Consider the following 443,685-nt stretch of genomic DNA (forward strand, 5'->3'; position numbering starts at 1 on the left):
CATGAAAGCTTTTCAACGACACATTACCTGGTCAGTCTCTTCTTTACTGTATATAAACTACTTTACATACAGTATAGATTCAACAATCTCCTTTTAGTTAACCTCCAAAAGGCTTCTGATCTTCTTAATTATAACGTTTTAGTTCAAAAATTGCTTAATGAATTTAAAGTACCGCCTTTTCTAGTCAATATTATTACATCTTTTCTGTCAAATGGGAGTCCAGTTGGTAAGTACTAAGCTGTTTATTCTGATTCACTACCTATTTCTTGCGGAGTTCCGCAGGGTAAGCTTTTAGGTCCTTTACTAGTTTTAGTAATGACTAACCATCTTGCTAATGAATTAGCCGATCAATCAAAGTTTGTAGATGACATGTCATTGCTCGAAAATTGCAGAAGAAATATTAAGAACAGTGCAATGGAAATTCTCGAAGACGTTGCATAGTCTAAATTAAAGTAAAGTTGCAATTTACTGCAACTATTTATTAGTTGCATTAGTTACTAAAATTATTAGATAATCATGCTAGATTTTTGTGGAGGACAACAGATAGGGGAAAGCCCTATAGATAGGTAGAGTAGCTCCATAGGAGGCTTAGACCAAGTAGGACCTTGTCCCAGTGGGGCCAATAATAGAAACTGGGAAATCCTCCCCTGGGGGTCATAATTTCAGGTGGAGGAGGAAGAAGGCCCCTCAAATGTACACTCAGCAGGGCCAACTGCCGTGTTCACGCGTCAGATGAGTTATAAACCTTCTCCCAGTAATGGGTTAAATTGCATGGTGAAGCAGAACACCATCGTGGGAGGATCCTCTATAGGAGGACAACTGTGGCAGGGCGTAAGATCCAGATTTATGGACAACGGCCTCTGTAAAGGGCTGCCTCGACCCTTTCGGGGTACCTGCAAGACTGGGAAACTTGCGGTCAATTTTTCCCACTTGAGGAGTGGCGCCCCTCGAGGAAATTATAGCCTAGTAAACAACACAGCACTCGTACGGGATTCTGATTATTGGATAATTTTCTGGGCTTGGTTTGTTTTGATGGGCGTTTTCGGGCTGAAAAACCTCTTCCTAGCTAATTTATCTACTATGGGCTGCCTTCCCGTTGTAGCATAATATTTGTAGGCATGAATATATTATGAGTCAGAGGTAATAGGCTTGGGACTGTCTGTGCAGGATTTCGACTCTTGTTGATAGAAGAGCATCGCCAAGTGCTGAAAACCATGTTGTGACCAAGATGGGCCCAGGATTGCACAAAGCCTCCAACTTACTGGAGGTCCCAGGAACTTCTTGCTGTCCGGTTCTAAGCCGGCTTAAGCGCTTCGGTGTAGACTTGAGAAGATATGTTGGTCCCCATCCTGCACTGGTATCCGGGATCACTGCTTTTCTTGAGGCCAAAATAATTTCAAAGATTTAAAGAACATGAAAATTGGAACTTGGAATGTTACGACGTTAAAAAATGACTATCGCATCGACATTTTGACTGACGAATTCAGACGGCTTAAACTGGATTTATTAGGAGTTTCAGAAACTCATATCCCAGGGGTAGGAAGCATGAAATTAGGTGACATAGAATTTGTTTACTCAGGAAGGAAGGATGGGGTACCTAGACAGGGAGTAGGGCTCATGATGAATAAGGAAGCTGCTAAGTCTTGTTTAGGCTGGGAAGGTATTAATAATAGAATACTAATTGCTCATTTTATGACTAAAAAGTTTATGGTATCAGTTATAGTAGTATATGACCCCATTGAACCAACTGATGGAGATACTAGTGACTCAGATGAATTTTACTTACAGTTACAGGAGCAAATAGACAGGGTACCAGGTAGAAATATGGTGTTTTTGCTAGGAGATTTTAATGCCCAGGTTGGTAGAAATAGGGATAGATGGTATCCTAGCCTAGGTAAATTTGGTGTAGGAAAAGAAAACAGTAATGGCTATAGGCTTTTGCAATTTTGTAGGTATAACAACCTAGTTATAACCAATACGGTGTTTGGTCACAAAATGGCCCATAAGTTGACATGGTATTCACGTGATGGTAAGACAGCAAACCTTATTGATTATGTTAATGTAAACAGAAGACTAGCAGGATCAATACAAGATACTAGGGTGTATAAGAGTGCCGTTATTGATGTTAAAAGTAAAGATCACCATCTAGTAGTGGGAATATAAATGACGACCGGGACACAGGGACATAACTATAAAGGGGACGCCGGGGTGCACAGGGGGATATATAAATGACGATGGCGACTCAGGGAATGGTCGATTTGCAATCACCATCAACAAAGCTCAATGGCAATCATTAGAATCATGAGGTATAGATCTGAATACGGATTGTTTTCCCATGGACCATTATATGTTGCATGTTCAAGAGTCGGTAAACCTGACAATCTATTTATATGCACAGACAATGGGACAGCAAAGAATGTTGTATATTCGCAAGTTTTACGTAGTTAAAAACATATATATATATATATATATATATATATATATATATATATATATATATATATATATATATATATATATATATATATATACTAGCTGTTGGGGTGGCGCTTCGCGCCACCCCAACACCTAGTTGGTGGGGGCGCTTCGCGCCCCCCCCAAGCCCCCCCGCGCGCGTAAGTCGTTACGCGCCATAATAGTTACGCGCCATTGTAGTTGTGTCCCTATGTCCCACCTGTGAATATAGATATATATATATATATATGGTTTTAACTACGTAAAACTTGCGAATATACAACATTCTTTGCTGTCCCATTGTCTTTGCATATAAATAGATTGTCAGGTTATCCCCCTGTTTCCCCCGGTGTCCCCGTTGTAGTTGTGTCCCTGTGTCCCGGTCGTCATTTATATTCCCTGTGTCCCGGGTCCCGGTCATCATTTGTATCCCGGTGTCCCGGTCTGTATATACATTCGTTTTTTAGTTTTGTTTTTCTCCTTTATTTTTTTCCTTTTTTTTTCTTTTTTAGCTTATTTAGATTTTTAGATTTTTTAGTTTTTTTTATTAGTTTTTAGTTTTTATTTCTTTTTAGTTTTTTTGTCCCGGTCGTCATTTATATCCCCCTGTTTCCCCCGGTGTCCCCGTTGTAGTTGTGTCCCTGTGTCCCGGTCGTTATTTATATTCCCTGTGTCCCGGTCGTCATTTGTATCCCGGTGTACCGGTCTGTATATACATTCGTTTTTTAGTTTTGTTTTTCTCCTTTATTTTTTTCCTTTTTTTTTCTTTTTTAGTTTATTTAGATTTTTAGATTTTTTAGTTTTTTTATTAGTTTTTAGTTTTTTTTTCTTTTTAGTTTTTTTGTAGTTTTTACCTTCTTTTTAGTTTTGTTAATTTTTTTTTTTACTTGTGTCCTGGTCGTCATTTATACTCCCTGTGTCCCGGTGCTTTGTTGATTGCTAATCGAACATTCCTTTTGTCCTGGTCGCTTTCTCTTTGAGTGTCGTCATTTATTTTTTTCTTTTTTAGTTCTTTTAGTTTTTACCTTTTTTAGTTTTTTTTTAGTTTTTAGTTTTTTTAGTTTTTTACCTTTTTTTAGTTTTTTTAGTTTTTTAGCTTTTTTATTTTTTTTATTAGTTTTTAGTTTTTTTGTAGTTTTTGCCTTTTTTTTTAGTTTTTTGTCCTGGTCGCTTTCTCTTTGAGTGTCGTCATTTATTAGTTTTTTCCTTTTTTTTTTTAGTTTTTTATTGGTTTTTACCTTTATTTTAGCTTATTTTTCAGTTTTTTCCTTTTTTTTAGTTTTTTTTTATTTTTTATTTTTTTAGTTTTTTACCTTTTTTTAGTTTTTTTAGTTTTTTTAGTTTTTTAGCTTTTTTACTTTTTTTATTAGTTTTTAGTTTTTTTTTGTAGTTTTTGCCTTTTTTTAGTTTTTTCAGTTTTTTTTTTAGTTTTTTATTGGTTTTTACCTTTATAGTTTTTTTAGTTTTTTAGCTTTTTTATTTTTTTTATTAGTTTTTAGTTTTTTTTGTAGTTTTTGCCTTTTTTTAGTTTTTTCAGTTTTGACGTCACCTAATCCAGTTTTTTCAGGTGACGTCACCTGACACATCCATCCACACATCCATCCATCCATCCATCCACAGACAACTTATTTTTATATATATAGATATATATATATATATATATATATATCTATATATATAAAAATAAGTTGTCTGTCCGTTACGCCAGATTATATCTTCTATATATATAAAAATAAGTTGTCTGTGGATCTGTGGATCTGTGGATCAGGTGACGATCCACAAAAAAGGTAAAAAACTAAAAACTAAAAAAAAAAAACTGAAAAAACTAAAAGAAAGGCAAAAACTACAAAAAAAACTAAAAACTAATAAAAAAAATAAAAAAGCTAAAAAACTAAAAAAACTAAAAAAACTAAAAAACTAAAAAAACTAAAAACTAAAAAAAAACTTAAAAAAAGGAAAAAACTGAAAAATAGAAGAGAAAAAGAAAACTAATAAAATTAAGAATAAAACAAAAAAAATAAAAAAGATAAAAACTAAAAAAAAAGTAAAAAGAAAAAACGAAAAAAACTAAAAAAGCTAAAAAAAAGGTAAAAACCAATAAAAAACTAAAAAGAAAAAAAGGAAAAAAAAACTAAAAAAACTAAAAACTAAAAAAAAAATTAAAAAAAAGGAAAAAACTGAAAACTAATGAAAAAACTAAAAAATCTAAATAAACTAAAAAAGAAAAAAAAAGGAAAAAAAAAGGAGAAAAACAAAACTAAAAAACGAATGTATATACAGACCGGGACACCGGGATACAAATGACGACCGGGACACAGGGAATATAAATGACGACCGGGACACAGGGACACAACTACAACGGGGACACCGGGGGAAACAGGGGGATATAAATGACGACCGGGACACCGGGACAGGGAATGGTCGATTAGCAATCACCATCAACAAAGCTCAAGGGCAATCATTAGAATCATGAGGTATAGATTTTCCCATGGACCATTATATGTTGCATGTTCAAGAGTCGGTAAACCTGACAATCTATTTGGATCAGGTGACGTCACCTGAAAAAACTGGATCAGGTGACGTCAAAACTGAAAAAACTAAAAAAGGCAAAAACTACAAAAAAAACTAAAAACTAATAAAAAAAATAAAAAAGCTAAAAAACTAAAAAAACTAAAAAAAGGCAAAAACTACAAAAAAAACTAAAAACTAATAAAAAAGCTAAAAAACTAAAAAAAGGCAAAAACTACAAAAAAAACTAAAAACTAATAAAAAAAATAAAAAAGCTAAAAAACTAAAAAAACTAAAAAAACTAAAAAAAGGTAAAAAACTAAAAAAAACTAACTACAAAAAAAACTAAAAACTAATAAAAAAAAATAAAAAAGCTAAAAAACTAAAAAAACTAAAAAAAGGCAAAAACTACAAAAAAAACTAAAAACTAATAAAAAAGCTAAAAAACTAAAAAAACTAAAAAAAGGCAAAAACTACAAAAAAACTAAAAACTAATAAAAAAAATAAAAAACTAAAAAAACTAAAAAAAGGTAAAAAACTAAAAAAACTAAAAACTAAAAAAAACTAAAAAAAAGGAAAAAACTGAAAAATAAGCTAAAATAAAGGTAAAAACCAATAAAAAACTAAAAAAAAACTGAAAAAATTAAAAAAGGCAAAAACTACAAAAAAAACTAAAAACTAATAAAAAAAAGTAAAAAAGCTAAAAAACTAAAAAAACAAAAAAAAATAAAAAAAGGTAAAAAACTAAAAAAAAATAAAAAATAAAAAAAACTAAAAAAAGGAAAAAACTGAAAAATAAGCTAAAATAAAGGTAAAAACCAATAAAAAACTAAAAAGAAAAAAAGGAAAAAACTAAAAAAAATTTTCATCTGAAAAACTAAAAAAAACTAAAAAAGGTAAAAACTAAAAGAACTAAAAAAGAAAAAAATAAATGACGACACTCGAAGAGAAAGCGACTAGGACAAAAGGAATGTTCGATTAGCAATCAACAAAGCACCGGGACGCAGGGAGTATAAATGACGACCAGGACATAAGTAAAAAAAAAACTAACAAAACTAAAAAGAAGGTAAAAACTACAAAAAAACTAAAAAGAAAAAAAAACTAAAAACTAATAAAAAAACTAAAAAATCTAAAAATCTAAATAAACTAAAAAAGAAAAAAAAAGGAAAAAAAAGCAGAAAAACAAAACTAAAAAACGAATGTATATACAGACCGGGACACCGGGATACAAATGACGACCAGGACACAGGGAATATAAATGACGACCGGGACACAGGGACACAACTACAACGGGGACACCGGGGGAAACAGGGGTATATAAATGACGACCGGGACACCGGGACAGGGAATGGTCGATTAGCAATCACCATCAACAAAGCTCAAGGGCAATCATTAGAATCATGAGGTATAGATCTGAATACAGATTGTTTTCCCATGGACCATTATATGTTGCATGTTCAAGAGTCGGTAAACCTGACAATCTATTTATATGCAAAGACAATGGGACAGCAAAGAATGTTGTATATTCGCAAGCCTGTGTCCCGGTCGTCATTTGTGTCCCGGTGTCCAAGTTTGTAATTTCTATTTGAGTGTCCCGGTCGTCATTTATATTCCCTGTGTCCCGGTGTCCCGGTCGTCAATTGTGTCCCGGTTTGTAATTTCTATTCGAACAATCCCTGTGTCCCGGTCGTCATTTATATATCCCGCCTGTGCCCCCGGCGTCTCCGTTGTAGTTGTGTCCCTGTGTCCCGGTCTGAACGATGACGTCACTCGACACACACACACAGACAACTTATTTATATATATATAAAATATATATCTTCTATATATATAAAAATAAGTTGTCTGTCTTTGGATCAGGTGACGTCATGTTTCTGTGTCAGCTGACGTCATGAAGTTAGTTGTCGTCATTTTTGCTATGACGGTGACGTCATTAAAGATATTTAAGACATATATGTTCACCTAGAAATCTATTAATGTTTAAGTTTAAAATGACTGATGAACTTACAATGGCAAAAGCCGATGAAGATGCTCAAAGAGTTTATGCCAAAAAACTTGCTGCTGATAGAGAAAGTCAGAAAAGAAAGCGTGCCGAGGAATCAAAAGAACAGCAAGGAAACAGGCTTGAGGCTAAAGAACGCAAAACCGCGCAGTTAGATGAAGATCCACCTGGACAGCAAGAGTCAAAACATATCAAAACTGAAAATGATAGCGATGATGATTGGGTTTGGGATTTTGACTCGGATAAGGTCATCAATGCCTACCAGATTTTAGTTAAAAAAACAAAGGTTCGGCGATATGTATTTCATAGTGAAGCTGAAAAATAAAGAAGAAAAAGAAAACTGAAAAAAGAAAAAAGTAAAAAACTAAAAAATACTAAAAAGAAAAAACACTCAACGAGAAATTACAGACCGGGACACAAATGACGACCGGGACAGAGGGAATATAAATAACGACCGGGACACTCAAAAAGAAATTACAGACTGGGATACCGGGACACAAATGACGACCGGGACACAGGGAATATAAATGACGACCAGGACACAGGTATTTAAGAATATCGTTCAAAGACAAATTTTTAATTGTAAGAAGACCGTTGAAAGAGAAATTTCTAATTGTAAAATGACTGAAGAACCTACAATGGCAACGGTACCACCATCGAAGTAGATAACCAGTGGGTTGTTCCATATTCCCCATTAGTGTGAAACGTCAACCCCAAGTCAAATTCGTGCATTGTTTGGCATCATTTTAACAACTTGCTCTCCATCAGCTCCTACAAAGTTATGGGAAAAATATAAGTCAAAAATGTCCGAAGATATACTCCATCGAAAACAGTTAGAGACGTCAGATATGACTTTTGATTTTACATCAGAAATTTATAACTACACTTTAGTTATTATAGAAGATTTGTGCGTACGTATGGCAAACAAACCTCTTCAGGATTTGGGAATGCCTTCACCTAACCGTATCGCTGCTGTTACGACATGTGTAGAATTGGATCGTGAAAAAAGTTACAGTACGAATGATCTATTGTCGTATGTACAAAATAACATTTCCAAGTTAACGTCGGAACAAAAAAACATTTATGATACGATTGACTCAATTCCAGGACGTATACAACTACCTGCTGATTTCTGTAATTTAGTGACGTCCAAAAATGTATTGATTGAAAAAGTATTTCCGAATATTCTAAAAAATTATAAAAATAATAAATGGCTAAGTGAAAGAGCGATTCTCGTACCCAAAAATATAGACGTCCACGAAATCAACAATATTGTTTTGACCAAGATTCGAGACCAGGCAGTCCTTTACAAGTCAGTCGACACAGTTTTAGAACCAAATGAAGCGGTTAATTATCCATCTGAATTTTTAAATTCCATAGATCTTTCAGGGTTTCCACCACACGTGCTACAACTAAAAATAGGCGTACCAATAATACTTTTAAGAAATATCAACCCACCAAAGCTTTGCAATGGCACGTGACTTGCCGTAAAAAAATAATGGAAAACCTAACAGAGGCCACAATCTTGACAGGGCCTTTTGAGGGTGAGGCTGTTCTTATTCCTCGCATTCCCATGATTCCAACGGATCTGCCTTTTCAATTTAAAAGATTGCAATTCCCAATTCGATTAGCATTTGCAATCACCATTAACAAAGCTCAAGGTCAATGATTAGAAAAATGTGGTATAGATCTTAATACTGATTGTTTTTCCCATGGACAATTGTGCGTTGCATGTTCGAAGGTCGGTAAACCTGACAATCTATTTATATGCAGCGACAATTGTACAGCGAAAAATGTTGTATATTCGCAAGTTTTACGCAGTTAATTAGTATTGTATCTACCTATCTATCTATCTATATAAAAACGAGTTGTGTGTATGCATGTTTGTTTGTTTGTAAAAAGAGCGTTTGCATATGACGTCATTATTAGTACATGCGGCTTTGTATATGCACAGACAATGGGAAAGCCAAGAATGTTGTATATTCGCAATTTTTACGTAGTTTAACTCCTGCAGACGAAATGAATGCTTGCCTGAAAAATTCTAATTTATGGGCACACGTAAAAATATTAAAATTAACTACAAATATGCGTGTCCGATTGCAAAACGATGACTCTGGTCAAACATTTTCAGATCAATTGCTGGCAATTGGAAACGGAAAGCTCCCAGTAGTGGGAAAGCCAAAAATGTTGTATATTCGCAATTTTTACGTAGTTTGAAACACATATATAAATCTATCTATATTCACAGGTGGGACACAGGGACACAACTAAAATGGCGCGTAACTAATATGGCGCGTAACGACTTATGCGCGCGGGGGGGGGGGGTTCTTGGGGGGGCGCGAAGCGCCCCCACCAACTAGGTGTTGGGGTGGCGCGAACCTACAATGGCAACAGCAGAGGAAGTTGCTAAAAAAAAGCTGCTCAAAAAAAGTTTCCAAAAAGGAAGCTACTGTACAAAAAAACTAAAAAGAAAAAAGAAAAAAAAAACTAAAAAAACTAAAAAAAAGGTAAAAACCAAAAAAAACTAAAAAGAAAAAAATGGTAAAAACACAAAAATTTATTTCATCATATACCAATTCAGAAACGAATGTATATACAGACCGGGACACCGGGACACAAATGACGACCGGGACACAGGGAATATAAATGACGACCGGGACACTCAAAGAGAAATTACAGACTGGGACACCGGGACACAAATGACGACCGGGACACAGGGAATATAAATGACGACCGGGACACAGGGACACAACTACAACGGGGACTCCGGGGAGCACAGGGGGATATATAAATGACGACTGCGACACAGGGAATGTTCGATTAGCAATCACCATCCACAAAGCTCAAGGGCAATCATTAGAATCATGAGGTATAGATCTGAATACGGATTGTTTTTCCCATGGACAATTATATGTTGCACGTTCAAGAGTCGGTTCATTACTTAGATAGCACTGTTGCACTGCCTGTTACTATATCAAACCTTTATGTAACTTTACTATAATATTAGACACCATAAATATTTTGTAGTATACATAACAACTTTAGCGATCCTGAACTGAGAAAAAAAATAAAATGGAATTATATACACACAAATTATATAAGATAAACGTGTATAAATATTGCATTCACTTATTTTGTCATATATGGTTACAACATACGATTATGATCATCATTCATCTAGCTTGTAAATAAGAATTAAGTTTTTTTTTTAAGTGATTCTATTTTAATAATTTCGTTATATAAAGTTTGAGGCTTCTAAATACAGCAGTTTTCTTTAAAATTAGAAATTAAAGCGCTTTATATTATGTGACAGTGCCCGCTAGCTGTGGGGGAAAACGATATAGTACTGTAACTTTTGTTTAAAAATTATTTATTTTAAAATTTCAGTCACTATGGGGTAACTGAAAATATAAATCTCAACAGCCGTGATACCGATGATACTTACATAATCCCTATTTATTATAAATATCTAGCTGTTGGTGTGGCGCTTCGTGCCACACCAACACCTAGTTGGTGGGGGCGCTTCGCCCCCAAGCCCCCCGCGCGTGTAAGTCGTTACGTGCCATATTAGTTTTGCGCCATTGTAGTTGTGTCCCTGTGTCCCACCTATGACTATAGATAGATATATATATGTTAACTACGTAAAACTTGCGAATATGCAATATTCTTCGCTGTCCCATTGTCTGTGCATATAAATAGATTGTCAGGTTTACCGACTCTTGAACATGCAACATATAATTGTCCATGGGAAAAAAAAAATCCGTATTCAGATCTATACCGCATTTTTCTAATGATTGCCCTTGGGCTTTGTTGATGGTAATTGCTAATCGAATATTCCCTGTGTCCCCGTCGTCATTTATATATCCCCCATGTGCCCTTCCGGCGTCCCGTTGTAGTTGTGTCCCTGTGTCCCGGTCGTCATTTATATTCCCTGTGTTCCGGTCGTCATTAGTGTCCCGGTGTCTCGGTCTGTAATTTCTCTTTGAGTGTCCCGGTCGTCATTTATATTCCCTGCATCCAAAACACCCGAACTATGACGGACATTATCTTTCCAAATAGAAAGCCAAAGCTTCGCACGGGGACACGCTTCAAAGAGTTTTGCACTTTTTATCGATCGGGCAATAGATTTGCCTTTTTCGGGATGGGAGTGACATCACCAGTGCAAAAAGACGACAGTATTGTAAAAGTATTAAAAATCCTCCGCATAAGCAGGTCTAGGTGCAACACAGAGCAAATGGGCTCCATGGATTACATGTAGTGCACTGGTATAATCTATACTAAACGAATCTTTTCGTTTCAGCTTTGAGACTGCCGTTAGTATGTCTTGCATTGTAACCTCGTAATAAGACTCCGGATAACTAAAGAGAAATTCATCGAGTTCAGGTTCAACTTTAGACTAAAATTGGATCTCATGCTGGGAATTCATTTTAAAAATGCGACTTTCACTCAGAAAGGGGGCTATTAGATGCCTTAGGAGTATTCAAAGATGTGACGTTAGGGGGAGAAAACGATTTTCAAAGGGAATCAGGTGAAACGGAAACTCTAAACGTGTATCAATCAACAATGCCTGCACGAAGGCATTTCCGATATATAATTCGTAGTCCGCTTGCTATTACCCGTAGATCTCAATTTTCTATTTGGCATCTGCATCCCCATGCATGGAATTGTTTATCTACGACTTTGAGAAACATGGATAATTTTCTTGAATCTCGGCGGGAATTAAAGCTATTTCGTCTTAATATTTATGGTTTGAAAGTTGAGTGGACCTCAAGTGCAGCCAAGATGTTGGTTTTGTTTTAGGCGATACTGGTCACGTGGTTTTAGTTTCTTTTTGTTGTGTTTTTTTAAGTTAACTCCGTATCGATTGAATTGCAGGGTAATTGATTTTTTCTTCTTCTTCTTTTCTTTTCTTTTTCCTTTTCCTTTTCTTTTCTTTTTGATTTTCTTTTTCGTATTGTTTTTATTTGTGTATTGGGGTTGTAAGCCCAAACAAGCTTTGCTTCGGGCCATTTGCTTGTTTTATTTCGTTATTTATATTAATAAACCCATCTTTCTCTCTCAAGATGACGAGCTAGCTCACTTTTGAAAAGCTTTTTTTAGGAAGCGGGATTTAATTCAAAACACCCGAGCTATGACGGACATTATCTTTCCAAATAGAAAGCCAAAGCTTCGCACGGGGACACGCTTCAAAGAGTTTTGCGCTTTTTATCGATCGGGCAATTGAGTGCCGATGCAGATCTTTCCAACTGGGACTGCAGCTTTTCCTGCAAATCTTAGAGATTGGCCTATCTTAGAACAATAAAAATCAAAAGCAATCTCACTTTTTATCAACAGGGCAAGATTTCTGAAGAAGCTGGAAAGGGATATAAATTGTTTAAAAGATAGAATCAAGAATTTCTGTATATAGGAGGAAATTAACTTTATTCAAATCCATCTTTTAAAACCATTTGATCTTGGGTGTTTCTGGGTTCATTGATGCATGAGTTAATTCCAGTTTGTAAGACATAGCTAGGAAAAGGTGGTTTGATAACTGGTAATTAGATATTACGGAAACATGAAAAATTTGGGAGTCAGCCAAAATAGCCACGGTCTAGATTTGCTTTATGAGATGAGGCATAAATCATCATTTTCGACCTTCTCAAGTTTCTGAACACAATTTCAATCTCAAAACTTCTGTACAATATTAAGGGGCCTGAAGGGAGAGGGTAACAGAAAACAACCCGAGTGACAGGCTAGTTTTCCTCCAATCATTTTTGGCCTTGAAAGAAGAACTAACATTTCCAATTTCTACTCAAGTGAGCCCCTATCAGTTTTCTGTATCCATACTCTTTTGGGCCTTTTTCAGATCATACCGTAAGATGTCATCACTAGTTGAGAAGGAAACCAAAATATAAAAAATTATACAAAACCTAACCTATTTGGAGGATGCAGTGTACCACACTGCTCAAATTCAGGCAATGTCAAAACACTTCATTTAAGCTTAAAAAGAGGGGGGGGGGTCTGTAGATGTCACATAAAAAGGATCATTTATTAGAACAACAGTTATATTACAATATTGCTATTAGCGAAAATATCTCAAATTCCATATCTCTTTTTCCACATGTCCTTAGCATATATTAGGAAAAACTCGACGTTAACGAAATTTCCCTTTGAACGTGATTCATTGATAGTAATTCATGGTTGTTTAAAGAGTAAACTATCGGAAGGACTTTATTCCCGCTTGGCTTAGGTTTCAGAATGGCTCTTAATTTTCCTTTGAAAATCGTCTCTTTCGGATTTTTTAAATTAATTGGAAAAAAGAAATATCATTATGTTTAAAATATAGGAATAGCAAAGTCTAGTAATGGCTGGTAATGGAATGGTAAAGGAGCGAGGAAAAGCTTACCTTGCTTATGCCTGTTCTTTCTTTCATTTTCTCGATCATGCCTACCGGTCGTTAAAAAGAATATTTTTTGCAGTTGGATTCGGCCAGGAAAGTATACCCTTTTTATCTAGGCAGCATAGAGCAGTTACTCGACCTAAAGTATGGAGCAGATTCTGTGTCCTGAAAGGGGAGGGACCCCTACCTCTGAAATTTCTCATGCAGTAAACTTTGTCAGCAGCTCTTCATACAACATTTCTGCCTGCTTCGAAACTATCATTAGAGCTCTTTTCTGAACTGTTTCAAGCCTGGCACTTTGCTCACACATCAGCCAAATCGCCACACGGGAGCTGCATATTCCAGAATTGGGCGAATAAAAGATCTAAATATTCGGAGGAGGTGATCTGGAGGGGTGCTGCTTTTCGAAATAAGCTTGAGCATCAGCAGCCCAGCATTACCCCTTTTTACTAGACTAGTTGTGCTTGCTTCCCATTTTAAATCACTGGTAATAATAACTCCCAAGAGTTTAATCTTACTACTTTAAGAGAATCATAGATAGTTGGTAGGAAATATGGTTCAGATGAATTTAAAAATTAAATAGTTAAAATAAAAGACTTACTGTCATTTACTGTCATATTTCAAACGGAATCTTTAGTTTTCACGTTATGAAATAAAATTTGACCTTTGGTACATTCATTTGTTTCACAAATTTCTCCAAGGATAAGGTTATCAACATATTTCCAACGGTCTTCACAATCATTAGCAATATCAGTAATCATAACTAGAAAAAGTAAAGGACCCAGGATGGTACCTTGAGGTGCACCGCAAAAAAATGGATCAGGTTCAGAGAAAGAAAGACTTCCTATATTTTAAAATTTGGAGTCTATTTATTAAAAAACTCTGAACGATTTTCATAACAGCAGGGTTCAATCTAAAATCAGTTCAATTAAAAGCTTAGAAATTAATATGCTATGATAATAAGATCGAAACCCTTTTTGAAATCAATTATTAAGTTTAGCCATTTACCAGGCTCGTCAACATGCTTAAAAATAAAATGTAAAAGACTGACTAGATAATGGGATGCTGATTTATTCTTTTAGTTACTTTACTGATGAGGATCAAGGAAGGGTTCAACTTCAGCTTTTAGCCAATTTGCTACAAAGCTTTCGTACATTTTGCTGAGCAAGGGGGTCAAAGTGATTGGTTTTACGCTATCAACATTAAGTTGAGTATCTTTTTTAGGGATTGGAATAACATATTCCATTTTCCATATCTGTGGGAAAACTGAAGAAGTTGAAACGCAATTAAAAATTTGTAGAAATATTTTCGTTACAACTGAGATTGGCATGAGGCTTGCTGTGAGGAAAATTATCCTATCATTAGTTTATAAGCATCCAAGTGTGTCGTATGAGGATTTCACATATAGTTTCCAAAGTCTTCTAATGATGGTCCAGAGGTCAGAGCAAGAATTCTTTTCAAAATTAAAGAGGTTTTGATTATAATCTCTTATCTACACGTAGTTTTAATATAGATTCTTGAAATTCTATGGTTTCTAATAACCTTTCTCCCACTGTAACAATTCCTACCAGGATCACGGATCACTCTGCTACCGTGATTGACTGTGTGTTTGTCTCTTCAAGGATTATCCAAAAGTTGTTTTCTAGCATGAAGTAAATTTGCCATCTGATCATTTTCCGGTAGTACTTAGTTTAGATTTGCAAGTGCCACGCTAAAAAAAGCAAAATAAAATTGTCCGAGAAATAACTTTTCCGCTGAAGACACTCAGATAGAGACCAAATAAGTCGAAAAAACAATGGCCTGAGAAGCGGTAGTTAACATACTTGAACAGCGTCACAGTACGCGTCAAGATTATCTGAGATCTTCAAAGGAGGAAGAGAACATTAACTTTAAACAGCTTCGGAATATGACGAACTCGGTGAAAAGGAAAAAAAAGAAACAGTTTTACTCGGCACTTTTTGAGGAAAATAAAGCAGATCCGAGAACTTGGAAAGTTATCATTTAACTGGTTAGCGGGCCTCGGAGAACAAAAGACCCTCGAATTGGAATCGAAGGAGCTGTTATAGAGGATAAACAGTAGTTGTTTGACAAGTTTGCTGATTATTTTACTAACATTGGAACAAAAATACAAGCAAAAACTAGAAATTCCCAAGCTCTTGTGAAAAGCAGCTCCTTTGCTGATGAGCGGGGTGAGGGAATGAAAATGGAATTTCTTCCCTGTGATTCAGCTGGATTAACAAGTATCCTCAGCTCAATTGAATCCAACAGTGCCGGGTTAGATGATGTTAACCTGATGACAATTCGATCAAATCTGGTGTACATTCTTCCTGTGCTAGTGCAAAAATTGAATTTATCAATGGAGAAGGGATTATTTGCTAAATTTTAGGAAACAGTAAAGATTCTCCCTCTCTACAAAGCAGGCACTGAAAGGGATATATCGAACTCGAATTCAATTTCTTTTTTCCCTGTGTTTTCGGAAGTTTATGAAAAAGATATCCATGGAAGACTTTACGATCGCCTCACGAGCCTGCATGCATTGTATGATAGTCAGTTCAGATTCAACTTTCAGAGAAGGGCTATTCGACTTTACATGATGTACGAAATCTATAGAAAATGTTAATTTAGCTTTGGAAAGAGTGAGCATTGTATTAGTATTTTAATCGATTTAAAAAAAGCGTTTGTTTATTTTAGTATTTTATTGGAGAGATTAAGGAATTCGTGTGTAAAAGGGGTATACCTGGATTGGTTTAGTTCGTATTTAAATGGTTGGTTAGCGAGGGCAATCAAGAAGAGAAGTTTTCTAAGTTTTTTCCTGTTTCCTTTGGAGTTCCTCGGGGTTCTGTTTTAGGACCCCTGTTGTATTTAGTGTACGTCAACAGTATGAGGTTCTGGTGCGTCTATGACATTTTTTGCCAACAATACAACACTTTTAGCGGCAGCAAAGTTTCTTGAAGAATTAGTCCAGAAAGCAAACAGAGCTTAGGAATGGTTGAGTGAGTTTGCAGGCACTAGCTTACTTAGCATTACTCGGCAAAGAGCAGCTATATTCTATTTAATCAGGCTTGTGCATCTCCGAATATTTCCAGTGAAATAGCAATTAATGTTTTTTTTTACTAAAGCGGGTTGAGGAAGCGCGGTACCCAGTATTCATTCTCAATCAGAACCTCAGCTAAGAAGACACGCTAATGTGGTTGTGTGTAAGGTAGCACTTGACCTTGTGATTTTTAGACATTTTCAAAACTGTTTTTACCTTCTCATATTTTAGTTCTTTTACATCATTCTTTGATAGCGCCTCATATTAATTAAGGATACATGATTTGGGTTAGTAATTTTGCGTGAAGTTTTAAACGAATGCAGATTCATTAAAATAAAGCATTGCGGTTAATTGGTAAGTATAATATAGGATTTTTAAATACAGAGTCGATTTTTTAGGAAATTATGGATATTGAATGTGGGTCAGATTAGATATTTTTAGATTTGTAATTTTGTGTTTCAGAGTTTGAATGATTTCGCGCCCAGTGTTCTTAATATTTTCCTTTTTCGTTTAAACTCATTTAATCACAGCTATGATACGAGAAATGCTGAGGACCTGGTAACTGAGCCAAGAAGTACGGTTCGTTCTAGTCACGTGGCTAGGCACTCAGGCCAGGTGGTTTGGAATAATTTTCCAGACTTCATTTGAGTAGCAAAAAGCCGCAATTTCAAAACCTGTTGAATAAGCATCTCCTTGGGGCGGTTGGTGAGTTCAAGGCGAGAAGACGAGAGAGGACAAATTACGTAGTTTTGGTTTTTCTTCTGTTATTATTATTATTCATATAATAAATAATATTATTAATATATTCGTTTTTTATATTCTTATATTTTTAACATTATTGTTCAGTAATTATTATTAAGATCTCTTTTTTTATTGTTCTTTATTTGTCTTTATTTCAGTGATGAGTTGGTTAGTTGTAATAATGTAAAAAATGTATACTAGTTGCGTTTTTCAAGCATATTTGTGATTTGTTTGTAACCGGTCGTCAAGCCGGCATGAATCATTTTTAGTAAAGTAGTTGAACCCCGAAACTTGAAATTATTTTTTTTTATTTTTAGATTAACTGTACATATTGTGTATGAGAAAAAAAGAGTGAGAAAGCTAGCTGAAGATGGAATTTTGAGTTTTTGAATGGGTATTGTGGTCATTTCAGCTCATCAGATTCAGTAAATAGTAGTATTTATTTTATATTCTTTAAAAATAAGATGAATGGACATTGTAAAAGTGGAGTATTGTTATATGTATGTACAAGAATGTATATATATATATATATATATATATATATATATATATATATATATATATATATATATATATATATATATATATATATATATATATGTATATATGTATATATATATATATATATATATATATATATATATATATATATATATATATATATATATATATATGTATATACTAGCTGTTGGGGTGGCGCTTCGCGCCAACCCAACACCTAGTTGGTGGGGGCGCTTCGCGCCCCCCCAAGCCCCCCCGCGCGCGTAAGTCGTTACGCGCCATAATAGTTACGCGCCATTGTAGTTGTGTCCCTATGTCCCACCTGTGAATATAGATATATATATATATATATGGTTTTAACTACGTAAAACTTGCGAATATACAACATTCTTTGCTGTCCCATTGTCTTTGCATATAAATAGATTGTCAGGTTTACCGACTCTTGAACATGCAACATATAATGGTCCATGGGAAAACAATCTGTATTCAGATCTATACCTCATGATTCTAATGATTGCCCTTGAGCTTTGTTGATGGTGATTGCTAATCGACCATTCCCTGTCCCGGTGTCCCGGTCGTCATTTACATCCCCCTGTTTCCCCCGGTGTCCCCGTTGTAGTTGTGTCCCTGTGTCCCGGTCGTCATTTATATTCCCTGTGTCCCGGGTCCCGGTCATCATTTGTATCCCTGTGTCCCGGTCTGTATATACATTCGTTTTTTAGTTTTGTTTTTCTCCTTTATTTTTTTCCTTTTTTTTTCTTTTTTAGCTTATTTAGATTTTTAGATTTTTTAGTTTTTTTTATTAGTTTTTAGTTTTATTTCTTTTTAGTTTTTTTGTCCCGGTCGTCATTTATATCCCCCTGTTTCCCCCGGTGTCCCCGTTGTAGTTGTGTCCCTGTGTCCCGGTCGTTATTTATATTCCCTGTGTCCCGGTCGTCATTTGTATCCCGGTGTACCGGTCTGTATATACATTCGTTTTTTAGTTTTGTTTTTCTCCTTTATTTTTTTCCTTTTTTTTTCTTTTTTAGTTTATTTAGATTTTTAGATTTTTTAGTTTTTTTATTAGTTTTTAGTTTTTTTTTCTTTTTAGTTTTTTTGTAGTTTTTACCTTCTTTTTAGTTTTGTTAATTTTTTTTTTTACTTGTGTCCTGGTCGTCATTTATACTCCCTGTGTCCCGGTGCTTTGTTGATTGCTAATCGAACATTCCTTTTGTCCAGGTCGCTTTCTCTTTGAGTGTCGTCATTTATTTTTTTCTTTTTTAGTTCTTTTAGTTTTTACCTTTTTTAGTTTTTTTTTAGTTTTTAGTTTTTTTAGTTTTTTACCTTTTTTTAGTTTTTTTAGTTTTTTTAGTTTTTTAGCTTTTTTATTTTTTTTATTAGTTTTTAGTTTTTTTGTAGTTTTTGCCTTTTTTTTTAGTTTTTTTAGTTTTTTAGCTTTTTTATTAGTTTTTAGTTTTTTTTGTAGTTTTTGCCTTTTTTTAGTTTTTTTAGTTTTTTAGCTTTTTTATTTTTTTTATTAGTTTTTAGTTTTTTTTGTAGTTTTTGCCTTTTTTTAGTTTTTTCAGTTTTGACGTCACCTGATCCAGTTTTTTCAGGTGACGTCACCTGATCCACGATCCACAGATCCACAGACAACTTATTTTTATATATATAGATAGTTTTTTTTTTTTTACTTATGTCCTGGTCGTCATTTATACTCCCTGTGTCCCGGTGCTTTGTTGATTGCTAATCGAACATTCCTTTTGTCCTGGTCGCTTTCTCTTTGAGTGTCGTCATTTATTAGTTTTTTCCTTTTTTTTTTAGTTTTTTATTGGTTTTTACCTTTATTTTAGCTTATTTTTCAGTTTTTTCCTTTTTTTTAGTTTTTTTTTATTTTTTATTTTTTTTAGTTTTTTACCTTTTTTTAGTTTTTTTAGTTTTTTTAGTTTTTTAGCTTTTTTACTTTTTTTATTAGTTTTTAGTTTTTTTTTGTAGTTTTTGCCTTTTTTTAGTTTTTTCAGTTTTTTTTTTAGTTTTTTATTGGTTTTTACCTTTATAGTTTTTTTAGTTTTTTAGCTTTTTTATTTTTTTTATTAGTTTTTAGTTTTTTTTGTAGTTTTTGCCTTTTTTTAGTTTTTTCAGTTTTGACGTCACCTAATCCAGTTTTTTCAGGTGACGTCACCTGACACATCCATCCATCCATCCACAGACAGACAACTTATTTTTATATACTAGCTGTTGGGGTGGCGCTTCGCGCCACCCCAACACCTAGTTGGTGGGGGCGCTTCGCGCCCCCCCCCCCAAGCCCCCCCGCGCGCGTAAGTCGTTACGCGCCATAATAGTTACGCGCCATTGTAGTTGTGTCCCTATGTCCCACCTGTGAATATAGATAGATATATATATATATGGTTTTAACTACGTAAAACTTGCGAATATACAACATTCTTTGCTGTCCCATTGTCTTTGCATATAAATAGATTGTCAGGTTTACCGACTCTTGAACATGCAACATATAATGGTCCATGGGAAAACAATCTGTATTCAGATCTATACCTCATGATTCTAATGATTGCCCTTGAGCTTTGTTGATGGTGATTGCTAATCGACCATTCCCTGTCCCGGTGTCCCGGTCGTCATTTACATCCCCCTGTTTCCTCCGGTGTCCCCGTTGTAGTTGTGTCCCTGTGTCCCGGTCGTCATTTATATTCCCTGTGTCCCGGTCGTCATTTGTATCCCGGTGTCCCGGTCTGTATATACATTCGTTTTTTAGTTTTGTTTTTCTCCTTTATTTTTTTCCTTTTTTTTTCTTTTTTAGCTTATTTAGATTTTTAGATTTTTTAGTTTTTTTATTAGTTTTTAGTTTTTTTTTCTTTTTAGTTTTTTTGTCCCGGTCGTCATTTATATCCCCCTGTTTACCCCGGTGTCCCCGTTGTAGTTGTGTCCCTGTGTCCCGGTCGTCATTTATATTCCCTGTGTCCCGGTCGTCATTTGTATCCCGGTGTACCGGTCTGTATATACATTCGTTTTTTAGTTTTGTTTTTCTCCTTTATTTTTTTCCTTTTTTTTTCTTTTTTAGTTTATTTAGATTTTTAGATTTTTTAGTTTTTTTATTAGTTCTTAGTTTTTTTTTCTTTTTAGTTTTTTTGTAGTTTTTACCTTCTTTTTAGTTTTGTTAATTTTTTTTTACTTATGTCCTGGTCGTCATTTATGCTCCCTATGTCCCGGTGCTTTGTTGATTGCTAATCGAACATTCCTTTTGTCCTGGTCGCTTTCTCTTTGAGTGTCGTCATTTATTTTTTTCTTTTTTAGTTCTTTTAGTTTTTACCTTTTTTAGTTTTTTTTTAGTTTTTTAGATGAAAATTTTTTTTAGTTTTTTCCTTTTTTTCTTTTTAGTTTTTATTGGTTTTTACCTTTATGTTAGCTTATTTTTCAGTTTTTTCCTTTTTTTTTAGTTTTTTTTATTTTTTATTTTTTTTAGTTTTTTACCTTTTTTTAGTTTTTTTTAGTTTTTTTAGTTTTTTTAGTTTTTTAGCTTTTTTACTTTTTTTATTAGTTTTTAGTTTTTTTGTAGTTTTTGCCTTTTTTTAGTTTTTTCAGTTTTTTTTTTAGTTTTTTATTGGTTTTTACCTTTATTTTAGCTTATTTTTCAGTTTTTTCCTTTTTTTTAGTTTTTTTTAGTTTTTAGTTTTTTTAGTTTTTTACCTTTTTTTAGTTTTTTTAGTTTTTTTAGTTTTTTAGCTTTTTTATTTTTTTTATTAGTTTTTAGTTTTTTTTGTAGTTTTTGCCTTTTTTTTAGTTTTTTTAGTTTTTTAGCTTTTTTATTAGTTTTTAGTTTTTTTTGTAGTTTTTGCCTTTTTTTAGTTTGACAACTTATTTTTATATATATAGATAGTTTTTTTTTTACTTATGTCCTGGTCGTCATTTATACTCCCTGTGTCCCTGTGCTTTGTTTATTGCTAATCGAACATTCCTTTTGTCCTGGTCGCTTTCTCTTTGAGTGTCGTCATTTATTAGTTTTTTCCTTTTTTTTTTAGTTTTTTATTGGTTTTTACCTTTATTTTAGCTTATTTTTCAGTTTTTTCCTTTTTTTTAGTTTTTTTTTATTTTTTATTTTTTTTAGTTTTTTACCTTTTTTTAGTTTTTTTTTAGTTTTTTTAGTTTTTTAGCTTTTTTACTTTTTTTATTAGTTTTTAGTTTTTTTTGTAGTTTTTGCCTTTTTTTAGTTTTTTCAGTTTTTTTTTTAGTTTTTTATTGGTTTTTACCTTTATAGTTTTTTTTAGTTTTTTAGCTTTTTTATTTTTTTTATTAGTTTTTAGTTTTTTTTGTAGTTTTTGCCTTTTTTTAGTTTTTTCAGTTTTGACGTCACCTGATCCAGTTTTTTCAGGTGACGTCACCTGACACATCCATCCATCCATCCACAGACAACTTATTTTTATATATATAGATATAGATATATATATATATATATATATATATATATATATATAGAGAGAGAGAGAGAGAGAGAGAGGGAAGGAGAGGGAGAGGGAGAGAGATTGGCTGAATACAATCTTAGAGTTAAGCCTATTTAAATGTGATTACTCTTTTTCATAGCACATGTCAGTGATTGAATCTCTCCCTGATTGAGATACTTCAATTTTAAGATTCTTTGTCCAAGATTGGACAATAGCCTATTTTCCAAATCTAGACTAGAGCTACAAATTTGCAATTACAATTAGCCCTCAAATATCAACTGTCTGTGTATTTAAAACAGTTACCACTGAATATGGGTGGAAAATGGGTTAAATCAAATACGGTTCGTTCTAATCACGTGGCTAGGCACTCAGGCCTGGTGGTTTGGAATACTTTTCCAGACTCCATTTGAGTAGCAAAAAGCCGCAATTTCAAAACCTGTTGAATAAGCATCTCCTTGGGGCGGTTGGTGAGTTCAAGGCGAGAAGACGAGAGAGGACAAATTACGTAGTTTTGGTTTTTCTTCTGTTATTATTATTATTCATATAATAATAAATATTATTAATATATTCGTTTTTTATATTCTTATATTTTTAACATTATTATTCAGTAATTATTATTAAGATCTCTTTTTTTATTGTTCTTTATTTGTCTTTATTTCAGTGATGATTTGGTTAGCTGTAATAATGTAAAAAATGTATACTAGTTGCGTTTTTCAAGCATATTTGTGATTTGTTTGTAACCGGTCGTCAAGCCGGCATGAATCATTTTTAGTAAAGTAGTTGAACCCCGAATCTTGAAATTATTTTTTTTATTTTTAGATTAACTGTACATATTGTGTATGAGAAAAAAAGAGTGAGAAAGCTAGCTGAAGATGGAATTTTGAGTTTTTGAATGGGTATTGTGGTCATTTCAGCTCATCAGATTCAGTAAATAGTAGTGATTATTTTATATTCTTTAAAAATAAGATGAATGGACATTGTAAAAGTGGGGTATTGTTATATGTATGTACAAGAATATATATATATATATAAATATATATATATATATATATATATATATATATATATATATATATATATATATATATATATATATATATATATATATCTATATATATAAAAATAAGTTGTCTGTCTGTGGATGTGTGGATGGATGTGTCAGGTGACGTCACCTGAAAAAACTGGATCAGGTGACGTCAAAACTGAAAAAACTAAAAAAGGCAAAAACTACAAAAAAAACTAAAAACTAATAAAAAAAATAAAAAAGCTAAAAAACTAAAAAAACTATAAAGGTAAAAACCAATAAAAAACTAAAAAAAAAACTGAAAAAACTAAAAAAAGGCAAAAACTACAAAAAAAACTAAAAACTAATAAAAAAAGTAAAAAAGCTAAAAAACTAAAAAAACTAAAAAAACTAAAAAAAGGTAAAAAACTAAAAAAAAAAAAAAAATAAAAAAAAAACTAAAAAAAAGGAAAAAACTGAAAAATAAGCTAAAATAAAGGTAAAAACCAATAAAAAACTAAAAAGAAAAAAAGGAAAAAACTAATAAATGACGACACTCAAAGAGAAAGCGACCAGGACAAAAGGAATGTTCGATTAGCAATCAACAAAGCACCGGGACACAGGGAGTATAAATGACGACCAGGACATAAGTAAAAAAAAAAAACTATCTATATATATAAAAATAATTTGTCAAACTAAAAAAAGGCAAAAACTACAAAAAAAACTAAAAACTAATAAAAAAGCTAAAAAACTAAAAAAACTAAAAAAAAGGCAAAAACTACAAAAAAAACTAAAAACTAATAAAAAAAATAAAAAAGCTAAAAAACTAAAAAAACTAAAAAAACTAAAAAAAGGTAAAAAACTAAAAAAACTAAAAACTAAAAAAAACTAAAAAAGGAAAAAACTGAAAAATAAGCTAAAATAAAGGTAAAAACCAATAAAAAACTAAAAAAAAACTGAAAAAACTAAAAAAAGGCAAAAACTACAAAAAAACTAAAAACTAATAAAAAAAGTAAAAAAGCTAAAAAACTAAAAAAACTAAAAAAACTAAAAAAACTAAAAAAAGGTAAAAAACTAAAAAAAATAAAAAATAAAAAAAAACTAAAAAAAAAGGAAAAAACTGAAAAATAAGCTAACATAAAGGTAAAAACCAATAAAAACTAAAAAGAAAAAAAGGAAAAAACTAAAAAAAATTTTCATCTAAAAAACTAAAAAAAACTAAAAAAGGTAAAAACTAAAAGAACTAAAAAAGAAAAAAATAAATGACGACACTCAAAGAGAAAGCGACCAGGACAAAAGGAATGTTCGATTAGCAATCAACAAAGCACCGGGACATAGGGAGTATAAATGACGACCAGGACATAAGTAAAAAAAAAATTAACAAAACTAAAAAGAAGGTAAAAACTACAAAAAAACTAAAAAGAAAAAAAAACTAAAAACTAATAAAAAAACTAAAAAATCTAAAAATCTAAAAAAACTAAAAAAGAAAAAAAAAGGAAAAAAATAAAGGAGAAAAACAAAACTAAAAAACGAATGTATATACAGACCGGTACACCGGGATACAAATGACGACCGGGACACAGGGAATATAAATGACGACCGGGACACAGGGACACAACTACAACGGGGACACCGGGGGAAACAGGGGGATATAAATGACGACCGGGACAAAAAAACTAAAAAGAAAAAAAAACTAAAAACTAATAAAAAAACTAAAAAATCTAAAAATCTAAATAAGCTAAAAAAGAAAAAAAAGGAAAAAAATAAAGGAGAAAAACAAAACTAAAAAACGAATGTATATACAGACCGGGACACCGGGATACAAATGACGACCGGGACACAGGGAATATAAATGACGACCGGGACACAGGGACACAACTACAACGGGGACACCGGAGGAAACAGGGGGATGTAAATGACGACCGGGACACCGGGACAGGGAATGGTCGATTAGCAATCACCATCAACAAAGCTCAAGGGCAATCATTAGAATCATGAGGTATAGATCTGAATACAGATTGTTTTCCCATGGACCATTATATGTTGCATGTTCAAGAGTCGGTAAACCTGACAATCTATTTATATGCAAAGACAATGGGACAGCAAAGAATGTTGTATATTCGCAAGTTTTACGTAGTTAAAACCATATATATATATATCTATCTATATTCACAGGTGGGACATAGGGACACAACTACAATGGCGCGTAACTATTATGGCGCGTAACGACTTACGCGCGCGGGGGGGCTTGGGGGGGGGCGCGAAGCGCCCCCACCAACTAGGTGTTGGGGTGGCGCGAAGCGCCACCCCAACAGCTAGTATATATATATATATATATATATATATATATATATATATACTAGCTGTTGGGGTGGCGCTTCGCGCCACCCGAGCACCCAGTTGGTGGGAAGCTTCGCGCCCCCTCAAGCCTCCCCGCGCGCGTAAGTCGTTACGCGCCGTATTAGTTACGTACCATTGTAGTTGTGTCCCTGTGTCCCACCTGTGAATAGATATATATATATATATATATATATATATATATATATATATATATATATATATATATATATATATATATATATATATATATATATATATATATATATATATATATATATATATATATATATATATATATATATATATATATATATATATATATATATATATATATATATATATCTATATATATAAAAATAAGTTGTCTGTGTGTGGATCTGTGGATGGATCAGGTGACGTCATGTTTGTTCGCATATGACGTCTGAATTATTTCACACTAATACAAAAGAAGAAAAAAACTAAAAAAGGTAAAAACTACAAAAAAAACTAAAAAGAAAAAAAAACTAAAAAAACTAAAAAACTAAAAAAAGGTAAAAATCTAATAACTAAAAAAAACTGAAAAAAATAAAAAAAGGCAAAAACTACAAAAAAAATAAAAACTAATAAAAAAACTAAAAAAGCTAAAAAACTAAAAAAACTAAAAAAACTAAAAAAAGGTAAAAAACTAAAAAAACTAAAAACTAAAAAAGAAAAAAACTAAAAAAAAGGAAAAAAAATGAAAGAAACAAAGCTCAAGGGCAATCATTAGAATCATGAGGTATAGATCTGAATACAGATTGTTTTCCCATGGACCATTATATGTTGCATGTTCAAGAGTCGGTAAACCTGACAATCTATTTATATGCAAAGACAATGGGACAGCAAAGAATGTTGTATATTCGCAAGCCTGTGTCCCGGTCGTCATTTGTGTCCCGGTGTCCAAGTTTGTAATTTCTATTTGAGTGTCCCGGTCGTCATTTATATTCCCTGTGTCCCGGTGTCCCGGTCGTCAATTGCGTCCCGGTTTGTAATTTCTATTCGAACAATCCCTGTGTCCCGGTCGTCATTTATATATCCCGCCTGTGCCCCCGGCGTCTCCGTTGTAGTTGTGTCCCTGTGTCCCGGTCTTCATTTATATTCCCTGTGTCCCAGTCGTGATTTTTGTTCGGATGTCCCAGTCTGTAATTTCTCCTTGAGGTTCCCGGTCGTCATTTATATTCCCCGTGTCTCGGTCGTCATTTGTGTCCTGGTGTCCCGGTATGTAATTTCATCAGTTGACAAACATGACGTCAAACAACTTCATGACGCATACAGCTCAATCCTTATAATGACGTCAGTCGACAATCATGACGTCAGTCGACACACAAACATGACGTCACTCGACACACACACACAGACAACTTATTTATATATATATAAGATATATATCTTCTATATATATAAAAATAAGTTGTCTGTCTTTGGATCACGTGACGTCATGTTTCTGTGTCGGCTGACGTCATGAAGTTAGTTGTCGTCATTTTTGCTATGACGGTGACGTCATTAAAGATATTTAAGACATATATGTTCACGTAGAAATCTATTAATGTTTAAGTTTAAAATGACTGATGAACTTACAATGGCAAAAGCCGATGAAGATGCTCAAAGAGTTTATACCAAAAAACTTGCTGCTGATAGAGAAAGTCAGAAAAGAAAGCGTGCCGAGGAATCAAAAGATCAGCAAGGAAACAGGCTTGAGGCTAAAGAACGCAAAACCGCGCAGTTAGATGAAGATCCACCTGGACAGCGAGAGTCAAAACATATCAAAACTGAAAATGATAGCGATGATGATTGGGTTTGGGATTTTGACTCGGATAAGGTCATCAATGCCTACCAGATTTTAGTTAAAAAAACAAAGGTTCGGCGATATGTATTTCATAGTGAAGCTGAAAAATAAAGAAGAAAAAGAAAACTGAAAAAAGAAAAAAGTAAAAAACTAAAAAATACTAAAAAGAAAAAACACTCAACGAGAAATTACAGACCGGGACACAAATGACGACCGGGACAGAGGGAATATAAATAACGACCGGGACACTCAAAAAGAAATTACAGACTGGGATACCGGGACACAAATGACGACCGGGACACAGGGAATATAAATGACGACCAGGACACAGGTATTTAAGAATATCGTTCAAAGACAAATTTTTAATTGTAAGAAGACCGTTGAAAGAGAAATTTCTAATTGTAAAATGACTGAAGAACCTACAATGGCAACGGTACCACCATCGAAGTAGATAACCAGTGGGTTGTTCCATATTCCCCATTAGTGTGAAACGTCAACCCCAAGTCAAATTCGTGCATTGTTTGGCATCATTTTAACAACTTGCTCTCCATCAGCTCCTACAAAGTTATGGGAAAAATATAAGTCAAAAATGTCCGAAGATATACTCCATCAAAAACAGTTAGAGACGTCAGATATGACTTTTGATTTTACATCAGAAATTTATAACTACACTTTAGTTATTATAGAAGATTTGTGCGTACGTATGGCAAACAAACCTCTTCAGGATTTGGGAATGCCTTCACCTAACCGTATCGCTGCTGTTACGACATGTGTAGAATTGGATCGTGAAAAAAGTTACAGTACGAATGATCTATTGTCGTATGTACAAAATAACATTTCCAAGTTAACGTCGGAACAAAAAAACATTTATGATACGATTGACTCAATTCCAGGACGTATACAACTACCTGCTGATTTCTGTAATTTAGTGACGTCCAAAAATGAATTGATTGAAAAAGTATTTCCGAATATTCTAAAAAATTATAAAAATAATAAATGGCTAAGTGAAAGAGCGATTCTCGCACCCAAAAATATAGACGTCCACGAAATCAACAATATTGTTTTGACCAAGATTCGAGACCAGGCAGTCCTTTACAAGTCAGTCGACACAGTTTTAGAACCAAATGAAGCGGTTAATTATCCATCTGAATTTTTAAATTCCATAGATCTTTCAGGGTTTCCACCACACGTGCTACAACTAAAAATAGGCGTACCAATAATACTTTTAAGAAATATCAACCCACCAAAGCTTTGCAATGGCACGTGACTTGCCGTAAAAAAATAATGGAAAACCTAACAGAGGCCACAATCTTGACAGGGCCTTTTGAGGGTGAGGCTGTTCTTATTACTCGCATTCCCATGATTCCAACGGATCTGCCTTTTCAATTTAAAAGATTGCAATTCCCAATTCGATTAGCATTTGCAATCACCATTAACAAAGCTCAAGGTCAATGATTAGAAAAATGTGGTATAGATCTTAATACTGATTGTTTTTCCCATGGACAATTGTGCGTTGCATGTTCGAAGGTCGGTAAACCTGACAATCTATTTATATGCAGCGACAATTGGACAGCGAAAAATGTTGTATATTCGCAAGTTTTACGCAGTTAATTAGTATTGTATCTACCTATCTATCTATCTATATAAAAACGAGTTGTGTGTATGCATGTTTGTTTGTTTGTAAAAAGAGCGTTTGCATATGACGTCATTATTAGTACATGCGGCTTTGTATATGCACAGACAATGGGAAAGCCAAGAATGTTGTATATTCGCAATTTTTACGTAGTTTAACTCCTGCAGACGAAATGAATGCTTGCCTGAAAAATTCTAATTTATGGGCACACGTAAAAATATTAAAATTAACTACAAATATGCGTGTCCGATTGCAAAACGATGACTCTGGTCAAACATTTTCAGATCAATTGCTGGCAATTGGAAACGGAAAGCTCCCAGTAGTGGGAAAGCCAAAAATGTTGTATATTCGCAATTTTTACGTAGTTTGAAACACATATATAAATCTATCTATATTCACAGGTGGGACACAGGGACACAACTAAAATGGCGCGTAACTAATATGGCGCGTAACGACTTACGCGCGCGGGGGGGGGCTTGGGGGGGCGCGAAGCGCCCCCACCAACTAGGTGTTGGGGTGGCGCGAACCTACAATGGCAACAGCAGAGGAAGTTGCTAAAAAAAAGCTGCTCAAAAAAAAGCTTCCAAAAAGGAAGCTACTGTACAAAAAAATTAAAAAGAAAAAAGAAAAAAAAAACTAAAAAAACTAAAAAAAAGGTAAAAACCAAAAAAAACTAAAAAGAAAAAAATGGTAAAAACACAAAAATTTATTTCATCATATACCAATTCAGAAACGAATGTATATACAGACCGGGACACCGGGACACAAATGACGACCGGGACACAGGGAATATAAATGACGACCGGGACACTCAAAGAGAAATTACAGACTGGGACACCGGGACACAAATGACGACCGGGACACAGGGAATATAAATGACGACCGGGACACAGGGACACAACTACAACGGGGACTCCGGGGAGCACAGGGGGATATATAAATGACGACTGCGACACAGGGAATGTTCGATTAGCAATCACCATCCACAAAGCTCAAGGGCAATCATTAGAATCATGAGGTATAGATCTGAATACGGATTGTTTTTCCCATGGACAATTATATGTTGCACGTTCAAGAGTCGGTTCTTTACTTAGATAGCACTGTTGCACTGCCTGTTACTATATCAAACCTTTATGTAACTTTACTATAATATTAGACACCATAAATATTTTGTAGTATACATAACAACTTTAGCGATCCTGAACTGAGAAAAAAAATAAAATGGAATTATATACACACAAATTATATAAGATAAACGTGTATAAATATTGCATTCACTTATTTTGTCATATATGGTTACAACATACGATTATGATCATCATTCATCTAGCTTGTAAATAAGAATTAAGTTTTTTTTTTAAGTGATTCTATTTTAATAATTTCGTTATATAAAGTTTGAGGCTTCTAAATACAGCAGTTTTCTTTAAAATTAGCCATTAAAGCGCTTTATATTATGTGACAGTGCCCGCTAGCTGTGGGGGAGAACGATATAGTACTGTAACTTTTGTTTAAAAATTATTTATTTTAAAATTTCAGTCACTATGGGGTAACTGAAAATATAAATCTCAACAGCCGTGATACCGATGATACTTACATAATCCCTATTTATTATAAATAACTAGCTGTTGGTGTGGCGCTTCGTGCCACACCAACACCTAGTTGGTGGGGGCGCTTTGCCAACCCCCCAAGCCCCCCGCGCGTGTAAGTCGTTACGTGCCATATTAGTTTTGCGCCATTGTAGTTGTGTCCCTGTGTCCCACCTATGACTATAGATAGATATATATATGTTAACTACGTAAAACTTGCGAATATACAATATTCTTCGCTGTCCCATTGTCTGTGCATATAAATAGATTTTCAGGTTTACCAACTCTTGAACATGCAACATATAATTGTCCATGGGAAAAAAAAAATCCGTATTCAGATCTATACCGCATTTTTCTAATGATTGCCCTTGGGCTTTGTTGATGGTAATTGCTAATCGAATATTCCCTGTGTCCCCGTCGTCATTTATATATCCCCCATGTGCCCTTCCGGCGTCCCGTTGTAGTTGTGTCCCTGTGTCCCGGTCGTCATTTATATTCCCTGTGTTCCGGTCGTCATTAGTGTCCCGGTGTCTCGGTCTGTAATTTCTCTTTGAGTGTCCCAGTCGTCATTTATATTCCCTGCATCCCGCTTGTCATTTGTGTCCCGGTCTGTAATTTCTCTTTGAGTGTCCCGGTCGTCATTTATATTCCTTGTATCCCGGTGTCCCGGTCTGTAACATACGGCAATAGATCAATTGTGTTGTAACTTTGTTCACAATCCCATTCTACACATGTAGAAATAGAAACAGTACGATTAGGTGAAGGCATTTCCAAATTCTTGAGAAGTTTGTTTGCAATAGATAAGCACAAATCTTCAATCATAACTAAAGTGCAGTTATAAATTTCTGTTGTAAAGTCCAAGGTCATATCTGACCTTTCTAGCCGTATTCGGTGGAGTATATTCTCGGCCATTTGCGATTTGTATTTCTCCCATAACTCTGTAAGAGATGAAGGAGGGCAACTTTTGCCGGAAGACACGGGCCGTAATGTCATGTCTATGAACCGGGCGATTGTCCAGGATGTAAAAGCTGTTGTATCTAATCCCAAGATGGATTATATATAAATCTAATAAATGACGAATCATTAATCTATAGGCATAATATTTCATTGCGCTGCATTTCTTATCCATTTCTTTGTTAGTGGCTGGATTTATCAATTTAACATTAAAGTGATAGCCGTCGGCTCCATCCCAAAAAGTGATAGGATATTGTAGGGCATCGTAGCATCGATGAGTTTAATAAGAAATTCTCTTTGAAACGCCTTCTTATATACTTATAATGGCGTCATATACAAAGCCTTTGACGTCATATACAAATCACGGACCATAACGATTGCCACTTCGTTGATAGTTGCGTATCAGTAGGCAGCAGTTTGATTGCTGTTTTGAACAGAAGCACTAAATTATTATTTATGTGGAAAAGATGTTGCAACTGGGAAACGATAGTCCTTTCAACGTCGCTTTTTTTTTTATCATCGGTATCACTTTCAAGTTGTTTGGAAAAAGCTAAAAAATAGGTAAAAACCAAAAAAAAAAACTAAAAAGGAAAAAACAAATAATTTATTTCATCCATATACCAATTCAAAAACGAATGTATATACAGACCGGGACAAAGGGAATATAAATGACGACCGGGACATTCAAAGAGAAATTACACACTTGGACACCGGAACACAAATGACGACTGGGACGTGTGTGTTGACTGACGTCATGTTTGTGTGTCGACTGACGTCATGTTTGTCGACTATAAATGACGACTGGGACACAGGGACACAACTACGACGGGGACGCCGGGGGCACAGGGGGATATATAAATGACGATGGGGACACAGGGAATGTTTGATTTGCAATCACCATCAACAAAACTCAAGGGTAATCATTAGAATAATGAGGTATAGATCTGAATAAAGATTGTTTTTCCCATAGACAATTATATGTTGCATATTTAAGAGTCGGTAAACCTGACAATCTATTTATATGTACAGACAATGGGACACCGAAGAATGTTGTATATTCGCAAGTTTTACGTAGTTAAAAACATAAATATATAGATCTATCTATCTATATTCACAGGTGGAACACAGGGACACAACTACAATGGCGCGTAACTAATGTGGCGCGTAACAACTTACGCGCACGGGGGATTTGGGGGGGCCAAGCGCCACCACCAACTGCGCACACCACCAAGCTGTTGGGGTGGCGCTTCGCGCCACCCCAACAGCTAGTTTATATATATATATAGATAGATACATCAAGGGTTTTTAAATACACCAATATTCTTTAATGAGCCATTAAATAAATTTCTATGATATTCTAGTACCCTGCTTGCTCAGAAGAAAAAGAAAAGAAAGAAAGAAATGAAAAGGTGCCCTATATGCAGAATATCGTGGTTGCAGCCACTTTTCTTCTTTTTCAAGCCAATATATTTTCGTTGTTATTTAAGCAAGTGACAGAAAGTTTCCTAAGTAGGGTTTAGTACAAGGCGGCTCTAATATTGTGCTTCTTGTTTTGACCTGACACAATTTTTAGAGGGTTATTGGCTATTGTATTTCTTAGCATTGGACGTGATCGTCCCTTACTGGGTTACTAGCTACCGTTGCAACCAGGGCCCTAAAAATATTATTGCATATTTCATTGTTTTTTGCTATATACTGCGAAGATTACAAACAGGGAAAAGCTTATGACTTATTTATTAATTTTAGCAGTAAGAGACGACCTGGCTAAAACCTACGATTATGATTAATCTTAAACATAAAAAATGCAGTTTTTAGTAAAAAGCGGCTCTATTTTATAAACTTTTTGTTTTTAATTACAAAAGGCACTAAATGTAGCAATTTTGTTAAACACGAGCCATTAAACCGGTCTTTATGATTTCCCAGTATATAGCTCTCTCATAGTGGAAAAAAACGGACAGAAAAAAGGATGCCCTCGATGCAAAATATTATCGTTGCTGAAACATGGATTAATGTTAAAAATGAAATCCTATTTTTATCTTAATGAGCAAGAAGATATTAATAACATTTTTTACTCAAGTGTTATACAAAAATGCAGTTTTTCAAAAGAAAAGTATTTTATTTTAGAAATTATTTTGTTAACTACGAAAGGTTTTCAAATCCATCAATTTGTTTAAAAATGAGCTATTAAATGTATATCTCTATGATGTTTCAGTACTCCTCTAGCTGGGGAGAATAAAACAGAAAAGAAGAAAGATACCTTCGATGCAAAATATCGTGGTTTCAGCCACTTTCCATGTTTTTCAAGTCAATTGATTTTCCTTGTTGTTCAAACGAAGAGACAGTAAGTTTCCTATATCGGGGGGTTCAGACAAGGCGGTTCTAGTAGTTTACTTCTTGTTTTGAGCTGACACTATTTTTAAGGATTTTTGGGGTATTACAGTTTCTACTGTGGGAAGTGATCGTCGCTTACTAGGTTGCTAGTTACCGACGCAACCCTGATATTGTATTTTTTACAATGGGACGTGATCGTTTCTTACTGGGTTGCCAGCTACTGTTGAAACCCGAAAATAATCATTCAAATTCATCATCTTCAAAAGATATGAAATGTAACACAAATCCTTATAGAGGAAACTTACCATCCCTTGGCTTGAATAGAGGAAGATATATTTGGTTGAAAAACAAGATAAGTTGCTTGAACTACGATGTTCTGCATCAATGGCAGGTTTATTCTTTTCTCTCGGTTCTCCTCAGATAGCAGGGCACTAAAACATTATAGAGAGCTGTTAATCGCTCATTTTAAAGGAAACTGATGTGTTTAAAAACCTTTTGTAATTAACATAAAAATATGAATTAGAATTTATTCATATTTTTACTTACCAAATTTAGATTATTTCTTTAGGGGGTATATTTTGTCTCCAACAAATGAAAGCTCCAAAAACCAGTGCAGCCCCAAAGAGGCCTCCAAAGACTATGGCTAATATTATTACAACCTCCATGGAGCCTTTTTCAGAGTTGGACTCAGGAAACGGGATGCAGTTGGTCTTTGGCAAACGGATGCATTTTTTGCAATTTTCATGCACCTCTTGCAACCATTTTCTTTGTTTATCATTAAGTTCTTCAAAATCCATATACCAAGTATAGCATAAATCTCGTATTTTCCTAGCCGATTTGCCATTATCTTTATGCTTTTCTAATTTAGTAGCCAAAGCATATGTTTTCCCGACAGTTATGTTCATCTGACAGTCAAGCATCAGTTTTCGATCACAGTCTATAACGATAATATCATCTAGCGGATCTACGGATTCACTGTAGACATGTTTTACTTTTATTTTGTACGTGTCTCTTCTTTCTGTGGACCAATCGGAAACTGGATTCTTCTCTTCAACCGTTAACTCTTCAATAGTACCAACTTCTCTTGCCCTGCATATCTTGTCAGTTGGACTCCTATAACCGCAACTAAGGGCCTCGGCTGAAAGAACTCCAATGTAAAAATGAATAAAATTCATAATCTTGAAAGACATTTTAAAAGGTATTCTTAATTTCAGATTTCATTGTGACCGTATAGAACAATTTGTCAGATGTGTGAAATCATCTATTGCTAAAAAAATTAATTTACTTGGTGTCTATCCATATTACTTTTCCATCTATTGTTCAATTTCCACGAAAAATTTATGCATTTCTCAAATATCAAAAGCAATTCAACCTTCGGAAAAAATTACATAATTTGCTCATTAAACTGCAGTATGGAAATAGATGAGTATTACCAGCAATAGAATCAACAGTAGACTTTCAATAATGAGACGGATCAAACAAGAACAGTTGCTGCAACCAGAATATTCTGAATTAAAGGCATCTTTTTTCTTTATGTTTTTTACTCTGTAGCTTCTGGGGCAATGACATATCATACACAGCTGTTTAACAGCTCGTTTAAAGGAAAATTTCTACTTAAGAAAAACTGCATTTTCGTGTAACACTTAAATAATAGATATTATAGGCAACATCCAGGTTGCACGGTAGCTAGGAAGAGACGATCATGTCCCAAAATAAGAAGCACAGAAACTCATAACACCTAAAAATAGAATCGGATTGAAAAACTCCTAAATAGGAAACTTACAGTCTCTTGGCTTGAATAACAAAGAAAATATGTTGGCGTGAAAAGCAAGATAAGTGGCTAGAACTAAGATAAACTGTAGCAATGGCATCTTTTTTCTGTTCTTTCTCCTCAGCTAGCAAGACACTGGAACATCACAGAGAAATGTTTAATAGCAGATTTTAAAGACAGTTTATGCATTTAAAGACTTTTCATTATTAACAAAAATAGTTTTGAATATAGAAATATTTTTTTTTACGAAAAACTGAACTTTCCATACAATTCGAGTAGCAATTTTCTATACAATTCGAGTAGCGCTTCTATACAAGATCAAAACAGGATTTTTTTTTTACATTGTTATAATGTAGATTTGTAAATATACTTGTATAAAATGCAATACCTTTTTCAAAGGTTTAAAAAAAACTGGATTTGTCAATCATATTTGAACCAAAGTTTTTTGTCTGAATATAGTTAACAAGGAATTCTTACCTTAGACCTTAGTTCCTCCAGAGCCATCGGTGGTGCATAGGGCGTCGACAAAGCCTCTCCATTCGTCTCGCATTGATGCTGCAGCGATGACGTCTTCCCATTCAGGTATTAGTGAGGTGCCGGCCGTCCTCAGATCTCGGTCATATGTTCGTCTCAATGTATTTGTGGGGCGGCCTCTCTTTCTTCTACCGTCTGGCTTTAATTCATAGGTTGTTCGAGGAAGGCGGCTCTCTTCCATACAAAGAACGTGTCCCCGGTATTTCCAGCACCTTCTTTTCAGCAACTCAATGACTGGCGGTTGACTTGTTTTTCTGCGTATTTCTGCATTTGTATTTTTTTGTTGCCAGCTTGTATTCAAGATTCTTCTGAGAATCATATTTTCAAATGCAAGGATCCTTTTTTCAAGCTGGGTGTTTATTTCCCAACATTCACTTGCGTAAATGAGAATTGAGAGTACATTGCTGCTGAAGAGTCGAAGCTCCAGTGGCATTGAATATTTATTACTTCTCCAAATAGGCTTCAATCTATTGAAGGCACCAGTAGCTTGTCCAATTCTACGTTCAATCTCGGTCGAGATCTCTCCATCTCAATCAATCCAGCTACCCAGGTACTTGAACTCCTGGACTTTTTCTAGATCCTTGTTTTTGCAATGGAGAAAAAGTGGCGAGATTGTGATGGCCATGCTCTTCGATTTGTCAATTTTTATCTTTAGCCCGACATTCTCTGCAATCTCAGTAATAGTGTCAAGTAGCTGCTGCAACCGTTCTTTAGACTCTTCGAGAAGGAAAACGTCACCCGCGAAGTCCAGATCGAACAATTGCTTGTTGCTTACTTGTCGCATATGACGTCATTATAAGTATACAAGGCTTTGTATATGACGTCATTATAAGATGAAGTTTCAGACCGGGACACCAGGACACAAATGACGACCGGGAAACAGGGAATATAAATTATGACCGGGACAATCAAAGAGAAATGAGAGACCGGGACACTGGGATACAAATAGCGACCGGGACATATAAATGACGACCGGGACACTCAAAGAGAAATTACAGACCGGGACACAAATGACGACCGGGACACCGGAACACAGGGAATATAAATGACGACCGGGACACAGGGACACAACTACAACTGGGACGCCGAGGGGCACAGGGGGGGTATATAAAAGACAAAGGGAACACAAGGAATATTCGATTAGCAATCACCATCAACAAAGCTCAAGGGCAATCATTAGAGAAATGCGTTATAATTCTGAATACGGGTTGTTTTTCCCATGGACAATTATATGTTGCATGTTCAAGAGTCGATAAACCTGACAATCTATTTATATGCACAGACAATGGAACAGCGAAGAATGTTGTATAATCGCAAGTTTTACGTAGTTAAAAACACACATATATATACTAGCTGTTGGGGTGGCGCTTCGCACCACCCCAACACCTAGTTGGTGGGGCGCTTCGCACCCCCCCCCCAAGCCCCCCCGCGTGCGTAAGTCGTTACGCGCCATATTAGTTACGCGCCATTGTAGTTGTGTTCCTGTGTCCCACCTGTGAATATAGATAGATTTATATATGTGTTTCCAACTACGTAAAAATTGCGAATATACAACATTCTTGGCTTTTCCATTGTTTCTGCATATACAAAGCCGTATGTACTAATAATGACGTCATATGCAAACGCTCTTTTTACAAACAAACAAACATGCATACACACAGCTTTGTTAATGGTGATTGCAAATGCTAATCGAATTGGGAATTGCAATCTTTTAAATTGAAAAGGCAGATCCGTTGGAATCATGGGAATGCGAGGAATAAGAACAGCCTCTATCAGGTTTTCCATTGTTTTTTTTACGGCAAGTCGCGTGCCATTGCAAAGCTTTGGTGGGTTGATATTTCTTAAAAGTATTATTGGTACGCCTATTTTTAGTTGTAGCATGTGTGGTGGAAACCCTGAAAGATCCACGGAATTTAAAAATTCAGATGGTCCTGAAATTGAGTCTACTGGGAGCTTTCCGTTTCCAATTGCCAGCAATTGATCTGAAAATGTTTGACCAGAGTCATCGTTTTGCAATCGGACACGCATATTTGTAGTTAATTTTAATGTTTTTATGTGTGCCCATAAATTAGAATTTTTCAGGCAAGAATTCATTTCGTCTGCAGGATTTGATCTAGGTATTATAGGTAATGTTTGCCTGAAATCTCCTGCAAGCAATATTAATGTGCAACCAAAGGGTTTCGTTTTCCCTCACAAATCTTTCAAGCATTGATCCAGAGCCTCGAGCAATATTTTGTGTGCCATTGTGCACTCATCCCAAATAATAAGTTTGCATTGCTGCAATACTTTACCCATCCCAGATGATTTGGAAATATTGCAAGTGGGAGTTTTGGTAGAATGCAAATTCAGAGGCAATTTCAAAGCGGAATGAGCAGTTCTTCCACCAGGCAGCAATGTTGCGGCTATTCCGGACGACGCAATTGCCAACGCTATATCATTTTTTGATCGAATTGATGCCAGAATCAGTTTTATCACAAACGTTTTACCAGTACCTCCTGGCGCATCCAAAAAGAAAATTTCTCCAACGTTGTTATCGACACAATGCATTATCGTATCATAAATGTCTTTTTGTTCCGACATTAACTTGGAAATGTTATTTTGTACATATGACAATAGATCACTCGTACTGTAACTTTGTTCACGATCCAATTCTACACATGTCGAAACATCAGCGATACGGTTAGGTGAAGGCATTCCCAAATCCTGAAGAGGTTTGTTTGCCATACGTACGCACAAATCTTCTATAATAACTAAAGTGTAGTTATAAATTTCTGATGTAAAATCAAAAGTCATATCTGACGTCTCTAACTGTTTTCGATGGAGTATATCTTCGGACATTTTTGACTTATATTTTTCCCATAACTCTGTAGGAGCTGATGGAGAGCAAGTTGTTAAAATGATGCCGAACAATGCACGAATTTGACTTGGGGTTGACGTTTCGCACGCGTCATTGATGCAGTTATCCCAGTGTTGGTCATTCTCCAATAAATTTAGAGCTTGGCATGCACTACGGTAAGTGTCATGTATAGTACCGTTTACAGTTCTCAAATACTCAAAGGATGTCGGACCGGGTACATTCACCAAAAGCAGGCGTAGAAAGAAGCATTCATGTTGATTGGGGTGAACGGTGTAGAGTCTTCCTATCGTGGTATCTTTGAAGATGGTAGGTTGGCCGTCGACTGACTTACCCTGTTTTCGACGTTCAAATACTTTATTTTTAGTATTCCACGTGTAATACGAAGGCACTTCAGTACACAGCAGTTTTTTTTGCAAAAGAATCATTTTTGCAAAGTGAAAAGAAACCGGTTAACTTTGTATCCGGTGGATTCAGGGCTCTTTGTTGCATGTTGGTTTCCGAGAAATAAACACGTTGACCATTCTGTAAATGTACCGCTAAGTGAACAACAGCTGGACTACGTTCATGTATCGGAAATGAAAGAATTCGCCAAACAGTTTCATTACTGCTTATGTATCTTCCAGCCTGATATTGTACGATTTCGTCGATATCTTTGATTTTGGACTGCAAGCCAAAAACTGCCATGTCACTGCCTTTGGTGACGTATTTACATATGTATTTGATTGCCTTTACGGAGTTACAGCATTCAACGTTTATGTGTGCATTAAATGTTTTTGATAATAATGGGGAATATGGAACAACCCACTGGTTATCGACTTCGATGGTGGTACCGTTACACTTCTTTGTTATTGCTGTTTTACCGCCATCTTCAGTAGATCTTCTTCTATATTGTGGGTAACCATCATTGCCAGTAATTTTGTTGGATACTAAAAGTCGAGGATATTGCTTTGTGCACCTTCCTTTGGCCATGCATGGTGAATTTTCGTTCAGTGCACCGCAAGGTCCTTGTATCATATTTTTTACAATAATATTATGTAACCCCTTATCGACATTTTCATCAGGTATTTCAGCGGAAATCACATCATCAATTTTGTTCGAAGTAATTTTTTTATGTAGCCAGATTAGTATATGTGCGTTTGGCAAACCTCGTTTTTGCCATTCCACTGGGTACATCCAGCATCGTACTGACCCAAACACTTCAAGTTTTACTATGTAGTTTATCAGTGATTTCAACTTTTGCCGGAAGACACGGGCCGTAATGTCATGTCTATGAACCACCGATTGTCCTTGAAGTAAAAGCTGCAGTATCTCGTCCCAAGATTGACTACATGTAAATGTAATAAATAAATCTTCACGACCATAGAGACGAACCTACGCAATAGCATCTTGAGTATATTCATGCATATGACGGGGACTGCCAGCATATGACGAAGGTAAAATTGTTAATCTTCCAACGTTTGTGGTATTACCGTCATTTATAACTGCATCTCGCAAATGAATGTATTGTTCAGAGCGGAGCTTGGTCTGATTCAGGCGGATATATAGCAAACGTTCTGAATCAATTTTAGCATACATATCAACGACGAATTGGTGAAACAATTTACGGCATTTTAAAATACAATTTTCTTCATCCTGCCGAATCATTAGTCTATAGGAATAATAATGCATTGCACTGCATTTCTTATTCATTTCTTTGTTAGTGGCTGGATTCATCAATTTAATATTAAAGTGATAGCCGTCGGCTCCATCCCAAAAAATGATAGGATATTGTAGGGCATCGTAGCATCGATGAGTTTCAGCAATTCTTAACAACTGAGCGTTTCGCTTATGAAGAATAATATCTTGTGGTAAAAACTGATCACCGACCATAACGATTGCCACTTCGTCAATAGTTGGAGCATTGTATCTACGCACATGTTGGCCAGGAGGCGTTTTGCCAGCGAAAATAACAATTTTATGCGTATCAGTAGTCATCAAATCGATGGCTGTTTTGAACAGACGCACTAAATTATTATTTTCGTGGAAAAGATGTTGCAATTTGGAAACGATTGTCCTTTCAACGTTGGGAGAAATTTCGCAACGTGCATTCAATTCAGAATTTCTATCACTGATGAAGTACAATTGTAAAAATTAATGATTCTCGCCTGAGAATGGTAGAAGGAACCCTGCTCTATTGCCCTTTTACTTTGAAAGTAGCATTAATTGATCTGGATTTTCGATTTGGGCTCCAAACGACGTCATTTGGAAACATGAATTGTATTTTCTGATTTGTGACAAAAAACGCTTAGATTCTGACGTAGTTCCAGTAAGGAAAGTCTTCAATGGCTCTGGTGGTGCAGCCAATAGAGGAAGTTTAACTTTTCCTGAGGCGCAACACATTCCCATTGTTTCACCATTGAATTTCAAGGCCTTGCAATAGGGACAAATTTTAGACATTGTCCCGATTTGAACACATCTACTCAAGCTATAATCATCGACTGGGCTGTACCTGAATGCCAGGCGATAACTTTCAGGTTGCTCTGATTCCTCGACACGCTTTCTTTTCTTACTTTCCCTATCAGCAGCAAACCTGATTTCTTGCTGTTCTTGTGATTCCTCGGCACGCCTTCTTTTTTCACTTTCTCTTTTAGCAGCAAGTCTGGTTTCATGGTGCTCTGGTAGTTCCTCAGCACGCCTTCTTTTTTCACTTTCTCTTTTAGCAGCAAGTCTGCTTTCGCGTTGCTCTGGTAGTTCCTCGGCACGCTTTCTGTTCTTTCTTTCTCTATCAGCCTCAAGCCTGTTTCCTTGCTGTTCTTTTGATTCCTCGGCACGCTTTCTTTTCTGACTTTCTCTATCAGCAGCAAGTTTTTTGGCATAGACTCTTTGAGCATCTTCCTCGGCTGTTGCCATTGTAAGTTCATCAGTCATTTTAAAGTTAAACATTAATAGATTTCTACGTGAACGCATGTCTTAAATATATTTAATGACGTCACCGTCATAACAAAATGACGACAACTAACTTCATGACGTCATTCAAGACACAAACATGACGTCACCTGACAGACATATCCACAGACAACTTATTTTTATTTATATAAATTCTATATATATCAAAAAGAAGATAAGAAATCTTCTTTTTGGATGCACCAGGTTGTACTGGTAAAACGTTTGTGATAAAACTGATTCTGGCATCAATTTGATCAAAAGATGATATAGCGTTGGCAATTGCGTCGTCCGGAATAGCCGCAACATTGCTGCCTGGTGGAAGAACTGTTCATTCCGCTTTGAAATTGCCTCTGAATTTGCATTCTACAGAAACTACCACGTGCAATATTTCTAAATAATCTGGGATGGGTAAAGTATTGCAGCCATGCAAACCTATTATTTGGGACGAGTGCACAATGGCACACAAAAAATCGCTCGAGTCTCTGGAGCAATCATTGCGAGATTTGAGAGGAAATTCGAAACCCTTTGGCAGCAAATTAATATTGCTTGCGGGACATTTCAGGCAAACATTACCTATAATACCTAGATCAACCCCTGCAGACGAAATTAATGCTTGCCTGAAAAATTCCAATTTATGGGCACACGTAAAGATATTAAAATTAGCGCGTCCGATTGCAAAACGATGACTCTGGTCAAACATTTTCAGATCAATTGTGGCAATTGGAAAGGGAAAGCTCCCAGTAGACTCAATTTCAGGACGTATACAACTACCTGCTGAATTCTGTAATTTAGTGACGTTCGAAAATGAATTGGTTGAAAAAGTATTTCCGAATATTCTAACCAATTATAAAAATCATAAATTGCTAAGTTAACGAGCGATTCTGGCATCCAAAAATATAGACGTCCACGAAATCAACAATATTGTTTTGACCAAGAGTCGAGACCAGGCAGTCCTTTACAAGTCAGTCGACACAGTTCTGGAACCAAATGAAGCGGTTAATTATCCATCTGAATTTTTAAATTCCCTGGATCTCTAAGGGTTTTCACAACACGTGCTAGAGCTAAAAATAGGCGTACCAATAATATTGTTACGAAATATCAACCCACCAAAGCTTTGCAATGGCACGCGACTTGCTGTAAAAAAAAAAAAAAAATGGAAAACGTAATAGAGGCAACAATCTTGACAAGGCCTTTTGAGGGTGAGGCTGTTCTTGTTCCTCGCATTCCCATGAATCAAACGGATCTGCCTTTTAAATTTAAAAGATTGCAATTCCCAATTCGATTGTGACACGAAAATGCAGTTTTTCTTAAGTAGAAATTTTCCTTTAAACGAGCTGTTAAACAGCTGTGTATGATATGTCATTGCCCCAGAAGCTACAGAGTAAAAAACATAAAGAAAAAAGATGCCTTTAATTCAGAATATTCTGGTTGCAGCAACTGTTCTTGTTTGATCCGTCTCATTATTGAAAGTCTACTGTTGATTCTATTGTTGGTAATACTCATCTATTTCCATACTGCAGTTTAATGAGCAAATTATGTAATTGTTTCCGAAGTTTGAATTGCTTTTGATATTTGAGAAATGCATAAATTTTTCCTGGAAATTGAACAATAGATGGAAAAGTAATATGGATAGACACCAAGTAAATTAATTTTTTTAGCAATAGATGATTTCACTCATCTGACAAATTGTTCTATACGGTCACAATGAAATCTGAAATTAAGAATACCTTTTAAAATGTCTTTCAAGATTATGAATTTTATTCATTTTTACATTGGATTTCTTTCAGTCGAGGCCCTTAGTTGCGGTTATAGGAGTCCAACTGACAAGATATGCAGGGCAAGAGAAGTTGGTACTATTGAAGAGTTAACGGTTGAAGAGAAGAATCCAGTTTCCGATTGGTCCACAGAAAGAAGAGACACGTACAAAATAAAAGTAAAACATTTCTACAGTGAATCCATAGATCCACTAGATGATATTATCGTTATAGACTGTGACCGAAAACTGATGCTTGACTGTCAGATGAACATTACTGTCGGGAAAACATATGCTTTGGCTACTAAATTAGAAAAGCATAAAGATAATGGCAAATCGGCTAGGAAAATACGAGATTTATGCTATACTTGGTATATGGATTTTGAAGAACTTAATGATAAACAAAGAAAATGGTTGCAAGAGGTGCATGAAAATTGCAAAAAATGCATCCGTTTGCCAAAGACCAACTGCATCCCGTTTCCTGAGTCCAACTCTGAAAAAGGCTCCATGGAGGTTGTAATAATATTAGCCATAGTCTTTGGAAGCCTCTTTGGGGCTGCACTGGTTTTTGGAGCTTTCATTTGTTGGAGACAAAATATACCCCCTAAAGAAATAATCTAAATTTGGTAAGTAAAAATAGGAATAAATTCTAATTCATATTTTTATGTTAATTACAAAAGGTTTTCAAACACATCAGTTTCCTTTAAAATGAGCGATTAACAGCTCTCTATAATGTTTTAGTACCCTGCTATCCGAGGGAACCGAGAGAAAAGAATAAACCTGCCATTGATGCAGAACATCGTAGTTCAAGCAACTTATCTTGTTTTTCAAGCAGTTTATCTTGTTTTTCAACCAAATATATCTTCCTCTATTCAAGCCAAGGGATGGTAAGTTTCCTCTATAAGGATTTTTGTTACATTTAATATCTTTTGAAGATGATGAATTTGAATGATTATTTTTGGGTTTCAACAGTAGCTGGAAACCCAGTAAGAAACAATCACGTCCCATTGTAAAAAATACAATATCAGGGTTGCGGCGGTAACTAGCAACCTAGTAAGAGACGATCACTTCCCACAGTAAAAACTGTAATACCCCAAAAATCCTTAAAAATAGTTTCAGCTCAAAACAAGAAGAAACTACTAGAACCGCCTTGTCTGAACCCCCCAATATAGGAAACTTACCGTCTCTTCGTTTGAACAACAAGGAAAATCAATTGACTTGAAAAACATGGAAAGTGGCTGAAACCACGATATTTTGCATCGAAAGTATCTTTCTTCTTTTCCGTTTTATTCTCTCCAGCTAGAGGAGTACTGAAACATCATAGAGATATATTTAATAGCTCGTTTTTAAACAAATTGATGGATTTGAAAACCTTTCGTAGTTAACAAAATAATTTCTAAAATAAATACTTTTCTTTTGAAAAACTGCATTTTCGTATAACACATGAGTAAAAAATGTTATTAACACCTTCTTGCTCATTAAGAAAAAAATAGGATTTCATTTTTAACATTAATCCATGTTTCAGCAACGATAATATTTTGCATCGAGGGCATCCTTTTTTCTGTCCGTTTTTTTGTTTCCCACTATGAGAGAGCTATATACTGGGAAATCATAAAGACCGGTTTAATGGCTCATCTTTAAGAAGATTGCTCTATCTAGTGCCATTTGTAATTAAAACAAAAAGTTTATAAAACAGAGCCGCTTTTTACTAAAAACTGCATTTTTATTTTTAAGATGAATCATAATCGTTGGTTTTAGCCAGGTCGTCTCTTACTGCTAAAATTAATAAATAAGTCATAAGCTTTTCCCTGTTTGTAATCTTCGCAGTATATAGGAAAGGACAATGAAATATGCAATAATATTTTTAGGGCCCTGGTTGCAACGGTAGCTAGTAACCCAGTAAGAGACGATCACTTCCCTTGCTAAGAAATACAATAGCCAATAACCCTCTAAAAATTGTGTCAGATCAAAACAAGAAGCACAATATTAGAGCCGCCTTGTACTAAACCCTACTTAGGAAACTTTCTGTCACTTGCTTAAATAACAACGAAAATATATTGGCTTGAAAAAGAAGAAAAGTGGCTGCAACCACGATATTCTGCATATAGGGCACCTTTTCATTTCTTTCTTTCTTTTCTTTTTCTTCTGAGCAAGCAGGGTACTAGAATATCATAGAAATTTATTTAATGGCTCATTAAAGTATATTGGTGTATTTAAAAACCCTTAGTGTATCTATCTATATATATAAAAACTAGCTGTTGAGGTGGCGCTTATGCAACATATAATTGTTCATGGGAAAAACAATCCGTATTCAGATCTATACCTCATTATTCTAATGATTGCGCTTGAGATTTGTTGATGGTGATTGCTAATCAAACATTCCCTGTGTCCCCATCGTCATTTATATATTCCCCTGTGCCCCCCGGCGTCCATGTTGTAGTTGTGTCCCTGTGTCCCAGTCGTCATTTATAGTCGACAAACATGATGTCAGTCGACACACAAACATGACGTCAGTCAACACACACGTCCCAGTCGTTATTTGTGTTCCGGTGTCCCAGTCTGTAATTTTTCTTTGAGTGTCCCGGTCGTCATTTATATTCCCTGTGTTCCGGTCTGTATATACATTCGTTTTGGAATTGGTATATGATGAACTAAATAATTTGTTTTTTCGTTTTTTTCTTTTTAGTTTTTTTTTGGTTTTTACCTATTTTTTAGCTTTTTAGTTTTTTTTCTTTTTAGTTTTTTTTTGTAGTTTTTACCTTTTTTGTTTTTTTTTTATTTGTTTTAGTTTCCTTTTTCTCCTTTATTTTTCAGTTTTTTTCCTTTTTTTAGTTTTTCTTTTCTTTTTCAGTTTTTAGTATTTTATTAGTTTTTTTTTTCTTTTTATTTTTTTGCTGTTTTTACCCTTTTTTTAGTTTTTTTATTTCTTTTTCCTTTTTTAGTTTTTAGTTTTTTACCTTTTCTTAGTTTTTTTTAGTTTTGTAGCTTTTTTAGTTATTTTAGTAGTTTTTACCTGTTTTTTAGTTTTTTTCTTTTTAGTTTTTTTTTTCTTTTGTATTAATACTAAAGCCAAAGTTCGAACCTGGAAACTCTCGGACCTAGGACCTGAAACATAACGCTTACCAACTCAGCTACTTCGGCTTGAATAAATTTACCTTTTTTAGTTTTTTTTTTAGTTTTCTTTTTCTCCTTTATTTGTCAGTTTTTTTCCTTTTTTAGTTTTTTTTTCTTTTCAGTTTTTAGTTTTTTTTTAGTTTTTTAGTTTTTTATTAGTTTTTAGTTTTTTTCTTTTTAGTTTTTTTGTAGTTTTACCTTTTTTTAGTTTTTTTTAGTTCTTTTTTACTTTTTTAGTTTTTAGTTTTTTACCCTTTTTTTAGTTTGTTTTGTTTTTTAGCTTTTTTAGTTTTTTTAGTATTTTCTTTTTATTTTTTTTGTAGTTTTTTAGTTTTTTTTTCTTCTTTTGTATTAATGCTAAGGCCAAGGTTCGAACCTAGAACCGCCACGCCAACACCTAGTTGGTGGGGGCGCTTCGCGCACCCTCCCCAGGCCCCCCCGCACGCGTAAGTCGTTACGCGCCATATTAGTTACGCGCCACTGTAGTTGTGTCCCTGTGTACCACCTATGAATATAGATAGATTTATATATGTGTTTTGAACTACGTAAAACTTGCGAATATACAACATTCTTGGCTTTCCCATTGTCTGTGCATATACAAAGCCTTATGTACTTATAATGACGTCATATGCAAACGCTCTTTTTAAAAACAAACAAACATGCATACACACAACTCGTTTTTATATAGATAGATAGATAGATAGATACAATACAAATTAACTGCGTAAAACTTGCGAATATACAACATTCTTCGATGTCCAATTGTCGCTGCATATAAAAAGATTGTCAGGTTTACCGACCCTCGAACATGCAACGTACAATTTTTCATGGGAAAAACAATCAGTATTAAGATCTATACCACATTTTTCTAATGATTGACCTTGAGCTTTGTTGATGGTGATTGCAAATGCTAATCGAATTGGGAATTGCAATCTTTTAAATTGAAAAGGCAGATCCGTTGGAATCATGGGAATGCGAGGAATAACAACAGCCTCACCCTCAAAAGGCCCTGTCAAGATTGTGGCCTCTATTACGTCTTCCATTGTTTTTTTTACGGCGAGTCGCGTGACATTGCAGAGCTTTGGTGGGTTGATATTTTTTAACAGTATTATTGGTACGCCTATTTTTAGTTGTATCACGTGTGGTGGAAACCCTGAAAGATCAATGGAATTTAAAAATTCAGATGGATAAGCTTTGTTGATGGTGATTGCAAATGCTAATCGAATTGGGAATTGCAATCTTTTAAATTGAAAAGGCAGATCCGTTGGAATCATGGGAATGCGAGGAATAAGAACAGCCTCACCCTCAAAAGGCCCTGTCAAGATTTTGGCCTCTATTACGTTTCCCATTGTTTGTTTTTTTTTTTTTTTACGGCGAGTCACGTGCCATTGCAATGCTTTGGTGGGTTGATATTTCTTAACAGTATTATTGGTACGCCTATTTTTAGTTTTAGCACGTGTGGTGGAAACCCTGAAAGATCCACAGAATTTAAAAATTCAGATGGATAATTAACCGCCTCATTTGGTTCCAAAACTGTGTCGACTGACTTGTAAAGGACTGCCTGGTCTCGAACCTTGGTTAAAACAATATTGTTGATTTCGTGGACGTCTATATTTTTGGATGCAAGAATCGCTCTTTCACTTAGCCATTTATTATTTTTATAATTGTTTAGAATATTCGGAAATACTTTTTCAATCAATTCATTTTTGGACGTCACTAAATTACAGAATTCAGCAGGTAGTTGTATACGTCCTGAAATTGAGTCTGCTGGGAGCTTTCCGTTTTCAATTGCCAGCAATTGATCTGAAAATGTTTGACCAGAGTCATCGTTTTGCCATCGGACACGCAAATTTGTAGTTAATTTTAATGTTTTTACGTATGCCCATAAATTAGAATTTTTCGGGCAAGCATTCATTTCGTCTGCAGGGGTCGATCTAGGCATTATAGGTAATGTTTGCCTGAAATCTCTTGCAATGCCAGAATCAGTTTTATCACAAACGTTTTACCAGTACCTCCTGGCGCATCCAAAAAGAAAATTTCTCCAACGTTGTTATCGACACAATGCATTATCGTATCATAAATGTCTTTTTGTTCCGACGTTAACTTGGAAATGTTATTTTGTACATATGACAATAGATCACTCGTACTGTAACTTTGTTCACGATCCAATTCTACACATGTCGAAACAGCAGCGGTACGATTAGGTGAAGGCATTCCCAAATCCTGAAGAGGTTTGTTTGCCATACGTACGCACAAATCTTCTATAATAACTAAAGTGTAGTTATAAATTTCTGATGTAAAATCAAAAGTCATATCTGACATCTGTAACCGTTTTCGATGGAGTATATCTTCGGATATTTTCGATTTATATTTTCATAAAATCAAAGATATCGACGAAATCGTACAATATCAGGCTGGAAGATACATAAGCAGTAATGAAACTGTTTGGCGAATTCTTTCATTTCCGATACATGAACGTAGTCCAGCTGTTGTTCACTTAGCGGTACATTTACAGAATGGTCAACGTGTTTATTTCTCGGAAACCAACATGCAACAAAGAGCCCTGAATCCACCGGATACAAAGTTAACCGGTTTCTTTTCACTTTGCAAAAATGATTCTTTTGCAAAAAAAACTGCTGTGTACTGAAGTGCCTTCGTATTACACGTGGAATACTAAAAATAAAGTATTTGAACGTCGAAAACAGGGTAAGTCAGTCGACGGCCAACCTACCATCTTCAAAGATACCACGATAGGAAGACTCTACACCGTTCACCCCAATCAACATGAATGCTTCTTTCTACGCCTGCTTTTGGTGAATGTACCCGGTCCGACATCCTTTGAGTATTTGAGAACTGTAAACGGTACTATACATGACACTTACCGTAGTGCATGCCAAGCTCTAAATTTATTGGAGAATGACCAACACTGGGATAACTGCAACAATGACGCGTTCGAAACGTCAACCCCAAGTCAAATTCGTGCATTGTTTGGCATCATTTTAACAACTTGCTCTCCATCAGCTCCTACAGAGTTATGGGAAAAATATAAGTCAAAAATGTCCGAAGATATACTCCATCGAAAACAGTTAGAGACGTCAGATATGACTTTTGATTTTACATCAGAAATTTATAACTACACTTTAGTTATTATAGAAGATTTGTGCGTACGTCCCTTGGCTTGTACGTCACTTACCATCCCTTGGCTTGAATAGAGGAAGATATATTTGGTTGAAAAACAAGATAAGCTGCTTGAAAAACAAGATAAGTTGCTTGAACTACGATGTTCTGCATCAATGGCAGGTTTATTCTTTTCTCTCGGTTCCCTCGGATAGCAGGGTACTAAAACATTATAGAGAGCTGTTAATCGCTCATTTTAAAGGAAACTGATGTGTTTGAAAACCTTTTGTAATTAACATAAAAATATGAATTAGAATTTATTCCTATTTTTACTTACCAAATTTAGATTATTTCTTTAGGGGGTATATTTTGTCTCCAACAAATGAAAGCTCCAAAAACCAGTGCAGCCCCAAAGAGGCTTCCAAAGACTATGGCTAATATTATTACAACCTCCATGGAGCCTTTTTCAGAGTTGGACTCAGGAAACGGGATGCAGTTGGTCTTTGGCAAACGGATGCATTTTTTGCAATTTTCATGCACCTCTTGCAACCATTTTCTTTGTTTATCATTAAGTTCTTCAAAATCCATATACCAAGTATAGCATAAATCTCGTATTTTCCTAGCCGATTTGCCATTATCTTTATGCTTTTCTAATTTAGTAGCCAAAGCATATGTTTTCCCGACAGTTATGTTCATCTGACAGTCAAGCATCAGTTTTCGGTCACAGTCTATAACGATAATATCATCTAGCGGATCTATGGATTCACTGTAGACATGTTTTACTTTTATTTTGTACGTGTCTCTTCTTTCTGTGGACCAATCGGAAACTGGATTCTTCTCTTCAACCGTTAACTCTTCAATAGTACCAACTTCTCTTGCCCTGCATATCTTGTCAGTTGGACTCCTATAACCGCAACTAAGGGCCTCGACTGAAAGAACTCCAATGTAAAAATGAATAAAATTCATAATCTTGAAAGACATTTTAAAAGGTATTCTTAATTTCAAATTTCATTGTGACTGTATAGAACAAATTGTCAGATGTGTGAAATCATCTATTGCTAAAAAAATTAATTTACTTGGTGTCTATCCATATTACTTTTCCATCTATTGTTCAATTTCCAGGAAAAATTTATGCATTTCTCAAATATCAAAAGCAATTCAAACTTCGGAAACAATTACATAATTTGCTCATTAAACTGCAGTATGGAAATAGATGAGTATTACCAACAATAGAATCAACAGTAGACTTTCAATAATGAGACGGATCAAACAAGAACAGTTGCTGCAACCAGAATATTCTGAATTAAAGGCATCTTTTTTCTTTATGTTTTTTACTCTGTAGCTTCTGGGGCAATGACATATCATACACAGCTGTTTAACAGCTCGTTTAAAGGAAAATTTCTACTTAAGAAAAACTGCATTTTCGTGTCACAATCGAATTGGGAATTGCAATCTTTTAAATTTAAAAGGCAGATCCGTTTGATTCATGGGAATGCGAGGAATAAGAACAGCCTCACCCTCAAAAGGCCTTGTCAAGATTGTTGCCTCTATTACGTTTTCCATTTTTTTTTTTTTTACAGCAAGTCGCGTGCCATTGCAAAGCTTTGGTGGGTTGATATTTCGTAACAATATTATTGGTACGCCTATTTTTAGCTCTAGCACGTGTTGTGAAAACCCTTAGAGATCCAGGGAATTTAAAAATTCAGATGGATAATTAACCGCTTCATTTGGTTCCAGAACTGTGTCGACTGACTTGTAAAGGACTGCCTGGTCTCGACTCTTGGTCAAAACAATATTGTTGATTTCGTGGACGTCTATATTTTTGGATGCCAGAATCGCTCGTTAACTTAGCAATTTATGATTTTTATAATTGGTTAGAATATTCGGAAATACTTTTTCAACCAATTCATTTTCGAACGTCACTAAATTACAGAATTCAGCAGGTAGTTGTATACGTCCTGAAATTGAGTCTACTGGGAGCTTTCCCTTTCCAATTGCCACAATTGATCTGAAAATGTTTGACCAGAGTCATCGTTTTGCAATCGGACGCGCTAATTTTAATATCTTTACGTGTGCCCATAAATTGGAATTTTTCAGGCAAGCATTAATTTCGTCTGCAGGGGTTGATCTAGGTATTATAGGTAATGTTTGCCTGAAATGTCCCGCAAGCAATATTAATTTGCTGCCAAAGGGTTTCGAATTTCCTCTCAAATCTCGCAATGATTGCTCCAGAGACTCGAGCGATTTTTTGTGTGCCATTGTGCACTCGTCCCAAATAATAGGTTTGCATGGCTGCAATACTTTACCCATCCCAGATTATTTGGAAATATTGCACGTGGTAGTTTCTGTAGAATGCAAATTCAGAGGCAATTTCAAAGCGGAATGAACAGTTCTTCCACCAGGCAGCAATGTTGCGGCTATTCCGGACGACGCAATTGCCAACGCTATATCATCTTTTGATCAAATTGATGCCAGAATCAGTTTTATCACAAACGTTTTACCAGTACAACCTGGTGCATCCAAAAAGAAGATTTCTTATCTTCTTTTTGATATATATAGAATTTATATAAATAAAAATAAGTTGTCTGTGGATATGTCTGTCAGGTGACGTCATGTTTGTGTCTTGAATGACGTCATGAAGTTAGTTGTCGTCATTTTGTTATGACGGTGACGTCATTAAATATATTTAAGACATGCGTTCACGTAGAAATCTATTAATGTTTAACTTTAAAATGACTGATGAACTTACAATGGCAACAGCCGAGGAAGATGCTCAAAGAGTCTATGCCAAAAAACTTGCTGCTGATAGAGAAAGTCAGAAAAGAAAGCGTGCCGAGGAATCAAAAGAACAGCAAGGAAACAGGCTTGAGGCTGATAGAGAAAGAAAGAACAGAAAGCGTGCCGAGGAACTACCAGAGCAACGCGAAAGCAGACTTGCTGCTAAAAGAGAAAGTGAAAAAAGAAGGCGTGCTGAGGAACTACCAGAGCACCATGAAACCAGACTTGCTGCTAAAAGAGAAAGTGAAAAAAGAAGGCGTGCCGAGGAATCACAAGAACAGCAAGAAATCAGGTTTGCTGCTGATAGGGAAAGTAAGAAAAGAAAGCGTGTCGAGGAATCAGAGCAACCTGAAAGTTATCGCCTGGCATTCAGGTACAGCCCAGTCGATGATTATAGCTTGAGTAGATGTGTTCAAATCGGGCCAATGTCTAAATCTTGTCCCTATTGCAAGGCCTTGAAATTCAATGGTGAAACAATGGGAATGTGTTGCGCCTCAGGAAAAGTTAAACTTCCTCTATTGGCTGCACCACCAGAGCCATTGAAGACTTTCCTTACTGGAACTACGTCAGAATCTAAGCGTTTTTTGTCACAAATCAGAAAATACAATTCATGTTTCCAAATGACGTCGTTTGGAGCCCAAATCGAAAATCCAGATCAATTAATGCTACTTTCAAAGTAAAAGGGCAATAGAGCAGGGTTCCTTCTACCATTCTCAGGCGAGAATCATTAATTTTTACAATTGTACTTCATCAGTGATAGAAATTCTGAATTGAATGCACGTTGCGAAATTTCTCCCAACGTTGAAAGGACAATCGTTTCCAAATTGCAACATCTTTTCCACGAAAATAATAATTTAGTGCGTCTGTTCAAAACAGCCATCGATTTGATGACTACTGATACGCATAAAATTGTTATTTTCGCTGGCAAAACGCCTCCTGGCCAACATGTGCGTAGATACAATGCTCCAACTATTGACGAAGTGGCAATCGTTATGGTCGGTGATCAGTTTTTACCACAAGATATTATTCTTCATAAGCGAAACGCTCAGTTGTTAAGAATTGCTGAAACTCATCGATGCTACGATGCCCTACAATATCCTATCATTTTTTGGGATGGAGCCGACGGCTATCACTTTAATATTAAATTGATGAATCCAGCCACTAACAAAGAAATGAATAAGAAATGCAGTGCAATGCATTATTATTCCTATAGACTAATGATTCGGCAGGATGAAGAAAATTATATTTTAAAATGCCGTGAATTGTTTCACCAATTCGTCGTTGATATGTATGCTAAAATTGAATCAGAACGTTTGCTATATATCCGCCTGAATCAGACCAAGCTCCGCTCTGAACAATACATTCATTTGCGAGATGCAGTTATAAATGACGGTAATACCACAAACGTTGGAAGATTAACAATTTTACCTTCGTCATATGCTGGCAGTCCCCGTCATATGCATGAATATACTCAAGATGCTATTGCGTAGGTTCGTCTCTATGGTCGTGAAGATTTATTTATTACATTTACATGTAGTCAATCTTGGGACGAGATGCTGCAGCTTTTACTTCAAGGACAATCGGTGGTTCATAGACATGACATTACGGCCCGTGTCTTCCGGCAAAAGTTGAAATCACTGATAAACTACATAGTAAAACTTGAAGTGTTTGGGTCAGTGCGATGCTGGATGTACCCAGTGGAATGGCAAAAACGAGGTTTGCCAAACGCACATATACTAATCTGGCTACATAAAAAAATTACTTCGAACAAAATTGATGATGTGATTTCCGCTGAAATACCTGATGAAAATGTCGATAAGGGGTTACATAATATTATTGTAAAAAATATGATACAAGGACCTTGCGGTGCACTGAACGAAAATTCACCATGCATGGCCAAAGGAAGGTGCACAAAGCAATATCCTCGACTTTTAGTATCCAACACAATTACTGGCAATGATGGTTACCCACAATATAGAAGAAGATCTACTGAAGATGGCGGTAAAACAGCAATAACAAAGAAGTGTAACGGTACCACCATCGAAGTAGATAACCAGTGGGTTGTTCCATATTCCCCATTATTATCAAAAACATTTAATGCACACATAAACGTTGAATGCTGTAACTCCGTAAAGGCAATCAAATACATATGTAAATACGTCACCAAAGGCAGTGACATGGCAGTTTTTGGCTTGCAGTCCAAAATCAAAGATATCGACGAAATCGTACAATATCAGGCTGGAAGATACATAAGCAGTAATGAAGCTGTTTGGCGAATTCTTTCATTTCCGATCCATGAACGTAATCCAGCTGTTGTTCACTTAGCGGTACATTTACAGAATGGTCAACGTGTTTATTTCTCGGAAACCAACATGCAACAAAGAGCCCTGAATCCGGACTGCAAACTTTGGACTTTGAATTTCGGACTGCAAACCAAAAACTGCCATGTCACTGCCTTTGTTGACGTATTTACATATGTATTTGATTGCCTTTACGGAGTTACAGTATTCAACGTTTATGTGTGCATTAAATGTTTTTGATAATAATGGGGAATATGGAACAACCCACTGGTTATCTACTTCGATGGTGGTACCGTTACGCTTCTTTATTATTGCTGTTTTACCGCCATCTTCAATAGATCTTCTTCTATATTGTGGGTAACCATCATTGCCATTTTCATCAGGTAATTTTTGAAGAAATGTGTAATTTCTTCAATCAACAAACATGACGTCAGTCGACACACAAACATGACGTCACTCGACACACAGACACACAGACAACTTATTTTTATATATATAGATGTCCCGGTGTCCCGGTCGTCATTTGTGTCACGATGTCCCGGTTTGTAATTTCGTGAATCAACAAAAATGACGTCAGTCGACAAACAAACATGACGTCAATCGACACACACACAAACACAAACACAAACACCAACAGCTAGTCTATATATATAAAAATAAGTTGTCTTTGTGTCTGTGTGTCGAGTGATGTCATATTTGTCGACAGACGAAATTACCGACCGGGACATCGGGACACAAATGACAACCGGGAAACCGAGTTATAGGAAATATAAATGACTACCGGGACACTCAAAGAGAAAGCGACCGGGACACAAGGAATGTTCGATTAGTAATCACCATCAACAAAGCACCGGGACACAAATGACGACCGGGACACAGAGAATATAAATGACGACCAGGACACTCAAAGAGAAATTACAGACCGGGACACCGGAACACAAATGATGACCGGGACAAAAATGAAGACCGGGACAACGGGACACTGGGAATATAAATGACGACCGTGACACTCAAAGAGAAATTACAGACTGGGACACCGGGACACAAATGAGGACCGGGACAAAGGGAAACAACAACAACGGGGACGTCGGGGGGCACAGGGGGATATATAAATGACTACGGGGACACAGGGAGTGTTCGATTAGCAATCACCATCAACAAAGCTCAAGGGCAATCATTAGAATAATGAGGTATAGATCTGAATACAGATTGTTTTTCCCATGGACAATTATATGTTGCATGTTCAAGAGTCGGTATACCTGACAATCTATTTATATGCACAGACAATGGGACAGCCAAGAATGTTGTATATTCGCAAGTTTTACGTAGTTAATATATATATATATATCTATCTATATATATAAAAATAAGTTGTCTGTCTGTGGATCTGTGGATCAGGTGACGTCATGTTTCTGTGTCGGCTGACGTCATGAAATTAGTTGTCAGGTGACGTCATGTTTCTGTATCATCTGACGTCATGAAATTAGTTGTCAGGTGACGTCATGTTTCTGTGTCGGCTGACGTCATGAAATTAGTTGTCCTCATTTTTGCTTTGACGGTGACGTCATTCAAGTTATATAAGACATAGTTCACGTAGATATCTATTAATGTTTAAGTTTACAATGACTGATGAAGATGCTCAAAGAGTCTATGCCAAAAAACTTGCTGCTGATAGTTCCTCGGCAAGCTTTCTTTTCTGACTTTCTCTATCAGCAGCAAGTTTTTTGGCATAGACTCTTTGAGCATCTTCATCAGTCATTGTAAACTTAAACATTAATAGATTTCTACGTGAACATATGTCTTATATAACTTGAATGACGTCACCGTCAAAGCAAAAATGACGGCAACTAATTTCATGACTTAATTTCAGAACTTAATTTCTGTGTTGACTGACGTCATGAAATTAGTTGTCGTCATTTTTGTTATGACGATGCTTAGTATATTGTAAAACACATTAATTTGGATAATAATATACCATTTAAAACACCAAAATGAACATGCTGGAGTAGTCACTCGGTGAGAGAGGGTGTCAGAACGGAGAATGAAGGTCCCAGGTTCAAATCCTGGTTAGGCTAAAAAAGGTAAAAATCTAAAAACTAAAAAAAAAAACTGAAAAAACTAAAAAAGGCAAAAACTACAAAAAAACTAAAAACTAATAAAAAAAAATTAAGAATAAAAATAAAAAAATAAAAAAGATAAAAACTAAAAAAAAAGCAAAAAGAAAAAACGAAAAAAACTAAAAAAGCTAAAAAAAAAGGTAAAAACCAATAAAAAACTGAAAAGAAAAAAAGGAAATAAAACTAAAAAAATTTTCATCTAAAAAACTAAAAAAACTAAAAAAGGTAAAAACTAAAAGAACTAAAAAGAAAAAAAAAACTAAGAAAAGGAAAAAAACTGAAAAATAAAGGAGAAAAAAAAACTAAAAAAATATAAATAAAAATAAAAAAACTAAAAAGATAAAAACTTCAAAAAAAACTAAAAAGAAAAAAGAAAAAAACTAAAAAACCTAAAATAAGGTCACAACCAATAAAAAAAAACTAAAAGGACAAAAAGGGAAAAAATTAAAAATTTATTTCATCATATACCAATTCAAAAACGAATGTATACCGGGATGACGACCGGGACACAGGGAATATAAATGACACAACTACAACGGGGACGCCGGGGGGCACAGGTGGATATAAATGATGACCGGGACACCGGGACACAAGGAATATAAATGACGCCCGGGACACTCAAAGAGAAATCAGAGACTGGGACACCGGGACACAAATGACGACCGGGACACAGGGAATATAAATGACGACCGGGACACAGGGTCATAACTACAAAGGGGACGCCGGGGTGCACAGGGGGATATATAAATGACGATGGCGACTCAGGGAATGGTCGATTAGCAATCACAATCAACAAAGCTCAAGGGCAATCATTAGAATCATGAGGTATAGATCTGAATACGGATTGTTTTCCCATTGACCATTATATGTTGCATGTAGTCTGATACATGAACGTAGTCCAGCTGTTATTCACTTAGCGGTACATTTACAGAATGGTCAACGTGTTTATTTCACGGAAACCAACGTGCAACAAAGAGCCCTGAATCCACCGGATACAACATTAACAGCTTTTTTTCGCTTTGCAAAAATGATTCTTTTGCAAAAAAACTGCTGTATACTGAAGTGCCTTCGTATTACACGTGGAATACTAAAAATAAAGTTTTTGAACGTTGAAAACAGGGTAAGTCAGTCGACGGCCAACCTACCATCTTCAAAGATACCACGATAGGAAGACTCTACACCGTTCACCCCAATCAACATGAATGCTTCTTTCTACGCCTGCTTTTGGTGAATGTACCCGGTCCGACATCCTTTGAGTATTTGAGAACTGTAAACGGTACTATACATGACAATTTTTTTTCTCGCAATGACGCGTGCGAAACGTCTACCCCAAGTCAAATTCGTGCATTGTTTGGCATCATTTTAACAACTTGCTCTCCATCAGCTCCTACAGAGTTATGGGAAAAATATAAGTCAAAAATGTCCGAAGATATACTCCATCGAAAACAGTTAGAGACGTCAGATATGACTTTTGATTTTACATCAGAAATTTATAACTACACTTTAGTTATTATAGAAGATTTGTGCGTACGTATGGCAAACAAACCTCTCCAGGATTTGGGAATGCCTTCACCTAACCGTATCGCTGCTGTTTCGACATGTGTAGAATTGGATCGTGAACAAAGTGACAGTACGAGTGATCTATTGTCGTATGTACAAAATAACATTTCCAAGTTAACGTCGGAACAAAAAGACATTTATGATACGATAATGCATTGTGTCGATAACAACGTTGGACAGATTTTCTTTTTGGATGCGCCAGGAGGTACTGGTAAAACGTTTGTGATAAAACTGATTATGGCATCAATTCGATCAAAAAATGATATAGCGTTGGCAATTGCGTCGTCCGGAATAGCCGCAACATTGCTGCCTGGTGGAAGAACTGCTCATTCCGCTTTGAAATTGCCTCTGAATTTGCATTCTACAGAAACTCCCACGTGCAATATTTCCAAATCATCTGGGATGGGTAAAGTATTGCAGCAATGCAAACTTATTATTTGGGATGAGTGCACAATGGCACGCAAAAAATCGCTCGAGGCTCTGGATCAATGCTTGAAAGATTTGAGAGGGATCTATATATATATAAATAAGTTGTCTGTCGGTTACGCCAGATTATATCTTCTATATATATAAAAGAAAACAAACTAGAATGTAAAAACTTGAAATTGCATAAATATTTCGAAATATTTTGACAATAGATCAAAATAATTCGAAAAAGGAAAAATGGTAAAAAACTAAAAAAAACTAAAAAGAAAAAACTAAAAAAAAAATTTAAAATTAAAATAATTAAAAAAAGAAAAAACCTAAAAAGAAAAAACGTTAAAAAATAAAAAAGATAAAAACTAAAAAAAAACTAAAAAAAGCTAAAAAACTAAAAAAAAAGAAAAAACTAAAAAAACTGGGAATTTCACAAATATTTCAATATATTTTGACAATAGATTAAAGTAATTCGAAAACCTTAAAACAGATACCCTAAAATTTGAGTTTTAGTTTAAATTGTTGGAGCTTTAGCATGCTTGGCACGTAAAGATTTTTCCAAGTGTCAATGTTAGAATGAACATTGACAAATTGAAGAAAACAAATCAATAAAAAGAAGAAACTAAAAAAAAGAAAAAAACTAAAAAAGAAAAAAAAACTAAAGAAGAAACTGTATCTATATATATAAAAATCTATATATATATAAATAAGTTGTCTGTCTTTTATGTCTGTTACACTATGTCTGTTACGCCAGATATTATATTATCTACTAGCTGTTGGGGTGGCGCTTCGCGCCACCCCAACACCTAGTTGGTGGGGCGCTTCGCGCCCCCCCAAGCCCCCCCCGCAAGCGTAAGTCGTTACGTGCCATATTAGTTATGCGCCATTGTAGTTGTCTCCCTGTATTCCACCTGTGAATATAGATAGATTTATATATGTGTTTCAAACTACGTAAAAATCGCGAATAAACAACATTCTTGGCTTTCCCATTGTCTGTGCATATACAAAGCCGTATGTACTAATAATGACGTCATATGCAAATGCTCTTTTTACAAACAAACAAACATGCATCCACACAACTCGTTTTTATATAGATAGATAGATAGATAGATACAATACAAATTAACTGCCTAAAACTTGCGAATATACAACATTCTTCGCTGTCCAATTGTCGCTGCATATAAATACATTGTCAGGTTTACCGACCCTCGAATATGCAACTTACAATTGTCCATGGGAAAAACAATCAGTATTAAGATCTATACCACATTTTTCTAATGATTGACCTTGAGCTTTGTTAATGGTGATTGCAAATACTAATCGAATTGGGAATTGCAATCTTTTAAATTGAAAAAGCAGATCCGTTGGAATCATGGGAATGCGAGGAATAAGAACAGCCTCAACCTCATAAGGCCCTGTCAAGATTGTGGCCTCTATTAGGTTTTCCATTGTTTTTTTTTTACGGCAAGTCGTGTGCCATTGCAAAGCTTTGGTGGGTTGATATTTCTTAAAAGTATTATTGGTACGCCTATTTTTAGTTGTAGCACGTGTGGTGGAAACCGTGAAAGATCTATGGAATTTAAAAATTCAGATGGATAATTAACCGCTTCATTTGGTTCCAAAACTGTGTCGACTGACTTGTAAAGGACTGCCTGGTCTCGAATCTTGGTCATAACAATATTGTTGATTTCGTGGACGTCTATATTTTTGGGTGCTAGAATCGCTCTTTCACTTAGCCATTTATTATTTTTAAAAATTTTTAGAATATTCGGAAATACTTTTTCAATCAATTCATTTTTGGACGTCACTAAATTACAGAAATCAGCAGGTAGTTGTATACGTCCTGAAATTGAGTCTACTGTTTGACCAGAGTCATCGTTTTGCAATCGGACACGCATATTTGTAGTTAATTTTAATATTTTTACGTGTGCCCATAAATTAGAATTTTTTAGGCAAGCATTCATTTCGTCTGCAGGAGTTAAACTACGTAAAAATTGCGAATATACAACATTCTTGGCTTTCCCATTGTCTCTGTATATACAAAGCCGTATGTACTAATAATGACATCATATGCAAACGCTCTTTTTACAAACAAACAAACATGCATACACACAACTCGTTTTTATATAGATATATAGATAGATAGATACAATACAAATTAACTGCGTAAAACTTGCGAATATACAACATTCTTCGCTGTCCAATTGTTGCTGAATATAAATAGATTTTCAGGTTTACCGACCCTCGAACATGCAACGTAAAATTGTCCATGGGAAAAACAATAAGTATTAAGATCTATACCACATTTTTCTAATGATTGACCTTGAGCTTTGTTAATGGTGATTGCAAATGCTAATCGAATTGGGAATTGCAATCTTTTAAATTGAAAAGGCAGATCCGTTGGAATCATGGGAATGCGAGGAATAAGAACAGCCTCACCCTCAAAAGGCCCTGTCAAGATTGTGGCCTCTATTAGGTTTTCCATTGTTTTTTTTACGGCAAGTCGAGTGCCATTGCAAAGCTTTGGTGGGTTTATATTTCTTAAAAGTATTATTGGTACGCTTATTTTTAGTTGTAGCACGTGTGGTGGAAACCCTGAAAGATCTATGGAATTTAAAAATTCATAAAAAAGTTTTATGTATTTTTGTATTGAGGGTTTGCATATGACGTCTGAAAAATAAAGAATAAAAAGAAAACTGAAAAAAGAAAAATGGTAAAAAACTAAAAAAAAACTAAAAAGAAAAAACTAAAAAAAAATGTAAAAAAAATAAAAAAACTAAAAACGTAAAAAGGAAAAAAACTAAAAAAAGCTAAACAACTAAAAAAAGAAAAAACTAAAAAAACGGGAATTCCACAAATATTTCAATATATTTTGACAAAAGAATAAGGTAATTCGAAAACCTTAAAACAGATACCCAAAATTTTGATCGGGACGCAAATGACGACCGGGACATAGGGAATATAAATGACGACCGGGACACTCAAAGAGAAAGTGACCGGGACACAAGGAATGTTCGATTAGCAATCACCATCAACAAAGCACTGGGACACAAATGACAACCGGGACACAGGGGATATAAATGACGACCAGGACACTAAAAGAGAAATTACAGACCGGGAAACCGGAACACAAATGACGACCGGGACACCAGGACACAGGGACATAACTACAAAGGGGACGCCGGGGTGCACAGGGGGATATATAAATGACGATGGCGACTCAGGGAATGGTCGATTAGCAATCACCATCAACAAAGCTCAAGGGCAATCATTAGAATCATTAGGTATAGATCTGAATACGGATTGTTTTCCCATTGACCATTATATGTTGCATGTTCAAGAGTCGGTAAACCTGACAATCTATTTATATGCACAGACAATGGGACAGCAAAGAATTTTGTATATTCGCAAGTTTTACGTAGTTAAAAACATATATATATATATATATATATATATATATATATATATATATATATATATATATATATATATATATATATATACTAGCTGTTGGGGTGGCGCTTCGCGCCACCCCAACACCTAGTTGCTGGGAGCGCTTCGCGCCCCCCCAAGCCCCCCCGCGCGCGTAAGTCGTTACGCGCCATATTAGTTACGCGCCATTGTAGTTGTGTCCCTATGTCCCACCTGTGAATATAGATATATATATATATCTATATATATAAAAATAAGTTGTCTGTCCGTTACGCCAGATTATATTTTCTATATATATAAAAGAAAACAAACTAGAATGTAAAAACTGGAAAATGCATAAATATTTCGAAATATTTTGACAATAGATTAAAGTAATTCGAAAAAAGAAAAATGGTAAAAAACTAAAATAAAACTAAAAAGAATCTTTTGTCAAAATATATTGAAACATTTGTGGAATTCCCAGTTTTTTTAGTTTTTTCTTTTTTTTTAGCTGTTTAGGTTTTTTTTAGTTTTTTTTTCTTTTTAGTTTTTTACCTTTTTATTTTTTTTACATTTTTTCTTTTTAAGTTTTTTTCTTTTTTTAATTTTTTATTTAGTTTTTTTTTAGTTTTTTCTTTTTAGTTTTGTTTTTAGTTTTTTACCATTTTTGTTTTTTCGAATTACTTTAACCTATTGTCAAAATATTTCGAAATATTTATGCAATTTCCAGTTTTTACATTCTAGTTTGTTTTCTTTTATATATATAGAAGATATAATCTGGCGTAATAGACAGACAACTTATTTTTATATATATTGTCAAAATATATTGAAATATTTGTGCAATTCCCAGTTTGTTTAGTTTTTTCTTTTTTTTTAGTTTTTTAGCTTTTTTAGTTTTTTTTAGTTTTTTATCTTTTTTATTTTTTTATGTTTTTTCTTTTTGGGTTTTTTCTTTTTTTTATTTTTTCAATTTTTAATTTTTTTTTTAGTTTTTTCTTTTTAGTTTTTTGACTCTTGAACATGCAACATATAATTGTCCATGGGAAAAACAATCCGTATTCAGATCTATACCTCATTGTTCTAATGATGTGTCCCTGTGTCCCGGTCGTCATTTACATTCCCTGTGTCCCGGTCGTCATTTGTGTCCCGGTGTCCCAGTTTGTAATTTCTCTTTGAGTGTCCCGGTCGTCATTTATATTCCCTGTGTCCCGGTGTCCCGGTCGTCATTTGTGTCCCGGTGTCCCGGTCTGTAATTTCTATTCGAACAATCCCTGTGTCCCGGTCGTCATTTATATATCCCGCCTTTGCCCCCGGCGTCCCCTCATTTTACAATTAAACATTTTTCCGTGAACAAATGTCTTAAATATCTTGAATGACGTCACCGTCAAAGCAAAAATGACGACAACTAATTTCATGACGTCAGCCGACACAGAAACATGACGTCACCTGATCCACAGACAGACAGACAGACAACTTATTTTTATATATATAGATATAATATATATATCCGATGAAGATGCTCAAAGAGTCTATGCCAAAAAACTTGCTGCTGATAGAGAAAGTCAGAAAAGAAAGCGTGCCGAGGAATCAAAAGAACAGCAAGGAAACAGGCTTGAGGCTAAAGAACGCAAAACCGCGCAGTTAGATGAAGATCCACCTGGACAGCGAGAGTCAAAACATATCAAAACTGAAAATGATAGCGATGATGATTGGGTTTGGGATCTTGACTTGGATAAGGTCATCAATGCCTACCAGATTTTAGTTAAAAAAACAAAGGTTCGGCGATATGTATTTCATAGTGAAGCTGAAAAATAAAGAAGAAAAAGAAAACTGAAAAAAGAAAAAATGTAAAAACCTAAAAAATACTAAAAAGAAAAAACACTCAAAGAATAATTACAGACCGGGACACAAATGACGACCGGGACAGAGGGAATATAAATAACGACCGAGACACTCAAGGAGAAATTACAGACTGGGATACCGGGACACAAATGACCACCGGGACACAGGCAATATAAATGACGACCAGGACACAGGTATTTAAGAATATCGTTCAAAGACAAATTTTTAATTGTAAGAACACCGTTGAAAGAGAAATTTCTAATTGTAAAATGACTGAAGAACCTACAATGGCAACACCCGAGGAAGCTGCTCAAAACGAATGTATTCACGCCGAAGTAGCTGAGTTGGTAAAGCGTTATGTTTCAGGTTCTAAGTCCGAGAGGCTCCAGGTTTGAACCTTGGCTTTAGCATTAATACAAAAGAAGAAAAAAACTAAAAACGGTAAAAACTACAAAAAAAAACTAAAAAGAAAATATATATATATATTTATATATATCATCTTTTCCACAAAAATAATAATTTAGTGCTTCTGCTTAAAAACAGCAATCGAATTGATGCCTCCTGATAGGCAACTATCAACAAAGTGGCAATCGTTGTGGTCGGTGATCAGTTCTTACCTCGAGATAATATTCTTTATAGGCGAAACAATCAGTTGACAAGAATTGCTTAAACTCATCGATGCTACGATGCCCTACAATATCCTGACGAATATAAATGACGCCCGGGACACTCAAATAGAAATCACAGACTGGGACACCGGGACACAAATGACGACGGGGACACAGGGAATATAAATGACGACCCGAACACAGGGACACAACTACAACGGGGACGCCGGGGGGCACAGGGGGATATATAAATGACGACGGCAACAAAGGAAATGGTCGATTAGCAATCACCATCAACAAAGCTCAAGGGCAATCAATAGAATCATGAGGTATAGATCTGAATACGGATTGTTTTCCCATGGACCATTATGCGTTGCATGTTCAAGAGTCGGTAAACCTGACAATCTATTTATATGCACAGACGATGGGACAGCAAAGAATGTTGTATATTCGCAAGTTTTACGTAGTTAAAAACATATATATATATATATATATATATATATATATATATATATATATATATATATATATATATAGATATATATATATATATATCTATATTCACAGGTGGGACATAGGGACACAACTACAATGGCGCGTAACTAATATGGCGCGTAACGACTTACGCGCACGGGGGGGCTTGGGGGGGCGCGAAGCGCCCCCACCAACTAGGTGTTGGGGTGGCGCGAAGCGCCACCCCAACAGCTAGTATCTATATATATAAAAAGAAGTTGTCTGTCTGTCTGTCTGGCGAGTGCCGTCATGTTAGTGTGTCGACTGACGTCATGTTTGTCGACTGACGTCATTATAAGGATTGAGCTGTATGTCGTCATGAAGTTGTTTGTCGACTGACGTCATGTTTGTCAACTGATGAAACTACAGACCGGGACACCGGGACACAAATGACGACCGGGACACAGGGAATATAAATGACGACCGGGACACTCAAACAGACTGGGACACCGGAACACAAATCACGACCGGGACACAGGGAATATAAATGACGACCGGGACACAGGGACAAAACTACAACGGGGACGCCGTGGGCACAGGGGGGATATATTAATGACGACAGGGACACAGGGATTGTTCGAAGAGAAATTGCAGACCGGGACACCGGGACACAAATGACGACCGGGACACCGGGACACAGGGAACATAAATGACTTGTTGGAGCTTTAGCATGCTTGGCACGTAAAGATTTTTCCAAGTGTCAATGTTGGAATGAACATTGACAAATTGAAGAAAACAAATCAATAAAAAGAAGAAACTAAAAAAAAGAAAAAAACTAAAAAAGAAAAAAAATTAAAGAAGAAACTGTATCTATATATATAAAAATCTATATATATATAAATAAGTTGTCTGTCTTTTATGTCTGTTACACTATGTCTGTTACGCCAGATATTATATTATCTATATATAAAAAAAAGTTGTATGTATTTTTGTATTGAGGGTTTGCATATGACGTCTGAAAAATAAAGAATAAAAAGAAAACTGAAAAAAGAAAAATGGTAAAAAACTAAAAAAAAAAACTAAAAAAAAAAAACTAAAAAAAAATGTAAAAAAAAATAAAAAAACTAAAAACGTAAAAAGGAAAAAAACTAAAAAAAGCTAAACAACTAAAAAAAGAAAAAAACTAAAAAAAACGAGAATTCCACAAATATTTTAATATATTTTGACAAAAGAATAAGGTAATTCCAAAACCTTAAAACAGATACCCAAAATTTTGATCGGGACGCAAATGACGACCGGGACATAGGGAATATAAATGACGACCGGGACACTCAAAGAGAAAGTGACCGGGACACAAGGAATGTTCGATTAGCAATCACCATCAACAAAGCACTGGGACACAAATGACAACCGGGACACAGGGAATATAAATGACGACCGGGACACTCAAAGAGAAATTACAAACTGGGACACCGGGACACAAATGACGACCGGGACACAGGGAATATAAATGACGACCGGGACAAAGGGACACTACTACAACGGGGACGCCGGGGCACAGGGGGATATATAAATGACGACGGGGACACAGGGATTGTCCGAATTGAAATTACAGACCGGGACACAAATGACGACCGGGACACCGGGACACAGGGAATATAAATGACGACTGGGACACTCAAAAAGAAATTACAAACTGGGACACCGGGACACAAATGACGACCGGGATACAGGGAATATAAATGACGACCGGGACACAGGGACACATCATTAGAATAATGAGGTATAGATCTGAATACGGATTGTTTTTCCCATGGACAAATATATGTTGCATGTTCAAGAGTCAGGAAACCTGACAAGCTGTTTATATGCATAGACAATGGGACAGTGAAGAATGTTGTATATTCGCATGTTTTACGTAGTTAAATATATATATATATATATATATATATATATATATATATATATATATATATATATATATATATATATATATATATATATATATATCCACAGGTGGGACACAGGGACACAACTACAATGGCGCGTAACTAATATGGCGCGTAACGACTTACGCGCACGGGGGGCTTGGGGGGGGGCGCGAAGTGCCCCACCAACTAGGTGTTGGGTTGGCGCGAAGCGCCACCCCAACAGCTAGTATATATATATATATATATATATATATATATATATATATATATATATATATATATATATATATATATATATATATATATATATATATATATATATTCGCAGGTGGGACACATGGACACAATTACAATGGCGCGTAACTAATATGGCGCGTAACGACTTACGTGCGCGGGGGGGCTTGGGTGTGGGGCGAAGCACCCCCACCAACTAGGTGTTGGGGTGGCGACAACCACCAACAGCTAGTATTTATCTATATATATATATATATATATATATATATATATATATATATATATATATATATATATATATATATATATATATATATATATATATATATATATATATATATATATATATATATATATATATATATATATAATATATATATATATATATATATATATATATATATATATATATATATATATATATATATATATATATATATATATAAAGTTGTCTGTGTGTCTGTGTGTCGAGTGATGTCATGTTTGTGTGTCGACTGACGTCATATTTGTCGACTGACAAAATTACAGGACATCGGGACACACAAATGACGACCGGGACACCGAGACATAGGGAATATAAATGACGACCGGGACACTCAAAGAGAAAGCGACCGGGACACAAGGAATGTTCGATTAGCAATCACCATCAACAAAGCACCGGGACACAAATGACAACCGGGACACAGGGAATATAAATGACGACCAAGATACTCAAAGAGAAATTACAGACCAGGACACCGGAACACAAATGACGACCGGGACAAAAATGAAGACCGGGACACAGGGAATATAAATGACGACCGCAATACTCAAAGAAAAAAATTACAGACTGGGACACCGGGACACAAATGACGACCGGGACACAGGGAAAAAACAACAACGGAGACGCCGGAGGGCACGTGGGGATAATAAATGACGATGGGGACACAGGGAATGTTCGATTAGCAATCACCATCAACAAAGCTCAAGGGCAATCATTAGAATAATGAGGTATAGATCTGAATACAGATTGTTTTTCCCATGGACAATTATATGTTGCACGTTCAAGAGTCAGTAAACCTGACAATCTATTTATACGCACAGACAATGGGACAGCCAAGAATGTTGTATATTCGCAAGTTTTACGTAGTTAAATATATATATATATATATATATATATATATATATATATATATATATATATATATATATATATATATATATATATATATATATATATATATATATATATATATATATATATCTATCTATCTTCACAGGTGGGACACAGGGACACAACTACAATGGCCCGTAACTAATATGGCACGTAGCGACTTACGCCCGGGGGGGCTTGGGGGGGTCTCGAAGCGCCCCCACCAACTAGGTGTTGGGGTGGTGGCGCTTCGCGCCTCCCAACAGCTAGTCTATATATATAAAAATAAGTTGTCTGTGTGTCTGTGTGTCGAGTGACGTCATGTTTGTGTGTCGACTGACGTCATGTTTGTCGACTGACGAAATTACAGACCGGGACATCGGGACACAAATGACGACCGGGACACCGGGACATCTATCTTCTATATATATAAAAATAAGTTGTCTGTGTGTCTGTCGAGTAACGTCATGTTTGTGTGTCGACTGACGAAATTACAGACCGGGACATCTGGACACAAATGACGACCGATACATCTATCTCTCTCTCTCTCTCTCTATATATATATATATATATATATATATATATATATATATATATATATATATATATATATATATATATATATATATATATATATATATATATATATATATATATATATAAATAAGTTGTTTGTGTGTTATGTCTGTTACACTTTGTCTGTTACGCCAGATTATATCTTCTATAAATATAAAAATAAATTGTATGTATTTTTGTGTTGAGGGTTTAAATGTAAAAACTGGGAATTGCATAAATATTTCGAAACATTTTGACAATAGATTAATGTAATTTAAAAAGCTTAAAAAAGATACTTAAATTTTGAGGTTTATTATAAATTGTTGAGCTTTAGCAAGCTTGGCACGTGGAGATTTCTCCAACTGTCAATGTTATAGAATGTTACCAAAAAGCAAAACCAGGCTTGCGGTACAAAGAGAAAGGGCCACATTAGGAATGTGCAATTTACGTCAACAAAGGCGTGTCGAGGAACTACCAGAGCAAAGTGAAATCAGACTTGTTGCTGAAAGAGAAAGTAAAAAAAGAAGGCGTATCGAGGAATCACAAGAGCAACGTGAAAACAGGCTTGCGGCTTCAAGAGATAATACTAGATTAGAAATGTGCAATTTACGTCAACGAAGGCGTGGCGAGGAACTACCAGAGCAACGCGAAACCAGACTTGCTGCTAAAAGAGAAAGTGAAAAAAGAAGGCGTGTCGAGGAATCACAAGAGCAACGTGAAAACGTTTCCAAATGACGTCGTTTGGTGCCCAAATCGAAAATCAAGATCAATTTATGCCTACTTTCAAAGTACAAGGGCAAATTTATCATCGAGCAGGGTCCCTTTTACCATTCTCAGGCAAGAATCATAAATTTTTACAATTGTACTTCATCAGTGATAGAAATTCTGAATTGAATACACGTTGCGAAATTTCTCCCAACGTTGAAAGGACAATCGTTTCCCAATTGCAACATCTTTTCCACGAAAATAATAATTTAGTGCGTCTGTTCAAAACAGGCATCGATTTGATGCCTACTGATACGCATAAAATTGTTATTTCCGCTGAGAAAACGCCTCCTGGCCAACATGTGCGTAGATACAATGCTCCAACTATCAACGAAGTGGCAATCGTTATGGTCGGTGATCAGTTTTTACCTCGAGATATTATTCTTCATAAGCGAAACGCTCAGTTGGTAAGAATTGCTGAAACTCATCGATGCTGCGATGCCCTACAATATCCTATCATTTTTTGGGATGGAGCCGACGGCTATCACTTTAATATTAAATTGATGAATCCAGCCACTAACAAAGAAATGAATAAGAAATGCAGGGCAATGCATTATTATTCCTATAGACTAATGATTCGGCAGGATGAAGACAATTATATTTTAAAATGCCGTCAATTGTTTCACCAATACGTCGTTGATATGTATGCAAAAATTGAATCAGAATTTTTGATATATATCCGTCTGAATCAGACCAAGCTCCGCTCTGAACAATACATTCATTTGCGAGATGCAGTTGTAAATGACGGTAATACCACAAACATTGGAAGATTAACGATTTTACATTCGTCATATGCTGGCAGTCCCCGTCATATGCATGAATATGCTCAAGATGCTATTGCGTATGTTCGTCTCTATGGTCGTCCAGATTTATTTATTCCATTTACATGTAATCAATCTTGGAACGAGATACAGCAGCTTTTAATTCAAGGACAATCGGCGGTTCATAGACATGGCATTACGGCCCTTGTCGTCCGGCAAAAGTTGAAATCACTGATAAACTACATAGTAAAACGTTGAAGTATTTGGGTCAGTGCAATGCTGGATGTACTCAGTGGAATGGCAAAAACGAGGTTTGCCAAACGCACATATACTAATCTGGCTACATAATAAAATTGCTTCGAACGAAATTGTTGATGTGATTTCCGCTGAAATACCTGATGAAAATGTCGATAAGGGGTTATATAATATTGTTGTAAAAAATATGATACATGGACCTTGCGGTCGAATGAACAAAAATTCACCATGCATGGCCAAAGGAAGGTGCACGAAGCAATATCCTCGACTTTTAGTATCCAACACAATTACTGGCAATGATGGTTACCCACAATATAGAAGAAGATCTACTGAAGATGGCGGTAAAACAGCAATAATAAAGAAGCGTAACGGTACCACCATCGGAGTAGATAACCAGTGGGTTGTTCCATATTCCCCATTATTATCAAAAACATTTAATGTACACATAAACGTTGAATACTGTAACTCCGTAAAGGCAATCAAATACATATGTAAATACGTCACCAAAGGCAGTGACATGGCAGTTTTTGGCTTGCAGTCCGAAATCAAAGATATCGACGAAATCGTACAATATCAGGCTGGAAGATACATAAGCAGTAATGACGCTGTTTGGCGAATTCTTTCATTTCCAATACATGAACGTAGTCCAGCTGTTGTTCACTTAGCGGTACATTTACAGAATGGTCAACGTGTTTATTTTTCGGAATCCAACGTACTACAAAGAGCCCTGAATCCACCGAATACAAAGTTAACTGCTTTCTTTTCGCTATGCAAAAATGATTCTTTTGCAAAAAAACTGCTGTATACTGAAGTGCGTTCGTATTACACGTGGAATACTAAAAATATAGTATTTGAACATCGAAAACAGGGTAAGTCAGTCGATGGCCAAACTACCATCTTCAAAGATACCACGATAGGAAGACTCTACACCGTTCACCCCAATCAACATGAATGCTTCTTTCTACGCCTGCTTTTGGTGAATGTACCCGGTCCGACGTCCTTTGAGTATTTGAGAACTGTAAACGGTACTATACATGACACTTACCGTAGTGCATGCCAAGCACCGAATTTATTGGAGAATGACCAACACTGGGATAACTGCATCAATGACGCGTGCGAAAGGTCAACTCCAAGTCAAATTCGTGCATTATTTGGCATCATACTAACAACTTGCTCTCCATCAGCTCCTACAGAGTTATGGGAAAAATATAAATCAAAAATGTCCGAAGATATACTCCATCGAAAACGGTTAGAGACGTCAGATACGACTTTTAATTTTACATCAGAAATTTATAACTAAACTTTAGTTATTATGGAAGATTTGTGCGTATGTATGGCAAACAAACCTCTTCAGGATTTGGGAATGCCTTCACCTAATCGTACCGCTGCTGTTTCGACATGTGTGGAATTTGATCGTGAACAAAGTTACAGTACGAGTGATCTATTGTCGTATGTATAAAATAACATTTCCAAGTTAACGTCGGAACAAAAAGACATTTATGATACGATAATGCATTGTGTCGATAACAACGTTGGAGAAATTTTCTTTTTGGATGAGCCAGGAGGTACGGGTAAAACGTTTGTGATAAAACTCATTCTGGCATCAATTCGATCAAAGAATGATATAGCGTTGGCAATTGCGTCGTCCGGAATAGCCGCAACGTTGCTGCCTGGTAGAAGAACTGCTCATTCCGCTTTGAAATTGCCACTGAATTTGCATTCTACAGAAACTCCCACGTGCAATATTTCCAAACCATCTGGGATGGGTAAAGTATTGCAGCAATGCAAACTTATTATTTGGGACGAGTGCACAATGGCAAACAAAAAATCGCTCGAGGCTCTGGATCAATGTTTGAAAGATTTCCGAGGGAATTCGAAACCCTTTGGCAGCACATTAATATTGCTTGCGGGAAATTTCAGGCAAACATTACCTATAATACCTAAATCAACCCCTGCAGACGAAATGAATGCTTGCCTGAAAAATTCTAATTTATGGGCAAACGTAAAAACATTAAAATTAACTACAAATATGCGTGTCCGATTGCAAAACGATGACTCTGGTCAAACATTTTCAGATCAATTGCTGGCAATTGGAAACTGAAAGCTCCCATTAGACTCAATTTCAGGACGTATACAACTACCTGCTGAATTCTAAAATTTAGTGACGTCCAAAAATGAATTGATTGAAAAAGTATTTCCGAATATTCTAAACAATTATAAAAATAATAAATGGCTAAGTGAAAGAGCGATTCTTGCACCCAAAAAAATAGAAGTCCACGAAATCAACAATATTGTTTTGACCAAGATTCGAGACCAGGCAGTCCTTTACATGTCAGTCGACACAGTTTTGGAACCAAATGAGGCGGTTAATTATCCATCTGAATTTTTAAATTCCGTGGATCTTTCAGGGTTTCCACCACACGTGCTACAACTAAAAATAGGCGTACCAATAATACTGTTAAGAAATATCAACCCACCAAAGCTTTACAATGGCACGCGACTTGCCATAAAAAAAACAATGGAAAACGTAATAGAGGCCACAATCTCGATAGAGCTTTTTGAGGGCGAGGCTGTTCTTATTCCTCGCATTCCCATGATTCCAACTGATCTGCCTTTTCAATTTAAAAGATTGCAATTCCCAATTCGATTAGCATTTGCAATCACCATCAACAAAGCTCAAGGTCAATCATTAGAAAAATGTGGTATAGATCTTAATACAGATTGTTTCTCCCATGGACAATTGTACGTTGCATGTTCGAGGGTCGGTAAACCTGACAATTTATTTATATGCAGCGACAATTGGACAGCGAAGAATGTTGTATATTCGCAAGTTTTACGCAGTTAATTTGTATTGTATCCATCTATCTTACTATCTATATAAAAACGAGTTGTGTGTATGCATGTTTGTTTGTTTGTAAAAAGAGCGTTTGCATATGACGTCATTATTAGTACATAAGGCTTTGTATATGCACAGACAATGGGAAAGCCAAGAATGTTGTATATTCACAAGTTTTACGTAGTTCAAAACACATATATAAATCTATCTATATTCATAGGTGGTACAAAGGGACACAACTACAATGGCGCGTAACTAATATGGCACGTAACGACTTACGTGCGCGGGGGGCTTGGGGGGCACGAAGCTCCCCCACCAACTAGGTGGTGGGGTGGTGCGAGGCGCCACCCCAACAGCTAATAGGAAATATAAATGACGACCGGGAAACTCAAAGAGAATGCGACCGGGACACAAGGAATGTTTGATTAGCAATCACCATCAACAAAGCACCGGGACACAAATGACGACAGGGACACAGGGACACAACTACAACGGGGACGCCGGGGGGCACGGGGGATATATAAATGACGACGGGGACACAGGGAATGTTCGATTAGCAATCACCATAAACAAAGCTCAAGGGCAATCATTAAAATAATGAGGTATAGATCTGAATACAGATTGTTTTTCCCATGGACAATTATATGTTGCATGTTCAAGAGTCGGTAAGCCTGACAATCTATTTCTGTGGGACACAGGGACCCACCTACAATGGCGCGTAACTAATATGGCGCCTAACGACTTACGTGCATGGGGGGCGTGGGGGGCACGAAGCGCCCCCACCAACTAGGTGTTGGGGTGGCACGAAGTGCCACCCCAACAGCTAGTATATATATATATATATATATATATATATAAACTAGCTGTTGGGGTGGTGCTTCGCGCCACCCCAACACCTAGTTGGTGGGGCGCTTCGCGCCCCCTCAAGCCCCCCCGCGCGCGTAAGTCGTTACGCGCCATATTAGTTATGCGCCATTGTAGTTGTGTCCCTGTGTCCCACCTGTGAATATAGATAGATTTATATATGTGTTTCAAACTACGTAAAAATTAAGAATAAACAACATTCTTGGCTTTCCCATTGTCTGTGCATATACAAAGCCGTTTGTACTAATAATGACGTCATATGCAAACGCTCTTTTTACAAAAAAACAAACATGCATCCACACAACTCGTTTTTATATAGATAGATAGATAGATAGATACAATACAAATTAACTGCGTAAAACTTGCGAATATACAACATTCTTCGCTGTCCAATTGTCGCTGCATATAAATACATTGTCAGGTTTACCGACCCTCGAACATGCAACGTACAATTGTCCATGGGAAAAACAATCAGTATTAAGATCTATACCACATCTTTCTAATGATTGACCTTGAGTTTTGTTAATGGTGATTGCAAATACTAATCGAATTGGGAATTGCAATCTTTTAAATTGAAAAAGCAGATCCGTTGGAATCATGGGAATGCGAGGAATAAGAACAGCCTCACCCTCATAAGTCCCTGTCAAGATTGTGGCCTCTATTAGGTTTTCCATTGTTTTTTTTTACGGCAAGTCGCGTGCCATTGCAAAGCTTTGGTGGGTTGATATTTCTTAAAAGTATTATTGGTACGCCTATTTTTAGTTGTAGCACGTGTGGTGGAACCCTGAAGGATCTATGGAATTTAAAAATTCAGATGGATAATTAACCGCTTCATTTTGTTCCAAAACTGTGTCGACTGACTTGTAAAGGACTGCTTGGTCTCGAATCTTGGTCAAAACAATATTGTTGATTTCGTGGACGTCTATATTTTTGGGTGCGAGAATCGCTCTTTCACTTAGCCATTTATTATTTTTATAATTTTTTAGAATATTTGGAAATACTTTTTCAATCAATTCATTTTTGGACGTCACTAAATTACAGAAATCAGCAGGTAGTTGTATACGTCCTGAAATTGAGTCTACTGTTTGACCAGAGTCATCGTTTTGCAATCGGACACGCATATTTGTAGTTAATTTTAATATTTTTACGTGTGCCCATAAATTAAAATTTTTTAGGCAAGCATTCATTTCGTCTGCAGGAGTTAAACTACGTAAAAATTGCGAATATACAACATTCTTGGCTTTCCCATTGTCTCTGCATATACAAAGCCGTATGTATTAATAATGACATCATATGCAAACGCTCTTTTTACAAACAAACAAACATGCATACACACAACTCGTTTTTATATAGATATTCGGAAATACTTTTTCAATTAATTCATTTTTGGACGTCACTAAATTACAGAAATCAGCAGGTAGTTGTATACGTCCTGAAATTGAGTCTACTGTTTGACCAAAGTCATCGTTTTGCAATCGGAAACGCATATTTGTAGTTAATTTTAATATTTTTACTTGTGCCCATAAATTAGAATTTTTTAGGCAAGCATTCATTTCGTCTGCAGGAGTTAAACTACGTAAAAATTGCGAATATACAACATTCTTGGCTTTCCCATTGTCTCTGCATATACAAAGCCGTATGTATTAATAATGACAACATATGCAAACGCTCTTTTTACAAACAAACAAACAACCATACACACAACTCGTTTTTATATAGATAGATAGATAGATAGATACAATACAAATTAACTGCGTAAAACTTGCGAATATACAACATTCTTCGCTGTCCAATTGTCGCTGCATATAAATAGATTGTCAGGTTTACCGACCCTCGAACATGCAACGTACAATTGTCCATGGGAAAAACAATCAGTATTAAGATCTATACCACATCTTTCTAATGATTGACCTTGAGTTTTGTTAATGGTGATTGCAAATACTAATCGAATTGGGAATTGCAATCTTTTAAATTGAAAAAGCAGATCCGTTGGAATCATGGGAATGCGAGGAATAAGAACAGCCTCACCCTCATAAGTCCCTGTCAAGATTGTGGCCTCTATTAGGTTTTCCATTGTTTTTTTTTACGGCAAGTCGCGTGCCATTGCAAAGCTTTGGTGGGTTGATATTTCTTAAAAGTATTATTGGTACGCCTATTTTTAGTTGTAGCACGTGTGGTGGAACCCTGAAGGATCTATGGAATTTAAAAATTCAGATGGATAATTAACCGCTTCATTTGGTTCCAAAACTGTGTCGACTGACTTGTAAAGGACTGCTTGGTCTCGAATCTTGGTCAAAACAATATTGTTGATTTCGTGGACGTCTATATTTTTGGGTGCGAGAATCCCTCTTTCACTTAGCCATTTATTATTTTTATAATTTTTTAGAATATTCGGAAATACTTTTTCAATCAATTCATTTTTGGACGTCACTAAATTACAGAAATCAGCAGGTAGTTGTATACGTCCTGAAATTGAGTCTACTGGGAGCTTTCCGTTTCCAATTGTCAGAAATTGATCTGAAAATGTTTGACCAGAGTCATCGTTTTGCAATCGGACACGCATATTTGTAGTTAATTTTAATATTTTTACGTGTGCCCATAAATTAGAATTTTTCAGGCAAGCATTCATTCGTCTTCAATGGCTCTGGTGGTGCAGCAAATAGAGGAAGTTTAACTTTTCCTGAGGCGCAACACATTCCCATTGTTTCACCATTGAATTTCAAGGCCTTGCAATAGGGACAAATTTTAGACATTGTCCCGATTTGAACACATCTACTCAAGCTATAATCATCGACTGGTTTGTACCTGAATGCCAGGCGATAACTTTCAGGTTGCTCTGATTCCTCGGCACTCTTTCTTTTCTTACTTTTTCTATCAGCAGCAAGCCTGATTTCTTGCTGTTCTTGTGATTCCTCGGCACGCTTTCTTTTCTTACTTTCTCTATCAGCAGCAAGCCTGATTTCTTGCTGTTCTTGTAATTCCTCGGCACGCCTTCTTTTTTCACTTTCTCTTTTAGCAGCAAGTCTGCTTCCGCGTTGCTCTGGTAGTTCCTCGGCACGCTTTCTGTTCTTTTTTTCTCTATCAGCCTCAAGCCTGTTTCCTTGCTGTTCTTTTGATTCCTCGGCACGCTTTCTATTCTTTCTTTCTCTATCAGCCTCAAGCCTGTTTCCTTGCTGTTCTTTTGATTCCTCGGCACGCTTTCTGTTCTTTCTTTCTCTATCAGCCTCAAGCCTGTTTCCTTGCTGTTCTTTTGATTCCTCGGCACGCTTTCTTTTCTGACTTTCTCTATCAGCAGCAAGTTTTTTGGCATAGACTCTTTGAGCATCTTCATCGGCTTTTGCCATGGTAAGTTCATCAGTCATTGTAAACTTAAACATTAATAGATTTCTACGTGAACATATGTCTTAAATATCTTGAATGACGTCACCGTCAAAGCAAAAATGACGACAACTAATTTCATGACGTCAGTCAACACAGAAACATGACGTCACCTGATCCACAGACAGACACACAGACAGACAACTTATTTTTATATATATAGATAAGTTGCCTGTGTGTATTTGTGTCGAGTGACGTCACTGTCCGCATATGACGTCTGAATTATTTTATCACATACCAATTCAAAAACGAATGTATTCTAGCCGAAGTAGCTCAGTTATATAACTACCTGTGTTGGCGCAGTGGGTTTGACCTTAGCGTGGTAATACGGGACCCAGAGATCGAACCATATTGCTGGAATGCACTACAGGGCCGACGCAGGGACATTAGTAGTCAAGAAGCGTCGTTAATCCGATACAAATACAAATACAGTAGCTCAGTTGGTAAAGCGTTATGTTCCAGGTTCTAGGTCCGAGAGGTTCCAGGTTCGAACCTTGGCTTTAGCATTAATACAAAAGAAGAAAAAAACTAAAAAGGATAAAAACTACAAAAAAATCTAAAAAGAAAATACTAAAAAAAAAACTAAAAAAGCTAAAAAACTAAAAAAAAAATAAAAAAATGTAAAAAACTAAACACTAAAAAAGTAAAAAAAAACTAAAAAAAGGTGAAAACTACAAAAAAACTAAAAAGAAAAAAAACTAAAAACTAATAAAAAACTAAACTAAAAAACTAAAAACTGAAAAAGAAAAAAAAGCTAAAAAAGGAAAAAACTGACAAATAAAGGAGAAAAAGAAAATAAAAAAAATAAAAAAAATAAAAAAGGTAAATGTATTCAAGCCGAAGTAGCTGAGTTGGTAAAGCGTTATGTTCCAGGTTCTAGGTCCGAGAGGTTCCAGGTTCAAACCTTGGCTTTAGCATTAATACAAAAGAAGAAAAAAAAACTAAAAAAGAAAAAAACTAAAAAAGACTAAAAAACAGGTAAAAACTACTAAAAAACTAAAAAAGCTAAAAAACTAAAAAAAACTAAAAAAAATGTAAAAGACTAAAAAAGAAAAAAACTAAAAAAGGGTAAAAACAGCAAAAAAACTAAAAAGAAAAAAACTTAAAAACTAATAAAAAAAACTAAAAACTGAAAAAGAAAAACAAACTAAAAAAAGGAAAAAAATGAAAAATAAAGGAGAAAAAGAAAACTAAAAAAATAAAAATAAAAAAAGGGAATATAAATGACGACCGGGACACTCAAAGAGAAATTACAGACTGGGACACCGGGACACAAATGACGACTGGGACGTGTGTGTCGACTGACGTCATGTTTGTGTGTCGACTGACATCATGTTTGTCGACTATAAATGACGACTGGGACACAGGGACACAACTACAACGGGGACGCCAGGGGGCACAGGGGAATATATAAATGACGACGGGGACACAAGGAATGTTTGATTAGCAATCACCATCAATAAAGCTCAAGGGCAATCATTAGAATAATGAGGTATAGATCTAAATACGGATTGTTTTTCCCATGGACAATTATATTTTGCATGTTCAAGAGTCGGTTAACCTGACAATCTATTTATATGTACAGACAATGGTACAGCGAAGAATGTTGTATATTCGCAAGTTTTACGTATTTAAAAACATATATATATATATATATATATCTATATATATAAAAATAAGTTGTCTGTCCGTTACGCCAGATTATATCTATATATATAAAAATAAGTTGTCTGTGTGTGGATCTGTGGATGGATCAGGTGACGTCACCTGAAAAAACTGGATCAGGTGACGTCAAAACTGAAAAAACTAAAAAAAGGCAAAAACTACAAAAAAAACTAAAAACTAATAAAAAAAATAAAAAAGCTAAAAAAACTAAAAAAAGGCAAAAACTACAAAAAAAACTAAAAACTAATAAAAAAGCTAAAAAACTAAAAAAACTAAAAAAAGGCAACAACTACAAAAAAAACTAAAAACTAATAAAAAAAATAAAAAAGCTAAAAAACTAAAAAAACTAAAAAAACTAAAAAAAGGTAAAAAACTAAAAAAACTAAAAACTAAAAAAAACTAAAAAAAGGAAAAAACTGAAAAATAAGCTAAAATAAAGGTAAAAACCAATAAAAAACTAAAAAAAAAACTGAAAAAACTAAAAAAAGGCAAAAACAACAAAAAAAACTAAAAACTAATAAAAAAAGTAAAAAAGCTAAAAAACTAAAAAACTAAAAAAACTAAAAAAAGGTAAAAAACTAAAAAAAATAAAAAATAAAAAAAAACTAAAAAAAGGAAAAAACTGAAAAATAAGCTAAAATAAAGGTAAAAACCAATAAAAAACTAAAAAGAAAAAAAGGAAAAAACTAAAAAAAATTTTCATCTAAAAAACTAAAAAAAACTAAAAAAGGTAAAAACTAAAAGAACTAAAAAAGAAAAACATAAATGACGACACTCAAAGAGAAAGCGACCAGGACAAAAGGAATGTTCGATTAGCAATCAACAAAGCACCGGGACACAGGGAGTAAAAATGACGACCAGGACATAAGTAAAAAAAAAAACTATCTATATATATAAAAATAAGTTGTCTGTGGATCTGTGGATCGTGGATCAGGTGACGTCACCTGAAAAAACTGGATCAGGTGACGTCAAAACTGAAAAAACTAAAAAAAGGCAAAAACTACAAAAAAAACTAAAAACTAATAAAAAAAATAAAAAAGCTAAAAAACTAAAAAAACTAAAAAAGGCAAAAACTACAAAAAAAACTAAAAACTAATAAAAAAGCTAAAAAACTAAAAAAACTAAAAAAAAGGCAAAAACTACAAAAAAAACTAAAAACTAATAAAAAAAATAAAAAAGCTAAAAAACTAAAAAAACTAAAAAAACTAAAAAAAGGTAAAAAACTAAAAAAACTAAAAACTAAAAAAACTAAAAAAAAGGAAAAAACTGAAAAATAAGCTAAAATAAAGGTAAAAACCAATAAAAAACTAAAAAAAAAAACTGAAAAAACTAAAAAAAGGCAAAAACTACAAAAAAACTAAAAACTAATAAAAAAAGTAAAAAAGCTAAAAAACTAAAAAAACTAAAAAAACTAAAAAAACTAAAAAAGGTAAAAAACTAAAAAAAATAAAAAATACAAAAAAAAACTAAAAAAAAGGAAAAAACTGAAAAATAAGCTAAAATAAAGGTAAAAACCAATAAAAAACTAAAAAGAAAAAAAGGAAAAAACTAAAAAAAATTTTCATCTAAAAAACTAAAAAAAACTAAAAAAGGTAAAAACTAAAAGAACTAAAAAAGAAAAAAATAAATGACGACACTCAAAGAGAAAGCGACCAGGACAAAAGGAATGTTCGATTAGCAATCAACAAAGCACCGGGACACAGGGAGTATAAATGACGACCAGGACATAAGTAAAAAAAAAACTAACAAAACTAAAAAGAAGGTAAAAACTACAAAAAAACTAAAAAGAAAAAAAACTAAAAACTAATAAAAAAACTAAAAAATCTAAAAATCTAAATAAACTAAAAAAGAAAAAAAAAGGAAAAAAATAAAGGAGAAAAACAAAACTAAAAAACGAATGTATATACAGACCGGTACACCGGGATACAAATGACGACCGGGACACAGGGAATATAAATGACGACCGGGACACAGGGACACAACTACAACGGGGACACCGGGGGAAACAGGGGGATATAAATGACGACCGGGACAAAAAAACTAAAAAGAAAAAAAAACTAAAAACTAATAAAAAAACTAAAAAATCTAAAAATCTAAATAAGCTAAAAAAGAAAAAAAAGGAAAAAAATAAAGGAGAAAAACAAAACTAAAAAACGAATGTATATACAGACCGGGACACCGGGATACAAATGACGACCGGGACACAGGGAATATAAATGACGACCGGGACACAGGGACACAACTACAACGGGGACACCGGGGGAAACAGGGGGATATAAATGACGACCGGGACACCGGGACAGGGAATGGTCGATTAGCAATCACCATCAACAAAGCTCAAGGGCAATCATTAGAATCATGAGGTATAGATCTGAATACAGATTGTTTTCCCATGGACCATTATATGTTGCATGTTCAAGAGTCGGTAAACCTGACAATCTATTTATATGCAAAGACAATGGGACAGCAAAGAATGTTGTATATTCGCAAGTTTTACGTAGTTAAAACCATATATATATATATATATATATATATATATATATATATATATATATATATATATATATATATATATATATATATATATATATATATATATATATATATATATATATATATATATATCTATATTCACAGGTGGGACATAGGGACACAACTACAATGGCGCGTAACTATTATGGCGCGTAACGACTTACGCGCGCGGGGGGGCTTGGGGGGGGGCGCGAAGCGCCCCCACCAACTAGGTGTTGGGGTGGCGCGAAGCGCCACCCCAACAGCTAGTATATATATATATATATATATATATATATATATATATATATATATATATATATATATATATATATATATATATATATATATATATATATATATATATATATATATATATATATATATATATATATATATATATATATATATATATAATCCATCTTGGGATTAGATACAACAGCTTTTACATCCTGGAGAATCACCCGGTTCATAGACATGACATTACGGCCCGTGTCTTCCGGCAAAACTTGCTTTCCTTCATCTCTTACAGAGTTATGGGAGAAATACAAATCGCAAATGGCCGAGAATATACTCCACCGTATACGGCAAAAAAGGTCAGATATGACCTTGGGCTTTACAACAGAAATCTATAACTGCACTTTAGTTATGATTGAAGATTTGTGCTTATCTATTGCAAACAAACCTCTCAAGCATTTGGAAATGCCTTCACCTAATCGTACTGCATCTATTTCTATATGTGTAGAATGGGATCGTGAACAAAGTTACACGAAAATTTATTTAATGGCTCATTAAAGAATATTGGTGTATTTAAAAACCCTTAATGTATCTATCTATATATATATATATATATATATATAAACTAGCTGTTGGGATGGCGCGAAGCGCCACCCCAATACCTAGTTGGTGGTGGCGCTTGCCCCCCCCCCCCAAATCCCCCGTGCGCGTAAGTCGTTACGCGCTACATTAGTTACGCGCCATTATAGTTGTGTCCCTGTGTTCCACCTGTGAATATAGATAGATAGATATATATATTTATGTTTTTAACTACGTAAAACTTGCAAATATACAACATTCTTCGCTGTCCCATTGTCTGTACATATAAATAGATTGTCAGGTTTACCGACTCTTGAACATGCAACATATAATGGTCCATGGGAAAACAATCTGTATTCAGATCTATACCTCATGATTCTAATGATTGCCCTTGAGCTTTGTTGATGGTGATTGCTAATCGACCATTCCCTGTCCCGGTGTCCCGGTCGTCATTTATATCCCCCTGTTTCCCCCGGTGTCCCCGTTGTAGTTGTGTCCCTGTGTCCCGGTCGTCATTTATATTCCCTGTGTCCCGGTCGTCATTTGTATCCCGGTGTCCCGGTCTGTATATACATTCGTTTTTTAGTTTTGTTTTTCTCCTTTATTTTTTTCCTTTTTTTTTCTTTTTTAGTTTATTTAGATTTTTAGATTTTTTAGTTTTTTTATTAGTTTTTAGTTTTTTTTTCTTTTTAGTTTTTTTGTAGTTTTTACCTTCTTTTTAGTTTTGTTAGTTTTTTTTTACTTATGTCCTGGTCGTCATTTATACTCCCTGTGTGCCGGTGCTTTGTTGATTGCTAATCGAACATTCCTTTTGTCCTGGTCGCTTTCTCTTTGAGTGTCGTCATTTATTTTTTTCTTTTTTAGTTCTTTTAGTTTTTACCTTTTTTAGTTTTTTTTAGTTTTTTAGATGAAAATTTTTTTTAGTTTTTCCTTTTTTTCTTTTTAGTTTTTTATTGGTTTTTACCTTTATTTTAGCTTATTTTTCAGTTTTTTCCTTTTTTTTATTTTTTTTTTATTTTTTATTTTTTTTTAGTTTTTTACCTTTTTTTTAGTTTTTTTAGTTTTTTTAGTTTTTTAGCTTTTTTACTTTTTTTTATTAGTTTTTAGTTTTTTTTTGTAGTTTTTGCCTTTTTTTAAGTTTTGTTTTTCTCCTTTATTTTTTTCCTTTTTTTTCTTGTTTAGTTTATTTAGATTTTTAGATTTTTTAGTTTTTTTAGTAGTTTTTAGTTTTTTTTTCTTTTAAGTTTTTTTGTAGTTTTTACCTTCTTTTTAGTTTTGTTAGTTTTTTTTTTATTTATGTCCTGGTCGTCATTTATACTCCCTGTGTCCCGGTGCTTTGTTGATTGCTAATCGAACATTCTTTTTGTCCTGGTCGCTTTCTCTTTGAGTGTCGTCATTTATTTTTTTCTTTTTTAGTTCTTTTAGTTTTTACCTTTTTTAGTTTTTTTTAGTTTTTTAGATGAAAATTTTTTTTAGTTTTTTCCTTTTTTTCTTTTTAGTTTTTTATTGGTTTTTACCTTTATTTTAGCTTATTTTTCAGTTTTTTCCTTTTTTTTATTTTTTTTTTATTTTTTATTTTTTTTTATTTTTTTACCTTTTTTTAGTTTTTTTTAGTTTTTTTTAGTTTTTTAGCTTTTTTACTTTTTTTTATTAGTTTTTAGTTTTTTTTGTAGTTTTTGCCTTTTTTTAGTTTTTCCAGTTTTTTTTTTTAGTTTTTTATTGGTTTTTACCTTTATTTTCGCTTATTTTTCAGTTTTTTTAGTTTTTTTTAGTTTTTAGTTTTTTTAGTTTTTTAGCTTTTTTATTTTTTTTATTAGTTTTTAGTTTTTTTTGTAGTTTTTGCCTTTTTTTAGTTTTTTTAGTTTTTTAGCTTTTTTATTAGTTTTTAGTTTTTTTTTGTAGTTTTTGCCTTTTTTTAGTTTTTTTAGTTTTTTAGCTTTTTTATTTTTTTTTTTAGTTTTTAGTTTTTTTTGTAGTTTTTGCCTTTTTTTAGTTTTTTCAGTTTTGACGTCACCTGATCCAGTTTTTTCAGGTGACGTCACCTGATCCATCCACAGATCCACACACAGACAACTTATTTATATATATATATATATATATATATATATATATATATATATATATATATATATATATATATATATATATATATATATATATATATATATATATATATATATATATATATATATATATATATATATATATATATATATATTATATATATTAATAATATATATATATATATATATATATATATATATATATATATATATATATATACTAGCTGTTGGGGTGGCGCTTCGCGCCACCCCAACACCTAGTTGGTGGGGGCGCTTCGCCCCCCCCCAAGCCCCCCCGCGCGCGTAAGTCGTTACGCGCCATATTAGTTACGCGCCATTGTAGTTGTGTCCCTATGTCCCACCTGTGAATATAGATATATATATATATATATATATATATATATATATATATATATATATATATATATATATATATATATGTTTTTAACTACGTAAAACTTGCGAATATACAACATTCTTTGCTGTCCCATTGTCTGTGCATATAAATAGATTGTCAGGTTTACCGACTCTTGAACATGCAACATATAATGGTCCATGGAAAAACAATCCGTATTCAGATCTATACCTCATGATTCTAATGATTGCCCTTGAGCTTTGTTGATGGTGATTGCTAATCGACCATTCCCTGAGTCGCCATCGTCATTTATATATCCCCCTGTGCACCCCGGCGTCCCCTTTGTAGTTATGTCCCTGTGTCCCGGTCGTCATTTATATTCCCTGTGTCCCGGTCGTCATTTGTGTCCCGGTGTCCCAGTCTGTGATTTCTCTTTGAGCGTCCCGGGCGTCATTTATATTCCTTGTGTCCCGGTGTCCCGGTCGTCATTTTTTACTTTATTTTTAGTTTTTATCTTTTTTATTTTTTTTATGTTTATTTTTAATTTTATTAGTTTTCTTTTTCTCTTCTATTTTTCAGTTTTTTCCTTTTTTTAGTTTTTTTTTAGTTTTTAGTTTTTTAAGTTTTTTCCTTTTTTTAGTTTCTTTAGTTTTTTTTAGTTTTTCGGCTGTTTTATTTTTTTATTAGTTTTTATTTTTTTTTGTAGTTTTTGCCTTTTTTTAGTTTTTTCAGTTTTTTTTTTAGTTTTTAGTTTTTTACCTTTTTTAGCCTAACCAGAATTTGAACCTGGTTCTATTTTTCAGTTTTTTCCTTTTTTTTAGTTTTTTTTTAGTTTTTAGTTTTTTAAGTTTTTTCCTTTTTTTAGTTTCTTTAGTTTTTTAGTTTTTCGGCTGTTTTATTTTTTTATTAGTTTTTATTTTTTTTTGTAGTTTTTGCCTTTTTTTAGTTTTTTCAGTTTTTTTTTAGTTTTTAGTTTTTTACCTTTTTAGCCTAACCAGGATTTGAACCTGGGACCTTCATTCTCCGTTCTGACACCCTCTCTCACCGAGTGACTACTCCAGCATGTTCATTTTGGTGTTTTAAATGGTATATTATTAACCAAATTAATGTGTTTTACAATATACTAAGCATCGTCATAACAAAAATGACGACAACTAATTTCATGACGTCAGCCGACACAGAAACATGACGTCACCTGATCCACGATCCACAGATCCACAGACAACTTATTTTTATATATATATATATATATATATATATATATATATATATATATATATATATATATATATATATATATATATATATATATATATATATATATATATATATATATATATATATATGTTTTTAACTACGTAAAACTTGCGAATATACAACATTCTTCGCTGTCCCATTGTCTGTACATATAAATAGATTGTCAGGTTAACCGACTCTGTAACATGCAAAATATAATTGTCCATGGGAAAAACAATCCGTATTCAGATCTATACCTCATTATTCTAATGATTGCCCTTGAGCTTTATTGATGGTGATTGCTAATCAAACATTCCTTGTGTCCCCATCGCCATTTATATACCCCCCTGTGCCCCCCGGCGTCCCCGTTTTAGTTGTGTCCCTGTGTCCCAGTCGTCATTTATAGTTGACAAACATGATGTCAGTCGACACACAAACATGACGTCAGTCGACACACACGTCCCAGTCGTCATTTGTGTCCCGGTGTCCCAGTCTGTAATTTCTCTTTGAGTGTCCCGGTCGTCATTTATATTCCCTTTTTTTATTTTTTTAGTTTTCTTTTTCTCCTTTATTTTTCAGTTTTTTTCCTTTTTTTAGTTTTTTTCTCTGAAATTTGAACCATAAAGAAATACTGGACTGCCCCTTGCTCTGATTTTGGATTTTGCGCTTCCACTGAATGCAGTTAGAATACTGGACTTGATGGAATACTGGACTGTCCCTGGCTATGATAATTAGATTGTACGATGTCCAATCAAAATGGGAAGGTTATATTAAATCCGGCGCTGAACTTTGTCACCAGATCCATGCTTGATGTTGCGAAAATTGATCTGATTATCGGAAGAGCTGTGAGGTTTTTATTATCACGTTACTTTTATCTGTGCTAAAGAGCTTTTGTATAAGGAGCTGAATATTCCGTTTTGTGAAACATGTGAAGGATGAAGATAATATATTTGACACATGTAAAGAGCTAAATCAGGTGGCAAAGGATATTCTACCTATTCCCACGTTTGTGATCTTCTCGTCTTCTGAAACCCCAACATTCGGGGAGGCAGTCTTGGCTACTTTAGTCTTAAAAGCTAATGAACCTTCTCAAAAAATTGACAGCTTTTTAGAGAATGTGAGGCATTCTGTCCCTGTTTGGCCAGCTAGAATTGATACCAACGTAACAGCTAACCCTGCCCCAGCTCCTACGTTTGCTCTTGTACTAAAGAAATGTCCTGGAAACCTGGCCTCACCTAGTGCTAGTAAGGACTTTATCGATAAACTCTGCCCCGGGGGCCTTCAAGTGAAATAACTGAACTTGAAAAATCGGCCTCGGAATAGAAACTTGTTCTTAAGCCAAGCTTACAGTGAACAAAATTGCCGAGAATGCTAAGAACATTACTTCAGATATCTCGGTGAGTATGAAACCCCACTGTTTATATGGGTCCTGAAAGGTGTACCGTCCAAATACGATAAGAATCAAATCAAATTTTTTGTACCAAAATGCGTGAAAGTTTCACAGTTCAGGAAGTCCCAAGTGTTCAAGGTGTAAATCTCCTAGAGCGTTGTTTCTCATGTCATAAAACGGGGCATTTGGTCTCATAATGCTCCAATAAGGCCCTCTGCTCTCGCTGTGGATCATGCGATCACACCTCTAACAGAACCTGTCTGTATCCAGAAAAAATGTTCGGTCTAGAATGTAAAGTTGTCGGCCATACTTGTTACATTGTAAAGTGTCCCAATAACAACAGTCAACTAGTAGAGCCCACGGTATGATATGGATCTGTCTACTGCTGCGCAGACTGTACTTTCGTGAAAAATTAATGGTGGACTTTTAGTCAAACTTTGTGTGATTAAAGGTTTGCTTTCGAACTGTGACGCATTGTGCTTGCAAGAACTTGTTTTGACGAGTCATTGATTAGGCCTTCTGAAAATTACAATAGTTTTGCTAGCTACCTGGTGCCCGCTAAACGATCCGCTTCCATTAGACCCCCCCCCCTCCTCCGGAGGTATTGAGATGCTAGCTAGCATCTCGCGCCAGTCGAGTATTTTTGATTAAAGTGATTTCTTTTTCTTGCTCTCCGTGTAGACTATGTCATTGTAAACATCTATGTCACGACAGATTACCGCAATGACTGGTCGTAACTTTTTATTTATTTTTGCATCTGAGAAACTAAGGTCTTGGGTTTCACAGATTCGCCAGTTAGATAAGTGTTGTGTTATTATAGGATATTTTAACTGTAATTTAACTGATGCCTCGTTATTGTGTACTTCTGCTTTGTCTGTTTTTTTTTTATTTGATTTTTGATTGGCTTAAGTTCTTGCCAAAAAATCTCGATTACACTTACACACACCAAATAGTAACGAGTCGAATCTTGTCCATGTAGTTTCTTCTGTAAATCTTCAAGTGTCACCTGTTCATGTCGTTACTGACTTCCAACTTTCAGACCACCTTCCAATATCTGCATCTTTTTCTTGTCTTTCTGCTCAGTCTGCTCCCAACCCACAACCACATCAGCCTCAGGCCCAATTTTACAGGGATTGGAAAAACCTCCAAGGTGATCTTTTCGAAACAGTTACTAATTCTGACGTACACAAAACTCATGTTCCGTTCCAGGTGCTCATGAGAAACCCGCTAACTGATGCAAATAAAATACTGGTGCTCTTAGACATTACATAAACAAACTAGTTTTTTTTTAACCGAAAGTAAGGAGCGACATTAAAACTTAAAACGAACAGAAATTACTCCGTATATGAAATGGGTTGTCCCCTCCGCAATCCCTCGCTCTTTACGCTAAAGCTTTTAATTGTTTAAAAAAACAGAATTGTGGCAAAGAGTCAAACTTAAGCCTGTTCACAAAAGTTTTTCCAGCCTGTTCACAAGTTTTTCCTGTTCACAAAATATTTTTTACATTTTCCACCTTGGACCCGCAACTCTTATCGGGTTAGAAAATTTAGCATTTCTGACCCCATTATAGCTGTGGAAAAACAAATTCATGCTTATAATTCCCTTTTGACAAAGTTGAACCACCGTTGGTCGTCAGTACTGGACGACGACGACGTCAGCAGTCAAGATGTATTTGTCGTATGTGTGTGTGTGTGTGTTTTTTTTCGTCTATTTGTTCTTGTGTTTATTGTATGTTTATTCTTTTTTTATTTTTATATTTCGTTTACTGCTCCGTCTTTTCCATTCTTTGTATGACAAGTTTTCCAATAAATAATAATAATAATGCCTAAATCTTTTTAATGGTTAGGTTTTAGATTATTTCTGTCTCAACAATGAAGATATTTTCGTTGTTTTCTCAAGATTTTTATCTTGGTTTTGAACAAAGTAATAATAAAAAAAAGTTTTCGTCTTCGAGACGAAAACTATTAATTTAATTTTATTTTTTACAGTTGAAAACCAAACTTTTGAAAAAAAACAACAAAAAAACAATTAAATTTATGTACCTATAACTACTCTAATCATTGTTAGTACTCTAATACCGGCGTTGATCAAAATACGAGAATATCAGCAGCTTTGCCGTGCAAAAAAATAGAATAACAACTTTAAACTGGAGAACTAAGCTTATTTTAACACGTAATCTAGATACTTTGCCCTTCTACGAACGAATTGTTGTGGCATACTCTTTAGGACTTCTAGAAATAGTAATTTAATATTCAGGAAAAATACAATATTCCCAAGAATTCAAAGGCATAATTAAAAAATGCTTCTTCTTAAAATGTACGAGACAGTTTTTACAATTTGTAATTTGGCTTAGAATTGTCCCAATCAATGGTTGTGTAAATGTCTAAATTATTGTTTACTTATGATTTATTGACAACATTTTATTAAAATGTTGATAAATAGATTGAATTAATATTCTAAGATATTACTATTCTTGTAACCTCTATTAATCAGTTCTAATAATTTCATTAGTCGTAAATTGGGCGTAAATTACATAGTAACCTGCAAAATTACCTAGTACATATTTTGACACGCTAGTAACCGCAAAGTAAATATTCTGGCTTGAATTTCTAAGGAATGGTTGAGCAAAAACTTCAATCGTGTGTTGGAAAACAAATTTATTGGCGTAAATATAAATTCATTGGCGTAAATATCAATTTATTGGCGTAAATAGCTGTAGAGGTGTAATTGAATTATCCAATTTGAATATTTTATTTCATTTGGTATGAATATTTTTCGTAAATTGTAGAGCCTCAAACTACCATTAGTCAGTCTTTAAAGATTGTTATAAAGATAATTTTCATTTTTAATTTGTATGCCCGAAAAAATGTATATGAGCTTTTAACTTCCTTTTTTATTGACTTATTCACAGAATGGTAGCTCATCAAAGTTAGAAGCGTCATTATGGCTTTAAAATTCAAGTGATTTCCTAACCTTAATGACTTATGTATTTAGGGACAGAATATGGAACACAAGTGGAAGTCCTTGACTTGACTCCTGATATAACCAGTCCATTTAGATTGCAGTTTGATGACCAGTTTTGGAAAAATTATGTCAGCAACTAGAAGCCGCTTGGTCTTGGGATCCTCTTAAATACTTGCAACAGTGAGACACAGGAGCACTACTCACATTTTTCTTCCCACATAGCCTGTGAATCTATGAAAGACAAATATTCGGTTCCAGTAATTAATAGACGGTATGTTTGGGGCCTGCAGGTACGTTGGGTAATTGGCTTTTTAGGTTCCCAACTTCTTCTAAAATATTGAGTTTGTCTAGATCTTCTTGCAAAATTCGGATATATTGGTCTGAATCATTTCCTAAATAATTTCTGAGACCACATTGGCAAATCATGACAAGATGATTGCAACGTAAAGTAGAGAAAAACGAGGATAACTAGAGCCAGTGAAAAAAAAAACGAAGAATCTATGTAAATATTTCGATCAGAAACTCCGCTTGACCATCTTCAGTGTGAATAATAATAAAAACAAGAGCTAAGAGCTCATATGGCACTTGTGACGAGGTCGAAAGAGCCAAGAGATCATATGGTATGAGCTCTAGCAGAATTCTAAGAATCAAGAGATTGTTTTAAAAGGAAAATCAGAGGCTTAATATCGGTCGGGATTTAAAATAAGAGCTCTGAGTCACGAGGTCCTACTAAATATTAAAATTCATTAAGATCAGATCGCCAATTCGTAAGTTAAAAATACCTCAATTTTTCTAGTTTTTACTCTCCCTTCAGCCCCCAGATGGTCGAATTGGGGGAAACGACTGTATCAAGTCAATTTGTACAGCCCCCTGATGCGCCTACCAATTTTTATCGTCCTAGCACGTCCAGAAACACCAAACTCACCAAAGCACTGAACCCCACCCCCTAACTCCCCCAAAGAGAGTGAATCTAGTACGGTTACGTCAATCACGTATCTACGACATTTGCTTATTCTACCCACCAAGCTTCATCCCGATTCCTCCACTCTAAGCGTTTTCCAAGATTTCCGTTTCTCGCCTACGTCCCCGGATCCGATTCGAGTCGAAAATGGAGCATCTGAGACATAAGATCCTTCTATATATCAAAGATCCAATCACCTATTCGTAAGATAAAGATACCCCAATTTTCACGTTTTCCTAGCATTCCAGTTTCCCCCTCCAACACCTCCCTCCCCTCAATGTCACAGGATCTTGTCGGAATTTAAAGTAAGAGCTCTAAAGCCCAAGACCCTTCTAAATATCAGATTTCATTTAGATCTGATCATCCGTTGGTAATTTACAAATACCTCTTTTTTTCTAACTTTTCCGAATTATCCCCCCACCCAACTCCACCAAAGAGAGTAGATCCGTTCCGGTTATGTCAGTCACGTATATTGGACTTGTTTTTATTCTTCCCACCCAGTTTCATCCTGATCTCCCCGCTTTAAGTATTTTCCAAGATTTCCGCCCCCCACCCCTAATGACGCTGGATCCGGTCAGGATTTAAAATAAGAGATCTGAGTTACGAGGTCCTTCTGAATATGAAGTTTCATGAAGATCTGATCACTCCTTCGTAAGTTAACAATATGTCATTTTTTTCTAATTTTTCAGAAATACCCCCCCCCCCCCATTTCCCCCAAATAGAGCGTATCCGTTCCGATTATGTCAATCACGTATCTAGGACTTCTGATTATTTTTCCACCAAGTTTCATCCCGATCCTCCACTCTAAGCGTTTTCTAAGATTTTAGCCCCCCCAAAACTTCCCAGATTCGGTCAGAATTTAAGATAAGAGCTTTGAGACATGATATCCTTCTAAATATCAAATTTCATTGAGATCCGATCACCCGTTCGTAAGTTAAAAATACCTCATTTTTTTCTAATTTTTCAGAATTAACCTCCCCCCCCCAACTTTCCGACACACAGCAGATCCGTTCCGGTTATATCAATCACGTATCTAGGACTTCTACTTATTTTTCCCACCAAGTTTCATCCCGATCCCTCAACTCTAAGCGTTTTCCAAGATTTTAGGTCTCCCTCTTCCAACTCCCCCCAGTGTCACCGGATCTGGTCAGGATTTAAAATAAGAGTTCTGAGACACAATATTCTTCTAAACATCAAATTTCATTAAGATCCCATCACCTGTTCGTAAGTTAAAAACACTTCATTTTTTCCGAATTAACGGGCTCCCCACTCCCCCCAGCTGGTCAAATCGGGGAAACGACTATTTCTAATTTGATCTGGTCCGGTCACTGATACGCCTGCCACATTTCATCGTCCTAGCTTACCAAGAAATGCCTAAAGTAGCAAAACAGGGTAGACCGACAAAATTTGCGACAACAACTTCTACCCAATGTTTGGATGCCCGTGTCTCTAAACTAAATTCGTTTTTGGGCATGGAAGTTCCCTTGGTCCAGGAACTTCCGAATATAAGTTTCAAGCCGTTCGGAAGAAAAATTTTCGCCCTTGTTCATGTCTGAGGGTCCCCTTAACTCAGAAACTTGTAAGTGTAGAGTTCAAATCGTTTGAAAAAAGGTATTGACTCTTTGCTTGGCCTCGTTTTCGGGGATTCTTTTTTCTATTTTTCGTTCTGCATTTAGGTTGCCTTAGACGAGTGACTTAATAATTGAAGTTTCAAGCAGATAAGAATATTTGTTGGCCGTTCTTGGGGTCCCGTGCCCCAAAACGACTTTTTGTACAGTAGGTTCCTCTCGGTCCATAGTCTTAGGGTTGTAAGTTTCAAATGGATGGCAAGTAAAAGATTGTTTGACCCATTTCCGGATCCCCTAATATCTTACCCTCCTCCAACTATTCTTCTTAGCCCACGGAGCGATCCCTGAACATTTCGAGCCAAACAGACGCCCAAAACCTTCATGCCTCCTTTTTCTATTATAAAATCTATCTGTAAACAATTGGAATAACTTAAAGTCCGTTTTCCGAAGGCCGTGGAGTCCGTTTCATAACCAGAGGCATATTTATTGCACCTTTCGATAATTTTGTACAGAACGGGTATAAAAAAATTTGTATCTCGTATCACATGTAGAAAAAAAAGGCACGAGAGAGGACTAGTTGCCTTCAATTAATTTTAGACTCAAAAGGAACAATAGAACTTTTTTTCTTTTGAAAAAGCCCACTCCCAAGTTTCCACCTTTGGAAAAAACGACCAGTCCTTCGATACAACGGGGCCTGAGGAGAAAACAGCACATGGTTCTTGCTTAATTTTCTTGGTGCTTAACTTGCTTGATTTTAGGCGGGAGTGCTTATGTGGGAGGATCTTTCCATGGAGGAGGTTTTGTGGGAGAAGGGAATTTACCATGGAGGGGGATATGGAATTCCCGGCATTAGTTAAAAACTATTAGAAATTAAATAAAAACAAGTTTTTCAACTACAGCGTTGACCCTGACAGCAGTACCTATAGTTTATAATATTTTTTTTTATTTTATTAAATAAATTTGATAAAAATTGATCGTTTCTTGTTAAAACCAAGGACCAAACCAAACAAGTTTGTCGTTAAAACTAATTCTGATCTAGTCAAAAGTAATTTGGATATGTCAATATTATACACAAACACCCAGCACATAATTTTTTTTGCAGACATTAGTTTTTCGACATCTCACCTAGTCAATGACTTTTATACCCCCTCCCCTCTTTCTCAATTTGGGATCGTGTATCTACGACGAACACACAAGGGGTAACGAAAAAAGCGTAATGTTGTTGCAGAAATTCTTATGTTTCAAAATTACGAAAAAATTTGAAAAGCGCTTTCTAACGACACAAGTTTTATTCAGAATTAATTGGGCAATCTTGCCTTAGTCTGTATAGCTTAGATAAGAAATCCGAATAAACGGTAGAAAACTATAAAACCCAACACTTACTTTTCAGGAATTATTAGAAAACCATTTAACTTCTTCTAATTGTGCCAAAGATGGAAATATTTAGGTTTAATGAAACTTGTGTCGTAAGAAAGCGCATTTTTTTTGAATGGAGCAGAAGTTTCCTTTTAAAGTTTAGGAAAGGACAATCCCTAAAAATATTCTAGTATACTTTATTTTTTTTCAATTCAGAGGGGTTTTTTTTTGAACAAGAAAATGGTTTACCCATGGGGGCCCCTTTAAGTCCTTTTATTAGCAAATTGTTTTGTAGAAAATATTGAAACAATAGCGTTAGATTCATATTTTTTAAAACATAAATTTTGGGGGAGATATATGGATGACATAATTTCAGTATGGAATTATGGGGTGGAGGAATTAAAAAGTTTTTTAGAACATCTTAATTTTTAGGGAGGGGATTTAACATTTACAATAGAATTAGAAGAGGATAATAAACTTCCTTTTCTGGACGTACTTCTTTTAAAAAATGAAAATAGTCAGGATTTTAAGATTTACAGAAAACCTACTAACAATAACAGATTTTTTTCGTTTTTCTCCGGTCATGCTATTCAAGTAAAAATTGGTTTAATCATATCTTTAACTGACCGCATTTTTAAAATTTGTTCTCCAAAATTCATTGAGGAGAAATTATTGTTGTTAAAAGAGATTTTAATAAATAACCATTATCCGGGTTGGTTAATTGACCAGACTTTTTCGAAAAGAAGGAAAAAATTTCTAGAATGTTCTGACGATATTCTGGAAACAACAGAAAAGAAAGATATATTTTGTTCTCTACCACATGTTCCAGGTTTGAGTGAAAAACTTAAAAGAATTTTACAAAATAATGGTTTAAAGGTAGCTTTAAGAGGTAGTAATACTTTGGCTAGTTTTTTTAAATTCTGGAAAGAATCGGACTTCCGTAGAGCAACAAAGTGGAGTTTATAGAATTCCATGTACTTGTGGAAGCTCTTATGTGGGACGTACTAACCAGAATTTAAAAACGAGATTGCTACAGCATCATAATTCCATTTCATCGTCTTTAAAGCAAAATACCAAACCTGAAGATTTCACGTCGGCCCTCTCGGAGCATATCTTTAATTTTCCAAATCATTTCATTTTTTTGAAAATGTTTCTTTGATTTCTAGGGACCAAGGTTTAAAGCAAACTTTCAGGGAAACAATCGAAATTAAAAAAAATTTATTCAAGAATAATTCCATAAACAGAGATACGGGTGAATTTGGATTGAACTCAATTTATGATAATTTACTGATGTCAAATAAAGTAAATATCACCTCACCTAAGAGCTATGACCTCTGTCCACGTAATATGTCAGTTAATTCTAATGAACCAGAACCGAAAAGGTCAAAGAGATTTGCCTCGGCTGTTGCATTGAAAAAAATAAGAGCAATAAACTATATGTAATTAGTTTATTAGGTATAAATTTTGTTTATTTTTATTCATGTCTTTTAGTTTTACTACTGATGATGAACACTGTATATGTGTTCGAAATATCCAGTTAAATAATTTTATATTTCACTGTCAGTAAAAAGGTATCATCCCTATTTTGAACTGTTTTACTTTCGTCATGGAAAGGCAGTGTGGTCTTGTGGTCTTCGAAGTTATCTACATGTACGTAAGAATGGCTGTCGGGCTAAATAAAAATTATTTAAACCGTAAATTCCTGATGTTTCATTGTTGCATGAATCTCCCTTTAACGTCCTCCAAATTTCATTTCTGTTAATTTTGGTTAACCTGTTAACCCTTGTAACCATAAAACAGGCACGTCCCTTGAGATGTAAGTAAAAGATTAAAATACAAGTAAACAAAATAGAATTTGTCATTGTAAATAAGAATAGTCTTGTATAAAAAATAATAAAAAAAAAAAATCCTTCAACAGTAGTCTCACATAACCCTCAAGCCAGAACATAACCCGTGAAAAACGTCGTCTGATCACGTGAAGAAACTTTTCGGGTTAATTTTCCTGTCTGTAAGTTTCCTTGGTAAGGTAGTGATTTCCTTGCTATAGTTCAGTTCTGAAAGTATTTGTGTATTCCTTTTTTTTCTATTTCACATGTAATCGTAATGAACCAAATGGTCATAAAAACTTTGGTGTAGGCTAGTTTGGCCTTTATTGAATTATCTCTCCATGATACAACAGAATCGCAGCGTTTTGCATTCATAGGATCTTTTTAGGCCTGAAAATGCCAATATTAGCATAAAAAATTCCAAACATAAACCAAAAGCAATTTAGAATTCAAAATAGATTTTTTTAGACTTCCTCAAAACTCCCATTGATTAATTAAAAAGAAAATGTACAGAAGAGCTCTTTTCCGTCAGATATTTATGTTAGGATTGTGATTTAAGGACGCTCGATACCAAAAATGTCATATTGCAAGACTCAGCGTCTACTACTAAAGACAAAGAGTCAATTAGAAAGTTTCCCCAGCACCCAAAGGGAGCTTCAGACACAATTTTGGTAAAAATTGATCGGGGATTCTAAATGTGTCAAAAAGCTAACGAGAGGCTAGTTTTAAAAAATAAGAAGTCTATAATTTCTCACTAATTGTTAAAAAAAGGCTGTCAAACCAATGTTTTTACATCATAAACAATGTGCATCCTGTGTCCGCACAGATTTCAATCAAGGCAATTAGCACTACGAAAAATTCCAAAGCTGTCATATCATTCAATGAAATTTCTGTTGAGCTGTCCTTTGAAGTTTTTCAAGCGGTATACTAGAATATTTTTAGGGATTGTCCTTTCCTAAACTTTAAAAGGAAACTTCTGCTCCATTCCAAAAAAATTGCGCTTTCTTACGACACAAGTTTCATTAAATCTAAATATTTCCATGTTTGGCACAATTAGAAGAAGTTAAATTGTTTTCTAATAATTCCTGAAAAGTAAGTGTTGGGTTTTATAGTTTTCTACCGTTTATTCGGATTTCTTATCTAAGCTATACAGACTAAGGCAAGATTGCCCAATCAATTATGAATGAAACTTGTGTCGTTAGAAAGCGCTTTTCAAATTTTTTCGTAATTTTGAAACATAAGAATTTCTGCAACAACATTACGCTTTTTTCGTTACCCCTTGTGTGTTTGTCGTAGATACACGATCCCAAATTGAGAAAGAGGGGAGGGGGTATAAAAAATCATTGAGTAGGTGAGATGTCGAAAAACTAATGTCTGCAAAAAAAAATTATGTGCTGGGTGTTTGTGTATAATATTGACATATCCAAATTAATTTTGACTAGATCAGAATTAGTTTTAACGACAAACTTGTTTGGTTTAGCCCTTGGTTTTAACAAGAAACGATCAATTTTTATCAAATTTATTCAATAAAATAAAAAAAAATATTATGAACTATAGATACTGCTGTCAGGGTCAACGCTGTAGTTGAAAAACTTGTTTTTATTTAATTTCTAATAGTTTTTTAACTAATGCCGGGAATGCCATATCCCCCTCCATGGTAAATTCCCTTCTCCCACAAAACCTCATCCATGGAAAGATCCTCCTACATAAGCACTCCCGCCTAAAATCAAGCAAGTTAAGCACCAAAAAAATTAAGCAAGAACCATGTACTGTTTTCTCCTCAGGCCCCGTTGTATCGAAGGACTGGTCGTTTTTTCCAAAGGTGAAAACTTGGGAGTGGGGTTTTTCAAAAGAAAAAAAGTTCTATTGTTCCTTTTGAGTCTAAAATTAATTGAAGGCAACTAGTCCTCTCTCGTGCCTTTTTTTGCTACCTGTGATACGAGATACAAATTTTTTTATACCCGTTCTGTAGAAAATTATCGAAAATTATCGAAAAATAGCAAAAAGAATCCCCGAAAACGAGGCCGAGCAAAGAGTCAATACCTTTTTTTTCAAACGACTTGAACTCTACACCCACAAGTTTCTGAGTTAAGGGGACCCTTAGACACGAACAAGGGCGAAAACTTTTCTTCCGAACGGCTTGAAACTTATATTCGGAAGTTCCCAGACCAAGGGAACTTCCATGCCCAAAAACGAATTTAGTTTAGAGGCACGGGCATCCAAACATTGGGTAGAAGTTGTCTACCCGGTTTTGCTACTTTAGGCATTTCCAGGTAAGCTAGGACGATAAAATGTGGAAGGCGTATCAGTGAACGGACCAGATCAAATTAGAAATAGTCGTTTCCCCGATTTGACCAGCTGGGGAGAGTGGGGGGCCCGTTAATTCGGAAAAAATGGAGTGTTTTTAACTTACGAACAGGTGATGGGATTTAAATGAAATTTGATGTTTGGAAGGATATCGTGTCTCAGACCTCTTATTTTAAATCCTGACCAGAACCGGTGACATTGGGGGGAGGTGGAGGAGGGAGACCTAAAATCTTGGAAAACGCTTAGAGTGGAGGGATCGGGATGAAACTTGGTGGGAAAAATAAGTAGAAGTCCTAGATACGTGATTGACATAACTGGAACGGATCTGCTGTGAATCGGGAAGTTGGGGGGGGGGGGGGTTAATTCTGAAAAATTAGAAAAAAATGAGGTATTTTTAACTTACGAATGGGTGATCGGATCTCAATTAAATTTGATATTTAGAAGGATATCATGTCTCAAAGCTCTTATCTTAAATCCCGACCGAATCTGGGAAGTTTGGGGGGGGGCTAAAATCTTAGAAAACGCTTAGAGTGGAGGGATCGGGGTGAAACTTGGTGTAAAAATAATCAGAAGTCCTAGATACGTGATTGACATAATCGGAACGGAAACGCTCTATTTGGGGGGGTTGGGGAGGGGTAATTCTGAAAAACTAGAAAAAATGACATATTTATAACTTAGGAAGGTGTGATCAGATCTTCATGAAACTTCATATTTAGAAGGACCTCGTAACTCAGATCTCTTATTTTAAATCCTGACCGGATCCAGCGTCATTGGGGCTGGGGGGCTGAAATCTTAGAAAATACTTAAAACGGGGAGATCAGGATGAAACTGGGTGGGAATAATAAAAACAAGTCCAAGATACGTGACTGATATAACCGGAACGGATCTGCTCTCTTTGGTGGAGTTGGGTGGGGGGAATAATTCTTAAAAATTAGAAAAAATGAGATATTTGTAAATTACCAATGGATGATCAGATCTTAATGAAATCTGATATTTAGAAGGATCTTGGGCTTTAGAGCTGTTACTTTAAATTCCGACCAGATCCTGTGACATTGAGGGGGGAGGTGTTGGAGGGGGAAACCGGAATGCTTGGAAAACGTGAAAATTAGAGTATCTTTATCTTACGAATAGGTGATCGGATCTTTTATATATAGAAGGATCTTATGTCTCAGATGCTCCATTTTCGACTCGAATCGGATCCGGGGACATAGGGGGGAAACAGAAATCTTGGAAAACGCTTAGAGTGGAGGAATCGGGATGAATCTTGGTGGGTAGAATAAGCAAATGTCGTCGATACGTGATTGACGTAACCGTACTAGATTCACTCTCTTTGGGGGAGTTAGGGGGTGGGGTTCAGTGCTTTGGCGAGTTTGGTGTTTCTGGACGTGCTAGGACGATGAAAATTGGCAGGCGTGTCAAGGAACTGCACAAATTGACTTGATAAAGTCGTTTTCCCTGATTCGACCATCTGGGGGGGGGGTGGCTGAAGGGAAAGGGAATATTATAAAAATGAGGTATTTATAACGAACGAGTGGGTGATCTGATCTTAATGAATTTTGACATTTAGAAGGACATCATTACTCAGAGCTCTTATTTTAAATCCCAACCGGCATTAAGCCTCTGACTTTCCTTTTAAGTCAATCTATTGATTCTTATAATTTTGTTAGAGCTCATGCCATACGATTTTCTGGCTCTTGGCTCTTCTGGGCTCGTCACAAGTGCCATATGAGCCCTTAGTTCTTGTTTTTTTATGGGTTTCAAACTTACATCTTAAATTTCTTGGGAATAATCGCCCAATAGGGCGCCCGCAAAATCTCAGGAAAGACTTTAGTGATCTTATAGAGAGAGCAGAGGTAAAACAAAAGGGTTGTAGACGTTTACCCCCCATCCCAGAAAATAAGGTTCTCCAAATTTGAGTTGTGTTTTTTTTAGTTTAGTTGAGAAGTGTTAAGAAAAGTGAAAAGAGGGAATTTAAACGCCATAGAAATCTAAAAAATTTAGAAAAAAACGCAACTTAATTTTTGTGCACAATTTCATCAGATACAACCTAAATCAACTTGGTCACTACTCGGACGATACTAGTTCCTCCCAACTTGACGCTAATAATAAAAGTGCAAACTGAAAGTATACATGGGAACTAAGAAGAATTAGATAACAAGTTCCAAACAATCTTTTAGTTTCATCTGAAGGCTCAGAGGCTTAGAAAATTAGGCCATTGAAACGTACTCCTTTAGGCATCTTACTCCCTTCCCTATACCAATATCTACCACCTCTCCTTAATAATAGACCGCTGCATTATGAAACAAATCTGTTCAGTTAAATAAATTATTAAAATAAACGCTAAAGTCATTTGCGTGTAATAAGAAGGGAGGTGTCACCTTGCAGCACCCTTGAGGACATTGCCCACATTTTTCCACAGATAATTCTTGCCAGACAATTTGATCCACGCTGAAGGGAAATTACTCCCAAGAACTTTCTCCTGTCTGAAAATTTCCCCTGCGGAAAACTGTTCCGCGAAAAATGTCCGCATGTTTACCAATATTAAATAATATCTGTAAGCAATGGACAAATTACAAAACATAAAAAGGCATTTAAAATTCTGCAATGATCCTCTCTGATTGTTTTGTAGTTAGGGAGGAAGGGAGGTACCTCAAAGGGTGCATTTTAATGCCAAAAAATCCCAGCTCTCATTGAGCCATCATACAAATACAGAATTAGTTCTAAGGGGGCGATGAGGGGAGGGTGAGGGACAAATTATGTATAATCCCTGGGGTCGTAACCAGGATTTTTGTTTGAGAGGGGGGGGGGAATATCTTTAAGAAACGCATCAAATTTGAATTTGATATCTATTCCCTTATGATTTCTGAGAATATTTCTGGTCTACACTGTTATTATGAAAGTAAAGAGTAACATTCAGCCCCAAAGAATTTCTTCCGTATCAGTAGCGGGACTGCCCCTTCCTAATTCACACTTCAACCTCATTGTCGTAGAAACTTCGGACTGTCCTTATTAGATTGAAAGTTGAGAGTTCTAGTCCGTTTATTCTATGCAGTTGAAATTTACAGGTAAAATGGGGGGGGGGGGATTTGGCTAAAAATGTTGTGTCAAATTCGTCTACATTTTCGCTTTATAAGCCCCTATGGAAATTAGTATTTATTCACGTCTATGTAGCAGACATTAAATAAGAAAGCAGACATTTTAAAATAATTTGATATAATATGTGCGAGAATTCCTATTAAAAAAAACAAAGGATATTCTTTTTGATGACATCTCTAAAATAAGTTCTAAAGATTGAGCCATTCGAAGAGAGTTCCTAAAGACAATGCCATTCGAAGCAAACTTGAAAACCTGACTTTGGAGGGCTCCATAAATTAATTTTTGCCAAAATTTCCACATACAATAGCAAGTGCATAATATCCCGTTTTCTGGCGAATTTGATAATACATATAAATGGTTGGAAAAAAAAATAATATAATCTTTAAATTTATTTACCAGCAAAAGCAAATCAACTTTCCAAAATACGATGCAGCAAACGTTATTCAGAAAATCAAGATAAGTCAGCTCCAGAAATTCAAAAAGCGTTAAAAGACACCAATTTTAAAGGGGTATGCCAACATAAACTACGCTAACATAACGACATAATTCTGTATTTCCTAACTCAAGTTACTTTTTTTTAACAAGGGTTATTTTCTTGGGTCATCATGACACAGAAGAAAAAAAACAGTTCTTTTATGGAAAGCCTTAGTTTCAAGCTTTATTGCCAGTGAAAGAATATAAGATATAAATAATACATTTTGGAAAAATTCGAAAGCTCCAAGCCCCATTAGAGCCAAATAATAACCAGGTAAAAGAGTAGCCCTTTGAAAGCGAAATGACAGTCAGGTAAAGGAAATGGAACAATTGACTTTACGCATTTAGTTTAAGGGAATTTGGTGTGAATTTCAGTTTGACAAAATTTTCTCACAATACAGTTCGGATTACTGCAGCCGATGTAAATATAAAACAGTAGTTATAAAATTACAGCTAAAAACTATAAATGTCTCATTTTTTATATGCAGAAAGCATACATGTCAAAATACTGAAGTAGCTTTAAAATTAAGCGGTCCGGGCCAACTTGGAATCGTGTTCAACGAGATCTTACCCTATTTTATGAGATTCGGAAGTTTCTATAAAGATTGCGTCATAGACTCATGAAATAAATCTCAGCTGAAAAGCGTTTAAACACTTTCACCTTAGGCGTTTATACAATAATAATGGCCGAAGTCCAAAAAGAAATTTTTTCAAAAAGAAAAAGAAAGCCAAGAATGTTGTATATTCGCAATTTTTACGTAGTTTGAAACACATATATAAATCTATCTATATTCACAGGTGGGACACAGGGACACAACTACAATGGCGCGTAACTAATATGGCGCGTAACTAATATGGCGCGTAACGACTACGCGCGCGGGGGGCTTGGGGGGGCGCGAAGCGCCCCACCAACTAGGTATTGGGGTGGCACGAAGTGCCACCCCAACAGCTAGTATATATATATATATATATATATATATATATATATATATATATATATATATATATATATATATATATATATATATATATATATATATATATAATAAGTTGTCTGTGGATGTGTCTATCAGGTGACGTCATGTTTGTGTGTTGACTGACGTCGTGAAGTTACTTGTCGTCATTTTTGTTATGACGGTGACGTCATTAAAGATATATAAGACATGCGTTCAAGTAGAAATCTATTAATGTTTAACTGTAAAATGACCGATGAACTTACAATGGCAACAGCCGAGGAAGATGCTCAAAGAGTCTATGCCAAAAAACTTGCTGCTGATAGAGAAAGTCAGAAAAGAAAGCGTGCCGAGGAATCAAAAGAACAGCAAGGAAACAGGCTTGAGGCTGATAGAGAAAGGAAGAACAGAAAGCGTGCCGAGGAACTACCAGAGCAACGCGAAAGCAGACTTGCTGCCAAAAGAGAAAGTGAAAAAAGAAGGCGTGCCGAGGAACTACCAGAGCAACATGAAACCAGACTTGCTGCTAAAAGAGAAAGTGAAAAAAGATGGCGTGCCGAGGAATCACAAGAACAGCAAGAAATCAGGATTGCTGCTGATAGAGAAAGTAAGAAAAGAAAGCGTGCAAAGGAATCAGAGCAACCTGAAAGTTATCGCCTGGCATTCAGGTACAGCCCAGTCGATGATTATACCTTGAGTAGATGTGTTCAAATCTGGACTATGTCAAAAATTTGTCCCTATTGCAAGGCCTTGAAATTCAATGGTGAAACAATGGGAATGTGTTGTGCCTCAGGAGAAGTTAAACTTCCTCTATTGGCTGCACCACCAGAGCCATTGAAGACTTTCCTTACTGGTAAAGTAAAAGGGCAAATTTATCATAGAGCAGGGTCCCTTCTACCATTCTCAGGCGAGAATCATAAATTTTTACACTGAACGAAAATTCACCATGCATGGCCAAAGGAAGGTGCACAAAGGAATATCCTCGACTTTTAGTATCCAACACAATTACTGGCAATGATGATTACCCACAATATAGAAGAAGATCTACTGAAGATGGCGGTAAAACAGCAATAATAAAGAAGCGTAACGGTACCACCATTGAAGTAGATAACCAGTGGGTTGTTCCATATTCCCCATTATTATCAAAAACATTTAATGCACACATAAACGTTGAATACTGTAACTCCGTAAAGGCAATCAAATACATATGTCAATACGTGAACAAAGGCAGTGACATGGTAGTTTTTGGCTTGCAGCCCAGAATCAAAGATATCAACGAAATTGTACAATATCAGGCTGGAAGATACATAAGCAGTAATGAAGCTGTTTGGCGAATTCTTTCATTTCCGATACATGAACGTAGTCCAGCTGTTGTTCACTTAGCGGTACATTTACAGAATGGTCAACGTGTTTATTTCTCGGAAACCAACATGCAACAAAGAGCCCTGAATCCACCGGATACAAAGTTAACCGGTTTCTTTTCACTTTGCAAAAATGATTCTTTTGCAAAAAAAAAAAAAACTGCTGTGTACTGAAGTGCCTTCGCATTACACGTGGAATACTAAAAATAAAGTATTTGAACGTCGAAAACAGGGTAAGTCAGTCGACCGCCAACCTACCATCTTCAAAGATACCACGATAGGAAGACTCTACACCGTTCACCCCAATCAACATGAATGCTTCTTTTTTTGCCTGCTTTTGGTGAATGTACCCGGTCCGACATCCTTTGAGTATTTGAGAACTGTAAACGGTACTATACATGACACTTACCGTAGTGCATGCCAAGCTCTGAATTTATTGGAGAATGACCAACACTGGGATAACTGCATCAATGACGCGTGCGAAACGTCAACCCCAAGTCAAATTCGAGCATTGTTCGGCATCATTTTAACAACTTGCTCTCCATCAGCTCCTACAGAGTTATGGGAAAAATATAAGTCAAAAATGTCCGAAGATATACTCCATCGAAAACAGTTAGAGACGTCAGATATGACTTTTGATTTTACATCAGAAATTTATAATTACACTTTAGTTATTATAGAAGATTTGTGCGTACGTATGGCAAACAAACCTCTTCAGGATTTGGGAATGCCTTCACCTAACCGTATCGCTGCTGTTTCGACATGTGTAGAATTGGATCGTGAACAAAGTTACAGTACGAGTGATCTATTGTCGTATGTACAAAATAACATTTCCAAGTTAACGTCGGAACAAAAAGACATTTATGATACGATAATGCATTGTGTCGATAACAACGTTGGAGAAATTTTCTTTTTGGATGCGCCAGGAGGTACTGGTAAAACATTTGTGATAAAACTGATTATGGCATCAATTCGATCAAAAAATGATATAGCGTTGGCAATTGCGTCGTCCGGAATAGCCGCAACATTGCTGCCTGGTGGAAGAACTGCTCATTCCACTTTGAAATTGCCTCTGAATTTGCATTCTACCGAAACTCCCACGTGCAATATTTCCAAATCATCTGGGATGGGTAAAGTATTGCAGCAATGCAAAGTTATTATTTGGGATGAGTGCACAATGGCACACAAAAAATCGCTCGAGGCTCTGGATCAATGCTTGAAAGATTTGCGAGGGAAAACGATACCCTTTGGTTGCACATTAATATTGCTTGCAGGAGATTTCAGGCAAACATTACCTATAATACCTAGATCAACTCCTGCAGACGAAATGAATGCTTGCCTGAAAAATTCTAATTTATGGGCACACGTAAAAACATTAAAATTAACTACAAATATGCGTGTCCGATTGATAAACGATGACTCTGGTCAAACATTTTCAGATCAATTGCTGGCAATTGGAAACGGAAAGCTCCCAGTAGACTCAATTTCAGGACCATCTGAATTTTTAAATTCCGTGGATCTTTCAGGGTTTCCACCACACGTGCTACAACTAAAAATAGGCGTACCAATAATACTTTTAAGAAATATCAACCCACCAAAGCTTTGCAATGGCACGCGACTTGCCGTAAAAAAAACAATGGAAAACCTAATAGAGGCCACAATTTTGACAGGGCCTTTTGAGGGTGGGGCTGTTCTTATTCCTCGCATTCCCATGATTCCAACGGATCTGCCTTTTCAATTTAAAAGATTGCAATTCCCAATTCAATTAGCATTTGCAATCACCATTAACAAAGCTCAAGGTCAGTCATTAGAAAAATGTGGTATAGATCTTAATACAGATTGTTTTTCCCATGGACAATTGTACGTTGCATGTTCGAGGGACGGTAAACCTGACAATCTATTTATATGCAGCGACAATTGGACAGCAAAGAATGTTGTATATTCGCAAGTTTTACGCAGTTAATTTGTATTGTATCTATCTATCTATCTATCTATATAAAAACGAGTTGTGTGTATGCATGTTTGTTTGTTTGTAAAAAGAGCGTTTGCATATGACGTCATTATTAGTACATACGGCTTTGTATATGCAGAGACAATGGGAAAGCCAAGAATGTTGTATATTCGCAATTTTTACGTAGTTTCTAAACACATATATAAATCTATCTATATTCACAGGTGGGACACAGGAGCACAACTACAATGGCGCGTAACTAATATGGCACGTAACGACTTACGCGCGCGGGGGGGCTTCGGGGGGTGCGAAGCGCCCCACCAACTAGGTGTTGGGGTGGTGCGAAGCGCCACCCCAACAGCTAGTATATGTATATATATATATATATATATATATATATATATATATATATATATATATATATATAATATATATATATATATATATATATATATATATATATGTGTGTGTTTTTAACTACGTAATACTTGCGATTATACAACATTCTTCGCTGTCCCATTGTCTGTGCATATAAATAGATTGTCAGGTTTACCGACTCTTGAACATGCAACATATAATTGTCCATGGGAAAAACAACCCGTATTCAGATCTATAACGCATTTCTCTAATGATTGCCCTTGAGCTTTGTTGAGGGTGATTGCTAATCGATAATTCCTTGTGTTCCCTATGTCTTTTATATATCCCCCCTGTACCCCCCGGCGTCCCCGTTGTAGTTGTGTCCCTGTGTCCTGGTCGTCATTTATATTCCCTGTGTTCCGGTGTCCCGATCGTCATTTGTGTCCTGGTGTCCCGGTCTGAAACTTCATCTTATAATGACGTCATATACAAAGCCTTGTATACTTATAATCACGTCATATGCGCACAAACAAAAAAACATACAACTTATTTTTATATATATACTAGCTGTTGGGGTGGCGCTTCGCGCCACCCCAACACCTGGTTGGAGGGGCGCTTCGCGCCCCCCCAAGCCCCCCCGCGCGCGTAAGTCGTTACGCGCCATATTAGTTATGCGCCATTGTAGTTGTGTCCCTGTGTCCCACCTGTGAATATAGATAGATTTATATATGTGTTTCAAACTACGTAAAAATTGCGAATAAACAACATTCTTGGCTTTCCCATTGTCTGTGCATATACAAAGCCGTATGTAGTAATAATGACGTCATATGCAAACGCTCTTTTTACAAACAAATAAACATGCATCCACACAACTCGTTTTTATATAGATAGATAGATAGATAGATACAATACAAATTAACTACGTAAAACTTGCGAATATACAACATTCTTCGCTGTCCAATTGTCGCTGCATATAAATACATTGTCAGGTTTACCGACCCTCGAACCTGCAACGTACAATTGTCCATGGGAAAAACAATCAGTATTAAGATCTATACCACATTTTTCTAATGATTGACCTTTAGCTTTGTTAATGGTGATTGCAAATACTAATCGAATTGGGAATTGCAATCTTTTGAATTGAAAAAGCAGATCCGTTGGAATCATGGGAATGCGAGGAATAAGAACAGCCTCACCCTCATAAGGCCCTGTCAAGATTGTGGCCTCTATTAGGTTTTCCATTGTTTTTTTTAACGGCAAGTCGCGTGCCATTGCAAAGCTTTGGTGGGTTGATATTTCTTAAAAGTATTATTGGTACGCCTATTTTTAGTTGTAGCACGTGTGGTGGAAACCCTGAAGGATCTATGGAATTTAAAAATTCAGATGGATAATTAACCGCTTCATTTGGTTCCAAAACTGTGTCGACTGACTTGTAAAGGACTGCCTGGTCTCGAATCTTATAATTATTATTATTTATATTTATTATTTTTATATTTATTTATTATTATTTATTATTAATATTATTTTTATAATTTTTTAGAATATTCGGAAATACTTTTTCAATCAATTCATTTTTGGACGTCACAAAATTACAGAAATTAGCAGGTAGTTGTATACGTCCGTAAATTGAGTCTACTGTTTGACCAGAGTCATCGTTTTGCAATCGGACACGCATATTTGTAGTTAATTTTAATATTTTTACGTGTCTCCATAAATTAGAATTTTTTAGGCAAGCATTCATTTCGTCTGCAGGAGTTAAACTACGTAAAAATTGCGAATATACAACATTCTTAGCTTTCCCATTGTCTCTGCATATACAAAGCCATATGTACTAATAATGACATCATATGCAAACGCTCTTTTTACAAACAAACAAACATGCATACACACAACTCGTTTTTATATAGATAGATAGATAGATAGATACAATACAAATTAACTGCGTAAAACTTGCGAATATACAACATTCTTCGCTGTCCAATTGTCGCTGCATATAAATAGATTGTCAGGTTTACCGACCCTCGAACATGCAACGTACAATTGTCCATGGAAAAAACAATCAGTACTAAGATCTATACCACATTTTTCTAATGATTGACCTTGAGCTTTGTTAATGGTGATTGCAAATGCTAATCGAATTGGGAATTGCAATCTTTTAAATTGAAAAGGCAGATCCGTTGGAATCATGGGAATGCGAGGAATAAGAACAGCCTCACCCTCAAAAGGCCCTGTCAAGATTGTGGCCTCTATTAGGTTTTCCATTGTTTTTTTTACGGCAAGTCGAGTGCCATTGCAAAGCTTTGGTGGGTTTATATTTCTTAAAAGTATTATTGGTACGCCTATTTTTAGTTGTAGCACGTGTGGTGGAAACCCTGAAAGATCTATGGAATTTAAAAATTCAGATGGATAATTAACCGCTTCATTTGGTTCCAAAACTGTGTCGACTGACTTGTAATGGACTGCCTGGTCTCGAATCTTGGTCAAAACAATATTGTTGATTTCGTGGACGTCTATATTTTTGGGTGCGAGAATCGCTCTTTCACTCAGCCATTTATTATTTTTATAATTTTTTAGAATATTTTGAAATACTTTTTCAATCAATTCATTTTTGGACGTCACTAAATTACAGAAATCAGCAGGTAGTTGTATACGTCCTGAAATTGAGTCTACTGGGAGCTTTCCGTTTCCAATTGTCAGCAATTGATCTGAAAATGTTTGACCAGAGTCATCGTTTTGCAATCGGACACGCATATTTGTAGTTAATTTTAATATTTTTACGTGTGCCCATAAATTAGAATTTTTCAGGCAAGCATTCATTTCGTCTTTAGGAGTTGATCTAGGTATTATAGGTAATGTTTGCCTGAAATCTCCCGCAAGCAATATTATTGTGCTGCCAAAGGGTTTCGACTTCCCTCTCAAATCTTTCAAGCATTGATCCAGAGCTTCGAGCGAATTTTTGTGTGCCATTGTGCACACATCCCAAATAATAAGTTTGCATTGCTGAAATACTTTACCCATCCCAGATGATTTGGAAATATTGCACGTGGGAGTTTCTGTAGAATGCAAATTCAGAGGCAATTTCAAAGCGGAATGAGCAGTTCTTCCACCAGGCAGCAATGTTGCGGCTATTCCGGACGACGCAATTGCCAACGCTATATCATTTTTTGATCGAATTGATGCCAGAATCAGTTTTATCACAAATGTTTTACCAGTACCTCCTGGCGCATCCAAAAAGAAAATTTCTCCAACGTTGTTATCGACACAATGCATTATCGTATCATAAATGTCTTTTTGTTCCGACGTTAACTTGGAAATGTTATTTTGTACATACGACAATAGATCACTCGTACTGTAAATTTGTTCACGATCCAATTCTACACATGTCGAAACAGCAGCTATACGGTTAGGTAAAGGCATTCCCAAATCCTGAAGAGGTTTGTTTGCCATACGTACGCACAAATCTTCTATTAACTAAATTGTAGTTATAAATTTCTTATGTAAAATCAAAAGTCATATCTGACGTCTCTAACTGTTTTCGATGGAGTATATCTTCGGACATTTTTGACTTATATTTTTCCCATAACCCTGTAGGAGCTGATGGAGAGCAAGTTGTTAAAATGATGCCAAACAATGCACGAATTTGACTTGGGGTTGACGTTTCGCACGTGTCATTGATGCAGTTATCCCAGTGTTGGTCACTCTCCAATAAAATCAGAGCTTGGCATGCACTACGGTATGTGTCATGTATAGTACCGTTTACAGTTCTCAAATACTCAAAGGATGTCGGACCGGGTACATTCACCAAAAGCAGGCATAGAAAGAAGCATTCATGTTGATTGGGGTGAACGGTGTAGAGTCTTCCTATCGTGGTATCTTTGAAGATGGTAGGTTGGCCGTCGACTGACTTACCCTGTTTTCGACGCTCAAATACTTTATTTTTAGTATTCCACGTGTAATACGAAGGCACTTCAGTATACAGCAGTTTTTTTGCAAAAGAATCATTTTTGCAAAGCGAAAAAAAAGCTGTTAATGTTGTATCACCGTCAAAGCAAAAATGACGACAACTAATTTCATGACGTCAGTCAACACAGAAACATGACGTCACCTGATCCACAGACAGACAGACAGACAACTTATTTTTATATATATAGAAGATAGATTATGCCCTGAGATTCGCATCGGGCTACGGAGTAAAAGTAAGCAACAAGCAATTGTTCGATCTGGACTTCGCGGGCGACGTTTTCCTTCTCGAAGAGTCTAAAGAACGGTTGCAGCAGCTACTTGACACTATTACTGAGAATGCAGAGAATGTCGGGCTAAAGCTAAAAATTGACAAATCGAAGAGCATGGCCATTACAACCTCGCCAATTGTTTTGCAAAAACAAGGATCTAGAAAAAGTCCAGGAGTTTAAGTACCTGGGTAGCTGGATTGATTGAGATGGAGAGATCTCGACCGAGATTGAACGTAGAATTGGACAAGCTACTGGTGCCTTCAATAGATTGAAGCCTATTTGGAGAAGTAATAAATATTCAATGCCACTGGAGCTTTGACTCTTCAGCAGCAATGTACTCTCAATTCTCCTTTACGCAAGTGAATGTTGGTAAATAAACACCCAGCTTGAAAAAAGGATCCTTGCATTTGAAAATATGATTCTCAGAAGAATCTTGAATACAAGCTGGCAACAAAAAAAATACAAATGCAGAAATACGCAGAAAAACAAGTCAACCGCCAGTCATTGAGTTGCTGAAAGTCTACAGTGAATCCGTAGATCCGCTAGATGATATTATCGTTATAGACTGTGATCGAAAACTGATGCTTGACTGTCAGATGAACATAACTGTCGGGAAAACATATGCTTTGGCTACTAAATTAGAAAAGCATAAAGATAATTGCAAATCGACTAGGAAAATACGAGATTTATGCTATACTTGGTATATGGATTTTGAAGAACTTAATGATAAACAAAGAAAATGGTTGCAAGAGGTGCATGAAAATTGCACAAAATGCATCCGATTGCCAAAGACCAACTGCATCCCGTTTCCTGAGTCCAACTCTGAAAAAGGCTCCATGGAGGTTGGAATAATATTAGCCATAGTCTTTGGAGGCCTCTTTGGGGCTGCACTGGTTTTTGGAGCTTTCATTTGTTGGAGACAAAATATACCCCCTAAAGAAATAATCTAAATTTGGTAAGTAAAAATATGAATAAATTCTAATTCATATTTCTATGTTAATTACAAAAGGTTTTTAAACACATCAGTTTCCTTTAAAATGAGCGATTAACAGCTCTCTATAATGTTTTAGTGCCCTGCTATCTGAGGAGAACCGAGAGAAAAGAATAAACCTGCCATTGATGCAGAACATCGTAGTTCAAGCAACTTATCTTGTTTTTCAAGCAACTTATCTTGTTTTTCAACCAAATATATCTTCCTCTATTCAAGCCAAGGGATGGTAAGTTTCCTCTATAAGGATTTGTGTTACATTTCATATCTTTTGAAGATGATGAATTTGAATGATTATTTTCGGGTTTCAACAGTAGCTGGCAACCCAGTAAGAAACGATCACGTTCCATTGTAAAACATACAATATCAGGGTTGCGGCGGTAACTAGCAGCCTTGTAAGAGACGATCAGTTCCCACAGTAGAAACTGTAATACCCCAAAAATCCTTAAAAATAGTGTCAGCTCAAAACAAGAATTAAACTACTAGATCCGCCTTGTCTGAACTTCCCAATATAGGAAACTTACCGTCTCTTCGTTTGAACAACAAGGAAAATCAATTGACTTGAAAAGCATGGAAAGTGGCTGAAACCACGATATTTTGCATCGAAAGTATCTTTCTTCTTTTCCGTTTTATTCTCCCCAGCTAGAGGAGTACTGAAACATCATAGAGATATACTTAATAGCTCATTTTAAAACAAATTGATGGATTTGAAAACCTTTCGTAGTTAACAAAATAATTTCTAAAATAAAATACTTTTCTTTTGAAAAACTGCATTTTTGTATAACACTTGAGTAAAAAATGTTATTAATATCTTCTTGCTCATTAAGATAAAAATAGGATTTCATTTTTAACATTAATCCATGTTTCAGCAACGATAATATTTTGCATCGAGGGCATCCTTTTTTCTGTCCGTTTTTTTCCACTATGAGAGAGCTATATACTGGGAAATCATAAAGACCGGTTTAATGGCTCATCTTTAAGAAAATTGCTACATCTAGTGCCTTTTGTAATTAAAAACAAAAAGTTTATAAAATAGAGCCGCTTTTTACTAAAAACTGCATTTTTATGTTTAAGATTAATCATAATCGTAGGTTTTAGCCAGGTCGTCTCTTACTGCTAAAATTAATAAATAAGTCATAAGCTTTTCCCTGTTTGTAATCTTCGCAGTATATAGCAAAGGACAATGAAATATGCAATAATATTTTTAGGGCCCTGGTTGCAACGGTAGCTAGTAACCCAGTAAGGGACGATCACGTCCAATGCTAAGAAATACAATAGCCAATAACCCTCTAAAAATTGTGTCAGATCAAAACAAGAAGCACAATATTAGAGCCGCCTTGTACTAAACCCTACTTAGGAAACTTTCTGTCACTTGCTTAAATAACAACGAAAATATATTGGCTTGAAAAAGAAGAAAAGTGGCTGCAACCACGATATTCTGCATATAGGGCACCTTTTCATTTCTTTCTTTCTTTTCTTTTTCTTCTGAGCAAGCAGGGTACTAGAATATCATAGAAATTTATTTAATGGCTCATTAAAGAATATTGGTGTATTTAAAAACCCTTAATGTATCTATCTATATATATAAAAACTAGCTGTTGGGGTGGCGCGAAGCGCCACCCCAATACCTAGTTGGTGGTTGCGCTTCGCCCCCCCCCCCAATCCCCCGTGCGCGTAAGTCGTTACGCGCCATATTAGTTACGCGCCATTGTAGTTGTGTCCCTGTGTTCCACCTGTGAATATAGATAGATACATATATATATATTTATGTTTTTAACTACGTAAAACTTGCAAATATACAACATTCTTCGCTGTCCCATTGTCTGTACATATAAATAGATTGTCAGGTTTACCGACTCTTGAACATGCAACATATAATTGTCCATGGGAAAAACAATCCTTATTCAGATCTATACCTCATTATTCTAATGATTGCCCTTGAGATTTGTTGATGGTGATTGCTAATCAAACATTCCCTGTGTCCCCATCGTCATTTATATATCCCCCTGTGCCCCCCGGCGTCCCCGTTGTAGTTGTGTCCCTGTGTCCCAGTCGTCATTTATAGTCGACAAACATGACGTCAGTCGACACACAAACATGACGTCAGTCAACACACACGTCCCAGTCGTCATTTGTGTTCCGGTGTCCCAGTCTGTAATTTCTCTTTGAGTGTCCCGGTCGTCATTTATATTCCCTGTGTCCCGGTCTGTATATACATTCGTTTTTGAATTGGTATATGGATGAAATAAATTATTTGTTTTTTCCTTTTTAGTTTTTTTTTGGTTTTTACCTATTTTTTAGCTTTTTCCAAACAACTTGAAAGTGATACCGATGATAAAAAAAAGCGACGTTGAAAGGACTATCGTTTCCCAGTTGCAACATCTTTTCCACATAAATAATAATTTAGTGCTTCTGTTCAAAACAGCAATCAAAATGATGCCTACTGATACGCAACTATCAACGAAGTGGCGATCGTTATGGTCCGTGATTTGTATATGACGTCAAAGGCTTTATATATGACGCCATTATAAGTATATAAGAAGGCGTTTCAAAGAGAATTTTTTATTAAACTCATCGATGCTACGATGCCCTACAATATCCTATCACTTTTTGGGATGGACCCGACGGCTATCACTTTAATGTTGAATTGATAAATCCAGCCACTAACAAAGAAATGGATAAGAAATGCAGCGCAATGAAATATTATGCCTATAGATTAATGATTCGTCATTTATTAGATTTATATATAATCCATCTTGGGATTAGATACAACAGCTTTTATATCCTGGACAATCGCCCGGTTCATAGACATGACATTACGGCCCGTGTCTTCCGGCAAAAGTTGCCCTCCTTCATCTCTTACAGAGTTATGGGAGAAATACAAATCGCAAATGGCCGAGAATATACTCCACCGAATACGGCTAGAAAGGTCAGATATGACCTTGGACTTTACAACAGAAATTTATAACTGCACTTTAGTTATGATTGAAGATTTGTGCTTATCTATTGCAAACAAACTTCTCAAGCATTTGGAAATGCCTTCACCTAATCGTACTGCTTCTATTTCTACATGTGTAGAATGGGATCGTGAACAAAGTTACAACACAATTGATCTATTGCCGTATGTTACATACCGGGACACCGGGATACAAGGAATATAAATGACGACCGGGACACTCAAAGAGAAATTACAGACCGGGACACAAATGACAAGCGGGATGCAGGGAATATAAATGACGACTGGGACACTCAAAGAGAAATTACAGACCGAGACACCGGGACACTAATGACGACCGGAACACAGGGAATATAAATGACGACCGGGACACAGGGACACAACTACAACGGGACGCCGGAAGGGCACATGGGGGATATATAAATGACGATGGGGACACAGGGAATATTCGATTAGCAATTACCATCAACAAAGCCCAAGGGCAATCATTAGAAAAATGCGGTATAGATCTGAATACGGATTTTTTTCCCATGGACAATTATATGTTGCATGTTCAAGAGTCGGTAAACCTGACAATCTATTTATATGCACAGACAATGGGACAGCGAAGAATATTGTATATTCGCAAGTTTTACGTAGTTAACATATATATATCTAACTATAGTCATAGGTGGGACACAGGGACACAACTACAATGGCGCAAAACTAATATGGCACGTAACGACTTACACGCGCGGGGGGCTTGGGGGGTTGGCGAAGCGCCCCCACCAACTAGGTGTTGGCGTGGCACGAAGCGCCACACCAACAGCTAGTTATTTATAATAAATAGGAATTATGTAAGTATCATCGGTATCACGGCTGTTGAGATTTATATTTTCAGTTACCCCATAGTGACTGAAATTTTAAAATAAATAATTTTTAAACAAAAGTTACAGTACTATATCGTTCTCCCCCACAGCTAGCGGGCACCGTCACATAATATAAAGCATTTTAATCTCTAATTTTAAAGAAAACTGCTGTATTTAGAAGCCTCAAACCTTATATAACGAAATTATTAAAATAGAATCACTTAAAAAAAAAAAAAACTTAATTCTTATGTACAAGCTAGATGAATGATGATCATAATCGTATGTTGTAACCATATATGACGAAATAAGTGAATGCAATATTTATACACGTTTCATTTTATTTTTTTTATCAGTTCAGGATCGCTAAAGTTGTTATGTATACTACAAAATATTTATGGTGTCTAATATTATAGTAAAGTTACATAAAGGTTTGATATAGTAACAGGCAGTGCAACAGCGCTATCTAAGTAAAGAACCGACTCTTGAACATGCAACATATAATTGTCCATGGGAAAAACAATCCGTATTCAGATCTATACCTCATGATTCTAATGATTGCCCTTGAGCTTTGTTGATGGTGATTGCTAATCGAACATTCCCTGTGTCGCAGTCGTCATTTATATATCCCCCTGTGCTCCCCGGCGTCCCCGTTGTAGTTGTGTCCCTGTGTCCCGGTCGTCATTTATATTCCCTGTGTCCCGGTCGTCATTTGTGTCCCGGTGTTCCAGTCTGTAATTTCTCTTTGAGTCTCCCGGTCGTCATTTATATTCCCTGTGTCCCGGTCGTCATTTGTGTCCCGGTGTCCCGGTCTGTATATACATTCGTTTCTGAATTGGTATATGATGAAATAAATTTTTGTATTTTTCCCATTTTTTTCTTTTTATTTTTTTTTTGGTTTTTATCTTTTTTTTTAGTTTTTTTAGTTTTTTTTCTTTTTTCTTTTTAGTTTTTTTGTACAGCAGCTTCCTTTTTGGAAGCTTTTTTTTGAGCAGCTTTTTTTTGAGCAGCTTCCTCGGCTGTTGCCATTGTAGGTTCGCGCCACCCCAACACCTAGTTGGTGGGGGCGCTTCGCGCCCCCCAAGCCCCCCCGCGCGCGTAAGTCATTACGCGCCATATTAGTTACGCGCCATTGTAGTTTTGTCCCTGTGTCACAATACAACGGGGACACAACTACAACGGGGATGCCGGGAGGCACAGGGGGATATATAAATGACGACGGGGACACAGGGAATGTTCGATTAGCAATCACCATCAACAAAGCTCAAGGGCAATCATTAGAATCATGAGGTATAACTGAAAAAAACTAAGAAAAAGGTAAAAAACTAAAAAAAAGACCAATTCAAAAACGAATGTATATACAGACCTTGCTGGTAGAGTAATAAAGCAATCATCACTCTTTGTTTATTTTGTTACTTACTCTAAAAGTATTTATAGCTCAATCTTTTTTAAAATTAAACTAATTCTACCTTCTCTCCTTTCAGTGTCACTGCCTTAGAAAAAAAACAACACTACTTTCAAAACATTGCAATGTTCTAGGTGCCACATTTACCGTATTTTTTACACAAATGACCAGCCATGAGGGCGGTCTTTGCATAACTTTACTTTTACCTTTATAAATATTCTAAACTAATTTCTTGAGGTACAGTGTTCTTAGTTTAAATAGTTTAAATTAATTTCTTGAGGCAATTTTGTAGGTATAGCAATCTAGTCACAACCAATAAAGTATTTTGTTATCAAATAGCTTATATTTTAACATTGTTTTTACATGACGGCAAGACAGCTAACATTATTGATTATATTAGTAGAAACTGAATACTGGCAGGATCAATACAAAATACTAGGGTGTATAGGATGTTGTTGTTGATGTTAAAAGTAAAGATGACCATCTATTAGTTTCTAGGGTTTAAACTGAAATTTCGGAAGGGTAAGTAGCGTCTGGGAAGTTATGATAATGGTAGACTCCAGGATGAGAATTTAAGAGAAGCTTTTCAGGAACAGTTGAACATAAAACTAGAGAGTTTAAAATTTGACAATGTAGAAGGTGCATGGACTATTTTAGGAAATAATGTGTGAAACTGCTGTTGATGTCTTAAGGAAGGAAGTTAGAACGTGAAATGCTTTATGTTTAATAGACAGGACAAGGGACTGTATGAAAGACCGTATGAAAAAAGAGGAAGTATTAAAATTTACATAAGGAGGTATGAAATGAAGGCCATGGGTAAAATTTCTGTAGATTTGGCAGATACAGCTAGACATCATAATAGTAAAATATTGTACTAGCATGCTAATAAATTGAGAGGGGGTAGTCAATCTGGGCTTGTCCCTTTTAAAAATAGGAACCTGGCTGCAATTAGCGGTAAGGAGCGAGTTAAAGAGAGATGGGCAGAACATTTTGAGAATGTGCTAAATCGGAATAGAGCTACAGGAAACGATATAGAGGAAAATAAAATTTTTGACACCTTGGATGTGAAGGAAGTTTAATTTTTTGAGCAAAAATTAGCGGCTCTACTAAAAAGATTGTAAAATAACGAGGGCGAAGGTGCTGATTGGGTGGTAAATGAGTTTCTTAAATATGGTGGTTATGAGGTTAGAAAAAAGTTTCTGAAGATCATATTTATATATTTTTTTTTAAGAGAAATACCTAGAACTTTTAGGAAAACCCTAATTAAATTCCTGTATAAAAACGATGATAAGAGTGAGTTTGGTAATTATAGAGACTAAAGCCTGGTTTCTATAAGTAGAAACTTACTTAGTATAATGCTAATTCTTAGACTTAGAGATGCTGTAGACACAGTTTTAAGAGAAGAACACTGCGGTTGAGATGCTGTAGATAAAGTTTTAAAAATAGAACACTGTGGTTTTAGGAAAGGTAGAGAATGTGTCAATCAAATATTTACTCTTAGATTAATAATTGAGAAGAGCCTGAGCTAGGCACCAGGGACGGGCTTGCGCAATTATTGAACGCCGCCGACGAGAGGTCCGGTCAACCACCGCCTCTGAGACGGTGGCGGTCCGCCGACGTTGAATTTTTATGCTTAGAAATCAAGTACGGTTTTCAAAATCAAACAAACAAATGCGCACACAAATAGTTCGCAAGAATCCCTTGTGCTTCCAGGGAGAGTTTATATTCAGTACTAGTTCTTATAGTGCATTCATTGAATAGAGTTTTCTTTCGGACGGACAAGAGACTGAATTCTATCTAGGGACTTCAGATTTAAGGACCTTTCTGTTTCAAGACACTTTGGTATAGCAAAGAGTCAATATTTCTTGAGTCCTTGCCATAAGCAGATGTTTATATATACTGAGGTTTTGATTCTGTGACTGAGCCGCGTTACTTAAAACGGGAGGCTCTGAAAATTCTCAAGCTCCTAACTGTTAAATTCTGAATTTAACAAAATTGATGTGTTTCATTGTTTATCATAAAACCACTTGAGATGTAATAAGTAAAAGCAGACTAGGAGGGGTCTAAGTACGGGAGGGGGTCCTATTTCAGACATCAACAGAAATAAATGGGAAGGAAACTGCAAATGCAACTCCCTAATAACTCCCTAATAAACTAATAAACTCCCTAATAACAATCTCAATAGTTATATCTATTACACCACCTGGAAAATTAATTTTTCTCTATTTACTCTTTCTAAATTTTATGGCTAAGTATTTCATTAGTTTGATTTAACCCATTTTCCACCCATATTCAATGGTAACTATTTTAAATACACTTATTATTTTAAATATATTATATATATAAAATATATATAATATATATATAATATAAAGATATTATTTATTTTAAATATATATATATATATATATATATATATATATATATATATATATATATATATATATATATATATATATATATATATATATATATATATATATATATATATATATATATATATTCTTGTCCATACATATAACAATACCCCACTTTTACAATGTCAATTCATCTTATTTTTAAAGAATATAAAATAATCACTACTATTTACTGAATCTGATGAGCTGAAATGACCACAATACCCATTCAAAAACTCAAAACTCCGTCTTCAGCTAGCTTTCTCACTCTTTTTTTCTCATACACAATATGTACAGTTAATCTAAAAATAAAAAAAAAATAATTTCAAGATTCTGGATTCAACTACTTTACTAAAAATGATTCATGCCGGCTTGACGACCGGTTATAAACAAATCACAAATATGCTTGAAAAACGCAACTAGTATACATTTTTTACATTAGTACAACTAACGAAATCATCACTGAAATAAAGACAAATAAAGAACAATAAAAAAAGAGATCTGAATAATAATTACTGAATAATAATGTTAAAAATATAAGAATATAAAAAACGAATATACTAATAATATTATGTATTATATTAATAATAATAATAACAGAAGAAAAACCAAAACTACGTAATTTGTCCTCTCTCGTCTTGTCGCCTCGAACTCACCAACCGCCCCAAGGAGATGCTTATTCAACAGGTTTTTAAATTGCGGCTTTTTGCTACTCAAATGGAGTCTGGAAAAGTATTCCAAACCACCAGGCCTGAGTGCCTAGCCACGTGGCTAGAACGAACCGTACTTCTTGGCTCAATTACCAGGTCATCAGCATTTCTCGTATCATAGCTGTGATTAAATGAGTTGAAACGAAAAAAGAAAATATAAAAAACACTGAGCGCGAAACCATTCAAACTCTGAGACACAAAATTACAAATCTAAAAATATCTAATCTGGCCCACATTCAATATCCATAATTTCCTAAAAAATCGACTCTGTATTTAAAAATCCTATATTATACTTAACAATTAACCTCAATGCTTTATTTTAATGAATCTGCATTCGTTTAAAACTTTACACAAAATTACTAACCCAAATCATGTATCCTTAATTAATATGAGGCGCTATCAAAGAATGATGTAAAAGAACTAAAATATGAGAAGGTAAACAGTGTTGAAAATGTCTAAAAATCACAAGGTCAGGTACTACCTTACACACAACCACATTAGCGTGTCTTCTTAGCTGAGTTTATGATTGAGAATGAATACTGGGTACCGCGCTTCCTCAACCCGCTTTAGTAAAAAAAACATTAATTGCTATTTCACTGGGAAGATTTGGAGATGCACAAGCCCGATTAAAGCTACTCTTTGCCGAGTAATGCTAAGTAAGCTACTACTACTACTACTACTAATAACTCACTGCAGCACCAAGCCGCCTGAGGCCAACACAGCTACGCACGCTCCTCCTCCAACCTAATCTATTTAAAGCCTCCCTCTTTACACCCTCCCAGGAAGTTCCCATTTCCTTTAAATCCTTATTTATGACATCCTCCCAACCCAGACAAGGACGACCTGCTTTCCGTGTAGCCCCAGACGGTTGGCCAAAAAGGACAATCTTCGGTAATCTGTCATCCTTCATCCGTAGAACGTGGCCTAGCCATCTCAACCTTTCTTTCATTATAGCCCCAGAAAGCGGGATTGAACCACACTTTTCGTACAACCTACTGTTTGAAATACGGTCAGTCAGCCGGGTACCCAGAACAATCCGTAGGCAATTTCTCTGGAAAACATCTAGTAAATTTTCATCTGCTTTTCGGAGTGTCCATGCTTAAGAGCCATATTTGACCACTATCATCACTGTAGCTTCCAATATTCTAATCTTTGTTTGTAGGCTTATCTTTCTATTCTTCCAAACTTTTTTTAACTGTGAAAAAACACCCTGAGCTTTAGCTATTCTACTTTTAACATCTTCACTGCTCCCACCATCTTTACTAATAATACTACCAAGATAACTGAAGCTCCCAACCTGATCAATCTTTTCGTTACCTAAGGTCACCTGTTCATCTTCACTTATTCCTAGCCTTAGTGACTTAGTCTTCTTAACATTAATTTTGAAGCCTATTTTAGCACCCTGAACTCGTAAAACCTCTAAAAATTCATTCATTTTGCTCACACTTTCATCTAATGTGCTTAAATCATCAGCATAATCTAAGTCCGGGAGCGTTCTTCCTCCCCATTTGATTCCATGGTCTTCAATTGCCTTTCCTGTGCTCCTTAAGACGAAGTCCATCAAAATGATCCATATAAAGGGGGATAGAACACAACCCTGCTCAACTCCTGATTTAATACAAAACCAGTTGCTAACCTCATTTCCTACCTTAACCGCAGCAGTATTATTCTCGTACATAGCGCAAATCACTTTAATGTATTTTTCTGGTATACCATATAACGATAAGACCTTTGTTAACGCTGTTCTATCAACAGAATCGAAAGCTTGCTCATAATCGATAAAACTAAGGACCAAAGGTGTTTGACAACGAAGGGACTTCTCAATTATTAACCTAAGAGTGAAAACAGCTCAGCAAGCACTTGGCCTAAAATATTCTACCAATCTCCTCCCACAGGTCGAAGTTGCCAAGTTTCTTGGTGTTCACATAGACTCCTCTCTATCATTTGCAACACACGTGTCCTACATCAGAGCCATAATTTTGCGACAGGTAAGTATGATTAATCGTGCGAATTATTTTCTTCCTCCCGATATCCTTGTCACCCTTTATTACTCTTTTATTTACCCATATATCTCATACTGTGGATCTGTTTGGGGCAACACTTTTCCTTCAGTTACCAATAAATTAAAATCTGCCCAAAACCGTGCCATCAAAGCAGTTTTTCGGCTGCCCCGACTATATCCCACCCAGGACTTGTACTCCGATTTTGGTATTATTCCTTTTGAACAAATCATCAAAAAATTAAATCTATACCTTGCATACTCCGCTTACCATAAAAATCTTCCTCCTCAATTATTATCTTATTTTAATATTAATAATTCTGAAGGCCTCTGTCTCCGTTCATCCAACCGTTCCTTCATTGTCCCCAAGTGTGTCTCTAGTTCCGCCCAGCGATCCCCCATTTATAAATCTATACTTCAATGGAATATAATACCCTCCAGTGTCGAGCTATCCACAAGTTTTCGCACGCTGTATAGCAATGTACTAAAATTTTGATATTATAACTCTCTAAATTCTTATTCAATTTGCTTTAGTTACTCATGTTTTCTCTTTTCTATTTTTTTCTCTCTTCTTCATTTTCAATTTTTTGTGGTTATGGTCCTCAACAAGTTCGCTTCCAGGATCTTTATTATTATTGGTGTTATATTGTAGTTTTATTTGAATAAATTGAAATTGAAATTGAAAACATGGTCGACACATCCTCTACCTTTTCTAAAACCGCATTGTTCTTCCCTTAAAACTTTGTCTACAGCATGTCTCAGTCTAAAAAGTATCATATTACTCAGTAATTTGTTACCTACAGAGACCAGACTAATGCCTCGATATTTACGACACTCACTCTTGTCACCTTTCTTATACAGTGGTTTAATTAAGGTTTTCCTAAAATCATTGGGTAAGCTACTTCCCCTTTTTCAAAAATCATGTTCATAATCTTCAGTAGCTTATTCCTAACCTCAGAGCCACCATATTTAAGGAACTCATTAATCATACTATCAGCACCTGGGGCCTTATTATTTTTTAATCCTTCTAGTACTGTCGCTAATTCTTCCTCACTAAACAAATCTTCCTTCACATTCAAGGTATCACAAACTTTTTCATTTTCATCTTTATCTTTTCCTGCAACTGTATCTCGGTTTAGCACATTCTCAAAATGTTCCACCCATCTTTCCATAACTTTTCATTATCACTAATTGTGGCTCCGTTTCTATCTTTAACTGGGACTAGTCCGGATTGACTACTCCCTTTCAATTTATTAACATGCCAGTATAATATTTTACTATTATGCCATCTAGCCGCATCTTCCAGATCCTCAGCAATTTTATCCATCGCCTCCATTTCACATCTCCTTAGTTCATATTTTAATGCTTTCTCCACTTTCTTTACATTCCTTTTATTTTCATACGTCCTATCGCTCAGATAACTCTTATACAAACCCCTTCTACTCTCTATTAAACCTAAAGCTTTTTCACTAATATTCCTAGTTGCTGTCTTAGCACTCTTCCCTAGGACACCATCAGCAACTTCACAAATTGTTTTTTCTAAAATTATTCAATCCATCTTCCACATTGTCAAATTTTAAACCCTCAAGTTTAGTACTCAACTGTTCCTGGAATTTTTTTCTCAAATTTTCATCCTGAAGTCTACCAACATCATAACTTTCCGGGAGGGAGTTACTCTTCCGAAATTTCAGCTTTAAATTAACCTTAGACACTACTAGATGGTGATCTTTACTTTTAACATCAATAACGGCACTCCTATACACCCTAGTATCTTGTATTGATTCTGCTAGTCTTCTGTTTACATTAACATAATCAATAAGGTTTGCTGTCTTACCATCACGTGAATACCATGTCAACTTATGGGCCATTTTGTGACCAAACACCGTATTGGTTATAACTAGGTTGTTATACCTACAAAATTGCAAAAGCCTATAGCCATTACTGTTTTCTTTTCCTACACCAAATTTACCTAGGCTAGGATACCATCTATCCCTATTTCTACCAACCTGGGCATTAAAATCTCCTAGCAAAAACACCATATTTCTACCTGGTACCCTGTCTATTTGCTCCTGTAACTGTAAGTAAAATTCATCTGAGTCACTAGTATCTCCATCAGTTGGTTCAATGGGGGATATACTACTATAACTGATACCATAATCTTTTTAGTCATAAAATGAGCAATTAGTATTCTATTATTAATACCTTCCCAGCCTAAACAAGACTTAGCAGCTTCCTTATTCATCATGAGCCCTACTCCCTGTCTAGGTACCCCATCCTTCCTTCCTGAGTAAACAAATTCTATGTCACCTAATATCATGCTTCCTACCCCTGGGATATGAGTTTCTGAAACTCCTAATAAATCCAGTTTAAACCGTCTAAATTCGTCAGTCAAAATGTCGATGCGATAGTCATTTTTTAACGTCGTAACATTCCAAGTTCCAATTTTCATGTTCTTTAAATCTTTGAAATTATTTTGGCCTCAAGAAAAGCAGTGATCCCGGATACCAGTGCAGGATGGGGACCAACATATCTTCTCAAGTCTATCCGAAGCGCTTAAGCCGGCTTAGAACCGGACAGCAAGAAGTTCCTGGGACCTCCAGTAAGTTGGAGGCTTTGTGCAATCCTGGGCCCATCTTGGTCACAACATGGTTTTCAGCACTTGGCGATGCTCTTCTATCAACAAGAGTCGAAATCCTGCACAGACAGTCCCAAGCCTATTACCTCCGACTCATTATATATTCATTCCTACAAATATTATGCTACGGTGGGGATGCAGCCCATAGTAAACAAATTAGCTAGGAAGAGGTTTTTCAGCCCGAAAACGCCCATCAAAACAAACCAAGCCCAGAAAATTATCCAATAATCAGAATCCCGTACGAGTGCTGTGTTGTTTACTAGGCTATAATTTCCTCGAGGGGCGCCACTCCTCAAGTGGGAAAAATTGACTGCAAGTTTCCCAGTCTTGCAGGTACCCCGAAAGGGTCGAGGCAGCCCTTTACAGAGGCCGTTGTCCATAAATCAGGATCTTACGCCCTGCCGCAGTTGTCCTCCTATAGAGGATCCTCCCACGATGGTGTTCTGCTTCACCATGCAATTTAACCCATTACTGGGAGAAGGTTCATAACTCATCTGACGCGTGAACACGGCAGTTGGCCCTGCTGAGTGTACATTTGAGGGGCCTTCTTCCTCCTCCACCTGAAATTATGACCCCCAGGGGAGGGTTTCCCAGTTTCTATTATTGGCCCCACTGGGACAAGGTCCTACTTGGTCTAAGCCTCCTATGGAGCTACTCTACCTATCTATAGGGCTTTCCCCTATCTGTTGTCCTCCACAAAAATCTAGCATGATTATCTAATAATTTTACTAACTAATGCAACTAATAAATAGTTGCAGTAAATTGCAACTTTACTTTAATTTAGACTATGCAACGTCTTCGAGAATTTCCATTGCACTGTTCTTTATATTTCTTCTGCACTTTTCGAGCAATGACATGCCATCTACAGACTTCGATTGATCGGCTAATTCATTAGCAAGATGGTTAGTCATTACTAAAACTAGTAAAGGACCTAAAAGCTTACCCTGCGGAACCCCGCAAGAAATAGGTAGTGAATCAGAATAAACAGCTTAGTACTTACCAACTGGACTCCCATTTGACAGAAAAGATGTAATAATATTGACTAGAAAAGGCGGTACTTTAAATTCATTAAGCAATTTTTGAACTAAAACGTTATAATTAAGAAGATCAGAAGCCTTTTGGAGGTTAACTAAAAGGAGATTGTTGAATCTATACTGTATATAAAGTAGTTTATATACAGTAAAGAAGAGACTGACCAGGTAATGTGTCGTTGAAAAGCTTTCATGTTACCGAATTGTTCTTCATCAATAAGTTAAGGGATCATCTCTTTAAGCCAATCTGCTGCGAAGCTCTCATAGAGTTTAAAGAATACTGGAGTAAAGGTAATTGGTCGGACTCCATAAATATCCAAACTAATACCTTGCTTCTGTATGGGTGTAATATATCCTTTTTTCCAGCAGTTAGGAATTGTCCCACTTCTAGTTATTGTTTTAAAACTATTTGATAAAGGCTTTGATAATTTATCAGGAAATGTTTTTACTAAACCAATCGGAATATAAAGGGGGCATATTGAAGTTCTCTTTAGGTTACGTATTTTCGCCTCAAATCCAACACGTTGTATTAATGGAATATCTCTGTCTGGTGCTAGGGAGCAGGGAATATTACCTGAGAGAGGAGGGATGGTTTTTACAAAAGCGGCGAGGTGTTTATTTAGTGATTAGCTGTAGTTTCAGGGGGAATATCAAGATCTAAGTCAACATTTTCGGTCGTTTCACCACTGATTTTCTTGACTATTTTGAGTACCACTCCTTTGATCCTGCTTTAAAGAGTTTTCTTACTTTATTACAATAATACTGAACTGAAGCTTTCCTAATCTTTTTTGTAGATTTTTTCTAAGTAGTTTAGCTTCTTCAGTTTCTCTTGGCAAAAAAGTCTTAATTTTTGTCGGATTAAACTTTTAAAAACATCGTTTATATACGGCTTATCATTAGAACATCTATTTTTTTCACCTAGGAAAATGGAGTGAATAATTGCTGATAAGCTTTTCTTGAAAAAGTTTGGCTTTCTTGAAAAAGCTACTGCATAATAAAAAGGTTTTTAGTCAATAAAAGGCAGGAGCCCTTGAGAGTGTGATCCCCAGCCTATTCCAGATAGTAAGTTTGCCAAGTACCAAGTATCATTGGAGCTTTACCCAAAAATCGCACTAACACAAGGCTGCAAAACAAATTTTTTTTTAACTGTGAAGTCAGCCTATGGAACTCCCTTAGCCAAAATACTGTTCATGTCTGACCAGTGTAGATGGCATTCCTCCAGAGAGTTCTGCTTGATTTGGCTCTAGATAGGTTCCTTGAACTTATTAGAGGTGCCTGGCACAATAAATGCACTCCAAATGACTGGAAGACATCAATGTCTTTCCCTATTTTCAAAAAAGCAGATTAAATTTACTACAAAAACTGCCAATGCACATCCCTCAGATAGGCTGTTAACAATTATACTTTCAGACACATTTCATGATGCTAGAAACTCTTAAAGAGAACCTAACCAAGCAGAATATAACCAGACTTGGGATTCTGTAGTCAGGTATTAAGCCTACAACATATTCTATAACATTGTTTCAAACACCACCAGGAGACAATCAAACCTTCATTGATTTCACTGCTATCTTTAATTATGCCCATTGGGATGCAATATAGATGGCTATGAAAGGGGGTGCCATTCCAGGAAAGGTCACCAGACTCTTAAGGGCATGCTATGATGGCACCAAGACCAAGTCAGGGTTAACGGTGACCTCTCAAATCCTATCCTTACTGAGAAGGATGTATGTCCATGCAGCATCATTTTGCTAAGTTTATTCAACTTTGTCATTGATTGCTTTCCTGTTTGTCCCTTGCAAGTAAAAAGGTGTACTAATGATCCTCTTCTTCACTGTCATGGATCTTGACTAGGATAATGATGCAGTCATGCTTGCTGAATCTGCTAATGATGCACAAGCCATGATCAGTGAAGGAGCAAATAGAATACTTTTGACTGGCCTTCATAAAAATTTACCAAAATCTATATGGACAGCTGGGATAAGCAACACCCCTGCAAAACCTAAATAGAAGTCAAATGAAAGACATTGAGTCCCTTAGACACCTCAGCTTAATGATAAATACAATTAACAAACCCAAGGAGCCAGAGGGAATCTGGAGTTGATCTGCTCTATATGGAATACCTTTCAACAGCTCAAAAACTCCCTCTGAGAGCCCACAAAATCTCTTCATCTGCAAGCCCATAATATTCTCTGTTCTTCACAGGGTTGCAAACTGCCGCACATTTGTCACACTTCTCCACGAAGAGCCAGAAAGAGTCACATAAAAATGATATGGTTACTAGACAATTGACTTTAATATGTGGAAAAAAATTAGCAACAGCAACCTTTCTGAGTTCGTGGTGTGACTAGAATATAACATCTCCTCTAATTTGTTGCCAGTTCAAGCAATTTGGTCAACTGATAAGGAATAAAGACCCCTTGCTGAGAAGAAAAGAAACTGAACGTATACAATTGTTAATTAGTGTGCAGTGAATTTGATCCCATTTAATCTTGTGTTCAATCATGGAATAAAGTAAGAAACCATCAAAAAGAAGAGAAACATGAAAGGTTAGCAGAGCTTTTTTTAAGCCTTAACATCAAAATACTAGTAAGTTATAAGCTAAGCACTAGTGTTATGTGATAGGTTGAGTGTGGTGTTAGCAAGTTGAGTAAAAGAAAAAGATTATTATATTAGTGCTTGCAAATGTAAAACAAGGCAGGGCTAAATTTTGAAAGCATTAACAGCACTTTGGCAATTGCTCAGACTCGCTAGATAGTTAAATCTACACACTGAGAGCAGGTACAGGCCAGGGGATCCAACTCTCTTGGGTGTCAACTTAAATGCAAAAGTCTCATCACTTTGATATTCCTTGACCCATCAACAAATTGATGCTGTTTTTACGCTCTTTTTTACTTCAACTATGGTTTTTTGAAAAAATTACAGTTTGAGCCCTTAAAGGGACAAAGAGGGTTCAAAATAACATATGGTAACCAAAAGTTTAAAAACACATTTGTTAGAAAAATATTTTATTAGGGATAAAAACTAATTTCCTAACCATTCCTAAGCTCTGTTTGCTTTCTGGACTAATTCTTCAAGAAACTTTGCTGCCGCTAAAAGTGTTGTATTGTTGGCAAAAAATGTCATAGACGCACCAGAACCTCATACTGTTGACGTACACTAAATACAACAGGGGTCCTAAAACAGAACCCCGAGGAACTCCAAAGGAAACAGGAAAAAACTTAGAAAACTTCTCTTCTTGATCACCCTCGCTAACCTACCAATTAAATACGAACTAAACCAATCCAGATATCCCCCTTTTACACCCGAATTCCTTAATCTCTCCAATAAAATACTAAAATAAACAGTATGAAACGCTTTTTTTAAAATCGATTAAAATACTAATACAATGCTCACTCTTTCCAAAGCTAAATTAACATTTTCTATAGATTTCGTACATCATGTAAAGTCGAATAGCCCTTTCGAAATCTGAACTGACTATCATACAATGCATGCAGGCTCGTGAGGCGATCGTAAAGTCTTCCATGGATATCTTTTTCATAAACTTCCGAAAACACAGGGAAAAAAGAAATTGAATTCGAGTTCGATATATCCCTTTCAGTGCCTGCTTTGTAGAGAGGGAGAATCTTTACTGTTTCCTAAAATTTAGCAAATAATCCCTTCTCCATTGATAAATTTAATTTTTGCACTAGCACAGGAAGAATGTACACCAGATTTGATCGAATTGTCATCAGGTTAACATCATCTAACCCGGCACTGTTGGATCCAATCGAGCTGAGGATATTTGTTAATCCAGCTGAATCACAGGGAAGAAATTCCATTTTCATTCCCTCACCCCGCTCATCAGCAAAGGAGCTGCTTTTCACAAGAGCTTGGGAATTTCTAGTTTTCGCTTGTATTTTTGTTCCAATGTTAGTAAAATAATCACCAAACTTGTCAAACAACTCCTGTTTATTCTCTATAACAGCTCCTTCGATTCCAATTCGAGGGTCTTGAGTTCTTCGAGGCCCACTAACGAGTTAAATGATAACTTTCCAAGTTCTCGGATTTGCTTTATTTTCCTCAAAAAGTGCCGAGTAAAACTGTTTCTTTTTTTTCCTTTTCACCGAGTTCGTCATATTCCGAAGCTGTTTAAAGTTAATGTTCTCTTCCTCCTTTGAAGATCTCAGATAATCTTGACGCGTACTGTGACGCTGTTCAAGTATGTTAACTATCTCTTCTCAGGCCAATGTTTTTTTGACATATTTGGTCTCTATCTGAGTTTCTTCAGCGGAAAAAGTATTTCTCGGACAATTTTATTTTGCTTTTTTTAGCGTGGCACTTGTAAATCTAAACTAAGTACTACCGGAAAATGATCAGATGGCAAATTCACTTCAATGCTAGAAAACACCTTTTGGATAATCCTTGAAGAGACAAACACACAGTCAATCACGGTAGCAGCGTGATCCGTGATCCTGGTAGGAATTGTTACAGTGGGAGAGAGGTTATTAGAAACCATAGAATTTCAAGAATCTATATTAAAACTACGTGTAGATAAAAGATTAGAATCAAAATATCTTTAATTTTGAAAAGAATTCTTGCTCTGACCTCTGAACCATCATTAGAAGACTTTGGAAACTTTATGTGAAATCCTCATACGACACACTTGGATGCTTATAAACTACTGATAGGATAATTTTCCTCACAGCAAGCCTCATGCCAATCTCAGTTTTAATAGAAAATATTTCTACAAATTTTTAATTGCGTTTCAACTTCTTCAGTTTTCCCACAGATATGGAAAATGGGATATGTTTTCCCAATTCCTAAAAAAGATACTGAACTTAATGTTGATAGCGTGAGACCAATCACTTTGACCCCCTTGCTCAGCAAAATGTACGAAAGCTTTGTAGCAAATTGGCTAAAAGCTGAAGTTGAACCCCTCCTTGATCCTCATCAGTACGGTAACTGAAAGAATAAATCAGCATCCCATTATCTAGTCAGTCTTTTACATTTTATTTTTAAGCATGTTGACGAGCCTGGTAAATGGCTAAACTTAATAATTGATTTTAAAAAGGGTTTCAATCTTATTTATCATAACATATTAATTTCTAAGCTTTTAATTATTTTAGATTGAACCCTGCTGTTATGAAAATCATTCAGAGTTTTTTAATAAATAGACTCCAAATTTTAAAATATAGGAAGTCTTTCTTTCTCTGAACCTGAGCCATTTTTTTGTGGTGCACCTCAAGGTACCATCCTGGGTCCTTTACTTTTTCTAGTTATGATTAATAATATTGCTAATGATCGTGAAGACCTGTGGAAATATGTTGATGACCTTATCCTTCGAGAAATTTGTGAAACAAATGAATGTACCAAAGGTCAAATTTTAATTCATAACGTGAAAACTAAAGATTCCGTTTGAAATATGACAGTAAATGACAGTAAGTCTTTTATTTTAACTATTTAATTTTTAAATTCTTCTGAACCATATTTCCTAACAACTATCTATGATTCTCTTAAAGTAGTAAGATTAAACTCTTGGGAGTTATTATTACCAGTGATATAAAATGGGAAGCAAGCACAACTAGTCTAGTAAAAAGGTAAAAAAAAGGGTAAAGGATACGGCATTAGACTTTACAGTCCGTACCGGCGGTGCTGATCTCCGTTTCTTGGCCCTTCAGCCAGGAAGTGCAATGGGGGGTTTGGGGGCCAGCCATCCTGTTCTTTTGCACACCCTTCCTGTTTACCTTCCCCAGATTTCTCCAGGTACCCATTTAGAGCTGGGTCAACTCTGGCTAAGCTTACAGAGTCACGCCACTGACCCCCGTCCCAAACTGAAGAATTGGGCACACTGGGATTTGAACCCGCGTCCTCTCAGACAAAGGATCCTGAATACAGCGCACCAATCCACTCGGCCAGGACGGCTCAAAAAAAGGGGTAAAAAGGGGTAATGCTGGGCTGCTGATGCTCAAGCTTATTTCGAAAAACAGCGCCCCTCCAGATCACCTCCTCCGAATATTTAGATCTTTTATTCGCCCAATTCTGGAATATGCAGCTCCCGTGTGGCAATTTGGCTGATGTGTGACCAAAGTGCCAGGCTTGAAACAGTTCAGAAAAGAGCTCTAATGATAGTTTCAAAGCAGGCAGAAATGTTGTATGAAGAGTTGCTGACAAAGTTTAAAATGCAAACTCCGGTAAAAAGTTGAGAGAAACTCTGCATAGATTTCGGAAGAAAATCTGATCCACCCAATCGACAAAACCCTTCCCCCCCTCAATCCACAACAAAACGGCTCCCCCGCAGGGTTGCAGTGCCTGTTGTGAACACAGTATTTTACACAATTTCACTTGTTGTGCAATCCAGTTAAATTCAAAGTAAAATCAGGTTTGTGTCCTCACAGTTCAAAGGTGAATCAATCTCTCCGCTCTTCACTTATTTGCAATACTTTAGTTTTCTTCTCAAAATACTCATGGTTTACTAGCTACAGAAAGGGAAGATGTCAAGTGATTCATATTTTGCTTGAAAAAAAAATTATTTGCAGGGCTAATCAGTTTGAGCTGGGTTCTTAGGGAGTCAATAACTATGGTATATTTTCTGCCTTTTGAGATATAATTTTTTTTTAAATTAGTTTTCTCCTTGTAAAATTTTGATATATGTGTATGCTATTTTTCTGACAGTAAGTTTTCTCGATTTTCTCTCACAGTATCGAAACTCTTAAAGAACAATTTTTTCTTTAAAGTTACTTAGAGATGAATTTTGACACAAATATATATGCCCAGAGGAGACAAAGGATTACTCGTCTCCTCAAGGAAAAATTTCCTATTTTTCTTGAGCGCAGTTTTGTCGTGTTTTATCTCTTTTCCCTCCCTGATAGGGATTTTTTTTTATTCCCTCGGACCTGGCAAGTTCTTTTTTGATTTTTTGCCACAATTTTTGTTTTTACACCCCATCATCAGTAGAAATAGTGAAATTTTATTTCAGAGGCTGGGTGAAGGTCCAGCAGGGGGTGGGGGCTCTTCAATTTTTACCTTGCTGCTGGCAATTAAAGTTCTCAAAGGTCGAACAGTTGTTTTTCTACCATCTTGACATATTTTTTTTCATACTACTTTTATTTCAACTCATCCCGGCACCTAGCTGTCTGAAGCACACACAGCAGCATATGTTCCTCATCCATCCCATTTTGTTAGTAACTACACTCTTTACTCCTTCTCGTGGTTTTAGTTCAATTTAAATCTCGTCTTAAACATTCTTTCTACTTGATTTGAGGACCTCCTCTATTTGTAGATGTTTAATAAATGGGAAATTTTATTTATTCAATTTCAGTTTACTGACGACCCCTTTGAGGCTGCAGCAGTGAGCCCACATCCACATTTGACATTATTTGCAAAATACGAGGCACTGAAGAAATACTGCATGAGAAATTTCAGAGGTAGGGGTCCCTCCCCTTTCAGGACACAGAATCTGCTCCATACTTTAGGTCGAGTAACTGCTCTATGCTGCCTAGATAAAAAGGGTATACTTTCCTGGCTGAATCCAACTGCAGAAAAAATATTCTTTTTAACGACTGGTAGGCATGATCGTGAAATTGAAAGAAAGAAAAGGCATAAGCAAGGTAAGCTTTTCCTCGCTCCTTTGCCATTCCATTACCAGCCATTACCAGACTTTGCTATTCCTATATTTCTTTTTTCCAATTAATTTTAAAAATCCGAAAGAGACGATTTTCAATGGAAAATTAAGAGCCATTCTGAAACCTAAGCCAAGCGGGAATAAAGTCCTTCCGATAGTTTACTCTTTAAACAACCATGAATTACTATCAATGGATCACGTTCAAAGGGAAATTTCGTTAACGTCGAGTTTTTCCTAATATATGCTAAAGACATGTGGAAAAAGATATGTGGAACTTGAGATATTTTCGCTAGTAGCAATATTGTAATATAACTGCTGTTCTAATAAATGATCCTTTTTATGTGACATCTACAGACCCCCCCCCCTCTTTTTAAGCTTAAATGAAGTGTTTTGACATCGCCTAAATTTGAGCATTGTGGTTCACTGCATCCTCCAAATAGGTTAGGTTTTGTATAATTTTTTATATTTTGGTTTCCTTCTCAACTAGTGATGACATCTTACGGTATGATCTGAAAAAGGCCCAAAAGAGTATGGATACAGAAAACTGATAGGGGCTCACTTGACCAGAAATTGGAAATGTTAGTTCTTCTTTCAAGGCCAAAAACGATTGGAGGAAAACTAGCCTGTCACTCGGGCTGTTTTCTGTTACCCTCTCCCTTCAGCCCCCTTAATATTGTACGAAATTTTTGAGATTGAAATTGTGTTCAGAAACTTGAGAAGGTCGAAAATGATGAATTATGCCTCATCTCATAAAGCAAATCTAGACCGTGGCTATTTTGGCTGACTCCCAAATTTTTCATGTTTCCGTAATATCTAATTACCAGTTATCAAACCACCTTTTCCTAGCTATGTCTTACAAACTGGAATTAACTCATGCATCAATGAACCCAGAAACACCCAAGATCAAATGGTTTTAAAAGATGGATTTGAATAAAGTTAATTTCCTCCTATATACAGAAATTCTTGATTCTATCTTGTAAACAATTTATATCCCTTTCCAGCTTCTTCAGAAATCTTGCCCTGTTGATAAAAAGTGAGATTGCTTTTGATTTTTATTGTTCTAAGATAGGCCAATCTCTAAGATTTGCAGGAAAAGCTGCAGCCCCAGTTTGAAAAATCTGCATCGGCACTCAATTGCCCGATCGATAAAAAGCGCAAAACTCTTTGAAGCGTGTCCCCGTGCGAAGCTTTGGCTTTCTATTTGGAAAGATAATGTCCGTCATAGCTCGGGTGTTTTGAATTAAATCCCGCTTCCTAAAAAAAGCTTTTCAAAAGTGAGCTAGCTCGTCATCTTGAGAGAGAAAGATGGGTTTATTAATATAAATAACGAAATAAAACAAGCAAATGGCCCGAAGCAAAGCTTGTTTGGGCTTACAACCCCAATACACAAATAAAAACAATGCGAAAAAGAAAATCAAAAAGAAAAGAAAAGGAAAAGGAAAAAGAAAAGAAAAGAAGAAGAAGAAAAAATCAATTACCCTGCAATGCAATCGATACGGAATTAACTTAAAAAAAAAAACAACAAAAAGAAACTAAAACCACGTGACCAGTATCGCCCAAAACAAAACCAACATCTTGGCTGCACTTGAGGTCCACTCAACTTTCAAACCATAAATATTAAGGCGAAATAGCTTTAATTCCCGCCGAGATTCAAGAAAATTATCCATGTTTCTCAAAGTCGTAGATAAACAATTCCATGCATGGGGATGCAGATGCCAAATAGAAAATTGAGATCTACGGGTAATAGCAAGCGGACTACGAATTATATATCGGAAATGCCTTCGTGCAGGCATTGTTGATTGATACACGTTTAGAGTTTCCGTTTCACCTGATTCCCTTTGAAAATCGTTTGCTCCCCCTAACGTCACATCTTTAAATACTCCTAAGGCACCTAATAGCCCCCTTTCTGAGTGAAAGTCGCATTTTTAAAATGAATTCCCAGCATGAGATCCAATTTTAGTCTAAACTTGAACCTGAACTCGATGAATTTCTCTTTAGTTATCCGGAGTCTTATTACGAGGTTACAATGCAAGACATACTAACGGCAGTCTCAAAGCTGAAACGAAAAGATTCGTTTAGTATAGATTATACCAGTGCACTACATGTAATCCATGGAGCCCATTTGCTCTGTGTTGCACCTAGACCTGCTTATGCGGAGGATTTTTAATACTTTTACAATACTGTCGTCTTTTTGCACTGGTGATGTCACTCCCATCCCAAAAAAGGCAAATCTAACATTCAGTTTTCGGTATTTAGGCCTATAACTATTCTAATGACATTCTTAAACTTCATTTGCTGCTTTTTGTTAATAAACGAAAAATACACTATAGCGTTCGTCCATGCTTTTTTGGTTTTCCGAATAAAATAGGGTACGCTGATGCACTTGGTACTGTAGATCATGTCTTGATGGAAGCTTAACTGGTTCGAGAAAGTCTCGTTCTAGCTGCAAACGATACTAGGCTGAATACAATGTATCGAAACGATTCGAATCATTGGTACACGGAGCCATGCTCTTTCATGCCGCAAAAAGAGGCGTTCATCCTTCTGTTATTTGCACCTTGAAGAACTTATTACTGTTTACAAATTCGTCTAATCTAACACATGCTCCACGAAACATACTCACTTGTCTCAGTGGTCTACAGATTGATCTGGATAGTTTTGTTTCTCTTTATGAAGGTACGCGTCAAGGTGCTTATACTTCGTGTGCTCTATTTGCCAACGGTGTCTTGACGGTCGATCAAAATGTGTATCCTCGTGTATTGAGGTCGCAACAGCCTTGACGCTTGTTTGTTGTGGATTATGTCCTTAATTTTACCAGGATGATACAGTGTATAGAGAAAAACTTCAGCATACTTTAGGGTTAGTATGCTAAGCTGGGTCAAACTCAAACACACCATCTATATACGCCATCTATATGAATAATTGTTGTGCCTAGCTTACTTGTGTTGATATTCTTGCAAGGATAAAAGATATTATCAAAGGTAATTTATACATATATTGAACCGTAATTTCCATAGTGAATGTCCAAAACCTATAAGTTGCAAGACTTTCTTTCTAAAGGACCATTTAGATAGACATATTGTACCATCTATATGAGTAATTGTTGTGCCTAGCTTACTTATGGTGATATTTTTGCAAGGACAATAGACAGCCCTCACATCCATCTCTACCGTGCGATCTGTGTTGACTAAAATTGGACTGTCCCTGGCTCTGAATATGGATTTTGCACATCCAGTGAATGCTGTTTGTTTTGATTGGAATGCTTGACTGTCCCTGGCTATGATATTTATATTGAGCAATGAGCGATCGAAATAGGAAGATTATTTAAATTCGTTGCTGAACTTTGTTGCCAGATCCATGCTTGATGTTCACTTACTTGTGTTGATATTTTTGCAAGGATAATAGACAGGTGCTCACATCTATCTCTAACATGCATTCTGTGTTGACTGAAATTTGAACCATAAAGAAATACTGGACTGCCCCTGGCTCTGATTTTGGATTTTGCGCTTCTATTGAATGCAGTTAGTTTTGATGGAATGCTGGACTGTCCCTGGCTATGATAATTAGATTGTACAATGTCCAGTCAAAATGGGAAGGTTATATTAAATCCGGCACTGAACTTTGTCACCAGATCCATGCTTGATGGTGCGAAAATTGATCTGATTATCGGAAGAGCTGAGAGGTTTTTATTATCACGTTACTTTTATCTGTGCTAAAGAGCTTTTGTATAAGGAGCTGAATATTCCGTTTTGTGAAACATGTGAAGGATGAAGATAATATATTTGACACATGTAAAGAGCTAAATCAGGTGGCAAAGGATATTCTACCTATTCCCACTTTTGTGATCTTCTCACCTTCTGAAACCCCAACAATCGGGGAGGCAGTCTTGGCTACTTTAGTCTTAAAAGTTAATGAACCTTCTCAAAAAATTGACAGTTTTTTAGAGAATGTGAGGCATTCGGTCCCTATTTGGCCAGCTAGAATTGACACCAACGTAATAGCTAACCCTGCCCCAGCTCCTAAATTTGCTCTTGTACTAAAGAAATGTCCTGCAAACCTGGCATCACCTAGTGCTAGTAAGGACTTTATCGATAGACTTTGCCCCGGGGGCCTTCAAGTGAAATAACTGAACTTGAAAAATCGGCCTCGGAATAGAAACTTGTTCTTAAGCCAAGCTTACAGCGAACAAAATTACCGAGAATGCTAAGAACATTACTTCAGGTATCTCGGTGAGTGTGAAATCCCCACTGTTTATATGGGTCCTGAAACGTGTACCGTTCAAATACGATAAGAATCAAATCAAATCTTTTGTACCAAAATGCGTGAAAGTCTCACAGTGCGGGAAATCCCAAGTGTTCAAGGTGTAAATCTCCTAGAGCGTTGTTTCTCGTGTAATAAAACGAGGCATTTGGTCTCACAGTGCTCCAATAAGGCCCTCTGCTCTCGCTGTGGATTATGCGATCACACCTCTAACAGAACCTCTCTGTATCCAAAAAAAATGTTCGGTCTAGAATGTAAAGTTGTCGGCCATACTTGTTACATTGTAAAGTGTCCCAATAACAACAGTCAACTAGCAAAGCCCACGGTATGATATGGATCTGTCTACTACTGCGCAGACTGTACTTTCGTGAAAAATTAATGGTGGACTTTTAGTCAAACTTTGTGTGATTAAAGGTTTGCTTTCGAACTGTGACGTATTGTGCTTGCAAGAACATGTTTTGACGAGTCATAGATTAGGCCTTCTGAAAAATTACAATAATTTTGCTAGCTACCTGGTGCCTGCTAAACGATCGGTTTCCAGTACCCCCCCCCCCTCCTCGGTTGGTATTGAGATGCTTGCTAGCATCTCGCGACAGTCGAGTATTTTTGATTAAAGTGATTTCTTTTTCTTGCTCTCCGTGTAGACTATGTCATTGTAAACATCTATGTCACGACAGATTACCGCAATGACTGGTCGTAACTTTTTTTTTTTTTTTTTTTGCATCTGAGAAACTAGGGTCTTGGGTTATACAGATTTGCCAGTTAGATAAGTGTTGTGTTATTATAGGATATTTTAAATTTAATTTAACTGATGCCTCGTTATTGTGTACTTCTGCTTTGTCTGTTTTTTTTTATTTGATTTTTGATTGGCTTAAGTTCTTGCCAAAAAATCTCGATTACACTTACACACATCATTCAAGAAACGTGTCGAATCTTGACCATGTAGTTTCTTCTGTAAATCTTGTAGTGTCACCTGTTCATGTCGTTACTGACTTTCAACTTTCAGACCACCTTCCAATATCTGCATCTTTTTCTTGTCTTTCTGCTCAGTCTGCTCCCAACCCACAACCACATCAGCCTCAGGCCCAATTTTACAGGGATTGGAAAAACCTCCAAGGTGATCTTTTCGAAACAGTTACTAATTCTGTCGTACACAAAACTCATGTTCCGTTCCAGCTGCTCATGAGAAACCCGCTTACTGATGCAAATAAAATACTGGTGCTGTTAGACATTACATAAAAAAACTAGTTTTTTTAACCGAAAGTAAGGAACGACATAAAAACTTAAAACGAACAGAAATTACTCCGTATATGAAAGGGGTTGTCCCCTCCTCAATCCCTCGCTCTTTACGCTAAAGCTTTTAATTGTTTTAAAAAGCAGAATTGTGGCAAAGAGTCAAACTTTAGCCTGTTCACAAAAGTTTTTCCAGCCTGTTCACAAGTTCTTCCTGTTCACAAAATATTTTTTACATTTTCCACCTTGGACCCGCAACTCTTATCGGGTTAGAAAATTTAGCATTTCTGACCCCATTATAGCTGTGGAAAAGCAAATTCATGCTTATAATTCCCTTTTGACGAAGTTGAACCACCGTTGGTCGTCGGTACTGGACGACGACGACGTCAGCAGTCAAGATGTATTTGTCGTATGTGTGTGTGTGTGTTTTTTTTTGTTTATTTGTTCTTGTGTTTATTGTATGTTTATTCTTTTTTATTTTTATATTTCGTTTACTGCTCTTTCTTTTCCTTTCTTAGTATGACAGGTTTTCCAATAAATAATAGTAATAATGCCTAAATCTTTTTATTGGTTAGGTTTTAGATTATTTCTGTCTCAACAATGAAGAGATTTTCGTTGTTTTCTGAAGATTTTTATCTTGGTTTTGAACGCAGTAATAATAATAAAAAAATTTTGTCTCCGAGACGAAAACTATTAATTTAATTTTATTTTTTACAGTTGAAAACCAAACATTTGAAAAAAACAACAAAAAACAATTATATTTATGTACCTATGACTACTCTAATCATTGTTAGTACTCTAATACCGGCGTTGATCAAAATACGAGAATATCAGTAGCTTTGCCGTACAAAAAAATGGAATAACAACTTTAAACTGGAGAACTAAGCTTATTTTAACACGTAATCTAGATACTTTGCCCTTCTACGAACGAATTGTTGTGGCATACTCCTTAGGGCTTCTAGAAATAGCAATTTAACATTCAGGAAAAATACAATATTCCCAAAAATTCAATGGCATAATTAAAAAATGCTTCTTCTTAAAATGTACATGACAGTTTTTACAATTTGTAATTTGGCTTAGAACTGTCCCAATCAATGGTTGTGTAAATGTCTAAATTATTGTTTGCTTATGATTTATTGATACCATTTTATTAAAATGTTGATGAATAGATTGAATTAATATTCTAAGATATTACTATTCTTGTAACCTCTATTAATCAGTTCTAATAATTTCATTGGTCGTAAATAATAACATATATTACATAGTAACCTGCAAAATTACCAAGTACATATTTTGACACGCTAGTAACCGCAAAGTAAATATTCTGGCTTGAATTTCTAAAGAATGGTTGAGCAAAAACTTCAACCATGTGTTGGAAAACATATTTATTCGCGTAAATATAAATTTATTGGCGTAAATATCAATTTATTGGCGTACTTTTATTGGCGTAAATAGCTGTACAGGTGTAATTGAATTATCCAATTTGAATATTTTATTTCATTTGGTATGTATATTTTTCTTAAATTGTAGAGACTCAAACTACCATTAGTGAGTTTTAAAGATTGTTATTGGGAATTTTCATTTTTAATTTGTATGCCCGAAAAATGTTTATGAGCTTCTAACTTCCTTTTTTATTGACTTATTGACAGAATGGTAGCTCATCAAAGTTAGAAGCGTCATTGTGGCTTTAAAATTCAAGTGATTTCCTAACCTTAATGACTTATGTGTTTAGGGACAGAATATGGAACACAAGTGGAAGTCCTTGACTTGACTCATGACATAACCAGTACATTTACATTGCAGTTTGATGACCAGTCTTGGAAAAATTATGTCAGCAATTTGAAGCAGCTTGGTCTTGGGATCCTCTTAAATACTTGCAACAGTGAGACGCAGGAGCACTACTCACACTTTTCTTCCCACATAGCCTGTGAATCTATGAAAGACAAATATTCGGTTCCAGTAATTAATAGACGGTATGTTTGGGGCCTGCAGGTACGTTGGGTAATTGGCTTTTTAGGTTCCCAACTTCTTCTAAAATATTGAGTTTGTCTAGATCTTCTTGAAAAATTCGGATATATTGGTCTGAATCATTTCCTAAATAATTTCTGAGACCACATTGGCTAATCATGACAAGATGAATGCAACGTAAAGTAGAGAGAAACGAGAATAACTAGAGCCAGTGAAAAAAATGAAGAATCTATGTAAATATTTCGGTCAGAAACTCCGCCTGACCGTCTTCAGTGTGAATAATAATAAAAACAAGAGCTAAGAGCTCATATGGCACTTGTGACGAGGTCGAAAAAGCCAAGAGCTCATATGGTATGAGCTCTAGCAGAATTCTAAGAATCAAGAGATTGTTTTAAAAGGAAAATCAGAGGCTGAATATCGGTCGGGATTTAAAATAAGAGCTCTGAGTCACGAGATCCTTCTAAATATTAAAATTCATTAAGATCCTATCGCCAACTCGTAAGTTAAAAATACCTCAATTTTCTAATTTTTACTCTCCCTTCAGCCCCCAGATGGTCGAATCGGGGGAAACGACTTTATCAAGTCAATATGTGCAGCCCCCTGATGCACCTACCAATTTTCATCGTCCTAGCACGTCCAGAATACCAAACTCGCCAAAGCACTGAACCCCCCCCCCTAACTCCCCCAAAGAGAGTGAATCTAGTACGGTTACGTCAATCACGTATCTACGACATTTGCTTATTCTACCCACCAAGCTTCATCCCGATTCCTCCATGCTAAGCGTTTTCCAAGATTTCTGTTTCCCTCCTATGTCCCCGGATCCGATTCGAGTCGAAAATGGAGCATCTGAGACATAAGATTCTTCAATATATCGAAGATCCGATCACCTATTCGTAATATAAAGATACCCCAATTTTCACGTTTTCCAAGCATTCCGGTCTCCCCCTCCAACACCTCCCCCCCTAAATGTCACAGGATCTGGTCAGAATTTAAAGTAAGAGTTCTAAAGCCCAAGATCCTTCTAAATATCAGATTTCATTAAGATCTGATCATCCGTTGGTAATTTACAAATACCTCATTTTTTCTAATTTTTCCGAATTATTCCCCCCACCCAACTCCACCAAAGAGAGCAGATTCGTTCCGGTTATGTCAGCCACGCATCTTGGACTTGTTTTTATTCTTCCCACCTAGTTTCATCATGATCTCCCCGCTTTAAGTATTTTCCAAGATTTCCGCCCCCCATCCCCGATGACGCTGGATCCGGTCAGGATTTAAAATAAGAGATCTGAGTTACGAGGTCCTTCTAAATATGAGTTACGAGGTCTTCTAAATACGCAAATAGAGCGTATCCGTTCCGATTATGTCAATCACGTATCTAGGACTTCTGATTATTTTTCCACCAAGTTTCATCCCGATCCCTCCACTCTAAGCGTTTTCTAAGATTTTAGCCCCCCCAAACTTCCCAGATTCGGTCGGGATTTAAGATAAGAGCTTTGACACATGATATCCTTCTAAATATCAAATTTCATCGAGATCCGATCACCCGTTCGTAAGTTAAAAATACCTCATTTTTTTCTAATTTTTCAGATTTAACCTCCCCCCCCCCCAGCTTCCTGACACACAGCAGATCCGTTCCGGTTATGTCAATCACGTATCTAGGACTTCTACTTATTTTTCCCACCAAGTTTCATCCCGATCCCTCCGCTCTAAGCGTTTTCCAAGATTTTAGGTCTCCCTCCTCCAACTCCCCCCAATGTCACCGGATCTGGTCAGGATTTAAAATAAAAGCTCTGAGACACGATATCCTTCCAAACATAAAATTTCATTAAGATCCCATGACCTGTTCGTTAGTTAAAAAAATGTCTAAGGGTCCCCTTAACTCAGAAACTTGTGGGTGTAGAGTTCAAATCGTTTGAAAAAAAGGTATTGACTCTTTGCTCGGCCTCGTTTTCGGGGATTCTTTTTTCTATTTTTCGTTCTGCATTTAGGTTGCCTTAGACGAGTGACTTAATAATTGAAGTTTCAAGCAGATAAGAATATTTGTTGGCCGTTCTTGGGGTCCCGTGCCCCAAAACAACTTTTTGTACAGTAGGTTCCTGTCGGTCCATAGTCTTAGGGTTGTAAGTTTCAAATGGATGGCAAGTAAAAGATTGTTTGACCCATTTCCGGGTCCCCTAATATCTTACCCTCCTCCAACTATTCTTTTTAGCCCACGGAGCGATCCCTGAACATTTCGAGCCAAACAGACGCCCAAAACCTTCATGCTTCCTTTTTCTATTATAAAAACAATCTGTAAACAATTGGAATAACTTAAGGTCCGTTTTCCGAAGGCCGTGGGGTCCGTTTCATAACCAGAGGCATATTTATTGCACCTTTCGATAATTTTGCACAGAACGGGTATAAAAAAATTTGTATCTCGTATCACAGGTAGCAAAAAAAGGCACGAGAGAGGACTAGTTGCCTTCAATTAATTTTAGACTCAAAAGGAACAATAGAACTTTTTTTTCTTTTGGAAAAGCCCACTCCCAAGTTTCCACCTTCGGAAAAAACGACCAGTCCTTCGATACAACGGGGCCTGAGGAGAAAACAGCACATGGTACTTGCTTAATTTTCTTGAGGCTTAACTTGCTTGATTTTAGGCGGGAGTGCTTATGTGGGAGGATCTTTCCATGGAGGAGGTTTTGTGGGAGAAGGGAATTTACCATGGAGGGAGATATGAAATTCCCGGCATTAGTTAAAAAACTTAGAAATTAAATAAAAACAAGTTTTTCAACTACAGCGTTGACCATGACAGCAGTACCTCTAGTTCATAATATTTATTTTATTTTATTGAATAAATTTGATAAAAATTGATTGTTTCTTGTTAAAACCAAGGACTAAACCAAGCAAGTTTGTCGTTAAAACTAATTCTGATCTAGTCAAAAGTAATTTGGATATGTCAATATTATACACAAACACCCAGCACATGATTTTTTTTGCAGACATTAGTTTTTCGACATCTCACCTAGTCAATGACTTTTATACCCCCTCCCCTCTTTCTCAATTTGGGATCGTGTATCTTCGACGAACACACAAGGGGTAACGAAAAAAGCGTAATGTTGTTGCAGAAATTCTTATGTTTCAAAATTACGAAAAAATTTGAAAAGCGCTTTTTAACGACACAAGTTTCATTCAGAATTGATTGGGCAATCTTGCCTTAGTCTGTATAGCTTAGATAAGAAATCCGAATAAACGGTAGAAAACTATAAAACCCAACACTTACTTTTCAGGAATTATTAGAAAACCATTTAACTTCTTCTAATTGTGCCAAAGATGGAAATATTTAGATTTAATGAAACTTGTGTCGTTAGAAAGCGCCATTTTTTTTGAACGGAGCAGAAGTTTCCTTTTAAAGTTTATGAAAGGACAATCCCTAAAAATATTCTAGTATACCGCTTGAGAAATTATAGACTTCTTATTTTTTAAAACTAGCCTCTCGTTAGCTTTTTGACATATTTAGAATCCCCGATCGATTTTTACCAAAATTGTGTCTGAAGCTCCCTTTGGGTGCTGGGGAAACTTTCTAATTGACTCTTTGTCTTTAGTAGTAGACGCTGAGTCTCGCAATATGACATTTTTGTTATAGAGCGTCCTTAAATCACAATCCTAACATAAACATCTGACGGAAAATAGCTCTTCTGTACATTTTCTTTTTAATTAATCAATGGGAGTTTTGAGGAAGTCTAAAAAATCTATTTTGAATTCTAAATTGCTTTTGGTTTATGTTTGGAATTTTCTATGCTAATATTGGCATTTTCAGGCCTAAAAAGATCCTATGAATGCAAAACGCTGCGATTCTGTTCTATCATGGAAAGATAATTCAATAAAGGCCAAACAAGCCTACACCAAAGTTTTTATGACCATTTGGTTCATTACGATTACATGTGAAATAGAAAAAAAGGAATACACAAATACTTTCAGAACTGAACTATAGCAAAGAAATCACTACCTTCCCAAGGAAACTTATAGACAGGAAAATTTACCCGAAAAGTTTCTTCACGTGATCAGACGACGTTATTCACGGGTTAAGTTCTGGTTTGAGACTACTGTTGAAGGACTTTTTTTATTATTATTTTTTTTTGCACAAGACTATTCTTATTTACAATGACAAATTCTATTTTGCTTACTTGTATTTTAATCTTTCACTTACATCTTAAGGGACGTGCCTGTTTTATGGTTACAAGGGTTAACAGGTTAACCAAAATTAACAGAAATGAAATTTGGAGGACGTTAAAGGGAGATTCATGCAACAATGAAACATCAGGAATTTACGGTTTAAATAATTTTTATTTAGCCCGACAGCCATTCCTACGTACATGTAGCTCCCCAAAACTCAACTCACAGGGGCCTATACGTGCATTTATGGTTAATTTAGGCAATTCAAAATATCCTCTAAACCCCTCGCCTACTATAATTTTGTCTGTATACACTGATGGTTACAGCCAAATTTATATTACTTTACATTACTGTAGTAGTATAATAAAAATATAGTCAATATAGTATATATAAGTATTTAGTAACTTTAATTAGGAATAATTACTAGATTTATTAATTTAATCACTTAACATATTTATTAAATACTAATAAAATAAAAGTAATGTTAAATATCACTTCATATATTAGCCTTCTATGTTCCAGAAAGCCATATCAATTAGTTTGAATATGTCAATAAGCATTATGCTTGGCCTAAATCAACGATACTTGGACGACTTGGAACACGCTCAAAGTGTTTTCTGAAAGTTTTTTTCACAGCCATTTCACCACCATTTCTCAAAAAAGGGTAGTGAAACATGCACCATATTTTGCTCTACATTCTGCTCTACGCTGAAGAACCGAGGAGTCACCAAATTAAAGATGAGTCACTTGAACGTTCATAAATAATTTATAAATACAACATGGATTTCTAAAGGAACAATTAAAGGAAACAATAAGCTTGAGTCCAGTATTAACTTAATAATAATCATCACTTTAAATCAAGTTCTTCTTCTTCTTCATCTTCCTTTGTATAGTTTTTCTCTTCATTCTGAAAATGCAATAGAAATTACAAAGTAGTACGACATGTTTTTTACTTCTATTGAAACCAAATGGACATTTCCTTGGACATCAAGCCAAAAGTCATGTTCAAAACCTTGTCAAAAGAAAAAAACAAGATTTTGGAGTTATCACATAAGGTTAACACAACCTTAATGTTAACACATAAGGTTTTTACGGAAAAGATTTTTGAATGAAATTGGAAGGGGGGGGGGGGTGCTCATTCGATTGGAAATCAAAGGTTCCAGTTCACTTTTTAAGAGTTAAAAGTGATCGAATGGCTTCGAACCCCACCCTCTTTTTTCCCCAAATAAATCCGACTGATAATTTAGAGATGACCATTTTATTTTAAACAGTTCAACGGTTAAATAACTATGCCTCCAGGGTTCACAATCCCTAGGCCCTGGTGCAAGGGTTGTAAGGTATGCAAGTTGCCTATTGTTAACATACAAGGTTGTTTATCAATTTTTTTTTATAAAAAAAGACGATATGTTTGATCCTAAAATAAAAAAAAAATATGGAGCATTAAGGTCAAACCTTAAGGAAATGTCAAGAAGAATACCAAACACAATAAGAAATATTTTTTCCTTTATTGGTTGGGAAAAGGATATACCAGCAATATTTACAATGGCTGATGGTATCAACCGTCACATCGTTCGGAAAGTATTTAGGAGCATTTTCAACAAGGTCAAGAGGTAGTATGTGGATTAGGTTTTACAAGACGATGCATCTGCAATGTTTCGAGAATAGCTGAGGATACAAACCTGAGGGTATGAAGTTTAAACTTTCAAGGGATTTTGAAGGAATATTGAAAAAAAGTCTGGAGTGTAGCCAGTCCCCCTCCCATGTCCTTTTTAGCTCCAATCTGCTCAAAAACATCTGATAGATTCACAAAGGTCAAATATTTTCAATACATATGTTTATTATTTAACATCCAGAAAGATCCGATTCATCTGAAACAAAGAGAAATAAATCACCTTTAATTTTTTGCGACATTAGATCTTCTTTAATAAAACAAAGCTTTTTTTTATGAATGGTCTTGACCGGCGTTTATATCGTGACTTTAAAAAACAAACAATTACAACAAGGTTGAACGTGTAAAAATTCTAACCTGTGTTTTACCCAATAATTTTGCCTCACATTTCTAGAATACTGAAAACTGAGTCCAGTGGTTCAGTTGCATGGATGTTCAGTTGCACGGGTGTTCAGTTACACGGGAGTTCAGTTAAATAAGGTTGAGTTGCACAGGGGTTTAGTTGCACGAGGGTTCAGTTAAACAGAAGTTCAGTAGCACGGTGTTTCAGTTACACAGTGGTTTAGTTGCTTGTGGTTCAGTTACACGGTGGTTCAGTTACACGCACACAGGGGAGGGAGGAAATTCCCCTTCCCTAGGCCTTGAAAAATACCTCTTCTTGGGAATTTTCATTAAAAACGGCCTTTAAGAAAAATTGAACTGACAAAATTTAAAAACAGTAGAAAAAACCATCGCTGTTTATTTTGAAAAATGTATCCCTCCCAATTCCAGTGAATTGAAAACGTTGGAAAAAAATATCAAACCAACAATTATAAATAACGAGAACTGAATTCGAGCACACTCCCATAGACTTTTATTATACAGTACAGTTAATTTGGATCATCCTTAGTGAGACATGGCTTTCGATAAAGAAAAAAAAAGGTCCTTTGGGATCTCTTGAATTACAAGATTTCCAAGGTTCTAAAAGTCCCAAGGTCTAGGACTACAAAGGCTTAGTTTTAAATTCCTTGGACAGGCTCCTTCAGATTTCTAAATCCGGGCCCCGCTTTAAAAATTGTCTTTAGTTTTTAATTTTAGTGTTTAAAGAAATAGAATATCCAAGAAGGAATAACACTTACCCGAAGGAAAACATTCAAGACAAAAAGAAATACATAACTGAAGAAGCAAAAATTAGTACTGAATATAGTAACTCGGATATAAACGCTTTGAGGACGCCGTGATATATAGAAGACCAAAAAATTACAATAATTCATACTATTTATCAATACGCCTGTTTTGTAGTGGCACATTGCTTAAAAAATGTGGGATTTCTTGCCCCTCCAATGGATTTTGAAAAATATTTTTTTGTAGGGTATTTTCATGAAAAAGTGCCTTTTCTACTTTTTTATTGAAAAAATGAAAAGAAGTACAAGTTCGCTCCCTCCTAGACTTTGAAAAATAAATATTGCCGCTGTCCTAAATTTTCTCGAATGAATGCCACTAATCGAAAAAGATTTTTGGTTGCAATGAAATACTAACTATTACTTCTAGTAATATTGGGACATAAATAATTTTAGAGTAGCCAGTATGCAAGACACATTTACATGAATTTATTTTAGGTAGGGAGTCCAAACCTCCGGGAGGGGGAGAACAAGTTTAAAGAGACAAAATATAGGCTAACTACATAACATTGACGGAGCTGATTTTTGATTACCACGAAATACTAACTATTACCTCTACTAAAATTGCGACATAAATAATTCTAGAATAGCCAGTATGCAAGACACATTTACATGAATTTATTTTCGGCAGGGAGTCCAAACTTCAGGGGGGGGGGGAAGTTAAGAGAGACAAAATATAGGCTAACTACATAACAATGACAGAAATTGTAAAATATAAATATTTCAAAAGATGGGATATTTTTCTCTTTCTCTCTTGTATATGAGCTTGAGGCTTATTAAGGCACGAAAAAGATAATCTATTTGAAGAATGGCAGAGAGTTTCAAAACTTATTGTACAGCCCTGCAGATATCAGGCGTTTCATAAAAATACCATTAAAACAACTGGGGACATTGCCCTTACAAAAGTTAAATCCGAATATTAAGCAATACAAATCAACTAAATTACCAGCATGCATTAAAGTTTCTTCTCAATAAATGTCTCATGCTGACCATTGAACAATTTTAATGCCTTTCTAAATTTTAACAAAGTTTTGACATATTGTCTTTTTTTCTGACCGAACTTATCATGTTTGTTTGTTTTTTCTGTGTTTGTTTCAAGTCTGACTCAGAAATGCGAATTTCGCCTGTCTGGGTTTACGGTAGCCATTTTATTGGAAATAAATATTACACTAAAATCATTAGTTATTCGAATTTCATTGGATTTTGTTTTTATTTTATAAATATCTATTTTATTTTTTGCATGCATTTCGTTTGAAGCATTTTTTTTACTACGGAGTAGAGAATTTCTGAGACAGTGGCGTTATGAATCAATTTCGAAAAAGAAAAAGTTAGTTATGTTTCACAATATTTTAGAACAAAATTTTGAAGAAAAAAAAATTCCGAACAAAATTGTTTTTTGTTGTTTTTGAAGCAAAGGTCTTTAAAATCACCCTTGTTCCCTTAGGGAACAACAGTTGTTTTTGAAGCAAAGGTCTTTAAAATCACCCTTGTTCCCTTAGGGAACAACGATTTTTTTTTATCAATAGTTTCTGATTTAAATGTTTCTGGAACAATTTCTGCCTGAAACTGATTTCTCCAATGACAAGTCGATAAAAAATATGCAGGTGTACTCATTATTTTCGAAAAAAAAAACATTGACCCATTTCCCCATAAAAGTTACAGCACTGACAATGAAATTATCTGTCATTCTCAATATTATTTATGGGGAGTCCCCCTTTTCTTTTTTTTACAACGCTGGAAAGGCAAATTTTGGGTCAAACTATTCATATTGAACATTCTCACCCCTATCTCTTCTTGAGCCCTCATAGCGTTCATTTTTGCTTCCAGCCTATCAAGCTCATTATCTTCGTCTTCTTCAATCGGGGATTGTACGATAGGTGGCTCAACTTTATCGGGTTTCTCGCTAGATGTTGCCTGGGTAACATTCGGAAGTGAGAGATCACGTGCAAGTTTTGCATAAGCTACATCCATAGACCTTATAAAAGAGCTTGAAAGACCTTGCTTAACCAAATCCGGGTCGTCCTCTTCATATCCTTGTATAATTTGGCTCAGAGAATAAATCTGAAAACAACGTTGGGTGTTTGAACAGATACAATAAGACAGAAGAAAAATAACTAGCATATTATAATTTGCAAAAAAATTTTTTTTGCTTGGACTAAAAAATGAAAACCAAGTTTTCGTATGGATAGCGGTGACTATTGATAAAATAGTCACGTAAATCGAATTGATATTCGAAGTCTGGACACACATATACACAATCTATGGCAGAGATTACCACATGGCAAAAATTAGCGGCTTTATAATTACAGTGGCCATAAATCGAGCATTATAATCCAACACAGTTCTTGCGGTTCACTGGATTATACTATAGACCATTGTGGTGACATTGATAAAATAGTCACACAAATCGAATTGCTATTCGAAGTCTGGAAATGTATGTGCACATTGTGACAGAAATTACCGCATGAAAAAAAAATCAGTGACTTTATAGTAACAGTAGCAATAAATCCAGTTTTATTATCCAACACACTCCTTGCAATTCACTAGACTACACTATACGCCAGTGTGGTAACCACTGATAAAATAGTCACACAAATCGAATGGATATTCGAAGTCTGTGCACATTTGTGCATATTATGGTAGGGATTACCATAAGGTAAAAATCAGTGGCTTTATAGTTATAGTGGCCATAAATTCAGCATTATAATCAAACAATACTGCTACTACTAACAACTCACCGCAGCACCAAGCCACCTGAGGCAAACACAGCTAAGCAAGCTTCTCCTCCATTCCACTCTATTCAAAACCTCCTTCTTTACACCCTCCCAGCAAGTTTCCGTTTCTTTTAAACTTTTCTTTATGACATCATCCCACCTCAGCCGCGGACGACCTTCTTTCCCTTTAGCCCTAGACGGTTGGCCGAAAAGGACAATCTTCGGGAATCTGTCACCCTTCGCCCACAGAACGTACCCAGGCCATCTCAACATTTCTCTCATTATAGTCCTAGAAGGGGGTATTGAACCACGCTTTTTGTACAGCCTACTGTTTGAAATACGGTCAGTCAGCCAGGTATCCAGAACAATCTATGGGTAATTTCTTTGGAAACCATCCAGCAAATCTTCACCCGCTTTTCGTAGCGCCCATGCTTCAGAGCCATATTTGACCACTGTCATCATTGTAGCTTACAAAATTCGAATCTTAGTTTGCAGACTTATCTTCCTATTCTTCCAAACTATTTTTTACTGTGAAAAATCACCCAAGCCTTGACTGTTCTACTTTTAACATCTTCAATGCTCCCACCATCTTTACTAATAATCCCACCAAGGTAAGTGAAGCTGTCCACCAGATCAATCTTTTCGTTACCCAACGTTACCTTTTATCTTAACTAATTCCTATCCTTTGTAACTTAGTCTCCTTAACATTAATTTTTAAACCTATTCTAGCACCCTTAATTTGCAAAGCCTCTAAAAGATCTTTCATTTTCCTCACATTTTCATGTGGGATGCTCAAATTATCAGCATAATCTAATTCCAGGAGAGTTTTTCCTCCCCATTTGATTCCATCAATTTGATCCCTCCCCCATTTGATTCCATCATGGCAATGGTCTCCCTTTGCCTTTCCTGTGCTCCTTAAGACTAAGTCCACCAAAATTATCAATATATTATAAAAGGGGATAGAACACAACCCTACTTAACTCCTGATTTAATGTGAAACCAGCTGCTAACCTCATTTCCTAGCTTAACCGCAGCAGTGTCTTTCTCATACATAGCCCTAATCAATTTAATGTATTTGTCTCGTATGTCAAACAGTTCGTAGTAACGAACTGTAGTAAGGAGCGACCCGGCTCAATAGTAAACGAAACTCTACAAAACGGAATTTTGATGCTAAAATATACATCAAAAGAATCGGATTTTCATGCTGATTTTAAATATATAAGATTCACCAAATTTAATCTTTGTCATCAAAAGTTACGACCCTGAGAAAATTTGCCTTATTTTGGAAAATAGGGGGAAACAACCCCTAAAAGTCATAGAATCTTAACGAAAATCACACCATCGCATTCGGCGTATCAGAGAACCATGTAGCAAAAATTTCAAGCTCCTATCTACAAAAATGTGGAATTTCGTATTTTTTGCCAGAAGACAAATCACGGGTGCGTGTTTATTTGTTTTTTTTTGTTTTGTTTTTTTCCCAGGGGTCATCGTATCGACCAAGTGGTCCTAGAATGTTGCAAGAGGGCTCATTCTAACAGAAATGAAAAGTTCTAGTGCCCTTTGTAAGTGACCAAAAAAATTGGAGGGCACCCAGGCCCCCTCCCACGCTCATTTTTTCTCCAAAGTCAACGGATCAAAATTTTGAGATAGCCATTTTGTTCCGCATAGTCAAAAACCATAATAACTATGTCTTACTCCCCCACAGTCCCTGGGGGAGGGGCTGCAAGTTACAAACTTCGACCAGTCTTTACATATAATAATGGTTATTGGTTATTGGGAAGTATACAGACCTTTTCAGGGGGATTTTTTGGTTTTGGGGTGGGGTTGAGGGTTTGAGGGGAGGGGCTATGCGGGGGGATCTTTCCTTGGAGAAATATGTCATGGGGGAACAGAAATTCAATGAAAAGGGCGCAGAATTTTCTAAACTTACTATAAAAAAACAATGAAAAAATAAACATGGAAAAGTTTTTTCAATTGAAAGTAAGGAGTAGTATTGAAACTTAAAAACGAACAGAGATTATTACGCATATGAGGGGTTCTAAAAATACTTTAGCATAAAGAGCGAGGTATTTAGGAGGAGATAAGTATCTCGCTCTTTATGCTATAGTGTTTTTAGTAATTTCAACTATTTATTCTACGGCCTTTCTGATTCAGGGGTCATTCCTAAAGAATTGAGACAAAACTTACGATTTAGTGTAAAGAGCGAGATATTAACGAGGGTACAAACCCCCTCATATACATAATAAAAATTTAAGATTATAAAAGTTTGTTACGTAAGTTAATTCTTAAGTTACGTATATTTTTTACTAATAAAAACATTCGTTAAAAATTAAAATTTATAGTTGCCTTTTTATGTAACCGAAAAATTGCAGGGCAACTAGGTCTCTTTCCCCACCCTTTATTTCTCAAAATCGTCTGATCAAAACTAAGAGAAAGCCATTTAGACAAAAAAGGAATTTATACGCAAATTTCATTTTAATAATTGATGTGTGGAGAACCAAAATCAAACATGCATTAATTCAAAAACGTTCAGAAATTACATAAAAAAACTAGTTTTTTCAACTGAAAGTAAGGAGCGACATTAAAACTTAAAACGAACAAAAATTACTCCGTATATGAAATGGGTTGTCCCCTCCACAATCCCTCGCTCTTTACGCTAAAGTTTGTCTCTTTGCCACAATTTTGTTTTTTAAAACAATTAAAAGCTTTAGCGTAAAGAGCGAGGGATTGCGGAGGGGACAACCCATTTCATACACGGAGTAATTTCTGTTCGTTTTAAGTTTTAATGTCGCTCCTTACTTTCAGTTAAAAAAACTAGTTTTTTTTATGTAATACCATACAAAGATGAGATTTTTGCTAAAGCTCTCCCATCAACAGAATCGAACGCTTGTTCGAAATCTCATGGTCGATTCAACAGAATTGAAATCTATAAAAATGAGAACCAAAGGTGTTTGACAACACAGGCAATTATTAACCTAAAAGTAAAAATTTGGTCGACACATCCTCTACTTTTTTCTAAAACTGCACTGTTCTTCTCTTATAACTTTGTCTACAGCACCTCTCAGTCTAAAAAATATCGTATTACGAATTCATTTGCTACCTACAGAGAGAATAATGCCTCAATAAGTACCACATTCACTCTTATCACCTTTCTTATACGGTGGTTTAATCAAGGTTTTTCTAAAATCGCTAGGTATTTTACCTTTCTCAAAAATCATTTCCATAATCTTCAGCAACTTATTTCTAACCTCAGAGCCACCACATTTAAGAAACTCATTTACCACACTATCAGCATCTGGATTCGTATTATTTTTTCATCCTTTTAGTACTGTCGCTAATTCTTCCTCGAAAAAAAAAATCTTCCTTGACATCCAAGGCATCAAAACTTTCATTTTCCTCTATATCTTTTCCTGCAGCTCTATCTCCATTTAGCACATTCTCAAAGTATTGTGTCCGCCTCTCCTTAACTCTTTCCTTATCACTAATTGTGGCCGCATTCACATATTTAAACAATAATAATATTTTATTTTTATTTATACTGTATTACATAAAGTTTTTATTAGATTTTGTTACATAATGTTTTAATAGACAATATTATTATAACAATGAATTCGACTTTATAACAATCCACTTTATGAATGAATGTATCCACATAAATCATATTATAATATGTTTGTTATAACAGTATATCTATATATCTATAGCATGTATCTATGTTATATCTATGTTATGTCTATAACAGTATATCTATATATCTATAACAGTATACCTATAACAGTATACATATATATATATATATATATATATATATATATATATATATATACTGTTATATGTATATATATATATATATATATATATATATATATATATATATATATATATATATATATATATATATATATATATATATATATATATATATATATATATATATATATATATATATATATATATATATATATATCCAGGGTAAATTATAGATTACATTTTATGACACAACATAGTCGGACGTAGAGTGAGAGCGATACTTTACCCGGTATCTTATTTCTTACTGTTACTTACGGTCCGTGGGAATGCAAATTCTCAAGAACATCTGAACTCCAGACGCCAGATTAGGGGGGTTTATGTGTGGTCCTACTAAAACCAAAGCAAACCAAGCAGGTTACTAGTGACTGTCAGCTTTTCTTGAATTATACCAGGGTTGCCAGCTTGCACGCTTTTTGTGTGAAATGTACTCTTTTTTGCCTCAGAGGGGATGCGGAAAAGTGAAAATCACTCTTTTTGGGTGTTAGTTTTCATTCACTTTGAACGTCAGTAGTTGGCAACTTTGTTAGAAGTGTAAATAACACAAGGAAAAGGATTACCAACTTTTTACACTTCTTTAGCAAAAATCACGATTTTGGCCTTGATTTGCACTCTTTTTGAACGTCAGCAGTTGGCAACCCTGGATTATACTAGCCCAAATAGCGATAGCCATTTCCCCAATTCACAAAACAGTTAATTTTGCGATTTTTAACTTACCTAATTCCTGTCTAATTTTTGATCCAACTGGACCAATTCTTATAAAAACTAGATCTACGTTGCATGGGCAACGTGAGGTGTTGCGGCAACCTTTGCTCGGCTTCGCCGAGAAAAGTGTTGCGAGAGCAACACTTTGGTTTTGTTTCCTCGCTGCGACTAAACGCTGAAGTTGTTAATCTGTAAGGATGCTAAAATACATACTAGGTACACCAACTCGCAAAAGTTGCAAACTCCTCATTGCTAAAGATGATTGTAGCCTTACAGCCGATTATTACTTACAAGTCCTACATGTCTTACCACTGGAACCAAATTGGTCTTACCATCAAATACAACGGAAACAAAAAATAGGTACACCAACTAGTAAGAGTTGCGAACCCCTCATTGCCGAGGATGATTATGAGCTAACAGCCGACTGTTGCTTACAACTCCCCTATATGTCTCACAATTGGTATCGGCCTATTTTTGGTTTCAGTGTGTACCTTACTACTGAAGTTGTCAACCCCTTTAAACTTTCAAACTGGTATATCTCATGAAGGAATTTTTGTACAAAAAAATGGATGACATATACTTTGATCAGCTCATCAAAAGCTATCGACTGCCGTCGAAAAAAAATCTATCTGTCTTAGTTCAAAAGTTGACTTTTTTGCCGTAGGCCAACTTTCTAACGTCATCACTTAGAAAGGAGCAAAGGATAAACTCTAATTTCTTTAGCAATGAGAAAACTTTTAAAGTTTAAGAGGCACATCTGATACCATTTCTCTACCGCAATCCCAAGTGCGAAAAACCGAATGATAAACTCAGCTGAAATCACGAACAGAAATGGGTAGAAACAATAGATGGCAGCACTTTCGGACCCGTGGGAAAATGCCGCTTTTTTGCTTCTCTAAATTTTCTATTTATCACTCAAAGAAGATATATTGGCTGTGGGGCAGGGTAACTGTCGCATATATTTAACACTTATAGATTTTAGTCCATCTTCAATTTGAAACTGGTGCCTGCCTGCTTGCCTGCTAGAACGGAGCTTTCCACTCGAAAGCAGAAACATGGTTTGATGAAACGAAAGCTTGGCTGCATAACTTCAGATAGTCCTCTCTGACATAGGCTATACAACTCCTCTTCACTTCACACACTATAGGCTCTGGCTCAAGGACAAGCAAAAACCATCCTTTTTGGCCCCAGGCAAGAGTTCTACGAAGCTTTCCAAAATGTAAAGTCATATTCATCAATCCGGCCTAAGGTCCACACTTTTCGTAAAAACCGCAGAGGTTAGACACTTACCATTTTCTAGCAATAAGCTGAAATCGGGGTGCTAGGAACAAAAAAAAAAAAAAAAAAAAAAAAAAAAAAAAAAAAAAAAAAAAAAAAAAAAAAAAAAAAAAAAAAAAAAAAAAAAAAAAACACGACAAAACCAAAGTGTTGCTCTCGCAACACAATTTACTAACCGAATGCAAATTTAATAGTCCAACATGGCGCCCTGGTGCTATCATATGCACATTGCAAGTAGACTCAAACTAATTATTATATTATTAAAACTGCTATTTACCCTTCATTAAAAAATCCTTTCTGATCCAACTATACCAATTATAAAAACTCAAAAGAATTATGTTAAAAAGCTCTGTAGATGGAAATGATTTTCAGTAAATTAACTATCAATTAATTTAAATTATCCTAACTTATTCAATATTTTCATTGATTCCCCTCAAAATCGAGGAGTATATGAAAAACGAAAATAAAGTTACAAAAGAAAATCGTAAAACTTCAGCAAACGAAACAAAGCATTGGCCTAAATTAGGCTTTTTACATAAATGTATAAAATACATAAGAAAAAAATACATCAAACATTATTTAAATTCTGCAAAAAAGGAAAAGGGTGAAAATAAAGAGACAATTTTCAGACTTAGGATAATTAATCCTATCTAATACCAACGGCACTTTTTTTTTAAATTTCAAAACTAATTCAGTGTTACTAAAACAAATTGTAAAACCAAGTCAATATTTAAAATAGCAGACGTGAATTGAAGACACATCGTAGATTTTAAAATCTCGAAAAAGAAGGGCAGGATAGAGAACATGTGGGAGGGCAAATGCTTTAAAAAAAAACTAAAATATCAAGATGCTACCACGACTTATTGAGCCAAAATGCCTTTCTAATTTTTTCTTGAATATTTATATTAGTATTGACTTCAAATCTCGAGCTGAAGAACAAGATGGTAACCCCAGATAAAGAACAGTATCAGAAACCAAAAATGAAGTACTCAAGTTGCAAATTATTTCAGCTCGGTTATTGTCATAGATGGGAAAACATTGACATTTTTCAACACTGATAGAAAGGCCTCTCTATCTTTGAGCTTACTGGAACGTTCCAGTGAATAATAATTAGCGAAAGTTAAATGATCGTTAACTCTGGAGAACGGTGCACAATTATGAAAACAAGAGGAAGTCTTCCCTTGTGTCCTTACGATCGATATTTTCTTAGGACATTCATGAAAGCCTAGAGTCGATAAAGCCCGAATCAAAGAACATAGAAATTTTTTAAGGGAAAGGGTATATCAAAATATTGAGACAGAATCAAATTGTACAGAAAAATAAATTACAAGCGATGTCATGATATTCTTAATATATTGGAGGGGGTGGCTCCTAAGCTCTCCTTCTCGGTCTTTTCGAACGTTCCTATCCATAAGAGTCATTTATGAAATACAGAGTAGACAAAATTATCCAAGTATAGGATATACAGCTTACCTCTTCACTGTCACAAGTAGAGCCCCACTGTTCAAACATTTTCTTAGCTTCAATCACATCTTCTTGGGCCAAGACTACAAGTACCAGAGCAACAGTGCATCGCCCAAGAGCAGGTGTGTTACCGGCAGTTTGGTGGTGTCCCATTTCCTTCAGTATTGCTTTAGTTGCGTCTTCATATCTAAAATTAGAAGCATTGCTTAGGGTGGTACATTGCTTTGCGGCCCCCTTCAAAACATACGTAATTCAATTTCTAGATTCGTCAAACATCACGTGGATGGAGCATCAAAACTTTCAATTCTTTTTACTTACTTGGACTATAATACAAAAGAAGCAATCAGGTTTTGCATTCTTGGGGGCAAATTCTAGATGAGGGTTTTTTTCTATTTTGACAAGTGGGTTGAAGTTCCAGATGAGAGGCTTTTTGTTAGCTTGGAAAGACGGTAATATTCTACATCAGAGCCTTTTTGTTATCTTGGAAAGTGGGCAAAGTTCTATATGAGGTTTTTTGCTATCTTGGAAAATGGATGGAATTCTAGAGGAGGAACGTTTTGCTATCTTGGAAAGTGGGTAATATTCTAGATGAAGGGCTTTTTACTACCTTGGAAAGTAGGTAAACTTCTAGCAAATACTTTTTGTTATTTTGGAAGTGGGTATAATTCTAGATGAGGGGCTATTACTATCATGGAAAGTGGATGAAACTCTTGATGACGAGCCTTTTGCTATATTGGAAAGTGCTTAACATTCTAGATGAGGGACTTTTACTATCTTGGAAAGCAGACAAACTTCTAGTAGGGACTTTTTGCTATTTTGGAAAGTGGGTATAATTCTAAATGAGGGGCTATTGCTATCTTGGATAGTGCATGAAATTCTAGATGAGGATCTTTTTGCTATCTTGGAAAGTGGGTAATATTCTAAGGAACAGTTGAGGTAAAGGAACAGTTTTTAGTCTTTGACTCTGTTTGAAATATTAAGTTTGAATTACAAAAATAATTTACACCTTGCATGGTTCAATTTGGAGGTGAATGGAATTCGTCCGGAATGAGGCAGACTCTGTCTGCTGACCACGTGCCTCTGGATATGGGGTTTCTCCCCTAACTAAACACTCCGATCAGGACGGCCGCAACCTCATGTGGCGGGTGGAGCCCACCCCGGGAATCTCAGTACCAAGGTTAAACCTACCTCTAATCAGATTCCAGGCCTAGGGTCTGTTGGGCTAGCGACCCTCCACCCGAAAATTAAGTGCTACGAAAAGTGACAATATAGCCTCGGACCCGGATTCCCTTTTAAGATCTCGACCATCGCGCGTCAATGGACATGCTGACGACGTCAGAAAGACTGACAGACTAAACCTTATGGACCGAAGGGGGCTACGAATAGCCACCTGGAATGTCTTGACTCTGAATGCACCTGCGTCAAAGAACCTACTCTCTGAAGAACTTCGCAAGAACAAAGTGTCAATTGCAGGTCTTACAGAAACACGTCTTACCGGAAGCGGAGAAGAGCAAATAGGTAACAGTGACTCATTACTCTGGTCTGGAGGAAGCTCGAGAAGGAATGGTGTTGGCCTTGCACTAAAAAGCCTTACAAGAAAGGCCTTACTTTTACACGAAGCTGTATCTGACAGATTAATGAAGGCCCGCTTTGGACACAAGCACGGCAAGATGACTGTCATCGTATGCTATGCCCCGACCAACGATTCTGATGATGCGACTAAGGAGGTTTTCTACTCTGCTTTGTCCAGATGCCTTGCAACAGTACCCCCCCCCCATCGTATAACTGTTCTCCTTGGCGACTTTAACGCGACAGTGCGCGATGATATGGGTGTTTGGCGTGGCACAGTTGGTCCTGTATTCCCCGACCCACTTAACGACAATGGGCTCCGCTTACTTGAACTGTGCCGATCTCGAGACCTTTACATTGCAAACACCTACTTCCAACGCGAAACTATTCATCAGTGCACGTGGTATAGTAATGACGGTCGTACAAAGAAGATGATTGACTACGTCATTATTTCCAAACGCTGGAGATCATTGGTGAAGAACTGCAGAACTTACAGATCAGCAGAGCTTGGAAACGCAGACCATAGGCTTGTGTGCGCCTATCTTCGGCTTCGCCTCCATGCACAACGATCGGAAAGAAAACCCGTCGCTGCAGATATTGGGAAACTAAAGGAACCAGATACTCGCCAGAAGTACAGTATCGAGATATCGAATCGCTTCGAGGCCCTTGGCTCACTTAATAGCAGCGAAGATCTCTGGAAGCATTTTAAATTGCAGACCAGCGAAGCAGCACAACTAGTGCTTGGCAAGAGGAGTTATCCAAAGAAATCGTGGCTAACTAATGAAATACTGCAAGTCATAGAGCAAAGACGGAAGGCAAGCCTTCTTGGGGACATGACCACATATCGGAGGCTCAATGGAGTGCGGAACAGACTCATTCACCGGGATAGAGCCCAGTTTGTTGCAAGGAAAGCCGATGAAATTGAGCTAGCTGCAAAAAAGAAAGACATGGGCAGCCTATTCAAGCATCTCCGAGACCTCACTGAAAATAAAACTCCCACCTTGGGTCCCGTCCTGTCCAGGGATGGTGCACTTCTTTCTGACGAAGGTTCTTGTCTTGAGCGGTGGAAGGACCACTTTTGTTCGCTCCTCAACAATACTGGTCCGTCTGCGCCTCCTAATGATAGTCCCAGCCAACCTTGCAGTCAAAGACCTGGAACAGATGTTCCTCCAGATGAGCCTTTCAGCCCCTCAAAATTGGACATGCAGTAAAAAGACTCAAGAATAATAAAGCTGCTGGTATCTGTGGCTTAAACTCAGAGCTGCTAAAATATGGAGGTCCTGCAATGCTTCTGTTTCTACACACCCCGTTCTCTACAATATGGTAAGCAGAGATAATTCCCGAGGATTGGCGGAAGGGTGTCATCATCCCCTTATGGAAGAGAAAAGGCTCGAGAAGCGACTGCTCCAACTACCGGGGAATAACCCTACTGTCAGTCCCTGGCAAACTGTTTTCAATGGTCCTGCTGGATCGATGTCGGAGCATCATTTGAAAAATCCGGCGACCAGAGCAAGCTGGTTTTATGTCGGATCGTTCAACCATCGAGCAGATTTTCACGATTCGACAAATAGTAGAGAAGACCACAGAGTTCCGACAGAAAGCATTTATTGCCTTCGTTGACTTCCGTGCTGCATTTGACTCAGTCGATCGAAAAACTCTTTGGCGGATTCTAGAGTTGACTGGCCTACCCGAGAAGTATTGCAGACCTCTCAAGGCGCTGCACCATGGGACGGAGAGCTGTGTACAAGTAAATGGTCGGCGCAGCCCGTTCTTTCAAATCACGACAGGGGTGCGCCAAGGATGTGCAGTGGCCCCAGAGCTCTTCAATGTCATCATAGATTACGTTATGACAAAAACCACTTCACGTCTCAGCTTTGGGCTCAAATTCGGAGATCATACCATCACAGATGTCGATTTTGCCGATGACTTGGCCATTCTGGCGGACTCCATGGAGCAGCTGCTGGAAGCGCTCCGAATTCTGCGAGAAGAGGCTGCCAAAGTAGGACTGCATATAAACTGGAACAAAACTAAAATTATGGCCATAGACCCGTCTTCTCCTGCTGTCAATTCTCCAGTTAGCCTGGACAGCACCACTAGCATCGAGGTTGTTAAAGACTTCACCTACCTGGGCTCCGTAATTTCTTCAAATGGCTCACTTCTCCCCGAGCTGCAGGCAAGATTATCTAAAGCGTCTTCTGTCATGGGTAGACTGAAACGTCACCTCTGGCGAAAACCAAACATCAGTCGCACAACGAAACTGCGGATCTTCAACGCTGTAGTCGGCTCTGTGATGCTTTACGGAGCTGAGACATGGCCAGCATCAGCTGCAACCCTCAAGAAAATAGACGTATTTCATGCAAAGAGCCTGAGGAGGATTGAGGGCCTACGATGGTCCGACTTCGTCAGCAATGAAAAGCTTCTGCAGCTCACAAAGCAGTCTTGGTTTTCGACTTAAGCAGCCGAGCGAACCTTACGATGGTTCGGGCATCTGCTACGAATGCCACCACATCTACCCGCAAAGATGATCTATGACTCCGACCCTATCAAAGTTGGTTGGAAGCGACCTCGCGGCCGACCGAAGAAACTTTGGTCCGACAGCCTGTCCTAGTTCTTGACGATGGCAAATATCAGACAGGGCGAAGAGAAAATACTCGCCATGGGCGGAAGTGGGTGGAGGAGGCAGATGTCACTCTCTACGCCGAGCAGTGCCCGGCAGGAGACTTGAGTCAAAAGTAAGTCAATGGTTCAATATTGATGAATTCATGGTCAATCATGGTTCAATATGCTACAAATACTATCCATGAATACCAGTGCATGGTGGATGCTCCGCTAAAGCGCGGGGTGTATATGACGTATTTCGATGTACCATAAGGTTCCATAGACACATAGATATTTATTGTGAAACAAAAGCCTCTTTGGGTCATGGCAAAAATAAAACAAATAAAAGCACACATACAAATAAAACATTTGCACACAAAGTCAAATTTTCTTAGCACGAGAACTCGTTTAAAATAGAAAAAATATAATCTTTTACTAATCGTTAAGCAAAGCGCTATCTATACGAGATGGTTTTATTCTTCATACCCATGGTCCTTTAAAACCTATACTTATCTATCTGTGAAAATCTGAAGAAGCGAAAAAAATTATTGCTTATTGTTTTCTTAGATAGGTGTCGTGAGTAACCCCTCTTGAAGGGATAATATTTGGAAAGACATGCTGGTAGAAGGTATTTGAATCCGATATTCGTCAAAGATGTCGCTAAGATATCATAATAGAAAGTCTTCCATGCATTCGTTAAAAACAAGAGATCATAGACAGCGCAATGGCGCTGCCCAAGTAAGAAGCGATGTGAGCACAATATATTATACATTTATTATTATTATTTTTTTTTGGTTCTAGACCAGGGCACTTCGTATCGAAGGAGTTATCATAGAAACTACAAAAAGGGCTCATTCGATTGGAAATTGAAAGGGCTAGTGCCCTTTTCAATAGTCGGAAATGATTGGAGGGCAACTAACACCCTTCCCAGGCCCACTATTTCCCCATTGTTCAACGTACTTGATAGGTCTAGATATTGTGTCTTTGAGGATGACAACCCTCTACACCCCTCAGGGCCAGGATTGTGAGTTATGCCCTGGGAGCATGTAAGGTTAATATAGAAAAGGTGATTGCATAAACTTCGGAAGGGTCTCATTGGATTTGTAATCAGAAGTTCTAGCGCCCTTTTTAATATTCAGTGCTCGGAGGATGGACACTCCCCCCCGCAAAACCTCGTATTTTCCCGAAATGCAACCTACAGAAATTTGGAGATGGCCATTTGTTCTCGTAGAAACTTCGAAAAAGGATCATTCCACTGGAAATTGAAGGGACCAGTGCCCCTTTTAATAGTCGAAAGTGATTGGAGCGGAATTAACCACCCTCAGACACCCATTATTTCCCCAAACACATCCAATCAAAATTTTGAGATACAATTTTGTTCAGCGTGGTTAAAAGGTCCGGAAATTATGTCTTTGAAGATGACAACCCCCCCCCCACCACCACCACCACCACCTTCGGTGCAAGTGTTGTAAGTTTTGCCTTGGTGCATATAGGGTTTTTATAGAAAGGGTGGTCATATAAACTTTGTAGGGGCTCACTGGATTGGTAATCATGAGTTTTAGTACCTTTTTTAAGATTCAAAGTGGTCGGAGGGCGGATAGACCCCTCCCCACAATTCGTATTTTCCCAAAATGCATCTGATAGAAATTTTGAGAAGGTGATATGTTGTCGTTGAAACTTTAAAAAGGGCTCATTCGATTGGAAATTGAAAGAGTCTTTCTCAATAGTCAACACTGATTGGAGGTCAACAAGCCCTCGCCCCACGCTCATCAATTCCCAAACCACATCTAATCAAAATTTTGAGATAGCCATCTTGTTAGGCGTAGTTGAAAAGTCGGAAAATTATGTCTTTGAGGATTACAAACCCCTTCTCAGAGCCCTCAGCGAAAGGGTTATAAGTTATACCCCGAGGGCATATACGGTTTTAAAGGAAAGGTTGGTCGTATAAACTCAGTAGGGGGCTCATTTGATTAGAAATCAGACGTTATATTTCCTTTTTTACGAGTCAAAGAGGTCGGAGGCAACCCACCATCCGACTACGCTTCATTTTCCACAAATACATCTGGTAAAAATTTTGAAATATCCATTCCTTCAAAAATAGTCCAAAGATCATATAATAAGATCTTTGGGGTGGACAGAATCCCCCATAGTCTGAGGGTAAGGGTTGTAAGTTATGTCCCAAGGGAATATAAGGTTTATGGAAGAGGTAGTCGTATGGACTTTTGAAAAGGCTCATTTGATTTGAAATGTATAGTTCTAGTTCCCTTCTAAAAGTTAAACATAATGGAGGGCATCTAACCCCCCTGCCTGACATCCTCTTTTCCCAAAACACACTCAATTGAAATTGTGAGATAGCAATTTCGTAAGCCAATAGTCAAAAAATCATATAACAATGTCTTTAGTGTGGACACAATTCCCCAAAACCCATGGGCAAGGGTTGTAAGTTATGCCCCGGGCATATAAGGTTTTTACGGAACGGGTAGTTGTATAAACTTTGGATCGGGCGGAGCTAATTTGATTGGATGTTTGAAGATTTAGTGCCTTTTTTAAGAGTCAAAAGTGAATGGAGGGATGTCACACCCCCCCCCTAAGCCTTTCATTCTACAAAACATATCCAATCGAAATATTAAGAGAGCTATTTTGTTCAGCATTGCTGAAAGGTCCAGCATTGGGGATGTCAACCTCCCCACAGTCCTCAGGACAAGGGCTGTAATTTAGGCAATTCGTACATTGTTTAGACATAGTATATGTTACTCAGAAAGGTATGCATGTTTGTACTTTACTTTCCAAAAAGAGGAAGGGTACTCAGGTGAGCCTTTCATAGAATGTTGAGGGAAGTGTTGAACTAAATCAAAACACGTTATGTGTATACGGATTGTCAAAAGGGTACAACACAGGAGTAACTGAATTTGAAAATTCAGGAAATGATAAGGAAGATGATCGAAAAGGAAATATTTGCACGCTATCAATACTTCTACAACTAGCACCGCTACTACTACCACACTACTCCATTTACAGAATTAAGAGGAAATATGAACTAAATCCAATGACACCATGTCAAAAGGGTACAACAAAGGAGTAACTGAGTTCGAAAATCCAGGAAACGATAAGGGAGATGATCAAAACGGAAATATTTGCATGTTATCAATACTTCTACGACTAGCACCATTACTAATACCACACTACTCTATTTACAGAATTAAGAGGAAATAAGTACTAAATTAAATGACGCCATGCACATAGTCAAAATAACGTATCTCAAGAATTGATTTGGGTATGAAGTTGAAAGGGTACAACAAAGGAGTAACTGAGTTCGAAAATTCAGGAAATGATAAGGGAGATGATAAAAAGGAAAATATTTGCATGCTATCAATACTTCTACGACTAGCACCATTACTAATACCACATTACTCTATTTACAGAATTAAGAGGAAATAAGTACTAAATTAAATGACGCCATGCACATTGTCAAAAAAACGTATCTCAAGAATTGATTTGGGTATGAAGTTGAAACTTTCAGAGAATACTTAAAGGGGGAGACCATCTCACCAAAAGGCAAACTGTGCACACTACTACTAATACTACTGTTAGATACAGAATTTACTACTACTACTACTACTACTACTACTACTACTACTACTTCTATTACAACTACTTCTAGGACCAAGAGCATTGAGATGAAAATTTCAAGAAGTATATGAATATACAGGTTATCAAAAGGACATATCAGCAATATCATAGCAATGGCTAATTGTATTAGATTGATATTTCCAGGACTTGATGAGAGGGATGTTCAACTGACAAAAAGAAATACGTTAATACTACTACTGCTAGTAGTACTAACGCTATTCAATACTATTCCTAGTAATATCAATACTACTACTGACTACTATTACAACTATACCTAAGGGTATGAAGGTGAAATTTTGAGCAAGGAAGATGAACTGAATCAGAACACGAGTAGTATCCCCATAGGCACGTTAAACGGAAAGTACCCCTTCGAAATCTGATCCTGAGACTTTTCTAAACTTCTTCAAGACGCAGGTGTCTCTTAAGTCATAGAGAATGTTTTCTAAAAGACGCAGGAGGTTGTTACGTAATAGGGGAATATTTACGTTGGTTGTTATGTTTGCTTGTTACCTAATACTTTCTCTGATTTTTAAAAAACCTACGAGGGCTAGGAAAAAAACCTTCAAGAGCCCGCCAAATCATGATTTCTAAGATTGTTACGTCATAGGGTAAGCATGTTACCTAATAGAGAGTGCATAGAAAACCTTCAGGCCCCCACCATATCATGATTTCTTTGGATGTTAAGCAATAAGGAATGTTTTCTAAGAAATGCAGGTGCATGTTGCGTCATAGGGAATGTTTACTTTTGGTTGTTAAATAATAGGTTTTGGAATGTTACATAATAGGACTTGTTAGAGACCGTTAGTCAAGCGGGGAGTCCTGGCACGTGGAATGTGACGCAATCTTCTGTACCTTGCTAGATTTATTGGGGTGGAGGTAATCTTAAGTGATTTGGTAGATTTGCTGAGAATGATGTAATGACAGCGCAAATGTTGGTGTTACATAATGACACCTTAATTTAAGCTATAGAACATGTTAGTCCAAGGAATTCACACCACCATGGCAATATGTGGCTGGCCCGTAAACACCAGAAGAAAATTCAAAACTCAAAAATGGGGAAAAAAGTTAAAATAGCTAATAAAGGATAAAATATAAGCAAAATGAAACATGAAATAAAGAAAGGCAGGGATCCTACCGACCAAGAGGAGGCTTGTTAATAGAGGTAAATTTAAACCACATTAAGACATTTTTGACAGCTTTTAATGAAAATGCCTCGTTTCCTTGAGCCGAGACTATGCATTCCCGGTTGACAAGCACACATTTGAATTATATTTTCGCTTCAAGTTAAACATGATCTCGTTAGAGGTAAATTTAAGCCCCATTAAGATATTTTGAGGTCTTTTAATGAAAATGCTTTGTTGCTTTTAGCCAAGACTATGCATTCCAAGTTGACAAGCGCCAAATTGAATAATATTTTCTCCTCGACAATATGTGGCTGGCCCCGTGGCATCTCTATGACAGGTCTTATCATTTCTAAGACATTTTTTAGCAAAAAATCATGAAAAAATTATGATTTAAATCTAATGATTCGTGTTTTTGCAAGTCCTCCTAGACATAATACCGTCCAAGGTAATTCACGCCACCATGCCGCACTATTACTGGCCATCTGACACTCTATAGCACCTCTTCTTAATCCTTAAGACATTTCCAGATATTTTAGTGTTAAAATTATGCTTAAAACTAATGGTTCATATTTTTGCAAGCCACCTCTCAACGCAATACACCGTCAAAATTCTCACTACCGTGGCACACTACGATTGACCATCTGGCACCCTCTAGCACCCCTTCTTCATTCCTAAGACATTTCGAAATCTGTTAAAATTATGCTTAAATCCAATGGTTCATGTTTTCACAAGCCGCTTTTCAACGTGATACATCATGTCAATTCACATCACCATGGCATATTACGATTGACCATCTGGCACCCTCTAGCACCCCTTCTTCATTTCTAAGACATTTCCAGATATGTTCTTGTAAAAAAAAAATCACGCATTAAATCCAATGTTTTCATGATTTCGCATGTTTCATGTTTTCATGTCGCATATTTTGATGTTTTCGCAAGTCACCTTCAACGTGATACACCATGTCAATTCATACCATAGTGCCACACTCTGACTGGCCTTCTGGCGCCATCTAGCCCTCCTTAGTCATTCCAAAGATATTTTCCAGATATATTCTTGTTAAAATATAACGCATTAAATCCAATGGCTCATGTAGCAATCCATTCACAAACATGATGCCCCCGTGACAATTCACGCCACTCCGGCAAATAAAAAATGACAGACGACACCCTCTGGCACACATTATCACACCTAAGGGCTTTTCAACCTTTTTTACTCAAGAATAAATTCATAAAATACAAATGACCGTTGAGACTTGAACCTGAACAGAAGAAACTTGTCATTTCATTGTTAGATGGCGATGCTCCGTGGCAATTTTTACCCTATGACACTAAGTGGCTGACAAACGGCACCCTCTGCCAAGCGTGATCACATATTTGGCAGTTTTTGAGCATTTTCCTGCAAAAATAACTAAAAATCCCAATAGCGATTCTTCTGATGACTTTAGGCAAATGAGGCCAGCTTAGCACAGAATACCAGCCCCACAATGACACCCTCTGAAGGCATTTTATTACAGCTAAGGGTTTTTTCAACCTTAATCCCTCAAAAATAAACTTAAAACTGAAAAAATTACCATTGTTTTTACTTGAACTTTGAGAACTTTCCATTTCATTGTTAGATTGCGATGTTCCGTGGCATTTCACATCCCTCCTTCTCCTTATTTCCAGAAGTTTTGTAAAAAAAAAGTCCTCTTTATTGTTAAAAGGCAACGTTTTCTAGAAAAAGCCTTTTTCTTATTACCACAACATGTAAAAACCCGGACCAAACAATAGACATCAAGACCAAGCCGTAGAAATCCAGGTAAACTCATAGAAATCATATCCAAACTGTAGAAATCAAGGGCAACCTCTAAAATCAAGACTAATACATAGAAACCATAACCAATGCATGGAAATTCACATGAGTTCATAAAGATAAGGGTCAGCCTTAGAAATTAAGACCGAACAATAGACCTCAAGATCAATCCGAAGTAATCAAGTGATCAATATGTAGAAATCTAGAACAATCCTTAGAAATCAAAACCAATACATAGAAATCAGGACCAAATTGTAAATATGAGAACCAGTGCAAAAAAACGGATCAAACCGTAAAACCGATACCAGACTCGAGAAATAAAGGACAACCTCTAAAATCAAGGCCAATTAGAAGAAATCACGGCATCATCTAGAAATAAAGTTCAATACATAAACTTATGACCAGACCAGACCATAGAAATCAAGACGAATTCATAAAAATCAAGGCCAACCTCTAAAAATCAAGACCAAACCGAAGAAATCAAGGCCAACCTCTAAAAATCAAGACCAAACCGAAGAAATCAAGTGACCAATATGTAGAAATTTAGAGCAAGCCCATAGAAATCATGACCACTCATAGAAATCCAGACGAACTCACAAAAATCAAGAGATCAATATGTAAAAATCCAGAGCAATCCTTAAAAATTAATACCAATCCATAGAAATCAAGACTAAATTGTTGAAATTGGGACTAATGCGTAGAAATCAAGACCAAACCATCGAAATCATGACCAAATTGTAGAAATCATGACCAACCTCTAAAAATCATGATCAATGCATAGAAACCCTGACGAATTTATAAAAGTCAAAATCAAACTGAAGAAATCAAGGCCAGCCTGTAAAAATCTAAAGCAACCAAAACAAAACAAGAGGTCAATATACAAAATCTAGAGCAACCACATAGGAATCATAACCAATTCATAGAAATCCAGAAGAACTCCCAAAATTCGAGAGACCAACATGTAGAAATCCAAAACAATCCTTGGAAATCAAGACCAATACATACAAATCATGACAAGACCCAGAAATCCAGATGGATTCATAAAAACCAAGACCAAACCGAAGAAATCAAGGTCAAGCTCTGAAAATCACGACCAAACCGAAGAAATCAAGTGGTCAATATGTAGGAATCTAGAGCAACCCTATAGAAATTATAACCAACTCATAGAAATCCAGGCAAACTCACAAAAATCAAGCGATCAATATTTGAAATCCAGACCAAACCATAGAGACTAAGAGACCAATTCATGGAAACCTAGACCAAACCATAGAAATGAGGACCACCCTCCAGAAATCAAGAGATCATTATGTAGAAATCCAGAACAACACCCTAGAAATCTTTACCAATACATACAAATCCGAACAAATTCTTTCAAATCATAAGCAATGCATAAAAATCCACACTAATTCATATAAATCATGGTTAGCCCTAGAAATCCAGACAAAACCATAGACATCAAGACCACACTGTAAAAATCAAGATATCAACATGTAGAAATCCAGAAAAATCCTTCAAAATTATGACCAGTGCATAGAAAACCAGACCAAACCGTAAAAAAACAAGATCAAACTCTAGAAATCAAGGTCAACCACTGAAAACCAGGATAAACCCAAAAAATCAAGGGCAACAAATAAAAAGCAATACCAATACCTAAAAGCCATGACCAGGCCCTAGAAATCCAAACGAATTCGTAAAATATCAAGACCAAACTGAATAAATAAAAGCCAATCTCTGAAAATAAAGACAAATCCGAAGAAATCAAGAGATAAAAAGGCAAACCTCTAAAAATCAAGACCAATCCGAAAAAATCAAGATGTCGATATGTAGAAATCTAGAGCAACCCCATAGAAATCATAACCAATGCTTAGAAATCCAGACGAAGTCACAAAAATCAAGATATCAACATGTAAAAATTTAGAACAATCCTTAGAAATCAAGACCAAACCATAAAAATCAAGACCAAGCTGTAGAAATGATAACCGGTGCACACAAATCTAGACCAAACCGTAAAGCCAAGAGCAAACTCTAGAAATGAAAATCGACCTCTAAAACCAAGATCAATCCGAATAAATTGAGGGCAACATCTATAAATCAAGATCAATACACATGAATCCTGACCAGACCCTAGAAATCCAGACGAATTCTTTTCCTAGAGATGGCATATCTCCACATAAGGAATCTCATCCTTCAGTCAACTCATTTCTAAATCTGTTCTATGCAGAAAATGTTGGAGTGTGTGTAAAAGTTTTTTATTCCTTAAAAGGGCTCTTAAGTAATTTTTGTCCAATAGTCAAGGTTAGACTCACTTAAGCTTTTGTCGCTTTTTCAGTCTTTTTTTATAGAAAGAGAAAAAGTTTAGGTCTTCGGATATCTGATGCATTTTTCTTTATGAGGTACCTTCTCAGGCACCCATTGAACGAAATATTGAACTTCATCTTCGGGATCATGAATTGAATGCATGTATTTATTACAACTGAAGTCTTCCAAGTTGAATAATTGAATTTATTTATCTCTTTCCGCTATTAGGAGCTTATCCGTTAGGGTGTTGTTGCCTTTAACCTAAACAGATTGCACAACAAGAACTGCATATTCCTCCAGTTTCCTCTTGTACTTTTTATTTATTTAATGACCGAAAATCCCTTGGATAAGATAAAGTGCGCCATAATGGTGTCGTGTGCCATTTGTAGTTTTCCACAGCGGCGTGAATTGTCATGGGGGCATCATTTTGGGGGGTGGATTGCTAAAAAATGAACCATTGGACTTAATGCGTGATTTTTTACCAAAAACATGTGGAAAATGTCTTAGGAATAAAGAAGGGTTGTTAGAGGGTGCAAAAAAAACAGCCATAGTGTCGAACGGTGGTGTGAGTTGGCATGGTGTATCACGTCGAGGGTGGCTTGCGAAAATATGAACCATTGGATTTTTAAGCATAATTTTAACAAGAATATATCTGGAAATGTGTTAGGAATGACGACGGGGTGCTAGAGGATGCCAGATGACCAATCGTAGCGTGCCATGGTGGTGAGCATTGTGACGGTGTATCGCGTTGACGGGTGGCTTTTAACAGGAACATATCTGGAAATGTCTTCGGAATGAAAAAGAGGTGCTAGAGGACGCCAGATGGCCAGTAAGTGTGGCACGGTGGCGTGAAGGGCACCATGTTTAGAGTGGCTTGCAAAAGCACGAGTCTATGGATTTAAATCATAATTTTTTCATGAATTTTTTTGAAAAATGCCTTATGCATGATAATACGTGTCATAGGGATTTCACGAGGCCAGCCACATATTGCTATGGTGGAGTGAATTGCTTTGAATAACATTTTCTAGTGCTTAAAGTTAAGCTGAGAGGTTTTAAAAGAATTTTTTCCAACTGAGGGATAGTGAAATCTAACGCTCAGTCAAAGAAATGATGTATTTTCATTCGAAACCCTCAAGAATATCTTAATGTTGCTTAAATTTACCTCTAACGATATTATGTGAAATTTAAAGAGGAAATATTTTTCAAATATGCGCTTGTCAACAGGGAATGCATAGTCTTGGCTCAAAGTCTTATTTTAACAGTTTTTATAGGTTACCTTTTCAGCAATTACAGTTTTTTTAGGAGCTAAAATTTGTCAGTTAAGTTTCGAGGTTTATTTACTGTTTCTCTATCCACATCTATGCAGTTAACCTTTTCTGTCTGGTCGTTCAGAACAGAAAAATGTCTGTTAAACGACCATCAAACCATGTCTGTTAAACGACCGTCATGTAGTTTTCTTATATGTAAAAGCTTTTTCAAAAAGAAGAGACGGCGAGTTACTTCACACAATGGAATCTATCTATTCAATGTCCTTGTCTTGTTTCAGTGTTTGTTTGTTTGTTTTTTTGTGTTTTTTTTATAATAGTGTTTTATTCTTGTTCTCTGTGGTCCATTATTGGGCCTAGTAACCACTTTACTTTTGTAATAGTTTTTCTTTTAGTATCAATAAATTGATTGATTGATACCATTAAATAATAGCTAATCTCATTAATAGATTTAAATTGATTGCTCTATATTTTAAATACATTTTGTTACCAGCGTTAGTATCAGTTGTAGAAGTGTTTTATATAACCGAAAAGCTTTGAAATGTAATATTACTGACAAAACATTGTTATTGATTTACTCACTTTTTCAACGTGACCATGGATCTGGCTGCTTTGCCAATATATTCAGCTGCATCTCTTGGACGCTCTTCAGTCTAAAAGAAAGAATAAAACATTATTATCCAAAACCTAGCCTGTCAATCGCACTTTGAACATATTCCTTATGTTTTTCACATAAATTTATATACACCTATAAAACAACAATAAAAAATGCACGGAAATGTAGGGGGATGGAGCAGGGATTTTTTTTTTTTTAATTCAAGTACAAAAGAGGCATTTTTCCAAATCTAGAGAATTCTTTTAACGAAATACCAAAAAGGATATCATTCAAAATGTATGGGGAGGGTAATCCCCTCCAAGTTCTTATAATATTTTAAATTATGAGGGCGCTGTGCAACACCATCTGGGCTTGTCAAATATATTTTATTCAATTAGGCGGCTTTAGAGATATTTCAAATAGCACGACAAACGCTCTTCTATCTAAACGAAAGAAGAAAAATATTCTTTTCCAAACCTTTAACAATTCCAGACCCGCCGGTCAGATTTTTGAAAAGTATCTTTGTTGGGAATTTTTGTTGAAAAATACTCTTTTTGGTTTAAAAAAGAAAAATCATCATCCTTTCCTCTTTATTTCGCAAAATACACAAAGCCCCCCACCCTAAATTTCCGTGAATTCACGCATTTATCCTTATGAGAGAAAGATGGGTTTATTAATATAAATAACAAAACAAAACAAGCAAATGGCCCGAAGCAAAGCTTGTTTGGGCTTACAACCCCAATACGAATACAAATAAAAACAATACGAAAAAGAAGAAGAAAAAAATCCAATTACCCTGCATTTCAATTCATACGGAATTACACTTCAAAAAGACAAAACAAAAAGAAACTAAAACCACTTGACCAGTAATCTACTTAGAGCAAATTAAGAATAAAAAAACATGCAAAAAAAATACTTTAGGTAAATTAGGTGAAACTTAGGCCTTATATCCTTTGAAGCTAATTTTTACAGCGAAAAAGAACCATGTGTTGATCGGGATCTAGTCCATCTCCCTCTATGTTTGCATAAAACACAAATAATATACAAAAAATATGTAGATATTAACATCCCACTGAAAATTAGTAAATTATATATCAATATGTAGTTTCTGACAGCACAATTGTCTATAAATAATGGGCTGAATTCCTCATTAAATTGAATCCTAACTCAGGAGGTGACTCTACTGATCGGAAAAGGTTGCCTACAAGCTCAAAGTTAGTACAAAGCAATGTAAAGAATCTGCAAAATTCGCAAAAATCAGAGATAAAATTTTGATGGCCGAGTTTAGTAGTAGTCTTTCTAAGAATACAAAAATTTTCAAGATTTTTTTTTTATCCCACTGCATCTTATTTCAGTATAGCAATACTTTGGCCAGGATTGACACATAGGCCCAATAGGTCCGGGTCTAGGGACGCAAAAAAACAAGAAACGACAAAACACTGAACGATTTTCTTTTCTTGACAAAAAGTGGACTGATGTGATTTATCGTCAAAGTGCCATGTGTACTTTGCTGCTGCGCTGTCTCTTCACAGAAATGTGATTTTAAAATAACACAGGAGTTCTTTAGCCGCTTTTAAAACCGTTATATGTCTCCCAGGAATGGGAGCTGAGAGCTCGGTGTCCCCTCTCTCTTGTATTACTTTTGACTCATCACTCATCAATTATCCCCCAAATCATAATATTAGGAAGGGTTTCAAAGTCCACCTGTCTAGCGGTCCATTTTATGGCAGACCAATCCCTTTCGAATCATAATGCAGGTTAAAAATCTTGAGATTATAAAGGTTCCCTGAGAAAAACGTCTTGAAAGAAAATGAAATCTCTTAAAGTGTTATGTAACAACCCACGTATTTGTCCCCTTCAGTTATGACTGGGGATTCCCTACTAGACTAGCGGACTCTAAACAAGTCCAATTACGTAACAACCAAAAGTAAACAAAACCCATTACGTAACGAGCACCTGCTGGGTGGAATTGATCTCCAGGACCCCCCATGGGATTGAATTCTAAGAGTCCGGTGAGATTGAATACTAGGGGCCGTAGTAAAATTGCTCACTAGGGACCCCCAGTGGAATTGGATGCTAGGGTCCCCGGTGGAATTGGTTACTAGGACCTCCGATGGAATGAGCTGCAAGGGCCTCCGTTGGATTTGCTCGCTAGGGACGCCCGCTGGAATTGGATACTAGGGGTCCGGCGTCTTGAAGGTTCCTCACTAGTGGGCCCTGAAGGTGTTTTCAGGTCCTCGTAGGTTTTTAAGTAATCAGCAAAAAAGCACTACATTAGATTACACCCAAAGAAAACATTCCCTATTACATAACATCAAAACCCTATTACGAAACAACCGAAGAAATCCTGAGTTGGCAGGGTCCTGAAGGTTTATTCCTACAGCCTTTAGCTTGAAAATATTGAGTGATAAACAATGGGGGACATGTCCTTACTTGAGGGGGCCATGAAGGTTTTTTTCTGGCACTCATGAGGCTTTGAAACATAACGGTCAAAGAAAACATGATTTGGAGGGGGAGGCGCGAAGGTTTTTCCTGGCCCTAGTGGTGTTTTTAAACAATCTAAAAACTGTGATGTAATGCCTACATTTGCATCTTAATTATTGACCACCTGAAGGTTTTTTTCCTAATCCTCGCGGGTATTTAAAGAAAATAAACACGGCCAAACCCTATTACGTAACATCCCAAACAAACCCTAGTATGTAACATCCAAAGAAAAATCTATCACATCACCCTCAACTCCTCCTGCATAACATGCACCTGCATCTTCATGAAATTTACAAAAAAGTGTTCGAATCGGGATTCGAGGGGATAGGGCTGCCATTAAACTCATAAAGCTGTTACTATTGGTATGAAAGAGGAGCTGTTACTGTACAATATAGGGTGATACGAATGACACTATCTTCTTTATATTAAGAGCATGGCTGTTCGGAATAAAGAGTATATAATGCATATGGAGAAATTTAAATTCGTCTCTGTCGTCTCTGATAAATATTAAATAAAAAACGAGTTTTTTAACTGAAAATAAGGAGCGACATCAGAACTTAAAAAGAACAGAAATTATTCCATATATGGAGGGTTGCCCCATCCTCACTACCTTGCTCTTTGCGCAAACTTTAGTGGAAGGAGCAAGGTATAGAGGAAGGGACACCCCTTCATAGATGGAATAATTTCTGTTCGTTTTGAGTGTTAATGTTGCTCCTTACTTTCAGTTAAAAGACTTGTTTTTTTTCTATTTAATTTCTGTTTCTTTTTTAAATAATGCAGGTAAATTTGGCTTAGCCTCAGCGGAGACACGTTCGTTCATAAGAAATTGGGAACAATTTTACGATGAACTACGGAAACATATTTCGTTATTGAATTATTTATATCCTTTCGCAAGACAGATTAATATTCATTTTTCAGTCTAATTTATGTCCATATTGTTCAATGTTAAAATTCAAAGGAGCTTAAAAATTATCTTACAAGCCTTTGACATTACGATAACATCCGTTTTGTGACCTAGAAGTTAGTACCAGTTTTACACAGATTTTATATAACAGATCGTAAAGGCTCCCGGGGAATAGAGCCGAAATATTCGGGCTTTTATTGTTATTCAGGAAAAAAGGACTTTTTTGGTTATTTTCCACAGTCTTCTTTGAAATATTACGCTCGGTTTTCTCTATTTTCCTTTTTTTATTTGTATTTGATCTCAAACTTCTATAAACTGAGATATATAAAATTTACATCACGGTCGTACTAAGGGTGGGATTGTAGAATTGAACATCCTCCAAAAACGACATCGCGACTTAGGCCTTAGCGAGAGTGGGACATGGATTGTAGACTTGAACATCGTCCAAAACGAGATTAAAAATTAAACAAAAAGTACATAAAATTTTTGCTTGTATTGTAGCCAATAAACGATAAAAGTACATTTCAGAAGTTGCACCTTTACTAAAGCTGAAAATTAAAAGACAGTAAATGAGTCAATACAGGGCAAACTAGTCAGACCATAGCAATACAGGGGCAAACTAAAGTGTTCTAATTAGAGGGCTAGACATCTGGTTCTTAAACAGTTCATAACTTTTGTCTCTTGAGTCCGTGACGTATGAGAGCTCCCCAATTTGCGAGGTTGTATTTGGCAGCACTTTTGAGGGATTTATATTTCGCAAACAGTTCACAACCTTTGTCTCTTGAGTCCATGACGTATTTAAAAATAGAATTTGGGGCGGGAAGCAAACAAAAAGAGCACAAACGACTGGAAAATTCAACTGTAAAAATCATGAGATTTCAGGGAGGAGGACCTGGCCTGAGAGCTCACCAACTTGCGAGGTTGTATTTGGTAGCACTTTTGAGGGATTTATGTTTCGCAAACAGTTCATATTAAATTCCAACTGTTAACAAGCCACTGGCACGTACGCAGAGGAGGGGCCTTCGGGCCCAGGCCCCCCGAAATTTTGTGAAATGTTTAATATCCCCATGGTTTCTTGGGATTTCTGGCAAAAGTAGGACATTTATTAAGAATATAGATACATGTTTGAAGCGTTTTTTTGGGGATTTTACAGCATGCAATTATCCGGTCAAGTCACTGCCCAATTATTAACCCATGTTCTGTCTAACTTTTTACCCTCTTCGAAGTAATTAGCAATTGAACTGTTATTTTTTTTTTGTAAAGAGAGTTTGCTTTCCACAGCAAAATAGAATTATCCTTGATATTAGGGCCTTTATCCCCCCTTTTCAAGATAAAGTACAGCTTTTAATAGATCATAACCTGAGCCTAAAACGTACTTTTGAGGCTTCAGTCTTCTTCCCCCCATCCACTACAATACTAGAGATTAAAGTTAACCTGTTTTTTTTCCGACATACGTGCTTTTTGCATTACTAAATAAAAAAAGTGCTACTTTATATCTGCTCTTTCGAAGGTTTTGGCCCCCCTGAAACAAATTCCTGCGTACGTGCCTGACAAGCCACCAGGCATGTACAAACGAACTTAATTTCTTTTTTTTTGGCAGGTAGATAAACTAAAAAACAAAAATAAACACACTTGAAGATATTTGTAAGAAGCTTGAGGGTAAATATAAAAATAATGGTGGTAAATATAAGGGGTGGGGGAACAGGCCTGAAACGCCCTACCTTTCCTACGTCCCAGCATACAACATGAGGATTTAAGCCATAGAGATTAGGATTTCGACCATACACATAACCGATTTTCACATTTCAGTGGGTATGAAGAGGGGGCTGAAAACGTCTTTATGCAAAAAAAAAAACAAGTTTTTTTAACTGGAAGTAAGGAGCGACTACTCCGTATATAAAAGGGGCTGTCCCCTCATCAACGCCTTGCTCTTTACGCTACAGCTGGATTCTTTCTCAAAAAATTATTTTCAAAACAATAGAAAACTTTAGTGTAAAGAGCGAGGCGTTGATGAGGGGAGAATTTTCATATGTGGAATAATCTCTGTTAGTTTAAGTTTTAATGTCGCTCCTTACTTTCAGTCAAAGAAATTGTTTTTTTTATTTAATTTCTGAACCTTTTTGAATTAATGCAGGTTTTGATTTTGGCTCAACACATATGAATAATTAATAAGAAATTTGCATATTAATTTAACTTTTATTTGGCTTGTAGACTTTCTTAAAATTTGATCGGACGATTTTGATGAAAAAAGGGCGAGAGAGGGGGCATAGTTACCCTCAATTTTTTTTGTTAATTAAAAAAAGCATTAGACCTTTTTAATTTTATTAAAGAACGTTTGTATAGTAATAAATACACGTAGTTTACGAATTAACTTACGTAACGAACTTCTATTCGTCAATTTTCATTAAGTATGTGAGGGGGTTCGCCCCCTCGTCAATACATCACTCTTTACGATAAAGTTTGAATTTTGCTCCAATTCTTTAAGAATGACCACTGAATGCACAAAGGGTTTAACTAGAACAAATAGCTCTTACGAAAGTACTACAAAGAACTTTAGCGTTAAGATCATGGTATTGACGAGAGGGCGAACCCCCTCATATACATAATAATTAATGGTCGTTTTAAATTTTACTGTTGGTCCTTACTTTCTGTTGAAAAATCCTGCTTTTCTCGTTTAATTTCTGATCGTTTTTTAAATAATGCTGGAAAATCCGACGCCCCTTTCATGAAAAATGTCTCCATGGAAAGATCCTCCCGTGTAACCTTCTCTCCCCAACCCCAACCAGAAAAGATCACCCATTAAAATATATTTCCAATAGCCAATACTATATGTAAACAATGGCCAGAGTTCACAGCTTGCAGCCCTTCCCCAGGGACTGTGGGGGATTAAGTCATTCTCAAAGACATAGTTATCAGATTTTTCGACTATGCTGAACAAAATGGCTATCTCAAAATTTTTATCGGGTGACTAAGGGAGAAAAATGAGCGGGGGAGATGGCCTAGTTGCCCTCCAATTTTTTTGTTCACTCAAAAAGGGCATTAGAGCTTTTAATTTTCGTTCTAATAAGCCCTCTCACTATATTCTAGGATCACTGGGACGATAGAGTGACCCCTGAAAAAAAAGAAAACAAATACACACGTGTCGGTGATTATTCTTCTGGCAAAAAATACAAAATTCGACATTTTTGCAGATATGAGCTTGACACCTCTAGAGTAGGGTTGTCTAATATGCTGAATCTGATGGTGTGATGGTGTTATATTTGAAATCAGCATAAAAATAACAATTCTTTTGATGTATCTATTGGTATCCAAATTCTGTTTTTTAGAGTTTCGGTTACTACTGAGTCAGGCAGCTCCTTACTTGCAGTTTGTTACCATAAACTGTTTGAAAACAACTATCCAGGCAGATATCTCGGTTCTTTTAATACATCTAGCAAATTTTTAGATTTCAGAGCAGATTCCAAGTCTTCCCAGCTCTTACTCTTAGGCAGCGGTGTTTTGTATTACAATGCAGGGGAGGGCTTCCCCGGTGTGTCCCAGAAATCAGTAAAAAAAATCGACTCCATAAAATACAGCACATAGAGCTAAGCTTTTACCAACTCAGTTTTTAACAGGATAAAATAGAGTGATATAGTAAAAAAATAAAATAATGACCCAGGATAAATAAAGATAAATAGAGTTATTCAAAGAAGACTTATAACCTAATGATTTTGGTTGACAAATACAACAATTTCACAGACAGGAAACATTAAGAAATTTTATTCCTTTTAATGAGAAACAAGTATGTAAAAATGAGCAGCTCTATGAACATAAATACGGCTGTAATACCCCATAATTTGACTTGTGACACCTCCGTTCCTTGTTTTAGTTCAGTTCTTTCGAAGTTATCCGTGAACATTTTCAGCATATTTTAATCCTTTTGATCTGGTATGTTAAAATTTCAAATACGACATTTATAGATAACAGTGACGGAAGTGTTTTTACAAATGTACTATTTCAAGTACAGATAAGTAAATACAGGTCTTACCATTAACAACGGCAATTTTGGATCACTCGTGTTTTCTGTGACAAATGAATATAAAATGGAAAATATTATTTTCCAAAATGCTCCCTTTCAGTGGAAAATGAAATTATAGATAGGTTGTAAAACGTGAAATTTATGTCAGGAACAATACTCAGAAATAGCGACGTTAATTGGGGAGGGGCGGGTTCATATGCCCCCTAGATTAAACAAATATATATCTCCTAAATTTTCCTGATTTGACGCTACTGAGCCTGCTTTAACCTAATAACAATGTATCTGACTAAGGGGCCTTTCTTCCCCCGTATGTTAAAGGAACCATTATTTTATTTCAATTTTCCTAATTATCGTTTACAAATTTCCATTTAATCTACCATTCCTTTCAATTTGTCCCTGACACTGAAAAAAACTTTTGTACGTGGCTGCTTGCATCCATCAAGAAAATCATAGAAGGTCTGCTTTTTTTATGTCATTCAACACCATGTTCATTGATCATACATTGCACAGCTGGGCCTCCCTTTGAAAACAGCTTAGGAAACGGTTTTCGGCAGTATGCCAGATCTGACCATTAGACGTGATTATCATTAGCGCAGAAAGCAAAAAGGTAAAACTATAGTTGCATTAATATCCTAGATTTATAAAGAATCCTTATATCCTAGATCGTCATTTCTGAGTTGCTTAATACACAGGAATTTGCTCAGGAGGACGCAAGTTTGAAAAAAGGAGAATCAAAGAAATTCCCAAATAATATAAGAAAATTGTATATTTTATAAATATACTTGTTCATTGTCGCGTGCATATGAACAAGTGCATATACTTGTTCATTAATCAATGTTAATAAATAACAGGATAAGAAAAGTCTTATGACTCCTGGTTTTGGAGCACTGATCCCCTCCCTTCTATGAACCTGTTTGTTTCTGGCCCTAGAAGTTGTTTTCATAAAAATATATGCATGCTCTATTTTTATCTCTCGATTCCCAATTCCCTATTTCTGAGTTTTCTCTGTTACATATTCGGGATTTATTTGTCTTGGTGTCACCACCTTAAATGAAAAAAAAAAGTGGTTGAATATACTAAACCAACCAGGCTTCCTAAACGCGTCTGAGCTAGGTGCGAAATAAGTTGAACGCTTCCCAAATTGAAATACTGGCTGCGTTGCTACTGGAAAAACAATTTTTTACTTCATTCCAAATAAGCAACACCTGAGTAGGTCATCTCAACCCCCCCCCCCCCTCCCCTAACCACATAGGTGCCAACAAAACAATCTAACCGAAACTTTTCTAAGCTAGTAAAAGGCACACAAATCCAAAGAGTACTTAGAGAAGGCGGGGGAGGGGGCATTTGGTCTTAAACCTTGAGACAATTAAATTATCGCTATAATTTCTTACATATTCCATGTATTTCACTTTTTTTAAGATTTTTTGTACCCTCCCTCTGCCCAACACCGAATCAGGCGTAAGTTATGTTTTTGTGTCATTCATCAACCTGAAAAATTTTAATTAAAGCTTTAATTAACTTTTAAGGTTAGTAATGGTTGCAAAACTCTATTGAGATATTCACAGGACATTATGCATTTAGATTAACACTGGATGACCTTTTTGCCCTACTTAACACTAATGAGGAGATTTAAAATATGACATATAAATTATACAAATGGTTAAATAACTTGTAAAAAGTTAATATCCTCAACAAAAATATAGGAAATAGACAGTTGAATATTAGGCTTTAATCAGAGAAGAACAGTTTATTACAAGTTAAGGAAAATGAAGATTTTGGTGGTTTTATCATTTGTGCTATCTGTGGCATTAGTGGCACCTGCACCCCAAATTCCACTATTTCTACCCCTTCAACAGAACGGACAACAAAGACTTTTCATGCAACAAGCCTTTCCACAACAGTTTACTAATAAGCCAAAAAGGCCTCAGAAAATGAGAATAGTTGATTCAGGAATGAAAAGACCCCAGAGTGAAAAAATGGAAGAAGGTAAAGGACCCCTAAGTTCCCTTCTTTCTTTGATTTCTGGCCGTGATAAAGTCAAGACACAAGTGAGTCAATTAGACAATTCTCGTTCCCAACTAGTTCCTGAATTCAATATGGAAAGTTCAATTGCAAGTTTAACGTCAGCAATTGGTACAATCATGAGGAAAGATGAGTGTCAAAAGAAACTTCTTTGTGTGGTAGGCAAAGTTTTACCATTTTTACAGGGTTCGAGACTACCTCTTATGGCAATGTCAGCACTCGCACCCTCTCCAATTAAGGAGCTACTTCAGCCTCTCAACGACGGTCTTGTCAAAGGTGAAAGTTGCAGCAAATATGCTTGCTTTGACTTCTAATTTATTTTGTATCTAAACCTTACTAAGCAGATATTTAATAAACTATTTATTGAACTTATGTCTGTCTTGCTATTTATAGTACGAATGGACAGGATAAACTAGGATATACTAACGTACATGTCTTTTATACGAATAGACAGTGTTTATACGTTTTTAGCTTTAGGTTCATGTTCCCAGTGGAAGTTGGTACGCTATTTTTATGTAATCCTATGATTTAAACAGGAGATGACGATTTTCCATCCATTCGATGGCTGAGATTCTGCTCTGTCTATCTAACGGAGTTCAATTTGCTTTGTAATTTTTTATTGAAAATCGGTCGGAAACATCCAAAATACAAAAACAATCCTATTCTTAAAGCAATTGAATAAGAAAAAACTTTTTCAACTGAAAGTAAGGAGCAACGTGAAAATTTAAAACGAACAGAAATTATTGCTTACATGAGGGGTTGCCCCCTCGTCAATACCTTGCTATTTCCGCTAAAGTTCGTATTTTGTCCCAATTCTTTGAGAATGAATGAGTTCTGAATCACAAATGCCGTTTGATTGGGTAGCTCTTTTAGGGTACTAAAAAAAAACTTTAGCGCAAAGAGGGATGTACTGACGAGGCAGCGACCCCCCTCACAAGTAAATTTCTGTTTTTTATTTAATTTTTGATCGTTTTTTTAATAATGTTGGGCGATCCGGCTCCCCCTCCATGGAAAATTCCCTTTTCCCATGAAAATTTACTCCATAGAAAAATCCTCTCACGTAACCCCCCTGACCTCCATCAACCAGAAAGTCTCCCCCGAAAGCGTCTGTATACTTCCTAATAACCAATATTATATGTATAAAATGCGCAAAGTTCATAACTTCATCCCTTTCACCGGGGGGTCGTGGGGAGTTAAGTCATCATTAGAGACATAGTTACTGGATTTTTTGACTATGCTGAACAAAATGACGATCTCGAAATTTTGATTGAGTGAATTTGGGAAAAATTAGCGTGGGATGGGGCCTAGCTGCCTTCCAACATATTTGATCACTTAAAAAGGCCACTAGGACTTTTTATTTCCGATCAAACGAGTTCTCTCCCGGTACTCTACGATCACTGGTTTGATATGATCACCCCCGGGGAAAAAAACAAAATTCCACATCTTTGTACATAGGTGCTTGAAACCTCTTCACTAGGGTTCTCTTATACGCTGAATCTGAAGATGTAATTTTTACTAAAATTTGGGCAGATTTTTTGGGCTCGTGGCCTTTGATGGATAAGACTCAACTTAATAAATTACTCCTTACTTACAGTTCGTTTCTACGAACTGTTTGATTTTACATCAGTCTATAAATCTAATAATAATATAATAATGTTGCCCCGGGGAATGGATTGATCTGCAGCTCTAATAATATAAGTATTCAAGCTCCTTTAAGGAGACTGTCCATATGTACTACGTATGGACAAGCTCCGGCTACTGAATGCAGCACTCCACTGGTAGCCAACGCGATCATGCCCCAGTCGCAGAAACACCCTGCGACAGACATACCAGACAGATTTTCTTAACCAGAATACGTCAATCCAACCTACGTGGCAGGATATACTGGCAGCACCAAACCCACGAGAAGATTGTCAGCTCCTTGATGCCCTGGTTCCCTCAAGAGGCACAGGCGGGTTTAAGGTAAGGACACCTTACAATTGACTGAGACCGCAGTATAAACGTACCTAAAACAGCTAATGCACACGAAGATTCCCCAGCCCAGGAAACTCTTCTAAAAAAAACACGGTAGAGCGGAAAACCCGATATCTAGACATGAAAACGTATCAAAATCTCCCAAAAAAAGTCTTTTAATCTTCTGAATCTGCGAGTCTATGACTTTCACATAAGCATCAATCAAATAATTTCAGTGGTCTAACCAGCATTTCGTTTAGAGACTGGCCCAACTATGGGGAAGGTTTGTTTATAACCCTTGTTTAATCAAAGACGCACGCTTTCATTTTCACTCGTTCTTCACAATCCAGGGGAGTGTGGGAGTTGCAACCACATCCGGTTACAACAGTGAATTAATATCTTAAAGAAGAAAAAGATACAATAACGCTGTCTATGATATATTTCCCTGCCATATTAGATGGGTGAAAATACAATTTCCACTTCACTATTAAATACAGGTTTTGGTCCAAAGAAAGTTTCATCCTGTTTCTAATACAACTCTTACGCTGAATTTGAAAAATGAATCAGAATTATTTCCTCCCAAGCACTTTTTGCGTTATATTTTTTTTAAACAACTTTCACAGGTTTGGGATATAAAACAGGGTGGCCGGCGTTTACCATCCGGAAAATACCCCCTCCCTCCACGAGAAAACCCTCAGGTTTTCTCGAATCAAATTCGGAATGAATTCTGCTTATTTTGAGGTTTAACGTTACTCTTTATTTTCATAATAACAGCGTAGACCAGAAATATTCTCAGAAATCATAAAGGAGGAGATATCAATTTCACATTTGTTAGCGTTTTTAAATCTTCTTTGTCCCCACCCCTAAAAAATACTCCCATACCCTCCCCACCAAAAATCCCAGTTACGTCCAGGATATTACGATTTATACATCAATTTCTGCATCCACCCTCCCCTCGTCTCTCCCTTAGAACAAATTCTGAATTTATCTGATAGCTCAATGAGAGTTGGGATGTTTTGGCATTAAAATGCACCCTTTGAGGTATCTCCCTCTCTCCATAACTAAAAAACAATTAGAAAACCCCATTGTAAAAGTTTAAGTGCCTTTTTAAGTTTTGTAATTTGTCCCTTGCTTATAGGTAGAATTTGTTATTGGGAACATACGGAAATTTTCAGTGGGTAGAAAGTGTTTGGGAATAATTTCCTTTCAGCGGGGACGTATTTATTACGGGGGTAGTTTTCAGGGGGACACCTAGAACCATAAAAAAGAGGAATTTTAACTGTTTATAAAATTATCAAGGCCCATAATGTAAGTTTTAGAGTTGAACTCAAAAATCTTACCAGGTGTTTATTTCACTCATTATTTAGTGAAATTTTTATTATTTCATTTATTATGTACATTATTGCACTTGCACAATGACACTTGAAGTTATTTCCCTTCCGAAACAGCAAACATTAAAATGAAACAATTTTAAACGAATTATTACAAAAAGTGATCACATTTTTGAATTAAACATTGAAAAGTTACAACAGGGAACTTTTCAAAATAATTGAAGTCATCATCAAAATCTTAAAAAAAGGCCCAATTCTGCAAAACGAACTTAAAAAAGCTGTGGGGAATCGAAAATTTACATGTTCAGCACACAAGTTATAGCAGTCAAATCAGTGGCTTCAATTCACGAAAATTCAGGTTGAAGGGGGCAAAATTTACTTTTCAATATCTGAAGGAGGGGTGGGGGGCAATTTTTTCAATAATTTTAATGATAATATCTAAAAGTCAATTTAAATTGAAAATACCACTAAACATGGGAATGTTTCAAAATATGGGGTGGAACAGCTCCCCTTGATCCAATCGATGCCACTGAGTCACATAATCAGTTAATACTTGAAGTGAAAAAGAGAAGAACGGTTTTTCCCCACTTAGAAAGCTCTAGGGGTTGGGGCTTTTTACCGTGCACTTTTCTCAGAATCTTGGTTTCTTTACCACTCGCCCCTCGCAATTTCTTATATTCTCCAAACAGTTCGTTGATTTTTTTTTAAATTATCAACCTCTCCTTCCGAATTACTGTTCCCTTAAACGAGTAGAATTCTAGCTCTAGCGTATGTACCACAGAAGTGTTTATTTATAATAGAGCACAACTTCTGGCGTCCATTCTTCCATACCCCCAGAAAAGACATCCTTGAGGAGCTTGGACCATAACAGGGAAAAGTATGTTTGGGTTCAGCATTGTCAACAAGTCAGCATTACAATTTAACCGTTTCTCGTACACCGTAGAGATCTTTCTACAATACAGTACATTTGTACATTTATGGTACAACCAAAAATTTCTGGTACATTTTGATTACATTCGACAGGTTTGGTTTTACTTTTTCGAACTTTCCCTCCAGTCGGCTCTTAGGGATATAGCAAAAGAAAGGGGATGTTTCGTCGAGCACAAAATCATTACACGAGCAAAGTCGCTTAAAATCGGTTTCTCAAAGAGGGTGAAGATGTGAACGTAAGAAAACTTGTTTTTCAGTTAATTCTGGTATTTTTGTCGGTTAAACAGAAACTGACGTAGAATGCTACAATTTCGCCCCCAAAATCTTTTATGGTACAATTTATTCCGAAGCGTAGGAAACACTGTTTAGGTCACAGATTGGGTATCATTTGATTACCATTCTAGTTAGATATATTGCAGCCATTTATATAACTTATTTTTTATTTAATATAATATAACTTTATTTTTTTTTAATAACTTTTAGCACCCAGTTTTGTCTGTTCAGCAGAAGTCGGTGCTTTTATGAGATATGAATGGAGCTAGGAGCTTAGATACATATCTAGGTCGTGATTTAAATTCCTTCGTGAGAGTGACGTTCATCTAGCTCACTATCACTCTAAGTTCAATCTTGAAGCATTCAAAAAAAAGTTCAAATTTACTAAACGGCGATGGGTAGTCACGTTGAAACGCAAAACTGAATGCAATAAAACGGAACAAGAATTTCTAGGAACCGAAAAATTTAATCCTTATGGATTATTTTGGGGAAACCAGTATTATACTTATATTCACACAGACTGTTGAGCCGGGGAATCGTAATATAGAGTGGATTCCGCATTGTATCCTCATAGCGGTAAAACTGTAGAATAAGTTTACATAAATAATTCAAGAAAGTCAAAGAATTCAAATCTGGAAAACGTTGGTCGTTCTTTCCTATCAAGACTATCTGCCCCTACAACTGTGAGCTTCGGTTTATTATCTGCCGTAAAATAGTTCAGTAGCTTTAACTGCGTACACCACAATCCTCACTGTTAAATTTGTCACTCTTGAAATGTCTTCTCAGGCCTTTAAAACTAAATGGGACCTTTTTATGGCCAGGATTATGCTTGTCATAATTGATTGGATTAAACTTGACAGCTAGAATTACCTTTGCAGCCATCTTCAAAAGAGAGTAGCGGTAAAAAAAATTCAAAATAATGCGGCCAAAATAAAAATCTTGGACTCGCTCACTGATTTTCCCTAATGACTGGCTTATCTCTTTTCTTTATAATTTGCAGGTATTTTAACCGCAGGCATTGGGTTTTTCAGTGCACAGATCTGGTAGATAACCACACAAATACGAGGTAATATAAGCAATCGTTTCTCCACAATATGTAGCGGAATCCGCTCAGTGTCAAAATTGACTTATTTTTCCGCGCAAACTAACTTGTGCCAGCGTTAACAACATCTCTTATTAAACAAATTAAGGACTTAAGAAATCTTATCTGAGACGCATTTAAAATTTAACAATTGCGATCCCTGTTTTTTTTAGGAATCATCCACGGCTGATTATTTCGAGTTCCCGAATTTCAAAAGCACATAACTTTTTGAATTAAGAATCTGCATCTTCTACCCTTTGAGTTGTAGGCTAACCCAACTTGTACTTACATCAACAACATCTGCAGCTCGTATGTACAACTTCATCGCCTCTTCCGGCAGATCGTTAGCGATTGCTTTGGCAGCTTTATCGAGGGAGATGGCAGCAGTATCCGGAGCCCCATATTCTAGATAAAGATTGCATGCTTTGTGAGCCAGATCAGGAATGACGTCAAATTGATTCAAATCCTTTGCTATTGCAATTACTTGGTCAATGCATCTATGAAAATATTACTGTTAAATTATGTTATTACGTTAAACATGTAAACTGGAACAATTGGAATAGGATGAAATCCACACAGAAGGTCAAACGCCATTTTAGAACAATGATAAAGAACCTTTCACACTACGTATATAATTTTCTATGCTAAATTGTCGACTTAAGCTACGTCAAGCATAACCTTTCAAACTTACACGAGTCCTTTCTCACTTGGCAAACGTGAAAATCCATAGAACCGCGGTAATCATCGTCTAAAATCATCACAATCATCATAAGCGGACAATTCAAAAATAAAAATACTGAATACAAATAAAGCTTCAAGCGTGAACAGCTTTATAGGGAAAAATTATCAATTCATTTTCAACATATATTGATTTTCCATCCAGAAATTTCAGTTTGCTGCTGCTATATTGACTTTTCTATTAGGTAACGTAAAATTATAAGTAGAGCTCGAGTCTGCTTGGCGCTGTCTCGGTTATGGGCAGAATTCGCTCCGCAACATCGCATAACACAACATAAAGAATTAAAGTAGGCTGGCGTGGAAAGTTCCATGGCTTAGCATGAAATAACCACAATACTTTTCATTTGCCCTTTAAATTAGGCTGTCAATGGAAATTTAAATCCCCATAATCCATATCGACAGCCTAAATAATTTGGTAGTCGAAGAAAATTTCCATTAGTTTTATTTTTATCGTGGTCAACTTGGTCCTTGATAAAAAAAGAAAATAATCGATTTGATCCCTCATGTAATAAAGCCATAAAGCAGTACTACTGGATCATGACAAAATATTGATCATGATGTATCAGATACAGAAGGTACAACTAAAGGCTAAAAGCTATGCTTAGAGTTAGTAATTTTGCTAATTTGTTAAGAGTTAAGGGAAAAAACTAGTGAAAGGAATAAAACAGGAAAGCAATGGCATTTGTTGGATATAGTCACAAACTTTGAAAACACTTGAAAAAATCTGAAATTTCTCAGATTTTGAAAAAAACTAGAAGAAATCTGAAAACTGGAACATTGAAAAAACCTGGAATTATTAAAGAAAAAAGGTAAAAATACATGTTTAATAACAAACAGTATGTAATATTAAGTTAGAAATATAAGCAACATTTTTTAAACCTTACTTTTAATGCATTTTTTTCAACTTACATTTTTTAACATGTATTTAAGATACCGCGAACAGAGCATTTTTTCAGTTTATACGTGGATTTCTGCTATCAAAGAATATCCAAGGTTTGAAATCGAAACCTCTTGGACTCTCAGGAAGTTTGGGGAGACAAAACGTCTTACCCATTGAAAATAGAAATTCCAGGCTTAACCTATACACGATCGATCTACATGTAACAAATTGAATATGTATTTCCTGAATGATTCATTTTAATAATCTTTAGGTATCCTTAGTTTAAATAAAGATAAACGGAACGAACCCTATATTAAAGCAAGAGGAGAGACGAGGGCTTTTGGTATCTTCTATATTTCAAACCATATGCAAGATAGATCCGGGTGGCAAAAATTATATATGTATTTCCTGAATGCTCTACTCTAAAAGTATTTAGCTCCCCTTGGTAAAAAAATGAACTGTTCAAATAACTTTTCTAGGAAAAAAGCCTTTACTTTAATTTAGACAGATTTTAATTGTCCAAGAGAACGAGCTGAGAATAACACTTATAATTATACAGAGAACTTCATTTTAAAATGGCACAGCTACAGAAAAGCTAAAAATACGATAAAATATAAGAACTAAAAACATATAAACTTACTTTGCGGCAGAAAATAATCTAAGTAATTTATTGTTAAGGTAATATAACCATAAAATGAAAAAAAAACTTTAAAAGAGAGGACAAAAGAGAAAACAGAGAGAGAGAGAGAGAAAGGGACAGACAAGACTTCGAACAAATAAGAAAAATAAGCCTCCCAAGAGGAAAAATGGTTTGTAGATTTTTATCAAATTGAAGTATTAGTAACGACAAGGCTCGAGAGTGTTTACTGGATCTGCAGTAATCATCTGAAACATTTCGAAATAAAGACACACAGTCTACAGTATTTACTGAGCTAGTAGTCAAAGAGTTGAAAACACGGCAAATGTGCATTTTTAGGCCAAAAGCTTTTGGCTAGAAACATTGTGAAGAAATCATGGCTTCTAAATCGTCACTTACTACATTGCGGCTTTCATTCCACAAAAATTCTGGATCCCCTCTTGAGAAATAGCTAAGTGAAAAATGAACAGAGTAATAAACTACTACTACTTACAACCAACAGCAGCACCAAGTCGCCTGGGGCCAACACAGTTGAACACGCTCCTCCTCCATTCCAATCTTTTTGAAGGGTCCCACTTTACACCCTCCCAAGAAGTTCCCATTTCCCTTTAATCTTTCCTTACGATATCCTCCCATCCCATTTAAAGACGACCCGCTCTTCACTTGGCCATATACGGTTGACGACAAGGACAGTCTTTGGCAAGCTGTCATCCTGCATTTGCAGAACTTGTCCTAGCCATCTCATCCTTTCTCTCAATATAGCCCTAAAAAGCGAGATTAGACCACGTTTTTTATTTACAAGAATTAAAAGACGCGCTAAGCACTTATTCTAAACATTAAAACCGACGTGACATCGCTTTAACGCGGTGACCCGAAAGCATGAACAAAGCCAAGACATCCACCCTCAACCACCAGAAATTATGATTTAGCATTCAAAGGCGCATCCATCCAAGGTGTTTGATGCCTTCCAAATTTTCCCAGGGAAGAATGAATGAACTTTATTACCCGTAAAAGTATAAAAAAACACAAAGTAAGGAGTATTATAAATAAACAAAAACAAAAAGATAAACAGCAAAGGAAGAGTACTTTATCATAACTATAGTAAGATTATCAATAATTATAGTATGGTTGAGTAAGTTTGTAGTGAGATTTCTACAAAAACTCTTTTATACCTAATTTTAGTATGATTCTTTGATAATGATTGGTTGATATTTTTCAACATTTAGAATCCTTTAATTATTATTTTAAATTCAATTCGAAAAGTTACGTTAGAATGATTCTGAATATTGGTTTGATGTGTATTTCCAGAATTATTTTAGGTGAAGCTTTTCTGCATAATCTTAACATTATTTGTGCTATTTTAGCAAATAAACCATATTCACACACAGAGTTTTTCTAGGAAACAACGATACCCCCCACAAAAAAAAGATAAAAAAAAGTATAGCACCTGTCCCCCATGTAGAGATAAATAAATTAAAATGTTGCTATAACATAATTGAATATAAACAATTGGATATATTGCAATAACATAATTGGATATACACTGTTTATTTGATAACTTAAATAGAAAGCCTCGTAATTTTTGATAGAGTACTTATTTCTACATAACGTGTAGATTCATTTCTGGGATGAAACAGAAATGCTGGTTCTTTCTCCTGGGGGCCATCTTTCAAAAATATTTCTTGGACTTTGGACGTATTCCCTTCAAGATAGATTAAAAAATTGCACATGGTTGAAACTTCAACAACCAATTCTTACCTAGAATATCAGATAAAAGATGTGCACACAAAAACCACATTGTGCTTTTCTATCATTTTACGTACAGAACCGTTTAAAAATGTTTAGCACCCAACTGAGTACAGGACCGAGTTAAATGTTAATGAATCCCTTTATTTTATCTAAGACGGGTGCTTGAAGCATGATACATTAGTAGATGGCGTCAAATTACTTTTAATAGGAGCACTTTTGAATAATTTTTTCATATAATTTAAAAGTTAAACAAAATATCTACATTAATACTTTTTAAACTACATAGTTTGTACTCCAATAATTTTTTCTATATACGTTTAATCTGTACATTAAAAGAGAACAGTGCATTGTTTTCAACAGAAATTGTTCCAAATTAATTTTTTTCTGCTTTCATAGTAAATTGAAAAAGTCTATCTAGATTGGCAGTGCCTTTTAAATAAACTAGTTCCTACATTAATAATTTTTTCATTAGTTTTCCAATTTTATTTCTCACATTCACAGAGGACAGTGCAGTATTTTCAATGGAAACTGTCCAGATTTACTTCTTTTTTTTACTACTCCACCTCATTGCGACAAAAGGATACGCTCCGGTCTGCTTGTGACACTGGGACGCTTTCTGCAAAGCTTCTTGACACTGAGAATAGGCTTTGGCGTTCCGGAAACAAGTCGCTGAAAAAAGAAACATACGTCAGTACTAATCTTCACTAAGCATGGTTCAGTCTAAACATCAAAGAATATGGAAGACTTACAAGAGTAGAAATTGGTCCTAATGTTACAAAGAAAAATCACCAACACCATCTAGTATTTGGCGATTTTGTTCCTATTTTAGTCTACTCCAAACCATTGCATACTTGTCTTTTCAGATACTTTAAAATAAAGGGAAGGATAAAGAATATTGGATTCTGTCACCATTAGACGTACTACCTTAAAGCCAACTGGCCTACTTCCCCCAACAATATTTTCTCCAGCTATCGAAGCATCACTTGTGCAGACTAGATTTTGATGTAATATAATTTTTGAAAAAATTACAGATTGAATAGAACTTGTAGATTAATTTCAGCTTTGAACAAATAATTGCACATCAACTACGTCAGTTACTCATCTTTCTTTTTGAATTTTTTTACTTTTTTAGTAACTTTTTTTAGTGACGCTATACTATGCGTGATACTAATAATTCTTATACATTTTTTTCTCATACTACAAAGATCCAATCCTTAAAAACATACTATTATGTTTGCTACAGACTAGAGAGACAGAAAATCAATAATTCATTTCATAAACTAAGCAAGATATGTTTTAAAAGTGATAAAACTCAAAAGCCCTATTTTCCAGTTGTCAATACCAGAAAAATGGGTACATAAGTCTGCCATAACAAGGTTTATGTAAAAGCCATTTAAATCTATTTAGTTTTTAGACCAGAAAGGGGTTAGTAGGGCAAGCTTTAGCACCAAGGATGATCAACTCCTACCTTATATATAACAGTGATTATGGTAACAGTTGGGGGGGGGGGGGGTAGGTTATCTTTCTTTCTTTTTTTGCTCGACAGATCCGTGAAATAGGAATCCGATTGCTTTTTGGCTAATCGAAGCCAAAGTGGAGAGAGCAAGTGACCTGTTGATTCCTTTAAGCAAAGATTGAGCAAAATTATTCAATCTAATGACTAAACTGGAAAAGCTAGATTCCAGATACTCTTCATGCACGAAACAAGATATAAATAAACTAATAAAACAACATTTATTTTTGCTACACTCAGCGTCCATTGGAGGACAAGGGGGCTAGTTGAGTAATTCGCTAGATGGCTCTGCAAGTAGACTTGCAATTTCCTAACAATGAAGAATGGAATATATTCAGTCTTGAACTAAAACCAGCTTCACAAATAAAATATATACACAACGACAGCAGTTTAAAAGGCCCTATCAGATGTTGTGGATTTTTTTTTAATATTTGAAAATATATCCTTAATGGAGCACACTGAATCGATTGATCCATTTCGATTTTCAGTATATCATTGTGTTCAGACAAAATGTTCAGAAATTTCTTCTGTTTCACAACACCATTATTTGAAGACAAGGGAGCAATCAGCAGCCAGTGTTTGGTCCTTTGATTCAGTGAATTTAAATTCGAAGCAGTCAATAAGATATGTAAGGCTACCTTGAGACTTAGGCACTTTATTACAAATAGAAACCCTCTTTAGAAACGAAAAAAAGACTAAAAACACATCGCACGAACCAAAAATATGTGAACTATAAAAGAAAGGGACAATCCTATATAGTCAGGGGTTGATAACCTGGAGCAGAGTAAATGGTATTTTAGACTTAATTTAGGTTAACAAGATTAACTCTTTCCAGTTGAAGTAACATTTTAGATAATAAGAAGAAGCCACGGATAAATTAAAGAAGGCTATAATAGGATAATAAGGATGCCATGGCCTTAGGTAATAGCCATAGATAAATCCACTTAAATCAATATTTTTTTAGTTCCATTTCTGTAAACAGTTAAGGCCACTAAAGACAGAAGAAAAAGATATGGTAGGTAATTCAGACCAACTGAATTGCCTATATTCATCACTGAACTTCGGCACAACAGATTAGTCAACATCACAGTCTGTCTTAAGCACTAAATAAAAGATATAAATGGCAACCAAATCTTATCTAAAACTTGATTAGTTTTGCTTTAGAGAAAATGGCCATTGGCTTCTTTTATCTCCAATTGAAATTCGGGTCCTATAAGTCTAAGCTATTTTTCTATAGAAAGTACTTTTCAGCCACAACACCACTAGAATTCAATATATTTGGTAGATGTACTACAGATTAAGGAAAAAAAAGAGACGACTAATAATTTAGAGCAACTATCAAAGTCTGTCTCCAGCATCAAATAAAATAAAGAAACAGTGAGAATACTACAGAAAATTATTTTAATTTCTATATTTTGACTTCTCTCTATAGTCAAAATTCGAAGACTCCACAAGACAAAGATTTTTATACAAAAAATATTTTTCTAAATATAATAAGTCTATAATCCAGGATTTTTTAACTAAGATTTTGGGCACCACAAGGCTAAGTTTTTTTCTAGCCTATACATCAAAGGAGAGCATCATAACAGCTGTAGTACAAAACTAACTAGACCTACGTTGCCTGGGCAACGTGAAGTGTTGCGGCAACCTTTGCCCGGCTTTGCCGATTAAAGTGTTGCGAGAGCAACACTTTGGTTTTGTTTCTTCGCTATCGGTTAAATGCTGAAGTTGTCAGCCTATCGAAGCTTTTAAAACAGTATGTTCAAAGAAGAACGCAATCAGTAATCACATGATCACACCCCAGCGTTGAAAAAACAACAACAAAAGAATATTGAAAGAAAGGACTAAATTGACTTTGCAGCCAGTTGAACATTATCTTTTTCAATCGTAGACATCGTAACGGATGAAAACTAGGAACAATATCTTGTATAATCTAGTTGGTATTAATTATAAAACTATCCGGAGCTTTTCAGGATCAAAATACCATAGATGACATTCTATTAATTATTACGAAACTACCTCATTGTTTTGTATTATCGTTTGTACCCGTTGCGTAACATCTTAATTCTAGGTTACAGTGATTGATAGACCATCGATATGAACTTTCTTACCGACAGATTTACAGGGATCGAATACAATGTGCACCAATTTGGACAAATTTCTAGCCTAAAGTGAACCGATTTTTACTTACAAGTCCCTCTCTCGAGATAGACATCAAGTTCAACCGGAAACAAATAATGGGTACACCAACAAGCAAAAGTTGCAAACTCCTCATCTCTGAAAATGATTGTAACCTAACAGCCGATTATTACTTACTAGGCCCCTAAATGTCACTTTGCAGCCGGTTGAACTTTATCCTTTTCAATCGTAGACATCGTGACGGATGGAAACTTGGAACATTATCTTATGTAATCTAGTTGGTATTATAAAGCTATCTGTAACTTTTCAGGATCAAAATACCATCAGGGACCCATAAATTTCCTGTAATGACTCGCCATCCAGGATCGCTTATTATTGGATGGCGAGTCATTACAGGAAATTTATGGGTCCCTGATTCCATAGATGTGTACCAATTTGCACAAATTTGTAGCACCTCGTGAGCCTCCTCTAGCAACCGATTCTTACTTACAAGTCCCTCTCCCGGGATATACATCCAAGTTCACCGGAAACAAATAATGGGTACACCAACTAGCAAAAGTTCCAAACCCTTTGTCGCTGAAGTCATTGTAGCCTAACAGCCGATTATTACTTACAACTCCCCTACATGTCTTACAATCGGGAACCAAGTTGTTCTTACCATCAATTACACCAGAAACAGATAATAGGTACACCAATCAGCAAAAGTTGCAAACCCCTCATTGCCAAAGATGATTATAAGCTAATAATCGACTGTTGCTTGGAAGTCCCCTACATATCTCACAATTGGTATCGGCCTATTTTTGGTTCAAGTGTGTACCTTACCACTGAAGTTGTCAACCCCTTGAAACTTTCAAACTGGTGTATGTCATGAAGGAATTTTTGCAACAAAAAATGGATGACATATACTTTGATCAGCTCATCAAGGTCTATCGATTGTCATTGAAAAAAAAAATTCTATCTGTCTTAGTTCAAAAGTTGACTTTTTTGCCGGAGGCCAACTTTCTAACACCACCACTTAGAAAGGAGCAAAGGATAAGCTCTAATTTCTTTAGCAATGAGAGAACTTTTAAAGTTTAAGAGGTATATCTGATACCATTTCTCTATTGCAATCCCAAGTAGAAAAAAAAGAATGGTAAAGTCAGCTGAAATCACGAACAGAAATGGCTAGAAACAATAGATGGCAGCACTTTCGGACCCGTGGGAAAATCGCACTTTTTGTTTCTGTAAATTTTTCTATTTATCACTCAAAGAAGATATATTGGCTGTGGGGCCGGGGAACTACCGCATATATTTAACACTTATAGATTTTAGTCCATCTTCAATTTGAAACTGGTGCCTGCCTGCTTGCCTGCTAGAACGGAGCTTTCCACTCGAAAGCAGAAACATGGTTTGATGAAACGAAAGCTTGGCTGCACAACTTCAGACACTCCTCTCTGACATAGGCTATATAACTCCACTTCACTTCGCACACCATAGGCTCTGGCTCGAGGACAAGCAAAAACCATCCTTTTTGGCCCCAGGCAAGAGTTCTACGGAGCTTTCCAAAATGTAATGTCATATTCATCAATCCGGCCTGAGGTCCACACTTTCCGTAAAAACCGCACAGGTTAGACCCTTACCAGTTTCCAGGAATAAGCTGAGATCGGCGGCATAGGAAAAAAAACAAACAAAAAAAACGGGACAAAACCAAAGTGTTGCTCTCGCAACACAATTATGCCCTGGAATAATACAGTTTAATTCTATATACAGAACAGAGGGACCACAGATCGTTCCCTATGATGACTTGACTGAAAATTCCTATTGTCACAGAAAATCATTTTTTTTAACTTTTGGAACAGACACAAGCAATATTACTTTTGGTGGGAAAGGACAAGCGCAAAAAAATCCTTTTTAATTTCCCTCTTAATTGTTGTCTTCTAACATTGAATAGCACTAGGGCGTCTTTCAACACCGGGGGGTTGTAAAATAGGTTTTATTGTACAGATTTTAAAGGTAAAACAATAACTGCAATCTATTAAACAGTCAACTTAGGCCCATAGTAACCAAAAATAAAACGTATTTCCAGAGAAGCTGTTTTGAAAACATTGCCAATTTAGACTGATTTAAAAACAGTAAATAATCTTGAGATTCAAGTTAATCGTGATTTATAATGACAAAAGCAAAGGAAAATGTTTAAAGGAAACTGTTTAGAGACAAAAGAAAAAAGTAAATTGACACTGATTTGAAAGTGGTACCTGTTATTTGGGCTCAACTTAAAGTAAATAAGGAACTTATCATATTTACTATCTGTTTTTAATATATTATGTACTAGGCTTGTTGCGAATGCTCCTTTAAGGCTAGGGTGTTTTCACTGTCTTATCTGTCTTTAGCAAAAAAAAAGTGCTTAACATCGTTACTACACTTATTTTTGGGTCTCTTATTCATTTTGCTTTTTTCAATCTTGTCATCATGTCAATGACAAGTTGACAACTTGTCATCATGTAATTTTCTTGTCATCATTGTCAATCTTGTAACATAGTGGATTGATGCTCTGCACGACAATACGAGATTAACGATTTAACTACTGCTGCCACAATGCCTAAAATCTGCCCCTATAAATATTTAATAACAGCAACAACAACAAAAAAAGTTTCTCAACTGAAAGTAAGGAGCAAGAATTAAAGTTAAAACAAATAGACACTATTCCGTATTGGAGGGGGGTTGCCTCAATACCTCGCTCTTCGCACTAAAGAGTTTTAGAACGCGTAAAAGAGCTTCTTATTCCAATCAGAGGACCCATGTGTTTTAGGAGCTGTTCTCAATGAATTGGGATAAAAGTTAAACTTTAGAACAAAGGGCGAGGTATTGAGGAAGGGGCGATCCCCTCATACGGAATTATCTGCTCGTTTTAAGTTTCAATGTTACTTCTCACTCTCAGTTGAAAAAAAATTCTTCTTTTCATATTTGATTTCTGATCGTTTTTCAAGTAATGCTGAAGAATCCAGCTTCCCTCCATGGAAAATTCCCTTCCCTCACAGAAATTAAAGTTCCTCTCACGTAAAATAACACCCCCTTCCTGAAGAATTCCCCTGGACAATTCCATCGTCTCTGAAAACCCCCCAGGGATACTTATTTTAGACGATTCCGCCTAAAAAGTTCTTCTTAGCATACTTTTATTTGAAAAATACTTTAATTACTGATCTTTTTTCAAATCATGTCGGAAATCCCCCCTCCGTTGACAATTTTTCCAGGAATCCCTCACCACCAGGGGATTATCGCTCCCACAGAAAATACCCCCATAGAGAATTTCTCCTGCGGAAAATTCCCCCATGGAGAATTTCGCCCTTGAAAAATTCTCCTATATAGAATTTTTCCTGGGAAAAATCTCCTCCCCCCCATGGAAAAGCCCTCCAGACAATCCCGATGCTGCTGAAAATTTCCTCCGGAATATCTCCAAAAGTTAAACTTAGTCGGTAAAGACAGTTTAAGACAATGAAAACAACTTCGTGAAAGAATTCTGGCAAATCCCGCTCTAAAATCTTTTCTAGAAAGTTCACCCCCAGAAAATTTACACTGTAGTTAATCCCAGCAAGCAACAATTCTCCAGGCCTTCCTTGAAAAAAATATGTCTGGATACTTTCCAATAATAAATGCTATACGTATGGGTAAATTTCATAACTAACAGTCCTTTCACCAAGGTCTGTAAGGCAGGGCTGCCAACTGTCGACGTCAAAAAAGAGTGCAAATCAAGGCCAAAAAGGTGCAAATTGTTAAAAAAGGGTGCAAGTCAAAAAAATTCCACGCGCGCAATCCCTTTTACTGTCCCGACCACTCTTACTCCATTTAAAAATAATTATCGATTATTCTATGATCAATAAACATATTACCTTTTAGTTTTTCAAATATATTTTATATAAAGTTAAGAGGACTCCCTACTTAAATAAATCTCTAAATCACTGGCTAATGATTTTCATTCTTTTTTAGCTAAAAAGATAATGCTCTGCTTGAAATTTGCTGGTGCTTACTTTGATTGCTTGGATCTTTAACTACATTATAGGTAATAGGCTTAGGACTGTCTGTGCAGGATTTCGACTCTTGTTGATAGAAGAGCATCGCTATGTGCTGAAAACCATATTGTGACCAAGATGGGCCCAGGATTGCACAAAGCCTCCAACTTACTGGAGGTCTCAGGGACTTCTTGCTGTCCGGTTCTAAGCCGGCTTAAGCGCTTCGGTGTAGACTTGAGAAGATATGTTGGTCCCCATCCTGCACTGGTATCCGGGATCACTGCTTTTCTTGAGGCCAAAATAATTTCAAAGATTTAAAGAACATGAAAATTGGAACTTGGAATGTTACGACGTTAAAAAATGAATATCGCATCGACATTTTGACTGACGATTTCAGACGGTTTGAACTGGATTTATTAGGAGTTTCAGAAACTCACATCCCAGGGGGAGAAAGCTTGAAATTAGGTAATATAGAATTTATTTACTCAGGCAGGAAGGATGAGGTACATAGCCAGGGAGCAGGGCTCATGATGAATAAGGAAGCTGCTAAGTCTTGTTTAGGCTGGGAAGGTATTAATAATAGAATACTAATTGCTCATTTTATGACTAAAAAGTTTAGCGTATCAGTTATAGTAGTATATGCCCCCATTGAACTAACTGATGGAGATACTAGTGACTCAGATGAATTTCACTTACAGTTACAGGAGCAAATAGACAGGGTACCAGGTAGAAATATGGTGCTTTTGCTAGGATATTTTAAAGCCCAGGTTGGTATAAATAGGGATAGATGGTATCCTAGCCTAGGTAAATTTGGTGTAGGAAAAGAAAACAGTAATGGCTATAGGCTTGTGCAATTTTGTAGGTATAACAACCTAGTTATAACCAATACGGTGTTTGGTCACAAAATGGCCCATAAGTTGACATGGTATTCACGTGATGGTAAGACAGCAAACCTTATTGATTATGTTATTGTAAACAGAAGACTAGCAGGATCAATACAAGATACTAGGGTGTATAGGAGTGCCGTTATTGATGTTAAAAGTAAAGATCACCATCTAGTAGTGTCTAAGGTTAATTTAAAGCTGAAATTTCGGAAGGGTAACTCCCTCCCGGAAAGTTATGATGTTGGTAGACTTCAGGATGAATATTTGAGAAAAAAATTCCAGGAACAGTTGAGTACTAAACTTGAGAGTTTAAAATTTGACATTGTGGAAGATGGATGGAATAATTTCAGAAAAACAATTTGTGAAGTTGCTGATGGTGTCCTAGGGAAGAGTGCTAAGACTGCAACTGGGAATATTAGTGAAAAAGCTGTAGGTTTAATAGAGAGTAGAAGGGGTTTGTATAAGAATTATCTGAGTGATAGGTCGTATGAAAACAAAAGGAATGTAAAGAAAGTGGAGAAAGCATTAAAATATGAACTAAGGGGATGTGAAGTGGAGGCGATGGATAAAATTGCTGAGGATCTGGAAGATGCTGCTAGACGGCATAATAGTAAAATATTATACTGGAATGTTAATAAATTGAAAGGGAGTAGCCAATCCGGACTAGTCCCAGTTAAAGATAGAAATGGGGCCACAATTAGTGATAAGGAAAAAGTTAAAGAAAGATGGGTGGAACATTTTGAGAATGTGCTAAACCGAGATACAGTTGCAGGAAAAGATATAGATGAAAATGGAAAAGTTTGTGATACCTTGGATGTGAAGGAAGATTTGTTTAGTGAGGAAGAATTAGCGACAGTACTAAAAGGATTAAAAAATAATAAGGCCCCAGGTGCTGATAGTATGATTAATGAGTTTCTTAAATATGGTGGCTCTGAGGTTAGGAATAAGCTACTGAAGATTATGAATATGATTTTTGAAAAAGGGGAAGTACCCAATGATTTTAAGAAAACCTTAATTAAACCACTGTATAAGAAAGGTGACAAGAGTGAGTGTCATAATTATCGAGGCATTAGTCTGGTCTCTGTAGGTAGCAAATTACTGAGTAATATGATACTTTTTAGACTGAGACATGCTGTAGACAAAGTTTTAAGGGAAGAACAATGCGGTTTTAGAAAAGGTAGAGGATGTGTCGACCATGTTTTCACTCTCAAGTTAATAATTGAGAAGCCCCTTCGTTGTCAAACACCTTTGGTCCTCAGTTTTATCGATTATGAGCAAGCTTTCGATTCTGTTGATAGAACAGCGTTAATAAAGTTCTTGTTATATGGTATACCTGAAAATTACATTAAAGAGATTTGCGCTATGTACAAGAATAATACTGCTGCCGTTAAGGTAGAAAATGAGGTTAGCAACTGGTTTCGTATTAAATCAGGAGTTAAGCAGGGCTGTGTTCTATCCCCCTTTATATGGATCATTTTGATGGACTTCGTCTTAAGGAGCACAGGAAAGGCAATTGGAGACCATGGAATCAAATGGGGAGGAAGAATGCGCCTGGACTTAGATTATGCTGATGATTTAAGCATATTAGATGAAAGTGTGAGCAAAATGAATGAATTTTTAGAGATTTTATGAGTTCGGGGTGCTAAAATAGGCTTAAAAATTAATGTTAAGAAGACTAAGTCACTAAGGCTAAGGATAAGTGAAAATGAACAGGTGACATTAGGTAACGAAAAGATTGATCAGGTTGGGAGCTTCAGTTACCTTGGTAGTATTATTAGTAAAGATGATGGGAGCAGTGAAGATGTTAAAAGTAGAATAGCTAAGGCTCAGGGTGTTTTTTCACAGTTAAAAAAAGTTTAGAAGAATAGAAAGATAAGTCTACAAACCAAGATTAGAATATTGGAAGCTACAGTGATGACAGTGGTCAAATATGGCTCTGAAGCATGGGCACTCCGAAAAGCAGATGAAAATTTACTAGATGTTTTCCAGAGAAATTGCCTACAGATTGTTCTGGGTAACCGGCTGACTGACCGTATTTCAAACAGTAGGTTGTACGAAAAGTGAGGTTCAATCCCGCTTTCTGGGGCTATAATGAAAGAAAGGTTGAGATGGCTAGGCCACTTCTACGGATGAAGGATGACAGATTACCGAAGATTGTCCTTTTTGGCCAACCGTCTGGGGCTACACGGAAAGCAGGTCGTCCTTGTCTGGGTTGGGAGGATGTCATAAATAAAGATTTAAAGGAAATGGGAACTTCCTGGGAGGGTGTAAAGAGGGAGGCTTTAAATAAATTAGGTTGGAGGAGGAGCGTTCGTAGCTGTGTTGGCCTCAGGCGGCTTGGTGCTGCAGTGAGTTATTAGTAGTAGCAGTAGTAGTAGTAATTGACTTCATCAAATTTTTAGACAAAGTTTTGTCTATATTTTATACAAATGCTTTGAAAGTAATATAAGAGGTCTAAGTAACTAGTCGTGAATTATTGCTGACTCACAGTAGTCCGGCCAAATACCGTACCCTAGCAGCGAAAGAAAATGGTGAAAACATTCTTAGTCACATAAAATAATTCTCCTTCTTCCTCAACTGGATTTTCTCCTTCTTTCCTTTTCTTGTAAATTTATGTCCAATTTTTATATGAAATGAGTAGTTTTCTGCAACATTCCCAGGATAGTCACTAGTCCGAATGTACTGGTTTGCTTTGACTACATTAAGTTTGAGCACATTAATGAATATAAATAAATGCGAATGAGACAAGATTTCTGCGAAAGGGGAATTTTTGGTGTGAATCAGAGAAAAAGGCTTTCTGGGTTGTTTATTCCAGCAACAGAGAAGTGTAAATTTAAATTTTCCACTATAGAAAAACCAAATCAACAGCTTGAAAAATGTTCAATTATACATATAACATTTTATTTTGATGTCTTTGCAATGTCGATCGAGGAGCCCATCAATAACTACACAAAATTTCATAAACAATAATAAAGTTTATAAACCAAATTTTTAATTGGCTCCAATATTTTTGGATCTGGATTCAGTTCTGAAAGTGTCATTCCCCTAAGTCAGCTGCTTTCCAAAATAGCAACAAGTGTCTAATCTTAGGCTATCTCATATTTTCCTTATGTACCCTTTTATGTCATTTTGATAGTATGGGTCCCATCCAAATCAAATTCTTGGACCCGTGGCTGGTAAGATGAGATTTTTATTTCAGTATCACCCCTGAAAAAACAAACAAATAAATAAATATTCATCCATGATCTTTCTTCTGGCAAAAAATGCAAAATGCCACATTTTTGTCTACAGGAGCTTGGAACTTCTACAGTAGATTTCTCTGATATTCTGAACCTGATGTTAGTGCGACATTCATTAAAATCATGTGACGCTTTGGGGGCGTTTCCCTCTTTTTCAAAAATTGGGCAAATTTTCTCAGCCTTGTAACTTTTGATGGGTAACGTTAAACTTAAAGAACTTTAAATATTTTAAATCAACACAAAGATTCAGTCCTTTTGATGTATCTATTGTTATCAAAAACGCTGTTTTTATTATTTTGGTTACTATTGAGCGGTGTTGCTCTTTACTTACACTTTGTAACCTTACATTTGAAAAACAGCAACTAAAACATCGATTCGACATCCTGTACGCTATAAATAACACGGGAGCATTTTGTCCTTATTTTTTTATATTATACATATTGATGTGACTCCTATTCGTCACAAAAACATGCATTAGGATGCTATAGAAAATTAGTAACTAACTTTTCAGGAACATGTGTCATTTTCTCAACTTTAGGGTATGCTGATAATACTTGCAATTTTTCAGGTAAGTCTTGAGGAGGCCAGATGCATTTTGTGGAGAAGTAGACTTACCAATATATAAGCAACTTATCACAACTTAGGGAGCTCATTTAGTGCATTTGCTTTTCAAACAAAATATAGTTAAACAAAATAAACTACCTTCTTAGGATAAAAAATCTCCAATATTAATTATATGATCACCTCTTCAGTAGATTTCAAGACAAGTTCTTTTACTCCCCCTTCCACCCGTGAAATTAACTTGGATTCACAGAAATTTACTCCCGGCACTTATTAGGCCTCTTTAAGGCAAATGAGTATTTCATAGTTCAAATCCTCTTAAGTTGCTCTGCTTCCCTAATATACTTTAAAGAAACCTAATTACATGGTGGTGTAAACATAAGGAGACAGCTGGAATACTATAGCAAATATTGGACGAAAATAGCGACGAAGACCACACTGCCTTTCCATAACAAACAAATATAAAGTAAAAACAATAGAGAAAATCCTTTCAAGACAGTGGAAATCAATTTTGTTAATATTTCGGCCCTATGTCCAAGGCTGTCTTCAGCACAATACGAGAAAGAGATAAAGAAAAATGTATGTATATAAATAAACTTACATTAAAATGTGAGAATTAAAACTAGTAATGTTTTTTTAAAAACTTTTTTTTAAAACAGCCCTAGCATCCTTACTTCAACGAAGTTCAACCAGGACTGACAAAAAAAATTAAGTCAGATGATAAATTCATTCAAACAAAACAGAAAAAAGTAATTAAATGCAATTTCTCAGAGCCAACCTTGCGTTTTTAGCAGCCTGCCTCAAAGGCCTTTTCGTAACTGGTTCAATACTATTATAAATCGGTTTAGTAAAATATTTTGTTAGATCATTTTTAATTAAATTTGAGCATAAAGAATTTAGTGAGTACTCCCCTAAGTTCCTGCTCAAAGAAATATTATTATTTATTTTGAGACTAATTTCGATTGATTAAATTCTTATTTCTTATTTTTTAAAACACGTCTATTGGGGTCATTATATCGATGATGTAATTTCACTTTGGAACTATGGGACGCTGAACTTCGGGACTCCTTAGATCATCTTGACAATTATGACCGAAATTTGCAGTTCACCCTAGAAGTTGAAATTGAAAATAAACTACCATTTTTAAATGAATTAATTATTCGTAATGCTGATAGAGTGGATTTTACTATCTATCGAAAGCCAACACAAAACAATAGATATCTTCACTTCAATTCAAATCACCCCCTACAAGTTAAAAGAGCAGTTGTAACTTCTCTCATTGATCGTGCCCTGAACACTTGCTCCGATTCGTATATAAATGCAGAAATAAACTTTATCAGAGATATTCTTTTTGGTAATGGATGCCCCATTCCTTTTGTCAATAAGATAATTAACCGTAGACTAAAAAGACATTCTTGTAAAATCGAAGAAGATATTTCACAATGTGAGGCAAATATTTTTAAAGCTTCTTTATGTTCTTTCAAGATTTCTTAATGGATATGCCTCATTCTCATGTGGGCTTTGCTAGGTATTAATATAAAGACATCATAACTTTGGGCTAATCAGGGCTACTAAAAAGAAAAAGTAATTTACGACTGGTCGACAACGGTTATGTTTACACATTGATATGTAGCTAAGCATGTATTGGAATTGTATTTTACAGGCAGAAGAAATAAATACTTTACGAACCAGCTTCTGAATAGGCGTGAGCAGCTGAATCATAATCAGGCCTCCATTTCAGTAGAGATGTCTTCAGACTAAAAATAGAGAAAACTGTGAGAACATGTCAAACCAAAATTAAGGATCTATACAAGAAGTATTAAGTAAGGTTTTACACTTACAGATCCAATCTGCAGTGGAAGCAGAAGCTCAAAATGGCTGGACGTCATTCAAGACTGATTGATTGGAAGGAAGAATACAAAAAGTAAAGTTTTAACACAAAATTTCTTTGCAGCCAAAAGGGGTCTATTTCAGACTCCATGTGATGGTTTCCAGAAGAAGAATACAAAACTCAGGGCTTTTTAAGCATTCAAGATACAATGAAAATTATTTGTGATCAAAGGCACCATTTCCCAAGTATTTTTATGAGTGAGAAAAGAGAACACAATACATTTTTAGAGAAACAAAAATCAAACATCTGAATATCCCAAAAAGATGGGTCTGAGAAAGAAAAAGGGAAGACAACTTGGAACTTTTAATAGACACTGCTTAGTTTAGGGCTTTGGACTGTAAATTCCAATTTTCAGAAAAAAGTTCACAAAACACCTATTGAATTACCACAGTCAAAGGGGATAGAGCGGAAGTATTTGGACAAAAAGATCCCTTTCGTCAGTCCTAGTCAAACTACTGACTACCATACTATTAGGATGAACAGTAATACCGGGAATGGTAATACTACTATGTTTACATTGCTATATTGTAGTTAAAAGATAAAAGTTCAAGATAAAAGAGGCTCAGTTTGAAAGTATAAATATTTAAAGAATAGTAAATTACTAATATGAACTAATTTCATGTAAAAGTAACAAATGCAGAATATTATGAGTAACAATGTCAACATGCAATAGTTGACACATTCAAAGTGTTGACCATAAATTTCAATGCAAATATTAGCATGTCCAAAACTGCACACAAAATGACTATTGTGCATCATATGAGGCACCTTTAAGCCTTTCTTGTGGTTGTTTGTTGACCAATAACAAATTTTTGGGAGTTCATTTGCAATATGATCATAGAAATCACAATAAATAAACTGGCAAGTTTCTAAAACATGTTTTGAAATCCTAGATTTGTGTATTGAAGTTCGTAGTATGCACCTTCAATACAATACTCATTTTGTTGTTATTCATAATATTCTGCATTTTTTTCTTAACTATTCCTGCAGAGTAGCTAAACCGCTACCCCTACTACACTTCCAAGCTGAAGGGCCATCAAAGAGAGATCAGCACCACCAGTTCAAATGGTGAAGTCTGATGCTCCATTATTTGCCTTCTTACCTTTTAGTAGGTAAACGAAACCTTTCAGCCAAGCACCAAATGCCATGTGTGAGAAGGAGATGATACCCATGTGAATGCTGCTTTACAGAGCTTATTAGTGTGTAAGATCAAACAATTGCATTCTGGACAAACTTTTATTGGTATTTTAAGGAAAGTGGTAGAGTCATTTTAAAACCTGAAAATCTCTACTTTGTTCTTTCGCACACCCCCAACTTCTCACTAAAATATTAAAGCAAGGGTGTACAGAAAGAAATTGTGTACTCTAAGTAGCCTAACCTGTGTTGGTCATCTACCATTACCAACTCCACTGCAGCACCAAGCCACCTGAAGCCAAGTCAGATGTGCAATCTTCTCATCCACCCCAATCTACTCACAGCTAAACTCTTTACCTTCTTCAGTAAAATTTCAACTCCCTTTAAATCCTTTCTTATGGTCCCTTCCCACCCCATTTGGTCAACCTGTTTTTGCTTGGCTCCAGGTGGACCACAAAATTTGGCTTAGCACTCTAAACCTTTGTTCCAATGTAATCCTAAAGAAGAATGAGACCACCTTTTTCATACAGCTGTTTGTTTGATATACAGTCAGTTAAGCAAGTACCTGAAATTATATTTACACAATTCCAATAAAATATTTAACAAATCTTCTTCAGCCTTTCGAAGTATCCATACCTAACTGTTACCTAACAATAGCTTCTAGCATAGTAAGCTTAATTTGCTGACTCCTTTTCTATTCTTTCAAACTTTTTTTCAACTGCAATAAAATAAAATAAAAACCTGCATCTTGCCTATTTTACTTTCTACATTTTACTAATAATACTTCTACTTTGTACTAATAATACCACCCAAGTAAGCGAAGCTATCCATTTAACTGATTTTCTTCATTATCTGACATCACCTCTTCTCCCTCATTCATTGCTAATCAAAGCAACATAGTCTTCTTAACATTCTCAAGATTCAAACCCATTTTTGTACCCCAATATCAACAGTCACAGTTTTTGAGCCAGAGAAGAACTATAAATCACACAAAGGACAGGGCTATTACGCCAGTGAAAATCAATGATCCCATGCTTACCAGCATTAGATTTCAAATCATAGTTAAGGCATCCACCTTAAAGACTTAGAAAGATTTCAGAAAGCTGTTCAATAATTTGACTAATGTCAGAAATATCATCAGCATATGAAGCAAGAGAAGCACTGGTGCTCAAATGAAGATGAGCAATGTTCTTGAGACTCAACAAACTAGTTGTTAAAAAGAACCCGAGAAGAAACTGTTCCTTGGTGGCTCCTTTTCAGACCAAAGTTCTTCTATCTTGCGTTACTAGCTCTATAGAAATTGAAAGAGCCACATATCCACAGATAAATTTGAAAGCAAGAGTATATGCAATAGAAGGTTGTAATGATACACCATATTTAGCAGCAAGAAGAAACATTACTTCATAAAGAAGGGATAAAAGTATGCCACTATTCAACCATTTACTGATGTTAACCACAACTAAATTTTGCCATCATTGGCATAGAGCACAAAGGATTCGAAATTCTTTTAGGGATTTGATGACTAGGCTATAAGACCAAGAGATTCAGCATTGGGGTGCAGGCACCAGTGCTTTGGCTAGTTTACTTTTCTATATATGTATTAAAGAGAGTTTGGGTAAAGAATATTTATTATAAGTTAAATTTACCAATCAAATATACAAGAATTTAAATTTGGATATAAGCTAATTGTCTACAACTTGTAACAAATTGGAGGGATATTGATTTTCCATATATACTACCAATTTGTAAACTATAGTATATGGTATTTTGGGTGATATATTAGAACATTTTCTTTTTAGGTGCAATAGTTTGGCAATCCTAAGGGGAGATCTGTCTAATGGGGAGAATGATGAGCTGCTACTTGGGATCCTTAAATCAAAACCTGTTAAATATACAGAGGCTCTGGGCAATTTTATTTTAAAAGTCTTAGAGGTTTAAAAATAGGATTAAAAAGTTTCATTTATTTGTATTCGCCCGTTTTATCATGGTTCTTTGCATCAGTTTTGTATGTGGCTTTACCAGCTTTAAAATACACACATACATGAACTTTAATTTTGCTCCACATAGAAATTAAGGTGATGCATACTCTAAAAAAGGAAAATTACATATCTAGTGCATTAACTACTGTACAGGCAATATTGCCTATTAGTGCAGCCAATATCATCAAATCTTGGCTGTTTTTAGTCACTCTTTATGAAGCCACAACCTTCTCTTCCTAATTGATACTTACCAAAATATACTTAAGCACAGCATTACTTGTTTGTACATATCCTCTAATATACAGCTATGTAAAGACCTAAATAAAATCCTTGAAGTGCTCCCTTCCATTGGAAAAATTCCTGGAAGCATCCATGCCAGGGAATATGTTTTTGAGGTCTATCTCTACCAGTATTCTCTTTCTCTAGCAGAAAAAATTGTATGCTATCTGATCTCAACAGAAACTTTACATTTCCTTAGTTTAGGCTTGAATATACTTTTCTTTGACTTTAGGTTTTGAACACATAATTCCCATGATTTGGGTTGATTTTTATGCCATTATCTTAAATACCTTAATTCGCACTTTGGAGCAAATTAGTTGCAAGAACTGTGATGCTCCATAGTTGATGATGGCAATAGATCTGGTTGCTGTGTTAAAGTCAAGCGCAAACCATCAGGGCTAGAGAACGCTGGAGAGGAGCAATTTAAGCCCACTTGGTAACAGTGATCACATGGTAGGTATGGTTCAAGAACCATTCTCCAACAATTTAGAGTTGGCACCACCACACATTAGCAACTTTGGCTTGAGTGTGCGAGATGCTTTGATCTGACAAGCTGCATGATCCTCCTAGCTGACTCTTTATTGTCTTCCAAGAATATTGTGGTAGTGAGGGCTACGAGGGGTTTTCGCTCAGGAATCTCCATGGTTTGGACTCCCATTCCTTGTTGAGCCACTTTTTGAATTCCTCAGGTGAGATTACAGAGACCGTTTCTTGGCTTAGTTGGTTCCAATTGTTCTCCACTCACTGCCTGAAAAAAATCTAGTTAGACGTTGGTGTTAATGGTGAATTTAACAGCTTTTTGGAAAGTCCTTGTGTTTGTATTTAGTGGGAATTAAGGGTGGGCTTTAATGGGAATATCACAGTTCTTGCAACTAATTTGCTCCAAAGTGCAAATTAAGGTATTTAGGGTAATGTGAACAGCTTCTGGTCTGCTTCCTGGAGGTACCTGTGGGTGAGCATCATTTTGTTCCGCCTATGCCAAAAAACGATTTGTAATGTGTCATTGTGGTGTACTATGGATATTGTGTCATTTGTAAAGATATTGTACGTCTCTGTTATGTGAGATAAATATGGGTGATTTTTCTTTCTTTTTGAATTCTTCTATTCTTAATTCAGTTATATTTGATCAACCAAGTAGTGCTGTTAAACAAGAGGCACACACTTTTGACCCTCTCCTTGAATCTATGGTTAGTTCTAGCTGCAATTATCACACCACCATTGATTATTGTGATAACATTATGCCCTCACTCTCTTCAAATAGTTGCTTTAATATATTTTGTTTGAATGTGCGTGGACTAAGAGATGAGTGGGATAGTCTTAAATCGTATTTGTGGTCTGATAATTCTTGCCCTTTTGATGTCATAGGCTTGACAGAAACATGGTTATCTGATAGTGATAATTTAAAGCTTATGATATGCATTGTTATATTGCTATTCATATCCCTAGAATGGTAACAAAGTGTTCTGGGGGCATTTCTTTGTTTATAAAATCTAATATTGAATTTTGTAGAAGATCTGACCTTGAATCCTTGTTTACATCAGTGGTGTCTAATAGTAGGACAGTTTATTCTCTTGTCATTGATTTGAAAAGCCAGTTTGCATGTGATACTGTTTGTTTGTTTTATAAGCCCCCTCCTTTTCCAACACATCTGTTCTGTGATTTGCTTGATCAGCTTTCTGGTGTGGGGACTTTCTCTAAAAACGGATTTGTGTTTTGGGAGACTTTAATTGAAATATGTTAAATGATGAATGTGACCATCTTTTTGATGTATTTTCTTCTTCAGGGCTACTTCCTTCAATTTTTTTTCCTTCTCGTGTTATCCCTTCAAGAAATTCGGCCACTTTAATAGATAATATTTTCACTTCTCATTCTTCTAATTTGAAGTTCTCTTCTGGTCTTGTTTTCACTGATCTTTCTGATCACTTCCCTATTTATCTATCACTATCTGTGCCTAAAACAGAGATTAATGTGGATGAGAAAGGCGAGTCTTCTTTTAGAACTTTTACTGATAAAGAAATTTCTTATTTAATACATGGTCTTCAGAGTAATGATTGGTCTAGTGTTCTTGAAGCTAATGATACTGATTGTGCAACTAGATTATTTTCGTGTTGTATGGGAACTCTGTTGGATAAGCATTTTCCTCTTAGAAAGAAGCCAAGGAATTTTACACCCAAATGCCCATGGATGTCTAGAGATCTGATCAATGCAACCCATATGAAGGCGTCTTTGTTCAAGGCCGCATGTAAAAGTAAGACACAGGATGATCTTCTGAAGTATAAACATTACAAAAATGTGCTCACTTCTTCAGTTCGTTTAGCAAAAAAGCTATATTTTTCGTGTCGAATTAATGAGTGTAAGGAGAATTTGCGCAAGGTTTGGACTGCAATTAATGAAGCTCTCTCCTGCAAGAAACTCAAACAATCTTCCCCATGTCTTTATAGGAAAGCTGATGGATCTGTTGCGGACAAAAATCCTTAGCGAGTGCCTTCAATTCGTATTTCACCACACTTCCTTCAGTTCTCATTCCACCCCCAAGTAGAGTAAGTTGTTTTTCCTTGACAGAGAAGTCTTTTTTCCTTTCCCATGTAGTACTACTGAGATTTCTAGTGTTATTTCTCAACTTCCAAGCAGTCGTTCAGTTGATAGTTTTGGTTTGAGTAATAATGTCCTTAAAAAAGTCAGTTAGTTTGTTTCTCATCCCATCTCACACATAACTAACCTCTCTCTTTCTTCTGGTATTATCCCTCATTTATCTAAAGTTGCTACTGTTGTACCTTTGCATAAAAAATGTGATTCATCTCTGATTTCAAACTACAGACCTATTTCTCTTATTCCCGTCATCTCAAAGGTTGTTGAGAAAGTAGTGTATCGTCGACTCTCTTCATTTGTATTTAGTACTAATTCGACTGCTGGAAATTCTCTCATCACTAACCATCAGTGTGGTTTTCATCCCTCATTCTCTACCTTGCATGCACTTTCTGATGCAACAGAGTTTGTGCGTGTTAATCTGGACAAGGGCTTGTGTGTTTTGGGTCTATTTCTTGACTTTTCAAAGGCCTTTGATATGGTTGACCACAATGTTCTTTGGTCTAAACTATCTTTATTTGGAGTGCATAAAGTCCCACTAGAATGGTTTAGGTCCTACTTCTCAGAGAGATCTCAGCATGTTTTGGTTAACTGTACTTCTTCCTCTACTTTGCGTGTATTGAAAGGTGTCCCACATGGCTCTGTGCTTGGACCACTTTTGTTTCTAATTGTGCATTAATGATCTTGTTGATAGTCTTCATCCCCATGTTCACCCTGTTCTTTTTGCTGATGACAGTAACTTTTTCATTACTGCAGTGGACGTGTCATCTGCCACTTCTATAGCTCAAGGTCTTCTTGATAAAGTAAAGGATTGGTGCTGGTCAAATGGTAAGGCTCTTAACAGCCGAAAGAGTGCTATTGTGAACTTTAGGACCCCTTACCGTATGAGGGACGTTCAGGAGCCAATCACCCTGACTTTTTGAAACAATATTATACCACAAGCTACTATGGTGAAATTTCTTGGTGTGTATCTTGACAGTTTTCTTTCTTTTAAACCGCATATAACTCACACCCGTTCCTTAATCCTCAATGTTGCACCGGATTAACTCATTTCTTCCTCCTGATATTATGGTTTCTCTTTATTATGCTTTTATTTATCCTTGCCTTTTTTATTGCTACTCTGTCTGGGGTAATAATGATAAATCTCTTCTCCGCTCACTTCAAAGAGCCCAAAATAGTTCAGTGAAAGCTACTTTTCGTCTCCCTCGTCTTTACCCTTCCTCTGATCTTTATAATGATACTGGAATAGCTCCGCTGGATCATATTATAGGTAAAAGCACTCTTTATTTAGTGCATTCTGCTTTTCTAGGTACTCTTCCACCACCCCTGCAGCAGTTTTTCTCACAGACATGCTCAGGTAGGTACTTTTATTCTTTACATAATTCTTCTCGACAATTTGTTTTACCAAAACGATCTTCTACAGCAGCTCAGAGGTCTCCTGTATATCAATCAATTCTATTATGGAACTAGATCCCTTCGGATGTCCCTCTTTTTCTTTCTGTAAATGCATTATTTCGTTGGGTCTTTCCAGTTCAATAATTTTTATCTCTCTTTTTAATTCTATCCTAATTTGTATGTCTCTTCTCTTCTTTTAAAATCATTTTCAGTTATATGTTAAATCTCATTCTAAATCTTCTATCTGTTAAATGTCCTTGTCTTGTTCCAGTGTTTTTTTTTGTATATATTTTATAAAAGTGTTTTATTCTTGTTCTCTGTGGTCCATTACAGGCAAAGCTTCTTGGGCATAGTAACCGCTTTACTTTTGTAATAGTTTTTCTTTTAGTATTAATAAATTGATTGATAGATTGAATCTACTGTAGTAGGGCTGACTGTGTAAACTGTTGATGCATTTGGTGGATCTCCTTTGGATATCTTCAAAAAGTTGGATGTCGCTCTTGTAAAAAGGACCAGCAAGACATGTTCCAAAACCTAGGATTGGCCTGACCTGAGCTTTGTATAGTTTCAGAAAAACTGAGGAGGATTGACTACTGATGGTTCTTTTCAGGAGTCCCAAATTAGCTTTTGCTTTCGAAACTGCTTGGGCAGTGTGCTGATGGAATTTTAAACTGTCATCTAACAGGACTCCTAGGTCTCTACAGCTACTAGAAGTAGGAAGCAAGACTGTCAATGACGCTTTGCTGTTGTACATGGTGCACTGGAGCTGCCGATTGTCACGGCCAAAATGAAGACTGACAGATTTTGAGATGTTGAAGGACAAAAGCCACTTATCTGCCCACACTTGAACTTGATTGAGATTGGCTTGTAGGCTACTGTTGTCCATGGTACCAAATAGCTTGGAGTTGTTAGTGCAAAGAGTCAAGTGATTTCTTGTTTCAGTTACCATTCCATTGATGTAGATGAGGAATGGGAGATGGTATGTCCTATTTAGGAGGGGCGGAGGCCCACTATCTGGTTCCATTGTGAAGATGGAAGTGAACTGTTTGTTTAGTAAGTTTGCTAGTTTCTGGGTGTCAGTCACTTCTCTTCCATCATCAGTAGTGAGGCATTTAACACAGCGCCAAGCATGATCTTTACTGGACACATAATTCCAAAACTTTTGTGGGTTACTCTTGCATTCATTGGCAAGTCTAAGCTTGGAATTTTGGTACAGTTGTTTAATTAAGTTTTGTACTCTGTTCTGAGCTTGGACACACTTTTCATAGTGACCAGGCTTATCTCTTTTTCCAGTAGTGCAGTTGTTCCAGTGGTAATGTCCTTAGTATGGGAACCAGCCTTTGTGTCGTGTTTCTTCTCTGAATCTTGGTGACTGATGTCAGGAATTTCTCCCACTGGTTGTCAAAATTGCCTTGAAGTAGGTCATACCAGTTGATAAGTATTAGCTCCCTTATAATCACCTTGTACTCTGTGTAAACCTGTATTTTGCATTTATTTTTCACTGGATGTATAGAGATGATGTATTTCTATGTAAGATGGTTGCTTTTCTCAACTGGTGGAAGATAGTTTACCTGCTGAATCCCCTTAATTCTTTTTACAAACACCAAATCTAAAACCATAGATTGTTGGGGAGTGTGAAACCAAGTGGGTTGGTCAATTGATTGGTAGGCAGAAAGGTCATGTACAATTTCAATGAATGGTCTAGCTTTAATCGGGGTATTGGCAGTAGAGTTGTAAGGATACCTATCCTTCCAGATCAGTTCTGGGAAATTTAAGTCACCTCTGATAATAAAATTGCCTTTAAAGTTTTCAACAGCTTGACAGAACATTAATAAGAGTGTTCTCAGTCTCAGTGGCTGAGGGTGAAGACAGGCTTTGATAGATACAACCAACTCTGAGAGAGTGTTGGAGCTGGTCTTCATCAGTAAGGTCAAACCATAGCTTAGATACCAATATACAGTTATGAAAACTCGATTTATTTTGGGACACAGTGCACAGTAGCGATGCTAGCTGCTGGAGACAGGAAACTGGTATTGGTATCTAAGCTGTTTATGCAACAAAACAAAATTGTGTTCCTGCCTAAGGGGTTCTAGTATGATCTACACGTTGGAGCGCGGGCTTTGAGGAGGTGCCAAGTCCAGAGTTCTGTACCAAAAGCTTCTCATGGGCAAGATAGGAGTTTTCATAACTGTATTGGTATCTAAGCTATGGGTCAAACCATACAGATTCAATGGAGGCTCAATTTGCCCCAATACTCAATTCATGTACTGCATATGTATTTTTGATTAAACCCAGAACACCATATTTGCATCCTGTACAAGAAAGGTTACAGACGACTTGGTAACCAGGCATAATAATATGAGAATCCTCTAGCCTCATTCTTGAATTTTTAGGACACACTTCTATTAATAAAACCAGGTGACAGTCGTTTTGGTACACCAGAGTTCTAAGTTCCTCTAATTTGTTTGTTAGTTACGTCAACATTAGATAGAAAAATAGAAAATTCTGGACTTACACATTGACTACTGTTTGAACCTAATCCTCTTTGATCAGCTCAAAGGGGGTAGCATCTGACTGAGAGTCTTGAGACATGATACTGGAACTGGTGGATATGAAGGTCAAGGATGTATCCATTGCATTTGAGGATAACTCATCATCACACAAGAATACACAAGAACTTTGCCATAGGTCTTGCACATCTTCACTTAGTCCTACACTATGCTCACTATAACTAGACAACTTATTTACAATGCTATATACAAGTCACCTATTATGCAGGTTTAGTGCTGCATGAGCATCGACTGGGATCAGGGTGTTTCCCTTTGGCTTGGTCTGTTTTTTGACACAATTTAAAAGTTAGGCTAGGTTTATCTCTCCTGCAGTAGTTCTGGCTTTAAGCTCCTCTACAAGCGTTTTATGGCAGGCATGGTTTTCCCTTGACATGTTGCTTCTAAATTGTATTTCACCTTTCTTCTTAAAAGATTTCTGCAGAATTTTATTTTATAGTGCAAGGAACTAACTGTGAATATGACTAGTGGTGGGCAGCTACCTGATGGTTGCACCATGGATCCTTCTCTGGTGTGAGGCAGGAGTCTTCATACATTGGTTAATAGGTTGCATTTTGCTCTTATCCTGGGATAACAGCACTGTTTTTTTTTTATTCTCTCAGTCTTTTTTGGCTCAAACAATATGACAAACATCTGAGTATAATGATTGTCTAAAGTTGAGTGAAGTACAATTTTTTCCGAGATCAACACACCTTTTTGCAGTATTTTAAAACAGGATTTAATAAGGCCATGAGGGTTAAAATGCAATCTTTGGGCCCAATTGAGCAGTAGATTCACTTCTGACAGTATTATTAGTCAGAATTACTGTTAAGATTGAAAGCAATTGCTATGATTTTATTTACATTAAAATTCAGACTAATGTGCTGATATTGATGCTGGAGTTTTGAAAAATTTCTCTTATCCCCCAAAAGGGCCAACTTAGATTCAAAATATTATCAGCAAAGGTAAATAAAGAAACATCAATTCAACCCTAAATAAATCTGCACTTGACAGAGTATTGAACAGCAGAAACTGAGTTGTTAAAAAGGGCAGGAGAAGTTAAACCACCCTGTCTGACACCCTTAAATACATTGAAAAGAACAAACTCCCTTTTATTTTAGCTTTAAGATGACTATACATATAACAGAGACATTTAACAACAGAAGGATCAATCCCTCTTTTTATAGCTTCTGACAAAACCTGGACAAATATGCACAAATCAAATGCTCTGGCTATGTCAAGTGTGAAAAGAACAAGGAAATCACCAGATATTTCCACATCAGCTAGAACATTAAAAAGGGCATAAAGAGCATATTCCTGACTTAATTCTTTCTGGAAACCAAACTGATGCAGAGGAGCATAACACTTACAATCACTAGCGTTTTCAGAATGTTTAGCAGAGACCAGATCAACACCAGCAGATTTTTTTTTATCTTTCTTAAACCATACTTTACAGCAGAAGGAGTAATTGCTAAGGTAGACAGCTGGAATTTAGCCAAGATAAAGTCAAGCTCTTTTTCAAATTTGCTTTCAATTGACAGTTCAGGTGACAAAAACTCACTTTTATAATAGTCAATCCACTTAATTTCAGAAATATTACAAGTAGAGGTCCACTTGGAATGTTTAAAACTTTTCCACAAAAAAACAAGGATCACTTGCTATATTGTCAATATTTTTTTGAATCACCATGATTTTGTGGTCCTTATGAGCTCTTGCAAAGTTTGTTGTTCTTAAACACAAATTGTTTACTATATAAGAAAATTTGGAGCCATAGCTTAACCAATTCACATGCTGAAACAAGATTCAAGTTTTTTGACCAACTGGTCACTTCTGTTTTTTAGCAAACACATCTAGTTGGAACTGCAATGAGTTCTGCACATGAATGAGTGTAATTTATTTCTGCAGAATAGCTGGTAATCTGAATTTCAATCTCATACTCACTAGGATAAGAATTACAATTGGGGCTAAGGAGATTGAATGGAACCTTGATTTTATTAAGTAGCAAGTCACATTCTAACATATATAGCTAGCAATTAATGCTGCTCCAGTCTTGGATATTGAACCGTTTTTTGGAGTTAGAAGTTTTATTAGCATTGATGCACTCAATATATACACAGATTGGAAGATGATCAGACCAAAAGCATTTGCACAGGACTGTGGCTTGGTTCAAGGGAAAAGAAGAGACTTAATGATTGAAGTTTGATGTTGAGGAACTAGTGCCTATATAGGTAAAATTTTCATCTTTTTCAGCTAGATAGTAAAATGGCAGAATGGAGCTTCAGAACAACTGACTCTTTGGGAGGGTTTTGTTTGTCAAGTCACAATTAAAATCACCAATGATTATAATGCATGAGCCAGATGACTTCTCCACTTTCTTGGCAAGGCAGCACACTTTTTTGCAGGCACTTAGAAACTTTGAATCAGAGTTTTCATTGCAGTAATTCATCAGGAGGTAAAAGTTTATTATCAAAATTTCCAGGCATGATACTGCAAGAATATGATCCCCAGATTCAATCTGATTGCATGTTAAAGTAGTCAGAATGACAAGGCCACCTGAGGGGCATCTACAAGCAGCAGTATATATAGCTAGGGAGAAAAATACAAAAAGCAATTTGGCAAAATGTTTAAAGCTCTTTTTTATCTGTTGAAAGAAAATGTTCTTAGACAGATCACATCATATTTTTGAGTAATTGGGTCAAATTTTATTGTAAGTTTTATACCAAAAGTTTTAGGTCTTTCAAATGTAACTGTTCTATGGAAAGGGAACTGATTAAAGGACAACACCTGAAACAAAACAGTAAATTTACACTTAAAGATGAAAAAAAAAAGATAATAATAATAAAAAGAATTGATTCTCTGCTTATTTTAAATGCTATAATGACTGCTTTTGTAATTCCAATCCAGCTCACCCAGATTTAACAATTAGGGGAGCATGAGGGACAATTGACCTATTCCTAGATTTTGGAAGTTGTTTTTTTTTGGGGGGGGGGGTATTAAATTGAAAATATTGAAGAAAAAAACATAGCCCTGAACTGTAGCCTATATAAACATTTGCTCATTTTTTGGCACAATGGACTGACTGTTGATGAGAATTAAGCATGTTAAATAATGCAAACCCATAGATCAGCAAACATTTCTACATAATTTGGCCTATGGTTATTTTTAGCCCCATTTAAGGAGGGGCTGTGACAAAACTGTGACTTAAGTGTTTATTATATTTGAAAAGAGCAAGGAATAGGGATTTGTTTTACTATGTGTATTTTTTTCCCTAAAGACTTCTTTTTCAGGTTAGGCATAAATATTCTATAAACATACCAAAAAGCCTCTCATGACCTAATTCAAGCTCTGTGCACAGTCCTGAAGGCTCTATTTATCTATCTCAACTACTTTACATGTTAAAAAAATTCCATCATCTAGGAATTTAGGGCAAGATTTGTATTGACAGACTATTCAGGTAGCTAAGAAATAAACTTACCTCTTTAGTTAGAATTGCATCCTGAACACAAATTTAACATGCATTTGTACTGGAAATGGACTTATACTCCTACCCCTATGTATACCAGCTCAGGGTAGGGTAGGCTACATTCCAATTCAGGGTATATATTTGCTCATTAAGGGGGAAGGGCTGAAGTTGTTTCTGACAAAATTTGAATACAGAATGCAATTCTGATGGTAAATTTATGACAATTCATATTATTCACTTACCAATAAAGTGAACATACCACTTGATGCCTTTTTTATGCTCTTTACAAATATAATAATTGCTTCTATTGCAAGTTCAAATTTAAGCACTTTTTGACCTAACTTAACCTACCCTAAACTAACCTTATTGTAAATAATTTTAGCACTTAGAAAATGTAGCATTATTTTTTTGAAAACAACTGAGAAAAAATGGCACTGATAAAACCTAGTATTATTACCTTAACCTTAAAATTACCTTAAATCGCACTGGCCGGCGAATAAGGTTGGGTGAACATCCTGTAGATTCGCCGGTTGAGTGATGGAGGTGGAAGTGCGTTGTCTAGTTCCGTTGAGTAGATCCACTGGCCTCCCAGTGTAGTTTCCACTCCATCGCTGCCCAGTCTTGGTCAATTGCTTTTTTGAAGTTGTCAACAGTTTTGGACTGAACTGTTTCTTCACTAAGGGAATTCCACAGTGGAACAGCACGAGTTGAGAAGAAGTTGGAACGTTCTCTCCGTGAGCTTCTTTGTTGCTGGAGCTTCTTGGTGTGGCCCCGGGTGTGGCTAGAGAGCGACTTATTAAAAAGCCCTGGTGTGACACCATTCTCCAGCAGCTTGTGGGTCAGGATTGCATCTCCGCGTTTCCTCCTGTACGTCAGGGTTGGGAGCTTGAGTTTCTTGAGGCGTTCAGGGTACGAGAGGTTCTTACATTTGGTTGGTAGTTTTGTAGCCCTCCGCTGAACGCTCTCAAGGATCATCTTGTCCACGACATAGTGGGGAACGGCAAGAGAGACTCCGTACTCAAGTTGCGGTCTGACCAGTCCTGTATATAGCTTCCTGATTGTCCTGGGAGATCTACTGGTGATATTACGTCTGATGAGACCAAGGGACCTGTTGCCTTTTGCAGCTAGGTATTTGCTGTGACTATGGAATTTCATTTTGTCATCAACAATGACCCCAAGGTCTCTTTCTTCGGTGACAGTTTCCAAAGTTATGAGCTTCCCAGTACGATCTGTCATTGTATATGTCATTCCTGGGTTCTTAGGGCCAAGATGTAGGACTTTGCACTTTTCAGCATTAAACTCGAGGGACCAGGAAGAGGACCAGTTGTTGAGGGTGTGCAGATCTGCCTGCAGAGCTGCGCACTGTTGGTTGTTTGCGACTGGGCCAAACAATTTCGAGTCGTCTGCAAACAGTTTAAGGTCATTTTGCACTGACTGGGCTGAGTCATTGATGAACATGTTGAAGAGGGTAGGTCCCAGTTTAGTTCCTTGCGGAACTCCGCTGAGCACTGGAGTTGGGTTTGACATGATTTGATTCCCCTCCTCATCATACATCATCACCCTCTGTATTCTATCCTTGAGAAACTGGATAATCCATTCTCTTACATCTTGGTGGAGTTGATAGAACTCTAGTTTCCTTTCCAGGTACGAGTGTACTACCTTCTCGAAAGCTTTGGCTTGGTCCAGCAAGAGTACGTCAACTGGAAGGCCTTCCTCAATCATCTTGGTGATTTTGTCAGAAAACAACCAGTAACTCATAATTTAATTGAAAATTTGTCATTTTCAAGAGCTCAAAAAGTGCTTAAATTTGAATTTGCAATAGAAGCAATTATTATATTCATAAAGAGCATAAAAAAGGCATTGAGTTGGATATTCACTTTATTGGCAAGTCAATTGTATGAACTGTCATAAATTTACTAGTATGAGTAGGCTATAGAGGTAATTTTGAACTTTACCCTCACCCCTCTAATGTGCAAATATAGCCTAGACCCTGAATTGGATAGGCTATATAAGGATGAGGTTAATTTCCTTTCTGACACAAATCCATGCTAAATTTGGATTAAGGACACAATTCTGACTATAAGCATAAGTTCATTTCTTAGCTATCTGGATGGTCTGTTAATATAAACCTTACCCAAATTTTACCTCTAGCCAAATGATTCTTGACATGGAGCACAGGCTCCACCAGTAGGGCATAACATTACTTTAGTAGGTCATTTGCAGGACATGTATTACTTTGCTGACTATAGCCAACTCTAGAGGCTTAATTTTGAAGGAAAAAAAATCAAATGAATGCCACCACATTCATATCCACTTAAAAAGAAAAAAACATGGTAGCACTAATACCATGACATGATTTGTATAAAAGGCTGTGTAGACATAGGCTATACCCTAGCTAGAAGACAATTCAAAAAAATATCCCTAGTTAATAGCCTTTTAAGTTTCCTTCAGGTAAAGCTGTGTTCAACTTTAAGTAATAAAATTTAAATATCATTAGAAGGAATCTAATTTTTAAAAATGCCTAGGTTGGGCATGCCCAGAATTGGCTTGGAAGCATTGCTTTTGGCCTAAGGCCAAGAACTTAGCTTACTGGCAGAGTTTTACTATCAGGTTACATACTATTTTTCAGCTTGTTTAACGAGATCCAGGGCTTGATTCAGCTTCTTGTTTTCCATCCTTTTAAGAGTTTTTTACATATGCATTTAAACTTATAGACCAATTCTAAGTCACCAGCTAAGATTAAAATCCAAAATAATGAGAGCTCAGAATCATTGAATTGTTCTATATGGATAGCTAATGAACGGTAAAGAGTCATCTAGCCATTTTCTACCTTCCTAATCACGATTTTAAGGTAGCCCTAAAGACTTTGGACATTTAAAAGTTTTAAGGTTGAGGCAACTCAGAAGTGATGTCCCTTCCAATATCAGTTATTGAAATGAAAGCAGCAATCTTCCATAGCTCTGTTTTCAGGCCACCCGCGTTCATAACAGGTTGCGCACATCATGGTTTTGAGTGCCGGGTTCAGTATTCAGAGTTTTATTAATTAATAAATACAGAATGGAAATACAACACTCTTATTTCCCCTTGAAAGGCTCCATGGCCAGGGATAAAAAAAAAATATGATATAAGCACAACTGAAAAAAAGAGAACAATAGCCAAATAATATACAAGATTAAAAAGAGAACATACCTGAGGCCTGGGAGTCAAAACACAGAGAAGACAATCATACATCAAGAAACAAACACTCGGGGGACATCAACTCCTCAGAGGAAAAGGGGGAGAAAATGCTATTCTGCTTGATTCTTAACCAATTGGTCCTTAAAAATTCTTGTCTTCTAAGAACCTATATATATATATATATATATATATATATATATATATATATATATATATATATATATATATATATATATATATATATATATATATATATATATATATATATATATATATATATATATATATATATATATATATATATATATATATATATATATATATATATATATATATATATAAATATTTATATAACGAAAAGAGAAATCATCAATGCAACAGCACAAACACATTAAAAAAAAGAAAAAAAAAGGAGATAGAAGGAGAAAGGGAAAACTGTTTTCCTAAATTAGTGATTAATATAGACCAGCACTTGAATGAGGCCTTAACCCTACTCATCCATACAACCACATAGGTCAAACAGCATAGCCATACACAATCAACCATAAAGAATAATCCATGGACAGGCAGTCATGTCGTCAATAAGTATAAGTCGTCATTTACCAAACAATAAAAACAGTAAAGACAAATAATTCAGAGGCAACAACCCAACACAAGGGCTCATCAGGAGAATATACTTGCCTATAGGGTTTCGGCACTTTAATATATATAATATTTTATATAATTAATATAATTAATATATTTTATATGATATAATTTTTGATTATAATAATTTTATAATTAATACATTTTATATAATATATATATATATATATATATATATATATATATATATATATATATATATATATATATATATATATATATATATATATATATATATATATATATGTATATTGTACCTCTTTGGACTCTGATCAATCAGGGACTATTCCGGGAATGATCCTAAGAGATTAAATCATTATCACTAAAAATAAACAAGAACCGAATACCCTAAGCCAAACCACACACATTGCAAACAACATGAGAAGTCCAAAATGAAGACACATTAAATACGTATTTCGCAGATGACGGACATATTATACGTTGTTGAAAATCAAATATTTGCAAGAAATTTCAATCTGTATATCTAGAGAGATAAAAGTAGATCCTTTGGGCACGTATCGCCTCCAACACTGTCCATCTCTATTCCCAACACTATGTAAATAGACATGTTGGACCTATTTCAACTCAAAGCCATACCGGGGTATTATTTGGAATGCTGCGAATTACAATATAATTGTATTAAATGAAAATATGCTAAGTACATATTTCAAAAATTATGTTTGGTTTCTACTGAAGTATGTATTTAAGGCTTTTTTAGCCTTTGGTCATACATCTGCTATAACTTATTACCCAGTATGGCTACTGTTAAACTATGTAAATTAAAAATCTAGCAAGCATCTTAAAAAAATGTGTTTTTCATGAAGCAGAAATTAAAATTTGTAGCTAAAATGAGCAGAATTTATCTCCAAGGAATATTATATATAAAACGATCAGAAACTACTATAGCGAACACATCGACCTTAAATGAACAAAATTGAAAACGAACATAGAAGCCTAACTAAAACAAAAATTAACACTAGTAACATCGGCGTTGTCGACACCAAATAGTATCAGATCCAAAGTTCGAGATATGCACCTTAATCAAATATGTCAAAGAATTATACCTCCGAGGCTGACATGATTTGTGCAGCTCTAGAGGTAAGGACCTTAGGTTATGCAAGTAGATTCTATGAATCGGAGCCTTCAGATATAAGCTTTTAATTAGAAAACGTAGACATATTTCAATTTCTCGAAATATTTTTATTACTAAAGATTTTCAATTTGTATGATTGAAGCCCAAATAAAGCAATTGGCCCCGTGGTCCCTCAGACATCCTCCTCCTTGTTGTCCCAAAATTTTTTAGAGAAATATGTTAAACCTTATTGAGATCGAAGGCATGGAGGGAGCATTTACTTACATGTCTGAGAGCCCAGAGGTATTTGTTTGGCCTGAGACCCCATCATCCCCCCCTCATTTTTTTAAAGAAAGGTAGACACGTCACAAATTATTGAAATCAAGTTTATCCAAGGATTTTTCTGTGTGTCGTTGAGGTAAAAATTGGTGGTTAAAAAATGAGGTCAAGATCATTATTGAGGTTATGGTTTAAATTGATGTGTCATTGAGGTTAAAAGGGTTAAAATTGAGGTCTTAGGTCCCTTCGTCTCTAGCCTCAATTTTCAAAACATTCCAGGTCTACTTAAAGAAGGCCCAAATAAAGGTCATTCGGTCCTTGACTCCTCCAAGCCTCCCTATCTATTTTTTTTATTGACAGATACAAATATTAAACCTTGTTGGTCAGAGTAATACAAAGTTTTTAGTCTGTAAGGCCAAAAAGTAGGCTCTTGGGCTGAAAACATTTTAAGAGCTTACATGCGTCTTTTTTTGCAACAGGAATAGTTGTATCGTTTTTAGTGACTATGCAGGCAAAATTACAAAAGAAACATGCCAAATAAAAAAAATAACAAGTGTAATGAATCTCTTGCAAAAGGTGTTTGGCAGTATCATAATATCTAGAGGACAAATGAATAGCCCAGACAATGAAGAACAAAGAAATATATGACTAGAATACTAGCGATAATGACAAGTACATCGTGTCAAAATTGAAAGTGAAGAACAAAGAAATATCCGGTTAAAAGATTAAACGAGCCAGAATTAAAACGAGTAAAATCAGAACTGAAGAGCAAAGAACTATGCAATTACATGACATGTGACGGCAGCGAGAATTACAAGGGACAGTGAGAATCAGAGGGTGTCAAAATATTTTGGAAAATTGGTGCCCTGGGATTTTGTGGCCTGCAAAAACGATCCACAAAGATGACAAGTTTGGGAAAATTTGTTTTGAACTTTAATTTTGGGAGAAAAAAGAATCTGAGTGACTTCACATGCCACATTTAAGAGCACATTTCAAGAGAATAAATACATCATTCCTCCCTCCCCGCCCTTGGAATTGATCACAATGTTAATATATCTATTACGTGTGGAACATTACAAAAGAAACATAGCTAAGTGCAAAATACCACGTATAATGTGTATATTTACAAAAGGCGATTTAAGTAGTTTTATAATGCCTAGATGGCAAATAAAGAACCCAGACCGTCAAATATGACATTTCTGGCCACAGCGACATTTCACAACAATCTAAATAGGCCACAACTTTTAGGAAGAATTCGTATTTCTCCTAGGGTGGTTCCATCGAGCTATATTGACGCCATGACATCAAGGAGAGGCTCGCATTGTCTGCGGTTAGAAGAAAAGTGACAATGAGAATCAATAATTAGAGGTAAGTGACTATGAGAATCAATATTTGAATTTTTCACTCTAAATTCATATTATATCTTTCATATTGATTTTTACACTCTAAAGATATATTCTAGCTAAGGAGAATTTGAGAGACCTTCTCCAATGCCTAGTATAGGTCTTTTTCTCTGGATGTTTTTACTAGCGCCATCTTTTTTCTTATATTGACTAGCTCGCCATCTACATTGCCTATTTCTTATAGCATCATCTTTGTGGCTCTTCATATAGCGCCGGTCTATAGGTGCCAAGTATCTCTTTTCCAGAAGTCCACAGATTAAGTACACTGAGTCGTTTATCTTCTACATTTAGAGAAACCTTTTATCAAGTGCCATTCATTAAGTGCTGATTTTTTCTCAGAACAAGCAGAAGAGGGGAAGGAACCCCCCCCCCGGAAGTGCCGTATTGTACCCGCCGGTATTCAGTTACCCGTAAATTGCGGGGAATAGGTGAGGGGGTCCTTACGCTTCCCTTGTTCCTGGGTTATTTCAGTAACTTGGGTATTCAGTATTCATTCAGCGCTCGGCGCGTGCACTTGAAATAGACATTCTTGGATTATTATTAGCCTGCCCTAGGGGTAACGACTTGTGCTTGCTAGCAGACTGATTGCAGAATAGTTACGGTAGTGACGTAAACATGGCTGGCTGCAGTTATGTTTATGCGCCGGTATTGAACTTTATAGAAATGGCGCTGCGATATCAAGACAGCGTAGCGAAAGATGCAACAGTGAATACAGCGGCGAAGTTTTTTACGAGAGAATGTTATGGAACAGTGTAATCCTTCCGTCTCAAAATGATTGGCCTCGTTTCCCTCAGCCCGAGAAATCTTTACACCGGGTTTTCATCAGCATTCTACCTACCTCCAATTCCTGTTCCAAGCACACCTACCATTGTACCTACCATTCCTGTTCCAAGCAGAAGCAGTTTGTCAAAAGACACGCTAGTGATGGAGGCATTGATCATATTCAACAGATTAAATCCGGCCTGGTTGCGTACATGAACAGCCCCAAGTCGGCAGCTACTCTCGTCAACTCCCTCAGGTCCTCCCCTGATATAAGTGCTTCTTTTCGTGAGGAAAATTTCTTCGCGATCGCCAAGTTTGTGCCCCTTGCCACAACAGATGATGATATTCTCTCTGTTAACTCCAAATTAGTCAGTGCCAAGCGATATGGTCAATCTGAGACAATCAAACTTACCTTTAGTGACGCTGACTCCCGAAATGCAGCAGTCAAATATGGGTTATTCATTGATTATACTCACATAAAAGTCCTCCCATTCAGACAAAATCCCAAGCGATGCTTCAAGTGTCAGTCATTTGATCATCTTGCTAAAGATATTACCAATAACATGCGATGCTCCAGATGTGCTGGACCCCACGAGAACAGTAGAGAAAGCTCCTGCGATTCCCAAACAGTGAAATGCGCTTTGTGCCCTGATACTAATAATAGCCACTCTAGCTTTAGTCTACAGTGCCCAGCAGTCTGACGAGCAATGCAGAAAGTTTCTCCTCAAACAAGAAAATGAATGAACTGTCTATATTTTACCGCAATGTTTACTGCCATAATGCTGCCAAATTGGACTACGTCAAGAACTTGTGCCTCGCATATAATATTGTTTGCGTCCATGAACACTTGTTAACTACCGATAATTTTGGGCTCTTTCAGTCGGTTCCTAACAAATCCGTGCACATTCATGAGGCTAAGCGCTTTAGCGCCAAGGGCCGGCCTAGTGGTGGACTTACAATATTCTTTGACGAGAGCATAGACTGTTGTAAACTTGAGTCGTGCGATTTCTATATAGCAGTTGAGTTACCAGGCCCAAGTGCTTTCACGCGAATCAATGTATACCTACCAACTAACATGAACACGGATCGTAGTGAAAGACGGTATGCCGAGGCTTGCGGTCGAATTGGAAGGCTACTCCGTAGGCTGGGAAGCTCGCGTTTTTTAGTTTGCGGTGACTTCCAGTGTGACCCCTTCTCGAAAGGAAAGTTACAGGACGTTCTTATGGCATGTATTCCGAGTGACTGTTCTCCATATATTAAAGATCAAAACTTTATGTTCATTCACAATTCAGGAAGCACAAGTAATATTGATCACGTCTTTTCTAACTTTTCTATTCCCTCGCCTGTACATGTGGATTCAGAGCATACCGCAAGTGATCATCTTGCTCTTAAGTTTAATGTTCCTTTTAGTCACGATGTGAAATCAAAAAGGCCAGACTATACAGAAAGACGGGAGTGGAAAAAGATTAACCTCAGTCTGTACCAGTCGACGTGTGACGAAATTTTGGACAAAATAAAAGTCCCGTGCGTTCTTGTCTATGGGTGCGATGACAAGATTGCACTCAATTCATACTGCGCTGAAATTACTCACGCACTAAAACTTGCTGAGTCTGCAGCCGTACCTAGTGCAGTTATTAGGAAAGGTACAAGGAAAAGAGGATGGAGTGACCATCTTTACGTGAAGCATGCCAAATGGAGGTCTAAGATGTGGTATTCTGTGTGGCGCGATTCCTGCAAGCCGAGGACCGGCACTGTCTTCAATCTCAGTCGTAAAACAAAAAGAGAATACATCATGTGTGGATGAGCTGAAAGTGAAGCAAGCAGAAACTGCTTCGGAAGAGGCTATCCGTGACCCACAAAATATGTTGGAAAAATTCAAAAGTAGTAAAGTGCAGTCCAAACCATGTGCCATGATACCTTAGGAACAGTGGTTAAGACATTATTCGAAGGTCTTCGGGTCTAATGATAATCCCTTGGAAAAGGAATATGATGAATCGCTTAAATCGCGTCTTGATTTACTGCTGAAAAAGAGAAATCCAGCTAAAGGTTAACAAGGCTCCAGGTGTTGATGGTGTCAGTGGTAATCATCTGCGCAATGGTTCACCGCTTTTGATCCAGCATATGCAACTACTTTTTCAGATGTGTATAGACAGTGCCACCGTCCCCAAATCTTTTTTTACCGGAGTTGTTACAAACATCCTGAAGAAAGAAAAAACGCAAATGAGTGTGGAGGCTACAGGCCGATTACTGTCTTAAGTACATTGAGCAAGGTGCTGGAAAAATTGGTCCTTCGCGAAGTTATATCGAAGTGTGTGATAGACTACAGGCAGTTTGGGTTTCGAAAGCATCTCAGCTGTGCTTTCACCCATAGACTTGTAAAGCGTATTTTTGTCAAGGCTGATTCACTTGAGTTATCCGTACATACATGTAGTGTTGACATTTCCGCTGCATTTGATTCCACACCTTACTAGATGCCGGTGTGAACCCCCATATAGTAGCTATGTTATCATTTTGGTACTCTAATAGCTATATAAGAGTGAAACTTGGGCTTGAAAAACTCAGCGAGCCAGTTAAACTAAAGAGAGGACTTCGACAAGGCTCCGTCTTAAGTCCGATATTATTTAACACGTTGACTTCTAAGGTTACAAAACAAATTTCTGACGGGCTAAGATTTGATGCTTGTGATTTGAGTTTAATAAGCTATGATGATGATTTACTTAAGTTGAGTTTCTCATTGAGTGTACTGCAGGATAATTTAGACGAGCTTGTATCTGGTTATAGCGCTATTGGTCTACAAGTCAATGGCCAGAAAACCAAATTTCTGGTTTTCAGCTCTGCAAAACAAGAGGCACCAGCACCAAATGTATCCGTAGATGGTGCTACTATTGAACCGTCTTCTTCGCTCAAATATTTAGGTCTTCGGTACGGCCGAGATAAGCAAACAACAAGAACTCTTTGCCTTGATACCCTTGTGTCTAACCTGCGAGTGAGCTATGCTAAACTCGCCCCGCTGAAGTATTCTTACAATCGGCAAATTTTGGCGAGATTGTACAGAGCAGTGGCATTACCGCATGTCCTTTACCTTTCCCCGCTTTGGGAATGGTTCACAGAAACAGAGAGACTAAAAGTTAGGTCCGCATTTTGTAGATATTTGAAGTTTTTGATACGCATACCCCTATTCGAGAGAAACTCATTTCTTTTGAATAAGTATCAAATTCCAGATCCCCGTGAAGCTGTGGCAGAACAGGAAACTAATGCTAGAAAAGGTGCCCTTGAGCACCTTTATGATTTCCTGCTGTTGCACGTCATATACGAGCTATGAATGTATATAGTGAATGTAATCTAATCATTTAATCTTGAAGTATTGTTTTTCGCCTTTTTCTTTTTCCTTTTTATTTTTTTTCTTTATACTCCGCCATGTTGTTGTTCTGATGGTGGGCTAAAATAAACTATCTATCCATCTATCTATCTATATATATATATATATATATATATATATATATATATATATATATATATATATATATATATATATATATATATATATATATATATATATATATATATATATATATATATATATACATTTGCTGTTTTACATTTGCTGTTTTTTTTTCATAGGCATGTATTTTGGGGGTGATACCTGACGCGGGGATGCCATGGATATTCTGTGGTAGCCACAACACTGTGCTGGGTAGAGAATTTAGAGTGGCGAAACCCTATATAGGCCAGTGTATTCTCCTGATGAGCCCTTATGTTGGGTGTTGCCTTTGAATTATTTGTCTATATTATTTTTTCTATTGTTCGGTAAATGACGACTTATACTTATTGACGACATGACTGCCTGTCCATGGATTATTCTTTATGGTTGATTGTGTGTGGCTATGCTGTCTGACCTATGTGATTGTATGGATGAGTAGGGTTAAGGCCTCATTCAAGTGCTGGTCTATATTAATCACTAATTTAGGAAAACAGTCTTCCTTTTCTCCTTCTGTCTCTTTTTTTTTTTTTTTTTTTTTTTTTTTGTGCTGTAGCATTGGTGATTTCTCTTTTCATGATATATATACAAGCCTGACGCATAGCCGTGCCAGGTCCTGACCTCGATATCAGCTACATATTTTTTCACCATAAAACTAGCATATTCACATTTATGGCCAAAAACAATCTAAATAGGTCGCAGCTTGAAGGAAGAATTTGTAAGTTTTTTCCATGGTGGTTTTGTCGAACCTATGCCAACGCATGACATCAAGAAGAGGCTGCAGTTAGAAGACAAGCGACAATGAGAATCAGCATATAAAATCCTTCGGCATAGCCGTCGGGCTCCCGATACTATATACATATATATATATATATATATATATATATATATATATATATATATATATATATATATATATATATATATATATATATATATATATATATATATATATATATATATATATATATATATATATCTTTGTCGACAAGCGACAAAGAGAATCAATATATACAAGTCTGCGGCGTAGCCGTGCCGGGGATAGGCATTGAATTCGGCTACATTTTTTTTCTTAAAACTGGCATATTGATATTCCTGGCAACAAAAACGAACTGAATAGGTTACAACTTAAGAGAAGAATTTGAATTTTTACCAGAGTGGTTGTATGGAACATATGCTAACGCATAGCATCATGAAGATGCAGCGGTCTGAAGAAAATCCACAATATGAATCAATATATAAAAGCCTGCGGCATAGCCACCAGGCTCTCGGTGGCTACATTATTGATTTTTATAGCCAAGAAAGGCTATAAACATCATTAATCTCTCATAGTAAATTTACTTCATGATTCCCTTCTAGTAAAGCCCTTAATATTTAAACCAAAAGAGATTGAAAAAATAGATTTCTTAATTCAAAATACATCGTAGTTTTAGTAAATGACAATTTTATTGTTTTATTTAAGGCAGACAATTAAGCCTGCTCCTAATATGTGCAACTTGGTATCTTTCAAACAGTTCGTGGTAACAAACAGTAGTAGGGAGCGACCCGGCTCAATAGTAAACGAAACTCTAAAAAACGGAATTTTCATACTAAAAGGTGTATCAAAAGAATCGAATTTTATGCTGATAAGTTTCATCAAATTTAGTCTTCGTCATCAAAAGTTACGAGCCTGAGAAAATTTGCCTTGTTTTGGAAAATAGGGGGAAATACCCCCTAAAAGTCACAGAATCTTAACGAAAATCACACCATCGCATTCAGTATATCAGAGAACCCTATTGCAAGTTTCAAGCTCCTATCTACAAAAATGTGGAATTTCGTATTTTTTGCCAGAAGACAGATCATGGGCGCGTGTTTATTTGTTTTTTTCCCAGGGGTCGTCGTATCGACCGAGTGGTCCTAGAATGTCGCAAGAGGGCTTATTCTCTCAGAGAAAACGAAAAGTTCTAAAGCCCTTTTTAAGTGACCAAAAATTTGGAGGGCACCTAGCCCCCCCACGCTCATTTTTTACCCAAAGTCAACGGATCAAAATTTTGAGATAGCCATTTTGTTCAACATAGTCAAAAACCATAATAACTATGTCTTTCGAGATGACTTACTCCCCCACAGTCCCGGGGGAGGGGCTGCAAGTTACAAACTTTGACCATTGTTTACATACAGTAATGGTTATTGGGAAGTGTACAGACGTTTTCAGGCGGATTTTTTTGGTTTGGGGTGGGGTTGATGGGAGGGGGGGGCTATGTGGTAGGATCTTTTTTTGGAGGAAATTGTCACCGGAGAAGAGAAATTCAACGAAAAGGCTCAGGATTTTCCAGCATTACTACAATGAAAAAATAAACATGAAAAAGTTTTTTCAACTGACAGTAAGGAGTAGCATTAAAAGCTAAAACGAAAGAGATTATTACGCATATGAGGGTTTATTCTCCTCCTAAATACCTCGCTCTTTATGCTAAAGTATCTTTAGTAATTTCAGCTATTTATTCTACGGCCTTTCTGATTCAGGGGTCATTCCTAAAGAATTGGGACAAAACTTAAGATTTAGTGTAAAGAGCGAGGTATTAACGAGGGGACAAACCCCCTCATATACATAACAAAAATATAAGAAGATAGAAGTTTGTTATGTAAGTTAACTCTTAAGTTACGTATATTTTTTACTAATAAAAACGTTCGTTTAAAAATTAAAAGTTCTAGTTGCCTTTTTAAGTAACCGAAAAATTGGAGGGCAACAAAGCCTCCTTCCTCACCCCTTATTTCTCAAAATCGTCTGATCCGAACAAAGAGAAAGCCTTGCAAATTTCATTTTAATAATTTATGTGCGGATTTATATGCAATAATAAACATGCATTAATTCAAAAACGTTCAGAAATTAAATAAAACAAACTAGCTTTTTAACTGAAAGTAAGGAACGACATTGAAACTTAAAACGCACAGAAAATACTCCTTATATGAAAGGGGCAGTTCCCTTCTCAAAGCCCTGCTCTTTACGCTAAAGTTTTCACTGTTTAATAAAGTAGAATTGAGGGAAAGAGTCAAACTTTAGCGTAAAAAGCAGGGTGTTGAGAAGGGAACAGCCCCTTTCATGTACGGGGTAATATCTGTTCGTTTTAAGTTTTAATGTCGCTCCTTACTTTCAGTGAAAAAACTATTTTTTTTTATTTAATTCAACATAGAATCTTCCTCTTTGCTGCCATTATTAAAGCACGTATTGAACGATAAGCCTTAGTCTCCCAGCTTCGACTGTACACCCAGCCATTTTCCTGCATCTCCTTCAATTCTTCCTAAGCTGAAAGCTTGAAGCTGTATAAGCAAGGGTATAATAGCTTAATTAGTATGCCTAGTTATGTGAAAGCAATACATCAATATCACACGCCCAGTGTGCTCGTGCTAATAGAAAAGCATTGTAAAAATTTCAAATATTTTTGTTAACATTATGATCCTTAGCCTCTGTAATCTGCAGAATCATCGATGCCTGATTATCTAGTTGATCTTCACTATACATCACCATGATTTTTAGCTTGTCAAAGGTTTAAGGGTTTTTTGAGCAGGTGAGAATCGTTTCAATATCCTTTTGAATACGTCTTGCGCTATTTCTTTTTTTCATCAGAAAACACTTTTCTTCTTTGATGTCAAGCCCGAAAACCAGAGTACTGGTTATCTAAAAGTAAGTAAAATTTTGGGACGGTGGTGTAGCGTGGGGTTTTGTAAGGTTGTGTGGCTGCTAAATTGTGAACTCTTTCTTTAAGCACAAAATATATACTATTAAAATTAACAAGAGCTAAGAGCTCATATGGCACTTGTGACGAGGCCCGAAGAGCCAAGAGCTCATATGGCATGAGCTCTAGCAAAATTCTAAGAAACAGTAGATTGATTTAAATGGAAAATCAGAGGCATATTGCCGGTCGGGATTTAAAATAAGAGCTTTGAGTCACGAGGTCCTTCTAAATATCAAAATTCATTCAGATCCGAGCACCCACTCGTAAGTTAAAAATACCTCATTTTTTCTAATTTTTTCTATCCCATCAGCCCCCCAGATGGCCGAATCGGGGAAAAAAACTTTATCAAGTCAATTTGTGCAGCTTCCTGACACACCTACTAATTTTCATCGTCCTATCACGTCCAGAAGCAGCAAACTCACCAAAGCTCTGAACCCCACCCCCTAACTCCCCCAAAGAGAGTGAATCTAGTACGGTTACGCCAATCAAGTAACTATGGCATTTGCTTATTCTACCCACCAAGTTTCATCCTGATCTCTCCACTCTAAGTGTTTTCCAAGATTTCCGGTTTCCCCCACCAACTCCCCCAATGTCAACAGATCTGTTCAGGAATTGAAGTAAGAGCTCAGAGACATGAGTTCCTTCTAAATATCAAATTTTATAAAGATCCGGTCACTTGTTCTTAAGTTAAAAATACCTCAATTTTTCTAATTTTTCCAAATTAATACCCCCCCCCAGCTCCCCCAAAGAGAACAGATCCGTTCTAATTATTTCAATCACGTATCTATAACTTGTGCTTATTCTTCCCATCAAGTTTTATCCCGATCTCTCAACTCTAAGCGTTTTCTAAGATTTGCGGTTTCCAAGATTTCTGTTTTCCCCCTCCAAGCCCCGATGTCCCCAGACATGATGCTGCATCATTTACAGCGAAGCTGTAGAGGGTATAGTCCCTTAATGTTTGGAAGGCTCTAGATTTTTACGTTTTTATTTCTCTTTATAAAACTTTTTTCTCAGAAAAAATGGCTCAGCTTTTCAATTTTCTTTGATTGATGAAACCAGGAATTTTGTTTTTAGCCCAAGTCCAAGCAATTTTGTTTTTACACAAAAAAAGTATCAATGTGTAAAAATGCATGACTTGCTTAACAATTCTTTCAAATTAAGGGCTGGGGAATTTTAAAGGGGCAAAAGCTGTTTATAACACCAAAGAATTGTATCCCTGTTTATGCCAAATTTGCCAATTTTCTACTGTTTGGTGAGAGGGAGTAGCGGCCCGCTCATTTTCCCAAATGGTATCTGATCTCCACAAACCAATTAGATGGTATAAAACGACGTAATACGGAATTTCTTCATGTCGCTTACGCTGTATTAATGCGCTCAATTTTAACGCACGAAAGCAGTACTGGCATTAGTATACTAGGGAGACTATTTGACACGCTACGCAGATGTTACTTTCTAATGTAGGTGTATTTTACTTAGGACTGTATATTCACATGCAGACCTTTTATTGTTATTTTTTTTTAATTCACACAGGCATACGGTCGAAACACCATGCCGTTATTCCTAGCTTTGTTTTTCTTTTATATGCATTTTAATTGAGTAGCTTATCTCCTACTGCACATCTTCGTAATAAATTTCTAGATAAAAAAGAATAATATATTGGACATTATATCCTGTTTCTAGCAAAGCAAAAATGACAAATTTTCTTTGAAGTAAAAGGTTGGCCGTAATAAACTGTGGCAAACCCTTTCATTTACGGCAGAAGAAATATATTTAAATTAAAAAGGGCAGAAATCTTATGTTCAGGATTTTCTTTCAAATAAAAGTGAAGAATGACACAAATACATAAAACAAGTGAACTTCGAACAGTAGGGTTGTCGTTACTCCTATCAACCTCCTACCCGTTAATTTCAAGTGGTTCCGAGCAAGGTTATGAAAACTTATTGCAGCAAAACTGATGCCCAATAGTAACTGAAATGTTTGGTTGATTTTCGACGGCTTGTTTCTCTTTACGATTCAGTGTGGCACAAAAAAAAACTTCACATAATTAAAATGATCTTAATAGCTGTACAGTAACCAACAAAACAGCTTAAAATCCCGTTTTTCAGATATGAATAGACCTAAGATGGAGTCAAGGGGCAAAACATATTTTCATTTTGAGGTCGTTAGTACTTTAAAAGTATTTTCACACCTTTAAACATAATTAAAATTTGGGTTATTTTCAGTGAAGAAAAAACAACCACTAGAAAGGTAACAAGTAAGAGGGTGAAAGGAGTACCGTCAAAAGAGGGGGGTATGCACCTACTAGATTTTTGTTTCCTTCTAGATTTAGTAAAATACCGTTTTAGGGGGCTATTCTTTTTGATAATAGCTGTTTTTTGAATTTTCGTTAAAATTACTGAAAAACGACAAATTTACCCTTCCCCCCTACATATTGAAATTTTCTTTTGCCCTCCCCCCAAATGTTCATGAATTGACACCATTAGGTGAGAGGATTGACAATTTCCTCTCTTACTCTTACAGGGTAAGTTTTTCTCATTTCAGGAGTTGTTGTCACTCTTTGTTTTTATGAACTTTTTAATTTATTTTCTGGCAAGTCTTGACGGTCACTTCCATAGCATCGCAGCATCTTCGCTGACAAAAAATTTATTTTAACTGGTTTATATTTTCTTCTTAATCGTATAATATAGTAGTATAGAATATTTGACACAAAAACCCCGCAGGACCATGGCCATAAAAACATACAAATACAACTAACAGAATAAAATACAGCTAAAAGATTTATTTAGGCACAGAAAGCCATTCAAGATCACCAATACAAAAAACAACTAAGTCATCACACAACACCCTCACAATGAGTTATGCCCACACGAATAAACCGTGTCGGATTCTTAATATTAATAAAACAACCATTTTACAAGCAATTTTTCCATCCAAGGCTCGTCCCTTTCATCTATTTCAAAAATTTCCTTTCTCAAGACCCTTAACTATCTACACTTCCTCAGAAACTGCAATAAATTTTTCTCTTACTCTCCACACATCATATGTTGCACTGTGCGGAGGATTTGTATAGCTTTGTGGAGACATTTGCTCTGTTTTTATTTCAGTTTCAATACATATTATAAATATCAAGTCGTCAACCAGCTCTATTCCCGAATATTAAAAACATACCTTACATTAGGGTATATCCCAGATTTTTTCTGGGGGGGGGGGAGGGTACACAAAATGTATTGAAAACGCATCAAAAAATTGTTTATAAACATTTGTTACGTTTTTAAGTGTCAAACATTTATATTTTTAGAGGGGGGGCAAAAACCTTATCCCTCCCCCTTCACTAGATACGGCCTTGCATTACATAGAAATAATTCACAATTATTTACAAAATAAAATGTATCGTAAGTGGCCGTGGTTGAAGTCAACATATGGCAATAGGGATGGTTTCTTGTATTAAGTATTTTAAGTATTTATTAAGTATATATTAAGTAGGTATTAAGTATGCATGTATTATTAAGTATGTATTAAGTATTTTAGGTTTAGGACAGCAGTTAAAGAGTCAATGGTCTTTCATCCTTAATAGAAAAGCCATACTTCATTTTACAATGATTTGAAATTACTGACAGGATTAAATACGACAAACGGATTCATTAAAATACTTATCGCTCGATAGCCCAGTTTCTGGTTATGGGTCCCCTTTGCTTAGAACAAAAAAATGCTATTTTTACACAGACCTACTGAGAACTAAGACTAAGCAAAATAAAAAAAATGTAAAGAAAAAAAAAGACAAGAAAAATTACAGCTATAATAATATACAGATATTTTGGTCAAAACCTCTGCTCAGCCTTCCTGAGTGCACAAAAGTAAATAGAAGGTAAAAAAAAACGCATAGAATTCTTAAGAATAAAATAAAACAAAATGAATTTTAAATCAATCACTAAATTGAAACAGGCTCTCTCAGAGAAATGGTAAATGGACACTTCCTCGTGGCTGAGAGAGGACAACCTCAGTTGTCCTTTCACCGTTACTTTGAGAAAGCCTCAATAATTTGGGATTTTTACTTAGTTTAGTTGATAAAATTAATTTTATTAACTCTTTTAATTAATTTGATATTTCATCTCCTTGACAATATTTTTTTCATTTTGCCAAGCATAGCAATTTTGGTCTTAGAATTATTTATATGAGACTGGGCCCCTGGGGAATATATTTTGGCTCCTCCATCCTGCCAATTATATTTGTTGTTTATATGCCAACTAGATCTACGTTGCATGGGCAACGTGATGTGTTGCGGCAACCTTTGTCCGGTTTCGCCAAGTAAAGTGTTGCGAGAGCAACACTTTGGTTTTGATTCCTTGCTTCGATTAAACGCTGAAGTTGTTAATCTGTAAGGATCTTAAAATAAATACTAGGTACACCAACTCGCAAAAGTTACAAACCCCTCATCGCTGAAGCGGATTGTAGCCTCACAGCCGATTATTACTTACAATTCCCCTATATGTCTTACCACTGGAACCAAATTGGTCTTACCATCAAACACACCGGAAACAAATAATAGATACACCAACTAGCGAAAGTTGCGAACCCCTCATTGCCGAAGATGATTATGTGCTAACAGCCGACTGTTGCTTAAAAATCCTCTATATATCTCACAATTGGTATCGGCCTATTTTTGGTTTCAGCGTGTACCTTACTACTGAAATTGTCAGTCCCTTTAAAATTTCAAATTGGTATATCTCATGAAGGAAGTTTTCTACCAAAATACTTCTACCAAGTACAAAATCTAGTAAATATTGATCAGCTCATCAAGAGCTATTGACTACCGACGAAAAAAAATCTATCTGTGTTTGTTCAAAAGTTGACTTTTTTGCCGTAGGCGAAGTTTCTAACGTCATCACTTAGAAAGGAGTAAAGAATAAACACTAATATCTTTAGCAATGAGAGAACTTTAAATAGACACTTCTGATACCATTTCTCTACCGCAATCCCAAGTGCAAAAAAAAAACGAATGATAAACTCAGCTGAAATTACGAACAGAAATGGGTAAAAACAATAGATTTTTTGGCCCCAGGCAAGAGTTCTACGAAGCTTTCCAAAATGCAAAGTCATATTCATCAATCCCACCTAAGGTCCACACTTTCCGTAAAAACCGCAGAGGTTAGATCCTTACCACTTTCTAGGAATAAGCTGAAATCGGGGTGCTAGGAAAAAAAAAAGCACGACAAGACCGAAGGGTTGGTCTCGCATCCCAACGAAGATGTTAGGTCATAGCAGTCATGGCTCTAACGATTGAAAGCAAAGAACTGTGCAAAAAAAAATCCTCTATTATTCTAGCATGAATTGCATGAATTTATATTTTCGTGCTGTATACTACAGCGCATGGGTTTTCAAAATGGTCGTGTCCAACCCATCTTCATTTTGAATTTATCTCGCAGGCCCGGATTATCTACATAAGTGCGGTCATATACACAAATACCTTGCTTCGCTTCGTTTCGTTTATCACAACGAAAACTTTATCACAAAACATCTTTTTCAAAGAAAAGTTAAGAGTTCCATTTATCCAAAAACGAGCAAGAATAATGTCAAAATATCATCGAAGCGCAAAACTACCACAAATAACTATCAGTAAATAAATGAAACTCAAATAGAACAGAAATTACAATAAATAGCCGAGTCAAGCTCAAAAATAGCAGAAAAAATGAGTAGGGTTGATAACCTCAATGCCTTCTCAAGACCAAAACATAGTTCTCTCAAGTCCATCCAGAGTCCATCTCAAGGCGCATCCAGTAAAAATTTTGAGGCAACCATTTTGTTCAGCATAGTAGAACGGTCCAGCAAATATAACTTTAGGAATATTGGGCATGTCAAACCCCCACAACTATACAATCGGTCTATTATGTTTTAAACTAAATGTTGCTTTAAACCTTTGATTTGGAAAGAAGTAAAATTTTTTCTAATTGGCTCCTTTATTTTTTGCCTAGAGTGTCATAGGTCATATGGGCACTAAGATCAGATTGGCTTAGTATAAGGTATTTTTGTTTTCTAATGTTTATTTTGTTCAATTTTCCTTTTTAAAAGTAGTATTTTTGTAATATAGAAAATCTTAATTCACTATGCGTCGTTTCTTTTGTGAACGTAACCCCGACGCAAAGTGAGGTATTGGTTTTGCTATTTCTACATATGAACTTTATGTATATTTCGTAGCCCCTTTAACTTTAAGAATGATCAATAGTAATCCATGATAAGATTACTTATCATGTAATCTTGAATTTATCAATCCATGATAAAATTCATCACAAGAGAAAACACAAGGTAAGTGTTATTTTTCCTCAGGATCTCGGTACTTCATAGCTTGCTTGACAATTCTGATACTTTGTTTTCATTTCCTCTGCTGAATGATCTTTTTTTTATTTCGGCCAATTTTTACCACTAGTAAGCTATCCGTCCAAGTTCGGAACAAAATGTTCGATCACTGTAGTTCGGATCAGGCCTTTTCTCCTTATTAGATTTTATGAATAAATTAAGAAGATTAACATATATTTTAGGTTTGCTATGACCTTTAGGAAATATTAAAATATCTTTTTTAGTCATATAGTTATATTTAACAAGTCATAGAACGTTCTCAAGTGCCACAAACATTTTAATGAGTGTTTAAATTGTTACCAAACTTTGGGTAAAATGATACTCGCTATAGTTGCCGTCTAACTAGTTACAAGCCTATTTCATTATTTATATAGATGTATCCTTTTGACATGTGAAGAGCTAATATCAACAAAACATTCTGCATTTTGGGTATGGCAAACGGAATGAATTCCAAATAACATCTGTTCAACTCGAAGTGTTTTAGTCAACAAACCAATTCAGCTAACATGCTTTTTTGCCCTTAAAAAGGGTGAAATTTAGAAATAAGTGGTTTCTGAAATCCATTTTGTACGTCTACAAAACTGTAAAGTTTTTCTTGGTGCGGCTGCATTTTGTAAAAGATGTGTTTTGGTTTTGTATGTGAAGAAAATAAATTGCTCTAAAAAAAATTCTCTAAATTTAAACGCCATTTTTTTCTTTTGTAAGCGGTTGTGCGTGAATAAGGGCATAGATTAGGTGCCATAATTCTCTGAAGTTGCTTCTAACATGAAAGATGAAGGCTACCGAGCTGCAACTTCTCAGTGGCTAGATCGGACAGTGTTATTCAAAAGGTGATAAGTTACAAGACACAAATCTAATAGTATGTTGGAAACGAAATGTTTTTTTTTTCATTCTCATAATTTAGCAAAGACAAGCAGTTTAAATTAGAAAGATCTAACCTCCTTGACGGGACGAGAAAAAATTGAAATTATAAGGTCTGGAGGCAGGAAAAGAGATGTAACGCATTTTGAAAAAAAAACTGGAACTTCAAATGATATTGAGAAACAAAGGACAAGAAAGCACCAGAGTAAGCCAATCGATGGAACATGCTTTCTGTGAGATTGGAACGTGGGGTAAAACACATTGAAATACTGTACTCCTAAGGGCATTATTTTCTCCCTTTGAATTACTGAGTCCTCCTTAAATATTGTACGCTTCAATCTTAGTAGTTATTAGAAGCACATGTTCACCCTATATCCTCTGATCTCTTGCACATTAGGTATGTTAAGGGGGCTGGTGGTTGATAATAAATTACCCCTGGATGTTTCTTATTTAGGAGAACTCGAACGTACCCTATAGATAATTGAAATCTGTAAAATTTCCTTAAATGATCTTGTACCTGAACTTAATCCTTTAATTATGCATGTGTATATTGAAGGTGATAAAATGGCGCCAATAAATTACAAATGTTTGCTAATCAGTCCGTCTTTGATAATACAAAGTAAACAAAGCAATTCATCATCATTATGACCGGTACAAAAACCAATGAACGTCAATGCTAATTAATTGTGATATTACCCCACGGGATTTTTTACTATCTGTCTTAGATGTGGGTAACTTTGTACCTCAGATCTTACGTTCAATTGTGCTTTGTGACCAACCCAACTTACGTTGGGTTTTATGTGCGTGTATCCGTTCCACCTTTGATTTACATGTAGTGAATCTTGTGTGTAACTCCTTTATTTGCCTTTGACCTTTCTAACTTGTGACCTTTGACTTTTGACCTTTTTAACTTCATTGACCGTTTTAGCTCCCAGCCATTTCTTCCCCAGGGAAACAGCAACAACTTAAAGTTTGGCCTACTGAAAATCATAACACGCATTAGAGCCGGTTATATTCTTGCTAGGGTTCTTACCAACATCATGAAACTCAGAACTGGGCTTAACATCAGCTTCAAAATGCTGGGATCTGCTCCAGGGAGGAATATCGAACAGTTCGTGGTAACGAATTGTAGTAAGGAGCAACCTGGCTCAATAGTAACCGAAACACTAAAATACGGAATTTTGAAACCAATAGTTACATCAAAAGAATCGCATTTGAATACTTATTTTAAATATATAAGTTTCATGAAGTTTAGTGTTATGCTTCAAAAGTTACGAGCCTGAGAAAATTTGGCTTATTTTAGTAAATAGGAGGAAACACCCCCTAAAATTCATGGAATCTTACCGAAAATCACACCATCAGATTCAGCGTATCAGAGAACCCTGCATTAGAAGTTTCAAGCTCCTATCTACAAAAATGTGGAATTTTGCTCCCTGGGAGGAGCTGCAAGTTACATACTTTGAACAGTGTTTACATATAGTAATGGTTATTGGGAAGTGTACAGACGTTTTCGGAGGGATTTTTTTTGTTGAGGGAGGAGGGGCTGAGGAGAGGAGTTTGTGTGAGGGGATCTCTCCATGGATGAATTTTTCGTGGGGGAAGAGAATTTCCATGAAGGAAGTGCAGGATTTTCTATTATTATTTAGAAAAAAAAAACAATGAAAAAGTAAAAATGAAAAAGTTTTCCATCTGAAAGTAAGGAGCAGAATTAAAACTTAAAACGAACAGAAATTATTACCTCCTCCTAATACCTTGCTCTTTACGCTAAAGTATTTTTAGTAATTCTTGTACTATATATTTGCTATATTTTTACTGTATTTTTAGTAATTTCAACTTTTTATTCTACGGCCTTTGTGATTCAGTGGTCATTCTTAAGGAACTGGGGCAAAATCTAAGCTTTAGAATAAAGAGCAAGGTATTGACGAGGGGGTGAACCCCCTCATATACGTAATAAAAGCATACGAATATAGAAGTTCATTACGAAAGTTAATTCGCAAGTTATGGATATTTTTTTTTACTATTAAAAGCGTTCGTAAAAAATCAAAAGTTCTAGTCGCTTTTTTAAGTTGCTAAAAAATTGGAGGGCAACTGGGCCTCCTCCCTCGCTCCTTTTTTTTCAAAATCGTCCGATCAAAACTATGAGAAAGCTACTTAGCCCAAGAAAAAAAAAATTAATGCAAATTTCGTCTTAGTTATTCATTTTCAGAGAGCCAAAATCAAAACATGTACTAATACAAAAACGTTCAGAAATTAAATAAAAAAAAACAAGTTTTTAACTGCAAGTAAGGAGCGACATTAAAACTTAAAACGAACAGAAACTATTCTGTATATGAAAGGGGTTGTCCCCTCCTCAACTCCTCACTCTTTACGCTGAAGTTTGACTCTTTCTCACAACTCCACTTTTTAAAACAATACAAAACTTTAGCGTAAAGAGCGAGCCGTTGAGGAAGGGACACCCCCTTTCATATACAGAATAGTTTCTGTTCGTTTTAAGTTTTAATGTCGCTCCTTACTTGCAGTTAAAAAAAATACTTTTTTTATTTAATCTCTACTAAGAACTAAAAAAGACACGTTAAATAATGGACTACATTTATTTTTGAACGAATAGAGTCACTGGATGAAAGATGACAGATTGTAGAAGATTATCCTTTTTGGCCAATACAGCCATCTAGGGTCAAATGAAAGCAGGTCGTCCCCAAATGGGGTATGAGGAGATCGTAAGGAAAGATTCAATAGAAATGAGAAATTCTCGGTAGGGTGGAAATAGGAAGGCTTTAAATAGATTAGGATGAAGAAGGAGCATGCGCTTGCCGTTTTGGTCTCAGACGGCTTGGGACTCAAGTGAGTTGTTAATAATATTAGAAGTAATTTGATTAGTACCATGAAGTTCATTTTTATTGTTTACTTCAGTAATAGCAAGACATCAATTGAACCTGATACAACTGAGACAAAACTACTACTTGGGTTTCGATCAAGCCCAGGTTCTTACAAAACAAGTAAGTTAGAAATGCCTTACGATCACAGAGTCTCTTTAAAATAGAAAATAAAACTTCATAAAATGCAGATTGGAGTGAGATCTATATCATCCAAGAACAAACTATTAACCTTGAATACTTCGCTGCAGTTTTTACTTTACACGACTTTATTTAGAAGAAATACGATAACAAAAATGAGATTAACGATCTTGAAACATTAACGATCTCCTTAATTGATTAACGATCGATTTACGATTAACTTAACGATCTCTTATTTGATTAACGATCTCCTTTTCGAAAGCTCCATGATCCAGTTAATATAATTTTTTCCTATTAAGTTTTTCTTCAGCCGGTAACGATAGTTAAGTCAAATAAGTGGGATAAGATGATTTCGGTGGAAGGATTTAGAATAAAAACTGCCCCTGTCCCCGGGATTCTTTGAAAACCAATTAAAAGAGCGGAAAAAACTATCCTAAATGGCAAAGGGTATCCAAAATTTTGATTTCTTACGGAATAGGGTAATTTCAAACTCAGATCACAAATTGTATAAAGTAGACAAAGGACACATCAATACCCGAGATACCTTTGCGCAAGTAAGTTGCTTTGCAATGAAGCGGGTAAGGTCTATTCATTTTCAACAACGAGGAATAAGGCACGCGTTTCTGTGTTCGCTTGTCATCTGCTCCTCAAGTAAATAAGATGCAATAAAGGCTGTAAGCAGATCTGCTCACATCTGCCTTCTTAATTATTCTGTGTTACTTATCTGAATTGACGTGTGCCTATGACAACTACTGATAGTCTTTGACAGCAATTGGATAAGCCAAATCTTTTCTCATTGGTATATGATTCGCCAACGAGATGACTTGACAAGCCTCGATTTGCTGCCTGTGTTTTTCTTACCCGCCATTATTTCTTGAATTTCCTTCGACCCAAAGGAGCCATCCAAAATAAAAAAAAAAAACTTAGTAAAAAAAAATAATAATTTTTGATCGATTGTAGCGTAAGGTTGCTATGTTGCATGAAAAATATTATCCATTTTAGGTGTTTCAAAACAAAATATCATCTAGACCAAAAAGTTAGGGAAACTGATTAAGAGACAGGGTGTCTTTGTCTTTTTTTCACTACTGAAAAAGGTTAAGAAGAATAGGAAGATAAGTCTGTGAGCCAAGACTAGGACAGGTGGAAGTTACAGTGATTACAGTGGTCAAGTATGTGTTTTCTGTATTTATGTAAATATAATTACATAAATAATTTTCTTTATTTTTGCTCTAGATCAGACAAAAGGTAAAAATAAACCTCTTTTGTGAAATGGGGACAGTAGCTTCATTTATGCAAAATTAAAACTAGGAAAGGTTCTCTGTATAAAATATAGCCCTTATTATTTTACACTCGCTTGTAATTTCTACAGGTTTGGATATATTATATGCTCTACATACAACATATCCAGAACTTATTCAAACTAGCTTGTGCTCTCGATGAAGAATATAGTCCTTATTAGTTTATGTTCACTTGTATTTTCATGTATTCAATTGTATTTATGCTCACCTTTTTAGTTCATATTCACTGAATATGTTGTGTGTTCTCCGTGAAACATATCCAGAACATATCCAGAACATATTAAAACTAGACGATGGTCTTCCTTACATAATCCAGCCCTTGTTATTTTACGCTGAAGATAATTAAAAAATAAAAGTGTGCTATTTTCCAGAACGTATCCAGTTGGATTCAAATAAATTTAAACCTATAAAAGGTGCCGTCCCATTCAGGGACTGGTGCATTCAGGGGATGGCTTGGTGCAGCAGTGAGCTGTTAGTGGAAGTATTTAATCGAGATAAAAATGCTAATAAATGAATATTATATTTTTTTCCTAAGATTTGTTTGTCTAGATTTTCTTGGTAGTGCTGTACGGTCAGTGGTAATAGCAATTCTTAATCCCCATTTGAGTTCGTCATAGAGTTCAAAAATTTTGGGAACCCATAATTTCCCTCTTCCCAGCCCATTCAGAGACGCCCCTGAATGGGCTGGTAAGGGGGAAATTGAAAGTTCGTGGGAGGGTATAAAGAAGAAAGTTTTGAATAAACTGAGCTGGATGAGCATCGGGCCCAGCTGTGTTGGTCTTAGATGGCTTGGTGCTGCAGTGAGTTGTTAGTAGTAGTGTTTTAATTGAAATAAAAAAATTAATAAATTAAGATTATATTTTTTTTTCTAAGATTGGTTTGTCTAGTTTTTCTAGGTACTGCTGTACGGTCTGCAGTAATAACAATTGTTAATCCCCATTTGAATCGTCATAGAATTCCAAAATTTTCTTCTTTTTTTATCAGCGTGATCTAGACGATGGGTGTAGCTAGAGATTCCGCAGACGCCAGCAATCGATAGAACTGCACTGGCTTCTAATTAAAAAGTGTTTTTGACAGGAAGCATGTTGTGACATTGGATCGGTGATCGATGGTGGGGGGGGTGAGTTAGTACGTACTTAAAATTTCTTTTTTAATTCCAATTAAATCCAACTAATTAATTTCTTAATTCCAGTGTAAATTCAATTAATTACGAGCTCGTGAGTTTTTTTTTGGTTACGGGAAAGAGAGAGAGGAGGGAAAGATATTCTCATTTAAAAACCAAACAAGAGATTTAGGAGGAACAAAGAGCCATGCACCTCGACTGGTTAATAAGAAGTCACTATAAAGGCTTAAAATAAATTGCTTACAGGTAACTTTTGTTTTGAACTTACAGGTCATAAGACATGTCATCATTTGTCTTTGTACCCATTAATATAAAATAAGCGGGAAGGGGTAAAAAAGGAAGCACAATAGTCGGTAAATATTGAAATAACTGTAGGCTACAACAAAACTATCACACAAATATTTTAATCATGTTTTGAAACTGATAAGTATTTCAAGAGCTATACCGAAAAGTGGTTCTTATTGGCCAAATTTTGGATCAGTTGCAAGTAGCCTACATGGTATTATCTTGAAGAGGTAGGACAATGAAAAAACGTAAAAAACAAAGAAAATATATTAAAAAAGTTGAATCTGTGTGAAGATTAAGGACAAAAACTATACTATCTTTCCATCATGCAAACAATGAAGGAGATGCAATTGAAATTTTTCTTAAAGGCAATGAATTGCAGATAAAACAAAACTAAATATTTCAGTTCTATAACTAATTGTCATCTTCAGTGAAACTACAAATGGAATAAATGTAAAATTTAACTTAAAATAAAGACGAGGAAACTTAAAATGGAACTAATAATAAAAGTGACAATAAAATAACCCTAGCTCTGTTACTCTGAACATGTTTAGGGCTGAAGCTAGGTCAAGCAATTTGGAATGCATTCCCAGAGTATATAAGGGAGTCTGAGAGTCTCCCACAGCTTTAGAACCGGTTTTTTGAATGATAAATGATCAAGATGGCGAAGAGAAGCGTATTGAATGAGAGTGGGCTATCAAGAATTTTTCAGGCCTGAGAAATTATTTGATTTTTTGTATTTAATGAGTTAGTATTATTGAGGATTAAAGTAAAATGAATGTAGTCGCTATTACAGACCAGAACGGCCTTTCTACGACTAATTGGTATGTATGTGATATAAAGGTTTTAAATAACAATCTACCTACCTACCTACCTATTTTATTGATGCTTTTATTTTTCGTTTTATTTTCGATTTCCTCGTTTTTATGGTAAGTTGAATTTTATCTATATTCCACTTTATTTCTGCTGAAAAGAGCTATTAGTTACACAGCCGAAATTTCCAATTAGTTTTCGTCTGTAATTCACTGTTTGTTTGTTTTTTTTTTTATAATTTGCTCATTGCATTGTCTTCTGTATCACTTCTATATAACAATAGGAAACCAGGCACATAAGAAGAAACCTTTACAGGGGGCAGGAAAATAGCAGAATAACCAATTATATTTGATAATTTGAACAAGAAGTGCCCTGGAATTAGGGAAAAATTAGGATTTTAGGGGATATGGTAAGTTTCTATACGAATTGTGAAAATCTCCATTTAATCTTATTATACATCACAATAAATCATATAATTGCTAAACAGTCATATATATTCTGCAATTCTTATTTCCAGAAAGCACAGGAGGATGTTTTCTTAAAGGATAAGTTTTTTAGGAAAAAGCCAATTCTAGGTCACAAAGCTCCGTAAAAGCTGGGGAGCCGTGGCTTTCTTTCAATTTGTGGTAGTTTGCTTCTTCTGGGTTTTAATCATTCGTTATTTTATCCAAGAAACTTCCTTAAGAATTTTGAATCTTTCATGAATATAATACTACCTGTCAACGCCAAAAAATAGGATTTCGGGGGAGGGGATGGTACGTTTCTATACAAATTATGATTGAATCATAATAAGATTGAATCTCCATTCAATCTTATTATGCATCACAATAAATCATATAATTGCTAAACAGTCATGTATATTCTGCAATTCTTATTTCCACAAAGCACAGGAGGATATTTTTTTAAAGGATAAGTTTCTTAGGAAAAAGCCAATTCTAGGCCACAAAGCTCCGTAAAAGCTGGGGAGCCATGGCTTTCTTTCAATTTGTGGTAGTTTGCTTCTTTTGGGTTTTAATCATTCGTTATTTTATCCAAGGAACTTCCTTCAGAATTTTGAATCTTTCATGAATACGAAACTACCTGTCAACGCAAAAAATGAGTAGAATCCATCTGTTGATTAGTTGAACAACTTTTGAAAAATAAAATAACTTTTATTATTAAGATTATATACAAATTACAAAATTCTCAATGACCGTTAACTTTGAAAATATCTCTGAGCCACCAGAAGCAGATTTCTGCCTTTGTCTGTGATTCATTAGTAATCGGTATGCACATTTTCAATAGGAAAATGACCTCCAATTATCTCCATATTAACCAGAAAGCCAAGTTTCGCGAAAATTGTTGTAAATTAGAAACAAAGTGATTATGATGGTTCTAGGTCACAGTGCCTTTTTAAAGGTTTTTTCCCCTAAATGAACTTTCTTCCCCAATATCTTTTCTTTACACGATGAGGCATCTAAAAAGCATTTTTCAGAATTTTTTATTTTCTCTATTTTGGCTTCTCATTTTTTGTTTTCCTACCTCAGTAAGATTAGAATTTTCACAGTCCAAGTCATTTGGAAAATTTCTTTGGTAAAATAACATATTTAATAATTTACTGATAGTTTAAAAATGAATAATTGTTAATAACCAAATAATTTGTGACAAGTAGATTAAAGTTTTTGCTTAGACAAGTGGTATTCCCAAAAATTACTTTCCCCCTTTATTTTGGCTTCAAATTTCCTGTTTATTTTATCTTCGTAAATAAAAATTGTCACCCTTTGATAATAATATTGCGAAGAACGTTTCGTTCATAGAAAGAAGGTGAGAAAAATAACGACAGAACTTAAACAAGCCTTGGGGTTACACGCTAAATATGCCTCTATGATAAGGACATTGTCTTTATTCAACATTATGTCATATAAATTGGGTATTCTTTCAACGAACAAATTATTCTCAAAGTGGAACAAAAGACTGAACAGTTTCTTTTTTCTGCTCGAAGGCTATATGAAAAGAAAAAAACCGAAAAAGGAAAGGAAAAAAAAAAATCTTTTTATAAGCGAACAGTATAGTATGGCGCCAAAAGCCTATACAATAGTTCTTTTGTTGATTCCCCGTTTCTAAGCTCCTGATAGATTGGCATGCATCAAAACAGGGGTGGCGTAATTTCCTTAGGCTATATAGCAATGGGCTTACGCATAAGAGGGGTAAAAAAGGAGGTATAGTTATTTACAATAGAGTGGGGAATCTGGGAACGCTGGGATAATCTGACGCCTGACGTCTATAGCATCAGTTTTTAACAGAAATGGGTACGAGAAGCATTTTGAAACCTTCAAATCTTTTTAGTGGTAACTTAAGTAGTGATGGTGAAGTTATTAAAAAAGTAAGGACAAAGAAAGGTGAACATACGCATGTTCCAGCAGTGCAAAGACGAAACGCTAGAGAACGAAATCGCGTAAGGCAAGTTAACCAAGGTTTTGCGATTTTGCGACAACGAATACCGTTTGAAACAACGGTGACTAAGTGTGGCCGTGAAAGGCGAGAAAGAAAGTTAAGCAAAGTGGATACCTTGCGCTGTGCGGTTGAGTATATTCAGAACTTAGAGCGGCTTTTAGAAACAGATGAAGGCGGTGAGGATGAAACAAAATCTAACGAAATACCGTGTCAAACTAATGATGCCCGCATTTTAACGCAGCCTTTTGACTTACAGCAGCAAATGTTTTTGTCTCAACTTTATGCAGAACTAAGTGGAAGGCGGAACACGTATTTGACAGGAGAAGAAATTGACCGTTTAATGAGAAACAGTGATCTCAATAGCCCTCTAACAAGGGTGTTTCAACCTATCATGTCCGATAATGGAGGAGCTACAATTGAGTGTGAAACAGGTAATCAAAATGTTAAAAAAGAAGAAACAACAGATAGTGACTCGTCAATATATACTTGTGATGAAAATAATAGCCCTCCGACGGCTAGCTCAGACTGGTATCAGCACGATCAATTCTGAAAAATTATGCCTATGATTATTCCAATTAACTCTGACTGCGATATTTAACTATTGTCTTAGTAGTTGTGCCTTTAATTCAGCTTGTGCCATCAAGTTTTTTGTAATAGATATTTTGTTACGTGTTATTTTGGCACTTGTATTATAAATACACTTCGTCAATGAGAGTTTGTTATTTCTTTCTTTTTCATTTGACCGCAGGTAGGATAGAAAGTATAATTAGATGATAGCCTACCTTTGTTTCTTGTCACGTACGTTTTTAAGGAGGAGATGTTCAAGTCCAGGCTCCCCTGAAAACTTTAAATATGGTACTATTCAAGCTAAACTATCTTTTATTAGACATGGATTCTCCTAATTTGACTTGATTCCCTCATCCAAACTTTGTGCCCTCCCCCCAATCATACAACCATGTTCTAAAATATGTGCATTTTGAAACGTAAGTTATTCTTTTTATGATGCATTTATGGTAACAGCAAAAATCAACAACAACAGAACAACTAGTAAAAAAAAAATCAAAAAAATCTTTGAGATAAAATATGTACTGGGCTAGACGACAGTGGAACAAGCACTGGCAGCTATAAATCGTTGAGCCTATCTTGATGTACATATTTGCATGGAAGTGACACATTCGTAGGGAGGTTGAATTCAAGAATACTACCACCAGGCGTAAAAATAGGAACTATTTAGGCGGCCGAATAATAAAGGACTAATTTCATTTGATAAATTGGATAGGAAGTTCCCATATATTTGGCAAAATTTAGGATTTTAGGGGGGCCAGGTCCCAAACCACTCTTGCGTATCTTCCAGGTACTCAACCACTCTTTCTGGTAAGGACGGCTTAAAAGTAAGTATGAACGCCCATGAGGAGCAAAAACAACTGATGGCAAATTCTAGCACTATGAAATAAAAAAAAGGTAAGGAAATTTTATTGAGCTTTCATAGTATCATAACATAGGAAAGTACCCTTCATAAGACTCTGCCACACAAAAGGTCACGCGAAAACAATTTTTTGCAAAAAATAATTAATATTTGTAAAAACAAATATTAGCAACGAAACGGAACAAAAAACTTTAGCACAAACGTTAAACTTAAAAGTGAACGGCAACAAACCTAATAAACGTAAAACGAATATGAAACTGATAACCAAGTCTAAATTCCTTTAAGTCAAGTTCAGTTCAAAGAAGATTTTGTTGTTTAATTCTGTTGAATGCTCTTCCACTTAAATTCAAATAAAAAATAGATTTTAATAATTTAATTTAAAATAATTAAAATATAAATTTAAATAATTTAATATTAAATTAAAATAGATTGTATACGCCCAAATCAACAGTTTGACTCTTTTAAAAATGAATTTAATACTGATATAGTATTAGTGTAATCATTTCGTTTTGTTCACATTTCAAAATAACAGGTGAAACGATAAAGGTTTATACTATGCTATTAACCTACTTCCACTTAATGTTACTGTGAAAACACTATTAAATATAGCTTTGTTTAGTCATTTATATCATTATAGTCTTCCAAAGCGTTTTTTTCTCCATTTATTTTTGTTTTGCTTCGCGAGAAAAATACCTGTGGCCAACCATAAAAAAAATTTTGACAATTGGGAAAAATGAGGAAAATTTGGGGGAAATGTAGATTTTCTGGATAATTTGGCAAAAATTCATGAAACTCCAATTAAAATAAAGACACTTGTACAAGAATATTTAATAGAGCCATGCTGATAATAAAATAGCAGCAAGAATTGTGTTCTTTTAGCAGTTATGTTGGAGTGAAAATAAACAATTGCTAGTATGGAAACTGGCCTGCTTCAAGCCAAAAAATTATTTTTTTCATTTACGGTGTTTTAATTACTTAAATTATTCTGAAAGCATTAACAAGATCATACTCGACTTACTTTTGATCCACAACAGAAGGTATTATCCGAGTGTAAAATTATACGCTTCAGGGGCCTATAGGTCTTAGTTGCAGATAGAAGTAAAGATCCTATTTGTGACCCACCTCACTGATGATCCCTAAAAGGATCATTTTGGAAAAATCCTCGAAAATATCCATTTTCAATTTAATTAAAAGGAAAGATACATTATCTCACTCATCTTCCTGGAATACAAGAGAAAGGAAAATCGTCAGAAACGTCAGACGTTTTTAATATCAGAAATGTATCCGTCCAATAGTTTTGTCCCAAAATACTAAATGTATTTGAGTCTTTTCTCAAATAAGTAGTTTCTGAGACCACACTGGATGAGGTTGACAAAATGACAAAAGGAAACTCTTAAAGGAGTAAAAAAAATGAGGATGCTTCCAGTCAGTAGAAATAAAATACAAAGTAAATATTTCAGTCAAGCCCTCAGCTCAAGTGTTCTCAGCGCAAAAATGGAAAAATAAAGAAAGACCGTAAAATACATTAATGGACAACCACAATATAACATTGCATGGAGAGGGATTTCCTTTATTTTAGTGCTTGTTTTTAACGTTTTTTATTTGTTTTTTGAATGTTTTTTGCGTCTATTTTTCTTTTTTTCCCATTTTTGCAGTGAGGATGGTTCAGCGGAGGTCTCGGCCGAAATATTGTCATTTTATTTTTAATTTCAATGGCTTGAAATATTGGCTATATTTTCTTTTCTTCTTAAGAGCATCTTATTCTCACCTTGTCTGTTCTCAAAATATTACAGTAGATAAAAAGAATCTCGAACTTTAAAACAAAAGTTTTGGGAAATTCAAATCACTGCACATAGTTTTGCTTCAATAATTGTTTAAGGGTACAAGTAATTGAGGATGAGGTTTCAAAGGAGGTTTGATTAGACACGTGGTTTGCGGTGCCGATAAGTAAGTGTCATTCGGATTGGTTATTTTCTATCCTATTTCTCTATTTTTGCCACCTCCCTGGACATATTTTTTTTTCTAAAGTTGGCTGATAGACTAGAGTTGTCATTTTGATTAGAATAATAAGTAAATTTCTCTTTCAAAACTAACTTCATGGTCCAAATAGGCCTTTAAATATAACCTATTTTCAAAATATTGATTTACAATTGATGTTTTTTTTCAGGATCGTTTTTTATTTTTCTCTTTTAAGAAATGTGAATAAATGAATATATGAACAACGCTAAACTGCAGTCTTTTGCCATTATTACTAGCCTATTTAAGTAATCATATGTGCATAGCGTCTGTTGTGAAGGGAGTTTAAACACAGATCGTCATAAGGGATTCTAAGGTTGGTTTCATGGGGGCCGTTTAAAAAAACTTTAGGGTGGGGGCAACAAATATTTTTCAAAACCTAGACCTGGACAATATGTTGATTTTTGAGATTTATTCTTAGTGGAAATACGGAAAAAAGAATTTCCAATGAAACAAGATATTTTTGTAAAAAAGAGGTGTTTTTCCATGAAAATACTCACAAAAGGTATTTGGTATCAGTATAGTACTCCCACACTCAATAAAAAAATATTTTAAAATTCTGGGAGACACTTTAAAACATTTTAAAATATGTACATACATCATTCCTAAATGTCGATCAGTGAACTTTAACTCCATGGGTATAAGCCCTGAATTGAGGCTTTTAAGAAGGAAACATGTTTAGATATCAATTCTTACTCTATAGTATGCAGAAAAATTTTAGTTACCTCATTCCAACTACAATTTCATCATAATTTGCCCCCATCTCCCCTAATGTGCAAATATATAACCTAAATTAAATATTTCCCATGTGTTTTTCCGTGTCTTAATTTCGTCGCAGTTGACCCAATTTACGGGTACACGGATTGAAACAAAAGTGACGTATGGCAAAATGAAGGGAAATATATAATTTGGACTATATGTTTTCACATTAGAGGGTCTGGGGGTAGAGTATAGTAGAATTGCAGTCAGAATGTGGTAATTAGAGTCTTCCCGCATATTATGAAGTAAGAATTAAACCCCTCCCCATAATTGAGATGTATAGAGGACTATAGACTAAAGGATACGTACTCATTAAATTTTTAATATCAGTCTGTCATGTCATTTTCAATGACAGTCTAGCGTTCAACTATTAGGAAGAGTGGGGCTATATATTTGTGAATTAGGAGTGGTGGTGGTGGTAAATTTTAGTGGTCTACATCTTTGAACGACATAAGTAAGAATTTTAAAATGTTTTAAGGTAGTTTCAAAATTTTAATGTTTTCTTATTGAGAGTGGGAGAGCTGATACCATGTATTTTCTTAAACTAGGGGAGCAAAAATCTAGGGTGGGCAATTGTCACCCTCCACTCCCCAGTGGATGCACCTGAGTGATTGTCATAAACATATTTGCAATTGACAAGGTTAGATTAGAGTGAATGTCACATCCCAGCTGGTGATTGAATAAATACGGCTCCGGTAACTTCTGTGGCTTGAGTTTATGATAGTTTATGACAACTTGGTGGTGACATAATATGATAGAATGCTGCCACTCTAAATAATACTAATTTGCCATCAATATTATTCTATACTTTGACATATATTTTATTATTATATGTTATTTTTTAACAAAAGGAAAGATCCAACTCCATTTCTGAAAATTTCCAAAGTTCCGTAGAAACAGGGCTATATCCATGGTTTTTATTTGGAGGGCTAATTTTCTTCGTGGGGGGGTATACAAAAAGCAAAAAAATTACGTATTTTTGTTGCTTTTCTTACTAGTCGAACAAACATTTGATTGAGAGAGGGCTTCGAACTAAGCAATCCCCCCCTGAATACAAACAACAGTAGGTAAAACAACAAGGAATTAATCCAAGACACTGAACAAAGCACGTATAAAAATATAACAAAAATACTTTCAATAAAATGCGCGATCATTAGAATTTACGATAATAGTGGAAACAGTCCTAGAATCACGACTTCATGGAAATTCACCCAGGACCGAAAAAACACGAAAAACTAATTTTTTATTTCAAAGCTTGTTTTTTTTTAAATTTCGGATCATTTTTCAAATCGTGCCGAAGAATCCTCCTATCCGTGGTCAAATTTCCCCGATAAAATGGTTCCATACAATCACCTCTAGAACAAAGTAAAAAAAAAGGACAGAGTAATAAACACGCATTCGTAGCAAAATACACAAAATTCCACAACTTTTAGATAGGATGTTGAACTTCGACTGAGGGATTCTCTGATATGCTGAATCTGACGGCACGATTATCATTAAGATCCTTTGACTTTATAGGATTTTTTTTTAGATTTTTTTTTAGAATTTCGGTTACTATTAGACCGATTCGCTCCTTACTTACAGTTTGTCACCAAAGTTGTTTGAAACCAAATCGAGAGCATATTTTAAATGCTCTTGATTTTTTTTTTGCTTGAATGAATTGCGTTGTTTCGTATTGCTTTTCTTTAGTCCTGGTTGAACTTCTTGAGGCAACGATTCTAGAACTGTTTTCATATCTAATCTTAGTTTTAATGATCGTGCAGTTTATTGTAAGTCTTATTTTACATTTTAATATGTGCTTTGACGAGGATGGCTCTGGATATAGAGCCGAAATGTTCATTTAAGGATAAAAAAAATGTCACTGTCTTAGATTAATTCCTCATCATTTTACCTGTTGTTGTTTGCATGATGGAAAGGCAGTGGGGTCTTCGGTGTTATTAATATCCCCACTGGATACCACCCTGCTTAGAATTTTTCGAATGGTACAAATTTTAAGAATTCTGCCGCACTGCGGAGTTGAGTAAAAGTATATTCAATTAGAACGGAGTAAAATAAAGGCGCAAAAAAAACTAACCGTGCCTTAAAACGTCACATCTTTTGTTAAAAACGAACTTTCAACAAAGGAAACATTATTCATGCATGCTATTAAAGAAGAACATTTTTGGAAAATTGGGTTAGGGGGGGGTGATTGCTTCTCCTCTTCCAAGGACCAATTTTATTGATGCTCAAGCCATTACATAAAGATTATCTGTTATATATTGGAGATCTGAAAGAGCCAGTATCCAGAGCCGTATTGAGGGGGAAATTTTTGTCCGACTGGTAAAAAAGTAACAAACGTCATATAAACAAATTTTGAGGCGTTTTATAAAAATTCTTTTGTAAGCCCCAAGCCCAAAAACCTGAATCAGCTCTTGCCAGTAGCCCTTCCTTTTTGCACCCTAGTAAATGGTATGTGCCTTTAGGCAACGTTGTACCTTCTAAACTGTTGGACTATAAAAATTCAAAATAGAAATCCTCATATCTTTTCTTTGCATTGTCTTTTTTGTGTTCATGCACGTTTAAAAATTAATTTTTCAAAAACTACTGTTTTTCAGGAGGAGGGGGTTCCAACGATAAAAAAAAATAGCTTACAGAATGGGAAACACCCTGAATTTCACGAAAAATTTGGATTCCAGCGGGATTTTTTTCCGGGATGTACAAAAGGAATTTTTTGGGGGGAAGGGGGTACAAAACTTTAAAAAAAACGGATAAAAATTTGTGGCCTTAAGTTGTAAGTAAGACCTAAAGGGGGTAGGTTGAATCATTTGGCTCGAGCTCATAGTCTCAAGGATGTCAGGTGATTGAGTGACCCCCCCTAATTCATTCTATTTTATTGACAAGCTCCAATTATTTCTACATACGTTGCTTGCTTATGATTTTGGAAGAATCCCCCATACCAACCCCTCCTTTGACAGCTGGACCACCCTGAAATAAATTCATGCATTCAAGCCGGCTTCTGAGTTCAGATGAAATAAAACAAAAAAAATATTCAACTGAAATTAAGGAGCAACATTAAAACTTAGAACGAACAGAAATTATTACGTATATGAGGGGGTCTGCCCCCGAGGTATTGACGAGAAGGCGAACCTCCTCATATACGTGAAGCCTCTATAGAACTTGAAGCCTCTATAGTTGGGTTCTCTGATACGCTGAATTTGATGGTTTGATTTTCACTAAGAGTCTATGACTTTTAGGAGGTGTTTTCCCCTTTTTTCGAAAATAAGGCAAATTTTTTTCATGCTTGTAGCTTTTGATGGGTAAGACTAAACTTGACGAAACTTATATATGTGAAATCTGCATAAAAATTCAGATCTTTTTATGTATCTATTGGTATCAAAATTATGTTTTCTAGAGTTTCGGTTACTATTGAGCCGGGTCGGTCCTTACTTACAGTTCGTTACCACGAACCATTTGATATATCTAGCGAAACTTGACAAAAATAAATAACTTGTAGAATTTACTTTTCTTTGTTAACTACATATAAGAAAAAAAATTGAAAAAGGAGACGAAACTGCAACAAATTGATAAACCACACCCCCGTTTCATTATTTACATATTGTGTAATAACACCAGGAGCAGCTGGTACAGACACAGCGGGGATCCCAGTAACGGCACGCGAGTGAAGTACGTAATTGAATGGGGAGAAATTAAAGGACCAGGTGCTTTGCTGAGATGACTGGTGGGGTTCTCTACCCGGGAAACTGGAGCAAGAATTGTTACCGTCGATCTTATTTCGATTTTGATTAATTTAAATGAACCGAACAGAGCGTAATTGAATGCCGGAAACTTAGCATTCATTTTCGGAAGCTGAGAATTGGTGAACTATGTCTGATTGAAAACAAACACCAATGTTATTCGAAGCATGGAAACGCTAATAAGGTGCTAACGACTTGCTCGAATTTGAATTTTTCCCATTTTTTTGAGGATATTAAGAGTATTTTTTCTGCCGTCATCATATAGTACAAAAAAAGGAAAAAACTGTAAAAAAGCATTAAAAAGGGTAGTTAGCGTAATTTTTACTATTGCTTTGTGGCTTGTTCAAATTTTGCGATAATTTACATCTAATGAAGTACAAAATTTCAAGAAGAAATCGTTACACACCTCCCCCTAGTTCATAATTTAAATCTCGATAAAAGATTACTTCTGACGTTAAAAGGAGAATAAAAAGGCAAAAGTTGGAATTTTTGGATCTTATTCAACATGGGTATTATCCAAAAAAGAAAAAAGGAAAAACTATTAGAAGCAATTGAAAAGAGGAGAAAAGAATTCATTCCACCTACCTTGTTCGAACTAGTTCAACGTAATTTGTTAAGTGGGGCAGGCCTGGTCCCCTTGACCCCCTATAGTCCCTGGGAAAGGGCTGTTAGTTATACAATTTGCTCATTATTCAGATATAGTATTTGTTATTGGGAAATAGACGGGTTTTTTTTTTGGGGGGGGGGGGTGGATTTCAGTGGTTGGAGATTCTAGCTAAAATTTGAAATTTTGTCACAATTCCTTAAGAAAAACTTCTGAAACACAAGGGCCATTGAATTTGAAAGACAAGTATTTTTAAAGAACTTTAAGACTTTAGCATAAAGAGCGAAAGTTTGAGGGATTGGCAGGCCCCCTCATGTAATAGTTTCTATTCGTTTAAAGCTTTAATGTTGCTCTTTATTTTTAGTTGAAAAACTGTTTTTTTTTTAAATTCAATAGCACACAAGTAAGGAAGCGAAGATCGTGGTCGCTGCTAGAAAATGACAAAGTCGTAAATGTGTTGCGTAAATGTGTAAAAACAACAAGAAAAATAAATGAAAACATGAAAATAAGCAAAAAACAAGAAACGAGATTGACTTTCATCCAGTGGAAAAGAAAGTAAAAAGACAAAGCAGATATTTCGACAAGGACCTCCACCAAGCCGTCCTCAGTGCTCAACACAGAAAAAACGACAACACTGTCCTTTTGAAGCAAACTCTAACGAGACAAAGCAGACACTAAAACAAAAAACCAGCCCTGGAGTGAATGAAAGACTATTCAAAAATTTGATTGATCAAGAATTATGTCCCTAGCATTAATTCAGCCTGTCTGCTAACCTGATTTTTCTTAATACTGTCGACTAATGTTCGGTCAAAAATCATCATCATTTCTTACTTATTTTTATGTTTTTTTTTTTCGTTTCTTATCAAGAAACGGAAGATCAAAAAGTCTTGAAGATGTGCGTCCTCCAGATTTGCCACTTGGATAAGCTAAAAATTCGAGTTTTTGAGGTCATCCAATAAGGTTTCAAGAGGTGAATCCGTGTGGATGATTATTCACTTGATCTTCCACCTAATATGCCCCAATTTCTACTTTTTTAGGTCATTTAAGGTTTTTCAAGGTTTTAAGGTTTGAATCCGTTGGGGTGATCATCTGATGTTTTTTTTTTTTTAAGCCGGGCTTAATTCTACGAGTCTTTGAGTTTGAAATTATTTTACAAATAGTTTATATTAGGTTCAAAGGCAAATTAAGTAGTTCAAATTAGACTAAAAATAGTTATAAGTCAAACTTAACTTAAAATAAACAAAATAAAAATCAAAAAGAGGATGCCCCTTTTTAGAGGTATGGTAATCTTTGAATATTTCTGATTGTGGGCACGTTTTTTCTAGCACACACGGTAATATTTTCTTGAACAACTTGACTGGCTGTCTGGGCACCGGCAAACCTTTCTACTTTTCAAATTTATCCCAGAGAACTCTATGAAAACGTAAATGAGATAATCTAAAGTTCATCTAATGAACAATACTGTATATCCAGATGTGCGGGAATACGATGGAATCAGAACAAAATTTGTAGCAAAAGCTTTCTTCTGCATTTACATCGTTTAGGTCTAGAAAAAATCTTCTATTCGACAACCTCTATAATCATGAGTGCACCTGTCAATCATTTAAAAGGTTAAAGGGGGTCACTATAACATTATATCTCTATAGAAGTGGCTATCTGACATCATAAGATGGTATTTTTAAGCATAAATTTCCCAAATTTCGCAGATTGGGTTCTTTTGACTAGTCCTCGGAGGGAAAGGGATTTTCCCTATTAAAGGCCGTGTCCAGTAGGGGGGGTTTCTGGGTTTGAATTCCCTCCCCCCCCAAAAAAAATCTGCCCGACTCGAAAAAATAACAAAAGACATATTAACTAATTTTGTTGCGTTCTGCAATAGTTTTTGCTTGTACCCCCTCTTAACAAAAATCGAGGATACACCCTTGTTTTCCTTGTACCTCATCTGTGTAGACGCATATCTACAGTGATATATTTAGACTTACAATTAAAATCATACGTTTGAGCACCTTAGAAATAAAAACACAGTATCTAATAAAGGTGTTTTACGAATTTAAGTGTTTTATACTCAAGTCAAACATAGTCATACCTGTTGCTGAAAAGCCAAGGTTCATGAATTTTACGTGCCTTTCTTTGATTTTAATGACACACTGGTACCATAGAAGTGGGCAATAGAAATAACAAGAAATTGAATGGAAAAACCTAAATCAACTCTAATTTGTTCCCAAATATAGTCCTGGCGAAGGGTGTTGATTCATACTGAAGGAAAATTTGGAAGACAATGAAGAAATATCACCCAATTAAGCCATGGTGTGCAGTCTTGTTGTTTTCAGTCGGCATGGTGCAGAAACAGGTTGTTAGTAGTATTATTAGCAGCATTTTCTATAAATGCAATATCTTCATATCATTTGTGAAATTTATACTAAAAATAGAAAACTGCAGTTCCAAAATCCCATCTTTTCTAATTTCAGAAAAAAATTGTTTGAAACATTCACTTTGATGGGTGAATTATATATTTACGCTTGACAGTTGAACATTGGTCGTCCCCCAAAAGATGCAAATGGTTTCACCATTAGCGCTGCAGGCGTGTGTAATTTAGATTGTGTTCATAAGCGCAACGTGTCGTGTGCATGAGGCTTAAGAAACAGCTTTTTGTCAGTTTAGATAGGCTATTACCACTATTCAACATCCTTTTCTACAAAAACAAGTTACGGCTACTGATAACCCCAGAACGGTTGATTTTAACTGCCCGTAACTTGTCTTTTTACGACCCTATCAACAAAATATCAAACGTACAATATGTTGCAAGATTACCAATACCCCAAAAACGTTATTAGGCCCATTTAAAAGATTGTTAGAAATAATATATCAGATTATTCTGATTTTATTTCTTTTTTATGGTCTATAATATGCTTCCTTGGCGTTGATTGTTTTTTATTCTTTTTTTTTCAGCTGAAATAAATGGATTCGGTTTCCTCATGGGAAAATTTGCAGATGATACTTGAAAATTCAGTTTTTTTTATCTGAAATAACACTTGAAATGATTTTTACTTTTTATGCATTTGAATGAAGCAATTTTTTCCGGGTATTGTTAGTAAAGGACCCCACACACGGTGTGTCTTCTGACGAATTTGAGTTTTTTTTTGTTTTTTTTTTTAAGACAAAACATAGTGGCTGTCTGTCAAAAATAACAATAAAAGTTCTTGCTTTAATATTTTTTTTGTATTATTCCTTTCTTCACAAAATTTTGTGTTTATCTTTAAGTATTATGGATCGGTATAAGCTAAACAAAATAGTTTGTTATGTTTAGAATGATCATAAATTTAGTTTAAAGAAAAGTAATTTAAAATTTGTGCTCATAGACTAACTTAAAACTGTAGAGTAAAAAGTCGAAACTACTAAAGAATGCTTAAATAATTTCTTTGATGTGCTTTATTTATCGAAAATAACTGAGCTACGTTTTATTGGCAAACAAAAAGCTGACTTTTTATTACTCCCTCCCACTTGCTTCGAATACTGTCAGAAAATTAACATAATAATTATTTATAATCTTCAAAACAGGAAAAAATAATAATAAAAATAAACACAATAGTAAGAGGCAAGGAAGTATCCAGGAGGGATAGAGGTTTGAAATCCCTTTGAATTTTTTTTGCCGACTAGTAAAAACATAACAAAATGATTATAAACAAATCTTCGATGTGTTTTTATAGTTGTTTTGTAAACCCCTCCCCCCAAAAAACCGTCTGGAAAAAAATCTTGGATATGGCCTTGGTAAAAGGGAAAAAAAACCTTCATGGTATAGCCAAATATTTATTTTTGTAAAAGGCCCTGGGCTAAAGTGGGCAAAGGCTCTGGAGGAAAGTCCATTAAAACCAGAAAAGATAGGGTGGGTAATGGGATAGCGATGCGAGGTGGAGACAGCTCACATAACCTGACGAAGTTGATACATGTAGTTAACACCTTACTTAACAGGATTGTTGTCTCCACTGGCCTACAGTACGGCATTGATGAATTGAGAAATAACAGATTCGTTGAAACGCTCTGCTAACTGAGGTACTGAGCATGTCTTTTCGCAGTAAATAATTATCGCTATGTGGTTGGTCTTATTTTGGAATTAAATAAAAAAACAAGATTTTTTAAATGAAAGTAAAGAGCAACATTTAAAACTTAAAACGAACAGAAATTACTCCGTATATGAAAGGGGCTTTTCCTCCTCAATGCTCCGCTCTTTACGCTAAAGTTTGACTCTTTCTCTTAGCTCTACTTTTTAAAACAGTAAGAAACTTTAGCGTAAAGAGCGGGGCATTGAAGAGGAAAAGCCTCTTTCATATACGGAGTAATTTCCGTTTGTTTTAAGTTTTAATGTTGCTCCTTACTTTCATTTAAAAAATTTGTTTTTTTTATTTAATTTCTATACGTTTTTGAATTAATGCATGTTTTGATCTTGGCTTTCCGCACATAAATAATTAAAACGAAATTTGCATACTAATTAATTGCAATTAATCGGAAGATTTTGAGAAAAAGGGAGTGAGGGAATAGGCCTAGTTGCCCTCCAATTTTTGATTACTTAAAAAGGCAGCTAGAGCTTTTAATTTTTTAAGAACGTTTTCATTGGTAAAAAATATACGTAACTTACGAATTAACTTACGTAACGAACTTCTATATTCGTATGTTTTTATTGCGTATATGAGGGGGTTCACCCCTCGTTGATACCTCGCTCTTTACACTAAAGCTTAAATTTTGTCCCAATTCCTTAAGAATGACCTCTGAATCACAAAGGCCGTAGAATAAATAGTTGAAATTACTAAAAATACTTTAGCGCAAAGAGTGAGGTATTAAGAGGAGGTAAACCCCTCATATGCGTAATAATTTTCGTTCGTTTTAAGTTTTAATGCTGCTCCTCACTTTCAGTAGAAAAAAAAACTTTTCATATTTATTTTTTTATTGTTTTTTTCAAATAATAATAGAAAATCCTGCGCCCCCTTCATTGAACGTCTCTTCCACCATGAGAAGTTTTTCCATTGATAGATCCTCTCACGTAACCCCCCCCACCTCAACTCCCCCTCCCAAACCCCAAAAATACCCCTGAAAACGTCCGTACACTTCCCAGTAACCATTATTACATGTAAACACAGGTCAAAGTTTATAACTTGCAGCCCCTCCACGGGGACTGCGGGGTAGAAAGTCGTCCACAAAGACATAGTTATTAGGTTTTTCGACTATGATGAATAAAATGGCTATCTCAGAATTTTGATACGGTGACTTTTGGGAAAAAATGAGCGTGGGAGGGGGCCTAGGTGCCCTCAAATTTTTCGGTCACTTAAAAAGGGTACTAGAACATTTAATTTCCGTTAAAATGAGCCCCCTCGCGACATTCTAGGACCACTCAGTCGATACGATCACCCCTGGGAAAAAAAACAAACAAAAAAAAACAAATAAACACGCATCCGTGATCTGTCTTCTGGCAAAAAACGCGAAATTCTACATTTTTGTAGATATGGCTTGAAACTTCTACAACAAGGTTCTCTGATACGCTGAATCTGATGGTGTGATTTTCGTTAAGATTGTATGACTTTTAGGGGGTGTTTTCCCCTATTTTCTAAAATGATGCAAATTTTCTCAGGCTCGTAACTTTTGATGGGTAGGACTAATTTTGATGAAACTTATATATTTAAAATCAACATTGAAATGTGATTATTTTGATGTAACTATTGGTATCAAAATTCCATCTTTTAGAGTTTCGGTTACTATTGAGCCGGGTCGCACATTACTAGAGTTCGTTACCACGAACTGTTTGAAAATAAAATTCCACTGAAATACTAAAAATAAATCGCTAAGGAGAAACTGTTGGGTGGGCGATCAATGAATCAAGAGTTCTGGCAAAACCCGTGGATTCAGTTGATATGCATGGCAACTCAAGCTTGTCTTACTTGCAATAGCCTGTAATATACGACATTCCCCCTCCCTACAAAGTGATAAAGAGAGAGAGAGGAATGTTAAAAAAAATCCGTTAAAAAAATATGCTGCTTGTTAAAGTAGCAAAGGTCATTCACCGGAAATGTACTGACCAGTTCCGGCCACAAAGAAAGCTGTTGAATTTGATCAAAACTAATGTCTTTAGGCGTATATACAAGGTCGTAACTTGAGTGATTTAACGGTATTTGACCCCCCCTGGATAAATTTTTATCAATCTCGCCAAAAAAAACATATAAACACAACTTTTGTTGTGTTTTGTGAAGTTTTGCTGTTAAACTTGATTAAAAATAAAGTTTTTAAGCGTATTTATGCAATTTTGTATCCAGTTGGGGTATATGGTGTTGGAGTCCCCCCCACAGAAAATTTTATTTGGCTTTTAAGAAAGTAACAACAAAGGAAATAAATTTTTTTATGCGTTTTGTAAAAAACATTTAGCCCCACCTCCTCCAACGAGCAAAAATAGCCCCTTCCCAAACAAAAGACCATACTCCCTGCCCGAACAAAATTCTGAATAAGAACTTGGCCACATGATCAATTTTCTGGTAGGACTGCACCCTGTATTTTCAGGTAGGGGAGGGTCAAATTATTAGACTCCCAACCTTTAGTTTAGTACTACCTAACTACTCAAAATAATTCGAAATTTAAAAATTTTTTTTTTCTTCTTCCTGTTTCTCTTTCTTCTGGAAATGGTTGATAAAAATCTTAAAGTACTGTAAAACCTAAAACCTCATTTTCCCCTTTTTAGAATGCTATCAGATGATAAAAGCAATAAACCGAAGTAATTAGCTTGCATACGAGTAAACAAACTTTCTCAAAAACTGATTAATTTATCCTCTCGCAGGTGACAAAAAGGAACTGGGAAAAATAGCACCTGATCAAACTCAAATATCATTAGCACGAGCGATAATTTTGAAATTACTATGCCGGTACGATTTTCTTATCAAGTTGTGTGTCACTTCAACATAAAACTCGACATGAGCTTGTGTTAGCTCCTCGCGCTTAAGTAATTGCTCATCTGTCTCATCACTCACAGGTTTGTTGACAGTTCCGACGCGTCTTCAGTCAGTAACTGGCGTCAATTTCGTCTCTTTTAGATCCTTGCCTCATCCTTACGCAAACACGCTGTATACTTAAACTCGTAAATTTAAGCAAACAAATTAATCTAGTAATTAATGAAATTGTTAGCACGTTCAGCTAATTGGAAACGTTTTATACCGTGTGCACAATAACAACTTTATTAACTTCTGAACTTTCTAATTATCAATTTAATTATCAATAGGCGTAAGAGGGGGTATACCCTAGAAATAATCGCACAAACTGATTTCGTACGTAGGATTTTTCTATTTCTAGAGGGAGTTTGTTGACAGATAAAACTATAGAAGTATCGATATAGACAATTAAAAATGATCTTGACATTCTTGGGGTGGGGGAGGAGACAAAAGTCCTCAGCCTTTTCTCGTGATTGTCCCAGGCATGTCCCATAATGCCAATTATCAAACATTTCTTCGAATTCAAAAATTGATGGATTTCTTAAGAAATGGCGCAAAACCGAGGCATTTCTGCAGCCCTATCGTTTAAAATGAAAATCCTTACTTTTTCATTCGTGAAGCAAAATTGAATTAAAAGATAAAAAACAATCTGATAAAGTAAAGGCCGAAATTAAAACTTAAAATGAGCAAAAATTACTGCTTTACAGTTTAGGCAGAATATTTTTGAAAAAATGTCACAAATAACTGGCTCGTGTTTTTTTCCCAAAATTTGCAGAATTTTGAAAATCCAGCACTTTACTGAAAACACAAAACTGACGTAATAAAACAGGATTAGAAGCAGAAAAGTCCACAAGTAGCCTACAGAAATTGAAAGTGTAAAGGCTCTCAATAGTCTTTTGTCGGCCATGAAAGCAATGAATTTCACGATAAAAGTCCAATTATCTAAAAAAAAAAAACTCAAGCAAGCCAAGTTTTCAGTCAACCGCTAGTTTTTCAGAATTCTGCAAACATAGGAAAATATCGCAAGCCATTTCATTTGAAACAGCTGTGAGGCTAGAAATGTTGTTCCAATGGGTTAAGAATGAAGTGTCTAACAAAAGAAATTTGATAAAAATATTTAGCCTTTTTCACATTGCTTAGATAATGAAAGGCCTCAAGTATTTCCTGCATGTAATAATTTTTTTAACTAAACTATTTGGAAAAGCAATCCGTAATCATAGCATCTGCAATTTAGGCATAACAAATTGGGATTCCCGTGGGGTTTCTTATGCAAAAATATTTAACTGTATTAGAGACAATAGCTTTTGCCTCTCCCCACACCAATGCAAAATTTAAAATTCCCTTGACCCCCTCCTAACTGCTTGAAAGTATGAACTAAAGAAAGGATAAGAGGATAAAGATTCTCCATGGCCGTTGCTGTTGCATAGGGCTCCGAATCGGCATTTACAGGGCTTTTATTAGAAAGATAAGTAGCAGCTAGCAAGCCTATCACCCAATCTTATGGCAAAGGGGATCAATCCCTGGGCCTTGTTTAACCAAACAGAGTATCAATCCAGTGAGTCATTACTGATGTGCGCACTACTTCATCCAGTGTATTAAAAGATATTGAAGGTATGCTATTTTGACAGACTGGATGTGCATAGTAAATTTTTATTGTGCTTCTGAGGTCCTCCACCAAGTCAAAACCTGAGACCTACTTGACCTCACAACACCTCTAGAAAGGTCCAACTTGATCTTCCAAACAGTTCCTAAGATATTGCAGATCCCCTGTTTTATTAACCTGGGTAAATATAGTATCTTTTCATCTACGATACTACTTCGCCCTGAATAAATTTTGGTCCCGCATTGACCAAATGTCCTATAGCTGTAAGGCACATTTGAAACAAAATATATTTGAACCTTCTCTGCCCTCTCCAAAGTTCAAATTCGAGATTTAAAACCTTACCCCCCACCCTCTTAAAAAAAACTCCCCGAAAATTTCAACTTGATCTCAAAAGCCGTTCCCAAGACGGTGCAGATGCACTATTTTGATCACGGAAAGTCAAACTGCCTTTTGATATACCTCACTAATTGCCTGTAAATTGGTTCTAAGTTCTTTAAAAACTTGTAATGCGAAATGATTTAAGTTAACTGGAGAAAAACCAACATATTCAACCTCTCTCTCCAGTCCAAAATTTGAAGTGCCTCCGCCCTTCCCCTTTCTTTCTGTAACATACCTGAGGGTTCTTACTCTATTCCCCGACCAGTTCGTGAGATATTCTTTTTTATTAAACCTGGAGGCATATACTCTGTCTTAATATACCTCCACCCTCTCCCTTAGATAATAGTTCAACGTCCACTTCCCCTTACCTTAACCATCCTTTAAAGTTTAAATTTGATTTTCCGAGCCGTCCCCGAGACATTGTATAAACGCATCTCATAACTTGGCAACACAAAGTATTTTATATTTATCTTGCTACTTGTGTGTGCATAAATTATAAAAAAAACACCTAGGAGCATATAGTGCAAAATCATTTTGTCGACTAGAGAATTACTTTTTAGCCCCCCCCCCCAGGACATTAGTAATCCCCATTCCTCACCCACCTCTATCCTTTTCGCAACTGTATCTGGAAGTTTCAGCTTCATCCCTCAAGCCATTGCTCAGGCATTGCATATATGGTATTTTGATGACATGGACACACAAAGCGCATTTGAGGTATTTCTCCCCCTTTCCTGAGTCAAAATTTTAAATTAACTTGACCCCCTCCAAAAAGAAAAATAATTTCTAACTTTAAGTTCCCAGATTGACCCTCGAAGCCCTTCCCGAGATATAATACAGATAATTTGAAAATTCAGTGCTCATAGTGTCGTTTGATTTATTCAGGTACCCAAGGCCCTGTCAAGGGGGCTTAGGGGTTCTGAATCCCCTCGAAATGTTTGTTTAATTCGTAAAAACATAACGAAATCAAACTATGAGAACGCCATTTAGCCCAAAAAAGATATTAATATTCAAATTTCGTTTTAATTATTCATGTGCGGTGAGCCAAAATCAAAACATGTATTAATTCAAAAATATTCCGAAAATTAAATAAAAAAAAACTGTTTTTTTTAACTGCAAGTAAGGAGTGACACTAAAACTTAGAACGAAAAGAAATTATTCTGTATGTGAAAGGGGGTGTCCCTTCCTCCACGCCTCACTCTTAACGCTAAAGTTTTTTTTTATTATTTCAAAAAGTAGAGTTGTGAGAAAGAGTTAAACCTTAGCTTAAAGAGCGAGGCGTTGTGGAGGGGACAACTTCTTTCATATACGGAATAATTTCTGTTCGTTTAAGTTTTAATGCCTGCAGCTAAAAAATATAATTCGCGCCATCCAACACCTAGTTGGTGGGGGCGCTTTAAAAAAAACTTGTTTTATTTATTTAATATTCATCTAAAACCGAGATAAAAGACAAGTAACAAATCAGATATTTAGTTATACTTAGTGCTATGAATTTAGGAATAAAACAAAATTAAGGAAGCCCGGGCGTGCTATTTCCATAGTGATTGGTTGATTTTCTTTTAAAGCTTATGGTAACAGTTAGAACAGAATCCTTGGTTTGTCAAAACTTCAAGTGTTCACAAAAATTCTCCAAAAAATTCACAAAAAAAAATGTTTCTTAGTCAATAATTGAATAAAACCCCAAAATTTTCGGCTAATTAAAAAAAACAGCAAAAGCTATATTTCAGCCTTCCCGGATACAGTTTCACAGTAATCGCCGAATGCTTATTTTTAAGATTCTTTGTTTACAGCATTTTTAGCCTTCTACCAAATTTTTCCCTTTTTATCAACTAACAATAAAGATGAAACCCGAAAAATTTCAGCTCAACCCAGCTGAAATATCAAAAATGATATTTTTAAAGCGTCTCAGATACGGGTTGCATGGCCATCCATAGATATCTATTCATACCTAAAAATTCCATTTTACGAATACGGCCGAGTATTGTAATATTTCTGACAGCTTCTATTCAGTCCATGAATGCATTTGATATAAGGTAAACTTCATTGGACTCTCTCACAATGACCATTGTGAAAATCAAATATTTTCTTTTTGCCTTATTCCTTTTGAGAGAATACGGACTTTCATTAAAGCAAGAAGAATGTAACCACTATGAGCCCCAGCTTAGTTGCTGATGCAATTATGTACGAGTTAATCTTTTTTTTTTATTTTATCGAAGAAGGGGAAGGAAAAAGTTATGAAATAGACCAAAAGTTGAATTTTAAGACATTAATCATACAAAATATGGTATTTGTGAACTTACTGAGTGCGTGTGGTGTTTATTGCATTTATTGAACGTTAACGAAGATGTTTTTTAGTAGTCCTCCTACATGCTGATGTTATTATCACTTAACTAAACTTTTAAACCTATCAAGCATCTTTAAGTTTGTTATAAAATGTTAAACTTCAACAATCAAGAAATGCTAGTTTAAAACTTTTTTTTTCTTGGAACCCACCCACTGAAAGATTATCCAACACTTCAACACACCTCTTTCCAGCAATAACCCCCCTCCCCAATTATAAAAGATCTCTAGCGTAATTTTGGGCTAGTTTTTTTTTTTTTACCAATGCCCTAAATGTTTGCCGTCGATCTTTCCGCTTCACCCGTATCCTTGAGAAATTTGAAAACATCATAACTTTCTAAGGAATTAAATTTAAAAATATTTGTAAAGATTGTGTGTTTTCAAGCAAGGAGTGGGCAGAATATACACTTTGAGGAGAGCTCCACTCCTGCTTGTGACATTTGTTATCAATGACGTCGGAATAGCCAAAAAAGAACTACGAGGGAGGATAATTACCCTCCTTCGACTTTTAAAAGTTTCAATTTTCAATCGAACGATCCCTTTCCAAAGCAAATTTATCAGTAAAAGACCTTTCGTAGCTTATTTCCGGGTCCCTAGCCACTCCCACTCCCACGAAAAAGTATTGATGATCTTCTTGCCAAAGAAAATAATCCCTGAAAGTTTAACACCACTGGACTCCCAAGATCAAACATACCCCCCTTTTCTACTATTGAATTTATCTAAAAATAATTGTCAGTTTGCATAATTTACGGCCCTTATCTCAGCTGCTATGGTCTTTATGTCATACTTGAATGCAAACTTATTAATACTTTCAACTATTCTGAACAAAATGGGACTTTTGAAATGCTGATCAGACATCCTGAGGGGTTACAAAAGGACTCGATATCAAAGAGGGCTCACAGACACTGGCTGGCTGCTCCCCGGTCGCTTCTGACTTTAAAAAAAGGCACTGGAATTCTCAATTTTGGATCGAATGAGCATCTTCCCAAGTTTCTATGACCACGAGGGGGCTTAGGAGCGGGAAGCCCCATCCTATACAAAATTGAATTACTCATTTTATAATTTAGGGTTACTCTTTACTTTCATAATAAAGCCGTAGACCAGAAATATTCAAAGAAACTATGAGGAGTTGTATACCGATTTCTAACTTCTCTTTCCTTAGAACTTGCTCTACATTTACCAGACGGCTCAACGCGAGTGAAATGTTTTGAAGTTAAAATTCAATATTTGAGGCATTTTCCCTCCACCACCTACAAAATGATCTACCATTCCTCCTTCATTATAAATGCTGCTTGCTTACATAATTTTATGAACATGAAGCAAGGTAGTTTGTTCGAATCAAGATTTAAAGTGAATGTCAGATAAATATTTCTGCAATAAGAATGATGGTATCACCCTGGACTACCCGTGTTCAGTCTTAGTCTAAACGGAAGGAGATGACGGGTTAATTTTCCCCTTCCCCCTAACCCCTTCCTATGTTTATCTGACGGCTCGTGGAAATTTAGACAATTTGGACATTGAAATGTGTTCCTTTAGGCATCTGGAATCCTCCCACATAGACAATGACCCACCACCCCTGCTTCGTAATAGATAATGTACAATAATTAAAATTTTCTTCGTTTTTTTATTTGTCTTAATAGCCCTTTGGCTGCTTCATTTTATGTTTGGGAATTTTTCAACAGGGAGGACTTTCCCGAGGGAATTTTCCATAAAAGGAGAAAATCTTCTAAGCAGAATTTTCTGGAAGATTTCTCGGGGATGGAGGGGTAGAATTGGCCGCCCCCCGCCATTTCCACATCCCGAAGTTCATAAATACAAAGAAGTTTCCTAATTCTGAAAAAGGATCTTGTGCTCTTGAGCCCCGCTCTGACAAAACCATTTTTCTGGGTGATATCTTCGCCATCAATGGTAACACACATACACGAGCAATTTTCTGTGAAAATCCTTCTTTCGAAAGTTTATCAAGAATCTGTTTCAACTACTTATACAGAGAAAACCGAGCATAATTTACCCTTAACATGACTTCAAATTACGCCTATGACAACGTGCTAAAACTAATTGACACTATGACACAGCACTATTGATTGTATTATTTAAAGCAGCCTAAGTAACCCTTTGAAGTAAGTGTTTTTGTGTCTATATACCCGTCTAATATACAGCTACTAATTGTTGATAATAATGATGAGATGAGACATAGCAGTTTGTTACTAAAATGAATGAAATTTTATACGAACTTCAATTATGAGTTGTTATTGTGTTGTGAGTTGAAAACTTTGTTTGGTGGGTTTTTCAATGAAGTTTATCAAGAAGTTTTCCAGGAAATAATTAGTCAGTCAGATTCAATGCAACAGCGTTGACTTAGCTAAGAATGATGTATCTTCCAAACATAATTTACTTAATTGACATGAAAAAACATCTTCCAAAAAAGAAGCTCTTGAAAGAAAATTAAATAACCGTATTAAAACTTAAAACGAGGAGCAATTAAGTCATGTAATACTTAAACCTTAAAGCACACAGCAGCTGCTATGAATTAATTGACGAAACCAAAAATGAACAGAAATTAAATGACTGATCACATCAAAAATACAGGTAATATATACAGCTATGGTTTTTACTTTTACTTGTTGCGGGACCAGATGTGGATGTCTCTCCTGGCATCCAGAGAACTCCGTATGGCTGGGTCCCAGCTTTCGCCATCTATTGGTAATTCTTAAGCAAACTAGACCCAGCAGCTCTTCCACCCAATGTTGTTGTGGTTATTTCTGACAGTTGTCCACCAATTCTTTAATTGATATCCTAGTCAACTTGATCAGTCTAACAAAATGTAGATACATGCCCTTGCTTGATGATACGGTCATTGGGTCTTCTCAGGAGGCAACTCTGCCAACGCAGTCTCTTCTGTTGGACAATCATGACAATGGGGTCGATGCACAGTAATAGAGGTGCACATTTAGGTCTGTCAGAGTAATGCAGCCTCTTGATTTTTCGTAGATAGCGGCAATCAAAGATTTTTATATCGTGAAGTCTTGACTGAAAAGAAGAGATCAACTCTGAGAGCCGCTTAATATACACACAATATTGTCTTCATGGTAAGCTCCCGCCGGTTCCAAAAATACCGGTGGAGATGTTAAAAGATGAGTTGGTCTTTCTTAATTCTATTCTGTAAACTAAGTCACAATTACCCCAAAAGTCTTTTGGTGAGCTAAGCTAAGTGAAGTTGTCGACTTTTTTTATTATTGTCCGTAAATTTCAAGCTGATAAGCCGACTGAATATTTAGGCCTATGACTTTAGCTTTGCTGCGTTAAACTTCACACCAGGAGCTTGGAGGAATTTCCTATATCTTTTAGCCTTGCTTGAGCAGTTACTGGATCAGGACGATGAATGTTGATGACATTCAGGTAATCCAGGTCAAACACATTAATTCCGAATCCAATAACAATACCATCTAAATCCGACAGTGCTCTTTTTAGGATCTATTCAAAAGTTAAACAAAAAAGTGTATAGCATACATCGCTGTTCTACACTGCTTTCCGCATCAAAGGACTGAAAATTTTCCCCTCTTACTCTTTTAGTCGAGTTGCAATATTCATAGTAAGCCTTCACCAGTTCTTTTAGGTTGGCACACCATCTTGTATCATAACATGCCAGAGATATTAGTGGATTACAGAGTCTAAAGCAACCTTTTGAGCAAAAACAACATGAATACTTTGATAGCCATATTCATGAGTGATATCCCTCGGTAACTGCAACAGCCGTAAATATCCCCCTTTTCGAATACTGAAACTATTGCTGACACCTTACAATCAGATTGGAAGGTCTTTTATTCCCGAATCAGACTGAAGAGGGGTTCAGTCAAACTACACCGTGTGATGAGGCCTCGTAGAAGTCAGGAGAGAGATCAATCTCGCCATCTGACCTGTTGTCATTTAGCTGTTTAATTGCATTCAATATCACTGATGCTGAAGATAGTGTCATGTTGATTTCATATGGTGGTTTTTCTACATTTAGTGGAAGCAATTGCGTCACAGCTTGCAAACCTTTATTTAGATTAATAAGGTATTTGAGGCAACTCTTCCACGATCAGGTTTACCTTGTACGTCAAAGATTACGTTTAATTGAGTCTTCTTAAGGGACAGCGACAGATGATTTTTTCGAATTATTTCCTTGAGGGTTATATATAGTCTTCTCATGCCGAAAGGTTTGGCTGCGTTTTCCATTTCTAAGGCAACTTTTCCCAAAATTTGTTAATGGTCCTGACACAAGCTGGTTGTAACCTATTCACACAGCCACTTTGTAACTGCGGTTGATGGTTTTGATGCCTGCCATCAAGCATCAATCAACTTCATAGTGTTCTCTGAGACACAATTTTTCTTTAGCTTTGTAGAAACTTGGCAGAAAACTTCAGCAGCCACCTATTCACTTGTGTTCTGGAATTGTATCCATAAAGTGGTAAGGTCTTCATCACAGTCCGTCAGGCTTGCAAACTGGCTCTTTCACATCGGGAGAACATTTTTTTCAATGCTTGAATTTTCCATTCTCCCTATCTAGTTTTTTTTTTCGGGAACGTTTCTTCCTCAAGTTTAAATTCAAAATATTTGTACACCAACAAGAATATGATTACTTTTAGATTTTAATCCACTATATGCCCCTCTCTAAGCTCGAGAGTTGATTTTAGGCAAAAACTGAAAAACGAACACATGGTCAATTTTTGTTTAGTTGTGAACCCGTTGTTAGATTGCCACGTTATCCTTTGATAAGGTTTTTGTTGAGACCTAGTGTTTGCAACAATACTGTTGCTGAAATCAGGCGAACCAGAACAGTCTATCCCGGTTACATCACCGCTGACCATTATTAAAGGGACTAATGGCATCATAGACATTAGCATCAGTTGCGGCAACCCGGGAATTCTGAACACCTGCCGAAATCTGGAAGTCTCGATTGGGATATTTCTGCGTCATAATTTCCGGTGAAGTATAGAAGTAGTTCTGCTTAAACAGCACTATGGACACGTTCGATGGTTTTCCTTTCAGTTGGAGTCTGGCTATTCTAGGTCTCACTGAGTCACATGCAATAAGAGCTCTTTGATAGCCACGACCAACCATAGGGCCAACTCCATGGTCACCGGATCAATCCTACGCACCAGAGTTGAGGTATATGTATCAATTGTCAGATTCATTGACTGGTAGAGTTTCTTAAAATATTCTGTTCAATCTTGTCTACGGTAGACATGGGAATCCATTTCACAGGGAATAGTTCTCTCACTTGTTGACTTCTTTATTATTCCGAAGATTTGGGGTCGCTTCGCTTGAAACAATGTCACCGTAACATGTACCAACATGTTTGGGAACACTCGTTTCTTCATGGATGTTTCAAAGGAATTCATTTCACCGCCGGGTCTGCTTCCCCGTTGGGCTTTTCTCCTTTCTCAAACAGGCTTGGGACTGGTGATGTCTTAGTTAAAATGCTAGAATACTACTATGGATAAATTGATAAAAGCTAAAACAAACCGGAATCAAAGTAAATAATCAAGACAAATTAAAACAAATAGAAACTAGCATAAATAGGAGTAGGGCCATATGCATAATGTGTATTCCAAACTAAGTTTTTTTTGTCAAAATATCAATGATTACCAAAAAATCCAATTATAATCGAGATTAGAAGAAGGAAAATTTCTTAAAATATACATTTGTGTTATTTTTGTGGCTTTCCAATTATTTGTTATTTTAAAAGGACAAATGTCATCCAGACGTTTTCTTTCGATTCTATTTGATATATAAGACCAGTAAAATGATACTTAAATAAAAGTTTAATTTAAACATTAGTAATGTTGAAGCAATCCGTCTAGTTTGTTGACGCAATATTTTAAATTGATGAATCAATAAATAGTTCAACAATTGATTTGGAATATGGTTGAAATATGACTATTGCATATTAATATTTATATAGATTAATTTATATATATATATATATATATATATATATATTGATTAATATATTCATGTGATTGGAATATGATTTGAAATTGATCGGAATTTGCTTAGGAACTAGATTGACTGTTTTAAAATAACTGACTTTAATTTATGGAAGTCTCAGAAAATAATGATTTGTCAATGGTTATAAAGAACAGATATTTTGTTTCCATTAAAACGTGAATGACACTCTAACCTTGGTAGGGTTAAGAAGGGTAGTAGCCCTACGCTTATTTGTCGTAATTTCTGCCCGTTTTAAGATTGCCTTGTTTATTCATTTTAATTTCTGTTCCTTTTTTGATACATCTATTCACTGATAGCCGTATATTTTGTCTTTGTGTTTGATGTGATTATTCTTTTTATTTTCTTTTCCTTTTGGATTTTATTTATCAATTCATAGTAATTTCGGTTCGTTTCAAATTTGAATCATTATATGCCTTTATTTTTGCTTGTTTAAGGCTTATATAACTAAACGTAAAAAGTAACTTGAGCGTCTCTCTTAAGCTTCTTTTTAATTTGAAATAATTGCAAAGTCGTGTATGTTTTAGATAAGCTCATCGGTTTATATCTAAAATACTTGTTTTTAATAATGACTGGTAATAGAGATGATGCAATAACAGCAAAAAAGTTTATGTCTGGTAATGATAGGACGTCCCAAAGTGTCTGGGCACTAGAGGAATCATTGAAAATCAGAAGAACTCTTCCACAATCCTCCAAGAGAAGTTTTAATGGCTCTAAAATTTATAATGCAGATTTATGGCCCAAATATACAGCATAAGTATCTTTTGTGAATCTCAAATTAACGCCCAAAGACCTACTATGTATTTAATTTATCGATAACTACAAGATAAAATTTTTAATATAAACGAGGGATTTTTAACGGAATTAGTATAAATTCCGAGCAATTTAAAAGGTTTTAACGGAATTAGCGTTAGCAAAAGAAGAGAAAATGAAAATAAACTTTTTTTTGTCGTGCTACCGAGCAAATTTGGATTTTTCTACATCAAAATTAAAAGTGTGAGGTAGTTACATGGTATATCTAACAGTTATTTAAGTATGATTTTTTATGTCATGACCGCCTCAAGCTTTAAATTTTTATTATTTAGCGTTTTGATATATTTATTGCTTCGTTAATTTTCAATTTTAATACATATTTAATAAAAAAGCAAGTTTTTTAAACGGAAAGTAAGGAGCGACATTAAAACTTAAAACGAACGGAAATTACTTCGTATGTGAAAGGGGCTGCTTCAGGTAAAAAAAAAAAAAAAAATAGAGACACACCTAGTACTTCCCATGCAAAAAGTAATTTTCCTTGTTGTTCAAGGTGGAGCCTGTAGCTTTCGTTGATTCACGATGTTGATTCCGATGCTACAACTTTGATTTTCCAACTTGCACTATTCTCGAAAGGTTTCAGGCTCTTTTTCTAAATTCCAATTTTTTTTTTGCAATAACTGTTTCCGTTTGTTTTGTATTAAATCAGGAGTTAAACATGGTTGCGTTCTATCCTCGTTTTTGTGGTTCATTTATGGACTTTGTCCTCAGGAGCATAGTAAAGGCAATGGAAGAACACGGTATCAAATGGGGAAGTAAAACTCTTATAGGCTTAGATTATGCTGAAGATTTATGCATCCTACATGGAAATATTAGTAAAATCAATGAGCTCTCAGAGGTTTTGTGAGTTCAGGGTGCTAGAATACGTTTGAAAATTAATGTTAATAATACCAAGTTGCTAAGGCTAGTAATAAGTGAAGGTGAAAAGGTAATGTTGGGCAACAATAGGATCGATCAAGTGGACAGCTTCACTTACCTTGGTAGTATCAAACAATTCGTGGTAACGAACTGTAGTAAGGAGCGACCCGGCTCAACTTTAAAAAATGAAATTTTGGTACAAATAGTTATATCAAAAGAATCGCATTTTAATGCTGATTTTAAATATATAAATTTCATCAAGTTTTATCATAGTCTTACCCATCAAAAGTTACGAGCCTGAGATATCCCCTAAAAGTCATAGAATCTTAACGAAAATCACACCATCAGACTCAGCACATCAGAGAACCACAATGTTGAAGTTTCAAGCTCCTATCTACAAAAATGTGGAATTTCACCATAGTCGATCTGAGATAGCCATCTTATTCACCATAGTCGAAAAACCTAATAACTATGTCTTTGGGGACAACTTACTCCCCCACAGTCCTTATGGGAGGGGCTGCAAGTTACAAACTTTGACCTGTGTTTACATGTAGTAATGGCTATTGGGAAGTGTATAGACGTTTTCAGGGAGATTTTTTGGTTTGGGGGGAGAGAAGCTGATGGGGGGGGGGTTACGTGGGAGGATCTTTCCATGGAGGAATTTGTCATGGGAGAAGAGAATTTCAATGAAGGGGGCGCAGGATTTCTTAGTATTTTTAAAAAAAACAATGAAAAAATAAACATGAAAAGTTTTTTCAACTGAAAGTAAGGAGTATCATTAAAACTTAAAACGAACAAAAATTATTACGCATATGAGGGGTTTGCCTCCTCGTAATACCACACTCTTTACGCTAAAGTATTTTTAGCAATTTCAACTATTTATTCTACTGCCTTTGTGATTCAGGGGTCATTCTTAAGGAATTGGGACAAAATTTAAGCTTTAGCGTAAAGAGCGAGGTACTGACAAGGGGGTGAACCCCTCATATACGCAATAGAAACATACGAACATGGAAGTCCGTTACGTAAGTTAATTCGTAAGTTATATATATTTTTTACTAATGAAAACGTTCGTAAGAAATTAAAAGTTTTAGTTGCCTTCTTAAGCAATCAAAAAATTGGAGGGCAACTAGGCCTATTCCCTCGCTCCTTTTTTTCTCAAAATCTTCGGATTAAAACTATGAGAATGTCATTTAGCCAAAAAAAATTAATATGCAACTTTCGTTTTAATTATTTATGTACGGAGAGCCAAGATCAAAACATGCATTAATTCAAAAACGTCCAGAAATTAAATTAAAAAAAAACAAGTTTTTTTTTAACTAAAAGTAAGGAGCGACGTTAAAACTTAAAACGAACAGAAATTACTCCGTGTATAAAAAGGGCTTTTCTTCCTCAACGCCGCGCTCTTTACGCTAAAGTTTTTTTTACTATTTTAAAAAGTAGAGTTAAGAGAAAGAGTCAAACTTTAGCGTAAAGAGCGGGGCGTTGAGGAGGAAAAGCCCTTTTCATATGCGGAGTAATTTCTGTTCGTTTTAAGTTTTAATGTCGCTCCTTACTTTTAGTTAAAAAAAACATGTTTTTTTATTTAATTATTAGTATAGATGATGGGTGCAGTGAAGATGCTAAAAGTAGAATGGCCTTGATCCAGGGCATTTTTTTTATAGTTCAAAAAGTTTGGAAGAATAGGAAGATAAGCCTGCGGACCAAGATTAGAATATTGGAAGCTAAAGATGTCAAGTATGGTTGTGAAGTGTGGGCACTCCGAAAAACGGAGAAGGATATGCTAGATGTTTTGCAGGGAAATTACCTACGGATTGTTTTGGGTACTCGACTCACTGACTGTATCTCAAATGGTGAGATGTACAAAAAATGAGAGGAAGATCGTCAGATCTTAAGGACCTGAAGAGTGTCGGATAATGGCCCATTAAAAGGTAGGTAGTGATAACTGCAACCTAGTAAAGAGTTAACCACGGCGCATATCAAGCGGAAGTCTTAAATGTTGCTAAAAAAAAGTGCGTGGCTAGGACACGTTCTGGGGATGAAAGATGAGAGATTGCCAAAGATTGTCCTTTTTGGCCGACCATTTTTGGCCAAGCAAAAACTAGGTCATCCCCAAATGGGATGAAGGATGCTGTTAAGAAAAATTTAAGGAAATTGGAAACTTCTAGGAAGGGTGTAAGGAGGAAGGCTTTGAACAGATTGGGATGGAGAAGAAGTTGCGCAGCAGGGCTAGCCTCAGGAGGCTTGATTTTCAGTGAGCTGTTAAAAGTAGTAGTATTAAGATTAACTGATATAAAAGTACCGTTCCTGAATTAGATTTTTTCTTCTTCTTTTTTTAGCGACATTTAAGACTCCCGCTTGATATGCGCCGTGGTTCACTCTTTACTAGATTGCAGCTATCACTACCTACCTTTAAATGGGCTATTATCCGACACCCTCCAGGTCTTTAAGATTTGACGGCCTTTCGCTTCCTTCAAATTCAAACTTTGGAGCTGTATTGGAATTAGCAGATGGTTTTTATTCCTCAGTTTTAACTTTTCCACAATTTGCACTTATGAATCGAGACCTTGCTCTACCACAACGTTTCAAATGGTTGTTTTGATGTCTTCACAAGTCGGAGCTCAACCATGAGTGGTCTTGTTGGGCTCGACCTTGAGTGGGCTCCTTTTGTTGGGATCTTCCCTTCATGCGTCCTCCAGGAAAGGGCTAGCAAATGCCCCCTTGTTACGCCTCTGGTTGGAACAATAAAAATGTCAGTTAAAATAAATTATTTATTGTTTGCTAGGTACCCATGTTGAAGTAGCATCTCGTACCTCAAATGTCCATAAAAATTTATCAGGGCGAGTTGATGTGGTTTACGAAAATTGCCTTTAAAAATTGGACTCGGTAAAAAAAAGAGGAAAATCAAAGAAAATTCCATAAGAACAATCATTGGTGGTTTTGATTGATCCATTGAATAGACTAATAGCTGAAAAAGACCGATGTAAAAATTTGTATGGTGTTTACTCGTGTGCTTGATAACCAAAAATGTTCAGCACATGTGTTCTTAGCCAGATATCAATTTTTAGCCGTCTCCATTTTGAACCAATCACGGTTGCTTCTATAAGAAGAAGCAAATTATGGTTGGTTGATGATTATTATCCATAGACATCGATGTCCAGCTCGAATTCCGATTGAATTAAATTTAAGTAAATTTAGGATTGTAGGCTACGTAGCATAGCTGATTGTTAAATATAACTTGTTATTCGCTAGCAGTAACCTAATTAAAAAAAAATTGTAGGTGATTTATGTAAAGAATTAATCGAGCAGCATTATAGTAAATCCTTAGTGAATATAAACAGATTAGTTTGGTTATATTGACTTCTGAGTGGCTCATTTGTTTTGAAATCATTCTGAGAGCTATTAATTTAACTGTTCTTTTCTTCTTTACTTCTTGTTCATTACTTCTTGTTCTTGTTCTTTGTTCTTGTTCATTACTTCTTTTTTATACATTAGTCATTTGCAGTGTGTAGCCATTTGCAGTCCTAATTTAAAAAAAAAAATTGTAGGTGATTCATGTAAAGAATTAATCGAGCAGCATTATAGTAAATCCTTAGTGAATATAAACAGATTAGTTTGGTTATATTGACTTCTGAATGGCTCATTTGTTTTGAAATCATTCTGAGAGCTATTAATTTAACTGTAGTACCCGCTATCGTTAACTACTTCTTTTTTATACATTAGTCATTTGCAGTGTGTATTTATGCAAATTGAATAAGTCAAGTGATGTTTAGCTCGTGCTATTTTGTTTCTGTTCAATTCTGATGGTACCCGCAGTTTTCTTTGATTTTGCATATTTTTGTTACGATGTGGCTTGTGCAATTAAAATGTGGAAAGTTTAATGATGGCTTCTCTTCGGCAAAAACCCACCTGGTTAACCAGGTCTCTTGTCTGAAACCTACTATCGACTTTGCAGACATTGTAATATTAAGTCTACGAAATATTATATTTAACTTTGTTTGTAATATGCTAAAAAAATTTATTTAGCCTCTATTTGTATGTTTAAAATGGTTTGCTGCAATGAACTGAAGTAAGGAGTGACGCGGCGGAATAGCAACTGAAACTCTAAAAAAAAATGGAATTTCGATAACAATAAATACATCATAGGATTTACTTTTTACGTTGATTATAAATATATAAAATTCATTAAATTTAATATTACCCCTCAAAAGCTATAAGCCTGAGAAAATTTGCCTGATTTTCAAGAAAAGGGGGATAATCCCCAAAGTCAAGCAATCTTGATGAAAATCAAACACGTCGGGGTAATCGTAACCAAAACTCTAAAAAACGGAATTTTTATGCCAATAGTTACATCAAAAGAATCGGATTTTTATGCTCATCAAGTTTAATCTGACACGTGAAAAGTTACGTCCCGCTCCTTAAGCTAAAGTTTTTTATTGTTTTAAAAAGTAGAACTGTTACAAAGAGCCAAACTTTAGCGTAAAGAGCGGGACGTTGAGGAGGGGACAGCCCCTTTCATATGCGGAATAATTTCTGTTCGTTTTAAGTTTTAATGTCGCTCTTTACTTTCAGTTGAAAAACTTTTTTTTTTTTTATTTAATCACACAATCAGAGAGCCGTACTGTAGAGGTTTAAAAATGTGGAATTTAGTATTTTTTGCCAGGAGAAAGATCACGGATGTGTGTGTTTTTTTTTGTTTTGTTTTTGTCTTTTTTCCAGGGGGGTAATCATATCAAGCCAATGGTCCTAGAAGATAGGGATAGTGCTCATTCAAACGAAAACCAAAAGTTCTAGTGCGCTTTTGAAACCCCCTCCCACGCTCCGTTTCCCCCAAAGACATCAGATCCTAATTTTTGGATAACAATTTTACTCAGCATAGTTGAAAGGTCCAATAACTATGCGTATGGGGGTGAATTGACCCCTCATAGTCCCTCGGGGAACGGCTGGAAGTTAGGTGATTTGCCCATTGTTCACATTTAGCATTTGTTATTAGGAAATATAAGGGAATTTATTTGGAGGATTTTATGTGAGGGATATTTTCCAAGGCTAGACTTTTTCATAGGGAGGAAAGTTTCTGGAGGAAAGTTTAAACGGGAGGGGGGTAGTATTTCCTGGCAAAATTTGAAAAACGGTCAGAAATTAAACAAAAAGGTCACGCTTTTCACCTGAAAATAAGGAGCAACATAAAACTTAAAACGAACAGAAATTATTTCGTATTTTCAGGGGGCTGACCTTTCCCAACCCTCACTCTTTATGCTAAAATTTGATTTCTTTTGTCGCAATTCTTCAAAAACGGGGCCTGAAACTCAAGAGCAGTTGAATTTAAATGAGAACTATTGTTAAAGAACTTTAAGGACTTTAGTGTAAAGGGTGAGGGCTGAGTAATGGTAAATCCCCGTCATATACGTCATAATTTCTGTTCCTTTTACACTGCTCCTTATTTCTAGCTGGAAAACGTGATTTTTCAAACTTTAATTTGTTGAATAAAGCGAAGAGGAAATGCTTTGTTTACTGTAGGCGTACATAATAACAGGGTTTTGGCTGTTCCTTCAGCTAAACAAATTGTAAGTAAGGAGCAACTCGTTCTAATAGTGACCAAAACTCAAAAAAAATTGATAACAATGAGTACTTCAAAATATTTGGCTTTATATGCTGATTCCAAAAAACAGAAAATTTATTAAGTTTAATGTCACCCACCAGATGCTAAGAGCCTGGTGGCTCTTTGTAAAAATTAAAAGAAAATTTGTAAAATTAAAAGCCTCACCTCAATTTTTTTCTCTATGTTTGTAGCAAACTGTTTCAAACTTTATTCTCAGCCGTATGTAAAATCATAAAAATATTTGATTTGCTTTCTGGTTTTAAGTTTGACGCTAAACTCTACTCTTTTCCAATTTGGATAAACCTTTCGAAGCTCTATCCCAGAAACAAGGATTTAGATACAACTCTACATAGAACATATTATTGGAAGAAAAGTTCAACATTAAATTATCCGTTTATATTTACTTCAACGCTGCTCTAAAGCCCTATTCTTTTGAAAATCCGGTGATCTAGTTATAGATTTCGCCTATTCAAAATGAATCACTGCATGATGTCGGCTGTGCCCTCTATTCAACTCATTGAATAAGCTTTGCACTTGAATAACCAAATTCTAGGTCTTAGATAGGCGATAACTTCATCCACCGTGCGACAATAGAGCTCAACCACAAAACCAGGCCACATGATTGAGTACTATAACAACAGTGGTCTAAATTCTGACCATGAAGAGGGGGCTAATAAAGCGCGAATAGAGTTCAAAGTATCACCTGGTTTGGCTTCTGCTCCTGTTTGAACTGATCCCATAACCTATTATTCTGGGGCGTGTATGTTGGTACTACATGGTAACAATTGTGAGTATTACCAGACTGGGGATTTAGGATTTGAGAATTTAATAATAAATTTTGCTGCTGCAATTTCACTAGGAATCCCATATGTTGTTGATGAAAGCAAACATGTCGTACTGTTCGGACTTCCGTAGAGCACGAAAACTAATTATAGTTACAGCAGACTAAATATAGACTATAGTATATAATTACGGATGAATTATCAACAATGCAAATCTACGTACCGTACGTACACCTCATTTGGCTTGTAGCCTTTTCATTAAAGTTCTTTGTTAAGTCGTTTTCTTGAGAATTCTAAAAGTTGAAATGTTGATATTTGGTTATATATATATATATATATATATATATATATATATATATATATATATATATATATATATATATATATATGTATGTTATATATATATATATATATATATATATATATATATATATATATATATATATGTATATATATATATATATATATATATATATATATATATATATATATATATATATATATATATATATATATATATATATATATGCATTCCTCATGTAAGTTTGTTTCCTACGCATCTTGACATCTGAGTTTTAACCTGGGGTAAATTGGTTTTTGATAAAGGGTGGGTTTAGGGTAATGAATTTGAATCCAATGTGAAGCGAAAATTGCACGAGCTATAACCACAATTTGACTCCATATAGTATTACCATTTTTTTATTTTTCTATTTGTATTATTTATATTTTGTTTCTTATTTTTCCTTTCCTATTTGTTTACCGAAGATTGTCCTTTTTGGCCAACCGTCTGGGGCTACACGGAAAGCAGGTCGTCCTTGTCTGGGTTAGGAGGATGTCATAAATAAAGATTTAAAGGAAATGAGAACTTCCTGGGAGGGTGTAAAGAGGGAGGCTTTAAATATATTAGGTTGGAGGAGGAGCGTGCGTAGCTGTGTTGGCCTCAGGCGGCTTGGTGCTGCAGTGAGTTATTATTATTAGTAGTAGTAGTATTTGTTTTCCTGATCTCGAAACTTGACCTGTAATCGTGTGTTTGATCCTCAATGAATTGAATTTGAAAGAAAGAGCTTTTTTTTAACTGAAAGGTTGAAGCAACACTAAAACTTAAAACCAACAGAAATTATTCCGTGTACGAGGGGAGCTGCCCCTTCCTCCAACCTCGCTCTTTAAACAAAAGTTTGACGTTGTGTCACATTTCTTAAAGAAAAATTGCTCAAACACAAAGGTCGCTGAATTTGTATTGGAGGTATTTTTGGAGAACTTTTAAGACTTTAATATAAAGGGCGAGGGTTGAGGAATAGTCAAGCTGTCAGCAGAAGACATCACACTCCAAAATCTTAGATATCAAGTTTGTCAATAAAAAATAATAATAATAATATTTTTCATTAAATATGTCAATGTTAATTTACATATGTAAATGTTAAATGTTAATATTCATTAAATATAAAATATGTATATGGGGGGATATGTATCCCCCCAAGCAATTCGAGCCTTTTTCTTGATGTCATGACGTCCAAATGAACGTTGAATTAGAAGAAGGGCCTTTGTATTTTTTTTTTAATGGACCTTTAATTTTTGCCTTTGCTTGTCATTTGTCATTATGAAAGACATATCACAGAACATTTGCTCCTTTTAATTACTCAGATGGTGGGACAAAAACTTCTATTTCTTCCAACGATTTATCTAGTCCGGGTTTTTGATTTTCAAAGGTATGGTAGCCATTGATGATCTTAGGCCTTTCCATGTCAAAATCCAAAACCTAATCATCATCGCTACCTTTTTTAATTTTCTTTGGTTCATTTTACCTCGGTTTGTCTTTCGTCATTATGAAATAAATATCGTCATACCTTTGTTTTTCTTAACAAAGGTATGGTAGGCAATTATGACCTTAACCATATTAAAATCCCAAACCCAGTCATCATCACTGTCATTTTCAATTTTGATAGTTTTCGATTCTCACTTTCCAGGTCGATTTTCATTCACTCGCTCACATGCTCGGTGCCGCATATCTTCTAACCAGGCGCGTCTTTGCTCTTTATTTTCATTGATGACAAGCCGTCACTTTTCTTCTAACCATGTGTGTCTTTGTTCTTCATTTTCATTTTTGACTCGCTGACATACTCAATGTCAGATGTCCTTTAACCGCGTGTGTCTTTGCTCTTAATTTTCATTTTTGACACGCTCTAATTATCATTTTTCGTATATCTTTTAACCGCCTGTGTCTTTGCTCTTTATTTTCATTTTTGACAAGTTTTCGGATTTTGATTATTTCACACAATTTAGCAATGACCTTTGCTTTAGCTGGCCGCATTGGTGTTAACACAAATGATTGTCCAGGTTGTCAATTTTCAAATCTTATCACGTTTGATAGTTCAGGTGTTGGCTCCAAAGAATCATCATTTATGGTAACTGCAACTGCAAAATTAAAACACCCCCAAAAGGGTAAATGATCTTAATGAAAATTACACCATAAATTCAGCATATCAGAGAAACCTGTTGTGGAGTTTCCAAGCACATTTATACAAAAAAAAAACGGAATTTTGCTTTTTTTCCGAGAAGAAAGATCACGGGTGTATGTTTATCTGTTTGTTTTTTGGGTATTTTTTTCAGGGAAGGAAAAATACCGTATCTTTGTTTTTTGTACTTAATGTGACAAGATGTTTGACGGTTTATGGCTAAGGATTATGGGTCATGCCTTATGCGTAACTGTTAAGATAACCTCTGAGTCCAAGGCTTCTCACTAATGAAAAAATATTTAATTTAGCATTATTCAATCCTAGGTATAGTAAAGAACCAAGAATATATATATGGCTAATCTGCCACCCTCTTTCTACCCTTACACACGCCTATGGATTACGCTTAAGAAGCCATTTCATAATTCAGACATTCACTATTTCAAAAAGGGGATTAAGTCGGCATAGCTGTTTTCTGGAAGCCCCATCTTACTACAGAGATCTTTGCGGGGGGCATCGGTTCCTATTGACGGGGTTTAGACAATTTCATCCTCTGGTGTGACACAGGGGGTAACTGCAAAGGTGTCGTATCGTCATTCAGGATCTCAAAGGGATTTACAGTTGGAGATTGATGTATTTTCAGATTACCGCATTAAACGACATCGCATTCTAGGCCTTCTACGTAAAGATTTTAATCTAGATTGAAAATTATGCACCAAAGATATTCAAAATTTTTATTGTTTCGTGAAAAGTGTAAATATCATGCTAAATATGCATAGACCAGACCACACACAATTAATTGATTGTTAGTTTTCGACTATTTAGCTATTGAGAACAAAAGGAGGCAGAAACTATTAGAAGGTCCATTTGCATTGAATCCATTCAAATTTTTTATCCAAAAATTCAAATAATAGACACTTGAGCTGTTCATTATAAAGCTTTAAGTGTCACCGTCTTAAATTACATACGGAATAATAAAAATGATTACTTGGCAAAATTAAACGGATAGACGCGTGTGTACAGATGGGAAGCGAGCAGCGGAAGACCCACCTGACTGTCGGGCAAAGTTATAATCATCCTCGGACTAGGGGTACTCCACTTGCGGTTTTACCTATTTACAGAGTGTTAGCTAGCAACCTGTTGTTAAGTAGCTGTGGACAACTGGAAATCTAAAAAAGGAGGCCATTCTGCTACTGGCTTTTACAACTAATTAGTCTGTCTGGCCATTATGACCTGTTGTATGTCACCCAAAAGTAAATATAAAAGAGCCGGCGTTTGGATACAATAAAATTAGGTAATTAAAGCGAATATATATTGATGTTGAACGGTCAAAACATTTAGTTGGACTTCACAGAAAACTGTCCAGATGGAATATCTAGAGAGGGGGTACTATCCAAATGTGCAAAGGTCATCCAAAATTAAAGCACATTTCCTGAAATGGATTTTTATTGCGGAGTTTGTCATAATTTTTGATGACTTGCGGCTTTTCAATTTGTCACCTATGTGAATGAAGAACTTAAAAATAATTTAGTATATCAACATAAATGAAAATAAAATGCGCTGAATAAAAAATAAAATAAAGATAAGAAAGATTGGTTATACTGCTGGATTTAAATGGATTTAATGGATTTCGAACTCCAACCCATTTGCACGTTTTGACAACCTCTCATATTATCATAATGCAAAAGGGGAGACCTGTTGTTTGGAAAGCATGAAAATTAGGCAACAAAGCAAACTATGCTGAGGTTCGACCAGACAAAATTAAGAATGGGAGGTAGAGGACCCTTTTACGCAAGTGTCTGAAGCTGGAATAAAAAAAAATCATAGGGAGCCGAGTAACAAAATTAAATTAGAAAGCTGGATTGTTAATGCACGTTATGACGACTTCTCATATTATCATAAAGCAGAAAGAGAAGAGCCATTGTTTGGAATACAGGAAAATTAGGCAACAAAGCAAACCATATTGAGGTTAGACCAGGCAGAATTAAGAAAGGGAGGTAGGGCGCCCTTTTACGTAAGTGTTTGAAGCTGGAGTAAAAGAAATTACAGGGAGCGTATTAACAAAAATAAATAAGAAAGTTGGATTATTAATGAACGTTATGACGACTTCTCATATTACAATAAAGCAGAAAGAGAAGAGTCATTGTTTGGAATACAAAAAATAGACAACAAAGCAAACCATATTGAAGTTAGACCAGGCAGAATTAAGAAAGAGAGAATTAATAAAGAATTATTAATTAAGAAATTAATAACCCTTTTACGTAAGTGTCTGAAGCTGGAATAAAAGAAATTACTGAGAGCCTAGAAACAAAAATAAATTAGAAAGCTGGATTATTAATGCACGTTATGACGACTTCTCATTTTACAATAAAGCAGAAAGAGAAGAGCCATTGTTTGGAATGCAGGAAAATTAGACAACAAAGCAAACGTTATTTAGGTTCGACCAGGCAGAATAAATAAAGGGAGGTATAGGACCTCTTTGCTTACATGTCTGAAGCTGGAATAAAAAAAACAAAAGGAGCCTAGTAAAAAAAAATTAATTAGAAAGCTGGATTATTAATGAAACACCCAGATTTCTGAAAGTACAAAATAGGGAAAAACAGATTTATGCATGTATTTCACTAAAAGGTGTCTATTTCATAATAAGAAGAAATTGTTTATAATGAAATAAACATAAATAAAAGCATGGACAAGGCCCACAAAGGCTCCTTGACCAGTAAAGTAGTGGTAGAGATAAATAAAAGAAAGAATAAAAAAGAATTATTAGATTATAACATCCCCAGGAAGACAAATTAAATAGAAGATAAAAAAAATAAATAATATAAGTAGACTCCAATCAGTCCTACGCAAGAAAGGCGAAGAAAATAAGAAACGTCTAAAATCCCAAAAAGATTGCATTTTCAAACTGTTCGTGGTAACGAACTGTAGTAAGGAGTGACCCCGCTCAATAGTTAACGAAACTCTAAAAAACGGAATTTTGATACTAATAGATGCACCAAAAGAATCAGATTTTTATGCTGATTTTAAATATATAAGTTTCATGAAATTTAGCCTTGCTCGTCAAAAGTTACTAGCCTGAGAAAATTTAACTTATTTTATAAAATAGGGGGAAACAACCCCTAAATGTCATAGGATCTTAACGAAAATCACACCATTAGATTCACCGTATAAGAGAACCCTATTGTAGAAGTTTCAAGCTCCTATCTAAAAAAAGGGGAATTTTGTATTTTTTGCCAGAAGGCAGATCACGGATGCGTGTTTATTTGTTTGTTTGTTTGTTTTTTTTTGTTGTTTTTTTTCCCAGGGGTGATCGTATCAACCCACTGGTCCTAGAATATTGTGACAGGGCTCATTCTAACGGAAATGAAAAGTTCTAGTGCCCTTTTTAAGTGACCAAAAAAATTGGAGGGCACCTAGGCCCCCTCCCACGCTAATTATTTTCCCAAAGTCACCAGATCAAAATTCTGAGATAGCCATTTTATTCAGCGTAGTCAAAAAACTTTATAACTATGTCTTTGGGGACGACTTACTCCCCTACAGTCCCTGTGGGAGGGGCCACAAGTTACAAACTTTGACCAGTGCTTACATATAGTAATGGTTATTTGGAAGTGTAAAGACGTTTTCAGGGGGATTTTTAGGTTGGGGGGGGGGGTTGAGAAGAGGTGAATATGTTGGGGGAAATTTCCTTACAGGAGTTTGTCACGGGGGAAGAAAATTTTCATGAAGGGAGCGCAGGATTTTCTAGCATTATTTAAAAAAAATTAATGAAAAAATAAATATGAAAAAGTTTTTTCAACTGAAAGTAAGGAGAAGCATTAAAACTTAAAATGAACAGAATGATGGGCTCACCTCCTGCTAACACCTCGCTCTTTACGCTAAAGTATTTTTAGTAATTTCAACTGTTTATTCTACGGCTTTTGTGATTCAGCGGTCATTCTTAAGAAATTGGGACAAAATTTAAGCTTTAGTGTAAAGAGCGAGGTACTGACGAGGGGGTGTACCCCTTCGTATACGTAATAAAAACATGAGAATACAGAAGTTCGTTACGTATTCTAATTTGTAAGTTACGTATATCTTTTACTAATAAAAACATTCGTAAAAAAATTTAAATTTCTAGTTGTCTTTTTAAGTAGCGAAAAAATTGGAGGGCAACTTGGCCTCCTCCCCTCTTCTTTCTTTATCAAAATCATTCGATCAAAACTATGAGTAAGCCATTTAGCAAAAAAATAAATATGCAAATTTCGTTTTAATTATTCATCTGCGGAGAGCCAAAAAAAAAACATGTATTGATTCAAAAACGTTCAGAAATTAAATAAAAAACAAAGTTTTTAACGGAAAGTAAGGAGTGACATTAAAACTTAAAACGAACAGAAATTACTTCGTATATGAAAGGGGATGCTTCCTCATCAACGCCCTGCTCTTTACGCTAAAGTTTTTTTTAACTGTTTTAAAGAAGTAGAGTTAAGAGAAAGAGTCAAACTTTAGCGTAAAGAGCGGGGCGTTGAGGAGGGGACAACCCCTTTCATATACGGAGTAATTTCTGTTCCTTTTAAGTTTTAATGTCGCTTCTTACTTGCACTTAAAAAAACTAGTTTTTTTTTATTTAATTGCAAGTAAGGAGCGATTCGGCCAAACAGTAACCGAGAAGCCACTATCCGATTTATTTATTGAGAAGATGATATTTATCCAAGAAGAAGAAAATTTATCCGAGAAGCCACTCTTTATTTCCATCATGCAGGAACAAGACAATTAAATCTCATGGAGATTCTCAAGACCTGAAGAAAAAGCCAAGAATTAAAATGGAAAAAAATAAAATAAAAGTAAGCCAATGAATATAAATATTCCATCTATATAGCCTAACGATTACCATCTTCGATCAACTAGAGGAAAAACTAAACCAACCATAAAAATAGCTCATAGTCTGAATTTAGTTTAATCAAATAGTTTGTGGTAACGAACTGTAGTAATGAGCGACCCGGCTCAATAGTAGCCGAAACCCTAAGAAACGGAATTTTGATACCAATATTTACATCAAAAGAATCATATTTTTACGCTGATTTTAAATATATAAGTTTCATTAAGTTTAATCTTACCCATCAAAAGTTACAAGCCTGAGAAAATTTGCATTATTTTAGAAAATAGAGGGAAATACCCCCTGAAAGTTTCAAGCTCCTATCTACAAAAATGTTGAATTTTGTATTTTTTGCCACAAGAAAGATCACGGATGCGTGTTTATTTGTTTTTTTTCCCGGGGTTGATCGTATCGACTCAGTGGTCCCAGAATTTTGCGAGAGGGCTCATTCTATCGGAAATTAAAATATCCAGTGCCCTTTTTAAGTGACACCAAAAAATTGGAGGGCTTCTAGGCCCTTGTTCATTGTATTCATAAAGTCACTGGACCAAAATTTTGAGATAGCCATTTTAGTCAGCATAGCCGAAAAACCTAATAATTATGTCTTTCGGGACGACTTAATCCCCCACAGTCTCCTGGGGAGGGGCTGCAAGTTGCAAACTTTGACCATTGTTTTCATATAGTAATGGTTACTGGGATGTGTACAGACATTTTCATGAGGACTTTTTCGCGTTGGGCAGGGTCTGGGGGAGGGGGTCACGCGGGAGGATCTTTCCATGGAGGAATTTATCATAAGGGAAGAGAATTTCCATCAAGAGGCCGCAAGATTTTCTAACATTATTAAAAAAAAATAAGTAAATAAATTAAAAAAAGTTTTTTTTTTTTTTAACTGGAAATAAGAAGCAGCTTTAAGACTTAAACGAACAGATATTATTTCTTATATAAGGGCGTTCTTCTCCTTCTCAATACCCCACTCTTTCTGCTAATGTGTTTTTAGTAATTCATTCTTAAAGAATTGGAACAAATTTCAAGCTTTAGTGTAAAGAGCGAGGGTATTGAAAAGGGGGAGAATCCCTTCATATCCGTAATAAAAATATACATACATAGAAGTTTGTTACGTAAGTTAATTCGTCAGTTACGCATATTTATTACTAATAAAAACGTTCATAAAAAAATAAGACGTTCTAGCTGCATTTTTAAGTAACCGAAAATTGGAGGGCCACTAGGCCTTCTCCCCCACCCCCTATTTTATCAAAATCGTCCGATCAAAACTATGAGAAAGCCATTTAGCCGACAAAAAATTAATATGCAAATTTCGTTTTAATTATTCATGTGCGGTGAGCCAAAATCAAAACATACATTAATTTAAAAACGTTCTGAAATTAAATAAGTAAAAACAAGTTTTTTCATCTGAAAATAAGGAGCGAAATTAAAACTTAAAACGAACAGAAATTATTCCATATAGTTGTCCCCTGCTCAACGTCCCGCTCTTTACGCTAAAGTTTTTTTTTGAAAAAGTAGAACTGTGACAAAGAGTCAAACCTTAGCGTAAAGATCTGGACGCTGAGGAGGGGACAGCCCCTTTCATACACGAAATAATTTCTGTTCGTTTTAAGTTTTAATGTCGCTCCTTACTTTCATATGAAAAAACCTTTTTTTTTATTTAATTTCTAGTGAGGGGGCTTGGATTGTTAACAATTTATATGGTTTATTTAGTTTTTGTTGTTGTTTTTTCACTGAGGACAGCGATTGGTTTTACGGTTGATGCGCCATTTAATTTCTTTGCCTTGAATAAGTCCTCATTTATTTTTTGTTCTGGAATGGAGGAAAAGTTCCATCAAAGGAAATGACAGCTGCACATGTATAAAGCTAGAAAAAGCAATGAATAAAGAAAGTATAATGCTAGAAAGCATAATGTATAAAGTATAATGCTAGAAAGAAAGTATAATGCTAGAAAGCATGAATAAATACCAGCTAAAACCAGAATTTAATATTAAACCAAAGAAAAATTTAGAGACAAAAAAAGTATTTATCCTCAACAGACGAAAAATTACAAAAATGACCTTGAAAATGTTTGTTCTAAATCCCGACAAAATATATAGACATTCGAGAAAATATGGGTTTTATTCAAGCATGCTTCTGTCATGTGGCGCTTTACTGGAAACGAATTATATTGAAACACTTTTTTGCACATATTACAATAGTGGAAATAAAATGAAAATCACAGTGAAACGAAATCTTGAACTGGTGAGCTTTCAGCAATTAACATCATTATATATCAAATATTCAGCTTAATTTTATTATTTCTTTCCAAAACTTTCAAGACACATATAGTTTTCAATACAAATACTAATTTGGTGTACTGCCCGCATCCCTAAATGTGAGGGCCAAAACCCTACTGCGTCATTGGCACTTTACTGAAAACCAGCTATATTACAAATATTTTCTTTTTGTGCTTATTGCAACATTGAAAATAAAATGAAAATTAAGGTCAGATAAAATCCAGAATTGATGAGCTTTCAGCAATTAATATTCTTGTTTCGGACGGGGAGAGGGTGGCTGGGGGGGGTTAACCCCAGAAGCATAGTTATTTGGCCTTTGGACTAATTTGAACAAAATGGCTGTCTAAAAATTTTGATCGGATACCTTTGGGGAATAAAAATGTAGTAATCAATAAATTATTTTATTTTGGACCTTCATAGCTACCACAATATTATAGTTTCAAACGACGGGATTTAGGAAAAATATAAGTTAATTTATTATTATATACTAGGCACCCAATTTTGTTACCGAAACGTTATGTCGAACTATTCTGTAATACCCATACCAAGAAACATTTCTTGCTGTGAAAATAGTTATAGACGAAGATATTTTGTGACAAATACATTTTATCTAGTTTTATTCTTCTACAAATTACAATGCGTGAAAACTTCTGTAAGAAGGTAAATTTATATGTCTATATTGCCCGTGCTAATGAACTATTTATAGCAATATGGTAATTATATTGCAATTATCGCAAGCATTTAATCAGGTTCATTTGGGAAAATATGGTGTATGGAGCGGTTCTGGTTGCCTTCTGATCACATTTGACTCTCAAAACAGAACTAGAACTTTAAATTTCCAATAAAATGAAACTCCTCCTAAGTTTATACGACTATTCCTTCTATAAAACCGTTATACGCCCCGGGGCATAGCCTATAGCCCTTGCCCCTCGGATCTGAGGGTTGTGTTAACCCAGGAGGTATTTTAATATGATCTTTGAACTATTTTTAACCAAATGGATATCTCAAAACTTCGATTGGATGCATTTGAAGAAAAGAAGGACTGGGAGAGGGTCGATTACCCAACGATCACTTTTCATTCTTATAAAACGAACAAAAACTTTCAATTTCCCATTTGATTAGCCTCTTCCAATGTTTTACAAAAACCACTCTTATAGAAATCTTTTATGTCCCCGAGAAACATCTTACAAACCTTGTCCCGGGATTTGGGGGGGGGTGTCACTCGACCCCCCCCCCCAAAAAAAAAACCTTTTCCCCTGGAAGCACTGTTTTATAATCTCTAGAGTATTTTAAACAAGATGTCTATGTCAAAATTTTGATCGGATTTTCTTGGGAAAGAAGGTATGGAGGGGGGGGGGTTGTAGCCCTTTGATAACTTTTAAGTGTTAAAAAAATAGAACTTTCAACTTCGAATCAAATAAGCTCCTAAAAAGATTACACAATCATCCTTTCCATTAAAAAAAATTGTTGTATGATCTTTTGACTGCTTATTTAAGGTCTTATGATCTCATGATACGTTTGGAGGGAGTGGGGAGCTAGTTTTCCCTCCGATCACTTTTGACTCTTGTGAAGAAAAATAGAACTTTCAATTTACAATTGAATGAGCCTCCTCCAAATTCTCTACGGCCACTTTTTCCATAAAAATCTTATATGCTCCCGGGATGTAACTTACAACCCTTGCCCCCGGGGCTCTTGGGAGTTGTGGTGTCAGTCCCGTAGGCATCATTACATTATCTTTAGACTATTTTGAACAAAACAGGTATCTCAAAACTTCGATCGGGTGCGGTTTGGTAAAAGAGGTCATGGAGGAGGTATTTTCCTTCCGATCACTTTCTCTCTTGCAAAGAGAAATAGATCTTTCAATTTTCAATCAAATGAGCCTCCTCCAAAGTCTATACGGCCCAGATACATTTGAGAAAAATAGAGCGTGGGTGGGCTAGTTGCCCCCGATCACTTTTGACACTTAAAATAGGGAGCTAGAACTTTCAATTTCCTATCGAATGAGCCTCCTCCAAAGTTTATATGGCCACTCCTTCCATAAAATCTTATATACTTCTGACGCAAGTTTTTAATGAGCCTCCTACAAAATTGCTACAACCATCCCTTACGAAAAAACCTTATATAGTCGCTGGCCATAACTTACAACACTTGTCCTGGGACCAGGAGAATTCTATCGACCTCAATGTTCTTGTTGTCTCATCTATGGACTATTTTGAACAAGACGGCTATCTCAAAATTTCGATCGGATACATTTGGGGAAAGATGGTGTTGGGGGTATAGTTGCAGATAGGTCATTTTTGACTCTCAAAAAGGAACTAGAACTCTTAATTTCCGATCAAATGAACCCTCTCTGAAGTAAATAATTCAGAATGAAGTAAAACTTCCCTCTCTGAAGTTTTGCCTTATTGGTAAAAAACCTCAAATACTACTGGGGCACAGTCTATAATACTTGTCTTCGGGCTCTGGGGGTTGCGCTGACCCTCTGAGTTTTTTTGATTGGATATTTGAACCAATTTGAGTAAAATGGCTATCTCAAAATTTTGACTGGATGTATTTGGTGAAAAAAACTGCCGAGGGTGGGGGGGGGGGGTAGTTTCCCTCTGATTAATTTTGACTTTTAAAAAGGGCAGTAGAATTTCCGATTTCCATTCGAACTAACCCCTCCGAAAAAAATAGGACACCCCTCCCATATGAAGTGCATAAAAAAAAAACAACAAAAAAACAAGAGCTATAAGCTCATATGACACTTGTGACGAGGTCAGATGAGCCAAGAGCCAAGAGCTCATATAACAAGAGCTCTAATAAAATTTTAAGAATCAATAGATTGATTTAAAAGAAAATCAGAGGCTTAATGCCGGTCAGGATTTAAAATAATAGCTTTGAGACACAATGTCCATCTAAATATAAAAGTTCATTAAGATCCGATCACGCACACGTAAGTTAAAAATACCTATTTTTTTCTAATTTTTCCTCTCTCTTCAGCCCCCCAGATGGTCGAATCGGGGAAAACGACTTTATCAAATCAATTTGTACAGGTCCCTGACACGCCTACCAAGTTTCATCGTCCTAGCACGTCCAGAAGCACCAAACTCGCCAAAGCACTGGACCCCCTAACACCCCCAAAGAGAGCGGATCCAGTCCCGTTACATCAATCACGTATCTACGACACTTGCTTATTCTACCCACCTAACTCACCAAAGCACTGGACCCCATCCCCCCTATCCCCTACAAAGAGAGTGGATCCAGTTCGGTTACGTCAATCACATATCTGTGACTTGTGCTTAGTTTTTCCACCAAGTTTCATCCCGATCACTCCACTCTAAGCGTTTTCCAAGATTTCCGTTTTCCCCCTCCAACTCTCTCCAATGCCACCAGATCTGGTCGGGATCTAAAATAAGAGCTCTGAGACATGAGTTCCCTCTAAATATCAAATTTCGTTAAGATCCAGTCATCTGTTCTTAAATTAAAAATACCTCAATTTTTCAAAATTTTCCGAATTAACCCCCCCCCCCAACTCCACCAAAGAGAGTCAATCCGTTCCAGTTGTGTCAATCACGTATCTAGAACTTGTGCTTATTCCTCTCATCTAGTTTCATCCTGATCTCTCCACTCTAAGCGTTTTCAAAGATTTCCGGTTTCCAAGATTGCTGTTTCCCCCCTCCAACCCCCCATGTCCCTGGATCCGATTCGCATTGAAAATGAAGCATCTGAGACATAAGATCTTTCTATATATCAAGTTTCACTAAGATCCGATCACCCATTCGTCATATAAAGATACCTCAATTTTCACGTTTTCTAAGATTTCTGGTTTCCCCATCCAGCTCCCCCCAATGTCATCGGTGTTGGTCGGAATTTAAAATAAGAGCTCTGTTGAGGGGTTTCTGATATGGAGAATGCAATCGTGTGATTGCAAAATTAACCTTATTGAATTTGATATACTTAGGATGGGCATACAAAGCCAATTCTTTGATGTATCTTTTTGCTTTCAAAGTTTTGTTTTTTTACAGTTTCAGCAACTATTGGGTCGAGTTGCTCTTACCTACAGTTCATCACAACGGAAGGCTCGAATCAGTAACCGAAGAAACATAAACAAACCAATCTCCTCAATCAGTTCAATATGAAAATTACCTAGAAAACGTATATAATTCGAATTACCGTTTTGCATGGGCTCTTCAGTTTGATTATTGCACTCCTTATTGGATAAAACATACTATTTTCACATAGTATGAGTACAACTTCAAAATTGCTATCACAGCTATATTTTGAAGTAAAAAATTAATTAGTCCAGCGTGTTCAAAACACAAAGAACTGTTTTGTGCTCTAGTCAAGTAATGCGTTAAAATAAAAGCTGGCTAGCATTATAACAACATGAATTTGACAAGGGGCTTTAGGTTGGGTATGACAGGGATGCTCGTTTAGACAATCATGATGGGCCCTGATAGATCATAGATAAAAGGATGACATAGTGTTAATCAAGACAGCTTTATCAATTGTAGATAAAAAGACCAGAAGGTACCTCAGCATAAATTATATTAAAGGAGCTCTGTTGGGTGTTACACCCGTGCCAAAATTGTTTTGGAGAGGGTTTTTAGAGTTTTAATGACGCAAATATAAAAAGAGCGAATATTTTCTTCTGCAAACGGACGAGGTAAACAAGGCTACAAGTCCTCCAGAAATGAAGAAAATCTGATTCTTGCATTGTTGTAATAAGATTCGCGGCATCAACTATAATCAAACAGTCCATTGATATAGAACTGTAATAATGGATACAATGATCTTGTAAGATCATTGTAATAAAGAATGCTAACAGCAACCAATATTATGTTAAAAGTATTTTAATAACAATCTTGTGCATTAAAACTATGTGCTTTTTATACTCATGCCTAATACTTCAAATTAGTCCATTTTAAGCATGCCAATTTAACGCATTAGGATTTTCACACAGTCTTAAAAAAAAAGGGGAAACAATCCCTGAAAATGGGCGCATTCTGAACGAAAATTGTTGGTGGGATATTGATTAGCTTCAACAAGTTTGAGAATCCTGAAGCGGAAGTTTCCATCCACTATAGTGGAATAGATATTGGTATTTTTCCTTAGAAGAATAATGACGGAGTTACGTTGGTTTTGTTTTCTTCTTCTTTTCCTCAGCGGTCGAACCGGTTTCGGCCCCTTTACAAAGGAATATATATTGATTTTTTCTCAAGAAGAAGAACGACGGACTTGTATTAGTTTTGTTTTCTTCTTCTTCTTCTTTTCCTCAGCGGTTGACCCAGTTTCGACCCCCTTACAAAGGAATGTATATTAATTTTTTTTTCTCAAGAAGAAGAACGACAGATTTGTACTGTTAGTTTTGTTTTCTTCTTCCTCTTCTCTTACTAAGAGGTCGAACCAGTTTCCACCACCTATTAAGGAATTTATATTGATTTTTTTTTTTTTTAAGAAGAAGAACGACGGATTTGTGTTAGTTCTGTTTTCTTCTTTCCTCGGATGTCAAATCAGTTTCCACCCTCTACAAAGGAATATATATATTGTTTTTATTTTCCTCGAGAAGAATAATGATGGATTTGTATTAGTTTTGTTTTCTTCTTTATCTTATTTTCCTCAGAGGTCAAACCAATTTCCAACCCCTATCAAGGAATATATATGTGCTTATTTTTTTCCGGGAAGAATAATGATAGATTTGTGTTAGTTTGATTTCCTTCTTCTTCTTCTTCTTTTCCATCAAATGTCGTTGAATGACAGATGCTCATGTAAATCAAAGTTGAAAATTTCAGTCCCCTTCTTAAGTTAAAAAAGAAGGTCTTACCACAGCACAAAAGTGAATTTGTGCCATTCTGTGGCACAAAGCTACTGTTTGGCCCAAATAGGGCCAAGACACTAAGAAGTGAAAATTCTGGTATGACCAATTGATTTAGAACTATCGAAAACCATGTATAGAGCCTTACTGTTTAGACAATGTGGGACAGTGCAACTATCAATAAACGCGTTTGCAGTCCATGGTTATTGCTGAAGACATCTATTTTTTAATTTCGTTGATTCATTTTTTAGTCAAATTGATTCATTAAGAGTTTCACTAATTTATGCGTGGTATTGCATAGTTGTACACCAAATTTTAGCTTCAGGAGTCTTGTATTTATTTTTGGGTGGGGGTCAAAGCCTCAAAAAGTAGTTTTTATCTCCTCAAACTGTCCCATGAGATATGCAACATTATCACACAGAAAAGGAGTTCAACGAGTATGTTTTTACCAGTATCTTTCAGAATTTGCGCGTAAATATTCAACTATTTTCATGATTATTGACGTAGGTAAATAACGTTTTCACTGTGAATTGATTGACTATCTTAGAATTTGATTTCTCCGTCGTTTGGCCCTTTCTGGGCAAAAACTTACGTTTCCCAGCTCTAAATTGCAGACATCGCCAGTTTGCTGTTGTCCCATCTCTTATCAAACAGTTCGTGGTAACGAACTGTACTAAGGAGCGACCCGACTCAATAGTAACCAAAACACTAAAAAATAGAGTTTTGATACCAATCGTTACATCAAAGAATCGCATTTTAATGCTGATTTTAAATATATAAGTTTTATCAAGATTAATTTTACCCATCAAAAGTTACGAGCCTGAGAAATTTGCCTCATTTCGGAAAAATAGAGGGAAACACCCACTAGAAGTCATACGATGTTTACGAAAATCACACCATCAGATTCAGCGTATCAGAGAACCATATTGTAGAAGTTTCAAGCCCCTATATACAAAAATGTGGAATTTCGCATTTTTTTTGCCAGAAGACAAATCACGGATGCATGTTTATTTGTTTTTTTGTTTTTGTTTTTTTGTTGTTTTTTTTCCCAGGGGTGATCATATCGACTCAGTGGTCCTAGAATGTCGCGAACAGGGTCATTCTAACGGAAATTAAAAGTTCTAGTGCCCTTTTTAAGTGACCAAAAAAATTGGATGGCACCTAGGCCCCCTCCCACGCTCATTTTTTCCAAAAAGTCACCGGATCACAATTCTGAGATAGCCATTTTATTCACCATAGTCAAAAAATCTAATAAATATGTCTTTGGGGACGACTTACTCCCCCACAGTCCCTTTGGGAGGGGCTGCAAGTTACAAACTTCGACCTGTGTTTACATATAGTAATGGTTACTGAGAAGTGTACAGACGTTTTCAGGGGGATTTTTTGGTTTAGGGGGGGGGAAGAGTTGGGGGCTACGTGGGAGGATCTTTCCATGGAGGAACTTCTCATGGGGGAAGAGACTTTCAATGGAGGGGGCGCAGGATTTTCTAGCATTATTTAAAAAACAATGAAAAAATAAATATGAAAAGTTTTTTCTACTGAAAGTGAGAAGCACCATTAAAACTTAAAACGAACAGAAATTATTACCCATATGAGGGGTTTACCTCCTCGTAATACCTCGCTCTTTATGCTAAAGTATTTTTAGTAATTTCAACTATTTATTCTACGGCCTTTCTGATTCAGAGGTCATTCTTAAGGAATTGGGACAAAATTTAAGCTTTAGTGTAAAGAGCGAGGTATCGACGAGGGGTGAGCCCTCTCATATACGCAATAAAAACATGCGAATATAGAAGTTCGCTAAGTAATTTAATTCGTAAGTTACGTATATTTTTTACTTATGAAAACATTCGTAAAAAATTATAAGTTACAGTTGCCTTTTTAAGTAATCAAAAAATCGGAGGGCAACTAGGCCTCCTCCCTCGCTTCTTTTTTCTCAAAATCTTCCGATTAAAACTATGAAAAAGTCGTTTAGCCCCCAAAAATTAATATGCAAATTTCGTTTTAATTATTTATGTGCGGAGAGCCGAGATCAAAACATGCATTAATTCAAAAACGTCCAGAAATTAAACAAAACAAAAAACAAGTTTTTTTAAAATGAAAGTAAGGAGTGACATTAAAACTTAAAACGAACAAAAATTACTCCGTATATAAAAGGGACTTTTCCTCCTCAACGCCCCGCTCTTTACGCTGAAGTTTTTTACTGTTTTAAAAGTAGAGTTAAGAGAAAGAGTCAAAATTTAGCGTAAAGAGCGGGGATTTGAGGAGGAAAAGCCCCTTTCATATACGGAGTAATTTCTGTTCGTTTTAAGTTTTAATGTCGCTCCATGCTTTCATTTAAAAAAACTTGTTTTTTTGTTTAATCTTACTTGAAAAGGGCACTATATGCTACATTTTTCGTTAAAATAAAGCCTCTTCCAATATTCTATAAGCAATTGTTCAATAAGAACGAACCTGAGGATAAAGGAGGAGGAGGGACATATTAGTGCTTAGCATACAAAAAGGGGATTTTCCTTGCTGTTCAATAAGGGGGCCTGTAGGTCAGTCTTGGAATTTCAATAGCATCAATTTTGATCCTCAGCACCGCCACTACCATTACCATTTCGAACCACCACTAATGTTTGAGGGGTTCAACTTATTTTTGAAAATTCTCTAAAGTTTTTTTTCGCGATAAACTTTTACATTCAGCCTATTCTATGGCTATCGTACCTGACTAGCCTTTAACTGAGAAATTCTGCCCTATAGACAGCTTTTTTTAAACTCGCTTGTTCGGTCTTTACTAGGTTGTAGCTACTGCTGTAACCATAATATATATATTCCAGTTGAATTTTCTGAGCAAACATCAATACCATTCCAAGATCTCGAGATATTACGATTGTTCATGTTAGCTAAATATTTTCTGTTAACTAAATATTTTGGCAGTTTTTGTGTCCCCCCCCTTTCCTAAATAAACCCATGATTTCATGCCTGGCCGGCTATCATATTTCTTGTTCCCTCTATTAGTTTTCCAATTTACTTGAACATTTCACTCGAGCTTAAAAACATTTTTTTTAAACTACAAATTGAATCTGGACAACTCAAAAACTCGCTTTTTTTCCAAAATAAACTTCAAACGCTTATTAAAATTTTAACTTATCAGTTCACCAGATTTGTCACTACCCATTAAATCTCCGATTCTCTTATTTTCATTTCCGCTAGCGGGGCACTGGAATATCATAGAAATCTGTTTAAGGACTCAATTCAAAAGCTAATTTTTATTATGAATAGATTTTTATGCGTTCGAATTCATAACTTTATGATGAAGGACCATATGGCACCCAAAAAGCGCAATGTGGGTGCCATTTTCTGAATGGAGATGCTGGGTTGGGCACTAGAACTTCAAAGAGAGTTGATTAAGGCCTCACTTAACATCTAGTTTTAAGTCTAATCGCTTTTAATAAAGTTGACTTGATAACGTCATTATAAAGTCCCATATGATGTCCCAGTTTCATTTTTATAATTAAAATAGCACTAAAAGGTCTTTACGATGAAAATAGTAAAAAAAAAGTATTTTCCAAAATCTAGGAAGGGTCAAGAAAATAAAGGGACAAGGGCACCTTCTCCCTCAAATGCCACTAATAGAACTAGCACTCAGACAGAATTTTAGAGATACGTTTAAAGGCTCAAGATTTATAGTCGCAGATATATAGTTGAGAAGACCATTAAAAAGCCACATCGAGCCGTAATAAACTTTGAGCTTTAGGAAATTAAAAAAAAAAAAAAAAAGTTCTATGAAATGAAAGTAAGGAGCGACATTAAAAATTAAAACGAACAGAAATTACTCCGTATATGAAAGGGGCTTTTCCTCCTCAACGTCCCTCTCTTTACGCTAAAGTTTGACTCCTTCTCTTAACTATACTTTTTAAAACAGTAAAAAACTTTAGCGTAAAGAGCGAGACGTTGAGGAGGAAAAGCCATTTTCATATACGGAGTAATTTCTGTTCGTTTTAAGTTTTAATGTTGCTCCTTATTTTCATTTAAAAAAACTTGTTTTTTTATTTAATTTCTGGACATTTTTTAATTAATGCATGTTTTGATCTTGGCTCTCCGGACATAAATAATTAAAACGAAATTTGCATATTAATGTTTTTTTTTGGCTAAATGGCTTTCTCATAGTTTTAATCGGAAGATTTTGAGAAAAAAGGAGAGAGGGAAGAAGCCTAGTTTCCCTCCAATTTTTTATTACTTAAAAAGGCAACTAGAACTTTTAATTTTTTTACGAACATTTTATTAGTAAAAATTATACGTAATTTACGAATTAACTTACTTAACGAACTTCTATATTCGTATGTTTTGATCTATATTCGCGTATATGATGGAGTTCACCCCTCGTCGCTACCTCGCTCTTTACACTAAAGCTTAAATTCTATCCCAATTCCTTAAGAATTACCCTTGAATCACAAAGGCCGCAGTATAAATAGTTGAAATTACTAAAAATACTTTAGCGTAAACAGCAAGGTATTACGAGGAGGTAAACCCCTCATATGCGCAATAATTTCTGCTTGTTTTAAGTTTTAATGCTGCTCCTCACTTTCAGTAGAAAAAACTTTTCATATTTATTTTTTAATTGCTTTTTTTAAATAATACTAAAAAATCCTGCGCCCCCTTCATTGAACGTCTCTTCCACCATGAGAAGTTTTTCCATTGATAGATCCTCTCACGTAACCTCCCCACCTCAACTCCCCCTCCCAAACCCCAAAAATACCCCTGAAAACGTCCGTACACTTCCTAGTAACTATTACTATATGTAAACACAGGTCAAAGTTTGTAACTTGCAACCCCTCCCACGGGGACTGCAGGGGAGTAAGTCGTACCCAAAGACATAGTTATTAGGTTTTTCGACTATGGTGAATAAAATGGCTATCTCAGAATTTTGATCCGGTGACTTTGGGGAAAAATGAGCGTGGTAGGCGGTCCAGGTGCCCTCCAACTTTTTTGGTCACTTAAAAAGGGCACTAGAACTTTTAATTTTCGTTAGAATGAGCCCTCTCGCGACATTCTAGGACCACTGGGTCGATATGATCACCTCTGGGGAAAAAAGGAAAAAAAAAAAAAAAAAACAAATAAACACGCATCCGTGATTTGTCTTCTGGCAAAAAATGCAAAATTCCACATTTTTGTAGATAGGAGCTTGAAACTTCTACAATAAGGTTCTCTAATACGCTGAATCTGATGTTGTGATTTTTGTTAAGATTGTATGATTTTTATGGGTTGTTTTCCCCTATTTTCTAAAATGAGGCAAATTTTCTCAGGCTCGTAACTTTTGATAGGTAAGACTAATCTTGATGAAAGTTATATATTTAAAATCAGCATTAAAATGCAATTTTTTTTAATGTAACTATTGGTATCAAAATTCCATACAGTTCATTACTACGAACTGTTGGATTGACCTAAATTTCCACCATGTACTAAACGCTCGATTTGGAAAATCAAATATTACAGAATAGATAGTAAAGGACAAGATGCTTTAGTTTATTAAATAAAAAAAAATCAGGTGTTTTCAACTGAAAGTGACGAGGAACATTAAAACTTAAAACGAGTAGAAATTATTACCTATATGAAGGGGGTTGCCTCCTCTTCAAGACATCGCTCTTCACGCTAAACTTTCTTAGCAGTTTTGAAAAAAGCTTCTTATTGTTCCAATCAAACCAACATAGTGTTTCAGAAGTTGTTCTCAAAGAATTGGGACAAAATTCAAACTTTAGAGTAAAGAGCGATGTGTTGAGTTTTCATGTTGCTCCTTACTTTCAGTTGAAAAAAACTTGTTTTTTATTTAATTTCTGATCAGTTTTAAAACAATTTTAGGAAATCTGGCCTTATCTTAGGAAATCAATTACCTTTAACATCTCCTCGCGTAAAACTGAGAAGGAAAAGAGAAAGCAAGAAATATAAAAAGAATTGTGTATAGGCATTCTGGTAAAGTCTCCCAGATTATAATTCCCAGTGGAAAATTTACTCTCTGGAAACTTCCCTCCCCATGGAAAATTATCCCTGTGGAAAATCCAGCAAAAAATCTGCCCTACCCACCTGTAAAATGTATGCATACTTCCCAATAACAAATACTAATACGTAAGCAATGGACAAATTTTGTGACTTAAAGACCTTCCCCCAGGGGCTGTGAGGGGTCAAGATATCTCTAAAGGCATAGTTCTTAGGCCTTTCAACTATGATGAGCAAAACAGCTATCTCAAAATTTTGATCGAACGATTTTGAGAAAAAAGGGGCGTGGATGGGGGACTAGTTGCCCTCCAATTTTTTCGGTCATTTAAAACGGACGCTGGAGCTTTAATTTTCTTTTGAATAAGCTCCCTCCCCATATTTTTAGTACAACTGAGTCAATACAATCACCCCTGGGAAAAAAACAAACAAATAAACGAAAAAACAACAACAAATAAACACGCATCCGTGATCTTTCTTCTGGCAAAAATACAAAATTCCAGATTTTTACAGATAGGAGCGGAAAACCTCTATAGTGTGGTCCTCTGATGTGCTGAATACGTGATTTTCATTAAGATTCTATGACTTTTAGGAGTCGTTTTCCTCTCTATTTTGAAAATAAGGCAATTTTTCTCAGGCGCGTAGCCTTTGGCAGGTGAAACTAAACTTAATGAAACTTCATTTTCATTGAAGCGTAGATTAAGCAGTAGGCTTAAGACTTATACAGTTAGTGAAGGGGAGAATGTACAAACTATTATGCAGTGAAACTATATTTGTCTTGAATTTTTAATCAAACTTTTGCTTTTAATCAAAAAACAAATTTGAGTTGCTGGGTATTTGAAATCAGCATGAAAATCCGATTCTTTTGATGCATCTATTGGTATCAAATTTCCTTTTTTTAGAGCTTCAGTTACTATTGAGCCAGGGTTGCTGCTTACTTACAGTTCGTTACCACGAAATGTTTTATTGGTAATAGCTATACCATGTGCCTATGATAACACAAGTTTGAATCTTGGATAGGACTTTTTTAAAGCGTGTATTTGCTTTCAAGCACCGACTCGTTTCTTATATTAGTTTTCCTAAAATATTTAATTAATTAAAATTTAAAATATTTAAGTCAAAGAACCAAAAGTGGAGCAACATTGGAACAAAAAATACTACTTCACGGTTTTTGCAATATATTTTTGAAATACTGTTTCTAACTAAATGGCCAGGGATATTTCTCTATACTTGTAGAATTTTGAAAAACTAGCGCTTTACTGAAAACTAAAAACTGAGTTGTTTACAGAGTTAAAATTGTGTCGAAATATTAATTGATTTCATGGCCAGTAAAGAAAATATCACGAGCTAGAATTTTTTTCCAAAACGTAAACCGCCAAGCACTAAGTTTTGTTCGTGTGAAGTTTCGACCTTGCTTTTTACTTTCATCAGAAAACTTCATTTTTGTATTAATAGACAGAGAAATACCCTCAGATGCATAATTCTAGTGATCTACATTAAATCTTTTAAACTAAATGTGAAATAAAATTTAGTTAAATTTTTATATTTGCTAATATTGACAAATTTGGCAAATTTGTTAAATGTTAAAAAAATGTGTCAAATTTGACAAATTTGACAAAAAGTTAAATTTGACAAATTGTCGGAAGCTTCGGGAACTGTCCTTCTAACCTGCCTGTCGTATAGTCAAAGAGGCATATAGTCAAAGGTAAATATATTCAAGGAATTTACACAGCTTGCGCTGTTATGTTGACCTTGGGTGGCTTTTTATGCGACTTAAATAAAAAAAAAAACAAGTTTTTCTAACTGAAAGTCAGGAGCAACATTAAAACTTAAGACGAAGAGAAACTATTCGGCACATGAGAGGGGCTGTCCCCTCCTCAACGCCCCACTCTTTACGCTAAAGTTTTTTATTGTTTTAAAAAGTAAATTTGTGAAAAAGAGTCAAACATTTACTGTTTTAATTGAAATAAAAGTTTCTAATTATTTTAAAAAGTAGGGTTGTGAGAAAGAGTCAAACTTTAGCGTAAAGAGCGCGGTATGAAGGAGGGGACAGCTCCTTTCATATACGGAATAATTTCTGTTCGTTTTGAGTTTTAATGCTGCTCCTTACTTTCAGTTAGAGAAAGCTCTATTTTTATTTAATTTCTGAATGTTTTTGAATTAATGCAGGTTTTGATTTTGGCTCACCGTACATGAATAATTAAAACAAAATTTGCATATTAATTTTTGCTGTTTTTGGCTAAGTGGCTTTCTCAAAGTTTGATCGCACAATTTCGAGAAGAAAAGGTGCGGGAGAGGGAGTCTATTTAACCTCCAGCTTTTTTGGTTACTTAAAAAGGCCACTAGAACTTTTAATTTATTTACGAACGTTTTTATTAGTAATAAATATATGTAACTTCCGAATTAACTTGCGTAACGAATTTCTATATTCGTGTATATTTATTATGTATAGGAGGCATTCGCCCCCTCGTCAATCTCTTTACACTAAAGTTCGAATTTTATTCCAGTTCCTTAAGAATGATCCCTGAACCCCAAAGGCCGTTTAATTGGAATAAATAGCTCTTTTGAAATTACTGAAAATTCTTTAGCGTAAAGAGCGAGGTATTAAGGAGGGGAGGGTACAAACCCCTCATACGTAATAATTTCCGCTTGTTTTAAGTTTTAATGTTCCTCATTACTTTTAGTTGAATAAACTTTTTTTTTAATTTATTTCTCATTATCTTTTTAAACAATGCTGGAAAATCCAGCGCCCCCTTCATGGAAGTTCTCTTCCCCAACGACAATTCCTCCATGGGAAGATCCTCCCACGTAACCCTCTCTCCTATCCACCACTGCCAGAGAAAATCCCCCCTAAAACGTCTGTATACTTCCCAATAACCAATGCTAATTGTAAACAATGTGCAAAGCTCATAACTTGCAGCCCTTCCCCCAGGGGACTATGGGGGATTAAGTCATCCTCAAAGACATAGTTATTAGAATTTCCGACTATGCTGAACAAAATGGCTATCTCAAAATTTGATATGATGACTTTGGGGAAAAGCGTCGCTCCTTACTACAGTTCGTTACTACGAACTGTTTGATGAGTGGTTATATTTTTTTTCTTCTGCACTGAATGGAAAAATATACCCTCCGGAATATCTTTTGCACCCAGAATTTTATTTGTTACGTTACAGATGCTGGCATTTTACTTATTTCTAGAAGGAGTGTGCGTTTTGCCTTCTATGGCCAAAGTGATGAATCCGGGTTAATCTTCCGAACTATTAGATACAAACACATCTCAGGGGAAAAGTAAAGAGGTTTATGTTGTCAAAAATTAGCATCCATAAACATATTATTGAGTTCAGTGGCGTCGACTTACAAAAATTAGATTGGGAGTGTAATATATTTTTCAAAGTTTTAGTGGAGTAAATTTGACCTTTTTCATTTTCCAGGGGGATGGAAAATTCTAGGGGGAGGGAAAACCAAGTTTGGTCATTACCCCCCCCCCTCCCTCCAAAGAAAATCCTTGCCTCAGTTTTCAAACATAAAGAAAAAAGGTAAACTACCCTCTAAAAAAAGGTAAACTACATTGTCTGTGGAGAGGAGAATTAGTTCCTGGGGTAGACCTTCCTGCTCTTTTTAACTTCTAAAAGGTCACCATGATTGATTTTCTAATAATATTTATTTAATTTTTAGACATCTTCTGTGTTTTCATTATTAGTACAAAGAATGCTAGAAAGTATTTGGGCACGAATTGTACACTGTTTAAAAGCAAGAAACTACTAAAAAACGGGCCTTGATTGACTTAAAATTAATCAGCCATGCCAGAATTTGGCGATTGGACAGTTGGCAAATGCCATCACCAAAAAGCAAATCCACTCCCTCTCAATCGGCAGAGGGAATTACCAGCCAAAATGCTCAGACAAAGATAAAAGCCACCGCAAAGCCTTTGTCGATGTTTAAGTCATAGTGAATGTGTCAAAGAATTCACTGACTTCCCTGATTAAGTAAAGACAATTTGGCTATTGTAGTATTGGTAATTCTGGTTTGCAGCTTAGCTTTAGGAATGGCTTCAAATTATTTCAGCCAAGCAATAGAAGTGATGACAGTGGTCAAGTATGGTTCTGAAGCGAGGGCGCTCCGACAAACCGTATGAGGATTTACTAGATGTTTTCCAGCGAAATTGCCTACAGATTGCTTTATGTACTCGACTGACTGACCGCATCTCGAACCGTAAGCTGTACGAAATGTTCACTTCAATCCCTCATTTAGGACTATAATTAGAGAAAGGATGAGATGGCTAGGATACGTTCTGCGTACAAAGGATGACAGATTTCCAAAGGTTGTCCTTGTCAGCTAACAGTCCAGGGCCAAACGAAAAGCGGATCGTCCCAACTGGAGTGGGAGAATGTCGCAAGGAAATATTTAAGAGATGTAGGAACTTGTTGGGAGGGTGCAATAAGGGACGATTTGAATAGATTGGGATGAAGGAGGAGCCTGCGCAGGTGCGTTGGCTTCAGGTGGCATGGTGCTGCAGTGGGTTATTAGTATTAGTCAGAGTAGCATTAGTAGTAGTTGTTGATACAGTAGTAATACTAGAACACTAGCTTGCTTCACATCAGGGTGGCAAGAACTGTATCAGAAATTACAAACGAAAAACATGGACTGATTATCTCTCCCTCCAAATAAAAAACCAAGAGTCAATTCTAAGCCCACACTCCCTTCTTTTCCACCCACGCCTTTCCGCCTCAAGTCCGTAAAGACTGACATCTTGATGACTAAGGATTAACCTGGGTTAATCAATTTGTATATTTTACACATTGTGTTTTTCCTAGTCTATGTAATATCTTATATGAAATAGATAATTTGTAGTACATCGTACTATAAGTTTTATTGAGTTGGGATTTTGTTTCAATTTTCAAATTTCAATTTTTTTTCTTTGCCACTGGAAGGATTTTTGATGAGGAAAATCGGAATCTTTGTTGTTTTATGTACACGTTATATATATATATATATATATATATATATATATATATATATATATATATATATATATATATATATATATATATATATATATATATATATATATATATATATATATATATATATATATATATATATATATATATATATATATATACTTATATTTAAAAAGTATATTCATATATATTTTAACTGCCTTTAATAAAAGTTGTACCCTTCTTTTATACTTTTGCCTGTCATTTTTCTTTAGCCCAAACTGATAAGCCCTTGATGTCAGAATTGATTTATTAATTTTTTTATATTTTTTGAATAAAAAATATCCTTTTCATTCAAACAGATAAAGGAAAGCAGATATGATTTTCATCGCTTTATTTACAAACGTTCAAAAAAGTAATAGGATATACACGTATAAACAAATTTAATTACACACAACTTCGATATGCACCATAACATATGCACCGATATGCACCATAACATAGAATCACAGGTATAATGACGTCACTAAAAGGCACAGCGATTGGCATGAAATGTTTTTTTGGAACAAGTGCGATTTCTGCTTCTCTCCTACTTCTGCCAGTAACTTTCAAAAATGGTAGTTTTATCACAGTTCAGATGGTTGAATATTAACTCAGGAGCATCCAAGTCGTTATCAAAATAACTGGAAATAAATAAGTATTTAGTCAAAAAGTCAACCTATGTCATGGTCAATAAATAGTTTTCTATCTAAACGAGATAATGACATAAACATAAACATATTTTTCTATTTAGATTATTTAAACTAAGCCCTTTTTAAAGTTTGTTTTTCTTTTTTATAGAATTAATTTTACTTACTGTAGAAGTCAACATGATTGAAAGAGTACAGGAAAAATCAACCAGTAATTCATAATTTTATTGTTGAAAAAGCAGACCTTTGAACTAATACATAGATTGACCGTGTACAATAAATGTCGATTTATATTTTATATTTGTGTTTATCAGTTTTCCTTACAAACAAACTAAAAGCCCATCTAGGAAATGAATTTTATACTAAGGACAAGGCCGTGTCCAGGGGGGTACGGGATTCGATCCCCCCCTAAATGTTTGTCTGACTCGTAAAAACGTAACAAAAACGAATATAAACAAATTTGTTATGTGTTTTTGAGTTTTTCGTGTAAACCCCCCCCCCCTAACGAAAAAAATTCCTGTATAGACCACACACATCCCGAAGAAAATCCTGGATACGAACCAAGGAGGCCCGACAAAAAGTTTTGTCCAAATGTGCCTGACAAGTGCACAGAAATTGTTTATATTTTAGGGGTTCGGGAGGAGGGGGTCCACTCCCCTGCGGATGTCCCTGGTTCCTTTTATTTTATTTTGTGTTTTTTAAGTTTGTATTTTTATATTACCCCTTGAACTTGTATCAATGCTTTATTCTTCTTTTTTTTTTCACTAAGACTGGGGATCTGAACCGAAATATTTCCTTTTTTCTTATTTTTTCACTGGCTCTGAATAACCACTTTGTTCTCGCTATCCTTCGTTTTTTCGTTTTGGCAATAAAGTAGCCAATTAAATATCCCAGAGGACTGTAACCACCACTCCACAACAACCAAAAATGACCAATAGTTTTAGAGACTATAATTAATAGTTTTAAATCAAGAGAGGTTTCAACAATTTGTCCTTGATTAAGGACAACGTACGTAGATATAAATAAAGAACTAATCGTTGCTAAAAAAAAAAAAAAAAAAAAAAAAAAAAAAAAAAAAAAAAAAAAAAAAAAAAAAAAAAAAAAAAAAAACAGCTTCCTTTTTGTAAGGATTTTGTCAATCGTTGAAGGAATAACTCCGACACAATTTGTCCCATCTATAAACCATGAGAACTCGAACAAAGACGTCTGATCAGTAGCCTTAGAAAACACAAGCACAAGCCTGATCAAGTATCTTCTTGGAAACTTGACTCGACTGAAGAAGTATAGAAGGATATACCCAACGAAGCAGTCAACTTCTTGGTATACATCAATACGAAAATATGAAAACATTCACAAGTCAGCACTCGGAGGAAATCCTGACATGAATAGGTTTGACAGGGTCAGTGGATCCCAAGAATCAAAATATAGAAGAAAAAAAGGGAGTAGAATGATAAAGATGTCACTCTTGTCACTATATTGCAATTTACTTGCCAAACTGGCTTTGTAGGCTCATTATTACAAGAAACCCACTTTGTGGTAGTGGGAGGGGAGAGACTTAAAATTTTGCGAGCAAAAATATAATTATGTTACTACAAACACTGTCCCTCAAGAATAGATAATGTTTACGACAACAATGAATCAAAATTTGTTCCAGGCACTGTTTTAGGGGATAATTGAGTGTGTATATATCAAGTTGGGTACTAAAACTTTTCCCGTCCTTAAGATTCGATGATTTTCTTTATATGTCATAAAATTGTCATTTTCATGTTTCAACATACTTGGACCCTGTGGAAACATGGGCCCCTCAAAATTTCTTTGCGTATTTGCCTGCTTAGAGGAACTAATGAAGAAGTGAATGCAAAACTGGATTTTATTTTCTGCATCAGAAGCTTTTGGTAGCTATTTAATAGACACAGAAATCCAATGATAATTGTTGTCTGAGAAACCAGGATAAGATTTGTGAAGACACTAATGAGGCAGGCTAAATGAATAGTTAATCGTGCAAATAGTCACCGCGTGAAGCGTAAAATCGACGAAAACTTTAGTGCTAAGATCACGTCCCACATTTCATATTCTTGATCCCGAATATATTCAGGTAGATGAACACAGTGAATACATTGCTGGCTTTGAATAGGGGTCTTGAGCGCTTTCTTTTTGATCGGTTACGCGTCCAACGTTACGGCACAATAGGCCCTATTCAAGTCCTAAATGACTATGTACAGGTACTGGTTCAAGTATGGGGTCTGTCTGGTTCTGAATAGGCTTAATCTTCCCCCCTTGGCGTTTTATGAAAAGGATTTTCGAATGAAAAGAAGGGAAAAAGTTTGTCTCATATCAAACAGGTAGTCGTGCGACAATTTTAGATTTTTATTAAAAGAATTTCCGCCGGATGGGGTTATGATTGAACACGGGGTTGTATAATTTCTAGTAACAAAACAAGGGAGATATAGAAGGATTTGCTCTGTCCTTGTAAACAAACCCAAGTAAACATTGTAGAAACTAACTAATTTTATAATAGGTTCAACTAAAGGCAAAACATTAATTAAGAAAAAAAGAATAAAGAGTTTGTCATTGACACCAAACTAACTTAATATAGCCTAGGATTTGCTTGCCCGGTTTGCGTTCTCGCAAACCTTGAATTCTCGCCTTGGGAATTCAACTTGGAGAATTCTCGGTAAAAAAAAAAAAAAAAAAAAAAAAAAAAAAAAAAAAAAAAAAAATTACGTAATTCCATTTGAAACCAGATTCAACGGAATGGCCTGTACATCATCTCAAGTATAAGTGACAAAAGGGTTTATTATTTATTTAGATTTTTTTCTTTTATATATGTGTCCGCAAGTGAGGATTTGAATTGTTTTCTTTATTTATCTATTTTTTATGATCTTTACATTCTATACACATCTATCCTGTTGTCTATGAAACATCTAGGCTATATGGTTTGTACTATAACATGTCTGATCTTTGAATAGAAACTGAATGTCGCATCTACATTTTCAGGTTAAAACAAGAAACTCTTAGTGCATGCCTGCACGAAGGTTCATATAAATAATTTCTTCCTTTCCATTTACAGAATTTAACAAATAAAAATGTTGTGGAAACGGGAATAAAATTTTAAACAAAACAGTGGATCCTGTTTTCATTATATTTTCATTTGTTAAATTTCGTGAAGGGTTTCGTTTCCTGTAAAACGCACGAATTACAACAAATCTTTAGCTATAACTTGCGCTAAATAGACAAGATACCAATGTCATTGGATCCACTAGTTTTATATTTATCCATTCACTGTCAGAATAATTATCGAGGGGGCACCCACTTCCCGCCATTTGATGCACTTCTTAGAGGACCGCGTGTGCCAATCAGCTCCGCCAACCGTGGTATAGTCCCCGAAATAATGGGCAAAGCTTCACCACGCTTGGTATTCTATTGGCGCACTTGTCATGCGTACACCTGGTGTACATGATTCCCGGAAGTCAGTGATCCCTCGATATGATATTGCTGAGACTTTTTCTTAGAAAATGATGTAAAATATTTTAGAAATAAAGACACTTTCCTATTTTCACATGTTTCAGGGGTATGTACAATATGTTTTTAGTCTAAAAAAAAAAAGCTCAAGCAAATCTCGTTCGATAAATGGACAAAGCTGGATCAGCTATCAAATAACGGCAAAGTTTTCGTCCTGCTTTGAAGAATTAAAACCGTAAGACTACAGAAAAATAATACACAATGTTAAAATTTGTACAGGAAACATAAACATCAACTATTGGACGGCAGAGAACAGGCACACATGCGAGTTGGCGGTGTCTGAATTTTTTTTGGAAAGGGGGGGGGGATATAACTTCGAAAAAAGACAAACTTACAACTTATATGGAAGTATAAGAAATGATCGGAAAAGTCATAGAAATATCGGTATTTCAGGGGGGCAGAGATGGCCTCAACGGTCTCATTTTCTTCGCTTAGGTGCTTCGGATCAAATGTCCTCGTATAACACGATCGTCCCCAAGAAAAACGAGCAATTTTACCTTCCCTAGGGCTCAGAGTGTAGTACAAAATGCGTCACAAGAAAGAAGTTACTTAAAAGTTATATAACAATAATGTTTATTGGATTTCTAGTTTCTCATGAGGAAATTCTCCCCCCCCCCTTCCAGCCTGTGAAGAAAAACCAACATGGTATGTTAAGTGCAAAGATTGTTATTAAAAGCGCTATTTTCAAGTTATGTCTTCCGTCTTTCAATCCAGCCATTAAATTGACCCCGCTCTTACAACGTCAAAAGCAGTAGGACTTTTAGAATAATCCGGAAACACAAAGTAAACACAAAACAATCCAAAAATTTTGCTCAAGTACAATTTTCCTATCCAAGTCAATATTTGCAGAGACGGGAAATCTAAAGTAGCAGAAATGTGCTGGCTGTTTGGCTGCTCATCGAAGCGGTAAGCGGAAGCAGGTATGCCAACGTTGACAGCAGTAGTAATTATTGCAAGAGTTTTGCCTTCAAGCAATGACATTAAGGTGCTCAGCAATCCGCGACAGAAAACAGTGACCGATATGCTTTTGTGAATCTGATGGGTTTCAAGGAAGTGAAACAAAACTGTTATTTCTGTTGTAAAGACAATTTGCATTTACCAAGGAAAGCAATTTTAATCTTGTACTGAATATTGGTCTCTCCCAGAAAAAAACAATTCTCACGAATTTCTGGATTTTATTAATCTTTATTTATGTCTCTTGGACAAGAAAATTATCAATAATCTAGCTAGTATTACATATCATAATAGTTATGTATAGGCTAAAGATGTTGATTGGAAATTAACAAAGAATGAACGAAATTCGAAAAGAAGAATTATTTTTGGGGAGAGGGGCATTGCAACTAGTAGGCTATTGTCTATGAATTAAAAGTATTTTCAGTATTTGGTATTTTATGTTTATCATTTTAATACCTTAAATGTTAGCATATTACATTATAGCATTAAAAACATGGTATACTTTAATATTTTGTATTTCGGTATATTTGTGTTGTCACTTGAATTCAAAAATTTTCCTCTTAGACTATTGTGTATTTTATTTCCGCTAAGGAAATAAAATCTGTGTATGCAATAAAATATGTGTATGTAAAATGTGTATTTTCATTTTTTGCAGATAATTTATGACGAAGTAAGTCTCTTTTAAACTTTTTAAAGGTGAATACAGGGAAGGGGAGGGCATCTTTCAATAGTGCTGATATATAATACTCTACTACCAATGAAAAAGACAAACAAAGAAAGCTAGATACTTAAAACTATTTCTCATACAAATAGTCTCTACGATCAAGGGCTACTGTGTTCATTAATACTTAAGATAATTTTTCAACATACCAAGGCCGTATCCAGCGAGGGTAGGGAGCTTTGACCCCTCCCTCCAGAAAACAATGTTTGTTTAACCCATTAAAACGTGAAAAATGGATATAAACAATTTTTTTCGCGTTTTTTGATTTTTTTTTCTGCAAAATCCCCCCAAAAAACCTTGTGTAAAACACCCTCCCCCGAAAAAAAAATCCTGAAAAAGCCCTACATTGTAAACATTTCTAAAGTCTAATGTTAATTTGCTATTTTAACATTTATAAGATTGATCTTCACTATATTCCAAAAGGTTTGTTAAAGATATTAAAAAAAAAATCCTGGTGCGAGCCTTTCTAAAGGTGCTTAAACTTTATTTTTTTAATTGTTTGGCTTTATATGGTTAATTTTTGTAACATTAGAAAAAAACATAGTGGGACAAAAATCGGATCCCATCCCCCAGTTTTCTTAAGCGTTTACGTGAAATATATTTAATCCGACGTGTCCCTTTCTCCGTTGACCCTGTAGCAGATGGGATCGAACCGAGGACCGTATTGCCAAACGGAGATAAATTGATTGTGGCAAACATGCTAGTGACACCGATTCACGAAAACGAAAGAGGGGAGGGTCAAATTTGTTTTTTCAAAATCATGACGATTGAACAGTTCTGTTGTTTTTGCGACTTTTTCAATGGAAATACCAAAAGGGGGCATGTTTCAACGAAAAAAGGAAAAGAAAAATGTATTTCTAAAATAAAAGGGGACAAAATAACGAGTAAGAACAAATGCCACCCCCCCCCCGCCTTCATTTGGTGACTTTGCCACACGTTCTTCGTAAAAATACACTAATTTATAATACTTTTGGAAACAAACATTTTACTTCAACCAATTATGTCGAAACGAAGAAAAAGCCTTTACTATGTACGACTAGTTTTTTTTTTAATACTTTAATTTTACGAGTTTTGTTGGACAATAAATAGCCTTATTAATCACTTCAAGCTGCGGGTGCTATACAAACACCAGTGCGTATCATCCATCCTCGTTATGTTAATTATAGATTACATACATACGGGTAGTTTAATTGATTACTTACTGTTTTATACAGATAGGACAGTGAACAGTACCAGCGCCTAGGAGATAATTAAAAGAAACTCCCAACTGGATGTAGCGAGAAACCCCCCAAACAATTTAGTCAGTTTTAACGATATTCTTTTAATATAGGGCGTTCTGTTGTTTTCTCACTCTCTTTGCGGGCAAGTGATTAGAACAAATACAGGCACACGGTCTTCGAATTCAACGGAATCAAGCCCTTCAAAATATGAAAAACAATTTAAATATGTCTTTAATTATTTAATAGCTATACACCGACCTTCTTATAGCTGTTTGCCCCTCCCCCCCACATAATCCCTTTTGCTGGAGTCTGATAATTGGAAAATAGAGCATTTTAAAGCATGCATTTCTAAATTTGGTGTTTTGTAACAAGTTTCTCTGCAAACTCTTGAGGGGAAGGGGAGGAATCTCAGAATATCCTTTCCGTTTCCTCCTACGCGCAATTTTTGAATAGTAACATTTGGTTCCTAGCCTATTTTTGTTAATAGAAGCTTTCGCAAATGAAGCAATCCTCGTGAAAAACAAAAACAAAACGTAGATCATTTTAACACTGAAACATTGGTCATCAGAATTAAAACACATTATATTCAAAAACGTTTTAATGCTTCATACTGTCTAAAACCACACTGCCTTACCATCATTTAGATAAAAAACGATAATTTCCGGAAAGGAGCCTTCCGAGACGTAATTATGAAGAGCTGCAATATTTCCAGGCTTAAGGGACACGCTTGAATTTCATTTTAAATCTGCGATACAAAATATATCAGACAATTTTATACAACTGATACTGATTAGATTAATAAGTATCAGTTAAAATCGCTCGATACTTGCTTTTACAGTCCGAGTGAGGTTCATACCTCTCAAATTTGAAATGAAACCTCTATGAAGAAGAGGTTTAGGCGACATTACGGAGGGGGGTTTGTAACTTTTATATTTTCTTTCAGTGCCTTTTAAATTGTATGATTCAGGTCGCTAATTTTGAATTAACCATTTGTTCAAAGTCTTCGCTGCAGGGGGGCAACAACTTCAAAAATATTTTTGAGGTCCATCAACTTAATGCTTCTGTTTTTCATTTTGAAGGCAATTATAACCCTTCGATGATATAACAAGGTAATTACAGCTATACAATACCTAAGCCGACAGGTAAGAGACGGGTAATAGCTACCCCAAAAAGGAAATGGGTGAAGCATGGGAAATTTTAAAAGATACGGAGTAAAAGAGCTGTCACACAATATAATAAAGTTGATGGTTACTATTCAGGATACGGAAGTAGGGAAGAAAAAAATTACGATGTCTCCGACGCTATTTCCTCTTTTTATCTCCTGATACCGGACGATGAGTGGAAACCTGAACGGATGGTTAATAGGCCATCTATTGAAATGAACATTAGGATGAAAGTGGAATGTACTAGTTTACTAACTTAACGGTCGCAACTGACAGAGAGGGGCCCGAGGAAACATTCTACCAAAGCGAAAAAAAAATTCTTTCCTCTTATTTCATTATAACAAGTTTGCTTCAATTTTACAAGTTTAGATTTGTAACGTATTGTCGTAAGCCAAGGACATAGTGCCTTAGTTTCTGGAGAGGCAAAGAATCTCGCCTTTTTCTATAACCTGTAGCTTATAAGAAATAATACCAAGAAAATTAACGAAAAGTTATTCTCTCCCTGGTTAGTTCACCTCTGTGAAATTCATAATTTTATTGCGTAAAATTTTTATCAGGATCGTAACCCTTATTGGAGGGTTTAGCCCTTTTCTTCTGAATTTATGCAATATTATATTTGATAATAGCCTTTGCATATTCTGCTGATTCAGAAGATGCAATAAATATTGCATCTTCTGAATCTGCAAGAATACTATTTTTTTGTGGCTTGCATTTAATCAAAACTTCCCTAAAAAGTGCACCCCTTCCCCTTCAAATATATTTCAAAAAGGAGTCTCAAAAATTAAAAATAATTTTAGGGGACTCAGTGCCACAGTTTATAAGGCTTTCATATGGATTTCTACCATGGATGCTGACAAGGGCACGAGGAAACACTGCTTTCCCTGGGAAAGAAGAAGAAATCGCAAATATATAAAAAATTTGATAAAGAAACACATTCCTATTTTAATTTTAGTGAAAACGAAGCTCCTGGTAGCGCATGATGACCCCCCCCCCCATTGTGAGAAATTTCCTGATAGAAATCATGAGAAATTTCATGATGCTCCCATGCTCCATGATGATGTTCCATGAAATTTCATGATGATGCTCCGTAAAATTTCATGATCCCAGAGAGATTTCCTGTTGCTCTCAACCATGATGCTTCCAACCTCTGGGCCTTTTGAGCAGGTAAGAATAGTATTCTCTCAGACCCTCTTTTAATATTTATCTAAAGGTTCACTGCAAATCTGGAAATTCGGGTGTAAAATTGTATCTTTAGTAGCTTCAGCCCCACCCCATATACACACAAAAAGATCCACTGACTCCCGCCCTCAATAGCTAATGCCCAACATTTACCACTGTACATCCTTATAGGAAGCCCTAAATGAATCACCTAGTTAAATGAAACAAATAATGGCCTATATCAACCTTTTATTTTGTATGCCCTAGGTGTATATTCAGGAAAGAATACCTTGCGGCATTATGGTCTCTGAAGCTAGTTAGCTTAATAGATAGTTTTAGATAATTTTAAATTTATTGGTTATCTTAGAATTTTTACTCGATAGCATTTTTGGCCGACATTTTCGTTTAACACCACTAAATGGCAGAAAGCCCCACCTTGCCGCGACGCAATCTCTTTTGCTACTTAAAAGGGTACTAAAATTTTTAATTTTCATGCGACTGAAAACTCTCCTGATATTGTACGATCATTGGATTGATGCGATCACGCCCGTAAAAGAAAAATATAAAATTAACATACATCCATCATCTTTTTTGGAAAAAAAACCGGCAAAATTTCACATTTTTGTAGACAGTGGCTTGAAACCACTGCAATTCGTCTAAATATTCTGAATTTGATGGCGTAGTTAACATCAAACTCTATCTTCTTTTTTGGTGGTGTTTTCCCCATTCCTTGACAATTTGGTCAGTAAATTTAAAATTAGTGAATAATAAATATTTAGAAATACCATAAAAATTGTATGTTTTTATGTACATATTGCTATCAAAACATTTTTCCGAATTCTGATCGGTATTACCACGAGCTGTTCCTTATTTGCAATTATTTTTACCACGAACTACCTTACAAGTGCTTGCTTAAATTTCATGAACAGAGAGAAATGTAGGGTAGTTCCTTTGAGATAACTGTGAGAATATTGATGACACTAAAAAATGTGAGATTATTTAGTAAAGACACTTTGCCAAAAAAGAAAAAAAAAGAATTTTTTTTCCTCTTTCATATATTTCTTCCAATCCCCTTGTAGATTTCAAGGCCGTAAATTCCTCTTGGACAGGAAGAAAACGCCCCCCTCTAAACCTAATTTTTCCACGTAATTCCATTTGTCCTCTTCAACTTCAAGATTTTTTTTATGATTATATGTGTGTTTATGATCATGTCATTTTTTATGGTATATGTCGTGTTATCCACGCAACGGATATTGCCTACTACTAATTTCGGCAAATTTTGCCCTCTATCGGCTAGTCCCCCCCCCCCCTTAGGCTGTTTACTGGAAAATAAGTTTGTCCATGTCAGATTTTTTTTCTTCTTTTTTTACAAGAGCTTGGTTGTGTAAAGTTCAAATATACCCAGGTTTATAACTAATCCCAGAAAATTATTAAATGCTAAGTGGTTTCAATTGGCCTTTTCTGCAAAAATAGTACACTCTTCGAAAGGTTTTCCTTCAATGTTTCCTTTCGTTTAGAAAGTCTTTTTCACTTTCAAGTCTTTTTTGAAGTTCCCTTGACTTTTGATATTAAGTCGCACATGTAAAGAAAAGAAGGAAAAAAGAAATTAAGCGTAGTTAGACTGTAAACTAAAAATTATTTTATCCAAAAATTACTAGAAATAAATTCAGAAACTATATTTTTAGGGAAAGGTTAGACGGAAATCAGACACGGCGAATAGATTTAATTAATTAAATCTATCCCATCAACAAAAAACACCGGCCAGTACGAAAGACGGTTTGTCTCAAAGTATTTGAGCTTAACTTTCTTTTTCTTGCAAGAGTAAATACTGAATAGTGATTTTTTTTAACACCGACATAGCAGTAGCTTAACATATAAAATCCATCAGAATTACCGTACAACAGCCTTACAGGCAAAATCAAATAATATTTGAACTTTGAACTACTTTCAACTATATTAAAAAGAGTTACCTTTATTGACTTTGCTGCCACCAAGTAATTGCATCTAGGAGTTCATCATCGGAAGGGTTATAGATTTCCGTTTTCATTTTTTCTTCGTTAGAGTGCATCTCCCACAGCGATCCAGTTCTTTGTGAAGAGGCATCACTTGAGTAGGATGGTGCCGGTGATGAAGGGTCACATGTATAATCCGGTGAAAGATTGTAAGAGCTTTGGCTTTCTGTTGATTTGGTTTCGAAGTCCCCATCATCTCTCAAAATTTGCTCGAGGGCCCGAATATATTCGACTGCACATCGAAGTGTTTCTACTTTACTGATTTTTCTAGAGCGGCCAGGTCTTTTAGATCCATTTTCACATCGGCTATTTGCTATTGATGCAGGGATCTGTTGCCTTAATATAGCAAAACCTTGGTTAACTTGCTTCACCCTGTTCCTTTCCCTGGCATTTCTCCGTACAACAGAAGCGCCGGGTCCTGAGGGTAAAACATACCCTAGTGAAGAAAATTGAATTCTACGCTTACAGTTTGAACCGGATTCTGGTAACTGATTCATGACACTTGGTTTTTCTGGACTACTCCGAGGTGACTGAACTGATGAATAACTCTGCTGAGACTGTAGGTGAGAAATTGAATATCCTACAGTTGTTGCCATAGCTTCTTCTTTATCACTGATAACAACTCTACTCTTAGACGCTGTGTGCGTAACTGCGATATACTCTGGTAGGCAGAACCTTCTTGTATACACCTCAGACGATTGGGGTATACGCGTGGACTATGCCACGCGACGCCGCGCGTGGGTAGCCACCTCCGGGCATATTGTCACGCGTCAAAGATTACGACGAAGTATGGTATGTATTTATCAAATGCGGCTGCTCGGAAAAAAACATGAAAAATAAATAGGCAGAAAAATAATTATTTATAATTATCAAAGATAATTATAACGAATTAAATTGGACAGAGTCGTACTGAGGCTGATTATTTGTGGCTAAAAAAAAGTAAAAGCTAACCTGAAACAGAAAAGAATTTAATGCAACTTCTTATGAGAATTATACGTCTTTTTTTAATCGTTGCTATTATCCTAACTGGACAGACTTGGAAAATATTTTGCATGTTATTTTTGCCTCTATTACTGTATTATTAGAATCAATAAAAGACATTTATTTGGTTTTTTATTACCGCTATTTTTGGTTCCTCTTGTTAAATAGATGACAGTCTTCAATTGCCATCGTCTTTAAATTTCCATGAAATACTTTCAAGACATGGACATCTCTAGGATTTTGGTTTTGGGTGGTATTTTTTTTTGGGGGGGGGGGTAAGGAATCAAAGAAGCACTTTAAAAGACACACCAATGTATTTTGATAAGATTAAACGACTCGGGCAAAAATTTCGAGGGTTCAAATTCTATACTCTCCCCCGGATACGACCTTGTTTCAAGACTAGGTTTTGCTTTGTTTAGGATCAGAAATGAGTCTGACTAGGTTGTATTGTATGGCTTACGTTTTATCTGGGAGCTAAAATTTCGGCAATTTTACGGGGGAAAGGTCAAACTTCTAAAAAAATTTAAAGAGTGTTGGATTTCAGGATATATATATAAGATTTTAGAAGAAACTGTAATAATCTTCATATTTCAAGAGAAGAAGTATTTGCCCACATTCACTCCTTTCCATGCATGAAAAAACTTTGGATTTTAGACTCCATTATTGAGTCACGTTAATAAGGTCTACTTGAAGCTTACCCTATCCCTGAAACTTCCCGAGAGTAATAAAAACCTTTAATCAAGTTGATAATCACAAAAAAAACATTCTGATGTAGCCACCATGACGATATTTTATAAATGTGTTTTTCTTCCCTTTCTGAGGATATAGATGGCTCATTTCGGTAGAAAATATTATTTAAAAAAAAATACCGTCTTCTACTTCCATTAAACCATCCAAAAGTAATCATTGTAAATATTTTTTTTTCCTTTTTGTGATAAGCCTCTTGAACCACACCCAAGCTAATTCTTTTTTTGCACTGAAAAATTAAGCCCTATTTTCTGAGAAAAAATTACTTTCTTGGCAAAACATTACTTTTTTCTTGGTAATTCATCAAGACAAAACTTTCCGAAAATAAAGTTTTCACAGAAAAGTAGGCTAAAAGCCATATTTAACTTAAGGTCAGCAGAAATAAAAAGAACTAATTTAAACTAAAAAATTACCAAAAATTACCACTCAAGAATAAATGAAACCCAAAACGAATAGAAATTAAATAAATAATCATAGCAAACAAACATAGATCATGTACTAATATAAACGTATGAATAAATCTTAAAACGTGTAAAACTTAAATTGAATATGCAAATCAAGCTTGAAACGAACAAATATCTTTTACTATTAAAGAATAAGTAAGCCCAAAACGAACAGAATTAAATAAACAATCATACAAAACAAACGTACAACAGGTACTAACTTAAATGTATTAGTAAATCTTAAAATGGTTAAACTTTAAATCACAGTGAAAATCGATTTTTTTTTTTTTTTAGGGGAAGGTGCAGTGGGACTCCGACCTTTTTGTTGAGGTTAAATATGTAGGATCGAAAAGTTATTTTAGTAATTATTTTTCAGTTGAATCAGAAAGATAAATTAAATTTGCACATTATTAGGAATCAGAAAAAATTTTCGATGGGAATATTTTTTCCTAGACAGTTTTTTAAAACTCTTTTTCAATCTTATGTTACTATAGCCTTTGGTTTCAACAGTAAAATCTATAATTAAGTAAAAAAAAAAAAAAAAAAAAAAAAAAAAAAAAAAAAAAAAAAAAAAAAAAAAAAAAAAATCTGACGGAAGGAGAGGGCAAACTTGAGCTTAAACTGAATAAAAATTATTGCTACCGGTTGTTCAGTTTTTCTTAAAGCTACAATCATAGCTTTACTTTTGGAGTATTCGGACACAATCTGACCCCTCTCGGACAGGGTCTCTAAAATTATTATCTTCAAGACATCGTACAGAAGGGATTGCCAAACTTGGTGGAAAGTATAGTGAGTTTTCTGCTTGCACTTCTTGGATTATAGAAGGTGTGTTCATATATCAATCAAAATTTACCGAGTGTAAGAGTAGGTTTCCTAGCTGGGCCTTTTTGGTGTTAAGACCGACAAGGTGCACACTTGTCCAGGCTTTTGGAAAGTAGCGTTAGGAGGGGGAGTATTTTCTGTGGGGTAGTATTTTCTGTGGAGAGTCAAAATATGATAAATCTGCATTTTTGAGTTACTACTTTTCAGTTTAAACACCTAGGGGTTCCTTCACAAAAATTGGAGGAACCCCTTTGCCCCTGTATGATACACAGAAGATATTGCATAATTTATGTTAATAAATATCAGCTTTTTTATTTCAAGATTGGCAAACCGAACCTTAAATGTATGACAATTTCGTGCAGGGGCGAAGCTCCAGAATTTTTCTTGGGGGGGGGGCAAGAAGGAGCTGCATGGGCTACATAATAATATTTATTCTAAATTATTGGAGGGGAAACTGAAACTGAAACAGATTACTACTGCTACTCCTACTACTACTATTACTACTACTACGACTACCATTGCTACTCCTACTACTACTACTACTTTGTGGGAAACAAGGTCACTAAATTCATTTTTATCAAGAAACTTACCAGAAAAGGAAGTTGGTTCGAAAAAACTTCGTGGGAACTAAGAATTAGCGTCCTGGCTATGCCTTTTTTGGGCCAGGATCCGATTGAACCTTTTTAGTGGAAGAAAAGAGACAGGACCCTAAGATCGTGTCTCCAAGATGACCAGCTGAATGGGCTATTGAGTATCAGCCAAACTTGACTGTAAGCAATAGTAAGCATCGTCGTTGTATTTTTTCAGAACCCAAACCCACTCTGACCAATGCATGGGGGGATGGAAGAAGGGAGCTCTTAAGTTCTCGTTCTATTTGATTCCCTTGAAATGACAACGATTCATATTCAGAAGCATCATTTTACATTTTTGGGGATGAAAATGGGTGAATATGAGAAGTAGTTTGTTGGAGCTGTCAAAAGGTCCTTGGTGGGGTTGTTGGAACTCAATTTAACTCAGAAGGAAATAAGAGCAAGAGCTATAATTTAGTTAATTTTATAGTAATCCAGGCACGTTTTGATCATTGTGGAAGTTAAAATAAGCCTCAATTCTTTACTTGTTTCGACTATGAGGGGATTTTTCTTATTTTTGTATTGCCATTAGCTTAATCTCAGACACACTCCCCCCTCTTAGCTTCCTAAGACTCTTGAACATGATTTTGATTTACAGTACTGTGAACAAATGACTTTAAAAAAGCTATTTAATTTAATAAAAATTATACCTTAAGATGCAAAAATAGCTATAATCAATAAAAGATAGGCTACAACTTTCCTTATATCTAGAAAAAGTACTAGGCTAGCAGCCGAAAAATGTTGTCATAAGAAATTGATTCACTGAATTACCATTGAAATCTTGACGTAAAGTGTCTTTTTGAGTTTTAGATTGTAATGTATTCTATGCTTTTGGTATGCTCTCTCCGATTTAGCTAAGGACGACTAATAGTTATATAGCGTAAATATTCGTATACTTTAGTTTATTTGTCATTATTTCAAAATAGCTTTGTTTAGTTTTAACTATTTTCAATAGTGTGAACAGATTTCTTTAGACACCCCAATATTTATACCCTTACCATATGAGAAGTTTTGTTCGAGCTTGTTTGTACTAAAAGAATTCAGCTATTGCCAAAACCCATTTTACCAACAGGGCACAGGCCGGGAATCTGGTGATCTCTCGGAAAGAAAACTGATTTCATCAATCATGTTCATCTTATTGTCTATTAGAACCATTAGATCTTGGTCTAATAGTGCTGTTAGAACTTGTTGTCCGACTTTCCTCATGTCATGTTTTCCTAAAGTATGGTCGATCTCTATCGATCTTTTTGTACTAAAACTGAAAAACAAATTACTCATCGTTGCTCTCTCCTAATCCTAAGTATCTTCTCTGATTGATTTGCTAGTATATTAGAAATTGTTTTTACAGGAAATCACCCCCCTACTTACAAAGATTTTTATAAAATAGAATTAATAATAATTATATTTTAATTTTTTTATAAAGGATAATAAGCAATGATAATTGTGTTATTATTACAGAATATGGTGCTGAGAAATGAACTTCTTGGATAAATGAGGAATATAGGAGGTGTTTTCAATTGAAGGGCGTCTGCGACCCATACTAAAACGAGCTTCTCTCCTCCCCCTCAAGGTTGTTAAAGCTTAATGACTATGATCAAAGAATACCAAGAAATATTAAAAGAGGGCTCTTTAGCACTTTTACGTGGGTTTAATCAGTGGATTTTACGTGGATTGTAATAGTTCGTGGACACGGAGCGAAACGGCTTAATAGTAACCAAAACTCTATGAAATAGAGCCCTGATAACGAAAGATACATCAAAAGAATCGAATTTTGATGCTTATTGAAAAATTGCAAAATGTATAAAATTTAATGATACCCATTAAATTTACAAGCTCGAGAAAATTTGCCCAATTTTTGAAAAAGGGGAGAAACACCCCCAAAACATTAGTTGATCTTAATGAATATCATTCCATGAGATTCAGAATATAATAGAACTCTATTGTAGGGGTTTTAAGTCCCTATATATAAAAATGTGGACTTTTTGCATTTTTTATTTTTGCCAGAAGAAAGATCATGCATGGGTTTTCATTTGTTTTTTTTTTTCCAGGAGGGTCATATCGAACCAGTGATCGTAAAAGATTGGGAGAGGAAACGTTGAATCAAAATACAAAGTTCTCGTGCCCTTTTAAAGTGACCAAAAATATTGAAGGGCTGCTAGCATCCCTCCCACGCTCATTATTTCCCGAAGTATCCTGATCAAAACTGTGAGATGACTATTTTTTAGCATGTATGAAAAGTATAATAAGTCTCTCTTTGTTTAAGATTCAACCCCTATAGTTCCTGGGAGAAGGGTTGTAAGTTATTAGCTTTTTTCCGTTGTTTATCAAATAGTGTTGGTTATTGGGAAGTATACAGACATTTTCAGGGGGAATTTTCTGATGGAGGGGGGCTTACGTGGAAAGATCTTTCAAAGGAGGAATTTTTCATGGGGAAGGAAATTTTCCATGGAGGGAGAGTCAGATTTCCTAGTTTTATGAGGAAATACGCATATGAGGGTGGTTGTTCCCTCGTCAACACCTCGCTTCTTACGCTAAAGTTTTTTTTTGTACTTCTAAAAAAGCTTTTTGTTCTATTTGCATGGTCTCTGTGATTCAGGAGTCATTCTTAAATAATTGGGACAAAATTCAAACCTTAGCGTGAAGAGCAAGGTTTTAACTAGGGGATAACCCCCCCCCCCCCCTCATAAGTGTAATAATTTCTGATTGATTTAAATTTTACTGTTCCTCCTTGCTTTTATTTCAAAAATTGTGTTTCGTTTTAATTTAATAGGAATTAAAACCACTACTGCCATTGACTCTGCCGCGTTACAAAGCAGCATTAAAAACACTCAACAGAAGTTTCATTTTAATTTATTAAAACGTGGATTCCAATTAAAGCGCTATGTTTGGTTAGATCCTCCCTAAAATATTCTGAAAGTATCGGCAGATTTTTTGTACTGAAATTGTTTTTATTGATTACAGAACAGTTAAGGTATGCTGAAATTTAGTAGTTTAAAAAAAATGTATAGAAATATAGCAATTGGGACCTATAGGCAAAGAAGGTCATTTTACATTCGGCTTATTCAAAAGCAGAATTGTTTCGCATACAGAACGTTCAAGTGGTAAAAACTAAATTAGTAGTTTTTTAAATTAAAATAAAAAAGAGGACATTCTTCAATGAAAATACTCCAAAAAACTGTATTTTTCAAAATCTAGCTGGAACAAAATTAGGGAGTATAGGCATGCTACCCCCTTCTCAATTGACGCGACTGCAACTAGTGGGTGACTGGAACACCATAGAGAACACCGTGATTTCTGTATTGACATACGGCTGGAGCCAGTCGCGAGTTGTAGAGAAAATGTTACTTGGATTTGAGAACAATTGCCTGCGAAGAATACTTGTGATTCGTTTGGGTAATAGAGTATCTCATACCCATATCTGGTTTCTCACAAAGTAAAAATAACCGACGAAGTTGGACTTAGAAGATAGTGATACGGGTGATCACCTGACCCAAATGCATGGTTGCCAACCACCGATGTCCAAAAAGAGTGCAAATCAAGGTAAAAAAAAAAGTGATTTTTGTTCAAAAAGAGTGCAAGTCAAAAATTTGTACGTATACGACTGCAAAAGCTTGCGTTCACCTCTGAGGTATGAAAAAATGCATTTCAAATGAAAAGTTTGCATGTTAGTGACCCTGTTCCTTAGGGTTAATTACACTTCTGACGAAGTTACCAACTACTGACGTTCAAAGTGAATAAAAACTGACACCCAAAAAGAGTGATTTTCACTCTTCTGCTTCTCCTCTAAGTTAAAAAAGAGTGAATTTCACACAAAAAGTCTGCAAGTTGGTAACCCTGCATGAAAGGGACAAGGACAACTTTCGTTGAAGATGAGGCAAGAGATCAAGATCATCCTTCAGTGAGCTCTAGTCTCTGATTCAGGATCGTCCTAAGTGGAGTTCAACCGTTGCTGCCATGTACGCCACTAGGTGTCGGAAGACCTAAGCTTGAGCAAGTCGTACTTTATACAACATATTTGGAAAAACTCCTTCAAATGAACTGGCTCGTGATGTTTCCCTGTATCTTTAAAATTTTTAAGCACCTTGTGCTCTACTGTAAATACAAACCGACACAAGAAAAAGGATTAAAAGCAGAAAAATCCTTACGCGGTCTACAGAAAATAAAAGAATAATTCACAAAGCTCTCATTAGTCTTTTACCGGCTAAGAAATCCATAATATTTTTGACAGGATGTTAACTCTCTAAAAAAAATAAAAAAAAGGTTAGTTTTCAATAAAGTGGAAGTTTGCCAGATCGCTTTATAGCCCCTTTTCAATTGCTGAAAAGTGCGCTAAAAGTGCGAAACTCATCTGTTTGTTAAAAAAAAAGTTCAGATTTGGTACAGATACGGTTTGAAAACACTGAGAGTCGAGTGGTGTAGAAAAAAAAAGTGAATCTGTAATCCAGAATCTAGTCTTGGCATGTCTTAATGTCCTTAATCTATCTTATATATCTATATATATAAAAATAAGTTGTCTGTGGATCTGTGGATGGATCAGGTGACGTCATGTTTGTTCGCATATGACGTCTGAATTATTTCACACTAATACAAAAGAAGAAAAAAACTAAAAAAGGTAAAAACTACAAAAAAAACTAAAAAGAAAAAAAAACTAAAAAAGCTAAAAAACTAAAAAAAACTAAAAAAAGGTAAAAATCTAATAACTAAAAAAAACTGAAAAAAATAAAAAAAAGGCAAAAACTACAAAAAAAATAAAAACTAATAAAAAAACTAAAAAAGCTAAAAAACTAAAAAAACTAAAAAAAACTAAAAAAAGGTAAAAAACTAAAAAAAAACTAAAAACTAAAAAAGAAAAAAACTAAAAAAAAGGAAAAAACTGAAAAATAAAAGAGAAAAAGAAAACTAAAAAAATATGAATAAATATATATAAAAATAAGTTGTTTGTGGGGGACACAGGGAATATAAATGACACAACTACAACGGGGACGCCGGGGGCACAGGGGGATATAAATGACGACCGGGACACCGGGACACAAGGAATATAAATGACGCCCGGGACGCTCAAAGAGAAATCACAGACTGGGACACCGGGACACAAATGACGACCGGGACACAGGGAATATAAATGACGACCGGGACACAGGGACATAACTACAAAGGGGACGCCGGGGTGCACAGGGGGATATATAAATGACGATGGCAACTCAGGGAATGGTCGATTAGCAATCACCATCAACAAAGCTCAAGGGCAATCATTAGAATCATGAGGTATAGATCTGAATACGGATTGTTTTCCCATGGACCATTATATGTTGCATGTTCAAGAGTCGGTAAACCTGACAATCTATTTATATGCACAGACAATGAGACAGCAAAGAATGTTGTATATTCGCAAGTTTTACGTAGTTAAAAACATATATATATATATATATATATATATATATATATATATATATATATATCTATATATATAAAAATAAGTTGTCTGTGTGTGGATCTGTGGATGGATCAGGTGACGTCATGTTTGTTCGCATATGACGTCTGAATTATTTCACACTAATACAAAAGAAGAAAAAAACTAAAAAAGGTAAAAACTACAAAAAAAACGAAAAAGAAAAAAAAAACTAAAAAAGCTAAAAAACTAAAAAAAACTAAAAAAAGGTAAAAATCTAATAACTAAAAAAAAACGGAAAAAAATAAAAAAAGGCAAAAACTACAAAAAAAATAAAAACTAATAAAAAAACTAAAAAAGCTAAAAAACTAAAAAAACTAAAAAAAACTAAAAAAAGGTAAAAAACTAAAAAAAAATAAAAACTAAAAAAGAAAAAAACTAAAAAAAAGGAAAAAACTGAAAAATAAAAGAGAAAAAAAAGGAAAAAACTGAAAAATAAGAGAAAAAGAAAACTAAAAAAATATTAATAAATATAAAAAATATAAATATAAATATAATATAAATTAGCAATCAACAAAGCACCGAGACACAAATGACGACCGGGACACAGGGAGTATAAATGACGACCAGGACATAAGTAAAAAAAAAAAACTAAAAAAACTAAAAAAATGGTAAAAACTACAAAAAAACTAAAAACTAAAAAAAAACTAAAAAATCTAAAAATCTAAATAAACTAAAAAAGAAAAAAAAGAAAAAAGGAAAAAAATAAAGGAGAAAAACAAAACTAAAAAATGAATGTATATACAGACCGGGACACCAGGATACAAATGACGACAGGGACACAGGGAATATAAATGACGACCGGGACACAGGGACACAACTACAATGGGGACGCCGGGGGGCACAGGGGGATATAAATGACGACCGGGACACCGGGACACAAGGAATATAAATGACGCCCGGGCAGCTAGTATACTAGCCCCAACAGCTAGTATATATATATAAATAAGTTGTCTGTGTGTCGAGTGACGTCATGTTTGTGTGTCGACTGCCGTCATATTTGTCGACTGACGAAATTACAGACCGGGACATCGGGACACAAATGACGACCGGGACACCGAGACATCTATCTACATATATAAAAACTAGCTGTTGGGGTGGCGCTTCGCGCCACCCCAACACCTAGTTGGTGGGGGCGCTTCGCGCCCCCCCCAAGCCCCCCCGCGTGCGTAAGTCGTTACACGCCATATTAGTTACGCGCCATTGTAGTTGTGTCCCTGTGTCCCACCTGTGAATATAGATAGGTATATATATATATCTATGTTTTTAACTACGTAAAACTTGCGAATATACAACATTCTTCGCTGTCCCATTGTCTGTACATAAAAATAGATTGTCAGGTTTACCGACTCTTGAACATGCAGCATATAATTGTCCATGGGAAAAAAAAATCCGTATTCAGATCTTTACCTCATTATTCTAATGATTGCCCTTGAGCTTTGTTGATTGCCCAACAGCTAGTGTGCACTATTAGAAGTTTTGATGCGGCAGTAAAGAGATTGGTAAATTTGCGCTTTTTTTTAGCGCGTTGGATGCTCGTAAAGCGGTTTTCGAGCATTCGCATGACGTTCTTCCCGTCACCATTGGATTCCCCATGCTTTAATTTATTTCTCCACCAATTTTGGTGCTTTTGCCAGAAGTGCACGATTCCAGCGATATTTTACGTTTTGCGGCTCCCCTACTGGTATAAAAAATAGAAGACACATCAGTGTTACCCATGCAAAAAAAAGTAATTTTCCTTGTTTTTCAAGATGAATGACTGTATTTATCCTATGGAGGGTTTTTGACCATACTGATTGCAATATCTCGGGATATTAAGTTGAATTTTTTTTATTAGGTTGCTCCTAATGGGGCAATGATGACCTATTGACTGTATCGTAGTGTCTACATGAAAAATGTTCACTACCCCTCAGGATTCAGGCATAAAAAAAGAAAGACCACAAATCCCCTCATGATGACCGGAAACAAACTGACTCTGATTTAACAAGAGCTAAGAGCTCATATGGCACTTGTGACGAGGCAAGAAGAGCTAAGAGCCAAGAGATCATGCCAAGAGCCAAGAACTCTGAGTCACGATGTCCTTCTAAATATCAAAATTCATAAAGATCCGATCACCCACTCGTATGTTATAAATACATAATATTTTCTAATTTGTCCTCTCCCTTTAGCCCCCCAGGTGGTCGAATCTGGGAAAACGACTTTATCAAGTCAATTTGTACAGCTCCCTGACACACCTACAAATTTTCATTGTCCTAGCACGTCCAGAAGCACCAAACTCGCCAAATCACTAAACCCCTCCCCCCAACTCCCCCAAAGAGAGCGAATCCAGTAAGGTTCCGTCAATCACGCATCAAGGACATTTGCTTATTCTATCCACCAAGCTTCATCCCGATTCCTCCACTCCAAGTGTTTTCCAAGATTTCCCCCTCCAACTCCCTCCAATGTCAAAGGAGCTGGTCGGAATTAAAAATTAGAGCTTTAAAGCGCAAGACCCTTCTAAATATCAAATATCATTAAGATCTGGTCATCCTTTCGTAAGTTACAAATACCTCAATTTTCAAAATTACCCCCCCCCCCAACTCCACCAAAAAGTGCAGATCCGGTCCGATTGTGTCAGTCACGTGTCTTAGACAGGTTTTTATTCTTCCCATCGAGTTTCATCCTGATCTCACCACTTTAAGTATTTTCTAAGATTTCCAGCTCCCCATCTAAGCGTTTTCCATGATTTTAGGTTCCCCCACCCCAAACTCCCCCCAATGTCACCAGATCCGGTCGGGACTTAAAATAACAGCTTCGAGACACGATATCCTTCTAAGTATCAAATTTCATTGTGATCCGATAACCCGTTCGCAAGTTAAAAATACCTCTTTTTTTCTAATTTTTCAGAATTACCCCCCCCCCCATCCCAAGCTACTCCAAAGAGAGCGGATCCGTTCCGGTTATGTCAATCATGTATCTAGGACCTGTGCTTATTTTCCCACCAAGTTTCATCCCGATACCTCCACTCTAAGTGTTTTCCAAGTTTTAGGTTTCCCCCTCCCAACTCACCCCCCATGTCACCAGAACCGGTCGGGATTTAAAATAAGAGCTCTGAGACACGATATCCTTCTAAATATCAAATTTCATTGAGATCCGATAACCCGTTAGTAATTTAAAATACCTCATTTTTTCTAATTTTTCAGAATTAACCCCCCCCCAACTACCCCAAAGAGAGCAGATCCGTTCCGCTTATGTCAATCATGTATCTAGGACTTTTGCTTATTTTTACCACCAGTTTCATCCCGATCCCTCCACTCTAAGTGTTTTCCAAGTTTTAGGTTTCCCCCCTCCCAACTTCCCCCCCCAATGTCACCAGATCTGTTCGGAATTTAAAATAAGAGCTCTGAGACACGATATCCTTCTAAATATCAAATTTCATTGGGATTCGATCACCCGTTCGTAAGTTAAAAATACCTCATTTTTTCCAATTTTTCAGAATTAACCCCCCCCCCCCTCCAGCTGCCCAATAGAGAGAGGATCTGTTCCGGTTATGTCAATCATGTATCTAGGACTTGTGCTTATTTTTACCACCAAGTTTCATCCCGATCCCTCCACTCTAAGTGTTTTCCAAGTTTTAAGTTTCTCCCTCCCAGCCCCCCCAACCCCAATGTCACCAGATCCGGTTGGGATTTAAAATAAGAGCTCTGAGACACGATATCCTTCTAAACATCAAATTTCATTGAGATGCGACCACCCGTTCGTAAGTTAAAAATACCTCATTTTTCCTAATTTTTCAGAATTAACCACCCCCTCCCAACTACCCCAAAGAGAGCGGATCCTTTCCGGTTATGTCAATCATGTATCTAGGACTTGTGCTTATTTTTAACACCAAGTTTCATCCCGATCCCTCCACTCTAAGCCTTTTCCAAAATTTTAGGTTTCCCCCTCCCAACTCCCCCCAATGTCACCAGATCTGGTCAGGATTTAAAATAAGGGCTCTGAGACATGATATCCTTCCAAACATCAAAATTTATTAAGATCCCATCACCCGCTCATAAGTTAAAAATACTTCATTTTTTCTATTTTTTCCGAATTAAGAGGGCCCTCCTCCCCTCCCCCCAGATGGTCAAATCTGGAAAACGACTATTTCTAATTTAATCTGGTCTGGTCCCTGATACGCTTGCCAAATTTTATCGTCCTAGCTTACCTGGAAGTGCCTAAAGTAGCAAAACCGGGACCGAGAGACAGACCGACAGAATTTGCGATTGCTATATGTCACTTGGTTAATACCAAGTGCCATAAAAATTACTTGGTGTAGCTTCCCGTTGTCCAGCCTTAGGTGATTTGCTAGTTCTTAGGGGCACTTACAAATTTACTAATTACAAAAAATAATATTTAATACAGAATCGACGTGGCAATTGAATTTAAGTTGAAATTTAAGTTTTCATAAAATAATCATTGAATTGAATTTACTTCGGTACTTGTGTATTATTCAGAACACACCCAATAAGTGAAGTTAGGTTCTTTCGTGAAACGAACTACGATGCTGGTACATTTTATGATAAAAGCCGGTTTCATAGCCACAAAGACAAAACTCAATTTAGTTTTCTACGCATATTGATAGAAGATAGTGTCTGAAACTGGATTTTGAAATGAAGGTTTGGGATCTACCAAAGACAGAAAAAGAGGCAATTATATTTTTCCAGGATAAGAAGTTCTTGCCCGTAGCAAAACAGTGCGTTGGACACAAAGTGGGAAAATTTTCATCATAATTTGTTTTTTTATTAGCTTTATCAAAAATTTAAGCTATATATTTGCACATCAGGGGGTGGGGTGGGGTGCATTATATCAAATACCTAAATTAACCTAATCTAACCACCTCTATATATAAAATATGCAATTAAAATGTACCTACATCGTAGTTTGTTTCACGAAAGAACCTAACTTCACTTATTGAGTGTGTTCTGAATAATACACGAATAACTTTACTTCTTGTTTGCTAATATTTGAACAAGAAAAAAGGCACGTTGAGAATTATGTTTAAAACCTCTGCTCATATTTTTTCACGGATGCTATTTTACTTGATGGATTTTAGCCACACTTCTTATGCGACGGTGTTTTCGGAAAACAATTACTCTCTCCACTAAATCATATACGAAATACCTTGTAAATAACGTCCCAGTTTTAATAACCATCTCAGTTTAAAGGGTTTAATAAGGTAACCATAGGTTAAAACTCTTACCCCAGAAAGATGGTTATGTGTATCAAAGGCGCCATCACTTAGGCCAAATTGGCATGACCACATCAATTTGTTAATCTTAATGGACTTCAAATTTGCTTGGTGTTTCGCTAATAGATCAAAGCAAAATTGACATTTAAACGTAGGAGTCACAGTCAATTAGCTATTTGTTAAGACAGATGGCTGGTATGGCTACTGAATGAAAACCAAGTGCCGATGACCACCGATTTAGCAGAAGCTCTTTAAAACTTAGCTTGCATTTGAAATTGTAACATTGATTGAAAGCTGTATGTATTTTGAACACTGGGGCTTTAATTTTCAAAACGTCGAAAGAATTCACTATAATAATAAAGATTACTTGAAAAAAATAAAATGAAACGAATATTTAATGTATAATTTTTGGAAATTTCAGCAACTTAAGATTGTTTTCACTGTAATTTTTTTTCAATACTATGAATATAAAAGAAAAAATTATGTGGCATACTTTGTTTTCAGTAAAGTGCACATGAGGAAATAGGCTTTATAACTTTTACAGCTAGGCGAGGTGGAAGGGGACAGTAACCAAACTCTTTTTTGTAGTAATTTAATTCGTTCTAAGTTTGACCTGAATAATTTTTATTTTTACTCGTTATAGGATTCATTTATTCATCTCTACTGGCGTTTGTTATCTTTTTATTTGATATAATCATGTAACTTAACTTCTACTCATTTTGGGTTTTATTTATACTTTTATAGTAATTGTTGGTCGTTTTGGGCTTTAACTATTATATCACTATATTTTTGCTGATTTTAAGTTACCAATGGCTTTTTAATATCTTTGAAAAAATTCTTTCGGAAAGCCATTTAAAAATTGATTTTGGTTCGCTTTGATTTCCAAAGTTTTATTGTTGGCTGGTATAACGAACATTTCTCCGGGTTCCTGAATCCTAATAACCTGAATCATGATAAATCCTGTATGTAAACAATGGGCAGATTGCATAGTTTACCACCTTTTCAAGGGGATCGAGGTAGGTAAGCCATCCCCAGAAGCATGGCTATTTGACCTTTTGACTATTTTGAACAAAGTGGCTATTTCAGAGTTTTGATCAGTGTGGAGGTGGGTCATCTAAAAAGGACAAGGAGACCCTTCGTTCTCCATGAACTTTTCAATATATCCTGGAAGTTTCAACCTAATACTCTCAGCTGTTCCTGAGAACCTCTAGAAAACTTCATGAAAGTAGTCACAAGTAGAAGTATTAAAGTCACAAGTAGTCATAGTCACAGCTACAGTTGCAAATAGTCATATTCACAGTCTTGAGGGATCCAATGACCATTTTTGTGGCAAAGTGGGTGCCTGAAGCCTCAAAAAGCATATTGTGATGCCAGAAAATTTAAAAAATTCTACATAGCAGTCCTTTAGAGTAATGTGAACGAAGAGGTCTTTTCTTACCACTCTTTATTTTGAGAAATATATTTCAGCTCTTAAGCTAAGCCTTTTATTTTCTAAATGATAGATTTCAAGAAAAAACAGTAGTTTTAGAAAGCCAAAAACAGTGTGGCAAAAAAAAACTTTAGCATGTAATGGGAGGTGGTTGAGGGGGCATTAGTTAGGAAAGAAAATTAGTAGATAAATCAATAAAATCGATAAATAGTAATAAAATCTTGTAATTACTAACGTACGAATTATATTCGTTGCACCATAGAATTCTATCTGGCAAGCACTGGTCAAACTTAGGTGGTGTTTGACCGGTTTAATCTTAGATGGAGTTTAATGTGAGAGGCATACTCAGACAAGAACGACATACGGAGCACGTTCGTTGTACGACGTACGTCGTAAAATCTGACAAGCACGAACGGGGATATTTATTGGGGAAGGGAATACAGAAATTGTTTTATGATTCAAATAAAAAGTGTCAAGAAAATCCAAAATTTTGGGAAAGGCCTAGGTGCAGGAGCCCCCTTCTGACGTCCCTTAGGTGAGAAGGTGGAGGACCTCCTTGTGTAAGATCATTTTGTTCATCTTTAGATTTCGTCACAGCTATTTAATTCCGCAAGAAAACTGTTTTTTTAAATACTTATAAAATATATTATAAATTTATTTTTGCTCTTCAAGCTCTAGATTGTACGGGAACAGTTGTAATAATGCTTTATTTCGGTCGTTCAAAGTCAAGATGCCTTTTCTGTGAAAAATAATTTGAGCAAGGTTTGAAAGTAAGTTTTTTCTTACCTAACTGTAAAGAAAACATTCGTGCAGAGTGAGTTTCTAACAAGGACAAGTAAAGAAAAAGAAGATTTCTACGAGTATCTCATACTTCACCGAACGTTAACAGAACTAGTGTAATCCATAATTCACTTGATTCAAAGCAGAGGATAAGCTGTGCGCATAGCGCAATTCGACTTCGTAAAACCCACTCAAACACACAACTGCATATATTCTACCTAAAATAAACAAAAAAAACGTCTGCAAGTGAAAGATAACCAAGAAACACTCATTATTTTGATATGTTCTCAAAGTTAATTTTGTATATCAAATTATAGCGTAAAAAAACTAAAGATGCTCGTTACTAAGACATCCCTTTCTTAGGATTAACTCAAAAGAACAAAGCACAAGCGTGGCAATGCCTTTGTATTTGTGATTATTCATTCTAAGTATCTTTTTTTTTCATCCGGCCAGTGTTGCAGAACGTAACCTAAGAGCATGAAATGTTCAAACAACAATAGACCATTGTCCCAACAAAATCTGTTATTCTTTTCTTCGGAAAAATAATAATGTTCAATTATTTAAAGATATCCAAACATTTTATGCCTGAGTGGAAAGCTATTACAAATACCTGATACAAATGAAAAGTAAAAGGAAGTTGCAGACAAATTTTGATATTCTAACCTTTATATGCTTGGGGAGGAGGTGGCCTGCTCCATCGCTTTTGAATTTTAACTTTATAAAAAGGGCAAAAAACCCTTACATCGTCAAATTTTACGTCTTCAAAATTATATCGTTAAATTTTGTATATTAGAAAACCGGTGAATAAGGCTTCTATTTGCATAAATCCGAAAATATGATTTTTTTTTTTTTTCTGAGAAATTTGGAGACAAACCCGTGTTTGTTTATTTTTCACAGGGGGTGGCCTTGGTAATACGTCTAAAGATGGTTCATTTGAATGTAAATTTAAAGTACTTGTGCCGTTTTGAAGTGCCAAAGGAGACCAACCCACGACAAAGTCGTATTTTTTCCGTCATGTGACTCAAGACAACAGTTTGAGCCGAAAAAGGGCTGAAAAACTACTTAGTGAAAATTAGTAGACAGCTAGTCCATTTAAAATTACTAGACCGATAAAATAAACTTTCTTAGCTACAGAAACCATGATGCTGCGTGATGTTATATTTTTCTTAAATATATAGATGTTCCAAACCAAATAAATGGTTAAGGGAACAGTGACCTTTCTTATTTTTAAGGTAACCCAGGACCCCTCGGTGTTCTATTAAAAATTACAGATATTAGATTAAAAAACAGGTTCTTCAAACGAAATTAAAAAGTAGCATAGTAACTTAAAATGAACAAAAACTATTTTGTACATGAGAGTTCTTAGGTATCTGAGCAACATTTTCGAACATAGTACAATGACTCGAAACCATCTGCATTTGTAATTGCTTTGAAGAAAATAAGACCGTTAAACATTTTGTAATTGTGTTGCGAGAGCAACACTTTGGTTTTGTCTTTTTTTTTTTTTTTCTTTTTTTTTTTTTTTTTTATTATGCCACCGATGTCGGCTTATTCCTGGAAACTGGTAAGGGCCTAACCCGTAAGAACCTGTGCGGTTCTTACGGAAAGTGTGGACCTTAGGCCGGATTGATGAATATGGCATTACATTTTGGAAAGCTCCGCAGAACTTTTGCACTTTTGCCTGGAGCCAAAAAGGATGGTTTTTGCTTGTCCACGAGCCAGAGCCTATGGTGTGTGAAGTGAAGTTGATTTATGTAGCCTATGTCAGAGAGGAGTACCTGAAGTTGTGCCGCCAAGCTTTCGTTTCATCAAACCATGTTTCTGCTTTCGAGTGGAAAGCTCCGTTCTAGCAGGCAAGCAGGCAGGCACCACTTTCAAATTGAAGATGGACTAAAATCTATAAGTGTTAAATATATGCGGCAATTACCCGGCCCCACAGCCAATATATCTTCTTTGAGTGATAAATAGAAAAATTTACAGAAGCAAAAAAGTGGCATTTTTCCACGGGTCCGAAAGTGCTGCCGTGATTTCGGCTGGGTTTATCATTTGTTTTTTTCGGATTTGGGATTGAGTTAGGGAAATGTTATCAGATATACCTCTTAAACTTTGAAAGTTCTGTCATTGCTAAAGAAATTGGAGCTTATCCTTTGCTCCTTTCTAAGTGGTGACGTTAGAAAGTTGACCTACGGCAAAAAAATCAACTTTTGAACTAAGACAGATAGAATTTTTTTCGACAACAATCGATAGCTCTTGATGAGCTGATCAAAGAATATTTTATCCATTTTTTGATACAAAAATATCTTCATGAGATATACTAGTTTCAAAGTTTCAAGGGGTTGACAACTTCAGTACTAGGGGTCACACTGAAGCCAAAAATAGGCCGATACCAATTGTGAGACATGTAGGGGACTTCTAAGGAAAGGCCGGCTGTTAGCTCATAATCATCTTCGGCAGTGAGGGGTTTGCAAATTTTGCTACTTGGTGTACCTATTATTAGTTTCCAGTATATTTGATGGTAAGACCGAGTTGGTTCCAGTGGTAAGACATGTAGAGGACTTGTAAGTAATAATCGTCTGTTAGGCTACACAATCATCTTTAGTAAAGAGGGGTTTGTAACTTTTGCTAGTTGCTTTAGCCTACCCATACTCACTGTAACCTAGAATTAAGTGTTTACGCAACGGGTACGAACGACAACGTAAAACAAAGATGCAGTTTCGTAATAATTAATAGAGTGTCATCTATGGTATTTTGATCCTGAAAAGTTACAGATAGCTTTATAATACCAACTGGATTATATAAGATATTGTTTTAAGCTTTTATCCGTCACGATGTCTACGATTGAAAAGGATAAAGTTCAACTGCCTGCCAAATAAATTTAGTCCCTTCTTTCGATATTCTTTTGCTATTGCTGTTTTTTTTTTTCAACGCTGTGGAATAGCCTTTGATCATGTGATTACTGATCGCGTTATTCTTTGAACATAACGTTTTAAAAGCTTCGATAGGCTGACTTAACCGATAGCAAAGAAACAAAACCTAAGTGCTGCTCTCGCAACACTTTATTCGGCGAAGCCGGACAAAGGTTGCCGCAACACTTCACGTTGCTCAGGTAACGTAGGTCTATTTACTTTTTGTTTTGTATCAATGTCGATGTTTTATTTGTATTATTTTAATTTATCTCCTGACGACGGCCACTGTGTATGTGATCGAAATATCCAGATTTATTTGCTCTCCACGTTTAGCTGAAAAAAATTATTTTGTTTTATAGTAAAATTTTAAGTTTTAAATGCCAGCAAATTTCTATTGAATAACAAGAAGAACTAATGTTTCCCATAGATAGAATGTTTCAGATTGCTCCTGGGTAGAAAACTTGAACTAGGTTTCAGGGTATATTTAGCATAATTATACTAAACACGTACGACACGGGAGTAGTTTGTTACATGAACGAACATAATTAGGGGGTTGAACACTCTGAGACCGAAAGTTTGAACGTATAACTAGACTAAATCCGTTGAGACTTTGCTATAAGAAATATCAGTTTTTTCCCACAAGATTCGCATTCTCTGGTAGGGTTCCGCTTGTAATTTCCAGGTCGTCAGTGTGAATTAATTCCCTTTATTTATAATACTATTCATAGCATATTAATATGGTTTTTAGCATGAATACTAAACTAATCAGGACTAAAATTATAAAAGATAAGGGGGTAATATTTCGTAGCACTAGATCCAAAACTTAGACTGAACAACAAATGCGAAAATTAATATTAGTTGGACTAAAACTTGGTATTTAGAAGCGAACTCTCAAAGCCTTGAACTGAGTTCACCTTAACAGCCTTTAATGGCAGGCCATTCTAGATTTCTGCAACTTTGCTAAAAAATACATTTCGGCTAATTGTTGTATTTGGTCTGGGAGAGGAATTTTGAACTGATGCTGCCGTGTAATATGGCAATGACTGAAAGAAATTTTGATCAACGCAATAAATTTCCACAATGATTAAAATCATATAGGGACCATACAGTGACGTCAAAACAAACCTATGGTAGATAGAATTCCCTCACAAACGGAGAAGATGCCTCAGTGGCTTATGTAAGGAATCATTGTTTAAGGGCCTTCTTTGAATTATTTGTATGCAATAGTGATCAGATTGATGATGGTGAAATCCAACAAAACTTTTTATTCGACAATGGGCCAGACCAATAGTTTCACCATGCAAGTTCTTTGACTTCTTAAGGGTGAATAGTAGAACAGTATGGCTTGCGCGGCTAATCCAGAGACTAATAGATCATTTTCTTCTTCAAGATGTTAATATCATCTTTACAAATTACTAATTCTGTTTTAGATGGAATATGCTTGCTTATAACACACAAAAGTTTTCTTAGATTTTTGCACTCAGAATACTGCTTGAAATCTCATGAGTATTTTCATGAGATGGCAGTGTACTCAGAGATGAAAGTAACTTAGCCTTAATTATAAATATACCATTTTAAAGAAGATACTGAGCTCAGTCTGCAATAAATTAGGGACAAGTCATTGGATTGGAATGGAAGAAGTAACACTTGACAATGAATGAACATTTGCTCTAAACCTAAAATCACAACCAACTTTTCACTTTTTAGGAGGATCTGACTGTTTAATACCTGTTTCACCTTTTTACGGTCATTCCCTATGAAGGCGTCTAAACGAACTTAACTTTTTAGATTTGCCTGGAAATACGACAGTTGATAGTTGAGGTAAGGTAGTGCTCTTTTACTTTCAATATTACTGCTGTGTTTACTTTTGACTCTTTTAAAACGTCCCTTGTCTAGGTCATATAATTTTCTTTTCTGGGATTGCACTTGCAGAAAATCTTTTTTTACAGATCAGATTTCAGCCAGAAAAATGTCGACTTTTAATTTTAGGTCCAAATCTTTACTTAAAATAAGGTAAATATTGAAGTTCATGATGCCCATTGTTTGACTCTTTCATTTATTTAAATTCTCCTTTGTAGAATTTCGCTAACCATTTGTCGAGCAGGTCTGTTCTTGTATTTATCTAGGTTTCACAGGGTTACTTCTCTTCATGATTTTTGACTAGAAGATCGTCAGCTTTTATATTTAATCATGTACCATCACCCCGGCTTTCTGTTTTAGCTCTTCTAATTGATCAGATTAAAATAAAAATACTTTGGAAGATTCTTATGTCGACTTCCAAAATTTTGTTTCAAGTAATCAATGATAAAATAATATGGAATGAAAGATTCCATTGTGGCAATCAATAAGAAAGAATGCAAATTTACTTCTGTAAGGCCTTCCCTTTCTTATAATCTATACTCTGGAAGTTTTTAGTTTCTAAATTTTGAATTTAGAGCATTGTTTTAGTTAGTTGATATATCTTTCCAGTATTTAGCATTCCTATATAGGGATTTTTTTGCAATTCATTCAGTTTTTTTGGTGTTTTGCAAGTTTATGCTAAGATTTATGACGTTAATAAAGAAATGTAGTAACAGATCATAAGGTCAGTTTCGATTTGTGTTTATTGAACAGTATTTGGATGTGTATTAGTGTTTTATTGTGTATGGCCGGCGTGCTGATTTTATATTTTTTTCTCTACATTTTAGGAAGCCAATAAAAAGTCTCAAATTCGAATTGAAAGATGATTTTTTATGTCTATTTATTTAATCTATTCTTTTTTAATCATTTTTTTGCTCAATGATAGTAAAATAATTTATAATTTTCCTTTTTCTCTTTTTTTGTCCAATCAAGTTTTTAAATAACTCGTATGTCTTCCTCCTCATTTCCGGATCTAAGAGTGTTTGTGGGATTTGTGCCTCATGCCGGTATCAAATTGGCTAATTTAGCCAGTTGAACTGGTCCATAAGCTCTGCATAAGGCAACTATAAAGTTGAAAAGGTTTCCAATTAATACCCGTAACGTAAGCAACATAGGAAATCAAATAAATTTAAATCATGGGTGATTTAGGTAATTTGATAATAAACCTTGCAAAGGCAATACTTGTCCGGCTTAGCTTACCTAAGCTACTACAAGTGTAGGCTACTCCACTTTTTTCAATTTTTGCTTCTCTTTATCCAGGGAAAACAGCCCACAGAGCCAGGTCTTCAGGATGGTTGGAGTCATAATAAGAAAAAAACTGATTCCGTTTCTTCTACATAGTCTTTCCTTCTGTTAGGTAAAAACTACGCTATAGAAAATCTTGCTCCATCTTTGTTTCTGAGAGTTAAGTAATGAAAATAAAGTATTACGTTACGGAGCTTGTGTAAGTGTCAGTATGATGATACACGGAGAATGGTGGAATCAGCTTCACATTGAGCTTTGAAGAACTTGAAATTTTTTAGTGAATTGTGCTATAATCATGATATTGTCACCTTTCCCGTGATAGAATATACTGGTCCTGGTCAGACGACCCACCAACTGCACCTTTGAAATAATAATGAGCTCCAGGCCAGAGACAAAATGGATTAAGTGAGATCGCTTGTAGATGCCATGAAGACTAAACTTCAGCAATATACGACGTTCTGTCAAAAAAACTTTAGTTGACGAAAAAAAAAAAAATGATACCTATCTTTGATCGTCATATCTGCAAAATGTTTATCCAAGGAAAACTTATCTGCTTGGATACAAAGCAAGGGTGCTAGCTTTTTTTAATGGATATCCCTACAAAATCGATCTGCATTCTGGGAAGAGTGAGTAACAGTGAGAATTACCCCTAGGCACACTTGCGGTCACAGGCCTATTGTCTGTTGTTGAAAAGAAGCCCATCACGAAGTCTTCTTTGATAATTTCTTTAAAAGTCACGATCTTCATACACAGTTTCACTTCCAAAATTTTCCTGTAAATCACTGTTCGTGAAAATCACTTGGAGAAATATTGTCTCGAAGACTAACTCTTACTAAACATGACAAAAGATATCTATCCTTATATGTCCATCAGTTCCAAGGACAGCATTAAGTTCAACGTTCCCATGTTGAAACATAGCACCATGGTTATATCATTGGTGCGGAAAAATATTTGACACTACAAATCCTTAAGTTTCACTGCACTGTCCTATTTCACTGCACAAAAGAAACCATCACAAATTTTTTCCGGTAAAGGGTCATCGGCCTTAATGGGTTAAGCTCTTTAGTATAAGCCACTTTGCGTAAAGGACAAAGTAGCAATATGGAACCGATATTATATTCAATGCCTAATTAATTAGTTTCGTTTACTAAACTATTAAAAATGTTTACCTTATCTACTAAATCACAAAGATATATATATATATACACTTAATTTGGAAGTAATAACATTACTTCCGGGTAACACTTATCCGGCATCAATAGTTGTACCAATGGAAGTCTTTTATGAGGCAAATTCACACACGACTTCTACGACATGGTGGAGCCAATTTCTATCCCACAGCCAACCAAAAGCTGTAAAGCTCGAACCAGCATTATGTCAATAACACCGTTGATCATGATTTTTTCCTCTGCACTCCAGGGAAAAGTTTTCAATTTTCGAGTGGCTCTGCTTTAATATTGGGCTTAGAGATATGTAGGTGGTTTACACGCCCTTGAAAATGGCCCAGCCACACGAGCTGTCGTCTCTTAGTAATTTCTGACATTGGGTATGGTTGTTTACAGTGCTAATAGACTTCATTATTGGATACTATTTCATGGCATATTTAAAGTGTAGAATATGACGATGCAATTGTGATCAAATACATTAGGCTTCTATTATTTTGAGCTTCGACAATCTTCGTTTCACACCCAAATTAAAGAGTACTTCTGTTGATTGCCCCGTGTACTCCAATTTTCGCAATAAGCCTCATGCTTTGACGCTTCCATACCGAATTACTAAATTCAGAAAAGCTAGCAAAAGCTAGTAGAATACGCCTTTCAATTTTATGTTCGAATAGCCTATTTGAATTGACAACGGCTCCAAGGTATACAAATTCTCCCATTTTCTGAATGTTGTTGTTGTTCATGGACATATAATTATATATATAAAGATTGGCCGAAATCACTTCGGTCTTTTTTGGATTAATTATTGAATGGATCATTTTTTTTGCGAGGGCACTATCACCAACATGCTCTTCTAGAGTATCCCAGAGAGCTTCTTACTTAACTGAATAGACTTGACTTACTTGACAGAAAACTTCACCGCGAGAGCGATTCTACGGTATTTCTTACTCTTCTATTTTTGAAGGTAAAAAGAAGTTCTGAGATCGTCGATCACATATTAACTAATATATCCTATCACTTTACTATTAATAATAAGCAGGTTGATCAATAGCGCTGTGTCGAATTGACTTGTTTGAGAGGCACCTACCCCATACTAGTGAAAGTTCTTTTTCGCTTTAAATCATGTAACTGAAGAAATAAAAGAAAATTCTTTCAGCAAAGGGGTTAATTTAGAATGACATTTATGTATAGCTAACCCAAGGAAAGAATGTTAGAAGACAGAGAGATTGTAAATGTTGTTTATCAAGGCTGGCTAATAAAATCACCACCAATGAAGAGACTTTGGCGAGCTGTGAGTTACAACCTGTTTTTCTTTTCATAGCCTAGCCTATCCTGAACAAATAGGGTAGTGGGGATTAGAACTGAAAAAATTGTTAGGTTAGGAAAATGAAAGGTAAAATTCTAGCTGAGTAACTTCTTGCTATCTCAGAAAAGTGTTAGGCAAGAAAATGAAACTTTCAGGGATGAAAATGAAACTTTCAGGGATGGGTCTACAGGCTAAAATATATCCTGGGTAGATAGCCTACTTTAAAGTACCCACCTCCACCCCTTCTCCCTTTAGAGAGCCCTGAAATTCACCTATGACAGGTCTATATGTATTGAAATTTTGACAAAACAACATTTTACCTTAATTTTCAGTTCCAAGTTGCTTTTTCTCTGCCTTTAGTTCTGAAAATGTAGTTTCTGTTATTCGAGTAGAATTCTGAGCCATATCAATATTTTTTTCAAAATTTAGGAATTATATTGACAAAAAAACAATTAGATAATATATCAAAATATATTAGGAAATATATAGGCTATATTAGCCGAAATGAAACTTTCAGGGATGGGTCTACAGGCTGAAGTATGTCCCAGGAAGGTATTTGAAGTACTTACCTCCTCTCCCTCTCCCTCTAGAGGGTCCTGACCTTTGATACCTTTAAAAATATGTGTGTTATGAAAGTGAAACCTTGCAAAATAGATCTTCTGCTTGAATGAAGTAGGCTACAACAAAATTGTTTTCAGCTTCACTACTTTGTTCAATCCCAATTTATAAGGTTTTAAAGATATGTGAATATATTTCCTAAATTTTGAAAAAAAATATTGATATTACCTTACCTTAAATTACCTTAAATTGCAGCTTGGAGCAATATAAGGATTTTTCCTTGTAGAAACTCCAGAGTTGATAACACATGACACTTGACTAGTGGTTTGATGTTGCTGATTTGAGTGCTTCCCAGTTATAATTCCATTCTTTTTTTGACCATTTGTTGTCAAGATGGTTCTTAAAGCTGTCTGTGGTTTCGGCAGCAATGATATCTGGCAGTAATTTGTTCCAGAGGTTGGCAACACAGTTGGTAAGAAAATGGGCATGTTGCTGCTTTGAGGAGAAATGCCTGGATAATTTCAAGTTTTGTCCCCTTGTACAAGAATCCTGAGACACCAGTGGAAGAAGACCAGGAACTGCCTTTGAATTAATAAGTTTATGAACCAGAATGGCATCACCCTGTCTTCTTCTATAAACCAGAGATGGGAGTTTCAGCTTGCATAGCCTTGTAGGGTAAGGGAGCTCATGCAGTCCACTCACCATCTTAGTAGCTCTTCTCTGGACATCTTCAAGAATTTTAGCATCTTTTTGAAAAAAGGGGATGCAAGGACCCTGCCTGTCTCAAGCCTTGGCCAAACAAGTCCTTTATACAAAAGGCTCAGAATTTTAGGAGAATAGGAGGAAATTGTTCTTTTTATGAGCCCTAGTGATGAGCTAGCTGATGCTGCTGCCTTCTTTGCATGAGTGCTAAATTTAAGATCATTGTCAACAATTACTCCTAGGTCACGTTCTTCCAACACTGGAGAAAGGAGCTGACTGTAAAGAGAGTAAGTTGTATTGATATTCTTGTGCCCAAAGTGTAAAACATGACATTTTGACACATTGAAAGTGAGTAGCCAAGATTTCGCCCACATGCTAAGGAGATCAAGGTCATTTTGAAGTTGGGAAGTATCTTCAAGAGTGCTAGCTGCACCAATTACCTTGGAATCATCAGCATATAACATCATCCTGCTTTTAAGCACTAGAGGAGCATCATTTATGAAAATATTGAACATGATGAGGCCAGGAACACCACCCTGTGGAACCCCACTTATAACATTCTGAGAGGAGGATAGTATAGGATTGCCATCTGCATCAAACAGTCTTACATGCTGAACACAATTCCTCAAGAAATCCATAATAAGAATTTTTTCCTCCAAACCAATAGATTGTAGCTTAAGCTCAAGTCTCCTATGACAAACTTTGTCAAATGCTTTTGAAAAATCAAGGAGGATCATGTCAACAGGGATTCCCAACTCCAGTAGTTTTGTAATATAGTCATATGACTCAAGCAGATTAGTGTCAACTGATCTGTTGCATTGGAAACCATGTTGAGAGCTGTTAAGAAGATGATTCTGATCAAGATGCTCAATAACTGCTTTGTTGACAATACATTCAAGAAGCTTAACAACAACAGAGGTAATACTAATAGGCTGGTAATTTTCCACAGAATCTTTCCTTCCCTTTTTGTGAATGGGGGTAATATATGCCACTTTCCACTCAGCAGGATGCTTTGAGCTATCAAGAGATAGTCTAAAGAGTTTTGAGAGTGGGTATACTATTTCTGTTCTGCCCTCATGCAAGAGACAGGGGTGGAGGCCATCTGGCCCTGTAGATTTATTTACATCCAACAAAGCTAGCTGTTTCATAACAGACTCCTCAGTCAGCTCAAGAGATGGCATTGGTTGAGTAACAATATATGAGGGGGGAGCTGGGAGCTTACTAGCAGTTTCTGATGTAAAAGCTGATGCAAATTGGTTATTTAGGATCTTGGCTTTAATAGATGGGTCTGAAACTGTCTGACCATGATGAGTCAAATCAGGGACAGAGTGCCTGTTTTGACATTTAACAGAAGCATACTGCCAAAACAGCTTGGGATTATTTTTTATATTTTCAGCTAACCTTTCTTCATGTCTCTTCTTCAGTTGTTTGATGGAATTGGTGGCCTCATTCTGTGCCTTTTGATACTTCTGATATTTTGCATCTGTTTTCTTTTTTTTGAAGTGTTTCCAGGTTCGATTCTTCCTATTCAGTAGTTTGCTAGTTAGACAAGCCATGAAGGGTATTGTTTTTGCCTGTCTCCTCCAAAGTGTTCTAGTGTGAGCTTTTTCAAAAACTAGCAATACAGCTTTGAATTTCTGCCAAGATTCTTTGATATCTGAAGTGAATATGGTATTGCAATCAAAGTCAGCAAGTCTCTCAGAGATACGCCTGTAATCAATAACTTTGTGTTGTTTAGGAAGAGGTTGCATAGTAGACAAGCACAATTCTGTGAGGATATGGCTCAGAATTCTACTCAAATAACAGGAACTGCATTTCCAGAACTGAAGACAGAGAAAAAGCAACTGCAGTAAAATTCTAGTTGATTGGCTTTTGGCTATCTCAGAAAGGGGTTATGTTAGGAAAATGAAACTTTTAGGGATGGGTTTAAAGGCCTAAATATGTCCCAGGAAGGTATTCTGAAGTACCCACCTCTACTCCAGAGAGCCAAAAGCTCTCTGTAATTACTCCTCTTCAGTTCAAAACAGACAAGTATTATAGGATTGCTGTACTATCTTTGTTTCTAAAGTTAATATTTAACTCTGTTTGAATTGTGGAACTAAATTTAGATTATTTTACATTTTTAAATTAAAAACCTTGTTCTTAGTTTGATTTTTATCTTTTGCCAATTGTTGTATGTAGTTTTTTCAATTTTCATCAATTTATTTTTGTGCTTTTTATGTATTTGATAAATAAACTTTTGCATTATGCATTAATTCTAGTATATAGAGAAGAAAAGTTGCTTGCCCTGACCCCTGATACCCTACCACTTGACTGCAGTTGTCTTTGGTGCTACATTTAATAATGATCATTCATTTAGCCCACATGTGAAGAACCTTGTAAAAAAGGGCTACTATGCACTGCAATCTTTAACCACTCTGCAATGATTTGGGTTTCCTATAAAGCAATTAATGCTTACATTACATGCTATGTATGCCCTTTGCTAGAATACAAATGCCCAGTTTGGGGACCACAAGTGCATCACATTGACTACCTCAATGACAAAATTGAAACAGTGCAAAAGAGCCTTAAAAATCATCCTTATAAAACACATGTACTATTTGATTTGTAATTATGAATATTCCATGATTTTGAGGAATAAACACCATTCCCTACTAGCTTTTGCTGCTGCAGTCAACCAAAACCACACGCCACAGGAGCAGGCCTGAATCAGTGCACTGCAGAAGGAATTGAATTGTTTCACTACTTAATTTTTTTCTTTTTTGATTTACTAGTTAAGGGATAAATCATTCTTAGTGCTTAGTATATTGTAAACAGTAGCCTAGTGTAAATTAGTTGCAGCACTAGTCATAACTACAATAGCTATCCTTATTAAATGATTCTTGTTTTATATTTTTCATGTTTCTTTTGTATTGATTTCAATTTTTGGGTTGACTTATTGTTTTTCTCTTTACAAGATTAGTACATAATAACAAAAGCCTTTTAGAAATTTATCAGAAAGCCTTTTTCTGGGATGACATCCCATTTAGAATAATTTCCCAGGAAGTATTCTTGTAAATTATGTAGAATGAGTTTCAACCATTTTGTGCAATAAATTAAAAAAATCCAAATTGTAAACCAAATTATCAAATTCAAAATTATAATTGTCATTGCTGGCAGTAGGGCTCCTACAAAAAAGAATGGGCCTCTCCCTTGGTAAAATTCTAGCTATGTCTGTCAGAAAGGGGGAAATATCTCACCTTGTGTGTCATGTTTTCAACCTAAAATCTGTGTTCCATCTGCTAGAAGTTGATCATTTAGGTAGTAATGTTAATAATTAGGCAGTGTCAATCCCAAGTAGTACAATAGTCCCAAAAGCTGAGATGCAACTTATATTCATCTAGATAGCTTAATTAGCCATGTTGTTGACCCCTTTGGAAGTGAGGCTCCATTTGTAATAAGAAAGTTTACTAATATTGATATTCAGTTAATACACCCTTCAGACTTAGCATTCTGAACTAACTTTAGCCAACTCTGCTGCCTCATCTTAGAGGCAAACTTCAGTTTCCTCTTGTATTAGTTTCTCATAATGGTTGCAGCAGTACCTGCAATGTAGTAAAGAGCATACCACAGCCCATAGTAACAAAAAGTTGAATCAGGAATGGTACTTTTTTTTGGTTAATCTTAAAAAGTAAGAGTTTATTGCAAAAACAAATTTATTTTGATTTCAAAGAAGAGCCTGAAATCCCTTGAAAATAGTGTCAGATCAAAATAAAAAGTGCAGCATTGGAATCATTATGGTCAAAAATCTTTGGTAGGACAATTACAGTCCACCACCAAGGAAAATTGCTTTTTTGCATGGAAGGCACTGACGTGTCTCCTTTTTTTCTTCTTTTTGTTCACCAGGGCTAGCAAATAACCAGAACATCATTGAGAGATGTTTAATTGCTCATTTGAAAATGAATTAAAGTTGCCAATGCCTTTTTTAAGTGACCAATACATTGGAGACTAACTATCCCCCTCCCTAAAAGCCCCTTCCCTGAAAGCTATCCAATCAAAATTTGGAATAGCCATTTTGTTCAACGTAGTTCAAAGGTCCACTATCTATGGTTTTGGTGATGAAAGACCCTCTTTAGTCCTTGGGGAAAGGGCTGTATTGGTATCAGACATATTGATATCATATGTATCAGTATGGGTGTATTGATTGGTATCCCAAGTATATTAGACAGACTTTTAATGGCTCATATAAAAGATATTGCTCTTATCTCCTTCCTATAAATTCCAACCTCTGCGAGTTCCAAATGGCACTAAAAACAACACTTTTGGTAAGCTAGATCTGTTGGCCTACCAGAACTTTTTAGAGTAATGTTTAATGGCTCATTTGAAAGATATTGCTCATATCTTTTTTTTTTATCAATTCTACCATCCACAAGTGTGATACAGCACTGAGAACAACACTTTTGGTGTCACTTTTTAAGTAGAAAAGCTCAGGAGTATAAAACAATATCATTATTGTAATATTTATGGCCAAAAACCCTTAACTGGAGGTTTTCAAGATCACCTATATGTTTCTCCTCAAGCCCCCTTAATAAGCTACACAATTAAGGTACAAACACCAATATATACAATTAAATTATTAGAGGTGCGGTTTTGTTAATATAGTGTTGGCTTGAACTTAAGAGTGTCTTGCTTTCTATTCCTGCTTGCTTGTTTTTTTTTTTAGTCACAGTCTTGTCCCTTTTATCTGGTCATTTTCAGATAGTTTCATTTTTTTTCTAAATGTTACGTGCTCATTTTTTAAAGCATATCTTGGGAAGGTATTTTCACAAGTACTCTGCTTCAAAAGGGAATTGAAGTCATCCAGTTCATTGTTTGCAACAATACTCTTAGTAGTTCACTAAATCCATACCAAGGACAAATGGTGTAATTTTGCCAAATCCTGTGGGGGAGGGGGTAAAAGTTGGAGCCAATTTTATCAAATCAAGGAAAAATGATAGACAAAATTGAAAAACAAGCCATATAGTTAAAGATATACTGTAGAAAACTGGCTTCTTTTTAGTGGATGCTTGAATCAAACAGGCTTATCTTAGTTTTGATAACATTTTTAAAGAAACTATATTTCAGCGGGGGGGGGGGGGGGTAAACTGGGGTCTGGGGGAAAATGAGGTCTGGGAGGGGCAGTTGCCACTCTGCCCTATAGCAAATTGCACAACTGGCCCCAACCCCTTGCCACTTAGTGGTTGGAGAAGTTTAGGCATGTGGTTCTGGAACTACTCAAAGTTGTATATTAAAAAAAGGATTAGTTAATATTATACTTACTTATTCTAATTATTTACTTGACAATTCCACTATAGTATTTTTTCCACACATAAAATTATGCATCCAAAGAGAAAGAAAGACAAATGAAAACAGTTCTGTAGGAGACTTTCCCAGGTAATTCTTCCCAAAATTTTGAAATAAAAACAAACTTAGTTTATAATACCATTTATCATACTTACCCAAGAAATGATTTTTTTTTTTTTGGAATTTTGATTCAATTTTAAGTATTGAGTAGCTTTTCTATATAAGGACAGGTCAGATAAATTCCTAAACCTAAAGAAACATTTCTGTTGAGCTAGCAAAATTTTCCATAAACGTGTCAGTGTGCAAACTTGTTAACCTTTTGTTGAAGCTAGTTAACTAGTTAGTTAATCTACTTTAGGTTAAAACCTCCCAGTTTAGTTAGTTTAACCAGTTAAACTAGTTAACCTTTTTTGTTAAAGCTACTTGCCTAGAGTTAGTTTCTCAAGTGCTGCTAAATTCAATTTTTTAAACAAAGAATTAAAGATCTATTTCTTTTTTTTTTAATTGCAAAAAGAAATGACACTATATTTTGATTTTTCTTTCCACTCTAAACTTATTTTTTCCTTCAATTCTTGTATAGGTTCTTTGTTCAGCTCCTTAATAAGGGTTGAGGTGTCTTATCTCCCCTTGATTGGAGGTGATTAGAAATTATATAAAAGAATAAGTTTTCAATTGAAACTAAGGAGCAATATTAAAACTTAAAACAAACAGAAATTATTCTGTATAAATACAAAAGATCATGGCAGCATTGTATTAAATTCTAATCAAAGACGAGCAAAGATTAATTTAAAAAACAATTTTTTTTCTGAGGGAAGCAATGAGCAAAGTTGAAACTTAAAATGAACAAAATGATTACTTCCCTGCCTTTCTAACATATATCAATAAAACTAATGCAAATCAATCAACTGGTGATATTTCCCTATGTTTGTTGGACTACAGGGAACTAGCAGTTTACTGAAAATGCAAGACAATATAGGAATTTTGGTATGGTAAATGTAAACCATTTAAGGCCTTCAATGAGTATTAAAAAAAAAAAAAAAAAAAAAAAAAAAAAAAAAAAAAAAAAAAAAAAAAAAAAAAAAAAATTCAAGGGAATTAAAGAGCAAAGTTGAAACTTAAAACAAACAAAAATTATCACTTCCCAGCCTATCTAACATAGGATTACAGAGAACTAGCAGTTTACTGAAAACACAAAACAATATATGAGTTCCGGTATGGTAATGTAAATCATCTAAGGACACTTTTAAAAGTATAAGAGCAAAGTATTTTTAGATTGTTGTTTTATTTTCTGTTTAATTCGGCACCACTTCTGCACTATGAGATCAGTTCAATGATTGACTGTTGTTTTGGATCTGAAAAGGACATTTTATGATTTTTTTTTTGTAGACAAGCTTGAAGTGAAGGAGTCTTATTAGTATTATGACTACAGACTTGCTTTAGAATTTGGGTCACAACTTAGAATTTTCTGTTTTTTAAGAGAGAAATAATTGGATTTCCAGAGTTCATATTAAGGTTGATTGTATGCTGTTTAATGCATTTGAGCATTTTATTTTTATGCCTAAGTTTTTAAGATAATTTTAATTGTATACTAAAAGTTACTGATAGCACAGCTCCTGTGACACTATGCAAAGCGTTATAGATTAGTTTGTTGTTGTGATTCTACGTATTTACTTTTGGTTCCTGAATCAATATTCTTGTTTTTATACTTGGCTTTTGTGGCTTTAGTAAAGCGCTAGTTTCCTGTAATCCTACAAACCTAGGGAAATATCACCAGCTGATCTATTTGCACTAGTTTTATCGATGTATGTTAGATAAGCTGGGAGGTAATAATTTTTGTTTGTTTCAACTTTGCTCTTTACTTCCCTTGAAAGACTTTGTTTTTTTAAATTAATACTCATTGAAGGCCATCAAGCCAAATCTGTCAAAAACGTAACGTACAGCTATGTTTGGTACTTATGAGCTTGGAAGGTGTTGGCCTATTTTCTTGTAATTTCTATACCTGATATGAACATTCAGTCCTTTGGATAGTGGATAAGTCAGTATGATTTGTATGTAGTAATCAATGAACAAGCCCCAGATGGAAAAACCGAACTTCTGAACTCAATCTTGTACAAAAAAGACAAGAAGTACTTCCCAGCAAAGACTGTTTACAAGTCCTCCTCTGATCACCCATGGATCACTATTGGAATCAAGGGTCTTTATAAAACAGCAATTGCAAACTCATGATAAAGGTTTGTGCAACAAAGTTGTTGCCCTCTACTGCAAAGCCAAGAAATTGTTTGCAGCAAACCATGTTGATCCATGTCTGTTTACCAACTAAAAAAAAGGGCCCAATTCAGTAAAGATGCTGACCGACAAAACCTGAAACCCTCACTTACAGATTCTCAAAGACAACAACTCTTGTTTGAAAGCATCAGAGGTGAATAGTTTTTTCACTGGTATATGACCACTTTCCCAAGTTTTACCAGACAAGAACTTGCAACCGTTCTCGGAAACTTTAGGCAGTGCAGAAAGCAGCCGCTAGTAGAGCCTTTTCAAATTGCTCATCAAGTACTTCAATTAAAACCCAAGAGCTTGTTCTGTCCTGGCAAAACCTCTGTGAGACTTTTTCACACATTTGCTCTGTTTGTAGCAACTCCTCTAGCAAGTATCCTTAATCTGTGCCTGATCCTCCACAAATTTTCAAATACTTGGAAGAAGTCATACATTAAAGTGATGCCTAAGAAATCATCTTCTAAATCGTTCACTGATTTGAGACCAATTTCTCTAACCCCATATATGGTGAAAGTTACAGAGACGTTCATTTCAAGGCTACTTTTGAATGACATAGAGCTGCAGATAGATCCTTATTAATATGGATGCCTTTGTGGCTCCAACACCTCATTGTATCTTGTCAGGCTGTATGATGATATTCTATCTTGGCTATGGAAGGGTAAATCTTTCATAGATCTTGCCTTTACCAACTATAGGAAAGCATTTGACTTGATCAGACACCTTGTTGCTCTTGAAAACTTTTAAGTGCAAAACCTATTGCTTTTAGTTGCTGACTCTTGTCTGACTTTGAACAATGTTTCTTTGCCTTGAACAGAAATGACATGAACTTTTCATCTCTTCCTATTGCCTATGTTGCCCCTCAAGGTACTAAATTTGCTTGTATTGTTTTCCTGGCTGTCATAGACTACATCCTTCATTCCTTCAAGGATAGATACCAATTCGTGGACGATTTACCATTCCTACTGAAATATGTGCTTTATTAATATTATTAATATTATTCCTACTGAAAGAAGGAGACTTTACTGTACTTAAGTTTGACCCTAACATTACTAGCATGCTTTGTCCCGATTGTGAACTTGTAAGTCTCACCCTGTATGAAATGGAGCACAAGATGATGAGGCTGAATTGTCTAGAAATAGATTTCCAAGAGCCAGTACCCCTCTTCTAGCCTGTAAACAGTGAAAAGATACTGGGCGCTACCTTCTCAACTGATTGCAGATTCAACAACCATGTGAATGAGCTAGTCCTCAAAGACTATGCTGCCCTGCAATCACTTGTTACAATGGAAAGATTCAGTTTCAGTAGGAAGCCAATAAAACTGGCCTACATAACTTACATTCTGCCTGTAGAATATACCTGTCCTGTTTGGGGCCCAAATGTCCATATAAGCTCCAGGCTAAGCCTGAGGCCATTCAAATATATGCTTGTAAAATTATGATGAGAAAAAGTTATACTTCCTATAAAAAGGCCCTTGAACTACTGGGACTTGAGTTTCTCCACAACCGCTGTCAAAATCCTATAATCAAATTAGAATGATTCATTCCAAGAAGCTCAAAACATAGGCATATCCTCCCCCCGAATTCAGCCCTGAACACACTCACCAGAAGACAAAATAAGCTGGAACCAGTTTATGGCCACACAATGTGGTATCATCATTCTTTTGTGCCCTTTTTCACAGATCTGTTTGACAGCATAAAATAATAATAGTTTGTGTTTGTGCAATTTCTATGTACCTTATTAACAGCTCACTTTTAGTGCCTCTTAGTGCTATGTTGAGTTTGCCAATATATATGTCTATGTTTGTTTGATTATTTGTAATATATCCCAAAACTTCGTATTTTTATAACCTCACTTGCCTGTTTATGTGTGTATTTAAATTGTGCCTTAAAATACACCCTAATCATGTTTTTGACTTCCTGGAGCAAATATCTGGCATCTTGTCCCTCTTTAGGCTTGGAATTGTATACATTGTGTGCATTTCATTAAGCAATTAAAAGTACTTCTTTTTGTAAATCCAAACTAATTGAAAACTGCTAATGGAATATTGCTACTCAAATTATTTTAAACAGACTAGACCATACTTAACAAATAAGATAAAAAAAATTTCAAGAATCTCTCATTAAATTAAATTTATTCCATCTATTGCTATAGTCACTGTTGAAATATGTCTCTGAGCTTCTGTACATAATTAAAGGTGCTCTTTTTTCACAGAGTGATTTTTTTGTGTAATATTTAGCTTCCCTTTTCATGTCATTAAAGCTAAAAGTCGCATGCATTTAACTATACATGTTTCTACTGTTGTAATTATATGTAACTTATTTTATAGAAATGGAGACGAAGGTTTTTCCGACTGAGAGATTCTGGGGAACTTCCTGGACAGTATGTACTTGAATATTTTGCTGATAAAAACTGCAAAAAGCTCAAAGGGCAAATTGACTTAGATCAACTTGACCAGGTATTGTTCAAGCCGTTTGTTTACGTGTTAAACCACAAATATTTCATCTTTTCATTTTGTATGTACTCCATTGTGAAATTTCCATTTTCCTTTTTGGGAAATAGGCTAAATATTTTATGGTGTGTTGTGCCCAGTTTGTTGTGCTTTTTATGTAAAAAAGAAAATCAATACTTTCAAAGTTTGTTTGCCAAGTCACTAATAATCATTTGATTCTTAAACAAATAAAGGGGTGACATAGCTTTCAAATGGCAATCAATAAGCGTATATTATTGATTATATTATAGTAAACCAAAGACTGGTAGGATCAATACAAGGTACTAGGGTATATAGGAGTACTGTTATTGATGTTAAAAGTAAAGATCACCATCTAGTAATATCTAGGGTAACCACTTCCAGGGAAGTTATGATGTTGGTGGACTCCAGAATGAGAATCTGAGAGAAACTTTGCAGGAACAGTTAAATACTAAACTTGAGAGTTTGAAATTTGACAATATGGAAGATGGTTGGAGTAATTTTAGAAAAGCAATTTGTGAAGTTGCTGAAGGTGTCTTAGGGAAAAAAGTTAGGACTGCAGCTAGTAATATTAGTGAAAAAGCTTTATGTTTGATAGAGAGGAGAAAGGGTTTGTACAAGAATTATCTGAGTGATAGATCATATGAAAACAAAAGTAATGAAAAGAAAGTGGAGAAAGAATTAAAATATGTACTAAGGAGGTGCCAAGTGGAGGCCATGGATAAAATTGCCGAGGATCTGGAAGATGGAGCTAGACGGCACACTAGTAAAATATTGTACTGGCATGTTAATAAATTGAGAGGGAGTAGTCAATCCGGACTTGACCCAGTTAAAGATAGGAACAGGGCTACAATTAGTGATAAGGAAAGATTTAAAAAGATATGGGCAGAACATTTTGAGAATTTGGTAAACCAAGATAGAGTTGCTAGAAAACACATAGAGGAAAATGAAAAAGTTTGTGATACCTTGGATGTGAAGGAAGATTTGTTTTCAGGAAGAATTAGCAAAAGTTCTAAAAGGATTAAAAAATAATAAGGCTCCAGGTGCTTATATTGTGGTAAATGAGTTTCTTAAATATGGTGGTTCTGAGGTTAGAAACAAGCTACTGAAGATTATGAATATGATTTTTGAAAAAGGGGAAGTACCTAACGATTTTAGGAAAACCTTAGTTACACCACTTAACTCTGTTGGTAGCAAATTTCTTAGTAATATGATACTTTTTAGACTGATAGATGCTGTACATAAAGTTTTAAAAGAAGAATAGTGAGGTTTTAGAAAAAGTAGAGGGTGTGTTGACCAAGTTTTCACTCTTTGGTTAATAATTGAAAAGTGCCTTAGTTGTCAAACACCTTTGTTCCTCAGTTTTGTAGGTTATGAGCAAGCGTTCGATTCTGTTGATAGAAGAACTTTAGCAAAGGTCTTATCCTTGTATAGTATACCAGACAAATGCATTAAATTGATTAGTGCTATGTACGAAAATAACAATGCTGTGGTTAAGGTAGGAAATTGGGCGAGCAGCTGGTTTTGTATTAAATCAGGAGTTAAGCAGGGTTGTGTTCTATCCCCCTTTATATGCATCATTTTGATGGACTTCGTCTTAAGGAGCACAGCAAATGCAATGAGAGACCACAGAATTAAATGGAGAGGAAAAACTCTCCTGGACTTAGATTAAACGTTATAAAGGAAAGTTTGGGCAAAATGAATGAACTGGGCAAAATGACTGAGGTTTTGCAAGTTCAGGGTGCTAGAATAGGTTTGAAAATTGATGTTAAGAAGACTAAATCACTAAGGCTAGGAATAAAATGGACAGCTTCACTTACCTTGGTGGTATTGTTAGTAAAGACGATGGGAGCAGTGAAGATATCAAAAGTAGAATAGCCAAGGCCCAGGGTGTGTTTTAATCACAGTTAAAAAAAAAAAGTTTGGCAGTATAGGAAGATAAGTCTGCAAACCAAGATTAGAATATTGGAAGCTATAGTGATGTCAGTAGTCAAATATGGCTCTGAAGCATGGGTGCTCTGAAAAGCGGATGGAGATTTGCTAGATCTTTTCCAAAGAAATTGCCTACCCATATTGTTCTGCGTACTCGGCTGACTGACGATATTTCAAACAGCAGGCTGTAAGAAAAATGTTGTTCAATCCCGCTTTCCAAGTCTATAATGAAAGAAAGGTTGAGATGGGTAGGGCACGTTCTGCGGATGAAGGATGACAAATTGCCGAAGATTGTCCTTTTCGGCTAACCGTCTAGGGCTAAACGGAAAGCAAGTCGTTGACGTGTGGGGTGGGAGGATGACATAAAGAAAACTTTAAAGGAAATGGGAAACTTCCTAGGAGGTGTAAAGAGGGAGGCTTTGAATAGACTGGGATGTAGGAGGAGCGTGCTTAGCTGTGTTGGCCTCAGGTGGCTTTGTGCTGCGGTGAGTTATTAGTAGTAGTAGTAGTAGTATTGTGCCCTTGGGTTCTTAAACTTGCCCACTTTGTTCAGGTGAAGACACTGTCTATTAATGGAATTTTCAACATTGCCAGACGAGGCACAATTATCTATTCTGCCACCTCAAGGACGATCAGTAGAATTACCAGGTATCAGAACAAAATACAACCCGTAAAGCCTTGTACTGGTAGATTTACGAACTCCTTCGTGCTTATTTCATTAGTAGATTTACCAAGTGACGTTTTTCTTGTGTGTGTTTTTTTTTCGATTGTAAAAGTAGCATAATTCAACATTTAATGAGCTCTGTGATATCTATTTGAATAAACGAATACAGATGAATATTATTTTGCTCATGTGTGCAGCTTATAAGGTATTTTTCGTTTTATAGAGTTTATATACAACGATTTATCATTTTTTTTTTAAGCAATGAGAGTTGATATTTAAAATAAATAAAAAATTCTAATATGAACATCCGCTTTTTGGAGTAATTTATTTTGTTATTGTTCAGTGGATGGGGTTCTTAGGCTTTCTTTTGCGCAGATTCTAAGAATATATGAGCATAACTGTGAAAACGAGACACGAAATCAGCAATAACAAAATTTTAGAAAATACCAAATACTTTAAACCTACCCCTACAAGAGTCTTTTAAATTTTACCTCTTCGTTTATATCTTTTCACCTTTTAAATTTTACCTCTCCTTCACTCTCTCTCTCCCTGCACTTCCTAATCTGTAAACATAAATTCTCATTGCCTGTAGCAGCCTACTTGTAACTTTCGCCCCCTTTTGCTTTTCCGTATTTAGTATTCATTAATATTTATTTTTGCTACAAGCGAACTGCTTTCCATTATTAATCTTTCTTCTGTAGTGTGACTCGGGCCTTTCATTAAAAGACAGCAAACATCAGTATGAGTTTATGTTTGACCTGCAAACTGCCAAGCGTGTGTATTATCTTGCTGCTGAAACTGAAGAAGAAATGAATAAATGGGTAGAGTACATCTGTCAAGTTTGTCGACTAAAAATGTTTCCACAAGATGGTGAAGGTAACGTTTTTTTTTTAGTATAAAATTTTTTTATTCAAATTTGTTTCTCCTTTTTTTTCATACATGTTCGGTGCAGGCAGGTGGTTCTTAACCTTTTTGAAAATAAGCAATAAACTGTGATTTTATTTTTTGCAAGTAATACTTAAATTGCTATTACTGTACTTTGACGCCAAGCTTTACAATCTAGGATGTAGTAAAAAAAGAGACAAGCCAGGAAAAAAAGCTCCATTTTTGAAGAAAGGCAAAAAAAGAGAGAGAGGAAAGAAAATGTAAACTATCTAATGGGTGTGGTCCCCCCCCCCCTATTTCGACATGTTACGCCATGAAAAGAATAATATGTCAACATCAAATGACGCAGTTTAAAAAAAAATTAAATGATGTATTGTTAGTGGAAGATATTTCCTTTTTACTGATTAAAATCACATCCATAATGTGCATCGTATTGGTTTCGTAATGTAACTATTTGAGTTTTGCATTTGAATTTCGAGAAATCTCTTGAAATTATTGTACTGTGTGACTATGTGTAGGAAAATTTGAGTGTGGAGGTGCAACAGAAAAAAACAAAAATAAGTATAAGGAGCTCATTTTTATTCTTTATTTTGATGCAAGCACTACAGACTAGACTGTGCTGCTCCGCACCCTACCTAGAGGTGCTGTGTACGGGAAACGGTTGTACCTCACCCCCGAGCTAAGTTTGCTAGTATGGAAAAATAAAGCTGCACGTACTGTGATCTTGCCTCGTTTCTTCATATTTTACCGGCTTAGTTTTTTTTTACGTTTTACTATATTTGAGTAGGAGCATGTCTATATTTTCGAAGTGACGAGGGAATAGATGTAGTCCCGGTAAGAAAGGTAATAGTAGGAGTAGCACCAGTGCCAGATGCTTTCTGAAAATATAAAAAAAAATTTATGTAGGCTAGATGTTTCTACTAATGACAACTCACTACCTCACCAAGCTGTCTGAGGCCATCATAGCTGCGCATGCTCTTCCACCACCCAAATGCATTCAAAGCACCGCTCTTTAATCCTTCCCATGAAGTTTAACCACTCCTATTAAGTCCTTTAAATCCCTTCTTATTAACTCTTTCTACCCATTCAGTGACGACCTGGCTTTCGTGGACCACAGATTGCCAAAGGGCACAATCTTTAGAAATTTGTTATCCTTCATTTCCAAAGCATGAACCAATCACCTTTACCTTTCTTTAGCCCTAGAAAGTGGATTGAATCAGTTTTTCTTTTGGCTAATTGGTATACGGTGAGTCAAACGGCGACCATTATTTTGACAATTCCTCCAGAAAGGGTTTGACAAATTTCTTTTGCCCTTCGGAGCGTCCATGCTTCAAAGCTCTGCTTGACCACTGTCATTACTGTTTACAACAGTTTACGTAGACTTGTCTTTCTATTTTTCAGAATAAATTTCAAATGCAAAAAGAACTGAGCTCCTACTCTAATTTTTACATCTTTAATGCATCTATAATTTTTGTTAACAATACTACCAAAGGTACGCGTAGCTATCTTGTTGACTGATTTTCACGCTACCTTAAATCACGCTATTCACCTTCATTTATCCATAGTCTAAGCGACTTAGTCTTTTTGACATTAATTTTCAAGCCTATTCTTGCACACTGAACTCTGGAAACCTCAAAAAATTCATTTATTTTAGTAACATTTTTATCTAGGATGCTCAAATCATCTGCTTAATTCAAATTGAGGAGAGTTTTACCCTCCCATTTAATCCTGTGCTCTCCCATTGCCTTTACTTTGGTCGTTAGGACAAAATCCACCAAAATAATCCATATAAACGAGGATTGGACACGACCCTGCTTAACTCCTGATTCCATACCGAATCACCTACTAACCTCACCTCCTATCTTAACCAGCGATTCCGATTATCTTAGCACCGATTATTTTAGTGTACTTATCTGGTATGCCATACAAGGATAGGACTTCAACTAAAGTTTTTTGCTGAAATTTTTTAACTAAATCCTTCTTCTGAACCAAATATCTGTTCTTAAATCTATAAAAACGAGAGCACAAATGTTTGAAAATTTGGTCGACGCATCCCCTATCTTCCTTGTTCACACTGTTCTTCTCTTAAAATTTTATCTACTATATCTCTCAGTCTAATAAGTATCCTCATGCTAAGTAATTTGCTTTCTATGAAAATCACATTAATACCTCTGTGATTACCACACTTACTCTTACAACCTTCGTTATAATAGGGCTTAATTAAAGTTTTGTAAAATAAATAGGTACTTCCCTTTCTTCAAAAAGATTATTCATAATATTGAATAATTTACCCCTAACTATATTCCAACCACATTTAAAAACTTATTTTACCACGCTATCAGCACGTGAGGTTTTATTCTTTTACAGTCCTTTTAGCACTGCCTCTAGCCCCTCACAAAATAAATCTTGCTTCACTTCCAAATTTTCAATTTTTTTTAAATTGTTTTCCTTTCCATTCATTGTACACATCATTCCTTACAAATTTTTGATGGTTTGACTCAGTACCAAATTCTTCATATCTTTTTGACACTTTCCTTATCACTAATAGAGGCACCGTTCCTATCTTTAACCGGACCAAGCCAGAATGACTACTTACTTTCTATAAAGCAAATTTCCAAAAGTTTCAAATTTTAATTTTAGACTGTTAATCTTTAATTAAAAAATTTAATTAATCTTTAATCTAAAATTAGAATCTTTAATTTTAATTAAGATTTGTTAGAATTAGTTAATCTCTAGTAAATAGCATTTGATGATTGGAATGAGCAGTTAAATTTGGATTAGTTCAGCTAAGGTGCAGTGTGTCTTCTGCGCAGTTGACAGAAGTTTGGAAGATAAGTATGTGGACTGAGATTTGAGCAATGAAATTGTTTTATTGTAGTCAAGCGTGGACGCTTCCAGAGGAATAATCTAAGGATAGTTGTAGGTACTCGTTTGCCTGACTGTACATCAGGCTAGAAGCTGCGTGATAAATGTGGCCCACTTTCTGGGCTGTAATGGATGAAAGATTAAGCTCCTTCCATTTCGTTCTGCTTCCATCTCGGCGTGGGTCTTAAAATAAACAATTGTTTATTCTGCCCTTCGTTTATTGTAGTGACAATAGACGACTGCATTGCTGCCATCTATGTGTGTTTTACTAAACTTCTTTTTTTCATTGTCAATTATGTCCGTCGCAGTACTATCTTATATACCTCTTCAATCCATTAAAATAAACAGCTGATAAAAAGGTCAAGTGTGTCCCGGGGCTAAAAGGCCGCCCGAATCGACAATGCGTAACATAACGCCAAAGTGTATTAAAGCAGAGGTAGCTAAAATTTTTAAATATTGGAATGTTACCTGAAATTAAATTCTGTTTACAATTAAAGATAATCTACAGTTTTTAACTGCACACATAATTTTATTCCGGGTAATACTCCGACATTTTGACATTTCTTGATGAAGATAAACAAATCGCCACTGATTTACCGAATAGGTGCCTAATAAGGTACGTTTGTTCTAGGCTTTAAACTGGGTAACATTGCTACAGACCCACAGGCCAAATGATGTTACTTTCTGAACTTTTTTTTTGCGGAGAAATTACATAAAATGTTCATTAAGAGAGACTAAGTATTTCCAATAAGGTGACCTGCTGTATGAGAAGGGCTAGTCAAATAACAATTTATCACTCAATTATAAACAATTTATACCGAAATTAATGAGTGCAATTAACAATTGTATTCCTTTTTTCGCCCTGCTGTGTATCCAGTATAAATCATAATAACAATATCATATCCAATCCTGTTTCTCTCAGCTTCTGAGTAGTTCTGCGGTATGTTAACTACAAGGTGACGTAAAATATGTCAGTAAAATATGTAAAATATCAGTAAAGTAAGTAAAATACCGGTAAAGTTCGTAAAATAGGAAAAATATCAATTTTATGGTGGGTCCGTAAAATTATTGGTGAATAACGGATTTTGCCGTAATCAATTTTACTATGATCAATTTTGTCATTTACAACACTAAATTTACGGACTTCCAATGTGTTGTGCCCTCTTTCCATAGGTACAAATAATTTACTTTAACGTTTTGCTTAAACTCGTAATCTTTCTACAATTTCTGTTCAAAAAATTACAAATATGTAATTAAAATAATTCCATATACGCAAATGCTCGTCTACAATAAGATTCCTTTGGTGATTTTCTAAAAATTTTGGACGAAACAATGCTGCCCAAGGCCTTTCTGAAACGAAAATATGGAAACAGGAAGATAGTATGCAAATTTATTCGTTTTAACTGACTTGTTATTCTCGAATATTATCGGCAAAAAGCCCTTCTTAAAATTTTAATCCGATTTCGTTTGGGGTATTTGGGGCACAAAGAGCAGTTGAGTGTCTTCCGTTTTGTGCATTAGTAGTGTAAAATATATCCAAAATTTTCTTTGCAAAGACAAGGCTGTCGTGTTGCCTGGGGGCACTATCTTATCACTAAGGCAGCCATATACAAATGCTTTATGATAATATCATTAAATAATGTTTTCTTCTTTCAGCTGAATCGGAGTATACAACAACACGTTTTGTTTCTATCGCCAGACATTCCCTAGAATCGTCGTCAGTCAACCAATCCATGGAAAGAAATTCCCCCACAGATCTTTCAACACCTCCCACATCGCCAACTAGTAGCTCTGGACCTTATGTATCTCTAAGTGAATGTTTTACTGGACGCCGTCCATTCCCTGGCATAAAGGACGAGGTACATATTTCAGAGTCGTCCTATGACGTTCCGAGGTCACAGTATCCTGTATCAGATAGTGATTCCATGGACAGTGTTCAAAGTCCTGCCTTCAAGACGGTCGGTCAATGGGATTCTTTCTCACGAGAAGGATCAATAACTAAGCTAGGATTTAATAATAATGCTCCAACGCCTCCAAGGCCTCCAAAAATACATCCCAAAGTGATAAGGAATAACTCGTCTGAATGCTATATGAACGTAGCAGATTGTACGATTGAAGATCCGAGAAGCCCTGGTGTCAATTTTTATGACCTGCCAAGAACGCACCAGCCAGAGTTAACGTTAAGGAGGCCTTCTCGCCGCCACTTCTATACAAACGCATCTTTAGTTGATGAGAATAGTCGTTTTAGTTATGATTTTGTTGATACTCCCTTGCCCATTGTTGAGGGAACTGCTTCTCCACCGTCAATTAACCGGTCTTTAAAACCAAAGACGCCTGTGTTGACACATTCTCCAGTGCCTTTTAATTCTCCCTCAGTTAGTCCTGGACCACTCAGTTCTTCTTTACAGTCACCACCCATGGTTAACCGAAAGCTGAAGCCAAAGACGTTGAACAACTCCTTTGAAGGTAGACTATCTTGCTTCCTTTTTTTCTAGCCCAGTATTTCTTTTGAGTTAAAAAAAAATAAAAAAATAAGTAAAAGCATTTAGATCCTGCAGAGCCATTGATGGCTTATAAGTTGTTGAATCGACTTTTCAGTTGCTGGATCTTTTTTCCAAGGATAAGTAACTAGCCTATTGCCCAATCTCTTGGTAGGAGAAGGGAAACATCCCTCTCGAAGTTGCAACATGTGCTATCTAATCAGTAGATCTAAAACCAAATTCAAAAACAAGCGGGGAGGTTTTAAAACTGTTGAAAAAAAGAATTACTGAACTAATAGGAGCTGGAAAACATGATAACATAACTGAAGACATAGAAAGTGCGAATAAATCATCGACAAAATACTAAAAATCATATCTCTACACAAACAGGAGGGAGAGATGGCATGAATGTAGAGGCTCTCTACCTGCTCTTGCTTTTATGTAATTGCACTAAAAAAATTTTGTATGTTTCCTTGCTTGGTCAAATGCTTGTGTTTTGCTTGACTAAGCTGGAAGAAAACATAGCTGCATTATTTTTCAGCTATATTTAATTATCATGAAAATTATACCCAAAAGGAAAAGGTTTATCTGTCCAATATATCATTTTAAAGGAGAGTGAAATTAAGGTTTTTATGCTTTTTGTTGAGAGTTTTCTGGTTAAGGTGACTAATGTTGGTTTCACTTTGTATATACTGTACGAAATAAAATTATAAATAGAATATACTCACAATGGGATATGCCTAACAATGGAACCATTCATAACAAGATTTAGTGAAAGTCATGAGCTATCTAGAGCTAGCATTTAAAAAAGAAATAAAAATAACAAGGAAATAGTAGAATATATGGTGAAAATTTTCTACCTAAACTGTTCAGAAATAGCCTATCAGATGCATCTTGTCATGAATGATGCTATTTAGGTAAGCCCGGTCGTTAGCTGGATCTCGAAATTAGTTTTTCAATCTATCTATATATATAAAAATAAGTTGTCTGTGTGTGTGTGTGTCGAGTGACGTCATGTTTGTGTGTTGACTGACGTCATGTTTGTCGACTGACGTCATTATAAGGATTGAGTTGTATGCGTCATGAAGTTGTTTGTCGACTGACGTCATGTTTGTCAACTGATGAAATTACATACCGGGACACAAATGACGACCGGGACACAGGGAATGTAAATGACGACCGGGAACCTCAAAGAGTAATTACAGACTGGGACACCCGGACACAAATTACGACCGGGACACAGGGAATATAAATAACGACCGGGACACAGGGACACAACTACAACGGGAACGCCGGGGGCACAGGCGGGATATATAAATGACGACCGGGACACAGGGATTGTTCGAATAGAAATTACAGACCGGGACACCGGGGCACAAATGACGACCGGCACACCGGGACACAGGGAATATAAATGACGACCGAGACACTCAAAGAGAAATTACAAACTGGGACACAGGGACACAAATGCCGACCGGGACACAGGGAATATAAATGACGACCAGGACACAGGGACACGTCATTAGAATAATGAGGCATAGATCTGAATACGGATTGTTTTTCCCATGGACAATTATATGTTGCATGTTCAAGAGTCAGTAAACCTGACAATCTATTTATATGCACAGGCAATGGGACAGCGAAGAATGTTGTATATTCGCATGTTTTACGTAGCTAAAAACATTTTTTACGCGCGGGGGGGCTTGGGGGGCGCGAAGCGCCCCACCAACTAGGTGTTGGGGTGGCGCGAAGCGCCACCCTAAAGCTAGTGTATTATATATAACAATACATTGTATATGTATTGTATATAAGGTTTTTATTGTGTTATAGATATTTTTCTCTTTTTTCTTGTTTTTCTTCTTTTATTCTTTCTTTTCTTTTCGTAAGTTTAATTTTTAGTGTTTGTGTATTTAGTATTAGTGTGTTATTCAGTTGTAACTGAATAGCCTCACTCATCCTTTCAGTTTTGTCCTGGCTATGGCCAATGTCTGTCATCTCCTATTGAGCAATACCTCTGCAAATATGACCAATGGGTTGCAATTCGCTAGTAAAATCTTTCCAATTTAAATGCTCGTTTTGAAGTAAAATGTCAGATACACCATGTTGTTTCTGGTAAAACGATTTGTCAGAAATAGAATTAAAGCTAGGGGTTTCGGTTTTTGTCATAAAAAAGGTTTGGTCATTTTAAACCATTCAGTACTGTTCCAAACACGCAAGATTTTTTTTTTTTTATTCAGGACCCCTCATCCTGTTTGAAGATTTTGGGAAAGTATTGTAGAATATGAAAACAATTGGAGGTAGAGGGGGGATAGAGTTTTCTATTAGTTTCCTTCACCCTTCTCAGTTGGCGTCTGACGTCAGTAGTGTGGCAATTATCAGCCGTTAACAGACTGTCGAGGTAAAGGAATCAGTCCACTATTTCCACTTGCTCACTAATGATTATTATAGATGGAGGGTCTGAGGTGCCCTTGCAGGACATAACCATGGCTTTTTTTATTGTTAAATTATTAATATGCGCTCCGAACTGTTTCGTTGCTTGTGAGATGCAGTCTGCCTATATTTAAAGGACTTTGATGGTCGTAGCTAAATGACCAATATCATCAGCATCAAATTAGGATCCCGCCTGTTTTTGTCCCATACTGACCCGGGTATTAGGAAAAGGATGGAATGCAGAAGAAAATTTCGAACACACATGAGGAGAGGATACATTTCTGGAGGGTTCTGCAAGTTGTCGAGAATTCATCAGAGAGTCCATCTGTAGTCAATATTTGGCGTTTGAGGTGATTCCATGCCCTCAGCTATTGTGACGATTTTATCTGGCATATTGTTGTGTTTCATAATATGCCACAAACCGTCTCTATAAATGAGATCTAAGGCCTGTCGAAAATCAATAAGTAGTTTATGTTAAACTCGATGTTTCGTTCCGTTAGTTGGCCCATCGTAAAAATTTGATCATTAGCAGTTCGTTCTGGCCTAAAGCATACTTGATTACTATGGTATTGGTTGAAAACATCATTTGAGCCAATTTTATTAGCTCTACAGTAACGCCGTCTGGTCACGGAGGTTTGCCTTGTTTTAAAAATTCTGTTGCTGCTTTGATCTCAGATTTTGGTGGAGGTGGCGGAGTTAAATACGCTTAGGACGCTAAGATCTGAAAGTACTTGTGGGTTTAACTTTTCCCTTGAGGTACTCTTTCCAGCGGGCAAGCTGCATCTTTGATGTTATTTCAGTGTTTTTCCATGACTAAGGACACTGGAAGATCTTTTCTGGTTAAAAATTCCCTAGCTATTTTGAGGAGTTCATGGCTATTGCATTTCCTGAACTGTGTTTCATGTCGTTAGACTTCCTGGTGATATGGTTTTGCCGGGCCTTCCTGACTTCCTTTTGAGATATTTGTAGGTGTCACGGCGGCATTTGTCTGTTAACTAAAGTTCAAAACGATCTGGTGCTTTCATACCAGAAACAGCGCTTAAGATTTAAATGTACCTAAGAATTCATAATATATAACAAAAATCTGGGAAGTTTTTGATAAAATGTGTCTGATGTTTTTTTTTTGTAAATTGAATATTTCTGTTTAAAACGTTTTAAGGTTTATATTCCCTAAGCAATTTTTGGTGATATGGTTAATACGAATCAACGGAAGACGATAATTTTGCTATCATTCCATACCTGCGATTGAGTTCTATCCGTCTACCGAACTATATTTTTCAAATTCTTTGTACGTAGTTTTTTTTTAGATGCATTGAACATTCGTTGGAAATTGTTGAAAAAAGAAGAACTTTCTTATTTTTTAAGCATATTTATATCCTTCTCAAGTAAAAAATTCATAATACTGGCTGAGTGAATAGATAGATCTGTGACTAATGAATCCTATGATGTGATTGTCTGGTCTTTTTGGTGTAAATTGCAGCTGCAGGCTTGTCGCAAAATCACTTGTTTCGGAGTGAAATTAAATGTCGAACTTGGTTTATCAATAAATTATGCCTGTGTTGTAGGTTGGTGAGTTGCTAGTTTGTTTTGAACACACAAAAGTATTACGTAGATTGAACAAGTTCACTCCTGCTGGGGTTAAATTCACTCTTCTTTGAGGTCAAGCTTTTGTTACTTTTCTTCTTTTTTATTATTGATTCAAAACATCAACGAAACCGGGCTGCCTTTTCGCCGGTACCTCCTTTTGATACTCTACTAACACTCCTGAAACTACAACTACTATGAATTGCTTTTTATTACAGATTCAAAGCATCAACAAACCCGAGCTGCCCCTTCACCAGCACCTCCTTTAGATACACTACTAACACTCCTTAAACTATTTTTATTATAGATTCAAAGCATCAACGAAGCCGAGCTGCCCCTTCGCCAGTACCTCCTTTAGATACACTACAAACACTCCTTAAACTACAACAAATGCGAATTGATTTTTTTATAGATTCAAAGCATCAACGAACCCGAGCTGCCCTTTCGCCAGTACCTCCTTTAGACACACCACTAACGCTCCTTAAACTACAACTACTAAGAACTGGTTTTCATTATAGATTCAAGACATCAACGAACCCAAACTGCCCCTTCGCCATTAACTCCTTTAGATACACTACTAACGCTCCTTAAACTACAACTACTACGAATTGATTTTTATGATGGATTCAAAGCATCAACAAACCCGAGCTGCCCCTTCACCAGCACCTCCTTTAGATACACTACTAACACTCCTTAAACTATTTTTATTATAGATTCAAAGCATCAACGAAGCCGAGCTGCCCCTTCGCCAGTACCTCCTTTAGACACACTACGAACGCTCCTTAAACTACAACTACTAAGAACTGGTTTTCATTATGGATTCAAGACATTAACGAACCCGAACTGCCCCTTCGCCAGTACCTCCTTTAGATACACTACGAACACTCCTTAAACTACAACAACTGCGAATTGATTTTTACTACAGATTCAAAGCATCAACGAACCCGAACTGCCCCTTCGCCAGTACCTCCTTTAGATACGCTACTAACACTCCTTAAACTACAACTACTAAGAACTGCTTTTTATTATAGATTCAAAGCATCAACGAACCCGAGCTGCCCCTTCGCCAGTACCCCCTTTAGATACTTCTGACGAATTTCGACACTTACCCCGACCAAATACGAATCGAATCCGACATCATTCTGATGGTGGGCGGGGTGCTTTTGTTGTGAGAAGAAGCTCAAGTACAACCAGTTTAAATCAGGTATGTAGTGATTTATTAGATAGAAAGATATATCAGTGTCATAAGTCTAAAAATGTGTTTTTGAACTATTAGTGTTTTGGGTGAATCTACAAATGTGTGGTCCTGATTACCAGATACAAATAGTGCTGATAAAAAAAAAAAAACAGCGTAAGAAGTGAGCTGCTACAGAACCAAACTTTGGGTGGTAGAAAGAGGTTTCTTACTGACAAAAGGGACTAAGGTGAAAATACTATTTTGACAATAGCATAGGTAATGCCGATTTGTTTATATTTTAGTTGTATTTCTGAAATCGAAGATTTCTACTAAACCGAATAACAATCTTGTTGCTTCCATACTTGTTTTTGTGATAGCTCAGCCTTACCTCTTAGCGTACGACTCCCTTCCCCATCGCTTGATTTATTTTCCGAAATATATCTTTTTGTAGGATGTTATCAGAGAAATCAGTAATCTTATCAGGGAATATAATAATAATAACAATAATTTATTCCAGAAAAAGCCCGTGGGCCATAGGAAATTTACATAACAAAAACAAACAACAAATTAACTAAAAGAAATTTTTACTATTTAAAAAAAAACGCTCACGATGTGCCGCTGCAATCCTGATAAAACCTTGCTATCCTTTTAATACTCAGGAAATTTGTCTCTTTCATTCTATTTACCATCCATATCTTATTCAATTTTTCTTTACCATACATCTTTCGCCTCCATTCATTCAATTCGACACATTCACACAAAAATGTATTAAACTTTCATCCTGAGATCCACACATAGGACAAGCAATAGATTCTACCTTCTCCCCTTTTCTCCCTCGATACTTTCTATTTTTTTATATGTTTCTTTTCATCTTGTTATTGTATGAAGTAAACAGTGCGTTCCAATTATTTTTACCAGGAACATGTACCAGGTACCAAGTACCAGGAACATCTACATAAAATAATGTTTGCCCTCCTCGATCCGTCTTATATTAATCAATATCTTAATACCGCGATTTCCTAAGATTTTATGAAGTTCTTAGGACAGTACCGTGTTTTCATCAGTGTTGCCGCGTTTAGCCATGAAAATAAGTAAGCAAAGCTTATTTGCTAATTTTGACAAGCCTTTAGGTTCGTACAATTTGAAAATCAGAAATATGTTGATTTCCAGAGACGACTGGACCTTCAGAAGAAAGCTACACCCTCTTAACCTTTTTGGTGCCATGCTTTTGGCTTATTTATACTGATTTTTCGTCCATAATTTTTTTTTTTAATTTGGTGGGTGCTACTGCCCAAAACTGCGTAACTGCATATGGAGGTCTTTCCTATTAAAAATTTAATTCTCTATTTTTCTTCATTTTTGCTGACTTTTAGCCAATGTTTTTTTTTTCATTTAGTGGTTGCTACTACCCAAAACTGCCTAACTTCATATGGAGGTCTTTTCCATTAAAAATTTAATTCTCTATTTTTCTTCATTTTTGCTAACTTTTCGCCCATGTTTTTTTTTTCTTTTTTTTTACTTAGTGGGTGCTACTACCCAAAACTGCCTAACTTCATATGTAGGTCTTTTCCATTAAAAGTTTAATTCTCTATTTTTCTTCATTTTTGCTGACTTTTCGCCCATGTTATTTTTTATTTAGTGGGTGCTACTACCCAAAACTGCCTAACTTCATATGGAGTTCTTTTCCATTAAAAATTTAATTCTCTATTTTTCTTCATTTTTGCTGACTTTTCGCCCATGTTTTTTTTTATTTTTTATTTTGTGGGTTCTACTACCCAAAACTGCCTAACTTCATATGGAGGTCTTTTCCATTAAAAATTGAATTCTCTATTTTTCTTCATTTTTGCTGACTTTTCGCCGATGTTTTTTTTTTTACTTTAGTGGGTGCTACTACCCAAAACTGCGTAACTGCATATGGAGGTTTTTTCAATAAAAATTGAATTCGCTATTTTTGCTAGTTTTTCGCTCATGGTTTTTTTTTTTTTTTTTTTTTTTTTTTTTTTTTTTTTTTTTTTTTTTTTTTTTTAATATAGTGAGTGCTACTACCCCAAATTGCGTAACTGCATATGGAGGCCTTTTTTATTAAAAATTTAATTCTCTAATTTTTCCTGATTTTATTTTTGTGTTTTTTCCGTAACAATGTTCATTATTGTTTAAGTTTCAACGACCTTGATTCAAATAGTTTTCATTTTCGCTATCGTTGGTACTAACAATGTATTTTTTTTGTGCTGTGAATTTGCTGGAACTGTTTACTAATGATTTGAATGTGTCTTTGGAGCAAAATTAGAATAGTAGTTTTTGACAGTTTGTAGTTTTAGAGATGTAAATTTTCACGAAACCTGTTTTCTATTTTCATAGGCTTTATTGGTTGACACAGAGCTAAGCACTAGTCTTCTATTTCAATTTAATACGCCTATGGATGTATCATATAATTTATATAAAGTGTTGTTCCGAATACTAACAGATCCATCCCTCTTTCATTCCCGAAATCATTAATAAGATGCCCCTTATGTTTTCCTTCCAATGTGTCTATTTTTGATGTCTTTGCTGAAAATGAGCTATTGTGCTCCTTGGAGTCCTCTAGTTGGTCCATTATTTGAGTTTAGAGAGTCATTTTTTTATATGAAGTAAGGGAGATCTAGGGAGATCATTTTTATACATTCCTGAAAAAGGCTTATGCCTGCTATGCTTCTCACTCAGACTATCAACTGTCTTGGCTTTTTCTCCAATTAGCCATGGATTGATGGCAACATGATTTTAATTCAGAATGTCCTAGGGCTTTACAAGATATAGGGCTCAGGAGCGAGATGTCCGTTTACCAAAGGTTGCATATCAAACATTCTGAAAATAAATATGTCTCCTCCTAGTACTCTTCCATTGGGTCTTCATCCATATTGTATTTGCAGAGGCTTATTTGATTTTAAGATGGAGCAGATAAGATCAAGCGTTACCAACCTATTACAGGAGGTAGGAGAGTTGGATGCCAATCCATTTTTATCAAATATACCGAAAATTAGGTAGTGTACTTCTAAGAGTCCTTTATTGGATTTTCATCTATTGTTTAATGGTTATTATCCTCCCAGAGAATTGGGGAGATCCTGTGTTATCAAAGCGTTACAGGATCCAAAATACCGAGGGAGATATTCTGAATATGAGTTAGCCTGCTACCAAGAGTTTTCTATTCGGTTTATATATCCTGAGTTTATTTGCAGAAGCGCGTTTTCTTCACAGTAGGTAGGGGAGATTGAATGTTAACAAAGCGGTACGAGAGTTAGGAAAAATCCAAACACTAACTGAGTCCAGACGCTGTGATAGCGAGTTACTACGTTCCTAAGAATTGTCTCTTTTCGTAGCATTTTTATAGGCATGTTTTTTCTCATGGGTGATTGACATCCAGGTTCTTCCCTCCTTCTTCTAAGAAAATCGTGAAAACTGCCTCAAAATTCTTCAGATTCCTATATAATCAACATTTTGAATGCAACTATTGAATATGAAAATTGGTTATTTAGAGCTATATAATTGTTTTTTTTTTCGTTTCTAATTAGTTAAAAAAAAACTGAAAAAGAAACTTTTCAAAGAAAAATAAAGAACCTTATATTAAAACTGAATACGAGTAGAAATAAAGTTTTATAATAATTATAACTTATAGCGGCTAGAAATAACTATCACAGAATAAATAAAATGGACAGAACTCAAAATAAGTTTTTTTTTGGTTTTAGCAAGGGTGCATTGATAGAAAAGCAACCGTGAGATATGGAAAGAGTATTCTACAATATAAGGAATATAATCGTACTACTTTTATTTTTGTAGTGTTTCCTACTGAAGTGGTTAAGTTGTCAAAATAAGATTCTTTACTTTTCTTTGAAAAACTTCTTTTTTGGAAAGTATTTTTTATTGTTTTCCATTTGTTTCGATTCCAAAGTTTTACTATTGTTTTACTATTTTATCTAATGAATATTTCTCCAGTTTTTCGGTTATTGGTTAAGAATTAAAATACTAGATTCTGATTAAAATTCTCAAGTTCCATAAGGTGAACTGACCGTTGACTTTAATTGTATTCAGTGTAGTTATTGCATGTGTTTCGTTCAATTTCATATCATGGTCTTGGGACGATTCTTTTACTAAAATTTTGATTCAACCTCAATTCAAAGATAATATATTCAAAAGAATCCTGGGAGAAATTTTAAATATTACATATGAATGAAATTGGAATAAGAAAATAAGTACAGAATATATAAGAGGCATCACTCAGTTTTCTTCGTTTTTTATTCTTCAAACCCTTTTATTTGTGACTTTGACGTGAGCGTTTACTAGGTGTGCTGGGGAAAAGATGTTATTCTCACAACCCAGATTCACATCATATCTTTTAATTGAGTTGAACATCCCTCTACATGCCCTGAAAGTTCAAAGTCAATACCCAAGCCGTTCTTGACTAATTTCACACATGCTGTTTTGAAAACCTTGATGCAAACAGTGTCTTTCAGTTTACTTCAATATCCCCGCCCACATTTCTTGAAAATACCAATTTGATACCCTTAGCACTCCTGAAGTATTGCACACACCATTTGGACAACCTAGATGCACAAACATATCTTTTGATTTAGCTCAACATCCCCCATAACATTCCTTGAAAGTTTCAACTTGATACCATTAGCCGTTTCTTAGTTATTTCAGATTCTTCGTTTTGACAACTGGAGTGCGCATAGAATATTTTGATTTAATTCGGCAAACCTTGAAATTTTCCACTTAATAATCTTAGCCATTCTTGATATATTGTAGATAAGCGCTTTTGCAGCATGGATACACCTTTATATCTTTGATTTGGTTCAGTAGTAGTTGTAGTAGCAATAGAAATAGAAAGTTGTATTGACAGTTGCAGTCGCAATTGGAGAAGTAGTAGTAGCAGTCGTAGTAAGCGTCGCAATCACATACGCAAGTAGCCATAGACATAGTCTCAAGTTATCGCAAGTAGTAGCAGTCACAGTTGCGAATAGTCGCAGTCACAAGTAGGCCCAGTTACAAGTATTGTCAGTTCTACGTATTCACAGTTGCAAATAGTCGCAGTCACAAGTAGGCCCATTTACAAATATTGTGAGTTCTACATATTCACAGTTGCAAATAGTTGCAGGCTGTTGCTGTCGAAAATAGTCATAGTCATAGTCGTAGTGGTAAGTAGTTGTTGTCATAAGCAGTCGAAAGTATTGCAGTCGTAGTCGCAAGTTGTTGCAGTTACAAGTAGTCGCAGTTGCAGACGCAAGCAATTGTGGTCGCAAGTAGTCACATTTGCAAGTAGTCGTAGTCGCAGTCACACATAGTTGTATTTGCAAGTAATCCCGATTCCTGTCGTAGTTGCAACCAGCTGTAGCCTTGGGTATCTGGCGATAAGTTATTCTTGTGCATATTAGCTTTACATTTTTTTTAAGAAGAAGAACATACTAGAGATTCAATTGACAGAAGAAATGTGAAATTTTACTTTTTCACAGACAATGTTTTAAAGTAAAAAAATACCAGTGAATTCATCTCATGTGAAGGATTTGTACCGATTCGTTTATCCCTTTTTAGGGGGGAGGGGTATAAAATGTTCACAGATGTCGACGAAGAGAAAGACGGTGAACTTAAAGAAAGATTATGAACAATTTAGTATCTGATACAACTCCTTCATTTTCCTTTTTGTTCAATTTCAGACGGGATCTGACCGTATACATGACTATGAGATTGAATATTTGGATTTAGATTTGAAAAAAGACAATTATCCAACATCAAATGGCAACGCTAGACAACCGCCTGGAATCAAGACCTCTACTGTCTACAAGAAGGTGGATTTTTTGAAAACTGAAGCCTTAAAAAGGATTGAAGAAGATAGAAGACGAGAAGAAAGTGTAAAAAAGATTAGTAATTGAGAATTATTTCATTAGCTTCAAATTGAAAATTAAAATGTTAATGGCTATATCTTAAAATACAGTGGGTCAATTTCTATGATAAGTTACTGTTTTTATAAACTGACATAAAAATAGTGAAAAATATAAAACAACCAAAAATGAATTTGATTAAGTTAAATGATATTTTGATCCACTATGTCTAAGCCAGATCGTTTCATAGACATATCTATTTATTATATAGGTATGCTTGAAAGCATTTTGGTTTTCGTATGATATTACGTAGTAATGGGATTAAGAATTCTGCGGTTCTTTTGTTCTGAACATGTATGCAGAAATCCAATGTGATTAAGGTCATGTTCCCCAGTAGCGGTTCTGGCCTCTCTTGCTCCGGGAACAAAATATCGATACCCCCCCCCCTGTCTTCCAAACATTTTCAAGCTAAATATTAACAAAATTTTCATTTATTCATAAATTTTTCATTTATCTAAATCTGAATTTTTACTTTATATGAAAAAAAAAAAAAAAAATCGGATTCAATTTGCTTATACTTGCTGTCAACTGTGCCCTCTACTTTATCTTGATAAAAATAAAATTTGAAATATTACAAAAAGATTATAACTATTAGATTATTGATTTGAAATTTTGCACTGCTAAAATTTATGTGCCCCCCCCCCTTTAAACCGCCCCTGATGTACGATTCTGATAAGTAATTTGCTATGGTAACGCTGACTGAACTGTAAAGTTCATCAGCATGGAAAAAGAAAAACTTTCAACTTTGTTCAGGACATCATTAGGTCTGTGGCCACTTCGTGCTTTAGTTAAATGCAGTTAAATAATAAGTTAAATAGACTGATACTATCCCGTAGCAAGTTTATTCTGCCATCTAGTTTTACAATCTTTTTTTTTACTAAGAAGCTCGATGGCGCTTGAATTCATTGAATCTTCACTGGCAATTTTTGCATTTTGGGCTATGAAATGAGATAGAAATAAATAAACAATAGATAAAATTTCAATTAAGCTCACTGTCGGAACTAACAGTTTTGCCCTCTATCTGTTCATTTCATAAATAGAAAGGCAATATAGCCTGAAAATTATCAATTTATGAGCTAAGAATATTTTTTTTTTTTTGTAAAATTGCTAAATGTTAACTTAACCCATTACCGTAGTTCAGTAGTTGCTTTGCAAGTTGTGCTTGTTTTATTGAGGATTCTTTTAAAATAATTGTTATTTTTTAAATTAAAAAGCACCTTCGGGTTTTCACTCTGTATCAATAATTCTTATCTTCTTCTCCATTTTATTTGTTTTCTATTGTCATATCTCGTATTTAATGCTCTCTATGTTCGTTATTCTTTTAATTTTTGTTTTCTTTAAATTTTGCTGTTTCTTTTTGATAAAATGTAATTGTTCGGTTAGAAAAAAATTACTCTTTCTACTTAAACATTTAAGATAGATAGAAACTTGAACGAGGCTTTGACCTTACGCACCTATCCATTCACCTAGGACAAATAGTATAACCAAACATAATCAGACAAAAAGAAAGATTTGTCATTAGTAAACGTAAATCATTGTAAAATGAAAAGAAAAGCACTTCAAATTTAATAAAATATTCCCAAGTAATTACCTCGCTTAAGGCCTCCTCCGAGGATTACACACTTGCCTATATGAGTTTCGGTGCATTAAATTCCTTACCCAGGGAAAGTGGGCACCTACCATAAGCTCTTACTCATATTCATGTGATAGGTGCAGATTGTGAAATACATTCCTATCAGTAAAATCATAAAAAATTCATACAAAATGAAATTTGATATTAGGATCTTTCCTTGTTCCTGTACATATATATGTACAATATATATATATATATATATATATATATATATTATGGAGATTACTTATGTTAGGAGGTTGTTCGATCCACCACGGTCTTTGAATTTATTAAGTTGATTTTTTACTTATAATATATTTTTTGCGAATCAAGGAGTTTATGTCATATTTGATTAGTATTCTAGTTTAAGGAATAGAAAATATATTATGGTAACTTCGGTTATTGATGATTAGGTATCATAGTTGTTGATTTACTGTTTCTATTAATTTGTTTAATATATGGTAAAAAGAAAAATTTGAAAAAAAAATAAAACATTATTACTATTTAAAGGAGGAACGACAAATAGTAAAAAAAAACTTTTTGAAGAAAAATGACATTATTTTCTTTTTAATCTTTATATTTTCAATATCAAGAAATTTATACTGTCAGGCTTAGCTATAAGGGCTAATTTGATTTTACTCTTTCTAAGCGATTTCTCTCCAATCCTGTAAAATGACTTCTTTATAGTGAGATGGCTTTCCCAAATAGTAAGATGGTGGAAGATAGCTTTTTCTAATCTTAAATTTTTATTTACTGCACGAAATTGTTTAAAAATCTGACGCGCTTGATATTGAATTAATTTTAAAGAAAAAATGCAATATAAAAAATGTTGCCTCAGGAAAAATAACAATTTTCTGCCTGAAAAAAATTACTTATATGCGCATATCCACTCACCCTTTTACAGAGGAACTGGGATAATGAATTGGCAAACTCCTGAAGGCTGTTAAAAAAAAAACCCATTGCCCAAGCGAAAAAAGCTCGCCTCTAGAAGACTTAAAAAAAATAGGGAGGAAACGTTGAATTCAACCTTTTTATTTATCCCCTTTCATTATCCTCTTCTAAAGCTCCCCTTTAAAAGACTTAAAAAAATAGGGAGGAAAACCCTAAGGTGGAAACATTGAATTCGACCCTTTTATTATCCCATTTAACCTGATACTGTCGCTTCTTTTATCAGTTTTGGCATAAGGCACTAAACGATTTTTTTCCAAATTTGTGCCTTATCTGAATCGGTTCTGACTCCAGAAAAGGAACACTTATTCAACGAACGATAATTTTATATATGCATAATTGCTGCCCTGGTATATAATTATTATAAATTTTCTAGTACTATAGGTAGCCACCAAACGAGAATATCTTTCTTTAAGAGCCTTTAATCAACTGATATGTATGTACGTTTAAAAAAAAAATGTACATATATATATATATATATACAATTATTGCTTGTTGAATAAGACAGGCATTTCAGCTTTAGAATTTAAAAATTAAACGATGCATTATCGATATTCATTCATCAACTTTATCGATTTAGGGTGGTTTGAAAAAAGCCACGTTTTTAAACCAAGACAACCAAGTATTTTTGGAAATACCTTTGGTGGCTTATGGCTATACCTTTGGTGACCTACGTTGAGTCTGACAGTACAGTTCTTGTTGCTGAGTTTTGTTTGAAACTCGAATGAAAACAAAGAAAACAAAATTGTTTTCAAACAAAAAAAAATTCTTAAAAAAGAAAACAAAATTCCAACAGAAAATTTACATCAAATTGGCTCTAATTGTTTGAAAAGCTTCGTCTTTGCTGTTAGATTGGACATTGAATTCATTTGGTTATCGGTACAAAAAGCGTTGAGGGTGGGGGGGGGGGCAAGTGCTACTAGGAGCTTTGTTTTTCACCGAAACTTAAAAAAGAATATTTATTAATTTCCTTGCTATATACATTGCTTACTATTTTCCGAGGGGGGGGGGGGATTTTGCTCGCTGGTTTCCATTGGGAAGTATACTCTTGTTTGTTGCAGATAATTAATCTTTGCTTAAGACCTTGATTTGAGTGTTATATTTTGAAGATTTATTTTGCCGAGTGTCTTCCATTCTTGTGTTTGTTACTTTTTGTACTGTATTACTAACGGTTTATTATATACGAATGCTGTTTGCAATTTCTATAACTTTGTAAAATTGTAATAGGAAAGTATTGTTGTAGTTTTCCTTTGTTATCAAATGACAACTTAAATAAAGTGGGTTCTAAGGATCTTTTTCTGAATTTATATTAATGTTTCGCTAGATTTCTATTATATGAATGTATTGTGTTATGTATATTGGTGTTTAATATAATATCATTATTTAATTCTATTTACAAAGACGGAAAAAGATGTACAAATGAAATTCATTTTAACATGGAAAATTCTTCCCTGGAAGATTTTTCCCACATGTAAAATAACGATAGTGTAAATAAGAAAATTTATCTTGAACACCACATTAACGAAACAGATGAATGCAAAATTAAAAGAACACTTTCTATGAAAGACAAATCGTATCATTAAATTCATTGTGAACAGCATTACGTAAAAAAGAATTTACTCATAAAATGGGATAATGAAGAAATTAAAGAGGAGATCAATAAGTAACACAAAAATAAAGAGTTTCTCTTTCAATAATCAATAATCCTGATTTTTTTTTTAAATAAAAGACTGTCAACGGTAGGCAAATATGATATTGCTAAATCTAATTAGCATATTTTCGCATATTGAAAAAGAAAAATTTCCCGTGTGAAAAAAAAGCATTAAAAAAACTTCCTCTACTTTAAAATCACATGAAAGCTAAATGTTTATGAAAGATATTTTTAGATAATGAACAAAAAATCCCGCAATCTTTTTAACGATTTTTTATGTCTTTATGAGGATCTGTTAGACAAATTTATGAACATTCAGAATGATAATTGTTAAAATTTGAAAAATATAATTGTAGATGAATCCGAGGATATATTTGAAAACAATTTTGTTATAAATGAGAGGAGTCCTGAACAAGTGGTTGTATCTCTTACAGAACATTACTTAATTTCAATTTAGTTGCCTCTGCTGTAGTCTATTTACGTGGAATACTATTGACACTAGGGTATTAACGGGTATGCTACTTGATGGCATACGCTTATCAAAGTATGAGGGTATTTAATGTCAATAGGAGTATTATTTGACATCAGGAGTATTATTTGACATCAATCTACTAGTTGAATTTATGGGGATGGGTGACAATATTAACTTTCTACATATCTGTACAAGTAAAACTTGAGCTATCATGTAACTATTATTGAGACTCGAATTAACTATTGATTTAGGAGTGGTATTGTAAAGTCTGATGTCAGTCAAAAGTTTTCGTACCAACCGGAAGTCAGGAGAAGTTTTCTTAGTATATATTTCAACTGAGTCAAATAAATCCTGGCCTGTACGAATTTTAGGGCGACTCATTTAGTTAGGCAAAAAGATTATTGACCACAAAAGCCACTTTCAAAAGAACTTGAAGAGGTGTAGGGGTTCATAAGCAAACAAGTTGTCATCTGAATTTTGGAGTTGTCAAGGGGTGCAAGGTGCAAGTAAAAAGTTTGATACTGTTTGGTCATGGTTCAAATATACTTTTTTTGACTGCGGCACACAACCCATTGGCATAGTATACTTCACTTAAACTTTCTGACAAGTTCACCATACGATGAAGGAAAAATTACTGCGAACCACAATTTCAAACGTTAGAATGATTAATTCCCAGTATCCACGAAAGATATCGCAATTTCCAAGTGAGCAAACCAGTATTTAGAAGCAGTAGTTACTGTTCTAAAGTTTGGTAACCCGTCGGGATTGATGGAAATAGATCCAACATTAGATGTAGGTGATCCAAGTGTCAAAAATCATTGCATATGCGCTGGATGACTTTAAATCCTAGCATTTTTCAAATTGTTTGCGCTCGATTCTCTGTCGCTTTTTCAAAAAGCTCCCCGAAAAAGGAGTTTGTTTTGATGAGCTTCTAAAATCGGATTCAAATTTCTTTAAATCACTGATGTGGAAGATCATGATGCTGATCCAAATGATGGTAAGTCTTCAAAACCTTGGGTTATAATTCTCATATTGTCTTTATAGCGGTCATAAAGGTACCACTTACCTAAATGCAATATATACGAGATCTACGTTGCATGTTGCGAGATCAAAGTTGCAAATCCCTCATTGCAACTAGCAGAAGTTACAAACCCTTCATCGCTGAAGATGATTGTAGCCTAAAAACCGATTATTACTTATAAGTCCCCTACTTATCTTACCACTGGAACCACATTGGTCTTATCATCAAATACAACGGAAACAAATAATAGGTACACCAACTAGCAAAAGTTGCGATCCCTCATTGCCAAAGGTGGTTATGAGCTAACAGCCGACTGTTGCTTAAGACCTCCCCTATACGTCTCACAATTGCTATCTTTCTATTTTTGGTTTCAGTGTGTAACTTACTACTGAAGTTATCAACCCCTTTAAACTTTCCAACTGGTGTATCTCATGAATGAATTTTCCTAACAAAAATGGATGACATATACTTTGATCAGCTCATGAAGCTATCGACTGTCATCGAAAAAAAAATCTATCTGTCTTAGTTCAAAAGTTGATTTTTTTGCAGTAGGCCAAGTTTCTAACGTCATTAGTTAGAAAGGAGCAAAGGATAAACTCTAATTTCTTTAGCAATGAGAGAACTTTTAAAGTTTAAGAGGCACATTTGATACCATTTCTGTATTGACCTATTTTTGGTTTCAGTGTGTACCTTACTACTGAAGTTGTCAACCCCTTTAAACTTTCAAACTAGTATATCTCATGAAGGAATTTTCTACAAAAAAATGGATGACATATACTTTGATCAGCTCATCAAGAGCTATCGACTGCCGTCGAAAAAAGAATCTATCAGTCTTAGTTCGAAAGTTGACTTTTTTGCCGTAGGCCAAGCTTGTACCGTCATCACTCAGAAAGGAGCAAAGGACAAATTCTAATTTCTTTAGCAATGAGAGGACTCTTAAAGTTGAAGAGACACATCCGATACTATTTCTCTACCGCAATACCAAGTGCGAAAATCGAATGATAAACTCAGCTGAAATCACGAACAGAAATGGGTAGAAACAATAGATGGCAGCACTTTCGGTCCCCACTTTTGTTTTCGTAAATTTTTCTGTTTATCACCCAAAGAAGATAAATTGGCTGTGGGGCCGGGTAACTGCCACATATATTGAACATTTGTAGATTTTAGTCCATCTACAATTTAAAGCTGGCCCCTGCCTGCTAGAATGGAGCTTTCCACTCGAAAGCAGAAACATGGTTTGATGAAACGAAAGCTTGACTACGTAACTTCAGATAGTTCTCTCTGAGATAGGCTATATAACTCCAAGTCACTTAACACTATAGGCTCTGGCTCAAGGACAAGCAAAAACCATCCTTTTTGGCCCCAGGCAAGAGTTCTACGAAGCTTTCCAAAATGCTAAGTCATATTCATCAATCCGGCCTAAGGTCCACACTTTCCGTAAAAACCGCAGAGGTTAGACCCTTACCACTTTCTAGGAATAAGCTGAAATCGAGGTGCTAGGAAAAAAAAAGACACGACAAAACCAAAATGTTTCTCTCACAACACAATTCTTTAGTAAGACTGGCAACTTCACCCTATATTTTTTCACCAGAAGTTGCAGATGTACCAGAGTGAATTAGACCAATAGAACTAATGTGCTTATATTAAGGGCAATGGATTTAACTGTTAAATTGGATTAATAGTTTCATTCAATACCACTTAATTACTACAGCGGAGCATTGGGTGTACTCATTTAATCCAGTTAGTGTAGATCTAAGACTTAATTTTTTTTTAATTATTACAAAAACTCGAAACATCAGTGTTTCTATATATGAAATAAATCTGAAAAACAAACAAACAAAGAAACAGTGTTGCCAGACGTTTGGTTTAACGAATCACCGCCATAAAAGTGAAAATGCGCGGAAAGCTCCATTTTTCTAGCTAAATGCCCTGAATGAAAGGTTCAGCTCCCCCCTCCCCGAAAAAAATAACCGATTTGAAAAACTCAATGCGGAACCGTATCAAAAAGCAATGGAATGGCGCAAATTCGCCCCATCTGGCCAGTCAGCAAAGAAATAGTATTAGTTGGAGAAAATAATCATGATGCATCTTCCAAACAAATTTTCGCCATTTGAAATTTCTGCTTCTGTAGTACAGAACTGTCGTTAAAACCTCAGATCATTCATAAATACTTACATCTTTATCAACAAGTGCGACTCGGCTGTCGCTTGGGCCAAAGTTGCTGAGATAAAAGTTTTAAGCTTGAGAGTTTTCCCGTGCTCAACTAAAAAAAAGTACTGCTGAGATACATACTTGACGCTATAGCCTAGTCCTTTGTAGTTTTTTTTTCTCCAGGTCTGTGACTACAACATGACCCGGGCATTACTCAGTCAATTTTCTGGGACGGAAAGATCCTGGATCACTTTACTATTTAATTAAAAGAAAAAATCCCTTAAAATTAGTAATTAAGAATTTTCATACGCACAAAGTCCTTTACAAAAACCCTCAATAATTCAAAAAGATACTGCTTCAAAAAAGTACAGTCAAAACAGTACTTCAGAAAAGTATTGCTGAGATACATACTTGACGCTATAGCCTAGTCCTTTGTAGTTTTTTTTTTCTCCAGGTCTGTGACTACAACATGACCCGGGCATTACTCAGTCAATTTTCTGGGACGGAAAGATCCTGGATCACTTTACTATTTAATTAAAAAAAAACAATCAAAATATTTTTTCCCTTAAAATTAGCAATGAAGAATTTTCATACGCACGAAGTCCTTTACAAAAACCCTCAATAATCCAAAAAGATCGAAAAAACAACTTCATCTCCGCATCATTTTTCTTTCTAGCTTCCTCTGCTTCTTTTCACTAACTTCTTCAACTGGTGCTTGTTGAAAAAGCCATGGTGATATAATACTCCGCCATGCCATCCAGCCAAAACGACCAGGAATCTAGAAAAAATACTCTTAGTTAATTTTTTTTTAAGATAAATTTCGCAAATAATGACTATTCAAATTGAACGTATGTGATGAAACTAATAGTTTCACCACATCTATCCATTATCTATTAATCTATCTATTATCTATTAATAGATAAAATACATTTTTTGATGCTTTGAATTTTTTTTTTTTTTGGTGTGGATTAGACGAGGAAAAAAGAATAAAGTAGATTTGGAAAAAAGCTAATCTCTAAGGATGACATTAAAATTGGCCGAAAGTACCTCGAACGGGGTAAAAAGGTTAAGAGCAATAAAGTAAAATTATACAAAGAAAGGAAAGTTAAAAAATTGGGAGGGGGAGAACTTAGGATATCAATAGCTAAAATTACCAAGAAAGATCAAATTACCCACACAGATGTGACGTAATTTTAGTTAATTTATTATTTTTCTTTAATTTTTTTTTTACAATTCCATATCACGCTATTACTGCGTTGTTACTACTATATGCTGCGTTCGTACAGAGGAAGTTTAAATGTCATGCTTTATCCTTAGCCTAAATGCTACGACTTAATCCAAACTTCGGGAGCAACTCTTTTTTCTGAAATAGGCGATCGATTGCGTTAGATAGAAGCAGCAATTATAGCTAAGCATAGCAAATGCTTCTTTTTCAATGTAGCTACAAAATAGTACAGAAATGGCAGTTTTCGTAAAATTGGTATTGCTTGTATACATCTAGACATGTAAATGTTACCTGTAAATGAAGATCTAGAGGTCAATACTAAAGGGGTCTTTTATTATTAGATAGTTTAAATAATTGAAATCCCACCCCCCTTAGAAGACTCAGAATACCTGAAAAGTACACAGTTTTTGATTTTGGCGAATCATATGATGCTTTTCTGGCAAATGAATCGTTTTTCAGCCTCTCCCTGATCAAAGAAAATATTGCAGACAGGCTTTCATTTAATTAGATTGGCCTATCCTGAAACCCCAGCCCCTTACGCTAAAGTTTGACATTTTTTTTCCAATTCTTTAAGAACAACTGCTTAAACACAGTGGCCGTTGAATTGGATTAAGAAGTATTTCGAAACCTCTATAAAACTTTAGAATAAGGATGGGGGCGTTCAGGGGGAATCAACCACCTTCAAACACAAACAACTTATGCTTATTTTAACTTTAAATATCACTGCTTATTGTCGTTTGAAATATATACATATATATACATATATATATATATATATATATATATATATATATATATATATATATATTTATATATATATATATATATATATATATATATATATATATATATATATATATATATATATATATATATATATATATATATATATATATATATATGATGAAATGATAACGAAAATTTCTTTTATGTAGCAACAAGACACAAAGCGACCGAATGAACTCGGAAATAACGAATGCCAGAGGATTGTTGAGTGGAATCAAACACCAGGTCAGGGGGAATCAACCACCTTCAAACACAAACAACTTATGCTTATTTTAACTTTAAATATCACTGCTTATTGTCGTTTGAAATATATACATATATATATATATATATATATATATATATATATATATATATATATATATATATATATATATGAAATGATAACGAAAATTCCTTTTACGTAGCAACAAGACACAAAGCGACCGAATGAACTCGGAAATAACGAATGCCAGAGGATTGTTGAGTGGAATCAAACACCAGGTCAGGGGGAATCAACCACCTTCAAACACAAACAACTTATGCTTATTTAACTTTAAATATCACTGCTTATTGTCGTTTGAAATATATATATATATATATATATATATATATATATATATATATATATATATATATATATATATATATATATATATATATATATATATATATATCTATATATATATAAAAATAAGTTGTCTGTGTGTGGATCTGTGGATGGATCAGGTGACGTCATGTTTGTCCGCATATGACGTCTGAATTATTTCACACTAATACAAAAGAAGAAAAAAACTAAAAAAGGTAAAAACTACAAAAAAAACTAAAAAGAAAAAAAAACTAAAAAAGCTAAAAAACTAAAAAAAAACTAAAAAAAGGTAAAAATCTAATAACTAAAAAAAAACTGAAAAAAAAATAAAAAAAGGCAAAAACTACAAAAAAAATAAAAACTAATAAAAAAACTAAAAAAGCTAAAAAACTAAAAAAACTAAAAAAAACTAAAAAAAGGTAAAAAACTAAAAAAAACTAAAAACTAAAAAAGAAAAAAACTAAAAAAAAGGAAAAAACTGAAAAATAAAAGAGAAAAAGAAAACTAAAAAAATATGAATAAATATATATAAAAATAAGTTGTTTGTGGGTTATGTCTGTCTGTCTGTCTGTCGAGTGACGTCGTGTTTGTCCGCATATGACGTCTGAATTATTTCACACTAATACAAAAGAAGAAAAAAAACTAAAAAAGGTAAAAACTACAAAAAAAACTAAAAAGAAAAAAAAACTAAAAAAGCTAAAAAACTAAAAAAAACTAAAAAAGGTAAAAAACTAAAAACTAAAAAAAACTGAAAAAACTAAAAAAAGGCAAAAACTAAAAAAAAAAACTAAAAACCAATAAAAAAACTAAAAACTAATAAAAAAACTAAAAAAGCTAAAAAACTAAAAAAACTAAAAAAAATAAAAAAGGTAAAAAACAAAAAAAAAACTAAAAACTAAAAAAGAAAAAACTAAAAAAAAGGAAAAAACTGAAAAATAAGAGAAAAAGAAAACTAAAAAAATATTAATAAATATAAAAAATATAAATATAAATATAATATAAATTAGCAATCAACAAAGCACCGAGACACAAATGACGACCGGGACACAGGGAGTATAAATGACGACCAGGACATAAGTAAAAAAAAAAACTAAAAAAACTAAAAAAATGGTAAAAACTACAAAAAAACTAAAAACTAATAAAAAAACTAAAAAATCTAAAAATCTAAATAAACTAAAAAAGAAAAAAAAGAAAAAAGGAAAAAAATAAAGGAGAAAAACAAAACTAAAAAACGAATGTATATACAGACCGGGACACCGGGATACAAATGACGACCGGGACACAGGGAATATAAATGACGACCGGGACACAGGGACACAACTACAAAGGGGACGCCGGGGGGCACAGGGGGATATAAATGACGACCGGGACACAAGGAATATAAATGACGCCCGGGACACTCAAAGAGAAATCACAGATTGGAACACCGGGACACAAATGACGACCGGGACACAGGGAATATAAATGACGACCGGGACACAGGGACATAACTACAAAGGGGACGCCGGGGTGCACAGGGGGATATATATAAAAATAAGTTGTCTGTGGATCTGTGGATCGTGGATCAGGTGACGTCATGTTTGTCCGCATATGACGTCTGAATTATTTCACAGTAATACAAAAGAAGAAAAAAACTAAAAAAGGTAAAAACTACAAAAAAAACTAAAAAGAAAAAAAAACTAAAAAAGCTAAAAAACTAAAAAAAACTAAAAAAAGGTAAAAATCTAATAACTAAAAAAAAACTGAAAAAAATAAAAAAAGGCAAAAACTACAAAAAAAATAGAAACTAATAAAAAAACTAAAAAAGCTAAAAAACTAAAAAAACTAAAAAAAACTAAAAAAAGATAAAAAACTAATAAAAACTAAAAACTAAAAAAGAAAAAAAATAAAAAAAAGGAAAAAACTGAAAAATAAAAGAGAAAAAGAAAACTAAAAAAATATGAATAAATATATATAAAAATAAGTTGTTTGTGGGTTATGTCTGTCTGTCTGTCTGTCGAGTGACGTCGTGTTTGTCCGCATATGACGTCTGAATTATTTCACACTAATACAAAAGAAGAAAAAAAACTAAAAAAGGTAAAAACTACAAAAAAAACTAAAAAGAAAAAAAACTAAAAAAGCTAAAAAACTAAAAAAAACTAAAAAAAGGTAAAAAACTAAAAACTAAAAAAGCTGAAAAAACTAAAAAAAGGCAAAAACTAAAAAAAAACTAAAAACTAATAAAAAAACTAAAAAAGCTAAAAAACTAAAAAAACTAAAAAAACTAAAAAAAGGTAAAAAACAAAAAAAAACTAAAAACTAAAAAAAGAAAAAACTAAAAAAAGGAAAAAACTGAAAAATAAGAGAAAAAGAAAACTAAAAAAATATTAATAAATATAAAAAATATAAATATAAATATAATATAAATTAGCAATCAACAAAGCACCGAGACACAAATGACGACCGGGACACAGGGAGTATAAATGACGACCAGGACATAAGTAAAAAAAAAATCTATCTATATTCACAGGTGGGACATAGGGACACAACTACAATGGCGCGTAACTAATATGGCGCGTAACGACTTACGCGCGCGGGGGGGCTTGGGGGGGGCGCGAAGCGCCCCCACCAACTAGGTGTTGGGGTGGCGCGAAGCGCCACCCCAACAGCTAGTATATAATGAAATGATAACGAAAATTTCTTTTATGTAGTAACAAGACACAAAGCGACCGAATGAAATCGGAAATAACGAATGCCAGAGGATTGTTGAGTGTGAATTAGAAACCGAGATCAATTCAGAAATGAAAATTATAGTGAAAATGAAAGTGTTTTCCCAATATCTGTCATTGAAAAGCATTGATTCTTAAGCTCTTCACTTTTGTTGTGTAACTTTCAAATTGACAAACTTCACAATATGTTGCATAAATCAAAAACAGGAACTTTTTGCCCTTCTGTTTCAACTTCTCGCTCTTTACTTTCATTTTCGATTAATAATTTTTAATTAAAACTTTTTTTTTACTTAATTTTTATGAAGCGCAATGGAAGAATTTCAATTAACGATTAAAATTTTTTAATCCTTTGAAAACAGTTGTGGGTACGCAGACATGAGCCAAAACAGAAGCAAAATCATCATTGGCCAATAGGAAGATGCACTGGCTCCTCAGGTTGAAGAAAAAGGATGGGGGGGGGAGAAATCAAATTCTTCTAAGAATATGCTCTTCATATCGGGAGTATTCACTTTTTTCTATTTTACATCTGATTTGAAAAGTCGGTGTCTGCAACCACAAGAATACCAAATAAGTAAATATCCTAATGATATTTTTTCATAAACGGATTCCATGTAGTGTTTTATTTTCAATAAGTTATTTAGGAGGATTCAAGGGAATCTCCGAAAGAAAATACAAAAGACTTACCAGTAAAAGGAGGAACCAAAAATAACTGGAAATTAGGGATAGCACTTGACAAACACACGTCCAAATTAATATGTCCTTCACATGCCTGAAAAAAAAATTATTAGAAAAAAGAACGGAAATGTGACAAGTATTGTCATCGTCCTGATTTATGTCCTAAGAATCATAATTTATGATTTCCAAGGCAGTATAAAATGGGTAAAACTTCTTACCACTATTTTTCTTTCAAATTTGTTATTTATCTTTTTTAGTTTTCAGCAACTGCATCAGCCCCTCGTAGTACGCTTCTTTGTTTCAAAGTGACTTCACTTCAGAAGTGTGTTTGAAGGAACTACACCCCTAAAAAGCGTACCACTCATCATGTTACTCTTTCATTTATTTTTGTAATTTAACATCTGTTCGTCTTTAGCATATTATTCATGGTAGAATATTTGAATATGCCAAACAATATGTCTGAAACAAAAATCTCTGAACTACCATGAATACTTGTACCTATGGCGGGAGTCAGGCGTTTCCGCCTGGATGCCGGGCGAGGCGGAAACGCCTGACTCCCGCCACAAGTACAAGTATTCATGTTAGTTCAGAGATTTTTGTTTCAAACATATTGTTTGGCATATTGAAATCTTTCTCGTGTCCCCATGATAATTATGTTGACTTTCAATCTCATATTAAGTTTTGCCACGTTATGGCCCTTGGTCAAAATGGTAAGCAGGAAACTTTGTTACGCCACAATTATATTTAGCTCATAAAAAGAAAAATAAAACAGTAATTTTATTGAAAGATCCCGATTTAAATAACCACTAAAACCATTTGAAAACACTCATAATCTCTGTCTTAGGGGAATAGAGAGAAGCAGTGAACATGGAGTCCATCAATAAAGTCTCTATCTACTCCTAACACTATAATGAAAATGTTAAAATATTTAGCTTTGATCTTAAGTCTGTTAATTAGCCCTTGGGGCTAGAATAAGGTACATGCATAATTTATTCATTTGCACAAAAGGAACCAAGTCCTTGACACCGCACCACCATTTTAGGTCAAATGTGTATGCGATCCAAGTTCCAACAACCTATAACATTCTCACATTTTTAATGCTATTTACTGATAAACGTTTTCATTGATCATTTGCCTGAGATAGATCTTTTACCAATAATCTCTTTTAAGAAATATAAAATTCTCAAGATCAAAATGTCCATAAGATCTCAACTTGAATAGTGCGTAACAAGCATAATAATGCACAACGACCATCTCATCAACGCACAACAACCAAGTATCTATGTATGAAATAAATCTTCTATATAAGGTAAAAATATTCTTGACAACTTTGGACCCTTGTCATGAGGTTGTACATGGTCTTTGGGATAAAAATAGATACCTTGAAATTTTGATTCTACGCCATGCTTGGCCGTGATGGGCCTTGAAGGCGGTAGTTATTACGGGAGCGGGACTAGCAGTCATCTGACCACTGTTATATTAAAAAAAAAACGAAAAAAAACAGAACATTTTTTTTTTACTCTAACGCGAAATTCTACAACGATGAGTTCTATACGAAGAACTATGATTAAACAACAATTTTAGGGAAAACTATCTGAAATATTTGATCTTTATATTGTTTGAAAAATGCTTTTCAATTCTCTTTTTGTTTTTTTATTTGAATATTCAATTCAGAAAGACTGAAAGTTGTTCTTTTTGATCAACCAGACTGGTATTTATCTCATACTATATTTCTTGCTCCCTATCAGTACCTCTCTATCATAAAATGCATAGTCTTAAAACAATTCAACCTCGAATTCAATTCGGAAAGATCGAAAGTTGTTCTTTTTAATCAGCCAGACCATTATTTATCACATACTATATTTCTTGCTCCCCATCAGTACGTCCCTATCAGAAAATACATAGACTTACAACTATTCAACCTCAAATTCAATTCAGAAAGACTGGAAGTTGTTCGTTTTAATCAACCAGACTGTTATTTATCGCATACTATATTTCTTGCTCCTTATCAGTTCCTCCCTATACGAAAATACATAGTCTTACAACTATTTGTAAATTATTTTTTGATAGTTATTATGAGTTATTTAATTTATGAGTTATTTTCATTCATTAACTGAACCCTTGACTTTATTTTAATAAAAACAGAATTTAAAAAATACAAAAGGATTCTAACCGATAGTCCTTAAGCTACCTCTACATAAATTCTCAGAAAGAACTTTTTTAGATAATTGAATATCAATTACTTTAGATCAAACAGAAAATACATGGTCTTACAACAATGCAACCTCAAGTTCAATTCAGAAAGACTGAAAGTTGTTATATTTAATCAACAAGACTGTTATTTATCACATACTATATTTCTTGCTTCCTATCAGTACCTCCCTATCAGAAAATACATAGTCTTTCAGCTATTCAACGTCAAATTTAATTCAGGAAGACTGAAAGTCGTTCTGCTTAATCAACGAGACTATTATTCATCACATACTATATTCCTTAATGAAAAAATAAACGATCAAATGGGATACAATTCTGTATCCCATTTGATCCTGATGGGATCAAATATTTGATCCCATAGATCATATTTGATCCTGATGGGATCAAAGTGTAGATATTTCGAAAACATATACAGCGGTCGTCATCATCAGAAATATTAAAGCATTAAAGTTAAAACTAACACATTTATACAAAACAGAATAACAGCTTCCGGTTCATTCACAAGAATTGCCAAAGAAAGTTCGTGAACAGGGTTCATCCAAAGTCTTGAGTTGTAAATTTCCTTCTTTTTATGGCTTTATTGTAAGTTGAATTTCTAATGAAGATGGCAAAATCTTCTTCATCTTCTAATCGCAAAGGAATATTTTGAATTTATAGTTATATACTTGATTGGTCACATTCCCCCATATATAAGACGTATTTTCGACGTAATACCTTAAATTAAGACGTAATACCTTAAATTAGGTAATATTCTTAGAAAAAAAAACATCTACTACATTCTGCTAAACTGTTCTTGAAAAACTCTGCTTTAACAGTTTTCAATTCAATAGTCTTTTCAACGCTATCATACTGCCTCAAATCTTGAACGTTATGCCTTTTTGGAAGGCATTTACTATGACTGATAAAGATATTCTCTTCCTTTACAACTCTATACAGATAAAACACGAGATCTTTCAATAAATATAGGATTGCAGATCCTATAGTCCTATACAGTCCTAACTACAACAGCAACGCTTTAAGAAGTTTATAATACAATATCTTATGGTATTTGCCTTAATTTATCAGCAGTCAACTGAATCAATCGTGCACCAAACCTGGACCAAACTATAGTGATTTTTTGTGGATGGTGAAGTCCTCCCTTTTGAAACAGTGCAGACAGTCTGGTATTATAATATCAATTTTCTTCTCTTTTTACTAGCATCAAAGCTTATTCCAATAGGCGATGCATAGAACACCACCCAAAAGTCCCCCGGACCCTACCCCAAGTACTACCGAAAGTGTTCAACCTCTTGCCTGGTCAAGTCGACTTTCTCAAAGCTCACATGATGGGTCACTGAATAATACAATGGTAGAAGTAGGGACGTATGTCACTCTCCAAAACGATAATGATACTGAATTTCAAGAGGTCCTATCAAGGAGCTCCAAAAAAGGAAAAAAATCTCCCCAATCGAAAATAATTCCCCTCCCAATGATCCAACTCTTCCCTTACAAAACCTTGGAATATACTTAAAAATCACTCCAGATACCCCCTAAAGGAAGGGCTAACTGACAGAACTGGTAACCAAATCCCAGTTGCTTATGTAACCCAATTGGGTAAACCGGATGCCAATGGCCAAAAGTTAAGCAAGTCTTTCTTATTCACACTAAGAGAAGAAAATAATAACCTGGGTCAGATATTCTTTTTTGGACAAAGGAAACCCCACAAGCCCTACAAGCCAAAACCTATCCAATGCCAAAAATGTTTAAAACTAGGACCCACAAAAACACATGCTGTGAAATATTACATGTATGCAATAAGTGTAAAAGCTCCCACCCCACTGGAATGACAAATTGCAAAAATGATCAGCCAAAATGTATCAACTGCAAAGGTCCCCATGATTCTACCAATAAAACTTTATGCTCTGTATATAAAAAACGAGCACTAACACTCCAAATAGCAACAGAAAAAGCCATACATTACCCATTTGCAGCAATGGAAGCAAATGCAGCTCAATCACACCATACCAAAGATTCTATGAAACCACCCAACTCTTTCACCCACAGACCACCCATTCCACCAAAAGCATCAAGCTCCCCCCATAAGACTCCTTCCTCAAAACATCCCAGCTCACTTTCTTATCAGAGAGAATCACCAAGGACAAACGATCTAGCCCCTGCAACTAATGATAGAAGATCAGACTGGCCACCCCTCCCAAGTAGAAACGAATCAGAATCATTATCGGGATTTAATCACCTAATCAACAAAAAGCCAGATGAAAATACAAATAAATTAACACCTAATATGTGCGTCTTTATACAAAACTCTAATGCAGTCCAGTCAATGAACCTTAAACAGCCACAAAAAGCAAAAATCAAAAACGAATTGGCAAAATTGTACCCACCTAATCACATGCATGCCTTTCTTGGCAGGCGAATGGCGAATAATGTTTGTTTTCTTTCTTAATAAATGTATATCTCATGTCGAAGCAAAAAAAGATCTTGCTCTACTCCTAACAAAGCTAAACATTAATACACAGCAATATGAAAATTAAAACAACAAAACAGCATATTTCAATACTTCAGTAAAATGTAAGATCACTTTCAGAAAATAAGTTAAATGATCTATTATCTTCTATAAATAATAATTCCATTGATATTGCTTGCCTTCAGGAAACTCATTTGACTAACAACCAACAAACAAAGTCTCCAGGATATACTATCCTGAGAAAGGATAGGTCTTCAGAAAGAAAAGGAGGTAGTGTAGCTATACTATTAAATAATAATATTAAATTTTGTGGTATTAATTTCACAGATTTTTCAAATGATGTTTATGTAATTGGTATCAATGTTTGGCTAAATAATACCAAAACATACATATTAAGTCTTTATAACCCTAATGGCCAGACTACAGATGCCATAGATTTCTTCACTTATATAACTAATTGTAATATGTTGAAAAACATGATTATTTGCGGGGATTTCAATGCCCAGAGCCTTCTGTGGGAGGGATAAGCCAGCAAATAAAGCTGGTAAGCTTATTGAAAGATTGATTTCAAATAATACTGAATAAGCAGTTGCTACCCCTCCAAATCTAAATGCATATTTTAACCCCAAAAGTGGCAAATTCTCAACTATTGACCCATAAATTGTGTCAATAAAACATATAGAATAAAATTTATATAAAGAAAATTGACTATTTCTGCTCTGACCATTTTGCAATAGCTTCCTCTTTAAACGAACCAGCTAAAATTCTTCCACATATCCCTAAATATATCAAAATATATCTAAATATATCAAATATGTCTAAGTTGTAACAGCTGACATACATGCTGAAGTTATGACATCTATACTAACAAATACAGCTAATCCTGCTATTCCCAAAACAGCACCTAGAAAAACAATCCCTAAACACACTCCTAAAGCATGGTGGACAATAGAATGCCAAATTATTTGGAGAAATAAAGAAGCAGCTAGGAGAACATACCTAAAAAAAGCCATCCCCTGCTACATATTTAAGTAAATTACAAGCAGAGGCTAATCTCAAGAGAACAATAATTAATGCTAAATACAATTACTGGAACAATTTTGCAAATAGTCTTTCCACAGAAACATGTGAGCCCATTATACATAAATTTATAAGCAAAATCTGTGGGAAAAAAACATACCCCAACCCACTTCAGCATGAACTAATATATGATAATACCCACTATGACAATGACATTGAAAAGACAAAATTATTTGCTACCTTTTTCTCAAAAAAGCTAACACCAAACAATAAAAATATCACCACTCAAATCTTGACAAATCCAATTTACCAGCCCCGACCAGGATCAGAGTATATAAACCGTCCACTCTCAATACATGAACTGAATAATGCAATACAACATATGAGGGCCAATGCTACAAGTAGCTATGATAATATACACCCTACATGGATAAAGAACATTACCCCTTTGTACAAACAGGAACTCCTATATTGCTATAACCATGCATGGGCCACATCCACATTCCCCAATGTCTGGAAATGTTCATCTCTTCTACCAATTTTAAAGAAAAATAAACCTAACATGACCCTGAGTCATATAGACCTATAATGATTACTTCTGTGCTGGGAAAAGTAATGGAGAAAATGATTTACCATCAGCTGTTATGGTTTGTTGAAAAGAATAATATAATACCTCATACTGAAAATGGCTTCAGGAAACACCACTCCTCAACAGATGCTTTCATATTTTTAACAAATGCAATAAATGAGTCCCTATCAAAAAATAATATTTTAATTGCTGCATTCCTAGACTTTGAAGGGGCATATGACAATGTTAACAAGATTCTTTTAGTTAAACTTCCCGATCTTGGATTACCCCCCCCCCCCCCCAAACTTGTATCCTTCATCAAATCTTTCATAGAAAACCAAAGCACCCACCAAGTCCAAAATCATCTAATTCCACCCTAAGCGAAATAATCTTAATGCAAGGCTAAAACTAAATGGAATGCTTATTCAAGGGGACAATCAAATTAATTATCTAGGCCTCATACTCGACCAATAACTAAACTTCCACCCTCACATCACAAACACAATAAAAAAATGATATAGAAAAATAAGAATAATAAAAAGAATACTAGCCACACCTTGGGGCTGTAATGAGAAAACATTACTCCAATTTTATAAATCACATATAAGACCCCATATTGATTATGGCCTCATAGTTTATGGTCCTTGTGCAAAGACCCATATGCAAAAAATTGAAACAACACAAAATGATATAATTCGTCTCATATTTGGTCTTAGGAATCTAACAAATACTGAGTTTCTGCTTACAGAGGGTGGACTATCACTGATAAATGAAAGAAGAAGATCTCTTCTAATTAATTATATTAAAAAAATGGAAGCCAATGACTCTCATACCCTGCATAACTGGTTAAGAAATCCATCTATGTTTAGATGCATTGCAAATGAATACGCCGATACCCAGAATAAGTTCCCAGTGCCAGTAAAATCTATTGCACCCACATTCCCCCCACCCCCATGGGGTTGGTCAATCCCCACACTGATTTCTCAAAGTGGACTAAAGAACTTACCCCCATTGTTTTTATACAGAAAAATTTGCTGAGCTTAATTCAATTACATATAAAAACCATTTCCAAGTTTTTGTTGATGGGTCCAAAACGAACGAGAAAGTGGCAAGCGGAGCGTTTATTCCAATCCATAAAATCGCTTTGGGCGAGAGATTACATGATAACGCATATGTAATGTCTGCTGAGTTAAACGCCATAACCATAGCATTAGAGTTTCTCATGGTTAATGAATTTATGATTGTTAATTTAAAAAATATTATAATTTATTCCGACTCTTTATCAAGCCTAGCGCTACTTTCTTCAGCTTCTCAGTATAAGATGGATATTGACACATTTCATTGTCTTAGGATTATTGATAATTTCGCTTCAAGAGGTATAAGAACTTATCTCCAGTAAATTCCAAGTCACTCGGGTATAATCGGGTATAAGGCAGATGAAATTGCAAAAAATGCTTTAATTATTGACCAGTCAAGAGGGAGACCAATCCCCATTAGAGACATTTACCGCTGTAGACTACCAGAGGTACTGTTAAATAAGAATAATCCAACCCTATCACCTTTCCCCAATAAGCACATTTCCAAGATTTATCACAGTGGATGCGGTCTCATATAACATTAATGGCACAGAAGAACCAAAGTAAGAATTGCCATAAAACTTTTGAGTTTATTGAAAAAGTAGACAATATAGGGCTGCACACTTACTCTCCAACTCCACTCTGCATATTGAGATCCACACCGGCATCAATTAATTGTCCATTTTCTCCAAAAGTGGGTCTAGCAATATACCTCATGAATTGAAAACAACAAATATATATAACAGCAGTCATTCCAAATAAACCCTGAAATATTGGAAACCAATTTATTGTAATACAAATATATTACCTACAAAAGCAAAAACAACAGTGTGGAGTAGAGAAAAATAAAAATAAAATAAAGTAAACAAACTTGATCAACTAACTTCAGGAAGGAAAATGTTCAAAAAAGAGTCATAAACAGAAACAAAATTCAAGGTTCTCAAACATACAGCTTCCGTAAAACCTTGGCTCACACAATGGGATGCAATAGGCGTCCGGGGCCCCTATCATCATTGAATGGCGTACAGTGGATTCATCCATATCGCTAGCAAGTGCGATTAATGGTAATTTAAGGTAATACCATTTATCTGAGATGGTATTCCAATAAGATCAAAACCTATCCTTTAATTTACTATTTCGGTACCATTTTGGTAAACAAAGCAAAAATATACAATGCCTGAAGTATACCACTCGTAAGGTAAAATAAAGTTTTTTTCGGAACAAATAGGTAGTACCACAAAGGAAAAGAATAACTGAGTTCAGAGTTCAAAGTTTTATTCACCAATAAGAACTGACCTGAAGAGCTAAAACTATGGTTCCAACTACATAGAGCCTTTCAATTAAATCTACCTTTATTGGGCAAAATTTGGCCATGTGCTACATTTAGATTCTTAGCCGCTCTATTTATCAGGATTGAACAGGTAGAAAGAGAGAACAACCGAACGATATTCCCAGCCGATACACTGAATAGAGAAATTTTCATTTACTTTTAAAGTTACTTGTTGAACAGTTCCATGCCTTAATTCTGCCCTAGGAATGATGCATGGATGGATGGATGATAGACTTACGCATCAGTAAGTGAAATGACATCATTTTTATACCATTCTAAAAAGGGCTTATGCCAGATTTGCATCTCACTCACTCGGACTATCTGTCTTGGCTCTTTCTACAATTAAACCAAGGCTTGATGCCTGCAGCAACTTAATTTTAGTTAATATCTGGCATAATTATCAAGACATTTTGCATATCTAATCTTAAACAAGTTTGAATTTAAAAGGTCAAGATAAAATAATATTTGGAAGATATCAACAAACTTATGCCAGATTACCAAACCAAAAGAATCATTCAATTTATCAAGACCTGCAGTTTCTTTTAATTGTTTTAAACTAGGGCATACATAAGATTTTAAAATAAAAATAGTGTTTGAATTTGCTAAAGTACCACATCAGAAAATCAATTCACATTCAAGTATGCATAAAACAGTATATAGCAGACATCCTGTCTACTGGCTTGTGTATTTTCACTGGATTTGATTTTGTTTAAATCTTAGTTTCCTTTCACCTTTCTTATTCTTATTGTGCTTTTTTCTTTTCATGTGCTGTTTTTGTTATTTCTTTTGTTCTTCTTTTTTCCATGTTGGTAAAAGCTTCTGAATTTGAAGCCAATAACTTCCGACTTGAATAATTTTTTGTAGCCTCTTATTTTTTTTTTTCGTCTGTTTTTCACTGTCTTAAAAAATTCCATCCCTTATCATATATTTTCTTTTCAATTGTAAATATAAAGGTTGTTTAGCCTAAGAAATTATCTATAAATGTTAATTTTCCTGTATTTTCATAGATTATAATCCACCATGCAAAAAATGGGGTAGCTAAGTAGTAATTCTATTTGGCAATTTTCAAATTTGTTGGCAGATTTTGTCTGAAAATACCAGTGCTTCCACTTTCCCCAAATTTTTGGGATTTCCACCAAAAGTCTGTCTGGTATGCAAAATTGATCATTTACTATTAAAAGTAAACATACTTTTAGCCTGTTTTTTATTTATTAAACTATTATAAATTGGATTTAATTTATAGTCACATGTGTATATATTTATTCTGATTATCTTAAACACAATCTCTTTAGTAGCCTATTTTCTTTGATTCACAACCTGTTTACTAAATTATTTTTCTTTGTCTGTTGTTTGAGCAGTCATTTTTTTTAGGGATAACCATTCCTTATTAATATATATTTAATAAAAATAATATCCTAATCTGGATATTCTGGCAAAAATAGTTTTATACCCTATGTACTAAAGAAATAATTGCTCCCTTTTTAACTTGAATTGGATACTCTGAATAATAAGAAAAATAACGATTATTATTTGGTGGTTCACAAGATATTGAAACAGCTATTATTACTATTTCCATGAATCCATATATCTCAAAATGCCAACCAACAGACTTGAGCCATGTATTTTACATGACTCAAGCTTCTTATGCAAACTTGATTCAATTTTATACAAAAACTTTACATAGCAAGATTGCAACGTGCTTAAAAATATTCTTGATTTAAGGTTTAATCTGAACTGACTTTGTCTTCAATATTTTACCTTGCAGCTGAAAAAAGCACACAACTAGCAACCATGAATCAACAAACTGTGTTGAAAGATTATTACTACAAAATCATACCCAGAAAATTCAAAAATTATAACACATGTAGTGACTCCCATGTGGGAGCCTGGCATTAAAGACAAGGTCAATTACTTGACAAGCTTAATCAGTAAGGAATTACTTACAATGTGTCCATAGCTCATCCTTGGATAAAATATAGAACGTACAACAAAGAAGACTACATTAGTCCAGAAAATCATATTCCTATAAAATGTCAAAGTGTCTACATTTTCTTCTGCAATTTGCTTCTGACCTTTTGTAGCTTGCTTCCCTTTTTGAACCTACAAAAGAGTTAGTAAAAGAAAGCATTTTGGCATTGAAAATGGGTTTTTACATTCATCCTGTAAATTTAAATGTATAAACAGAGGTGCAATGTTAGCACCTTAAGACTACAGTGTTATTCTGAAAGTTGTTTTCAGGAGGAGTAGAAATTAATTCTAAAAAGGGGGCATTTATAGGAATATTACACACATTTTCTGTAATTAGAAATTGATTCACACAATATTTTTACTTTTCTAAACAAAAATTTACTTAGATGGGGAGGGGAGTTCAGAAACTTGCTAACGAGAAACAAATCTCTTTGAGTCTAAAGTACAAATGTGCATGTAGCAAGCATTTCAGAAAGATACTTGTATCATCTGATTTTTCTAAAGGAGATACACAAAAATTACTAAGAATCCCGCTGGACTACTCAGATATTTGATGAGATTACTGATCAGGATGTCTACAATAAAAGAGAGCCTCCTCTGATGTCTGATCAGGATGTCTACAATAAAAGAGAGCCTCCTCTATCTGATGGACCTATTTCGGTTGAAGCTTCTGTCTCCATGACGATGCTAAACGATGTTGACATACATGAATCTGTACGAAGCTTCTTCAATAAATTTGCCTTTTATGATTTTTGTTTTTTTAGAGGAAGAGAGAAAATAATTTATTGAAATAAATTAAGTAAATCGGAAAACGTTCTGCTGACATACTTACTATAATATAAATGAACAAATGGACGTAAATAATAAATAATTTTGTAGGTCAAACTGCTTTTCCTATTACAATTGAAAAAAAATCTATTAAAAATGGGTAACTTTTGTTCGAGACAATAAAAAACCTTTTCAATGCAAAATTAAAAATACATTCCAAATATTTGGGCTTCATAGCTGGAAGCCTCTACCAATAGGAATAAAATATATAGTCCCCCTAACCCCTCCTAACCTGTTAAATTGTTTAAAAGACTAAATTTTAACAGGAAGAGATCTTATAGACCTCTTTTTCATTTATAGATCTTACAAAAGATGAGGGGAATAATAAAAGCAGAGAAGGAATTAAATTGTAAATAAAGAAGATGCAGCCAAATGACAACATAGCAAGATATTAGATACCAAGAACATCGAAATGAGAACATTTTTTATCCCATGGCTCCATCTTAGGTTTTTTCATACCTGAAAAATGGGAGTTTTCTGCTAATTTTGTTTTGGCTGTTATAAAATTTTGAAATTTGTAAATCATGCAGAAAGTTTTGCCAATGTTACAATGCAGAACCATGAAAAAAAGATAAATTAATTCAGTAAATTTGGTAATGCTCTTTGTCTGTAAAAATTCGAAAAATATTGCATAAGCGAACAAATAATTGTTCAAGGACAATGGGCCTTAAGAAAATATATATATATTTGTTACAATTATAGGAGTTTGACAGCAAACAGTATTTCCTGTTTATGCTATATAGGCAAGTATAATTGTATCAAGGGGTGGATCCAAAAAGGGTAACTTAAGCAACTGGGTGATGTTTCCACAGTGATTTTATGACATTGGAATGCATCTGTGTCATGTCTAAGATTTTTTTATATTAATTTCTGAAGCAAAACAATGAGTGCAATTTTTGTAATTACCATAATGCAACTTAAGTAATACAACCAATATTTCTGAAATCATAAGAAAATAAGGTAGGAACTTGGAGCTTGGTATGAACAGAGGAAAGAGGAAACTGCAACAAATTGATACTGTGACTATTTGTGATTGGAAGCTTGACTTCTTGCAACTGTGACTATAACTAGTTGCAGTGGTGATTGTGACTAACTACATGTAAAGTTGCAACTTTGAAATATATTTACAAATGCAACTACCTGTGACAGCAAAGGGAAATACTTCCAACTATAAGTAGAAGGGCTTTCTTCCATCCAAATCATAAACAACATAAAAGTATCAATTCCAACTACAGAATTCAATAACAGTTCTGTGCACATTGACAATAGACTGGTATATGGTACAAGCACATCAGTAATAGGACTCTATCAATTGCGAGCACACCACCTATTTCTAATTAGTGAGCCATATGTGTTACTAAGCCATGTGCCTCCTGCAATAAATGTACCTGTGGCCTACCTAAAAGTTTTTGTTCAAACATGACAAAACTGGAGCATCACAAGGATGGAAAATCCTAATATCACTCTAAGCTGCGATTTAAGGTAATTTAAGGTAAAGACTCTTTTTGTTTATTTAAACAGATGAAATAAAATGCACCTGAATCTAACCATAGAAGCAGCCTAAGTTTTTTATCCTCTTCAGAAATGTTTATAGTTTTAACACACTATATATTTTAATAAGAAATTTTTAGCATGCAACAAGTTCATACAGAAATCATATATTGTGGTGCCATGAACATAAAAAAAAAAGAATTTCATGTTTAACGATTCTCTCCTGCATTTCCACCCCCTTCCTCATCTACTACAATTTTAATCTTTTTTCATCTTGATGTTTTTATGCTAAAATAAGTATTCTATACAATTAGCAGCTGTATCCTCTTTAAACACCCAAATTATTTTCCTTTTAAATTAATAATACTTCACTTTTCCCTAAGAATATGTAAAAACCTTCCTGCTATTGATTTTTTATATAGCCATTTTAACTTTTTTTCCAAATTCCAGACCTGACTTAGAATTTCTTAAGATTCTTTCTACTGTTTAGGACTTTATAATATGGCCCCTTGCCATATCCAAATGTGAACAGTCAGCATAATATTTTTAGGTAAAATATAGAAATTCTTCCGTAAGTTCAGAAATCTTCAAAATAAGGTAGATCTTCTTTTTATCCTTTCTCAAAAAGTTTGATGATTTATTGGCTAAATTAATAAAAGCTACCTTTTTCTATACAAATAAACAAAAGCCACACTTTAATGGTTTTTAACCCACACTTTGTTTTATTTTAAGCTGAATTCAAAATATTTCCGATTAATCTTATGTTCTCAAATTTTATATATTCCATTACCCCAAATCCCCTTCATCCCAATTTCCATTTAATGTAAAATTCTTATTTTCTTTTTTAAGAGGAAATTTTTATTTAAATTTCCCTTCATAGACTTACATATTTAAATATATTCCGAATTCAGCCCAATAAGCCAGATAAGACCTAGAAAAATTCCAAAATATTAGATGGACAAAAATTCCAAAAACCTTTGGCATTCCAAAACCTTAGGAAATTCAATAGCAAAAATGAAAAATAATTTTTTGGAAAAACAAAAATGAAACACTTATTTTCTTGAAAAGGTCATTTTAGTGCCAGAGAGGTATTGCACCAGGGGGCATCACAGTGATGGATAGGGGACAGTGTGGGCCAGAAGGGGGCAGAGTATATTTGGTGTCTTGATGGACCCCTAGTGCAATGCCATTCTGGCACTAAAATGGTTATATTTTAGAATAAATAAGTGTTTCATTTTTGTTTTAAAGAAATTAGTGGTTTTTTTTGGAAATAAGAGTTTAATTGCTTTGTTATTTCAAAAAATAGTGATTAATTTTTTGTCATTTCAAAAATTAGGATTAAATTTTTGTGTTTTTTAACTTTCTGTTAAAGTTTCTGATAATATGCAATATGCTTTATAATATGCAGAACAATTATAGTTAACACATCTTGCAGCCAGCCCCACTACACTTTTGATTGCCTATCTCCTACACTTATCCATGTGTCAGGACTAGGTGATGGTGATGGAATCATTTAGATATCTACTAAGCCCAAATGCCTGCCTTGGCCTTACACTAATTTGATTATTTGCTCATTTTATTATTCACTGAGACAGAATACTTGTTTTCATTGTAATTTTCATGATTCTCTACAAGCAAGTCGTGACTTTGTGATGACAAATGTCCATATGCTGGCATATTTATAGCAGGAGACGCAAATGATCTAAGTCTTTATTATCTTTCTAAAGACCTGAAGCTTAAGCAAATTGTTGATTTCCCTACTACAAAAGGTGGAACCAGTTTGAATGTTATTTGCACCAACCTTAAAACCTTTTACAATACTCCAACTACTCTTCCCCCTTGGTGGTAGCTATCATTTCATGCTACGATTGAAACCACTGCTAGTTTTTAAAACAAATTACTCAGCTTCTGAATTTTCATACTGGCCAATAACAAGTCAGGGTCTTTTTAATTTTGGATTATATGTGAGAGTTGGGATGATGTTGTGTCGTGTGTAAATCTTAATTCCAAGGTTAGTTTGCTTCAAACAAAAATAATGACAAATTACTGAAATTGTTTCCCAGAGGTTAACAAGAAGGTATGCTCTCACATCAATCTTACATTAAAGAAAAAATAAAAGGACTAATCCATTTGAAACTAAAACCTTTTCACCTTGGGAAGAAAGATGATGCCTTAACCCTCCATAAACAAATAAAGAAAGAAATATGTTATACTGCTTCGAGTTATTGTAAGAATAAATTGAATTACTTAAAACAGAGCAAACCTCAGCAATGGTTTAAGAAAATGAAAGAAATACAGGGTTGCTTGTGCAAGAACCTTAAGTTCCTTCTGGATGAACTGCCTGAACAGACTGCCAATGAGCTGAATAAACATCTAGCTAGTATTGGCAAGCATTCCCCCCTCTCTCAGAAAACCATCCAATCCCTGAAACTCCAAAAGATAAAATTCGGGAAATTTCAGCAAAGTAAATAACAGAAAAATTACATAAACTAAAAAAAAAAACAGTATTTGTCAAATTGATATCCTATTTGATCTAATAAAAGCATTCACTGATAAACTATCAACACTCCTTGTTAGTATTTTTAATATTATTAGTAATTCCAGATGTTACCCATTGTAATTAAAGCTGGGCTATATTACTCCAAACCAAAAAAGTGAGGCCTGAATAATTTTACTGGAGTATGACCAATCATCTTAACCCTATTTTTCTTAAAAATGTACAAGGGTTTCTTAGCTAATTGGTTGAAGGCAAAGATTCTTGAACTTATTGACTTAAAACAGTTTGGATACCTAAAGGAGACATCTACTTCACACTACCTTGTTAGTTTTCTTGACACCATTCTTAAAAGCCTTGAAAACCCTGATACTTTGTCGAATCTTTTATTAATTGGTTTCCAGAAAGCATTCAGACTAATTGGCCACAGTATCCTTGTAAGTAAACTACTGACAGTGTTTCAAGTGAGTCCCTTTCTTGTTCAAATTGTTGCCACCTTTTTAACAAATTGTTTTCAAGTGCTTAAATTTAAAAATATTTCATCTGATCCCCTTCTTATCTTTTTTGGGGCCCTCAGGGAACCCTGATGGGTCCCATTCCATTCCTTATAATGGCTACTAGCCTCATGACTGACCAAACAAAGTGATGAAAGTATGTGGACAATCTATCTGTACTTGAAATTTGTTGATGAAATATTAAAAGCTCATTATGATGTTACTTGATGATGTCACAAAGGATGCTTCTACGTCCAAGATGAAAGTTAATGCTAATAAATTTTCAGTTATGAAAGTTAATTTTTTTATATCACCCCCTTCTGTCAGATTCAAAAGGAAATTCAGAGGCTTAATGCCAGTCAGGATTTAAAATAAGAGCTCTAAGACATAAGGTTCTTCTAAATATCAAAATTCATTAAAATCCAATCACCCACTCATAAGTTAAAATTACACCTTTTTTCTAATTTTCTCCTCTCCCTTCATCCCCTAGATAGTTGAATCAGGGAAAAAGACTTTATCAAGTCAATTTGTGCAGGTCCCTGACATGCCTACCAATTTTCATTGTCCTAACATGTCCATAAGCACCAAATTTGCCAAAGCACTAGACCCCCCTAAATCCCCCAAAGGGAGCAGATCCAGTCAGGTTATGTCAACCACATATCTATGACATTTGCTTAATCTACCCACCAAGTTTCATCCTGATCTCTCCACACTAAGTGTTTTCCAAGATTTCCGGTTTCCCCCTCCAACTCCCCCCAATGTCACCAGATCTGGTCAGGATTTAAAATAAGAGCTCTGAAACATGAGTTCCTTCTAAATATCCATTTTCATTAAGATCCAGTCACCTGTTCTTAAGTTAAAAATACCTTTATTTTTCTAATTTTTCTGAATTAATACCCCTCCCTACTCCCCCAAAGAGAGTGAATCTGTTCCAAATATGTCAATCATGTATCTATAACTTTTGCTTATTCTTCCCATCCAGTTTCATCCCAATCTCTCCACTCTAAGCGTTTTCCAAGATTTCTGTTTTCCCCCTCTTACCTCCTATGTCCCCGGATCTGATTCAAATTGAAAATGGAGCATCTGAGACATATAATCTTTCTATATATCAAGTTTCATTAAGATCCAATCACCCATTCATAAGATAAAGATACTTCAATTTTCACATTTTCCAAGACTTCCAGCTTGCCCCTCCAACTCCCCCCAATGTCATTGGACCTGGTCGAGATTTAGAATAAGAGCTCTGAGGTACAAGATCCTTCTAAATATCAAATTCCATTAAGATCTGATCACCTATTTGTAAGTTACAAATACCTTGTTCTTTCTAATTTTTCCCAATTACCCCCCCCACTCCCCCAAAGAGAGTGGATCCAGTCCAATTATGTCAGCCATGTATCTTGGACTTGTGCTTATTCTTCCCACCAAGTTTCATCTGGATCTCTCCACTCTAAGCCTTTTCCAAGATTTCCAGTTCCCCCTGCCCCCAATGACACTGGATTTAAGCAATCTGAGTTACAAGGTTTTTCTAAATATGATTTTTTTTAAAGATCCAACCACTCCTTTGTAAATTAAAAGTACCTCATTTTTTCTAATTTTTCAGAATTAACCCTCCTCCCAACTCCCCCAAAGAAAGCAGATTAGTTCCAGTTATATCAATCATATATCTACAACTTGTGCTTGTTTTTCCCACCAAGCTTCATCCCAATCCCTCCACTCTAAGCATTTTCTAAGATTTTAGTATTCCCTCTCCAACTCCTCCCAATGTCACCAGATCCGGTTGGGATTTAAAACAACAGCTGAGACAAGATATCCTCCTAACCATCATATTTCATTAAAATCTGATCATCCATTCATAAGTTAAAAATACTTCTTTTTCCTAATTTTTATGAATTATACTCCCTCCCACTCCCCCCCCCCACATGGTTGAATTGGGGAAACAACTATTTCTAATTTAATCTGGTCTGGTCCCTGATACACCTTCCAAATTTCATTGTCCTAGCTTATCTGGAAGTTCCTAAACTAGCAAAACTGGGAAAGACACACCAACAGAATTCTTGATTGCTACATGTCACTTGGTTAATATCAAGTGCCATTAAAACTAAAAGAAAAAACACAAGAAAAACTAAAAAAAAAAAAATAGCACAAAAACTAGCAATTAAAAAAAACAGAAAAAAAGTGGTAGTTCAGGCATTTGTTCCAAAGAATCATCATTTATAGTAACTGCAACTGCAAGTTTTTGGTTTTTGGGCCTTCCTACAGACAATGCATTTGGTAAATAATTTTTGGCACTGACACCCCACATTGGTAGGGGTCAGTCCTCATGCCAACTAACTAGCTGACACTCTATGTGTTGCTGGGGTGCACAGAACCGCAGCAACACATGACAGGGGTCAGTTATATATATGTATATATATATATATTGGCACTGAGAAAACATAGTGTTATTTGTGGAAAACAAGCACTAACTCATACTTAATTGCTATAATTTACCACAATTGGAGCCAACTTTCCTAGATAAAGTGAAAATGACACTAAAAACTAAAAATTAGGCCATCTGGTTCCATAAAGGTACTATTTAGACTACAAAGATACTTTATAGTACTATAAAGGTTAATATGTTCTAAAAATAAATGGTCTAGGCTATTTCTGATGAAGCTTGAATTAGGATATGCAGGTTTATATTAGTCTTGACAAGATTTTGGAAGAGACTTAATTTCAGCTGGGGGGATGTCACACTGGAAGATGGAGGGGTGAGGGGTAAACCAAGGTCCGGGTGGGGCAGTTGCCATTCTTTTCCCCATAGAAAATTAAGCCCCTGCTATGATTATTCTGAATATCATGAAGTAATAATCATTTTCTTACCATGGTTTCTTCTTTCTAGTTAGTCCTCTAGACATATACATAAAAAATTATTGAGCTATGAAAAGGCATCAAGTGATGTATTCACTTTCATCCTGGTTAAATCATGTAAATTCAAATTTAACTGAAATTTCCTTCTCTTGAGCCACTAAGCCAAAATATCACTTTCTTTTTTCTTAGCCTAACAGGCCTCTTGCCTTCTTGATCCAGGAAGAGCATTAAACCAGTCATTATAGCCTTGTATTGGGGATAGGTCAGCCTAATTCTTTTAAATTATTAACATATTTCCTTTACAGGTATTCGTGCACTAGAAATTCACCTAAAGGACCCTTAGTTTAGAAACCAAATCCATTCAAATTAATCTTACAGCCATATTTTAATTCTAACTAACTATCACGTGCAGAAATTTTAAGTATCAAAAATAAAGATACAAAAAAAGAAATACTTTGAATGTCTACAAATTTTCAGTTAATTAAATTATCGAATCAAATTTTCTGATCAGAAAATGATTCTATGAACTGCAGACATTAGCTAGAAATTATAACTATTTTATTTACTTTTCAACAAGTCTTGTCTAACAACAATTCTTCAGTCTATGCCAACAACAATTTTTCAATCTACATCTGAATTTCTTCCACGTGCTTCTTGTGAAAAAGGTTTGAAGTAAAAGGTTGTTTGAGCTGTTTACTGGGGTAGGCATTAGGTTTACTATGTTGTAAGGGCTCATTATTAATGATAAAGAGGAGTAAGGATTTGTTTAATGTAAATTAGCCATATCTTCTTGTAGGCTAGGTAAATCTGACAGTCAAAAATAAATTGTCTGGGTGATAGGGTTAGAGTTATAATATAGGGTCAACTTTTAGTTTAGCTACTTTTTGCTATCTTGGAAAGGGTATAGGTTAGGAAATGAAGATTTCAATAAAAAATCCAGGGCCAGAACATACTCTGTTGAGGCAGGCCTATTGCCAAGGTTCTTTGTTAGCCCTCTTTTAATTTCTGGGTCTTAGAAATTTGCCTGCTTGACTGGTCTATGCCTATTAAAATTTTACCAAAACCATATTTTACCTTAATTTTTACTTAGCCTATCAGTTTCTTTTTCTCTAGTTTTAGTTCTGAAAACATGATTCCTGTTACCTATTTAGTAGGCTAGGATTTTAAGCCATAGGCTATCAATAGGCTTTTTCAAATTTAGGAAATGTATTTGAAGATTTGAAACCTGAAAAATTAGGATTCAGCAAAATTGTGAAGCTGAAAACAGTTAGCCCATGTTATACTTCATTGAAACTGAAGATCTAGGCTATTTTGCAAGTTGTCACTTTTATAACACTAAGATTTTAAAGGTCAGTGCCCAAAAGAGGAGGAAGGAATCAAGGTAGGCATTTTAAAATATGTTCTTAGGACATACTTCAGTCTGTAGACCCATCATCCCTGAAAGATTTATTTTCCTAACCCCTTTCCAAGATAGCAAAAAGTAGTGAAACTATAATCCTAACTTTTAGGGTATTCAGATAACCAAGAAACAACCTTACCTCTATAATTAGAATTTCATCCAAAATCCAAATATGGCATTTGTTTCTGTTGCAAATTCAATTTTTTTACCTAACCTAGCCTTTCTAACCTTACCTTATTTTTAACCTTAACCTTATTTTTACCTAACCTAGCCTTTCTAACCTTACCCAAATGTACAGTGCATAGGCTATTATATTTCCTGTGCATCTATTGACTCTTGATTTTTTGTTGTTGTTGATTCAATTTATGGGTAAACTAGTTTTAACAAGATTTATGCTAACACTGGTGTACAAGCCATATCTAAAGTAAGAGAAAAAGTATCCTCTTTGAGGATCCATAAAGGACTTAAAATTAAATGCATTTTACCATAAAATATAGTAAATTTGTAGTTTACAACATATTTTAGCTAAAATAAAAGTGAACATTACTTGATGCCTTTTCTTATGCTCTTTCACAGTTCAATAATCATTTCTGGGGCAAATAGTATTTTAATCCCTTAATAGGCAAGGGTGTAGCTTAAGCCTTGAGTTAGGGGGAAGATATAAAGAATACACTGACAAATTGTCCTTGGTGCCAGCAAATAGTTACACATAATCCAAACTAAACTAAAAACATAAGCTAAACTCCAAGGTGTTGACAGTATGTGCTGACACCTTGGAAATATGTGAGGGGGAGCCCCCTCCTCCTTAGCTGCACCCCTGTTAATGGGGCCCCAAAAGATAAAACTCTCCAAAGGCTAGTTGCTAAAAGTTTAAAAACATCTTTAAAAAAGTATAGTAAGAAAAAATTGCCATTTGTTACTGATTCAGGAATGGTAATTATTATTTTCTGTAGTCTTAATAGTAAAGTGTTATTAAGAAAACAAATTTATAAGAATTATTTAAAAAGCATCTGAAACCCTCAAAAATGACAACACCAAAACTAATTACATTTTTGAGGGATTTGTAGCAGTTTTTAAAATTTTGGCAAATTTGTTTTCAAAATAACATTCTACTATTAAAACTAAGGAAAATAATAGTTACCCTTCCTGAAACAGCTACAAATGGCAATTTTTCTCACTAGCCAGTTTTTTCATATAAAATATGCTTTTTAACTTTTGGTGACTATAGGCCATTTTAAGCCTTTGAAGGGGTTGAAATGGAATTTACTGTAGAAATAATTATTGAATTATGAAAGAGCCTAAAAAAGAGCATCAAGTAATGTATTGACTTTTGTCCAAGCTTAATTATGTTATATACTATAAAATTCACCTAAATTATTTGGTAAAGGTCTAGAATTTGGCTTCTTCAGAAGAAGACATCCTGGAACAATTGAGACATTTGTAGACTGCTAAGTCCAATATTTAGGATTATTAGGTTTGTGTTATTTGACTGTTCTTTTCCAGTCCCCTCTAACAATCTCATATAGCCCTAGGCTATATAAAGAAACTAACCCAAAAATGACAGAATTCTTACTTCATTATGTGCTACAAATGTCAATGAGTCATAGTGCTTTTCTCCTGTTTTTATCTATTTCTGATTCAGTTTTCATTAATTATTTTGTTACTTTTTTCTGCATAGCCTTAGACTATATGAGACCATAAGAGAGGGATTGGGGATTAACTGTTAAAATTGAGCATACATTGTCTTTCTTGAATTAATTTAGTTTCATATCCCTCTCAGCTTTTCCTGGAATTTTCAGCCTGATACTCTATTCCATTCCCGAGGTATTACATCTGTGCAGCTTGATAATCTAGATGCACTTAAACCCTTTTGAGTAATTTGATTATAGTAGAAGTAGCAGCAGTTGCAGTTACAAGTAGTCACAGTTGCATGTGGTTGCAGTCAAAGTTCTAAGTTGGATATACAAAATATAATATAGACATTATTGATGTTATTATGCTAAAGTATTTACATTTTGGGAAATTATCACAAGCTGGCTAGCAAAGCCAATTTTGTTCCCTTTAATATCAGTGTTCACTGGAAAGCTGCCAGATCATCATTCAGGCTCTGGCAAAACAAACCAGACTATATATTGCAAGGACTAAGATTCAGTTTAATTTTGTCATGCAAAAGTAATTTTTAATCTGGCTAATTGCCTTTATTTGGAAAACGAATTAATGTTGCTTTTTGGTTCTTGGTACCAGAGCAGATCTTTAATGTCATGGCTTTTAAACAAACCCTAAAGCCAGGGTCATATCCAGTATCTTTCTTTGGGGAAGGGGAATTTATTTTTAACACATCAAAAAGCTATTTATATATGTTTTGTTATGTTTTTTCCAGTCAGACAAACATTTCGGATGGGGGAGGGCTTTAAATCCCCACCCCCTGCCTGGATACAGCTTTCCACAAAGCTCAATATTTTTCTGATGTTACAAACCTAAAACTTTATTTCTTGATAACCAACATTCCTGGTTTGATACTGCAACAATGATTTCTGTTCTGAATTCAAATAACTATTGCCATGACCTTTAAAAAAGCTATGGACCTTATTGAAAAATAGTAATTTCATGAAACAAATAATGCTCCTAGAAATCATAGAGAATTGTAATCCAGAAACAATTATTAGTACTTGATAAAGTGTTTTTCCTCGATTCGACTATCGGGGGGGGGGGTTGAAAGGTCAGGAAAATTTAGAAAAATGAAGTATTTTTGTCTTACAAGTTGGTAATCGGATCTTAATAAATTTTGATATTTAGAAGAACTTTAGTTTTAAGTAGGCTATTCTTTTGAATAGCCATATATCAAATAATAAGATGTATGAAAATTGGTGCTTGACTCCCCTTTTTTGGAGTATAATGAGAGAAATATTAAGGTGACTAGATTATGTTTAAGTGATTGATGATGATGATTGCTGAACATTTTGTATTTTGGCATCTTGGTGCCAAACACAGAAAGTTGGACATCCTAACAGGACTTGCGAATAGGTAATAGAGATATCATAATATATAGCAAAGAGTAGAGAGAATAGGCTGGAGAAATAGCATTTAAATATGTGTTGATAACATGAGATTAAGATAAGAGTAGGCTAGTTTCCAAGAAATGGCTACCACTATTACAAATGGGCTGAATTTGTACAAGCATCATAGTGTTGCACTTTCTGCTACGAAATCAGTTTGTAGTTGGTTTCTCAACCCTGGTTATAGGGAGTAGGTTAACCTTTGATTTTTTGGGTATTATTGCTAAACAATTTTGCTTATTTTTATTGATGACTGCCCATATTTATGCTTTGTTTATAGAATTGCTTGTTCTCGTTGTTACATTGACAATTTTTTGTTCCTTTTATTCTAGGGATTTTAATCTATAACATAAAAATGGCAAAAAGTCTTCGAAGCAAATGGAAGCAGAAAATGAAAGCTGTAAAGAGAGTAAGGTATGATGCAAAAGCTACAGAAACACTAAAGAAAATTTTAGCCATTCAGCAAATAAGAGAACAAGAAGAAGAAGCTAAGAAGGATGCTGAGATGAAGGTAAAAGCAAATTTTAGCAGGATATCACATCAAGACAAGTGTAGCACAAAAAATTGAAATAGGAAAGGCAGATCAAGAATGGGAAACATAAGAAATGGAATATTTGGCTAAAAAACTATGTTTTTAAAAAAAATGATCTAAACTTTCATTCATGATGCACATGAGCACTGCCAGAAAATTTCCGTGGTGGGGGGCCAAGTGTTACTGGAAGCTTTGCTTTTACTAGATTTAACTAGAAATTTTTCTCATTTTCCTACTTTCTTACATTTCTATGTCTTCTTGTTTCCAAAGGAGGGCTATTACCCTTCCTGTTACCAAGAGTGGCCCTATGAGGGGGGGGAGGCACCCCAAGAAAAAGAGTGTTCAGACTGTTTAAGGAAACATGAATAATTTGTTTCTTCTTCTTGTTTTATCTATGTATTTTTATGCTTATACTTTAAAAAACGTCTATCCTAGAGAATTATTATAATAAAGTGAATTTACCAAATTAGTAATTTTATCAGAGCACAGAACTCAATGTATATTCTCTTATAATTCAACTCCTAGTATCAAAAGATTTACTGCAAGAAATCTGAACAGATTCAAGATAAATAAGGACAAACCAACTCAGTAGCCCTGTCCATCTCACAGAGTGAGTCAAAAGGAAAAGGGCTGAATAGTCTCGACTGAAAAGCCCGTGACTGCTGCAAAAGAAGAAGTTAGTTCTAATAAATAAGAGCTTCTTTTTATATTTTGAGTTAGTTTAAATCCTGTATCAGCCAACGTTTGATATATTAAAGTGTGCTCGATTTAAATATATAACCTCTAGTAGGAGCATAGATGAGTTTCCAATCTTTTCATTATTGATTGGTGGATTTGCTGATTCCTTCTAGTGTTTTGTATTTCTGCTTTAGTTGTGTGTGTGTATGCAGAATGGGTATGGCTCTTTTTTATATATAACCTCTATTGGGAGCATAGACGAGTGGCTCCTGTTGCCATCTTTTCATTATTGATTGGTGGATTTGCTGATTCCTTCTAGTGTTTTGTATTTCTGCTTTAATTGTGTGTGTGTGTGTATGCAGAATGGGCATGGCTCTTTTTTATATATAACCTCTATTGGGAGCATAAACGAGTGGCTCCTGTTGCCATCTTTTCATTATTGATTGGTGGATTTGCTGATTCCTTCTAGTATTTGTGTTTCTGCTTTAGTTGTGTGTGTATATGCAGAATGGGTATGGCTCTTTTTTATGTATAACCTCTATTGGGAGCATAGACGAGTGGCTCCTGTTGCCATCTTTTCATTATTGATTGGTGGATTTGCTGATTCCTTCTAGTATTTTGTGTTTCTGCTTTAGTTGTGTGTGTGTATGCAGAATGGGTATGGCTCTTTTTTATATATAACCTCTATTGGGAGCATAGATGAGTGGCTCCTGTTGCCATCTTTTCATTATTGATTGGTGGATTTGCTGATATCTTCTAGTGTTTTGTATTTCTGCTTTAATTGTGTGTGTGTGTATGCAGAATGGGTATGGCTCTTTTTTATATATAACCTCTATTGGGAGCATAGACGAGTGGCTCCTGTTGCCATCTTTTCATTATTGATTGGTGGATTTGCTGATTCCTTCTAGTGTTTTGTATTTCTGCTTTAGTTGTTTGTGTGTATGCAGAATGGGCATGGCTCTTTTTTATATATAACCTCTATCGGGAGCATAGACGAGTGGCTCCTGTTGCCATCTTTTCATTATTGATTGGTGGATTTGCTGATTCCTTCTTTTATTTTGTGTTTCTGCTTTAGTTGTGTATGTATATGCAGAATGGGTATGGCTCTTTTTTATATATATAACCTCTATTGGGAGCATAGACGAGTGGCTCCTGTTGCCATCTTTTCATTATTGATTGGTGGATTTGCTGATTCCTTCTAGTGTTTTGTATTTCTGCTTTAATTGTGTGTGTGTGTGTATGCAGAATGGGTATGGCTCTTTTTTATATATAACCTCTATTGGGAGCATAGACGAGTGGCTCCTGTTGCCATCTTTTCATTATTGATTGGTGGATTTGCTTATTCCTTCTAGTGTTTTGTATTTCTGCTTTAGTTGTGTGTGTGTGTATGCAGAATGGGTATGGCTCTTTTTTATATATAACCTCTATTGGGAGCATAGACGAGTGGCTCCTGTTTCCATCTTTTCATTATTGATTGGTGGATTTGCTGATTCCTTTTAGTGTTTTGTATTTCTGCTTTAATTGTGTGTGTGTGTGTGTATGCAGAATGGGCATAGTTCAAAATCATGGGGTACAGTTGACGCAGTTTAAAATTTTTAATCTTGAGTCGTTAATTTAGTTTTTATAGAAATGACGTAATGAAAACTCGTGGAAAGTGAGTGAAAGTTATTTATATAACTAAGATTTTATGAAGCAAATAAATTTTTGTTTTTTATAAGTTCTTTAATTGAAATTTAGTGAATTGATTGAAAATATTTTATTTGAAATCAATTAACTGATAAATAATATATCTTAAAGTTAATTTTAAGAAATTCTATTCGTAAAAAAAAACTCTTCAATTCTACTTACGTTTGAAAATTATAATTTTTTTTTTAACTTATTCATATTGTGGAAATTGTTAACAATTGTAAGAAAACTTTTTTTTTTTATAAATAAAACATTTTGAATCTTCATGTTGATGTTAAAAGTTGTCAAATGCATACAAAAAGAATACTTTAAAACATTAAATATAAAATTCTGCGGAAAACTGTAGAAAATAATAGATGAAATACAGTTGACAAAGAGTTTAGTTTGGTACAGTACGCCCATTAATCAATTTATATTAAGAGTTAAACATTTCATTATCGTAATGCTGGTGTGAGCTTAAAAACATTTTTTGGTTACCGATTATTTTTTTTATTTAAGCTAATGCAATATTTTTTAAAGCCAGAAACGTAATGTTAAACAACTTAAGAGTGATTTTGTCACGGGAGATATCCCCTCTTTGTTAACTTGGTGCTACTCTCATCCCGTACTGTCTGGCCAGAGCGAATGAATGGATATAGAAAGGAACAACTAAACAATGAGTGACCAATAAAGTAGGGGGGGGGGTCAGATTTTAGTTTACACATATCTCCAAATAGGAGAGCTTTCCCCCCTTCCTCAAAAATACAGAAAGGGAAAGGCAATTTTTCTAGTTTTGATATTACTGTACAGGAGGTGTGTTAAAAGAAGGGGCTCCCTGTGGGACCGGAACATCAACATCATTATATGTTGAGAGTAAAGGAAATATGAGACTGGATACAAGAAAGTTATTGGTGTACTAACATGGATTTAATAGAAACGAAAAATTATTTGTAACACTGGGATTAGGGTGTTGCCTGGAATGACCAGAAAAACTCAAAATAAGTTCTGAATTTCTTCAAACCTTTCGACTACATAGAAAGGGGGGCTATTGCCCAACCTCCTAACGAAAATGGCCCAAGGGGGAGGGGCAGTATGGCCAATCCCACCTCCAAAACAATTAAATCTTGATTTTCTCTGAATTTCTCCTCTAAAACAGGCTGACTCTTTTGTTAGAATTTTTTCTTGTTTTTGTTTAAGTATAGTTTTTTTTAGTTTTTATTAAAGTAACAACCTCTCACCATAATAAGAAAAAATGTATTTGCAGACAAAATTGGATCAATTACCTGTCTTTATTCGAGTAGACTACTTATAATGTCTTCAAAATTTGACTTTTTTTTAGGAGAAAGAACCAACCTCCACGGAAAAAATGGATGTCGAGAAGGATATATACAATGTAAAAACGATGAGGAACTCGAAGAATCAGTATCCCGAATGGATCACAAAGAAGCAAAAGAGACACGTGTCTGCAAAAGCTCTCAAGAAGAAAAAAGCTAAAGGGAAAAAATTAGCTGCAAATCCTATTTGGAAAAAAGCAATTAGCTAAATAAATTTTTTCAATTTACATGCCTTTTTGTTTTTCAGGTATTTTTTTTAAGAACATTTAACAGTACAGAAAAGCTAATCCTTCACGCCTTTGGTATTTAACATAAATGGTAACGAGCCAAATTACAAGGACCAGCATGTACATTTGTAGAAGAAGGATTAAAAAATTTCCTCATTAAAATTTCCGTGTCCAACGGCGTACATTGCTTTTTTCTTCAAGTTATAGACTAATTTGGTTGAACACTGTAATTTGGCTCATTTTTGGGCAAATTTCTGGGCCACTTATTCATATCTAGTAGTGCATTGGGTAGATCTACAGTTTTTTATTTATTAATCAATGAAAAGAATCTAAACCAATCCTTAGATAAGTTTCACTACATATTGAATGGAAGGCTTAATGGCTTTTGGACTGTACAGATATCTAGAAGGAAAGAAACAGACTCCATGAAAACTTTTGATAAATGAATTACTCTTTTTTTGTATGAATCCAACAGTTCGTGGTAACGAACTGTAGTAAGGAGCGACCCGGCTCAATAGCAACCAAAACTCTAAAAAATGGAATTTTGATACCAATAGTTACATCAAAAGAATCGAATTTTAATGCTGATTTTAAATATACAAGTTTCATCAAGATTAGTCGTACCTGTCAAAAGTTACGAGCCTGAGAAAATTTGCCTCATTTTAGAAAATATGGAGAAATACCCCCTAAAAGTCATACGATCTTAACGAAAATCACACCATCAGATTCAGTGTATCGGAGAACCTTATAGTAGAAGTTTCAAGCCCCTATCTACAAAAATGTGGAATTTCGCATTTTGTGCCAGAAGATAAATCACGGTTGCGTGTTTATTTGTTTTTTTGTTCTTTTATTTATTTATTTTCCAGGGGTGATCGTATCGACTCAGTGGTCCTAGAATGTCGCAAAAGGGCTCATTCTAACGGAAATTAAAGTTCTAGTGCCCTTTTTAAGTGACCGAAAAAATTGGAGGGCACCTAGACCTCCTTCCACGCTCATTTTTTCCCCAAAGTCACCGGATCAGAATTCTAATATAGCCATTTTATTCACCATAGTCGAAAAACCTAATAACTATGTCTTTGGGGACGACTTACTCCTCCGCAGTCCCCTTGGGAGGGGCTGCAAGTTACAAACTTTGACCTGTGTTTACATATAGTAATGGTTACTGGGAAGTGTACAGACGTTTTCAGGGGGATTTTTTGGCTTGGGGGGGGGGGGTTACGCGGGAAGATCCTTCCATGGAGGAACTTCTCATGGGGGAAGAGACTTTCAATGGAGGGGCGCAGGATTTTCTAGTATTATTTAAAAAAAACAATGAAAAAATAAATATGAAAAGTTTTTTCTACTGAAAGTGAGGAGTAGCATTAAAACTTAAAACGAACAGAAATTATTACGCATATGAGGGGTTTACCTCCTCGTAATACCTCGCTCTTTAAGTTAAAGTATTTTTAGTAATTTCAACTATTCATTCTACGGCCTTCGTGATTCAGGGGTCATTCCTAAGGAATTGGGATAAAATTTAAGCTTTAGTGTAAAGAGCGAGGTATCGACGAGGGGTGAGCCCCCTCATATACGCAATAAAAACATACGAATATAAAACTTCGCTACGTAAGTTAATTCGTAAGTTACGTATATTTTTTACTTATGAAAACGTTCGTAAGAAATTAAAAGTTATAGTTGCCTCTTTAAGTAATCAAAAAATTCGAGGGCAACTAGGCCTCCTCTCTCCCTCCTTTTTTCTCAAAATCTTCCGATTAAAACTATGAAAAAAGCCATTTTGCCCAAAAAATTAATATGCAAATTTCGTTTTAATTATTTATGAACGGAGAGCCAAGATCAAAAATGCATTAATTCAAAAACGTCCAGAAATTAACAAAAAAAACAAAACAAGTTTTTTAAATGAAAGTAAGGAGCGAAATTAAAACTTAAAACGAACAGAAATTACTCCGTATATGAAAGGGGCTTTTCCTCCTCAACGCCCCGCTCTTTACGCTAAAGTTGTTTACTGTTTTAAAATGTAGAGTTAAGAGAGAGAGTCAAACTTTAGCCTAAAAAGCGGGGCGTTGAGGAGGAAAAGCCCCTTTTGCCTCTTCTGGCAAAAAATAAAAATTCCACATTATTGAAGATGAGAACTTAAAACTTCTTCAGTAGGGTTCTCTGATATGTTGAATCTGATGGTGTGATTTTCGTTAAGATTCTATGAATTTTATGGGGTGTTTCCCCCTATTTTCTAAAATAAGGCAATTTTTCTCAGGCTCGTAGCTTTTGATGGGTAAGACTAAACTTGATGAAATTTATATATTTAAAATCAACATTAAAATGTGATTCTTTTGATTTAACTATTGGTATCAAAATTCCGTTTTTTAGAGTTTGGGTTACTGTTGAGCCGGGTCTTTCCTTACTACAGTTCGTTACCAAGAACTGTTTGATAGAGTTGTTTTATTTTATCGTTTAATTTTAATTTTCTAATGTCGTTTTTCAACAGTGTCGTTTCAATTAACCAAATGTGTGCCTCTGGCTCTTTACGGTAATGTTGATGTCACGCCATCGATCAACACAGACTATGAGAATAAGTCAAATATAGGGCAAGACATTTCCGATCAAAAACCAACAAGGTACTCTTTACATGTTTTATCAAGCTTGAATACATTATATAATTAGTTGTTGGTTCCAATGACATTTTTAAGACTGTCTTGGGAAATTTTACGTTGAATGCAAGAGATATCTTGGTGAAAATACAGTCTACATCATCTTTTGTGTTTGAGCTATTTAAAGAGTTAAGAGTCGATTTCACCAAAGAACTTATTAATAAAAACCAAATAAAAACATTTTTCAACAATAGAGTTGTCAAAAGTTGCAGTGACGATTTTTGTTCGTTTTTAGTTGTAATGCTTCTCTTTACTTTCAATTGAAAAAACTTGTTTTTACATTTAAAGTTTCAATTGCTATCTTACTGAGATTATTCCTTCGATTAAAGAAGCCACATAAGCGGCAGTACCATGTGAGATAATTAAGGTTGGTGCACTGAAAAAGGGCTGGAGCGATTACCCAGAACTACAACTTGCAAAGAACCGTCACAAGTTTTGGTTTAAGATCTGGGTGGATTGTGATCGTCCCAGATCTGGTTTAATTTTTAAGATCCTCAAATCGACTAGAAAACAGTACTGGAAAACTGTACTGCTCTTCTAGAGAAGGCAAGTGTATATTTTGTCTCGTGATATCAAAAATCATCCGCAGGTACTAGGAGCAGCGTATCAAAGTTCGCTTCATCGTCTTGTTCACATTCTAACCCTATTGATGCAACTTCCTGGAAAAAACTCCTCTCCTCGTTATTCTCTAGTAGCCTCTCACCACTGGACCCTACTTTTCGGCAGGTTCTCTCTTTAGCCATTTTTCTCAACTAGATCATAGCTGAAATCTTGTTTCTATTGCGCCATCGTCAGTTCTTACGCTAATTCATCTCCTTAATAAAGGCAAAGCTCCTGGTTTCTTACCGACTTCAACGTGAGCATTTGATTTATGGTACCAAAATACTAGTCGAATATATGGCGATACTTTTCCAATCTTGTATTGCGCGGCAATTTGTACTGATTACACTATGCGAGGGCATTGTGACGTGTGTCCCAAAAAAGAATAAGGTCTTGTGAATCTTATAGTCCAACTAGCTGTTGGGGTGGCACTTCGCGCCACCCCAACACCTAGTTGGTGGGGCGCCCCCCAAGCCCCCCCGCGCGCGTAAGTCGTTACGCGCCATTGTAGTTGTGTCCCTGTGTACCACCTATGAATATAGATAGATTTATATATGTGTTTTGAACTACGTAAAACTTGCGAATATACAACATTCTTGGCTTTCCCATTGTCTGTGCATATAGAAAGCCTTACGTTAATGACGTCATATGCAAACGCTCTTTTTACAAGCAAACAAACATGCATACACAAAACTCGTTTTTATATAGATAGATAGATACAATACAAATTAACTGCGTAAAACTTGCGAATATACAACATTCTTCGCTGTCCAATTGTCGCTACATATAAATAGATTGTCAGGTTTACCGACCCTCGAACATGCAACGTACGATTGTCCATGGGAAAAACAATCAGTATTAAAATCTATACCACATTTTTCTAATGATTGACCTTGAGGTTTGTTGATGGTGATTGCAAATGCTAATCGAATTGGGAATTGCAATCTTTTAAATTGAAAAGGCAGATCCGTTGGAATCATGGGAATGCGAGGAATAAGAACAGCCTCACCCTCAAAAGGCCCTGTCAAGATTGTGGCCTCTATTACGTTTTCCATTGTTGTTTTTTTTACGGCAAGTCGCGTGCCATTTCAAAGCTTTGGTGGATTGATATTTCTTAACAGTATTATTGGTACGCCTATTTTTAGTTGTAGCACGTATGGTGGAAACCCTGAAAGATCCACGGAATTTAAAAATTCAGATGGATAATTAACCGCCTCATTTGGTTCCAAAACTGTGTCGACTGACTTGTAAAGGACTGCCTGGTCTCGAATCTTGGTCAAAACAATATTGTTGATTTCGTGGACGTCTATATTTTTGGGTGCAAGAATCGCTGTTTCACTTAGCCATTTATTATTTTTATAATTGTTTAGAATATTCGGAAATACTTTTTCAATCAATTCGTTTTTGGACGTCACTAAATTACAGAATTCAGCAGGTAGTTGTATACGTCCTGAAATTGAGTCTACTGGGAGCTTTCCGTTTCCAATTGCCAGCAATTGATCTGAAAATGTTTGACCAGAGTCATCGTTTTGCAATCTGACACGCATATTTGTAGTTAATTTTAATGTTTTTACGTGTGCCCATAAATTAGAATTTTTCAGGCAAGCATTCATTTCGTCTGCAGGGGTTGATCTAGGTATTATCGGTAATGTTTGCCTGAAATCTCACGCAAGCAATATTGATGTGCTGCCAAAGGGTTTCGAATTCCCTCGCAAATCTTTCAAACATTGATCCAGAGCCTCGAGCGATTTTTTGTGTGCCATTGTGCACTCGTCCCAAATAATGAGTTTGCATTGCTGCAATACTTTACCCATCCCAGATGATTTGGAAATATTGCACGTGGGAGTTTTGCTTTTTTTTCTTACTTTCTCTATCAGCCGCAAGCCTGTTTTCTTGCTGTTCTTGTGATTCCTCGGCACGCCTTCTTTTTTCACTTTCTCTTTTAGCAGCAAGTCTGGTTTCGTGTTGCTAATGTGATTCCTCGGCACGCTTTTTGTTCTTACTTTCTCTATCAGCCGCAAGCATGTTTTCTTGCTGTTCTTGTGATTCCTCGGCACGCCTCCTTTTTTCACTTTCTCTTTTAGCAGCAAGTCTGGTTTCGCGTTGCTCTTGTGATTCCTCGGCACGTTTTCTTTTCTTACTTTCTCTATCAGCAGCAAGATTTTTGGCATAGACTCTTTGAGCAGCTTCCTCGGCTGTTGACATTGTAGGTTCTTTAGTCATTTTACAATAAAACATTTTTCCGTGAACGAATGTCTTAAATAACTTTAATGACGTCATCGTCTTAATGACGACCTGATGACATGACGTCACTCGACACACAGACAACTTATCTATCTATATAAAAACTAGCTGTTGGGGTGGCGCTTCGCGCCACCCCAACACCTAGTTGGTGGGGCGCTTCGCGCCCCCCCCAAGCCCCCCCGCGCGCGTAAGTCGTTACGCGCCATATTAGTTACGCGCCATTGTAGTTGTGTCCCTGTGTCCCACCTGTGAATATAGATAGATTTATATATATGTTTCAAACTACATAAAAATTGCGAATATACATCATTCTTGGCTTTTCCACTACTGGGAGCTTTCCGTTTCCAATTGCCAGCAATTGATCTGAAAATGTTAGACCAGAGTCATCGTTACACAGACAGACAACTTATTTTTATATATATAGAAGATATATATATATATATATATATATATATATATATATATATATATATATATATATATATATATATATATTTTTCTTTTTAGTTTTTTTGTAGTTTTTACCTTTTTTAGTTTTTTTCTTCTTTTGTATTAATGCTAAAGCCAAGGTTCAAACCTGGAGCCTCTCGGACCTAGAACCTGAAACATAACGCTTTACCAACTCAGCTACTTCGGCTTGAATTCATTCGTTTTGAACAGCTTCCTCGGGTGTTGCCATTGTAGGTTCTTCAGTCATTTTACAATTGAAAATTTGTCTTTCAACGGTCTTCTTACAATTAAAAATTTGTCTTTGAACGATATTCTTAAATACCCGTGTCCTGGTCGTCATTTATATTCCCTGTGTCCCGGTCGTCATTTGTGTCCCGGTATCCCAGTCTGTAATTTCTCTTTGAGTGTCCCGGTCGTTACTTATATTCCCTCTGTCCCGGTCGTCATTTGTGTCCCGGTCTGTAATTTCTCTTTGAGTGTTTTTTCTTTTTAGTATTTTTTAGTTTTTTACATTTTTTCTTTTTTCAGTTTTCTTTTTCTTCTTTATTTTTCAGCTTCACTATGAAATACATATCGCCGAACCTTTGTTTTTTTAACTAAAATCTGGTAGGCATTGATGACCTTATCCAAGTCAAAATCCCAAACCCAATCATCATCGCTATCATTTTCAGTTTTGATATATTTTGACTCTCGCTGTCCAGGTGGATCTTCATCTAACTGCGCGGTTTTGCGTTCTTTAGCCTCAAGCCTGTTTCCTTGCTGTTCTTTTGATTCCTCGGCACGCTTTCTTTTCTGACTTTCTCTATCAGCAGCAAGTTTTTTGGCATAGACTCTTTGAGCATCTTCATCGGCTTTTGCCATTGTAAGTTCATCAGTCATTTTAAACTTAAACATTAATAGATTTCTACGTGAACATATATGTCTTAAATATCTTGAATGACGTCACCGTCAAAGCAAAAATGACGACAACTAATTTCATGACGTCAGCCGACACAGAAACATGACGTCACCTGATCCACAGACAGACAGACAACTTATTTTTATATATATAGATAAGTTGTTTGTGTGTTATGTCTGTTACACTATGTCTTTTACGCCAGACATATGACGTCTGAAGAAGAAAAAGAAAACAAACTAAAATGTAAAAACTGGAAATTGCATAAATATTCCGAAATATTTTGACAATAGATTAAAGTAATTCGAAAACCTTAAAACAGATACTTAAATTTTGAGGTTTATTATAAATTGTTGAGCTTTAGCAAGCTTAGCACGTAAAGAGGAATCTTTAGTATATATATCAAAATGACAGAAGAAACAGCCGAGGAAGCTGCTGAAATAGTTAATTCAAAGGGAAATTTTAGTATAAATCCTACAATGGCAGAAGAAACAGCCGAGGAATCTGCTCAAAAGGTTAATGCCAAAAGGCTTGCGGTTAAAGAACGCAAAACCGCGCAGTTAGATGAAAATCCACCTGGACAGCGAGAGCCAAAACGTATCAAAACTGAAAATGATAGCGATGATGATTGGGTTTGGGATTTTGACTTGGATAAGGTCATCAATGCCTACCAGATTTTTGTTCAAAAAACAAAGGTTTAGCGATATATATTTCATAGTGACGCTGAAAAATAAAGAAAAAAAAGAAAACTAAAAAAGAAAAATGGTAAAAAACTAAAAAGGAAAAACTAAAAAAAAAATTAAAAAAAGAAAAAACGTAAAAAAATAAAAAAAATAAAAAAGGTAAAAAATTAAAAAGAAAAAAAACTAAAAAAAGCTAAAAATCTAACAAAAAAGAAAAAACTAAAAAAAACTGGGAATTGCAAAAATATTTCAATATATTTTGACAATAGATTAAAGTAATTCGAAAACCTTAAAACAGATACCCAAAATTTGAGGTTTATTATAAATTGTTGGAGCTTTAGCATGCTTGGCACGTAAAGATTTTTTCAAGTGTCAATCTTAGAATGAACATTGACAAATTGAAGAAAACAAATCAATAAAAAGAAGAAACTAACAAAAAGGAAAACTAAAAAAGAAAAAAACTAAGAAAAGAAAAGACTAAAAAAGAAAAAAAAACTAAAAAAGAAACTGTATCTATAGATATAAAAATAAGTTGTATATATGCATGTTTGTTTGTTTGTGGGTTTGCATTTGACGTCATTATAAGTATATAAGGCTTTGTATATGACGTCATTATAAAGATGACACTACAGACCGGGACACCGGATAACAAATGACGACCGGGAAACAGGGAATATAAATAACGACCGGGACACTCAAAGAGAAATTACAGACCGGGACACAAATGACGACCGGGACACAGGGAATATAAATGAGGATCGGGACACTCAAAGAGAAATTACAGACTGGGATACCGGCACACAAATGATGACCGGGACACAGGGAATATAAATGACGACCAGGACACAGGGACACAACTACAACGGGGACGCCGGGGGCACAGGGGGATATATAAATGACGACGAGGACACAGGGAATGTTCGATTGGCAATCACCATCAACAAAGCTCAAGGGCAATCGTTAGAGAAATGCGGTATAGATCTGAATATGGATTGTTTTCCCATGGACAATTATTATGTTGCATGTTCAAGAGTTGGTAAACCTGACAATCTTTTTATATGGACAGACAATGGGACAGCAAAGAATGTTGCATATTCGCAAATTTTACGTAGTTAAAAATATATATATATATATATATATATATATATATATATATATATATATATATATATATATATATATATATATATATATATATATATATATATATATATATATATATATATATATATATATATATATATATATATATATATATATATATATATATATATATACATATATATATATATATATATATATATATATATATATATATATATATATATATATATATATATATATATATATATATATATATATATATATATATATATATATATATATATATATATATATATATATATATATATATATATATATATATATATATATATATATATATATATATATATATATATATATATATATATATATATATATATATATATATATATATATATATACAGGTGAGACACAGGGACACAACTACAATGGCGCGTAACGACTTACGCGCGCGGGGGGGCTTAAGGGGGCGCAAAGCGCCCCACCAACTAGGTGTTGGGGTGGCCCGAAGCGCCACCCCAACAGCTAGTTTTTATGTATATAGACTAGCTGTTGGGGCTCCCCCGTGCGCGTAAGTCGTTACGCGCCATTGTAGTTGTGTCCCAGTTTACCACCTATGAATATAGATAGATTTATATATTTGTTTTGAACTAAGTAAAACTTGCGAATATACAACATTCTTGGCTTTCCCATTGTCTGTGCATATACAAAGCCTTATGTACTTATAATTATGTACTGAGTACTGAGTACCTTATGTACTGAGTCAAAATTGTAGATTTTTTGTTGGGGTGTATTGTTTGTTTGGAAGTCATTATTAGAGTATTTTTTTTCGTGTTTGTGATGATGTGTTTTTATTATGTATATTTCTTTTCCATGCTCCTCTAAATGCATTTTTGTATGTATAGAGGGTTCAAATAAATTATTATTATACCCCCGTTGCATAACTCACAGCACTTGTCTCCGGGCTCTGTGGGTTGTATCAACTCTGAAGTTTTTTCATTTAAACTTTAAACTACTTTGAATAAAATAGCTATCTCAAAATTTTGATCTGACACATTTTGGGAACAGAGATTTTGTGATTGTGTGTGTGGGGGGGGGGGTAGATGCCCTCCAATTTTGACTCTTAATAAGGTAACTATAACTTCCAATTTCCAATCGAATGAGTCCCGTCCAAAGTTCTAACGACTACTCCTTCCATTTAAGTGCCTATACGGGAAAAAATAATAAAATATTGGAGACTGATGACCATAGGGTTGGCGGTGGGAGGCTAGTTGCCATCGGATCACTTTTTACTCTTAAAAGGGGAACTAAAAATTCCAATTTCTAATCATCTAATCAAACCCGGGGCATAAGTTACAACCCTTCTCCTGGGCTTCGGTGGGGTTATGATGACCCGGAAGTTTTTGTTATCTGATCGTTGGACTATTTCAAACATAATTGCTATCTCAAAATTTTGATTGGATGTATTTGACAAAAGAGGGTGTGTATTTGGGGGGAGGGAGGGGGTTGGATGCCCTTAGATCACTGTTGATGATCCTTAAAATGGTAGGAGTTTTTTATGTAATGTTAAACAGACTTTTAACTAAATGGCTATCTCAAAATTTAGATTCGATGCATTTTGGGAGAAAAGGGCCTTTAGGGGCGCTAGTTGCCCTCTGATCACTTTTGACTCTTGAAAAAGGCACTAGAAATTCTGACTTACAATTTAATGAGCCCCCTCCGAAGTTTATACGATCATCCCTTCCATATGAACCTTATATGCCCCCGAGGCACAATTTACAACACTTGGTTCTGGGGGGTTGTGTTATCCCTGGGGATTTTGTTATTTGATCTTTGGTCTATTTTAAACAAAATGGCTATATAAAAATTCGATTGGACGTATTTGGGGAAAATAGGGTTGGGGGGGGCTAGATGCCATCAGATAAATTATTACTGTTAAAAAGGGAATTAGAACTGTCAATTCTAATCATTTTAGTCCCCTTCCATGTGTATTCGACCACCTCTTCCATAAAATCCTTATATGCCTAGGGCTAAAGTTATAACTCTTCTCCGGGCTCTGGGGGTAATGTTGACCTCGAAGTTTTTGTTATCCGATCGTTGGATTTTTTCAAACAAATTGGCTATCTCAGTGTCTTCATTGGATACATTTGCGGAAAAGAGGGTGTGTGCGTGTGTGGGAAGGATGTAGATGCACTCCCATCACTTTTGACTCATAAAAAAGTAACTAGAACTTTCAATTTGCAATCAAATGGGCCTCCTCTGAAGTTTATGCGACCACCCATTCCATAAAGAGCCTTATATGCCCCCAGGACATTATTTAAAACACTTGCCCTGGGCTCTGGGGGGGGGGGTCGTGTCAACACCAAAGTTTTCTTATCTGATTTTAGAACTATTTTCAACAAAATGGCCATCTCCAATTTTTTTTTAGATAGGTTTAGGGAACAAAGGGTGTGGGGGGAGGGGGGCTGGTTTCCCTACTATTTCTTTTGACTCTTAGAAAGTGAACTAAATCTTTCAATTGTCAACCAAATGAGCCTCCTCTGAAGTCTATACTAGCATCCCTTCCACATGAACCATATATGCCGCCAGGCATAACTTACAACGCCTATCCCCGGGTCCTGGGAAGCTGTGTCAACCCTGGAGTTATTGTTGTCTGATCTTTGAGCTATTTTTAACAAAATGCCTAGCTCAAAATTTTTTCGGATACATTTGGGGAAAAAAGGGCATGGGAGTTTAGTTGCCTTCCGGTCACTTTTGACTCTCAAAAAGGGCACTAGAACTTCCAATTTCCAATCGAATGAGCCTCCTCCGAAGTTTATGCAACCACTCCTTCCATAAAAAACTTATATGACCTTGGGACATAACTTAAAACACTTGCCCATGACTCTGGGGGTGGGGTTGTGTCGTCCCAGGAGTTTTCGTTTTTTGAACTATTTTTAATAATATGGATATCTCAAAATTGTTATCGGATGGGTCTGAGCAAAAAAGGGTAGGGAGAGGTTAGCCTTCTGATCTCTTTTGACTTTTAAAAAGTGGACCAGAGTTTCCAATTTCCAATCAGATGAGCCTCTTCTGAAGTTTATGTGAGCAACGCTATAGCGTTGCCTCTGAAAGTTCTTAATTGATTGTTGGTATTGTCTAACTTATTACCATTTTGTTTTCAGACATCAAGAATTTGCTTAAAGTCTGTAGCTAGAATTCATGTTTCAGCGTGTCAATTCAAATGAATAATCAAGTCAAACTTAAACAAACGTAAAAAAAGTAGGGCTAGTGCTTCCTAAGCATCTTAACATTACTAATCGCTTTAATTTTTTTTTTTTTTTACGAAAAATCAAATCTTACTTTAATTCTATCAGTTTTGACTCTTGAAAAAAGAATTAGAAGATTCAATTAAGCTTGCAGTGGCCAAGACGCGTTTATAAAAAGAAAAATGGCCTAAAGAAAAATTGTTCTTCACAAGAAGTTGCCAAATGCCACAGTCTGATTTGTTCTTGTGCTGCTTCCTTCGTTTGTTGCTTCATACCACGATTTTTCATAATTTTGCAGTTTTTGACACAGCTTCTGAAAGTTTTTAACATAGTTTTTTTTTTTCGTAGTCACCATAACATTAACTTTGGCAGTGATACGGCGTCCTATGTATTGTTAGCTGTTTTGTCATGAAATGCAGTTTGCCTTCATTGTTTGTCTATAAAAATCGAAGACGCATCGTTCTTTATTAAGTATCTTGAAAAGGGGCTCCAATTCCCGTGATTGCTCCTATGTTTTTTATGCCTTTTGGCGCTTCCTACATCTTTAAGCTATTTACTTTTCCACCTCTCACTCCCCACTAACTACTCTCTGATCCAATAACCCCTCCCTTTCTGGTAACTTTTAAAATGACAAAAATTAAGACCACTCCATCACCATAGATGTCAAAATGATTATCAAATTCCCCTGCCTCAACGAAAAATGAGCAACTCCGATACTCTTAGTCTTACTTCGAACTTAGTTTGGCTGACATCCGATGACCACTTCAGGTAACTTTCCTGGTTTTTATGAATGGTGACTGTTTCACACCTTTAATAGAATATTAAAGTGATGTATGATAACTAGAAAATAATAAGTGGATGAATTTCTGTGACTTGCCACTGGAACTGCTTGGGTAATGTTTAGATATGTAATATCATCAAACCTAAAATTACTTTTCTGTTAATAGTTATTGTAGTACAATGGCTATAGGATTTTCCTCCTGGGAAGGGAGATTGAAGTTTGAGTCTCTCTGTAGTTGAGAACACCCTGTGCAACTGTACATGGAAGACTACACCGGTGGTGGCTGTATGAATTTTCTTCCTTTTTTTGTTTTTTCCTTTTCAAAGCTTTTATTCTTTAAATCTTTGATAGCCTTTTTGAACCACTTCTGCTCTTCAAAAGCTTCTTTTCTACGTTTCACTGCTTCCTCCTCTCTTTACTCTTCCTGCTTTATTTTGTCTTTATGCTGTCTTATTTTGGTATCTAGTACTTTCTTACGCGATTTATGTTTTGCAGCTTCGATGTTCTTGTGCTCCTGATCAGATTCTTTTTTCAATTCTATATTTTCAAACTCCAGTTTTACACTTTTAAACCGAAAAGCAACAGCTAAAATGCTTAAAAATAGGCGCCGAATAAGGATGTTAGATCATAGTATGAGAATTCCATTCTTTTCCTAAAACTCTCAGCTAAGCATGCGGGAGAGATCTTAAAAGCTTAGGATGTGATAGGAAAAAATCGAACTTATTTTAAAATTTTCAAGCATTCCCGTAATTTCGATTTAAATCGTAAAATTGTTACTAAAATACTATCAATGTTTTGCATTTTGTATAATAACTAGCTGTTCCTTGTGTCCCGGTCGCTTTCTCTTTGAGTGTCCCGGTCGTCATTTATATTCCCTATGTCCCGGTGTCCCGTCGTCATTTGTGTCCCGATGTCCCGGTCTGTAATTTCGTCAGTCGACAAACATGACGTCAGTCGACACACAAACATGACGTCACTCGACACACAGACACACATACAACTTATTTTTATATGTATAGATAGACTAGCTGTTTGGGTGGCGCGAATCTGAGCTAAGTAACTGACACCGTTCTTCTAGGGCTATAGACCATTCTTCAAAATTCCAAAAAATTGGTCACCAAATAGCATTTTACTTTGAAGACTAACCCAGATAATAGTTATACTCCGTTGAACTCATCTACTTTTCAAGAATTCAACATACAGGGATACAACTGTGCATGGCTTCTTCTGAACTAAATACTGTGAAAACGTAGGTAAATGTTTAGGCTCTGGCCTCTTCTGGTGGAAACGCTAAACAAATTAAAGAAGTATCAATAGATTTTTTCTGAGATTTCCAAATACCATGGGTTTTCTTGCAATTCACCACCTCACTCCCAACTCCCTCTTATAGTAATAGTTATATAAATCTGACTAATAGTCTAAATTTTCTTTTTTGTTCTTTAAGTTACTTATAGCAAAGAGCGAAATATAGCCTACATAGTAACTGAAATTTTAAAAATAAATGTAATTTAAGACAAAAATAATCATCATATGCATGATGATGCACTTATCTTTTGACAAGATGAAGGATAAGCAGGAATGAGAAACTCAATTCCCTCCAGATTTTCGTAATTCAAATGAAATTGCTGAAGTTGTTAAAAGATATAAAACTTAAGAATAACACGATAATTATGCTAAGTGTAATTTAAATATTTCGAAAGTATGTGCAATGTAACACACCTGGTTGTTACCGAATTTTTACATATAGAACTGAACACTGCTACATTTCCTGTGAAAGATCAGAAGCTTACCTTAGACCTTAGTTCCACCTGTGCCTCTTGAGGCACCCAGGGTATCAAGGAGGAGCTTCCAATCTTCCCTCAAGATTGCTGCATTGATGTCCTCCACCATTCTGGCAGAACGTAGGTGTGCAGGTTGCTCAGATCCCTCAGGTAGGTCTGGCTCAATGTGTTTCTGGGTCTTCTCCGGCTACGATTTCCTGGTGTTGCCTGTGTAAAGCGGCTTGTGGGAGTCTATGGTTGTCCCTACGGAGAATGTGTACCAAATATCTTTTTCTTCTGACTATGATGATGCCGGTTACTAGAGGTTGTTGCGTGATTAGTCGGATGGACTGGTTTGTCATCTTTTGAGACCAGTGGATATCCAATATTCAGCGAAGACAAAAGTTTTCAAAAGCCGGGACTGTTTTCTCTTGTTGTTGATTCAGATGTCTTGTTAAGGATTGGAACACGAGGGGGAAAATAAAATGGCAACATATTGCTTGGTAAAGCATATATCAACATTAAATTGTTCCCAAGTACTATTAGATATTCATCAACAAAATGAGGATTTGTCCACTTTTCTAACAAAAACCTTACTATTTCTTCCTGATTTTCCTGGTTGCTGAAAAATATCTTTTTTTCTTGTTTTCAGTGAAAAACGATGGAAAATTCCCCCTCTAGATTAAAATAAATAATATATTTGCCGCCTTCCCTTACATTTTTGTGAATTGGCATTTTGAACCAGCTTGCAATATTTAAATGAGCAGAATCTTTCCTTTTTTAACCTTTTTTGTATCAAAATGTATATACCAGAAAACATATTTCTCATGCTATTTCTAAGGTACTAAGTATTCGCTATGAAAGTTATTCAGTAATAAATAAAAACTATGTATGTTTAAAAATTGTCAGGAGTTTGGAAGTTTTCAATTAAAAAGTAAAATTCTTTTTGAAACAACAGAAATATTTTTGTAGTTGATGCAATAATTTTACAGATTGTCAATAGGTTTATATGTTGTATAGCTCAAATCCAATTTAATAATTATTTCATCATTCCATAATCCTTTATAAGTCTTATCAGTTTTTAATTATATTATTTATCCGGGTTACAGGGGTGCCTAGCCACCTGTTAAGATACGATCACGTCCAATACTAAGAAATACAATAACCCTAAACTCCAAAAAATAGTCAGATTGAAACACAAACTGTACTATTACATTTTCCTTGTCCAAAACCCCCTAGCGACCTAGTAAGAGCGATCACGCCCGAAACTAAGAAATTCGATAGCCCATAACTCCAAAATAATAGAGTCAAATCGAAACACAATCTGTACTATTAGATTCTCCTTTATCCAAAACCCCTCTGCAGGTAATTTACAGCGCCTTGACTTGAATAACTAGGAAAATACATTGGCTCGAAAAACAAGCTAAGTTGCTCGAACCACGGTATTCTGCATCGACAGCGTCTTTTTCCCCGTTATTTCTCCTTAAATAATGGAACACGGGAACATTATAGAGAGTTGTTTAATAGCACATTTTAAAGGAAATTGATTTATTTAAAAAAAATGTAATTAATAAAAAAAAATTCAAAATAGAACCAATTTTTTACGAAAAAATTTCGTTTTCATGTACAAGACTGATAAATGACGTCATAGCTGTAGGTTCATTCATAATGAATAGGGATTGATTAAGTTCATCGGATTCATGGCTGTAGAAATAGCTTTCACCTAGTAAAGAGCAAACCAGGTAATATATTAACTAAAATTTACATACTTTTCGGATATAACAGAATTATTACTTATAGTAAAGAACGATAAGAAGCCTATATAGTTAAGTAAAGGAATTTATATGGGGACATTAGTGTTATGGATGAAGAGATATTTGAAACCTAGTAAAGAACAAATCCCGGCATATAGTAACTGAAAGTAAATATAAAACAAGTATCTTTTGAAAAGTTATTATAGTAATGAACGAACTCTTGCCAATGGTAATGGAAATGTGTTTCTGGGTCTTCTCCGGCTACGATTTCCTGGTGTTGCCTGTGTAAAGCGGCTTGTGGGAGTCTATGGCTGTCCCTACGGAGAATGTGTACCAAATATCCTTTTCTTCTGACTATGATGATGCCGGTTACTAGAGGTTGTTGCCTGATTAGTCGGATGGACTGGTTTGTTATCTTTTGAGACCAGTGGATATCCAATATTCAGCGAAGACAAAAGTTTTCATAAGCCGGGACTGTTTTCTCTTGTTGTTGATTCAGATGTCTTGTTAAGGATTGGAACACGAGGGGGAAAATAAAATGGCAACATATTGCTTGGTAAATCATATATCAACGTTAAATTGTTCCCAAGTACTGTTACATATTCATCAACAAAATGAGGATTTGTCCACTTTTCTAACAAAAACCTTACTATTTCTTCCTGGTAGCTGAAAAATATCTTTTTCTTGTTTTCAGTGAATCATGGCTGTAGAAATAGCTTTCACCTAAAGAGCAAACCAGGTAATATATTAACTAAAATTTACATACTTTTCGGATATAACAGGATTATTATTTATAGTAAAGTACGATAAAAAGCCTATGGTTAAGTAAAGGAATTTATATGGGGACATTAGTGTTATGGATGAAGAGATATTTGAAACCTAGTAAAGAACAAATCACGGCATATAGTAACTGAAAGTAAATATAAAACAAGTATCTTTTGAAAAGTTATTATAGTAATGAACGAACTCGTTGCCAATGGTAATGGAAATGTTCATGGTTGTCCGGGTTGCAGCGGTAGCTAGCAACCTAGTAAGAGACAATCACGCCCTATATTAAAATAATATGAAAAAAACTTCGTTTTCTTAAAGAGTTAAAGAGGCTGCGTCCCAAAGTCGAACCTTAAAACGTACAGGAATTAAGAGAGGCAGTAGGGGGGCTGCCGCCCCCCAAACCCCCCGCTTTTAAAGACTTTTGTACAGGTTTTTTGTTTGTTGCTAACCCTCCGCTCTTGGCTTCGGAAAGGCCCTCTTTTAATTAACAAAAAATTGAAATGAATGAATAATGGAATAACTTCGAAAAATGTTATACACAAGAGGACAGGAGAACCATTGCGCCGAAACTAGTAATTAGTAACAATGAAGTCCCCCCACAACAAAAAACCTGTACAAAAGAGTCTTTAAAAGCGGGGGGTTTGGGGGCGGCAGCCCCCCTACTGCCTCTCCTAATTCCTGTACGTTTTAAGGTTCGACTTTGGGACGCAGCCTCTTTAACTCTTTAAGAAAACGAAGTTTTTTTCATATTATTTCTGTACGTTTTTCTACAATCCATGGTGGATGTAATTTAAAAATAATTTTCCATGTTTATTTTCTCGCTTTCTGTATCAATAAATTCAAACAGACAAAATTATCTAATTTTGATAATTTTAATAGTTTAGCAGCTTAATTAAAAATTTAGCAGCTAGTGGGTTTTACCCACCCACCTCCGGTTTATGGGCCCAGCGTGCTTCCGCTGCGCCAAGTTGCTGTTATGCTTGTTATCAAACAAGTTATTACAATAGAAAATTTCACCAACGGCTTCAATTAGGAAATCAATTTAAAGGGTTCTTTTAACTTGCTTCCATCAAGCCTTACCCCCGTTTCAGTATAAATTCTTGTGAACATTCCAGTATGTAATTCTGATCACGTGTTTTCATGTTTATTTTCTCCCTTTCTGTATCAATAAATTCAAACTGACAAAATTACCTAATTTTACAAATTTTAAAAAGTTAGCAGCTAGCGGTTTCGATCCACCAACCTCTGGGTTACAGGCGCAGCACGTTTCCGCTGCGCCAAGCCGCTGTCAATGTAAGAATTTTTCAAACAAGTGATGTTATTACAAGAGAAAATTTTACCTTCAATGGGGAAATTGGGTTTTTCCAAGCTAGAAAATCGGGGGGTTAAGATTTTCCTACGAAACTTTCCAGGAAAATTACTCGGAGAATTCCGCGTCGAATGAGTCTTCGTACACCCAGATCCGATGTCGGCTGTGACCTTTAGGCGTTTGAAAATTAGGCGTTTGAAAACAATTTTTTGAAGCTTTCAGTCAGTCTCACCATGTCGAGATGATCATTTTGATGTACTTGATGTTGAAATTCGTAACTTTTAACAACAAAAAACTTAACATGGGCTCTTATAGGGAAATGGGGTTTTTCTAAACTAGAAAATCGGGGGGTTAAGATTTTCCGATGAAACTTTCAAGCAAAATTACTCGGAGAATTCCGCGTCGAATGAGTCTTCGTACACCCAGATCCGACGTCGGCTGTGACCTGTAGGCGTGGCAGAAAAAAAAGAATATGAACATTAAGTGGCTATGCGTGGTTTCTGGAAAACAGGGAAGGAGTTATCGGATCGAGCTGAAATTTCGCGGATAAGCTCCTGAGGCCTAGTGGACCTTAACTTGTGAATTTCAGCCCGATCAGACAACGTTAAAGGGGGGCTGGTGTTGGTGGGTCGATACTTTCGGCCAGATTTTCCCCATGAAGGAAAAGTCGGAGGGGGTTGAAATTTGGCGTGTTTCTTAGTTGGATCTCAGGCTACGAAATGCATCCCTCCCCATCCCTCTGCGACCACTGGAACCGAAGATCGCTTAATATTGTCGTGGTTCGCCTCTTTAAAGAGGCACGAGTGTGCCTCCTTGAAATGAAATAGCCCGCAACTCCTAACACTCGAACAAGATTAAAAACCGAAACTTTTCTTGAACAGCAAGGGAAATATACTTGCTTGAATATCAAGAAAAGTGGCTGCAGCTACGATATTCTGCAAACTCGGCATCTTTTTTCTTCTTTTTCGTAAAGAGCATGGCACTGGAATATCGTTGAGAGCTGTTTAACGGCTCATTTTAAAGGAAATTGCTACATCTAGTGCCTTTTGTAACTCAAAATCAAATAGTTTTTAAAATAGAATAATTTTTACCAATAACTAGTTTTCCTATAGTACTGTAGCAGCTTATGTTATTATAACATCAGGATATACCTGAAACCCTTATATGAAAGATCGAAATGTCAGCCGACATGACGTCAGCCGACACAGAAACATGACGTCTCCTGATCCACAGACAGACAGACAGACAACTTATTTTTATATATATAGATGTCCCGGTGTCCCGGTCGTCGTTTGTGTCCCGGTCGTCATTTATATTCCCTGTGTCCCGGTCGTGATTTGTGTCCGGGTGTCCCAGTCTGTAATTTCTCTTTGAGGTTCCCGGTCGTCATTTATATTCCATGTGTCCCGGTCGTCATTTGTGTCCCGGTGTCCCAGTATGTAATTTCATCAGTTGACAAACATGACGTCAGTCGACAAACAACTTCATGACGCATACAGCTCAATCCTTACAATGACGTCAGTCGACAAACATGACGTCAGTCGACATACAAACATGACGTCACTCGACACACACACACACAGACAACCCCCGCGCGCGTAAGTCGTTACGCGCCATATTAGTTACGCGCCATTGTCGTTGTGTCCCTGTGTCCCACCTGTGAATATAGATAGATTTATATATGTGTTTCAAACTACGTAAAAATTGCTAATATACAACATTCTTGGCTTTCCCACTACTGGGAGCTTTCCGTACGTAAAACTTGCGAATATACAACATTCTTTGCTGTCCCATTGTCTTTGCATATAAATAGATTGTCAGGTTTACCGACTCTTGAACATGCAACATATAATGGTCCATGGGAAAACAATCTGTATTCAGATCTATACCTCATGATTCTTATGATTGCCCTTGAGCTTTGTTGATGGTGATTGCTAATCGACCATTCCCTGTCCCGGTGTCCCGGTCGTCATTTATATCCCCCTGTTTCCCCCGGTGTCCCCGTTGTAGTTGTGTCCCTGTGTCCCGGTCGTCATTTATATTCCCTGTGTCCCGGTCGTCATTTGTATCCCGGTGTCCCGGTCTGTATATACATTCGTTTTTTAGTTTTGTTTTTCTCCTTTATTTTTTTCCTTTTTTTTTCTTTTTTAGTTTATTTAGATTTTTAGATTTTTTAGTTTTTTTATTAGTTTTTAGTTTTTTTTTCTTTTTAGTTTTTTTGTAGTTTTTACCTTCTTTTTAGTTTTGTTAGTTTTTTTTTTTACTTATGTTCTGGTCGTCATTTATACTCCCTGTGTCCCGGTGCTTTGTTGATTGCTAATCGAACATTCCTTTTGTCCTGGTCGCTTTCTCTTTGAGTGTCGTCATTTATTTTGTTCTTTTTTAGTTCTTTTAGTTTTTACCTTTTTTAGTTTTTTTTAGTTTTTTAGATGAAATTTTTTTTTAGTTTTTTCCTTTTTTTCTTTTTAGTTTTTTATTGGTTTTTACCTTTATTTTAGCTTATTTTTCAGTTTTTTCCTTTTTTTATTTTTTTTTATTTTTTATTTTTTTTAGTTTTTTACCTTTTTTTAGTTTTTTTAGTTTTTTAGCTTTTTTACTTTTTTTTATTAGTTTTTAGTTTTTTTTGTAGTTTTTGCCTTTTTTTAGTTTTTTCAGTTTTTTTTTAGTTTTTTATTGGTTTTTACCTTTATTTTAGCTTATTTTTCAGTTTTTTCCTTTTTTTATTTTTTTTTTTATTTTTTATTTTTTTTAGTTTTTTACCTTTTTTTAGTTTTTTTAGTTTTTTAGCTTTTTTACTTTTTTTTATTAGTTTTTAGTTTTTTTTGTAGTTTTTGCCTTTTTTTAGTTTTTTAAGTTTTTTTTTAGTTTTTTATTGGTTTTTACCTTTATTTTAGCTTTTTTTTCAGTTTTTTCCTTTTTTTTAGTTTTTTTTTAGTTTTTAGTTTTTTTAGTTTTTTACCTTTTTTTAGTTTTTTTAGTTTTTTTAGTTTTTTAGCTTTTTTATTTTTTTTTATTAGTTTTTAGTTTTTTTTGTAGTTTTTGCCTTTTTTTAGTTTTTTTAGTTTTTTAGCTTTTTTCATTTATACTCCCTGTGTAACTAAAAAAAATCAACAAATCAACTAAAAAAAAAACTGAAAAAACTAAAAAAAGGCAAAAACTACAAAAAAAACTAAAAACTAACAAAAAAAGTAAAAAAGCTAAAAAACTAAAAAAACTAAAAAAAGGTAAAAAACTAAAAAAAATAAAAAATAAAAAAAAAATAAAAAAAGGAAAAAACTGAAAAATAAGCTAAAATAAAGGTAAAAACCAATAAAAAACTAAAAAGAAAAAAAGGAAAAAACTAAAAAAAAATTTCATATTAGTTACGCACCATTGTAGTTGTATCCCTATGTCCCACCTGTGAATATATATATATATATATATATATATATATATATATATATATATATATATATATATATATATATATATATATATATATATATATATATATATATATATATATATATATATATATATGTTTTTAACTACGTAAAACTTGCGAATATACAACATTCTTTGCTGTCCCATTGTCTGTGCATATAAATAGATTGTTTACCGACTCTTGAAAATGCAACATATAATGGTCAATGGGAAAACAATCCGTATTCAGATATATACCTCATGATTCTAATGATTGCCCTTGAGCTTTGTTGATGGTGATTGCTAATCTACCATTCCCTGTGTCGCCATCGTCATTTATATATCCCCTTGTGCCCCCGGCATCCCCTTTGTAGTTTTGTCCCTGTGTCCCGGTCGTCATTTGTGTCCCGGTGTCCCAGTCTGTGATTTCTCTTTGAGTGTCCCGGGCGTCATTTATATTCCATGTGTCCCGGTGTCTCGGTCGTCATTTATATCCCCCTGTGCCCCCCGGCGTCCCCGTTGTAGTTGTGTCCCTGTGTCCCGGTCGTCATTTATATTCCCTGTGTCCCGGTCGTCATTTGTATCCCGGTGTCCCGGTCTGTATATACATTCGTTTTTTAGTTTTGTTTTTCTCCTTTATTTTTTTCCTTTTTTCTTTTTTTTCTTTTTTAGTTTATTTAGATTTTTAGATTTTTTAGTTTTTTTTATTAGTTTTTCTTTTTTTTTCTTATTAGTTTTTTTGTAGTTTTTACCTTTTTTTTTAGTTTTTTTAGTTTTTTTACTTATATCCTGGTCGTCATTTATACTCCCTGTGTCCCGGTCGTCATTTGTGTCCCGGTGCTTTGTTGATTGCTAATCGAACATTCCTTTTGTCCCGGTCGCTTTCTCTTTGAGTGTCGTCATTCATATTCCCTATGTGCCGGTGTCCCGGTCGTCATTTGTGTCCCGATGTCCCGGTCTGTAATTTCGTCAGTTGAAAACTTATGATGAAATAAATTTTTAATTTTTTCCCTTTTTTTGTTTTTAGTTTTTTTTTATTGGTTTTTACCTTTTTTTAGGTTTTTTAGTTTTTTTCTTTTTTCTTTTTAGTTTTTTTTGAAGTTTTTATCTTTTTAGTTTTTTTATTTTTATTTATATTTTTTAGTTTTCTTTTTCTCCTTTATTTTTCAATTTTTTCCTTTTTTTAGTTTTTTTCTTTTTTAGTTCTTTTAGTTTTTACCTTTTTTAGTTTTTTTTAGTTTTTTTAGTTTTTTAGCTTTTTTTATTTTTTTTTATTAGTTTTTAGTTTATTTTATGGTTTTTTCCTTTTTTTAGTTTTTTTTTAGTTTTTTATCTTTTTTTAGTTTTTTTTTTAGTTTTTAAGCTTTTTTAGATTTTTTTATTTTGTTTTCTTTTCTTTTTTTGTAGTTTTTTACCTTCTTTAGATTTTTGCTTCTTTTATTTTTTTTAGCTTTTTTAGTTTTTTTTCGTTTTTTCTTTTTAGTTTTTTTGTAGTTTTTATCTTTTTTATTTTTTTGTATTTTTATTCATATTTTTTTAGTTTTCTTTTTCTCTTTTATTTTTCAGTCTTTTCCTTTTTTTAGTTTTTTTCTTTTTTAGTTTTTAGTTTTTTTGTAGTTTTTGCCTTTTTTCAGTTTTTTCAGTTTTTTTTAGTTTTTAGTGTTTTACCTTTTTTTTAGTTTTTTTTAGTTTTTTAGCTTTTTTAGTTTTTTTTTCTTTTTAGTTTTTTTTGTAGTTTTTACCTTTTTTAGTTTTTTTTCTTATTTTGTATTAGTGTGAAATAATTCAGACGTCATATGCGGACAAACATGACGTCACCTGATCCACAGATCCACACACAGACAACTTATTTTTATATATATACTTTTTATCTATTGTCAAAATATTTCGAAATATTTATGCAATTTCCAGTTTTTACATTCTAGTTTGTTTTCTTTTATATATATAGAAGATATAATCTGGCGTAACAGACAGACAACTTATTTTTATATATATAGAAGATATATATATATATATATATATATATATATATATATATATATATATATATATATATATATATATATATATATCTATATCACAGGTGGGACATAGGGACACAACTACAATGGCGCGTAACTATTATGGC

The 443,685-nt window shown here is 35.3% G+C and overlaps 6 protein-coding genes and 2 long non-coding RNA genes across 14 annotated transcripts; 4 read left to right on the forward strand and 4 right to left on the reverse strand.

The window, feature by feature from the left end:
• Positions 1-56,489: 56,489 nt before the first annotated feature.
• LOC136031832 (uncharacterized) lies at positions 56,490-331,781 on the forward strand. The gene is made up of 2 exons (XR_010618593.1): positions 56,490-57,526; positions 330,725-331,781. It is a non-coding gene; the product is annotated as an uncharacterized LOC136031832 (long non-coding RNA).
• LOC136032387 (uncharacterized) lies at positions 84,874-86,624 on the reverse strand. Its single transcript, XR_010618717.1, has 2 exons — positions 86,577-86,624; positions 84,874-85,005 (listed from the first exon to the last, which is right to left on the reverse strand). It is a non-coding gene; the product is annotated as an uncharacterized LOC136032387 (long non-coding RNA).
• Positions 145,317-222,658, reverse strand: LOC136031830 (gamma-soluble NSF attachment protein-like). Its single transcript, XM_065711658.1, has 9 exons — positions 222,479-222,658; positions 206,276-206,343; positions 192,849-192,933; positions 190,519-190,536; positions 188,550-188,757; positions 173,252-173,322; positions 158,404-158,581; positions 150,209-150,487; positions 145,317-146,504 (listed from the first exon to the last, which is right to left on the reverse strand). The coding sequence occupies exons 1-9, from the start codon at positions 222,532-222,534 to the stop codon at positions 146,445-146,447; spliced, it is 1,023 nt and encodes a 340-aa protein (XP_065567730.1). The 5' UTR covers positions 222,535-222,658; the 3' UTR covers positions 145,317-146,444.
• Positions 250,384-251,277, forward strand: LOC136032388 (uncharacterized). The gene has a single exon (XM_065712702.1). The coding sequence runs from the start codon at positions 250,415-250,417 to the stop codon at positions 251,111-251,113; it is 699 nt and encodes a 232-aa protein (XP_065568774.1). The 5' UTR covers positions 250,384-250,414; the 3' UTR covers positions 251,114-251,277.
• LOC136031831 (achaete-scute homolog 1b-like) lies at positions 311,090-323,896 on the reverse strand. The gene is made up of 3 exons (XM_065711659.1): positions 323,829-323,896; positions 322,108-322,962; positions 311,090-311,393 (listed from the first exon to the last, which is right to left on the reverse strand). Exon 2 carries the CDS (start codon positions 322,743-322,745, stop codon positions 322,110-322,112), a length of 636 nt encoding a protein of 211 aa, XP_065567731.1. The 5' UTR covers positions 322,746-322,962; positions 323,829-323,896; the 3' UTR covers positions 311,090-311,393; positions 322,108-322,109.
• Positions 331,782-346,968: 15,187 nt separating the features above from the next.
• On the forward strand, positions 346,969-382,257 carry LOC136031833 (protein daughter of sevenless-like). Of its 2 annotated transcripts, XM_065711661.1 has the most exons (6): positions 346,969-347,142; positions 358,340-358,468; positions 361,778-361,952; positions 366,483-367,292; positions 372,352-372,524; positions 378,182-382,257. In XM_065711661.1, exons 1-6 carry the CDS (start codon positions 347,059-347,061, stop codon positions 378,395-378,397), a joined length of 1,587 nt encoding a protein of 528 aa, XP_065567733.1. In that variant the 5' UTR covers positions 346,969-347,058; the 3' UTR covers positions 378,398-382,257. The 2 variants fall into 2 exon arrangements, with proteins under 2 accessions (XP_065567733.1, XP_065567734.1); XM_065711662.1 differs by lacking the exons at positions 372,352-372,524; positions 378,182-382,257 and adding an exon at positions 371,733-371,926.
• Positions 382,258-386,772: 4,515 nt separating this feature from the next.
• LOC136031834 (transmembrane protein 208-like) lies at positions 386,773-411,668 on the reverse strand. Of its 4 annotated transcripts, none has more exons than XM_065711666.1 (5): positions 411,587-411,668; positions 402,840-402,995; positions 400,194-400,330; positions 392,233-392,317; positions 386,773-387,039 (listed from the first exon to the last, which is right to left on the reverse strand). In XM_065711666.1, the coding sequence occupies exons 2-5, from the start codon at positions 402,912-402,914 to the stop codon at positions 386,911-386,913; spliced, it is 426 nt and encodes a 141-aa protein (XP_065567738.1). In that variant the 5' UTR covers positions 402,915-402,995; positions 411,587-411,668; the 3' UTR covers positions 386,773-386,910. The 4 variants fall into 4 exon arrangements, with proteins under 4 accessions (XP_065567738.1, XP_065567735.1, XP_065567737.1 ...); XM_065711663.1 differs by lacking the exon at positions 411,587-411,668 and adding an exon at positions 411,397-411,455; XM_065711665.1 differs by lacking the exon at positions 411,587-411,668 and adding an exon at positions 411,349-411,439.
• On the forward strand, positions 411,635-419,911 carry LOC136031835 (protein LLP homolog). Of its 3 annotated transcripts, none has more exons than XM_065711667.1 (3): positions 411,635-411,721; positions 415,808-415,986; positions 419,690-419,911. In XM_065711667.1, exons 2-3 carry the CDS (start codon positions 415,831-415,833, stop codon positions 419,891-419,893), a joined length of 360 nt encoding a protein of 119 aa, XP_065567739.1. In that variant the 5' UTR covers positions 411,635-411,721; positions 415,808-415,830; the 3' UTR covers positions 419,894-419,911. The 3 variants fall into 3 exon arrangements, with proteins under 3 accessions (XP_065567739.1, XP_065567740.1, XP_065567741.1); XM_065711668.1 differs by having other exon boundaries at positions 411,641-411,685; XM_065711669.1 differs by having other exon boundaries at positions 411,645-411,699.
• The last annotated feature ends 23,774 nt before the right edge of the window (positions 419,912-443,685 follow it).

This window comes from Artemia franciscana, chromosome 10 (assembly GCF_032884065.1).
Source record: "Artemia franciscana chromosome 10, ASM3288406v1, whole genome shotgun sequence".
Classification (NCBI taxonomy): Eukaryota; Metazoa; Arthropoda; class Branchiopoda; order Anostraca; family Artemiidae; genus Artemia; species Artemia franciscana.

Bases quoted from the DNA above. Each gene is read 5' to 3' on its own strand.
- LOC136031833 (XM_065711661.1), top strand. From the start codon at position 347,059: ATGTTAGAAGACAGAGAGATTGTAAATGTTGTTTATCAAGGCTGGCTA. The intron at 358,469-361,777 runs GTATTGTTCAAG...TTTCTTCTGTAG, and splicing joins ACTTAGATCAACTTGACCAG to TGTGACTCGGGCCTTTCATT. The intron at 372,525-378,181 runs GTATGTAGTGAT...GTTCAATTTCAG, and splicing joins GTACAACCAGTTTAAATCAG to ACGGGATCTGACCGTATACA.
- LOC136031830 (XM_065711658.1), bottom strand. From the start codon at position 222,534: ATGGAAAACAAGAAGCTGAATCAAGCCCTGGATCTCGTTAAACAAGCT. The intron at 206,344-222,478 runs GTATGTAACCTG...CTCTATTTTTAG, and splicing joins GTTAAACAAGCTGAAAAATA to TCTGAAGACATCTCTACTGA. The intron at 173,323-188,549 runs GTAAGTACAAGT...TCTTTCTTTTAG, and splicing joins GAGCTGCAGATGTTGTTGAT to ACTGAAGAGCGTCCAAGAGA.
- LOC136031831 (XM_065711659.1), bottom strand. From the start codon at position 322,745: ATGGCAACAACTGTAGGATATTCAATTTCTCACCTACAGTCTCAGCAG.
- LOC136031834 (XM_065711663.1), bottom strand. The intron at 400,331-402,839 runs GTAAGTAATTCC...CCAATATTTCAG, and splicing joins GGATGAGCTATGGACACATT to GGTTTATTTGGAATGACTGC. The intron at 387,040-392,232 runs GTAAGTCTTTTG...TATTTTTTCTAG, and splicing joins TTTGGTTCCTCCTTTTACTG to ATTCCTGGTCGTTTTGGCTG.
- LOC136032388 (XM_065712702.1), top strand. From the start codon at position 250,415: ATGGGTACGAGAAGCATTTTGAAACCTTCAAATCTTTTTAGTGGTAAC.
- LOC136031835 (XM_065711667.1), top strand. From the start codon at position 415,831: ATGGCAAAAAGTCTTCGAAGCAAATGGAAGCAGAAAATGAAAGCTGTA. The intron at 415,987-419,689 runs GTAAAAGCAAAT...ACTTTTTTTTAG, and splicing joins AGAAGGATGCTGAGATGAAG to GAGAAAGAACCAACCTCCAC.